At 40.4% G+C, this 573,357-nt stretch overlaps 21 protein-coding genes, 2 long non-coding RNA genes and 2 other non-coding genes across 58 annotated transcripts; 9 read left to right on the top strand and 16 right to left on the bottom strand.

Annotated features, from left to right (window-relative positions):
• Positions 1-3,350: 3,350 nt before the first annotated feature.
• Positions 3,351-33,051, bottom strand: amotl2a (angiomotin like 2a). 3 transcript variants are annotated; one of them, XM_020081240.2, is made up of 11 exons: positions 32,912-33,051; positions 10,103-10,888; positions 9,807-9,960; positions 9,115-9,259; positions 8,931-9,023; positions 6,757-7,052; positions 6,337-6,527; positions 6,135-6,236; positions 5,886-6,046; positions 5,379-5,558; positions 3,351-5,183 (listed from the first exon to the last, which is right to left on the bottom strand). In XM_020081240.2, the coding sequence occupies exons 2-11, from the start codon at positions 10,819-10,821 to the stop codon at positions 5,098-5,100; spliced, it is 2,127 nt and encodes a 708-aa protein (XP_019936799.1). In that variant the 5' UTR covers positions 10,822-10,888; positions 32,912-33,051; the 3' UTR covers positions 3,351-5,097. The 3 variants fall into 3 exon arrangements, with proteins under 3 accessions (XP_019936799.1, XP_069378600.1, XP_019936800.1); XM_069522499.1 differs by lacking the exon at positions 32,912-33,051 and adding an exon at positions 11,753-11,897 and having other exon boundaries at positions 9,807-9,957; XM_020081241.2 differs by lacking the exon at positions 32,912-33,051 and adding an exon at positions 11,753-11,897.
• Positions 33,052-34,114: 1,063 nt separating this feature from the next.
• Positions 34,115-42,334, bottom strand: cep63 (centrosomal protein 63). 2 transcript variants are annotated; one of them, XM_020080393.2, is made up of 14 exons: positions 42,013-42,334; positions 41,739-41,916; positions 41,053-41,148; positions 40,815-40,931; positions 40,596-40,709; positions 40,327-40,497; positions 39,329-39,474; positions 38,791-38,934; positions 38,550-38,652; positions 38,241-38,438; positions 37,417-37,503; positions 37,035-37,228; positions 36,301-36,643; positions 34,115-36,210 (listed from the first exon to the last, which is right to left on the bottom strand). In XM_020080393.2, exons 1-14 carry the CDS (start codon positions 42,051-42,053, stop codon positions 36,010-36,012), a joined length of 2,133 nt encoding a protein of 710 aa, XP_019935952.2. In that variant the 5' UTR covers positions 42,054-42,334; the 3' UTR covers positions 34,115-36,009. The 2 variants fall into 2 exon arrangements, with proteins under 2 accessions (XP_019935952.2, XP_069378598.1); XM_069522497.1 differs by having other exon boundaries at positions 38,241-38,652; positions 42,013-42,324.
• Positions 42,335-42,634: 300 nt separating this feature from the next.
• Positions 42,635-42,706, top strand: trnap-cgg (transfer RNA proline (anticodon CGG)). Its single transcript has one exon. It is a non-coding gene; the product is annotated as a tRNA-Pro (tRNA).
• A 738-nt stretch (positions 42,707-43,444) lies between these two features.
• Positions 43,445-43,516, top strand: trnap-ugg (transfer RNA proline (anticodon UGG)). The gene has a single exon. It is a non-coding gene; the product is annotated as a tRNA-Pro (tRNA).
• A 324-nt stretch (positions 43,517-43,840) lies between these two features.
• On the top strand, positions 43,841-45,833 carry LOC109625540 (tripartite motif-containing protein 3). The gene is made up of 4 exons (XM_020080804.2): positions 43,841-43,979; positions 44,478-44,861; positions 45,232-45,336; positions 45,440-45,833. Exons 2-4 carry the CDS (start codon positions 44,500-44,502, stop codon positions 45,483-45,485), a joined length of 513 nt encoding a protein of 170 aa, XP_019936363.1. The 5' UTR covers positions 43,841-43,979; positions 44,478-44,499; the 3' UTR covers positions 45,486-45,833.
• A 2,212-nt stretch (positions 45,834-48,045) lies between these two features.
• rab6ba (RAB6B, member RAS oncogene family a) lies at positions 48,046-93,460 on the bottom strand. Of its 2 annotated transcripts, none has more exons than XM_020081430.2 (8): positions 93,095-93,460; positions 72,783-72,841; positions 64,923-64,976; positions 64,602-64,707; positions 63,279-63,390; positions 59,191-59,284; positions 56,724-56,790; positions 48,046-50,648 (listed from the first exon to the last, which is right to left on the bottom strand). In XM_020081430.2, exons 1-8 carry the CDS (start codon positions 93,162-93,164, stop codon positions 50,584-50,586), a joined length of 627 nt encoding a protein of 208 aa, XP_019936989.1. In that variant the 5' UTR covers positions 93,165-93,460; the 3' UTR covers positions 48,046-50,583. The 2 variants fall into 2 exon arrangements, with proteins under 2 accessions (XP_019936989.1, XP_019936988.1); XM_020081429.2 differs by having other exon boundaries at positions 64,602-64,728.
• A 1,662-nt stretch (positions 93,461-95,122) lies between these two features.
• slco2a1 (solute carrier organic anion transporter family, member 2A1) lies at positions 95,123-114,276 on the bottom strand. The gene is made up of 14 exons (XM_020080454.2): positions 114,032-114,276; positions 107,623-107,760; positions 105,128-105,290; positions 104,372-104,584; positions 103,347-103,445; positions 103,115-103,254; positions 101,337-101,409; positions 101,011-101,175; positions 100,377-100,572; positions 98,721-98,868; positions 97,195-97,358; positions 96,409-96,473; positions 96,080-96,200; positions 95,123-95,971 (listed from the first exon to the last, which is right to left on the bottom strand). The coding sequence occupies exons 1-14, from the start codon at positions 114,089-114,091 to the stop codon at positions 95,851-95,853; spliced, it is 1,866 nt and encodes a 621-aa protein (XP_019936013.2). The 5' UTR covers positions 114,092-114,276; the 3' UTR covers positions 95,123-95,850.
• A 4,894-nt stretch (positions 114,277-119,170) lies between these two features.
• Positions 119,171-161,324, bottom strand: ryk (receptor like tyrosine kinase). 4 transcript variants are annotated; one of them, XM_069522508.1, is made up of 16 exons: positions 160,672-161,324; positions 145,836-145,957; positions 145,629-145,728; positions 144,555-144,686; positions 142,518-142,586; positions 141,723-141,864; positions 140,602-140,702; positions 137,167-137,250; positions 134,952-135,077; positions 130,132-130,218; positions 128,633-128,702; positions 127,980-128,112; positions 124,950-125,059; positions 124,655-124,814; positions 123,078-123,214; positions 119,171-120,409 (listed from the first exon to the last, which is right to left on the bottom strand). In XM_069522508.1, exons 1-16 carry the CDS (start codon positions 160,886-160,888, stop codon positions 120,298-120,300), a joined length of 1,902 nt encoding a protein of 633 aa, XP_069378609.1. In that variant the 5' UTR covers positions 160,889-161,324; the 3' UTR covers positions 119,171-120,297. The 4 variants fall into 4 exon arrangements, with proteins under 4 accessions (XP_069378609.1, XP_069378610.1, XP_069378612.1 ...); XM_069522509.1 differs by having other exon boundaries at positions 141,723-141,861; positions 160,672-161,303; XM_069522511.1 differs by lacking the exon at positions 137,167-137,250 and having other exon boundaries at positions 141,723-141,861; positions 160,672-161,303.
• A 2,736-nt stretch (positions 161,325-164,060) lies between these two features.
• Positions 164,061-192,034, bottom strand: sned1 (sushi, nidogen and EGF-like domains 1). Of its 4 annotated transcripts, none has more exons than XM_069522505.1 (32): positions 191,430-192,034; positions 184,706-184,993; positions 183,671-183,811; positions 183,382-183,544; positions 183,158-183,283; positions 182,764-182,877; positions 181,708-181,821; positions 181,017-181,130; positions 179,568-179,621; positions 179,365-179,472; positions 177,843-177,935; positions 177,552-177,686; positions 177,124-177,243; positions 176,828-176,944; positions 175,232-175,375; positions 174,658-174,831; positions 174,427-174,540; positions 173,486-173,599; positions 173,277-173,390; positions 173,029-173,145; positions 172,610-172,900; positions 172,327-172,510; positions 171,711-171,823; positions 170,646-170,924; positions 170,343-170,475; positions 170,177-170,259; positions 169,264-169,362; positions 168,374-168,490; positions 165,247-165,334; positions 165,025-165,104; positions 164,901-164,928; positions 164,061-164,783 (listed from the first exon to the last, which is right to left on the bottom strand). In XM_069522505.1, exons 1-31 carry the CDS (start codon positions 191,646-191,648, stop codon positions 164,903-164,905), a joined length of 4,176 nt encoding a protein of 1,391 aa, XP_069378606.1. In that variant the 5' UTR covers positions 191,649-192,034; the 3' UTR covers positions 164,061-164,783; positions 164,901-164,902. The 4 variants fall into 4 exon arrangements, with proteins under 4 accessions (XP_069378606.1, XP_069378605.1, XP_019936294.1 ...); XM_069522504.1 differs by having other exon boundaries at positions 164,901-164,931; positions 177,552-177,683; positions 191,430-192,033; XM_020080735.2 differs by having other exon boundaries at positions 164,901-164,931; positions 179,574-179,621; positions 191,430-192,032.
• A 732-nt stretch (positions 192,035-192,766) lies between these two features.
• crocc2 (ciliary rootlet coiled-coil, rootletin family member 2) lies at positions 192,767-229,337 on the bottom strand. 4 transcript variants are annotated; one of them, XM_069522500.1, is made up of 36 exons: positions 228,880-229,337; positions 227,451-227,601; positions 227,182-227,297; positions 215,503-215,661; positions 215,328-215,411; positions 214,435-214,538; positions 212,889-213,033; positions 212,327-212,433; positions 211,595-211,801; positions 210,626-210,722; positions 210,348-210,437; positions 210,124-210,252; positions 209,836-210,035; positions 208,997-209,179; positions 208,428-208,572; positions 208,176-208,322; positions 207,867-208,097; positions 205,921-206,114; positions 205,364-205,491; positions 204,837-205,006; positions 204,572-204,751; positions 203,940-204,059; positions 203,717-203,860; positions 201,230-201,468; positions 200,968-201,127; positions 200,709-200,876; positions 198,717-199,101; positions 198,498-198,628; positions 198,190-198,310; positions 197,936-198,099; positions 197,402-197,842; positions 196,727-196,876; positions 196,442-196,642; positions 195,243-195,374; positions 194,035-194,214; positions 192,767-193,545 (listed from the first exon to the last, which is right to left on the bottom strand). In XM_069522500.1, the coding sequence occupies exons 1-36, from the start codon at positions 228,934-228,936 to the stop codon at positions 193,462-193,464; spliced, it is 5,844 nt and encodes a 1,947-aa protein (XP_069378601.1). In that variant the 5' UTR covers positions 228,937-229,337; the 3' UTR covers positions 192,767-193,461. The 4 variants fall into 4 exon arrangements, with proteins under 4 accessions (XP_069378601.1, XP_069378602.1, XP_019936318.2 ...); XM_069522501.1 differs by having other exon boundaries at positions 203,759-203,860; positions 203,940-204,074; positions 228,880-229,336; XM_020080759.2 differs by having other exon boundaries at positions 203,940-204,074; positions 228,880-229,335.
• A 72-nt stretch (positions 229,338-229,409) lies between these two features.
• Positions 229,410-233,976, bottom strand: klhl30 (kelch-like family member 30). The gene is made up of 8 exons (XM_020080734.2): positions 233,817-233,976; positions 232,486-233,329; positions 232,197-232,395; positions 231,622-231,708; positions 231,318-231,473; positions 230,866-231,054; positions 230,045-230,190; positions 229,410-229,935 (listed from the first exon to the last, which is right to left on the bottom strand). Exons 2-8 carry the CDS (start codon positions 233,257-233,259, stop codon positions 229,684-229,686), a joined length of 1,803 nt encoding a protein of 600 aa, XP_019936293.2. The 5' UTR covers positions 233,260-233,329; positions 233,817-233,976; the 3' UTR covers positions 229,410-229,683.
• Positions 233,977-234,300: 324 nt separating this feature from the next.
• Positions 234,301-251,791, bottom strand: espnla (espin like a). 3 transcript variants are annotated; one of them, XM_020080789.2, is made up of 12 exons: positions 251,651-251,791; positions 250,582-250,895; positions 249,118-249,308; positions 245,489-245,675; positions 245,219-245,401; positions 244,964-245,095; positions 239,453-239,617; positions 239,211-239,352; positions 238,884-239,050; positions 238,606-238,770; positions 236,268-237,229; positions 234,301-235,374 (listed from the first exon to the last, which is right to left on the bottom strand). In XM_020080789.2, exons 2-12 carry the CDS (start codon positions 250,873-250,875, stop codon positions 234,843-234,845), a joined length of 3,120 nt encoding a protein of 1,039 aa, XP_019936348.2. In that variant the 5' UTR covers positions 250,876-250,895; positions 251,651-251,791; the 3' UTR covers positions 234,301-234,842. The 3 variants fall into 3 exon arrangements, with proteins under 3 accessions (XP_019936348.2, XP_069378607.1, XP_069378608.1); XM_069522506.1 differs by having other exon boundaries at positions 250,582-250,924; positions 251,651-251,781; XM_069522507.1 differs by lacking the exon at positions 244,964-245,095.
• Positions 251,529-258,318, bottom strand: scly (selenocysteine lyase). Its single transcript, XM_020080741.2, has 13 exons — positions 258,165-258,318; positions 256,364-256,459; positions 256,132-256,241; positions 255,190-255,290; positions 254,939-255,095; positions 254,304-254,431; positions 253,956-254,111; positions 253,778-253,884; positions 253,658-253,694; positions 252,786-252,869; positions 252,152-252,251; positions 251,906-251,981; positions 251,529-251,823 (listed from the first exon to the last, which is right to left on the bottom strand). Exons 2-13 carry the CDS (start codon positions 256,453-256,455, stop codon positions 251,670-251,672), a joined length of 1,302 nt encoding a protein of 433 aa, XP_019936300.1. The 5' UTR covers positions 256,456-256,459; positions 258,165-258,318; the 3' UTR covers positions 251,529-251,669.
• A 1,366-nt stretch (positions 258,319-259,684) lies between these two features.
• kif1aa (kinesin family member 1Aa) lies at positions 259,685-298,770 on the bottom strand. 12 transcript variants are annotated; one of them, XM_069522512.1, is made up of 50 exons: positions 298,436-298,770; positions 296,600-296,765; positions 289,537-289,610; positions 289,219-289,401; positions 289,041-289,106; positions 288,767-288,945; positions 288,260-288,371; positions 287,912-287,989; positions 287,730-287,795; positions 287,618-287,635; positions 287,425-287,503; positions 286,857-286,935; positions 286,507-286,649; positions 285,643-285,681; positions 283,841-284,043; positions 282,886-282,965; positions 282,572-282,647; positions 281,864-281,943; positions 281,237-281,343; positions 281,054-281,137; positions 280,769-280,949; positions 280,506-280,578; positions 280,204-280,294; positions 279,958-280,106; positions 279,695-279,873; positions 279,087-279,224; positions 277,526-277,852; positions 275,053-275,171; positions 274,866-274,972; positions 274,658-274,787; positions 273,876-274,035; positions 273,699-273,789; positions 273,488-273,606; positions 273,339-273,394; positions 271,010-271,118; positions 270,824-270,890; positions 270,628-270,712; positions 270,426-270,531; positions 268,818-268,844; positions 266,304-266,418; positions 266,059-266,192; positions 265,919-265,980; positions 265,696-265,841; positions 264,665-264,853; positions 264,388-264,459; positions 264,152-264,273; positions 263,768-263,911; positions 263,479-263,671; positions 263,270-263,388; positions 259,685-262,656 (listed from the first exon to the last, which is right to left on the bottom strand). In XM_069522512.1, exons 2-50 carry the CDS (start codon positions 296,703-296,705, stop codon positions 262,614-262,616), a joined length of 5,505 nt encoding a protein of 1,834 aa, XP_069378613.1. In that variant the 5' UTR covers positions 296,706-296,765; positions 298,436-298,770; the 3' UTR covers positions 259,685-262,613. The 12 variants fall into 12 exon arrangements, with proteins under 12 accessions (XP_069378613.1, XP_069378615.1, XP_069378614.1 ...); XM_069522514.1 differs by having other exon boundaries at positions 281,054-281,134; positions 283,841-283,974; positions 298,436-298,769; XM_069522513.1 differs by lacking the exon at positions 268,818-268,844.
• Positions 298,771-304,797: 6,027 nt separating this feature from the next.
• On the bottom strand, positions 304,798-312,439 carry LOC109625768 (tetratricopeptide repeat protein 39C). Its single transcript, XM_020081222.2, has 14 exons — positions 312,161-312,439; positions 311,266-311,314; positions 310,177-310,305; positions 309,222-309,336; positions 308,137-308,497; positions 307,272-307,440; positions 306,816-306,909; positions 306,610-306,717; positions 306,414-306,523; positions 306,207-306,330; positions 305,998-306,095; positions 305,800-305,904; positions 305,137-305,175; positions 304,798-305,028 (listed from the first exon to the last, which is right to left on the bottom strand). Exons 1-14 carry the CDS (start codon positions 312,304-312,306, stop codon positions 304,939-304,941), a joined length of 1,737 nt encoding a protein of 578 aa, XP_019936781.1. The 5' UTR covers positions 312,307-312,439; the 3' UTR covers positions 304,798-304,938.
• Positions 312,440-314,075: 1,636 nt separating this feature from the next.
• Positions 314,076-320,303, bottom strand: LOC138407252 (uncharacterized). The gene is made up of 5 exons (XR_011240679.1): positions 320,092-320,303; positions 317,605-317,820; positions 317,421-317,523; positions 316,683-316,855; positions 314,076-316,571 (listed from the first exon to the last, which is right to left on the bottom strand). It is a non-coding gene; the product is annotated as an uncharacterized lncRNA (long non-coding RNA).
• Positions 315,138-320,527, top strand: LOC109625770 (allantoinase, mitochondrial). Its single transcript, XM_069522523.1, has 11 exons — positions 315,138-315,320; positions 315,495-315,646; positions 316,468-316,582; positions 316,685-316,831; positions 316,918-316,963; positions 317,441-317,534; positions 317,620-317,806; positions 317,880-318,018; positions 319,721-319,893; positions 319,970-320,002; positions 320,080-320,527. Exons 1-11 carry the CDS (start codon positions 315,138-315,140, stop codon positions 320,227-320,229), a joined length of 1,419 nt encoding a protein of 472 aa, XP_069378624.1. The 3' UTR covers positions 320,230-320,527.
• Positions 320,528-321,561: 1,034 nt separating this feature from the next.
• agxta (alanine--glyoxylate and serine--pyruvate aminotransferase a) lies at positions 321,562-324,961 on the top strand. The gene is made up of 11 exons (XM_020081224.2): positions 321,562-321,866; positions 322,368-322,560; positions 322,649-322,713; positions 322,865-322,965; positions 323,057-323,127; positions 323,239-323,323; positions 323,405-323,503; positions 323,624-323,693; positions 324,308-324,403; positions 324,523-324,651; positions 324,760-324,961. Exons 1-11 carry the CDS (start codon positions 321,708-321,710, stop codon positions 324,865-324,867), a joined length of 1,176 nt encoding a protein of 391 aa, XP_019936783.1. The 5' UTR covers positions 321,562-321,707; the 3' UTR covers positions 324,868-324,961.
• Positions 324,962-325,836: 875 nt separating this feature from the next.
• dtymk (deoxythymidylate kinase (thymidylate kinase)) lies at positions 325,837-329,186 on the top strand. The gene is made up of 5 exons (XM_020081231.2): positions 325,837-326,125; positions 326,213-326,321; positions 327,646-327,736; positions 327,830-328,027; positions 328,733-329,186. Exons 1-5 carry the CDS (start codon positions 325,996-325,998, stop codon positions 328,841-328,843), a joined length of 639 nt encoding a protein of 212 aa, XP_019936790.2. The 5' UTR covers positions 325,837-325,995; the 3' UTR covers positions 328,844-329,186.
• On the bottom strand, positions 329,072-337,652 carry atg4b (autophagy related 4B, cysteine peptidase). 4 transcript variants are annotated; one of them, XR_002202490.2, is made up of 13 exons: positions 337,531-337,652; positions 335,096-335,197; positions 334,945-335,016; positions 334,758-334,856; positions 334,486-334,587; positions 334,324-334,396; positions 332,699-332,778; positions 332,218-332,411; positions 330,993-331,071; positions 330,728-330,873; positions 330,525-330,567; positions 330,345-330,438; positions 329,072-329,757 (listed from the first exon to the last, which is right to left on the bottom strand). XR_002202490.2 is itself a non-coding variant. In XM_020081230.2 (13 exons), the coding sequence occupies exons 1-13, from the start codon at positions 337,538-337,540 to the stop codon at positions 329,684-329,686; spliced, it is 1,182 nt and encodes a 393-aa protein (XP_019936789.1). In that variant the 5' UTR covers positions 337,541-337,652; the 3' UTR covers positions 329,072-329,683. The 4 variants fall into 4 exon arrangements, 2 of the variants coding, with proteins under 2 accessions (XP_019936789.1, XP_019936788.1); XM_020081230.2 differs by having other exon boundaries at positions 330,525-330,581; XM_020081229.2 differs by having other exon boundaries at positions 329,072-329,772; positions 330,525-330,581.
• Positions 337,128-343,266, top strand: LOC138407251 (uncharacterized). Of its 2 annotated transcripts, none has more exons than XR_011240678.1 (4): positions 337,128-337,439; positions 337,609-337,731; positions 341,007-341,282; positions 343,083-343,266. It is a non-coding gene; the product is annotated as an uncharacterized lncRNA (long non-coding RNA). The 2 variants fall into 2 exon arrangements; XR_011240677.1 differs by having other exon boundaries at positions 337,207-337,439; positions 337,606-337,731.
• On the bottom strand, positions 338,731-349,296 carry boka (BCL2 family apoptosis regulator BOK a). The gene is made up of 5 exons (XM_069522524.1): positions 349,097-349,296; positions 348,605-348,928; positions 345,878-346,006; positions 343,058-343,221; positions 338,731-340,036 (listed from the first exon to the last, which is right to left on the bottom strand). The coding sequence occupies exons 2-5, from the start codon at positions 348,816-348,818 to the stop codon at positions 339,911-339,913; spliced, it is 633 nt and encodes a 210-aa protein (XP_069378625.1). The 5' UTR covers positions 348,819-348,928; positions 349,097-349,296; the 3' UTR covers positions 338,731-339,910.
• A 3,509-nt stretch (positions 349,297-352,805) lies between these two features.
• On the bottom strand, positions 352,806-383,842 carry farp2 (FERM, RhoGEF and pleckstrin domain protein 2). 4 transcript variants are annotated; one of them, XM_069522527.1, is made up of 28 exons: positions 383,704-383,842; positions 382,864-383,096; positions 375,300-375,404; positions 373,552-373,594; positions 373,387-373,465; positions 371,853-371,950; positions 371,359-371,473; positions 367,494-367,641; positions 367,299-367,394; positions 366,993-367,156; positions 366,777-366,845; positions 366,569-366,626; positions 366,127-366,415; positions 361,315-361,451; positions 361,008-361,097; positions 360,514-360,647; positions 360,345-360,426; positions 360,022-360,259; positions 359,686-359,816; positions 359,525-359,593; positions 359,339-359,428; positions 359,109-359,129; positions 358,587-358,669; positions 357,326-357,444; positions 356,945-357,108; positions 355,176-355,283; positions 354,938-355,089; positions 354,145-354,378 (listed from the first exon to the last, which is right to left on the bottom strand). In XM_069522527.1, the coding sequence occupies exons 2-28, from the start codon at positions 383,062-383,064 to the stop codon at positions 354,285-354,287; spliced, it is 3,177 nt and encodes a 1,058-aa protein (XP_069378628.1). In that variant the 5' UTR covers positions 383,065-383,096; positions 383,704-383,842; the 3' UTR covers positions 354,145-354,284. The 4 variants fall into 4 exon arrangements, with proteins under 4 accessions (XP_069378627.1, XP_019936556.2, XP_069378628.1 ...); XM_069522525.1 differs by having other exon boundaries at positions 361,267-361,451; XM_069522526.1 differs by lacking the exons at positions 356,945-357,108; positions 359,109-359,129 and adding an exon at positions 356,342-356,481 and having other exon boundaries at positions 352,806-354,378; positions 361,267-361,451.
• A 4,126-nt stretch (positions 383,843-387,968) lies between these two features.
• Positions 387,969-406,318, top strand: hdlbpa (high density lipoprotein binding protein a). Its single transcript, XM_020080943.2, has 28 exons — positions 387,969-388,108; positions 390,210-390,281; positions 394,202-394,316; positions 394,412-394,578; positions 396,955-397,170; positions 397,278-397,484; positions 397,578-397,793; positions 397,909-398,115; positions 398,206-398,313; positions 398,419-398,523; positions 398,611-398,689; positions 398,798-398,937; positions 399,015-399,119; positions 399,200-399,313; positions 399,444-399,530; positions 399,619-399,750; positions 399,845-400,063; positions 400,587-400,808; positions 400,911-401,129; positions 401,244-401,382; positions 401,477-401,628; positions 402,257-402,361; positions 402,450-402,584; positions 402,850-402,993; positions 403,279-403,458; positions 404,256-404,372; positions 404,670-404,810; positions 404,903-406,318. Exons 3-28 carry the CDS (start codon positions 394,241-394,243, stop codon positions 404,990-404,992), a joined length of 3,822 nt encoding a protein of 1,273 aa, XP_019936502.1. The 5' UTR covers positions 387,969-388,108; positions 390,210-390,281; positions 394,202-394,240; the 3' UTR covers positions 404,993-406,318.
• A 132,341-nt stretch (positions 406,319-538,659) lies between these two features.
• On the top strand, positions 538,660-540,833 carry sox14 (SRY-box transcription factor 14). Its single transcript, XM_020080740.2, has one exon. It carries the CDS (start codon positions 539,306-539,308, stop codon positions 540,017-540,019), a length of 714 nt encoding a protein of 237 aa, XP_019936299.1. The 5' UTR covers positions 538,660-539,305; the 3' UTR covers positions 540,020-540,833.
• The last annotated feature ends 32,524 nt before the right edge of the window (positions 540,834-573,357 follow it).

Here is a 573,357-nt window from a genome sequence, read left to right on the forward strand (position 1 = left end):
GCTTCATCTCAGGAACAGCCCTAAAATTAGTGGACGGTGCCCTGATTTATGTGGAAAAGTTAAGGGGGGGTGGGGGCACATTCCATGACTGCTGCAGGCAGGAAGTTTTGGAATCTCCATGGAAATGAAGGCAAAACACGGAGCTCTAGCTTTATTTTTCCAAGTATTTCACCCAGGCCTTTAGAGTAAAATATGCTCACAAGCCTCCAAAAGGAGACGGATGATTTGTAGCCAATTGTCCCCCCTCTTGCTGCCAGAAACATTGATTTACTCATATTAGGATACAAATATTGCATGAGTTTAAAAGTGCAATAACCACAGAGACATGATGACAAATACAAGCAGATCAGATGGACCCAAATGCAAAGACAGACTGTGAAGAATATACATAATTTCATGATACTACAGTTTATTGATGGCATCAAACAAACAACTGAATTTTCTTGGAACGTGCTTGACTCTTTGCCATTGTTCTTAATCCACTTTGACTGATGCTTTGGTTAAGTGAGAACTATTCACAGTTATGAGGAGTCAAAGTGGTGAAATCAGAAAGCAACAATCCAGGCAACAGTCACAGTCATTCCTGCAGCAGTCCAGATGTGTGTGGAATGCATACACGTACTCTGGCGTGAATTTTCTTCATCCTCCCTGGATGACGACGACCATAGGACACCTGAGCGTCCCTGGGAATATATCTCCCTCTGTGAAGTTGTTCAAACTTGGCACTGACTGCAGTCATGTATTCCTAACCCTTCACCTACAGAACCCCTGAACATCACTCACGGTTTCATGGGGGCTCTTGTCTCCTAAGTACTGTCAATAGAGGCATGATGAAATATCTGAAATGTGATCTGACTGAGCACAGATGGGACCAAATAAATCACACACCCCAGTGTGCTACATGAGTCCCAGATGATAAAAACATTCAACAATTAGAGATTGACTATTGCAGTTCTTCTGAGCTGAGAAAAGTGGCACTCACCTACAACAAGTAAAGGCAGCAGGAGGAAAATGTGTGGTATGAAAGGAATCCCATCCCTAGCTCAGCAGGGGGAACAAGGAAGGCCAAAATATTTACATTAAAGGTCCCATATTGTAGAAAGTGAGATATCCTATATGTCCTGATCTATATAGATCTCTATAGATACATACGTATCTGAATTAACGGAAAAATGCACACAGCCCTTACTCAGAAACTGTGCCTCAAGACACGCCATCAGTACTTCTGGCACATTGTGATGTCACAGCTTTCAGTCATGACCCCAGCGTGACTCATCCTAACCCACTGTACAATCTTGCAGGATTTGTTTCTCTGAGTAGTCATCTGAAATCCGTTATATTTTTATTTGATCCTAATAAAGGATTTAGTGTTTTTGTTTGGTCTCTCTTTCCATCCAACCATGTATAATTTGAGACCCTTTAAAGTCAAAGTTAAGGTGCACAGAAAAAAACTATTGTGTTCCACACAAACCATTTTCATTCATACAATGAAATGAGTGTCTGTTTATCAGGAGTCACTTGATCTAGAGTAGCTCATTCATTGTTCTTACCAACGATGTTGATTGTGATTAAAGATGGTTTAAAACAAAGATGACAACACTTGTTTTCCAGCCAACTTGAGCAATGTAACAAGCCGTAAACAAAAACATTTTCCCTTTGTAAAATTTTAATAAATGAATTACCAAACATTTGCCTTTTTACATCTCCAGCAAAGACATAGCAGCATTATCGTTTATGTTGAACTGTGTCGACCTAACTTATCTCAGTCAAAGTTGATGGGAGCAAAGTGAATGAGCCATAAAAACCTTTAAAACCAAAACAATTAGCTAAGGGAAGCTAGAAGGCAAGGGTAGGGTGATGGGAACTACGGATTTTGTGGTAAACATCTGTTGGTTTGTCACCACAACATAAATATATTCAATATAAACATTTAGATTAGGGGATCTTTAAAAATGCAGTGCAACCAGTGTGATGTCACTCAGTGGAGAGTATGAACCATATTTTAAAAACACATCAACAGTTTGGAACGTAAACTTTCGATATAAAGCAGTGAAGTATAAATTTGGCTTCACAAATCTTTTTTGAGTTTCCATGGAAATTTCGTTTCATGTTCCTCTATAAAAAGAAATGGGTCAGTTGATGGAATTCATCATGTTCACCATGACTTCACCACAGTCTCCACTGTCAATGAAGGAGAGAAATAAACACGATTTAGAACCGTACGTCTCTCAAGTTCACGCTGGGTGAGTTTGACATATGAGCGTTGATGGATGGATGTTCACTTTTAAAAGCAGAAATAACACATTGGCCATTGAATGTGTAGTATATTATCAACAGCAAACCTTGTTCACATGAACAACTTTACAACCTTACTTGAGCTGGTTGGGATGTTAGCATACAGTAGCTAATGTTAGCAAATGCAAGCAGACTTTTAAAAGATATTGCTATATAACTGACTGACTGATTGATCTAACTAGCTCCTGTTGTAACCTGGAATGTGCTGGTTTCTTGTCCTGTGTTAACGTTCTGGAGCTTCTTCAGAATAATTGTTTGTAATTAGTTACTCCTCCTCTAACAGTTCTACAATATACTGTCACTTTTTACTATTTGTGTGCTGGATGTGTAATAAACACTCTATGGTGCAGAGTGAAGTTAGAAAACGTTGTGTTCATCCCACCTGGTTTAGCTGCAATAAAGATTGTATAGTTCTTGTTTCTGATCAAATGAAACTGAATTGGCTTTATTGCATGTTCTCTTGTGTGGCTTTTATATAATGCTTTAAATACAGGGTGCAAATCCATCACCTGCATCTAGCAGTTAATGATTCTTTACTTGGACAGGCAGCACTAAAATTTGCTTTAGTCCTCATTGAGCTTCATTCTACCCAATGTAAAACATTTTGATTATGTTACCCAGCTAGTTAAGATCACTTTTGTAATTTTATCCACTGTTCATGTGAAAATATAAAAGTGCAGCTTGAAATACGGGAATCTGCAGCAGCTGTTGCTCATGTACTGAATATTGTGGTTGATATTTCAATAGATACCTTAAAGCTTAGCAGTAAAACAGCAAAAATCCTGCATCTCATTGGAAGGCAAATATATTCATAGTTCAATAAGTACTCAACTGCAACAGGTTGTTGAGCTTCAGTTTCTTTGTCTCTTTTTGAGATAGATCATATTTGAATGTTTGTATTTCATAACCAAGAAAGTACGTTTTTGAGTGTAGGTCTAAATACTCCAGTATTTAACACTGAACCTTCAGTGACACCTGAAGATGCCAAGTTGGGTTTTTGCAATCAATCCACTGCATATACAGTACTAAACCAAGGCAACAATCAAAACAGGAGGTTGTTTATCAGACATATATTAAGAATTTTAATCTATTATTGTGAAATGTTAAGGCATTCATACAAATGTTTCCTTTACAAAAATTCACAGCAACATTATAGTGGGTCAACCAGCTGAAGCAACAGACCTTTTGTATTTGTCATTGGTTATAACTTAATAGTTAGGTACGTCTTTGGCACCAGAAAACAAAACAAATACACAAATATAAATGAAAAAAAACGACATAGAAATATATTAACTTCTCTCACTTCAAATAACCATTCATGTAAACACATTCCAAAAAAGAACTGAAGGGCATTAACTCAAACTGACACATTGCACTGACCAGCAAATGCACTGTGATGAAGCTGTGAGGAGAATACCATGTCAATGTGGACGTGGAGTTTGTGGCTCTGACATGAAGATTCAAAGAAATCAAAATCAACAGATCCTTAGTAACATGCAAAAACTGGACGATAACACATTCGATTCTTTTCAAATCCACTGATGGTGGATTTTCTGCGGTATTCCCACTAGAGTTTAACACGTGAATTGTGGCACATTCCAGTTTACTACAAAACATGATCCTGGAAAATAGGAGTGTACATTCAGCATTGTTCAGTGATCCTACAGTGTGGAGGGAGAAATAAATAGAAGATTCTATGTTAAGGATACAGTCCACTCAGAAATGTGAGATACTTGAGCGATGGAGAAAACACAGCTGAATATAACACGGTGATGTGATGGGGACGACAAATAGAGGAGCAAATGCAAGCCAATTATAGTTGACCATTTCTACGCTTGTGGTAGAACCAGCTACCAAGGCTGAGAAGAAATAACCAGCCCCAGAAAAGGAATCATGTGGAGAATGCATACCATTTTAACAAGGGTGAGGGGTCAGACTTTAGATAGCCTTTTTCTTTAACAGGAGCACTCCCTCAGCAAGGAATGTGAGAAGATTAGCTCCTGCATGTCGGCGAAGGGGAGCGAAATGCTGGGCACTCGCCATCTGAGGCCCCCCAACATTAACCTGGGATCTGGAAAATTAGACGGCCGTGGAACACTGTCAATCCTCGGAGGCTTTTTTCAGAGAGAAATTAGCGTGCTACACATTCAGAGGAAGTTTCCAAATCCTCTGCCTAGCATGGGCCTTGACTTTATTTTAAAAGAGAGTAGCAACTGTTGACTTAGGTTGGAGTTGTTCTCTTAAACAGAATAATCCTCACACGACAGGAAAACATGGATGATGCTTGTACTGAGTTGCTTAATAAATATTTCCATGGTTATTGTCACGCTACTGGAAACTAAGTGTAGACCGGCTATGCTTGTGATGCAGAGAGGTGAGTCATTTGTATATATATTAAAATGTGGAGCAGAGCAAGACAAGTGATCCTTGTTCTTCTCTACTCTCAAAAAAGAAATATCACATTATGAGCAGCATTTACAAAAATAAATACAAGACAAAAAATAATAACATGCACAACATATGTACGTATATCAGCAACCCAGTTCCCATCACAATGCACAATACTGTCCAGGTACCAAGAACAATTCTTAATCATGAGGCAAATGTCCGAGTTTGTGAGTTTTGCAGAAGCAGTAGAAGGAAAAGCTCAGCTCTCCTCTCCAAACCGTGTCACATTCTGGATTCTGCACGTCCATTCAGGCATTTCTTGACGCTGGTGGACAAAAGTAGTTCACACCTCAGCCAAATGTGTCCATCGTTGTCGGCTGTCACCAGTTCAGTTATTTGAGCTTTACTGGACACTCAAATGAGGATCTCAACCAGCTCTGCATCTGAGCTGTTGACGCTTTTGAATGTCTTGAGCGGTGCCTTCGGCTCCTCCGATGCGTCTGCAGTCAAGGTAAATTTAGAAGATTAGAATAACAAATTTGGAACCTTAAAGCAAATGTAAATGTAATGCTAGCTATTTGTATCAACCCTGTCCTGAATGAGGTCATAGTCAAATAGAATGAAGATCCAATGAGCTACTTTTACTTAAACAGAACAGTAATGCTTGGGTGTTCTTAAAATAACAATAAACCCACCAGTTGTAGCTGCTGAGATCACTTCATACGTCTTTAGCTTCCCAGGCGCGGCTGTAAGCTCAGGCTCCTGTGGGGCCTCGTCACTCTGCGTGCTGCAGTCTCGGCTCGGGCCCTTGGGCACCACGCAGGGTTGGGGGTGCAGCACGGCAGCACCTGTCAGGTCATCTGAGAGGCTCTTTCCTACAAACGCAGACAAAGAGAGGAGGCTGTTTATTTACCCGCTTACATCCACATTAACACTCTCCTTAACATCTGCCCCTCCGAGATGTTCCCATGACTATTCTGGATCGGGCTATTCTGGCGTGAGAGATGATATGCATTCTGCTTTAGAAACATGTTGCCTATTTGAGGGACACCAAAGGGTTGTCTCCTGCTCCCTACGTTTTTTTAGGAAGTGTACATTCTGTCTGGTGACACGGACCAGTCTGCCAGTTGTCGCTTGATAGCACATGTCATTAAAGATTCAAAATTCCTCAGCGTAGCATGAAGAGTGAGGGCAAAACTCACCTTTAGTCTCCGTGCTGCTGCTCACGGTGTTGATGGAGGGGACGGACCTCGCCAGCCGTAGACCTTGTCTCTCCAGCTTGCCCTGCTCCCATCTGGAGCGCTGCTGGAAGACTTTAATCACAGCGTCCTTCTCCAGGAGCTGAGCATGAAGTGCCCGGATCCTAAACAGAGGACACACACCATGAGTTCTCAAACCCCTCAGCAGTAATACATGAGCTGGTATTGAAGGACTTGAGCAGTGATGTGTACCTGTTCTCCATCTCCTGATGTCTGTGACTCGACAAAGGCAGGTCTTCATTAAAGCTGTTGTTGGGTGAATGTCGGGGTGAGTGCTTGATGATGGTTGTATCTCTGGAAGTGAAACAGACCACTGATAAATATTTGACCCCAAAACATCACATCAAATGTATAACTAACCAAGTGTCGTCTTTTACTACAGATTTTGTCGTACCTCTGTGCAGCAGCAGTGGCAGCTGCATCCATTGCAAACTGCCTCATGGTGCTCTCCTCCAGGTACTTCTGCTCCCACTTGGTGATGTCTGCCTCCAGGGCCAGGATACGCTCCTCTTTCTCCCTCAGCTGCTGCTGCGACGTGGACGAGCTCAGTTCTGAAGCTGTGGGGTCAGCTGCCTGCTTCTGAGACTGACATAAAATACATGATAAAGTGGTTAACATCAGGTCTTTAATAAATAAAACACCATTAAGTTATGCATTTTGGTAAAAATACTAATTCACTTTCCCATCAAGAGCTAAATGAGAAGTAATGTCAATCTTCTCCTCTAATTGTCAGCAAGACCACAAACTGGCACATTCTTTAAGCTGCAGACACAAAGAGGAAACACTTGTGCATGTAATGACTGCTTCGTCTCACCTGTTGTCCCCTGAGGCTCTTCAGTTCGTGCTCAAGCCGAGTACGAAGCCGCAGCTCCAGCACTTCCCTCTTCTCGCACGCCGCCTGCAGCTGAGCCAGCGCGCTCTGCAGCCGCTCCACTTTCTCTACGTATGCCCTCTTCCTCTGCAGTTCTTCCTCCAGCTGCCGGTTGCGGGACTGCGCCGAGGCCAGACCCTGCTCCAGCAGCTCTCGTCTCCGCTGACACTCGTCTCCAGAGATGCGCAAGAGCTGAACCTGTCTCTCCAGGCGTTCACGCTCTCTCTGCTGTTCCTCTTCTGAAACACAGAAAGGGGAAAAAATATGGGTCAGTGGCTGTAAGAGAAACGGCAGGAGTTCAAGGTGTTGCGGGTCCGAGCACAAAGGAATGTTTAAGAGGACTGTGCTGTATATTAGGACAATTCAGTGGCTCTTGATGGGGTCAGCTATGTGAGCACTCACTCAGGGAATTACACTTTGAATGGAATGTGACCCCACAAGAGACATTTACATGCTGCTATAAAGACATGTGGTTCAACAACAGACCATTTGGCAGACTATTGTCCTCACTGAAAATTAATCACAGAGCAACAACCACGGTCTCAGTAAATTGAATCATCATTAAAACAAAATGTTTTCCATGTTCTCACTCAAAAGTAACTCACATTTAAACAATAACTGTGAAAAAGTAAAGCCAGTTAATCTGTTGTACCACTTTAAAAGGGGATTGATTACACAACACGAGTGCATGCCTGTGGACGGAATGTAGACTTCCTCTTATCCACTTACGCACACAGGCATAGCTTTGTACTGGGAAAAGCTCTGGAATGCTTCTAAGGACGTGAAGTAAACAAGCAGCTCAAAATATGATTCAAGTGGGTCCTTCTAAAAAAAAAAAAAACCATGAACTACACATCCCACTATTGTGTTTGACATGGTTTTGCTCCTGCTGTGCCAAGATAACTGTTTTCAGGAAACACAGACAACACAATATTTAAGAACTGATGTGTCACATGTCTGTTTAAAATACAGAGAAGAGTGCAGCCTTCCAGCAGGTTAATGTGTAACAGAAAAGTATGGCCGATTATACAACTACAGCAGAGTGAGAACATTAAGTTGGGGTCACTCTATAGAACATCCCTGCGCAGAAGAAAAAAAAAACTGGCCAAACACGATTAAACGGTGAACGTGAAGAAATGCCCAAACAAGGAGAGTAGGGCAGTCATAGGTCATGTTGAGTTGGGCCTGGATGCCCTGAAGTACGATTAGTTCCCCCTCTAGAGGGGAAGTCAGCATTGATGCGCAACTGAGTGGGGGGGTGGAGGGAGGTGGAGGTGGGGGCATTCCTGATGCTGGAAGAGCCTGAAATACCTAAAAAAAAATCCTGGAATCCAGGCCACGTTTACTGCGGCAATGAAAAATAGCTGTTGTGCCAAGAGAAAGTCTACATCCACCTTACTACGTGTTTGTTTGAAAACACATCAACTCTGCTCCGGATACGTCTGCCGTCCACACTGAGTTTTGGAAACGCTGCTGGCTGGTTTTAGTTTGAAAACTCCAGGACTGCGTTTTAGTCTGGACGGACGGAAACAGAGATGTTTGGAAACTATGACATAGACACTCACAACTGCTTGCTGAGTGGGTCTTTTCTGTGACTACATAACCTATGGTGATTCATCAGGCCCCTACCACATTGACCCATTCCAGAGGACGACAACCAGTATTAGCCGTGGCTACCCGTGCAGAACACATCGAATTCTGCATATGACAATAATACAACTATTTACATGCGCAGGGGATGGGCTATTATTCGAGAAATTAACAATTCTACAATTAACAACCAAATGGTTCCTGTTTACACCTGCATGCGCATCCTGAACTTATTAGCATTTTCAGGCGTGTTAATAGGGACGGAGATTAAAACTGATACCAAGCCAAAAGGCTTGTGTGGACAGAGATCATTTTAGTTTGAAAACAAAGTCATCACATAAGAGATAAAACCATCACACTGTGAGACACATCAGTAAAAGAGGAAACTGATCCTTGCTCTGTCATGGGTTTATGGTTTCACAGGGCAGAGGGATTTACCAGATCAGATAAAGAAACAAGTTGACCCTTCCTCCCTTCCTTCTCTCCTCTGTTTTCTAATAAAACAACTACTACAGACACAAACTCACTTTGCTCCAGGAGTTTAACAAAGACATGCTGCTTCTGGTCCACACACTCAGCTTCCTTAGCTGCTCGCTGTTTGGTGGCTGTGTCGAGTTGTTCTGTACAGAGGAGAACAAAACATGACAGTTACACACAGAACTACATTTATAAGCAGGACTGTTTTAGCTCAGCAGATAAATGGAAACATACCTCTCAAGTCTCTGTTAAAGTCGTGCATCCTCTTGATCTCAGCCTCGAGTTTATTCCTCATGGTTTTTTCCAAAGTTTCCCGCTTGGCAGAACCTTTCATTAGAGTCTCATAAGCTTCAGATATTCTCTGAATCTCCAACTCCAACTGAGAAGAAAATATTAGAGGAACGTCAGCCACTGGGAGAGGCATCCCCATTCATTCACTCATTGTCTGGATAGTGGTTTCTGCTGCAGCTGTTAATATTTTCAAACTACAAATGCCACCCCCTTTCCTTTTTTTTTTACAGCCTAGAGGCTAATGGCTTTTTAACATTATGCGCAACTGAAAAGTGGGATTCGACATTCCTGAGTGAGCACGTGTGGGGTCCATGTGTCAAGGCATCTCCCCGCTTTCATTGCATGTTTTGAAAGACAAAGAGGATTTTTCATAGGCCATCCTCAGGCTGGAGTGTGAAAACTCTCAACATCAAACCAGCACAGTAAATCATTAACAATCCTCAAGCAAAAAAACATGGTGTGTGTGTGTGTGTGTGTGTGTCTTCTCTGTGAGGTGGACCAATCACTGGCATCTTTCTCCTGTGCATATTTCTTAACCGGCAGCCGTCTTACAACACTGACATGTACTGGCAAGAAAGCTGTTTTTACAATTTCCAACAGCCTCCCTTTATCGCACCTCCACCGTCTTCTCTCACCTTCTGCAGCCTGGCGGCCTTCTCGACATAGACCTCCAGCTCCTTCCTGAGTCGCCCATTCTCCCGCATCAACACGTCGGACTGAGCTGAGTTGTTGTTGGAGGCTGCAGGGATGCTGCTCTGAACCACCTGGGACTGAGCGGACACATACCTGCTGAGGAGAGACACGAGTAACTCATTACAACACTGCTGGAAAAAAAACAGCGTCTTGGAAAATACTGACTGAATCACTGTATAAAGCTGTTGATTTGATTAGATTTGAAATCTATCTTGAAAACTAAATCATGTTTGCCTACCTGTGGTGCGCGTAGAAGGGGGGAGGAGGGTCTCTGTAGAACTGGCCATGCTCCTGTGAGTGACTGAGCATATATCCAGGAAGACTGGCACAGAAAGGATAGTCCGGAGGTGGCCCACGCTGGTCTACGCACTGTTGAACCACTTGCCTGTCAGGTGCAATAGCATTTGTAGCATTATTGCTGTACAGCTGCGGGTAGCTGTTTGAAAAGCTTATACCCAGATTGCCTCTGTGTGCATTTCTCTCCAGAGAGAGCTGCATGAGCCTCTCACTGAGGGAGCGAGCATGCTCCCTCTTCAGATCCCACTGTCCCTCACTGCGACTGCCCATAATGTCCATGCAGGAGCTTTCCTGCTCTGCCTGCTCCTTCTGAGAGATCAGGTACTGGGAGTGGGCCTTGGCCTCCTCATACGTGGGCAGCTCCTCACCATGGAGCTGGTACAGATGGCACACAGAGCTCTCAGAGTGCAGACAGTCCCCCTGGTGCTCCTGGCCTTGAGGCTCCTGCCGTGTTGACATCTGGATGTACTGGGTCTCCTCTTGGGTCAGGCTCTCCAGTGAGGAGCGGGGACTGCCGGTGCCCCCGCCGCTGCTGCCTCCACGCAGGGCCTGCTGCTGGATGGCCAGCAGCGTGCGGGTGTCTGTCAGGTTCCCGTAGCGGAGCTGCTCCTGGATGAGACGGTGCAGGACCGTTCCAGAGGAGTCTTCAGCAGTTCTCATGTCAGTTCACAAGGAAAAAAATGGAAAACAAACAGCCTGGAGGTGGAGGCTTTGGTGTTTCACAAATCTGAAGGGAAACAATGATCTTGATCAGAGTTGCATAATATATACACATCTTCCACTTTGCCTAAAATCTCATTGCCAAACATCATTCATGTCTAATGATCATGATCGTATCTCTGTTGTGAACCACATGCAGAAGCCAACAGTCAACATTCTTCTATAATTTACAGGCTCCTCTACTGCTGGAATTACCCCTGATGACACTGATGCAAGTGCTGATCCAGTTTTATTTTACACACATTGTTAAGAATAACTTCCAGTGTCCTACAAATACACTGATTACCCACAAATCAAATGGGATGATTTCACAGTATGACATGGACCCCACATATCCTCATACAAGACACATACAACAATAGAAAAAAGCATTAGTCCCTGTGGATCGCTAATGAATTAATATGATGAAATACCACGTCAATATAAAAGTCTATATTGTGAGATAAGATACGTTAATATACTCCATTATGAAAAATGGGGAACTTTGCAGATAAAAAGGTCAACAATATAAGTATCAGTAGCACTAATATTCAGTAAACATGAAATATAAATGCAAGGAGAATTAAATTATAAATTTAATAGAAATACTTTATACAATGTAAACAGAGTGTAAACACTGAGCAGTAGGTTTTATTTAATTTCAGAAAACTGTGGAGATCAAGATGTTAAGTTTTTTTAATAAAATAAAAAGGGTGTATGAGAGAATTCACTTTATAACAAAACCCAAGGGATCGATCCAACAGACAAGTACCGCGTCATGCCCCGAACGAGACGTCTGGTCCTCAGGCTCTCGAGCACCGTCCGGCCCCGGAGCGAGGAGCGACACAAACGCGCTCAGAAAACAGGCACACAAAGAAAAGTTAAAACTCACCGATCGATATTCTCATCACACGGTGACCGGTTCACATGTGCTGTATTATCTCCCAGTGTTTTTGCGCTCAATTCAACAATGTCCACGGGTTTCCCACGCGTCTCTGCTCCATGTACGTGTGTGTGTGCGAGCAGCAGCAGACTGAGCCGAGCGGCGAGCTGCGCTAATAAATAACTGAGGGCCGATTGTTCGCTGCGGCTGGAATGACTGGAATGTAAAGGCTGCAAGTCCCTGTGGATCAAAAGCAGAGCACAGGGGAGGAGGAGGAGGCAGGAGGAGGAGGAGGAGGAGGCAGGAGCAGGAGAGACATTTGGATTCAGAGCAGCAGCAGCTCCATCTCAGCTGGCTGCCTGTGTCATGTAAAAGAGATGCTTGTCTTTTGTTGTGCTTGAGTTTTTTTAGAGGTTTCAGGCTCCTCTGAATCAAAGGAGAAGTCCTCACAGTTTTAGGAGAAACACTGGAATGTTATTGTGAGACTGCAAGATCATAAAGTTCCATAAAACACTTCAACCACAGACTCAGAAAATGTATGGAAGCATTGTAGGAATCATATTTCGAAATATGAGATTAAGAGGTTTCTTCATCAAATCAATGAAGTGAATCAAGATTGGAGCCAGAGGCTTTTATAAAATGTCAAGAGATTTGAAAAAAATGGACATTGCTCAAATACCGTTTCAGTCTACCATCACACAATGTAATCACAGGGTAATAAGTGATCATCAGCATTAATAATAGGGAAGTTCTTTTGTGTATAAAGTGCCAGAGGCATTGTAAAATACGTTCATCTCAGACTTCCATAAGCAATTCTTTGCTTTTTCCAGTCATCATTCCTAAACCCAAAGATTCAGTTTGGTATGAAACAGAGACAAGCAACAAATTTGAGAAATAGAAAACAGAGCTAATGATATTGTTTCCTCGATACGCACTTTAACTAATAAAAGGTTGAGTTCATTTTCTGGTGTATAACTCAATGAATAATCAACCAGCTCTCCCTTGTAATGAACCTTGTTCAATAAAGGCTAAGAATTACACTTTACTGTACCACACAGTGGATTTTACAAGTTTAACATGAAAGAAATCCTTCACGAAGCAGGTGACAGATCCCTGTCCAACTACCACACTGAGGCCGTAATAAATAGCAGTGCTGTCATACAATTGAGAAATGGATTAATCATTATTTCTTGAGATGCCTTTTGTTTGCATGTGCCTGGTAAATATTTAAGCTGTGGCCCGTGCCAGTTAATTGCAGAGTGTGTGTCTGTGTGTGGACACAGAGGGAGAGGGGCGGGTGCGAGGCACGATGCCTGCCAGCTGTCCGTGGACTGAAATCCCCTTCCCCTCCTTTAATAAGAGCTCTGAGAGATGTATTGTTCTCCCAAAAAGCAGACATGATGGGGGCAGCCCTGCCATCTGCTGTTCTCCCCTCCACCACCAGCACCAGCTATATGCTTTTTTTTCCACAAACACACACACATGCATGTAGATGAAGATCAGCTGGCAGTGGGGGTGGACTGCAGTATAGGATAGTAATGTTATTGACATGCAGCCTTCTTTGCATGAAAGGGATCATCCTCATGTGTAGGTGGTGGGGGCTGAACAAGTCTTCTCTTGTTCGCTCGGTGCAGACAGTCAGTTTGGCCTAACTGCAGGTTAATTTATCTTACAGGCAGACATCCACCTGCTCATTTGCATGGCAGTTCAACAGTCCAACGGTAACTGAAGAATGTGGATTGCTTCAACAACTGATAAGACTCAACAGATTTCGAAGCAAGAGGTTTATAACATCTCATGTTGTGCTGTCACACCATTGAACAAGGATATTATACTTTACTATTACACTGTAAGTGCTGCAGCTTGTTGTTTATTTTCTTGCCCAGTGTTCAATCGGAGTAGGAGAAATTGGCCAGAAATTATATCAAGATAAAAAACGTATCGGTTGGTATCTGTAAATATCATGATGTCACTTTTATATATATTTTTCCCTTGAAGAAAGACTGATTTTTGCTCCTAGGTGGAGGTTGTGGTTTTAAACTTTACTTTATGAGCAGAGAATAACAAACACAATGTTAAAATTCTTTCACAAATATAGAGAATGATCAATTATGTGTTCTACCTCCTCACTGTGCTTGTACAATGTACAAAGTATCATGTCGACATATATATATATTGGTTAAAGTTATATTATGATAAATATTGATAGCTACCTTTTTATTGCCCAGGCCTGATAATTATTTGCTACTATACTTGTACAATCAGCTGTTGTCATTTTTACACATACAGACTAAACCAACAACATGTAATGTTAGCTCAGCTTTTTGAAAGAGTAAGGTTGGCTGTTCTCCTACACTCTTGTGCATCACAGCTATACAACTAAAGGACTGTACTATTAGCTTAGCTTAGCATGCAGGCTTGAAAAGGGGAGGTGGCTAGCTTCTTCAGACTAACTCTCAGGAAGTAAACAGATAAAGGTTTCCCAAAATATCAAACATTAAAGATTAAATCTATTGCAATATTTTTTTTAAATTATATTAAGTGATGTAAATTAAAGACCACTAAACCCTTAAAAATAAAAGGAGATATCAGCAACAGTGAGCTACGTTTATCATAAATCAACTCTGCATTAGTCTGGTTTAAATGACCAGTGTAGCTTTTCTGTGACGCTAAAGCCTAATTCATGCCTACGAATAGATGTGTACCCTATGCTGACTTATCTTTGTTGCATTTCTTATAATTATTCTTAAACATCTATCATCTCGAAATCCAACATGATCCACTCAGAAACACTCGCCATTGTTCTGAGGTAAACAGAGACGCCAGAGAATTTGTAACTAAGCGGACCAGAAACCAGAAGAAACTCTACCTCCACTAGTGTTTCTGTGGTGTAATTGCAGCGTGACTCACACACACCTACGCACAACTGTGAATGCTCTGCCCTGTGCGTAGTCTACAGGCGAACCCCGTTTCAACGAAGAAGCACGAATTGGGAAAAAACTGTGCCTGACATTCATACTGTCTGTATGATGTGGCTTCAATATCACTAAAGCTTGGATTGATAGGATGATAGTGAATGTATGTACATGTCTGCTAATTCAATGCAGACATGTCATGTGTCACGGCTGGTGATTCTGCACTACATGTCTCTCTTTACACACAGACAGTGATGCCAATGTGAATCAGTGCTAAACCTGCTGGTACAAGCCAGCGTTTACTTTGTGAATGACTCCACTCAGTGTGAGCCTCATCAAACTGAGACTGTTCCCTGGAAACTGAACCACTATCTTAATCATATACAGTAAGTATGACATAATTCAAGTGTTTTCAACACAATCAAAACTTCTTTGTAAATTGTTTGTCATTGCCTGCTCTTCCCCAGAAGCACTTTATAAAGAAGAGGGTCACACACACACACACACACACACACACACACACACACACACACACACACACACACACACACACACACACACACACACACTTTAGAATAAAGACAATTAGAATGGGTGAAGGGCAACCCTGACTTTGTCCAGAAGTATCAGAGTCCACTTTCTACCACCTCTAAGCTCCGCAATGAACACCTCTTCAAGGCTATGTAGTATAAATATAAACTGTGGGTATATATAGCAAGAATGTGAATATGTTTATTTTCATTCATTTAACCACAGAGGGTCTTGACTAAAGAAGTGAGCCTGCTAAAGTTGCACATAAATGATGTTAGCATTGCTTGTGTTTTGCTGAGAGACAGCAGCCAATATTAGAACTATATATTCAAAATGATCTTTTTGTCTTCTATAGGCTATAGAGGACTATAAAGTGAGCTCATCAGCAAAAGAAACAAACGTTACTGGACACTACTTGATGCATTTTCTCTGCGCTGAGAAACAATGAGTGCACTACATAAATATAAGAAGTTTCACTAAGTATTTGGACAGCACTACAAAATGGCAAACTCACTATATAGTGACTGGACACGGTCCATGGCAGCACATTTTAGTTTTATCACAAACATCTTTTGACACTTTTAACCCTTTTCCTTAATTATCGAAACAAATGTCAGTGGTGACATTTAAGATCAGCTATTTGAACCCGTTAATAGTGTGTCCTGGGCTGACTGGGTTCACACAATACAAACTGATCTGCGAGCAGCAGCCTTGTTATGTGAGGTGGGACAAGCCAGGCGCCTCAGCAGCTCCTTTTGTTTTCCTGCAAAGGAGGAAATGGCCGCATTCCTCACATTACCATGTCCATGGGGTCTGACCGAGCCTCCAGTCTGCTGTTTTACGGGGGGATGACAAGAGGGCACCCAGCAGCCAATGATGTTTTACTTTTAAAGGCGGGTTTCTGATGAATAATATTAGAGCTTGGCTGCCCCAATTCATAACCACAACTTACTTTACAGACAATGGCCATGAATGATTTATTGGTCAGGAACTAAGGAGTTGAATACACATAGTCTGTAGTTCTGACGTGTGTTGATGTGTACAGTTTTCACAAAAATACACAAAGCTAAGTTATAATGATTGGAAATGCATTTGATAATTTCTAGATATACAATGATTCCTAACAGCAGTGGACTTGGGACAGCCCATGTTTGGTTCCTTTTCACAGACTAAAAGCTCACATCGAATGCCCGCAGCCACATTTGAGGACTGTGAAACAACTGTTGAACAACATTTACATAAGCCTGACTTGTTGCACATTACTAAGAAACGGTTTCTCACACCTGGTGACACAAGGAATTCCTCACTTCAGCATAAAAGTCAACAAGTCACACTGAACCAGCAAGGAAATCCAAACAGGACTTTGCCTGTGGGTGATGCTGTTTACAGATAAGGTGAGGACAAATATTTTCATGAATGCCCCATGGGCTCATCGCTTCACTGGTTTTCAGTGGGTACCACTTTATCTCGGTTCAGCTGCTTTTAACTGATTTGATTTTCTAAATTTAGTACAGTTTTATTCAGGCTCATATTATGGTCTTTAGTTCCACATAACTCCACAGTGAACTTAAACCTTTGATTTTAGTCAAAGAAAATAGCTACCAAGAAAATGTAAGGAGAAGCTCAAACTACTGGACTCAAACTACTATAAGTTAGACAGTTTGACAGTTTCAACAATTAAGTGAAGTTGTCTTATAAAGTCACTGCAAACTAGCATGGCACTCAGTAGATCACATAACTCTGCAGAGACCCAGCAGTCTCCATATGAAACCACATTTAAAGTTATTAGATCTAAAATTGGGTCTGCACCAAATTGCACTCCATGGTAATTATCAGTCCCCTATATACATTCATTTTTTTCAGATCTATTAATAATTCTCTGAGAAATCCACGAATATGGTGAAAAAACCCTATCTCACCACGTTAAAGTAAGTGAAAACGAAAATGATTGGATCGGCCCATTTATTGGGATCCATACCAAAATGTAATAGTTTCTTCCCTGCCCCACATCCTTCCACCAATTTCATGAAAATCCCATCAGCAGTTTTCATGTAATCTTGCTTCCAAACAAATAAACAAACATGAAAACGGACAGGGATGAAAACATAACCTCCTTGATGAAGGTAATAATGAATTTAATGACATGAATTCCCCTGACTTTATCTTTTATGTTCTGGACTCTCATTTATCTGCCTTTATAGACATGAGCACAGACAACAGATCTAATCACTCCCACTATCAAGCAACAGATATTCAGTTCAAACAAGGGTTATAATGTGATGTGAAGCAGTTGTAAGCAGATAACTTACAGATTTTTACAACATTAAAAAGTTGTAGATATATATAAAATAACATTTTTATAGGGTTTGAACACAATCTGGAACATTTGCAAGGGACTTGCGTGTTTCATTATCTAATCTACATTTGGTGATTAGATTAAATTCGGAGTTCGCATGAAAGTACAGGTATAAAAAATATTTAAATCCATGGGCAGACAAATATAATACCACAGCTGCAGATCCTCTGTTCTTCTCTGTTTCGTGCTCTTGCAAACAAGAGAAGAATGTAACGGAAGCTGAACAGAGCTAAACCTCCATCAAAAGGTCCCTTTAACAGATTAAAAAATCTGAACCAACATGTCACAGACTTCTATATCTAACTCTGGCCTAAGTATAAATCAATTATTATTATTATTTGTTATATATTATCAGAAAGGAATCATGGTTTTATAAGCAGCCAGTCCCATTTAGATGGTATTCGTTGTCTGCTAGAATTTTCAACTTCAATCATTTCAATGTTTTGCATGTAGCTCTCCAGAGAAATTCAACCCAAATTGAATGTAGACACAACTAAATGTGGATTGTAATCAAGAAGAGCAGAGTACACAAATAGGACTCAAGCTTCCTAGTTATTTTTGTTAGAAGCTGTCATCCCACAACTCTCACCCAGCACCAAGCAAACATTAGTTAACATAAGTAAGCGAGTCATATTTTCATATTTTTATATATATTCTTAACTACATTATAGTGTGTTACTAAGCATTTACATTGTGCTTTTAAATGTGTTTCCAGTCCCTCTAATGAGTCAACTGTGGCATTTATGCTGTTGACCAGGCCATCTGCTTTAGCCAGGGGTCAGTGAGCAGCTGCTGTGATGATAGTCATCTCTGCAGCTACACCAACATCCTGCTGTCACATTTGCACAAACAAATCCGTTATGGGCGCTCCAGCATTGATTAAGATGCGGTGCTGCTGACGACCACACCAAAATACACATATACACACCTCACATCTCCAAACAGCTCACCAGGGGCTTCTCATTTAAACCAGTCGATTGGCATATTAAGTGGGATTAATATGACTTTGTCACAACTGACACACCCCAGAGTAAATGTGGATAGACAGACAAATACATACAAATGAACAGAATTGAAAATGAAGACTAACTAACCAGCCTTAATCATGACACTCTACATACATTTGTTTTACTGTAGCCAGGGTGTCTTGACAACCACCTTCAAAGACAGGTGAGCATTGTGCATCAAGTACAATGGCAACGTTCGAGCCAGCACATCCACACAAAGAGAACAAAGAGTCATTCTGTCGAGGAGGCGTGGGCTCAACCATACTGAAAATGATATACACACTAACATTAACGTACACATCTAGTAAGATTATTCTGGGCTTTTTGCGATCATGATTTTGGTTTTGTGGAGTAATAATCAAACATCAACTCAGGGGAGCAGGATTTTTTAATACTTTGAAGCTTCAGGTTATTTTAAAGATAATGATAATCTAGTAATTATACAGAACAAGCTAGACTTATGTTTACAAGCCTTCTGAATTAATTATTAAGTATTTAATAAAGTATTAAGTAATGTCACTGTTTGAATGAAACTAAAGACACCAAGCTAACATTTGAGTGGTGTAAAGAAAATGGATTCTCGAATAGTCCTTGTTGTCAGTGTTACAGGAACCTTTGGAAGGTGCTAAGCTCAATTTTGCCATTTCAGGGAAACAAGCAACTTGTGTTTGGCTCACAACACAGAGCCTGTGTCAACATACAACACGAGCATTCTTTTGAACGCTTGAGCTGCTCTGTCTGAATGCTGCCTCATGTTTGTTGAAAAACATATATCCGTGAGAAGGTTTAGACAACAAGGAATGGCAAAAACAAGTTTTAATTTGAGAGATTTACAACTGATTATTTTAGGTTCATCTGTGTAGACATCACATAATCTTCAAAATAACAGGCGAGTACAGTACAAGATGTACATTTGCTGACTCATTTATTCTTAGAACCAAATGACAGTGTTTAGAGCAGAGTGGGACTGCTGGCTAAGGGGCAGATGTTTTTAAGAAACAAAGCACAGAGCACACTATCTCCTGCCCTCCAGCTCAGAGGCAGATGCACCTGTCAGCCACCCGCCATATGGACTCCTGCAACAAGAATGCAGTGTATGCAAAACAGAGAGCAGAGAGAGCGACTTCAAATATGTTGTTCCATTCAGTGCAAACCAAATCTACCACCTGTTCCTCACAGAGAGGAACCATTCAAGTGTAATCTTCCCTTTCTCCTGGTCCGAAGCCATTATGTTGACAGCAGGTGGAAGAAGCATGTAATGTCCCATCAGCTGCAGGTCACTCACAGTTGAGAGCAAATGCTCAGACTGTTAAACAGCACAGCCATTGCTGCTCATGTCAAAGACATACCATTTTAATCCATGCCATCATTTGTGGATCTAAAGTTCTAGTTGCAACAAGTCTAAACTATGAATGTCAGGTTACACATATGCGTGTATGTGCTTGCACTTATAACTTTGCCCTTCCCCTCCCCCTCTATACAGGTCTGGTGCAGTCCTCATGGAGGCAGATGGCCAGTAAAGGCATCGCCTCGAGGCCAGATGAAGATGTCTTTTATTGGAGCTCCAAATCTGCTCATCAGCCAGCGGACTGAGATGGATTTCCTCAGTGCTTGAAGCATAGAAACAGCCGAACAGAGAGCAGGTGGTGGACGTCTGTGACACAGGACAAATACCTTACAGCCCCAAAACTGGAAGGCAAGGGTTAAACACTGGGATTTCCATTTTCTACCTGGAATGAATGAAATAAGAAAAAAAAGAAAAAATTGATGTATTTAATTGGGGAGGATAATTCACACAGGGAATTTGTTAGATTATTAGTGTTTTTAGACACACACATTTTTGCTTTTATTACTTATAAACAGCTGAAGTATTTAGCTCATAAATAGTTCTAGTCTTTTCAACATTAAATCAGTTTAAGAATGACAGGAGCTCCTGTTGCATTAAGATAATTCACCATTTCAACCAGTATAGGTGAATAGTTTTTTTACAAATTAAAAGTACAGTATATTTACAGATAAACATAGGCATGTGCATATTTGACTAATGTAAAAAAAATTTGATTTGTGTGTTTATTATGAATGTATGCTATTGTGGACATAGACTATTATGTTATAAATCTACCTGTAAATGTTTTTAGAGGAATTGGCAATATACCGACTTTTTCTCAGATCGGTGCTCCATTAATGGTGCTTGAAAGCCTAACAAAATAAAAGCTGCTGGTCACCCTTCATAACAGCACATTGTAAATGTATTTTAGGGTTCAGTAGTCTATTGTGTTTGCTGTTGTCCACTGAAGCACAACAACAACCCAATTTCCTTAACTGGGCTTGAAATAAATCAAATATTGTTTTACATGATAATAGTCTAGAAAAAATTATTATTTTGCATTTTCTTTGTATTCCCATCACACACTGAGAATTGAGACACTATATTTATCAATACATTTAGTTTTTTAGTCCATGTATCCAAAGACCTGTTGGTGCAGAGACCTGTTTGTTTTCATCTGGATAACACATGGTGACTTTCACAAAATAAGAGTAGTTCAGCATTGAACTAAAAGCTGATTAGGGGTCCACTCCCATGTATGTGTCTGTTCAGTTTACGTCTAGATATATTATTTGTTGAATATGCTAGCAGAGGTTATTGTCTGAGAGCAGTGCCTGACACCGTTTCCTATGTCTGCCCCCACCTCTGTCCCAAATGTCTGACTTTGTGTTTCTGGCAATTTGCTCCCATTGTGCGGCACTTCCTGATACGAGGCACTCTGGAAGACTGGGCTCAGTCAACTGCAAAGGAATGTGACATTCCTTTCTAAAATTGCGGATGTTTCTTTGGATTTCTGAGGCTGATTTCTGGCGTATTTCCCTGTGGTGTCTGGAGAAAGTGTTTCCGGATAGACACACAAGTGAACACAAGAGCGTATACTCTAAACTTTGTGCTTGATTGACTGCAACAGACTGCTGGGCGCCAACAAATTATTTAATTTAACTACACACCAGTACATATTATTGTTCTTTTGTCCTCATTTATCAACAATAAATATCTTAGTATAGATTAATACATTAATACAGTAAATAAATAAACCCCCAAAAACCAGGCTTTATTTAAACAGGACATATTGTATATAGTTGTCATATATAGTTTTCCTAGTTATAAATTTAACATAATATTTATATTTTTGTCTTGGATTCAGTTTTTTCTTATTTTATTTCTAAATATTTTGCACTGTGATGTCTTGGTGCTATGTTTAAATCAAATGTCCTTTAATTTATTGAATGAAGGTATCTAATCTAATTTTACTACATGAAACTGGAAGTATTGTATATTACAGACGTACTCAAAGTAATGCTGAGGCTACCCGTTAGGCTACATTCCACACTACTACGTTTTCGTGTGAAAACTGTATTTTCAAATAAAAACAATCCAAGTCCACATGAGCATTGGCTTTGTATCAGTTTTAAACGTCTTTCATACCGACACACCTGAAAAACTTGGGAATTGTCGTAGACTTCTTTAATGAGAGCTAGTCTTCTACGCATGTAACAGTTGACCACAGACAACAATAACCCTTGTAATTGATGATCCATGTTGCGCTCTACAATGGTGACTAAAGCTTATGCTGGTTGTTTGTTGTGGGTCATGTGATAGGAGCCTGACAGATCAGAAATGGTGTGTCCCCTGCTAACAGAGCCACAAGGGGTAGGGCTACAGAGTCTTCCCCCAGAAGTTGGGACACCGCTCGCCAACTAACATTATAACAATGACAAACAATATCAACCAACGTTATTATATCAACAACCGTACCAACCAACATTATAAGTGCAATTCATCTGACAACTGCAGATTGATCTGGTTTACATTGGTTATTTCAATGTTACAATAGTCCTGTCCATAGAAAATGTGAGCCTCTTTTAAACAGAGATCCTACTATACTGCCAATAAAAAGACTATTCGTTATAAAGACTTTGTTTGTTTACTCTGAATCAAACAAAGCCGGCATAATGGTGGCCCAGTGTGTGATTGTAGACATCTCTGTGCTCCAGAATCAGATGCGTGACATGTAACAACAGTGTCAGTGTCCTGTCTCCCCATGCCAGCTCTCCCTTTTACACAGCTGTCGATGTGGCTCAATACCCCTGCTATTGGCATAAAGGCTGAAAAATCCTGACCCCCATTTTGTGTCAGTATAATACAGGACAGTCAGGCAGAATAAAGACAACATTCCTGCCTTGAACAGGACAAGAATTTTGGTGCCAAGTCTGCTTTTTGGAGTGAAGCTTTTATGCTGCTCAAACAAAACCTACAAAACTCAGCTAAGTAATTTAATATGTCAATATTGATTATAGCAATTTTCAACAAAAGCTGCTTCCAGACATGCAGTGAACTCCAGATAATCTCCTGACACTCTCCAGAGAAACAGATAAATACTCAGGAGAATATCCAAATGAGCCGATGTAAGAAAACAGGAGACTCACAACAAGTGAATGGGTTTGTTGATGATGTTTCTTACATGTGCAAAACTGAAGAAAACCTGATAACAAATATCTCAGGATGAAAAAGCGTTACCATACACGTAGAAGACACTGCACCATCCTGAGTCCCACCACTCACCCTACACACAAATTTCTATGTCGGTGTGAACACGGACCAGAGAATGTCCTGCTGCCTTGTTCACATGCGAAAGGCTGAGATGTGTGCATATGTCAATCTTACATATTTCAAAATAAAATCTCAGCCTTGTTAAAAAAACTGTATGCCATGTACTTTCTTTTGAAAACTAATTGGTAATTCAGTCCATATTGAAAAATGACTTCACGTACAGTAAACCACTTATGCAACTATTTAAACACCATCATGAACATAATCAACTGCCAGACTCAGTTAGTCAGTAACAGAAATGTTGAAATCCTTGTTTTGAAGTGCTGGTATGAGTTGGCTGTATTTTCCTTCTCTGTGAAAGGCTGAAAAGCTGAATCTGCTCTGAGTTCCACCTGTTGTCGAGGGCCTCTGCATGTCGACGTCTGCATAATGAGCAAACCAGTTAATATTTATTGATGACAGTATGTCAGCAAAGAGCTTTGATAGATGCAGGTCACTCTAAACAAACACGGAGAGGCCACAGGCTTGTTGTGATAACCTCTCTCTCCAGATGGTAGACTGGAGTTAAAGGGAGAAAGGAGACAGGGGAGTGGAGGGGTCAGACGTGAGGAAATCCCACCCTGGCCTCAGCAGATAGAGGACAGGAAGCACTGCCATTTGCATACAAACTCTCTCTCAGTGGAGCAGCATGTGCAGCTTGGAGTGAACGCGTTAAAAGCGTGGGAGGAGACCTGCACACCACTGATAGTGCATTGTCAAGTGGCCATTACGTGCCTGACAAAATCCACAGGCCATGACTGCAGAGACAGAGGAGCAACGATAAAGAGGAATAATTTATGCTAAAGCCAGAAGGGCCTTTATTTCCAATGAGATGACAGTGACAAGAAGCAGACATTTAATCAGACTGGAACTTCTTCGGTTTATCTACAATGCTTGTCGAAATAAACAGCACATCCCTCACAACACTCGGAGCTCAATGTAAACAGCATCATCAGATAAATCATATTTATACATATCTTACAGTACAGGACTTTAAACACCTCCAACAATCACACACCACAACTCACATTCTGTTTGTGTAAAGAATGAATACCACACATTCTTAGCCCCCATTTGCATATTTCAAAGCTTTGTCACTTTTCAGCAAGTTGAACTGACACAGTCTGAGGCATTTTATCTATATAATCTATCAACTAATTCAACAAACATCTGTCTGTGGAAAAAACTTCTTGCAAAACTGTCAAATTATTGGCTTCACCCTTGGTATGTGTATTGTTAATTGCCAAGGGAAGTGAAATTCTGACTTTAGTTCAATTTGGACATGCGATACTTTCAATATTAATAAAGATTGAATAAACAGGCGACCAGCTCTCTGCAGCAGTCAGTGGGGGCAGTGTATCTTCAGTCTATGGACGGAGTTGAACAATGTCTTCTACGGCTTGGCGGCAAACTATAGAAATGGTCTGCTACTAGGTCAAACCGTGTGTCAACCATCGCCATATCATCTTGATAATTCTATATTCTAATTTCACCATATCAGACTGATACAGACATTCACAGGTGTTCCATCATGGTAACAACATTCATGTATTCACTTCCTTTATGGCAATTTGTCTTGAAAGTAAAAGCATTTGTATTACTGGATTACAGAACATTTATTTTGAAAAGTTAAGAATTTGACCAGGTAGGATGAAGACAAAGTTTTCTAACTTCACTCTGCACCATAGACTGTTAAAAGTAGAACTGTTTGAGGAGGACCCACAAATGACAAGGAATAATTCAGAAGTAACTGTAGAGCATTAACACTGGACAAGAGAACAGGCAGGTTTAGATTGGCCACTGCACTGGTTTATATAACCATGTAAATGTACACGTATATCATAAAATGTACATCATTACAAGTCCCTGACATATTGCTCAATCAATAGAACACAGAGAGTACAACTGCGAGAAACAGTTGATTTATGACAGAGTCACCCTGCAGAGTGATCACCACAGGTGACGACAATTTCCCCTCTGATCTCCAACAACACAGACAAATTTATGACTTGAGCAATTAAAGACTTAAACACACAGAAGCACTGAAGTTGACTCAGGCATGAAAGGGAGGGAAGCCGTTAAGGGTCAATGACGTTTTTAGTCTGACTGAGAAGGTATTTGAATCAGCTCTGCAGATTCTAGATAAGGTAGGAACGTGCATTTTTTCAAATTGCTGCGCTGATGCAAACTCAGTGCTTTGTTGAGTGACACTTAATGTGGAGTTTCATATGGTGAAAAGGAAGTAAGAGGCATTATAAAGGAGGATTAGTGAGTGATACAGGGTTTAGTAACAGTTAAATGATTTAAGCATAGTTCAGTGGCAGATGGGAGGTGTGTGTTCTTGCAATGGATGATTTAAAAAAAATCCTCTCTCTTAGTGAGAGTCATCTTGATAACAGAGCTGTTATCTCCCTTCCCACCTCCTGGTGAAGTGACAACAGCTGCCTGTAGGTAATGAAGCGAGAAGTCTTCTCACCACTGAGAGTGCACATATTCTTACACCATCCTCCACAGTATCTGATTAGTCGGGAGAATGACAAACATTCTTTCATTCAAAAATTCTTCATGCTACATGAGATAACTGAGGTGTGATTAGATAGAGAACTTTCTGTGTGTTGTTTTTGGACACACGAGAAAAAGTGTGTGAAAGCACATTTTTATCAGTCACCACAGACTGTTTGACATGAGGAAACTAATTATGTTTATCAAAGCAAAATAGCAGCTCTTGGCACTGAGGCTGCAGGATTGGGACATGAGGTAAACAGTAAAGAAATGATGAAATCATTAGAAAAGTATCTCGACATTTGTCAGCATATTTTAGATCCAAATCTTTAGCAACTGGAAAAACCAATGATCTAGAAACCACTGGTTCCTCAGCTTTTCACCTCAGCAATGTTAGGAATGTCCCCTCATTACATATTAGCAGCTCACCCAAAGAGTGAGGCTATTTTTCATATCAAGTAGTTTAATTTTAGATAGAGACCTCAGGAGGGGCCTCATTTATATGGTTGCATATGCACAAAACAGGTATGAAAAAAGAAAAGGCTACATTGCTTCTCACACAACAGTTGGGGTGTGAAATGAACTTGATGGGAGAATGTGTGCAGTTGAACACAAACTGTGACCCACGTGTACAAACACTTTGAAGATGGTAAGAGACATTAGGTGGTGAATCATAGTGAAATTGTAGATCCACTTAAACCAACAGTGTTATCTGTGTTATCTTGTGCGACATAACTGTTCCATAAGAACCTTCAATTGTAAAAGATGTAATGCCGCATTCCAGACAGCTCGGATCTCGGAATTTTCCAACCTCCTACTTGAAAAAGCATTCCGACTTGTGAACTCTGGACAAATCAATCTACCCTAACTTCATGGAGAAGCAGTCATCATTTTTTAAATACTGTAGCGCTGAGACCCGTCTACCCTGGACGCGTGATTCAGTGACAGTGCATGTGCCTGCTCCCTCTTACGTGTTGAAATATGTTTCCAAGTATAAAAGAGCTGTAAAATAAAATGTCCTCTGCTTTGTTTACGTTTCCAAGGATGCTGCATTAATTCACCTAAAGCAAATTATGCTCAGATACCATTAAATAGCGAATTTGGTTTACAGGTTTTGTGGTCAATGTAAGAATTCTCTGCAGTGAACATTACTGTGCTTTAAAGTGCTTTGAAGACCACTTAAAAAATACATATACTGTTCATTTAAATGGCCACTTCAAAATGATGTCTCAGGGTGGAGGTTGGGATACCAATGATTATCCTGATTAATAATTTTGAAGTAATCTGTCAAATTGGTGTTAACATATATAAGTTTAAAGGGAACATTGCCTTCAACTATGTGTGTGTGCAGTATTATAAATCTGGTTATTTTTGTTTGCGTGCCATTTTAATTTTTTGTATGCATGTAAACTTTGTACAAAACCTACAGACCTTCGTAAATTTGGCCCCTGGAGAGATTAAACTTTTTACCATTTCACAAGTAAACATGAGTCAAAGTGTGTTTCATCTTGTCTATTCACATTTTTACTTTGTGTCATGAAAATCTGAGTAAAAACTTCATTAAAAAATTTTAATTTCCAGAGTTACAGTTAATCCTGAGGGGGACATTATGTCTGAACCAAATTTAATGAAAAACTGTTGTTGGATGGGTTGTCAATATCCACAAAAAACATGGCTAGCTCTAGAAAATTGTCAACCAAAATCAGGAGACTTCATAGTTTGGTGAAGAATATGGAGAAAATATGACAAGTCATCCAGTAATGTTTAAGATAGCACAGTCTGGACAAAAGCAGTAGAACATCCAGCTGTGTCGTAATCAGGATTGAATGAAAATAATCAATCCATCCATTATCTATACCACTTATCCTCATGGAGCAAATCTCCCGACATTTGGCCAGAGGTGGGGTACACTCTGGACAGGTCACCAGTGTATCACAGGGCCAACATACAAGCAACCACTCACACTCGCATTCACACATATGGTCAATTTGGAGTCTCACATTAACCTAAACCCAATCTGCATGTCTTTGGCCTGTGGGAGGAACACAGAGTACGGACACGGAAGAACATGCAAACACAGAAAGACCTCTGTCAAACCAGGATTCGAACTGGGGACATTCTTGCCACTGTACTGCTCTAAATGAAAGACATGATTTGTTAAAAGTAATGATTAACCTCTCTATTTAATTAGCCCGAAACCACTCAGATTTCTATCATGATCTCTTTTAAAAGAATCAACCCCTTGGTTCAAAACCACTAATCAGAAAAAGGCAGCATAAACCAAAAGCTAATCACTGTAAGATGCAAAGTTAAGGGACAACTGTGAGTTTGAAATAAAAAAAGCAATTATAGATTGTACATAAACATGGATGACGCTCTTCTCTTCTTATACCAACAAAAATTAAGCTAATATATCCAGGTACGTGTGCCGCCATCTTGTACTGTTGACGTAATTTGGAGCTAGAATCTGTGCAGTAGTGACTGCAGTCTCGAGGTCTCGCAGATAAAGAGGCTTAACCAATCACAAGTCAGTTTCAGCTGTAAATCAAGACATTTCATCCTGTTTTCATAGCATCAAATAACGAATTAAAACCAAACTTACTGGTAAAATGAACAGTTGAATGAACAGTTGAATATACATCAGGGCGATACGAATGACCTAAAAAGACAGAAACCATCCTCCAAGCTTTATTTCTTTCACCTTTTAGTTTGGTCCGTGTCCCATCTGCTAACATGGAGGAGGTGGGGGTTATATGAGCTATACTGCAGCCAATCAACAGGGCGCAATCAAGATGATTCAATTTCACTTTAGAGCGTCAGTCATGTGGTATGTTTTATGATAAAACTTGAATCAGACACTGACTCATATTTCTGCAACAGAGTGGAAAGTTGAAGCAGTTTTTGGGACCAGAAATGAGAACAGGCGTCACTTCCTTGAAAAGACGTACAAATCTAAATGTGTTCAGCTGTTTAATTCACTCGCAGGGAAAGAATGTAAACTGAGTCTTCCTCTGGCTGATTCATCAGCGAATCCAACAATGCCTGTGTGCTGTAGATTCTAATCAGTTTCCCCCTTTTTTTCCTGGTTTCTTTTCCAGGCATATCAAGTATAACACAACTCACAGACTGAATGGCACCCAACACTGAATCTGAAATAATCCTCTAATTTCATGTGACAGTTGTTGGGGTGGAAAACTCTGGCAAGTGCCATTTAAATGTTTGTGTCTACTACAGTTTGATTTAGTTTCAGCTGCAACAACATGCAAATAAAAGAATATATTCTTCCAAATAATTCACCATTCATGTCAAAAGTGTCTGGTCGCCATAAATGTACGATGACGTCACAGCTCACACCTCAGTCGAGCGGCACACGGCGCTGCACTGAGGTCACACTCAGTCAAACCCCTGCACGTCATTGCATAAGAAACAGGGGGAGAAGCTGTGGTGGGCCGGGGATGTTGTGGTTGCAGGGGGAAATCTGCAAACTAATTACACAAGACGACCCAAACCAATGCCCTCATTAGCCTTCAATGGACAAGGAATGTTCTACACAATTTTTACATAACGGGACCCGGCATCAAAGTGTGCCCGTACAAAGTGCATCAGAGGATTCCTGACTGGGCTCAATATCAACAGAGACAATGCTCCGTTTTTACCAAAGATGTATGTCATTGAGGACTGAGCTGTGGTATCTGGGCTACATGAAGCTGTAGAGGGACTTTACACTTATGAGAGAAGTAGGATGGTTTTCTGAGTTCATTTTGTTTCAGCCTCTAATAGCTGCATCAGCCACAATGTATGTAAAGCCATTAGCATTGAACCTGTAACTATATAGTCAGCTGGTACCTCAAAACACAGCTCTCATCCATCTGCATCCCGAATGTCCATCTGCTCTACGAAGTTCCAGTCTCAACGATTGTGGACAGGCTCTGACAGCCTGCTGCATCCCAGGCTCCTGTCTGTACACAGAGAGGATCAGCTCCCACCTCCATCTGCAGCCTCATTCCTTCAAACAGTGCTCAATACTGCAATCCAAGACCAGCCAGTAAATGTGTCAGCCTCTGCTCAAACTTTTTCCTCCACAAGCTGCAGTTCTCACATACAACCACTCTTCTACAGCCCTGAGCAGCATGCATCAGCTTCTACCTGTAATTACAGCCTGTAAGCTGACATTTATCTTTAAAACACAGCAAGAAATAACTTAACTTGTTTATTTGTCCTTCCTCAACAGCATGGTTATGTTTTCATCATACTCTTCCCAGATCTTGGAGGCCATTCACACCTGGCAGCAGAGTTCACTGAACACAGATAATAATCAACAACTCTACAGAGGGATCCAAAGACTGGGACAGGCCTTAGTCAGCCAAAGTTTAAATTATGACTCACAGTAGTGCAGGGAGCAGCTGAATCAGGAGAACCAAAAGCTGAAACTCAGGTAGAAAACAGAACAGGAGAGATCGAGGGAGTGCACCTTTTTCGCGGCAGCCATTTTGATATGAAATAGTAAACACAGGTGTTACAAATCACATGAATTGAAGCTCTATCTGAATAGAGCACAACATTAAATAATGTGATGTAATGCAACTTATTCTGATATCTGATTTACTCATTATATCAACATATTGTAACGTTCTGTAATTCTTAAGATGATATCTAACCACACCAGAAGAAAGAATGGAGATAAAACTCAGAGGAGAAATGACACAGCTTTTAGTGTTCTTTGTGCCAAAAAAGAAACTTCTGTCTAAAATTGGGACAGGTCACTTTGTAATCAGGCATTATAAAAAAAAGAATAAGCAAATGCATATTATTCAAAGAAATGTTATTTATTTCCATTAACATCACATCACAAGTCATATTTTTTTCATAGAGAATCTACATCTAAATAAAGAAACTAAAATATTCATTTGCAAGCAACAATAACAGATTATTCATTCTGCAATCCACCTTCTATTGGGGTGTCTCTGGGAACAAACAGTCCTTGCAAGTGAGAGACCATCATCGATTGGCCCACTGTTTTCAACACGTTTGGTGGGACAGACTCTTCTGTGCTTTTGGATCATCTCTGTCCTCAAAAGCAAACTGATTATGTGCTAGTTATCAGTTTAAACAAGGAACAGACTGTATTTTCCAATAACTCCTGTCTAACAACTGCAGACCACATGCTGCATGTCTTTAGTTTATCATTGTTTTACTTCAGTCCCTAAACACATACTTCCCCCATTTAAAGAACTTAAATGACCTCTCTGATGAAAATGTTTGAAAAAATAAAAACACAACTCATAGGGTTGCATATAGGTATTTTATTGCTTGAATACATCCCAAACATCCTATGTCACTATGAAGCTTCTTATTGACATTTGCCCCGCCCCTTTCTGAAGAAACTCTGGAGAAAGTCCGGAGCCTCTCATTCAGACATTTGTGTTCTCACGTACAGCCCCGCTGGAGAATGTTTGTAGATTATATGGAGATCACTGCATATCTGAAAGCAGCTTATTATATGTGTCTGAAAGCTTCGGACCACAAGGGAAAACTGGAATCGGGACTTGAGACTAATTGTGTCAAGTCAGAGTAAAAGATCTCCACGTATCTTCCACCAGTAGTTCCACGCTCCAGTACACAAACAGACACACTGTAAGTAGGACACTGGCGTACATGTAAACAGCTCATTGTGCTTTAGAGGAATGAGTCTTTTCCTCTTGGCCTCTCTGGCACTGTTCCCTTGGCACAGAGCGCACAACGGGCCGATAAGAACGCGCCCCTCTCCCTCTGCAGCATTCCAAGTATCCTGCGGCGAATGTCCGGAGTCCGACTTCACGGGCCGCATCCTGCACCCACTCCCCTCAACCCCACCCGCCTGCAGAACAATGAAACATTCCCATCGAATAATAAGGGACAGGGACAGCGCTGGAAGTGGGCCACGGATACGTGAAGCACGTCAGGCATGTTCTCTGAGGCCCCACCGTGGAATGCACAAGCAAGAATGTACGCAGGCTGCAACACCTCTTCTTAAGGAAGTTCAACAAATCTTAAAAAGTCATGTTCATCATGTCTGTCAAGGTGCAACAGCCTGTGACATGAGCAGTTCATCACTGAGGAGAAACAGGAATCTGGAGACACATCTGTCATTTCTTGGAGCAATACGACAACATACTTCACACACGCAAAAACAAATTGTGGGTCTTGAACCACTTTTGTAACACTGGTAAATCATTTTAATCAGTTAACACAGATACTCCGCCTCCATCCCCCAAGCTGACCCTGCCTGCTTGAAGAAATCCCTCCCAACCTGCCCTGCTTTTGAGCGGTTCAGCAGAGATAAGTTTCTACACAAACAATCCATCTTCATTCTTTATTCCCGTGACGAGTTATGATCTGACAGATAAGAGGGAACAAATACCTCAGACATCCCTCCCCCTCGAGATGACCTGATAATCTGAACCAACTTTCCCACTGAGATTTCTGAGCCTGCCAGATGCACTCACATATTTGTTCAGTTGGGGTCAGAGCTTGATAAATATTTGGCTTCATGGACGTACTTAAACGTCTGCGTTGTGACATAAGGTGTTCACTATGGCGCTGGACCGTAGCTGCATTCCTGTTTGATGACAGGAGCAGGGAAACCATCTCTCAGACCCACTGCTCAGACGTAAACTGCTGAATTACTGACTAACAGACACTCATCTGAGTTGACAGATTAAATGTTACTGTTGACCCTAGTGTGACAGCATGGAGAGGATAAAATAGCTCCCCCTGCTGCTACTATGTGGTAAAATGAGAGAAGCAATGAAAGACTGATCTGTCTCAACACATCAGAACTAAAACACGCACAACTATTCATTGTCAATATGATGTTGGCTGATAAAAGTAGTCATGCTTGCATGAGAATGTTATTTAAGGGGAATGGAATACAAAACAAAGTTACTTTTTATATATACTCATTCATTCCACTAAAGAACTAGAATGGCATACTAAGGCCCAACAGTCCCCATGAATCCATTCAATCTGCTATGTTTAAAGCAACAAAACTGAAAAACAAATGGACAGGGGTGAAAACATAACCTGATGTAACAAAAACACACAGAAAACTGGACTGAGGACATGCTTGGGGTCATTTTTGGTTCTTTGTTCTTTCACTGGCCTAAAAGCTTCTGTTTCATTTAACTAATTAACTTAAGTAACATTTATGAATTGAAACAAACGTATTGATTCACTTACCTTTTCTTTCCCCACAGCTCTCTTGGTAAGTTCACCAATCTCAACCTACAACAATACATTTTCTTTGCCAGTTTGGAAACAAGCAATTCAACACTGACACATTGTGGGGGGGCACCTTCACCTGGACCAGAGGATCCATCGGCGCAGGTGAGAGCTGTTAGCTGATTGATCCTCAGGTTTAAAATGCAGCAGTAGAGCTGCCTCTGGGAGACAATCACAGAGAGACAGTCAGGACTGAGACACGGGACACTTGTTTATTGATGTTTGCATAGTGTGATCAATAAAAAATGCTGAAAAGAACCATGTTCGTCTCTGGCTGTGTATGGGAGACCCCGGTAGCATGGTCGACTGCCACACACGTTATCACCTTCAAAAGTTGATTTTGTAAGCTTGATAAGAAAACACCTGCATATTAACTGGACGCCAACATGACTCCAAAATGATGATAATACTGCTCTATGAATAGTTTTTATTAGCAAGTCTGCATTACAAACTGCTGGTGTAGTGTTAAAAGACATTAATGTGGACAGTCTAATGAAAGACACTGATGAGTTGCATTGAGTGAGTTGGGGAAATACAGGATCCACTGTTTTGGAGGCCTTAACCAATACTAGTGACTAAATCAGGATATCTTGGCTGTTGCTGCATCAATATTGACCATTTTGAAGAATATTTCTCCTGAAGGTCAGTAAATATTATGGAACTGGGACAGTAAATTGATGAAATGCTTCTTTAAAAAGTCAAAGCCAAAAGACGAGGGAGCCTTTTGAGAGAGGGTGCGCTCTGTTTGCATCATAGCACTTAATGTCATGATAGAGTTAAGAGGCTAATGCTGGCAATTCAATTCTTCACACTAATCAATACAGCAATTACTCAACCCTCTGTTAGCCTCTAGCCAATTTGCCCTGTGAAAAATGATGTAAAAAGGGGGTCCGAACTCTCCCAGGGTTTGAATCAGCCTCACTCCTCCCCCCTTTTACGAGGCCTCTTCAAGGAATCTCCACATAAAAAACTTTTTTCACCTCCAGAGCCAGAGGAATGCCTGCCTCGCCAAATTCCTCCATGCTGTTTGTTGGAGTTTACGGTGCACGTATCGCAGGATACCAAATACCTGAGTGAGAAGTCACTGGACACAGAGACAGCTGAACGTTACTTCTGCTTTGTTATTGTAATATTATAAGGGCAAAAATTAAAAACACATAATTCTTTTAGAACTGTTTTCCACTTTATTTCCATTCTATCAGTGTCCTTCATTATAAAAGCAATAAAATATAATGATTCCCCCTGAGGCCTTTCAGTGTCTCTGAGGTTCAGCGCCCCACATGGTTGATATTAACATTCCAAACAGTGTCTAGTGATGAGGACAAAGCAGGCCGCAGGGGAAGGTTCATGACAGCATTGGCACGGTGCACACATTCCTGCATTAGACTAGCTGCAGGGCCTCTGGCTGCTGCTGCTGGTGCTGGTGGTGGGGGGGGGATGAGTAAACAAGAAAATAAGGAGAGCTACAGTATGAGCTGCCTGCTCTCCCTCCCTGCTGTCTGGGCAGACATGTACATATGTGGTATTTTCCCAGTTATGACAGACGTGTAGGGAGGACAGACACTCCCCTGCCTCACAGCTACAGTCTTGCAAAACATATACCAACGCTGCATTTTAGGCAAAGTGAAAAATTGGAATATGCAGCCTCCTACAGGGAGAAAGTGCAAAGGAACGCAGCTTAATGTCAGAAGTCCGTCAAGTGTCTCAGATGGAATTCCTCAACCAAATGTCAGCTATGTGAGGTCTAACAAATATGGCAGAGGACGCCGGGGATGGCCAGCAACTTCTTTAGGCCAGACAAATGTTAAGCATGCTTTAAGCCCCGAGATAGATATCAAGTACATTCTTGTTTTTTTTTTCCTAACTGCGAAATTCAATCATCAGTGCTCGTACAAGCTGGAATGAAATGCAACATACATGAAACATCTTGAGAACAGCCTCATCTGGCATGTAAAGTTTCCTTATGGATACATTAAATAAATTACTGATGTGTGTTTACTGAATCAACTGGCAAACAATTTGGATCAACTCTTAGTAACATCTGAACAAATTGACAGCAGTCAGCCTGATGCTTCATCAGTTTGCAGATGATGAGCGCCTGTTGTCGACCATCAGCACCCAGTTTGTGTCCGTGACCACAAAAGCGGAAAAAAGGGACCCTGATTCTAAATCTCGTTTAGTGCAGTTTTCCATTGTTCTTTCACTTTTCAATCTTTTTTTGTCCTTTTACCAAGGATTACAAACTGACCACAGCTCAGTTATTTGATACATTGAGTAGAAGAGTGTCTTGATAAAGTTATTGTTAAATGTTTGAGAACGTGTTGAATTGGACTTTATCAGACATGTTTTCTCTTCCTGTCAAGACTGTTTCAACAGATTGTATGAAGTGGTGCGACTGATTATAGGATAAATAAATTACCAATAGGAAATCTGAGCTGATCAGCAACACAATACAAATACTTGAAATGTGACACTTGAAATGCTGGCCTCGTTCAGACCTGGTATTTACAATTTTCTTTTCTTGGAAACAAAATGTGTTGTTTTTACCTCATCTGAGTCAGCACAAGCGAGAGAGAGAGAGATAAAGAGAGAGAGTGAATGGACTCAGGACGAGCTAAATGAATGAATTATTAATTATTAAAGTAAAGTTTAGTCATTATGTGTTGGGCAGTGCTGACTGACAGAAGAGTAAAAATAAAGTTAAACTGAAGTGGGTCTGGAGATGTCAGCTGAGTAGTTGGTCTATCATATGTGGCCCAGGACGCATTGATGTTCTCAAAGCATCCCTCACCACCTACCAATGGTGATTGGATCTCGGGACTCATTTGATCGGAACACCCAGGACGGATGTTATTACCAGGTCTGAACAGGGTCTATGTGCACCTCCATCTTGAAAAACACTTGGGTGAAGTCAACGCTCCGAGCTGCCATGCTGATACTATGTGTACGAATAAATGTAAAAAAATACAGATGTCTCTAAAGTTTAATTCTGCGACAATAGTGATTCATGACTGTTCATCTAGGCACTTCTTTCAGATTTATTCCACCTCACTCACTCACTGACCATTGTGTACAGACGTGTGGGGTGACTCAGGCCCTGAGCCAGTGGGCAGGTACTTGGAGACTGTTCTAATGTTGTTCTCTCTCATCCCCTGGATGTGAGTGTCCAGTCTCTGGAACAGTTCCTTGGTCAGTAGCATTTCCTCTTCCAGGAAATGAGTGACCATGCTGTCTGCAGGTGAAGCTGATAAAGGCTCCTGGGAAGCAGCAAAAACACAGAACTATAGAATTCTTTGCTAAAAAAAAGAAGTACAGTAAATCTAGATTTTACTTGCAATGAGTCTCACCAGTGGAGAGGTAGCAGGAGGGACTTTTTCCTTGGACTTAAGGTTCAGCGAGTCTTCGGAGCTGGAGCTTTGTCGCTCAGCATATTTGTTTGAACTTGATATTGGCACAGAATATGTCCTGGTCAATCTTTTGCTGCAGGAGGAGGAAGAAGAAGAAGCTGATGACTGAGGCCTATCGTCCTGGGCCTGGCTGCAGGGCTGGTCTGTCTGTGACTGCGACAGCGTGTGCAGCTCTTTAAAGAGCCTCTGGATCTCCCCTTCATGGTGAGTGGTGTTCTCTTGCTGCTTAGCTTTTGTGGCCTGCGTCTCCTCCTGGTGTTTGTGATGTCTGGTATCTTCAGTCCTACAGATAACACAAGCAGGTACATCAGTTTGTTGATCTGTTGTGCTTGTGGTTCTGTGTATATAACCCTTTGGGAATGGATAAAATCAGTATTCACTCCTGGATCAAATGGCTCTGCAGCAGACAAGGGTTTTAATCGACTGTGGCTCTGATAAGCATATAAACACCCAGGCTTATGCGCTAATTTGGCAAGACAGAGCAGTGAGAGAGAGCCTCAGCTGTCAATTCATTTGTGATGTTGAACATGATGCACCAGAGGAAAAACAGAGAGGCAAGATTCTCTACTGGTAATTGGAAAGGAGTTCATTGTCTTTTTTTAGCTGGTTCACCTGCATTTTAAAAACAATTCATACCCACAAATATTGGTGCAGAAGAGGTATCAGACACCTACTTGTCCTGAGCGGGCTGTGTTTGGTCTGTTACAACATGGCTGAGCAGGGGGTGTTCATAATTCTCCTGGCTGGACACCACGACTTGGGCTCGCATCTCACTGAGTGCCCGCCTGAGCTGTTGGTTCTCTTGTTCCAAGCTGCTCAGCGAGGACATGTAACTCTCCTTCAGTGATGCAAGCACAGAGTCCCCCCTCTGAGGAGAGAGAGAGAAGTGATTCAGTGAGTCAAAAACAAAGAGAGAGAGAGAGAAGAGAGAGAGAGAGGTGAGTCAGATTTTTTAGTTGCAAGCACTGAAGTCAAATTAAGAGAACCATCCTGCCTGCTGCTGCCTGTAAAAACTGTACAATGACTACGATAGAAACGATGTCAAAGCAGACAAACCTTTGGTGACTGAGACTCCAGTCTGTGCAGCAGATCCTTCAGATGATGGTTCTCAGATTGTACGGTCTCCAGCTGCGTCTGACTCATCTGGGAAAATCAGAAAAAAGAAATGTATGAACTGTTTTAGTGACACCATGAGCAGATGAAACAGATTAACTCAACAGACGGACAAAGCTATTCTCAGGAATCAGAGCTTTAACAATTACATTGTAGTTGCTGCCGGCAACCAGATGTTTTTGTAAGTACAATTCAATGACAAACTCACATTCACGTAGGGCCACGGTTAAAAAATACCAGAATTCCCCTTTAAAGCCTCCAGGTCACATTCACAAACAAAAGAATTTATCTTGTGTCATCCACCATCTCAACATTTTAAATGAATTAATTTGCATATTAATTGTTTCTATAATTAATAAAATGTTTTTATAATCTAACCAAGTAATTTGAAATTTTGTGGAAAACTAAAGAAGACAATTTTTATTCAAATAAATGTAAAGTTTAGTATACATATATTTAATACAGGGTCCATATTTATGTTCATGTTAAAAGTAAATAATTTTCTTTCAGTGGCATATACAGTATGTAAAAATCACGTTGACTCCTACTCTTAAACTATAGAGTAAAAACTATTTATCAAACTTCTTTTAATGATGTCACAGAGTTGCTGAGGTTTCTTCATTTGGCTCAAAGTTTATCCTTGTTTAAGAGTTCATTATTCATCGTCGGACTGCCACCTGCACCTTATTTATGTGTTCCTTTATTTTGATCATTTCCATTAACCCAGATCTGGACATTTCACAGGGCTGCACATGTTAGTAACTCACTTTAAGCTCAGCTGCCTTCTGTTGTGCTCGCTTCACCTCACCACGGAGCTGCTGCTCGATGTTGGACGCGGAGCCGCTCAGCGAGGCGATGGTGAGGTTGCGCTGGTGCAGCTCGCCGGTCAGTTTTGACACCTCCTTCCTCATCCCGTCCAACTCACCACTGTGAGTCTGCTTGGTCGTCTGAAGCTCTTCTCTCAGCTGTAGAATAAAACCACAGAGGTGATAAGTAAGGATTGATGCTGGTGTCAGCAGGGTACAGGTAAGACAGAGAAAACACAGTGTGTGAGTGAGTGAGGGACATTTTCTCACCTTTTTCAGCTCAGTAACAGAAGAGTCATATTCTGCTTTTATGCTTCTCAGGTCTTGTTCTGTCTTCGGGTGGTCGGCTCTCAGTCCCTTCACTTTATCCAGTCTGAGGAAATCATGAAGGGGAAAACAGTTTGGATTTGTAAAATTCCAAAACACACAATGTTTATATAATATTATATATATTTCCATGTCAATAGTAATGGTAATATTAATATGGATGTATAAAGACTTGTGTGTTCACCTCTCTTTGAGACAGGCCAGTTCAGCCTTGAGATGAACCTCACTAGCCTCAGCACAGTGAAGTTTGGTTGCAGTCCTCTCCAGATCTTGTCTCAGGGTTTCCACACTGGCACAGCCCTGAGCTGTTAGACAGTCTTCCAGAGAGCTGTTCACACAAGAACATACACGGCAAAATTAACAACTAGCACCCTCCATCATTTATTCCACAGCTAGACAACCCCCCCATGTCGCTTGCTCCTATAGCTCCCTCTAACCTCTGGCTCCTTTAGCTTCTACCACCACTAACTCTGGAGAGAAGAGTTCTGTGCCATTCCTCCAGATTCATGATTTTCCAGTTCAGTCCAAGAACATCCAGGAAAACACTCACAACTCCATTTCACCTGTTTGTTACTTTCTCTTTGAATACTTTAAAACGACTGCAGCTACTCCATAGAGCATCATGCCCACAGCAACAATACAGAACGCCCTCTTGTGTATTTTCTGCCGTACTACATTGTGACAGACTAACACACATTATTGACAGACAGAGATTCACCCACCGAATGACTTGATCTTTAGTTTGCAGCAGTTGGTTGAGTCTGGCAGCTTCATTACGAAGCCTTTGCCGTTCAAAACTGGCTCTTTGCACAAATGTATCCTGAGAGTCCAGTGTTGCATGAAGCTCCTCACGTTCCTCTGAAAACACCTGTGGAACATCTGAGAGCCATCAGCTGATAAAATGATATTACAGCCGTATGGTGGTTTAAAGGATGATGAAATTAAATTTGCTTGACAGACTAATGAAAAGCTATTTTTTTCCTGTTGATTGTTCAATTATCAAAAGACTAGAGCTGCAATTGTTAGCTCATTACATTTAATGGACAACTATCATGATAATTTAAAAGTCCATGCATAAAAAGCCATATCATCTCAGCAACTTTTCAGATGTGAAGATTTGCTGCTTTTCTTTTTCTTGTGGGAAAGTAAAATTAATATTCATTAATATAAGACAGCTGGTTAGAGAAATAAGTAATTTGAATGTGTAACTTTGGGTTTTAGGAAACAATGATTGCAAAAGAAATGATTTTACCCACATTTTATATAAATATACTATGATATAATACACAACTACATTTTATGACTCAATTGATTATATTGTTGCTAATAATCATTGGTTGCAGCCAGTTTATATTAAATAACTTGTTTCGGCTCAAACTGTGATAAAGGTTAGGAGCTGTCAGAGCTTCAGCTGAGTAGAGCAATACTCACATGAACAGCTGACAGGGTTAGTTATTTCAAACATCAAACATTCATTCTGTTTATGTTATGTTTCAAAGCAGCATTGTGAAATGTTCTGTTTGGACTTGGACCAAGATAAACTAAAGCATTGAATGTTCTACAAGGTTCACAGAAAACAGTGACCATGTTTACCAGGGTACTGCTCAAAATAGGACTCACTGAATTCCATGTTTATTTCAGTTTTTTCTTAATATTAATAAGGAAAGAGCATCATCACCTCTCTAACCTGCCACTGATCGTTCATGTTCATTGTGCTGACCTGCTGCTCTCTCTGGTACTGTCCCAGCCACATCTCGAGCGGCCGGAGTCGCTCCAGCTCCAGCTCCTGTGAGTGCAGGCAGCTCTGAGTCTTCTCCAGCTGAGTACGCAGATTCTTCACCTCCACACACTCCCTGTGCTCTTTGTCCGTCTGCCATGATGCCCACCGAGTCTGGAAATGGATATGGAAAAATAACCTGACTCCATTTTGCCTCCACATTGAATAGTCTGACTTGACATCTCATGTTATAGTTTGTGTTTTGCTTTTACATTCACACGCGTGAGCTCATCAGTCAGGCTCTGATTCTGGGCCTCCAGCGCTGTCAGCTGTTTCTGACATAGGTCGTGTCGCTGCTCCCACTCTGCAGAGCGCTGACGATATTCCTGCAGGGAGAGGCAGGGATAATTAAGCACAACCAGTAGATGGCAGTAAAGGGCAATTTGTAGATGAGATAATGTCGAGAAAAGCTGTAAATGGAACAGTGGTACCTCAATCTTTTCAAGCAGTTGGGTCACCTCTGAAGGGTTTGTCTCTTTCACTCCTCCGCTGGTCTCCTTGACGTGTTTGCGCTGGAGCTTGAGGTAACTTCTCTTTAATTTATCCAACTGCAGGTAAAAAAAGTTCATAGTGCAAAATGAGTAGGAAGAATTTTAACCAGAGTATTTGACTACATGACAGCTTTGATTGATTGTTTCATAGTGAAACAGATGAATTAAGTTGTCTCACCTCGTCACGAACTTTCTGTAGTTGTTGTTCGTACTTGGCAACTAACTCTTGTCGATCAGTCTGGACATCTTCTAGCTGCTTGTGGAGCAATCCGATCTGTGATCAGAGTGCAGATGGTGATATTATAGAAATATGGATAAAACATTACCGAACCCAGAGGAAGGTTTTGCTGCTCACAATTGTCTTTTCTTTGTCTCAATGAATCTTGTTATTTGAAGATTACTGAATTCTGATGTGTTTCTCCTGAACTCCCATTTAGGAGAAATACAGAGCACAAGATTAGATAAATGATCCTGACCAGGAGTTCCCCCTACTCTGCCCACTGGATTCTCTTCTTATGACTTGAATTCTTTAATCACTGAGACAAATGTCAGATAGTACCCAAGTTTTCTTTAGGATCTTTATGGTACTCCAAGAACAAATGAGTGGAGGGAGACAGAAACAGGTGTGTTTCAAGATCTTAAATAAGGATCGGGCTGAGTTTAAGACGAAGGAATAAAAGTCTAAATCTTGCATTGATCGTAAATTTGGTTTTTGTGTCTAAGAGAAAAAGGCAAGCCAAAAAATAGATCTTATTTAGACTTATTGTTTATATGAAATCCATATCAACTGGAACAGACAGACCAAACTGAGTTGCATCAGTGAACACAAACTTAAGTGACTGTAGGAAGGATCTTCTACTTCACCTCCAGGTCCCTCCGTTCAATAAGGTTCCTGGAAGTCAGCAGCTCGTCTTCTCCACTCTTCAGCCGGAGCCTCATGGCCTGGATCTCAGCCTCCCAACCCTTCTTCTGGTGACTGATCATGATGTCAATCTGTCGCATCAGCTCCTGCAGCTCTGGCTCACACGAAGACAGGACAGAGCTGGGAAACAAAAACAAGGTTGTGTTTGTTGGATCCATTAGAAATAACTACTAACCTCGCTCAAGTTAATGAGGCTCTAACCACTGTTCACGTTACCTTAGATTTGGATTCTGCAGCGATCCCAAATGAGCCTCCATCTTGTTATTATCAGTGTTGAACTGACTTTGACTCTGTGGACACTTAAGCAAGCTAACAGCTAAACGGACTAACCTAGCAACCTGCGAGACAGCATCGACGCTGCTGAGTGTCCAATGCCACACCGATCTGTTGAGTCAAGTGTAGCAGACAGATGGATCGAGTGTCTGACACAGTTAGCCAATGCTAGAAGCTAAAACGAACCAGTTTCACAGTGTAAACTTCCTTTGTTTACATCGTCAACTGAACGACTTGAATGGATTTCCTGATGTAAGGCGGTAACTCCACACTCCAGTATGTGACGCCAGCACGTCGTACGTCACCCCGGGGAGCTGCAGATGTCCCCTGTGCTGCAGAGAGATGATGAGTTCACCTCTGGTGCTCAAGCCCAAGATCAACATTAACCCCTGTCCACGTCCTACAGACACAGAACGCGTCAGCGGTAACGTGTTTATTCATACGCAATCGATTTTAACCTGACGTTCCTTACTAATCGGCACGTTGCTATTAGCACAGTTATGATAACTGAATTAGACTAATAGTGGCTATTTATATACTGATGTGTTTGCTGGATTGCACACGTGGCTCGTTGGTCTAGGGGTATGATTCTCGCTTCGGGTGCGAGAGGTCCCGGGTTCAAATCCCGGACGAGCCCATTCTTTTGACAGTTGAGTGAATCAGTGGCGCTAGATTGAAAACTTCCTCTTCTTCTTCTTATTTTCTTATTGTCTTATTGTCTTATTTTCTAATTTTCTTATTTTCTTATTGCACTCGTTGTTTGTCGTGTTTTCACTGTAGCTTCCTGGCGACGTGATGACGTGTTACACACGGAACGGGATACATTGCTTTACTATCATTGTGTGGGTTAGCATTAGCTAACAGAAGCTGCAGTCCTGCAGATGTGCTGGTGATCTATGGAGGACGAGAAAGGACTTAAGTATAAATAAACAAATACATGCGGAAATAACTCATCATGCAAAGAACCATTGGAGGGGAACTACGGAGGACACACAGTTATGGAGGACGAGAAATGACTTAAGTATTAATAAATACATGTAGAAATAAATCAATAAATTGTATTTCCACATTTATTTATTTCCACATTTATTAATTTCTGTGTCATATGCAAATGAGTCGGGGCGGTCCTGACCTCAGTCTTGAGCAGGATTGGTCACAGGACTGTGATGATCCAGTTCTACTACTTCTGCCTTCAGTAGCTGCTGTTTGCAGTGTTGAGTCAGTTCACACTTAAAAACAACCAGTTCATCTTTTATTGGGGTGATTTAGTAACAGATTTACGATTTATGTATTTATTCATGCCTAAGTCGTTTCTCTTCCTCCATACACAGTATGTGTGTGTGTATATAAAATCAAGATTACACGGTGCAAGCATGGCTCGTTGGTCTAGGGGTATGATTCTCGCTTTGGGTGCGAGAGGTCCCGGGTTCAAATCCCGGACGAGCCCAATCTTTTCTTGATGAACTTATTATTATTTTTTATCTTCAACACGTTTTACTTTACTTTAACCCACTGACATGTGTAAGGAGGGATTCAATATAATACAATAATAATCTTTATTTGATTTACATTTTGAATAAGGAGAGTCCACTGGATTCATCATCACTGTTTGTCTTCATCCTCCCCTCGCCCCCCCCCCCACCTGCCAGGCAGGCACCACCGAACAAAGAGAGGGAGGGAGCGTGTCTGCCTCCACAGCTGTTGTGTCATGGGGGTTTGGGGCATCACACACACACACACAGACACACACACACACACACACACACACACACACACACACACTCTGTCCCGCCCCTATAGCACACTCAGACCCTCCCAGCAGGGACAGATGAGCTCTGTGCTCTCACCACAGTGAACGGCTCAGTGTGCAGGAGAGGACTCTAACACTGCCTGAGGATCAGGTCTGAACTGTAAGTACACTTGTATTCATAAAAACTATCATAATGTGTATTCTTGACAATACTGCTTTGTCTTCTATTGCACTGTATCCAAATGATACAACCTTGTGTAGTAATAATGGAATGATGGGTAACTCTGGGGTCTCATGTTTTCATTTTGAGGTTTAGTTTAAAACACTCTATACTATACTATAGATTTACAGTGTTCACTCAATGCTGCTTTTAAAGTTTTTGATTTTTTTACCTTTATTTATGTTCATTTTTATTATCTGTGAGTGAGCCAAATGCAAAAACGATTGGTGGTCTGGTGTAGAGTTCTTGATGAGAGTAAAATACTTTTGAAGTTTAACAAAAGCCTAATTTTATTAAAATATATTACTATTGTAAAAAGTAAATACATTAAAATAAATTAAAACCACATTTTAATTTAACAGTGAGGAGAAACTTGTGAGCCCTCATCATCATCATCTTCATAGTGTGTCTCATCACGATAAAAAAATTTTTATTCAGCCTCCACCACTCCGGCTCAAACATGGTTCTGTGCGAGGACGGCGAGTGCAGCGTCTGTCTCTCGCCGTACTCGAGGACAGACAGGGTCCCCCGGGTGCTCCACTGCAGACACACCTTCTGCGAGCTGTGCCTGGAGACGATGTCACAGACCAGGAGCGACCTGCTGACTGTGGCCTGCCCTCTGTGTCGCCGTGTGACCTGCATAGGCCGCGGCCTCAGCCTGCAGGAAGCTCTGTGGGTCAACAGCAGGCTGTGGGACCAGATACCAGAAGAGGTGGAGGAGGAAGAGGAGGAGGAAGAGGAGGAGGAAGAGGACGGGCGGAAACAGAGGGCTGAGGGGGAGCGGATAGAGGCTAAACAAGAACCCTCGTTACAAGCAGAATGGTGGGTATGACTGTAAACACACACACACTGGTCATTTTGTTTCTTCTCTCTTGTTACTATTTCCACATGAGCAGAGACATATAAACAGAGAAACCTGTGACCTTTGACCTCCCCTTGTTTCCTCTTACTCCCTTATTATTAGCTTCACTGTAAAGAGAAGAGTAATGTGACCGTGCTGTGACCATATATCTTTAAAATCAGTGTTGAATTTGAAGAATTTTTTACCTGATTTCAAAAAGAAAACAATTCCACTCATACCGAGTCATTCACACATCCACGTGAATCAGTGCGTTTGTCCACAAAGCTTCTCATTAGCACCTCAGCTCGGCAGTGCCACATCCAGCCTGACGCACAAACCTTTACTTTTCAGTGTTTCTTCGGGCTCCACGAGAGCAAAGCTGAAATTACCGGCATTCTTCAGAAAGTTCAGTTTGACGAAGCAGCACAGGGAGAGGATCGTACCCGGCAGCAACGTGTAAGTAACAGCTTGGAGGTAAACGGCTGCGATAGCAAAGGAATTGTCTACAAATTGTCTACAAATAAACTGATGTATTTCTGTTTCTCTTTTTTTTTGAAAGGGAGATGAAATCCTGGCGCAGACTTTCAACTGAAGAGACACTTTAAAAAATATCTGACACCTCTTGTAGACCTGAGTCAACCTCATCAGAGGGAGGAAAGTTGTGGCCATGAGGAGCGACAATCCATTTGTGCTCCTGTCAACACGTTGTTTTGTTCTCAGCCAAAGTTGCCCCGTCTCCGCATTATTTATTCTAGGCTTGATTCTCCCAGCTGGTGCTGTGGGATTTGGTTCAGCTGTCCCAGAGGGGCCAACACTCCGAGACCCCTGAGACGCCGTCACAGCAGATGGTCTCCTGAGGACGTTCCCTTTCACATCTGAGCATAACTTATCATTTTTCTTTTATTTATGATAGCAAGTAGCAAAAGTATTTAATAAAACTATTTTTGAAAGAACACTTTTTATCAGCATTCTTATTTACTAATTAATACAGATGGTCTCACGTGTCTCCGGGAGATTTAATAGAATCATAAGCTCAAAGCAGAGACACAAAACTTTTCCACTTTACACTGTACATCATTTATGACACATTACCAATTTAAATGACTCAAAATAAGTGACGCCAGTGGGAGATTAGCGAATAGAATAATGTGACTATTACTTTGCAGGCCCGATACACAACAGAAAACAAGTCACAAAAGACTCAGTGAAGCATGAAAGTGGATTAAAATCTGCATTCATCGAGCATCTGGCCAGTTTTCCACGTTTGGAGATATTACAAAACTGGATCATCACTTTCATGCCTTTAATCATTTGTGGCACCATATGTTAAAAAGAGGGTGTGGAGCAGAATATAATCTCAGGGTAAGGTCAGTGTTAAGTCTCATTGTGTTGAGTGTCTCAGTCATATTAGGGTCATTGTTATTTGCCTGTGGCAGGAAAGAGAAGTCCGTTAGCTGTCAGGCTGGTTTTGTTGGAGAACTAGTTTCAAAAGGCTGTTTGAACTGTGAGATACACAGTGTGCTTTACTTTGCCTTCCAGTGGCGTCTGTGTATCCTCTTGTTTTATCACAGTGACTGACCATGGAGCTGAGTCTAACCTCTAAATGATCTGGCATCAGCAGCAGCAGCGGCGGCAGCGTTTGGCTGCAGCTGCCGTCTGGACGACAGCAGAGAGCAGACAAACAACAGCAGGGCTGGGGAATCAAGACGGCACAGGACCAGTTTCAGTTTCGCAATGTTTTTACTGACTCCTAATGTTTTCCTGGTGGTGTTGATCTCTGGGATCTGGGCGGAACAGAACAGGAAACTACTCCCAGTGCAGGTTGGCGTTAGTAGAGGACGCGATCAGATCATTAAAGCAAGTAGAACATCTGAAATATAACAAATAAGATGACACATACTCTTAAGGTATTACTGAGCAAACTGTCATTCTCTATTGTTTTGATGCAGACTCCAGAATATCCTCCTGCCATTAAATATGTTTGTGGCTCAATCTAGTAACTGCGTCATCAGTCATTATTCACCAGAGCAGCCTGCAGTGGTGAAATATAACTAAGTACTCCAGGATGGTACATTAAGTATATTTCTTCAATAACTGTAATTAGTTACATTTCACCACTGCAGGCTGCTCTGGTGACTAATGAGGCAGTTATTAGACTGAGACACAAACATATTTAATGTGGGCATCAAAACAATGGGGCAAGACAGTTTGGTCAGTGCTGATCATCACAACAAGCAGTACATTCCTCTTAGAGTTTGTGTAATACTCTGACTGAATGTCTGGAGGAAATTATAAATACTTGAAGTACTGATGGGTTCTTACAAAACAGACAGTCTGAAGACAAAAAGGGCAACATAGTGAAAACAAACTTTACTAGAAGTCGCAGCCTTCACCTCATGATGGTTCATTTAAGTCAAAGATTTGTTTAAATAGTGACTGAAAGAAACAGTTCAGCATTTGAATATGTAATTGTTTTTATTCCATGGAAAGAGCTGGATGACATGGATCAGTACCACTCTCACGTATGTACACCAGACGAAAACAATTATGTTTTGACCACAACCAGTTTCCAGGATAACAAGTAGAGACTCCAGTTCCCATCTGTCCAAATCTTGTTTTAATACTTCAGAGATTTCCGCATTATTCTTACTTTGTGTCTATTCTACTCTCAATGAATGGTGTAGTGTTAAATTCTACTATTTATTAGTAATGATAGCTCATATTCACAAATCACAACTTGTCTCATAGGGCTTAACAAGGTGCAACATCCTTTAAGAAGAGTGAGGACAAACTACCCAAAAAATAATTTTAGCAGGGAAGAACAAAAAAAAACAAAAAACAGAAACCTCTGGGAGCTGTAACGTGAGGGATCTCTTTCCCAGGACAGACAGAAGTGCAATAGATGTCACTCCTCCATATGTGGGTTAATCCAGCCTTGGCCAATACAGCAGGTAACCGTCATTAACAGAAACTTGTTGTGTCAAACTAGAAACCATGCATGTTACAACATGTAGAGAAACAAACAGTATCTGTTTGACAAAATGATTGTGTCATTGTCAGTAATCATCAGACTGCATATTACGTCAATTCATGACAATTAATTACTTGTAATAATACATGAGGGGGTAGTAGACAGTTTGAAGAAAAAAAAGCCTGGTACAGGACTTTGGTAATCAGACATCTTTATTAATCGTTTGGAAGAGTCATGCTAGGTCTCTGTACAGTGAGTGGAGAGTCGTCTCTGGACTGTGAGAGAACATACACACCCTCAGGGAATGGCCATGGCCTCCATCCTCAAATGCAGACCGCCCCCACCCATCACACAACAGGCAGAGACTTGTGTTGCATCACTTGGTCCATTTTTAAAGGGAATGTTAAAATGGGCCTTCAGGAAACAAAGCTCTGCCCTCATGTTTACGCACACATACAGAGGAGCATCTACAGCTACGCATCACGCGTTTTGTCCACATTGAAAAGAATGACCCAATGACCTTCTGAGAGAGCTCTCCTCACAAGGCTGTGTGGTCACTAATGACAGCTGTACATTCCTGGTGCAATAACATAAATAGGCAGCAACACAGAGGGTTCACACATTATTAGACTTTTTTCATGTTGAGGGATTTAAACATGAAGTGCAGCTCAGCACAAGTTCAATCAGGCCATTTATTCACAATTCTCTTTCACTCTCCCTGCCCCCTCTCATGAGCTGACTGTTTGTCTGGTGTTGACGGTAATCCAATCAGATATCACCATGATCTCATTCAGCCAATCGTGTCGTTGCTGTCAAACTTTAAATCTGTTCTCTCTGTCGTTGTCAGCTGCATTACAGTGATTCACCTCTAGTCTCCATAACATCATCACCAGTGTATAGAATCCGTGGGGTGGGCTTCCTATAGTATGAAGCCACGCCCCCTTCCAACCTTGATGACATCACGAGGGGGGTCTAAGCGCCAAATAGACTCATTTATATCACTTTCATTTCTTAATGCGCCAACAATACATTTTGTTCATTCTTCAAATGGAGACTCAACCTTTCTTGTATCACTCCCATCATCACAGAACAGAGTGTTCCAGTCAATGTCTGCTGTGAAACCTCAGCCTCTTATTACTATTATTATTCGGCTCATTATGAGGGTGAGGAAAAAAAAGAGTGCTCCCCTTTTTTGAACACGTGTGAACATTTCACAACTGATTTCCTCTACTCTAACACACAGCACACTAATTCCTAAAACATGTTGTAAAAAGTGCAGTAAGATCTCACTTCAAAGACGAGTCAAAGTAGTGTTCTCAACGCCGGCTGACTTCACCACCAGTACGTAACGATACCAGGCTCTGGTAATAATAAAAAAAGAAGACAACAACATTGCATAATGCCAACAAGGGATCAGTAGTCAGTTAAAACTCAAGCAGCAAAGAAATCGTCGTCTCAGTGGGGGACATTAAGTGTGACAGTTTCTATGACAATCAGTCAGGTCTTTTAAATTAAGTGACTGTACATTTACAAACTTCAGATGAACCTGAATAATCTACATGTGCAAATTAGTCTTTTTTGACAGGAATATAACTGGTTTACAATGTTAAAGGTCTGGTCACAGAACCTGATTTAAGTCTACAGATCACCACGCAGAGAACTTTATGTTCCTCTGTGACACAAGGCAACGCCTCGGATTCTCCGGCGCTCAGCGACACGTGCAGGGGCTCATCATCACTACCACCAAATACCACACGACTGCTGTGAGTGGGGGAGTCTATGACGTCCTGCAAACAAACAGTGACCTATGTACACTGTGCCACAATGTGACGACTTGGCAGTGGCCCTCTACATATCTGCATTCTAACGTTGCCTATACAGAGAGCACGTTTACACACACACACACGACAAAAAATATTTTCATAAGTCAAGTATACAAATCCAAACAAAAAGACTTGGACTATCAGAGTGCATTAAGTCACTGGTGTCATGTTACAATTTACATATTCAAACCTGTGTACACTGGTAGACAGTACCTATGCTCAAAAACTAGGCATGCATTAGATACTCAAGATGTCAGTGCCAAGTAACGAATCGTTACCCTCGGATCACACTGAGGTTACGGGTGCTGTGATTGGTCCACCAAACTGCAAGGCTGGCCTGAGCCACAAGATTGAAAATGGTAACGTTTAGGTAAAGCGCCTTCACATGGTCAAGTGTAGGCATAATGCCAAGAGGGTTATGGGTAACGGTTTGGTGTTTGTGAAGAGGACCTCCATCTTTGCCTATAACAACAGTGACATCCACAAGAATAAGTCTACAACCATCTGTTCTCTCCGGCTCTTGAATACAGAGCTGTTGTTTTGCATCTTTAAAAAAAAAAAACTTTTCCAGAGAGATTTCCCTGAATATACAAAAATACAAAAAAAGAAAGTAGGGAAACTTGCATTTCTACTTTAAAAAAATGTATACACACAAAATGCAACTTCTTCTTTTCCACAAGTCTCTTTTTTTTTGCAAGTTGAAAGACTGTTTTGGCAGTTTCATCAACAAAGTAGGCGACGCTACCTTAGAACCTAATTCACATATTGCTAGTTCAAACTGAACAAATTGTCGGGTGAGGACGCCAGAATCTCAACGTGCAAAGTCAACTGCAGGTTAACCAATAGGAAGCAACATAACAAGCATGTGGTGTAGATGATGTTTTCTTTTTCCAGGAGACGTGCGGAGTATTAGCAGGAGCAGCCTCCTTCAGTCGTCTGCGGCTCCTGCGGTTTGTCCAGTTTGATGTCGATCACTGGAGAACATTAAGGAAGCTTTGGAAACATTTGGTATTGATCAGTCATATTAACCTGATCATTTAGAGGTTGGACTCTGACTCTTGAACCACACACTAAATAACGCCCAAAGATGGCCACCACCTGGAAAACGCAACCAGATCGGCCCGATCCTTGTTGGTGAACTGTGACGGCCGAACTGAAAGAGATGGGTCGGACATGGGGAGAGGCCCAACACGAAGCCCAGGACACGCCTAGATAAAGACAGATGCCTTATGCCCCTAAAGGGGAATAAATCATATTTAGAGGAATGACATCTGTGAGTGTGTAAATTTAGTGCAGATTGCTTGAATTTTAAAGGAACTGTTGAGCCTTATTGAAGGTTTGAGCTCTACAGAGGGATTTTTTGTTCTCAAAGACAAAAGGCAAGGCTTGTAATACAACTCTACTAACACTAGATGGAGCTACATCCTATCTCAATATATTTTGCAGCTCAGACGTCACCGATTCTAACATCCAAAAGATTTCAAATGTGAGTTGACAAGAAAATACTGTATAATTCACCAGAGGGATCCAATTAAAAACATTATTCCTAGTGCATTTATTTCTAACCAGTGGATGTCAGTGGATTTTGGACACGGTGGGAGAGTTGTTGCTGGAACGAAATTTCCTAAAAATCTCCTCTGACAACATGTACAAATTATTCAGCTCAACAGGGAATCCACTCCTCTATTGTTGGTGTTGTAATAAACTGAGACTGGATGTTGGCTGCAGTCTCTGGCACTGCTGTGCATGTCTAAGGAGAGGGCATAGAAGAACTGTGGCCTACATATTGTATGCTAAGTTAGTCTGGAAACAGCCCCACTGTGGCTTTCAAACACTCGTCCTACAATGGGACGCTGGCTGGTGCTAACTGTTAAATGCAGCAGTTAATGTGTGTAAGCGTGTGTGTTTTCCCATTTTATACTATAATGAAACTGTAATAACTATATTTGTAAGCATGTTATCATGTCATGGTTTCATATGAAGGAGCGTGACATATACTTGATGTTCCCGTTTGGATGGTTTCCCATCTGGGATGTGGAGGCTTTCTCTCAGCAGCCGACATTACCAAACCAAATGAGGAGCTGCAGCCTTGAATATTTTAGTCCTCTGATACCTGCATACGTATACGTATATGTGTGTGTGTGTGTGTGTGTGCTGAAGATATAGTCTACATCTCCTGAACAAAGAATAGACTCATTTTTGTGCCACCAGTCAATGTATTTTGAAAGAAAGCCACATTTGTTTCCTATTATATGGTCATACCAACATGAATTTATAAAGCATGTAATAGCTGTTTAAACAACAGTTCTGTGGCTTAAAGCTGCACAAAGCATCGTCCTGTCAATTACTGTTATTCTTCAAACTACAGCCGAGGAACAGAAATATGCCTGAACACAGGAGGCTTGAGGACATTTCTGAGTGATTCTAATGTGACTCAGTTTGGGGAAAACCGCAATGTTCTCTGTTGAAGCCACTGTATATTTTATGACTTCTAGTGAAAACATGCTGACTTGTCAAGTGTAGCTTTAACTGCTCAACCACAACACAACAGATCTACTATCCCAGTGTCAATCTCACTTAAGACGACATAAACAAAACCATATAGGTTTGCATGGAAGAGATGTAGATTGAATCAGCATGGCAAACTAATTAAAGCTGAATATAAAACATAATTCAATAAAACAATCGAGGACGGGGCCTTTTCTAGTGTGATTTGTTTGACTTTCTGTCTCTCTCTTATTAACATGACTGAAGCCAGCACATGATCTGGGTCAAACACCCTCTTCCCTCTCTCCGGCTGCAGAGCTGCAGTGGTGATAATGTACAGTGACCAAGCTGAAAATTGTTCTCCGATAGAAAGCAGAGGACTCTCCCATAGGCCCCGACACCCACCTTAAATCAGTGAGACCCCGTCTGTCTCTAATTTAAACCTGCCAATTAAAAAACGCAGAACAAAGTGTCCATCATGAACAGTGTTTAAATATATTTTCAAATTCACAAACCAAGGACATATTCTCTGAGGGAAACACACAGTTGTGCTGTTAAAACTCTGTTCTTTATGTGTTGAATTTCCTCAACTTTTATAAAGGTTGTGTCTTTGAATGCTTTTCTATCAGTGTGTGAGACCTGAGAGTAATGAACAATGAACAAAAGATGACTGCACTACCTCACAATGTAACCAAACTCAGTGTTTTGTTTTCTATTTGAGTGAGAGCCCCCTAGTGGCAGAACATTATAAACTATGCATTTCTTGTGAAGAGGACTGATTCGAGCAACCAAAACCTGCTTCAGGGTTTGTATGGGCACCTGACAGTTGTTTTAAGACATGTGAACATATGGGACAAAAGGGTCAATGTGCATTAATTAACTTTTTACAACTTTTTCCTCAGCAGTCCCTTTGCCTTATATTAATAGGCATCCTGCATGTGATGATACACTTACTCGGCCACATAAAATGGACGTGTGTATCAGAGACTAAACCTATTTATCTCTTCTCCCAGTGGGATCAATACTGTTCACAGTTCAATAACGACAGAGGAAGGTCTCCATTATGTGACAGGGTCAGCAGAGGCACAGAGCTCCTGAGGAACTGCCACCACCTGCCATCCACCACCTCACAAGGCTACTCCCACCTCCATTACACCTCATTAGGACAAATAAAAAATAAAAGATGAGAAATAAAGGTAATTGGCTCAACTTGAGTGATGCATAAAAACTAGGAAATGTGGCTCGATTGCAACAAACAATTGACGAGGTTCATTGAAACAGCTCCGAGGTGTCTGAGTTTATTATTGGGGCCGTACAAAGGATGGACTAGTCTCAGTGTGATGAGTAACGTATAAACGTTAACATAGACATGTCTTCACCACACCAGGGTCAGCATGCGATTTATGTTGAAGTTAGAGCAGTTTAATGCTGCAGTGTTAATCAGGACGCCCTGTGAGGCAGGCAGAAGTGACAGTGCTGTAAGCACACGGTTAAAATCAAATGCAATTTCATAATTCACCCACAGTTACCATAGAGATGGTTCCCTGCTTTGTGTATTGAGGATATGAAAGACTGCTGCTGTCAGAGGACAAACAGCTACAACATGAAATGCTGCTGATTTATTGCCTGTACAAAAAAACACAAGAGAATTATTCATAGACTATGTTTCAGTTGCAGCAGGCAACATGTCTAAGACTAGAATAATGTTGTATTAGACAGTTGCAAAATTATTTGATAAAGCTCAATGTGATGTTTAAAGGAGGGGATAATGCTAAAGGTGAGGGACATTACAGGCACTGACAACAGAGCCTCCTCCACTCTGTCTGTCAGGTGACACGTCTTGATATGTCTGTAACGGGTTTTATTTCAGCTGCTGGTTCATACCTTGTAAATGGAAACGTCAACCAGGATCTGAAGATACAAAACGGCTTATGTTGAAAGATGGGATTACATTTTCACGTCTTAAAACAACAGGTGTTCATATAAAAACAGGGTCTTTTGCAGGTTTCTGTTGCTGTAATCATTCCTCTTTACCCTGAACGCACAGTTTGTCAATTTCTGCCACTAGGGATCTCTAACTCTGAGTTTAGTGACATCGTGATTAAGCATATAATCGTCTGCACCACCACTGCTCTGACTTCAGTCCTTTCTTTCAGTGTTCATTATTCACAGAGGTACACTCCTCTTAAAATGGACCTGGTGATTCTAGGTCTGGTGAAAACTTAAAGCAGCTAAAAACTGTTTCAATGCTGCTTTTTGGAAGGTTTCTCGGAGGGGCTGGGTTTAGGTGCTGCTTATAATTATTGAATTTGTTTCTCTGAGAAATGAAAAACCAAAGAACGACTAAAAACCTAAACATTTATAATAAGTCAATTTGGACTGTTCAAGCAGGCAATTACAACTCTGACTTATGTAGAAAGGGGATATGACGCCATTGACAGAGGAAAAATAAAGAACCATAACCGGTTTCTACTTTAGCTCATTACACAGACAAAATAAGTGGATTAAAGACCTTCTGTGTTTCTATTTCTCCAGCACCGCTCAACTCAAAGACAGTGACCAGGGAAAAACATGTAGGGTCACACTAAAAAGTCTAACTCAAGCTTCAGATGAGCTTTTACACACAATGAAGGCTGTGTTAGAGAGGGGCCTGTTAGAACAGGAGGACTGATTATAGCCAGCAAAATGTTCATATGGGCCGGCTCGTATTGTTAAAAGGCAGTCTTTAAAAAAAAAAAAAACACAACCTATCCATTAATGAGACTGCATCATTTGAACTAATGGTTGCCAGCTTGTATAACCTTAAGGCATCATATCTGATTGGCTGCAATGATTGTTTGGGCTTTTATCAAAGAAGAGAATGGCAGTGATATAGTGGAGTCGTAAATATTTCTTGGTTGAGTAACTCAGTGGGGAAGTGAGGTGATAAACATGATCAGTGATTATGCTTTTATCTTGGTTGGTCATTGAAAGAGTCTTAAATCAACTTAATTGTTTTAAATGCACAGATTACAGACAATGAATTGTGGGCTGCAAGACAAGAGCAGAATATAGGGTTTTGTTCCATTTCGAATTCACTATGTTACTGTTTATTTCAGGAACATTTCTTATCTCTTATCTATGAAAAGAATGAAGGCTGATTGTGACCAACACAGAATATATTATCAGATGTAGAAATCACAGAGCAGCACGAGGAGTCCAGACAACCTGACGGCTCTGTAGATACTGATGAAAATTACAGATTAAATCTGCATCAGCAGCTGCATTCATCTTCTTTGACATCACATATAAACACATGCATTTCTGCATTTTGAATGACTCCATAGGGAATACCGAGCAGATCCCTCCATAGATGGAACAATAAATGAATACTGCACTCTGGTGACTCACTGGACTTTAAAACGTTTCTAAGCCGCTCTCTACAACAACATTTACATGGACAGAAATATTCAAGATATTGTCCCTATACTTATTAGGACATTATTTTGACTAGTGCACTGTCTGATCTAAACCTGCTTGTTGGTAGTGGAATGTTTGATCGGCCTGGGGTGATGCTGGTTGCAGCTTTCACTCTGAAACTGTAAATGTGACCTGCAGTAACTAAGCTGCAGCAAGTACAGACCTGCTGCAGGACTCAGTCCACAGAGCTCTGACGCTGCACCACCGCTGCTGCTGCACAAAGAGCTGTTCACCTGTTTATTCACAGTTCAGTGAAGCTCGACTCAGTACGCAGAACCGCGTTGTTGTAATCGCACTGTTGTTGTGATCGACAACATCACTTGAGTTAATGAGTCCCAACAGCCACGACTACAGAGCGCTGGTCGCCTGTGTATTCTAAGTTTGTGAATATTGAACGTATTGCTCGCACAAATCGCACCAAACTCGACACTGCACTTCCCTAAGCCCTTAACACTACACATGCCAAGTGAGAAGCCTAGGAGAGAAACGCTTCTGGAGACGTGTGAGTCACAGACAGACAGAGATTTCTGTAATTAGCAGATATCTTCAGAAAAAGCTGTTTACAACATGGTGTCTTCAGACTATTGTCTTATTTGGGTTTATATCAGAATGTTGCTATCCAAGTTAATATAGTCAGCAAATGTGTGATATTTCAATTATTCTGCAGTAATGAAAAAACCCTACTTCCTAAATGAGTAATGTTAGGATTTTGTTTTGTCACAGTGAAAAAGTGCTGCAGCCTCCAACACATCCTCCACAGGTGGAGCGGTGACAGCAGCAGCAGATATGAGGTGCCAGTGAGGAGAGTTCCACCGGTTGACTGATGCTGGGGCTCCTGTCACTGGTTTAACCACAGACAACTGCAGCCACCTACTGTCTGACTAACCCCCCCCCTCCCTGCACTCGTCAAGCTGCGGCATTGTCACAGTGAAAAACTTAATTGGACAGGTAGGCGACACATATTTAAATAGGTGTCACTATACAGAGTTCAGAGCTGGAAATGTCTAATTGAGAAGCTGGCAGTGACTGATGCTATCATGTCAGGATGGGTGAGTTTAGATTTGAGTATAATTTTCATGATATGCAAACCGATCAAAGGATACTGCCTTCTTTGCTCGTCTCCTGCATACTTTCCATCCCTGGTAGAGCAGCTGCCACGCGACGAAACAGCTGCAGACAAAGAAACACAAGGACACTTCATTAGTTTAAATCAGGAACACACAATATGAAGAGTGACTTTGTCTTAGTTGTCCAATAATCAGCCCCTTGATTAACTTAGTCACTGAACAGTGATAATATCTACTGATTTAAAATTAAGAGTAAAATTACTGTTTTGTATTACTGCTGAACGTTTATATATTTCTAAACAAGTACAAGTATAGTACAGTGCATGGTATAGTGGTTTGAGTTACTCCTAATTCAGCCAGTTCTTACTATTCATTTTATTGGGATATCAGTTATGTAGGTTGTCAATGTCATAATGCAGCTATAAGATTATACTGATTTTTAAAGTCTGTGCTGCATAGCCACATTATAAGAATGTGACTTAAAAAATAATATCTACATATTATGACTATGACTGTATATCAGACCAATGTGTCAGTTCACAGCTGTTCAGTTTTGCACGGTCATACAAGCTGCAGCACTCCATCTAAGTCCATCTAATATTTTAGTTGATTAATCATAAAATTTTTTATCTAAATGATGATTGAGTTGGTGCCTTAAAGCTTGAATTTGCTGAAACAGTATCTCAGTGGGCAGAGATGACAAAAACAACAGCCATTGGTCGCAGGACTGTGACCTTTGTTTCGGATGTTTCACACTCGCAGCACCATGTTTGTCTCTGTCCTGAACAAAGGTGAAGAATAGCCTCCTCTGTCTCTGCTGAGATGGGGTGAGAAGGAGAGACGACTGCCAGCAACGCCATTCACTGACAGACACAATACAGTTCGCCTTCGTCGCAGTGTACTTTCTATTAACTGAACAGACAGACGTTGTTTTTAACAACAAACATCTGTTTAGAGACAAATCAGTGTTGCTGAACCAACCCCCACTTCTCTCTAATCATTACTGTGACTGAATTATTACATGCACGGCTCAGTCTTGGTGATGTGCTGGTCGTGTCAGCAGGAAGCAGTAATGAGGACAATACTGCTCTCCCTGTTTTATTTCCCTGCACATTTAATAGTCATATTTAGTATGAAAAACAACAGGCACTTAAAAGGTTTCCTGTGGAGTTTTGACCACTCGGATTGATGTGGAGCAATGTTTCCACGAGAGACTGTTTGTATCTCCAACACACACATACACACGAGAACTTAGATAAGGTACATATCGCTGCTGCCAGCTTCATGCTGTACGGCTAATCCACAGCTGGTGGTGGTAAAGTGCCAAAACCGTAATCATGTATTTAGAAAGCCAGAGGAAGAAGAAGCGCCAAGGCATATAACGATTTTGGATGAGAAAGAGAATACATTCAATATGATGTGGTGAGAGTGGATGTAAATATAAAACTCCACAGGGCAGATTTAAACTGTCTCAAATCCTTAGTAACTGTAGAGGATGTGGACAGATGTTAAAGAGGTCAACAACCGATCAAATCCAAACAAAATCAAATATGTGCTAATAGAGACAACGCTGCAGAGGTGTACACACAGGTACTTGTGTTAAAAATGACTTGTATAAAAGTATAAGCACTGATTCAACCTCTTTGCTTAAGTAAAAATATTAGAGTATGAGTATAAAAGTAAAACGTTTTCATCTAGAGGCCATTTCTACCAGCTGTACTTGTGCAAAGCAAATGGAGACTCATGTCACATCAACGTAGCTTGAAGACTATTTAAATTAAACCACTCTTATGTCAAATAAAATATAAAACATTAAAATAAAAAAACAAAGAGTGTTAAAGAAAGAAAAGATAAGTGAGCATAAAGAAATGTTCAGAACGAAATGGGTTTCCTTTAATGTATTATTAATTTGAATAGAGCGAGGGATGGGGAATTTTTTGTTGCTCTCCTTCGCCGCGGACATTGACTTTGTCGACAATGTTAGCTGATTTGACCCTTTCCTCCATTTTGTTGCTCCTCATCACGGACATATGCGCCGCACCTCGTCTCTGCAATTGAGTCAACCTCTCCTGTTACATCTTGTTATGCAGCGTTATGTATGCTGTGCGTGATATGCACCGATATATAAATGCAAGGGATTGTCTTTTCTGTCCATTTAGATTGAAATCTGTCTTGATTTTGGGAAGGTGGTGCTCGATGATACAAAATAAACAATTCTCCTCACATGGACTACAATGAAAGTAACAAGCCTGTTTAAAAAATGTAAGGAGTAGCAATGTAGGGAGTAAAAGTACTTAAGTACGCAGAGAAACAAAGTATTTGTAAAAAAGTGTTTGTACCTCTGGAACTCTTCTTGTTTTGTACTGACAATCTTTTTTGTTCATTAATATGCAGATAAATGCAGCTAAGAATTTGAGCAAATTGCAGTTTCACTTCACATAATCTAATCAATGAACCTGCGACCTGTAATTCTTTATAGGAACCAAACTCTGAACTCACTCACCTGTTTGACGTTGTAACCCGTCTTGGCGCTCGTCTCTATGAACATGACGCTCAGCTCTTTAGCCCTCTGTTCACCTTCCTCAATTGTGATTTGCCTGTGAATAGAGGAGAGTTATCATCAAGCCACAGCATATTTATGTGTTAGAGGTAATTATACACCGTTTACTATATGACGGCACAAAACAGAGGCTTATTTCCTCATATTAATATTCAACAAAGACGAGAAGATGCTACACAGGATTCGCACTATTTGTAGCTAAAGCTCCTGTTATTCTAGGCTATAGTGTGAACACACCAGAGCTAATTAGCTAGTGAATGAGAGTGATTAATTACATTGTCCTGCGAGAAATTAATAACAGCCAATTTGCATTACATTTGAATGAATCTGGCAGTGATTGTTTGGCTCTGGCTGTGAAACGGAGACTGCCTCAGGTGTCCAATAATACAAACAGAGGAATCACTGCAGTCCTGCTGACTCCAGAGGCCACACAGCCGGCAGGTTCGTTAAGACGACAGACTTAAATCAACTCGCCACTATTCTTCTGGAGAAAAACATGACGTAACAGCTCTGTCGTCTTTGTTTCTCTCAACACAAAAGGAATCTCAGCTCTATACTTATGCAAAAATACCACTTCTTTACACAGTAACTTTGATGAGTTACACATGCTGCTTCAATGCAAACACAGAAACATTTTATTTAACTGATCCTCCTCGTCTTAAATAACATAGCTCTTTGTATCAAAGCACCGAAGAAAGAAATTCAGTTATTCTGAGACAGGAAGAGAAGTTTGTTTAGTGAGAAGAGAAAACACTGCACAGGAGATGTATTTACATAATAACACCATGACAGACTTCCACCAGCGCCTCTGTGGCTATTTCTGGATGCATGCGTCTGAGTCCCGACTTGAAACAACACCGAGGCCTATTCATCGTCAGACAGGCAGTTGAAAATTGCATAATGAGTCTGCAATATATGGCATCCTAGCAACATTCATGCACGCTAGCAAAGCATTTCCGAGAAACCCAGTTCCTTTAAATTCAATCAAGCAACACCAAATTGACAAACTTACAGATCCCCTAAATATGCCTGTTTTTTTATCTTGAGCCATGAATTTTCCTCTGTGAAAATATCAAAAACACCAGAAAGTAATATAAAACTCCTCTGTCCTCTGATTCACATTTCCATGACCCATACCCCATCCTTCAGGCAAGTGTAGTAATGCTAACTAACAGACAAATAATCAAAAGCAGATGAAAATATCACCTCACAGAGGTAATGAAGAAGCACAACAGAGTTTACAAAGACTTTTTTTTCCGCTGCTCACTTACGGAACCTTGACTATTCTTTCAATTCACAAGCTGTTCATTATCATTTAAATATATATATATATATATATATATATATATATATATATATAGGGGGCAATTTTGGTATTTAGTATTTTGCCCAAGGACACTTTGGAAAGCAGACTGGAGGAGCAATCGAACCACTGACCTTCTGGTTAGTGGACAACCCTTTTATTTATCACCTGACGCAGTTCCCCTCAGCTCCACGGAGCAATTTAGCATCTCTCAGCTTACTGTTTTGGTTTTGCAGCCTGCAATCTGACTGTTCTGGTTCACTCTCACTGCTCTGAGGAAAATCTTCTCCAGAGGCAGCAGCAACCTGTGCATGACCCAGCACCAAACAGCTGACAGACACAGTTAGCAAGTAGCTGGGGATTATTGTGCAGCTTAAGAGCTGGAAATGTCCCTCAGTAATTATTGTAGACCAAAAAAAAAAGCTAAGAAGAAAGTGAGTATTGGACTAACATTTGCCAGGTGACTGAAAACTAGGATGAAAACCAGAGCAAACGTGAGCTCATATTTATTCCCTCTCACAGATGGGTCTGGCCTCCCTCCCTTTCGCACAGATCTCCATGTGTCCTGAAACAAGTTGAGCCAATGAAAACCATTTATCCAAACTGATACAATGACTGACAGAGGAGCGCTGCTGAAACATTTTGTTTACAACCAAGAGGTGGCTGCTGATGTGGACTCATCTGTTGAATCTGATACTGTGACAGTGTCAAACAAACTTGTCTGTGTATTTTCTCTCAAAGAACAAACAACTGCAGGTGAAGGTCTTCCAGACATTTTTCTGTTGCTCTGTGCTTCGTCACAGTTCTTGGCCCTGAGTGCTTGTGTAGGTCAATCTAATTGCCTCCAGGGGCATTTTGGTCTGGAACCTTTGATAACGGCCCTTTGAAAATCGAAAATGATCTGAGAGGTTACAGAGCCATTTACAAATGTGCCCTGGTCTGGTGATGTCATGCAATCTAAACACGCAATTTTAAATAAGCATTAATGTTGCTCTGGGTCTGCAGGATGTAAATATGCAACTGCCTGCATGTGTCAGTGTTGTGATTACAACCTGTTGCAGTGCCCCCAGGTGGCCAAAAATCCCTTTATGCAGGTTTAACATAAGCCTCATCAGAGCAGTATTAATTACACGGACACTGTATTATTATTAGTGTATGTGAATATTAACCTCTTAAGGTCAAACGTTGGGTTGTAGTTGTTTAAAATGCTCCCTTTCACACAGGAAATTACCCCCCCCTTTCCATGTCAGACACTTCTTTACAAATCATGTGCTCAGTCCTTTCCTGTGTCATCGTTTCATCTTATTAACTTTTATGTTTTATTGCTTTTATTGTATTTATTTGCTTTTATGTAATGTCGTCTTCTTTTTATTGTTCCTATTCTTTTTTGGTAATTACTGGTTTGAGATAGTCGTGTTTTCTTGCTTTTATTTATAGTTTTTTTATCAGTGTGAATGCATTTTTGCTTTGACCCCTGAGTATTCCGTGTCTGCTTTGTAATGTCCATGCATGGACTTATTCTCTTCCAATTGGTGAGGATTTCTATTCAGTGAGTATACACAACAGAACCCCTAGTCTAACCTTCATCACCTCCTGTGAGACATTCTCTGTCAGGTCTGAACACATCTGCATGAGGGTGTCACTATGATTCACCTTCATTTCTTTATAACAAATGAAAAAAAGGTTGAAAACATTATTTATGAGATTCAGAATGATTGCTCATGATAATGCAGCAGGAAAATGGAGCACTGGGAAAAAAAAGCAGTAAAATCCCTATTTAATTTGTCTGCACTGATTTGAACAGCAGTAAGACTGATTTACTTTTTGTAAGAAGCAGGTTAGGAGATGATGCTAAGGTTATTGCAGGAATTTGCTTCTTCATCATAGAACATTCACTGGGCTTTAACTTCCAGTTCCTTATTAAGACCCAACTAAATGGCAGTAAAAATAAATTGACCATAAATTAAAGGGGAAAGGTTCATCATTTTAATAACTTTTCTGACAGTGGCCTTAATTTAAAATAGCACACCACTATGTTCGGCAGTTTATTAATAATAATACCAATGTAAAATAAATTTAGACAATACTTACTTTTAGGCTTTTGTAAGCATTCATTATATTGTTAAGTTTTTATTCTGTATCTGCATATCTTTGCATGACCATGTCCAGCTGGTACTGTATGTATACGATCTGTCTGTTCTCTGACACTGGAACTTTGGTCTTCTGTCTGCTGTTGAGGCAGCTGTGAATTTGATTTTGACAGTTTCAGTGGGATGCAGCCTGGAAACTGCCATCATCAGCAGTTTTCCTGTTTTCCCTCTTCACTCAGTTACATGTTGGATCTTTGTGTATTCTTATCGGAATTTCTTCAGTATAGCTTCTACATGCTAACAATGCTAAGTAATGCTTGTCACAAAAATGTGTGTATAATTTATGCATGGTTACATAAATATTATGAGCTAAATAACCAGTTGAGAACGTAGGAAAAGGAAGTTGTCTGATTCTACACTGAAGGAAATGAGCAAAAAGCTCCAACTCCTTAACAAACCATCATCTCTGCAGGGACAAGCTGTGCAGACAGTCTCATGTTCTTAATCATGCTTGGTGTTTGTTGCTACAGACACTTTGCATCATGGTTGCCATGGTGTCAAGACATAAAATGAAATGCTGAATAAAAGAGGAAAATGATATAATTACTGAGGAAACAGGCTCAGTTGTAACCACACACCTCTTATCTGCCAGATCTGTTTTATTGCCGACCAACATAATGATGACATCACTTCCTCTCTCTGTCCTGACATCGTCAATCCATTTTGACGTCTGCCGGAATGAGTTAACGTCTGTTGAGAAAGGCAAGAAACAAGAGTCACATTAAAGACATTCAACATGCTGAAAGAAAAAACATTTCATCTGGATTTGTATTAGTGCTTGGTGTTTTTAAATCAGCTGCAGAGAAATAATGTGAAATCCACTGACAGATAAAAAAAAAAAATTGAACTCATTACATACATGATAGAAAAAATGAATGCAAGATGAAGATAAGGCAGAAAAGTCCTGGCACATGTCATGATCTTAAGGTAGTAACTCATGGACAGATGGGACTGTGTGATGCAGGCAGTACTGCCATTACGCAATCAATCCACACACTGCAGCTCTGTAGCATGTTGAAGTTCTTAATAACCCTATGACCTTGTCATGCTCATTGCGGCCTCACTGGCATGAAGACTAAGGGTTGTATCCTTTAATCTATAGAGACAAACCCAACATTTTAAGGTGTAAAGATAAATGTTTGTGGTGGATGGTAACCAATATTTTTTTTCTTTAGATTAGAAAGAATCTCCTGTGAGCAGACATAACAATAAGAGTCTTAGTCTTTGCTTTTTATTATCTATCGCAAAGACATTTTTTAAATGTGCTATTTTTGTAATTTATACAGATGATTGCTACATGATTTATTCAGGATGGACAAAAAACTGTTTTATGTGGAAAAAGGGCAATGAACAGAGTCATTCAATTTCAAACCACAAGCAAACTACACCAAAACGAGACGGAAATTGGTGAAAAGTAAGTTGCAGAGCAATGACCCTTCAAATGCCCTTGGTTTTCTCTTTGAAGAAAACCACCAAGGTGGTTCTTTCTCTCGTTGGACAGAGAGAGGAATTTAAAATTGGATTTTAACTAACACAATTTTGTTATCTATATTCCCCTTCAGTCACAGCTACTGTTTCTAAGGATAATTTGCTAGGGTGGGAGGTTAATGTAATGCGTCTCATCTCATTGCTCAGAGGATGTAATCTGGGAAACATTAAAATGAAATTTGATATTTGTAAAAATCTCAGCACAGATCTCCTTTCTCAGGGACTCCATCTGTCACTCTCTTTCATAATTGGTGACTGTGAAGTTTTTGTTTTCCCCCAAAGAATCCTTCCAGTGAGCGGGAGATTAGCTCTGTCCATCCATGTTGGCAGTAAAATATAAAATGAAACAAGACTATTTAAAGGTACAACAGACTGAGTGTGTAAGTTTAGCGGACTTCTTGAGGGACACTGACTTGTGATGTCGTAGACCACCACAGCCACAGTGGAGTCCCGTATATAACTGGGAATGAGGCTCCTGAAGCGCTCTTGTCCTGCAGTGTCCCAGAGCTGCAACCTCACCTGGGGTTCAGAGAGAGAAAGCTGAAGAGGCTGAGATTATTCAGATAGTCACAGAGCCTGGGAACAGTTGGCTCCCTCCGCACAGAATTACACAGCACATATGAATGCAAAGACATCACTGTGAACATGAACAATGCTACGGTATCTGCTTGAGTTATTGCAGTGATGACACACACACATTATTTGTCATGACATGGTACAGCTGAAGTTCTTACCGTTCGATCTTCCAAGTACATGGTTTTCGATAGGAAGTCAATTCCAATTGTGGCCTGGTTTAGAGGAAGAAGATATCAATGGATCAATATCACTGTAAACACTACGTGAAGAAAACAATTGTTAACAAATATTGGAGAGTAATGATAGAAATGTCAAAGAGGACAGGTTACAGTAAAATCAGGTTATTCAGTTCATTGCCATCTCTTATGTGTGGGGGTAATAAATATATAATGAATGCAACACAATGGAAACTAGCGCACCAATATTAGTGAAGCTTAATGTGAACTGTTTGAACTCTGAGCTAGAAAGAGTGTGTGGGTGTTATATCTGATCACAAATAATACTGGAAAATACACATCAATCATGGAAAAATCTAATATATCAAAGATCAATACTACACATGACTAAAGATGTTATATCAACACACAAGTAATGTTTTATATTGGTCATTATATATTTCATTGGTAAATATAAATCACCAATTGTTTAAATATAGGAAAAACATACAGAACTTGTACAAATCCAGTTTTCATATTACAAAAACAGAGCAATAAGAGTCTGTCAAATAACAAACTAATGGCCTGCTTCACAAACTTACAGATATTTAAACTTAATGATTAAGTTGATCATAAAATAGGACAAATTATCTATAAAGTGCATAAAAAACTGGGACCAGGTAATATTCTAAATGAGACGGTAAATATAAACTTCGAGAATGTAGGGCAAGGACTTGCATTTGAAAATTATTTCAATAAAAAGGTGAATCTATGGAACCATGTTGAGAATCAATTGAAAGCGTGTGATACAATTTTTTTTTTTTTTTTTAAAAGACCCTTTAATAATAAATGATAAATAGAAACATGATAAATTAATTCTTGTGATATTGGGTTTGGCCATATGCATATGGTTAGAAATACTTTACTAATACTTTTAAACAATCATCATTTTAACCTGGACTGGGTTGGAGTCTGTCAGTGATTTTGTTTTTTGAATGACTATATTGTTTAAGTTTGTGTGTTTTGTTTTTCAACTGAAAAAAACCCACTTAAAATAAAGGCTTGTACCGTTCCACATTATCTATTTATTATGTATTCATTTCCTTATTGTGTCAAGAGGAAGACAGCACTGTGTTCCCTCTTTTAAGGATGTTTACTTTCCGCTGACAAGCCCACAGCTTTTATCTTTACTGCTTGCCATGATATCAGAAGAAGTTTGAATGGGAGATTTTAACGACAGCTGGCTAATACAGATGTGGTTTGTGACCCTTTCATGTGGTACATTCAGATGTTTGGTGTATGTGTGTGTGTGTGTGTGTGTGTGTAAAGAGTATGACGCAGCTTGTGTGGGAGTGACCTGGGACTGTGCTTCACTACCCAGCTGTACAGTTACACCTATGTGACCCTTGCTTGCAGACTCCAGCGCTCCCCAGCTGGATCCCACACTGATAGGTGTGCCGGGTGGACAGGTAATGACCTGTCTGTAGACTACAGGCCTCCCACTGCCACTTATTCTGAAACCTTTCAGAAAATGACTTGTACCGAGACAGATTTTATATGTTTGCACCTGTTTTTTCTTTTGCAAAATGGTGTACGTGTTGTTTTTGTCTATATTAAGCAGTCCAGCAGGGTGTCTGCTGCCCACAGAGCTGGGTATCAGCAACTTGATCACGCACTCGTTTCCTTGGTGATGACAGCTACCACAGTGGTCACCGGCATGGAGACAGGATGTCATTTATACTCTTCCCTTCCACTCAGTCAGATCAAGCACAGATGAGCTGAAATACATGCTCACATAAACACATTATAGTGCTGCACATGATATTATAGTATTAGAAATAAAAATATACTTTGCACTTGAATCAGCCTGAAAATGGACAGGTAGATTAAGTGAGAATTTATTCTGGCTGAATTTGCTGTAAAAGTATTTAACTTGGCTGACTTTACTGGATCAAGAAAATCACTGTGTGCTTAAGATTGACAGCACTAAACTGACACACAACAACAGCCTATAGAATAAAGGTAAAATTAAAGAAATGTGTGTCAGCTGAGAAAACATTAAAACTAGATGATTTACAATTGGATTATTGATATAAAATCATGAAAGAGGTTAAAAGCATAGAGATGTTGCAGGAGACTTTCTCAGGGCGGACGTGCTGTGGGCTCTTGCTCTCTTTCTCTCTCACCACAGTTTTAAATATAGAATCCTACACCGACAGCTATACATGAACAAATTAGATCACCAGAAATTATTAATGTTTCTTTTCAATTTTTAACCAGCACACATCGTCAAAGGACAGACTGTGACTCTCATTCTTCCAGTGACAAGGGCAAAGAACGCTTTTAAACATATTTGAGGGTTTTTAACTGATTTGACATTTCTACTAGATTTAAAAATGGTTGTTTGTCTCAGTTCATTCATGTAGGAACACATAGATTTACCAGTTACAATCTACAGTATGTATAAATAAAAACAATGATGCCAAAAACAAAGTAAGATAATGACAGACAGTATTTGGGAGGCTGCTGGTGAGAAGAAACATTATTACTGGGATTCACAGATGGCCCAGTTACTTTTAACAAACATATCATGTTAATTAACCTTTAGAGTGTAAAAATATATTATAATATAACCCCATGATTGACAAACAATATTAACCAAGCAATTTAGAAATGATCAAACTGTCACTAACTGTCAGTCAGCCATCATTGGGCAGGTAGCAGACAGTGGGTTTTTAGAGCTACTCCACTGACAACTGATGATAACAGTGGGACTCGGCACCACTAGCAACTTCTTGATCCATTGACAGATGCATTAGTCCAGAACAAAATATGAGTTACTATCGAGCTAGCGTAGTTCAAGGAGAAATCTTTGAGGAAAAAGTGTCTGAAAAACGAAGCCCACCTTTTAAGGCTAACAGCTCCCAATCTTTAATCTGCTAGCTGTGCACAATACTGTTGTAACACATTGCTTCCATAACCATCATTACAATTTTTGCAACTTTTGCAACAGTAGCCCTTCAATCACATTGGACCAGATGATCAGCTCCTTTGCCCTTTTGATTACGTGTGAGTTCAGTGTTTACACTTCTTCGAACCACTGGGCTCAAGTCAGCAACCCCACGAGATTTCCTACTTCAGAAATAGAAATCCGAAGAGGTCATGACACACAGGATAATTCATAGTTTGCACACACAAAATGTTTATCTTGATATCAAATGTAACTTAAATAAAGAACACATGCCTTTATTTTTTAATGTTTTTGACAATATTTACATTGGGGTATTTCAGCTTTCATGTAAGCAGTGAGCATGAATATTTCTCCCACCAGGACTTTCAAGGTCCTCCATCTGGCAGGGACACCGTTAAACCAACAGACCTTGAGGCACAGCGAGCATACTGGCGTTTGCTCACAGTTTGTGAACACACCAAATCTGATTAATTTGAAGTCAACCACCAGCGCACGGGGAAATAGATCAGAGTATGATCACGGCTCCTCCTTCAGACAGCCGGCAGTTATAGAACGCTGGATTTGTAACCAATGTAATGGGGAGTGTCCATGCATTCATAATTAGTCTATTTAACTCACATTATTCGTGTCACAAAGCAGTATGGGTAGATTTATTTACCGTAATTACAACATTAATTTAAGATTAAACTAATTTTCCAAAGCTGGTGCAGATTGGGTCACTGAAACAAAATATTTCTGATAAATTATTTTGTCTCTTAAAGAAACAAATTAAAAAGGACAAAAAGAGGCAAACAGCCAGTGAGTGGTATTTGTGCTGGAAAAAAAACACTAACAGTTTATTCATTATCAAAATAGTTGATTCATTTTCCAGAAGAGTAATAATTTTAGCTCTATCCTGTTTGCTGAAATATGGTTATAAATATCAGACAAATTGTGTGTAAAATAATTAGCAAATTCTTAAATGTAGTACAATAAAAACTTAGGCTGAAATAAATGGCTCCACAAGCATCATTTTACACATTTAATGGGTTATCCTCTGCTTCAAATTGTCACAGAGTGTGAAATTTCATATATTTGGTCAATCAGATTCACCAGTAGCTAAACTAAATATCTGAGTCTTTGGGCAGAGCAGACAGATGCAGTCACAGCCTGTTGGCCAGGCCTGACTGACAGCTCCACCACAGCTGACAGAAGCACTCAGCCTCTGGAGGCCTCTGATCCCTTTAGCATGTGCTGCCAGGCAGAGAGGCCGCCTGCCTGCGTCTCCTTCGGCTGGGTGGCTGCTTGATGGGAGTCTGCTGCTTTAGTGGCAGCAAATCGGGCTCGCCCCACTCACATCGTCCTGCTGACTAAAGCCACCACCATGCTCCGTTTCATCTTTCTGATGAACCTCTGCTACTAAATACACTGCTAGTCTTCCTTCGCAGCAGTGAACTGCTCAGATCTGAAAGCTGGACTTGGATGAAAACAGAACCATATGATACGTAAGCCTGAACGACTTCATAAATCTTCTCAAAGTTGCATTTTCCATGCAGACTCACATTCATAACATCCTTCTACCCTCGCTGGGCAAATCCAGCCTCCCCTCTGAGCAGGAGCATTACCACTCAGACTGAGTTAATGCACACAGCATTTTAATTAATTCTCAAAGGTCTCAGGAGTTGAGCTAGAAAAAGACTGCAACGTCATTTGCAGCCCTGCCTGTCACTGAAAAGACGAAGGGAAGATAGGCACAGCATGAAAACACACAAACACACACATAGGAGAGACTGAGCTCTGGCAAGAAAGCAGAGGATATGGCACATAAAATCATGATGCACTAAAGATAACAAGGTGAAGAGGCTGTATTGTGGACTCAGAGTTAAATTGAGGCATTAAATTATTTTGTTATACACACAAACAAAATAACCATCTGATTTTCATTTTACTCCCACGCTGCTGTAACCATTTGAGGTACAGGCCATTACAATAGTGTGGGGCAGTGACTGACATTAAACAGCATATGGGGAGATATTCAATAAGCAGAACTGTCTGGCATCTGTCTGCCAAGAATGCTACCTGCCCACTTATAATGAGCGGACAGGGCTGAATAAAGTGAGGACGAGGAGAGCCTCATCACTATGAGGCCACTGCAGACGGTCATTTGTCTGGAAAACAATGTTCCCCACATGCTCCACAGAATGGCTGCACTTAGTGCTGTCTGTGATGGCTGTTAGATTTCACAGCTGTAATTTATCCAACTGTATTCAGATTGGGAGTGAGAGCTGTGGCCTTGGAGCGAGACACACGAGATAGACAGGCGACAGCAGTAAGCCACGTTCACTCCAGCTAATGGTAGCTACTAATGTGCAATCTCTGAAAATGATGCAGGAAATGATCATGTCACATTAAGTCTCATTTATAGATGTAGAAATATCGCAACAGTCATAATATATATTGGATAATACCAGACTAAAATATAGCAGTGGTTTGGATGACACTGTGGGCCCCCATCAGATAAAAGTACCTGTCTGCAATGTACACACATGCCTGTATAGAGGTGCATCGTTTTAAAAAGTGTTGAATAAATCCAATGATTTATGACCATTTATCAACAATGGATATTTTCAATAATGATATTCTAAGGATGGAAGGAAGGGGTTTAATTGCACCTGAATTATGGTAACAGAGCCCACAGGAAGAGTATATGATTTTCTATGAAAATTTCCAGATTTAGGTATTTCCAAAACTACAATAACCTTGGCATCATGCCTCGTCACTCTGCATCCCTCCATGTAAGTTGTAACTTTGCATGGGAAAAACCTCTGAAATAGAGTGATGAATTTAAAACAATTTCCCATTTCAAAACAACAGTATTGAGGGACAATTTGTGTCCAGAAATTGTTTAATGGAACTTGAAAAAACTCTTCACTCTATTAGCTCCCCAACATTTAGTAAACGAGGGTCCATGAATTTCCATATCCACTATCCACATTTAGATTCTGATAGGTTAAGATGTTGAGGGAGCAGTTCTTATAACTCAACTGTCAACTGTGCCCAAATATCAACCTATTCAACAGCAACTTGTGAGGGTGACATTTAGAAATAAACATTTTTTTCCAACAGTGGAAAAAAAAGTTTGCATCATGGAGATTCAAGTAAAACAAAAGACATAAGTCCTTACAGTCAATCTGAGATGTGTGGCTCTGTAGTTTTACATGACTTATGAATATAGGGACATAAGACGAAGGAGCAGCAACTGTGAAGCACTGCATCACAGCGGTAACACAGAAAATGTAATCCACACACAATGTTCCATCCAAATCTCATTACAACACAGCAGAGTACTTACAGTGTGAACACTGAACAAAGGAGACGTGTTAGCAGGATGTAGTGAGGCCAAAGAAAATAGTTCTTTGTAGAAACACGAATAAAATAATAAGAACTAACTGAATACAAGCTGAATAATATTTTCTAACAATGTCCATCCCCCTCTCTGTTCTCCATGTGGTGCTCAAGACTCTGTAGAAGTTGGACTAACTGAAAAATACACTTATCACACACACACACACACACACACACACACACACACACACACACACACACACACACACACACACACACAGAACGTCTTAACCCTAGGGTTAATAAATGCAAACATGAATGTTGATGCATTTTTCAATTCAAACACTTGGATGTTATATTTGCTTTAAAATGTATATTTTTTTCAATTGTTGCATCAGCTGTTTATAAATCCAGTTAAAGACTTTGTTAAGCCATTTCATTTAAAGCTTTTCTAGATAGTTGACTAGTGATTGACTAACATTGCCCCATTTAACCCAGGGATTGCGTTAGCTAATCGTGACTAGCAATCTAGTAAATCCATGTGAACTTGATTGCAAAATCTTATCTTATTTTAAACAAATATTTGGTTGTATATGTTTGATATCAGGGATATATGTGATCAGGGAGTGTGATTATAACGACACAGCTAATGTTGAGGTAATCTTGAGGGAGGTTGTGTCATTTAAGGTCTTGTGTATACACGGAATATGATGCAAAATTGACGTGTATTCATAACTGCTAGAAATAGGAGACCTCAAACAGTATGTGCATTTAGGTTAGTATTAAGTACACCAGCATTAGTATCACTGAATGATAAATAATTACAATAATCAACAATACTAAACAAATTAAGTTGTATTTCTTACCTGAAGTTTAGCAAAGCAAAAGATAGATTTTCTTCTCCTCCTGTCTTGTTATGTGCTGATGTGATTACAGTGTTTCACTGCTTAAATTCTTTCACAAATTACACAGGCTCATAACACTGTGCATATACACTCCCTGGATACAGAGCCCGAGTGAACTGAAAGACACACATTTACACACTCTACACAATATGAGAAGGAGGGTAGAATAGCTTTGGAAGATTTATTTTAAATTCCTTTTTATTACTTTAGAACTTTTTGCTTATGAAGCCATAATGCCACAGGTTTAATTTAAGGGTCTTTTGCGTGTCTGCAGATGCTTGCAAAGAGCACTGCTGCAGCTGCATAAGCAATATTCTGTTTTTAGGATGGCGAGTGAGATTCGGCTGCTTTGGAGAACAGGCTTAGAAACAGGGATCGCCTTAGGGCCCACTCCTGATGTGGTTCAGTTCAAAGTGTCTGTTTTAATCTCCATGTTGCCTTTAACTGCCTTGTTTCACACACACAGGTACGCACACTAGCACACAATATATTTGTTGTGCATTTATCTCATTAACTATTATGAGCCTTATTTGCATTTGTTGATTTATTTCTTTTTATTTCCTTATTTTATGCATGAAAAATGAAAGACATACAGTACACTACAGTGTGACATAATGGTCATTAGAAACTGAGTCTTTGCTGTGTGCCTGCAGTAGCACTTACCTGATATGTGTTGTCAAAGCTGTCATACATGAACCGTGTGATCAGAGACGTCTTTCCAACTGCAAGACAGGAAAAAAAAAGGAAATAAATGAGAGACAAGAGGCCTCGTCTTCCTGCATGCAGATTCTCAATAGACACAACAGAGGGATTGGTGGTTGTAGTTTCTGCAACGGCTGTCACTGCTCCCCATGGAGCTCATTAGTGTGTATGAGGGTGACCGGGGGTCAACTGTAGCATCAGCTTCAGATGTAATTACGGAGCTGCTGCTGGAGTAAACATTACGTGTTCCCAAAACACTTTCATGTCCCATTTAATATGTTATATGTAGAGAATTCAGAGCTGAGATACAAAGAATAGATCAATTGAAAATGTGAAGGGAAAGTCAACCTCTCCATTTGAAGGACCGTCATCTGAGAGCTAACAACAGGCGCACTGACATTTATGGTTCATCATAGCTTTGTCAAAACAAGATGCTAAGCCAACAGATTGATGAATCAGGTTCACCGAAATGACGACAAAACCAATTTTCTAATCTTCTTAGAAATTTGGGGGTCCATTGGAAAAACACAATGACATCATCCATTTTTGTAAACCTATCACAGTGGAGCAATGATTATTAAAATAACTCTAATGTGATGACCGTTGGTAGAGATGTTAAGGGAACGGTGCAAGATTGATTTGGGCAGCATAATAAAGTTTTCCAGTCTGACTTCAATTCAAAGAGAAGAAGAAGAAGAAGAAGAAGAAGGTAGGCAAAATAAACACTAACAACAACATGTGGAATGTTGATGGTAAGTGAGGGTCCACTGCAATTTGTTGAGACACAAGAAAAACAGGCAAGGAATGGCACACGGAGATTTTGAAGATTTTGTTCTTCTTTTTGTACATATTATGAGAAACCAATGATAGACAATCCAAATCCAGCATGCAGATGGCACCACAGAGCATTTTAAAGAAGAAAGTCATGCAGATCAATCATAATGTTCATTTGCTGAAATATTAGGGATTAGGTTTATCCGTTGTAGCAGTGCTCCTCACGCAACATTCACAAATGCTAACATAATTTTGTTTAGGCAAATGTAGCTAATAAAGTTACCAGGGAGCTCACAACATCAGTCGGCTGTCATTTGCATCCTGTCAATAAACACTGACTTTTTAAAAAGAATAATTTAAAAGGGGGTTTGTTTTTTGCTTGTGTTTGCTGTTTATGTACAAAATAATCCACATCATGTGTCTAAACACGGCACCTGTATGACTGAAAAGTTATCGTATCATATTGAAAAAGTTTCAGCCTGGGGAAATTAGTGATAAGAATCAACAGTCCATGCTCATATAGACACATTTCCAGAAACTATTTTGAGCATTGTTTAGCCCACTTAATATTGATTACCATTATCAATGCCTGTGCAAAAAACCCAAAGTGTTACTGTTCACACAATGTTGTTATAGTGGATACTTAATGGGAAGATAACAAGCAATTTGCATGCAGAATGAGCTAAACTAAAAAAAGGACATAAAAGTGTTTACTGAAAAAGCGTGCAGCAACTAGATAATTGCTTTTAATCTGGTACCTACAATGTTAGACCCTGTAAATGTATCAAGCCATTAGAGCTGATGCTTTTCTCTGTGGAAAAAATGATAGTGAGATGCCAGGAATCATTATGGAGGCGTGTTATGGTATGTGACTGACAAATGACTGGAAAACAGCCACCTAATTTCATATCCATTCAATAATCAATTCATCATTTTAGAAGCATGAGACATATTATACCAGCATTAATCACTTATAGAGAAGACGACTGGTTAGACATGGTTGACTTGGTTGATAGATGGTGTGAATGCTTTTCAGATTTTTTTCTTTTGCCCAGTGATTATATTAATGAGGCGGATTGAAGAAAAGCAAATGGGGAGGCCAGCAAGAATCAATCACATCCTCTTCTTATATCCATTTAGCAGCAGTGCAGATGCTTGGCTGAGAGCTGGTCTCTTATATCCCTCTAACTGCAGTGGAGCACATCCAAAGTGCTACAGTCCAATCAGTCGACACTGGACAGACTCCGTATTGTGCTGACTGCCACATTAGATCTTATTGCTGGTAGACTAATAGATCTAAATTATCTCAATCTCAGTCCAACGTGCAGATCTATTTGTGCTGCTGCCATTACAGGTTTGTTGTTTTCACATATCTGTGAAATTTGACTTTATTATTCATGTGAAAAAAATTCAGTGCTGTAGGAGCACTAAACATCTGAGACTCACACATGAATATAATCCATCTTAAATTCACAGTTCATCACTGGGCACACAGTTGAAATTGTTTACATGGAGAGTTTTAAGAAGGCAGTTTTAATCATGTATCTGTGCCCTCACTTGGATTCCATATATATATATATATATATATATATATCTCATGCACTGATCATGCTAATAACCTCATCAATACATCATCTAGCATACTTATCCCCAGAGGTGCCACACTTTTTACAGGCAAATTCAACTAACTTTTTACTAATTTATTCGATATCTATTTGAAATCAAAACTCCTTCATGACCCCTCTGTGACAAAAAGCAGTTCTTGGTATTGAAAGTGTATGAAGGGTTGTATCTGACATAAATAACATCATTGTCGCAGGATTAGCACGTCAGTCAGTGGAAAATCCCACAATAAATAAAGTTTATTTTACACTTAGCATTATTAGCTTTAGGTAAGAAACGTTGAATGATAAAAATAAACTTGTTTGCTACAGTTTGTGCTGTGATGCTCTGCTCATATTTCCATTTGTGCGACAGGTCAGGCTGTTCCTGCTGCCCTCGCTTCTCTAGTATGTCTGTCGCAAGTGCAATGCATGATGGTACATAATGTGACCACTACTTTCCATGATGCATTGTAGGAAACAAAGAGCGCACTATGTATACAGGAAATAAAAAATGTCAAAAAAACATTTGGAAAGGCACCAAAAAATGGTGAACTCACTATGTCGTGGACTATATAATGATTAGTGAGTGATTTTGGACGCAGCAGGTAGCAAAAGGTATCTGAACAGAATCAAAAACCAAAATGAAACAGTCCACAACTGCTTCAACAAAGGTTCTTTAAGTCCTCAGGCACAAGCAGAATCACAACAGTAAAATCTCTGGTCTTATCTCCTGGGCACCGAACCCCCCAATTGCTCCCCGGGCGCCTTCATGGCTGCCCACTGTTCCGTGTGTGGTCACTGTGTGGATTGTATTCCGTGTGTTCCGTGTGTGCTCCGTTCACACGGATGGGTTAAATACAGAGGTCAAATTTCCCCATGTTTGCATGTTGCATGCTGTGTGTGGACCCAAAATAGGAATCTTAATCTTATTCAGAAAACCCTGAAATGGTTGCAGTCTGTACAAAATTCAGCAGCTATAGGGTTTTATCTAGAACAAAGACACATCACATCTGTTTTATTGCTTTTGTATCGGCTCCAGGTTTTTTTTAGTATTGATCTCTTCATGGCCTGGCCCCTGGCTGTATCTCTGATCTTTTAATTCCCTACCTACCTCTACAAAGCTTGTGGTTTTTGGGCAAGGGTGTGCTGTCACTTCCTGATAGACTGAAAGCTATGGAGAGCAGACTGTTTGCCATCAGGGCCCCAAAGTTCTGGAATAATTTGCCTGAGGAAATAAGGCTGTCTGAGACTATGTCTCATTCTAAAGTTTTAAATTTGGACTAACTGGTGACCACGTCTTCAAATGTAAAAAAAAAACAACACCTGATACTACAAAAGTGTTTTGTGGACTTAAACACTTCACTCACCCCTCCATCGGCATAGTGGTAAGTAGATAATGAGTGAATTTTCATTTTTCAGTGAACTATCTTTAAAGGTTCAGTGTGTAGAATTCAGTGATATCTAGTGGTGAAGCTTCATGTCACAGCTTAATAATTATACTACATTTCTGCCAATAGATCCCTTCCAGCTAAATCTTACACACTGAACCTTTAAGGTTACATTGCCTCATAAACTTCCATTTATCAAGTTGGCATTGCGGGAATAAAAACATTTTCTGGTAAATCATTCATTTAGAATACAAACAGTGATTTTACTTGATGTTATCGAATCGTATATGATTTGTATTTGACACTGAAAAATAGGGCTCTGTGTAGTGCTGTACGTTACTATGTGGGGTTACAGGTTATGTGAGATAAAGAACCCAATTCAGGACAGACACATCACCAATAAAACTAATATTGCCCAGCCCTACAGTGTGCTCTTTAAAAATACTTTTTAGAGAATTATCAATACAAACAATCAATAGCTGCAGCCATGGATACTGAAACACAATACTGATTCTACAGTCTCAGGTTCGGTTCCTGTTTTTCACCCTGAATGTGTGTCAGACTCAGAATGCCTTCACATCAGTAGTTATGAGAGAGCAGAACATTAGAATGGAGAGTCTGATTCCATATCCTCAGTGCTGACTCATTGTCCTCAACACTAGAGAAACTGACACAGCATTCTTAGCAGTTTCAAAACTCTGGGACAAACACCACATCGTTTCCCCGTTCTCCATCTCAGTAGTAATTGGGAGAGTGCAGTATGAAGGGCAAGGTAGGGACAGTGTACAAAGCACAGTTTGGTTTTGCTTCGATGTATTTTCAGAACAGCATAATGACGGACATTTAAGTACTTCAGGGAAACAAGACCTGTCCTTATCCATCCTGCAGTCTCCTAATTTCAAATGGCTGAACTGAGTGTTTTTTAATTTTTGTCAGTAGCCCCAGATATCACTCAGGTCTGTTTGTGTGAATTTAATTATTGGGGTGGAAGCAGGAAGCTTAGTTACATGGCTGCAATAATTTAGTGAATCTTCTGTTAGGCTAAAAAGAAAGTGATTAGCAAGGCAGATTTTTGATTACATTTCAGAATTAGCTCTGCATTTCTGAGCATTTCCTCTTCTTAAGCTTTTCATCCTCTTTGCTGTTAACACTCAGCGCTATTTTAGGGATTGTGATGGGATTCAAATGATTAGTAGTTTTAGTCAAACATAAAACCAAAATCCAAAGCAGCGCTAGAGATATCACAGCAATAACCTCTTTTCTTTCAAGTCTTTCAAGGTGTGTTCTTGCAGGGCAGTGGGTTTACAGAGAAAACTGTGGCTTATTAAACTTCTAAAGGCAGGGTGACATTGAACCGTAGGACGTTCAGCTATAATTCAAACTGCCTGGCTACAGCCCAATTATGAGCTTTGAACAAATTTAATCACGTAATGAGAAACAAGTCATTTAATGAGATTGTTAGGATATATCCTTGATATGACTTATATGTTCTGTATGAGGAGACTCAGTGAGAGCTAAATACAAATACAAAACAGGCCGGTAGAAATGTTTACTGGTTTGTTATTACACTAAAAAATATATGAGATGTAATTTTCTTCTGTGTGAAAGCAAAGATTCAACATTAAGGCCCTGTCCACACTTACACTGATATTTGGCAAAACAAACTTTCTCTCCTGCATTTGAGCCTCTCATCTTGTTTGTACGCAAACAGTGTTTTATTTAACACGTACCTTTTTTACAAACGCCTTCCAAAGTGCAATTGTAGACTCTATCGTCACCTACTGGCCTGGCATGCTTGTTTGAGCTTTTGTAGTCATTTTTCTGTTCTTGTCTGGATGGGGATATTTGATAAAAGAAAGGTCTATCTCTACAAACGTCTCATCTCAATGTTTAGGCTTTTAAGTGCAGCTTTTTCAGCGTCTGCCTCGTGATTGATTACGATGGATAAAGCTGTGATTTGACATCTCTACTAAAATGGCTGCGATAATGCTACAGTTATTCCTCACTGTTACAGTTTCCTCCAGAGCCACAGAAGATTGAATGACTGTTTCACACACAGTTGACGTCTGCAAGATGACGAAATTGACCTTTGTATATAAAATTAAAGTTTAAAGTCCAATTCTAAATAGATTCCACGTTATAAGTAAGACTCATTACCTTTACTCTATTCTTCAAGACACTACTCAAGCAGTCCATATAAGTAACACCCTCAAGGCACATGTCTCTACTAGAGGGTGGCTCTGGCACCAATTTGCTGTCTGAACCCGTCCAAGTCTGAGAGAAGACTAACCGAGCCTGACCCTAACCCGACAGGCCCACTGTTTTTTTCTCTGAACCGACAAAGCTGATGTTTTCCCGATTACAGACACGTGCTACGTAAAAAATTGAGTAGATAGCCCAACCAACATGACCAAACCCAACCCAAAATAATTTAAAATTTTAGGTTTTAACCCGGCCTGATGTGTTCCGACAGGCTCAGGTCAGGTATCCACACTCTAGTATCACAGAGCAGGAACTGAGTATGCAATTACCAGTAGGGCTATCCCTGTCAATCATGTACTTCCACACCGAGGAAGATCTCAATTATGGAGCAAACGTATAATAATAAACAGTAACTAGGATTATTGCTTGGTGGGTCTCCAATTACAGTCATGGTTTAAATCAAGTCTCCACTCCATGTTGTGCTTCAAAGACTTTATGGAGTGAGTTAACATCGTGGGGGCCAATTAACGGAAAGAACTGAGCACCTGCTGCTGCACAACCTGCACCACCAGGACTCCGCTGAGCACAGTGAGTAGACACCTCATCAAGGCATCTTTTAAGAGCTCAAAATACAATTCCACAGCACATTAAAGGTCCTGCACAGCTGGGTTCACATTAGGTTCTGGCTCCTCCTGCCATTTGCGAAGTATGCAACAATGAAATGAGTTGGAATGAAATCAATACAAACCTATAAGACACCATAAGAACTGAAGATAATTGGATTTAATGGATGTGACTGAAACTATTCTCTTAAAATAAGAAAAAGTCACACATTTAATGACATACATTATTAATATTGTGTATATGTGGGATGTGTGTTAAACAACAGAGACTGACATGCATTTGCAAGGACTTAAAAGGCTGTAATGGCTGAAATCATGAATTCATAAATTATATTTAGACATGCGAAAGATGTATCTAATGACAAGAAAATGCACATACAAAGGGCACCAAACATCCAATTACCACTTCTTGATGAGCCATATAATGCGTAATAATAAAGACAATTGACTATCTCCCCTTGACTATGTGTTCCAAGGATCCAGGTAAATTCACTGCTGGTCACTTGGTGGCAGCCATCATGGAATACCCTTGAGGACTTGGCAACCAATCAGAGCATGGCAGTGAATTCTGCATAGGCACGGCTCCCACTCACAGAGAGATGGATAAAAATAAAACAGTGGGTTTAATGCCTTGCCTTTGCACGACACTCGGGTGAGAGCTCAGCATGCTGGAGAGAGGCAGATATCTAATATTTATCAATGAATGGAGGAACAGAGGAAAATAAGTGGTTATTTATGTCTGTCCTTGCAGAGAAAGAAGAGCACAGAGATCTGGAGGAGATACAGACCAGTGGGAGAGATATTGACTCTTGATTCTGTGTGCATAGTCATAGCAGCTGGCATAAAGAACACAACAGGAGAATGGCAAACAGCAGATGGCCTTCAAATCTTGCCTTCAGTCTAAGTTAACGAATTACACATTGCAACAAAAAAGAAAGTGTCTCTCGAAGAGTGCAGAAAAATCTTACTTTGATTAATTGTTTGATTTCATGATTGTTTCGTGATGTTGCACAGTTAAGGACTATTTGGAATGTTTTATCAATGTTTTATCAATTGACCAAACATTGTGTTAAAAAGGGACTCTAGACAAATCAACCATGAAGCAAATCCCCCCATCTTCTGATGCTGGCCACTACGCAACTGAAGAATCTGATGGTCTTGTTACAGCTCTCATTTGAAAAAGCATTTGTGTAACAGGATGGACTACTTCTCCCACAAGAGTCTTGTTCACAAGTGAAATGAGAATGGAGATAGACAGGAACATTAATGCGGCATCAGCAGTAATGTACCAGACCATTGTGTTCAAGATGGAGTGGAGCCGGAAAGCAAAGCTTTTGATTTACAAGTAAATCAACATTCAAACCCTCACCTATGGTCATACGCTCTTGGTATTGACAAAAAATAATGAGATTACAGATACAAGAGGCCAAAATGACCATCCTTCATTGATTGGCTGGGGTTAGACTTTGAGATCTGGATAGAGCCACTGCTCATTCACATCTTAGGGAACCATAAGAGGTTGTTCAGGGCATACATCCCATCTGCCCCCTCAGAATCACCAGGAAGAGCTGAAAAGCATTGCTGGATAGAGGGACAACTTGAATACCTTGCTTAGCCTGCTGCCCCTGTGACTCGAACTCAGATAAACAGAAGAAAAAGAGCAAACCAGCCATGTTTTTTCTTTCTAGTAAGTAAACTATAACACCCTGCTTCTTGTCTCATAAACTATCCAATTTTCATGACATTTAAGCTGTTGGAATGGTGGAAGTATATATTTTAGTTGAGTCTAGCTGTCCCCTTTTGATTCTGCTGTTCTTGCACACTATTGATAAAAAATGCAATGCACAAAGGTACTAGAGGAGGTACTTATACATTTTTAATTGGTGGTTAGAGAGCATAGAAAAGATCATAAAAACATAAATAAAAGTTCAATCTTTAGATTTTGCTTTGTTTGACATCTGATGCACATTGTTTACTGTGTGTATTAAAATGGTATTGTATGTTGATTCCTTCTGGACTAACTGCCAGAACAGCATATTGTCGTATTGTAAAACCAGGTTACATTTGGCTGATAAGGTCAACTTTTAAACCACTTCTAGCTATGTTACAGCATATAGTATAATCATTGTTAACAGCATATTTGCTATGTGTCTAAAAAAATAAGGGTAGTTACTCCTCATTAAGATGAGAGTAGTGTTTTTACCTGTTTTCATATCTAATTGGACCTCTTCTCAGGACTGTGTGGGTGTAGACTGGGCTTGCCTGATCTCCCTATGCCTGATAGAACATAACTTGTGAGTGCAGAGGTTGTGGAGATTTAAGACGATTTCTAACCCAACCCTCAACCTTATCAGAGGTCCTTTCAGTCAACTGAAAACATCTGTGTGACTGACAGTTATATATGTTCCTCAGAATGGTCTGTAATAACTTGGGTGAGTCCCTGACTTTTCCTTTACAACCATAACCATTTATTCCAATGCATGCAAAACTAATGACACTCGGATCAGCCTCAGCTGCATTTTGCATTAATTGCGACTGATTTTGTCTGTTACTTCCATGTAGCCTCATCAGAATCAGATAGCAACAATAATAGAAAAAACAAAACATTTGTAGAGAGCTATTGTGATAGTATTACCATTGACTATTTTAACAATGAGTCCTATGGACTGATGAGAAACTCGAAAATGAACTCTTACGCGGATGCGTCCATCTACTGATACCTCTGAATAATGGATGAACATGCTTTCAAACTCAACAAAGGCAGAGTTTCCCGTGCACACACAAAGCACTCAGGAAGCCATTTCAGCCCTCATGCAGTCTAATGAGGCATTTGACATTACTAAAAGCAACTGCCATACTCACACAAACACACAGTAAGGGCACAGTGACACCTACCAATGTGTGACACCAGTTTTGAAATGCACAGTATGACTCTTGTGGTGTCTGTGATTGCCCTAGGAAAAGAGATAGAAGTCATATGTCTGCTGTTTGAGGCCAGAGGGCCCGAGAGCGACCAACTTGACGTTTTAATGTTTAAATTAGATTCCATTCTCACAAGGCAAAGGGCAGCTGGAGGCTGGAGAAATGAAAACAGCATCCTCTCAGACAAAAAAATGGGACACACGCTTTCATTTATTCCTTCTGTCTTCCAGACATACAGTATGTTGTACTACTTCAGATATTATCAGATCTACTCATGTTCTTGTGTTTTAACTTAGAAGTTATGGAGTTAACAAAGTACATTTTGTGAAACTGACTGTAAATGCACACGGCCTATGAGATAATCTCATGACTGGAATCACAAACAGGTGTTTGAAGTGTCCAGAAGAGACTGTTAGACCAATGTCTCATCATCCCCGGCCTCAGAGAATAAGCGCAGAAGCACTATTTTTCCCAGCAAATATACAATATGCAGGTGTGACTATGCAGGATTATGTATAGAAATCGACATTAATGACCTCTCATGACTTAATCTTGCTCACGTCAATTGATTTGGTAAATACTGTCAGGTGTTCTGCTTTTTTCATTTTGCAGAGGTGAGCCTGACATGCTGCTTGAGGATCGGGGCAGACACACATCACATTTTCAGTATCCTTGTACTCTGCTGTATTACCCTGCCACACCTCCTCCCTCCTCTCTCCCCCGCTGACCTGCGCTCACTTAATACATTAACAATAAACACCAACACTAATCGAAAATCAAAAGAAGACCAACATTTGGCGCACATGCAGTTCACCTGTTACACGCAACTGGAGACGTGATGTGACGCACACAGCCAGGACATCTTGGTTAAAGTGACTGGACCGATCCAGATTCATGATCCAACACCGATCAATAACTAAATAAATGTGATCGTCAGTTTGTGCAAAGAGTGACAGAGACAAGCAGACACACCCCTGAAGAGAGGAGAGAAGTTCTTCCCCTGATTATGATGCAACGCAGTGTTTTACCTTCATTGTTGCAGAAGAAGCAACAACATTAAACATTGGATTGGACAACACATGACAATATCACTTCTCATGCTGTATTCTTCATGTGTGAAAGACAAACTCCACAGAAAGTCCCAACCTCATTGTCCAAAGATTTCCCTGAGTTCATGTCTGATAATGGCTATATTCATTGGGTGATATTTTTGGTCACATGCAGACACACAGGCAGTGAGCGGTTAACATATGACAGCTGAAGATTATTCGGCTGAACCTAAACTTACTTATGTTTTCCATCTAACCTATGGCAGACATTCTGGAGAGATGAGTCCCTCTCTACATGCTGCATGAATTAAATTAAAGATGATTCATCACAAGTCTTTTTTGATTCTTCAGGGAAAAAGCTACTCTCAAACATACATGACAAATTTCCACAACACTCTGAACCGTCTAATCAATTTATCTCTGGAATAATTTCTTTGTTTAAAAGCAGTGCTGGCAGTGCTAGTAGATGGTTATAATGAGTCAGTGTGTGGCACAGTAAGCCGTTTGATCCTCTTGTAGGAAGACTGTGTACTTCTGCTTTCAATGATGTTTGTATGACACACTTTCCACCCAGATGAATCTGAAATTGCCATATCAAATATACATATGTATCGTAGGAGTAAATGGACTTGGGTCACAGACCCACTGACTAACTTAAGATGCATTGAGCCATGTTTTTAAACTGGGGCAGAAAAAAAGGCAGCAACATGGGCCCGCATACTAGAGACTCCAAGCTCATTCTTTTGACCCTGGCAAACGGCCAGACCCAATAAATATGATTCTTTCAAGTGCACTGGGAAATCAGTGGGTCAGACCGGCTTGGCATCTGCTGTTGCTCACACACACCACATGGGTAAAAATAATTATTATGAGTGATTTAAAAAAACAACTTCATCATATTGAAGAGGCCTTGGTCCAACAGGATCTGTCTCAACAGACCAAGACCATGAGTACTGAACTACATTAAAGGTACAGTCTGTGCTCCATGGTGACAAATGGATCCATCCAATAATACAGACCTTAATCTACTTTACTCACTCAACAACAGACCTGTGTTTTTAATTATGACTTGTTGAAAAATACACAAAATGTTGAAAGATAGGGACTTTAGGATTGCAGTGCATCCTAATCTAGTTTTGACGATAAGCTACAACATATTTGTGCATTGGCATCAGAACCAGTTGTGTAAATAAAATATAGTTATGAGCATTTGGATTGAACAGGAAAGAGATGCTGACTCAGGGCTGATGTCACATTATGAAATCCTAGCTTGTTTACCTTTAGATCTTTGTTCTGCAGCAGGAACAAAACAAGCATTGTAACCATTGTGTTTGGGATCAAGGCTTTGCTTTGGCTCCAAGGCTAAACTCTCCCATAGCCTCAGCAATGTGTGGACCAAAGTACTTATCGGTTTCTAATGAGTTATCTGGACTCCAGAGGAGTAGAAAATAAATAAAAGGACAAAAACCAAGGACAGAAAAGCATCTCCAGCTTTTTTGTCCATCACTGGGTGCTGACAGGATCAGCATCATAAAAGGGCTGAAGAAAGAAATATTTTGCATCTGTCTAAAAAGAGTTTTCATTTCCATATAGCTGTCCCTGAATATGTTGTGCTGCTTCTACTCACATTGTGAGTAGAAGCCTTTAAAGCATTAGAGTAGTTTTACATTGCTGTGGCCCGACAGAATCTTCTTACACCTATTAAACTGGACTGTATAAAATTAATATATCACGACCATCGAGTACAAATTGACACGTGAATGTTTTATGCAACATGAAATTCTCTTTGAGTTTCTCTTCTCTCTTTCACCCATCCAGAAAACTCTTCTGCACACATGCGTATTTTTGTATCAGGAGAGGCGGGAAGAGAGTGTCAAGAGAGCGTTGAGAGAGCGAAAGAAAATGAAGAGTCCAAGCAAGTTGACATGTGTTCAGAGACTGTTATTGACAGTGTTGTTCATATATTCTGTGAACGCTGAACCGAACGAATAAGTTTACAAATGATAAACGTGAAGGTGAGCGAGCCCTGGGGCTCTGCCCCCACTCACTCCACTACACAATGAGATGAGAGGCACGTTCACGTGAAGCAGCCTCTCAGGGATTTGGTTGAAGAACAGTGGAAATATACAATGAAAACACTGAGTTTCCAATATTGATCCACACAAAACATATCACGATATTTGTTTTTGGCCATATATAGATCTTCATAAACCAACAACTCAAGAACATAAACAGAAAGAGAAACATCTGTGTTGCTTCAATAACAACAGTGTTCATATACAATATGTTCAGGGTATGTTCATGGTACCATCGATGGTCAAGTCGGTCAGTCAGTCGGCATATGCCGACAACAGCTCCAGTGAAACTCCACAGAGAATAAACAATCAACCGGATGATTTCCTCCTGACTAGAGATGAGACGCTGCTCCTGAGCGGCAATAACATGCAAACTACTACGCGCATTTGTAAAGGTAAAACAGACGATCCACTCCAACCCCCACACTCATTGCTCTGAAGATACTAATCACTTTGGTGTTGTTTGAAATTACGCGGGGTTGTGGTCTCAGGGTTATGATTGGATTGGAGTGTGAATGGACACTCAACCTGTACCTGAGGAGTAATCAGCTGATTGCTCCTCAGGTTTAAAGGGCAGGAGAGATGCCACAAAAGGAGAGAGACACATGGTTAACTTAAGTTTTAGTTATTTAAATATATGCTGCATCTAAGAAATAAAGTTGATGAAGAGTGAGTGGTTTGTCTCTGGCTGCTGTTGGGAGACCCAGGGGGTATCATCAATTGCTACAGTGGCACCCAATGTGGGGCTCAACACAGCCAGAGCAGCTGACCTGCAGGCTGAGATGGCGCTGGTTTAAATGGCTGAGGAGCACCCGGAGCAGGCAGCGAAGAGTGGTTGGCAGCTGGAGGCTCTCCAAAGAGAGGCTGACAACGCTGCTGGGGTGTCTCCTGGCCCGGTCGGGGCCTGCTCCTGTTCCTGCCTGCCACACAGCACTGAAGCCGGCGGGGCGCGCTCCAGTTCCGGGTCCCTGCACAGCACTGAAGACGGTGGGCCCCTCCTGGGTCCCCCGCACAGCGCTGAGCCCTACTGTGTACCTGTCACTTGGAATCTGTATAACATGAGTGACCTTTGTGCGCGTACACCCCCTTTACTGCCATTGACTGTATTTATTATGTGGGAAACACTGCATCTGGTAAAAAAATTATAATAATAAAAATAGCCTGGATCTGTTACCAGGACAATAATAAACACTATCAATCAGTTCATTTGGACCGAATGACATGATTTTCTAGCATACCTGTCTATCACTAACCGATCTGTTGCTAATTTCAAAGTGTAGCATGCTCTAGCAAGCTTTTCCAGTATTAACAACCCTAGCTTTAACTAATATTATTCTATAAAATGACATACAATCATTACAAAGACATTAACTCCAAGGCAGGTTGTGTGAAGGCTGTGACAGGCTGCACTGAGGCTAAAGCAGCCCCGCGATGAGGGCTCATATGGAGAGCTGGTGAAAGGGTAAACACCGATGGAGACCTGCTGAACTCAGTGGAGTGTCACATCCCATGCTGGGTAAATGACAGCCTTCCTCCACAGTGGGGGTTTTATTCACAGAGCTGTTCTGGTTGAGCAACTGGGATTATGTTTAAATGGGATTCTCGGTCTCTCTCACTCTCTTTCTGCTTCGAAAGATTCTCACATTAAGCGAGAGAACAATCTATTTCTAAGACATACAATTTACAGAGGCTGGTATGCAACGTCTCTCCAGCTGAATGATGTGGCACTTAAAAGTTCCTGGATCCTTATTAAAGTTGTTCTTTAAAATAACAAGGTAAGACTTCACATTTGTAATAAAAGCGACACCAACCCTCGCTATTTTTATTCCTGCTCTTTGTAAGACTGTGTCATCAGATATTGCTGCCAAAGTCTTTTCACTGGCACATAGGAGATCGGAACTGAATCTGTTTCTCTACATCACTACATGGGCAGCAGACACATTTGCAATCCTGCTTTAGTATGGGCAAAGTTTAAAGTGAGGCTGTGCTTTCCCATGGGCCTTTGGGAACACACCCACTCAGCTGTGCAGCATATGTATAGAGCTACTTCCGCTCTGTTTGTCAAACCTTTGCTGCAGAACAGCTCCTCCAGCAAGTCAGAAAATTTGAGTTTATTTAAAAACAATAAAGCCATAGTCATAAATATCATTATACCCTTAATTTTTTCTTAGCATCATCATATTTAGAGGAATCTTGAGTTGCAGGTTGAAAAGCAGGTAAGGAGGCTCCCTGTTTTTTAAAGCCAAGGTTGGAAAAGTGCACACACACTTCAGGACATTTGTTCCTGCCCTAAATAAATGAACAGAGGGACTACACGTCACCAGGATTGATGCCTTTGGATCAATTACCCCCACTAATAGGCAGCTGAGCCAATCAATAGCAGATCAAAGCTGTCAGGGACATGTTTCCCGCTATCCATCACAGATGAAGAACATGCTGGGAAGACGCAATGAGATGTGAAATGAAAGTGATGATCAGTTATCTTTAGACACAGCCAGATTAACAAATGTCGCAGCGAACAGAGATGCTGCTCAGGAATGTAGTCTGGACCCCCACAGACTTCAATCTTCCTGCTGCAACATCGGGATTCTGTCAAGTCATTGTGGACAGCTGATCTTCAATCCCTCACTCAAGCTAAATCTCACAAACTAAAGGTCTGGTAACTCTATTTACTCCACAGCTCGTAGACTGTGCTACCCTTGAGCATCCAGGCTCTGTTGGGATGTCAGATCCTTCAAGAGAGAAGATATTATGAAGGTGTGGTTAAGATTCAAACCTAACATCCTTTAATTTAATTACTGTTTCAAAGAGCAACAGAGGATTTGTCAGCCGTATCGGATCAGCTCCAACCAGCAAAGCTCAGTCAACTGAACTCACCTCCTCCACCCTCACACACCTGGGGCTCCCCGCAGAACATGTCATGCTCTTGCACAAGAAAAATATCCAGTTATGACTTATTCTCTAGACCTTATGGTTTTGGTGTTTCTGATGTAATGTGTTGCTTCTTGGGAGTGGCTTTGAGTCGTTGAATCACCAAATGAGCGATGTATACACAGTATTTGCATGTAAATACACAAAAGTGTTCATTTTTAGTGTCTTTATTGTTATTCAAATCATGAAGATTTATAAATGCAAATATAAATGCACATCTTTACTGCATTGTTTATTCTGTAAAATACAAGTTTCTATATTGGCGCATATCATCAAACATAAACACAAACACTGATATGTTTGCAAAAGGCTCATATAAGCAGTTGGGCTCTAATACATTTCTCCAAACAGGTCCATAAAAGAAAAAGATAGGTAGAAACTAGGTAATATCTGGGGATATTTATACAGTAGTGTTGTAGACTGTACTGTATCCTATATATTTAAAATAAACTACTGCTTGAAGCTCAACTTTCTGCACTAAGATCTGTAAGTATGCATTTTATGGACATCTATTGCATAGGTGTTTAGCTTTGGCATCAACATTAATGAAAGTTACCTCTGATTATTTCACACAAAGTTAAGTGTTTTGCACTAATATTTTATATTTTAACATTTAATATCAGTATTTGAGACAAAACTATCACAGCACACCAACCCACTTTAAAATCACAGCAGTGTTCTCAACACATTTCATCACCAACTTCCTCTTGATTCACGCATGCAAGATATGCCTATCACTGAATGTGTGTCTTCCCTTCTGTGAGGAGGTAAGTGCACATACAGGCTCCACATACATTATCTATATGCATCAAGTCCCAGACGCAGCTTTTAGAAGTCAGTATAAAATCAAACTTGACAGGTTCTTTCCTATAATGAGCCACAGCTTTCCATATTAATGAACTGAAATGTATGATATCCTTTATAAGATTACTTCTCTGCACAACTTACACAAAGCAAAAATGGATAAAAACACATATAGTCCTCAGGGGTGTTTACTGTTGTTACAAATCCAGAGGGAATTGTGAGGCTTCTGATTGTAAAATTCTTGCACTTATCCTTTACTTATCATTGCACACATTTCTATGCAGGTTATTGTTAGTGCATGTCTGTGAAAACATGTATCTTAATCTGCATTTGTGGTTTTAAGAGCCCCGGTGAAGAAATGTGTCAATTGCCTTGTGCAAGTCAAAACCCAGAGTTTCCTGTAAACACAGTTATTGCTGCATGAGACAACCTACTTTGAAGCTCCCTAGTACAGTGATTCAGCAGTATTTTTGGTTTATGGCGATCTGCAGCCAGAGAATGAAGATGGCATTTTGATCCAGCGAGCAAAAATCTCATGGCAGCCATGCAGATGCATCTATCAAACGTATTCCCATCTGTTTGTCTACTGTGAAATGAAGCATGCAGCAGGGGATTACCTCCAAACAATTGGCTTTTACAAAAGTGCCATGCAGTATTGCTCCTTTGAAAACTTGCCTATGGCAAAAATAACTCTGACCCAATAAATGCAGAACATTGCAGAGCAAAATGCTGCTTTCACCAGGAAAGTGGGCACACAGGCTTGGAAACAACTGAGTGGTCTGCTTAAAGCCCTCAGCTTTGTCAAGGAAATCTTTAGCCAGCCTCTTTTGTACCGGCAGTGTAGAAAACACCCAGAGAAGTATGCAGCAGGAGAGACTTCCTGACAGCTCATTTAACATTCTGCCTGCTTCCACCCACTTAATCTAGAGCCCCCACCTCTCTGACGTTAGCTGATTCTTTTGTGAAAAACAGAACATCGTGCCATCTTTCCTTTTATAGCAAATTTTTCAGACACTACTCCCACAATCATAGGCCTTCACTGTACACAGGCACCATCAACCCAGAGAGGAGAAATGCCCTTTTTTCACTGCAGCCTCTGTACAAGCTGATGCTTGACGCGGGCCTGGGCTCCAGGTGCAATTAAAGACAGACAAGTCAGAGAGACGCAGCTCTGCCGGAGACAGCCCAATCAAACACGGGGTCTGGTGCTGCCGCTGCCAGTGTCTGGCTGAGCAGTGAGTTGACAAATAAAGTCCACTCACACTGATAACAGGCTCAGACTCCACTCCTCCTCACTGACTGGGACCCTCACTACAGACCTGTGGAGTCTCCAGAGACATTTAGCTTTCAACAGCCCAGACCAGTTTACAAAAGACGCTTACAGAATGAGGTCAACCACAGCATCTCGCTTTTTAAACTCTTACAAACCTCCAGCATTTTATCAGGCCAAAGGTTTATCTTGCTGATAAATCTTAACAGCGGTGACCATAATTGTATGCAGTGGTGAGAAATGCTAATTCTGCCTTGGATATAATACACATAACTCACAAAGGAATCATTTAAGACCATGTTGATCACAATGAGTTCAAGGTGTAACAAAGACAAAAGGAAATTGAGCCACATGAGATGTGATTCATTATCTTCATCAATAATTAAGCTGTTCAGTCCGTTACAACCAGTCTATATATTCACATCTCACACACAAACATTTGTGACACTTAAAGATATTTAAGACTGCTGAGTCACCACATTACCTATATTACACATTACAGAGTAAAACAGATGAACACAAAAGACCTTCACTGAGAGGTGGAAAAGAGAAGGAAGCAGCAGCAAACTTAAACAGCCGCACAGAGCTTTGTCTGTTTCCAAAAGCCTGTGTCACTCTTCACACATCCACATCCTACTGTATGTGAACACCTGCAGTCTGTGCCTCTGCAGATCAGTTACTGACTGTGTATCTAAAAGATAATAAAGATGAGTCAGTATGAATCAATGAGGTTTGCAAGAGCTGGAAATAAAGCTGTATATACCGCTGCGCACTCACACACACACACACAAATAAATGTATTCTCATCTGCCTGAGATTTCCTTCCTGCTGTTTAATTCTGAAACCTATAACTTGTTTTTAATGCTTTATCTTTCACTGAATAGGAAACGATGCGTCTTTAACGCCAAGGTTTGACTATAATTTTCAACATCCAAACGTTCAGCCAGCTCTGTGCTCTGGTGAATACCCTGCATGATATTATGTTTGTGCAGCCAAATCTCCTTTGGATTGTTGCTGGGCACTTCATATGGTGACATTGCATTGAGTAAAACCTAACAACAATGTATTTATATACCAATAAAAATAAAGATTATTGATAACCAAGTCCTTTTTCATGTAAATGTGCTAAAAAGCAGTTAGAGGCCTACAACATATAAAGCTTTACAGCTTTTCTCAGTTTTATGTCATCGTTAACTGAATATTAGTTGGTTGCGAAACCTTCAGCAAACACTTGGTTGTATAGCTAGGAGTCCACATATTAGTACTATTATTTAGATAATTGAGTAAGCCACCCTGTGGTAAATGGAACAATATACTATGTAATGCATGACCCCACTATAGTGGATGATCAATGGGATCTAGTGAAGGAGTGAACCATGACTAATGTGGTTCATTTGGCTGCTCAAGACCTCTGAATTACTGTGTGCACAGACCTGCCCTAACAAAGACGACATAAACCTAAAGATTCACGTCAGGTCTCTGTTCAGCTTAGTCTGATCTTGTGTAAGATCATTTTCACAATAATACTCTGAGTCATGAGAAATAAATCATCTTCTTATTTGAAGATTACTAAATTCTGATCTCTTTCTCTTAAACCCTGAGAAATAACGAAGACGAGATAAATTATCCTGACTCTCAGAGTATTCTTTAGACTGGATCACTGACCACTTACGTTTAAGTAAGAGAAAATAGTCTGAATCTCAAATTGATGTTATTGCACAGTGAGACAGGGGATAGGATGTGTGAATGCTTGTTTGCTTGAATCGTTTCATCTGCTCTTAATGAGTCATGGATGTTTATGTTTGCTGATTGTGACTGAGCTGTTTACGATGAAAGCTGGAATATTGCAGCATTTCACAAAATAATTTAATGAAATATGAAAAGGGGGGTATGACTCAATTAGTGTTAACGCCTTCCTATTCCTTTTTGGACAATAGTTGTTTATTTCTTGTTTGCTGTGCCTTTATCTTTTTGCTCATACCGATTTTTTATTTTTATTTTACATGTTTGAAGAAAAAAACCTAACATTGATCTTAAATTGAGCTCAGTCATGTCTAGAAAAGAAGGGCAAGACAAAGAGATCTTTCTGAATGTTCCTTTGCTGAGCCTGAATGGAACAATACCGCAGCCACACAACTTATCTCATCGCCACTGACAACTTGGGTGTGTCCCATCACACACACACACAGGAATATTTACCAAGTTGTATCATCACCAGCATCAGGACAGGCTGCACATTCAGTTTCATTTACACAGCACTGCTCGTTTCAAAATAAAAGCCTAATTAAACGCTTCCCAAGGTATGAATTAGCATCATTATAAAGCCTCTGTTATTTTACTGATAAACTTAAGGAGGCTACATGTCACACACTCCGAACTATTGTGTGGAGCATTGATCTGGACCCCCCACCCTCCTCCTCACCATCACTACCAGAAATGAACCAGCTCTCTTCTTCCCTTTAAACCCTTAAAGCTGAGAGAGAAGCGGAGCCTGACAGCAGCAGCAGCTAAAGCTAACTCCATGTTGTGTGAGTTGCTGACAGAGCAGCAGCAGCAGCAGGTGCAGCGGGTTCAACTTGACTCGCGAGAACTTCTCCTCCAGGAGAAACAAACATGTCTTCTCTCACTCACCGCTCTGCTCCCCCAGGAAGACCAGCTTGAATTTTCTCAACGGGTTCCCGAAGTCACTGGACACGGACATTGCGAAGAGGAGGAGGAGGAGGTAGGTGGAGGAAGAAGGGGAACTCTAGACGCCGGAGAGGACGAGTTTTGACTGGGTTGGCTGCCGGTGGGTGAAGATGCTGGATGGAAAAAAAAGGCGGTGATGCTGCTTCACTTTCACCCCCTCCCTCCCCTCTCTCTCTCCTCCTCCCCCTCTTCCTCTCTCACTCACTTCCTCTCTCTCTCTGTAGCTCTCTCTCTATTTCTTCCTCCCTCTCGCGCTCTCTCTCTCTCTCTCTCTCTCTTCGTGATGGGAGCACGCGGCTGCTGCTCAGGTCCGTGACGCTCCGGGTGCTTTTTTTTTTTTTTACCCGAGGGCTTGTGCGCATGCGCGGCCTCTCCTTGTTCTCCACTGACCTGACAGTCGTGATATAAGATGACGTCATATGTGTTGGAGCGGTGGGGTTCAACACTTATATAGACTTATATAGATTATAAAGACAAAAGTCAAACACACAGGAGTGTGGTGAAAACAAATAAGGTTACATATCAGGGTCATAAAGAATAGAAGTTATTATCTATAAGTATCACAATATAGCAATATAAGAAAATATACTAGAATACTAGATACTAGAATGACTTTCAGAGTACTTACATCAGCCAAGGCCCAACACTCCCCTCATGACACCACATTTAGATCCACACACTCATCAGTCAGGATTTTTTTTACTCAACATCCATGAATTCTTCTCTGAGAAATAAATACAAATGTAAAAAAAAATAAAACACCCTATCTCACAATGTTTAAGAAAGTGAAAAAAATAAATCCTGGACCCACACCAAAATGTAATAGGTTCTTTGTTGATGTCCCAGCCTCTCCACAAAACTTTGTGGAAACTGGTTTATGTGTAATTTTGCTAAATGTAAAACAAACAACTTCAGAATCTTATTGCCCAGCCATACTAACATATAGATTTGTACATGTTATCTTAGCATATTCATTTCAGTAAATTCAGTTCCAAGTGTGTGGTTTGATGTTGGAGACATTTTACAAACATTTACATGTTGTACTGTATTGTTTTGTTGTCTCATATCTGACTGCAAGCCAGGTTTCCCACCTGGGATCCTAAAGGACTAGCAGATGCAGACATCCCATAGTTGTTTCCATGGGCAGAGTTGCACTTCCCACGATGATTTTTGATGAATTGTAGTGTATGTAGCTGTGCATTACATACTTCTGACTACATAAAGATTCACTTTACTTAATTTAAATGTATACAAAATGTCAACTTGTGAAGCCGTCTGCTCCAAGTCTGCATTAAAGGTACAGTGTGTTGAATTTTGTGATATCTAGTGTTGAAGTTGCATGTTGCAGCTGAACACCCCTCACCTCACCCTCCCCTCCCAAACATGAACAAGAACCTGTGGTAGCTTCAGTTGTCATAAAAACTCAAAAGGTGTTTAGTTTGTCTAGTCTGGACTAATGTAAAAAACATGGCGGCCTCTGTAGAGAGGGTCCCCTCGATGTAAATATAAAGTATTTAAATATAAAGGACCTTTTCTGGGGTAAAGAAAACTACAATTCATACAATTTAGATGAAACAAACTACTGAAAACATCATGAGGATTATTCTACATTAAATTAAGCCTATAGTTCCCTTTCACCTTAATCTTACACACTGGACCTTTAAATGCATACTACGTGATCATTTTATTAAATAAAGTGACAGTTTTTGATTAAGAGTGAGAATAAAAATGTTAAAAATAGGACTCTGACACTGAAACACTTTACAAGCCAGAGTCACAAGAGAACATAAAAATGCAGGTCCCATTTTAACTGATATCAGTAATTAGTGGAGCAAATTCCTGAACACATGAATAAAAACACCAAATCTAACTGACATGCTGTTAGTCTGAGTGAACAGGGGCTGCTCACTTTGCTGGGTTCATTCTCCAGCCTGAAAGACAAAAAAAAAAAAATCACACAAAGCTGAATAATTATACGGTATATTATTTTTATTAGCCAGTAATGCTTACATGTCGATGCACTCCACTGTAATAACTACCATATGACTACACCAGTAGATAATGTGCATGGTTAATTTAATTTTATGAGTAACGTATGTAATTAATTTCTGAAATGTCATCAGTGTTGGATTAAAATCAAACGATATATATGAGGTTACATGAAATGACTATTGAAGTTATCACAGATGTCTCTAAGTATGAGACAAACATCTTAAAAAATAAACTTAAATATTAAGCTATACAGTTAATTAGTTACAGAGTATGTTCCCATGCAGAGAGGAACCTGCATAGAGTCCGACCTCATGGAACAAGTAATATACATAGAATATCTGCAGTTTATCATTGGTCAGACTGTTACATCCTAAATCCATGTCAAATGTTGTGAGGTACCATACAAGAGAAGCGTTTGAGCTCCTCTGTCTTCTCTTGTAATGAGAGGGCCATATTGACAAAACAATTCCAATCAGAAGCTTTAAAGAATCCAAAAAATGATCCTGTTTAAAAAATGTATATTTTCTCCAAACAGTGGAGCACCACGTAGTGAAGTGGGCCTACAGATATTGAGATCAGTGTAGGCCTCTCTTGGCTTGTGTCTTTCTCCCACTGACACAGCTTTTCTCAGCACTTCTCTCTGTGTATCACCACAGGCAAGCTTTAAGAAACAGAGAGGCTTCCGTCAACGCGCACGCTCAGCGGCGTCACAGTAATCCTTCGGGCCTCTTCTCCAGACTGTACTCCTGGGTCCGATGCACCTTCCACCCCAGCATCATCAGCAGCACGATGCCCATCACCTTATAACCCACCTGTAGGCCCAGGTATCTGCAGGAGTCAGACAAATAGAAGTGAATGTCAGCAGTGATGCACCTCTACTGCATATGTGTATGTGGCATCTGTGTGATTGGTAAGGTAAGTGATAAGTTTTCATACCGGTTCCTCAAGATGTTGTTGTCATAGTAACCACAGCTAAACTTCTTTCCGCACACACGCTTCCACCAGATACATGACGAATCGATGGCCATCCCGAAGAGAGCAGGGGCAGGCAGCCAGGCTGAGGGAGGAAGGAGTTGATTTTTCAGTAATTTCGCAAATTATTGATTCATTCATTCATTCATTTCATAAACATTTTTTTATAGTTTATTTATTTCATATTGTTTTTTATTTTTATTTATATTTCATATTGGATACTTTTTCTTAATACAATAATAAGTAATTGATTTGATTATTGCACCAAACAGATTATTGGCTTCCTGACTTACCTAATACTCTCATGAGTAAAAACTGGATTCCTATAGCAAACGACTTCTCTTCAGAGGGAACAGATCTGAAATGAACATGAAAATAAATGAAAAGGTCAATACCAGCATTTTTTTTACTGTTTTCTACTCACTATAGAATATCCCACTGGACATATATGACAGTGATGTGTGGGTTCTTATGTCAGTCTTGAATTAAAAACCCACTTTTGCAAATAATTTGTTTAAAATCCCAGAATAAATCTGTTGAAGCAACTTTGTAAACTTTTCTTCCCAGCTTGTGTGGCAGTCTGTTTGTTTTCCATTCATTCTTAGTTCTCCTACATTGAGGACCTATATTATGTTAATTTACTTTAACCAATCCTTTTGTTTGTTGGATGGTTTGTTTATGCAAACACGGTGAGGCCTTGGAGGAGTGTGATTCTATTTAAATTTGGTATTTGACTTTTTAGAGTTGCCTGACAGACAACAGCAGCTCAGGGTTTCTCTGATTCGTTTTAAGAATCTGAATATAAAATAGGGAGACGGATTTGAGGTCAGATTTTGATAATTTAACAGAAAGATAATTAAAAACAAAAGAAGATAATAAATCATTGACATTCAGTATTTGTGGGCAACTAGATTGAAATTTGAAAATTCATAAAATCATTCATAAAAATCTGAACAGGAGGGAAGCAAATTGTATTTTAACATCTGTTAAATCAATACTAGTAACTTTAAACGTATTTTTGAACATAAATATTTAACAGATGTATATGTGTGTACAGTAAATTGTAATATGTTTCCTACCTAAGCACCATCATGTACATGGGGTTATGAGTGAAGCAGGCGACGAGTGATGCCAGAGAGATGACGAGGATGACTGGGAGAAGTAAATGAGGGCAGCTGTTGGAGCAGGGAGCTGGACTGGCTTGACCCTGGCTCCCAGATATACACCTGCAGTTGGTATACAGCTGCATCACAAAAGAAAGCAAAGAGACCATTCATCTTCATATCTGAACAAAGGTAATGAAAAACACATTTCTTCTGTTCCATTATACTACATCTACTGTAATTCTCTTCCCTCCCACTAGGAATGAATAAAGTGTATCAGCTTGATTTGAAATGAATGGGGTTTCCTCTGTGAAAATGTGGACTGTTTGACACAGTTTAGGATTCACAGCTAAAACGTTTTGTAAAATTTTCATGAATGAAATTTGACACCTTAATAATAGGCTATATAGCACCCTGACATGTTAACACTTTTTTTCTTCATTCAAACCTAACCCTGATCATTCATACAATGCGATTTACTTTTATGCCAATTTATTCAAATCAAAACTCAGAAATAGCCTTTGAAAATGTCCACAGAGCTTCTGACTGGGCCAGCTGTCCACATGTGGACATCTGAGTCCACAGGGAAGGGGAACATAATTATCCTGTGATTTCTGGGGATGAATACATCAAGCTAGTGGTGGTCATCACTATCTGTGTTTCTGTGGTACAGTTTACATAATCAGTCAAACTGACTAATATTCTATCAGCAGGAACACGATCCACCCACTGGAAGATTACTCACAAGCTGCGCTCTGTGACTTTATTTATGAGACATTGATTGTGAGCCATTGGTGTCCTGTTAGAACCAGGAGCGACTGGCAAACAATGACGACAAAGAGATAAACAATGACGGTCTCAGACTTCATATCACTGCTGCGGAAGAAAATCTGTGATCGATTATCTAAGGCCTCTTCCAAGTATCTACTTGAAACTAGAAAGAGAGAGTTTTAACAGAAAAGTCTAATCCCAACAAAGAGTCTGTCTGTCTTAATGACATTTTATTTACAGTGTGTGCTCTCTCTCTGCACCAGCACACAGTTAAAGGTTAATTACAAGGCTAATTCACAGATCCTGTGCTCGGACAGGAACCAAATGCTTATGCCTTCATCACACACTGAGAAAATTATGGAAGTTTATAGAAGTCAATTATACAAGTTTTGTGCACCCTGCTGTAAAAACAAATTTTCTCCTCATGGACCTTCAGTTTTTTACTTGAAATAAACATACTTTATCAACATTCCAATCTAACACGATTACTCTGTGCGTCACATGATTTAACAGATGATTTAATCTGTTGTATGATCTCATTTTAGTGCTGTACACATTTTCCCAAGTTTAAAAAAAGCAACTAAAAGTGTAATTTTATTTTTACAGCTCTCGATCACAAACATCTGATCATTGTGTTTTGATGTTACATATATCAATGTGCAAGACCCTAACCCTGACAGGTATTCACAGAGGGAGAAAACCGCGAGCAGGTGTTTAAAGGTGGCACTGACCTGAATCCTGAGGCTGTTGCCGGGGTCTTTGGTGAAGTTGGTGCAGCCGGCGCTACAAGGAGAGATGTACTCGATACCGTCAGACCCACACACAGGGTTGAAGGCGCTCTCAGGACAGGAGCAGTCTGAGTAACACGTGGGGAGTGACCTGAGGAGGGCAGAGAGAGACTGTCAAAATAAATCAAGCAGTTGGGAATGATGTTAAGAGCTAATGACCAAGTACATAAAAAACTTTAATGTCCTCTGGCACGCAAGCTGTCAAATAAACAATGATCATGTGTAGCGGCCAATATAAATGTCACCACAGTTCAAATAGACAATTAAGTATGAGATTTGAATCTGAATATTGATTGTACTGCTCATTCCCCGTGTATCCACGAATTTCACATCCCCATTTTTTGTGTGCTAGCCGAGTAGAGCCAAAAAAGGCATGTTCTGTGGATAAAAGATATATCCCCATGACATGTTGACATAAAAATCCCAGAGGATCAAATGCAATGTTTTTTAATCAATTTGAAATGGATTTCAGCTTACATACACACACATTAAACTGAGTTCAGACAGTTTGGTTATGAAGAAAAAATACTTTTTTATGCATTTTAAAGTGGAGCTCCAACATGTTGGTGACCTACTTTCACTTTCTAGGATTCATGAGGTTTGTTCGGCCTCATGGAGACGAGTTGCATTTTGGCAATAAATTGTATGAAGTTAAACACACAGTATGACAGCGGCAGGTTCACCGAAAGAATTGTCTGTTTATTTACCACCCTCAGTCAATGTTAAGTTTAAAATGGTTTTCTATATTCACCAATCTACACAAGCAGGGAACAATTTATTCTTTTTCCAGTTTGAAGTAATATTGAATATAAGTGCAGGAGTCTGGCCCAGTTTTGCCAGATTCTTTATATTTACTCACTCAGAAGCGAACAAAGGAATGTGATCATACTGTGTCATGTATCCTGAATAGATGATTATAAAAATGGCATAAAGAGATGTTATATATGATCATGATTTTGGATTTTTTAAGGTTTGTTTTCTGAACATCACACTCCATGTGTCTGTCCTACCATTGCAAATAAATAAAATAAAAAAACACTCTCCCCTCGGATAATTGTATTGAATTTTCTCGCAAGCAGGGATTCAATTTATAGAACCTGAGAATCTGTTGTAGGGGTAAAAAAAAACTAAAATGGCACTCAATGGAGTTCATACCTCCTGCAAGGCCCAACAGTCCCTTTATGAAACCACATTAAATTCATTAGGTCTGGATTTTGTTTTGTTCTGCAGCTAATTGCACAAATAAATATCAGTCCCTTAAACATTCCAGGTTTTTGTCATCAAAATCCATGAAGTGTTCAATATAAATGGCTAAAAACATCTTGCAATGTTTAAGAAAGTTTTAAAGAAAATTCCTGGATCCGCCCCATAATTGAATAGGTTCTTCCCAGGCCCATACTGCAAACATCCACTTAGTTTTGTGCTGATCTGTGCACTAGTTTTTGTGAAATCCGGCTAACTAACAAACGCCAATAAAAAATAATTTTACCAACCATAGTGTTGCCATTCCTTTGCTTCGGCTGCTTTTCAGGGAAACAAACAATAACATGTAACCAGAACAGTTAAACCAAACCTTTGAGAAACAATGTTTACACTCACCCGATCGGAGAGTGATTGACCTTTGAGACTTTCTGGGTGGGACAGCCCATGAAGAAGAGCGGGATACAGAGGAGGGTGGACATGGTCAGCATGACCACAGAGAAGCGTGGGATCGTCTTCAGAGAAAGACCTGCCTTCTTCATGATTAGTCCGCCAACCAGCATCCCCACTGCTACTGCTGGCAGATTCACAGCACCTGGGAACCATAAACAGTTACTGTATCTCCGAGTAAAGAACAGGAATTTATTGTCTACTAAAGAGGTCCAGAGGAGTTTCGCAACCAGCATGTGATATTTCACTTCAATTGTAAGCTGAAACATGACACAATAGTAGCCTGGAAATAAATTAATGGTTGCAACACACAAACCCAAATAAAAATTTAATGTAAGAGAAGATGACAGCCTAATATACTCTTTAGAAAGAATCCATAGAGCAAGTGGGCTGATACACTCCAGAGCCCCCATTAAATTATTTTCAACCACTGTTTCATTTTTCCTCCAGACAGTTTATAAGAATGGTTTAATATGTACAATGACGTACATTATGACTTGAAATATTTAGCAGCCGGCTGACACTGGTCGAATGTGATCTATTGGGCGCTCTGTTCCTGGAGCTCCATCATTAGACTACCTACCTACGAGCAAGCTGCCGTAGGAGGCCGACGTGCTGTACTGCCGCTCCAGATATTTGTTGAGGAACGTAGAGAGCCCTGCAATCACTGAGGAGAAGCAGCACTGGGCCAGGACCAGCATCAGAAAGAGAGGACTCAACAGGAGGTGGACGAACATTCTGGGAAACACTGATGAGACATAATCACACACAGACGCACTGATCAGTACATCAGCAGATCGTCTCGGCCTGTTTATTTATTACAGAACATTAACAAAATAACATTAAGTTAAGTTGTCATATGAATCTAATTTGAAACTTTGTCCTCAGTAGATATAATAATAAACTTACTTTTCAGGAAATCCAATAAAGAGACATCTGGTTTCTTGAAGTCACCATTTATGTCATTTTCACTTCCAATCACCTGGAAAATGATATTTAGGATTTGTTACATGCAGCATGGGTGTGTGCATAATTACAACATAAAGTGTTTATTGTTTATCATTTATTTGGCATGTAATGAACATGGGGGTATGATACATTACCAAATCATTTCAGCCCTTGTTACTTCCCTCTACCTTTTTTCCCACCAGGTCATATTCTCATAGACCTCTTTCTCTTCATGCTGCTTTCATGTAATATGGGACTGATAGACTGAGCTGGTAAAGGCCCCACGGTGTCAGTGCTTTGAAAACCATCCAGAACATAATGAAAGATTTCTGCAGAGATTTTGTCTCCCTGGAGATTTGTTCGTGGTTTCATTGTACTGAAAACTCATGCTCTTTTGTTAAATGTGTTTCAATGTATGCTTGAAATGAAGGTAAACATTTATTATCAGATGCTCGTAACCTCAAGTAGCTTTTGATCGACGCCACCAAACAGCTTCAGTAGAATTAGGCTGAATGTCTCTAAGGCTCTATGATAATACTTTTAGAAAATGTCATTTGTTGGCACATTGCCATCCATACTACTACTGGTAGAGTGACAGCAACAGAATAGTTTTACTTTTAGCTGTCTGGCCATTACTTTTATGTAACAACTTCAACCATAGCCATATCTTTTACATGTAGTTATTTCACCTGTATATGCATAAAGTTAGGGTCATTTATTTTATCTCTTTAACTATTTTAACTATTTCTGTGTCAGATGTTTTCACATCTTAATCTATTTTAAGGTTGATTAATAAATTGAAATGTATTTAAACCAATTAAAAATATTAACTAACTAACTATCTGTACCAAGTATTTAGGTTTTGCTGAATACATCAAGGGTTTATTCATAACTTTTAGCCAACTACTTGAACCTTATACTGTATGTATCTGTTGCATTTAACTATTTCACCTTTAATCCATTCATTTTAGTATTTTAGAAGTATTTCAACTGTTCATTTTTAGCTAATTATTGAACCGTTTAGCTATTGTGTTTAGTTAACCATCAAGTGTTCTGGTTTTTTTTTTTAACAAACTTGTGGTGTACACAATGGACTAACATGAATAGGATATCTATATGTGTTGATTCAGGGTTCATTCTACAGGCATAATGGTCAACAATCTGTTTTCTGTAACTTCCAAACCTACAATCACTTATATCATATGTTCTATGGAAAGTGAGGAGTGTGTTCTTGCTTATGAGGTCATACTGTTCACTTGCTGATAATGAGATTTTTTTATATGGAAGAAATTAGAATCTTATCTTTTACACATTTTTACCAGGTCAAGTCCTGGACAAGGCTGGAATGTGTTCAAACATGACGAAGATAAAATCCTTGTAGAGGACCAGACCTTATCTAATATTTATGTTCTGTTTGAAAAGGCCTGATACACACAGAAAGAATTCACAAATGAAATAGATATAAATTCTGCGATATGACTCTTACAATACTGAGTTACATGTTGTACCTTCAAGATGCTCCAGAAAATAGAGGTAAAGTCAACTTACAATACTGATGTTCAGCCAGTAGGTGTCAGTAAAACATGAGTCTTAGATAAGGACCATTATCACACCAAATCTTACAATTTTACATTGTATAGCTGCAGAAAAGGCTAATACCTTATAGAAACCGAAATGTAAATCCTATAACTGTTTGCTCATAAAAGATGTATTGAACCAAAGACCTCTGTATGACTTACATTATCCTCTGAAGGCATTGTACGGGGGAAGAAGAAGTAGGGGATGGATGTGAGAAATAGACAGCCGGCGGTGATGAGCAGTCCAATCCACCAGGCCCCGACCCAGCGAGGATCACCGTGTGTCAGCTCTTGTTCGACCCCTGCAGGAGACACCAGACACAACAGTGAAGCATCTATGCTTCTGTAACCTGTCTGCAAAATAACAAGAAGCCTTTGAAGACAACGTCATTACCGAAACCAAATCTGTTCACGTCCACATAGATCCGCAGGATGACAGAGCCCAGCAGGTAGCCAACAGCAGGCCCAAACACAGATACAGAAAACAGGACGGCTGTGAATGATAGGAAGGACTGTGAGTTTAATTACTGCTGAGTGATTTTCTGACCAAATCTTGACCTGAGAATTGTCAAAAATGTATTATTTGTATGACAATATTCTTTGACAAAGCATAAAGAATTTGTATAGGTTTATTTAGGCTTCTTTGCTATCTAATATAGAATTAAAATAAGGGAAATAAAAGAATGCAGATCACTGAGCACACAGCCTATGCAGCAAACCAATCAGGTTTGATCCCAGCCTGTTCAAACAGTTAGACGTATATATTTGTGAGTTTCTTTTGGCATTTGTGTCAGCTTAAATTTGTCGAATTTGAAATGTTTGTTTGTCTGTCAATCTTTGAAATTAAATGTTTTCACAGCTGTGCCTCCATTCAGGGGCTGCATCGTTCCGAAGCCGCATTTTTAGAATGATTGCATCATAGCTGTGCACCTAGACTGTTCCAATTCAAAGGCTCCGACGAATGTGTTCTTCCACCCCCGATCAACTGAGGCTGCCCCGGCTGGATCCTTCCCGGCCCAAAGTATTCCCATGATTCATTGTACTTTAATAACTGTTTTTCAAATAGGTAATGGCGGCAAACAGCGAGGTGAAAACGTAATAATTTATTTGTAAATGTAAGTACTCAACTGAACAGCTAACTGTACAACGGTAATGGTAATACCTTCAAAAGTCTATTCACATTTTCATCTTATCTATTTGGAGTGCTGACCAAAGAAAATACTTCCTCTCTATCATTTTTAAATATTATGAAAACACAAACCCACGATAAAAGAAAACCGCTAAGATTGCAGATAAAACTAAAAAGTCTAAAACATAAAAATTCAGATTAAAGAGCTTGTAAACCTGCAGAATTCCCCAGTATAACAGCATGACCACCAGATTGTGTCGCTATCATCTAAACAACTACAGGCCATTCACCTATGTAAACAGGGGAGTTGCCAGGTCCTGCAAAATCATCAATGTAAGAAATGCCAAAGGGCTGAATGGGCACCGAGCCCATGCCAAATAGCAGCTGAGCACTGGCCATGAGCAGCCACAGGTTGTTGGTGTCGGTCAGACGCCTGGTCTCGTCACGACCGCAAGAATCGGTGTCGCTCAAATTCCGCTGCGGATTGCAAATGTCGTGACGATCTGGATCACGGCAGGTGGTTACACAGGGACAGGGAGGGGAGGAACAGGGGAAAAACAAAATACAGAGATAGTTAATAACACAGCAGTAGATGCAGATGTCCAGCTATTTTAATTTCCTGAAGCTTCTCTGACTCCTCACTAAAACATTGTGCAGTGCCAAGGTCCTGGGGGCAAAATGAATAAAGGACGAGGGAGATTGTTATTACAAATGAAAAAGCCCTGGGGGTTATTCTGATCTCTTTAGTTTAGAGTGCATAGAGATTATGAATTTCCTTGAGATTCGTGCTGAAGTTCAGCTGCAGAGCAGCAGCATGATTTTTAAATACACCAGTGCGCTCAGAAACTTATTCGACCCCTGCTGACTACTTTCCTGAGAAGTGCTGCAGCGTTTTAGACAAACCCTTAAGTAAAGCCTCATAAATTGCACTGACATATTTGTACATTTATGAGTCCCCTGCTCTGGACTGAGTCACATTAGCTGTCATAGCAGTGCCAGTGGAAACAGAGAAGCACTGTGGCTTTGCATTCAGGGCTGTGTCTTACTGTGTAAAACGGAGTCATATTCGTAGGGCTGGGACACGAAGTGAGGTAAGGTAAGGATCATGGCACTGATGGCCATCAGTAATCCACCGACTCCAATGATGCGAGGACGGTGAACCCGATTTCCGAAGTAGCTCACGAACACGATCAGCACACTGTTACTGATCTAAGAGACAGAGACAGGTTTTAAACAGGTTCTATGATTCTAAATTCACACTTTGTTAACTTTCATACCAAATATGGAAAGGACCAGTTGCACAATTATCTAAACATAGTGCAGAAGCTGTTCCCCTCCAGTCCAAAGGAAGCCTAGTCATCCCATAAATATATTCTCATGAAGAAAACAAAATGTATTATTCCCTCTGAGTTTTGCCATTTCTCTTTTTTATCAAAACATTCCATTATTAGATTTTCATCTTTGGCTGATGTAGTGAGTGCATGGTGCATCGCAATGTGCAGTTAATGTGTGGTTAATGATGATGTGCTGAAATGCCATTATTGCTCAAAGGGATTTAAGACAACTTTGCCTGGCTTTTCTTGAAGAAAAAAGATATGGTTTTAGCCAATCATATTGAGGCCAGGTTTAACTGAGCTCGACCCTGAATGATCAATCATCCATAAAAAGGAGGCTTCTCACCAATCAAATCTTTCTTATCATCATGAAAACACAGCCTGCACTGATCTCCAACCGGTTTGCCAACTACACGCAGCATTGGCTGGCAGGTAGTTAGCAGAACAGATGGAGATGAGTTTCTTGTAAAATATGACTTGAGTATTCCTGCTTTTGAGCTGAAGCTGAAGATCAAACAGAATGCTAATCTTACCCTTAAGCTGGACCGGACTCAGGGGAGAGCAAAGGGAAAAGCATTTTTTTTGTGATAGGAAGTGAGCTGGAACTGAAAGGATAACAGGAAGACTACTGGCTGACCAGTCAACAATTCATTAAACACAACAAGATATGTTGATCTGAGGGGACCATGGAGTGGTGCAAATAAGAAGCAATATCCAGGTAACAGCACTCCTTCATTCTGGTTGGTAAAAGCAAATAACTACTTCTACTTCATCTTGCCTTGTGAGCATGTAGATTTAATGTAGATATGATTGCATATGATTGAACAAATATTAGCACTGAATCAATATTCGGCTGGTTTAAATCGTACTAATCAGATAAATTCCAATTTGATAATGTTGACAATGAATGTTCCATGCTCACAAAACTTGTCATGGAGTTCCACAAGGTTCTGTGCTAGGACCAATACTTCTATGACTTTATATATATATGTCCATTGGGTAATCATCAGAAAAGCACCACATATATTTCCATTGTTACACTCAGCTGTACTTGTCTTATGAAATTAATCAGGTAGTTCAACTTCAGGAATGTCTGAAAGCCATTAAGGCCTGGATGACCTGTAACTTTTTTCATCTAAATTCGGACAAAAGTTAAGTCATTGTATTTGGGCCTAAATACCTCAAACTTGTCTAAACAGATTGTCACATTGGATTGAATTAGCTTGGCCCCTAGCTCCACTATGCAGAATGTTTTAATTGAACAGGAATACTCTGACTAATACTAATTGAGAGGCAGGTTTTTGCAGACCAGACGAAGGTAAACCCAATTATCACTTTCCATATTTTATGTTTTGTTTTCCATCTACAAATAAAATCTGTATTTTAAGCAGCTTTACACTTCACTAAATTCTCAAGGTAATCTATAACTTTCTCCGGTTGCTTCTTCATCCAGCAGTGTACGCTCAGATCAGCTAATATCGTAACTGTTTTGCTGAAACCCGTGAAACAAAAACAGATGCCTGGTATGGTTGGAAACCATGCTCATGAGAGGAGATTTACAAGAGTGAATGAAAACAGCTTAGCTGTGAGCAATAAAACCTGAATAATCATCTAAGAGATGCTAAAAAGCTCTGTAATGCTACAAGGAACTCAGATTCTGTTTTTGTTGTTTTGCTTCAGGTTTGTCACTGATTGTCAATCTTGTTTACATACATTTTAAATATTAAAATATTGTTTGTATGAGTAAAAACTATAATGAACCGTTTAGTCGGAGTTTTGATAAATTATCATACAATCAGTCATTCAAAGTTGATGAATGACGCAGAAGTCCTGGCAGGTTCTGAGCTGCAAAGGAACTATGAATGGCTAAATGTAAACATAGTGATTTAGGTAGTGACTAGTGACCTGTGGCTACGGATACTTGAAACCTAAAAAAACTGGAAAACATTAAAATCCCACTTGAGCACAAAAAATTCCCGTATGCTTTACGACAAGCACATACAGAACATTCTTTCATTACTCCTGACCCCAGTATCTGCAATAAAAATGTTCCAAAATACTTCCTTCGGTGCGTCCTGCTCGAATTGTGGGGAAGTATAATTTTGACATGTCGCTTATTCTTCAATTCCTCCTTTGTCACCGGTATCCTTGAGATTAAGCTATCGTGATCTCAAACTGTGTGAGGGTATGTTATTGTTGGCTCTTACCTCGTGGAGAGAGGAAATGGTTCCAGAGGAGTAGCTGCTGAGCCCATAGCGTCTCTCAATAGTGGTGATGGTGCTCTTGAAGTACGAGCTGTACAGCAGCTGAGAGAACTGCAGGAGGCCGTGGCACAGGACAAACAGCTAGGACAGACACAGAACAGAAATCTGATAGTGGGCTCTTGTAGTCGAGCATACAGTAAATAAGTCTTAATAACAGAGAACCCTATGAAAAATGGTAGGGGCCTCAAAGATGCTCCTGCATGCTCTGACTTAATCCTCTTACAGTGATGGAATAAGAGCGAAAATAGGTTATGGTCATAAATGTCAAGTGTATGTTTTGTTTTTCCGCTGCAAGAGACATTTGGCGAGACTCTCTTGGAAACCAAACAGACTAAAACATAAAACCTAAACTAAAACATAACCTAAAGCATATTCCTCCTAAGAGGCTTAAATGGTTTCAAGACACATCGATCAATTCAGAGAAACCGCACCAGCATCCCATATGTTCCTGGTGCTTTACAAACCCTGGCAAACAGTCAGATGACACTTAATTCACCCAATCCAGTGGACACCTTAACATCAGAAGCAACATTGTGTGCACTGTAAAATGCATTCAGGATATGTGTAAAGTGGAGAAACCAAACGTTAAAAGTCATGAATCATGAAAATAATGTTCTACATAAATGTTCAAAGCACTGAAGATATCTTCCCGTAACAGAAACCAATCAGGAAATGTGTAGGCTTTCACAGTCATCACACACATTTTAAATTTCCATTTTGAAATCCCTTGTTATTAACCGCACTACTAATCATCACACCATTTAGTGAACTGCAGTCAGCATTTGTTGGCAACTATTTTTGATAAAGGTTTAGAGCTCTTTACAAAGAAATCAATTTTTTTTTTTTTGTGAGGCATACTTTTAATACTTCTTCAAGACCACTTACAAAAAAAGGTTTTACCTAAAAAATTATACACTGTGGTACTTCTTTTACCTAATTTCCCTTTGGGGATGAATAAAGTCATCTATCTCTCTATCTATCTACTTATGTACAGGATTCAAATACTTCCTGAATTTGTAATAAAAATATAGCAATAATTGTAAAATACATAGTTTTCAGGTGCTGGTCTGCAGATTTATCTTTGGATAAAGCTGAGCTAACCAGGCTTCATGTTTCGGTGACAGAGTGGTATCAATCTTCTCATCTAGCTCAAATGTCAAACCATTTCTTCAACGTCAAAGGGCAACAGATGTTGTTTTTGTATTTATGTTGCATACTTGAGTAAATGGAATGGTCTCAGGAGCAATTTCTCCAAAACAGTAATGAAACAAGCAATTCAGTGATTATTTTGGAACCGATCACAACCACTTACTGTTTCAACTGATAGTGTATGTGTCTCCAACTGGCTGTACAATGCTGTCTCATGGCCTCGTCTCTTCACACATGGAGATGTGGAAAGATCGGAGTCACCCGCTGGATGAACTCCCAGTCATCCGAGAGAGTCACTCGCCTGTCTTTGTGTCAGGAGGCTTTCATAGACACTCATATGACTCCTCCGTACATGGCTCTATTAGCTTGGGGGGGCATGAATGGCAAGTGACGCTGAAGATACGCGTTGAGATTTGGAGTGAATTTTTTATGAAAACAGAGATAAATTCAAGCTTTCAGTTTGTTTACTGTTTGCCAGGTTCGCTGAGGGAGAATAAACTTTGAGTTCAACTCAGAACAGTTAAAGCTCCTATTAAAGCTTGGCTTTACGGTTTGTTAGCACACATAATAGATGCTTTTATACTCTGCTTTATATTTCATCCTCAGTATTTTACAAATAGTCTTAGATTATCTGAAAGATTTGTCAGGAGCTCTTTGCTTGGCCAGGCAGAAAAGCATATTTTGTTTGTGATTTATAGATTCAAACTAAATGGTCTTCACGGTTACTTTAGAGGGAATTAAGTTAAAATCCAGGTGAGGCTTTAACAAAGCTGGATTGATATTTATATTGGTGATAATGCCTTGGTTAACTTTGGCTTTCAGACAATTTGCCTTCAACACTAGAAGTTCATTTTTGACAACACATCATCCATCAAACTTTCACCTCCAAGCCTATGAAAAGATTAAAAAAAAAATTCTTGCAGCCCATCATTATTTATAGACTATTACAAACTGTAAGAAAAGAGATGCGAGATAAAAATGGTGCTGAATGCTGCGATGTGTCATCACTGTGTCACACTGAAATAACATTTATCCACAACGCTCATACATGTGATTTATGGCTATTTGATGTTCGAAAGCAGGAAAAGTGCTTGTTGGATTTTTCCTGGTTTATGTACATATTTATCCTTTCTGAACACTGTTAGCTCTGTCTGTCTGGCGGTTATTGTCCAAGCCCTCAACCCTGCTGAGAGAGGAAGAATTGAGGGAAGTTCACACTCGATTCTCAAATGCTTTTATTTTAGGGACGCGTGTTGTGGCTATGGCACTAGATATCCATGGATTTCAATGAGGACATTTTTTTTTTCTGTTTTGCTTTGTTAAAAATGTCTGACCCATTTAGTTAAAAAAGTTAAATAAAGAAAAAGCTAGGTGAATGAAGTCTCCCACGAAAGCAGCAGAATCGCCTCCCTTCATTGTGAAACAGACATTAAACAGATTTGCTGCACAATAGCATCATGCACAAAGGAGGGCTTCTGCAGATTTTCAGCAACAGTAAGTTATTATTCACTTCCATGCAGAGATTTAGGATGTAACGTCTCTGAAGACATGATGGCAACTGCAACTGCAACATGATCCACATCTCATATTGTGATACAGGACTAGAGAATCATAATACCCCCACCACTCTGTCACCGCTGCAGGTCTATTTTAATTGAGGGCAAACTAAACATGTTGTTGCCTTCCAACTGCCTGTATCCTGTGTGTTTTGGCTCGGCTAAAGGTGAAGCTAGCTTAATTCGCTCAAAATGCATAATAACTCTGAGGCTGCAGCACATTCAAACATTTTTGGAAACATTTTTTGTTATTCCCGAAAAAACTTAAACGAGAAGATCAATACAACTCTCTGTTCTGACATATATAAGTCTACAGTTAGGACACACTTTGTCTATGTTTCCTTTTTCTCTTGTTTTCTGACAGGTGTGTAATTGTGACATCACAATGCCCCAAATTTACGTAATGCACACCTAGCAGCTCATCTGGCAAACACCTGACAAACCCAGGTGAAGCGAAGGTGGTAGCCGATATTTCCTACATGCCCTGGAACAGTTGACCAATCACAACAGAGGGGGTCAGCTGGCCAATCAGAGCAGACTGGGCTAGATCGGTGGGGGGGGGCTTAAAGAGACAGGAGCTAGTGCCAAATGTTACAGACGGGGGCTGAAAAGAGGAGCTGCAGTAATGGACAGTATGGGAACAGTGATGTATTATCTCAACATTAGAGTATGTGAACCTTTTCAAGTAATGCCCAAATTACAATTATGAGCCTGAATATATGAGTATAATATGTTTCTCTTAACTCTATGAGACAACCACAGTCCTGAGACACATGCTCAGGGGCACTGAGGTGTGGAGGGAAGTGAACAGTAGCTGATAGAATGTGTCCCACTGTCCAGGATGTGGATAGTATGTGCCCCTGAGCAGAAACTTGGCTGGGATTTTGACAGATGTCCTTAAGGAGAATTTGATGTGTACAGCGGGTGCCGACCAGACTAGGTGTAGTCCACAGTAGATAAGTTAAAAGTTGTGAAAAAAAAAAATAAACACAATGTTCTGATGAACCTGAGCAAATAGCTTTAAGTGCTGTACAACATGTACTGGTGTCAGGAAAAGATGGATGGATAGGATTTCTCCCTCTGAAACCATTGTTGAGCAGCTGGCTCTGCTGAGTGCAAAGTGATTTGGTTTTATGTGAAAAGGAACTCAGCCAATTTTTTACCTCTTTTGTTGCATTTGCGAGACAGGAGGGCAGGAGTTCTGGCAGTGGTTTAACTTCTCGCTGCAGCAGGAAAGACTTGCAGAAATACCTCAGTGACAGATTACCTGCTGCTCAGTCTGCTTATTCTGAACTACTCCCTTTACCATAACTGAGTAGGGCTAAAGTTCAGTGAGCTCTCTAAGTGAAGGATGTGATGATGCATATGGGATGAGTCGTACTGTATCACTGTCCTCCGCCCTCCATCCTAGCTATAGTTGTACATCTTGTTTTCAGCAAAGAGAGGGGCCGCTATAAACTCGAAATGATAAACACGAGAAGATTTGCAGTAGCTGGACCCACCACAGTCATGGAACGCAGAAGGTAAACACGCTAAATATTTTTCAAATAAACCTCGACCCTGTGGAAACGTAGACGTTGCTTAAGATGGTATTTATTTCACAGCCTCCCCCATAATACTGCGTATTAGTCACACTTCATTCACACAAAGAAATAGACAAGTGATTGTTTTGAAAGCAACCACCGACGTGCAACGGGGATTTTTTTCTCATTATTACTCACACGGCTGGAACAAACTGTTTTTCTCTCATTATTGCCACTGAGGTACAACTGCTCCTCTTGGCATAGAGCATGGTTACATTTCTCTTTTCCCTCTGCTCAGCGAGACTTCTCATTTTAGAATGAGAAGAGCAGGAAATTAAACAAAATTGAATTAAGTATTTAATCCCAGAAGAACAAAACTCTTTATTTTCCTTTATTCAAATGTACCGCAAAAAATTCGATCAGCCACATTCAGGTGATAACTAGGAAATTTATTAACTACTCCGATGAAAATTTTTGTTTTTTTTAACCAAAAAAGCAGCAGAGATTTTCTTTTCTCTCACATTACTGTGAAGATTTTTTTTTAACTTTTTGTCAGACAAAACATTTTATAATGTCACCTTGGCTTTTACAATACTGATGGGTAATTTTTTTAAATCTGTTTTTGAATCATAATTATAAATAATCATCAGATCATTAATTGTGAAAATTATGGTCACAGCCCTGGAAATGTGAGGGTGATATTTAAAAATAAATGCACATTTTAAAGTTTGATGAGTAAAGCACTGTGAAACCTTCGAGTAAAATAACTGCTGTGAGCGGTTTGAGGTAAAAGCAACATTCCTTCATTCTGAAAGCAAAGATCAAACTTTGTTTTACAATCACTGCTGGTGATGTTAAAACAAAAACTTTGTGACACACAATTCATGAAAACTTTATGTTAATGAATGCGAATTAAAACTACATCTAAATTAGATTTAGATGAGTTCAGACTGGGCTCTAACTCTTAGCACCTCGACATCTTTCCTGAAAGGCTGTTTGTCGAGGGTGCAGCTCTGGACAACATTACACAAGAGGAAATACCCTCAGGTTCTCTGAGCAGATAAAATACACACACTGAAATTTCTTGTCTTTGTGTCACTTCACAGTTATCATTGGTGAAACGTTATTCAACACAAATCTAAAATTAAATCTACTTGCATAAACAATGGCAGAAAGGTGGTAAAAAGAAGACATGTCCCAGGAGTGAAGAGTGAAGCTCTGCACAACATTACACAGGAGACAATACTCTCACATTGACTGGAGGAAGAAAAAAGGACTGAAATCACTTATCATGTGTAAAGTTATGCAAAAAGTCTCTAAAATTAAATCCAGTTGCATAAACAACAGTTGAAAAAGTGTTAAAAGAAGACATGTCCCAGGAGTGAATAGTAAAGCTAGTGAAGCTCTGGACAACAATACAACAATAGCAACAAAAGAAGGAGAAAAAGACTGACTAACACTTGTTTTTTGTTACTTCCCTATTATCATTAGGGAAAAGTTATGAAAACATCTCTAAAATTAAATGTGGTTGCATGAGCAATCGTAGATAAAGGTTTGTGGGTTAAAAGAAGACATGTGTGAAGTGAAGAGTGAAGCTCTGGACAACATTACACAGGAGACTAGTACAAAAAACACTTGTCTTTGTCTCACTCTTCTGTTATCATTAGTTAAAAGTTATGTGAAGAGTCTCACAACAATCTAACCACAATAAACCATAGTTGCAAGATCAGTGGTAGGACGGCTAAAAGAAGACATGTCACAAAGATAATGAAGCTCTGGACAACATTTGTCTCAAGAGGAAAAAAAGGACTGGAAACACTTACTCCACTGTTATCACTGGGGGAAAGTTATACAAGTCCTCATTTAAGAATAAACCATAGTTGCATGATCTAAGGTAGAAAAGTGTGGAGGCTTAAAAGAAGACATGTCCCAGGGGTGAGGAGTGAAGATAGAGACGCTCTGGACAAGATCACACCGGAGACAATGGTGAAAACACTTGTCTGTCTAGTTATCATTGGTGGAAAGTTATGGTTTGAACCCCGCTGGATGATCGCAGGTAGGAAAGTGTTGCGGGTTGGAAGCAGTGCAGAGTGGAGTGTGTGTCTCCTGCAGCGCCGGTGATACCTTAATGCTGCAGCGCGGTGTCCGGGGCTGCTGCATGATCTTCGGGGAGTGTATGTCCATGAGGTCGGCGGGTGTCCGCTGGTGTCCACTGATGTCCACTGGTGTCCGCGGGTCTCAGTGTGCAGTGCTGAGCAGAACGTGGAGAGGTGTGTGTGTGTGTGTGTGTGTCCTGCTGATATGCACGGCTCTTTAAATGACGCTCGCTCATGTATCTGCACGCCTCCATGTTTAGTGGAACTTGTGAATTGAGAACACGCCGCCCGCGCGCTGATTGGCTGAGCAGGGCGCGCGCGTGGACCTGTGCTGCAGAGATAACCTGCGCGAGCGAGACGGGACGTGTTGATGGCGACGATCGAGATGATTCACAGGTTTACTCACAGGTTTACTCTCAGGTTTATATCTTAGGTGGTTTACTCACAGGTTTACTGTCAGGTTTATATCTCAAGTTTACTCTCAAGTTTATATCTCAGGTTCACTCACAGGTTTATATCTCAGGTTTACTCTCAGGTTTACTCTCAGGTTTACTCTCAGGTTTATATCTCAGGTTTACTCTCAGGTTTATATCTCAGGTTTACTCTCAGGTTTACTCTCAGGTTTACTCTCAGGTTTACTCTCAGGTTTACTCTCAGGTTTATATCTCAGGTTTACTCTCAGGTTTACTCTCAGGTTTACTCTCAGGTTTACTCTCAGGTTTATATCTCAGGTTTACTCTCAGGTTTACTCTCAGGTTTACTCTCAGGTTTACTCTCAGGTTTACTTTCAGGTTTACTTTCAGGTTTACTCTCAGGTTTATATCTCAGGTTTACTTTCAGGTTTATAGCCCTTTTTAACTCTCAGGTCATTTCAACACAGTATATACACATCATGGTGTGTTCTCAGCTGTCAGCCTCCAGCAGCTCTGCTCTCCTGCTCCTCACAAACACTGAACGCCTCATTAATTGTGGTATGTGGCATTTTGAGCTGTTTCCGCCTCCAGCTAATGAGAAGAGGACCCTCTGATGAATGTGTCCTTTACACTGCTGCTCATCTCATCTACATGTCAACACACACACAGCTAAAACTTTATCTGAAACATTTACAGGTGGCAGCAGACTGATCAAAAGTCATCCCTCTATCTGTCTGTCCAGGATATTTATTTTCCCACTCTTTTTTTTCATTTTTTTGTCAGAGAATATTTCATGGGTCTTGTAGAGGAGAATCGGGAATGTTTGGGGCTGATATCTGTGAGGTTTTGAAGTTTAAAATCCAGATCTAGTGAATTGAAATGTGGTTTCATGTGGGGATTGTTGGGCCTTGATGGAGGTATGAGCTCTAGTGCCATTCAAGTTCATTTTTAGTGGGGTGTGAAACTAAATCAAGGAGTGTATTATTCATAAAAAATTGATAGATAGAACATTTATCATCATTTCTCATTCAGAGTTTTTTTAATTGTAAATGTTAGGATTTGTTTTATGTACAAAACGCTCCCTAATTTAGTTTCAAGTCTCACCAGTGCATCCACATAAAACACGCTAACTCACAATGTGAAAGAAAGTGTAAAAAAGGCTCCTGGAAAGCCTCCTGATCGGGATCTGCCCCGAAATTGAATGGGTTCTTCTCTGGGTCATCCGCCACCCCTCCACAAAATCCAAGGGAAATCGGTTGAGCAGTTTGTGTGATTGTGATGAAAAGACTACGTGATGTAGATCATGGACAGATGAATGGAAATTAAAATATGTCGCCCATAATGTATGAAGTGCTGCGGTTTACATGACAGCCTAGTGTCTGCCTCAAATAAAACGGGGCAATACTGACTTTCTGTGGCTCAAGGGGGTTTTGTACGATTGAGTTTAAAAACCAAACACGTGTGGCATCAAATGTTTAAAACAAACACTGCGGAGCTGGAGACGTGTGTAGGTTGAGCCGCGAGGCAGACAGGAAGCAGTTAACGCAATTCACAGAGGTCTCATGCTTCTCGTTATTCCTCTGATGTCATGTATAAGATGATCTGAGATCGTGTCGGTCGGTCTGGTCGGGCCAGCATTCCCGCTCAAATCACTCAAGGCCCTGCTTCTGTTTCCACTCCGAGTGCCTGACACGGGCTTGAAAGGTTTGGACAAAGGCCTTCAGTATATCTGAACAATATCAGGACAAGCTCCAGTCATAACCACACTTTTACTGCAGTCATAGAAGAGACCTTGACGTACGAACACTGTGCAAAATGGATTAAGTTAGAGAAATAACTTTCTCTGCCTTGTATCTATTATCAATAGACACCATAATGCATTTCGAAGGATTGCACTTAATGTGTAATTCAGCCTCTACTATGAAGATATTATCTAATGTTATGTTGATAGGTTTCTGTGCCTGTGAGTTGATGACCCTCAATATAATTCTTAAGCTGCTCTTTGGTCAAATAAATGGGTTCCTAAGCAACACAGATATCGGAGTTGATCTTTGGCAGTGTAATATTTACACTCTATTGTGTGTGTTCAGGTGTAGTACAATGGCATTATGATTCACCAATCACACGTGAGCACGAAAGGGGCTCATGACACAAGTAAAGAAAAAAATGTCATTGAAACAACAGATGAAAATGTACTTCGAGGAAACAGAGTGAAAATACCAAAGGGCACATTTAAAACCCTGAAGGGAAAAATACATCAATTTTCTTAAGTGGCAACAAGATGGAGCTGCGGCCTGTTGAAAATGGCAGGTTTGTAAAGTAACCTGGAGGAAATGTTCACACTCTAACCCAGAAACCTCCCCTGAACTCGAGCGCAGAGTGACGCTCTGCTTTTCACTTCACAGACCTGTCCAGATATCTGACTAACCCCTGTGGTCCTGTGACACAACCGTCTGCTCATGAGAATACTCAACATGTCTTGTGGCTGCATTGCATTATGGTCTATTGTGACTGCTGCCGGTGAGGAAACCGTAGAGCTGTGCAGAACTGACGTAGCCTCTTGAGCCATGCTGAGGCGAAGCGCGCTGATGACTGATGTTTTGAAAGGATGTCATCTTCAGCTGCTGCCGTACCTGTGTGGAAACTTGTGGAAAACAATTACAACACTGCACCAAGGGGAACAGAATCCCCCAAAGACGTAAACCTGAATTTCTTTTTTTTTTTTCAAGGTGAATTTTCCCTTAAACTTTCTGCAGCAGACCCCGCTGGAAGGACTCGGCACAAATTAGATTTTACACAACTTTCCATTACGACATTGTGAAGAAGTGCAGTATCCATGTGACAGTCAACTCAGCCTAAAGCTAAATTGCCAAAATGAAAGCAACTTAAGTAAAACACGAAAGTAAGAAAATGAAGAGTCCATATCCAGTGTTCTTGTATTACATACACATGGCGACACGATCTGCGAGCAGAGCTGTAGCTCAGCTCTTTTACTCAATTGACTTTTTTCTATCAGTAAGTGAACAGTTGGCATCACTGAACAGTGAAGGCATCATGGTGGTTTTAAGCTTCGCAGGCTAAATAGAAAAAACACATTTTTGTGCCACGACACCTTCTTTCACTGTGGCTTTTGTGGCGCTATGTAAACAAAGTGTTATCGAGTATTCTGGCTAAAACAAGCACGTGCGTTTGTTTAAAAGACCCCCTCCAGTGGAATTCAGGAAACTTTTTAACATGTCCATATGGTGGTTTTATCATATCATGAGTGAAATAAACAGTGCACCACACCATGGCTGAGTGTTTCCACCTTGGAATGACAGCCGCAAACTAGAATGGCACTCAGCACATATCACCTCCAAGCCCAACAGAGCACTTCAATTCAATTAAGCTGCAATAAATTGCACACACTTATGATTATTCCCTGGAAATCTGGTAAAAATTTCCTAAAATGGCTGTTTCACAAAAATTCCTTCCTTTTTCAAGAACCTTTCCACAAAGTTTTGTGTAAATCTTTTCAGTAGTTTTTGCAGAATCCTGCTAACTAACAATCAAACAAACGAAACAAAATGCAGACTAAAATATAAACGCTGTGTTTGCATCTTGGAATGGCAGCGAACCATCGGCGAGTTCAAACACATTAGGAACATAGACTGCAAATAAAGAGGGACGATGTGTCTCTTTTTCTCCTGCTGTACTAAAATGCAGATGTGGAGCTGCAGTATCAAGATGGCGCACATACACATGCTCAACCAGAGTCAGCCTCAAATGATGACATTAATCCCATTTTTGTCAAATCACAAATTGAAAACACTTTAAATGGAAAAATCTACTCTTCCACATACTATGAGATTAGAACTACCTAAAACATATATTTGAGAAGAAGTAATGGGTATGATTACCCATTTAGTTTGGCCCATGTCCCATCTAATAACAGGAGGCTGGATTTATGACTTATACTAGTCAGCCACCAGGGGGAGATCAAGATGATTTGGCTTCACTTCGGAGGAGCGATCATGTCGCCTATCTTTATTTACAGTATATGATCGAGACAAGCCAGGTTTTTATGCATCACAAGCCCAATTAACCAATCCAGTCCACTTCCTGCATGGGGCTATCAGTATCGGTATTCTACAAGCTAAGCCATCTCAGCTAGAGCTGGTGATCAGGACCAAAGTTAATCTAGCAACACATTATTAGCTGTTTGATGACGTAATCAACCTAAAGGCTCAAGCGAACTATTATTGATATGTTTGTTGTCGATAGCGACGGATAAAATACATTACCATTCAGAAACATTGACTTGTAGACGACCTTGTACGTCTGAATTACTCCTATATCAGCACGTACCACAGTGCAGCTTTGAGTAGCTTGCAAAAACGGAAAACGAGCAGAGGTTTGTGTGTTTAATAAGAGTCAAATCCACAGGGAAGCAGTGTGTTGTTGGTTATGTTAGTTATATCAGGGCCATCGGAGACATCTCTTTGTAAATATGCATTTTGGAGAATGAGAGATTGGATTTTCTGTGACACGCTGGCAACATGACCAGAGTGAACCCTGCCTCTCCCACAATGTCAGCTGGAATTGTCTCCAGCTCCCCCATGACCCTCAAATAATAAGCGCTATAGATAATGGACGGATGGGATGTTTTTTTAAGGGTTTAATCAATGCCAGGAGAGGAACTTTAACTACACAGCAACAGCACGATACTGATGCGCTGTATGCTTTTGATAAGGGGGGAAAAAAATGAAGTAGGCTTATTATATTTAAAAGATCCCATTTAATTTTTGGATAAGAACTCGGGAAGCAGTTTACAACCTTAATTCAACATGCAGTGACCATAAAGACACATCACAAAGATGTTAAAGGTGGTAAAATAAGATTAGACCAAGCTGGTAGGCAGTTTTGTGAGTGTTCACAGTGATTATTAGTTTTCTAGTTACTCACAAACATCATTTGAAGAGTCCTGTGAAGGGCTGTGTTCTGACGCAGAACAATCAAGCTTATAAAACAATGACGATAGGTTAATTTTGTTCGGATGATGTGATAGTGGAAATAAAAATGTACAAAAGAGGAAGAATATGGTGGCATTCAAATAATAATAATGGTGTCCAAAGTTCACTCGGGATGTTGTTCTAAAAAAAAAATATGAATATGTAGCTTTGTGGCGCTGATATTGTAGAAGCTGTGGCGTCCACACATCTGTCCCGTGCTGCAGAGTAAAAAACAGTGTTGTCTCTGCTGAGTGTCGGCTCGTCCATCAGGAGACAGAAAAACTTGCCTGTGGCACAGTGCTCAGTGTCATCCAGAGAAAACAGTGTACCATTGAGGGGGCCTCTCGTACCAAGCTTGCACGCTCGACAACACAGTTCCATACACAAATGAAGCCCTTAAACTCTACTTTGGTACCTAAGATCGTTCTTTTGTAGAGTCACGCTCATTCAAACATCTGCAATTTACACTAATAACAAAACTGTAGAAAATACTGTCTTTAAAACCATGTTTGTCAAGATCTTGACATCTTTTTAAAAAAAATGTTCCATTGGCACAAAAAGGTCCGTAAGTGTTGATGTTCGTTATAGATGACAACATCTTTCCATCGTTTCTCTTGGCGAGGGCGGAGCCCCATAACTGCCATTCCTAGACGCTTTCAAAGCATATAAAACAATATTCAACAAAGAATCCTTTTACTTTGCTATGCTGTAAAAAGGTAATTCAACTATATAAAAACTCCATGACTGTACAAAATAAACTTGTTGGATGGACGCACGCTGCTCGTTCATCTGATAAGGCACAATCTCCTCCGTGTATTCCTCATGAATAGTGTCCACCAGCCTTTAATGTTGCTCGTTGTCTTGAAGAAGAAGAAAAAAAACGCTTGCTTTCAGACGTAAGCGCCCAATGCTGCATGGAACTCTGTGAGACACTGAACCAGCTGCTGAAACTTGGGCCTCTCCTCTGGGTCCAGGGCCCAGCAACACGCCATCACTGCAAACCTGCAACACAAGGGAGAAGGGTCAGGTTAGAGGTCTGTCCATGAGCAACTTAGGGTAACGAGCAACGAGGGTGGGGAAAGCGACACTGGCATCAAACTCGGAGGATAGACAATTTAATTGAGTGACATTTACAGACAGTTTTTGTTGTATTGTCCTGAAATAGGAGCCACCTGCAGCACTGATATGAGTGAGATGTAATCGATCCTTTAAATGTTTAATATTTGGAAAGTCATCACCTATTGTTTTAGTAGGAAACCATGTTCGTTATTTCACAGATTCCAGGTGATTATTCCCTTTGTTTTTTGAGGAGATTTAAAACCATTCAAGTCAAATCCAAAAGGTGTGCACTAAACATTTTTCATGAGGGTGTTATAAAAGCAGGGGAGTGCTAAGCTGCCAGCCAATGTAAAAACATTCAAAGGGGAGAAAACCGGTCTCTTTTCTCTGTTTCTGTCAGCGTACATTACAATCTGGAGGAGACCGTGAATCATTTTCTGGATTCTCCTTGTTAGGAGACCATTAACGTAAACTAAACATGAGGAAATAAAAGCATGATTCACAGATTTGGCATTTCTGTAACTCATAAACAAACAGATTTTAGCAATATTCCATGAAAAAAAAATACTATATTGGATGACCTTGCTAACATGCAATTCAAAGTTAAACAACACAGGGGGTTGTCACAGAAAGTTTTGTGTAGTTGTAAAAAGGAAGCGAGGATTGTTGCTGTGTATGCAGATCGTTGGGAATGAAGGCAAAATAAATACTGTTTTATCGCAACATAATTAAAGACAGCAGAGATCCAGCAGGAGTTCAAACTAAAGGGGTTTCAGGGCACATTGGGTTCAGCAGTGTATCGACAACAGAACAGAGGAAAAGACTGTTATGAACAAACAGGTGCATATAATGTAAATGAAATAGAAATGATCATAAATCAAATTAAACCATCATCAACTATGTGCCCCAGAGTTCAGTCCAAATAAAAGAAATATATTAAAAATAAATAAATACTGATAAAAATCAATGCCGGTCATTTATCATTTCTTTGTAAAACTAAGTCTATCAATGTCAGTATTATAGACAATGCCTTAATGAAATATGTCACTGATGTCTCAGTGATTTCATGTTAATGTTAACCCACTGCAGCCGAGCTCTGGGCCTGGAAACCCCCTGTGACTCTGCAGCAGTGAGGCGGTGACAGCATCACTGTGAACCTGATATAGAGGAAGGTCTGTTAATAAAAATGTCGTAGAGGGAAAGCGCGTGTGTGCGTGTGTGCGGACACTGGTCACTCCTTCTCGACAGTTGCAGGATGTTGATAAGCTCCATATTATTTCAGTTTGATTAAGCTTGCGTTATATAACAATGTGTCACTGGAACCACTTTTGGTCAAAGTCTGCAACAACAAGGTTGACTGCAGCGAAACACACACATGCTTCAGTCACTGCAGAAATAAAATGTCCATTATTTTAACTGTCATGTACAAGGACATGTGGTACAACAGTAACTGATAATGGGCTGCAGACAAAGACTTACTATTTATATATTTAACAAATAATATCTTAATACTTTAGTAGCAAGAAAATCTACCCGTCAGAATATACTATTTGGTCAGTTGAAAATTTGAAAGAGCTATTGAAGGCTTTTACTTCTCAAGACTTTTATCATGCACTCATTTTAGAAGATTTATTGTGTGTGTGTTCATGTTCCTCATAGTGCTTCATTGACTGACTTGCCTGTGTTTCATATTTTTCTTTGTCCAGGTTACAACTGAAATGGCATAAAAGTGATCTCAGTAAGATCAGTTTGCATTCCACATTAAATCAGAGGACAAAGAAACATGCATCATCTTTTATGTAAGGCACTTTAAATTAACTTGAAATGCTTTATACAAACACACCCCTCTTTCCTTCGAACTGCTTTATATGAGCACTAGTTCAAAAACGATCATATATAAATATAATAGGTTTGTATAAAGTAGTAATATAATATATTTAATGTAAATAATATAAGATGAAGAAAGCTAATTCTTGACAATTTGAAGAGGTGGAATGTTATGTTTGGTTGGAAAATTACAACCTATTATCACATTTTTAACACTTAAGTTTGGGTTAATAATGATTACGATTAATCAATTAATCTGCAAATTGTTCCAGATCTAGTTCTCAATGAAAATATTTCTCAGATCCAGAGTTTGAATACTGAGCGAAACCTCATAATAGGAACACTTCAACCAAACACCATGAAATACATCCTCCAAGACGATCATACAGTTCAACCTGCATCTCTTTAACACTGTTTCATCAAAACCTGAACATTGAAATTAGAGGAATGATTTAATACAGGACTGTTGTATTAGACTGCATTAGTTTTAGGAAGGTGTTCCTAATTAACTGACAACCTAGACACTTTGTCTATGTTGATCTGTAATATGTTTCCAGTATGAAGGTACGCTGGCCTCAAAGTCAACATTTCTAAATAAAACTTACTATATCAACTTTGCTTAATATTTTACAGCTTTTGGACAAGATTTGAAAATATTTGGGACTGACCAATAGAGTAGCAAGTTAATGGTCACAATTTAAAATCTTAGTTTTTTAAGGAAATCAATTAATCAGGAAATAAAAAATGTAGCGCTGTGTGCGTGAGAATGAGAGAATCAACGTACAGTTCATCTGGGCAGTTGATTGGTTGTGCTATTCTGTACCCATCCTTCAGATAAGCCGACATCTCAAAAGGGTCAATGTCCACGTAGGGGGTCTGACCCAGAGTCATCAGTTCCCACAGGGTCACTCCGAAGGCCCACTGTGAAAACACAAATGTGATTAGCGCTGATACCAACGTTAACTTTCATTGACAGCATTTCCTAAACATAATCTACAAGCAGTTGTTTCACATGTGTTATTATCCAACAGGATAAACATAATCACCATTTCTATCCAGAGTGTGTTGCCCGTTTACATTAAAATACAAAATGTTCCCCAGGAACAATGCAAGGAAATTATGTTGAAAAATTTATGTGCAACATAAATAATCAGTGCAAGTTTTTGTAGGGTATGAAAGTAAACAGTCGAGTGGCAGTTATGTGTAAAGAGACTGTTGGTCCAAACTCCCGTGTCAGCGAGGGCCCACCCTGCACGCTCTGCACTGACCCACACTCTGACCTCCCATAAGGGAAGAAAGAAAATAAGGTCTTCCTCATTCTTGTGAACAAGTGTTAGTTTCATCATCATTAGGTCACTTAGGCTTTGAGAAGGTGTCGACCTTACGCTTGTTGTTAGGGGACATGCTTATGTAAAATAAATCTGTTTATGTCACTATCTTACGAACGGACCACAACAAAGGATCCCGGAAAAGAGCTACTTGCTCTTGTGTAAGTGTGTCATAACCTTTAATCTGGTGACACGAAACCTTTGGAGGAAGTGCAGGGAGGGTCTCCGGTGCTCTGCTATCCTGAGACAGGAAAGAGGGAAGAGCCGGACACTAATGGAGCTTAACACCGCTACTCCCTTCCCTCTGATACCTTGACCAACTGTCTGAGAATGGCTTGAACACAATTGGTGCCATTTCCTGTATCAGCTCCTTTTTTATGGCCCCTGGAAATATTTTATCTATTAAAAACCTTGAGAACCAGGAAATGTTACTTTTTTGGTGGTGAATACACTGTATACAGATTAGAGGTGCACCCTTAGGTCTGGAATATATTTTCTGTCTAACCTTCTGTATGTGTAGTCAACTGTGTGAACATTTATTGTTCACATTATTGCATATACGCGTGTTACTGGAGGATTCTAGCTGAGAGCACACCACAAAACTCAGACTAGATTGTAGTGTGCTCCCTTCTATAATGTTTGACTCAGACCAATCTTTCTGCTAGTTTCATAACTGCATGCAGTAAACATTAACAAGGATGGCAGCACTCAAGGGGATCAACATTTCGCTAATGTTAAGATCAAGTCAGAAAGGGGAAAACTTTTCCTGTTCTGCAAATGCAGCACTGCCATCTCTATTGCTGATGACATGCCCAATGACCCTGTCAAAGACTTGCTACGGCCCCATCCTTAATGTGGCTATTGCATCTTGCGTATGCGTCTTCGTGTTCATTATTGAGGTTGTGCATAACCTATGCACCAAACACATGCAGGATACACAGGGCAGCCATCCTGCATATGCGTAGTTAACAGCAAGTATATCGCAGGGCTTTAGCTGCAAGAAGTAAAGTGTGTATCTAATATTATTTCTTACCACATCACTCGCACTAGAGAAGTCATTGTTGAGCAAGCTTTCCAGGGCCATCCAGCGAACGGGCCGGTTCTCATTGTCTCCGAGACAGTGGTAATCCATGGGAAATAGGTCCCGAGCAAGAGCATTGTCTGTAATCTTCACCTGCATGTTGTCATCAATGCTGCAAGGGGAGTGGGGGGAGCCGTAGGAAAAGTATTATTTTTTTTGTAATTAAATTCCAAACCAAATCAACTTAATGCTACAGGAAGGAAAAGGACAAATGACGACAGTGTTGAGCCGGGCCAGGGACACTTACACGCAGTTCCTGGCGGCGAGGTCTTTGTGTATGACCTCCCTGCGAGCCAGGTAGCTCATTCCACATGCAATCTGGATCGCCATGTACACTAGGTCTTGTTGAGAGATTGCCTGAAAGGAAAAGAGGGAGGGAGAGATGGTGTTCAGTTGAGAAACAGAGGCAGGAAAAACAAAAAAAGGGAAGGGGGGCAGGAAACCGCTGACGTGACTTAACTGGAGCAAAATTGGTATTCTGTGTTAAATTGTTCTAATTTGCCTTTAAATATAGTCATCAGTCAATTTTGTGTCAAATATGGGAGTTACATATATGCAAGAACATTTTTTCTATACAAGTGAAAAGATTGTCAATTGAACTAGCAGAACAGACTTGTGCCCTGGAAAAGGACATTTTTAGAGGAAATTTGTTACACAATTATATAAAAAAGAGATTATACAACAAATAATTCACTGACTTAAACACAACAACGACACCCTTATTTTTAGCCATGCTAGTTGCTCGTAGGACGCTTTAGGAAAGGGTAATATCGGTTAGTGCCAACAGCAGGTTGAAAGCTTTGGTTCTTAGAGTGACATTGACTAATCATGACAAGCGTTTAATGGATTGCCATACAATTTGTTACAAATATCCATCGTAACCATGGATGTGAGCATGTGACCATGGACTCTAATGACGTTGATGATCTCATGACTGGAGTGCCCCCAAGAGATTCACATTTGAGTTTTTAAGTGAAACAAATCAAAATTTATTGGATGAACATCCATAAAAACATGGTGACATTTATGTCCCTCCCCACAGGATGAAATAAAAAACCTTGACCCCCCACCCCCCTCTAAGTATGTGCTTAGTGCTAATTAGGATATAAGTGAGCATGCTGAAGTGCAAAACCTTTTTAGTGACATGTTTGGTGAACATGGTAATCATGCTATGACATCAGCATCATCTACTCCACCAGACAATTCATAAATAATCAAAAGTACAAAAAATAGTCATGACTGCAATGAATTACCTCTGTCTAGTAGATAATGTTTTCACCCGTGTCAGTTTCTTCGCTTGTAAGCGTACACGACTGAATGAATTTCCCAGAAACTTGGTAGAAGAATGTGGCATGGTGTGGGAAGATCCCATTACATTTAGGTTCTTTAATCTAGCGTGATATTTGAGATTTTTTTAAGCATGGATCTTGAATCTGGCACATTTAGGGACCTTATATCTGTGTGAAACTGTTGGGCCTTCACAGAGGTTTACGCTCGACTGAGTTTTTCTGTGATTGAAGACAATGACACAAACCAGTGGACGAACTTCATTTTGGTCCCTTCTGGCTGTACAAGATAAGGTCACAGTCAGGGTGAACGAAACACGAAACAATGTGTTTTGTATCATCTCTGACAATCATCATGATTGAGTTTCTTCTCTCTGGTCTGTGATGAAAAAATCAGACATGATAAGTAACCTACTTGTGATTTGTGGGATCACTGCCGGGTTTGATACGAGGGAGGAATTTCTCAACAAAAGGTGACGATTTGCTTGAAAAAGTTGTTTTGGCTAAAACCAGCTGTGAGTAGCATCAACATACCTTACCCTACCCCCATACCCATCACATCAGACGCAAAGCAAAGATGACAGTTCCAGCTTTTGCATCAGAAAGGTTGGTGTGATATATGCGTTCAATGATTTAGTATGGCCCACGAAAGATGTTATAAAATTTCAAATGGTCCTTGAGAGGAAGAAAATGTTCCCCACCCCTAAATTAGCTTAAACCCCTTCTGTGCCAAAGCACGGCCTCCCAGAGCTGCTAGCATGTCTGTAGGCTTGTTTTGTTTCTTGGTCTAGTGCACAAGAGCAACAGATGACATCAGCACTGAAATGTAAAATCATAGCATTAATATTTCTGAGGGAGAATGATCTGACTGACATGGTTCTGACATGGTTCATCTGTCATTAGAGAAACTTGCTTTTTATGCTTGTAGGCTCTCAAAGCCATGTAAACATGAGTGTGGCCAGCAGCTTTGTCTGAGAAAAGATATTTTTCTACATATCCAATCTACTACAGGGAGTCCGCTGCATGAACCCTGGCTGAAGTACCCTGGCTGAAGAACCCAAAGTGGAACTGTTTTGGTTGTTTAATCTTTTCTAAGCGTGGACACTGTGATACAACCTAAATGAATTAATCCTCACAACACAGAAAAACAAACTCTTAGCAACCAATGAACTCAGATAAGAACTTTTAAAGTCAACAACTTGAGAAGTGTGTAGCTTGTACTCGACTGTCGAGCACGATGTAACTGGTTTGACAGTAAAAAAAAAAAAAGACAACTGTAGAAAGGTCAACACTCACCACGTGTTCTGCCCTCTCAGCACCCCAGTTCTATCTTCCAAACCAGATGTTCACTTTCTGAACAAATGCCCCACTGTGGTGTTGTGCTTTCCGCAGTTTTATCTCCTCTATACTGATTTATAGCTCCACGTTTCTTGCACCAGCAGAAACTTAATGACTATGTCTTTCACTCTGACAAGTGCCAGAAAGTACATAATGAGATTGCAGAGAGCAAAGGTGCTGATGTGTTAACTGAAACTTCATAAAGATGTTTGATTAATGCAAATGGATGGCAAGCTTCATCTTGTGATTGCAAAATGTTTGCTGCATCTGTATTTTGGATTTGGTCGGATTTGCACTGAGTCTTTGCCAAGCACATCAGACTCCCTGGGGTGAACCTGTACAAAAGACTGATTGTCTTTACATAGCGAATAAAAATCTCTGCCCTGAGCACTGGCTTCATGATTATCTCAACAGTCCTTCTAATAACAGTGTAAACCGGTAGGTGGTATTTGCTGTTGATTGCTGCAACACACAAAACACTCTTTCAGGCTTGACACTGGATTTAATCTGACTTTTCTTCCAATTTGGGGGGGATTTATTTTAATAGCTCAATAAATGTCGGTGCCATACATGGCTCGCATCGAGGTATTTATCTAAAGGCTTAATAAGTGCCTTAAAGCTCCAGAAAATGTATTCTGATTTAAAAACCTCACCTGTGGGTTGTTAGCCTCGGCTAACTTGCACTGCCGCAGGAATAGCTTGAGGTTCCCCCAGGCCATGAAAGGCAACAGCACCATTGGCTTCTCTCCATCCTCCGTACACACATGACTTATGGGTAACAGATTTCTGAGGGCAGAGAGCGAGAGCAATTACGGAACAGGAGCACGTGTAGAAGTTTGATGCATGTCAAACAGGTTCATGGAAGTCAAAAGTACATGTTAACAGGCAAGAGGAAAAGAGGAAGGAGCATCCTTTTCACATGAAGACAGAACAGTTAAGCTATGCAGGTATAGCAGGTTCTGAGAAATAAACAAACTCAGTTACAGTATCTGTTCCATATGTAAAATGTGGTCGTCTTTCATCAACGTTAATTTAGAAGAGGACCACAGGAAATGCTCTGAGGGAACACTGTTGGCTTCTGACTAAACCAGAGCTTTTATGGCTACTTTCAACACTCAAACTGTTTCAAAAGTGGACAACCGTATAGCCATGGTAAAGGTTAATACTGCTGTTTGGGGGCTTTAATGGCCAAATGGTCTTGTTAGATTATTATATCTATTTTGATATATGTTTCTTTTATCAAATAAAAGCAAACTGCCCCAAAACCACAAATAGCCTCCTGTGTTCTGTGAGTGCTTCCACTTGCCTGTGATGAAGTCCACGAAGTTTGCAACTTTCCGTCAACATCATGGTCACCTGCACCTCAGACGCATGATCTACACATTTTTTCAGAGACACAATTGGATTTAAGTCCCTTATAGCTGCTGATTTGCAGTAGCAGATGGAAAGGTAAGGTTGCATTAACTCTGTGACTCCATGTAGTGTTTTTTTTACTTGTTTCCCAGCACAGATCCCTCTTCTCAGTTATTTTTAGTGGGAAACTGGGTTTGCCAGTTTTTAAATCTGTGAATGCCCCTTTGCCATCATGTTGTATTCCCAAAAGGAGCATGAGAAGGAAGTAAAGAGTTCAACAAAGCCGAGACTGGCAAAGGGATATTGCTCACTGAGGTATCCACCCCTCCCTGAGTAAACATGAGAATCGAGAGGTCAGAAGGCAACTGGCAGAGAGAGCCGACACATGCCGCTAACAAACAACCTGACACTCCCATATAGAGGAGGCCTTTCACTAATGTGCAAAAACTGCAGCGTGAGTAAGACTTGCAATTAATCTACCATCAGATCAGTGTTCTGGACTGAAACAATGTATGGACATCTGCTGAAGTCATTAGAGAAGCACTTGTTTTTATAGGCAATGTTTGGTTAACAGCCTAAAGTGCTCAACACCAGTGTTCACAAAACATAACAAAATAGAATAATCACCCAGTGGTTGTACACCTCAGCCAACCTGCCGACTTCACATTCATGTCTGTCCAGGGTTGAATTTAATAAAAGGTACTAAGTCTATTTTATAGTTATGACCAAAAAAACAGTTTTATAAAGTAAGTGATCTTTGACCACTAAACTCTAATCATTTCCTCCTGGAGTCCAAATGGATGTTTGTGCCAGATGTGAAGAAATTCCCTCCAGGTGTTGCTGAGAGAATGGGATGGGCAAAATTATATACAGACACACAAAAACATGCGCTGAAGACTTTAAAGGACTTTGAACAAAAGATGTTAAGGTGTATTATGTCTTTTGTGATATCATAGTGACTTTCACATTTGACAATCCAAATCTAATCAGTTCATCCTTGAATCCAAGTGAATGTTTGTGCCAGATTTGAAGACATTTCCTCATTGGTTCCTGAAATATCACGCTAATGAGAATGAGACAGGCGGACAACCCTAAAACATCGCTCCTCGACTACAGCTGGTACTGGCTTGGAAGCACAAAAACAAACAAAAAAAATCAAATCACTGAAATCAAATTAAAAACCACACAGTGTCGCCTGAACTGTTGGCTACATTATGTTTCAGTCCACTGACCTTGGTCATTCCTCTTACGTCTTTGGCATTACAATCATGTTTCAGCCTATTGATGCTCACTGAGATTGACAGTGTTTACTTTGCCAAACCTCACTTCTTAGGAAACCCAGAGCGAGTTGCACATTAATAGAAATGGGAAAACTTACAACACTCGAGTTGACAATATTTTCATTTCTTTGACAACTGTGCAGTCAACTGATTGCCAGGACAGAACGCATACCTTTTACTGTCTTCACAAAGACCTGCTTCTCCTTACTGGGGTCCTTCTCGTCCAGCAGCACGCCGTGGAAGATGCGGCCAAACGTGCCTGTCAAACAAAAACCACAAGTTTTGATCTGGGGAAAAGGGCAGGAGAGAAAAAGCCAGAGGCATCACATTCAAAGATCGAAATGCCACCGCTGTCGCTGGCCGTCACGCCTGGCTGGTCTGTGGACAGAGGTGGACAGGCTTCTGCTTAAAACGCTTTGTCTCTTAATGGGATTAGGCAGGTTTGGCTCCTGTCTCGCTGACAGAGGCCAAAACAAGAGCAAATCAGTGGAGCGCAGAAGGTCATTCATTATGTCCAATGATTCACAACTACGTACGATGTAAGAGGACTAAGTGAGCATGTTCATTATCTCCTTTGTCTAAACTGTCACCGCATCGCTCCAAGGATTTCTCTGAGGTGAAATAGCATTTCACAACGTAAACCAGTAACGTAAGCTTTAAAAAAACATCGAACCCCGAAGGCTAACTACACCTTGTGTTTCAACAGGAGCACAGACAAACATAACAACAGGGTGAGTGTTTAACTGTCTCCCTCCAGCTCCTGCCTTCTCTTTTGAGCCTGTCTGGACCTGCAGGCTCCCAAAAACAGAACACTACTCAGAGTTCAACCACCTTCGAGACGTGGCCTGCATTTCTCCGATTTTTTGTACCTCAGGTGTTATGTTATGTTCTCAATGTTTATTTTGAATTTGCTGATATTTTGTAATTTTTTTGGACTTTTGTTTTACCTGAAGACTCTCCAACAAAGCCCCTTGTAAAGCATGAGTCACATTTTATGTTTTTAGGCAGTTTCCATTAAAAAAACCTCAAGGTAAAGTGAGGTGGCTGAGTGAGGACAAGGCATCATAAAACTCAGCAACTGTCCATTCAGACATGTTTGATCACCACACTCTTATACTCACAATCTATAGCCATTTTCAGACATGAACTCCAGAATATACTTGCCGTCAGCTCAGAGGTGTTCACAACAACACAGAACTCCCTGGAGCATTCAGGTGAGGGGTCGAGCAGGCAGCGGCAGGACGTACCATATTAATTCCGTTGCAGAAATCTAATTTTTGTTTTACAGCACATTGACATCGAGGTCGGCACAACTAAAAGCTGTCTTGAAATCTTCACCGGTGTCCTCTGCATGTATGGTTCCTCTTTTTCCTCTAGCTATCTGTATTCTTTTTATTTGTTCTGTGTCTCTCACGTGTGAAACATCACGGCAACTCCACTCACAGTGAATTCTGTGGATGATCGGTTCATTCAGACAGACACCTACTCGAGGGCAGACAGGAAAACGTCCCGAAAAAGTCCAGAGGCTCTCACTTGGAAATTTGCATTCACACATACAGCCCTTGCAGAGATTATCCAGAGTTCAGTGCATGTCTAAAAGCAGTTATTGTAAGAAATTGTGCAGTAGATAGTCAACCAAATAGTCATTCATTTGAATTCACTATGAATGTCTGAAACTAAAATCCATGTCAGTACATCTATGAGTTGTTGAGATATTTCTCAATTAACACCCTGTCAGCCACAGTGCTACCAGAGTTAAGAACAACAATTTAATGTTTCTTTCAATTACAGTGTCTAGTGTTGTATCAAAAAACACAGTAGACTAAAGAAAATAAATTGGCAAGAGAATACTACCTATGTTCAAAAACAATGACAGTAAGCCCCTTAAGGCTTTTAGGTGGCATTTAAAAACAGAACACCCACACTGTTTTTCCTCTGCTATGTTGTATTCATCCTTGGGTAAGTCTTACATCACTCGAACAGCCACAATAAACCCCGGCATGGGCAAATCTCCAGAAATTGAAGTACGGTCTTGTTCAGTACCATCACTCCATGACAAGGCTGAATCCCCTCCAAAAGCATCCAGAGTCTCCAGTGAGGAAGACTGATCGAGCCAAACTGAAGCTGAATGTTTATCTTCAGGGTCTAAGACTTTCTGTCAATATGTTATATACCTCAGGAGGAACTATTTAAAGTTTATGGAAAGTTTAAAATTGTTTAGAGTTAAGCTCTGACTCTTATATGACTGTCAAGAGGAGTGCAGCACAGTGACCTGTCTCTGCATAACATCCTCAGAGCATGAAAAGAAAATAAAAGGGAAAAAAAGAACACATGTCAGTGTTGTGCAGATGAAAAATATTAAACTAAAAAACAGATGTAGTGAAGTAAAATTTATACTCTCACACTACTGTGCTTCAGCTTTAGGGGGTTCTGTAGGTCCCAACAAGCTACATTTAAGACTTTTCAAGAACATTATTAATTCAATTTAAGGCTTATTTCACATCCACGCTGGCAAAAAAAGGATATGAAGTCTCAGAATTACTGTAAATCCCAATAAATTCCTTTATTCACATCCAACTGGATGTGACGAGATAATGTGTGTGTGTGCGTTTGCTGTTGGTTTTTTATAGCAGATTTAAGATTTGATGACTTCCCATGTGACTATAATGCCTTTATACCTAATCTGAGCATTTTCTTGCACAAGGTGCAGCAGGCTTCAAATTGAGTTGTACTTTTTTTTAAAGATGTAAGTAACAGAATTAAGGTAAGGTAATTAACATTACCTTACCTCTGATTTTTTTAGAATGAAGAAAATGATGTTTATGTTTACCGACTTTTCCCTACACCCGTGCTCAGATTAGTAATCTGAGGGCTACAAGTTTGACACTTGACAATGGATGAAAAAACCTTGATCACTGACGTTCTTCATTTTCTAGACGTAATACTTTTTTAATGTACATTGATATAAATACACTGCATTTACAGCCTTGTTACCTCCACTTAAGAAGTTATGTCTTCATTGGCATTTGTTTGTAATTTAGTTTGCAGGATTATGAATAAAACTGTTCATCTTGGTGCGTATCCAAATCAGGGGGACTCAGGAATTCTTTTTCACTTGTAAAAACATTGTGAGATACAGTGTTCTTTATGTGATAAAACAGGCATGTATAGGGGATGGATATTAATGTATGTGTGTAAAATTTGGTGCACATCCAAATAAAAGTCTGGATCTAGTGAATTTAATATGGGTTCATAAGGGGACTGTTAGGCCTTGGTGGAGGTATATGCTCTCTGAGGGCCATTCTAGTTGTTAATGTGGCCAAATGTTTCATCAGGGGAGGTAGACCACAGCTTTGAATGTATATTCACCCCTGTATGCTGTAACACCATGCAATAAAAACCAAGGCCCATATTTACAACACTCCTGAAAATGTAATACTGCACTTCTAACTAAATAAACATTCAGAATTCAGAATTGGGTTGGGTAGCGTACCATTTGCAGCAGCTGCTTTCTTATAACTTGATTTTCACGCGTACAATCAACAGAGCTTTACCACTTTTAAAATCTACGTTTTAAAATGATTTAAACAACTAGCGTTAAAATAGACATTCTACATCTTTTATGTCTGTTCTTGTCAACGAGGGGTTATGATGATCTATAATTTATGTCTCATTTTGTCACACCTCTGCTATCAGCTGCAGGCTTCTCTGCGCTTCCTCCTATTTCATTGCTTCTTATACGGTTGGGGGACAAATTAAATGAACTTTTATGACATTGAAGTCATATAGGCTCCTGCTGAATATCATCCCCGAGAATATTCACGGTGAAATGAAGTCATCAGTTGCGCAGGCCGAGGTTTATGCTATATAGCCGACTAAGCTCTGACATGATGTGAAGTCATTCTTTGTGGTAACTTGACAGCAGCATATAAGGTATATAAGGAGATTTTCTCAGATGCAGGAAGCCTTTGACCCTCTGTTCAGACAATAAGGACATTTATAATCGTCGTGTGTGTGTGTGAGAGAGAAACTACAACTGCTGCTTTCTTTACAGTCATATTTTAGTAACCTCTTTAAACAAAATTAAAATAATTCAGTATCATTTGAACTCTGTCAGTATTTCATTACTCTGTTCTAATAGGGTGCAGCTTCTGTTAATTTGTAGTTTCATTTAATTTTCATGTATTTATGTATATATATTAATACACAATGATCAACATTTCAACATATCAACACATTGTAAATGTGCCACTGATAGCCAGCTGGCTAATTTATAACTGCAGTCCTTTGGCCAAATGTCTTTGAGACATTTTTTTTTATTAATAATTGGTTTGATTTGTGCAAATAAATAAAACATATTACCACCATGAACTGGTTTAGTGAAGTAAGTTTCTTTTATAAACATTTTTTAAGTTAGGTATTCAGAGATTTTTAGGACTATTCTCAGATCTTAATAAATACAGTATAAAGTATAAAGCGAAGAATACGCATTGTTTCCCATTAATTATCTCCACTATGGTGGCCTGCCATATCTGTCCGGCCACATTTTCATAATGAAACTTTTTTTTTTTTAAACACATCTCATAATAAAATAAGAGATCTCTAACTTGGTGTTTTGCTCCATCCACACAGACAATTGGACGGCATAGCCTCAGCTGCAGTTTTGCACATACCCATAAGTGACATCAACTGCAGTTCTCTCTCTCTGATATGTGCGAGAACAATGTTTGTGCACATATGTATTTAATGAAATAAAATGCTAATTAATGCCACTATTAATAAAACCTCTCCACCACCCTGCCACTCTAAAACCACATCTCACATCCACAGCAGCATTCATGAACAAAGCATCACATGACACAATCTGTCCTCTTAGCTTTTCAAAGAGGTGTTGAGATAATGTTTATACTCTTCGGAAGAACGTGGAAGTCATTTGGGGCTCTACTAAGAGAAAAGAGAGATGAGGAAAGAGGGAGGACGAGAGACAAATACCTTCATGCAGAACATCTCGTAGTGTGACTCTCTCCCTTGAGATGGCGATGTCTTTCACTTTAGCTTTAGCCTCCAATAGTGTAACACTCCTCAGGTCATTCTTCTCTATGCGGAGAGACGGGTAGCCTGAGAGGATGAAAAAGCAAAGAGTCTTATGAAAGATGCATATAATCCAAGTGTAAACAAAACACTTTCTAACTGAGTCACAGGTCTTTTAACTCAGATTAACACAAGATAAAAAAGCCGGGGGACATCTGCTTTGCATCACTTTTGAAAGAGATGCATTTCTGACTGTGACAAAGATTTCCGGTAAAACACACAAATCCGTCATATTCATTCAAAGAATTCCAGAAATTACAAGAAACATGGTCAGCAAGAGATACACAGTACCTTACAAATGTGCATCAAAGCAATGACGAGAAAAGTCCTGTATCACAGCACGACTGTTACATAACCTCCCTATATACTCTGCTGGTCAGGTAGCAAGTTTTGATATGAAACAGGGGCCATTCTTTGTAGTATCTCTGTATCCACACATTGTTTAAACACAAACCCTTTCTATCAACACACTTTATATGTGCACAGCATGTCAGTGATGCAGGATAACCAAACCTCAGTTGTGTGTATGACCACTCTGCCAGGCTATGAACAGTAGCTTAGACAAATGGTTTGTAAACCAGAGATGAGACAGAAATAATGGAAAACAAACAACCTCTAGACACTGAAGGTAACATCAAGTCCCTTTGTGTTTTTATAAGCTACATCTGATACTCTGTAGAGAACATTTAAATTGTATGAGACTATTTAAGATGCATTTGAGATTAAAAGAAGCCTTTCATATCAAAATAAACCTCAAAAACATGATTTAAAAAAAAATGTTTGTAGGTCCAAAGATTCAGATTTTGCATTGGCCATTTGCTAATTTAAACTAATTTGAATGAAAGTTTAAATCTCTGCTGCTGCATGTGAGGTGTAGAGTAAGGATTACCATAAAATAGATCAATGCTGCCCCCTGCAGGTCAAATTGAGAACACCATTTATTTTCAAAGAAATTAAAACAAATGCTAACAAAATCTAAGATAAAAAAAAGTTATCAAGCAACAGATGCATATCCCATGCACGCACGCACGCACGCACACACACACACACACACAAGCTACTGGTTCACAAGAAATCCCCAAAAATTGTAATGTATTATTATGTTATTACATTATTTTATATGAATAGGGAGTAACACAATTCATCTTTTCACGGCAGCCATTTTGACATGAAGATTGTGCTCTGTTTAGAAAGAGGCTTAATTAATGTGATTAGTAACACCTGTTTCATTTCAAAATGGCTGCTGTGAAAAGCGTCTAAACTGAATGTCCTTCCACAAGCTAACAAAAGTGCCAATGGCACTCAAACCTCTACACTTTTAGTCTGCTTGATGAATGACAAATATGAGTAAGAGAAACAGGGAAGACAAAATGCTTGCATGAATAGAGGATGCATCATGAGTGATCGAGGATTGTGAATCTTTGACAAAATACGAATACTTGCATTTAGCCTGTTTAACAATGAAATTGTGTATTCACATGTGATATTAACCAAAACACACACCTTACGATTGTTAATTGGAGTGCTAACTTTGGGGTATTTTAATCATCTATTACAAAAAAATAAACACAAGATAAAAAGATTTTCAGTTTACAATGATAACAAACAGAGAAAATCATAAAATCCTCACATTCGAGAAGCTGGAACTAGAGAATGTTCAGCACTTTACATCAATAAATTTGATTTGAGCTTTTGTTTCAAAATTGGTTCAAGAGATCTCGCTATGATTTTTAAAGTAAATATCTAATGCCTATGTAAATACAGTATCTAATCTAAAACACACAACCGAACAAGTTGACAAAGTAATGAAGCAGGTTAGTATGAAGCAGGTGAGTTGCATGGGTCATGATTCTGAGGATCAGCTGCCCCATGAGAAATTGGTACCCTCCAGTTATTTCTGAAAGTATTATCTTTTACCCTGTTAATACCCTGCAGGCAGGACATGAGGGTAAGTGAACAAAACCACATACAGTATGGATCCAATAAGTGTAATGCCAAATAAACTATTGAAAAGATATGGTTTAGGTGTTAATATTACTACGCTGCACATGACAACATAATAGCATCAACGAGTTTGGAGTGTTGGGTTGAGTCTCAGAGCTTCAATGGAACTTACTTTTGGTTTCATGAGGGGGAGCACCAGGGTTTTGGAAGGAGGAGGCAGCAAGCTGGAGTATGGGTGCAGAACCAGGGTGATTGTCTGATGACAAGAGGGGAGGGGGCACAGGGTGGGAGAGAGTGAGAGAGGTGTTTTAATGGAGAGCTCACTCAAATTACAACATGACCTGAGTGAATGAATGGATGTGAACTGTAGCTGCAAATTTCCAGCTCATATGGAAAACATCCATCAAACCAGGCATGAGTGCAATATGAATAAACTTGCCCATCAGGAGTTGGGTGGATGGTGGTGCAAATGATCACAATAAGCAAAGCATTAGACAAAAAGGAGAAGGCAAGCGGGTCAAACACAATGCACAGGAGGTGAGATGTGAGTTGTAACCACAAGAGGGCAGTGATGGATCATACATTGACAATAAGCTGGAGTGCCTGTCCACTGGTTCCCAAAATGAAGTAGAGAGAGCTGAGAAAGAGACAATATTACTTCAACCATGGAGGTTATGTTTTCACCCCTTGTTTACTTCTTTGTTCTGCTAAGGATTAAACAAAAAATACGGAACATAAATCCACAAAACATTTGGGATGGATGGGACACAAAAAGATAAGACATAGGATTGTGGGACAGATCCGGACAATGGGGCGAATCCAGGCATTGTTTTCTTGAACATTGTGATATTGGGTGTTTTGATCATTTTCTCCAATGTCCCAGAGAATAATTCCTGAATTGTAATGAAACAAATCAGGCACATTGAAACAACTGCTGTCTGTTAGTGTGGACAAATTGGTGCAGCATGGTTGAATTTAGAGGGATAGTTCACCCTAAAATGAAAATTCACTCATTAAATAGTATTTGAGTTGACAAATCGCTTTTGGTGTTTCAGGAATAAACAATGATGCAGCCAAATCCAATGCAATTGAAGTAAATGGTGACTACTTCTTCAAACATAACAATAAAATGCTTCCATGCTGCTCCTGCAGTGTCATCCAAGTGTCCGTCAGTCCCAACATTCAAATTCAACTTGAAACTGCGTCATTTACACAATGTTTTGAGCCTGTCTGGTGCTATCATCCTAGCCCAGAGTCTCGCTCATTCGCACGTGCATGCACACCGCACAAGCTCTCGTCTAGCTAGCGCAAGTTATTGCAGCAGTAACTGCAGCTATCGCGAGGTCTTGCTGCTCTTGTCTCACGCCCCTAGAGTGAGAGCTTGTGAAAGTGTGAACGCAGCTCTGCATGGCTAATGGGCTAAAGATGCCATTTCGAGTTGAACTTGAATGTCAGGGCTTATGGACACTTGGATGACACCAGAGGAGCAGTATGGAGGCCTTTTATGTTTTTTTTCTATTGTTCTTTATGTTTGAAGACGTGGTCACAAGTTTCTTCAATCTACTGGATTTTGCTGCATTTTGTTTATCCATGAAACTCCAAAAAGTGATTTGTGGACACTTCACTCACCCCTCCATCAGCATAGTGGTGAGTAGATAATGAGTACATTTTCATTTTTGGGTGAACTATCCCTTTAAGGGGACAGTTGGGCCTTGGCGGAGGTATGTGCTCTACTGAGTTTCATTCTGTTTACTTCATTGGATCATTAAAGTCAAAGGTATGACTCACTCTACAGATATATATCAGAAAATACATATGTAGTATTAACAACTGCCTTGAGACCAAACTGCACGGACAGGAAACTAACCCCTAAATCTCACTGACAAATTACTGCCTAAGGTCTGTGAATTATTTGGAATGGGATGCTATTCTATGGAAACCGGTCATAGTATTATGTTATAAGAAAAGGGGCAAGGCAAAATACTACGACAATCTTTAGGACTTTTATATTGTTTCCAGGTGAAAGTCATTTTCAGACATGAACTCCAGATATAATGCCTGGACAATTGGGTCCGGATCCTTTTACACATAAAAAACAGCAGGAGATTCTCCAGGTCAGATGCATTCACAACAACAGGACACACTCAAAAGCTTTTAGGTGAGCGGTGGTGCCTGGGTAATGCATGCAGGAGGCAAGACATAAAACATAAATTCTGCTGTAGAGACATTTTATTTACAGCAAATCGACACCAGTGTCAGCCCTTATCACCAAAAGCTCATGAATCTCTGTCTTTCAAAGTTGTCATCTTTGTCTTCTACGTAAATGACACCTCTTTTTCATCATGAGATATTTTTATTCTATTCATCAACGCACCCACTCACTCATGGTGAATCCTAGGGGGATTGGAGGACAAACTCCAGAGACAGTCAGTGCATATCTGAGAGCAGCTAGTGTTTCCCTTTTTTGAAGTTATTGGAGAGTAAATGTGCATTTCAACAGGAGGAATGTTCCTTATGTTATTATTATTATGTAATTATTTACCCTAGCAGTAACTGTAGTTTCCATTTCAAAATACATTTTAAAGGTGTTGAGATACAAGAATATTTCAGTACAGTAGCAGACTCCAGGAAGTTTCTGGTTAGTCTTGCAAACAGCTCCCTGTTAAATTGAACGTTTTTTTTACCCCTTGCACTGAGGTACTATCTGTCAAAAAATCTCATAATATCTCCTTTGAAATCCAAAGTTGCCGCGGTAACCATGGTGATGCTTTTAACATGAGAGAATTGAAACTCATTTCATGGACCTATTGCTGTACTTACACTGTAATATAAAGTTCAACTCTGCATGACAAACAGCAACAGAATAATACTTACCCCATAATTACAGTGAACACCAGCCAAGAGAACATGATCACACTGCAACAACAACTATGAACAAAGACCCTCATTGGTGGCCATGTTCTCAGGTTGAGATTTACTGACACGCTGGTAAGAGATTAAATGACAATAGTGAGTAAGTCCTAATACAGGTCTGAGATAAGTTAGAATAATGTTTAGACTTTAGACACTATGTCGTCGTTACTGAATGTCTATTTCCCACCCTGTTCTGTTGACATTGTAGTTGGTAACTTAAATTGTGCAGAAGACCTTCAACCGTACAAGGGAATAGTCACCATCTTGTCCTATATTCTGAATTTACAACATTAGTGTAGACCAGTATCTGCCATTTGAATTGTTGTTTGAAGTTGTCGCAGTGCACACAGTGAGAACACTTACACTGCTCTGACACTAACAAGGGTTAACAGCAACCAAAAATAAAGAGAGCGTCACTGCAGGGACTATGCTCTTCATTACAATCTTATGATAGCAGTTAAGCTAATAAGGTCATTCACAGTCGATTATTGCATTTGGAGAAGCATGCACATTTTGCGATGCCAGTGTGAGAAGACTGAATCAGACATTATTGATGCATTTTAACATGTCTAGATCCAGTTTTGTGAGTACCTCCACAAAAACAATCACTATTTCCACATGAACTGATGCATCGGATCATTGTTTGATCTGGTTGTTCTTTCAGTGGTCAGAGGGAGTAAATAAGATGTCTTACTTGTGACAGGGGCTGCGTTGTTTGGTGTGTCTGCCCTCAGGTACTGTGTGGTCTGGGTGGATGGCTGAGACAGACCCTGTGAGCTCCCACTGTCACTTACACTGAAAAACACAGAGAGAGAAAACATGAAGTTCTAATCTGAAGGCTCCTGGATCGTGCACTAACTACAAACTAGTCTCATCTTGTTTCAATGGTACAACTTGATGGCAAAACCTGATTTAATTAAATCAGAATATAAAATGTTGGCATGACTATTTAAAAAACAAAACAATGTGGAATATAGACTCAGTTGTTTAGGAACATATATTTAAAACTAATGGAGTCTAAACTTTTTTATTTATGTGTTGACAGTGATAATTTCAATTTAATTACACTACCATAAAATTAGTGCAGTTTAAAATGTAATAAACAGGTGTCCAACACTTTGAAGCAGCAGCAGCAGCTGCGACAAATCAATGTACGTGACGTTGTGAATCACAACCACAGCATTTTCACAACAACTGATTCGACAGTTTGGGTTTCTGCGTCAAACTTCACAGAAACTTTAAATAGACAAAGGCACAGCTCAGTGTTCTGCGGTGGTACTGTGTCCAGCAGCCGGGCTTTTCTAGCTGCAGCTCAGTTACTGCAGGCCCCTTTACAGTTTTACAAAGAAAGCTCCAACCAGCATACCACAGGCCAAGCAAACAACCCATTCCAAAGAGGGAGGTTTAGAGTGAGCACTGCATTAGTAGGTGAAAAAAGAGAAAGACCTCTCCATATAATGTAGCACAGTTTCAGCTATGGTAAATATCACATTAGACAGACATCCATGACAAAAGAAAAACAATCTTTATGCTATTTAAATGTACCACTTTCTCAATGGCTAACCTCTCTACAGTGCTGATCTCATTTCACACAGATATCTGCAGAGCTGCCCGCAGCCATCTGGCCTATTTTTGTTGGTCTTTGAATAGAGGGATTCTGCAGAAAGTACTAAAATAACTTTCACAGGTGACAGATAGGAGGCTGTAAATCCACTCAGCTGAATGCTGGTTCTCTTCAGCTTCACTATAATGAGCGTACTTTCCATAACAATGGCAGTGATGTCTTTGGAACCCGGACAAACTAAAGAAACAAACCTGTCCTCCATCTCCACTCTCTTCATGCTGTGCAGGTGCAAGATGGCCAGGATGATGGCCACGAGGAAGATGACGATGCAGCAGACGCTTACGCTTATATAGAACACCTGAGTGGAGCTGGTGGGGGGGGTCACACCATCTACTGATGAAAACAAGCCACAGGTTAACAATCTCGCTGTAAAATTTGGTGACTATAGCATCACAGTACACAAAATAACATTGTCATTAAAAAAGCATCAACTGTGTTATTTAAAAGCACAGCATCAAAATGGAAGTAAGGCAATGGGATAAAGACATGAGTGAGTTAGAGCGAGGGGGAAAGACATGATAAGTGCACTGAGGGCTCCACTTAGGGTTAATGGAGGCCTGGAATAGTGGAGGCTGTGCCCAGGATCCAGTGTCAGAGAGCTTTTCTCATCACCTCTCTAAAAGCCTTGGAGGGCCCCAGGTTCCTTGGGCTTACCGAAGCAGAAGGGAGACAAGCAACTAATGGTGCTTTGTTACTGGGGCAGTGGGCTCAAAGAGAATAAATCTCACTGGAAGAGGACACCCACTCCAATGGGTGGGGGCTGACAGAGCACATTTTAACAGCAGAATGCATCCATCTCTCTGGGCTCTGAAATCATATGCCTTGGTTATGGAAAGTCTGACGTGCACTGCTGTACAGAGAGATTTCCTAAATGTAATTCAGCCTCTGTCTTATCAGGCTGATGACACCATGCTGGACAAGAGATGGAGCTGGTGGAGAGAGAGAAATTAAGCAGGATGTGAAGGAAACATTACAGTCTTACTTACAGTCAGGCCGCTCAAGAGTGTTGTTGTTGATGGGAATGGGACTGGGAATCTTTGGGTCGGAATCGATTCCTGTGAAGGAAAGAAAGAAGGAAGGAAGGCAGAAAGACAGAGAAATTCAAAACATCATCCGAATGGTAGAATTTATTAACACAGTTATGAGATTTAGTGCAGTGTACGGCTGTGAAAAAATGTGTTAAATGAAAATTAAATAAAATTATTTTATTGAAACTTTGTTACATATGGTGTTTGTTCACCTTTTTGTGAATTTGGTGACGGTATGTGCTCTACTGACATTCTAGTTTAAAGATGTGTGCGACAAAAAAGAGAAAGAGAAACTACAGAATGCCTTAAGGGAAACTAAAAATTAAAAACACCAGAAAGGCAAAAAGCCTGTCTCCAAAGTAGAAAGGACTATTTGAGGAAGTAAAGGCAATATAATAAGTTTTGTATCTCTCCTTCTCATTAGAAGACGATAAAATAGAGCTCTTGGTTGTTCATATAGAATTTTCAATTATGGTACTGTCATTGAAATATCACTAGCAGGTCCCCGGTTTATGTAAGAACCACCCAAGTAAAAAAGATATTCAGTTTCAACCAAATGCTTTATTTCTCTCTATTGATCGATGGTGTTGGATCATGAATTCCGGATCGCTTTAACCCTGATGTCCTGACTGCGCATCATGTCACACTTTGTGTGAACCGCGTGCAAGCAAAATGATTGACTGTTTTTCAATGTGTTCATGTCTCATAAACTCTCAAGAATCAAACAAACACAAAGTAAACTTAACATAACACACATAACAAACACTTGAACACCGTTGCTCACTGTGGTTGATGCTGGACACTTTTTACCATGAGCTCATCAACCGCAGTTTTAATGATGGTTTAAATTTCACGCGGTAATACCAACCATCAGATATTTTACCTTGGTTAATCGTAAAACCTGTAATCGATTCATCCCTACACTGTGTGACAGTCATTCAGAGACAATGGTCAATAACACTATGCAAACTGTTACTAGTCCTTGTAAAGTAACAAACTAATCAGCAATATCCAGAATATTATGATTCCTGCTGACAGTAGAGAACTATCTCCCAAACAGAGACTTTGTTCTAGGCCCAAAGGAAAAACCAGACTTTATTTTTCAATTAAGCTCTTGAGTTCAAAGGTTTATGGGTTCCATGAAAAGTTCCAGCCATTGAAAATGACTAGGGCTCTATTTTAATGATCTGAACGCATGGTCTAAAGTGCATTTAGGACATGTTGAAATCCAATTTTGCCAGTTTAATGATCGAAATCAGGTCATTGAACCAGGCACAAGGGTCAAACAGGTTGCACTTGGTCTCTGAATTAATCCTGATTGTGTTTCGGGTGTAACATGTAACGTACAATAAATCAATCAGGCTGCTGTCTCAAGCTGTCATTAAAATCCACGTTTGGAAAGAATTGGAGGGTATTGTGATGGCACATTTGCCAGGTGGTAAAAGAGAAGACTTTCCTGCAGAGGAAATGAATCTGCTTACGAACTGCGTCTGTGAAACTGGAAAACTCTCTTCCATCCTGCTTGGTGACGCTTTTATTAAGATGGAAATAAAAGATTTTCCTCAGGGCATACTGCAAGAAGCCTCTTGGCCACATGTTATTATCTTCAGAGAGTTTGAAAATAGCACAGAGCAGAACACAGAAAACAGAGAGGTATATTTCCCACTGTAAGATTCAAACACAAGAGCTAAAAAAAAAGCTTGAAAACTCAACACAATCCACAGTCTATGTAGAATATAATATGAAACAAGTAATTTATAACATAACAGTGTGTGCTTGACGGTTTCTTGTCAAAAGTCCTTTTCACAGCAGACATTTTCACTTGTTGCATCAGGGAACGCACAGGTGGAAAAATACTAACAATGGCTCTACTGCTATTCATTTTATTCATTGCATTTTTGCTGTGGTATGTAAATATGTTTGCTGTGGTAAAGTCTACAGGTGAATAAATTTTACTGATACGTACTTCTAACCTGCATATGTTTGGATACTCACTCTTATAGCACATTTTCCTCCTCTTGAAGTTGAGCACTGTGTAGTTGTTGGCATGGATGGTCAGATTGAGCTGCACTGTTAAAACAGCCTCTCCATCGACCTCACCGGAACAAAAGAGGTCCACTCTAAAGACTGTGGAGGGAAACACAAACCACAAACATCATATGGAGAAACTTAATCAACTGCAGTGAATATTTGGTTAGAGAAAACAACATACATAGAGGAAGTAAATTTCCCATCCATTAGCTCCATAGACATTTCAGAAAATCCTCAAAAAAAAAGAAGTTTTAAGACTACACTACGAGATCAATCGTGGCTGTTAAACATTTGAGCAAATAAAATACTGTAAACCGTAAAGGTACAAGACTGTGATCATAATTATTTTAAGAGTTAAATAACTACACAACTTAAACCATGGCGAATCAACAAGAACTCTCTTTTCATCTAAATACTGTAGCATGTTGGAGAGGGAAACAATGGTTCCTCTGTGGTAAATGTAATGAAACGTTCAACAATCTGATCATAGCTGATCATAACCGACATGATTTTTGCAGTTGTGGTAAACATTTCTATTGTAACAGTGAGCTCCACCAATCACAGCCTCTTGCCTTTACACCTGAGGGTTGTTGGTAGTGTAGTATTTCTTCTTGACATACAGACTTGTGGCTTCTAGAGGAGCACAATTCTTTCACAATCTCATAGCTCGTTGTAAGTCTACCTTGGACAATAATAATATGGCTGATTATCAGAATCTCTTTTTGTAAAATGAATGGGATTTTTATTTCCAGAACCATACTGTTGGGCTCTTTATGTTTCACCAGTGATGTTCAATGATGATTTTTATTTGTCATTATTGAGAAATGTACTTATTTACTTTCTACAGCGAGAAAATCAGCCACCAAAGCTCACTCATAAACGTGTATTGTTGTTGTTTGCTTATGCAAGTTTTTAATTTTTGCAATCTAAGTCAGAACCGTATATTTACTGAGATCAAGTCTCAAGTCTAAAATGTAAAAAAGTCTAAAAACTAGAAGCATGTTGAGCACTATGACTTCATGAGAGCATGTGACCAACCAGAGGGAACGTGGGGAACCTCCCCCTGACTGGAGATGTTGCTTCTTGGTTGGTTCATGGCAACAGGGTTCTCCACGAGGAAGCCAAGCCGGTAGTCGACCTACGAACAGTGAAAATCCAGAGTTGCTTATGTACATAAGTTGTCTTAAATGTGTACCAATGTATTGAGGTGATTATTAAATCATTACTGATGCTACTGATACTTACTTTTGTCTTGGAATGCCATGTGAAGTGAAGACTGTTGGTCTCACTGGGCACAGGCAGAGTGAAGGAGAGTGCATAGTGATTCACCACATCATCTCGCACATAGTAAAGCTCTGCATCTAAACCTGTGTGAGGACAGAGGACATAAAAGTGCAGCTGATGAGAAAGCGTTAAGGTCACTAGACATGAAAGACTTTACAAAAAAGACATGCACACAAAGACAGTCTGAGAAAAATGGTAAAACATCCACTCAAGCTGCCAGCTTGGATAATGGCGGGTTTCCCCTCAATAAGGGAGATGGACTAACCACATCTGTTAGTACTTGAGAACTCTTAGTGCCCAAGTGCAAAACTTCAAAAAGTTCAAGTGAGACAACATCCAAAATATGGCGGCAATTTTCTGTACAGGAAACAAAATTGGGTAGGGGTAGGTATTAGAAGAAGGGAGAGGAATGCCTTGGATAAAAAAAATGGGGCCTTACACATGACATCAACAAACTGCTCAACCCTTCGGTTGGGCAGATCATTAGTGTGTGTATTTCTTTATCATTCACAAAATCAAAATGAAGCCTGAATTATCTTTATCTCTTGTCTCCGACTGCATCAACAAGTCACAGAAGTCTAATGTGTTTCTGGTGAAATCCCCAATTCTGGCCTGGGGCAGCGCGATCAGTTCTTGAAAATGTCTGTCTGGCAAAGTGGTGTCTGTCTATCAGTCTGAGTATCTAGTTTAAAGAGAGGGGAAGAATGTGCCCAGGCTCCCCCAATGCCCCCAGGGCCGTCTCAGAGCTCACGCTCTTAGACCTTTCTCACATTGGCTCAATTAAAAACATTTGCAGCCATTTGCCAGTTCAGACAGAGAAGGGGTGTTACTTAAACTGGTATTTAACCAACTACAAAGAGTACGATTGCTGGCTTTCATTTACATTAGTTAGTGTGTTCCTTTTTCATTTTCACTACAACATCTGTTTGAAATTGTTTAGGGTCTATTTAAATTCAATTTGAATTGATTGATGAAGCTTAGATAAAGCAGTCTTACCAAAGAAAACTGAACTCAAGATACATTTACTGGAATTTTATATTATTTATTTCAATTTTTACAAATATTTAAGTGTAACTCACAGCCACAAACAAACCTCATTGTGAGACTTGATGACATTTCTAACACACAACAAGACTCATAACTGAAAAACACAGAAAAGAAGACACAGACGAAGATGTCAATAGAGCTTTTGGTGATACGGGCTGACGCTGGTGTTGGTGTGTTGTAGACAAAAACACAGGATCTCTGCACCCAAATTAATACAGTAGGTCCTCTGCCTGCTGCACCACCCTCACCTGAACGTTCTGGGGATTTTTTTGAAGTTGTGAATGTCTGTGAGCGGAGAATCTCCTGCTGCATCGTTCATATGTGAAAGACAACCTCCGAGGCAGGTCCAGACCGAAATGTGTGGACATGTTTCAGATTTCATGTCTGAAAACGCCTTAACAATATCAGCAGGTGACAATTCAATGAAGAACATGAGATTTGTTTGAAAATCTCAGCAAAAGCTTGAAATAAATTCACCATGAATCAGATTCAGATTCAAACTGATTCCTTTTAATGTAACAGAAGTATGAATATAGATGGAACTGATGATTTTTTTGGTAATTATTAATTGATTATTGTTTGGTTATACAATCACAAACAGGGTTTCCCTCGTCATCTTTGGTGCATCTTGGATTTTTTTGAAGAAAAAAAAAACTACGATCTGTAGCGCTCTGGAGACAAAAGATACTACACTGAGCTTATACTTCAGGACTAAACTAATATATGTTCACTCATTATAACAGAAATTATTTTTAAATTGAGCATGTAACAACGTCTTTTACAAAGTGTTGTATTATGGGTTATTTGTAGGCTTATTACCTTAATTAATATATTAAAGTCAGACTAGTCTTTCAGACTAAATCAGCCTAAATGTGTTATGTTAGCCCAGTTTAACCTGCAGCAGTGTCTGAAGGCTGGTGTCAACATGATCAGTGAAAATTACTGTTTGACACCCTCTTTAGTCTTTGCTGAAGAAATTAGTAATCAGGGAGAAAACATGTCAAACAGAATTACAGCTGTCGAAGAAGATGAGCTCAAACAGACGCCCCCAGGCCAACATAGCACAAGACCTCCAGAAACATAAAGAAAACCCTGGCAAATAATTGTTAAAAATGGTTTGACATTTTGAATGCCTTATTTGAGTAAAACTATAAAGATATTAAAGTTATCAAAATCTACTGACTAATTCCACACACGTCTGTCGATCGGTATATATGCATATCGCTGCAAAGCTTTATATTGGGCTGAATTAAAGAGCTTTTTTTTTTTTTAATTGTGAACTGTCTGAAAGGCATGTTTAGAATGGGTACTCCACTAGTGATGCAAAGAACACATAACCTCTCAATTTGTAGGCTGAAAAAAGGAAAATGCTTTTGCTTGAAAAATGACTCAAGTGGTTAATAGAACATTAAAAAGGTCCCAAATCTGATGAACCAATAGTAGTAGCAGTGAGGAATACACAAGTATTAATACATTCATATCTTAGTAGGTGGTTAAAATAGAGGACTCACTTCAAATAAGTGAGTGGAAATGTTGGAATACAATTATTTAATGGGATTGTTTAATTGCCCCACTTTATTCCATGCACTGGTATGCAGGCAAGTATGAATTCATCCTCAGTGTAGTCTTGTAATTATTTCTCAGGTTCAACTCTGTGTGACTCCTTTGTCTCAACACAGCCCAAATAGGACCGGTGAGGTTAAGTTGTTCCTCCCACAGCTCCATAACCACCCACCCAAACTACAACAACTTCAATACAAGGATGTGAAGGAATGGCAACCGAAGTCTGTCAGTGTACACAGACTGAGGACGGGGGAATAAGTGGTTCCTGAAATCGAGGAAGTCGAACCATTCGCTGCAGTTTAATCCCTGACTCACACTCACCGCTCTCAGTAATGGGAAGACGGTGTTACTAGAAGGTGCTCCTGTAAACACGACTCTCGTTTAGTTTGCATGTAGTCACAACATGTAAAGAGTCCCCAGCACCATCATGTACTCTGTTTGCCACTACAGATGTTTCTAATGCTAACAGACTTCTTTAATGCAAACTGAAAATGACCTCATTCTGAATTCCACCTTTATTTGGCAGCAAATTTTGTTTTGAGGGATTATTTCCTGCTGGACATTTCCATCCCTCTCTGTTGGCGCCAAGTGATTAACAATAGTCAGGTCAGAATACACTATATTACCAGAAACACAAGGAAATAACCAAGTGTACTGCGTCATCCATCTTTGAGTTGTTGAAACTGATTATCACATACCAACTTCTGTTTGAAAATCACACCTAAATAATTTAGATTATCTCTATTTATATAACTGCTCAACATTGATACAAATATTTCTTCAAATATTATATGGTATTCTACCTCAGAGAAAAACTTTTTTTTGTATTAGCCTACATAAAAGGTCAGTTAGCCCATCAGCCATTAAGCACATACTGACATGTATAACTATGTTTGGATTAAAGTAGGTTACATACTGGTGCATGTTTTGAGCCACAGTATTATTGGAAGGTAAAAATAATTTGTTAAAATCAGTGCTACAGTCTGTTTATCATGCACAGTGACATGATGTGACACTGTTTATATATAAACCCATAATATATGGTGAAATCCATCATCATACATGAGCAATGTGACTCTGCGGCACTGTCACAAATTTAAAATCATAGCTGACGCCCTAAAACTGGAGTCACAATCCTAGAGATCCTATTTATATTGAGAGTAATCAAGGAAATGATTAGCAGATTTATAGAACAAAATGATCCAACAATGGACACCGGAAACCAAAATCATCAACCCCTGGAGGACTGGATTCAAAACCACACCATAAAAACTTGTAACCACAGGCTGATCCGACTTGCATGAATTTCATCACGACAACTCATAATGTGACTCAGTAGTGTGTATGGCCTGTATGCACTTTAGACAACGTCTGAGCATGCTCTTGATGAGTCGGCCAATGGTGCCGGGGGGGATCTCCTCCCAGACCGGATCAGGGCATCAGTGAGCTCCTGGAAAGTCTGTGGCAGTACTTGGTGGCTTCAGATGAATGGATGCATAACATCCCATAGGTGATCAATTGGATAGTGAATGCAATTGCATCAATACCTTCATCGTCCAGGAACTACCATCACACTCTGGCCACAAGAGGCAAGGCATTGTCCTGCACCAGAAGGAATCCAGTGCCGGCTGAACCAGTATGGTCTAACAATCGCTCTGAGTCCTTCATCCCTGTGCCTAACAGCAGTCAGGGTACCGTTGGCTATGACATGGAGGTCTGTGCTACCCTTCAAGGATACGCCTCCCCAAACCATCAGTGACCCACCGCCCAACCGGTCATTCTGGATGACGATACAGGCAGCATAACATTCACCACGGCGTATCCAGACTCTTTCACGCATGTCACATGTGCTCAGTTTGAACCTGGTCTCATCTGTGGAAAAAGGAGCAACAGTGGCAAACGTGCCAATTCTGCTGTTCTCTGACGAATGCCAATCGAGCTGCATGTTGCTGGGCTGTCAGTATAGGTCCCACTAGAGGACGTCGGGCCCTAATGCCACACTCATGGAGTCTGTTTCTGATTGGGCCAGATTTGGTGAGGCACATGCACACCAGTAGCAGGCTGTGCTGGGAGACACAGCAAACCTACTTGTGACCGCAAGCAGTGTATAATAGTTCAATGAATTGTGATATACAGCTATGAGGCTCTTTGAAAGCATAAAACTGTAAATTATTTGAATCAACTATTTTTTAAGATTTCAAGATGAACATCTGTTTGACCAGGATGTTACACTGTACTAATCACATGCTCTTTCCACTCAACACCCGACTGACATTCCTAAAGTACCAACACATTACATCTCAGACATGCCCAGCACACTCATTTCTCTGGCCACTGAGCAGCTCAACTGGATGTGCCTTGCCTTTTAAGTTTAAGAAAAGTTATTTCTCCATAAATTATTAATATTATAATTATCGTTTTATCGCCCAGCCAAATCACGAAGTGCGCTCACGCTGAATGAAAGAAAAACAACGGACAGACCAGACAACAGTATAAACATACTACTGTCATAATGTTTTCTGTGAAAATAAGTACTAGACTTTTGTCACGAGGTGGGAACAGCACAAACTTTCATGTAAGTGGCTTCCTAGCAATTCTCTATGGAGAAAAGGACTTGAGAAGAGCTCACTGAGTCTTCTACACATCCTTTACAGTGAGTAGGGAGAAGTGATGAGTGAGCGATTTTGTACACAACCTCAGTCTTAGAAATGAACGCAGAATGGCCACTTATTCCATCTAAAGAAGTCAAAACAACTGCATAGAGAACTACAAGAACTACTGCCTTGTAGTTGTGTGCCACCACCAACAGGTCAAGTTGCAGGAAATATAGTAAGAGTTTCCTCTCCTATTCCTGAGATAAACCACGGCCAGACAAGATCGTTGACCTTTTGGTTGAAAAATGTCATCACCTCATAATTATATCCAATTATACATTTGCCTTAATAGAAAAATAATACATGAGCTATGGCCAGAAACTTGCTTTTAAAAGTCAGAGTGACATTGACTTTGACAACCAACATGCAATCAGTTCATTTGTGCCAAATTTGAAGAAATCCCCTCACAGCTACCCGAGTTATCACATTGACAAGAATGGGAAGGATAGACAGACAGACGGACAGAAAGATAACAGCAATAATTACAGCAACAAATTGAAATAATAAATTTAAGTTTGTCTTGAAATTTTTGGCTCTACAAAATTTTAAGTTGAGTTCTTTTTCAAGCTGTGGATCACCATGCAGACTTTGAAAGAGGATAACAAAAGATGGCAGCGGCCAGGTGGCAAGGTCCAGGACGGATATAACAAAGACCCGCTTGTGTTCACAGACGACACTTTACCTCCCAAAGCCTCCATCCCTGAGCGCTCAGGAGATAACCCCCCCCCCCCCCCCCCAGCCTCTCACTGGGAAGATACTGGTCACATTAACCAAAGAAGGAGAAAATGAGGGCCTGTGTGAAACTCTATCAACTGGAAACTCCACACAAATCCACAGACATGAATGAGGCAGGAGAGGGGGTAGTGTAAGATGGACCTCAAGGTCAAACACAATGGAAAAACCACAAACTGAGACTTGGTTATGGTCTGTTATTGAAAGAGAGATCAGGGTCTGTCAGCTGACAAGTAAAAAGAAGCCATGGTGGAAATCGAACATCATTTTTATTGCTTCAGTCTTCACCAAGCAAGGTCGTTCATGGCATGGACAATTTAGAAATCTTTCTGTAATGTAAAATTTGAATATGTATTGATGCAGGAAGAATTGAGCAAACTCTCTGATGAATGTCTCTCATAGTAAACGATTAACCTATATATTGATCGGCCATAGCATCATGTCCATGTAGAGCTTGGCGAACCGCACTGGGTTGATTACCAAGCCTTTGTTATTGACACGCAGCTCAGTCTGATGGTACATAGTAACTGATACAGAGCAGTTGAGCAAAGGCATTAAATCTCATTTTGCAGCTTGGTCACGTTGGTCACATTCACTATATTTAGATAATTAAAATCACCTGAAGAAAAATAAATTTCATACATAAAAATATTAACTATGTAATGCAGTAACCACACACTCAGACACACAAATCATTTCCATCAGCAATGAGAGATTAAATCAAAACATATGACTGAATACTTAGCCTGAGGACAAAAATGAAACTTTGACATGACAATTTTTGTACAAATGATGACTGGTGGGGAAATTCAGAATAGGAATGCTGTACATGTTGCTTTAAATTACACAAGACTTGCTAGTTTCTCTTAAAATTGTTGTTAGGCTGTCTCTAATTCAGAGCTTGTGATTTTTCTTGATATTTTAGTTAATAGTAGCTAAGGCTAGTAGCAGCACTTTTAACTTCTAACCGACCAGCTTATGTTGAAAATGTTCTGATTTGAGTGAAAAACATTGTGTTACATAGTCATAAATTTAATTTAGCCTCTGAACCCTTTAACAGCCGCCCTTTGCTATAATAACATCCTCTCTAACACGAGGCAATGGGTAAACAATTTCAGCAGGAAATCACCTGACATGCCATCCCAGATCACAGTTAGCTGGCAGGAGGGAGGGCACTTCAGGGCTGCTTGGCTTTCATTTTTCCCCTCAGGTTTGCAGGTCTAAAAACTAAGTAGATCTATGGTTTGAAGTGTCTATCATCACTCTTTCTTCGTGAAAAAACACTGCAACTTTCTGGCTGCAGCAAATATCTGGATTAAAATTTCATGCAAGGCCTGTCTGGTGATGACCCAGGTAACTAGAGTGCAACACCTTAGTGCTATAAAAAAAATGTGACCATCAAAGTGCAAAATTAAAATTAATGCACAATATGATGATGTAGAAATTAAATAGAGAAAGTTCTCTAAAAAAAATCACAATCGCACATACAGACCAAAGACATCAGCTATGCTTTTATCGTTCTGCGGCAGGACATGTAAAAATAGTCACATTTAAAAGTATCTTACAACTGGAGGAAAAACACACACAATCTCTGTGGTTTCCTTTGAATTGCTTCAAAGAAACCATACATCAGCTTCCCTCTTTTATTCTGTGGAGTGCCTCAAGGGCAGACGAGGATGAAGGCAGGGAAAGGAATCTGAGCGAGGCCGTCTGCTGCCGTCTCATTATAGGCACCTCATTGATGCTTATTTGGTGCTCAAAGAGGCTCAGACGTTTACTCAATCATTTTTTTACTAAACCATTTGATATTTGTTATCTGTTAGCGGCAGAATGATTTTCATCTCAAGGCGAACAAAGGGTCATGTAAGAGGTCTCGCACACACGACTTAACTTATCTATTTTGGGATGCTGTTTAACATGGGCATCTCTGTGAGTAAGCAGCAGTTTGAAAGTCTGGGCTGTGTGTACTAGGTCAAATATATTTTTTTGTTTAAGGACGTGTTTATATGAGCATATTGTAGCTCCCATCTTAGAAATGCTACAGAAAAAGGCAGGCTTTGAAAACCTTTGATTTGAGCATCTGTTGCTTCTAATGTTTCTGAATTTCCACAACGTAACAACAAAATTAAATTAGTATAACAGCTCAAAACCTTGTGATATTTACTCTCCAACGAACACAACATAGTATATTTATGATTCCAGTTTCAACAGAAGGGAAACAACTTATAAAATGGGCTGTTGCTTTACAGAATCTACTTTGAGTGAAGCAGCTCAGACAAAAGATGTGAAAGCAGGGACTCCCCTATTCAAACACAGGATCCTTGGAGAGTGGCATGAAGGAAATGAATAGTGCTGCCAATCACTCCTCACTGTTCGCACACTTTTTCAAAGCCCCTGCTTCGCCTTTCAGCTCTTTGGAGGAGGGGAGGAAGTCTAGCGATCTGAAATGCACTTGGCTCTTCACAATACGCTGACGCTTTTACACACTTGCTCACATTTTCACATTTTTATGAGACCTGGTTATTTTTCATTTTTGCAAGCTTGTCACCGAGGAACTAAGCCACACTCTGATTACTGGGTGGGGGAAAAAATGACACATGTTGCTAGATTTCCCCCCCACATGGAAGTTACAATAAAAAAACTGAATATGTCAGTTTTCCTGGCGATTTCAACATATGAGGGAGTTATAATCCGAGGCGCAATTTGTCTCATCAAAACCGCCACCAGCTGCAGCTCCACAAAACATGTCTCCCCTTCCCAAAGAAAGTATTGCAGAAACTGAAAGCGAACTAGTCGTTTTGTCTTCACAATACTAATTCTGGCTTGGTAACTGGGGGGCTATGGCTTTGCTTTGTCAGAAGAAAAACCCAGCACAGATATAGTAAGCACTGAGACCAGTGTCACAATAACTATGCAATGCAAGGATTAGAAAAAAGACTTTCTCTGTACGTACTTTCCACCAAGAAACATTCCTCAGAGTCAAGTGTTGGAGATCAAGACCACTGGTGATTCTACTATGGAAAAATGAGGCTTAAAGGGATCATTATTATAGGAGACAGCAAAGAAGCATTAAATGTACAGAATTTTTTCTTCTAAAAGGATCAACTGATGGTCAGAATACCAAAAAATGGAAAGACAGAAAGCTATTGAAGTCTATGACACTGAGCAAACAATAATTATCACAAACGTAATACATTTCTGCACAGTAGACCTGGAGTTACTAAAAACATCCCAGTGAACATATGGTACCTGCTGGATAAACGAAGATAATAATGAATTACGTGGAACTATTAGATTTGTTTTTAAAGTGGAAGTCCCAGAAATTGTCTAGTTTCAGCTCTTTCACAGGCCTCAAAGATTCTGGATAAAATTCACGATTCCCTTTCTTAAAATTAAGGTCACAATTCTCTCAGGATCTTCTCTCTTCTGAGATGTCTTTGAAAACAGTTCATCTTGGCTTTATATGCTAAGCTATTTTGCCAATTTGCACAACTGCTATGAACTGAATTATAGTCTACTTAATGTGTCTGCTCTCCTTCTTCCTGCTTCCTCTCTCCATCTTTTCAGGTATTTGCTGAGTTTAATAAAATTGCCAGTAAGACTCTTGAGTGGGTTTTATAGGTTCAGTCTTGTAGCAAAAGGTAACAAGTCCATACTTATTTAATATTGTGATACAGCTAAAGGTTAATGTGATTTCATTTATTTAACATGGGACCACTTTTGTACGCCTATAGATGCCCAAACAACACTGCTGTCAAAAAGATCCTCTGGAAAATATTCCTTATTTACCAAGTATTCGTTGTAACCTTAACTAACCTTGAGTCCAGGTATCTACAAGTGAACTGACTTCGGGTCAGCTTCACAAAGGATCAATTGTGGCCATGGCTGTCTGAGACCAATCACAGCCAGTTCTTCCCTCTGGGTCTTGGTTCAAACCCCTGCTATATATAGGCATAGCTGCCAATGTCTTCATGTAAAACCCTGCCTCACTTCAGGCATGTTTTCCTGTTCCTCACCAACCCCTCGAGAATCAGGTACTTTGGTAAAGTTATTAAACGAAAGAATGTTGAAGATACCTGAACATCCATCTGCCACTGAGCGCACAGCACCACTACATTACTTGGTGATCTGTTTTTCCTATCCCTGTAATGTCTCTATGCTTTATAGGCTCATACAATTTTATTACAGTATATTTAAAAAGTGTATTCACAGAAATCCTGTCCACGATAGGATATGGAGACAGAGGATTTTTAAGAAACTCCATCATGGTCAGAATAGCAGATTTTAAATGGTTTAAAGGGTTAAACATGGTTGAGGAATAATGCTCATGGGTATCCGCTAAACTCTGACACAACAGGCTTCAGCTCCACCAACCGGCATGTGTGGGTATGTAAAAGAATATACGACTAAGTTTTACTGCTCTTATCATACTCCAGGCCTGCATTTCTTATCTGAGTAACATTACCACACAGAATAGAGCAGTATGGACATAACATTACTAGTAAATTTGATTCTGTATTCTTCTAAAACAGAATCATGACCTTCACAGGTCAAACATGTATGTTTGTGTTTAGTCAACAAAGTGTTCTTTACAAAATGTTCCCTGATGAGATGATCCTGCTGACGGCTCTGCACACTGGCAACTTGAACTTCACAGTCTAACTGGAAAAGTCACGTCACTTTCCAAATCCCATGAGTGCTTTTAAGGTGATGAGCTCAGAAAAATGATTTGATATGGCTTCATGGTTTCACTGGAAGGTTACAGCTACTGGTCCCAGTGTGTCAGTCGTCAGTCATTTAAACCAATTAAACAGGGTTAACCAGTAATTAACTGCGACACGAGGTGATCATACTGATAAAGAATTTCATTATCAACTAATTCCTGTGACCGTAGCAGATGGCAAACTTTATTCATGACTATTGAGATGTGAAAATTAATCTCAATTAGCATAGTTTAAAATCATGATTGATTGTTTAGTAGAAAGAAGAGAATGTTTTGTTTTACTCATCGGAGTAGATGTGCAACTGATGAAAGCGGATGAGGCTTCTGTTCTGTTCAAGTTTCCCACAAAGCCATGACAGTGTGATGATGAGCAAGTGTGGCCACTTTAACGTGTCATACCAGGAAAAGCACAGGTCAGGTGTAATTGATAACGTGTTGTGCTTGCTTTCTGGGACACTTGATGACACTCAGCCATCGTGAATGTTATTAGCTATACTTTTGCATCTCTAACCAGAACAACTCAACTTGTCTGCTGTGTAAAAGGCTCTATACCTGGACCCTTAAAATGAAGCAGTTAAACCGAAACAGCCCATCTGCAATTTTATCATTTGCTCCTGTGATTTTCCTACTATGACCAGTCATGTGCACACTGACTCACTTGGCTTGGCTTACAGTGACACCTATTTAGAGTCATCTGAGGTCAATCTCACTTTAAACTACCTCAGTTTTACAAAATACCTCCAAGAACACAAAAACAGAACTAAAACAAGCATGCCAGGCCAGTAGCAATAAGTCTACATCAACGATCCATCAAATACCAGAGAAGAACGCTGTGGTTCAAATATTATTGAGCAAGGTAGAAATCTGTGAATGGCATGTATAAAAATCTATTTTAGAACTTAAAACACTGTTCGCATGTGGACAAGAGGCCCAAACACTGAGGAACAAGTTCATTGCAAAGCATCTGCGTGAAGAATGTACAATACTACAATCAAATCCTGCTAGAATGTGGCACCTTCTCTATTGATAAAAAACATTATCTACCTTGTGTTATCTATCACAATTTTAAGCACTGACATTATTAACTTTAAAACAAAACATTTCTAGCAGTTTCTATCTTTGGAAGCTTTTAGACATGCACTGGACTCTGCAATTCCTCCATAATTTCTTCGGAGGAGGTGCATGCAAATGTGAACGCAAATGTCAAAGTAGTTTCTGCAGACTTTCTCCACTGGACCTCCTAATGTCTGTAGAAATCCAGGAGAAGTGGATGCGTGAACACTAGAGGATTCACTGTGAGTGAGTGGGGGTGTTGATGAAGCTTCTAAAATGCGACAGACGCAAAAGAGAAAAAAACAAAAACAAAACAAATATCTACTGGTGAAAAAGCAGCACCATACACGTAGAAGACAACAACGAAGACAGTGTCAGGGTGCTGTAAACATGATCGCATGATCTCATCAGCAGAGTTAATACATCACTTCCTGCCTCTGTCTGCTGCTCCACCTCTTGCCTGAATAATGCAGAGGATTTGAAGCTGTTGTGAACGCGTGCGTCTGTGTAGAAACCCCCCCGCTGTGTTGTGCATGTGTGAGAGGCAAACTACTGGTAAACACTGTAGCCAATTCTATACGGATTTTACCCATAGGTCATGTCTGAAAACAGCTTTAACAAACAAAAGGTAAGCAACTCTAAATATGCCAAAATATAACATTACTACTACCACTGACATTTTCTAAGTGAGCCACGTCTGGTAGTCTGGATACTCCTACATGGTAAATACAAGATCCTCCACAAAACTCCCTGAAAACGTTAACAGACACAAGCTCTTTGTGGTTTGGAAAACATTTCCAGAGGATAACATTCCTTTTTTAGTCAACAGGAAGTTGTAGGCATATATGTTTAGACCATGTGCACATGCAGGGTTCAGTGTAGTTTTGAAAATCTCCTATTTGGTCACAAACAAATCAAACAAATATTTCAAAGGCTTTGACATGTGGTGTTATGATGCATGTCAAATGAATCAAATTATTCACCAACCAACCATTTCACACTCAGTGAGTAAAAGTTGATTTTCATATTCAGCATATGCATAATTGTCCATTGTCTATTAATAACAATTGTTCTGTACCAACCTGTTGAAAAACACATGTAAAGCTTGTGCTTTTTCCTAAACCTTGTCAGAATGACTCCTCAGCAGCTTATCAGCACTGTGATGTTGATACCAGTTTCACTTCCTTCCAATATTTTTTTCCCTACAACTGCATCATGAAAGTTTCTGTCCACACATACTTTTAGCTCCACGTGCATAGTTGTCAAACATTAAAGAGATTTCTCCATAAGACCAAATGAGGTTTCAGGCAAACCACAAGAGAGGTCCTGGTCAGGCAACAGAAGATTAACCGCAGCATGATGGAGAACAAGGGGAAGCATGAGGGACGGAGCCAGCCTACAGTGCAACACCAGTCAGATTACAGAGAGGAGAAAATGAGGAATTAAACGTGAGCAATACTTTGATGGTTTTCTCAAAAAGAAATCACTGACCAAAATCGTCCGCTTTGTCTGTTTACATGTCTTAAATTAGTTTTACAGTGCTAGTGGCATTCCACAGCACATGAAAGATGCCACATATTTACATACATGTGATGCTCATGATTCGGTTCAAACATCAAGGATCCTAAACATAATCACAAGCAAACCAGTATCTCTGATGGCTGCCACTGTTTAGTTCTGCATATACAGCATGAGGAGGTGGGCCAACTTCCTGTGAGGACCCTGGACACAGGGACAACAGAGACATATTTTGTTGACACCTATGCAAAATAAAACCCTACAAGATGATTCATGCATTTAAAGCAGCATAGTGATGAGCTGAACCTTCCTCCCATCACAAAGACATTACGTATTCGCACTTCTACCCCTTCATTAGAGCGTGCAGTGGCCAACACAAAGTAAATGACTGGTTTCAAACTGCATCCTCGACACATCTTTGGTAAACCTGAAATTATCAACTTAGGACCGGCACATTTTCTGTCTATTTTGCAGGTCTGAATCCAGATCACTGCATATAATTTGACACTGACACACAACTGTGTATATTTCAGTCTATAGTTGTGTTTTTTTTTAAATGTATTAATAAGGGGCTTCTTTCTTTCCAATAGTGCTGGTGACACATCGGAAGACATTTGGTTGAAAACACACCAAAACTATAGAGCTGCTTCAAGCCTGTTTTCTTAATGATGTCACTTTTGGCTTACTAGCTTGAGGGAATGTTGAATAATGTGCACAGCCATGTTACTGGTTTAAATTGAAGATCTGCTCATGATATGTTCAGTTTTTGTCACAAAATCCATCTTGATCTATGTAATCATGCTATTATCTGCAAGAGAGCTCATTAAAATCAGTTACTATTTCTGCAATGACATGGGGACACACCATGAGTAATGTTAATCTGATACACCCACAGACTGAGGCCTTTTAAGGACATTTAGAGACAACATTTAAGACTAAATCTGTAATCTACACCAGCGAGGATGACTTCTTCAGCTCAGTGTCTCAGGAGTCTTCTAAAAACTTGTACAAAGACATCATCTCGTCCTCTTTAAATCCCCAAGGCTAATCCTTTACTACCATGAGCTCACCACACAATTACCACACTGAATACAGCAGAGGGTGAGTCTAATTATGTCTGTGGCACATGAAGTCAATTTTATGTATCGCTATTAACTTTTACCATGAAATGAATGGTTGGGTTTCACGGTTAAACACTCCACTGAAGGCAGGGGGGGGGGTTAAATACAAATTACATGTACAAACTTCTCCCAGTCTATGGCTGCTCCTTAAACAAAACAATAATAAGAGGAAGAAAGTTGTGATAGCTCACCACAGTCCTGGAGTTTGATAAGAAACACACAGATGTGAGGGGGGACCTGGCACAGCTGCATCCCAACACACACACACACACACACACACACACACACACACACACACACACACACACACACACACACACACACACACACACACACACTGATAACAAAGTTTGAGGACAGCTGCCATTGAACACAGGCCTTCTTACCCAGAAGCTTCTTCACCTCCTCCACACTCATGTATATATTGACACCGGGCTGCTGCTGGTTGTTGTTGTTGTTGCCTGAGGTGCTGCTCGGGTTGGCGAGGCAGCCGGCCCCCTCCAGCAGCAGCAGGAAGAAGAAGCCCCCCAGCCTCCACAGCACCGAGTGTGGCCAAGCTCGGGGCTCGGACGGGCTGCCGGAGCCGCGGGTCCAGCCCAACATAGCAGTGGTCCTCTGGCTCGCAGTAGCTCTCGGTTTCCCGCAGTCGCCGACGTCTCTCTCATCCGCATGTGAGGTTAATCCCGGGAGGCGACATTACGAGTCACTTCACGCCGCAGCGCCACTTGTGGCACAAAACTCCGCTCGCCTGTTTTTGTCCTCTCCTGCTAGCCGAGCTAAGCTAGCTTGCTAGCCGTCTGCGGAATGTGTGAGCGCTCCGCAGATTTACGACGTTTTCCGAACACCATGAAAAAGCTCCCCGGCAGCGGAGGCCGCTCTGAGCCGCTCTGGTCTGAGGGGACGGGGGGTGGAAGGAGAAAAGGAGTGACGTGAGGTACCAGAGAGGCTAACACATCCAGCGCTGAGCCTCCATGTCTCCGCTCCCGAAGCTTTCTCCTCACTTTTCACTGGAGGGGGGAGCAGGAGGGGGGGTGGGGGGGGATCCGCGCCGCGCGGGCGGCTCTCTGCTCCGAACTGTGGCGGTGCCGCCTTTAAGGGCTGTCGGGAATTCGGAAATGTTGCCACTGACCGACCAGGGGCCCCCCTAACCCCTCTAACAGACAAAACATGTGGGAGAGATTGAAAAAAGTTGTGATTTTAGGAAACAAAAGTTGTATATTTATGAGAATGAAAAAGTATATTTATGAGGAAATTAATAGCCAGGGGAATTTAACTTCCTCTGGATCCCAAATTTTGAATCAGCCAACCTCACTGTTGCATTGCTTCAATACTCATTTATTTTCATTCATTTACGACTTACGACTATATTTTGATACATTTTTATTTTATTCTCCCACTATTAGAACTTTAATTTAGTGATTTTACACGTTTACAGCCAATAAAACAAAATGAAATCTCGTAAATTTGTGTTTTTTTTCTTGTAATATTAGGATTTTACTCTGGAATTGTAAGATATTGTATTCCCCTTTAAGTGCACTAATACTCACCATCGCGGAATACAGTGTGGTGGAGTTTTGTCATATTTCCAACAATCAACACAACTCATTTCAAAAACTTCTAGATCTACACATGTGGTACATTTTTGTTATTGTGTACCAATGTATTCTTAGCTGTCAGTAATATTCCACCAGTCAAATCCATACATTTATTAGAATCAGTTTTAATCCAGTATCCACAACATATTAAAATATTTCCATTTGCCTCGAAGGTACAGTGTGTAGAATTTAGTGATATCTAGTGTTGAAATGTCATGTTGCTGCTGAACACCCCTCACCTCACCCTCTCATTCTAAACATGAAAAAGAAACTGTGGTAGACTTTAATTATCATAAAAACTCAAAAGGTGTTTAGTTTGTCCAGTCTGGACTAATGTAAAAAACATGGTGGCCTCCATAGAGAGGGTCCCCTCGATGTAAATATAAAGTATTTGAATATAAAGGGTCTTTTCTGGGGTAAAGAAAACTACAATTCTAGTGAAAACATCATGAGGATTATTCTACATTCAATTTCTGCCAATAGTTCCCTCTCACCCAAATCTTACACACTGCGCCTTTAAATTGTATCCAACAAGCGCTCCAGAGGTTGGTAGGGACAATTCCGAGGGTCGGTGAAGGCATCTTTCGAAACTCGCCAAAACGCTAATGCTGCTACATAATAATGAGGTGGAGGCATAGACTGTCCTTCCATACAGTCATTTCACTATTCACTGAGGCCACAACACACACCGTTTCAAACCGAAGGATGGCATTCAACTCAGTGCAGTGTGTGTTCAGTTCGTGATGGTGTGAGGGGTCAGGTCAGTGGTCGTCAATCACAGGTCCACAGGGAACAGAGGGAGGTGTTGGGCAACTGCAACTTTTTGATCTGGTGTAAATTTACACTTCTCACATGAGGAAATCCAACTTTTTGACCCTTACATGTTGCTGTAGCCAACCTCCTGCATAGCAACTGAATGGAAATAAAATATGCAAAAGGCACATGTGAATAATTCCTAAATATCCACACAGGACATTACACTGCACAATACTAATGATGTTATATTATAGCCGCACTGCAAGTGGAGTTACAATACTTGCATTCAAGTTAATCTCGTCTACAGTGGTTTTGGCACAATGTACACATTATGTAGAACACACACGTGTCTTAGTGAGGTGTTGGGTGACCACAAGCCGCCAAAACAGTTTCAGTGCTGCTTGGCGTAGTGTGTGGAACTCTGCTGGAGCTGAGGATTTTCCTAGTGTGATGTTTTGAAGATGATTGTGGAGAGTGCCCAGACATTTTCCATCTGGGGAACAGCAGAGAATTTCATTGCTTTCATACTAATGGAGCCATTGATGGACCCCTCCTGCCTGCACATACGCATATGAATTAGAATGTTTCTCATTAATCTGTGTAGTTCTTTTAATTGGTCAGTTGTCTGTGTTGAGGGAGGCAACAGACGTGTCACTGCACGGCAGGTTGTGCTGCTGTCTTTGGGCCAAATGCAGGAGTGTATTCCGCTGAATTTCGGTTACTTTGTGGAAAAGTTTGATGATCTGCCCATTTTCTCTTTTGGGAATGTCTCCATTTATGGCTAAAGACAAAGCAGGAGTTTGATTCTGTTTTGAAAATCAGTGCTCACCAGTGGGTGGTAGTTAGCTGGTGATATAGTCTATAATCTAGGCACAGACAACAGTAACTGTTAGTCTTACATCTAAGTCTGGAGGACAGTGGTGAAATTGGTCACGTTTGCCTCCTCTTGTTAAATATTGTTGAAATGCTTCCAATCAATCAGGTCATTTCGTCTGCTGTGGATAGACTGTCCCACCCAATAAATCACATAAAATGACTGGTTAACTATACTATGTAAAGTTACTATACTAAGAACTCAAAGATATTTGAAATACATCTTTGACCATGTCTTTGTGACGGTGATACTGTGTCTTATATAATGAATTTACTTAAATTGAATTATTTCGCAGATATTTTTGGGTCAAATAAAACAAAATAAAGACTTAAGTTTGCTGGTATTTTATTCTTTGTTATATTTGGGTGTGGTTTTCATAGCAGCCTTTACTATTTTCTCACACATATTTTTTACATTTCATTATGTTTTTTTTGTATTATGATGTGTGAAATAAAATTAAAATGTTAACTCAGTCAAAACGGATACTGTACTTATTAAAGATATAATTCAAGATGAAAACATCAATCCAACAAGACACCAGAAACAAAAAAACATTTTAAAATTTTTATTAATAAAATATTCACCTACAAAATGGCCTATAAACACTATTTACAGAGTAGCGAGCACTGATGCCTGCAAAGACACAGAAAACAGATATTTATACACAGAAAACACTGTGCGCCATTGTCAGAGGACAAGATGAATTTATGGGGTGTGGAAAAAAAAGTATTTCCCATCATCATTATAAGGAGCTCATGCGGCTGGAGTAGGGAAAAGACTGGGACTCTGAACACTCTACAGTTATTTCCCTGAGGGACAAACCTGCAGCTGAATCACAAATAATACAATAAAAAAAAACAACCTCTCCTAATGTGTCAGCATGGACATGGAAATGAGGTATATAAGGTATCTGATGCACTGCAGTGGACTGCTTTCCATTGATATTTACATACAAGGGTTTGTATGAAATATGAGTCATCAAACATCACAAATGATAAATGATTCGGGGCCATCTTCACCGGGTCGACTGAAGCCTCTTCACGAAGCACGGAGCAACAAAACGCAGCTCTCAGGACGTTAATGAAAGCGACCTCGTTTTCAGATGAATGACGATGTGTGTCTGAAATCTTACAGTGGGCTCTGACACGTGTTTTCAGCACAAAAAAAAAAAATGACCATAATCAATTCAAGTAGATTATAAACACCAAAATTGAAGTAAGGAGGTTTTTCACATGACAGTGACAACAGTCCTTTCATCGGTTATCCATGTGCTCTGGAAAAAAGGAGAGAAAAGACTAATATTTAGGATAATTGTTGAACATCTTGTGATGTGTTCCAGCAGCAGTGAAACATGAGGTAGGATGAGGATGTTGTGTTAGAGGAAACAAACCTTTATTGTTGTCTGTGTGTTCTTCTGGCTGCTAAGAGGAATAATAACAAGGTGTTAAAAGAAGTGCCTTAGTTTTATAGGTGAAAATGACTTCATCATTCTTCAGGCAGCTTTTTGAACTTACTCGGACTGTTCTTTGGAAGCACGGGTTCACAAATCTCTCGATAACAGACGTCCTGCTGTACTTTATATGTTCTTTTGTATCTGCAGAGAAGAAAACACGCACATCTGTTTGACCCACAGGATAACATGTAATCTCTGCGTTACTTCAGCCTTTCTATTTGGATGTACTGTAGAATCAGATGCAAGGAGCAGAACTGTAGATCTGTTCCCTGATATGACTTACAGGTAGTGGCAGACTCCACCCTCCCAGACAGGCACACTCTTTGTTTCAGAGTAGATGCGGGTACATGGGTGTGGCAGTCGCTGGCACGCTGCAAAAAAAAAAAAAGCACAAGGAGTGAATGTTTTAAGTATTGTCAGCGAGGAATCGTCTGCTGGATGGTTTAGGAGTCATGTGGGCTGGAGCCGGGCCCTGCTCTGTGGCTGATGGATGGTTTTAGGAAAGGAATGTTTAAACAATCTGACGCTGGATGTTTAGGTGAAGAGAAGAACTGAAGAGGGGTGAGGGTATGTCCAGTGTCTCCCTAAAAACACAGTTTGATCAGCACTGAATTATTGGTGAGATCAAAGTGACATTTTCACCATTTTTCACCTTCTTGCTGTTTGGATGTAGAGTAGAATTGATTCTCTAGTTGTTTTTAAAGACACTTTAGGATAATGTCACCTTCTACACTTAATGGTATCAAGACAATTGATATGTCAAATTTTGAATTTATATCTCTAGAGACTATTGCTTCGGAGGTAATGTTTTCATCCGCGCTTGTTCATCATCAGCATTACACATAACTACAGAACTTCTAGTTATGAAATAATCTAGTTTAGAGTTACACGTCTTCATCAATTAAAGCCTAACGCTCAAGACTTTTAAAGCACTTTTTCATTTAATCACTCACTCATTTATCTACAACTCTCCAAAAACATAAAGGAGCTTCCATGTCACAAAGTAATTCAGAAATAACTTACTCTGTATCACGCAGGGATAATATATGGGCAGTATTTTATTTATGCCCCTAGAAAGAGTCTGTGAATTAATATTAGAGGTTTATAATTGATTCTTTTTAATAATGTAAACATGGCATTATACAGTGTAGATACTACAGTCCCTCTGACTGTCCTCCATATAAAGCAGTGGTCGTAAAAATGGCAGAGATACTTTATCTCCAGGCAGCTGGCAGTAGCTACAGTCTGTCACAGATCCATTTAAAACAAGCTGTACTGTGTGTCTTGACAATTAATAACAGTGCCTATGGTGTATGGGGTATAGCCTCCCTTAAGTGTACACCTGCATGTCTTAGCAGGGCCAACCCTGCCACAGTACAGGCATGATCTGGTGTTGCTGCATCTCATAGGGACTAAGTTTTATCTAAAAACAACAACAATACTTTGTTTGTCAAGCTCCTTTTCTGCTCATATGATCTGTACATTTGCTGCTTGCTTCATTTTAGTTGGCCGTGAGGACTGAAGATTTTCCTGTGACAGAAAAGAGATATCAAAGGTGAAGTGGCCTGAGAACAGAGAGGGACATTGTACTGCTGCCTCATTCAAAGTACCAAATACTTAAAGGAAACACTGCGTAACACTGGGTCCTTGAAAGGAGGAAAGTGGCACGGCACAAATAATATGGTGCTTTGTGCCTTCGCTGACACTGTATTCATGTTGTACATTCATGCCCCTGAGCCTTAAAGTTAACCAAGCCATTCATAAAGGTCACAGGGTCAATCGTCAGTGGAGTGTGTTTCCTGCATATAAGATGTCTATACATAGCTCAGAGCTCTGTGACAGTTCGCACGATGACATTCAAATCTAACATACATTACACTTCAAGTTCACACCCTGAGATGCTCCACTTACACTGAGAGGAAGCAGAAACACAACCCCAGGGAACACAAAGACACGAATGTAAATCCTGCACTGACACTCAGGACAGCTGGTGGGCAGAGATCTTTCACCAGAACCTCTTTGTTCACCTATCCCAGTGGCATGAATGCTGCCAGTTAATGTAATGCCTTAAGCTGTGGGTTTGTTTTCACGTGAAAATAGCATTAAATTATCCAACAATTTCTGTCCAGGGTAATGGAGGGCCTGCACCGATAGTAGCTAGAGTTTCCAATTCAGCTAAACACTTCTTGGACTGTGGGAGGAAAATCCCACATGGAGTACATGCAAACTCCACATCAACAAGGACTCTCCTGAACCACAGTGCAGCAAACATCAAGACACCAAGTTGTTATGGCTCGGCCACTATGGTAAATGAACTTTTCTAGTCTTGATGATCACTCAAAGCATCTTACAGTACAGCTTTTGTCATTCATACACATTCCAACACTGCATCTAGTGAGAGACAATTTGGAGTTAAGCGTCTTGCCCAAGGACACCTCAGCATGTGAAATGGAGGAGCCGGAGTTAAAACCAAAAACCTTTTTTGGTTAGTGGGTGACCCGCTCTATCCCCTGAGCCACAGCAGCCCTAAGGAGAATTTACGGAAAATAGTTTTTACTCACACTAGCGTGTTTGGCTCTTGAAATGGCATTGTTGGTTGGTTCACCACGTTGGTCCAAATAATAATATACCAGTGACTGTCTGATGGACTGACATCTTGTGCCCACAATCATGGTCCCCAGAGGATGATGATTTAAAATATGTGAACATCATGGTTTGAGCCTCTGGCGTCAGAGGAACACATGTGGCACCAGAGGATGACATTTGTGGGTTTGACTAAAATACTACAGGGTGGATGGCCATAAAATTTTGTGTAGATAATTATGATCCTATTACTTTTCATGTAGCACTTCCATCAGATGAAAAGAAAATGTTTCCAATACTATGGTTTGTGACCAAATACCTGCATGACTAGCCAGTGAGTGTGCTCACAGGCTAAACTAACATTGTGATAGATAAACATTGTACATCAGCATGGTCCCTGAGAGCATGTTAGCATGCTGCTGTTAGTATTTATAGCACTGTGGCTAAGTACTGTATAGTCACACTGGAAGCATGACAGTGGTTTCCGAGTCTTGTTAAGATATACAAGACGATTATTTCAAAAACATGTGCATGCCCTGCCTCTCAGCCAACACCAGATGGAAAAAGCTCCAGCCTCCTGCTACACAACAAAGAACAATTAAAGAAAGAAAATGGATGGAGTATATGATGTTACTGACTTCATTCATCAACATGTAGATCTAGTGGTTTAGACAAAAATCAGTGTTAATAATGAAAACCCTTGTTCAGTGTCCTAAAAACATCAACAGGATGAGGGACTATTCATGGTCACTCACTTGCCAAGCAGCAGCCTGTGTGTGTGTGTGTGTGTGCGTGTGTGTGTGTGGAGAGGAAGCACATAAACTTACACAGTTCACACTGTTTGCCCTTGAACCCCACTGCACATTCGCAGGTGAAGGAGTCTCCTCCGCTCACACATGTACCCCCATTCTGACAGGGCAGACTGCGACAGTCCTGGGGCGACTCTAAAAGACAACAGCTGCCATTAACATCCACACAACAGGAAGAGGAAGGGTCTCAGGTTTCAGGCCCACTACTCCACATTATCTATAGCTGATACTGCTTGTTGCTAGTCTCTATCTCCAACACCACTTCCCCTCTTCTTACCTATCTACCTTCCAGAAATGTACATTTCTCTCTTTGAAGGTTTCCTCACTGACAATTCATTCCACATACCTGTCCTCAAACACTGTGTTTACAAGAACAGCAATATTCAGACTTTAATAAAACCTTAATTTTAATTAAATTAGAATAAAACCTTATTTCAATGATCATGTTTACATGAGTTACTAAGAGAATATTCCATTCATAATTCCGTCTACATATCACAGAGAATAGTGTGATACCAAGCAGCTGGTTACTGCCGTACATGAAGTTAGCGAGCGAGTCACAGAAAAGATGGTATTTGGGCGAAGCTCTCACAAGAGGGCCAATGCTAGCTCTTGCTAGCTTTTGCAGGATTTCCAACCCTAGCTTTAATTAAATTATTGTTTATTTCAAATATTCCATTATTCAGGTTAAGGTAATTAGAAAATCCTGCCTCATTCAAACTATTGTCTGGTTCATATCAGAATATAGCTGTCCATGTAAACATAGTCACTGATAAATAACATAGAAAACAATAAGTTGTCTCTTCTCAAAAGGAGATTGCTCTCACATGTAAATGTGTGACACATCAGCTGGAATCAGTTACAGTGGCAGATGTGACATCCGCTGGGACTAACAGCAGAACACCTACCAGGCTTCCTTCTTAAAGCTTCTTCTTGAATCTCTAGTGCAAGACTGATTTTGTTTGTTGTTTCTTCCATCTTCTCTAATCTAATCGGAGGGTCCGGCTCTGCAAGGCAAAACATTTTCTGTCATGAATCAGAGTAAAAAGAAGACGAAATGAATGACATGCTGTAGTTTCCTTCCTGCTACACTGGGAAGTCGTACTAAATGGGACACTTTAAACATTATGTGTACATTCCTCAGCCTGGAGCGAAGAAACACAACATTGCTGATTTGACAATATGACCGAAATCACATTATGACATCATGGGTGTAACACTGAGAAAAAGGGCAGAACATTCCTAGAAAGGAAGCAATCCTCCCTGGAGCACAGGATAACATCTGTTTAACAGTTTTCTGTTTAGACCATTGGCTACAAACCTCTGCACTGTGATGCATTAACTTAAACAAGTGAAAACCGTACTAAAATGTACTGTAGAAGAATTCAAGTAGAAGATTATTCCTGAAAGTCATTGGTATCTGACTTATCAGTCTTTGTCAAAAGCTGCAAGATAAAGTGGACACCATGTGCAAGATGAATCAGTGAGAGAACAGTTTACATTAGAGGACCAGCTACAGTATATTTCATTCAGACAGGGCTCGGTTAGAAACATATGCATATGCAGTATGACTTAGGTTAAGATAAGCCAATAGGAAAACTCTTTCATTGTTTGTACATCCTGAGCACATTAGAACAGATTTAATGCTGTGTCATGTTGGTTTAATAAATATTAAAGTGTCCTCCTGCCTAGAAGCAGTGGAAATTCATCCACTCAAATAAGAGTGAATAACTGTATAGAACACATTAAATATTTCAAATGTGTTACAGTGGTGACTCATGACTAAATGTTTATCACACGTCTCCTACGCCTTGTACTTACTATTACGATGTCGAATGGCTTTTCGAGGTAAGTGAGTGAACTTTGCCGTTATCTTTCCCCTCCTGTCAATGAGCTCTGTGTATCTGCAAAAGACAAACAAATCGTTTCAGCATCAATATTACAGTATAATGTTTTGATGGCTGTTTATTCATCATCACAATCATACCTGGGAATTTCCTCTGAGTTCTCCGTCTCTGCTGCACCCCCCAGGTCCTGAGGCTGAGATGGGGGAGGTGTGCGTCCCACCTGACCTGTCCCTGCTGGCCTCTCTCTCCTCGGTGATCTCCCCTCCATTGGTACTGCCCCACAGGAAATGAGCACAGAATTTGACTTGAAAATCACCCACTTATAATCATATGACAGATTCATTAAAAGCAGATTATAGATTTGAGAAAAAAAGGAATCAAATGAATGGGACATTTTCTTGTCTATGGAAGGGAGGAGATGAAAAGCTCTTGCAGACACTCACAGGTAGAGAAGGCTAAGTGCTGAGGAACGCTGTGGATCTGCTCCTGCCCTGTGTTTTTGACGGATGTGAGAGCCACATAGTAGTGCTGTCCTGGTGTCAGCTCACGGAGGGTATACGATCCTAACTTCCCGTTGGGCAGGAAGCGACTCCTGGTATTCAACCCTCGGGTCACGTTGACCACAAAGCCATCTAGGACACTTCTCGGGTGGCGGCTCCAGGTTATGAGAGCGGAGTTCGTGGTCACATGTGACAGGGACAGGTTCTGTGGTGGGAGAGGCCCTGAGGGAAACACATGTTGATGGTCAGATAGTTTAACAGTATCATAAAATGTTAATGACTTAATTTACATTGTTACTTAATTTTGTGATGTCATTTTGTTTGCTAAGGTCTAATATGATGTGAACTGAGTATGTAAACTGCTGCCAATTCACAAGATAACCAATCACAGAACTAATCAACATACGTATCACTACTGGTTATAAAAACGTAAACACTTCTCTGTGCTTATAGAATGAATAAATGCATTATTTCATTCAACAGTCATTCACCAGAAGGAGCTTATACAGGAAAAAAGAAAACAAAGTTAAAGTGAGACATATGATATCATGGCTATGGATTAAAACACAGGAACTCAATATCAGGTTTTAATTTAACAAAGGCTGATAGCCTTTAAGGAAATCAGAGCTCGATTTAACACCTTGCATGTTAACCTGTACTGTAATCCGTCTGTCATGTCAAACAGGCTGGATGGTCTGCCATACGTTTTCAGGAAGAGCTTAACTGGAAGAAGAACTTGAATTTCATACTAGAATATTGAATCAAATATTTTTAATTCTTAATCCTTTTCAAGTTGATTCTTAAAGAAAGAGATTTAAGTAAAAATGATAAAGCCAGTCGTATGACGAATGTTCTTATATTTACACAAAGGAATTTAAATTCTATATTAGAAATCTGACAAACATGACTGAGCAGCCTGCATTTGTATTAGTATCATTCAAATTCCTTCAATGTAATTAAACATTATGCATACAGTTGCACTAACAGCTAAGTAGTGAAGTAACCTACTGCTCCAGAACTGCAGTGGTCCAACTGAATGGCTGGTGGAGGGAAACTCATCTGGTCTGATTCCACTTTGAGTCAACACATCCACTGTGTACATCTGCCCAGGAAGTAGAGAACTGAGAAACACACAGAGGTAGATGCACTAGTCAACTAAGTGTGATACCTTTGTCAACAGTTGTTAAATAGTGCCCTCTGGTGGTTGAAGGATATATTGCACAAAGCCATTCAAAGTGCACAACATCACCACTTTTTAAGATTAAGATTCCTCTTTATTGTCCCAGACACAGCATGCAACATGCAAACATGGGGAAATTTGACCTCTGTATTTAACCCATCCGTGTGAACGGAGCACACGGAACATAATCCACACATTGACCACACAGAACAGTGGGCAGCCATGAAGGGAGCAATTGGGGGATTCAGTGCCTTGCTCAAGGGCAGTGCCCAGGCAGTGCCCAGGAGGTGAACTGGCACCTCTCCAACTTCCATCCATGCTGGACTTGAACTGGCCACCCTCCGGTTCCCAAGCCAAGTTGCTATGGACTGAGCTACTGCCTCCCCTGTATGGACAAGTAATGCTGGAGGTCTGCACAGCTGTCTGTGTTTGTGTAATGCTGACCTGAAGCTGTACTCGGTGGTGCTGGTGTTGAGCACTGCAGTGCGAGCCTCACTTCCATCTGATGGCAACAAAGACACGTGCACCCTGCTGACCGCTGCATGACGAGCCGCCTGAACCAGCCAACGCAGCCAAACCTGAGATGAGGACACATTCACCAGCTGCAGCTCCTCCACCCGCCGAGGTCCTGCACAGAAACACGTGAAATTCACTCATGTAATTAAACCTATATGGACACTTTAAATGAGCATTATCTTACTGCTGATACATTTAAGGATGTGCTCACTAGTGCGTATCAGTGCGGTGGCAGGCTGACTGGAGTCTTTTCTGTTGGTGCTGCGTTTGATGGAGAAGGTGGAGATGTTGTAGAGCAGGCCGGGCACCAGGCCCCGCATGACGTGGCTGGACTGATGCCTGTCCAGGTAATCTGTTTTGGGGTCACCCCCACCCCCCAGTGGAGCGTAAGTGACAGCGAAGCCGCTGATCAGGCTGTGCGAGGGCTCCGGCTCATCCCAGCGCAGCTCCACCTCGCTCTCTTCCACTCGCAGCACATGAAGACCAGAGGGAGGCAACAGGTCTGGGAACATTGGCAACCTTACATGTCTAATCCATACATTAAATAATTACAGAGTTGTCTTAGAAATACACAGCAGACAAGCTGATCAAGCTGGACACTGATGCAGTGTGTTGTGACTCTTGACTGACCTTTCTCACAGTCTTTGCCTGTATATCCTGTTTTGCAAACACAGTAGTAGTTTCCTCTCCTGTCAGTCCTGCAGACGCCACGGTTTCCACAAAGTTGCAGTACACACGGATCTTCCACTGGGGGGTGACAAAGATAAACAGTTGCTACAATGCTGCTCATGCACGATTGTTTGCACTTCATTAAGTTTGTGTGAATGAGCTCTTAACATCAGCAAAACAGACTTGTGAGGCAGTCGAAAGCCACTTACACATCTGGCACTGGTCCCCGAAAAAACCTCCTTTGCACACGCACACATAATGCCGCCTGTAACCCCGACACACTCCTCCATTTAGGCAGGGGTTGGATTCACACGCATCCTGCTCTGCACACACATATTTACAGTAGAACTTGATTGCTGTCCTCTATAATCTGTATGTTAAAATATACCAGCTGTAGCAGGTTGAGTAAACACTTTACCTATTTCACAGTTCTGGCCTTTGAAACCTTGTGGACAGTGGCACAAGTAGGATCCAGACTGGTCCTCGCACGTCCCCCCGTGCTTACAGGGTTCAGACAGGCATGTGTGTGTCTCTTAAGGGGGATGAAACACACATATACACCGGTACTATAATCAATATGTGTGCAGATACATTTAATTTATTTCAGCATTTAGTACTAGAAGTTCCTCAACTGGTCCAGAACGCAGCTGCCCGATCATCCTGTCCTCCAACAACTACACTGGCTCCCTGTCAAACATCCATTCATTACAAGATTCTCCTTCTCACCTTCAAGGCTCTCTATATCCTCCATACCTCTCTGACCTCCTTCATACCTACACACCTACCCATACTCTCTGACCTTCCTCCTCCATCCTCCTCACTACTCCTCCTGTCGGCTTATCCTCTATGGCAGAGGTTTTCCTCAGCCAAGGACCCCCTCCTACAAAATGGAAAATATTCCGGGACCCCCTCATGTATGTCCCTTGACATTGCCTATGTTTTTACACTTACTTCCATGAAAGAACAACAGAAGAGATGTATTACATTTTGCTGAAATGGATCTTAATTGACCTGTCTCAGAATGGCATTAGGTAATATCTGACCTCATACCCATGGATCATTGACATATTGGTTTAGAGGTAAAATTGGTGTATATATCACATATGGACTCCATCCCTGTATTGTGTGGGATCAAGATAAGGTACTATGGAAGGCAGTTCCTATACATACAGACATATATATTAAAAACCCACCTTTCTGTGTTATAATTCCTTCTTGTTTTTACTATTATTATCCAATTATTGATTTATTACATTTTCTCTGTTTTCTGATTGTTGTTACATCTGTAAGGTTTCAGTGTCTTCTAAACAACATGTATTATTTCATTATTATTATTAGCAGAGTTTGATTAGGCTGTACCTGTTTGACATCGGTTTCCACTGAAGCCATCCTTGCACACACACTGGTAGGATCCAACCTGGTTTTGACACGTACCACCATTAAGGCAAGGCTGTAATAGACACTCGTTGATCTCTGCAATGATAGGAAAAAATGTACATCAGCATTTTTTAGAGTTTTTAACCGTGGAAAAAAGAGGAATCTTGTTATGAAGGATTTTTGCTCAGAGTGTGTGTTCGTTTCTTTACAGACCCTCACAAACGGGTGGCTGGCTCCAGTCTCCCTGAATACCACAGATGCTCTGGGTGGCTCTGGGCACAGACATGAAGCCTGAGTGGCATATATACACAGCCATGGAGCCCGGTGTTGTCGAGAAGAACTGGACCTCGGCGTGCTTGACTTGCGGGGGCGGCCCACAGCTCAGCTCTGAAATGAATTCAAGGAGGAAGATAAGTTTGGCATGACTGCACAGTAACACTAGCTACTCACAAACAGAGCTAATTCAGGATATACTACTGGTAACAGAGGTGTTTTACATACACACACTCTGGTATTGTCCTCCTAAAATTACACGCCAGCATGCAGCATCAGGCCCATCAGGTCTCGCTTTTTATAGTTTATGCAGCCATTCTATATCTGTATATGTGGGGCCTCCGGTGCAGCAACACAGCTAAGATTATCTTCAGATGGAAAACGAATATCTCTACACTTAGCAGCTCAGGATATCCCCTGCTTGTGCCAATCTATTAAAAGTCAATGTCGTACAAAGTTTGGCATCAGAGTGAGACTTGGGAAATTATTGTGTGGTGACACACAGTCTCCTTACCTGCAGATGTTTGTACTGAGCTACTGCTTATTTCACAGTGTCTGCCACTGAAGGCCTCAGTGCATTCACATTTATACTTTCCTATGTAGTGAAAACACGTTCCGCCATTTAGACAGGGGGTGGAGGCACAGGGGTCTGGCTTCCCTGAAAGAAAGCATACACAATTAGAATTAATGATAACAATAGAGAATATAATAACATCATAAATAAAGCATGTCAAAGATGCAGTCCAAAAAGAAAAAGAATGATCATAATACAGTTTGCTGTTGTAAGATCCAGGGGACGTACTCCACAGTTTAAAGGTCATAAAACAGAACAGAAAGTTCTAAAATGGAAAATGAAAGGCTACTGGGTTATGTAAGGCTTGATAAACAAGTAAAAGGACTTTAAAATCATTTCTAAAAGATACACATAGCCAGGGTAGTGTCGTGTGCAGATCTTGGCTTTTTTCATGGAAAAAGTAAACTTGCAACAATCTAAGTGACTTGTAATAAGTGGGTGTGTAACTACCTTGAACGCACAGATCTAAAAAGTGGATTTGATCAGCAAGGTGAACCTGAAGATGACTGATATGTTCCTCTGCTTGAAGCTGGATGAAAGCGCAGCATACCTCACACAATTGTGACTATACAGATGGATGCTGGTGTTTATTGTTCTTGATTGTTTGTGGTTTATTTTTGTTTTGATTCTATTTGACTCCTGATATAGTGGTGTATCATGCATTTTTATTGAAAATGAATATAGATTTTTGTTTTAAGTAAAAATGTTGATGATGTTCCTCAGATTAAAATTAATATTTTGTTAAATTGTCATCTACAACCACTCCCAGAGAGGTATGGGAACTATATAGAGTTGAACACCGGTTTAAAATTAGCATCATGTGCATCTGAGTTTATTTCACCATTGTAACACTGTAGGGATGTTCATCGCAAAACAACAACTTCTACCTCGGGCTTCTATGCTGGTGGAAACGAGTAGGAGTCATGGTGGAAAGCATGTACCGTCCAAAGCGTGGCTTCATTTCATAAAGAAGAATGACGACAGTGCTACCTGACTGGTCATTTTAAGTCAGGGTGGAAACCCTAGCATTATATTCATCAACCATTTGTTCACTTTAACCTATAATGCGTTTTGTTTGACTGAATATTTTACCATCATCTAATGATTATTAGTTGAGCCACCTGATATTTTGGGGGGGTTGGGTCCCAAAAAGTAAAAGAATATTATTATTTGAAAATACTTAAATTGCATTTAACTAAATAGGTTTTACTGAATAAAGTAATATATGTGAATGATACATACAATTATTTAACAATGGACACTCATCAATTCCCACCCTACTGCCATAATACATGTGACTGGTATCTTGGGGCAGACAACCTAAGAGTCAGAACAGCCTCAAGTAGAATAATAATATCGTTTTTCTGATCACTGAGTAAAAAAAAAGAAAATCCTAACTTTAACAGTGAAACTGGAGTTGTTACTGTGTATTCGTACACATGAAATGCAATGATTTCACACAGTTTTGCAAGAAATTCAGTTTGTTTTTGCCCTGAGTACAAAATGATATGAATATGACTCGAGGCTGGCACTCACCCACTTCACAGTGTTTTCCAGTGAATCTGTACGGACACACACATCTGTAGCTTCCTGCCTCTTCCTTACAGGAGCCACCATTGCGGCAGGGACCAGAAGCACAAGTATTGAGTCTAACTGGAAAGAGACAAGAGAAACCTTGAAGGAGAGAACACTTAGCTTTTAATAACAAAAAATAAATCAATTACAGTTGAAGTCATAATTCAGGAAAAAAGTACAAATGATCTTAAGCCTTTTAGTGTCATAGGCTCATGTGAGCGTGGTCTTCGAGTGTTTTTTTATTATTATAATGCTACCTTTCTCACAGTGCTTCCCCCAGTATCCGTATTTGCATTCGCAGGTGTAGCCTCCGTCCCGCTCGTAGCAGTAACCCCCATTCAGACATGGAGAGGAGTCGCAGACCGATCGGGGCTGTACTGAAAAACACACACCGAGACTTGACTGTGTTCCATTGGTACACCTCCTACATTTTACTTGAACCTTTAAAAAACACATTATTCCTAATTTTATGACTCAATCCAATACAAATCTCAACATAAAAACAACATGTATTTGTAAATGCAAATGTTACCATTTCTTTTACAATACATTTTTACAAAATATGACACTTGTCAAGACCAGTGTTAAAAAAAATAAGTTTGTAGCTGTATAGTAACCAGCTGCAAATGCAATGAAACATAGCTGCAAAGTGCCCTGTTGTTGGGTTGGTGACTGAGGGTCTTACCATAGGGATCGAAGTCCTTGATATCTAGCTCTGCTGCACTGGTCTGACATGTGCACAGATACGCTCCCCCGTACTCCAAGCAAGGGCCTCCATCAGGGCACAGCCTACCATGACTGCATGGCGTTTGGGTAACTTCTGGGTGGAAGGGATTGTTAGGTTGGTTCACAAATTTTCAAAAATGAACGACTTCTGATTGAAGACATTTGTGAAGTTTCGCTTATCCAAATTTTTTCCCATATTCATCAAAGCTCTTGTCAGACACCTGATAGGATTAATACATATCATACCCACCAAACTGACAGTAGAGTCCTGTGTAGCCTGAAGGGCATTCACAAGTCCCATTGATGTCCACACAGACACCCCCATTCTGGCAAAGACATTCCTCTGCAGACACAAAGAGAGAGACAGAGAGGGAGAGAGAGCGAGAGAGAGAATGTCTGAGTATGTTTGCATATGAGAGAGAGGCTCAAAGTTGAAAGAAAGTACTTTAATTAAGTTTTCAGGATTGGCCTGAGTGTAAACATAGGGAAAAGGTAGAAATGCTAAACACTGTCTAACATATGCTGAGCCAATGCCTTTCATCAGCTGTACTGTAAATTATATATTGATTTACTGTCATTTCCCTAATCTTCTCTCCCCCAAAAAGTTCATAGGATCAGAAGATTACGAGTCAGCATGCCGCACATCCGCTCCGTACAAATTGTGAGAATGTTTTTATTTTTCCTCTCCTTCCTAATTGCAACAGCGGATCAAAGGAAGTGGCCATATCGCAGCTAAATGGCTCCTCTTTGAAGTCGCGGGAGCTCTGTGGAGGGTATTATTTTTCTGATGATATGGAGCATATTTTGTGACCATAACGTATGGCCCCTGAGGGCAATTAATGGATTGTTAATTTGCGAGAGCCACTTTCATTGGCCACCTGTGCAGCCTGGGCCCTTTGATCTGGGAGCCCTGATTAGGCATTTCTGAGTCCCGCTACTTTCTCTTCCTCAGAGTATCATGCTCCTTTTTCCACTGTGCCTTCCAAGTGAGCCAGGGAGGAAAGTATTTGGGAGATTTAAGAGAGCCTATATAAGCACTGATAGTTATTTCAGCTCAGGGGTGAGAAGTAGCATGCATTTGCAATAGCTCAAATGCTATTTGAGAGCTTTTAGGTTGAAAAAAAAAAGAGGTAGTAACTGTTATAGCAAAGTGACAGTAAACTCCTATGGGAGCACAAATTGGCTTTAAGGGGAACACTTGTTATTTACTAGATAAATACATAGTGATGCAGAGATTATACATAACACCAGATTACTTATTAATGTTCATTCAAGAAAGAAGGGTATGAAACAGTAGCTGAGGAGCGTTTTACATATTTTGTGTTCAAATTGCCCTATGGTTATGCAAGCAGCAGCTGTGCTTGAAACTATAGCGTGGTGCAGTGGCCAACTTCCAGAGAAACAAGTAGCGGTGTGGAAGCATGCATATTTCAACAGCTCTGTCTGAAGAAATGACCTGAATACCAAAGAGCAGCTTTGACTCATAAAGAAGCTGTTTTAAGTCTAGACAAAGCACTTCCTCTTGTTGGTAAACTAATAAAATGCGCTATAAAACAATTATTCACAACATCAAGCGACTGGTTCCCGTAGTAAACATTGGGCGAGGCCGTGTCAGTTTTGATAATTACAATAATCCATCATCACAGCAGCCTCTTCCAGGGCACAGCTCCAAATTCCTGTGGGATAGCACAGCTCCTCTTCAAATACCCCAGTCTGCTGTCTACCTGCCCAGCTGCCTGCAGTGAGTGTCGGCCTGGCCAAGTGCACAATACCTTCACACTTGTCACCGTAGAAGCCCGGAGCGCATGTACAGTTGTAGACCCCGGAGCTAGTGTGTTCACAAATCTGGTGCTTGTTGCAATCATCGTCTTCACACAAAGCTGCAGGTGGGAAAAAAACACATGGCAGGATGTGGTATGGGAACAAAAGTGAATGTGAAAAATTTTGGCAAAGTTTTTGCTGTAGCTGTACTTGCCTTTACCTGTTTGGTTTTCTGCCTCAGTTGAATTAACCTGGAGCACTACCAGTTCTGTGAAAGGAACATAGGAAAAGTGGTTTGATGGGTGGATTCATGGAAATAACCATAAAACATTTTCCCAACTTACCTCTGTTGGATCTAACCATGCAGATAACTATCTCTGACATATGTGCTGCCACCACAATACAATGGAAGTGATCACAATTTAGAGGATTGGAATCATTTTGAATTTTGATTAAGAAAATTAAAAACATCTCTGTCATCACTTTCTATAAAAGAAATAAACCCTGAAAAGTTCATTCATCTCTAGTGTATTGAGGTGACAGCAGAAAGAGATGGATATTTATGAAGTGAGCAAATAAAACTAAAACTATCTGCATGACCACATGCTATTAACTAGAGGTAAGTGAGAAAGATATGGCATATTATATGATATATATGAGACATATGTGATAATATCAGCATTAGATATCATCTTATCTTACAAAATATATCCGTATATTTGTATATTTATTCATATATTTATTATTCACCAATTGGTCCACAATAGTTCGCAGATGTGTACGCAGATAGTAACAGAGCAAAATGAACTCATGCTGTCTATCACTATATTCCCACTGCAGATGTTTTATCAACAACACAGACTTTATTTTTATAGTCATCACCAAACATGGGGCCTAGACGGAGTCACACATTTTCATAGCTGTTGTGCAGAATTAGATTTTAGAAACCTGTACATATCTTTAACCAGTCTTACCTAACCAGTCACTTTATATGGCTTATATAGTGTTTCTCTATTATAATCAACCATTTACAGATTTACAGTACAAGCAACATTCACCCCCTCACATAGCACTACTATATGCTGCACTTCTTCCATCACACACTGCCAGCATAGCAGTCAGGGGCAATTCAGTTCAGCATCTTGCCCAAGGACAGGAGGAGCCGGGGTTTGAACAAATTGAACCAGTGACCTTCTGGTTAGTGGACAACCCTGTCTGTCTCCTGAGACATGGGCGCTCCTTAACTACATAACAAAAAACAAACCATCGCCTAGATATTGACAAGTACTGTACTGAGAAAATGTTTTTATATTTAGGCTTTATTTACAGTTGTCAGGAGGTGTGACTGTATTAAATAGCATACAGGCATAATTTTGGTCAGCAACAAGTGAAGAATTTAATAGAGTATGATAGAAACGTTGGCAATGGCGAGCCACAACAAAGACCAACTCACTGACACAAAATTCGTAGCCATAAACATTAATTTTGCTCTCAAAGAGGTATGATAGGATTCCCTTTGTGTTTGTTCCAGTTGGAAAAATCTTGTAGTACAGGAAGCCAAAGTGAAAGGAGAAACTAGTACTTCCAGACGGTGTGAACATTTTCTATAAATAACCTTTTTTGCAAACATGCTGTTTTGATTAAAAAGTTGATTTCAAGTCACCTGTCTCACAGAGCGCTCCAGTGAAGGTAGCAGGACAAATGCAGGTAAAGTTGGCCAGCTGATCGACGCATTCTCCTCCATTCAGACAAGGCTGTGACTCACATTCATTTATGTCTGCAGGACACACAAAATTCAGTTCTTCAGAGGAGAAACGTTTATCTGCTGCTGATTCTGTTTCACATTGAGATTCTTCAGTCGCCACATGGAAATCCAAGATTTTCTCGTCTAAGGCACTGAGCTGGATTAAGAGCACTGAACTTCCCTTCCAAAGGCATAGAGTTTCATTGACCAAGTGTCTGGTATTAAGAGTAATCCGGCCTCATGTAGAAACAAGGATTCATGAACTGTGCAGGGCCTGATCATTTAATTCTCCACCGGGTTCAAGTTTCATCAACAATCAATCACGAAAAAAGACAGATGAGCAAACGTCTTCATGTAAACCCACCTGACTTCAGTGACCTTTCTCACTGTGGTTCATTGCTACAGTGTGTGACAAGAAAAAAAAAGGTTGTTTGCAAATCAAATCAACCGTAACCTTAACTTGGAACCATTTGTCTACGTAGACTGGGAAACTCTTTGGACAAAAACATCTGCCAAATGACTGAGTTTGATGTAGAAAGCAGCAGAAAATATTTCCTTCTGGAGGGAGATGCCTACTTTTTCCCCTGGACTGTCGAAAAACCCAGCTCACCTGTCTCACACAGTGCGCCAGTGTAGCCTGGTTCACATGTGCAGGTGAAACTGCCGGCGCCTTGTACACAAGACGCGTTGTTGAGGCACGGTCTGTCTCTGCACTCGTCGATGTCTGCAACACACACACACAAACATGCCATTGCACATGGACGGAGAGAGACATGCTTGTGGAATATTTACTCAGCTGATTAATATATCCGCCACACTGCTCCCCTCACTCTGCAAGTATGTGCTGCTGGCTGTGAAAGGTATTAGAAGAGGTTTGATACATCTCCACAGGCTGGACTATGGGAAAAGGCACAGAAGCTCCAGAAAGACTCGACCAAAATATTATAAATACTTTTTTGTGTGGAAACTACTTAATGAAGCACAAAATACTTCAATCAGGATTTTTCCAGTTTTTCAGCTTGGAGGAGAAGTGTGGAGAGTCAGCAATAATATCTGAACCGCCAGCTAATTTTGATAATGTAGGACGGAGTGACAGACACGCAGCACAGGTGCTGATCTCCGTCATGGCAACAACATTCATAAAATCCCTTCCTGTATCATATTGATATGAATTACAGAGCTTTTATTTTGAAAAGTTATGAAGTTGGGTCTGATGATTGTCTCTTTTGCTTCACAGACCTGTGAAATAGCCAACACGCAACATATGAAAAAACAGCAGTTCAGTAAATCATTCAACTTATATATTAACCACACATGTTTACAGTAATTAAAGCAAATTTAGTTTAATTTTATAAAAAACATTGACTATAAAATCTTCCTTGTAGATGAACACAACGTTTTCTAACTTCAATTTGCACCATAGACTGTTAATAAAAAGCTCTTCACACAACGTCCAGCACACAAACATTAAAAAGCCACAGTATATTGTAGAACTGTTTGAGAAGGACTCGCTAATGACAAGGAATAATTCTGAAGTAGCTGTAGAGCTTTGACACAGGAAAAGAGAACAGGCGGGTTAAGAACAGTCACTCAAGTAGTTCCACATAATTGGAAATAGGATTAATTTTGAGTACATATCAGCTTTGAGGCAAACTGTTGACTGTACCTGTTTCACACAGAATCCCAGTGTATGCAGGAGGACACTGGCAGATGAAACTGTTAATCTGGTCTTTACAAGTCCCTCCATTCTGGCAAGGATCTGAGGCACATTCATTGACATCTATAGAGGCAGGGAGAAGGATGAAGGAGGTAGTATTACTTTTTTTAATTAGAAGAAAACATCTGGGTTTCCAAGGTAAAAGGTTGCTTAGATAGATCCTGTCCCAGAAAAATGGGTTCTGAAGTTGATACAGGTATTAAGGAAATATCCGGGTGTCCTTCTGGCAATGCAGGTGGATTCTAGTAATGTTTTTTTAAAAGTTGACATGTTTTTTTTCTGGGTGATTTCAAGTAGACAGATATTCATTCATAGTGTGAAGTGTGTGGCAACGATAACTCACTAATCTGGCAGCGTCGACCGGTGAAGCCGGCCAAGCAGGAGCAAGTGAAGGAGGGGTTGCCTTTAATGCAGTCATCGATGCACTGGCCTCCATTCAGGCATGGTCGCAGGTGTGGGCACACTGATGCTGCAGAAAGACACCAATGTAACAGGAATACATGATGAAGACAGATTAAAACAGCCAGGAGTCACTTAAGAACTCATCTTGTAAACGGGCGATCTCACCAGAGTTATTGCAGCCACCCACTTCTACGTGAACGTTGTCAATACGGAACACCCATCTGCCTGGGTATCCCACGTTGGTGGTCCCCTCAAGGTTCGCCACATCAGCCGTGCGAGAGCTGGGGATGTTGAAATAGCGCTTGCCGTCGCCAGCATTGAAACCTGCCTGGGAAGAGAGTTAACAAGGAGGCAGACATCACAAAAGGATTAGATGTCTACAACATTTCTTCAAAGGAAGCAGACGTAGATCAATTCTACATGTGACTGTCACCACGAGCCAATGTGATCTTACCTGCGCTGCGATCCCTCCCAGCCCGGCCAGGTTTCCTCCGCTGCTGGCATGCATGCCTGTGGTCCAAGTGATATTATTGTACTGGAATATAGTGAAGGAAAGCTCTCCGTCTGTAATGAGCACCACTTGGAAAGTATTTACCTGCACAGAGAGGAACAGGCTCGGTTAAACCATTTCCTGATTTCTAGGAAATTGAGTAATAACACATATATTTGACAGACTCTTCATAGCAATGGTACACATTCCCAAATCTCAGTCAGTCTGGAGACATGATGGACTATTCTGGGCCTGCTGTTGTTGGGTCAGATAACAGGAAATTCACAGATGAAATTCAGGATGAAACCCAGTAGCTGTGATTTCTAACATCCCACATTTAACAGGTAAACACAAGGCTATTTTCTTTTTTTATGAAACACCAATTTTTTTCTATGTGTAATACCAAGTGTTACTTCAAATGTGTTCATTTCACTTGATTTAAAAGTGGTAAGTGGACGTTGTTAATTTAATAATAGGTGTCAGGGTTTTTTTTTACAAGCTGTTATTACCAATACTTACATGAGTGGCAGAACCAGGAATCTTCCATTCATTGTCAGCCATCCATTACTTTTAAATAACTTAAAACCCATTAATTTCAGCTAAATATTTCAACTGTTTATTTTACGACTTTAATCTAACAAGTTCAACAATCAAGTCATTGTGTAAAAATGAAAAAGCATGTCAAGTGACCTGCATAACTCACCCTGATGAAGGCTTTTTAATTTTTTTCCACATTAAGAGTAACTGGGTTTATTTCTTTTTAAGCATCAAAATGTATTACTTCTGCACCAAAGAGCATCTTGGACTTGAACTCGGAGGATGTTTTTTTTCTACTAAACACAAATATATGGACATGACATTTTTTATCGAATAATTAGTTCTTTGCAACTGCAGACGCAGTGCCCCTTAGTGTACAAGAAACCACAGACTAAAAACAATCAAAGGTGTTTGAGCAGTACATGATAGTGAGAGATCTGTGTGATAAGAGTGATTTCATACCGGTGTGACGGAGTTGCCTCCAAAGAAAGTAACTTGGTGCCATGTTGAGATGAGGACCCACACTGCGTTGAAGCTGGAGAACTCTGAAAAGTACATCCTGACATCACCTGAAGCCCGACTCAGGATGGACGGCTCCAGGCTCTCTCTGTAAAAGACTCTTCCAGCCAGACGGTTGTCCACATCAGCCCAGAATGGTGCAACGACCCGTCTGTCCCCAGCGATTGGAAAAGCTACAGGTGTGAATTGAGATACCTCCCTCAGGAAAGATACAAGGCCATTGTTGTTAACCTGAGGAGGAGACACATAGAGAGAATCATAATAAGGTCAATCATGATATATTTTCTTCAACATGTCAGATTTAACCACAGGGAGTGGATGTTCTGAGGCGAAGGTGGATAAACAGAGGTTTTTCTGACCTCACGGGGCAAACAGCGGCATGGGGCAGTGAATGCTCCCATGACGGATGTTTGCACTTCCCGGGTAGCAAACAGACGCTACCTTTATTCAATGAAATCACTGCAGCTGAGAAAACCTGGCTTCCTCCGCTCATGCACCTGCAAAGTCATCACACCAGGAAGGACATTCATGGCCACTAAATCCACAGACGTATGCCAACAGCAAAGTAACCAAATAAATGAGCCCATCTCCTGCTTTTCCACATGTCTCCTCTGTGAGAATTACGCAGTCAGCACTGCAGTTATATACTGTAGCATGGGGGACCATAGACTTCCAGACATATAGGTGTATTTCTGAATCATTGAACTCATCAATTAATTAACTGAAAGGTGAGGATTTGCTGGTAGATACATTTGTCGGATTTTCACTGCAAGTAACCTATTTTACATAAGATGTTTGATCCATTGTAAACAAAAAATAATGATTAATGATTAGTCCAATAAGTATTTCAAGCTGTTTGCCACAGAACCAAGACAGTAAATCTCACAGATGCTCAAGGGTTTTGTGTTATTAAACTAGATAATAGAAACAATGTGCGTTGTGGAAAGCACAGATTAAAGATAAGAGAAAGATACATTTAAGATTATATAGGAAGTAAATGAGAGATGTTTTGAGGAGGGGTCCAGATCATTTACACAATTTGTGAAACCTTATAAAACTAGAACCACATAGAAGAGTGTATCCCTCTGCCACCAGCTCCAACAGTCCCCTTACATTCAATCCAGCAGCATCAAATTTCACACACTTATAGATATCAGTTTCCTAAATGTGCTCTTTTAAAAAAAGATCCATAAATCATTCGATGAGAGATCAGTTCAAATTTTGAAAAACACCCTTCACAATGTTAATGAAAGTGAAAAATTGCGTAATCTCGTTAACAAACAAACAAATCAACCAACAGAGGTGAACACATGACCTCCTTGAAGGATGTAAGAATTATGAAGACATGGAAATTAGAAGTGACTTGGCACAGTCGCTGTGGGTTAAAATCAGTCGATAACAATCTGGTAAATGGTCATTTCAGTGATCTTTGTGGAATAGGAGTTTGCTGGTGTTCAAGCAGCCGCTGCACTAATATCCTATGAAACAAGCTGCTAAACTTGAGTGTGAAGAGGAAAGGTTGAATGCCCATGAAAGGCCTTCATTCATTCACTATTTCTGCATATTATCAGCAAGAGGAGCGTCTACCCACCAAGGCAGCTATCCTGTTTCCCCCAAACGCTGGCGTGAACTTCGCCTCTCTTCGTTCAAGCCCAGTGGCATGTGACAGTGACAAAGCAACGTCAGATGGCTTGCCAGTGTTCCCCGCATGTATGAAAACCATAATTTGAAGGACTTTGCTGTAAAAACAGCAGAGGAAGTTTTTTTTGGCACAGCATGGGCGCTCAGTTAATTGCCCGACCACAGTCTTCCCCTCTGCATCAGCGTGATGTGGTGAGAACGTGGCCAGTGTGAGGGAAACAGAGGACCAACTGCAGGGGCAGGGCTCAGAGGTCAGCCAGAGCACCATCTGATTCGACACTGGGCTGGACGAATGCAAAGATGTACATGAATCACAAAACCTCCCACACCCACATACCCACTAATGAGAGACCTGTGGTGGCAGTGGTCTGGAGGTTACCCATCTTACAGCTAAATTAGTGTCGGAAATCATGCTGAACACTGAATAGAGTTTATTCTCCAACACTGGAATATATTTCATCGCCTAATCCAATCTCTTGTAGCATCTGGAACTGTTTAAACAAGTGTATTTCATCCTTGTTAAGATTTTTAGGGCACTGTTTTGACATGGAAATGGCCTTAGAGGAATTTAAACTGAACTTGGGACCTTTTTCTCTTCATCATATCGCATACTTTCTTCTTCTCGTGAACTTCCACCAGGCTATAACTATTGCAGACGTCTGGCGAAGGGTGGTTCTGCATCACACTTATGTGAGAGAGTGAATGAGTTCAGAGCATGCCTTGTGTTATGTTGTAACATGACTAAGGTCAGAATCACAGGGGGAAAGGTGCGATCACTCAACCTTGTAAGAAGTATCTCTCTCTCACCATATTTCTTTCTCTCACTCTCAATGGTGCCACTTCACTCCAGAGCCCCGTTGTTGTTTTTTGGGAATTCTTTGCCGGATATATCCGGGATTTTGCTTGGGTGGTTTTCTTTAGAGCCAAGCAATTTATGGACTAAAATAAACTTTCATCTAGCTTAAGTCAAGCCAAAGCAAACTCCTAAATGAAAAAGGTGCCCTTGGATCAACTTAGGAAAACATTCGTTTTCCTTGTCAAAAACAGAGGTTTCACAGTTACAAGCTTGTCCAATTATTTGACGAGACCCAAGGAAGTGACTACAGCCCGACAGTCTGTGCACTTGGCCTGGAACTCCTTAGCCCTGGCTCACCTCTATCTTCAGAGTTTAGACTGAGGCTATGAATCTTGTCTGCAACAGTGTGGAAGAACTCAAATACAAATAAATCTGTTGGTAAAAAGATGCACAGTTTAACAGGGATGAATATTGTAGCAAAATGTACTGAAAGTAAATTTTAAAGTGCAAACAGAGTAAGAGAGGAATGTCATCTAGTAATTACTGATAATGTGGACTGTATCTATACAGTTATATATTTTTTCAAACCGCTTTACAGTTCAAGTCACATTCACTTTTTTCACACAGCACTTCTATGTGCAGCTCTTTTTCTGTCATACACCTTTCATACACTGTTTGCAATTTGGGGTTCAATATCTCTCCCAGTGGAAACTGATGACGCAGATCAAACCACCGATCTTCTGGTTAGTGGACAACCCACCCGACCTCTTGCCACATGCCTTCATAAAAAGAAGTGGGATGGGCAATCTGTCATAACTGTACGGTCATGCCACACAAATAAATGTACCATTGCATGGTGAACAAAAGATTTCCATTGTCTGTTAATAAATTTGAGTAAAACGTCAAAATAAACGTTTTTAAGGGAATAGTTCATTTTGTGAAACACATTCATTTTCTTGCTGAAATCATGTCTGTATGTTAAATATCAAGCTAGGGCCAGGACATACTTAGCTTAGCTTAGAAACAGGGAAAACAGCTATTTATGGTTCTGTGTAAAATCTCAGAATCTGCCAATTTGCACCTCCTAATTACGTCAAGTAACATTTGATATTACATGTGTAGAACTGTCACCTCACAGCAAGGAGGATCTTGTTTTCAAATATCCGCCAGGGTCTTTCTGTGTGGAGTTTCCATGTTTTCCCCTTGAGTGTGTGTATGTTTTTTTTCTAGGTACTACAGCTTCTGCACACCATCAGATTGGGGTTAGGTTAATTGGAGACTGACTGTAGGTGTGATTGTGAGTGTGACTGGCTGTTTGTCTCTGTTTATGTTGGCCCTGTGATGCGCTGGCGACCTGTCCAGAGTGTACCCCACCTTTTGCCCAATGTCAGCTGGGATTGGCTCCAGCCCCCCTACGACCCTGAGAGGATAAGTGGTATAGATAATGCATAGATGGATTACAGATGTTTAGTCAGTATAAAAGCCAAAAATTATACACTTACAAATTACAAATGTATTTTTATACCAACAAACCTCTTGACTTTAGCAGTGACTTCCTGGAGTCACTGTAAACCTGACAGGTCACTAAAACAAGAGGTCACTGCGCCCCCTGCTTGTTTTGACATAAATAAGCTTTGAGTCTTTTATGCTTATCTCCAGTGACCATCACCTGACTGTAGCATTGTGTAGATACATTAAGCTCACAGTGGGTTAACTGCTCCTAACATCACTCAGTCACATCTCTCATCACAGACACACACGCAATAAGCACCCATGCAGAGTAGAAAGAATAAAACCTGATGCACACATCTTTGGGACATACATGGTGGTGAGTGAATGAAAAGTGCACAAACTCCAAGTGGTGAAGGTTTTCAGAAGAGGAGATGAGCAGTAGCAGATGTGGAGAAAGCAGATGCACTGAAGCACATTCTTTACAGGATTCTTTTGAAATGCACTCAAATTTTGTTTACAAGTTATTTACTTGCAATTGCAAAGGCAATGTTATCTTTACATCTTAATCTTAAAGAAATGCAATAGTGTTTCACTATGTAAATAGAGCTTCAATCTCTCTTCTGTCCATGAGAGATGTGCATATCTATAATAATTGTCTTTGATCACAACCATCTATTCTCACATCTGCTTTGAAACTTGTGTACTTTCCTCTCTAACCTTGGATGTCCTCCTCCATGTTCCTAACGCTGACCATCCGCGAGAGCAGTTAATCCGTGAACCGCATTGTTTGGAAGCCCCTTCAACGCTTTGTAGATACATCTGTGTTCTGTTAAAGTGATTGGTCATTTCTCAGATAAAGCAGCTGGACAGTTCCAGGGGGAAGACCCCTGCCATGTTATCTGAGGCGTGAGAGGAGAAGGAGGAGGAGGAGGAGAAGGAGAAGGAGAGATCCCAGCAACATGTGAAAACTCCCAGACACAAACCATAACAGAGGGACAGCCTGGTTACCAGCAGGCAAAAGTGGGACTGGAGCAGGGCCAAGTCACAGGGGGGGCTCCATGTTTGTAAAGGGATTTTTAAGTGACACTAGAGATGAGTGTAACCCAGTGTCACATGGCTGTGGCAGTCCTTAAATCCACTGCTGTATTTGTTCATCACAGCTGCTAAAAATAAGATGTCTTGCTTCAAGAAGGGGCAGAGGTGGATACTGGAGGCTTTAATGGGATCTGTGAGGGGTTTCAAGGCGTGTGTCCAGCTGAACAGAATCAGTTATGACAACAAAGTACAAAAGAACCCACACACTTTTCTACCGGGCCTTGGAACTAACTTCTGTGAGAAACTATTCTTGCAAATTTAGCTCTTAATACTCCCTGAAATATTACGTGTTCAGAGCAGCTCTCTGGTGGCAGAGATCACCATGCAGCCCGTGTGCTTTACAGCAGATGTTTAATGGATTCAGGTGAGGCATTTAAATGAGCGTGACTATAATTTCAAGTGCCTGCCACAATCTGTTAGGCCTTGCGTGACTAAAGAACCACAGTTGAGTGGGATGCAGAGTGAACTAGAGGATATCACATCACTACATACAGCACATTACCCAGATTTTGATCTCTATCAGATGATAATTCAATCTAAGCTCAACAAGCCAAGTGATGAGTAACTTGTCCCATCTTGTCTAATTTGAGTATTGTGTATCCGAATTATAACAGGAGAAGAGATGTGCTGGAATGAAAGCTCCAGCAAGAAACATGACATGCCTGATACACAGAAGCTCCAGGTCAGTGAGTTTATAACTCCGGAAAGACACAACACTCAAACAATGTTATTTTATACGCACAGTGTCACTGAGAGTGCACTGACTGTGGATGCAAAAGAGTTTTAAAAATGTCTTCATTGGGACACTGAGCTCACTCCCTTGCCTCGGTTGCTCAGATTAGAAAGGTGACCTTTGGCCTTGCCCATTGTTGCCATGCTTCTTCAGCCCACGGTTTGATCAGGGAGGAGGCAGGCGGGGCTCAGAGCGAGGAGGAGGAGGAGGAGGAGAAGGAGGGGAGGGATTCGGAGTGCAAACGCGGATGCATAACCACAACAGGTGGTGTTGATTTAAGGGAGTTCTGCCTTTCCATGTGCTGGAACTGAACCCAATACATGACAAAGGCAGATCAAAGTGCGTTTCATTGTGGTGCGTGAAAATCCTTGTCAAACCATTCGGCTTCCTCCCATGAGCGCTGTTTCTCTCCCTCTGCAGCGTGCATATTTTCCCCCTGCCCTCTCTCTGAAAAAGAACTGCTCACAGATGCTCTGCGGCAAAACTACGAACACAAACTGTCATTTCCTCTAACAGCTCTTTGTAGACTTAGCAGAACAGGGCTTACCACTGTTCTGCTAATAATTCTCTCTCGCTCTCCCTCGGTGCACTTGAGAGCCCCTCAGAGTGTGAGGGGGGGGCAGATGTAAAGTGAAGAGAATGTCATGGAGGATTCACCCGTGGGGGGAAAACACGATATTCTCCAAACAAGGTTACACACCAGAGCTTGTAAACGCACACAAACATACACAAGCTCTCAAAGGGCACTGCAATGTAGTGCTTGGCTGCATGCCACATATCATCTCCCTGAGGCTCTTATACAATCCACACCATGTCAGCCTCAATTGCCAACTGCCAAGTGCATGCACACACACACAGGCTGACATATAAAGACATAAACACACACACACACACACACACACACACACACCCACACACACACACACACACACACACTGCTCTGTACTCACATAGAGTCCTGTGTGCCGGTCTCCAAAGAAGGGGAAAGCAACAGAGATCTCCACGAGCCCGGAGCCTCCGTCGTCCTGAGCGATGGTCTGGGAGTCCCCCTTGTCCTGGCCAAAGGGGTAGAAGTCCTCCAGGGGCACGGCGGGGTCCACCCCAGGCAGCAGGTCCAGGGAGAGCAGGGTGCAAAGGCAGGGCAGCAGGGCTCGCAGCACCAACACCATGGCCTCAGCCACCCAGGGATGGAGCTGACAGCAGGCACCACAGAGGAGGGAGGGAGGAGCACACACACCTGAGGCACCAAGACAAGAGCAGAGTGGAGCAGGACAAGACCGTACGTTCCACCTCTCAACCACTGCAGTGTGAATCCTCCCCTGACTGCTCCCTGGCTCTGCCTCTTTCCTCTCCTCACTTGTCCTTTAGTAGTAAACTGGGCTTCTGCTGTGAGACAGGGGAATACTGTGGATTCCTTGCATTCTGCTTGCTGCTGCTGGGTACTGCATGAGCTACACTCCGTCTCACTGAAATGAAACGAGGGAAGAAATGAAAGAGGGGGAGCAGCGTGATTCAGCTGAGAAGTTTTTTTTTTAAACAATCCAGCGATTTGGTCCCTGATGGTCAGCTTAGAAATATCCTCAATAAAAGCTCTATTCTGACTGCCAAAGGAGTTCTTTCAGTTTTGGCCCCACCTCCCCCACAGGGATTCACTACCTTGCATAATTAGCTGCGTCCAGCCAATAGCTGAGAAGAGGCCGGTAACTGGATAACCACTGGGCGGATCTATGATAATCAAAGGGCTGTTTTAAAGAAATTCTGACAAGATTTTCCCCCGTTCAGAGAAACTCCACTCTACTATGTGCAGTTACCAAGGCATGAGAGGTTAGACAGCAGAGGGACATGCATGTGTACTGCTGTGAAAGTTACACTGTACAGAAAGTATGGTGAGAGGAAAAACTGAAAGAAAAGAGAGAAAAGAGACACACAGCAGACTGGATGAAAACACACAACATGGGAAACATATCTGTTGTTTCTTATCAGTAAAGAGAAGAGCCCACATTAGTTCAGGATTTTAGGGATGTGGAGGATTACAAAGGGACTGAGTGACGCCGATCACACACACTCTGAGTCGGCAAAAAACTTTGAGAGAAAACACTGAAGACAGCACTGTCAACAGAGAGCGAAGGTCATTCTCTCACCCACAACACTAAATCCACAAAGGCTTTTAATGGTGCGAACCAAACGCGAGAGCTCACACATGCCAGGAAAAGGGCAGCGCTGTCCTTCACCAGAAAACTTTCTTTCCACAGCAAAGTTGTGTGGCCAGCAAAATAAACATTGCTGATCACATGGAAGCACATATCAACATCTTTTCAAAACTAAAATGGCATAGTTGTGTTCTGATACACCCAGTTTTATTCGAAACAACCAAACATTTTCCACACACTGATCAAGTGAAACAATACACAATACATAATAAGATAAATGAGTTACTCTATAGAATCTTTACGACAGCACTTAACACTACAAATCACAGCACCAGGAAAATCAGCTGAAATCTACAGGGAGTAATTGTAAATATTTGGACATATATTCTCATTAGGAAACACATGATTGTGACATTTAAAATTGGTCCAGAATCAGTATGACAAATGTGTATACGAACAATTATAGAAGAATAAAGCACCAACCAAGGAAATCTTTCATCACATTGTTTCCTTAAAAAATGACACAGCATAAACAGGCTTAGAAACGCCAACTGCAGCGAGCCAGAGGAAATCCTTAAAACAATTTGGCACATCCAGTCCACTTATAAACAAAACACTCATTGTTTGTTGTTGTTGAGTTTTCCTGCAGATTAATGTAATCCGCTGTGCACATGTGCAAGGGTGGGAGTAAAATGCCTTGGGAGTGTGTTTGTGTGCGCGCAGGCTTCCAAATGTGGACGCAGCTTGTAACATAACGTTGTTGGGGAAGCTGCCAGAAGAGCAGTGAATGAGGAGGCCAGAGGTGCTACATACTTCATCACGGGGTCTCAGCCTACACACCAGGTGGAAGCATCTGACTGAAATAGGCATGCCGTCTCCTTGTCTCCTGTTCCAGCTGATCTTTGAGAACTAGCACCTATGGAAAACAAAAATAGGAGGATAGAGAAACACAAAAACATTGAGATTCAGCAAACTTATGGCACAAAACAAAGACAACCTTCCAAACTGTTTGCAATTAGAACCAACCATGTCCACTGCCATAGGATCTCTGACAATTCAGTGTCTATGCAAAAAGATATATCTTTCACATCTCTACTTGCCAGAAATTCTTTGGTCTCACAATGGAGGTCTGCCCCTCTTTTTATCAGTGGCTTAAAGATGCTGTATTTTTTTTTTTTTTTCAAAAACATGCACTTGGAGGATCTACAGAAAAGTTATTTTCCAAATGGCAACTTTTCATATCTTATTTCACAGAACTATAGCACAGTGTTGAGGTGTGTTGGTCTTGTTGAGCCGAGGTAGGACCGGGGGGATAATGGGATGTTTGTGTTTTACTATTTCAAATCTAAAATACAAACTGGATTTGTTATTGTTAATATGTACAGCAAAAAAAGTACTTTGATACCTGTTCCTCCAGGCATTTGACCCTCTGGCGATGAGCTTTCTCCCTTGACTCCAAGGCTTGCTCTGCTTGGAACTGACTGTCTCTCAGACGATCTGTCTCCAAATCCAGCTCCTGGTGATGGCGGGCTGTCACCTCCAGGAGGCGCTGTGCATGAGAGTGCTCCAGCTGAGAGATTTGGGCCTAAGGACAGTTCCCATAGAACATATTTGAAAATGGAGCAGAAGAGAGATAAAGGTCAGGATTGTTTTATAGGACACAGAGGTTCTCTGATCTTGCAGTTATGTCCCTGATCTCACAGGCCCTTACCTGGGAAAACTGCACAAAATATAGGTCAGACAGATTTTTCACATAGGTACAAATTAATCAAAATTCTCTATAAACCCCTTCTATATAAACAGATTCTACATGTGAATATGCAGAATAGGCGCAGGACAACATTTGCTGTCAAAAGCCTTCTGGTTTCTCTTTATAGTTTGACCAATCATGTCTGAGCAGGCTCTGGTGGCCAGAAGTACATGTGGAGAGCAAAAGAGGCGGGACACATTGACAGAAATGCATCACATTTTCAATTTATCTGCATTCATGTTATTACAGATCTGGACTTAAAACACCTACAAAAAGTATCACTGTTTGTGCTTTGTGAGGAAAAACATTTGACTCGTGTGATAAAAGAAACTAGTTGGACTGTAAACAGTGCACGGTGAACAGTAGACAGAGTCTTGGTCCGGATATCCACTGTCTACACTGGAGGCCCCAACATATTATTAGTATAAATTAAATTTCTTTTAAATTACCTGAGCTCTCATTGATACTTACAGAACTCGAATGGCATTAGAGAGGTTTCCAGATTTAATATTCTTCTCTGTTATATGAGCTGCAGGAAGATTTTTATTTAATTCATAGATTTACAAAGTAATGTCAATATATGTAAATACTTAGTAAATACACCGCCTAATATGACAGTGTAGTAACATTCAGATTTTTATTCATATCTCCTCCATGTCCATTATATCTGATGTGGAGCTGTTTGTATTCACTGCCTGCTTGACTGGGTTGTTATTCTGTTTTGTCATTAGTATTTAAGTATTTCAAAGGCAAAAACAAATTGTCCATATACATGTTATATCTGTTGGGGTCTATTCCAAATCATTTGCCCTCCAGAGAATAACCTCCTGCTAATCCCTGGTTTTAATCCCACATCCTCTCACCTGCAGGGTCTGCAGTTCATCCAGTTTTTGATCAAGCTCCTGCTTGAGGCTGCGGACTGTCTGCCCCAACTGCTCCTTCTCCCTGGCTGCTGACGCTGCCTCCTCCTCCCGTCTCAACTTCTCCATCCCCACCTGACAAACAGCATGAGGGTGACATAATGTGAACAACTTCACCATGATTGCTCTGCACTCATGTGCCTTCCTGTAAATGTGTGTAGCAGAAGGTTCTCACAGTCCACCAACATGTTTTCATCATCTTTTTTCAGTGTGCAAGATAATGTGCAGAAAATTAAAATAATAACTTTACGAAACGACAGAACGATCCCCCCTGGATTAACTGCCCATGTATGTGTCTTCACTTGGTCCAGAATGTGGCAGAAAAGCTTCTGACCAACAACAAACACATTACTTCAGCTCTGGCCTCTTTATGTACAAAGGCTTCCAGCAGTTGTAGAATTAACTTTAAGATGATTCTAATTGCATTTAAAGCCATTTGTGGTTTGGCTGCCTCATTTATTTCAGATGTTTTACCTCATATTTAGCAACCAAGACTCTAACCCACTGAACAAAAGTCTAATGTATTGGGGTCCTAGTTTGTCTTTACTGTTTTAGGTGTAACATTATAAAACAGTCTTTCTCCCACAGATGGTATTTTTTTCTGACACCATGAAATATTATTTTTACTTCTCTTCTTAAAGAGCATCACTCAACATTGATTTTCTGCTGATGGCAAGTTTTATTAAGTTGAGACTTATAGGTCCAGTGAGTAATATTTAGGTGAAAAGGATCTATTGGCAGAAAGTTCATATCAAATAATCCCAGTGATGTTTTCATCAGTGTGTAATCATCAAAATCATACAAATTTGTTTTCTTTAACCTAGAATGGGCCATTTATATTGAAATACTTTATAATTACATCGGGGACGGGTCCTCTCTACAGAGGCGGCCATGTTTTTTTATAGTAGTCCAGACAGGACAAACTAAAAACCTTTTTAGTTTTTAATTCCAACTGAAGACTGCCACAGGTTCTCTTTCATTTTTGGAAGGGGATGGTGAGATGAAGGGTATTCAGCTGCAACATGCAACTTCACCACTAGAGGTCACTAAATTTTACACACTAAACCTTTAAATGTCTGCATGAACGCCACTATAATGTGGCATTCTGGGAACAGCAGGATCCAGCTAATATGACAGCCCACCTTCTCCAGTGTCTTTCTGAGAGCTGACTTGTCTTTCCCGAGTCGTGTCATCACCCGCTCCGTCTCTGCTCTCTCACTCTGCAGCTTTTGCAAAGTGCTCTGCAGATTGGTGATCTTGTCTTGAAGTTCCTCCTTGTCTCTCTGCAGCTGCTGGGAGCTGCCCTGGGCCTGAAGTTCAGCCTTCTGCCACTGCTTCATACTCTGGGACACAAATATATCATCCATAAATCAAACTTTAATACTTTTGTTTACACCATTTACTCTTTTTACTTCAAATTATCTCACCTCCTTCAGTGACCTGTTATGTTTCTCCAGCTCAGAATTTTTAAGCTCCAAGTCCTCTTGGGATCTTCCGAGGTTTTGGGTCCTTTCTGTTAGTGTGTGGTTCAGCCTCTTGCTCTCTGACAGGGTATCTCGTGTTTTATCCAGACGTTCCTATGGGCATGCACACAAACACACACACATGTTGACATACACTACACATAAGCCACTGACCTTGTACTTTTCACCTTCCTTTATATTTGACAAACTGTTCAAAGTTGCAAACAAGACTTTTCACTGCAGCAAGCCAACAGCTTTTGAGCAAATCAAGAGATTTATAATAAGAATGTCATGTTTTTGTTTGTTCAGTATCTTTAAAGTTCATTCCTAAACTAAGACCGGAAATCTCTCCTGAGAAACTCAGGGAGAATTAATGAGCTTGCCTGAGCATTTTATTGCTCAGTCTTTGAGGTTATTCAGGTAAAAACCACAGCAGCAAATGTAAGTAAAACATTTGCAGTCTGGAACGGAGATTACGTAGCTGTTGTGTAAATCAAAGCGAGGATTAAGTCTTAAAAAATTAAGTGCATGTTTTTTTCAACAGAAATGGAGAAAACCTCAAATTAATGTCTGCTCAGAATTTGTTTCTGTATCTTTCACTTCCACTTCAGAAGTGAGTGTCATGGATAGATTGTATACCTGCAGCAGCCTCCGGTCATGCTCACTGGCAGTCAGAGCCTTCTGCAGCTGCATTGTCTGCTCCTGCAGGGTTCCACTGTTGTTCCTGTTGTCACTGAGAGTCTCTGACAGTTTGTGGAGCTGCTCTCTCAGATGGCTCTCGTGCTGTTCGGCTCGGGCCAGTGACGTGGTCAGTCTCTCCTCATTCACCCTCAGCACCGCACAGCGGTCCTCGCTCTCGCCTAGCTTTCTCCTTAGCTCTGTTATCCTCTCCTGCAGTGCCCCAGCCTCCGCATCCAGCTCAGCCACCCTGAGCTGGGCCCGCTGTAGCTCGCCCTCAAGCGTTCGCTGAGACAGCTCCAGACGGCTGGCTCTGCTCTCTGCTGCTTCCAGAGACTCCTTCAGCTTCCGATGTTCAGCCTTTGCAAGCGATTCTGAGCCCTGCAAGACCTCCAACTTATCCTGGAGAGGAATTGATACAGGATTTCATCAGTTCAGTTGTATCCTTTTAAGATGTTGCATTGTGTGCTCTTTATTTCTTTGCCTTTTACATACTTGCAGTGCCCTGGACTCAGCCTCAGCAGCCTGCATTCTAGCCCTGAGTTGAGCTACCTCCTCCTCAAAGCTTCTCTTCTCCCTCTCTGAGCGACATGCTGCTTCCTCCTGCAAGGAAATGGATATATGTGCCTCGTGCAAACGTTCTCCCATCTCTCTTTTTCCTGTAAAAACATGTTAGATATGCTGTAGGTCTCAACAGAATTACTAAATTATATTTAGTGTATGTTTATAGGACCCGCTGGTTTTCTTACCCTGCTCTGATTGCTTGAAGGACATCTGTAGTAGTTGTAATTGAGTGGCTGACTTTTCCTGGCTGTCTCTGAGCTGTGTCACCTGTTGGCTTAGACTGACAACCTGAGCCTTGGCTTCATCCTAAGGGAAACATGAATTCATGAGATAAGACAAATAGTCCCCAAACTTTAAATAAGTGAATTACATTTGTTCAATTCACTGATTTGGTTTCCTGAAAAGCAAAAACCAACTTTAGGTAAACAATACATTTCAGTTTGTGGTTTGTGTCTGCGAACATAAATTCAGTCAGTAAGAGGATCAAATATACCCTGTCTCTTTGTGCATCCCTGAGTTCCTGCTGGACTTCCTGTAGAGCTGTGTGCACCATGTCGACATCCAGTTCCTCATCTTCATCACGAGACAAGGACAACACAGATCCGTCTGTCACACTCTCCCCGCCTAACCAGACACAACACTTATTAATGATGAATATATTTATAATCAAAAAGGCATCACAAAACCTTATTTTAAAAATACATCACCATACCTCTAATTTGCACGTGGCGTCTCCAAGGAGAGGGAGACCGTCTACGTGACCCAGGTGTGTTTGAAAGCCTCGTGTGGCTGATGCCGAGTGTGCGACGCAAAGCTGAATACAACCCTCCCAGCCTGAGCTCCAGGTCCTTGCGTTTAGCATCACCCAACAGGAGCTGCTCTTCCAGGCCCTGAACCTTACTTTCAGCAAGGCCAACCTGTACAGAGAGTTGTTGGACCTGGACCTTGGCATCCTCTAGCGCCTCCTCCAGCCGGGCAGAGGTATTTTTGTGCCACTTGTCACTGTGCTGCTGATGGGCCTCTTTTTCCTGCAGTAGCTCTCGGCTCTGCTGCTCTACGGTCTCCATTTCTACCAAACTACGCTGCAGACCTGCAACCTGCAAAAACATACAGGACTGGGTTTAGGACAAACCTAATTTTCTCTGTAAGTCATGCATATATTTATCTTATACTGTAGATTTTGCCATGTGTACGATAATTATGTCATAACTGTGGTGCTTTGAGTACGTTTGACATTTCTAATCCTTTACAAATTGAAGACACAAATGGACACTGTTGTCGGTTCATACCAGGAATATTCTGCCATCTATCTTTATTTAACCACAGACTTTTGTTTGTAGTGTTTTGTAAATGTAACAGTGTAAATGTAACTAGACCAAGATACATAGGTTGTATACTTCCAGGGATGCTCATCTGTGGCTGCCCTGCAGCGTTTCACATTAGGCATTTGAGTTTTTTACAGTGTTTTTTATATTCTATAGCAGTTTTGTTTTTTTTAAACATGCACAAGGTGTAGCTGGTTATGTCTGTTGATGTTTTATTATGTTGACGTGTAGAGAATGCCCTGTGATTATTGGTGCAAACACATTTCCCACAGAAATAATTCAATCCATGGCCATAACAGGGGTGCAAATGCACGAAGGTCACTCTCAGGTGAAATAGATTCTAAGTGACAGGTACAAGCCAAGTTCTCATGTGAGCGAAAAAACTGTATTACACAACCACAACTGCAGCTGAAAGCATGAGGTCTGACTGACTGCATGGATGGTAAAAACTTTACGGACCATCACCCTCTTATCAACAATGGGAAACACCATTTACCCTACATGCACAAATAAAGAATCTATTTTTCTATCTACACCATATTTTGATCTTGGTCTACATGAAAATCTGACCTTGCGACCCGGCAATGGCCTGAACATGGTTCTAACTACATCACTGAAAAACAGTGATTAACAGATTAACTGTAATGCAAGAAGAAAATACCAGAGTATTTACTATTAACTGACAATTAACTGTGTAAATACAATAATGTGTACATGTTTCTGTAAGGAGTTGTGCATTGTTTTCTAATGGGAATTCTAATAGGATATGAAGAGTATTACAAGGAGTTAACAGCTACAATAATTATGACTGAGGCCTATTATTACTCAAGAAAGTATGTTGGAATCTCTTAACCTCAGGGTTAAAATATGTAGACAGAATACTTCAAAGACTGGTGTATCGACATTACTGGATTTAATTTTAAAAAGGATATATTAACCAGGCTTCATATGCATCATAATAAAGTGCTATCCATTTAACTATGTCATACGTTCACTTGACAACTCAAGCACAATTTGACTGCAGGGGTCATGAGAACTTGGGGACCCTAAAAATATAGTTATGGGACAGAAGAGGTTCAAACCCAACTTCATAAAATACAAACCTTTTTTTCCCTTTGCATCAAAACAGATTCTATTTTCTCTCTCTGATAGTTCTGATAATTAAACAAAGCTTGTTAGTTTCTTTAATTAACTGATGTTCAGTTATATTCATTAAAGTTTTCATAATAAAACTGCCACTATCCCATCACTGTTACAATGGAATGTGTTATGTTTACATCCTCATGTCTCTGCAGGCATTCTTCATTTATCTATGTATGCAAAGCTAAACAGTTTGTTCCAGCATCATTGTCACAGATTACTTCCCTGTGTCCTTCTACCTCATTCAGCGCTGCATCTCTGCCGGCCTCACACTCCAGCACTCTCTGCTTAAGAGTAAAAGCCTCGCGACGGGCCTCCTCCTCCTTCTGCTCCTCCTGACATACCCGGGCCTGCAGCTCCAGCAGCTCCTGTTTCTGCCGGCTGTTCTCACCATCAAGGATCTTTACCTGCTCGTGTCAACACAGCACAAACTATTTGAAAGTAATCCTTTATTTATAATAAATCAGATGGAAAGCGGTGACCTGGATAATCTTTCACCTGTCTGCGCAGCTCCTGCAGCTCTCTGCGTGCCTGCAGGCGAGACTTCTCCAGCTCCCTCATGCTGCTCCGTAAAGTGGTTGCCTCTTGGTCCATCGAGCTCCTACATTCCTCTAAGACAGCCACTTTCTGCTCCCTCTCTTCCACAGATCGTCTCAGACTAGTCAAGAGATGCTTAAAATTAGCAAAAAATTCAATATCCATTGCTGCACCAAGAGCACAACAGGATTTACTGGAACTCAGTTCCATGTGACGGCTGTACCTGCTGTTGTCACTCTCCGCTCTCTTAATGAAAGCTCTGAGCTCCTGGTTGGAGGCTTGGATGGCCTCTTTCTCTCTGGTCTCATCACCCAGGAGTCTTCTCAGGTCCAGCACTTCTTTTCGTTGCTTGTCCCGCTCCTGTGCACAGTCCTGGAGCCCCCTGTGGGCCTCAATCAGCTCCTTTCGCCCTTTAATAAGTCCGTCCTCAGCTTCCTGCAGCTGCCGACGAAGGCCTTCTAACTTCAGGGAGAAGGAAAGGAATGATGTTTTGTCAATGAGGCTAAATTGGGAGATCTTAGTCAAACAGGGAACCTGATAAATCACTTTCACATTGGTTATTATTATTATCTTTATTATAATCAATAGATAAGGTTAATACATAAACTCTAATACAAAAATAGTAACTTTTTTCTTGTTGTTTCTTAAATTGATTGTCAATTCAATCCACAATTTATTTGATCATAGATTTTTCAAATGGATATGATCTGTTTTCAATATAAATTCAATTAAAACATTTAACACAGACAAAGTTCATTTTATCCTCAAAATTCATCAAAAGTATAATCGGGCTGCTACGTACAAAACATCAAACACTCAAACACATGTGTATAATAATCAGAATTAGAAAAATCCTTCACCATACTGCGAAACTGATTTTGGATCAGATAAGGCATTAGGGCGTCTTTGTTTGAAAGCTAAACCTCAGCATCTCTTACTCTAAGTGCTATGTGCAAGGTCTCAAGATACAGTATGACCTATATTCTGTTTTTATGGCAGCATATGTGTAGCGGGAGAAATAGGGAGGACAGAGCTTATCTGGGCATGGATAAGAGCCATTTGGGCCTGTAGCCAGTTGCTGTCTCTTCCAATCTCCTTGCTGCAGCTCACAGTGTAAAAAATCCACAGAGTGCAACATGATAAACAGCAGCCCCCCTGAGGAGGTGGGGAACAAGGGGGAGAGTGGGTGGAGGAGGGAGGATGAGGACCAGGATGAGGAGGAGTGTTATGTTCAGAGGCCACACAAGATGGTTCTTTCTCATAAACTCTAATGTGAGAAAAAACAAGCGAGTGCTGATCTGGCCATTTATACTTTATTTTATCAGATTTTTTGGGTGGGGAGCAGAGGAGAAGGCCCGAGAATATGAGGGCAGCGGTGTTGTGTTATTAGGATGGGAGAGGGGGACCTGGAGTCCCAGTGGAGCCAGCCTCTCACTGCTGCAAGGGAGAAAATAAACACTCTCCCACTAGCTTATTTACACTAGGGGTTAACTCAAACTTTAATTTCACATTATGGTACCAGGGACTGCAACCTCCCACCTCTGGCATGGTCGGACTTGCCATTGGACAAACTGGGACAAAGCCCGGTGGGCTGCTACATCAGTATGCCAGTGGCCATCAAAAGATCCATTTAATTTATCCTGGCCCTGTCCCCCCCTTTACCGGCTCTTTCTACCTAGTACGCATCATTCAGGCAAGCATGGGAACGTGCTGAAACTGTGTTCCCCAAATTTCAACCTTTACCAACCCGAGCCCAAAGGATTACTCCAGGGCTGCATTTCTTTCCCAGTCCAACACTGCTCACTGGTTCTCCCTTTGTCAGTGTCTGACATGAGAATCCTGAGATAGGATTACAGAAAATAATCAAACAAGGAAATGAGTAGGAGTGGCAGCCAAATATGACAGTGTCACTGAAGCCTGACTTGATATACGGTACTAGGGAGGGCTGTCCAAACCTCAAGACTCCTCTGCTTTGGCTCCACACAACCTCATTCAGTATAGTTTGACAAGACTAAGGAGATGGAGCGAAGACAGGATGATCCTCATTTTTGCATTTTCACTGAAACCAAAACGTCCCACACAGATAAACAATCCACTTTTCCAGGAAAACCAGGCTCTTAAATCAAGGCACGATGAGGCCCTTGCAGCTCAGCAGTTACGTCTTAATGAGGTGACTGTGAGCTTGTTATTTCACTAAAATGCCCGGCGACCCTGTGCCTGGAATCCTGACCTCAAGCAACCCCGAGAGTTGAGATTTACTGCTCTCATTTGGCTCAGAGAGGTATGTCACTTGGCCAAAATTATAGCCTAATTGCACTTTTATGTTTATATTAGGCCAGTGGATAAATTTTCCGGCAGTGGACTTGACAGGAAAAAGACACAGAGAGCAAGAGCAGAGCATGAGTCTGACGAGTGGACACCAGTGTTCCTTGTAGGATTTGGCAACGCAGACTCTGCACCTGATGGCACCCTGATGCAAGTAAAGCTCTGTGGCGGCAGCTTGTATCAACAGAGGCCAGCTTGTGGTTAATGACTCTACCTCACCCTGGTACAAATAGGTGCAAACTCCCTCTCACACTCGAAGCAGATGTGCAAAAGATCTGTTGAGATCCAGCCTATGAGATACATATACAAAAAATCAAGTTCCTAACAGTCACTAAAGATCAACAACAGTCTTGTATGAGTCAGCCACACACATAAACATTCTCACCTCCTGCTGTGCATATTCGCTGTGTTGGTTTAGCTCTCTGACCTGCTCAGTGAGACTCTTCTTGCCGTTCTCATGGGAGTTTAATGACTCCTCAAACTGAGTCCGTAGATCCTTCAGCTCAGACTGAAGGACAGCCATTGCATTCTGGAACACAAATCGATTGGCTGAGTTATATGGACAAGAAAAGTGACCAGGGCTTATATGACCCTGTCATGTTTTTTACCTTATCCTGCTCATGTTTGCTGTGTGCCTCCCTCTTCGTGTGCTCCAGCTCCATGTCTGCTGTGGCCAAGTTCTGCTGCAGGGCTGCAAGCTTCTCAATGAGGGCAGCCTTCTCTACCTCCTTCTGGGACAAAGCCTGGTTACAACAGACTATGAGTTCAGACTCATTTTTACATAGTTCACAGAGAGAAGTTAGTTTGGCCATTGGGGCCTTGCACAAACTGTAGAAAGGCTTTCATGCTTTCGATGAGGGGAAAGGATAAGAATACCTTGACTAAGGGGACCCCAACGATCCACTAGCTGGTGGGGGATACAACGACCTGCCTGTTAAAACGACTTTCAACATTGACCCACAGGTTAAATACATGAAAGCTCCCACTAATCAGTTGGATCTGAAGAAGCCTCTTGGATGAGAAGTGAAACGTCTTCAACGATCTGAAGACAGTTGCCCATGTACACTAATACAACTCCCAAATATACCAGGACCTGGATGACTGAGAATCTTCTCAGGCAACTGTGACAACAAAACTTGAGATGATGGGGTTTGACAAGTAGCTACCATTATATACTTAATTTTTTTCAGGTTCATAAACAATTTTTTTAAAAACAGGAGAATCCTGTCACCACACACACCTGCTGCTTCTCACTCTCTGCCTGCAGGAGGCTTTGGTTGAAGTCCTGCTGCAGTCTGGCCTGCTCCTCTTGCACCTGCTGCAGCTCCTGCTGGTTGTGCACACGCAGCTCCTCACACTGTCTACGCAGCTGCTCCTCAGCCTGCTCCCGCTGCAGCATCAACTCTGCACACTGATGCTCCTATCAACCACCAAACACACGCACACATACACTTGATTAGTAATTGGTCTGGTTTTGTCAGAGCTCTGCTTAAGTTTTGCCGTACCTTTTGTCGACGTTCAGCCTCAAGCAGCTCTCTGTGGATTTGTTCTTTATTGCTCAGGGTCATCTGGGCATTCCTCTCCACCTGAGATAGCTTTTCTTCCAACTTCCTCCACTCTTTTGCAGCTTGTGCCAAATTGTGTTCAGCATCGACACGCATGCGAGCAGCATCACCTGGACAGCCGAATAAACCCAGGGCCAAAATCTCACAGACTTGTTGGATGTAAAGATGATAAAGGATCAGCAAGATTTTATTAGGAGTTTTATTTATAGGGGATACTAATGCATGTCTTTATGTGGAATACATTAGCTTAACACTGCTTATATGATCCATGTGTTTGTGTGGAGCGGTGGGACCCTTGTCAGCTGAGAAAGCAGCTCCAGTGATCCTGCAGCACCAGGATCAGAGCTCACAGCTGTTGCAGAGCTCACAGCTGAAATATGGATCTCTGGTGGGCTGTTGGAAAGGCTTCATGGCCAGGGGGCTTGGCATGGAGGACAGTGGGACCTCTGAGGGAGGGGACTACTCACGCGTCAAGGCCTCGTTAGCCAGGAGCAAACCGTGCCGCTCCCCCTCCATCCTGGTGTACTCAGCCTCCAGAGACGAGGCAAGCTCCTGGCTCTCAAACAGAGCCGTCTCCAGGGACTCCTTCTCTGCTCTGGAACACAGCGGTAAAGTTGTTTGAGCATTGAAAAAAAGACCTTTGAACCACTAGGTGTAGAAGGTTATAAAATCCAATGATCCATCATGAGCATAGTTTCCAAATAAAACCATGTTACTTAAAGACTCTTGTTACATGAGGCTGACAGAGCTTGAGAGAGTAAAATTTGTTTAAAAAGTCCAAATGACCTTAAATACACATTGGCAGCTGGTCCAACTTACACAAACACACACACTTGGTTGTTTATGATGCTTTTGAGGACACTGGGCTGATTTACATTCATTCCATACACTCTCACGCTAACCATAACCCCAACTGATACATGCCTTAACCCAGCCCTGCAGAAAACAAACTGGGAAATCTGAAATTTGTCCTGAAGATTTAAGACTAAAGACCACACAAATAAATACACAAATACACTCAGACCTAAGTGCAACCAGCTCCTGCGTGAGACCACAGGCCTTTCGGTCAGCGGAGTTTAGCTTGACATCCAGAGCAGCCTTATCCTTGGCCAGCTCCTCCCTGTCATGGGTAGCTCTCTTTAGGGCTGTGGTCTGTGTCTCCAGCTCCTTCCTGCACGCACACAGCTCCTCTGACACAGTCTGCATCTGCCTGTTGACCTGGAGACCAACACACACAAATACATAAAATTCCATCAGGCAATTCATTTATCCTTTTGCCTTTGAACAGCCAGTAATAAGCAGTAAATACTACACCATTATGTGAGATTGAAATACTGTAGTAGCAATAATACTTCATAACAGAGCATAAGAAAATAATCTGTGTCGGAGCAGGAGTAGCCTTCGACAGTAACAGATACAGTACTTGAGAACATGTACATTATTGAGCCAGAGAATGATTTGGTGCATTAATACTGAACATTAAATACCCCTCATTACAAACTTAAAGTGATTTATGACAGTGTGCAGGAACTGCAGGGCCATAACAAATGTGCCGCCCAAAGATAAACAAAAATGATTTGTCACTTTGTCACAATAATTATGACAAAAAACAGGACCTATGTGTAGCAACGAAAGTTTCCCAGATTCATGTCTGAAGAGGTGAGATTCTCATGAGATTCCTCCTCTATACAGTGAATTCCTCTATTACTCTATACAGTAAATTCACTGTAGAAACTGCACCTAAATGAAAACATTATACATGTGCACATTAATTAGGTATCTAAATGTAAGTGACCTTAGCAACTCAGTTTGGAAAATAGCTAAAAAGCTTAAAAGAGGTTTCAGTTTGAATCCAAGTTTGACATTTTACAAAAACATTTGCTTTCATTCTGAGAGTAAAATGAAAAATATAATACCACTATAGCATCTGTGAGCTAAATATGGAGCTAAATTCTGTGGTTTAAGCACATAAAGACCCGAAGCACAAAGACAGGAAGCACAGGGAAACTGAAACAAAAATTGAGGTTTAAGAAGGTGTGGTTATATGAGAGATTGACCAGTGACATCCTTAAACTCTCAGTGGCGACAACGCTTCACTTGACTGGCCAAGAAATACTTCCCAATGCCTTACCCCCCCAAACAATTTTTTACATGATGCACGCATTAAACAAACGAGATACAGTCTACTGTAGTTGGAAGGTAGCAGATCTTATTCTGCTTTTCTGCTTCCAATCTTTCTGCTAAGCCAAGCTCTTTTATTTGAAATTGATCCCAAGATGTCACACTGTTCTGCTACAGGCTATTATTCTGGTTTGAATCAAACAATGCTGGAGGTCAGTTCTGAAATAGCAGAGAGGTTTACTATGACCTACTGTATTTCAAAAAAGCCTGATGTTTCCTGTAGTTTATTTTCTTTAATGGAGGACAGCTTTTTTTATGCATGGCTGATTTGTTTTTACAGATAAGCTATCTAAAAATGTTTGGATTGAATTTGTCAAATTGTTTGTTGTTTTGTTTGTTACCTGAGAGAACTGAGATCAACAGACGGATAACCCAGTTTCACATTCAGAAAAGGAAAGAAAGCAGGAGAGGATTCTATTCATTCTTTAGGGAATGAAACAGGGAGATCTGGATCCGCTGAGGGAAGAATGGGAATACTATAGGTGTTAATTTATTGGATCTTTCCCTAAACCCCAACTGGAAATCATTTGCCTATCTATTTATCTTTCCAGTTCACATTTGTTCATGAAGATCCCTCGCTTGTTATGTCCCAAGTTGCTCATAAAACACAGAAACTGCTCTCCACATCCCATTAGAAAGAAAAAATCATGGCAGATGTGCAGATATCTCCAACACATTTTAACGTGACAACAAGCTCCATGAACCTGCTGAAAGCTATTAATAACGTCAACTCTCCCAGGTGGTGGGAGCCGTGAGGACGGAGTGTGTGAATGGTTGGGGGTCCCTGACCTGGGAGTGCTGCTCCAGGGCCTGAGCTTTCTCCCTCTGCAGCAGCCTCAGCTCTGCTTCTAGCTTCTGGCAGTGACTCTGCAAGTGGCTATGGGAGCTCTCCAGGGCTTGTTTCTCAGTGAGCAGATTCATTATCTCCTGTTGCACACGTGCTGTCTCCTCCCTAGCCACTGCCCGCTCCGCTTCAGCTTCTCGCCTGCGTTCGTCGAGCTTGGCCTTCTCACCTTCTGTCTGAAGAGGAAAAAATATTTAGCTTTTGTCCTGTTTAATTCTAGTCTAAACCAAGATTACAACTGCACGCCTACTGACCTGTAGCAGGATACGATTGAGTTCCACTTTGTCTTTGGCTAAGCCTTCACTGAGGGCAGCCATTTTGGACAGAGAATCTTTTAGTGCAGCCTCTTGATTCTGCACTTTGGTGAGGGCTACCTCCTGTGCAGCACTCTGGGACTCCATCTGTGAAGTGCATCACAGACATTAGAAAGATATAACCCACCAGGGCCCTCAGGAAGAATCCAGTAATCCAGATCAGGCTACCTGGTGCACATCAGAATATCCTACCTTGCTGAGAGCCAGAGCGAGGCTGGCCTTATCGTCTTCCAACACCTCCTTCTGCAGCGTGATTTGATTCAGACTCTCCTTCACAGTCACAAGCTCCCTTCGTAGATAAGAATGTTTCCCTTCAAGCTCCTCTAGGCTCCTATTGCTGAAACACAAAATGTATCACATACATAACCCTCACACTGTTTCTCTGTCTCTCACACACACAGATTATTTGTATAAACAAAATCCCCTGATGGTAATCCATCTCCACTTTGAAAAATGTTGAAATTTGGTGCCAAAGGCCACAACACTGGGGGAGTTACTTTTTTGTTGTATCGCATGTCCTGCTCCAATTCTCAACTAATCAAATTTTTTCAGCAAAAGAAACCCAGCAAACAAGGGAAACACAATTCCCTCTTGCATGAGTGCAGTAATGCAATGTAAATCATTTACATTTTCATCCAAATGTCATCGGGGTAATGACATGTGTTACTGATCTGAACTCTAAATAAACGGAGCTTGAAAACAATCACGGGTGACGGGATATGCGGTTGTGTAACGGTCATTCCTCCGTGCTCACACTGTACCCTCTCTGGGCCTCTGTGCTCTGGCGTGTCAGCTGCATCTCCAGATCCTCCCTCTGCTGCCTCAGGGAGTCCCGCTGTCTCTGGAGCTCCAGTGACATTCCCCGAAGTGCCTCCAGCTCAGCACGCTGGGAGTCCACCTCCTGCTGGAGCCCTGCGAGCAGCTTCTCCAGACTGGCCTTCTCACTGAGAGGTAGAGTGAGGCAGAGGAAAAGACAGGGGGAGAGAGTATGTCGAGGGCAAGTGTTGCACAATGATCAGCATTATCATCACACTTGATTTTTCTGAAAACCAACATCAACAAAACACTCAACAACATAACAAACATCTCTTCTAAAGTGTTGTATACATATTGTTCTTGGATAACAATGTTTAATTAAACATAAATCCAAACTATATTTTTTTCCAAAGACAACATTTAATGGCATTTTCACGAATAACAAATCAAAGTCTATAAAATATGAAACAGAATATCAATCCATCCATAATCTATACCACTTATCCTTTGAGGGTCATGTGGGAGCTGGAGCCAATCCCAGTTAACATTGGGTGAGAGGCTTGGTACACCCTGGACAGATCTCTAGAAAATCACAGGACCAATGCATAGAAACGTTCACACGCACATTCACAACTACAGTCAATTTAGAGTCTCCAGTTGACCTAACCTCAATGTACCCAAAGAAAACCCTCGCAGACCCAGGGAGAACATGCAAACTCACACAGAAAGACCCTTACCAGACGGAACCAGGAACTTTCTTGCAGTGAGGCGACAGTGCTTTAAAAGTAATAACTTCTTTGACACAATCTATGAAATGGACAATTACTCCATGATCAGTTCGTACCTTGAGATGAGCTCCAGGGAGCGGCAATATCTGTTGCTCTCTCTGAGGCTTTCCTCTGAGGCCTTTTTAGCCTCCTGAATTTCTCTCTCCACTTGCTGGATCTTCTGGTCCAGCTCTCTCCTCTCGATCTCCCTCTCCTGCAGGTGATGACGCAGAGTGTCCACTTGCTCCAGGGCAGCATCCAGACACCCATGCAGGTCCTGTTTGTATGTGAGAGCATCCAGCAATGTTTTTACAAGGTTTTCAGGATAGCTTTGAAGTAGGGAGGACAAGCCTCTGCTGTCGTACCTGTGTCTGTTTCTGTTGCTTGGAGAGAGAAGTCTGCACGGCCATCAGTGTGGTGTTTCTCAGAGGAGAGCGGCCATGGAGAGGTGAGGACACACTTTCAGAGCCACCATCTCCTTCTCCGCCAACCAACTGGACATTAGTGACAAAAAATAGAGAAAAGGATTTATGTTCTTATATGATATCAATCTGCACAGCTTAGCTTAATGCTTTGTTTTTCCTCTGACCTGGTGAACATGACATAATAACTTTTGGAGGTCTTGGATCTCAGTGCGGAGGGCCTCCATCTCTGCTTTATCCTCCGTTCTTCTCGTCTCCTGAGTAGGAAACAACTGAGGTTAGATTATCAGCAAACGCAGAGCAAGCCTGACATTCGCCAGACTCAGCCCTCTAGACAAGGAAGTTGTGGAGTTTATCAAACCTAAGGTCCAGACTACAGCCAATTTAGCCCCTTCTAACCACCCGCCTATCTGCCACCTCCCACCACTGAGTCCCGGGGTCCCACCATCCTGTCCAGACTGATCTGCATGGTCGTGAGGCTGGCATCCTTCTCGCTGTTCTGGCTCCTGAGGTGCTTCACCATGTCGGACAGCTCCAGGATTCTAGAAATACCAAAGATGTAGACAGAGAGCGAAATCAGACACACAGTTCCCTGAGACACTGACATGACTTCCTCCTCTCCACCAGCCATCAACACTATCATGTTGTCTGAGTAGAACCATGGGATTAACTAGGACTTTTGATAAGATCAAAAAGCAGCTCAGATCCAGAACACAAGGACACTGACATTCCTGCAGTCTCTTGACTGGAGTGTATAGGGGATGGTACAAAAGACTTGAATCTTCTTTATCAGCACACGAGCAGAGGTCACAGAAAATGGTTTGATGTGGATGATTTTTTATGATAAAGACTTTACAATAATATATGTGTGACATTGCAGCTCGGGAAATAAATTGGACTTTCTCTGTAGCCATAGGAAGAACTGATGAAATAGTTGCCCTATACATGACCTCACACATTTTCTTTAAGTCTATTATTTTTCTTTTTGACATTCCTGGTCAGTTAGACCAGCCTGGAGACTGTGGGAAAATATGAATGTTGGATTTGTGCTACCAGTCCAATGTTTATGATGAGGTGAAACCTTGAATTAGGGTTCCCACAGTGTCTGCTGTCAGAGATTTTTTTATACCTTGATTCTATAGTTTTAGCCCATGTGTTAAACATCCTTACTCAGAGTTATCTAGCAATATTTGATTTAAAAGATTTTGCATATCAGTGGAACATAGGGTTTTTAATTTATCGGGTTAAGCTGAGAGTTTGTATATTTTTTCAGTCACTACTGAAATACATGTAATTGTCCTTATACTAAATGCAGGTTCAAGTAATAAAAATAGTAGCCGCTTTCAGAGAAACCTGAAGTTAGCCTTGTGACAACCAGGCCCAGGCAGAAAGACAGATGAGGAGATGACTTTACCTGGAGTTAAGATCAACTTTCTCTGCATCCCATCGTCCCTGGAGCTGCATGGCCTCTTTCAGCTTGTCCTTCAGCTGCTTCTCCAGTGCTGACAATTCAACACCACCAGAGGTGTTCTCCTGTGCTACTTTGGCCTCTAGGTTCATGCAGGCAACATGCAACTGCTGGCTGGCAGTGGCACACTCCCCGCGCATATCAGACAGAGCCCTGTTGAATGGAGTCATGTGCATTTAGGTTTACAGAATGTATCATAGGTTTGAAAGAGTGAGGAAACACAACATGCTGTTTTCATTCATACAGTCAAAATGATGAATATCTGTAGTGATTAAGCTCCGGCATCAAGACTCACTTTGAAGTGTCTTCAGTTTGAATTACAGTTCATGATGTGACGTGATCACAGCTGTCTATAAGCCGAGCAATCATTATTAAAGCAAATTACTCTTCAGCACTGCTCACAGAGGTTCAATATGATAGAGGCCATGTCCCATAGGGCTCCAGCTTTGTCCTGATGGATGATTTCAACAGTGAGCAGAAACACCTTAAGACATCTTTTCCCCAGTGATGAAACAATGAGCAGGGGAGGCTGGCGACCCCATTGACCTGTTCCACTTTGATCCTTGCCTGAGAGAAATGCACTGTGGGTGCAGTTGTGAGTGTGAGACACAAAAGAGGTGGGGGTTCTTGTGGAATGCTGGGTTGCTGGTGGGGTTTCTGGCAGCACGCCATGCTCACCTGTCAGTGAAAGTCCTGAGCTGGGTGAAAGTGCTCTGCAGGGAGGAGGCCTGGCGCCACAGCGCTCTGACACGAGCCTGTTCACGACTCAAGCGGGAGGCACATGTCTGCAGAGAGGAGCAGACAACAGGGGAGCTGGAGACTGGAGGGTGGGTGGTAATGGTTGCGTACAGCAAATGATGGCACCTCTCATTTTATTGTGATACCAAACAGATGCAATACTGGAACTCCAGGATTCATACTGGCACACACACAAATAATTGGATTTCCCTGAATCGACAGATGTAGCCCATTTACAGCACAAACACCAGATTGTTTACACAAAACTTTCCTCCCCCTCAGCAGTTGGAATGTTTTCACAGGAAACAACAACTCAAAAATCATAGCGATGAAGTGAACAGGGAATGAGAATGAATTGACAAAACTGGCTATGAATGAAATTCCTACCCCATGTGAACTCAACTGGAGTTTAATTGCACAATCTCTGTGCAGAAAGGGATAAACTTGAGCTTCCCCTGTTGCTTTTCTGACACAAGCACTTCATTTTTGTGGTTTTTCTCACCTCTTGCTCTCTCCGCAGACGAGTATCGCGCAACTCAGCATCTTCGCGGGCCTTCAACAAGCTCTGTGTCAGCCCCTGGTTGGAAGCGCCTGCGTGCTCCAGTTGCTCCCGCAGCATAGAGTTCACTTGGCTGAGGCTGGCACACCTGAAAGGAGCAAGACTTATGACACTGAGACCATTTGGCACTTTTTTCCTGTCACGACAGCCTCCTTATAACCCAACCACAGCAACCAAACTTTATAGCTCATATAGCCGGCATATCACTCTTACATCTGAAGCCTGTAGACCCACCCTCGCCAACCCAAGTTACAGGGTGAACATGCGTGACAGTTTTATAGCATCTGTGTCAACTTAGTTTTAATTTCAACCAGATCTAGTAGAGTCATTTACAAAAATGTTTACATCATTCTCACACTGACTGAACACACACGCTGTTACAGTAAAGCACGCTATATTACTGAGTTATCTTATCCCTCTGAGATTAAGCCAAACCCATGTTTGCATGTATGGTACTGCCTAATGTTGAAAGGGAGCTGGGGCGTAGGGATAGAGGGATTCAATACGTCCAATAATTGGCAAAAATATATATGTAATGGTTGTAGAATTATCTCTACATTACACTTTTATTACAAAGTGCTAAAGCTGCAGTAAAAATGATCAGATCCTGGAAAATGTTCCACTATGGGTATTTCAAATAAAATTTCATAACTGCATAAATTATAGAGCGTTAAACCCTGGCCTCAGCTGCAGAGCTAGGTCCATAGTTAATGTGAAGCATCATTAAAATGCTTTGGAGAGGGAAGCCAACATAGCCCTGCTAATTTTCACTGACAAATTGGACAGTGAGATTATCTGCCAAGGGCAGGTTCGGTTTTCTCCCTGTAGCAGAGGCAGGAAAAAACAGCAGAAGAGATCAAGCAACTACTGAGAACATCTCTGCTGCAAAAATATTGTCAGAAATGCTTCAGCTCCATTTCTGTCTCAAAAACAATTACCACCTCACAGTTGTAAGCCTTAGAACCCAGGCAAAATGCATTTTACATCCTTGTCTGTCAAGATATGTGGTGAAGACTTTGGGGGAATTTATTAAAATTAGGGGTTTTTGCAGAACGTTGTCACAGTGAACTTGACCTTTAACCTTTTGGATACACAACTTCATCATTTAATCCTTTCAGACATTTGGGTGAAACTTGGTCATAATTAGCACATCAATTATTGAGTTATGGCCCAAAACATGTTTTATGAGGTCACAGTGATCTTTGACCAACAAAATCTAATCAGTTCATCCTTGATTCCAAGTGGACGTTTGTGCCAAATGTAATGAAATGAGGCGTTCCATGAGACATCATGTTCATGAGAATGGGATGGTGGTTGTACAGACAAAAACCCGAAAACAAAACGCCTCGGTCAGTTAGGACAAACACAGAGCTATAACAAGAGGAATTCCAAACTTTGAGCCTTTTTTCAAAAACTTCCAAACATATATTACTTGCACAACTTTCCTTATTGGCTGGGTAGGCTACTCTGCATGGTGCCCATCACTCACCTCTTCTGCTCCTCCTCCAACTGTGCAGACATATTCTGGATTGCAGTGTTGAGATCCTGCTCTGTTCGCTGGTGACGCTGGGTTGACTCCAGGTGGGCCTGAAGCTGCACACACACGCACACACACGCACACACACACACACACACACACACACACACACACACACACACACACACACACACACACACACACACACACACACACACACACACACACACACACACACACACACACACACACGAACATGAAACCACAACTCACATCCTGATAGCACTTCAATGTACCGTAGTGGCCACAAGTTAGCAGTTGCCTATTAAAGCAACAACATTTCTGTGTAAATCTGGGAAGCCAAATTCTCTGTGGGAGCCACTCAGCCAAGAATAATATTTGGATGAATTAAGTATATTCAAATAAAATCTTATTCCCAACATGAAAAGTCCATGTTTTACTTTTCATTTATGCATGATTCATTTAGTGCTTGTTCAAATTAAGCTTGCAAAATAATTCAATTCAAACTAATGAGCATAAAGGATGCAAATCTATTGTAATAAAATTGTTATATGGGGATATAATTGTTCACAGTCCTCACATCTAAATGAATTAGAATAAGTAAAAAAAGAAAAGAAACTGAAAAAACATTGGCTTTCCCGGAACAAATGTGAGTTAAGTAATTTAACATTGTTTTGAATCATTTGTATTGGTACACTGTAACATGCTGACATTGTGATAATGCTGTAATAAAAAACAACCTGAAAATGGAAACTATTGCATGAAAGTTTACTACCAAGAATATCAGTTTATCTGTCACATCCAAGTGGTTTCCAATTGCAATGGAGGTTTTGAGGGTTTAAATATAAGCAATGCTTGAAGATGATGCTACAAACTAGACATACCAACAACCTCATCTTCTCAGACTCTGAAGTCTTCTCCAGCACTTGCTCTTCCAGCTCCCCACATCTCCTCTTGTACTGAAGAACCTGGAATCAAACACAAAAAACTGTCTAAATAGTTGAGCCAAAGGAAATGTTTATCATCTTGATCATTCTGAATTTCATTTGTTGTTGTGACCTTGGTCTGCAGCTTCTGAACAAGTTGGGCTTGTCTCTGCTGGGCCTCCTGGTAGAGCTGCAGTTTTTGACTGTAAACTCTCTCCTTGTTCTGCAGTTGCAGGGATCTTGCTGATGAACTCTCCTGGTCCGAGTCCTGCAGCATCCACATCTGATCGAGCTGGATGGAAAGGGAACAAATTAGCATTAGCCAGCAGGACAATGTGAAAGTATTTTGCACATTACAATAGATGGTATGCAAGCAAGTTAAATAAGCAGTTTAAAAGATCCTTTTGACAGTCTAATGTAACAGCTTTAAATCCCTTGTGTACAGAGATTATTATATTCTATTTCAGGGAAGTGTTAATATTAAATCCCACCATTCACAAGGTTTTATTGCACACTGAATGTTCTGGATGCATTACATAACATGGGTGAATTTAACTTGTACATCTACATCTACCAGTTGTACTAGTCCATCTCATCGGTTTTATCTGAATGTGTTAATGATAAATATTCGATGAGATAAATCTGCTTTCACATAAGAAAAAAAAGCAAAAGAAAAAATTAAGTAAATGCGTGTCAGCTTGGCTCAGTGTATCTTACTAAACAGAACTGTAGTAGATTTATTTTCGTTTTCTTTTCACTTTTACTCTACTACGTATATCAGCAAATATCTGTAATTTCTACTCCACCATTTATAGAATGCTTTGTTACATGTTTATATCGTTTAATATTTTCAAAAGTAATTTATGACAAAAGAGGAGGATCCAATCAGAGCGGGCCGGTTATATTAGACCCCGCCTCCTGCAGCAGCAGTATCTCTGGTGAAGAATCACAGCCGAAAACTCAGGCATAATGATTATTTTCAGGGATAGGCCACACTCAGCAAGTACTTTTACTTTAAATACTTTAAGTGCTTACTTACTTTAGCAGAAAAGTTAATGTGGAACATATTTTTGTTTGTTCATTTACTTAAACATCCAGTGTGTAACATATAGATGAAAGGGAACTATTGGCAGAAATTTAGTGTAGAATAATCCTCATGATGTTTTCACCAGTTCGTTTCATCTAAATTGTATGAATTGAGGGGACCCTCTCTACGGAGGCTGCCATGTTTTTCACATTAGTCCAGACTGAACAAACTAAACACCTTTTGAGTTTTTATGACAACTGAAGCTACCACAGGTTCTTTTTCATGCTTGGAAGGAGAGGGTGAGGTGAGGGGTGTTCAGCTGCAACATGAAATTTCAACACTAGATATCATAAAATTGTACACACTGTACCTTTAAGTAAACTGTTTGAGTGCTTCCTACAATAATAGTAATTACCATCATCATCATTCAATAATATCAATAGCGAAAATCAAATATTTGCATTTCCTCCATGAAGACCAAAGTCCTTACAATTTTGATTGACAAGACACATTTTGGAGACCTACAGTTTCTTCAAACATGAGGGCTGGACAAACAGTAGCTGGGCCTTAAAATGGAGCGAGGTGTTGTGATATTAATAAAATCAACAGAGTGTCCGAGTACAGCATGTTTGCACATTAGTCTTATTGCATGTGTGTGTGCAATTTTTCTGCTAAATGCAGCTAAAAACAAAGATATATAAATGTACCGGCTTCGTTCATTGTGGACTCTCATGTCCTCTCCCATATCTGAATCCAAATGTCCTGTAACCTCTCAACCTCACACAACCTAAACTCCCTGTGCACCACCCACTCTCTGTGCTGGTGCCAGACACCCTGTCCTCACTAATACAAACCACATGGCCCCAGAGCACTACAACACACTGCGTGCCTCCAACTGCCCTTGCCGACTTCTCATTTAAAAAAGAGAGGAAGAGAGCCCCCTCCACTGCAACACACTCCAAACCACCATCCAAGCACTTCAAATCAACCCTGAGACCCACTCCCTTCCTCCTCTCCTCTGTACCTCATCTCTTCTCTGGGTGCTTAATCTCTCCAGCAGGCTCCAAGAGAGCCAAGACAATAGTCTCACTGTTCCACACTGGACCCGGCCACTTTGCCACCATTATTAACACATTTCCAAATGCCCCTTTCAGAAATTTATACTATAAACTGCACTAACGGCCATCATGCACTTGGCTCTGTGCGTTTTGGACCTGGGGAGCACAAAAGCTTCTTTTACTGCCCGTTGTTGAGGTGACAGCTTTAGAGACTGAGAAGAGAGGAACAACATGGGCGGAGTGTTTGAAACACACAGAACTGCAGCAGCTGTGTTTAAAGGGAATCCTGGAAACAGCTGTGTGTGGAGCATTAGTGATTATGCATCTTTTCAAATATTTTGGCACAACAACGACAATAACACTGACTTACTAACAAGCATGCACTGTATAAATACACCTTGAATAAATGGCCTTAACACACGGTTTAGTCCAGTAAGTGAGCACAATATAACTTTGGGGGGTTAAGGAGGGGCTTTAATGTTGTTACAGCTTAAGGGGGAAATAAACTTAAGTACAACAGAGACCACACTGCGTTGCGTAAGAATATGTCAAAGAAACATTAACACATGAAGACACTCATAAACGCAAAGTGCTAAATTATTAGCATGCACATATTAGCCATCGATAAGATCCATGTGGGGGGCAATGATGCAAACTGATCCCCCATCCATTGCCCATCTGTGAAAATGCACAAGGTGAGCATGATACAAACATTTATGATGAAGTTGTTCAAAATAATTCTTTGACTAGATAATAATGCAGGTCTGGATTCATATAAAGGGCTTTGTTTTAGTTGACGTTGTGCTTTAAAGGCGTCATTTTGGGTTTTGACCACTAGTAGCACTAACAAGTAACATTTTTATCGGTAGGCTCCTGTTTTGAATCAATGTTGCACATGCACAAGGATGTACATACTCATATATGAGCAATATACAGTCTATGTACTACTGTGAGCGACTGCTGTGCCATCAACAGAGGCATGTGTATTCAACAGCAATGTAGCTAGTTTACAAGGATATAAACAATGCAGGATTTAACATTTTAAATTTGACGCTTAAATGGCTTTGCAAATTGTTCATGAGGAAAGTAAAGCATGTAACATGTTTGCCAGGCTTCAAGGAGACACTCACCCACACATGCGTGCAGACACACACACACACACACACAGGGTTTTACCAAGTTAAATTTCCGACTTTTTAAGACCTATGTTAAGCACAAGAGATATAAAGGAATATCAGATTCCAAATAGAATCCTTAATTTAAGATACGGTGAAGTAGACAAGTAGAAAAATAAACCTCAAACACCACATTATCTTTCAAAGTTCAGACAGATACAGTCGGTATCCATCGTCTGTCCCACATTAAAGCCAACTGTTCTGAGATTAATTCTGACCCGAGTGTTTGTAGATGATCTGTTATCAGTTCCAAGTTGGTCTTGTTTGAAGTTTTATAACACAAGGTCAGAGAAGGTGAATTTATTTATAGAGTACCTTCCATACGCTGAGGTAGATTCAAAGTGCTAATACAGAAAGAACCTAAACTTGCAGAGTCAACTTTGCATGCCATCATCATCATCATCATCATCATCATCATCAACATTTCTCTCAATTTAAAATCTCTTTCTCTTGAAAAACCCATATTAAATGAACTTTAACATAATTACGAGTTGGTTAGATGTATTAAAGTTACTAATAAATAATATTTTCACATTCTTTAAGATATTTTAGGGCCTAAATATACATATATATAATAGATAGATCCGAGATAGATTATTGAATTTTAGACTTTAATAATCCCTGACAATACACTGTTTCTTAACGATGTAAAGAACATCAAATCTCTGGTGGACACCTTTTAAGGCACATTTCAATAGCAAATAAGCTATTGATTAATTAACAATTAAAGGATAAACACATTTTGATACACATTTTCTTTAGTGTTTCCCAGATGCAGCATGTGTAGTTCAGTCCTGCCTGTCCTAGCATGCTGTGCACTCAGTGACCAGGTACTACTGGAAACTCCTAAAGGTCCCCGCTCTGCCCCGATGAGGAGGGTTGTTTGTGCTTTTCATACATACTGTAGCTGCAGTGTGTGGGCTACTTGCCAGTGCCTCGCCCCTGCTCCACACACTACAGAGAGGGCGCTTTTTTTTTGGTTTCTCCCCAGTCAGCTGTAAAGCAGGAGGCCAGGGGCTGCTCTGGATTAGCCATGCTTCGTGCAGGAAGCTCCCGAGAGGACGCTGTAACGGTTGGCTGCAGAGACCCCCACCTACACTAAACTCTCCAACAATGCCATCTATTCCCTTGCCCTGCTTGCATCATTAAATATCATCACTTTCATCTCCAAGTGAGCTTAAACTAATTGTTGTTCACAACACACCCATCGAGGGGTGACTGTAAAAACTAAAGGCACGAGAGATTCCAGCGTGTAATCCCAGTCCTCCATCAGCCCTAACTCGGGGGCTTACAGGCCTTACTGGGGGCCCAATAGTGTGCATGCTGAACACCTTAACTATTTACAATCCCTCTTGAGCAGCCTTTATGTTCCTGTAAAATGAGCTGAGCCCAATCTCAATTGAGCCTAACTCTTTGAGGTAATATATTGCCATTTTGCAATAATGTTCAGATTGCAATTTATACAACAGCAGCCTTTTTGTCATTGTATGTTTTATGCTTCCATATGGTTGCTATGGCTCCTTTTATTTTTTTCTATCCCAAGTATCTGTTCCTTGAGCCCTGCTTATGTTTCCAAAGCCAGTGACGGTTCAGCCTCTTAAAATGTGCTTTGAATTAGCTTTTTATATTTCTTGATATTTATGATTTGTGCCACTCCTTGCATTGTCTCTTTTGATAAATATTTCAAACAACATCAAGGGATAATCTTGCTTTGAATCATCTGCCAACAAGCAACAAGAGAATCATTTTCAAGGCCCTTGTGAAGGCTTTGGTGTTTGGCCAAAAGTCGCTGCCTTGCTCATGTGGTAGATCAAAATCCAATCCATTTCACTTACCAAATTATAATTACAATATTCTCTCAATGGCTGAATGTCACAACATTTGGAGATCCGATAACACCAGTTTATCTAGTCTTTCAGCTGGGGTTTTGTAAATCTCTAGGAACATTTCTCTTCTTCTACTATATAATACCAGTTCTGTTTATCCATTATTGTTTATTTACACAGGATTTCCAGGCATATCGAGCAACAAGTCCATATCATCAGTCCTCTCTCTTGCTCTATCTCTGACTCACCCAGGGCGACATCTGGCCACGAGTGCGCGGTCCAGCCAGCATGTGAAGGGTTACAGCTGCAATCGTTTTCCCTGGCTTGGCCTGGGCCCAGAGGCTTAATAAAGGGAATTAATGGAGTGCACTATCTGTCAGATTCCTAAACACAGCTGGAGCGGATGTCCATCGCCCCCAAGCTGCCCAAAAAACTTACTATCCTACTTCAACAACATACCCGCTCCCCCCTTCCCCTCGCGTTACCCCCTGAGTGCTGACTCTGTGAAAGAGCCCCAGCTGATTGTGAAAGCTGTTTATGTATCATCGCTGACCATAATTACACAATGTGGGATAACAAACAAGGAGAACTGAAGTGAGGATGGGGAGCAGCAGTGCATGTGTAACCATGGAGTGTGCGTTTTGGTTACAGGGACAGCTGCTGTGATGGCACACAGGGATAAAAGTGATCTGTGTAAATACTGCCAAACTAATAATACATGCTGTGTACTTACAAGCATGTGTCTGGCCTTGCACACAAATACCCGTGGCAAGGACAATGCTGTATAAAACCTGCACACACACACATGCTCTGTCAGTTTAAGGCTTAATATTTGATTAGACACTCTTGACATGCAGAGAAGAACTGAAAAGTGTGCTTAATGTTTGACTTTTAAGTCAGGTAACATGAGTTGTCTAATGCCAAATGTTGAAAGGCTTTAATGGAATACTTTCATCAAACATTCTGCACTGGGATGGGCTTTTAAGCATATTTTCTCTAGGGAAGGCAATTAATTTTTACAATTTCATGATAGTTGAGGGAGTCAGACTTTTTGGCAGTGTTCCACTCAAACCTACAGCCTAAATGAATGGGTTTGTGCCAGCAGTAAAAACAAACTTGAAACAGAGGGGGGTGACGGAGTAAAAGGGGACAGTAACACAATCTCTAAAAACAGACTTTTCTTTAGGTCCAACTGTGTTTGACAGGGCTCTTATGCAGAGACCAGGGGGAATCAGAATTCAGAGTGCACTGGCAAATGGCAGTTGGTGTCAGAAATCCTTCACCAAGAGTTTATCTTTATCCAACCGACTGCCACACTGCAGCATTATGGAGGCAGCCGCTAAGTGTTCAGGCAGCAGGCTATGGAGGTCTACGTCTGAGAAAATGCAGCTGGCAGGGCTCCAAAACCAACACAGAGGATTCAGAATTCAACCCTACATGTTCTCCAAACTCCTGAGGCCATCCAGCTCAAAACTGGGTCAAGGTTTATCCAGGTTCAGGTGCAAGTTTGCGGGGTCACCAGAGATCACATTTAGTGACTCAACAGAGCCACAAAGGAAGGCTTTCAGAGTCCAGGTGTGACTTCACCAGTATTGCGTTAAAGGTCTTCTGTCAGGTCACAGAGACTCAAGTAAAGCTTGGGCAAGATCGCAATGAGGATATGAATGTTTCTGGACTGACTTCAGCTGTCTTGTGACACCAGGAACATCAGATGGATTTCAGGGAGAGATCATCTGTAGTTAAGTGTCATATGTATCATATGAACTGTAACATTTGCTTTAGAGGAATAAAGTCCCCCTCTGGTGAAATCAGGTTTTTTTTTATGTCAACATTTGGGCCTTCTATATGGCATAACATATTTTGAGTTAAATAAGCAGCAACACCATGGCTGAGTATTTCCAACTTAACACTGTAGTAAGCAAAAGCACATTCTGAAAAGACAGAAAGCCAGGATTTGTGATGTCACAAACTTAAGAAACCAATCCTGTCAACTTGTGGATGGAGCTCTGTAGCTGGAAAAAGCTCCTCCACTGCAGGTGGGCTGTGAGGGTGGGGAGATTGGGAGCTACAGTTACATTTCAGACATTCCGAGGGCATGAAGAGAATTTTTATCACAACCACTTTTAATATGTAATTTTGTATTTTGTATTGTTTACAAACAAACAAATAAAGCAACAAATGGATAGTGGTGAAAGCAAACATTCCTTGGTGGTATGACCTGGACCCCACCAAGCTGAGAGTGTTTCAGCAACACATGCAACCAAAAACTGCTGCAGCTGGTTTTTACTCTTGTCCTTGAGCAATGTCCAAACTATCAAGACAAATTTCGATAACATTACTCCATGTAAAAATATACAGGGGAGTAAGTTCACACTGAGGGCAACTGGGACAAATGTTGACTTAAAAGGTTTCTCACATGATCTTGTGGACCAATGACATTCATTAAAAGTTGTTATTTTTTTCAAGCCTGACAATCATAATGGATGTAAATAAAGCAAAATTACATTTTTCTTTTAAGTGTTCATTAAAAAAATCTATGTTTCACAGCTTTGTAAACCATCAGACAAAAGTTTTCACACAACACAACATAATAAATATATAATACTTTACTGACAATTTGCTTTACATCCTCATTGTATGTAATTTGCTAAGAATCAATGAACAGTTGTGAATATGTAGTGTCTGGTTGCTTCCTCAAGACCAACCAAGACATATCAATATAAGCCTGAAATTAAACAGTCAGATTAACATACTCATAATGTATATGATATATTCAGAGCTATGAATCCTTTGGCAGTAAATGCTGATGGAAAAAGCTAGATGCACGTTCGACTGCTGCCGTATTTGTACATTTAATCCGGGTGCCACAGTCATTCGCCTCAAAGGCATTGCTTAGCACTTCACATTAACATCACACTACAGCAAAGCTGCCAAACAATCATGCTGTTCTGCAGGGAGAAAATAGTTAGGAGGAGACAGGAGATTTCACAGGAATAGACGAGTCACAACAGGAGTGTCATAATGAACCTCTTGACTTATGAGACCAAATAAAACCTTAGGCTACATTAGCAGCTATGATATCTCTGATTATTCTGAAGAAAAATAAAGGCCTTGTACAAATCCTTCGCCTCCACTCTTCAAATCACTACTTAGTTGTGCCAGTATCAAATTCTAACAACACTGTTTTTTTGGCTGGAACTCAACAGCGGGGTAAGCCTCACTGTGATGGAAGTTTTCTTTATGTTTTCATCAAGCTCTGATACAGTAAGGCAAAATCAAAGGATAACTTTAATTCTGCAACTTACTACAGTAAGCTGTGTTGAGATCCTGTTTGGGATGCCAATTTGCGAGGGTAGTTTTCTGGAAGCTGGTGAAAGGAGAACTCAGGCAGCAACTGATGTCTTATGCAGAAGGGTTTAGTGTAGGCTTGATGATCAGAAGGTAAAACAGTATTCAAATGCTAAAAGAGTAACATGAGCAATTGTCACCCCCGAGTCTGAAGATGTCTCACACAACATCCCAATTTATCTGGGCATCTGAATTAGATATGAAAGTCCATGAGCGTAGATACATTGTACTGTTAGCTGGCCTTTTATCTATAATCTGACCCTGGGCACTGCTTGGAGAGAAGAAAGTATCTTTGGAATGAGTTGATGTAAACTGTGAGGACGGTCAAACATGGTCACAGATTATTTTGATTTTTTTCCCCAGTGTTGCCTGTATCAACTACTGTTACTTAGGTGACTTGTTTGTGCGCGAGAGGGGGTTCAAATTAATGCTTGGTGAGTAAGCCCTTCATGTTAAATGTGTTATATCCATTGTATTGTACAGCTTTTGTCATCTGCCTAACGGATGTCCCAAGGTTTTAGTTAGTTGGGTTTGTGTTGATCTCATGATCAAAAAGGGGGGAGAATTTTTGACAATCCTCACAGTTTACATCAACTCATTCCACAGATACTTTCTTCTCTCCAAGCAATACCCAGGGTCAGATCATAGATAAAGGCCCAGCTAGCAGTACATTGTATCTACGCTCATGTACTTTCATATCTAATTCAGAAGCCCAGACATAGAGGCACCGACCTCAATTCTTTTGCATATCAGTGGCAAGACGTAAGGCTTAGGTATGCATGCTTTCATGCATGTGGTGTTGGGTTCGGTGACACAAGATGAGGGAGATAAATTGGGATGCTGTGGGAGACATCTTCAGACTCGGGGATGAGGATTGCTCATGTTAATCTGTTGTCATTTGCATATTGTTTCACCTTTTGGCCAACAAGCCCACATTAAACCCTTCTGCATAAGACATCAGCTGCTCTTGAGGACTTCTTTCACCAACATTCAGAAAACTTCCATCACACATACATACATACATAATTATATATATATCACCCACGATACAGGACAGCCATTGTCTTATGTGTGACTTTGTCAGATGACACTGCAGTTGTGAAAAACAGTATCTTAGCAGTCAGTGGATTGGAAATGGCTTGGAAGGGATTGCTGGTTAACATGTGTACTTCATGGACTGATTTGAGGTTGTTCTTGTGTTGTTCCATTGTTTCTGTCATCCGTTGTCAATGGACACAGAAAAACATTTAATGAGAAGCACTTTATTTAGAATTCAGATGATTTAAATGTGAGTGCAGGGAGCCAGAGAGAAGCAAAGGGCTTCAACTGGCCAGAATGCAAATCTGACAAAATGATGTCTTAAATATGCTAATAGGGATATTATGTCATCTTGGAAAATTTAGCAACTTTTCAAACTGGCTTTAGTTACTTTCCATTAAAAGTTGTTTATTGTGGTTCCACAGCACTTTTCAGTTTTCACACATTAACCATAAACGGCCCATCCATATACTAGGTTTTGACCTAGTCTTGTTCTGTTTCATTTTCACACATCTAAAAATATCAACAAAATAAATATGCTATATATATCTGCCAAGTTAATTAAGTTATATTTATAGTCTTGGCTTTAACATAAGTTCCAAACGTAAGGCAAACAGCGGGTGTTCATTAGATTTAAGCAGCAGAAAGAGCGCAGTGTTATCACAAATGCCTGCTTTGTACACCGTGAAAAATGAGCTTTTTCTTCGACAGTCTCGAGGGAGGAGGCCAGTGACCCTGACAATTTTCCCCCCAAAACAGCAGCCGCTGCACGAAGGGGGCAACCATGGGGGGGCTATGAAGGGAGACGCCGGTTCTCGTGAGCACAGGGGGTCTGAGTCTACCTGAACAGACCACAAGGAAAGCCTTCATGAATCCACCCTCCTCTCTCTTATTTACTCTTACAAACACATACACCAAAGCACATGCATGCAGATGCTCCAATGTGCACACACACACACACACACACACATACATGCTAGACACTGCCTGACATAATGCATTTTGTAGCCACTAACCGTAATTTAAACTTAATTCTGACCTGAACCGGAACTTAGCATCAGGTAAGAATAACCTAAACCTAAAGTCTTAACCTTCAAACAAGTTGTGAGGACATGGTTGAAATGTCCTCGCTTTCCCAAAAAGTCCCAACTCCGTGAGGTCTATAACTCAAACTGGTCCTCACAAAGACAGAACTGCAAGTACACGCACATGTGTAATGTGTACTGTGTGTAGTTCCATAGCCGCTAATTAAAGAAAAATGTATGACATAAAATATGTGCTTGTGCCAAGTTACATTAATTCAATTGGGAGTCTGTAAATTCTGCCCTCAGTTTTCACTACAGTACATGCAAAGCTGTTTCAAGCTTCCCACAGTGTTTGTTTGTTCAACTCCGAAAGGCTTTCCCTGCTGGAAAGAGCCGTGCTGCACTGATGTTTACTGTAACCATATTCCATTTCAAACACATGGAGCTTTTTGCAGTCAATGCTCCAGTGTGGCTCACCCTCTTGATCTCATCTCCAAACAAAACTGCATAAATTTACCATCAACAGTATTACATACTCTAACTCCTTTAAGAGCTGCTTTAACATCTGACAGTGTTTACCAATGTGGCCTCATTTAGAGCTTGTGGGGGAAACACTTCAATTCAGAGATATGTTTTATTGGGGTTCAATATAGTCACATGTTGACAGAATCCTAATTATGTTGTTCTTGAAAAGACTACATGCCCTGTGTATCCTATTATTATATTCCATTTGATAGGTTTGGTCCTTTTTGGGGTAAAGCAAACTGTACTAGAATTGCATGGTTACAATTAGACTGGTACAAGTTGAGGACATACCTCTGCAAACAGTCCCCTAACAAGATCCATGAATTATTCCATGGGAAATCAGTAAAAATTTCCAAAAAATGCTGAAATGTGGAAGAAAGAGAAGAAGAAAAAATCCATATGCTTTTGAAAAATCTACTGGGATCTTTCTTGGGTCATGCCCCACCCCTGCACAAATATGGAAATTGGATGAGTAGTTTTCTTTATTTATAAATATTTATATTCACTAGATTCAGATTATTATTTGGATCTGCACCAAATTGCACACACCTATGATACAATGTTAAAGAATGTGAAAACAATATCTGTATCTGCCCAGCGATCCAGATCCACACAGAAATGCAATGGGTTCTTTCCTGATCCAAAGAGTTTTGTGTTAATCCTTCAAATAGTTTTTGTGTAATGCTGCTAAATAAAAGAAAAACAAAAGAACATAATCTCCTTGAGTAAAAAATGTGAACAATGCTCCACACCATGACCTGAGTGTGTGGCTGCCCTGTGTCACTCCTACCCTGTCTGCGAGACTGGCATGTTTGCCTGGCAGCTGGTCACGGTCCATCTGCCTCGGAGACAGCTGCTCCCTCAGGGCCCTTCTCTCCTCCAGCTCACTGACCTCAGAGCTCTCACCTGAGATGAGGAAGCAGATCATGCGTACTGAACTGTCAATCTCACAACTTGAGGTAAAATGATTACTGATATCTAGCAAGACAGCTCTATTCTCTGTGCTGGATGTGTTCAAAGATTTTGTCAGTGCATTTCAATTACAGCTCTCTTCCCTACCGGCCGGCTGCTGTGCCAGGCTGCGGGTGATGATCTGGCGGATACGCGTGGAGACAGGCGTAGGCGTGACACTGGACTCATGCCCATCACCTCCAAGTGCCAGAGTCCCTCCGGAGCAGTCATCAGAGTGAAGCAGGGATTCCTCCAACTTCTAGAATCACAACAATCCCCCCAACACATTACTTAGCTGAGCATTAAAAGGCCAAAGTTATTATGGTTTTACTGAGAGGAGTTCCAACAACAGTGGATGAAAAAGTAGTGGCTATCACTAAGTAAAAATACATAGCCCATGGAGGTTTAAAAGTTATAAATGTAATATTGTTGGATTTTTATGATTGCTTTATTACGACGGAAGTTTGATTATGCAAGCGTTTGAAAACTGTGTTTGGGACAGTTCCATAGAAAAAGCACCGTATTTGACATTGTTTATATGAAAATGTTCAATCTGTAAATGGAGTGGCTTAGAAATATAAGATAGCAGAGACTGCATATAAACTCTCACATCAAGCACAAGTACTTACAAATGTATTTAAACACAGAGCTGCAGAAAATGCTCTTAGTCACTTCCACAACTTAAGAACGAAATGCACCAAAATACGAACTTGTCTGCTCAGGTAATGTGCTCAGTTTGATCATGTACAGTGTGAGGTTTATGAGGTGAAGCTGCTTTATCTAACTCTACATCAAGATAACCATCTCTGATTCAACATTTGTCTTTCAATATTTGTGAAAATGAACTAATTACATGTCTTCAAGTTACGAACATAAGAGTGGTTTTGTGGTATTCATACTATACTTGAATATTTCTATTTTATTTTTTACTTTATTATACTATGTATTTATATTGTATATTACAATAGAGTTCAGAGGCACATACTTATTTATCTTAAAATGATGCACTGGTTACTTTGCAGATATTATTGATACAAGCATTATCAAGGAATACATACGTGTTGTTATGGATAAAACTACCCAGCAGGTACTAACTAGTCTACTACCCGACAGGCATTTTGACATGAAATACTATGATAAGTAAACTGAATACGTGATACAAAAAGGATTGCATCAATATTTATTATACAAGCCTACTATAACTCTGTGTTGGCCCATTCTATCAAATGAGTATTTTCACTTTTGCTACCTTAAGTGTATTTGGATGCAAATACCTTTACTCAGCTTACTTCCATGCATGTCTTTTACATGTAACATAGTATTTCTATGCTGTCTTACCGCTGCTTTATGTTAACCAATATTTTCCACAGCAGACATTCTGAATTTAAGAATACGTTGTTAATAACATTACCAATGGCTCTATTATATGCAATCATCCCCCCATCATTCCATTATTCAGCATCTCCTACATTAAGTGTCTTCCATTGAACATGCCTGATCAACAGTTCAGGCTGTGCGTCAGTGATGTGATACCGACCTGAATCACAGCCTCCAGTCGAGGAGAGTGTTCCCCTGGCTCCTGTTGACGACTCATTGCTAACCTGCCCCAGCTTTGACCACAAAATGTTAGCTCGACCTGTAGCGTGCTGTGTGCGGCTAACAAAGTTCAGGACAGGAAGTTGTCAAGTGTCGACTCGAACCACGTACACAATGCAACGCTGGCAAAGATGAGCACAGCGCAGCCGGGAGCTACAGACAGACCGGGGCTTGAAAGTTGAGAGGTTAAAAAAAAAAGAAATCACAGACAAAACTATTTCAACAAGAAACTTCTGCAGCGACAACAAGCTAACAGCACCCTCCAGGTCCCAGTCTCCGTTGCCAAGGTTACCACGCGCTTCCGGGCCTCCGCCATGGAAACAGAAAGCTAGCTTGGGTGTTTCCATGGCAGCACAGACGCCTCGAGACAAGCCACTGGATTCCGATGAGTTAATGATCAAGCTGCTGACACAACATGAGCAGTGGAAGCACATTTTATTAAGAAGAAGAAGAAGAACACAGGAGCCCACACACTGTTTCTAAATGATTTAATGATTCACAAGCTTCATTCAGTAACACAAAAAGTCATCCAGATATCAAACACATGATACAAAGTATATGTAAATACCAGCTGAGCTGCCCAGCCGCTCCTAGAGTCAATCAACAATACCTGAGGATCATGTAACACACTACTGTGAGGCACAATGACATCCAGTGATAAACATGTCAAATACATATGATAATATGATAGTGACGTCTCTGAGAACTCTTGTGACCCTAAGTTTAGTCGGGTCAGGGCACAAGGTCATTGTGTTGGATCTATGGGGAAGAGCTCGGGCCACTGGGAGGGGTCTAAGAAGATGGTGCAGACCCCACTGTAGAACCAAAGTCTTGGCAGGAAGCCCTCCACCTCCCAGGTGTTGGACGCTCGGTTGTAAACCTCCACCTCCACCCCGTAGTCGCCCTCCATTCCTTTCCAATGGCCCCCAGTGACAAACAGCATCCCATCCAGCGTTACCAGGCCGCCATTCTCATGAAGCATGTGGAGAAGCTGGACCTGATGACACAAGGAAAAGTAATCAATTATTAGTTTTGCTATATTCCTGTAATAATTCATTCTATATAATATTATTATGAATATTGTCAGCAGTGATTCCTGAACCCACCTTCTGCCACATGTTCGCCTCTGGATCATAGCAGTAGACTTTCTTAGTGTTGTCGGCGACCAGATACACAATCCCATCAACACAAACAGAGCGAGGAGAGGACAAGTACTTGGGGATGAAGGGTGAACATATGCTGATCCAATTATCTGTTAAAAAAAAAAAAACATTTAAAAAAAGAAAAGACAAATATCCATACTGAAGTTTTTATAATGTCTGGGCTCAGCACTTTAATCAACTACTTTTTTGTGGAACAATAATCTAGACGAGACTGTGAATTGAATCCTTTGACTGTTATATGGGGTCATTATTGTTGCAACATTATTTCATTTGAATATTACCTGATTACACACACAGATTCTGAATACACATTTGCAGATTCATGTACGCGTTTGCAAATCTCAGCACATATTTGCATATTTTTTCACACATTTACAAGTCTGATTATACACACGAGTTAGTTACACAGCTCTTACACAAATGATATTGCTACATTATTGGCCCCATAGAAAAACAACTAAATTCACATACAGTAAGTATACTGAGGATACAAAAGGAATTCTGACTTTTTTTTTTATCACGTCTAAGATCTAAAGATAGAGACATTACATATGTTGGAGAGAGTATGGATAATATAATGTAGATTTATTGGGAAATGTCAGAATGTAAAAGTTGTAAATGAATCCACCAATAGGTTAATAGCAATACTGTGATGTATTTACTTTTTAATATTTACGTAACAAAACCACTAATAAATATTTCGTTAAAACAGACGTGACGTTTTTATCCCTTCAGCAGTGATACAGTTATTCAAGCATCCTTACCTATAACAGGATTGTAGCACTGCATGGTTAAAGCATTGTACTTCACAGCACATGAGCCGATCACGTAAAGCTTCCCATGACACGCTGTGGCGGTGAAGTTAGTCACATATTTCAATGCTGGGCAGGTCAAGGCCCAGGTGTCGCTGTAAGGGTCATAGTGCTCAACCTCAACTTGAACTGATGTTGTACCTAAAGGAGGGAAATGTGAGAAGAATGAATCATCATCAGTTAAATAAATGTCCAAAAAAACTATAAAGTTTAAAGGATGTGGCAGAGCAAACACACAATGAACAGTACGGCCTTGTTTTTTGTCTGAGGCCATTCACCTACTAAAAGAAATCAAATCAAAATATCACTGCAGAGGTGAGACACTGAGAAGTGAATGAGCGTCTGGAGTTTTTCAGTGCACTGCAGGATTCAGGCTCCACATGCAGAACTATTTATTTTCTAACCTCCGATGACGTAAATCTCCCCGTTGAGCATCGCTGATGTGTGGTTAGTCCGAGGCCGGAGCATAGGTGCCACAGTTACCCACCTCCCCTGTTTTGTGATGTACTTCCAGGTCTCTGTGGTCGACCAGGTGTTGGTATTCGAACCCCGCGAGCCCCCTGTGAGAGACGAGAGCGCTTTGTCAAGTGTCTGAGCAAGTATTCTCGAGAAACCTGGTGAGTTCTGCTCAAAACCATTTATCATCGCTCCTTTGTTGTTCACCAGTAAAGTTTCTGTGTTTTAAAGTGTTGCTCACACTGGACCCACCTGTGACATACACATCATTGTTCAAGGAGACCATGGAGTAACCCCACTTGTTGGGGTTGGGAAAATTAGGGAGCTCATGCCACTGTTCTGCAGAGAAAGAAAAAACTAAGTTCACATTTGTGCAGCATTCAGAAGAAATGACAAATGCACACCAGGGTAAAAATGCAGTAATTTCCTCTTGGAACATTTATGTCAAAAGTCAGTTATAGTAGGTCATTGCTTGCTGGTCTTAAACTGTCAATAAATTCAACTTTCTTGCACAACTTGTAAGATTGTGGCCAAAGATGTTTTGCTTCGACATAAAGCCAGAATTCTTCCCATGTAATAAACACGGAATAAGACGCCTTCTTCCAGCTCTGCACAATAAAACGCTCATCTGAGGAACCGAGAAGGTGATCAAGTTTTGTCACATCTGAACGGCTTTTCTGCCGGGCTATTTTCCTGTCCGCGTTAAATTTAACGACCTGAAACACATCTGCCAAACTGAGGAATCAGTCAGACGTTTCCCAACAAAAATCTGTTGCAAAATGTATTGTGAACTTAAAGAAGCTTGATATGAGAAATATTTGTTTTACTTGTTTTTGTGTTGTAGAAGGCACAGTTCCTGGGCAGCAGTCTACGTAGTCTTGGGTCTCTGTCTTCATCCTCATCTGAGTCATCTGAGTCTTCATCATCCAGTGAGCGACCTCCCATTACAAACAGCACCTCTTGCAGGTTTGGTTGTGGACTCTGAGACATGACTCTGTCCAAATATTCTGATGACAAATCCATTTTCTAGAAAAGTTAAAGTGATGATTGGTTTTTTAGAAACCTTCTCACATCAAGCAAACAAAGATAAGAGCTAAAAAGAAGCATGTCACTAACCTCTCTGTGAATTTTTTCTACTGCCTCTCTGCAGCTGGGAGATGACTGAACCAGACTGTCCTTCAGCAGGGTGTCAGCCAGGTAGTCCAGGCTGAGGAGAGCAAGACGGGACAAGGTGAGGAGCTGGGGGAGGTGGCAGAGGCGAGAGTCCTTGTGGTGACTAACCCACTTCAGGATAGCCTCCACACGAGTATGTTCTGACCGAATTTGTAGTCCTTCGTCAGACAGGCAGGAAATCAGTCTGTCTTTTCCCAACAGCAGAAACTCCTCACTCTGTTGCACTGCCTCAAAGTTCTCTAAAAGGAAAGCCAAGGCTTTGGCGACCACCTCTGGGCAGCCGTGGATCTCCCCAAACTCCAGGATTCCCAGACAGTTGGTTCCATCAATCTGATGCTGGAGGTATCGGCTGCATACAGTTCTCACCGTCTGGAACTGCAGCTGGCTTGCAGTGCAGATCAAGCCCTCCACATTGCTCTGGTTGATGGTTAGTTTGCCCGTGTAGGCAAAGTCCAGCAAGTGGCTGAGGATGTCAGGATCGACATCTTGAAGCTCCACGCGGGCGGCAATGCTCTCTACAAAGTCGCCTGAGAACATGCAGTGAAAGTACTTGCTGCAGAGAGCCAGCACTCCACGGTGACAGGGGAAGTCCCGACCGCCTGCGCTCAGCGTCACATCGACCAGTTTGGGTTGAGAGCGTAATGAGAGCAAGCCCTCAAGGATGCTTTGAGGATGAGAGGACAGGCAGTAGTCCAGATCATCCACATTACGCACCATCTTCAACTCGAGTTCAAAATGTAGGTCAAATCTTTCAGCGGGATGACCCAGAATCAGGCTCCAAGCTTATCTGCAAATGTAGAAAAATATGTAAATATGAAGAAGAAATAATTCTATAAAAGATTATAAAACAAAACTTATAGATATTAACATCAAAATATTGAACATGAGGTAGTAAATCTTATTCAAAGGCAGAAATATTTGAAAGACAGTTTTAATTTATCTGTATGATTGAGAGATGCTGGAACTTGTGGTGTCAAGTAGCAGAGTAGTTGTGTAATGTCTTATTTTGCTTTTTAGTGTGGTCTAACAAAAAGAGCCCCAACATAGTGGGGATGGAAAGAAAACAGTTCCTTCTCTAATGTGTCTTTAAAACATATCTTGTAAAAAAGTCCAACCTCTTCTCAGTGTGGCATCGCTGTGTTGTTTAAAGGACAACAAAGTACCTTTGGCCATGTTGCAGCAGTTTAGTTTGAACCACCTCCAAAATCAGCTATTAACTACATTTCCTGTGGACAAACTGTAAAATCAAGTAAAGAACCAACAAATAAACTCACCACTGATGAAGAGAGTGGAAACAGTGGCTCATCGTCCCTGAGAAAAAGTTGTTTGTAGCCGAGCAGCGGGTCAGATCAACATGGAGTGCATGGAGTGCATGGGCAGCATGGCGTAAGGCTTTTGCTAAGTCATTGGGACGGAGTGCCTGTCTTTCACTCGGTTATTTTTAGGACCGAGAGTGACGCTGTGCTGATGTCAGATTCCAAACAAGATGGGACCAACAGCTGCTGTTACAGGCACATGTTTAGCATTTTCTAACTCTCTCTGGAAGCTAGTGAAGGAGGTAAATAACATCGAACCAGGGATTTTGAATGTTGCAATTGAACAACAAGAAATTAATTACAACATAGTGTGTAGTGTTAGTCCATGTTGGGGTTGAGATACAGAATGTTAGGTTTTATTTAAGGTGACTTAAAAATAAGAAAAAATATGTGATATAATTTAAAGTCTGCGGAATATGCCAATAATCAAATATTCAACATGTCTGTTTGATGTTTTATTTTGTAGTATTATTAAAATTGGTGTGCTTCCTATCTGACCATTGGTTTTCTTGAGAACATTTACCATAGCAGGGTCAAGGAAAATAATTAAACCCAAAACACACTTGTTTACTTAAAGCACACTCTTTTGTAATAGGGCTGGGTATGGTCTGAAATTTGTTGATGCCATAACGTCTTTAAAACCTAAGTTTCAAAACCAGTATCAAAATATCAATACATTAAATTACTATAAAAAAAAAATGTTTAATTGAATAACATGGTCCAAACTTCTACAATTCATATTCATATGATGTTAACATAAGAAAATACAGTATAAAATTAAGAAAATGATCAATCAAATTAGGCAATATGTAATCAAAGAATACGTAAACAAAGCCAAGAATCTTGCTGAGCATTCATTGCCAACTTCCAATACTTGACCATTTCAACACTTCAATACACAAATCAAAAATAATTTTTGTATGATACCCAGCCCTAACAATGTCTACATACAAAGCATACAAAAATATCAAAAATCCCAGGAAGCTACTCAAAATCAAAAATCTCTGCCTCTTTCTCTTTCCAAAAAGCAAAACTACGATCAATGTATTTACAAATCTCTTCATTACTGAAGCTGGAAATGTCAGTTCCACGGTAGACCATCCCCTCATCTGGAGTAGGTGTCTGAACAATGACTTTAGGGACCTGTCTAACCTCTGGGAGACTATGTTTCACCACTTCTACAGTGCTTTCAGGCTTACTCAGAGTATTTCCAAAGAACTTTACTTTAATGTCCTCAAAGCCATCCTTCCACTCGCGGTTTCCAGCCTCAATGTCCTGTATGACAGCCTTGTGAAAGTCCCTGACCATTTCCCAGGGAAAGCTCCCGATGTGGTCGAACACCTCGAAACACAGCAGGTGCCTAATTTTGCGTTCGTCCACAGGCAGCTCCAACTCCAGGATGTGAAAGTAACCCAGCATGAAGAGATCCAAGGTCAGGTTGTCATACTCCACAGGCGCACCGTCCAGACGAGGAAGGAACTGCTCTGGGGAGTAGAGGGCCTGCTGCCTGTGGAGCCTGTGGAGAACACGGCATGATTATTCAACGTGTGCTTTTCCTGACAAACTGTCCACAGAAAAAAGATGTTGCACGTACTATATAAGAAAATATCCTCGCATCTGAAAAGTCAAATATTCCGAATTTTTTGCCGGGTGTTCAGTTAGTTAGATATTAGCTGGCTAAAGCTTTCTTCAGCAGCTAGTTCATTGCGAACATTGCTGTTCATTTCTGAGCGTATAGCAAACAGTTGGTATATAGAGGGCCCACAAAGGATCACGTCAGAATTATTCTGAGGATTACATCTGCGGTCCTTGCAATATGTTTTTCCTTCTCTTGCAACACTTGTTCGTACTCTCGCAATACTTTTATTGTTTTATGTTAACTCAGAATGAGCCCTCTGCATCTACATGTGGAGTAGGTCTTCTCCTGTTGCTCCTGAAATGTTGCATCTCCATGTTTATTCAGTTTCCCAGAATGTACAAACCAAACACTGGCCTTCCATGTTTTAACATTACCTGAGGGCCACTCTGGATTCCCCCTGTTGCTTGGGAATGGGGTGGGTATTTAATCGGTTGCAATCTGCAGCTTCTCCATTAGATGCCACTTAATTTTACACACTGGTCCTTTAAAAACTGCTACTGATAATGAGCTTAAAGTGAGTCAGTCCAAAAACCATGAGCAAGTAAAACAATGAGCTAAAAGAAGCTAAGAGCTCCACAGAGCTCTGAGGGTTTGTCACTATGAGGATACCATTCCACATTACACAGTTGTTAGTCCATTGTTAATATAAAAATATTGATCAGTTGAAACTGGCATAGCTTGTGTAGTGCTACTTTAGTACCTACCCTAACTTCACCGAGTGAGTTTTGGAAAAGGGATGATAGCAAGTTATAAAAGCTATGCAGTCGTACCTGCGTATCTGTCTGGAAGGGACACTGGAGATCATGCTCCTCCAGTTCCCCAGCATCTTGTTGACAGCACTCCTCTGCTTAAAGAAATGTCCCATAGAACTGTTCATCATCTTGGACTGGGCACTCTCTAAGCTGCCTCTACGATCAGACACAGATTTTTCACCCACTCCCTGGTTGCCGCCACTCATCTTCCTCTCTGCTGCATCCTTGCTCTTCAGTGTCACAGTGTAGGCAGATTTCTTCCAGTGGCCTAAGAACAGCACAACGATACGCTCTTTTCTAAGGCTCGTGGTCTCCAGAACATCTGCAACATTTTCATCATAGTCGATGCCTGAATCACTGTTCTGGTCTGTTTCTTGGGCAGGATTCAAGACTTTAGGCTGTTTGTCTGACTCTGTGGCCTCGAGCTGTGAGGAAGAATTTAACACAACCTCTTGTTCCTCTGGCTCATCTGACAAAGGTGAGTTCTGTGTCTCAAAATTACACTTCAGAGTCCTCACAGACACTCCAAACTCATGGATCTCATCCTTGATCCTCTCCCTGCGTCCTCTGGTGGAGTTCTGTCTTTCTGGGGACTGGGAGAACACTGTGATCAGGTCGGTGTTGGGCATCTTGCAGTGGGGCTGGTCTGTCAGGTTGGTCATGAGCAGAGACATGCTCTTCACGATGCCCGAGATACGACCACACCACACGGGTAGAGGAACATGACTCGTGAAGTTTCTGAACTGCGTGTTGACGGTGATGTTGACTATTGGTGCTGGCAGAATGTGCCTCAGCTCCTCAGCCAGTCGAGCCAGCTCCAGCTCATAGCCTTCACTTTTCCTCTGCATGGAGACATTGGCAATCTGCTGCTCCAGATAGATGAGGTCATCCTCAGTCAGCAGCTCACCAGAGGGCCCCAGGATGGCATTGTGGGCTTGGGAGTACCTCCAGCTGACTTTGGCATATCTGTTCCCATTTTCCTGAGAGAGCGCAGAAAAAAATTTAGCATGTCACATTGAAACTCCTTTTTTTTACATTTCAAATGGCCTAGGCGTGACAAGAAAAAGAGTAATGATACAGTAAAACTGTGATCCAAACCTCAAAAATATGACTTGACTAGTTATGTGTTCAGTGATTTGTTTCATGCAATTAAAAGTAAATGATGGTAAAAGTGTTTTTCAAATTTTTTTAGTGCAGATGCTGATTTAGAACAGCATCGGAAACTCAGACCAAGATTTTCACTTTGGTCATTGTGGTTTGCTTCGCCTCATTAAGCAGTTGTTCTAAAGATGATTTAATTTTTAAGTAGCCTGAACAACACTTTTCTCACCAAACTTTCAACCAAAAACCAGTCCAAAACCAAAAGTTAGAGTTTATTAATCAAATGAGGCTGAGAAAAGCAAGAAATCCTCATATTTTAGAAAACAAAACCAGACAATATTCAGCATTTCCCTTAAAAATGACTCAAATGGTTAATTTATTAACAAAACAAACAAATTAGAAAGGCCTGGTCTGTAGTTTGGTCCAAGCTCGTCACTCTGTAGGAAGTTGCAGACGACAGAATGGTTGTAAAACTACATACAATCATGGACAATGCCTACCTTCATCAGGCCTGTGATCACTGAACTGGGATCATTTTTATCATATTTTATTATACATAAACATTAATACTTTGACTTGAGCCCTCTGTACTTGCTTTGAATCTTTATATCTTTCATTAAACTTTGTTTTTTGACTGCACATTTTCTGTGTCAGGGCTGCTGACTGTGTTCTTTTTGACTTTTCTATTAACTGTGTGTTTTGTATTTTAGTTTTCTGTATTTTTGCATTTCTGTTCTTTCTAAATTATTTCACTGTTTTAACTTATCTCTTACTTTGTGGTCTCTTGGTTTATGTTTTTCACCCAAACAACATCTGGGGAAGATTGGTCCACAAAGCTGCAGATTTATGTCTAATTTCTATTTCTCATGTACTAAAATGTGAAGCTCGTGAATTTAAAATCAAATGAATCTCATCAACTTCCTGGCTAAAACAATGTAACAAAAAGCAGTGGCGGATTTTTCTAAATGCACAATTCCTGATTCAGCAGAGTGCACACTTAAGTCAGTCTTTGTTTACTGTTAGCTCTACAGCTTTGAAATAGAGCCACAACATCACTGAATATATTTTATAAATTTTTCCTGAACTTAGAAAATTAAGATTCTTGGCACAATGTCATGTGTGTTGTTAGTCCTTCATCCTTTAGTTTATGGATTCAAGCTTTTAATAAACCTGTACAATTACCACAAAGGATTAGGGGCATTAACAATCTAACCAAAGAAAATGAATAATTAAATCATCTTGGGAAAGACATTACCTTCCTCCTCTGATCCTCCTCGTCCAGCAGCCTGGTCTGCAGCTGTCTCACCATCACTTGCCTCTTCCACTCGGCAATGGGACGGCCTCTCTCATCATGTGTGGGGACCAGATAGTCGATGTCTGACAGGTTGGCCTCCTCGGTGGGCAGGACAACCATTTTATTCTGCAGAGAAGAAAGCAACACAATTGTTTTCAGCATTTTAACTAAAGAAACAAGATGTACAGGGATCCACCAAAGCATACCTGTTAAAATTAAAAAGCTTATTATTTGCTTACTGCATGTCCAGTGAAGACTCCTGATAATCCCGATTGCTTCAGAGATTTAATGGACTTCATGTTGCCAAGTAGATTTCTTTCAGCCAGGAGGTTTGTATCAGGCATTATGCTCTTATCAGCAGTTATCTCACTCAGAGCTGCATTGGGCTGATTGAAACCTTTAATAACTGAAATACAAATTATACTCACTCATGTCTTACTCATTCAAAGAGTTTAACAATACACATGAAGCAATACAGTAACCATTAAATACAGAAGTACAGTGTGTTGCTTGACTAAAGTGACTGAGGAGGGACTCATTTACATGACTAATAATGTTACTCTCACCAGATGTTGCAATTTGAACCTGCTCTAATCTGTTGACTGTGGATTTCACCGGCTGGGCAGGTGTGGACGAAGCGGAGGGTAAAGGAGGTGCAGACGGGGGCTGAGGGTATCTGGCCTGCGGGGGCTCTCTACTCTCAGGTTGCTAGTTTGAAAACCAAAGAGACACAGTGCATTTTCTTCAGGTTATAGTATGAAAAAATGAAAAGAAGTAAATACATATAAACAATCAATCCAGGGTTTACCTTTAAACTATCCATGTGTGTGTTGCTGCTGTGACTGTCACTGCATGTGTCACTCAAGCTGCCGTAGTAGTCGTCCTTGCTGCGCTGCAACAGCACAGTGGATTTAACCTTCTCTTCTTCCCCCACTGGAGGGATTACCTCAATGAGTGTATCTGTCTGCAGCGTCTGCGAATATCATAGTCACAACAAATTCTATTTAAGACGAGCAAATATGATAAAACATATAGAGAAATCATGAGGGTTTTTTCAGTTTGAAGAATAGGTGATACATAAAACAGCAACAAGCATTCTCAAGCAGGTGATGTGATCTTCAGTCTAAAAAAGAAATTACAATCTGGCATCATAAAAGAATAAACTGAAAAATCTTCCTGCTCTATATCTGTCCCGTTGTTGACACTGGGTCACATGCTCTTTACAGTCTAAGGTCACATAACAGATACTGTAACATTCTCTCTGGTTAGACACCTTAAATTAAATTGTGTGACAAATCAAAGTAAGTGTAACCTGGATGAAATGAGATTACTGTTGGTAAATTTTCATAAAAATCTGACTTTCAAGGACCAACAACCAATTATTTTCCATTAAACTCTGCAGCGTTGGACACCTTTGGAATAATAAGCTGAAAGTCTGGACTCTCGCTGTCACAATTCACCACCAAAGTACAAAAAACTGACCCGAGGAACCGTATTTCCTCAAAGACACAGTATTTGTCCCTCAACACAAACATTTCAGGTAAATTTAAAGGTCAGAACAGTAACGTGGTGTGGTTCAAAGACAGATAGCATATGGTAGAAGAACAGAGCAGGTTTTAGTAGATCTCACACACAGACAGAAGAAAAGTAGCATTTGGCGGTAATAGCAAGATTTGACAGAATTTTTCAGTCAATACAACATGTAAGTGTTTGTGGACTTTTGTCTGTGGTGTGTGCGGTAGATCTGCCCCTACTGTAAGTATTCTGTATGAGGTTAAACATGGAAGTAATGCTGCATTGTTTTAACAGGCTATTTATTACAGGCTATCAAATTATGCTGTATATTAGGCTGGTAAAACAATTCTATCAAAAACCAAATAAACACATATGCTATATAAAATGATTGAATTATTAGAATGTCTAAATGCACAGTAACACATCAAAACCTCTTAAAGCCTGAGGACATTCAGTACATAAACAACATAGTAAGCAGCCTTGAATAATTGGCAGCATTTCACACTGCTCTCCAAAGGATGTATGGAAACATTTAGATCTCCTTTAATGAACCTGCATTGTCCTAATGCACTCCATGCAGAAAGTAAATCCACTGTAGCTCTCCAAGGACATTAGTAACCAAAAACATCAAAGGCAGCCTAATATGCTGCTTCGTGCCGCGGTGCTTTGTGTCCATGAGGTGGTCCTCGCCATTTCCTCTCACACTTTGATGTGAAACAGCACGAAATATGCTGTGACACCGCTCAGGCGGAGGAATAAACTTCCCCGAAGTTGTGCAACCCATAAATAGATAAACAAGGGAGCGTGATTTCTTTGTGACCCTTCTCGTAACAGTTCAATGTCCTAAAAGCTTCACTGAACCGTCCCTCTGGTGTGTTTGTGTGTGTGTGTGTGTGTGTGTGTGTGTGTGTGTGTGTATTCGTCTAATTAGACCCAGTGGCCAGAGAGCATTTGGTTTTCATCAGCACCCCATCATAATTGCCACGCAGATATAGAAAGCCTAACCCTGTTTTTGGCCTGGCTCCACTCTCTCTTCTATCAAAGACCATAAAGACCCCGATCACTATAGATTAGGAGCCAAGAGTTAAGAAACAGCTACTCAGTGCTGTGTCATTGTCAGATATGCAGCACCAGTAATCTGTGCTCCTTACGGGTAGAGCCATGAGAGAGTTTAAGTATTTCAGAACACCATGTGTATTTAAGAAACATGTCTTGTAATTCTGTGCTCTGGAATCAATCACTAAAACAACCTGCTTCCATGTGAAATATTCATGTTCTCGGTGATAAATTGAAACGTGGAATGTATACAGTGGGTGTACATTATACACAGAGCACTACAGTGTAAATACATGTCCACTCACATGTTGAAATACTCTCAGGTTTCCTGTGTGGAGGTAAATGCCGGTGAGGCTAATAAATGACGGATGCAATCTTTTTGCCAACTTTTGCAGCTTTATTGCATCAACTGCAGCTAAACAACACATGACAATATTTGACTACTTCATACTAGAATATTGTCACAACTACTGGAGCAGTAAGTAGATCTAGAAACAGAACAAATCGAAAAAGAGGGGGGGGGGGGATCATGTCCAATTTGCAAAAAAATCAACATGACAACTGAGGCTCAAAGTAAGGTCATGAGCCTGGAGTATTAGTCATGCCTAACCGTAAGAGGCCACTACAGATCAGAAAATAGGTAAAACACAGCCAAAACATCTGCCAGCTACAGCCTCTTGAACAGAAATGACTAAACTTAATTTCCTTTTTCCAAAAATAATTACTCAGCCTGTCTGGTAACTAACATATAAACAAATGCTCAAAAAAAAAGGTTATGAAACACAGCAATAAAAACCCCAAAAAGTACTGTGATGAATACAAAAGCCAGTGAAAGTGATAAATAAACCAAACTAAAACTCACTAACCTTGACCTTGTACAACACAGCAGCACACTGGTGCGACTTCACTGCACAACAGAACTCCTGAGGCACTGACTCATGCAGGTGCAGCCAGGTATCCGGGGCAGCCACTCAGAAGATGTGCCACTATCTCGACACCGCCGACCACTTGTTTGACACCATCCTCCGCATCTCTGCGAGTGGCCGAGGACCGCCAGGCAATAAACAATAAACTCTGATCGGAGAATGCTGTTAATAATTAAGTGAAAGGATAGGGTGGCCGGTAATGTCACTAATACATGGACAAACCAACGGCCGCGTTGTTGCACGAAGGGACGTGTCAGCGGAAGAGTTGTCAAAGCAGCTGGAAAACAGACATTTTATCCATGTGTGCGCTCAGGTGATTTTTCCACTTGGGACAATAGAATGAGGGAGCTAATTCATCAAGCATAGTTCTTTTTAACAGTGGCAGTGGAAATACAATGTGACACTGTGAGACCAAGTGACGGGCTTTATCCGTTAATAAGGTGAAAACAACATGTTGTGACAAACTTTAGTTGTTTTTCAGGTGTTACTGCAGAAATCTGAATTTTAGAATTGAAATTGAAATTATAGAAAAGTGCTGATATTAACACTGCAACATGTTTTTTTTCTGTAATTATTCTTCCTGCTCAAACTGGCTGTCAAGAGGCCTATTAGAATACACTTAAAATCCACAATCCAGTGCAAAAATACTGTCGACGCTTTAATTAAAGTTAATATGAGGCTTTATCAGTTTGTGTTGGACACATTAACATCCTCTTATACTGAAGATTAGCATTGAAATACATTTGGGGACAGATAATTTCAGGACCAGAATGAAAAGGAGGAATGATAACCAAGAGAAAATTACATGGTTTTACCAATTAGTTAAAAAGAATTTGTTCCACAATCCCAAATGATCCATATTTCTTTGGTATTTAACTTAAAAACATTACATAAACCAATCCAGAATATGTAAAAAGGTATAAGAGCATGTGTTTTGTTTCTCATTGCAAAAAACAATGTGGTGATGGATGAGATGTGTTTCCTCTGTCCAAGCATTCTAAAAATACACATCCTCAAACACCAGTATCTTTGGCACGATCGCCCTGAATGGAGAGCAAACGCCACGTTTGTGTGTGAAGTAAACCTCACGCCATGCTCTGTTTATTTGATTGCAGCTGTTTCCAAGATGAGAGATGAGGAGAGGTTGACGGTGCAGAACGAGTCTGACCTTGTTGCAAGTGATCCAAACATGCAGAAAGGCCAAATACGCAGCCCCCCCCCCCGGTCAGCCTCCCAATCCATTTAGGTCGTTGCTCGGAAATGAGATTATCTGACTGATACTTTAGAACCAATGAAACCTGTGATCTATGCAGCACCAACATAAAACGCCTCCAGAAATGTAATTAAGAGATGTCTACTTGTACAAGTCATCTCCGGCACAGTAGGCCTCAACGAATCACACTGTTCTCCGAATATTGTCAGGATTTAAATAAATGAAGTGCTCTTCCAGGTTCTCTATCAGATGACCCCTTTGTTCCCATCAAGCCTCAGTTTGTGTGCAACTACATGGCCAAGAAACATAATACACCATTCTGTCTGCTACCAACATTACACAGTATCCAGAGGTGACAATCCGAGCACTTCCAAGTCTCTGGAAAAAAAACACATGACACACAATCAAACGTGTGTTTGAAGCCAATGACATCTTGCGCTCCAAGTCCACAGAGGGATTGAGTTTCCGGTTCCAGGCATCAGAATGGTAAAAACACTGAAACTTAAGCTTGTGGATCTCATAACGGGCTCAGCCCCTGGGCACTCCACCTGAGCCGCTGGAGAGGAGTAACTGATAGGCCCGTAGCCGGCTGCAGCTCCGCCTGTGTTCGGTGCCACAGCGGCCCCTGTGCTAATTAGCTCTTCATTGTTGACGGGGGGGGATTATTTCTGAAGGGGATCTGGGCGGCCACGCCTCGCTGGCTCACTGTCATCATTCTCTTCATGTTTGAGTGCAGCTCTTCTCCGCGGACTTATCCATGGCTTCTCAGGCTGACACCTTTCGATACTCATCATTACAGCACATCACTGTGCAGTCTGCGCTATAGGCAGCAAGTGAAGTGTGATGGGGTGAAACACGGAGAGGCTGCCTGTGGACAGCTGTAAGGATTTAAGGTTCAACAAGTGTGCTGAGAGAGCGGTCCCCATGGGCTCCTTCACTTTACAGTGTGCTGTGTTTCCTATTTTAAATCAACTCCGCCAGCTCCAATTTCAACTTTAAATCTACTTATTATGCATCTTTGTGAAAGGAAAACAAATGAATCAGGATATAATGTTTCAGAGCAGGCTGTACACACCTCACAGGCCAGTTTGTATTGTTTGAAACCTGACTTGAACAGGCGTCACCAGCACAAACAAGGTGTTAACACTAAATTATTAATCAATCACATTAAGGAGCGCCACGCTTTCCGCACAAAACAAAAGGGCTAATCTCAGAGAGTCCTCCATGGAGACGGCGAGAAACTGAGAACGAAGAATCTCCTCCAGCACTCACGCTATTATAGCTTGTAATGCCTTATTAAACACAAAAGCCTTCATTCTCCACTTTCTTAGAGCTCTTAAACTGAGAGCAGAGCAATCAGGCGGAGTGGAGGGCAAGAGGACAGGCTTGGCCTGAACGAAATACATGTCACAAATGAAGAGAATGATTCACTGACGTTCCAAGATCTTCCAGATGTTTGCTGTTGACCGTGCTCCCCGAACTGCGTGTAGCTTTGATTTTTATGCCAAGGTAAACAGCTGGGCAATGCTGACACACACACACAAAGCAAGAGGATGAGAAAATGGGAAAATAAAATAAACTGTAGGTGAGAGAGAGACAAAGAGCTCACGTTTTTCTCCATGACACGGAGATATGTGGCACATTCACAGTGTCCGTTGTACTCTGCCAAGTCTGCTGCTGTGAACCCATCAATATCTTTATCTGAAGGGTTCGCTTGATTGGCTAAAAGGATTCTACAGCACTGATACAAGGGAAAGGACAAAAAGAAGAAGAAACATTTTTAGTTTATTCTTAAAGCTTGTTATATCTACACAAGAAGAAACAATAACAACTGCAGTAGGGAAAATAAAAAGTTTTGCCAAACCTTCATCTCTCCATTCTCTGCAGCATCATGAAGTGGGGTCCCTCCCCAGTAATCTGTGATGACCTTTGAACCCAAGTGAAGAAGCCTCTCCAAGATGCAATAGTGCCCCCTGCTGGCCGCAAAGTGCAGAGCAGTTGCTCCGTCTCTGTCCTGGCTGGACATGCTGACATCAGTAGAGGTCACCTGTTTGGGGTGAATAGAAAAAAAGATTTAACAGAGTAAGGAGACACGTTATAATGATGCAACAAAAATGTGGATTTCATAACTGACCAGCCACACCACCACAGTTTGGTGGCCCATATGAGAAGCAGCATGCAGGCAGGTCATGCCATCATGAGCCCTCAGGTGGACGTCAGCCCCGCAGTCTTTAACAAGATACTCTACAACATCCAGGTGTCCCTCCTGACAGGCCAGGTAGAGCGGGGTAGCACCGATCCCTGTCTGGTGGTTTACACACCTGTATTCCAACATACAACAACAACAACAACAAACAAGGTTAGATTATCAACATGAGCCATTGACTCCTTAAATGTGATCATTGTCAGAACTTTATGTCAGATGCAACACATACAGTTTGGTCCTGCTGTATGCGTCCTACATCAAAAATGGAACAGTATATATGTTCTGTTCCGATGTTCTGGTTTGAAAAATGGCCGGAAAAGTGTTTTTGTTGAAAACATTGGATATTAAATAGCATATTTTTTATCATTTTATCCTGTCAAACATTTGTTGTAAACCGTGTCAGAAGTAGCATATGCATTCTTGAGTTATGGCCATGAATTTGACCACTAAAATCTAATCAGCTCCTCTCTGAGTCCAAGTGAACATTTGTGCCAAATTTGAAGAAAATCCCCGGAGGTGTTCCTGAGATATCATGTTCACAAGAATGAGTCGGACAGACTAACCGACAGAAGAGGAACTCATGGATAGAATGCCTCTGTTGCCAGTGTAGATGCATAAAAACCATGGATAATAATGCACATAATGCAATTAAAGAGCCTTACCAGGGAATATTTAATCCAGATTTTTATGAGTAAGTATTTTAAAAAGGGAAATTCACTACATGAGGTCCACAGAAAAGATGGCAGCGCTGTTCTGGAAGGTTTTCATTTGTTTCAAACTAAATGCAACAACTAGTGAACAGTGACACCACTGTTGTGACATTCCCTGATGTTGGCTCTGTTTTGAACTGACTTTATTTTCACAGTTTTTCTGACCATTACAGGAATTGATCAACATTTGGAGTACAGTATATATGCAGCAGCCCATGATGCACATGGACACAATGAAGTCAATGTTATGGATTTAAGGGATAAATTCTATAACAAAAGGAAAATAAGCATCTTATTGTTTGCTCCTAAGCTGCAACTTAGACTGTGTGTTTTTAAAACATGAAATATTTCTTGTTCTTTTTTTCTTTGGAAGAATCTGAGATCACAAAAACTTTTGACTTCCTGCCTAAAAAGCCTGTTAGGACACAGCAGGGCTGCATTTACATTGACGTACATACTGTACTTCAACAACCACAGGGCTGACATATGAGTGATAGCGTCTCAACATGTTTTATTCATGTGGTCTGACCTCGCCATGCGTCATGCAAATTACAGTCATACCCTCCTGTAACAAGGAGATGAGGCAGGAAAGTCAACATATCTTTTATCTCGTCCCCACTCAGTGTAACTCTCAGGTTTGTGAGACTGGGTCCTGTTTCCTGACGTTTTTAGTTGGGTTTTTTTCGGTTGAAAAAATAACAAATCATAAGCTTGTTTAAATTGTGTAATGGTATTTGTTAAATACACATTATTACTGTTTTAATGTATGAGGTGGTTGAGCAGACATAGTTTCTTTAACACCAAATTTTATTTTTAAGAAGCCAATAAGGAAACTTCCTGCAAGATCACATTGGTAGGATGCCAGGCATATGGAAGGGAGTTTTTGTTAGAAAAGTGACCTGAAGTTTTTACTCATAAAATAATGATTGACTTTTAGACTTAAAGGTCCAGTGTGTAAGATTTAGGTGAAAGATTGGCCGAAATTTAATGTAGAATAATTCTCATGATGTTTTCACGAGTTCATTTCATCTCAAATGTAGTTTTCTTTACCCCAGAAAAGGCCCTTTATATTTAAATACTTTATATTTACATTGAGGGGGTCCTCTCTACGGAGGCCGCCATGTTTTTACATTAGTCCAGACTGGACAAACTAAAAACCTTTTGAGTTTTTATGACAACTGAAGCTACCACAGGTTATTTTTCATCTATGGAAGGAGAGGGTGAGGTGAGGGGTGTTCAGCTGCAACATGTAATTTCAACACTAGATATCACTAAATTCTACACACTGTACCTTTAATGTCTTATAGTTTTACATCTGTGATGACTGCAATGTTTACTTCTTTTTTTTTACATTTAATGATATATATATATATATAAGTGGAATGTAAGGTTTAATATGTGTTTAAAATGTGCTTATTGGTGTAGACTGAGTGAGACTGAGTGAGACTGAGTGAGTATGTGTTTTTCAAATGTATGTTTTAAAGGTATATACTGTATGTATATTTTGAATTGTGGACACCAGGAAGACTCGCTCTACTTTAAGGCAAAGCTAATGGGGATCCTAATGAATAAAAAAACAAATAAACAAATTGGAAAAGATTATATTACACCATTGATTTCCAATCTGGAGTACTTGTAACTCAGGGGGTACCTCTGCAGTGAGCAGGCGCCACAGGGAAAGGACTTGTGCTTTTGACTGGTTGCAGATGGCAATAGAGTGCTATTCTAACAACATGCTTGGTTCTGAGACCGCTTGCTTTAGATATCACTGAGCTTGGAACCCACGACTCGAGTTGATAGGATTCAGGACCACTCTACTGTCCGCTTCAGGATATTTTGAAAAGGAAAAGAACTGCACTTCAAAAGAGCCCTCGAGTCCAGGTGCCCTCTGATTCTGTGTCAGTCGGCCTAAGGAAGTCACTGAGCAGCTCCTGCCTCACATGTCCACACTTTCCCATGTTATATCTCAGGCCCTTGCCTACAATTATAAGCTGAATATTTCGGCCATCCAGGTGTAGATACTCTGAAGAAACTTCCTGTGCTCCGAGCTGTAAACTGAGCTCTTCCAACCAACTCTCACTCGTAATTCATAAGTCAAGGCAGGTAACTGATGGTGACCGGGCTTTTGCCATCAGGGCCTCAGTAAACCATAGCTTAAAACTTATTTTATTATCTAATTATACTTTTGTATCTTTAATGCCTGATTTTAAGTAGTTTAAATGGTTGTATCGTGATTTGAATATTTTCTATTGTGTTACCTATCTTATTTTATTTAATTTTAAACTTGTTTTTGCAATAGAAGAAAAAAAAAGAAACTTGACCAGATGATGGCACTAGTTGAAAAGTTAGACTCATATCAAAATTATGACAATTCATCTTGAGGAGACAATAAACATGTATTCCCAATTTCAATTAAGAGCTAAGAATTAACCCTCATGGTGGAATTAGCTTCAAGATCACCGAACTCTACTGCACGCGGCGAACATCTGAACAAAATGTTGTGTCAATCCATGTTTCAGACGCTGACAAATTTGAAAGAATGAGTGGACATTTTGACCATCTGGTAGCACTAGAAATGAAGTCCAATGAGTGCCGAAGCTGTTAAGGACATTAAATATCTGTTGTAAATTTCATGGCAGTCCATCTAATAGTTGTCAAGATATTTCTCAAAGGTCAGCCTCATGGGGGTGCTAGAGGAGCAGTCATGGGTTCACCAAAGTCAGTGGGATTCATCCTCTGTGGAAAACAAATGCCTGTGTTGAATTTTTCATAGCAATCCATCAAACGGTTGTCGTGAGATTTCAGTGTGGGGGATGCCACCAGAGAAAGCGAGTGCTGTGATCTCACCCAGGCGCCTGCTGAATGAGTAGTTTCAAACAGCTGAGGTCTCCTTTGGCTGCAGCGTAGTGAGCGGGAACTGCTCCACAGTTTGTCTCCACCTCGGCCAGTCCTCCGACTGACAGCAGCCACGTGATGACCTCCACGCAACCGAACCGAGCCGCGAGGTGAAGGGCTGTGGCACCGGCAGCGTCCCTATCCTGGAAACATTCATACAGTTCATAGTTGGATGGAGTAAGTAAACAAATTCAACTCGACCACACTACTGATTATCAAGACACTTAAAAAATGCTTCACGCTCCAACTTCAGAATTATTCCTTGTCATTAGTGACTCCTCCTCAAACAGTTCTGCAATATACTGTCATTTTTTATTGTTTGTGCTGGACGTTGTGTGCAGAGTGAAGCTAGAAAACTTTGTGTTCATCCTACCTGGTTTATCTACATTACATACATTTTCATTCAAAATTCTTCATAAAATGAAAAATGGAAATGTCTTTATCACTGTTCACATGTGTGGTTTATGCCACAAGTTTGAATGATTTGAAGAACTGGTTTTATTTTCCATACATCAAATGTTGACTAGTTCAGACCCAGAGTTCGTTAAGCCACCAACACAATCTTCAGACACAAATTCACCTTTCAACAATTCAACTTTTCATAATAAGAGTTGATGTTAAGCACTGCAGCAACAAAATAAATGATTCGCTTTTACTTTGAAGACAACCTACTAAAGAGAAAGTGATTCTATGAATGTTGTAGTCACGATGGAGATTTGCACGGTCAACTCTTGAGTGTGTCTGAGTCAGTATGGTGAAATAAAAATAGCAAAATTATTGACATCATTACATAGGCCAGGTATTATTGGCCTAGGGCCAGCATTGGCTGGCTGCTGCTCTAGTTCATCCAAGGACGTAGAAGAAGACATGTTCAGAATGCATTGCCCCCACTGACTGCTACAGAGCGCTAGTCGCCTGTTAATTCAAATGTTGTTAATATTGAATGTATCACACGTCCAAATCTCAGCACTGCTCTTTACCATAAAGACACCAAATGTGAAGCCAGTTAGATGAACCGTTCACCAGATATGCTTTCCACAGAATTCCACGTTTGTAGAATTAGTAGGTGGATGATTTTACAAATGCAATCATGATGCTTTTGTCCAGGATTGAGAAACCAGAGATTGAAGCTTAGTAGGAGCTCCCCTCAACCCTCTAATTACACTTGCCACACGATACTAATGGATACCCAGTAAGTCAACACCATATGATGTAATCAGCTGGTAATACATGTGAAAAGGTACTTGCACAGCACCGTTTACAACTGCAGTGATGTAACTGTACTCTGGGATCAGTTAGATGACTATCTGAAGCCATTTCAACTTGCACGCAATTAAATTGGTAGAAGCAGAAAACTGGACACGTGGCATCTATCCAAGGCATTGGTTTACAACTGTTCTCAGTTGATCCACTTACCTCAATGTTGCAGCCTCCCTGGTCCACCAGCCATCGCAGCTCCCGGATGTGGCCCGTGGCTGCTGCGTCATGTGCTGGCGTGGCCCTGTTCGAGGCCCGGAGATCAGCTGCCAGACCCAGCTCGCTCACCAGGAACTGCAGGCACTCCAGGCGTCCGCACCTGGCCGCGTGGTGCACCGGGCTGGCACCCTGAGTGTCGGTGATGGTTGGTGAGAGGTGACCAGACGTCTCCAGCTCCCTCAGGGTTCCAAGATCCCCTGCTCGTGCCGCCTGGATGGCCCGATGAAGCACCATTTCTGGCTGCTATGAGAAGGCTGTGGCACACAGAAGAAGCTCGCTGGAGCTGTTTCGATGCCACCAGGTTACCTTCATGTTTTCACATGCACAAACTTGCATTCAATAACCAAAAACTCATGCACTCATAGCCTCCTCCCGAGCCAGGAAAGTGACACCCTATCATTGGCCAGCTGGCAAACATGGCCGTTATGGGAGAGAGGAGGGGGTCAGAGGCAGCGAGATAGAAAGGTAATGAAAGACGGGTGGAGGAGCAGCAGTCGTGGCCCCCCTGCTCTCCTTTGTGTGGCAGTGACCATATGCTGGCACACGCACCCACGCTTCACTGGAGATGGGGGAGCTGAGGCAGCACGGAAACTTAAGTAATGGGAGAAGTCGGAGCCAAGGCATGCTGGATTACAATGAGACGATTTTTTTATATATATTTCTAAAGCAAAAGGCTGATAAATGTGCAGGATTGTAATCTAGATGGAACATTTCATGGCTGATTAGTCAATGAAAAGAGTTTGTTTTTTACAAATGTATGTTAATATTTAATTTCAATTTCAATACTCATACATGTTGCCCTGGGTCCAATTAGCTGATTAGCTGCTCATATGACGTGATGGAAGCCGAGTCCATGCATCTCCTCATAACATCACCCCACAGGTCACTTCAAGTTCTTCTCTTTTATTATTTATATTAAATATTTCATCCATTTCACAAGTAACAATAAGCACAGGTGGTGGATTTTTAACCCTGTACATCCTTATTTGACCTCTGGGATTTACTTTACTTTGTGCACATGAAGTCCATCAGTTAATTTCTTCCAACAGCTGCACTGTTTCCCTCAGATCCTCCAGGACTGCATCCACATCTTCCCTGGTCGTCCCCCTGCCCAGGCTCAACCTCAAAGCATTGGCTGCCACCTCTGAGGGGACGCCACAGCTCAGGAGGATATGGGAAGGCCTGCGGTGCAGGAGAATTATGTAATGATGATCATTATGGTGTCTGAACAAAGGCAGAGCAGGCGACAGAGGAACTCATTTACCTGTTTCCACTGTCTGAGTGGCAGGCGGCTCCGACACTGGCCAGCAGCCTCCTGCAGTTGGACAATACCCTCCAGCCTAAAGCAGGAGAGAGAGAGATTAATGATTCAGAGGCTTTGTAGTTTACAAATAGGCCAGTGCAGGTCATGAACTGCCTGTCACAAACATTGGTGTAGGGTTAGAGGACACTGTTTGGACTCGCAGGCCACAACAGACGCAGGACAGAGACAGAAGAGTCATGACATCACCTTGTAATGTTGGGCCCAGGATAGACACATTACATGTGTTGGGGAGGATATCAGAGCCGGGGTAATGGCTGTTGAAGTGGATCCGCTCTTTAAATATGGCCTGGAAAGGACAACATGGTCAACTACTAAAATAATGTTAACAAAGGTTATCTTTTTATTTTTACTAAGGTTCTGATATTTAATGATCAAGAAGTATCATCCACACCTTCTCCAAAGTTCGGCATCTTTGGAGATCTAGAATTTAAAGTCAGTCTTTCTTGCTAAATACAATATTTCCATTATTTGTGTGATATGTTTATTTTTAGTTTCCATTAAATGTTAAATGACCGCTCCATCTATATCCTTGCATATTTCTGAGTAACACTGAATACACGGATGAGAGTTTGGGGCGAACTTGTCCCTCAGGAGAAGTGTACAATGCAGCCTGTGTAATATCTTAAACAGTGTCTCTAAATCAGTGTTACAGAAGAGAAGAGTTAGCATGTTAGCATGTTCCCTGGAATGATGCTCATATCTATATTTTCCTCTGTAAGTTAAATATGATCTATACCGGCCTGCCACCGGTGAACACTCTCATCAACATAAGAAACACATTTATTAAGATTAAAAAATTTAAAATTAAAATCAAACGTACCCGCAGTCGTTCTTCCAGGTAAAGTTTGGTACTTTTCATATGACGCTGATAATGTGACAGATTACTTGTCACCAGCTCTGCAGCCTAAACAGACACATAATAAATCAGCAGGAGAAAAGGCAGGAAGATATGTTAGATATTTTAACACTATAAATTACTTTAGTAATATTGCATCATATTCTGGTTAAGTGCCACATAAAAAATTATTTACAAGGTAGAATATATCATATAATAAATACATTTGTAATATAATAAAGAACAAGACACAAATATTGTAACTGAAAAAAATACTTGAATACTTAAAATCTGTTTGTGATCAAGTGACAAACGGAAAGTATGTGTTAACAAGACTACTGATATAAAGATATGATAGTACACAAAGTACTGCAAACATTCAGCTCTCATACAGAATATGACAACTGGAATAGCAAAAAAGTAATAATAGTGTTAAAAAGAGCTTGACCAAAAGTGATTTATTTATTTATTTAGTTTCATGCAATAAATTAATGGAACTATTATTACCAAGTAGAAAAAACAAACACCAGTACATTTTTTTACAGTTCATTTAATTTATGGATCTAGATAAAAAACAATCATGAATGTCATTGTATTTTACTTTATTTTTTGTATATTATTTGTATTTTATGTACATATCTCTGTATTTTTTATTTCATATCCTATTTTTATTTGATTTTCTACCTGCTTTACCTCACCTTGTTTTTTGATTATCAGCTGCAGTAACCAAACTATCTGAGCATAAAACTAATATTAATTTCCTAAAGAGAAATATTCTACAATATCTGAAATATTCTGAAAAGTATCCCTGATAAAAATGAAATTACAGCCTCACTTGCATAGAGCAGGAAAATTACCTTTCCTAGACCAGCAATCATGGGTGTGTTTTCAGTGCTGAAATATTCAGGAAGAAGGAAATTAGATCTTTTGACTGTTGTTATTATTTCATCATCAACAAAGACAATGTGTTATGTTACCCTGGTCTGAAGTGTCTCTCCTGTCCTCCTCCAAACAGCATCGGGTACAATGGCGTTCTGGTTCCGGGGCCGCTCACGTACAAAGCACCGATCCGAGGGGCATAGAACTAGAAATGTAACAAACCCTGTCTAAAAATGTTTTGCCTGATTTGCATCATTTATACGACAGATTCCTGACCTTGTGCCCCACTATGGTGAGGTAATCCACTCCCAGTTCACAGACATCCACTCCAATTTTCCCCAGAGCCTGGGCAGCGTCAGTGTGGAGCAGTATCCTGAGCCGCTCATGCTGCTTGTTGAGAGATTTTATTCTCTGGCAGATCTCTTGGACAGGCTGACAAAAGGAAGATGATTTATTTTTCATCTTGAAATGCCATTTGAAAAGTCACATTTAGTGGACGGATTGTTGAATTCAAACATCTTTTTGGATTAGAATTAGAATTTCTCAAATATCTGTGCTGTAAAAAAGCTTCATAGTCCAACATAGAAGAGGATATCAGGTTCCTGAGTCTCTCTCTCCTCTCACCATGATGACTCCTGTCTCATTGTTGGCCAGCATGATGGAGATGAGACATGTGTTGGGACGCACTGCGGAAACAATGTCCTCCACCTCTACACGTGCAGTCGTCTTAGACACGGGAACAAATGTAACATCTGTGACAAAAACACAATAAGTCTAACAAGCCAAGAAGAGTTGTAGATGTATGATGGCTACTTTTTCAGTTGTAAATATAAAGTAGTAGTAAACTAAACTGAATTAGATGAACTGAGATCTGCTGCTATTGTATCTTCATCTAAAGAAGTCTTCAAAAGGGTTTTTGTGTGTGTGGCTGAAAGGTTATTGTATTTATATGGAGTATTTAATGTATGTATGTGTTTTGTATGTAGAGTAAAATATAACAGAATGAAGTGCAACTCATTTGATATGGTTCATTTTGAGTAAATACAATAATAAGTCATCATTTTAATAATAAGCCATTTATTAGTTTTGACCTAATATTAATAATATGACATGCTCAAACATTAACTACCCCATGATACAGAACTCATTCACATACTTTACAGTCTCCACCCTACAGTTGTTGACCTTGTCAGTACTCAGGCTGTTAAACAAGTTGCACTCCTAAATGGGGCACGTTCCATTTAGTTCCGTCCACCTACCTGCCCTGCCCTCTCTCTGTAGGTGCTCGGCTGCTAGTTTGACCGAGTCATGTTCCACGTTGGTGGTGATGACGTGCGGAAGGCCTTCACTTTGCTCTGCAGCTCTGCGGTTTCTCCTGAAGTGCTCTACAGCAGTGTGGAGCACCAGGTTATTGGCCTGAAAGATCAGTCTGTGATGAGCCACGGGTGCATGAATGATACAATTCTAAGTTTTGAAAAATAATTATCACACATATCTGTGACAAAATTACCTCTGTTCCCCCTGAGGTAAAAACGATGTCCTCTGCTCTCCCTCCAACCATTCTTGCCACATTCTCTCTGGACTGATTGATGATTGCCTTCGCCTTGGCCCCTACACAAAAGATGTTTCATACAAAAATGTTGTTTACGCTCTGTTCAGGCCAGGTGATAACATCCGTCAAGAGAGATCCGATCAGCTGGCATTAGAACACATCCTGAGTACGTCTCCTGTGACCACCAGTGATTGGATATCACTTCCCCCGCTCTATATGCAAATACACACCAATGACTTCAGCCAGTCTGACGACACGGATGGGTGTGTATGTATTTCAATGTGTGACAAGTAAAAGGTCAATTTAATTTGGACTGAATCTATTAATTTTTTTATATTTCATGAGGAACAGATACTTTAGCATTGGAAATTCATATCCCCTCTACAATTATCTGGAAAAGATAATACCCATCTAAAAGAACCATTCAATTCAATTAGAAATTATCTGGGGGAAATTATTATAAGCATTGAATACATGAAAAGTGTTTTTTATGTTTAAATTCATTTTGAGGTTGTTGGTTTTGTTTTTTTTGTCTTTCTTCCTGCTCTGTATTGAGTTTCTTTGTTGTGAGGTGGACAATAATGTGATAATGTTATTCAGGAAAGAATACAAAGGATGTTGTTGTGATTGAGGTTCTGCTGATGAAGGATACAAATAAATGTAATTGAGAAATGTGATATATAGTTATATATGATGTGCAAGGTATTTTTATTTAAATTTGATCAGATATAGAGATACTGTGAGAGCTGGTTTGTTGGACGTATGGGGTAAAAGTGTGTTTCTTTTTGTTTTGTTATATATATAGTTGAAGGTTTTTTGCTTTGTCAATGGGGGTAATGTAGAGCATTTTAAATTATTATTCTTTTTTTTTTAAATTGGGGCAGAGCAAGTAAGTTAAACCTGCGATATAGTTGCTACTTGGGTTTCCCCAGGCTTCCTGCAGGGCTTCAGTAATGGCCTGGGTCACTTCTGGTTCCAGCGGAGTAGTAGCATTGTAGTCCATATAGATCCTGTTTCAGTGAGTACACCAGAGAAAAGCTTTGTCACAACATAACAACACATTGAGCATAATTCGGTTTTCACTGAATTAAAGTCTTATGATAGACTGGTGACTGGCATCTATCCAACCTACCTGTCTCGATCCATCTCTGAAAAATGATGAAAGGAATTTTCAGTGAAGTTGTGACCTTTTAAAAGCATGATGTCATCAGTCTGCTTTGCCATACTCCTGAGAAGAAATTGGAAAATAAGAAGTAAATCTGCAGAGCTTCACTTCTCTAATCTGGATGAAGTGCTTTTCTACTCCTGCTCCTGCTGCAAGAAGATGTCATCGAATAAACACCCCTGAAAATATTCATTAAATATTCATCAGATTTCTCCTTTTCATTGCCCCATTGACTTTTAATTTTAATTATGACCCAAACTATCATCCATCGATTACTTATATTCCACAAACATCTTAATATCAACAAACACACATTAATTATAAACACTTGCAGTATGCTGCCATGTGGACATCATACACATTTGTTTTTTGGATGTTCTTTAACAATGTGTTGGCTTTTACCTAATAGCTAATGAATAGAATAAATGTTTGGACCAAGTGAAGCATAAATAACATATCAGGTCAGAAACCCATGTTTGTATTTATTTATGCATATTTAATGTTTTTAACTCACAGTCAATTAAGGCTTGTGGTTTACTATCAACTGAATCAACCTAATTCATGTATTAATTTCTCGTCGTTAATGATAACAACTCATAAAAGTGAAAATGTGGGATCTGCACAGCTCATCCAATTACAAAAGATGGAGATGTTAGTGACACAACCATTAATCTCAATAATGAAATCAGGAACACAGCCTGAGCAGTCAGGATTTAATCAGGATTTAGCAGTAACGTACACACTCTTGTTACATGTAAATGTCAAGTCAGTTTAACATTAACATAAACATGTCCAAACACTATTCTGCACATGGAATGAGCTCCTAAAATAAAGGCAACATTCTCTTATAGATTCATTGTGAATTATAGGTCCAGTGTGTTAGATTTAGGTGAAAGGGAACTATTGGCAGAAATTCGATGTAGAATAATCCTCATGATGTTTTCACTGGTTAGTTTCATCTAAATTGTATGAATTGTAGTTTATTTACCCCAGAAAAGACCATTTATATTTAAATACTTTATATTTACATTGAGGGGACCCTCTCTATGGAGGCCACCATGTTTTTTACATTAGTCCAGACTGGACAAACTAACAGCTTTTGAGTTTTGATGATAACTGAAGCTACCACAGGTTCTTTTTCATGTTTGGAAGGAGAGGGTGAGGTGAGGGGTGTTCAGCTGCAACATGCAACTTCAACACTAGATATCACAAATCTGTCAGTTTTTAATAAAATGTGTTTCATTCATTTGTATGACAGATAGTGAGCTTTACTGACTTGTGATGAAATGACTGTGTATGGATCAGTGACTGCAGAACAAACAGCAGCTGTCAGTGGAGAGGAAACCTCTTCCATGAAACTTCCGTGTCAGCAACAACAGGCTCACATGTGATGACTGGGAAGTGGTTAGCGTTCACATGTCTCCCTGCGGCTCCAGAGGAGTGTGAGAAGCTAACTTTAAGCATCAACCTGCTCCCATCAGTCCACAGTGTCTCCTCCACTGGGAGCTAACGTGACATCCGGGCTGTCTACACGTCTTCACCTCCGCTGCTCACGTTAAACTCCCGGTGTATGACATACAAACAACGTGTGTGACAAACATCTGGCACACCGAGCTGAGGGTTAGCCAGCTGATGCTAACTCACTGCAGGGAACATCTGTCCACTTTAGCTAACGCTAGCTAGCACTGCTAATCCAGGCATGCTAACATTTATCAGATATGAATCTGTGATCTGAGGATGGGTCGCAGTGTGTGTGTGTGTGTCTGACCTTGTGATGGGATGTGAAGATGTCCTGAGAAGGTCTACCACTGTCTCTGTGTGTCAATCATTAGCTAGCAGCTAACCACCGTGTGAGTGAGTGTGTGAGTGTTGCCAGGTTTCTTAAAGGGAAAGCTGCAGTTTAAGAGGTCATATAATAAATACTCCTCAACATGTATACCTGTGAATGGTTGTATATATAAACTACACTGACTTAGAGCTTGTTGAGTTTATTGATCTACTTCACCAGTAAACGAGGTATTCTGGGTTTGAGGATACATTTAGAGGATGGGGTCCGTTTGATCAGTTTACTGGATGGAAAGTCTGTGAGGATCTCTTTATATACAGTCTATGGTGAGGATCAGTCTATTAGTTACATCGAAGAACCTGAAAGACCCTGAGAATCACATTCCAACATACCATGACTCAGAAGGGTTAGATCACAAAAAGACATGTATGTGGACATGGTAACTCTGGATCTAGCTGCCATGGTAACAACCAGGAAGTTCATGCAATGCATGCACTTTGCTTTTTGGATGTTTTATAACATTGTGCTCAAATTAGAGCTGGATGAGATGGTCAGAAATGTTATAAAGATAAATATGTTTACAAGTCAGTATCCATAATTACCTAAATAAATGTCACGTTATTTATTTTAAGTTTAAAGACTGATTTTTGAGTCAAGGTTGTGGTTTAAAACTCTTCTTCATGAGCAGAGAACGACTGCAGTGCTTACATGATGCATAAATAACTCACTTAATAAATAGATTTTTGTTGTATTGCTATGGATAAAGATTATATTGAGATAATATGTGTCATTGTTTTATTGCCCTGCCTGAGTTCAAATAAATCAATAATAAATAAAACTCAATAAATTCACCTCATAATGTATGTATCAATCCATAGTTATTAATGATAACAACTTTGAATCTGAAATCTGGAGGTCTACACAGGTTGTCCCATTATGAAAGATGGTGATCTCAGTGACTTAAAAATGAATCTCAAAAATGTTCTGCTTTGCAAAACTCCTATTCCCCATTCAATTCTCAACTGAGACTGTTTCTAGAGTCTGACATCATCGTACAGCCCGAGCAGTCAGGATTTATACAGGAGTATAATGTTTACACTGTCTGCTCTCATAGCACAATGTCAGGTCACAAGACATTTTAACATTAGTTGTGAACCTCTTCCTTCTACTGGACTTAGTATTTTTAGTATGTTATTATATTATTCTTAGTATAAATACTATTCTGCATATACAAATGGAATGATCTCCTAAAGTAGGAAGTTACACTCTCCCGTTTCACTTGAGGAAGTTAAGTTTTTAAATCATATACATTATACACATGTATCATGTATTTTCGGTGAATTATTAGCGTAGTTTACTTTCTGCTCACAGGTCTCTTGAAAAATACATTCCGATCTCAATGAGACAATCAGTTTAAATAAATGATTTAAATAAAATAAAATAAGTCCTGGTCACCATGTTCAATAACAAATACAGTAAAAAGAAAAAGAAGAGTCCATGACTTTGTGTTGCATAATTTCCATGTTTATTTGATATATGACAATGTGTTTAGTGTACACAAACATTTGACGCTAAACTCCAACACTCAGAGACACTGACTGAACTACTGCCCATTTAAGATTTTGTAAATGGGTGCAACTTTATAATACAATGTTCACAGCAATCATGTTTATGTACAATGCAAAATCATTTGATAGTGCGAGAGAAAAAAAATTAGAAGTGGAAGCACAAAAATTTGAAATGATATTCCTTCAAAAGGGAGGGATTCGAAAAAGTAGATGTTGTGAAGGCTGTCGGAGCATGACGGTGATGGTAGAAGAGTGAAAGACTGACAGGAAGGTAACCTACAGCATCACTCTGTACAAGATGCCAAACAGGGCAAAGATGAACCAATTACATCCTCCCACACATCAGTGGATAAAATATTACAGATATGCCCCGTATCGTTCCCTGATAATCACCCACTTACAATCAATAAGGAACCAGACTGTGAATCACAAGTCAACACAACCACTCCAGCAAAATAAGCATCTTTAAAATATTGACGTACATTCAGTGTGATTTTGTTTGTGACTGTGCCAACAAAACTTTGGTTGGCTCGAATGTGATACACATTAAAAAGGCGCGATGAAAACGAGAGGAATACTCTCAACATTGAGATCAGAGTGGAGCTGACATTTTCAGATCAGGTTTTAAAGGAAATAGGACAGAGACGAGTGCATGAGACAGTGATGATGTACGGTGCAGCAGGCATGTGTGATGGATAAACTAGGACTGCACTCTCTGCCAAGAAAGTGTGTGACCACTACATTGATCACGAAAACAAATAAAAAGATATGAACAGACTGTTTGATTACGTTATAAGGGCTGACAGTAGTACACACATGTTGGGTTGTAACACGGTTTGATTGGATAACTTGAAAATATGTCCACAACACACAGAATACTTCCAAATCTCAGATGATATGCTTTTATAAGACTATGGTGTTATATTCAAATCACTGATATAAACAGATGGTTAGAGCTTACTGCCACACTTCAATTTACTTTGACATACAGAGAAAATAGTGTTATTGTAAGGGTTAAATGCTTCGAGATGCTGTCTTCATAGGTAAGTGACATGTCATTAACATTATGGAACATGCTCTCTAGGCTGGCTGACCTGAGGCACGCTCACCCATCCAACTGAAACGACATCAAACGATAAGCTGACAGAGTTGAAAAAAGAAACAGGGAAGAGTTTAGCAGTTTGCAGCAGCATCTGATTGTTTGACAAATGACAGCATGTGTTCTTTGACGATACATAAAAGACTGTAGCATAGATTTAAATGTAAATGTAGATTAAAATGTAAATGTAAGTATACTGTGTGTTGTGGAACATTCCGTATCACATGGCATCTGATTGCCGTATTTGAAATCGAACATTGTAGTACGCGACATGATTTGTCTGAAGATGTAAGAGACGATGATGATGACGATGCAGAAATGTGATGTCATTATCTGCAGACACTTCCAGAACAGTATTATAGCAGCATGAAGGATGTAGTTTCAAAGCAACTGTTGCGGAGGCATACTGTACAGTACACCCATACAGTATGAGTGATAAGAGAGGCACTACATTTAATCAGTAGACTGTACATTTCATTCAAACAGTTTATGATTCTTTACCGTGAGGAACACTTTATACTTCTGATCTTTTAACAAGGTAGCTTTGTGCAGTAGCGAATGGACCACCTTAATATTCTCTACCTATGAAATTGATCTGGTCAGATGTGTGTTAGTTGGTGTGACTATCAGAATCTGAGAGGGGATGCTATCATTATTCAATCAGGTAAAGGAACTGGCCAATCATAACGTTATTGAATTGATATTAATTGCATTGGGGACAGGGTTGAGTTATTCAAACATTTAAGGAACTTATATTAAAAAGTGCAGTGTGCAGAAATTGCACGGTACTACTACTTTAGAAATATAAATGTCTTTGTAAATAAATACATGCAGAAATAAATAATAAAGCTGTTAAATATCTAAATATATCACATTTAAAAACAAATAAAAAAAATCCAGGTAGAGAATGAGATTAAGTTGGGAGGATTAATGGGATGATATTTGATTACTTAACATGTGAATGTAGATACCCACAGTGCTCCTACAAGTAGCTAAAATAACACGGATTTATCAAAATGCCACAAGAACATGAAGTTTATGATGATATGACGTTTCCCTCGCCAGGCTGTGTGTGCTAAAGTTTCTATGTAGTTTTCAGCGACACGAGGCAGATGACTCAAAGTCAGGATTCACAGACCAGAAAGAAGAGAGAAATATTCAGAAGAGTTGCACTCAACTGTCATTTTTGTCTTTTTTTGTGCATTTCCTTGCTGTATGTTGTATGCAAACCTGTTTCGACACTATATATAGCAGTAGAGTAGAGAAGAATCTGCATGTTTGCCTATTTACCGATGCAAATGTAGCAATGTGATCCTCACTGCCGCAGCAGCTGCAGATGAGACAAATGTCACTGCATTTTTTTTAAGGAATAAATGTATAAGGCTTGATGTGTCACTGACAACAACTACAGTACATTACCATATATATGTAATCTGAGATAAGAAACCTGTTGCTACTTCCTCCATTTTCTTCATTCGTCCCTCTATGAACAAACTCCAGTAAAGTATAGTGACAGCTTTTTGACGAGGTTCTCCAGACTACAAGACTCACACTGCGGCAAAAGGCCCGACAGGAAAATGGACGCTTTAGGTGCAGAGGACACAAGTGATAAACTGAGAACGCACAGGGGGGAAGATGGTTGTCTGTGGTGGTGATGGTGGTGGTAGGGCTCAGCACAGGGGGGAGGCGATCAGGACGTGGATCTATTTACATGTAAGTCTTTGCGATCAACCTTCTCTCATGATATTTATTCAGGGTGTTGTTTCACATCCTCATCTGTCCGGCTCGTCTTCTCGACAGCTTTGACCTGAGAAGCAGAGAAAAGGAGGCAGATAAAATATACACATTTTTCTCACAGAAGAATAAAAAAAAAAAAACTTGTATAATTTTAAGATCATAGCATCCAGTATTACTAAAATTAAGATGTAATATTACAAGAACAAAGCCACAATATTACGAAATACAGAAATAACGTTAGAAGAATAAAGAAATACAATTACAAGAATAATGTTGTAAATCTACGAGATCAAAGCTGTAATAGTATGACAATAAAGTCATTATACTATGAGTATAAAGTTACCTGCATTAAAATGAGGAATGTGGAGCATCTTGTTAAGTTATGCCTTAGTATAAGTTTCACAAATAACATAATGCACACATCAACACCACATTAAGCATCAGGACTTGTGTAAGTAACTTTCTATTCTGAAGAAAAATCCACACAGACAGAAATTGCCTCGTTTACAAAGCAGGAAATCTTTGGTAGTGGTTGACTGTGGGGTTATCATTGGTTACATCATGATTTTCAACAAGTCTTTTTTCTTGAAATCTGCAATTGTTTTTCTTCAGTATGAACCTTATAACCATTTTTTAACTTTCCTCCATTAAATTATTCTTTTTCAGAGAGACACATTTTGTACCTGATAGTTCCAGCAAGGAGAGGATTAAATGCGTACAGCCAGTCATGCATCTCTTTGTCATTCGTCGCTTGAAGTAATATTCCACGATGTTCTGTGCACACAGCAAATGTGTTTGGTGTCTGTTGAGAAAGGAAGCAAAATGTTAAATGTTATTATGGCACAAGAGAAGCAGAAAGAGAGGATCAAGGGGATTTTGTTGAACCACCCACCTTCAGCATCGCCTGCTGGTCCTCACTGTACTCCACTTGGGCAGAGGAGAGATTGAGAATAGCCCGCTCCACTGTGTCTCTCTCTGTGTTGTAGATATAAACGTACGGCCGCCGCACCACAACGTAACGCTTCACCCATCCGTTGGTGTGTGGCTCCAAGAAATGTATGTAACCCTTCTTTGACACGATGGGGCTGAAAAACCAGAGGATTATTATTAGTGAAACCAAAGGGTTGTCCTCACAGCTCAAGGTGATGACAGTTTTTTGAGTTGAACAGTAGCGGACTCACCTGACTCTGATCTCCTGGATGTCAGGGACAAATTTGTGGCTGCGGGGCTTTGCTTCAGGGGCTCCATTGTTGGACTTCTTGGCCTCTGGATCCTGCTGTGCATCAGGACCGGGGCTGACCGCACGAGAGCGAGGCATGGGTGGTCTGTAGTACAAAAACAAGAGGCTTTTGAGTCCTCATGAGAAAAACTACACCTTATGGAGTTGAAGCATTTTACAATAACTCAGTGAAAATACCATCCTCTGTGTTATCCAGCTACCAACAGTTTTATTCAAAAGAAAGAAACGTGATCTATACACTACACAAAATGGAATCCAGACTGCAGCATCCAAGGATAACAACTGATACAAAACAATAACCATAAAAGTATGTCTTAGCACTGACCTGAGTTCAGTGGTGCCATAGCAACCCTCCACCAGTGAAGGGCACGTTGAGGAGGGTGTGATTGTGTTGAGAGCAGAGATTGAAGTGGAGTCTCTGAGTGTTGTGACCGACATCTCAGAGATCTGGAACACGCAAACCCACACAGATACACACAGGGTCAATAATCACATTGTATTCCTTCATACAGATACATTGATATATACTTGTGTTTAAATGGAAGTTTATAAAGCATTTACCCTGCTTTCACTGGCACTGACACACACGTGGCCGTACTCTCTGTTGAAGGAGTGTGTGAGCAGCCGCAAGCACTGTAAAAAGCAGAGAGCTTGAATGTCTGTTCATGAAGAAAATCATATCTGTGATCACACTATATTTATATTTGCCATTAATGTAGATACTGTTGGTTCATGTATACTTCCTTTTGTAATGACAGAGATCAAAGAAGATAATAAAATACATGGCTGCACACATCAAACGTGAAATTTAAACTTTTACAATATAATGGTGGCTGACCTTGGCGGCAAGCTCCCTCTGCCTCTCCGTGGCGAAGTCAGAGCCAGAGCTGACCTCTGGATAAACCTCGAGGGGCTGAGGAACCTCGCTCAGCTCCTCAGGGATACAGGCCTGCAGGGACTCCTGACCCATGAGCAGGGTGGACTCCAGCTTCTCTCTTAACAGCAGGTAATGTTTGGTCCTCTCAACCTGAGAGAATGGAGGGAAAAACGTCAAAATCATTGAGAAGAGACAACGTCCCTCAGATTTAGAGAAAGCAAGCTACTTTTGGAAATAGCAGAGGAAACCTGTTAATTTGACCATTTCCAGTCCTTTTTCTATCAGACAGAGCAGAGATGATTCTCTGCACTAATTTCAATATCATTAATCATAATATTTCTTATATAGTTGGAGGATGTGGGTTGTGATATCTGGTGGTGTAAAGCTGATGCATTCTTCATTATCCATCACATCTGCCATAGTTTTCTCTATCATTGCTCTGCTGAGAACATCCTGTTTTTCCATTTTTTCAGATAATCTGTGCCTGTTCTCTGCACTCACTGACTTAAGAACTGTGCATAGATGTTGGACATACAATTGGCCCTTTATGGCCCCTGATTAAGAAAAATCCTGCCTCTAACTTATATAGTAGGAAACCCTAGTAAATACTCTAGAAGAAGCAACAGCTTTCTTAATAGTATGCTAGGACACATTTATGGTGAATTCTGGTAAACACAGCATAATGACAGGTGCACAGATTTTGCTGCGAGGCCCTCCTATTAACACACCACATCTGTATAAAGGAGTTCATTTCATGTGCACAGTAAACTACATATGTAAAGTTGGGCTGAATCTGACAAAAACTATGTAGACCAATGACTAATGATCTCCATTATTTGGATGTTTCAAGAGGGTTTTGCTTGAGGAGATGATTTAGAGACGCATGTTTTTTTAACTTGTGTGTTCCAAAGGCCAGTGGGATGTTTCTCCAGATGCTTATTAAAGTAACTTATATAAAGTGCGATAAATTACAAGCAGCATAATCTCCTCACATCTTGAAGGAGGCTGAGTTTCTCCAGCTCCCACTGGTGGTCCAGAATGAGGCTGTCACTCCGAGGCCTCCACCCAGCCAAGTTCTCCTCCCCACGGACGTAGGCCACTGAGGTGTCCAGCACCCGCCTGCGTCTCCTCTGCATACCTGGGTTGAAATAGGTGCAGGGTTAAAGGTAACACAGGTAACTCAGGTTAATTCCATAACCGTGTCTTGTCTCTTACCTGGGCTTCCTGCATCTGCTAGGTTACATAAGCTGACCTCGTACACTCCCGTAACTCGGTTTCTAATAAAGAAAAAAAATTCAAAAATCAGTTGAGTGGACACTACACAATGTTTTTATCGTTTGAAATTTCAAACTCACCCATCGGCTGCTCTCAGGCTTCCAGTACCGAAAAGATTGCGGATGGAGCGGGAGGCTGAGAGCTTTGTGTCTCGAGAGTAAAACACCATGCAGATATCTTTGGTTATGACTGCGGGCTGGGTGCAGTTCTCCATCTGCAGTTGATAAAAGTGGAGGATTAGCCAACATTGTTACTCTCGAGTAATTTACACATGACCACTATTACTATAGGATCTATTTTCCCTCATGAGTACAGAGTAAAGTACCTCCAGATAGGCTGAGAGGGTCATGTAGATCTTCTCCCCGTATGGAGTGACTCTGTTTAGGAGCAGAGAGTTGTGCATGGAGCTATCCCAAGCTGCTTCAAAACGATAGAAGGTCCTGAGGTAGTTTGTTGGACAAGAAACCCCAAAAATTACTCAGCAGGCAGAATTTAAGCAGTAGATTAGCAGTCAAAGCTTAACTAACAAGAGCGATGTTAACTTAAAATCAGGAAAAATAATTAAATAACCAAGAATGCATTCATAAACACTTAAAACAATTTAAAGTCAATTTACTGCTAGCACTTAATTTTAACATAGAATTTTTGTATTCCTAAAAATCTCTGTAGAAAAGAGTGCTAATTAAATCTTTTGCATGCAACAGGCTAACTGAGCTGGTGTTCTGCATTGTGCACAACACCTTAGAAAAGCAAAGAGAGCTGAGATGACTAATAGTACAGAGAAAAGGGGAGATGAAAGACAGCCAGAGCAAATACAATACAGCTTTCTGTTATGCCTCTGATTTGCTCCATACGTTAATGTACAGGATTTTTCCTATTTCCCCTCAGGGGAAATACTGTAATCACACACTGAAACCAGTTATTCCTCTGGCCTGCTGCCCGGTACAGCCTTAAATCTGAAAAAGATAATCCAAGCAAGAATTGTAAAAGGAAACTAATGTTTCTGTAAGCCATAAAAACAGGCTGAATGTACTCTTCATGAGCTTCAGATGTTGGGCCCAAAAGGCTATGGACTGAGGTGACCTTGTGGGAAAGTGGACAGTGTGACTGCAAGGAACTGACTGCTTCTATGTGAGAGTGACGGGGATTCAGTGTCGAAATAGCCTGTTTTTTTAAAGCAACAAGTGCATTAAAACACACACACACATACACACACTCACACACTCACTCACACACACACACACACACACACACACACACACACACACACACACACACACACACACACTGTTTTCCCAGTAGTAGAAACCTGTTCGCTTACACTACAAGTGAGCAATTTCCTCTTCACACTACCCCAACATGTGCTCCTCTACATTTTACTACCTCCTAAAAAATGCAGGAGCCAGGATTGAAGTCATGCTTCTGGCGGAACATGTGAGGAACCGTTTGTTTCGGCTCTTTGGCCCAGTCTCACCGAGGTACGAGCAGGATTTAAAAATATTCATAACATTGCAGTAATTTTGGGCAAAATGCTACTGGTGAGGTAATGGCTCACTGGATTGCTTTTGAAAATTGTGCCAGAGTGGGTAATGTAAATGATGTGATCCATATTACAGCACTTAAGTAATAGCGTGTGACTAGTGTTCCTGTTAGTTCTCTGGCTGTGATGGGAAGCACTCTTTGCCCCTCGGTATTAGAGGTAACTAAGAAAATCATATCCATGGATTCACAATAATGCTTCACTGCAAGGTTCAACAATATGAAAAGAATAAACAGTTTTAGACTGTTTTTTCCTGAAAGTGCAGGATGCGTCTCCTTGCTTTTGTTGATTCAAATGAACTGTTGTATTAATGGATCCCTACCACCCTCTGCTGGCAAGTAAGGCTTATACAAAAAAAACCTTAAAGTTCCACCACTCACACAAGCTTCTTTCAGACCTGCACTGAAATCCAGAGAATCTTTGGAAATTCTCAGGAGGGGTTGCATGTCAGGACACAGATATCCGAATGAGAAACTAAGGACTTTTTCCTGTCACCCCCGGAGTCAAAACTCTGTGTCTGAATGAGCTGATGTCAGAACAAAGCAGGAGATCCTGCGGAGGACTCACACAAGAGAGTGAGCATGTTGATAATGTTTCTAACACGCAAAAGGCCCAAAAAAAAGCGGAGCCATACATGTAGAAGGCACAAAGATGTCAAGAGAGGTTTTGGTAATAAGCGCTGACGAAAAACGTGTGATCTACGCTCAGGTTGCTGCACCTGAATGCACCGGAGATTCCTGTCTTGTTGTGAATGAGTCTGAGCGGAGAATCTCCTGCTGTGTTGTGCTTGTGTGAAAGTGCAGTGTCTATACAGAGTCATGTTGATGTTCAGACTTTGCTGCCTTTTAAATTGAATAAATTATAATACGTGTTTCTGTCCTAATGCAAGAGAGACCAAATATTGTAGCTCACTCTCTGAAATGAGCCGAATAAAGTTCCTGCAGCAACTGCTAAGGTGGAAACAAAGTGTGATACTGGCCCCACGACACCTCCAGTAGAGACACAGCCAAGGACAGTCCACATGAAGCACAGCGAGCCATGCAGACCCTGTCCATCAGACTGATAACAGCTCAAACACATAACCCAGCGCAGCAACAGAACCAGAGACATGCAGGGAAGTTTCCCTCACTTCACATGAGAGGGAGGAAACAATGAGGCACAGATGAATTGCTGACAGCGATGGCAGAGTAGGAGAGAAGGATCACTGGAGGCTAATTTAGAATGACAGGGTGTGTAGAGGAAATAAGAAAGATGGAAGGTGTTGGTGTGACGCACGAGAAGAGAGGCAAAATAATATACCTAGGCATGTCCGAATCAAGAAACTGTCTGCAAAAGCAAAAAAACAACATTCTGTTAGTGGAGGGAGAAAAATGTTAGCATCCATTTACACCTTGATGTTAGTATGTTGAAGACCGAGCAGGGACCACACGAGACTGCAGCCTGGTGCTGAGCCCTTTGATATACTTAATGGCTTTTGAGGCCTAAGAACTAAGTTGTATTGGGAACCACAGGGGAGTTGAATCACCCCCCCCCCCCAGTTAAAGAGAGGCTGTTTAAGCAGGGCCACTGGTCACAGACGCTAGGAGCATTTGCCTTATTTAGACTCACAGTCAGTAAAACCAGGTCTGGGTGAGTGATCATTATTGGAGCTGTAAGGCAGAGTTGGTTGGTGATGAAGCGATGTGCTTAAACAGAGGGTTAAAAAATGATAATCAATAATAGTCTTTGTTCCAATATAAACTATATTTCTTCCATACTAACACTATATCACATTGTAAGGCCTCAATCGTTTATAGAAACATACTGCCCTCTACAGGCTGACTGCAGAAAAGACAGTGAAGGGCAACTAAATATCAGATTGATATTAGCATCAACACTGTTGTCTCTCAACACACCTAGAAGCAGCATTTTAATTGTTTCAAATCAGACATTGTATATATTTACAGAAATGTTGTTTATTAATACAGCCATTGCTTTTTAAATGTTAAAAGTTAAACAATGGATTGAATTAAGTGAAGATGAAGTGTTAAATGTCCAATGCATGACATTATACTGAGTCCAAATAAAGGTAGTTTAGGGTGTGTAAGTGAGTATACAATACTTTTAGTGACCAATGCTGCTGAATAATGTGGTAAAGACATGCACTTTACAGTTCATGTTAGGGTGTATTACAGTTATAATTGACCGACCTGATCTGTTTATACAGAAGTGAGATATAGTGCAGATGTAACAGGGTGTTTGTTAAAAATGAAAGGCTCTCAGTTTAAGGGTGAGCAGATTTAACATAGTTGAGAGATGAGAGTGGTTGGATGTGAGGTGACCGACAAGGTGAGATGCAACATGTAAACGTAATGATGACAATTACACAACCAAAGCCCAGATTAACATCAAGGAGGGTCGCACAGCCAGCATAGACAAGTTAATTCATAACAAATCCAGTTTTAAGAAAGGGTTACGTATAAATTCAGAGGAAAACTGATTTTGTTAATGGTCCCTAGTGTGACCCCCTGCAGTTGGAAACAGGAATCTATATTCATGCAGAAACAGTATTAAAACAACAGCACATGGGAACTTGCTGGGATTTGCTATAACATTCAAGTTGTGCGACTTCTGCCATGCTTTCTTTCTGACAGCCGGGTGCAGCTGATTCACTTTGCCATGCATTTGTGTGTGCATGTTTTTCCAGAGCATGAGCTGCCGCAGCATTAATGAAGCAAGGTCCTCAGATCAGGCTGTTGCAGCTGCCACAACTGTCGAATACATTTATCTGTGGCAACCAGAAATTCCTCATTTTGAATTCACAAAGGTAGTGAGACATATAAAACATACAATCATGCATAGTTGAGCTTATTTTGTAAAGATCTTGCAGCTGCAAAGTTTCCATTAAAAGTCTCCACTAGTACGTACCTGTCCTCATGCATGGGTCTGACATACCCCGTAGACAAGATGTTGAGGGAGAGAATATTAGGGTCAATGATGGTCTCATCAGCTTCAGGGGTGCTGCGGAGACGTCCTGGTAAAAGCACGAATGCATCAGTAACAACAACAACTCATACACATGTGTACATGTTTGGTATTCAAGGTAAGAAAGCCTGGAATCCAAACTCACCCACAACGAGCTCACGGACGTCTTTCCAATCCATGTCACCTCCTGATTCATGTACAATAGTAACAGTGATTCTCCTCTGGAGGCCCTACACAAGTGAAGAAAAGACAGACAGCAAAGAAAAAACAAAAAAGTGCTTAAATCCAGTGTATTTAGAATATTCTAAATATTATGTTTGCTCAAAGTGTGACTGACGTACCTGGTGCAGTAGGAATGTGCCATGGCAGGGCATTCCTCCTCTGTGGTCCACAACTGCAGGGATGTAGCTGGAAGGACGTAGAGGAAAGATAGATTTATGTCGAAGCTGATTCCAGTCATTTTTAAATGTATCTATTTCATGGAAAGCTCTGCAAAATGAATGACAGTAGACATGTAGGCCACTCACTCTCCATTGGCTTCCAGCTCACAGATCTCAAAGAAAACCATGAGATCATATTTACAGTGGCAGGGTCCTGCCTGTGGGCGGGTCATGGTTGTCAGTTTGGTTGCAGGTACTATGATGAAAAAGGAGATTATAGGAGGTTATAAAGGAAGTGAATAGGGAGCAGAGAATGGCTCTAACCCAACACAGGGAAGAGAAAGGGAAGAAAAAATGGAAATCAGTGATGTAGGGAAGGACAGGAACCACTCAGTCCTGGAGAAGGACACCCTCTCCTTCAGCAGATTTATCATCAACTCTGCAGTTTTCTCTTAAAGGAGAAGAATACCTGGCTCTAGCTCTGGCTCTGTGGGTTCTCAGTTTTCCCTAATCTTTTAAATACACAAATACACATGAACCATTCTGTCCACGGCATATGTACAAACTCTTTCAACAGCATTCTCCTCTTTCTCATTTTTTCTCATTGTTGTTTTGTAGAGATGATAAAGCTTGTTCTGACTAAACTCACTGCGTTTGTCAAATTTAAGATGGTTCAACAATAGCAGATTGAAGAGAGTAAAAAAAGTTAACATGCAACCCAGATGTTGGGCCCAAGCTCAAACAGGAATAGAATCTTAAAGAGTATTAAGATATAATATTTGATATGTTATGTAATGTGTTTGTATGCTTCTGCAAATATATTATTGCACAACCATGTCCCCCTGCACAGATGTATACAGCATGGCCTTAATGTATTATAGCATTCAGCACGTTTTTTCATTTCCTTAATTAATAATCTATTATGTTTATTATTTAAAAAATTCTTGTCTTTTATGTGTAATATATAAATGTACACTATAATGTACAATACAAAATATATATTTCCCATCTGAGAGTATTATTGATTGAAGCCACTGTGACTCAGTTCAAGAGGAACTCAAAGAAGGAACTGCAGGGAGAATCCACCACGCAGATCAACAGTCAACACACAGTACACTAGAGAGTCAATCCAACCGAATGCTGCCACAAGAAATATCCCTTTTTTATATCATGCATTGTATGACCAGTATTGTGAATATGCTGGTTTTTATGGCAATTGGGCCTTGTTCAGAACTGGTCTAACATCCATACTGAGAGATGTGATCTGATCTGACAAGTGGTAAATGTAAGATACACATGCTCATACCTGGTATTAAAACATGTCCTGAATGTGTCTACTGTGACCATGTGATCAGATTTTACTTCCCCGCTCTATATGCAAATAATCACATACGTAATTTCTGTTCCCAAAAGATGTTTTTGCCTAATGTGAGTTTCAGATGACAATGTGTGTGTTTGTCAGCATGAGCAGGAAAGAGAGACAGAGAGCGAGCTGAGACAGAAGGGGCTGAATACATGAATACGCACAGCAATGAAGAAAGATTTTACCAATTTCAGAATAGTATGAATCAATATATGGTAATCAGTGTTGATATTGTGTCGGTGGCTACAGACAAAGCAATGTATGGTCAATGAGAAGCATAAAAATATGTTTAAACTTCAGTTGGTCAGAAGATGATCCTTCATACACGTCTGTATGAAGGACTGACTGATTTGCGTTCACACTATGTGGCCAAATGCGTCCCAGACCACCATGTGTTTTTTTTTGTGATCGGATCTCAGGGCACATTCAGGACGTGTGTAGGTGTGCTCAGACCTGAACTTAGTGCTGGCCACGTGTGATCAGATAATTTAGGAAGGATGTTGATACCAGGTCTGAATGGGGTCTTTGTCTGCCTGAGAACCAGAGGGTCTGAAAGGTTTCAGAGTTATATTTGAGCAATACCTAAGTAGAACTGATGCTTGTTGTCACATCAGCTTGAATCTCTACATAAAAGTAACATGATGTGTTCTTTGAAATACTAATTTATCAATGAACTGCATTGTAACATGACAGACCCTTGGCTTTTGTTTTCACTATGACAAACACTTGATATAAAAAAGGTTTTCAGAGGCAGGATTCTCTTGGATTTGACATCAATAACCAACCCGGCTTCTGAGCTTTAATAACTGAACAGATCGAGATGGGTGGTGCTGGCAACTGAGCTCGCTCATTTGCTTCCAGTATGAAGGAAGCTGCCAAGCCAGCGGCAGACAGAGCATGGCCTGACAGCGAGTCCACCAGCGCACCATTGAGCACATCTGGGACCAGGTAGCGGATGAGATCCAGCGATTTCTCCCGGTCTGGCGAGGCGTCAGAGTCCACTGCTCACACCCAACAACATGAAGCTAAGATGACTAATTTACAGGCAGACCAATAAAAAGACGATGCAATATAAAACATTAATTGTGCAATTTAAGAAGAGGGACTCTTTACCTGGTTTGGACAGAGGCATCACTCGTGGAAACTGTCTTCTGCAGGGACGTAATGGACTGGTTGTGGAAATAACAACACACAATTGCTTGTCATTGTGAAAACACAACAATATAGATTATGTCTTTGTGTAGAATGCATTGTCATAGTACCTGATGACGTCTTTACAGAGAGGAAGGAAAGGCTGTTTCTGGTAGTGTCCAAACACCTCAAACACAATTGGCTGAGTTTTGATGTAGTCAACAAATGATTTAGTAACTTCAACAGCAATCTACAAAACAACACAAGTGATGTTTAAGTGCCTGACCTATTAAAACCAGCAACAAAACGTCATTATGCAGGAACTGAGTGGTTGTGCCTTACATTCTGCACATGGTAGAAGCCTAGAGGAGGGCCGCGGCCTGTGTTTTTTAGGGGTTCAGTAGAGAAGGCCTCATCATGGCGGTGGATGAAACTGAAATCACATTATTGAAATGTAACAATTTACATATAAAAGTGTAACTGTGATAAATATTAAGAATCATTTTGATGAGTGCTTACTTAAACTGGCAGAAGATGTCAGCATATTCTGCAGAGATGCTAGACGCCTGCAGGACGGTCACCCTGAAGGTAAAAATGTTACCAATCCTGAGATGCTCCAGAGCATCTAGTGGCCCATCCAGAGTGGCCTTCAGAGGATTCTCCAGCTCCTCTCCTCCAGCTGAGAGGAACGAACAACAAAAACTGGATTAGAGGTCTTTACAGGGTTACCCAAACTATAACCTGAGACCTGAGCCAGGACTTGTGAAGGTTCAGATCCATCATGTATTTTAAGAACTTTCCTAGAAGATGGATTAAATGCATCATGGACAGGCACAGAGGAGAAGGCTGCTATCGTTAAATTAGGTAAGACACAAAGTTTGGTTTTGACACATTGTGAATCAAGGTTAGCTTGTTAAAGCAATCAGATCAGGCCAGTGTCACCTGACTGGTTTCAGGGCCAGCGTTTCTCAGTTCTGCACAGGACTGGGTCCCAGGTTTCAAATAATAGAATAATAGGTCCTGGATGTGTTCAGGTAGAACATTTCTGGATCTTTTTGGGTTTGGGAACAAATTTGTTGAAGAACTCTAATATAGATTCAAGCTTGCAATCCAGGTAGCCAGCCATCAGTTGTCAGTATACTCAAATGTGACTTGGAATAATCTGGGTTTGATCATCATCTCTGCTTTGGAGCAGTGTAAAAAATAAGTTATTATCTGGCTCTAACACACACACACACACACACACACACACACACACACACACACACTTCCATTCACTCATAAAATATGATTACCCTCACATGTGTTATTGTTGACCTCATCAGCTGAAGGTACCATTTCTGCGTTCTGTCCCTCACCCTCCACAATACGGAGCTCCTCCTGTGAAATTCCCGTACGGGACAGTCCAACAGAACATGATTCTGACTGGAACTGCAAAAGCAAGTTTCAAAAGACTGGTTAGTTGGTAAAATGTACCCAAACAACTTCCATATAAAATTCTATCCCTACCTTTTCATATTGCTGATCCTCGAATGAGATTTTAGCAGTGCCTGACTGCCTCACTCCTGAGCCGTAGTCAGGAGCTTCCTCATCCGCTGGAGGGAAACACAAAGCACCTTCACTTCACTCCCTCAAGAAGTCACATGCAGTCTGTCCTTTGTCTCAACAAGGGTGTGGCTGAGGATCCAAGCCTTACCTGATATGGCCTGCACTGCCACCCGGAGGAAGCCCTTTACCTCTCCCTTCTCACTCACGATGGCCACGCGGTGCACGAGTGGAACTGGGTACAGCAGGTTACTCAGATAGACAAACGCCCTGGATTGGCATAAGAAAGAGAGAGAGAGAAAAAAAATATATATTAAAAACAGGCTTCAGGAGATGAGTTACACTTGATAACGTTCACTGGACTGGACAACAGAACACAGAGCTGCAAAGCAACCAAACAGAAGCTGGGACTGCTCTTGCGATGGCCATGGGTGCCCTTTACTATCGCTTGTTAGGGATTTACCTCACCGTCTACAAATAATGACAGTATTATGTGTCACATGCAGTATTTCTTAAATGTTGTACTATAAAGCTTGGTGAGGCTAAGGAGCAAGTAAGAAGTAGCAATTATTTTCAATTAATTAAAAACATTGGAAACTATACTAAGCTGGGGAGCTGCAGATGTTTTCCTCGACCTGAAATAATGATCCTCGCTTAATGCTTCTACTCTCCTGCACTAACATGTACTGCTTGAATGTGCCTCTATATGAAAATACTACACAAAATCATAAATGTTTCGAGCCAAACATAAGCACTGTAGGCACTTTGGATTTAGATTTTGATAAGGATTAGATTTGAATGAGGTTAGTAGTGACAAAGGCTACATTTTGCTTGGGAATTGTAATTCACAAATGTTTCTCTTTCTAGATTTTTCCTCTAGATTTTAGCTACAATGCATGACCTTGCAGTCAAAGACCACATTTCCCACGAGCGAAAAAGGGGTAGACATTTAAGGGTGGAGTGTAAAAAAGGGACAGGCTTATGACAAGATTGGTGAGGTGCAAATAAGGCATGCTCAGGACAAAAAAGGTGAACAAAAATGCTTTCAACCTCTAGACTCAAAGGAATCAAAAGCAAATGGAACAGAAATCATCATACCGAAAATGGCTCAGCTTGAATAAAAACTGCAAACAGCTTGATATATTGTATGCTACACAAAAAAAAACAATGGATGACATCAGAAATCAAAGAGCACCTCGCCCAGTGCTAATTTGTGCAAAATAGAGGCACTAGGTCATCATCAGACGTATTCAAGTAGAAAAATTGACACAAAAAAAAGGTCAAAATGAAAAGACTTGTGCTCTGGCATGCCTAAAAGAGACAGCTGCAGCAGAAACCAGCTCTTTCATCTTGAGATTTTGAGTCTTTCTTGAACTGCACTTAGCTATTTTATGTGAATAAATTTCTGTCTCTTTCATGCTTATTCAGGTTTCACAGCATGGTGGGAACATTTCACTACGGGGTCCTGTGTTAATGCAAATCAGACCTTGGTATACTCCATGAGACATGTCAGGGCTACTTTGAGTCCTCTTTGAAAAGCCACAACTTTAAACACATTTAAACACACCATCGTGAGACACACACCTCAAGCAGTCGTTGAGCGTCAACATTGCTTGACCTTCAATGGAAACAAGTGATATGTACTGACCCAGCCCTGGCTGAGTAGAAATGTGATATGAGTGAAAAGCATTTAATCTTGAGTTTGTGTGTAAAATAAAAACAGCATAAAAATAAACATAAACAAGCATCTGATTTGAGGTTAAACAAAGAAAGCAAAAGATAAGCCTTGAAGCCCAGAAATGTCTACTCCGGTGTCCACTCAGTAACAGTTATAAAAAATATGTAAATAGTAGTTTAACATTTGAGAACATTTGTGTGTCAAATATCTGAGACACAGTGGCGATGATAACTGAGAGACAGCAGGAGATAAGTGTCTCCTAAGCAAGCATCAAGTTTTTAAGATTAATTGAATGGAAACTTTACAAAATGAATGGTACTTACAAATACTTTTGGAATCTGTCCAGTGGATTGTCTCAGTCTGCAGCCATGTCCCGGAAGCAGTGGTTACAATGTACAACTGTATGGGGCAATTGCGTCAGTCCATGAAATGTCCACTAAAAGCTCTTTCTTTCAACAATTAAATGGCTGGAATTATTATTCCATTATTATTATTTTTAGCCTTTTATTGCTGAAAAAGCACTTTTAGATTTTAGATTTCATGGACTGTCGCTGTTGCCTCATAAGATTAACTCGTAGCCACTGCCACCATGTCGTGGCTGCTGGTGAAGATGAAGATGAAGAATCCAAAAGTTCTGTAAGTGCCATTCATTTGCACACCCACATTTATAAACATAGGGCCCAGCTTGAAAAATAATCAAAATTCCCTTTTAATTTAGACAGAAGATGTGTGTTTGACACCCAAGAAAAAAAACATGTGCTGAAGAAACTCTGATTCAGATTTTTTGTGATCATACACACAGAATCCAGAACAGAGTGAGGACTTTGTGAAAACAAACAGCTGTACTGTATCTGTATTGTATATTGGGTTGTGCTGAAACAGACCCTGCGTCTCAGCGTGAAAGAGCTAGTTTCCTCCACCAGCATGCTCCTGAAACCTCACCAACCTTCCCACTACACTGAATAATGGTGAGCGGTCGTAAAAGGGATCCTGGCCTTCGCTGGAGCCTCGGCAGAGCTCTCCCTCATCATCATCATCATCATCATCATCACCATCATCATCATCATCATCATCATCATCCTCTCCCCCAAGCTCCAAGCATGGGTCGTCCAAAAAGATATCATCGTCCAGGTCCTCCAACTCCTCCAACTCCTCCTCCCCTCGACCCTCCCGCTGCGAGTCAGCCATCTCAGTAATTTCAGAGGTGGAGAGGGTCGGGGATGGGGTGGGGTCACTCATGCGCTTGCTCATGCACGTGTTGAAAATAGGGTTTCTGGTGCGGCCAGAGACATGGGAACTAGGTTAGTACAGTTAGATAGAGAGCACACACTTGTTCAAACAAGAAGGGTGGTAGAGCAGTGAATGAAACGACCCACTGCAGGAAACCCTCATCATTTTGAACCAAAATCTGTTTATGCTGTGTTTTAGAGTACAAACTGAAGAGTGCAAAACAAGCAAGCATATAGATCACTGTGCACGACCATGAGCCTGATGAATGACCACATGTGGAAGGGTCCTCTCTACGGAGGCCGCCATGTTTTTTACATTAGTCCAGACTGGACAAACTAAACACCTTTTGAGTTTTTATGACAATTAAAGGTTTCCACAGGTCTTTTTCATGTTTGGAAGGGGAGGGGGAGGTGAGGAGTGTTCAGCTGCAACATGAAACTCCACCACTAGATATCACCAAATTCTAAACACCGTACCTTTAATACCTCTGTACAAATACATTTCTTTGGATGTGTTGCATTTAGCTACAGATATACCACTATTACTCACTTATTATGAAAGACCTGACAAAGGGGGGGCATTTTTCATATTGCTGCCTGATCATCTTTGCTTGTTTTGCAGGAGCTTAATGACATTAAAGGCTTGAAATAGTGAATATTATGTAACAGGAGCATGTGACTATATGTGGGACCCATCTGCAAGAGAGAGTGTGAGAGAGATAGAGTGAGCTAGGCAGAGAGGTGGGAGGAAGCATGACAAAGTGGGAAAGAATGAAACTGCAGCCTCTGGGTAGGAGAACCAAGGAAATTATGTTCTCCAACATTTCACAGCTGATTTTTCCCATTTACAAGCACTGATTGTCAATCCATCCTGTGTGATCCGTCCAGTAGAAATACAGTAGATCCAAAGTGACATTAGAAAAAATGAGGAAGAAGTTTGATTCACTTGAAAAACACTCAGAATTCAAAAATTACTATGGTAATGAAAAGATACAGTACATTCATTTATCGCATTTGAAATGCTGTTTAATCAGTTGAAATGTGATGAGATGTGTGATAATGTTGTTGTTCTCTCCATCATTATGATTCAACAGTTGACCACACGCACCATTTGAGGAAGTTACTGCCAACAGCTGCCAGTATTTTGAGTAGTCAAGTATGACAAACACTGGGCTTCTCACTGCTGTCGTCCTTTGTGCTTTATTTGAGCTCTGTGTAAATGAATGGCAGCCTGTCCTATTCATACACTGTGCGAGGCCAGTGGTGTTCATAATTTACCTGCCGACCAGACGGAACCAGGGGAAGCGGTCATAAAAGGGGTCGCCTCCAGTCATCACGTTTTCAGAGTCCTCAATGGTGTTGTTGGGCACATCAGCAGCACGGTCGTACATCTCTCTCATGAGATCAAGCCTCTGCCTGCGAGGATCAACAGCAATTAACACAAGGAAGTTATTAACACGTGTGTCCTCATCAGCATGGCGTTAATGAGAAATGCTCTTGCAGTGAAGAGTGTAGTTAATGTGTTTATTCCTAATAGATGCTAAAACATCTCTCCTTATGTTACTGCAGTAGAAGCATGCAGCCCTTTTTATTTCCGTATAAAAACAATGTTTCTCTAGAGAAATAACCTGACACAAGGTATTGCGCAGGTAAAAGGTAGAATTATCTGGTCTCAAGAATAATACAAATATATCAGCCTCAGAAATGAGTACATTTATGTACAGTGGGAGTTTTCAGATGCCTTCACTTTCTGTACACTTTGTTATGTTTTAGGTTTGATTGTAAATTGATCAAGTTTCCATGTTTTCCCATAAAAACATATTTTTAGATATTTATTGAAAGACTAAAAAATGATATCTGGTGAACCTGAATCCTAGCCACTGTACCTTAGTTTTTCTAATGTCCAATAGTGGGTGGCTCCATTCTTTTGATCCTGCACCTCCACAGCCACAATGGTGCGCGGGAAGTGTCGCTTATCTCTCACTTTAGTTGCCTCTGGGGGCAACAGGTCAGGAGGCAGGGGGGAGTAGAGAGTGTCAGTCAACAGCACAAACTGGAACTGGACCTGAAGAGACACACAGAGTATCTAGTAGTCCTATAATAGCATCAAGTCATACAATGGAGAATAAATCACAGAAACATGTTGGACCTTCTTCTTGAGTTCCACACTGATGGCGTTGGCCTCCTTAAGGAAGATAGCATTTCCCCATAACAGGTCACGCAGAGAGGTGAACTGGTAGCACCTCCACTTACGAAAGCTCCACACAGCTCTCTCTCTCTCCCTCTCCGTCCATTGCACTGTGAGCCACAAGAGTACGAGATCATCACTTCATAAGGATTTTCTTACCAATAACGTTGACACGCACAGGTGTGTGAGTCTGATTATTTCCAATACCTTCTTCCTCTAGCTCCTCCTCCTCTTCAGTAGCCTCTGGGTAATAACGGTCCACTTGCTTCTGAAGAGCTTCCAACTTGCTCTCATAATCCTAAACAGTGAATATGTAAACACAAAATATTCATCTATCGTACGTAAAGATGGAAAAATATCCAGTTTTTATAATTATTTGATATTATATAACATAACTCAGTTCTTCTGTAACTATCATGATTCTGATCTATTTTCTTGTAGATTCATTGATTCATGCCAACAGCACGCCAGTGTATATACTCTGTGGCAAAGCTTCTCATTCACTGTACCAGTCTTTGCTGTTCCAGAAGGTTGTTGGCCTCCTCTCTTTCCTTGCGATACTGATCCTCCAACTCCTGCAGCCTGCACACATAAACACTAATGAGGCTCGAGAAAGATGATGTGTCATGTGGTTGCTATTAAGACTTCTATTTACCATAGTATTACACTTCTTTATCTTCTATCTTACCTGCTGAAATCTCTTGCTCCTGTCTACAAGATGGTGGAGAGACCCTACTTTCTACCTACACAGCTGTTATTTCTCCCAAAGTACCTTTGTTCCATCTCCTGTTTCATGTCAATGCCCTGTTTGTCCAGCAGCTCCCTCTGGGCAAAGGCCCAGTCCACAGGCTCAGCAGGCGTTTCAGCACAAGGGGTCCTCTCCCTCTCAGCCCGAGCCTGCACTGGGTGGTTGAACCGGAACACATGGCTCTTCCCAAGGATGATGCGATTTCCTGTGAGTGAATAATATATCAGAAATTAAAACATGAATAGTGCACTACAAATAGGACTGAGTACAGTGCAGCAGGCATGGTCAAACTGAGGGAAGCATACCGACCTGATATGAGGACAGTGGGCTCGGTCACTCTCTTTCCGTTGACATAAGTCTCAGCTCCTTCACAGGGCTCGAGGACAACCACTGCTTAGGAACAGGGAGGAGAATGTGAGGCTTCCTGTCTGTCAGTATTAATCTCTCATGTACACAACTTAAATGCTGTGGAGTGAGACAAAGATCCCTCACTTTCTCCCGTTGGACCAGCAGAACTGGTGAAAGTGCAGTGCTCATCCTTGATGAAGTGGCCACTGAGGACGATATCCTGACGACTGCTGGCGTCTAAACGCCCAACCCTAAAAAGACAAAGGTGACGATATTAGACCAAGTAATTTATGCTCTTTATCTGAATACTCTTTGCATTTTAATTATTCCTCTTTGAAAATTACTTTTAAGGTTATTTAGGGAATCAACCTACTAATTCCATGAACAATTGTCTGTCTGTATGTGGAACCATTCATCCTATCAGCTTTGCACTTGGCATGTGTATTGTAAATTGCCTGAGAGTGCCAAGTTTAGTGCAATTTGAACACACAAAATGTTCAATATCAATACAAATTGAATAACAAGTGACCAATAGACTAGCAGTCAGTGGGGGCTAGGCAGCATCCTTACAGTCTTTGGACTGAGTTGAACATGTCTTCTTTTACGTTCTCAAATAAACGACAGAGAGGGTCTGCAACTGGGTCCAACTGCAATAATTCTGAAGTAGCTTCAGAGCATTAACACAGGTCAAGAGAATAGAACACTTCACACAGGCAGGTTTAGAGCAGGCACTGCCCTAGTTACCTTAATAATACACAGTAAGATACCAACCTGGTGATCCCGTCTTTAATGTAGTACAGCAGACACTCAGACATCAGAGGATCCTCATTGAGGTTCACCAAATGAGGCGTCTGACACAGAACAAGCAATCATTTACTCACTGTAGAAATGGTAAATAACATTCAGTATGTAAATAATTTATAATCTGTATGTTATTTACAGTGTAACATATGTACACTGTGCACAAAGAGGGCAGAAAAGCAATCTCTCCCAGTAAGAAACAATCAGTATCAGTTAAAACCATGCAGTCAGAGTCACTCCCTACAGCTTCACAGCATGGGTATTTAATGGAGTCTCAGCCAGATGTTATGGGGCTGAAGGCAAACAGCCATAAATCACCGAAATGGAGGCACTGCCATTATCTTTTCCCCCACTTTTACACCCATTGCTGCCTTCAGTGCAGTTAGGGAGTGTTTGAAGTGAGAAATGAAGTAGATTTAATGCTTAATGAAAAGGAGAAGCCCTTGTCTCATCTGTCTTGGCGGGGCTCTTGTTGAAGTAAGAGCACTCAGAGAAGAAGCTTTGAACACATCACAGCTACAAACCTCGTTTGGGGAAAACAGCCCCACTGTGTCGATAAATACAGCCTGGGGCATTCTAGGGCTATTGGACGGCTTTGGGGTAAATAAACAATGATTTTGGTCAATGACTTAAATAGTAATAAAAAGATCCGAGAGAGGTTTTGGAGGTGACCCGTACCTTCTTAGGGGAGAACACACCAACTGTTCCGCCATCTTCTCGCATTGCCACACCCATTTCTGCCAACAAGGCTTCTCTGTGGATGAAGGATAAATGTTTTATACTTCAGAAAAAAAAATTTTTGGACAATTGTATTCTATTATAGTTCCTTTAAGATTCTCAAGTTATCTGACACACAGACTCGACGTGTCCTCTTTTTTTTACAATGCCAGATCATTATTTTCCTGTTGACTGTTTTTCCAGAGAATACTAATTATCCACAGTGATTTTGCTATTAAAATAGAGAATTAAAAATGGAATAATGTAATACTAACCTTTCCATTCTGATGGCCTCTGTTCGGCGAAGTTTCTCTTCCCAAGTTACATTGAGTTCAGCAATGATTTTCTCAGTTTCCTGACATTTCAAAAGACAGTGGTAGATAATGTCAGCAGTTGTTGTATATTTCTTGGTCAAAAATCCCATGAAAAGCCCAGAGCTCATGATTCTAACGTGTATTGTTTGTAAGACAAAGATGGAAATAGCTTCAGTATTAAAAACAATTCAGTGAGCCACGTGTGTGCAGATTCTCAGTGAGCCAGGTCAAGGTATTTTCACCTATGTATGTTTATTTTGAGTAAATCCCACATAAACTGTGCTTTAAAAACTCACTGAAACACAAACTCTGTGGATAAAAATAGGCCCCAACAAATTAAATGTTTAGCTTTTTTTCTTATCAATAATGACACAATAAAGAGGGGACCTTCTGAGTTTGGGGTTTATGGTGCTGACTATGAAATGAAATGCCTGTATCCAAATCATGCTGGCATCATTTCTGTCTTCTGAGCGCTTCTCATCCCTCATCACACATTTTTTTACTACTTTACTTAATAATAATTGTGACCTTTCACTTCAGATTTACACCCTCAATAGAAATGACTGGTGAAGGCTGAGGAAGTCAGAAAGCACTCAGGGAGGAAGTAGTTGGTTTTGGTGTTTTCCTGGAATTTGTTGACAATATTTTATTCCTTTTATTGCTTCCTTGTTAAATTGAAGATGAAAATCAAAAATGCTTGCTTAATACTTGTATGATCTCATACCACAAGTCTTAATAATATACTGAAACATAATTGATTCATCCTTTCCCTACTGAGACAGTTGCAGTTACAAATGCTTAGTGAATGACACTGGAGATAGACAATATGCAACAAATAAATCACTCAATATGTAAATGCACAGCAACCACACTGTTTCAGAGCAGAGTGTGTTTGAGCGTGTTATCTAGTTTTCACCTTCAGCCTCTCAATGGCTTCCTCGCTGCCTGGACTGAACATGATGCGGTCGTGCAGACTGGCAATGGATCCAGCACGGCTGGACAAGGCTGAGAGAGACGGAGAGGGACTCATCCCCGTCATGGCATTGGTCACTGTGGAGAGATCATCCCTTTGATTCACAGCAGGGGCTTTATTGTTATTGTTCTTGTAATCGGATAGGCCTGTCGGCGGGGGCGCAGGGAGTGTACAGGAAGTGGGGTTGGGATAATCGATATTAGGGGATAAAGAGATGGAGAGAGGCAGACAGGTAAGGAAGAGAAAAGAAGGGAGAGCAGAAGAAAAGACAAAAAGGAAAGAAGATATGTGGCTTAAAACAAATCTAATTCACAGAGAGAAATTGTAACTGCTAGCGTACAAGCAAGGGCAGCGCCAGTGAAAAGCCACACGCAAAGACGACCAACTTAAAAGATGCAACAAGGAGGCCATCCAGCCATGACCAAAGAAAATACAGCTATTATACGAAAACATCAAGCAGAGCATCAAATGCAGGATCATTCAAAAACAAGAAAATGCAAAAAGGTCATATATGTACGTAAATACTGTTCATCTGCCATTTGAGATTTTAAAAAATCTAATATCACACCAAGATTCACTTGCTCATTCTCAATCAAGCATCTTGAAAAGCACAAATAAAATTAGTCATCATGAATGGAGAATAAAGTATGCAAGCCCGTGTGCAGGGACATTATGACTCATTTGTAATAGGGTTGTGTTTCCCGCAGAGAACATTGGGAAGCCAGAACTCCCAATTAAGATTATTATCTCAAAGCAGCGAGATGCATTTAATGCTCAGTGTGCTTCTCTAAAATCAGCAACATCAGACAAATTACTGAAGGCACAAATCCATTTCTCTGCCAGTGAACCGTACACAGTGATGAGTTTGTTTTCTAATCATCGTTAGTATACGTTACATAATGTTCCCTGTTTTATTTTGATTTATTATGTTCACTGTCTTATCGTAGCCTTGTTGCGGCACTTCGAAGGCCTGCGATAGATTCTACGAAATAAAGAATATCAACCCTGCAGCTGCTGCTATGGCAACGCGGAGCAATAAATTGGGAAACTGTATCACACCCATCCATCTGGACAGACTGCTGCCCGCCAAGATGGATCACACAATATCGCCTTCACAGTGCAGTTAATGAAGCCACGTGCTATGGGAAGACAGTAAAATATTATGGCTTAGCATGAAATGACGACCTCAAAGATCCAACATTATGCAAGTGATGATGCTCTGTGTGTCACTGAAGACTGCATTATCATCCTGTTTACTGCACACTCGCAGCCCCTTTATGGCTGCCAACAGGAGGCGACAGAGCCAGACAGAGCCTGCCAGGGGAACAGGAGGCTGCAGTCTCTACATCAGGGGATGAAACATCTCTCGTTATACAGTACACAACCTTCCACGTAGTCATGTTCTATTTTATTGCTTTATAAAGAGTTAAGCTCTGTCCCATCACCGCTTCGAGGCCATGCACAAATCTCTAAAGCACAGTGGCAAGACATATGAGGACCTTTAGATACGAGCAAAGTTCTAAAGTCTGTATATCAACCTTAGACCTGTATGCCGTGATATACACTGTTTTATAGCTTGTTTTTTATTGCGAATGGCCTAAAACATTCTGCTCTATTCCTTCCAATTATTGTGGAACTGCAGAGAACACAGAAAAACTATTATTATTCTGTCACAGTAAGCGCTGATGATGCTAAGCTGCCGCTTGAGCAAAAGCAAGAGCCAGAGCTAGAGCCAGAAAACATACATTTCAAACCCTCTATCTCAGGACCAGAACTTCGATATGCTGGGAGAAGAGAACAGAGAGAGAGACAGAGAGAGAGAGAGAGAGAGAGAGAAGCGTAACAGCTTTAGATGAAAATGATCATTTATTTAAACATTCTCTCATTATTTGATGAAGACCAGAGCTGTGCAGTCAGTATAAATAAATATCAATTTGGCTTCACTGCTCTCAGTGCGTATAACACATTTTCATTTCGTGATCTCTTCTCACTGGAAGGTTAGGAGGAAAACATATTTTTGTGTAAACTTTAAAGCTGTGTTCCAATACAACATGAAAGAGAATGTCTTCTTCTAAGTGCCATTGTGTCACAGAATAAAAGCGAGTGGGATGTTCCATCTATTTGAACTATTGTTATTTCAGTTTAACTCCATCTAAAGCATATGGCAGAGCAGGTGGAGCTAATACATGGCTGAATGATTGAAGCGCAGAAGTAGAGCCTGAAGATGTGTATGTTTCATTTTCAGCCTTTTAAACACTAAAGTCTGTTAGCTTGTCTTATAGGCACCAGGAACTGAGCCAACAGTTTCTAGTCTGTTTTTTGCTACGACATTGCCAATCCTGAGAAATTGTATCTGCTCGTCTCCCACTGATTTATTTGGTTTCATGTTCTATCTGAACACACCTGAACACCTGCACATTGTTTGTGAGCACAGGGATAATAAATGTGCAGGTTGTGAAGGGAAGTGATTAGGTTGAGTTGAGGCTGATGTTTTATCATTGAGAAGAATGTGCCCACTTAGAAAAGAGATTTGGAACCACTGCAATCAGTTTGAAATTGATCTTAAAACAATGGTGATCACATGATAACTCCAATAAATGATTCCTTACTTTCAATGATGTCACCCAGGCCCTGGGCATAGAGGAGATCTTTCAGACGAGACACCTCCTCCTTCAGCTCGCGCACCAATCTGTTGTTGGGATCCTCATTGATGACGGCGTTGCAGCGAATCTGTTTGGCGCGGTCTGCGTACCTGTGTGTATGAGGGAGGCATCACTGAGCAACATAGTGCACATTCACACTGCAGCTGCGTCTGGTGAAAGGTGTTTGACGTGGTAAAAAAAGCCAGCTGCTGTAGAAAACGTGTATTATATAACACTTTGCCCTTCAAAGCCACATTCATCAGCTGTGTGGGAGGGAGCAGATGCAGCAGAGAAGATGTTTGGTGTCTGTGTCCTACCTGAGTGTGCTGAGCGTCTCGTCGTAGTTGATGTCAGCCGGACTCAGAGCAGCGACCATAGCAGTACGAGAATTACCCCCTGACAACACAGAAAAGAGATAGATTTGAACATCTTGGGTTAAGTTCCTGAAGAGCTCATGAATCATCAAAATATTAGCTGAAGGTTTCATTAAATGTGGCCAACAAATGCGTCCTTCCTTCTCCGAGACATGATGACTCCAAGGGGTGGATACTTCCTAGCCCAACCTATCCCAGGATTCACTGCGCTTCAGACAAGCAGTTTTTCAAAGAGGTAATGGTGCCAACAAGTCCACTGAGTATCAGGCTTCAACTCAACTGAAAAAGCTAACGGTACACATGTTAAAAAACCAAGGGGTATTTTAACTTTCTCATCGTGTCCAACTTCAGCTCTGTTGCTAGGCAACAGCAATAATGGCGGGACGAGCTGGTGACACCAATCACGAAAAACCTCTATAGACCAGAGCGATTCATTTTGATTCCGCCTTCGAGGTCTATGTGACCCACGAAGGAGGCGGTCCTCTCGGTGTCTCTACGTGTGTGTTCTTACCTAAGTTTTCTCTCAGCAGCCAAGTCAAAACTGAATCTCTGTAGGGGATGAAGCTTTCCACTTTTTTCTTCTTTTTATTCTGTGAATTAAATCAAAACACAATAAAATCTAAATTTATTTGTGAATTAACACATTAAAATCAAAATCTATTTATTGGTTTACAGAAAAAAAAATGCATTCAACATAATTTTACCTTATTTGGCCCAGAGTCCTAAAATAAAGTAGTAATAGAAATAACGTTGTTATTTATTCTATATAATATCTGCTTTATCTTACAATGTATAATACGTAGATGGCATACGTACCACTTCTGCCAAAGCAGAGATGACTTTCCCCAGTGTAGTGAGAGATTTGTTGATATTTGCTCCTTCCTGTGATTGAGCAAAAGAAGCAGAGAATGGTATTTACATTCTAGATTTACAGAACTACCTCTATGGATTTAATTATCGTTTTACATATAGGAGAGTAAATGAGAAAGTGTTTTCACCTTCAGCCTCGTCCCTTTGGCTCCAGTAGAATCTGCTCTCTCACTGCCAGCCAAATCCACCAAACTTATTTTGCTGACCTACAACAGAAATCCCCAAGTCCAAATTTATAAAATGCAACACAATAACCGACAATGAAAAAAGCAAAAGCTGTTCATCTTCATTGCAGAGGCAGTTCCCATTAAAAAAAGAGCTTTACAATGTTTCCTTATCATGATGACCTTCAAGCGATCATTGATTTCCAATTTGTGACAAGATTTAATTCATTGCAATCAATCAGCTTGTAGTTAAGCGTTGGTAATAGATCGATGTTAAGCAGGTTCACTTAGGATGTGCTTAATGTCCTCTACCTTCTCAGAGGTGTTGTCCGTCCCAGCATCGAGGCGTTTCTGAGTGAAGATGATGTTGAAGACGGCGTGAGAGCGGCTGCTTGTCTCGTTCATGTTGGTGGCTGCCACAGTCCTGTACAGGGAACACATATTTATCAGTTAGTGCTCCCAACAAGAAGGACAAAATGACAGGTCTTTATTATAAGAACAGAAAATACATTGATTCAGTCAGATTTTTTTCACACTGATTACCTCTTTCCCTAAATCAGAAATGTATTCGATGAATTTGCTACATCTAATTCTAACCATTTCTTTTAACCCATCGTAGAAATGTTAGCTGGGATAGTAACACAAGTGATCAAAAAGACTTGGTGAATAAGTCATCCAGGAGAGAGTTCCAGAGGGTGGGGGCTGCCACCAAAGATTTTCAGGTTAGTACAGACCTCAGGTTCGGGTAAAGGATTTAGCTTGACAGGCATTAACGAAATATGGGTTGTTTGCTGATAAAAACAGAGTGAGCTCCATCACCTGGCTTTGTTGCCGGAGTCCATCAGGTCCTGGATGTCGTTGTAGGAGGTGACAGCCAGCTTGGACAGGTCCTCAACGTAGGGTCCCATCAGAGGATGCTCTCTTACACGCAGGTGCCCTTTGTTTTTTGGGTTCAGCAGGTCTCGCACACGCTCACAGTAGATTTCCATGTAGCTCACCTGTTCAGATACATAATGTAAGCCTGGAAGCACGACATGTGAAGACTTCAGATTTACTATAAATAAAGGGGGAAAGTGTTGACAGCTGTGCTTACCTCCACAGAGTAAGACATGCTGTTGTCTGTATTGTAATTGATCTTATTGAAAAGATCTTCACACAGCTGAAAGAGAGAACATAACATTATTTCCATGACTGTATCATCTGAGGAAAATTCAGAAGTATCCTTCATTTGACTCATTATCAGTGCTGTTCATGTGATTACAAATCTCTACCAGAGGAATTATTCCTTGTTGATCCTTGACATCCTGTTTCCCCATCATGGTGTAGGACTTGCCAGCACCCGTCTGACCGTATGCAAAGATGCAGACGTTGTAACCCTCGAAGGCGTGCAGCAACATTTCCTCCCCAATGTCTTTGTACACTTGCACCTGAGAGGCATAATTGACGTCCTCGGGCTGTGGACAGAGATCGATAATCAGCATTGTAAATCTTGGAATTCCATTGTAAACCCGACACAAAGTGATCCACAGTTAACCAAATGTGTATGTTTGTTTTTGTGGAGGTGCGTGTGGGGGTGCAGGAATAGTCACCGTTGTGTGGGACCAGTAGGAGTAATCAAAGTTGAAGCTCTTGTTGTCTTTGGCCTGCTTGGGGTTGACAATGGCTGAAAGACAGGACAAGTAACATGGGGTCAGTCGGAGGGTGAAAGCCCCACACGTGAAACTGTAGCTGAGCTGGATCGGTCTCATGTTGTGCTAAAAGAGCTGAAAGGCCTTTGTCGCCTCTTCCTTCTGTAAAAATACTCGTCTTTAGCATCAAGGACTGCAGACAGCTTTAGAGAAGAATATTAGGGCTATTATTTGTCTTTCATTATGGGTTTATATTGCATGTTTACTTATGTATAACGGTTTTGCTGATGATTCTTATTTCACTAGTAACATGGCAAGTTTCCCCCTTTGTAGGAAAAATGATCTTGAATCCATTTTATATTATCTTCCTAATGGAAAAAAGCCAAGAAAACATTTTCAGGTCTCACTGTGTGCAGTAAAATGGGATACATTTATTTTATGCTGGATTGAAAATAAAAAATCAAGAATTCTGAATCTGCTTGCATATTAAAGACATTCTATTTAACAAGCCATCTCCAACTCACAGGGAAATACAATCAGCGACATTTTTCTGAATAGAGATAACATGACAACATAATTTGCTTTCAACTTTTGAAATTAAATTTTGAATCTAACTCTAAACATCTAAACTTGTAAATGCATGTATACAGCTGAGATGCAGATGGCTATGAGAGACTGTAGCACTCAGAGAAAACTAAAATCCATCCTTGGCCTAATGGTGGTGCCACGGGGAAAAAAAGCCATGTTGTTTCCAACCAGGGCACAGTGGCCATTTTAGGACAGCTCCGACTTATCAGGCTCATCTTTCAACAGTCGAAGCACGAAACATCCACCAGCCTTCAGCCGCAAGTAGTCAGACTCAGTTATTCTCTGTTAGCTCTCGGAAAATCCCAACCTGTGTGACTCTTTTAAGATTAATTTAAAAAAATGTTTCAATAACTATGGTGTTCCTGTGTTCATCACCTGTACTGTTAATCAACAGTGTCAAAATGAGACCAATCTACTCACTCTAAAAAAACCTTTTCCCATCACAGATGAATTAAAGTCTAGAGTCATATAGTAAAACTTTCAGTCACACAGAATCATAGCCTGAACTGTGATAGGGTGTGGTCTGGTAGATTTAGATGCCCAGAAAGAACAGTGATGACTCAAACCATTCTTTGTAAATAAATTCAATTACATTTTCAATGCAACTGTATTAGTCCAAATCCTAACATATAGATGCCTATAGATATCAGACCTAACTCACTTAATACATCTTCATCTAGCTGTTTTACTGTCATTGTATTCAAGAGCTTTCAGACTCCTTACTTAAGAGTAGCTGATGCTAATAAAGCTGTATTAATACAGTGTTAGCATCCAGAAATGTAAGTTATGATTACTGCTGTTTTTAACACGTAACATTTAGAACTTTTTTCTGCTCCAGATGTTTAACTTCTGGAATAAACAATAGACATTTGAGCCACACATAACAATATTACATCCTTGAAACAGTAGAAAAGTATTAGAGCAACTTAAAGGGAAAATACTTGGAGAAATATAGTTCAAACAAAAGTTAAAGATGAGTTATCAGATATATAAATGCAAACTACTCTTTTTTTTCTGTTTCCTCTATTATACTCAAGTACTGAAATCAAAGGGTTGTTATATGAATACTAAAGCACTTGGTGAACACACCCAAGAACCATATATCTGGAGTGATCTGATGATGCAAGCTATGAAAATGCTTCTTCCAGGCTCCCAGAGCTCCAGACACTACTTTCTCTGCTAATGCAGATTCGATCGATAATAGAGGAAAAGACCCAGGGCTAAGTACATGCCCGAGTAAGTGTACAAACGCTTATTTCCTCTCTGCACTGCTACTCTGTTTCCAGCTATGAAATGTAGGCCATCGAGGCTAAGTCAGGTTTCCGGTTTCAGGCCCATTCCTCACCCATTCCTCCAGGCCCGGTTCACTGGACAGGTCCAGGAATATAAACGTATAGCTGCTCCACAGCTGACACACAGCACTCTCTCTGATCTGTGTCTATGTCGTGTATCCAGCACTTAAATACATGAGGCTTGCTGCTAACCACCGCAGCTACAAAATCAATTTCACTAATCAGCTAAAGATGTTTTCCACACCGTTCACTTCCCCTGCTGTCTTCAGCCACAAATGGTCTTCTACATCAATGTGTCATCATGACATCACACATAATTAGGAATTCTGGTTAGACCTAAATATTGATTTATAATCTATCAGCAATCACGAAATGGTTTTTAGCCCCTTCACTCGTCACATTTGTGCATCACTGATGGCGTTAACCCTTGTGATGGTTTCCTGTGAGCTCTGGTGTTTTTGTGTGACTGCTCAGTGCTGACACATTCTGGAAGCCATTAAACCAAACCAAAACTTTACAGTAACAATCTGGTTGAATTAAACTTAACATAACAGACACTAGGCACCTGTTGTACCTGATCCATTTCCAAACAGTAGACTGTTTCTGTGCTTGGTGAAGCAGGTGAAGCACTGAAAAAGTACTTGTAGTGTGACACTGCAATTTACCCAGCAGGAAGAAACAACATGACTTGCTCCTATCCCATTGGGCATGTAAGAGTACTTCAGTAGATCTTTAAATATGTCCGTCATGGTTTTAGCTACCATGTGGTGAAGAAAGCAGACCGAGTTCAATGAAATCAGAATTGTATCCATTATACAGAATAAAACCATAAAATAAACCAACTTTACACGTATTCTTTATGTGTTGTACTTTATCAAACATAAACCCTGAAAGAAGAACCTCAGTGGGACAGTAAAACAGAACAGCATCCTCTCATCGCTTACTCATCTTTAACAGAGCTATGATTCATACAAGAAGAGCCCCCACCCCTGGTCCGGAAAGAAAAGTGCCTTGCTCTCAGATAAGGTAATTACTTTAGGGTGGCAGTGACTGTCAGAGGGTTACCATGGAAGTGCTGGCTTTTTAAATTGCATGTGCTCAGTGGGTAACAGTTTGTGTGTCAGAGTCATTTTCACCTAAGATCAGTTTCAGCTGCACTTTAAGCACAAAGAGCATCTTCATCATACTCCTCTTTAAAGTCTGTCTTCTATTTTTATGATGGAAACACTTGTCAATAGCTAGGTGTAGAGTTTATAGATGACGTCAAGTCTGGATGCCACGTCACGGAAGCTAAATATAATTAGACAAGATACGACAGCACCTCTGTTCTCCGATACCACATCCCCAGAGGTGGTAATATATTCACACTCATGTCAGCATGATTTTGCATTTACTTGTTTCTGCTGGTGAATTTAAGTGTAAAGCCCTGACTTATCAGACATATTGAAGAAACAGATCGATGAAGAGTGATTACATTCTCTCCAAAGGTTTGTGACTCTGACCTGATTTTAAATGTAAAAATTCTAGCTCATGGTTCAAAAACCTCAAAATACGATTTTTCTATCGAAGACAATATGTTTTTTTCTTTAGGAAGTACAACTAATGGGTTCAAGGACAGAGGGTGAGGTTCGCTCTACAGATTGTTGAGCCCCTTGAGGCAGATCTTAGACTTGTGATATTGAAAAAATCAGGCACTATTCACATTTAAGGAGCTTGAATCAGTGAATATGTTTGGAATTTTGTTCAAGATTACTTGATGGTTACCGATTATTTTTCAGTTTGATGGACTAATAGATTAAAAAACTACTTATTAATTTCTGTTACTTTTCCGTGTTACCTATTCTAGTGTTATTAAAGTATTTTCGGTTAATGGAACAGCAGTATGTCCTGACATTTATTACTTTTATTTTCATAATTTAATTGATCTTTCTGTAATTTCACTTTTCAAATTCCAGATATGAATTACTCTAGTTTTATTAGAAAAAAGACAAGTCAATTCGAATAGTTATTAGTAACAATTACAGGACTAATTTCAAAAGGATAATTCAGGATTATTTGAAAGATCTACTGTAAATAGGTATTTTTGAAAAGCATCCTTCATGAAAAGCTTATGTTAACTTGTGTTTGACATTACACTTATATCAAACTCATATCATATAATATTCAATAATTAATATATTAGAATTTAAAAGATTTACTTTGATGTATCTCTAAATAAAAATATGTTTCATATGTCCTGCGGTGGCCCAGATTTTTCCTTTATCACTTTCATGATGCCTGGATCTCACATCATTTATCCTAATGGTTGTGGTGATTAACTGCTCTGCTTTGATTTTAGCCATAAACTCCATCATATTTTCAGCATCTATTATGGCACAGTCCATGTTTGTCATTGCTGCTTGGTCTTCATAATTGTGACTGAGTGATGCTGGTCAGACTGTTACGGGTGACCGGCCCCAGTCAATAGGAGAGGAAATGTGGCTGCGTCAGCAAGTCGGACAAGGGGGATGTGAACCCACTGAGGCTGCAGGAGAGCCACATTCACACTATAGATGCTATATTCAGCAGCAGAGGCAGCACTAGTTTACCCTGGTATGTTGTCTGCTGTTATAGGTCAGTTTGAATCTAAGTTTATCAAACCTTAGTCTGGAAGACACAAACTGCAGATGTCTATGTCTTCCCAAAATCAACATGATAGAGCAGTAAATGTTTTGAAATTAAAAGAAGTTGCATGAATCCAGTCAATCCTCCTAAATAAAGGCTGAATATACACACATTCATTATGGTATTCAGGAGAGCGCATACCTCCAACAGGGCCCAACAGTCCCCTTAAATTAAATCAAGCTGCATCAAATTGCGCAATATATAGATATCATTTTCTAAATATACCCCATTTTTTCATCAAAGTAAAAACTTCTGCTAAGTGTTTGCACCCACTAGCCCTCTAGAGGGAGGCCCACAACTCCTTCAGCTCAGTCCTGTGCATCTTAATTAAGGTCAGTGTGGGATGGAAGATCTCTCACACAGCAAGATTACTGACATTCTCCTGCTTTGTGGGAACTGGGCTATTGACCCACACATGAGTGTCAGACTGCACAAAGCAGAGAGTGAGACAAACACAAAAAAACCAAGAACTCTTTCTTCTTCGTCCTTTCCTCAGCCCAAACTACAGAAAGACAAAGGGGCATTTATACCCTGCCTCGCAGTGCCCCCTCCAGACACTGCAACCAATGGGCTTTTTCATGACATTAGTCTACTCACATCCTCCAGCTCACATCCACAGCCATTGACTTGGTTGTTTTCTCTGCTGAAAGACCTGCATTCCACTGAAAGAGGCTCAGTTCATCTGAGCAGCAGGTTCTAGTGCTGCTGGTATAAAATAAACTCTATTTCATTTCTGGACACTGACGAAAAGAATCGTGACATGGTCCAGACAATTATCTGATCATACAAGCCTGCTGTAGTCTGGGAGGTGATCACTTTCTTTTAGGAATTTTCTCTTCTCTGAAGTGTTTACTGCAGTTTAGTAGCAAGTAGAAAATTAAGATTGTGAGGAATCAGGCCCAAGAGCCAGATTAAATGAATACCGGTCTAAAGAGAATTTTAGCAATGTTTTGGGTAATTTACATTCAATTATATTAAATCCAAAAGTCATTCTTTGGTGCCTAATATTTTCATGAAAGTGTAATCTGTGGTCAATGTCATACACATCTGATATTGTATTCTGCTTAATGACCCTAAGGAAAAGCTGTCCTCCAAGTTGGAATCTCTAAGGACGTCTAAAAATAAATTCTATTTAAGTAAAGCATAAGCAAAAACACCATGATTATTATGTCAAAATACCAGTGGAGTATTTCTGAAGTCATATGTAAGTTTGTATGTGTCACTGAAAATAAAATTCACAGATTAATTCAGAAAGCGTGTCTCCAAAGAAATCCACACAGAGAAAAACAGAGCGTCTGATCAAAGCTTATACATCACTGCTGAAAACAGTCGAGCATTCTGTGTTAAGGAAAAAAACTCTTTAAGAGACCAAACTATTTAAGTTTTTTAAGAACATATAGTGTTTGGATTATTTTGTTTGATGGGGAACACAATCACAAAATACAACAAATCACAAAGTTAAAATGTGACGGCCCAAAGAAAGCCACCCAGCTTGTTGTCTAGTCACCCGTGACATGAGGAAGGAGGGGTGAGATGGCTAAATTAGGCCAAACAGTAAATATTTCAGGAAGCCTCATCCATTATTGATGAATGGCTTTACCTTGCAAAGCAGACTATCAAGTGTCTTTCCAGTCTCCTCTCAACCATTCCTCACTCTGCGCACTCTATAAACCTCAGAAATGTGGCCTGCTCTGAACTGCGAGAAAACTCAAAAAACAATACTGTAGAATCTGCAGAAAACTAGCATTGTCATGCACTAATGAGGATTTTATAAAGGCACAATAATCAAGTTCATACCAAGTCTTCTCTGCCATTGTTGTACTTATTGTATATTTTGCATTTGTAGCAGATTTTAATAGAAAGTTTAATTATAAAATGTTGAAGAGGGAGCCATTTTTAAATCTGACTTAATCTGCTGCATGAATAAAAAACAGGGCTTGCCCTACATAAATATCAGGTCAAATTTGCAGGGAGATTATGTCGCCTACAGTGTGATGTTTAAGAGATTTCAAATGCAGGTGATTTCAATTTGATTCCTTCTCTATTACTCTATTTAGTGACTGAAAACATGGACCCTGCAGTATATAGACAGTAGTCAGTCTTGCAGAGAAGTTCTCTAGCACAATACAATTAGCTCTGATCCCAAAAGCCTTCCACTGAAATTAAAAAACTCTCAGTGAATGTTCAGCTCATATCACGTGTCTTGTAGTAGGCCTTCCTGGTTTACCAGAGATTTGCACAGTCACCCCAGGTCCTACGCAGAGGAAATGTTTCTTTTCAATAATCCTTCTCGCTGGAAAAGATTGAGCCTGTGCCTTCTGGTTGGAGAAGAATCACACTGCTCAGGCTTACATCTGACTACGTGCCAAACAGTTTCTACACGTTTGTCATGCCAGACAGTAAAACAGACATGTGGATACTTTCAAACGGAGGACAGGGGTCACATATTTCAGCTAAGAACTTGTGATTAGAGAACTTACTGGTGGTGTTTCCAGACATCTGAATGATGCATTTGCTGTCCTTTCCGATCTCCCTTGAATTGAAAGGGCGGACACGCACCGCCACCTTCACAGAGGCCGCTGCCATGGTGCTGTCTTCCTAGCACCCGGGGTGCCTTCTTTAGAGCCCTGATGTCGGCCTGCAGGTCTGTAGAGGGGAGCAGAGAGTGAATCCTGATTAATGCAATTCCTACAGTTTTATCTGCAGTTATGTAATGTTATGTTGTTATGATTTGAATCTTTTAAACATGTTTGCTATAAAAATGTAAGGGGCTGAACGTAACACCTTTCAGTTGCCGTGATCAGCACAATGGAGGACGGCAGCCCTGCGCGGCCTTAACGTGAAAAGACCATGCATGGTCAGCTACAGCCAAGGGATAGAGATGATAAAGCTAGCGGCGACAAAAGAAGTGCAGCAACAGCTAAATGTCAGGTTATTTCCCGGGATGACAATGGCAATGAAACAAGCCACAAATCCAGGGCCGCTCACATTCACTAACAAACCGCAAGTCGTCCCTGTCTCCTAAAAGACTGCATGCGAACATTAAATCACTGTGTGATTTTAGCGTGTGCTGGAGCTACCATGACTCATCATCTGTGGCGATCCAATTACAATGATTTAATGTTTTAATCAATAACTCACTTTAACAGTGAGAAATATGATACAATTAGTTTTCACTGCACGCCTCAGGTCTCACTGCAATTTTTACAGAATCAAACTATCATCATTACAGCTTATGAACAAAAGTGGATGTCTTTTTTGGAACTTAATTTATGCTGCAGATGACTTTAATATCAGTATCAATGATCCGGCGGCTTGTGACTCAGATGTCCATCATCATCATCATCATCATCATAATATGCTGTGTCACCCTGCTTCCTGGTTTAACCTCCGCAGCTGGCACCTAAATGCACTCATCTGTGAGACGTGTGCAGGTTAACACTGATCCAATGGAAAAAGAGCAGCTATACTATAAACCATAGTATGATCCAAAAAAAAAACAACAGACCGAATCATAAAAATATGAACATAAGAACTGGAAAATGGAAAAATCCAGTATACGGTCTGTTTTGACAGGTGACGACGGTGAACCTCCCCAGCCTGTCTTGTCTTATGTTGCATCTCCACCCACATGCGAACAATTCTTCCCTTCTGATCGAATGTGATTTCATCGACTATGTATTTGTCGTCAACATCCATGGTCGTGATCTGCACACGCACAGACCAATCAGCTGATGATGCAGCTCGGATGGGCGGCCACCATCTTCCCAGTGACAAAGCCAGGCTGTAATGTAATAAAGCATGCTGCTGTGCACCGGAGGACAGGTTGATATCATGTTATCATACTGCCCATAAAAATATATAGTCACACATACACATGTAATGCATGTGTGTATATACAACCGCTGGGTCTCTTACCATGACAATGACAAACACTAGCTTGAGGCCTGTTTGTGTCTCAGGCTACATGTGATGATTCACAGCTGTCATTTCTTTACATTTACTTATTACGTCATGCTTTTATAGCCTGTGATACGTCATTTCTTCGTTAAAGCTTCCAGCTCGCGCCCAGTGTTGTAGGAGGAATCCATTCTGCTCACACACTCATAAGAGCTTTAAGAGAATCAATCCATCACATGTCAGTGAGCAGGGTGTGTGACAGTGCAGCTTTAATGTCAGTGTTCCTCCAACAATGACTCTTCAATGGCCGCACCCAGTGCCCCTGTCCTCCGGGAGCTCTCTCACTGGGTAAATACAGACAGTGGCATTAAAGCTGCATTGCCGGGGGGGGGACGCTGGAAAAACAAACCGCCTACCTCCGCTACCGTGAACCGCAGCGAGTCTGTGTCTGTGGTGCCGCCGTCTGTTTTCAGTGTCCAGCCCCGCAGCTGCCTCCACCTCCCCCGGTCTCCTCCAGGTTCTCCGCCGCTGCTGCCGCCGCTAACAGCCGCTCCTCTCCATGAGGTGTTGAGGTTCGTCCTGCGCCTACAGCCCCAGCCCGCCCTGCTCTGTCCTGCCCTGCCGCCGAGGAAGGAAGGTGGTCGGGCTCCGGTGAGTTCTCTCCGCTCGCTCCGGAGCGGTCAAAATGGCTCTGTTGTCTCCCTCCCTGCCTCTGTGAAGGATGCTCTCCAGCTCCACCGAGCCGGTGACATCACCAGCGAGGGAGGTAACAGCATCAATGCAGTGGTGGGACGAGAGGGGAGGAGGAGGAGGAGGAGGGGGAGGAGGAGGGAGGAAGGTCAATACCTCTCTGAAACACCTCAGAAAAGATCTGCACGAGTGTCAAAGCTTTCTTAAGTCAAATTAATATCTAAAGAATAAATAGATACATATAGTAAAAGCATGAATTAGGATGTTGATGAAAATTACACATGATGAATAAATAGATAAATAAATGACATATAATGACATATCATTTATAAATAAATATATATATTGCTTATAAATAAACACTATATTGCTCAAGGTTCTTGGTTAAGAGCAGCAATCGCTAGGTGAGTGTGTGTGTGTGTGTGTGTGGGGGGGGGGGGGGGGTATACACAAAGAACAGTGTATAATGGAAGCATGAGAATGTAGTGAATAAAGTTTAGTAGGTCAGACCCAGGACATCAAGCTGAGACAAGAGAAAGAGTCTGCACAGAAACAGGATTATAACGATCGTGTCCTGTGGTGCCCGTCTATCTTAAGACATGTGAGGTTTCTGTCTGCAGTTTGCATTGCAGCTTTTGTATTCAGCTGTGTCCCATATTATGTGTATGCTCCAAATACTAAAACTTCAATTATAAACATAGAGTACGTGCACAAATTCTTTCAGCAGACATTTCATTTGTCAGAGCACAACAAATTACAGGTGCGATTAGTGACAGGCTCTGTTGTTCGCCCACATTGCAAAATAGGTTGTTGTCGAGGTAGTATTTTTTCACAGCTGTTTACTTTTTTTTTCTTTGGGCCAGCATGCTCCATACCAGGACCCTGAAACCATAGCTCACCCATCTGACCCCTACAGAACATCACTGCAAAATCAATCAATCAATTTATGGCCCATATTCACAAATCACAATTTGCCTCATTGGGCTTAACAAGGTGCAGTAAAAACCACAGAAACCTCAGAGAGGGTCACACCCCTCTCCCAGGATGGACAGCTGGGCAATAGATGCTGCCTGAAGAAGAGCACATCAACAAAATGGCAACATTCATGAGAAAAGACAGTGTCTCACATAAACAGAGAGGTGCATCAATGTTTACACAAAGTATTTATACAAACGAAAATGTCTGACAGAGATGAAGGGAGCAGCGGGGACAGTTTTGATGATAGAGGTATTGCCAATGTCATATGTCTAAGTAATTTTTGCTTTTCACAGCAGACATGTTGACACAAAATATTTGTAAAGGAGAATGATAATAGATAGAAATGAATTACGTGTTAATTAGATTTGGATGATTGTCACCCAGTCGTTTTTTCAGTTACACGTGCTTTTCTTACAATATCAAGTCAAAATATATTATAAATATTGACTTTAATGAGGGGGAAATATGAATACAAAAATAGAAAAATTATTGAAATATATGTAATTTCTAAGCATCTAATCAAACATTTTCAGTTCTCCTGGTCACAGCCTCTGTAAATGCCGGGCCTAGAATAATCATTAGAGTGAGCACACAAGCTGAAGTGCACCACCTGACGTTTTCTCAACGAGAAGCTTGACAGTCATTCAGCTGATTGGACAGATAAGAGGACCAGACCTAAGAGGGTCAATGTGTCCTTGGACAAGTGACCTGACCCACACTATTGGAATTACAACCATATAAGCGGCAATAGAGAGATAAAGGCATAAATGCATATTTAAAAGTAGAATGGCACTCAGTAGATCACATACCTTCACCAAGGCCCAGTAGTCTCCTTAGATTTAATTAAGCTGCACCAACTCCTTTTTTTTCATCGAGATCCATTAATTTCATCCTGAAAATCAAGGAATGTTAAAGTGATAAAAATATTCCTGGCTCTGCCAACTGCACCAAAATGTTATTGGTTCTTCCCTGACTAATACCACATCCTTCAAATAGGTTTTGTGGAAATCCATTCAGTTGTTGTGGCGTAGTGTTTATTACAAACAAACCAACAAACAAACGGACAGGGGGGAAATAGTGTAAGGTAAAAAACGTCTCATAATAAAAAACAGTCTGGAATCTGAAATCCAACCAGTAGCTTTTGACTTGTTGCACGTCTCCAGATGCTACGGATACCTGCCAAACAGCTGTCTGTATGTTTTTACATGTCTTCATGTTTACACCTTGAAATAAACTATCAATGGATTTTATGAGAGTATTTTACCAAGCTTGTAAGATAAAACACAAAGGTGGGACAAAAGGGACTCTCTGTCTTGTGGTAGGATACTTTGGCTGCTCAGGTTTCAGGCTGAGTGAAACACAATTCAATTGTGACCTTGCTCTTTGCACAGGACTACCACCCCACTGATCTTACCCACTCTCTCTCTCTCACTCCTTCTCTATCTCTCTGTCTCTCTGTCTCTCTCTCACACACACAGACACATGTGATTGATGTGTAACGTCCCTCTTGGGGCCTCTCTGTCTCCCTCGTTTCTACCTGATGCAACTGCTATATCTAATTAATCACCATTAGGATTTCAAGGTCTAATCTATACACTGAAACAACACGCTGGTTGAAGTGCAACTCAATTTAACAAGGCTGCAGAAAAGACATAAGAAGTGTGTGCGAATCAGAACAGATAAAAAAGGATGATGTCACTCCTGTGAATCACCACGTCACTGGTTCAAGTATCCTCAAATACACTCTGTTGTTTCTGTGTTAAAGGGAAGCAGGCCACGTTGATGACTCGGTTTTTGAAGTTAGCGAAAAAGAAAATGTCTTTGATTATTTAGGAGGACCAGCGTCCACTACAGGAAAATGGAGGAGGAGTCCGTGGTATTGTCTCCGCTCAGCCTTCCAGCTCTGCTCTGCCATGTCTAAATTCAGTCGCACAGAGGCCTGAATAATTCATTGTTTGAGTGAGCCGAGTGTGACAGACATGTTTCCTTCCAGAGAGGAGAGGCACCCGCTGGGTCTCTATCGGAGCAGGTAGAGCACACACACTGCTTACACCCAACATGGAAACAACAGAGGCAATAATATGATTATTATGACAGTAAAATTTTTGTGAAATGTATTTTATGATCAACGACATTATGCATTCCCTAGCACCTTAAGCTAACCTTAACCACCACAACTCAACGGAAATACTGGAAAAGGTTCTAAAGAGGTACAAACACACACACACAGAAAAATACACAATCAGTAATAACTGAATCATGTGTCATTAAAATCACAATTTGTTTTTTGTTTTTATTGTTAATTTTATTATTTGCATTAATAATCAGATTCTTCATATTACTAAATCTGTTAAATAATAGTTGTCGACTAAAAGTATAATACTTGATTAAATGTACTTAAGTTACATTACACCAGTGAGTATTCTCTTTTGACGTCATGAAGTTATGACTCAATAATTAAGATGAGGGAAAACACAGCACATCCCACATTCTGTCTGTGAGATAAGCTCCCTCTGCTGGAGTAAACATAAATGGATAGAGTAAACAGATAAAAGGCGAGTTGTGATAAAAAGCATCAGAGGGCTGATGTGCACCCAGCACATGTACCGTATATAACCCAAGAGGGAATGATAACTTTTTTATATTGTAATAATAGTAATATAATCATAGTAATAACAATTCATTCATTAATACTTTATAATGGTGGATAATTGGTGAACCTAAATAAGCTGTATATCATGTTTCTAATCATATTACTGCACTAGATGATGTCATCTTCTGACTTTATGGTGACGTCATGATGACATAATTCCCATTATATGGTCATCAATTATTTTGATATCATAATGGAGGCAATTTGGTTGTTACCCTGCCAACGCTATGCCGTCACCCAGGGGATCAAGCAGACATGGCAACAAGACATTTCAAAGTGATTAAACAAGCAAATTAAATGGCATTAATTATTTACTGTTACATTAAAAGAACTCTATGGTATAAACTTGTAAAACTACCCAGTGTTTGTGGTGTCTCCTAGTGGTTCTAGGCCAGATGCTCACATGTGCATCTTCCTCACTTCCTTGGGATCAGAGCGGTTCCCTTTACCAGGCTTATGAAGTGATGGTACAGGTACAGATCAGATGTCCGCCACCGTTTGACATTAAAAACCAGAACAGTTTCACCAAAGAGAAGTCACATGTAAACATAACAAGCACAATTTCTGTTTTAGATTATTGGAGAACAGTTTATTGTAGAGTTCAGTGACACATTGGAACACCGTCATCCTCACACGTTACCTCAAGGTCAACAAAATCTCAAGACAAAAGGAAAAAGTGACAGAAGTATTTGGTACAGCAGGTAAGTGACATCTTACTGACATTTCACTGTTCACCACATCACTTGCATTGCACCAACCACTCACACCGTGCTCCTCGTAACATTTACCACAATTTACATCCACCACAGCCACAGCGGGATGACTGGCTTAGATTGACCAGCTTTGTGTGAGCCAAAACAACCCCATCCTTTTTCTTAAGCATTGGGGGAAAAACACAGATAGTTGTTGTTGAGAGACTTGGTAAATGAAGATGTTCTCTTCTTGATTATATTGCTCAGATCAGACCATTACACAGCTGGCGATACCCTGCACACAATAATTCATATGTACAGTGTGAAACTCTGTTGAGATATTACTTCATCATTGAATTCAAGATCACATTTTTGAACTAGCTTGATCACACTACCACTGCCACCTGACAGAATGTGCAGGTTCAAGACTCAAATTAAAACAGCATAATGTAATGATGCTTGTAAAAGTACAACTTCGGCTATGTAATGAAACAACTTTTCACTGGTCTGGACGAATTAAAAAGCTTGTATCACTAAAACACTATCAAAATAAGTCATTAGTAATAAATGTTTATTAGGATGACATTTAGCAGCACCAGTCAGTGGTAATATTACAGTAATGTACCGCAGTACAATACCTTGATGTATTGGCACAGATGGACACAGGAACATTTGACTTCCCCTGCCATACGATGCATAGTGCACAGATCAACGCCCGTTTGTTTTCATATAACATCATTGTGAAGTGTGATCTCTCAATTACTATACATGTATCAACTATGAGTGTGACACAGCCGTCTCTGTCACTACAGTATGTGTGATTTTAGGTGAACAGTTTCTAATTAGACTACAGGTTTTATAGTTTATAGTCTGTTGTGAATATAAGTGTCCCCTGTGTGATACGTGTCCATGTCCTTTTGCAATTTCACAAGCAGATTTGGACATTTTTATGAGCAGGACAGTATTTATTAAATAACTGCTGGTCCTTTATAAGAACGTATAAAATCCAGTATTGTATTTTATCAATATTCCATAACCCTTTTCATGATATGATTATATAAGGAATTGAATATTTGATTTAATTCGATCAAAATATTTGGATAAAATGTTCAAACGTCATCTGCATGTTTTTACAGAATGTAGAAAACACGATTATCTGAATCTTTTATTACATTGTTAAGTTACTATTAAGGGAGGAACACTACGATCTCAAGACGGTTACTTTTACGTGCTGAATTGCTCACTGAAAGGGTGGAACTGAAATCCTCCAAATACTCATGAGGAAAATTGTTAACTAGCTAGCTAATACATTTGGGTGCAGAAAACATGGAAAGGAACAGTTACAGAGACGAGGAAATATACTTGTTTGTTCTCTTTCTCCAGGTTGAGAATTCATATCAGTTTCATCTCTGTGCGTCCAGTTCAGACATCAGGCCAGGGACATGTTAAGTCTCACTTAGCATATGGACAAGAAGTAAGGGGAAACAATAAACATTAAATTCAAACTAAACATCATCTAGTTGGAACCGTTACTGAACTACTGGTTGTCCCGAACCATGAGTTTTCCAGACTTGTGCAAAAACAAAAAAACATGTTTAAAGATTGGTAATTAGCTTGCTGGTCAACAACAAGACAAGATACAGTATAGTTAAGTATAGTATATATAGGCCTATATATAGAGCACAGTTTAGCATGAACACCCTCTATTTCTGCACACAGATGACACCTCATATCAACCTGTGTAACGAGGAAGACGACAAACAAGCGTATTTCTCTGCATCTGTATAAGAATGACAAACACAGGAGCCAGTTCACTGGGATGTCAAAGAGTTAGTTTAAATGGCTTGAAACGTGTCGTTAAAAGGCCATGAGCATAGCTTGAGCTGTCACAGCTTCTTCCCCGGAGTCACTGCGGCACTACTTCCCTCAATGAGGCCAGGGCGGAATGGATGCGGACATGAAGCCTGTTCTCAAAGTCGTAGCCCGTAAAATCCTCCTACAAACGTGACAGAGAGATATTTGTAACATTTAATATACTACACACATATATATATATATGTGCAAACACACAAAGTAAATGAGGATTACTGTGTGAATATTTTACCTTTGCTTGAAGTAGCAACGACCTTCCCTTTCCCACTGTCTGGATTGTAAAATAAACAAAAGAGTGGGTTAAGACTGAGCATCATTAGAATTCACATAAAATACAAACCTCCATCTATCTAATCAGCTCCACACTTAGCATGTGTATTGCTAATGGCCCAGGGAAGAGCAGTGCAGAGTTCGGTGTGATTTTTTACACATGATACATTCAGTATTAATACAAATTGAGTAAGAGGTGACCAGCGTTCTGGAGCAGTCAGAGGGGCTGGGCAGCGTGCCTTCAGTCTGTGGACTAAGTAAAACATGTCTTCATCTACATGCAGTGGTCGACAACTGAGTGAAACCACTTGGGGAATTTGCTTTCAGATCGTTTTGATGATTGAGTTTATTTTTTCTTTCACCAAATCAGACTGAGACAAACATTCTCGGTGTGCTGATCTCCGTTGTTTGTTTTGTCGCAGGCTGTTTCTTAACTTATATATAAACCACACATGTGAGCAGTAATAAAGAAAACTCAGTTTCATTTCATGAAGAACAGCGACTATGAAATCTTCTCTGCAGATAAACCAGGTCGGATGAACACTAAGTTTTCTAACTTCACTCTGCTTTAGAGCGAGCACTGCACTACTTACAGAAATATGAACACTATGTGCAACTGACTGACCTCAGGTTGTGCAAGGAGTATACATCCCAGTTCATAGACAGCATATGGTTGAACATATGAGTTGATCTGCCGTCCATACTCATCTCTAGCGGCCAACTGGAGCGACTGGATCCCACAGACATAGATAGAAAAAGTATTAAGAGTAACATCACCAGTTTAGATCATCTGTAGTGATTCAGTACTTGTGTGGGCTCATACCTGAACAGCATCTCTCATATTCCCATGACATTTGTGAATGGCACCAAGAAGGAGATGCTTCAAGCCTCTGCACGAAGCATCATCTACACTCTGTAACACTGAGCAGACACAAGAGGATTTCATCACATGCAGAAATGAAATCAAATTCGTAGAATTCTGTCAGCAGCTAACGTGGTTATGCTGGTATGAGTCATGCAGGTTACACTCACCCTGATTCATTATCTGCAATTTAGATGAGGAGCAGTTTTGAAGTGCTTTCCACAGATATAGCACTTCAATAACACCGAGGATGCATAGCTCTCTGGTGGGAGACATCTTTCTCAATCTCTCAGCCTGCAGAAATCAGACAGAGAAGGGCAATTTTATTTTGGCTCGTAAAAGAGAGAAAAAAAGGTAAAAAGTGCACAGAGACCCACCCTTTTGACGGCAAACTGCTCGATCTGGTTGTTTTTTCTCTTGAAGAGCTTCTGCACATCTTTGAAAACTCCACTCGCTCCATCCAGGTCGCCAGAAGCACCCTGACACACTGCAACATGACAAAAGGGACTTTGTAGGACACAGATTTGAAGCATCCCAACAGTGCAGGCATCCGTTTGTGTGTGTGAAGCTCACCGCCGGTTAAGTAAGCGTAGTAGCACTGTGACCAGCGCGACTCGTTCTTCAGCCTCTCAAACGACCTGAACGCATCTTCAAAATTCATCTCTATCATGCTGCACCATCCTGACACAATGACAAGCACAATGAACAAAATCAATCCTTTGCTGCACTGCACACCTCGTACCGGTATATCACAGCTAACCTGGTGAGAAGACACGTACCAATCTCATAGAGACACACATGCTGGATCTCTCTTTGGTCTGATGCAAGCTCTAATGCATCATGGAAACAGGCCAAAGCGCTGTTGATATGGCACTGGGGACACGGGAGAGAACACAGACACCAACAGGTAACAGTTGGACACACACGTCATGTATGTGCTGAATGACAATAAGATAAGTAGGTGGTTGATCTAATGTTGGTGAGTGATGAACCATCTGTCATGCATTTTAATTAAATATGTTTGAAGAGAGGTTGCTAAACTGGTTGATGCAGATTCCTTGCAGGTTTTTCCACCAAATGTCAAAATTATCTATATTTATACTTAACTTAAGTCTTTACTCAGCATCACAGCCCGGACTATCAAAGCCTGAACTCTGTCAAAGGCTACAGTCATCATTGATAATTAGGCTTAGAATTGATAATAATATTATCTGCCCTGAGTCTAGGATGCATACCTCTAGCCTCTGAACCCGTCCTTTAAAGAACATGAAGAGCGATGAGTTGGGGTAAACCACCGACTTTCTCTGCAGGATAGCTTTGGCCTCCATTAGCCCTGCATGTGTGTCAGAGCCATCCAGAGCGAAGAAAGGAAGCACTACTGTGTGGTACCACAGGAGGGCCAACCTGAGCAACACAACAGTCTTCAGTGAATGTGTGTTCACCTGAACATGTATGAAAAGTAAACATGCTCACGATCCGACAGATGAAAAGGGCACTGACATGTTGGTACACACACAACTGATTGACCGTCAACCAACCTTTATTACTGAGGTTTCATTTAAAAGTTCAATAGCAGATTTAGTGTTTTGCAGAGGTCATGGAATTCACATTTTTTAGAAGCACTTGGTTGATTCTTGCCCACTATGACAACCTGCTGATGAAGATGAACTCATATGATTGATTGAAAACTCTAGGACAGCAACCGTGTGAACCTTGGTGTGAGTTTTCTGTCAGCTGAATGTCTCCAGTTTCAAACAGCATTTTGAATTTAGCATAAAAATAGATATATGCTACATATGTAATCATCATATGCAATGAAGGAGATTATTATTAATGACAAAACTCTGCAGAAGTATCATGGATAACAGTGGGAGCATGTTACAGATTTGATTTGATTTCCTATTTCTTCAGTCTAGTTTTACATTTTTAACGTTTGCTCATCAAACTATTTATATATTTTTTAGGGTCGTAAAACAAACACCACTGACCGTCATGAAACCTTGATAAGAGCAGTTTCAAACTGTTAAATCAACTACAGTAACTGTAATAATATTCATTCATCTCTTCCTCTCTGGAATGAAATTGGCAGATTCTACTCACGTAGCCAGCGGCGCCTTCATGTCCTTGCTCTCGCTCGCATACATTAGGGAGGACAGGCCCTGGAGTCTGTCACCGGGAAAACCCAGGAGGTTGATAATCTTGAGCAGGTGTGGCGGCACCATTGAGATGCACAAATGGAAAAGGCCGTAGCCAAAGCTGACGGAGCCCTTGAGACGGTCCAGGGCCTCGGGCGTTACGCCGTTCTCCACCGGGGCGTTGTGGTTGGCGTTATCTGCTGAGAGGGAGTCCTGGTTGACAGAGGACCTGCGCTGACAGGTCTCCTGCAGCTGGCTGATGTCACTGTGGCACTTGTTGTACATTTTCCACGCCTTACGAAGAATCCAGCCTCCTTTGATGTAGGCTGTTAATGCAAAAAAGCAACAAGATACATTTAAGGAACAACCATAATTCTTAATAATTCAGAAAACATGATATATGATAATATTTTTATTTTCAGTCACTTCATTCGATTAATTAACTAAGCAATAGTTTCAGCACTTAATTAATAAGTAAAGGGGCAATCTCCCAATTTTACATCTACTTAAATCATAACGGGGAGTTTGACTCAGCCTGTGAAAACTGTTATAAAATGTCTTTGGTGATGTAAGAGAAGCTTCCTCATATCTGACAAAAAAAAATCAACCTGGTGATGTCACAGGGGAGGGTCTAGCAAAACCTGCTATTGGTCACATTATGGAAAATGTAGGATCCTGCATTTTTGAAGCGAAGGACATAAAGTATAATAATAAAGTGTATAAAGTAAAAATGTTGGCCCGTTCTCTTTTGAATCTGTCTCCTGTAAATCAAACACCTTTACAATATGAGTGTCCCTTTCATATTTCAAGTGTCTGCAAATGCCAATCGTGAAGTAAATACAGGAATTCATAACAGAGGTATAGTACATTTATAAGATAAAAGTTATTCCTTATTTACATTTGTAGAGATCCTCCCAATTATATAATCTGCCCTTCACTTTCTATAATAGTCCTCATACTGTTCAGCAGATGTGAGTACATCCATTATGTACGATTACTATAAGAGACACACATATGGGATCACACTGTTTGTCGGTTATTTTGAATTACCAGAAAGTTCCTGTTTGACAAAGGAGAGCACTGCGAGGTACACCTGACAGTCAGCAACGATGATCTGTCTCTGCAGGCGGTCCACGACAACAACACCTGACCTTTGAGAGTCCATCTGTAAGACACACACACACACACACAGATTTAATAATCAGTATGCACATGCACCCTGCAACTTGTTTCCCCACTGGCTGCTCGCCAGAGGAACAAGTAGTTCCTCCCCTGAGCTGCTAGGCAGCCCCCACACTGCTCATTCAGTTTGCTGATTACATTTCACAGAAGTGCTAATTCAATCTGTGAGTAGGTTTGGCATGATCTCACTGCAGCCTGCATCATTATGCCTGATGCCCACGACGTAAACATTGTTATCTGTATTGTAGCCTGAGAATACAATTGGGTCTGGACTTTCTCCGGAGTGTACCATTTATATAAGAACGCAGCAGATGCGTTCACAACAACGCAAAAATCTCCGGTGTTCAGGAGAGGGGTGGAGCAGCAGGCAGAGGCAGGATGTAACGTATTGATTCTGCTGCAGAGATCATGGGTTTTCGTTTACAGCACATCAACGCTGGCATTGACCCATATCCCAAAAGCTCTCTTGACATATTTTGCCGGTGTTTTCTACATGTTTGACACCACTTTTGCATGCTGAGATATTTGTTTTCTTTTATAATGTTTGCATCTGTCATCTGTTTGAAGCATTATCAACACACCCACTCGCTTGTGAAGAACCCAACAGAGGGTCTCCTGCTGTGCTCTCACGTCAGCTCATTCGGACATACTCCGCAGTTTTTACCAGGGGGCTAAAGTCTGGGTGCTCTCACTTGGACATTTGCGTTCTCATATACAGCCACTTTCGGAGAACGTCTCGGGATTACTGGGAGTTCAGTGCATGTCTGGAAGCAGCTTTAGTGACATTTTATTTTACGTCGTTCATGCACAGTTTTGCACTTACGCTCTTCTTTATTTTGTTTCTGATTGTCTCTATCACTCCGGCACTGTCGCTCTCACACAGTTTCTCAGTCGTCCTCAGGTCATCACAGGCCGTCTGCATCTTCTCCTCCTCAAATGTCATCATGGCATTCTGCAGTGAAATGCAGCACAAAATCCTGTCTTTGACACTGATGTAGGGTGGATTCAAATCATTGTTTATTCTTATTAGTTCAATATTGGATTTTCTTGTTTGACAGAGAAAAACTATGCTTGAGCTGGCTTACAATCCTGTAATAAGAGTAAAAGAGTGTTATGTAAGAGTCTTAATAAGCAGACGGGGACAAAGGGCTTCTTCTGTGAAACAATGAATGGAGAAACACGGTGACATAGCTGAGTGTTTGGGGCAGAATCAGAAAATCTTTGATGTGATGGTGCTTGAACCTTCAGAGATCAGTTTGAAATAATCACACATGAAGGAAGCAGGAAATACTTTATAATATATTGTATATTTTAGCCACTTTTAGATACAGGCCCTATGGTTTCACATTAGCTCGTATAACATTGGCTGTTCTGCATTTAATTATGACTGTGCACATACGAAGGCCTGCCATGATGGTCAGTAGTCTCCACCCCCACTGCCTTTAGGGCTATTTAGCATCTGGGGACAGGAGATGACATCATCTCTGCCTTCATATGGCATGTGACATGAGGGCCAGCGACAGCTATGTGCGTTTGTGTATGTGTGTGTGTGTGTGTGAAAACTCTCCCTCGCTCATCAGTGATGGTTGCTGCATTATAGTAATGTGCTTCCCTGCAAGAGCAATACTGATCTTGAAAGGAAGATGCATCCATTATGTTAATGGATGGAAAAAGCACAGGAGAGGATGCCAGTGGTGACAATGATGCAGTCAGTTTGACACGTTGGGTCACTTCAGGCCTTGATACGACAGAACATGGTTTTCCTGGAGGGTCAAAATTGAACCATGACCGTATGGGCTCTGCTGCTGAATCAGTTTTATTAATAGCTGTTTTACAATTTCTTAATCTTCTTAACATTCACTGGTGGTTTTATCTATTTGATCATTTTATCACCAGCTGAGAGGAAGCTCACCAGAAAACTGACGAAACTGGCCCCGAAGCTCATCAGTGGGCTCTGGGTCCTAGAGAGGGAAGAAACAACCACAAAACCACAAACAAATGTTTAAAATTAGAATCACAATAAGATCTCACTCGTAGTCATGCAATACAGTAGTCTTAGCAATGCTCTATATGAAGGCTATGAATTGTAGATTTAAAATGTGTGTCAGACTTCATTTACTTCATTTTACTATATGTATTCATTTACAGATCCAGATCCAGTTGTCTCTGGTGCTGGTGCCTTCCTCGCGCCAACCGGTCCAAAATTCCAGGCTCAAATGAACAATGCATGTTAAGATATTTGTGTCTGATCTGGGACTTGGACCATTGGTTTGAAATTCTTGACCTCAAAAAAACGTTTGTTCTATGAGACACCTGACTGATACAACACATTTTCATGGTTTTGAGCCCATTTGTGTCTGCATTTACTGAGTGGTTCAGATCCATTCCAGCACAGAATCATGTGGAGGAACAGAACTTTTCCTCCTGGGAAACAGAGTAAATTCTGGAGCAGGTACGACCACATGACACTTAAATGACTGATGTCAATAACTTTCTGTTTGATGTGCAGGAGACAAATTCCTTAAAAACAAGTGGCAGGGAATCCCAGGCAGGATTGACACCTGGGGGTTCATAGACCCTCACTCACTGATCCACAGCCTCCCAAAGCAAAACCCAATCATTCATTGAATTATACTGTTATGATTATATATGTATGAAGTCATCGGTTCGGTCAGTACATGCTGTACCCTGAGTTACAATCAAATGTTTTTGCCACTTGCAGCTTTTTTCTTTCCGATTATTCGTCTTCGTGCAATCACAGATATTACATGCAACATATGGTCCGATAAGAAATAAAACCTAATCACCTGTATCTCCTGAAGAGCTCGTCGCTCTCCTTGAATCCGTTGTTGAGCAGCATGTTGATTCCTTGCAGAGCCATCTCAGCATCATCTATGTGCTCTGCCTTCTCCTCCACTTGCTGCTGCTGCTGCTGCTGCTCGGGACCCGCCATTGTTTATACCACCGCTCAGAGGCTGCGGGATCAAACCACTGCGATGGAGAAATAAATATGATCTGGATGCGTCTCTGGAACAAACCCGCATTGGTTTATTTCCACAGACAGAGGACACGGATTGAAACAGGGACGCGCCTCTGGTTCGGCTGGAAAAGAAAAAACAGCAGCTTCTGCAGGCTCCAGCCGTCTGTGCGCGTCAGGGAGAGGCCAGTGGTGTCCACACGGACTCAGTCACTCTGCAACACCCACGCACTATCAGCATTGTACGCTTCTTGCTGAGGTCAATCACAAACCAACACGCCGTCGGTCGTTAGTAAATCAGCCATCCGTCACTTTGCAGCATCCGATGCATTACATTACATAACACAGAGCGGGCATCCAGGCTGCTCCGCCAGCCCCACGTAATGCGCTCGTCGAACGGCCTGGCGTCATAACGCACAGCGCATCGTGCCGGCAGGATGGAGGGAGGAGAAACCCGCTGAGGCAAAGCTGTATCGTGTCAGCCTCCATCAGTCGAGCTCACCCCTCCCATCCTCACACCCATATCCCCCCTCCTCCTCCTCCTCCCATCCTCACCCACAGCCAATGGACGCACAGCTGGAGCAGCCTTCAGCCTCACAGGAGACAGACAGGAGAGGGGGAGAGAGATGGAGCTGCCGGTCACGCTCTAGTTTTATTATATGGACAATAATCATTATTGAATTATTTTATATCATCATGACACCTGATTGAAACCTGTTCTTTTAAGATCCTTTAACACAAATGATTGTCTCTACATTTCACAGCTTGTGGATTTAATAGCATTATTACATATTATGACATATTGACATTCATATTTTCTATTCTATAAATACATCGGATAAATCATTTCCATGTTGGATATTTTTCAAGGCCCTGACAAACCACTATATTATATTATAATCAGGCTCTGTTCATTGGCAACTTATTGTATATAGAAGAAATCATACAGCAAATGTTATATTTGAACAATACTATTAATAATAAAACCAGAGGAATTGATAATCTTGCAGTGGTCTCTTTGAATCTGAAAATTCTTCTCAAGCCTCACAAGCTGCTTCCGTCCAGAAGTGGAGGACTGAATTATTTCTTACTTTATTGGTGTTTCTAGATTTAATAGACATTGTACTACTAGTATTTTTTTACTACATTATAATACATTGTAATACTGTGTAATATTTGTACCACTGTGTCATTTTGTACTACTATTTGATACTTTTAAGGATTTTTCAAACTGTTGATATTTCTTGTTTCATTGAAATACCTTGAATAATTGTTCTCTTTTACAGGATGTAAATAAAATGTATTGATTGTATTTCAGTCCAGTGCCTCATCATAACACAAAGTCAACTAAAGATTCAGGCCTGAGTGAAATGCATTTTTCAGGTGTGTTATTATGGACGGGGATTAAAACTGAGCAGATCTCAGGATGCATTCAGATCTGTATCGCAGCATTGAACACTTGTGATTGGATCTGAGCTGTGACTTAGTGATGATCAAACCTTTATCAACCAATCAAATGTATTCATATAGCACGGTATCACAACAAACAGCTGTCTCAGGGTGCTGCACTAAAGTCCAAGAACTTAAGAAAGACAAAATCCAACTTGTTCCACTCCGAGCAAGCATGAGCAAGTGTAAGGGGTGAGGAGTGTAATCTTATAGAATGGTTGCAGATTCAGAGGATATCTGGGGAGAGACGCTGTCTGTCGGTGACGTTAGATAAACAGAGGGCGGAAGCAGCAGACGCCGGTGCATACAATCATTTATTACAGGGTTTTCTTTTAACAACAGGAGTCCTGCAATACAATAATACAAACTCTCTCAATGAGGATCGAAAAGCCAGGTGGGTCAATGTCTGTTAAAAAAGAGAAGTCTCTGCTTCTTAAAAGAAAAGTCTTCCAGACCGGGACAGTGGTAACACGTGGGGTTCAGAACTGCGGTCAAGTGAGCAGACGTTCGTCTTTTTCTGATTTCAAGTGCGCCCGTATTACAGAATGTATGGCAAAGGCAGGTAGTCCATGATACGGAGCGAGCCAATCTTTCATGCTACTGTAAAATCCCTTTATTCCATACTTTATGACAAAGGTTGATCTCAGGACCATCCTGACTGTTCACTCACTCAGTATCAAGACTATTTACTGTATCATTTTGGAGAAATTCAGCCTCAAAGTTCATTATTTTGAATTGAAAAAGGCATTATGTGCAATATTTACTCTACTGTCAAATCTCTTTATGACGCGTCGTAACACTCTGGATTTTTCCGTCTCCGTCTCGGTGTCTTTCGCCGGGTCTTCCTCTCCATCTTCTCCAGACGCGCTCGCTCCCTGTTGCCACTCCTCCTCCACGTTTTGTCCGGTTTCTCCTTCCGGTTCAGATCCTTTCTTCCGCCGTCGATTGGTTCGTTCTTCTCCCAGGTGCAGTGCGTTCAGCATTCTGTGCTGCGTCTCGTGGCAGTGGGACATTTCTGAAACATGCAGTGAAAACTAAAAACACACTGGGGAATAAAGACATGCAGGGATGAAACTGTAAAATATCAAATAAAACCAGTCCACACTGCCGTGCGACACAAGCAACAGAGACTGTCCGTCCTCCAAAGGGGGGCGTGGCAGAAGAAGGTTGAGAACCCCTTCCGCCGCGCTCAGCTCGATCACACTGATCACATATATATCCATGAACTCTCCTCACACTTACCTGCTACCAGACTGACTTGTTATCGACACACGGGTTAGAGACACACACATGCACACGCACAGAGGAAAAGTCAACAGAAGCTTCAAACTTTGGACCAGACAGGGGGGGGGGGGGGGATGTCAGTGCAGCTCTGTCGGTCAGTAGAAACAGACATGGAGCTGGGGTCTACTGTGACGGCTGTGAGGAGTCAGAGGGTCCTGATAGGAGACCGTGTCTGTCCTGCTGTTGTCCTCATAAAGGATGGAAGAATCCATCACATCCTCTCTGACATCAACTTCCCTGCAGATGTTGGATGTGAGGTAAGCTGACTCCCACTGATCTCAGTGCAGCATGCTCTGCCTCCTGGAATTCAAATGTAGTGAGGAGATGTTTGATGTTATAAGAGCAAACACTTTGACCTGACTCTCGTATTCATCAGTTTGATTAAATAAAACATTCTTAGAGATGCCATCTGTTCTCCCCTGCGATTGTAGGTGCTTGATGTCGGTGACAGTGTGGTGATGCCCGGCATTGTGGACAGCCATGTCCATGTGAATGAACCAGGACGCACCTCCTGGGAGGGTTTCTGGACCGCCACCAGGGCTGCAGCAGCTGGAGGGGTGACAACGATTGTAGACATGCCCCTGTAAGTTGGAGACTCCCTCCACGACCCCCTAACATCAATCAGTGGCCATCCAAGAACAGATGACTCCAGGGCAACTGGACTGTCTCTCTCATCCAAGAGGCTTCATTAGTTATTCTGATGAAGGTGAAATGTCTAATTGCCCTTCAGTCATTTTTTCTTGGATGATTATGACATAGGTGATAATCCTCACAGAAACCCACTGTTTGACGAAGGGAAGGTTTTAGTTTCAGTGGAAGGCAGCAGGGTAAACAGAGAGTGCAATACAGATTATAAACAGTAATACAGGTTTGACATATGACGTAAAGGTGACTCTAGGAGTCATATTCATGCTGTTTGTTATTCCTGCAAACTGCCAGCATCTGAGCAACTTCTAAAATGTTATGTTTTTATATATAAAGATTAAAAAGCATAATACTTTTAACATAGTATTTCTTTATTAAGTATATTAATTACTATTTCAATTAATATAACTATTTAATTCAACTACTGGTTTCACTAAGCTGGAGTGTATTTGTTGTAACTCTTTAGCTTTTAGCTATAGTGTCTCTGGGAAGATACGAAAAATAAAGTTTAGATCTTTAGGACAATATATAAGCAGTTGAATTTTGTTTTGCTAATAATACATATTTATATGAGAAATTTCAGAAAAACTAACTACTGGAGAATAGCCTCTGAAGATAACATTATTTATTTACCTGTAAATCTAAGGAAATAGTCAGTAAAAGATTGAGATATTCTTAGAATGGAACTTAATGAAACTAAATATGCTTTTAGGTTAAACATTTTAAACAGTTTCTTTTCTATTTTTAAACTTCACACAGAAATAGCATCCCTCCAACCACCACTCTGGATCATTTTCACGAGAAGCTGCAGACGGCAACAGGGAGTTGCTTTGTGGATACAGCCTTCTGGGGAGGTGTAATTCCTAATAATCAGGTCGGCCACATGCAGTGGAACAGTTGAAACAAAGATAAACACATTGTCAGTCAGACTGTACTGAATTAGAACCAAAGACAAACAGCAGATGTCTCCTTACAGCTTGAACTGCGGCCCATGATCCAGGCTGGAGTAGCTGGCTTCAAATGTTTCCTCATCCATAGTGGTGTGGACGAGTTTCCCCATGTGTCTGACTCTGATCTACACACGGCCATGAAGCAGCTGCAAGGCACAGGAAGTGTCCTGCTGGTAACCTCCACAACATTTACTATACTTGAAAATAAAAGAGTACAGTGTTTTAATTGAAATATATTTTGCTTTGTCTCCTCCTCCAGTTTCATGCAGAGGTAGATGTTGAGCAAACAACAGAGGAGACAGCTGGTAAGAATGATTTCACATATCCCACATATTTTTGCATAATTATTGCTTGCTAACTGTTCTGATGTGTTTTTGTTATTTAAACAAGCTTAAATAATTTGAATATGCACAGAAAGAACAATGGTGGACAGCAACATTGTATTTTTTCTACAAACAATACAAACTCAGCTAATGTTTGGTCAAATGCAGTACCCAACATGTATTTGTATTTTCTAATGGTTATTTGGAATGTATGATAATATTAATATTTCAAAAAGATAGTTATAAGCACTTGGAAAACTATGCAATGGGGGGTTTCTTAAACAAAACAAATTCAAACACTTTATTTAAGGTATCTAAAATCAAGGTTTATAATACATGCTCTGGTTTGAATAAGCTCTTGAAGTCAGAGGTAAATTATTTACATTTATATATTATACAATTATCAACATATTATTTGTTTTCAGTCACACATACTCACCGAACCTTTTTCCATGTTAGACCCTTGTCAGTACTCCACTTTTCTGCAGTCCAGGCCAGATGTCATGGAGATAGAGGCCATTCGAACTGTCACAGAACTCTGTCTGCAGTACAAGTAAGAACATGTTGAGAAATATCCACAACACAATAGCAGATCACTCTGGAGAGGATTTGATTGCGTCTACCTCTCCCTGCTCCAGGGTGCGGTGCCATATCGTTCATTTGTCCTCTGCAAAGTGTCTGAAACTGATCCAGGAGGCGCGGCTGGCCGGGGCCCCGCTGACGGTGGAGACGACCCACCACTACCTCAGCCTGTGTGCTGAGAACATACCTGCAGGGGCCACGCAGTTCAAGTGCTGTCCTCCCATCAGAGGATTAGAGAACCAGGTAAAGGGAACAGGCTGCAGAGTGGATGAAAATATGAATACTGTGTTTTCACTGATCGATTGTGCCCCTTTAGGAGCAGTTGTGGTCAGCACTGAAAGCTGGGCAGATTGACATGGTGGTGTCTGATCACTCTCCCTGCACCCCTGATCTGAAGAAGCTGGATAGTGGAGACTTCACTCAGGCCTGGGGAGGAATTTCTTCACTGCAGTTTGGTAACTAGAATGACTCATTCCACTGCCAAGTCCCATTAAAGTCCATTAAGCTGCACCAAATTTCACACACTCATATATATCAATACCCTCAATGTGATTTGAAACACCTTATCTGTCAATGTTAAAGAAAGAGAAAACAAATCCTGGCTCTGCGCCCTGATCCATACTACCTCCTTCCACCAAGTTTCATGGTAATCCATCCTTTAGTTGTATTAACCTGCTTACAAGCATACAAATAAAGCATGTAAAACTCAATCCAATGTAACATTAGACTTACATATATGCCACTGACACAGGACTGTGACTTTATATTGCACCTGTCACCCTAAATCTCGACCAAATCTGGATCAGCCATTTTTCAGATTGCCCAACTTCAAACTTTTCATTCAGCGTATTGGACATCCAGGACAAACACGAGCAAACACTACAGCAGATAAAGAGGAGGAGTCGCCACATAGACACTGGGGTCAAGCCATAAAATGACTGATGTGTGCTGACTGGCACTACTAAATCAAATATAAGCTACTACAAATAAAAATATAATAGTATCGTTTGACAATCATCAGAGCTTGTTCATTAGCTTCCCTAAATCCAATTTAGCAGTAGTCCATTAAGTAACTGCAGCTAAGTTTTATGCTATGACACCTTTGTCAAAAAACCTCTGGAAGAAAATGTTGCTGTTTTTAAAGCCACAAAGGCTGAGCGGTGTGTCAACTGTAATTTTTTTCACCAGCCCATGTTTGATGAAACATCCTCATGCCTCATCGTCTGTCTCAAAAGTACATGGTAAATGGAGTTTATCCATATAGCACTTTTCCAGTCTTATCGACCACTCAAAGAGATTTACAGTATGAGTTGGATTCACCCATTCACACACATTTAGACTGGAGGTGCTGGGGATTGAATCACCCCATGGACGACTTGCTCTACCTCATTAGTTTTGGCGCACCGGTGTCCCAAGTTCTCTGAATAATTAATTATATTTCTCACTCCTAATGGAGAGTGATATGACACACATTAGTAAATAGAAGTCAGGTGATACTGCTTACTTAATTTCCCTTCGGGGATGTATAAAGTAATCTATCTATTTTACTAGTTTTAGTTTATAAATTTACACCATTAGTGCAAATTTTAATCCACCAATCTCCAGCTTTATGCTGCAAATCTAAACATGCTCTGGCATCAATGTGAAGTCTGCACGGATGCTGTCACAGAGCCATGACAGCCATGTTAATCACTGTCTGTGGAGCAGAGCCAGGATTTGTCTCTACTTGACAAATCCTCTCTGCTGCTCAGCTGAAGGCTACACAAGCAAACACTCACAAAACAAGACAGTTCTGTGAAGTATTACAGGAATAATATATGCACATTTTAGGGTGGATTACGTGTTCGCTCCTTCTTTCCTCCCCCGATAATCTGTTTCATAATCACCCACACTGGGCAAAGTTTGCAGGGAGGTAAATACGAGCTGTGTGCTAGTGTAGAGGGCGAAGGTCATTTACTGTTCTGACAGAGTGGACATGAGGAACACAGTGAAATACAGATCAGAATGATGACAGTACCTTGCATGATTGTACTTGTCAGGATTAATAAATGCAGGAGAGAAAAACATTCAGTGAGAACTGCATAACGCTTTTCATATTTGACTGGTGCTCACACAAGTATTTACAGGATTGTTTATCACTGTCAACATGTTCACCAGGTCTGCCTCTGTTCTGGAGTTCTGCCAGAAACAGAGGCTTCCAGCTGTGTGATGTGGCGAGGCTTCTCAGCCACAGAACAGCCCAGCTGTGCAGTCTTGACAGCCAGAAAGGCAGCCTGAGCCCCGGCTATGATGCCGACTTGGTTATATGGGACCCAGAGAGAGAATTTGAGGTAAGTATGAGTCCTTATCTTTTACCATCCCCTAATCCTCAATCAGATTTGTTTCATGGTCTGTTGTACTTCACAGATTCAAGAGGCAGGTATACATCATAAAAACAAGGTGAGTAAAACCATGATTTAATGAACAGTACGATGGAGCGAGCACAGATTGTTGATGGGTTGATGGTGTTTGTGCAGACAACTCCTTACCTTGGCACCACACTGCATGGCGTGGTGTGTGCCACCATCCTCAGAGGACGGCTGGTGTACAAAGAAGGCTCCTTCTGCCCCGAGCCTCTGGGCAAACACCTCCTCATCCCACAGAGGGAAACTCAAGCCCAGCTCTGAAGCGTTGTAATGACTGACCATCGTTTCTGTCACACCGATGAAACATTTCTCATTTGAGAAAGAACTGGGAACACCTGATGGTTTGATAGATTGTTAAAGACATGGTTGTAACGTGTAATAATGTCAGAGTCACTATATATTAAAATGTCTACAATTGTCCATCTGAAGAAAGTTACTAAAACATCAGTAAAAGCGTAATTTGAACATGTTTGGCTTATTGTGTTAGTCATATTCTGAGAGTGTAAGTTTAGGGCACGTGGATCAAACTGAATTAAACATATTACAGCTGGAAAAAAAACCATCCATCAATCCATCATTTTTCTTCTTCTCTTATTTCTCACACCCCCTGTATACACTCTTTATATATTCCAATGAGGCAAACTATTTATTCCTGTATTGTAATAATCACTTAATTTATACAATATAACAACAAACTATTGGTTATTCTTAATAAGCTTTAGATTATGTCTCTGAGTTTAGTGCATTGCTTCTCTGTATGACATGCTTTTCTTACTTCATAGTGAGGTCATTATCCTAACATATAACCATAAATCATTTTTCAGTCTATATGAGCTTTAAAGGTCCAGTGTGTGGAATGTTGTGATATCTAATGTTAGAATTGCATGTTGCAGCTGAACAGCCCTCACCTCACCCTCCCCTAAACATGAAAAAGAGCCTGTGGTAGCATAGAAACTCAAAAGTTGTTTAGTTTGTCCAGTCTGGACTAATGTAAAAAACATGGTGGCCTCCATAGAGAGGGTCCCCTCGATGTAAATATAAAGTATTTAAATATAAAGGACCTTTTCTGGGGTAAAGAAAACTACAATTCATACAATTTAGTTGAAATGAACTAGTGAAAACATCATGAGGATTATTCTGCATTAAATTTCTGCCAATAGATCCCTTCACCTAAATCTTACACACTGGACCTTTAAGTCATGAATGTAGTCCTATAGTGTATTTTGTTTTTGAATGATACAGTTAACCTCTCCCATTTTATTGATCGTCTGATCAATAGAAGTTTTAGACTGTCTCCCTCCATAGTCCAACTACTGTATTTGTGTGGACACACACACACACACACACACACACACACACACACACACACTAAAACTTGCATAAAATATTCATAAAAAATGAGGTGAACCATGAATTACTGGTGCCTCAACATGACTACAGACTGGATGTTCAGCCTGGAAAACCATCAAGATCAGTGTAATAATTGAACCTGGAGAGTTAGTAGTCAATATTTAACATTTGAGGACATTTTAACTTTCTTATCTGTAACGTTGGGGAAGAACCAAGGTACCCGAGCTCAGAAAGCAGCCAGTGTTGACAGAAAGTGAGAGAATGTTGTGACAGACTTGTGACCTAAGGCCCTCACTGGTCAAACAGAGGGGTGTGCTCAGCCGAGGCTTTACTTCGCCTGTTTCCACGGCTCTTTGTGGTTTTACTGCTCGTGTCACATCGCTGGAAACATGTCGTCCAGCCCTGTACCTCCACCAAAGTGCCTACAGAAACCGCTGGTGGTTCCTTACCGTCACATGTTTGGACCAGGACCTTCCAACGTCCCCCCTCGTATCCTGCAGGCCGGGGCCAATCCTGTCATCGGACACATGCACCCAGAGATATTTCAGGTAACTCTGTATAAACAGTTCATAGAGAAGCAATAACTCAGTTTCAAAGACAGGTTAAAGTCACAATCTGTCTCCATCCTGAGTCACAGTAAAATGTAACATCTACTAGGAATTACATCAGATAGAAACAAAAGTGTTGCACTTACACATTCATTCAACTACTGGTTCAACAACTCTTTTGTTTCATATACCATTTCGCTTTTACTCTAATACACTTCAATGGGAAATATGCATCTAGAAACCAGCAACTATTCACATTTAAGAGGCCTGAGAACCAGTTTTTCCAATTCCTTTCTTTAAAATGACTCATTATCCAGAACCATTTTCTGATCATGTGCTTTCTTACTACAAATTTGATTATACAAATTTAAAGGGTTGCAGCAAACCAGGGTTATGACTACACAGGCTGCTGCTTATTTAAGGCTACAGGGTGGAATAGTACAGATAATACATTTCTATCTATACCTTTCCTCACTAAAGATTTTTCATTTCACATTGCAGATAATGGATGACATCAAAAGTGGAATCCAGTACATTTTTCAGACTCAGAACCGTGTGACTTTAGCTGTGAGCGGCACTGGCCACACCGCCATGGAGTGTGCCATCTTCAACACAGTGGAGCCCGGGGAGAGTGTTCTGACGGCAGTAAATGGGATATGGGGAGAGCGAGCGGCAGACATGGCCGAGAGGATAGGTACTTTAAAATCATTATCAAATGATGGAATTCAAATCCTAAAAAAAAGTACAATCATGACAGAAGACCATGTGTGTCAATCCAACAGGTGCCAGAGTGAATACCATTGTAGCGCCTCCTGGGGGCTTCCTCACCAACGAAAACATTGAGCAGGTATTAGACTTCATTGACCCCTGTGGGTTTTTTGACAAGTCATTTCAGTACTATCAAAACAATTGATGCATCAATTAATTTATTAATAACCAATTTCTACTAATTTCCATTAAAGCTGGTTCAGAGTGCTCTTACTGTTATCTCATCACAGGCCTTAGCAAAGCACCGGCCCGCCCTGTTCTTCCTCGCACATGGAGAATCTTCCACAGGAGTCTTGCATCCTTTAGATGGAATTGGACAGCTGTGCCACAAGTGAGACACACCACTCACACATCTGTCTTCATCACATCTGTAACAAAGGATAAGCAGATGATAACAGATGTGTTATGACTTGTGTCCTCAGGTATAACTGCCTGTTTCTCGTAGACTCTGTGGCTTCAATTGGAGGAGCCCCTCTGCACATGGACCAGCAAGGTTTATTCTTGAATCCTGACCAATGTTTTCCAGGGGCACAACTGATGAAATCATTTGACATATTTGTACTGTGCTTCCTCACAATGTTTTTGTAAACGTCCATATTGACAGGGATAGACATCCTCTACACGGGCTCTCAGAAGGTACTAAATGCTCCACCGGGTACAGCCCCTATCTCCTTCAGTGAGAGAGCATGGTGAGATCTGTATACACCTACATACATATATACCTATAGATAAACGTCACATTAGTATTTTTAATGCTGAATTGTCCACAGCCAGAAAATATTCAACCGAAAGACAAAGCCAGTGTCATTCTTCCTGGATTTAAATTGGCTCGCAAACTACTGGGGATGTGATGGCAAGCCGTCAAGAGTGTGAGACATCTTTGTTTCCTGCAGACTGGATCTGATCACATTTCAAAAACTGGTTTCATCTTTAGCCGTACTTGCACAATTTCTGTTGATTGCTCTCTCTGCTTCATCTCCTCTCTATAGATATCACCACACAGGCCCAGTCACTGCTTTTTACTCTCTGAGGGAGAGCCTGGCTGTGCTTGCTGAAGAGGTGGGACATGTGCTTGAGAGTAATTGTTTGATTTTGCTTTGAGCCGCAACAGTTCTGCAGCCATTGAGCATTATAATATTGTACCTCTGTGCCAACAATATACTTTTGTCAGAACAAGGACGAAATATAAATTACCTACAGGAGCTTTTGCTTTGGTATGGACTGTAGCAACTTGTTGTTTTTGATCCATGTTCGTATCACGGCTGCAGGGACACTAATTACATTGTTATGGCTGGTCAGTCCAACAACAACTCAGATAGTTACACAACTAGTGCATGATATTTTGTAAATATATACACATTCCCCAGAGGATGGTTCCTCCTGACTCTAGTGATCTGCTGATCTGCACAATCGTCAGGTCAAAAGGATTTGTTAAGTGCTTTAGTTTATGACCAGACACTATAAAACCTCTGTTGAGGTTATCATGCTAAACCAAGATGGTGAACATGGTAAACATTACAGCTGCTACACATGTGTGTATTGTCTTCATGTATGTCAAACAAAAACCCTGATCAGTTCACTGGAAACTAGCGTAAAGTAAATGTAAGTATGATATAGGTAAATGGTTGTTATTGTATAATGTTTGTTCAAATGACATGTTTTGTTGATCGAAGGGTCTGGAGAGATCATGGGAAAGACACAAAGAAGTGGCGGAATACTTCCACACTGGCCTAGAAAGCATGGGTCTCCAACTTTTTGTCAAAGAAAAAGTGAGTCTTCAGTTTCACGACAACCGATTATTTGTTGTTGGTGGATTTCACACTCTCATTCAAGTCACTGTTATAACAATAAAACACCTCACCATGTCTGGATTCAATGGTTGTTACAGAAAGCAAGGCTGCCGACTGTCACCACCATTGTTGCTCCTCCTGGATATGACTGGAAAGAGATCACTACCTACGTAATGAAAACACATAATTTAGAAATTTCCGGAGGACTTGGACCATCAGTTGGCTTGGTAAATGATTATTTGTCTGTATACTCACTTCTTGTTTTGTTTGCACTCCAAGAAGTTGCTGGAAACGTGTGCGTGGCCTGAGTCTCAGATGTCTTTTGGTCTTTTCAGGTGTTACGTGTGGGACTGATGGGATGCAACAGCAGCAAGGCCCATGTTGACATGGTGCTGGCAGCACTGAAAGATGCTATGAAACACTGTCATGAGAACAAATTGTGAATCGTGATGGTGATGATGGTGCAGAGATGATCCTACAACAGTGTTACTGTTAAACTAGAGACTGTGTATTTGAAATAAATCATTACTCTCCTAAGTTGTCTTGTGCAGTTGAGTCATTATGTGAATGGGAACGTTTGGCTTTCCCTCATAGTGCTGTACTACCTCTGTAGTACCTCTGTCATCCAAGTCTTTACCTGGTGCAACAGTCTAATGTAAACTTAAATTTACAAACCTGTTTGACAAAATTCTAATCTAAAGGGTTTATTAGATAGGGTTACATGTATCCTAACTAACTGCATTTTTATGCTAGATGTTTTTATGGATTCTTTCATTTTACAGATAATCTCAAACAGTTTTTGCACTTTTTTTTTGTACTTCCTTAAAACTTCACTCCGTTCAAAAACGACACCCGTAAATACCCAGGAATATTAGCTGGTGAGGAATCAGAGCTTTGTGTGAGTGGTTCATATGTTTCTCATCTTGGTATTAGATCAACAAGAAAAGTGAAACCTTTCTACATTATTGTGTGTACTGTATGTGCACATGTCACACTGGTGATTTAAAATACACACATGAAATAGTGTTGAATCTTTCCCTTTGAATATTGGTGAAGAGAAACTGTTGCAGGAGAAGTAATAGTACTCAGCTCGCTTTACTTATAAATTGAACTACTCCTTTTTTTGCAAATTCAGTACTGTCATGACTATGCATTACAGATTCACTCATCTGAAAACATGCAGTTATCAATCTATCATATTAACATGGTGTGGATAAAGAAAGAATAAAACAAATAAAGGAAGATCTTTTATAAAGTTCGTTTACAGTTTAAATATGAAACTCTTAGTCTATAAAGTTAAGTGTTCTAACTTAGTGGTGAATGACTCTATAGCCCTGACTGTTGGATCCGAATGTGTTCCTATGTGTGTCTTGACATATTTCAATAAAGTTACTACAGAAAAAAACAATAATACTCGAAGGCGGAAGTGCGTCAGCGCACTTCCTTGTTGTCAGTGGACTTCAGTAAAAGGCGGGTAAACGTGCAGCTCTGTCTGTGGTGATACTGGTGTTTACAGAGCCGCGTGTCGGTCCCCGTCTCCTCAGCTCAGCGCAGATACACAGTGCAGCGTCATGGCGTGTAAGAGAGGGGCTCTCATCGTGCTGGAGGGGGTGGACAAGGCCGGGAAGACCACCCAGTGCCAGAAGCTGCTGCAGGCGCTGCAACAGAGCGGTCGGCCGGTGGAGTTGATGCGCTTCCCCGGTAAGTCGTGACCTCACTATGCAGGGGTTTGACATTATCGTTCATTCGCTAACGTGGGGGCACCGTGGTGTGGCTGCGTGGTTACAGACAGGACCACGACCATCGGGAAGCTGATCAGCGCCTACCTGGAGAGGAAGACTGACCTGGAGGACCACACGGTCCACCTGCTGTTCTCTGCCAACCGCTGGGAGATGGTGTAAGACTCAGACCTCGCGCCCTCACACTGAGCAGTCACTCTGATGACTGGCCGTATTCACTGTACACGTGTAGGTTACGTTCTAGTATCATCACGGCAGCTATAGGGAGGTGGAACCATCACCTGAGCACTTCCTGTCCTGACAACTGATGATGTCAGCTGTGCAAACATAGGGCCAGTGACGGAGAAGTGCCGCGTCAGAGCGCAGTGCCATTACGCACGGCCCTTCACTGTTTTCCCCCAATAAATCGCCTGCAAACTATATCAAGCTAACCCTACAGTGTCTTGCGCCCTTCCTTGTTTACGGGTGGAGATTGTACACGGGGTGTTGTTGGCTCTCCTGTGAGGTTGAAGACATGCTGAGGTTGGCCTGATAAACAGCTGCCTGTTGTAGTAGGTCTGCCAGGATTAAAAAGGGAGCGAACTTCCTTGTCAGTTGAACGGTATTGGGCAGGAGTATCGGGGGGATTTTGGGCCGTACACACATTCGCCAGTGTGTTACTGATGTCCTCATAGTTTAATATTGCTGCAACGAGATTGTGAGCGGACTAACTCATTGTCACTCACTTTTAGCTAAAGCATCCACACGTTACACAAGATGGTCACAGGCACTGCGGTGAAGTCTGACGTCAGTCAAGTTTCATTCCATATATTCAGACTTCATTCCATATATTCAGAATTCATTCAGTATATTCAAAGTTTCATTCAATATATTCAAGGTTCATTCCATATATTCAAAGTTTCATTCAATATATTCAAAGGTTTAATTTCCTGAATGGCATGCCATAATAAATATAAATATATATAAATAAACCTAATCCCTCTGAAGACACATTAGGGCTGCAGTCAGAAAGTCCAAATAATATCCTTTCCTAACCACTGGTCCATGACTCTGTGACGTATCCATCAAGATTCCAGTAAGAAGAATAATGGTGTGGAGAAAACCTGCCTCCACTCTGCTTTTTTATAAAAAAACAACTATTTATAAGCGAGCGTTCACAGAATGTTATAGTGTAAATCATACTCAGGAATTTGTAAACTGAAAGATGAATGGAAAAGTATTTTACCAACTCAAAAACATTGTAATCTGAATTCTGTCTGATTCAGAATAATACTCAGAATATTGCTAACCATTTAAACATTAAGTCAATTAAGTCACACAACTGCTTTTATTTTTAATCAATCCCCAATATGCCATACTGGTCCTCTTTAATAATCACTAGAGCACTAGTGCTTTAATGAGGCAGACTACTGCTGAAAATAGTCCCTGTGCTTATAGCCTGAATTTTCTTACGCAACATATTCGAATAATTCTAACCCACAGACCTTTGATGAAGAAGAAGCTGGAACAAGGCACCACTCTGGTTGTAGATAGGTACGCCTTCTCTGGAGTTGCTTTCACCAGTGCCAAGCCGGTGAGTCTCAGCACATTGAATCTCTGCACCCATCAGTCAGTATCGTCATGTGGGTAACGATGAAGCTAGCCTGGCATGTCCTGTCGTCTCCAGGGGTTCTGTATGGACTGGTGCATGAAACCTGACGTGGGACTGCCAAAGCCGGACCTGGTAATGTTCCTGCAGCTCAGCCCTGGCGAGGCTGCTCTCAGAGGTCAGTTTGGGGGGGAGAGATACGAGACCAGCATCTTCCAAAGAGCAGTGCAACAGGAGTTTGAACACCTGATGAAAGATTCCTCAATAAACTGGCAGGTATGAGTCAGATCTGTGAGGCGTCATCCATCCACTATGTTTTAGTTTGAAAATAATCTCTGTTCACACAAGTGTTTTAGCTCTGTATCGGTTTTAATCCCTGTCCATAATAATACACATGAAAACTCATTGAATGACAATGTATACTGGGCATGTGTGTGTTGTAAACAAGGGATGCATGTGCCATCTGCTGCACATGGGTAATGTGGCAGATTGCCCCGAATAATAGCTCTTCTCCTACTCATGGAAGCAGTTGTATCATTGTAAAATACAGATTTTAAAATACGCCTTTACATCCGTTGCCTAGCAACAAAGCTTTTTGCCGCCATTAGCTCTTTTAAGTGCAATGATTCATGGGATATGTTGGGCTGGGAAGGATCCACCCAATGGAACCTCCATTGCTCAGGGGTGGAAGGACACAGCTTATGTTATTGTTTTCCAAACATCTATTTCTGCTGGTCCAGACTAAAACTCAGCTCATAAAGTTTTCAAACTAAAACGTGTCCCTCAGCTATTTTAAAGTTGAATGTTTTTTGCTGCTCTAAACTCTGTAGTAGTGTGGACACCAGGTATATCCACAGCAGAGTTAATGGCTTTTTAAATGAAATGTAGTGGTGGGTCAAGTGCCAATTTATTCCCAGTTGACTTGTGAGATATGATTAAATTGACCACATTTAATCTTGTAATGTAAATGTTCTGTTGTAGGTAATCGATGCTGCTAAGAGTGTTGAAGATGTGCACAAGGACATCACAACCCACAGCCTCGATACTATCAACACAGCTGAGAACCTGCCACTTGGAGAGCTGTGGAAGTGATCGTGGCTACAGCTGCTGGTCCAGGACCAAGACAAGTCTGTAAGATGCAAGATGTAGTTATTTTTGTAAATGAATACCTGCTATAATAGCTGAATTACTCTTTTGCACATTACACCTTTGCTTAGCTCAATCTTTTACCTGCCATTGCTTGACTGGAAGCAGAGAAGAAATGCCTCAGCTGTGATTCAAATATCATTTAACATCGTCTTGAAATCGAAGAGAGAAACATTTGTGCTGTCAAATATCCGATTGGGATTTTATTTGTTTTTAATCCTCTTACATGTCTATTGTTATTTCACCTGTCTATATATTGTGTTGATTAAATAAATAATCTTCAAATGAACTCGTGTACATGTTCAGACTTGGCAAGGATACTTCGCATGAACAATTATTACAACTTGTCTGAACTGAATTTGGTTTCGTTACAGGCTGTTACAGAATTCAGTTATTAGTGACAAACTGCGGAAGCAATGGGAATCATGAACCGTTGTGTTCTATACAACATAAAACTGTTATGGCAATTTTTTCTTATGGAGTCAGGGGAAGGCACCATATCACTTCAGAATAAACATTTAAAGTGTTAAGACTCAATGCAAACACGTGTATGTGAAGATGTGCATACAGAATTTGTCCTGAGCTCCTGCTACAGCTTCCACCAGGCAGTCTCGATGTTGGATACAGAGTGTAATCAGAGGTTGGAGACTGACTACACCATTGGAGCTGGACTGGCTCAAGAGGTCTCCAAATAATGTTCCTCCCCTCAGGCTTTTCCTTCTGATACAGAGAAGAGGGAATCTCTCGCCTACTGTCAAGAACAGTTCATCATTGTTCGAGTGTTCCTCACAGGGAAAGGATCTCAAACTCTTCGTCTTCTGAGTCAAAGAACCGCTCCAACCTGTCCGAGTCTGAGAAATCTGTGAAGGGAGCGTCAACACAAAAGAAAACAAACAATCATTAAAATTCATTTACAAAAACATTTCTTAGAATATTATGGTGGATTTTTTTATCGAACAGAGTGCCAGGTGTAATGATGATGAATGAAATTGCCCCACCCTCATCTTGGTTACTTTTGCTGTTTCAAATCAATACAGGAGGAAAAGAAAGCATCCAAACTTTTTTTCACATAAAAAAACTTGAAATCCTTGATTTTGGTAGTTTTGCATGTCTCCTGCTACATGAACGTTTTTTCTTCAAACGCAGCAACAGGAAGCAGGTGTAAATACCACGGAGGCAGGGCATGCCATGAACCCGGTTAAAGTAATCACCCGTACAGGAATCTTAAAAGTATAAAGCTAACACACCCACAATGAAGGTTGGACAACTTCACATAATCATCACTACAGCATTTTATTGGTTGGAAAATTTTAACTGACTTTGAAAAATCTGAGCGCAAGAAAAATCCAAGAGCACATCTGAACGTAAAATCAATAAATCCTGCTCTCAAACTGAAACACCATGCTCTTTAATAAAGACTGCCCTAGAATACATGTTGGGTACTTACCAGGAGTGAGGTTAAGAGCATCCACACTGACCATGTGACAGGGCTGACTGTCTACGAGTTCAAACATGGGCAGGCCCCCTCTTCTGCAGGACAGCTGAAAAGGGGACATTTCATCATCATTTATGCTTCATCACGATAATCATGGTGCTTTATTGAACTGAGTCATACTGACACACATACCCTTCTTATGCGCATACACCAGTCATCAAACTCGTCCTCTGTTCTGCAGAAGAAACCCTGGCAGACACCAGAAAAAACAATCGGCTATGGAACATCTGAATTACTGTGAGAGGTTTTCTGCCTGCTCACATTCACGATAAACAATGGTCTTTAGTTTGAGACACAAAAGCTCTGCCCCATAAAACCCTCCCTGCCATTCCTACCGCTGCAATGGATGGGTCCAGTTCACAGATGTGCATGCGGCAGGGTGGGTGCTGACAATGGTACGTCTCATCGGGGACCTGGCTGTCTTCACACGGCTCCACTGCAGGCTGTGTGGTGTGTGGGTCTAAGTAGATGAGTTCTTCTCCTGATGGGAAAAACAAGAAAGAAAAACATGGTCAGAAACAGATTGGACCGTACAAAGTAAAGTTAATATGGCGATCATGAGTTGGGTGTTTATTTCACAAACACTGAGACCAGACATACCGACATAACCAATGAAGTAATGGGCACTATTGGGTTTCCCCCCAATAACACCCAGGGACTGAGGCAGCATGAAGCATTGCTGTGGAAAGAGAATAGAGGGTTTTATCTCACCACAGCTTTGGCTGGATTTACCTCAGTGTAAATTCAAGCACCAGTTCTTCCACTCTTACCCATTTTTCTACAAAACACACATATTTAACAAGCTTGGACACCAGACCAGTCAGCAAGCTCATGTCTAAGACTTAACATCACATCTGACCACTTTACGAGGTTTCAAAGTCCCCCTCAGGTGAAACCCTAGTTTTTAAAGTGTCAACATGTACCCCTTGTGCTTTTGATCTTGTGAGATAACAAGCTGAAAATGCAAAAAATTAGCATTAATCTTGAGAAAGGTTTCTGGCAATCGGATGTGCATAAGTCTAATAATTACTCTCTCTTTAGCTCTGATTTAGGCTCCGCCACCTCTACCACCGCCACTGGAAAATATACCTGGATCTTTAGCTGCTAAATCCTGACTTTACAAACAGAGTTTACAGTTTGTTGCAGTTAGCGCACAGTGGATTTGTAGAGATTTGTCTTTGTTAAAAACATCTGCCTGCCGAGGCTGATGCTACAAGAGCACTGACACTGAACCAGAAAAGTAAAAGCTGCAGGCTGGTAAACCAGAACAAACCAGAACAATTAGTAAAGCCTAATTAAAATGAAATACAGCTCAGGTCAGATGCCAATTCTCAGTGGACTTCATGAATGTGTTTATATAGCTCTTTTAACTGCTCAAAGACCTTTAAAATTGGTTAAAGCAGAGAAAAGCAAATCACTAGAAATACTTCAACAAATGTATCAAACATTAAAGCTGTTGTGAAGAGGTGGATGCTGAGTCATGTTTTGAAGGTAGACAGGTCAGTGCAGTCTCTGATTTGTTCTAGTAGGAGGAGGCAGCTATGGTGAAAGGTTTTGTTGTGTCAGTTTTTTAATTACACCTCAAAAAATGAATCATCATTTAGAGACTGGTTAACAAAACCATAATTTGAGCTAATCACAAAAGAGAAGTTGTGGCAGGAAGAGGCTGACCACATTTTCTAAAACTTGGAGTGCATGCCCTGTGTCTGTGTACCAACCACAGTTACGCAATTAGACATGTCCAAAGTATTATTGTTGTGTAATAACGCACATGGACTATTTTTAGTTTTAATGAGTAGTGGATATACACACTGACCCTTCTCACCTTAAGGGTTTCAATATAGGCCTCGTTTATATCACTCAGGCCCAGCCTGAGGGGGATGAGCAGGACCAGGGGTCTCCACAGAGCCGTTTCCTCCTCCGCCAGCGCACACGCACCCTCGAGGCAGCCATTCAGATCCCCCACTGCCTCGGCCTCTCCACAGGCCGCCGCATCCAACCAGGGCATACAGAGCCGCTCTGCGCGATGAAAACAAACTCACTGAACCACAGACTTATTGAAATGGTACTTTTCTGCACTGAAGCAGATGTGCACAAGGTCATGCAGAAAACCCAAGACAGAGAGGGATGAGACAGACACTGAACACTCAACTATGTTAAATTTTCTAAAACTTACATTTCCTTATGAACATTCAATCTGAGCACAATCCGTACTTTAACCCGGTGCTCAATTATTTGACATTTGAACTGCGTATGCTAATGGGTGATTACAGGGACACACATAGTAGTAACACAGCAGCACTCACTGATCTCCTCGATGACCACAGTGTTGTCCATCGCCACGTGTACAACTAATCTGCTCCATGTATCAAACACTGCCAGTTTCCTGAGAGCAACACAGCACAGAGACAGTCACACTTTGGTTAAAATGACACTTATTCATTTTTTCTTAACCTAATCACAGTAAAGAATCATATCTTTGGTTTAATTGTTTGACACAGTGTAGAGCAATACATGGTGAGGGTGGAAAAAAGAGACAAGGCTGTAAAGTATGATGCAATAACGACTGAGTATCTCACAATGTGCAAATAACACTGATATGTTGTACAGAGGGATTTTTCATTGACGTTTATTCATCTGACACTTAAGTCCACAGTGTTCACTCTGTTCTGTCCCTTCACAGCCTTCTGGGAAAACATCATGCTTTTTAAGATTCAGTGAAACTTTTTTAGTTATCAACGCATTTGTTATATTATTATATGTGAAAATGAAAATATACAATTATAAAATTAAATTAAACAATGTTTAAGTGATTATTCAAAAATCTGAGCAAAACGGCTGGTTTCTGATTAATTGTATCATGTAGAATTTTTGACTACGAGTAATGTTTTGAAATGCACAAAACACAATCCTGCTGCCAGATTCACACTATGAAGCAGATTGACAGGTGGTAGTTTAAATTAGAGGATGGATTATCGACCTAGTCATATTGTGTCAGACCGGTTTCTGACAGAAATTCATAAATTGCGAAGAAAAAGGACATTGAATTTTGTGTGTTAAAACTATATACCGGCAGCCTATAGAGCCTATAAAAACAATGTCTTTTGACAGTCATTAACAAGGAGTTCACGTGTGTACTACTACTCAGGCCAGTTGTGACATCAACTGAATAACAGGGTCACACAAGATAATGCAGAAAAGTTTTTTTTTTTCTTAATTCAAGTTCTACATATCTGATTGTATTTGTGCTTTCATTTTTATAATTATTTATAATGAAGTTTATTGTTAAACTGCAAAATATCAAGCCTCGATTCATTTCTTCGTCATAAGGGTTTAATAGTGACATTTTAGGAATTATTGCCAATATATTTAAACGAATATATGGGTATTGGATATTTTTTACTCTCGGTATCAGTATTCACATTGGCCTTTAAAAAATCCATATAGTACTATAGTATATAAACATTTGGGGGTTCACATGGCACCTTCATTATCAGTAGTCACATAAAACACCCAACTTTGTAATCTTGTTCTGTTTTTATGTTGTATGTTGTGGTACACTATGCCCTGTGAGAAACACCATTTTGTTCAGCTGTATACTTAGTATGTGGATGAAGGACAATAAAAGTTAACTTAAACTTGAATAGGTAACAGGACTTCTATTTGTGTACATTAAGTATCTTAAGAGTAGATTCAATCTCGAGGTAATAAAGAAAAAAAATTACAAATTACGCAAAATACCAATAATACACATATATGGAAACATGAGGATTTGTCTTTTTTATATCACTGCAAATTGATCATCTCTGGGTTTTGGAAAGGGCTAAAGCAAAGCAACTTATGACATTTCACATTTCTGCTAAAAACAAATATGGCAGTTTTTGATGATAAAACATTAGGTTTGAATTTTTCTTTGTTTTACAGTACTTACTTTAGAACCTGGGCGACTGTGTTTGGTCCATACCACTGGCCTATTGGCTTCCCCTCTCCAACCCCCATTTGGGCTGCAGCAGAACAAAACAGCAACTTAATGCAAACAGCTTCAGGACTGAACTCTTAATCTAACTGAAAGGATCAAACAGTCACTACTGACCAATTTGATGGATGGAATAATAGCTGTCCTTTTTGTCAATGAAGGCATTGAGAATACTGATGTACTCTTCTCTTTGTTTCTCATCTCTGGTCCATCTCCAGTCTGACAATACAAAAAATCAACAGTTATCAAGCCTGTTTGAAACAGGTTCTGTGTTGCTCCAGTTTACAATCTATAGAAGAGCTCTTAGTGTCACACAGGGACAAAATCTGCTCTATCTATAGAACACACACATCTATATCTTTACTGGTGTATTTTTAAAGTTGTCTTACTTCTGCCTAAATGTCTGCATAACAAGGCCTCGCCGAGGATCATCTGGCCGCATCGTAACATACACCCCCATCCTGTATCTGACGTCGGTCCTGTCCCACCTGTAAAACATTCAAGAACCCTCCATGAAAAAGAGTCTAATCTCAAGCTGAGGAGCTCAACTTTGACGCACACTCGTTTTCCACTCACCAATCGGCGGGAAGTTTTTTCTGTATGTGAACCACAGTCGTGAAGTGACATCTGATAAAATCTCATCTTTCTCTGCAGGAGGAGCACAAATCACCATCTTACAATTCAAACCAACCCCCCCCACATACTCTCAAAATCCTAAAGTACCTACCTGTGAGTGCATTGTATTCTTTGCCCAAGATCCACACAGGCTCTGAGGTCTCAGGAAAATCTTCAAACTCTCCAAAGCGAAGTGTGTCATATGTCAAGGTTGCTGCAAAAGAGAATGACTGCATGTCAACTGTCAGTCTGGGAAAAATAACAATGGAGAGACAGCTAGTGCTCATATTGTTGATCACTAACAACTTGAAGCAGCTGATATCAGTGAAGCTATCTATCAGGTTGTAAAGATGGAGTATCCATTAGTAGCTTGAGAAGAATTCCAGGAAGGATGTTCTATATATACACATGTGTGCATCTGCCTAAACAGTATCTAGCATTTTATACCCATGCTACTTTAGATTAACCTGGGTCTCATTTTATATGCACGAGAGCAATCGAAGGAGGAATCTTATCCTGTCGGATAACATCAAGACTCCAGTTTCAATTTCCTGCCTAAAGCATTCTCATAAGGTCATACGGAAATAAACATACCTTAAAAACAAGCTCAGCAATTGTACTAAAAAAAGGCGACTCCCGGAATTAAATACTGTACGTCCATAACTTTACAGGACATGAGAGAAACCTTCTTTTAAAAGAAAGGTGAAATTTGTGTTAGCAGAGGCCAAGATATTCTGGAATTTACTCCCTAACATAGATGGAGCTAAAAAATGCTGACTCAGAAGTTAAATTTATAATTCAGGCTCTCAGTGAAAATTTGTAGTGTCAGAGCACAGAGGTTATCTCTGTGATTGCATGACTCCCAGATCATCAATTTTCTAATACCTCAGAACCTCCACACCTACAGAAGACATTTTAAAAAACTAAGCCTGGACTGAAAATCATGAGTCACAACAAGTAAACTGAACTTGATGTGTGACATTAGTGTAATTCCCCTTAATAACAAAGGATGCATAACTAATGAGTACAACTCACATAACAATCCCATATATCACACATCTAAGTAGCTGAAAAGTCCCTATTGTGCAATAAGCTGGTAATAAGTGAGAAAATGTCTATATAACAAGGTCCTTTTTAAGAAAGGCAATCAGTATGTCTTTGAATGCTGTTAAAAGGTACAGTTAACCTCTGTTTGATAACTGTGCTTTTAAAAACTCAGACCGTCCAGCATCAACCAAAGTATCCAACAGTCTCGCAGATGCAGATGTGCAGGTGCAGAAATGTGGGTTTGTTTTGCATTAATGGAAATAATTGCAGGAGGCAGAGACAGCTCCTAGGAGATGTTTCAGCCTCTTTAGTGTGGCTGTTTTTTGGTCTAATAAGTTTGCTGAGGGAAACTTCGCTGAAGATCTGGGTCATCTGGTTCATTTTCAGCTGTGGGGAAGTGGGGGTAAATGTCATGGTTTGTTTATCTAACTAAAAAAAAAAAAAAAATCTGAATTGTAAACTTCCATGACACTTTCTGTTTCCTGTTCTTAAGAAAAACACAACACATGTGCAGCAATAATTGTCCATTGCACATCATAACACATTACGCAGTTTATTGACCAATATATTTAAAACAAAAGTATTCCAGCAGGAAAAACATTACAGCCTCCTATACAAGAGCCCCCGCTACTTTTGGAGCTAGATTTCAGACTAATGACTAGTTAATCTGGGTCAGATTGTAAATCCACAGGAAATAAATGCAAGTCTGTGTGAAGTCCACAAAAGTGACATAGATCAACATGTCTGTGTGTGAATAATAAGCAATCAAAAACAATAATAATAATACCGTTTCCTTGTTCCTCTTAAGAAAGACAAACACTCTCTGGCGCTTGTTATTACACTGTTGTGTAGTTATGTGGTTGACATGCTAGCACACCACCTGTCAGATTCTCAGATCAGACATGTTTACGGAGAGGAGGGATTTAAGAAGCAAATATTATTATGGACTCTGCTCACTTTCAGTTTTATTAGGAACCTCCCTGAGTGCTGTTTCATACCACAGAGCAACTCTCATGGCTAGCAGCGTTGCTAACAGTAAAGTAGCATTCCGTGTGAGATGGTGACAGAGCATCGGGTGTTCATCTTGGGCGTATCATGACGTTAGCATCCAGACGGACCAAAGACAGGAGACGGACCAGAAGGAGCGAGACGTGACACCAGCGCATGACACGGACACTCGCTTGAACGTGGGGACAGCACAGGAAGTCACGCGCCTCTACGGTGAGCTGTCACCGCGGGGGAACCAACACATTTAGCCTTAGCAGCAGGCTAACGATAGTTAGCAGTTAGCTTTAGTCATCACTTTAGCACGCTAACGTCACCGAGGCTACAAAGAAGCGAGGCTCTGTGTTGGACTGGCGGCGGGAGACGGTAATGCCGCCATGACAAGGCAGGAGAAGAGTTCCCAGGTATGAGACTACGACGGGGAGCTTGTTCTGGGGGTCGACTGACTTGCTAACGGAGAGAAAAACAATGTTATTTAGCTGGAGACGCTCTCACCTGCATCCATCCCGACGGTCGTCACCCTAACTTGTTTGTTGTTTTCTGCTCCTCGACACGCTGGACCAATGGGAGGAGAGTACCGCTGAGGAAGTCAGGAAGAGGCGGAGCGTCTCCCGAGACATCCAATAAGAAGAGGAGGGGGGGGGGGTTATTCCCCCCGGACCAATCAGTGGAGGCTGACGTTGAAAACAGTTGGTGGTGCGTTCAAATACACATGCTGGTCGATATCTGACCATAAAACAATCATTACAACATTTTATTATAATTATGATGTTTTACATGTTTGTATGAGTCTTAATTTAGTATAAGTTTTTTTTATAAATTATATTGTGTCATTTTCATTCAGAATTGGCTTTAAAAAATGCCAGCCCCTGCCCCTACAAATTGAAATTGGGAAATTGAATAAACTTTATATCATTAACATGGACAAATTTAAAAATCTTCCTCTGAAATAATATATATGTCTATATAGAATCCAATCTTAAAACCTCATCAGTAGACCAATATAAATATAATTGTTATCTTGTTAATTATTCCTAAAAAAAAACTAATACAACCCACCCTCAGGGACTGCTCCTGGAAAAAACTTGTCATTCTGTCTTCTGTATATAGTCATTTGCTGATGCTGCTACTATTGCTATTATTGTTGTTTGTTATACTATATACTGTGTGTGTTAATACTATATTTCTATATATTCTTACACACACACACACACACACATATATATCTCTTGGCGAGAGTAGACTCTTACAATTTTAGTGTACTTGAGTATCATGGCAATAGAGATCTTTGAATCTTGACTCACTTGACTAACACCATCAACAATGTCCTAATTCATTCTACTATATTGTTTCACCATGCTCATACAAAGCCTTCCTTGTTAAATCCCCCTGCCAATCTGTGTTTAGTGGTTCTGATTCACCCACCAGGCTGGACATACACCACTGTTCCTCTTTGTATTGCTGCAGTTTAGAAATAAAAAACTCAATGCTCAACAATAATGAATGCATGCACTGATAATCAGACAAAGCCTGCATGAGGGAGACACACAAAAGTAATTTGTACAAGGAAAAAGGATTATCCCTGATTTAAACTGGTAAATTGGCATTCAGACATAATAATGAAAACATGCTCTCAAACTAATTCTTTATTTTAAATATCTGTATAATTTAGTCCAATTCACTGACATTTACATCTCAGAGTTGTAAAAAACATTTATTTATTAGTTTTAATATTTACAGTTGCAAATGACTCAGTTATATTCTACATCAAATAGTCTTACACACATGCCATATAAAACGGAAATTATTCATGGAATAAACTCTACTCACAAACTTAAATGTTACCAAAGTGCTCTAACTCAGAGAAAACACACTGTGACCTTTTTATCACAGTACAGCAATATAACACACTGCCTCACAGTGAACAAAGCAATAGAGAGCGGAAAAACTGCATTAAATGTACATACTCTTTGAAATACATTGTGTAGAAGTTGTAGACTCAATTCATCTGACTAATCTGGGACTGGAGAAGGGAGCTAAATCTTTTAGTGGAAGTTTTAATTGAGCATAATCAAAGTTTTATTTCAGTTTAGCATTCATAAGCTAATCAAGGCCGAGTCAAGATGTGTTATTTAACTTTTTACAATCAGTAAAATATGTGGCATTCTGCACATGAATTATTTTAATTAATTGTATTACACTTTTTTTATGACGCAATCATCTTTTTGGTTGTTAAAAAAAAAAGTACAAAGAAACAATTTGTCGAGACAAAAGATATCTCTAAATGTAGTTCTCGAAGCTGATTTGTTGCTTCTGCTAGATACTAGCTATTGTGATGAGACAAAGAAAACCCTGGAATAGAGACAGGATTGTTGAATTGTATAATTCTGCAGTGAGAAAAAAAAAAAAAAAAAACTCTCCTCCCTTTCTGAACCCAGTCCCCAAAATAATATTTATACAGTCCTGTACTTAGAGGACAAAATGATTCTCCTTTTATCAAACATGCATTAGTCTGTTGACCTGTTAATACCACCCAGGTGAGAAGAGTCCAAAAAACATAGTTCATATTTCCACCACTAGGGGCAACCAAAACCCCCAAATAGCCAGTTCTGCTGATTTGTGGAAAAAATAAAAAGTTAGAAACATTAACAGTGAGTGATTTTATACATTCACATAAAATGTGTGGCAATATACTATGTAACTGTATATAATAATAAATAGACACAAGGAAGTGGAAGAAGCTGGGGGAATCCATTATCTGTGAGGGGACAAGTGTTCATCAATGTAGGCTCAGTGCAAACAAGTGTAAACATATTCCAAAGCAGTGGATGCTTTAGTGCAGGGGTGCTGGTGGTGCGCAGTGCTGGTCAGTCTTTCACTTCTCCCTGAGGAGGTACAACACGATGGCTTTCAGATAGTGTCCAAAGGTGCAGGCAGCAGTCACCAGCCAATGAGAGTGGAAGCTGGCGTCAGTGTTCACCACGCATTTCGTGACATCCACCTGTAACAGCAGAGAGGACACTGAGTCATGGAGTCTCACTCTTACATAAAACAACACAGAACAGCTGCATCTGAAGGAAATCTATCAAAGTGTGTTCTTACAGCGGTTTAGATCCAACATGTGTTGTTGATTTGACAATATTCTGAGAATCTGCATAGACAAGATGAACAATCTACCCACAAATATGTGATTTCAGAGCCAAGGCCTACCCTTTAATCTCAGCGATGCTCACTCCAGCAATGTACTTATATACATTCAGAAATAAATCAGACCCCTTCACTTTTATCATGTTATGTTGAAGCCTTTTCTTTTTATAATTCACTTTTTGATTGTGTTTTAACAGAAAACAAATGTACACAAAACCAACACGACATAGAAGAGACAGTAGTGACAAAATCCTGTACAGGTTCATTACTATCGCAACACACAGAACAAGTGCTAAGTACAATCCTCCCTCATAACAAGAGTACTACGCTCAAAGCAAGCTTTGCTGCTTCAGTTGGTAATGTTGATGATATATAAAGGCAAACAGTCCAATATACACCTTTGACATCATGCAGGCAACCTCCACATGAAATAGTATGTAAGCAAACACAGGTCATCTCCCACAGATCATGAGTAACAGCTAACATGGATACTTTTTATTTTCTCCCTCATCAGTCGACACTCAATTACCCATTATGAACTAGAATAACCGCCCTGCAGTTGTATGCCACCCAGTCCAATCTCAGTCCACACACTTTTTCTTTCCAGAGTCACATGAGTTCACCATCATTTGTACCAAATTTAAACTAATTCCTCACAGACAATCTTGAGATATCACGTTCATAATACTTTAATGGGCTGACAACCCGAAAACGTAATCCTCAGTGAAAACAGACATTTCATTTTTTCAAATGTATTAAAAAGGAAAAAATGAATCATCACATTGACTTTATTATTCACACTCTTCTATGACATTTGTATTCAGATTCCTCCAATTTCTCTTCATCATCTTTGAGATGTTTCTACACAGTGACTGTAGTCCAGAGTCTCAGACTGCGTCATGAGGTTCATCTTCAACAAGACAATGACCATGAGCACACGGCAAAGACAACACAGGATGGACAACTCTGTGAATGTCCTGTGGCCCAGCAAGAGCCCTGACTTGACCCCGATCAAACATCTCTGGAGGGACCGGAGAATGTCTGTCCAACTGACAGTCATCCATCCAAACTGAAGAATGACAGAAAATCCCCAAATCCAGGTGAGCAATGTCACATCATACACAAGAAGACTGGAGGCTGTATCGCTGCCAAAGGCACTTCAACTTAGCAGGGATCTGAATACTCTCTGTTAGTATTGTAACTGTAAAACATATATAGAAAATTAAACACCACACAATGTAAAGTTCAGTTTTCATCCTGACAATAAACACTCTTCACATCCATCACTAAATGTTATGAAGTTTTCCTAAATGCTGACGTCATCTCCAAGTGTCAGTCGGAGCTCGGAGTGCAGCTGTGAAAAACAGCTCCCTCATTTGTGCTTATGAGGTCAGTTAAACAATGCATTGCTCTTCATTTTGTCACACTCCACTTATTCTCAACACGCAGCGGACTGGGCTGCCGTGATTCTGGGTACAAGGGCGTTCATTTGTTCGGCTGTCGTGCTCTTTCCAGCAGAGCAGAACACAGGCAGAGGCACGTTGCCAGGCCTTGTTTCTTCTTGTGGCTGAGTTTCACTCATTTGTTTCTGCAGGATTTTATCTCTGATGCAGTGGCTCCAGTGTATTTGTGTCATTTACCCCCCCCCCCCCATGCCTCTATTCATGCCAGCTGTCGTGGATGTGTCCTTCCTTTTTATGATGTGTCTAACTAAAATAAAACACTTTCACCCGCGTTCACCCCAAATAAAAATTTGGGGTGAACGCTCAAAGAAAACAACATGGCTGCGGGTGCTGACTGTACAGTTGTGACATCACAAAGTAACTGTATTCCCAGCATCTCATTTTAAATGTACAATATGTAACTTCCACCACCAGGGGTCTCTCAATCAAAACACTAACTAAAGACCTAATTTGATTGTTGTGAAAAAGCATGGGACACATTTTGCGTCTCATAATCGTCTTTGGCTCGTTCAGTTCCGATGTGCATTTGCACTTTACTTATGAGTGAGCAATACAAACAGTGAAAGAACAAAAAAAGTTGACTGGCTACCTGGCTAGCAGCTTGTTTTTCCTCCGTCATACACCATTTGCCTCCAGAAGTTATAGCAGCAAAGCCACAGGTAAAGTGTATATGATGCAATTAAATGGCAAACAAAATGAAACATCCTGTTACCTTGAATAAGACCAGGGAATCCTTTGAACATGTTCGCAAACATTTTGGATAACATAAGTACACAAGTCAACAACAACACATATAACATAGGTCGTTTATAGTATACGTATTATATCTTTAAAATGCAGTTTCTGAATACTGGCTGTGTGCATTTTCCCTATATAATACTTTCACAGTATTTACACAGCACCTAACGCTGAATTATAATCAAAGAACACATGGAAATCTTACTCTACAATAAGGGACCTTTGTAAATTTGTAAATACGTAAATTAGACAAAAAGATGAATTTGAGGATCTTACTTTTCAGTGTTAGAAAATCATGATGGAAATTATTTTGTGATATCCTAGACCTACTGACTTTATGATCAGCAGACTTTTTGATAATAATCATAAATGTTAGTTGCAGTAGTTTTCAGATATAATAATCTGAGCGTTACTTACCATACCCTATCATTTCAGTCCCGGTATAATATTCCTCTTCTACCCATGTTGGGACTTGGAAAAGATGTTTTAATGATTTAAGATGTGGCCATGACAACCACAGCAGGGTATGCCAGCAATAACATGAACACACACACACTGCCAGTTTACCATCGTAAACCTAAAGGCCTTAGAGTTGCATCGTCAGCAACATTCACATACACTCAAACAGCTGCAAAATAAGGTAAATAAAATTAGGTAAAATGAAGTTCCCTTACCCAGCCCCCTCTCCTTTTTAACCAGGTGGTCAGACTCTTGCGGACAAACTCTCCCATGCAGTCGACGATGGTATGGACCATGGCCGGATGACCGTGGCGTACACAGTCCACCGCCAAGGCCCCTGCCACGGCGTACAAAGACACCACCTTTCCCCATGTAATACCTGACAAAGACACATAAGTAATAAAACAACAAATGACATCAGTAACTATGCATGCTAATTTATGTCCTGCTATGAAGTGGAATGTGTGCTTTTTTTGAGTGTATGTGAGGTTACAGGGCAGCAAATGTTTGTGTCAGCAGCTCTCTTCAAAGATGGATGAAGAAACTATAAAACCGCAGCAGCAGCCGGGCATTAGGCCTGCGTGCCTGTCTGCACCACAGAAGAAGAAAACCCAAACACAGGGCCCCGAGCGGCAGTCAGGCAGTACGCCTCACTTGATAAGTGAGCAGATCATTTTTCCGACGTGGTCCACATGTTGAGTAAAGCTTTCTGCCACCGCACCATTTACAGGCAAAGCTTCAGATTGTTTCTGCACTGTTTATATGTCCTGTACATACAAAGTGAGCCTGAGCACCATCCATCTTCTGTAACTGCCGTCTGATTCATTCCTAGAATCTCATCAATAATCTCCTGTTTCTCTTTAATGGTCTGATCTTGTAGGGATGGCACACACTGTGAACCCTTTTAAAACCGCTCTCTGTTATTTGGTGAGTTAAAGCAATGCAATTGTAATCATCAAGGCAGTAGAAGACGAATCATCGATACTTAAGTATGAAGGAATATTATTCAGCAGCTTTATAAATTGTAAATCAAACACTTTTCATCCCCACACTGCTGCAAAAGTTCCCACAAATTTGCTGCACTTGTAGTTTGCTCTGTCTACCTTACCATAAAGCAGCTCCATGAGGTTTGAGTCTGGAGACTATGCTGCTCTTCATCATGTGAGGCCTCTGTCTGCTTCTTTTCTTCTAATGTTTCAGATCATTATGTTGCTTGAGAGTGAGCCTACAATCAACAAGTCTGTCTTCCTTGTTACGTGCCTCTCTCTCACCATTCTGGAGACAATATACTTCCTGCAGTACACTATTGTCCTAATAAAGCATTAGAGAGTTAACACAGTCTGCTCCAACAGTGCCTTTGAACAGACACAGGTTTCTTTAATAGTCAAGAATGCAATTTCAAGGCTTCGTTCATTACAAATTACTGCAGATAAGCAGGAAGCAAACCAATTTCACATTCCCTGAAGAAGGCAAGATTTGCTCCAGTGACCTAAATTGACGTTGATTTTTTTTTTTACTTTCCTCATTTGGGAGCTTTGTGAGAAACAAACTTAAAGAAAAACTGATGTGCAGATTTTCAGCTAGACCCCACACTATTTTCAGTGGTGGCTAACTTAACGATAAATCAAATAAAAATGAAAGAAAGAGTGGAAAGATGGATGGACAGATGGATGGACAGATGGACGGACTTACGGACGGACGGGTGGGTAATAGATCGCCAGATAGATAGGCAGATAATCCACTCTTAATATAAAACTATAGATAAAGGTTTCAAAGGGGACATCTAATCTCTTCCTGTGCAGCTGCATTGAGTACAGTACTGAGCTCGTACATATAAGACAAGCTTGTGGTCATAATCTACTGCTGCCCATGACTTCCTCTTCACAGTGAAAAGTGTCGACCGTCAGCTTTACTGTCTGTGCATATTTACACTGCTATCATGGTAGGCTGCTTTATAAACCTGATGTAAGCTGAAACTAACCCCTACATTTGTTTCCCCATGTAAATCCCTAAATAAACACCCAACTCATAATTATAACCATAAGGCCGTGTTTGGATTAAGGTACAGATTCTTTAATTGATATATATGCAAGATGTAAATTTCGTAAGAAACTCTGCTCATATTAAGGACTAGACAAACCAGATTTGTGCAGTTAATTCTTTATTACCTAAGCAGCAGATTGCTTTGTTGCATTCCCAGAAGATAAAACTGGCTGAGATTCTTGACTGAACTCCCAGGGTGGGGTCCAAACTGTCTGTAACAATCATCTTAACCTAATATGGACTGAATGTTTTCCCTCCGTTTCCTTTCCTGGAGGGCATAATGACAGCACCACACTGTTTCTGACTAACTGGAGGATTCTGTGGTCAGCCTACTTTAGAAGTGTTTACATGGAAAACTAGCCTGAAACTAGTTTACTTTAGGTGAGAGAGATTAAAGTTAATTCAATGAAAAAGCATTGAAGGGGGGAGGTAGCATAAGTACTCGGAACAGGTCCTCCTTCCATATAAACTTCCCTAAAAGGATGAATCTTCCTTTACTTTCAAGTGTGTGAGGGTCAGAGTTGAGCCTGATAACAAAGCACTATAGTTAGTTCCCATCATGCAGGCATACATGCAATATCATCGACCTGCAAACCCACAGAGCCCCTGCCCCCCACCGTTTTAGACCAACGCATGCATGAGCCAGAGCCACTGTACCTACGCATGCATGAGCCGCACAAGCTGCTAAAAGTTCCTGTCCCACTAAGAGAAGGAAACTGAACATCTAGTATTCGTATTAACATCATCTAGGCTGAAAATGAATGTCTGCATCTATGATAGACACATAAATACATAAATGTTTATATTGATAAAAAAATCAATGTTGTTTATACATATATATATATTATATATTGGAATTGCATATGTCAAATGCATTCGTACGTCTGAAGCGTGGCTGGGGGATTCGCGCATGTGTATGTCTGGGACCCTGGGGGCTCTGCGGTTCTGCAGGAAGATGTTTCTCTATAAACAGGTTGATTTACAGGACGTACCTGTGGAGAAAATGTCTGCAGCCACAGCCAGGAATGCGTCCGACACCACGTTCTCCGAAGCCACTGTGATGTTCAGCTGTCGCGCTACATTACGATAAACGTTGGGTCGAAGGTATTCCAACTCGTCACCTGGCCAGAACAAACAGAATTCAATTTTATGTTTTATTTCAAATTTAGATTTCAATGAATACATTTTCTTAAAACTATTTTAAATTATAAATTGAAAGTTAAAACATATATTTTACTGAAAAAAAATTAATTGAATAAACTTAATAAATTAAAATTTTATTCATTAGCAATTCATTAGCAATAAAATGCAACGCAATGTGATCTAATATTAGCTAATGTTTACAGACCTTCTTAGCTTGTGCTACTGTCACAGTAGGTTAGCAGGTTAGATAAAGTACTAGTTCATTCAGAAATAAGCATCCAGACATAGTATTTAGGCATTTTTAGCAACAACAAATGCTTCATACATGTTCTCACTTTAAATGTCAAGGTCTAATTTCTTAATCATCTAAACTATTATTTTCTAAAACCAATGCTGTTTGATTTCGAAGATAAATGAAAGGGAATGATGGGAAATACAGTAATTACTTCTTTTTTTTAGCAAATTATAAAACTCAAAGTCGCTACAAAATTATTAATTAAAAAAAATTTGATTTGACTTTTGCAATGAGTGAAATGAGAAAACTGTCTGTCATGTTTGTCATTCATATTAGCTGGCGCCATTTAGCTTAGCTCAGTACAAAGACTAGAATCAGTGGGAAACAGCTTGGCTTTGTTTAGAGGGAACAATAACTGCACTGGTTCCTGGTCAAGAAATAGTTCGCTGTTTTTAAGCCATATTATTTTTTTAAAGGTTCAGTGTGTAGAATTTAGTGACATCTAGAGGTGACATTTCATGTTGCAGATGAAAACTTCTCCTCTCACCCTCACCTTCCCAACATGAAGGAGAACCTGTGGTGAACTTCAGTTGTCATGAAAACTCAAAAGGTTTTAGTTTGTCCAGTTTGGACGACAGAAAAAAACATGGCGGCCTCCACAGAGAGGACCCCCCCTCCATGAAAATATTGAGTATTTAAATATAAAGGGCCCATTCAATGGTAGAGACAACAACGATTCATACAATTTAGATGAAACACACCAGTGAAAACATCACTAGGATTATTTTACATTCAATTTCTGCCAATAGATCCCTTCCACCTAAATATTACACACTGGACCTTTAAAACACTAAAGCAACATGGTGTGATTTGTATATTAGTGAACTTTAAATTGATTAAGTTCGGTTGGACAGAGTCAGGTTAACTTGGCTGTTGCCAGTCTTTGTGCTAAGCTAAGTGGCTCCAGCTACAGATTTACTGTGCAGACATGAGAGTGATATCCATCTTTTCCTCTAATGATCAACAAGAAAGGGGACAAAAGCACAACATGTTGATTTTACATACAATCTTAATTTATAAGATGTAAATCCTTATTTTGTGAATCAGTAGACTTTAATGGGAACAAAGTCTTAAAGTAATTGATTCACTACCTGCTATTGATCAGGCTCAGAGGTTTGCCAGCCCTCTTGTTTTGGCCTCAAGTTCTCTGTCCAGATGTGTTTCCATTGAAAGTAAACTGCCCTGTTATTTCAATCTGAGTTTCCAGTGATTTTCATAAACTGGAGGTGGGGTGATAACCACACATGGTAAGGTGAAACCTCACACTGTTTTCATTGTCGGCAAACATCCAGGCAGGAAACCGTTTCTGAAATGAAACCGGGACACTTGTTTTTCTGGGGATTCCCTGGAATCACTTGAAGGTCTTCCTCTGAAAACAAAAGGTAATCCCACAATCCGTCCCACAACATATTTCTGAATAAAGGCATGTTCAGCCAAAAAGATTTTTGGAAAAACCTGATTAAATTTTGATATTTTTCCATGTCTATAGCCTAATGTCCCAGGGATTCTTTAAATGAGGGTTTGAAATAAGATTTAATAATAACATTTTGATGTTACAGTTTTGCTTCTTGTTTATTGTGTTTTGAGCCAGATACCTTGCTGCAGAAACAGGAATGTATTTGGGATTAATAAAGTGCAACCCATCCATCCATCACCCATCAATCCACTATCTCTCTCTCTCTTTATATCTATCTATCTAACTATCTATATCTGTCCGTCCGTCCGTCCGTCCATCCATCCATCCATCCATCCATCCATCCATCCATCCATCCATCCATCCATATCTGTCTGTCCGTCCGTCCTTCCATCCATCCATCTATCTATCTATCTATCTAATTTATCTAAGTCATCTAACTCATCTAACTCATATATCTATCTATCTAACTCATATATCTATCTATCTAACTCATATATCTATCTATCTAACTATCTATATCTATCTAAATCTATCTATCTCTATCTATCTATCTATCTATATATCTATCTATCTAACTATCTAACTATCTATCTATCTATCTATCTATCTATCTATCTATATATATAAATATATATATGTTTTTTAAACACCTTCCATGTACAAATGTTAAAAGTTATAAAATGATAAACAGACTTTAGGCCCCATGACCCAAAGGAAGTACCAAGGACTTGACCTTTGCACCCTCAGTAATGAAATATAGACTTAGTATGAAATATTTTGTCTTGACATGTGTATGACCCTTTGACTCTATAGCTATATACATGTACTTTATGGTTTAGTTAAAACTTATCATGAAAGACTCACCCAGCCACAGCAGGACGGACGACGTCTCCCCCAGCGTCCCGCCTGATGCAGCCAGCCCGTGGTCGGAGCTGGACCTGCCAATGCCGGCACGGTTCAGCCTGGAATGGATGTAGTCTCTGCACAGCGATTTGGCCTGGGACACCAGCTCCTTGTCGGTGGGCGAGCGGTCGAACACCTCCGCAGCGAACACAGAGGAGCGGCGCAACATCTCCATGCCCGGCTCATCCGCCGCGGAGCAGCTGCTCACCTCCCCGCCTCCACCGCCTCACACCGCGGCGCTCGTCCTCCAACTGCTCCTCTGGAGGATTTGAGGAGGAGATGATCCTGCATAACAAACAGGGGGATTAGTTAGTGGGTATTGTCTGATCGCCTGGAGGGGGCTGCGGGTTATGTAAAGCACAGACTGCAGAGGAAGAAAGTTGAACACCAGGCCAGGAAAGTTATATATGAACCCATCTCTCATAATAAATGTATAAGGACAATCAAACTTACCAGAGAGTGGAGAGGCTACAAGAAGCCCCGTGACTCCACCACCATCCTACACTGGCTCCATGTTGACCTGTCACACAGCAGAAAAGTGCTTTTGATCGCTGACTGTCCTGTTCTGAGGATTTACTGCTTCTCCAGGAGCGGGAGAAAAAAGCTCTCCAGTTTATAGTGTGACAGGCTTTCCTTCTATGGGCACTTATTGTGGAGCCCACAGGCGGAGATAAGCAGGCAAGCACCGCCCTCCGCTCCCATCACAGCTCCAAACACATAGCAGTAACTGGTTCATTACGTTTGATAAAGGTGTGAATGCACCACACATCCACTGATGCTCAGCTCACACAGGAAGCAGTCAGAACACTGCTCTTCTGTCTGAATCATGCTGAGCAGACTTGTGAAGGCTGAAAGCCTCAAATTCTGTGGAAGTGGAGTGTTTTCCAAAAAATGTGAGTCACACGCACAGAAAAAACAAATCTTCTGATGGTTACTGAATGAACAAAATATGGCGAAATGATTGAGAGGAGAAAATAGGAAAATGTGAAAAGCCACCAACTTTTCAATAAGTGGTAAGTGTCGCTCAACTACAAAGACAAGATGGTTAACAATTAGCTAACAATGAATTCATTATGTTTAAAATTCCAAATGTTGTATATTTCTGTTTGATTTAATTCATTTTAGGGGCTAATGGGTTGCAGGATGCATTCTCATATGAAGGGTTGGCAAGATATGCTAATGCTTCAGCCTTCACCTTTTTGTCCTACATTTCTTTTTTCCTTTATTTATTTTCTTGTAAACTAATTATCTTGCTATTTTGTGACTAATCCTTATAATTATGCTTTGGTGACCAAAAATAACTAAACTGAACTGAAAAACTGTAAATAAATAAAGATCTGGCAGGAAATGAAGTCCTTTTGTTTTAAATGTTTACTCCAACAATTTACTATTGCTCCTCTGTGAAATTTGGGGACTTGTGCGTCAAAAAAAAACAATCAATGGTTAAACCTACAGAGAATGAGATATACTGACTTGTAGAGCCTGGTATGGGTCAAGCTCATAGACTGGACACAAAGAAAGACAATGTGTCTCCACTTCCTCCCACTATGCAAAATACCCTGGGTATGAACATCGCCATCTTGTGCATTTGGAGCCAAAGTCTGCACAGCAGGGATCAGGGGGGGAGCTTGCTCCCAATTAGTCGATACATACGCTCAACCAATTGGGAGTCAGTCTCAGCTGTAATTCTTTAAGTTTCATGCTGTTATGTTTATAATGTAAAATAACTTTTTCAAATTACAGTAAATAACAAGAGTGTAAGAAGAACTGCCCCAAATTTGAGTAAATTATTTACTTAGACTTTGTAGTTTTGTCCATGTCCCGTTCACTAACATGGAGGAGGCAGGGTTTACGATCTATCCTGGGGAGCCGTCATCTCGCCCATCTTTATATACAGTCTATGGTCAAGCTCCAAAGAAACTGGATAAAGCATCATCATGCAACAAATAGCATCGGTTCACTGATCTCTCCTTAACGAGTGACTTGCAGTGGGTGTGCCACAGATGACATCATCAGGGTTATTCTCTTGGGCAGAAGTTCAGAGAGACTGACTAATGACTGTGAGTCAGTGAGTTGTTTTGTATTGTCTGCAAAGCTCTGGCCTGTGTAAAGCATTTTGAGATACATGCAAAACCTGCTGCTCATTCTATTATAAATTCGCCATCCTAGATTGTAATGTACACTATTTTGGCAGTAAATGTAAATTTAGCTGCAGGGTATAACCCATATGACGTGTATTGGTGTGTCAATAGTTTAATAGCTTAATTTAAATAAAGCTGAGATGAGATGTAACACATTGATGAGTGAGTCTTTGTTGTGTAGTAGTGTATGAAGCCAGGATGGCTTGATAGCTATGCCTGTTTCCACTCTCTATGCAGGACAGTCACAAGACGCCTCCGGACTTATCATATGGTGTTTCTGTTCAGATAGGTCAGTCATTATGTGCTCCCTGTAGTGGTGATTAGATTGAGCCATTATAAGGAACTATTTCCTTTGTCTGAGTTCTGAATGCAACCTATGTCATGAGCACATCAGAGAGAACACGCGTTCTCCACTCCCTGACAGAAAACTGTGTGAGCAGATTTTCTTGGCAGACGAGTGATATTGGCAGTTCTGGGGAAGCCACCCCACCCAGTGCTCTCGTTGTTTGGACATGCCTGAGGAATGCCCTGCTTTGTGTGTGACTGCTCAAATCTTCTGCGGAACCTTACCAATAACACAGAGCTAACAACTCAATCCCAGAAAAAACTGAATGAGACTCGTTATTATCTGGACTCATTCTCGTTTACCTTCCAGCATATTAACCTCTACGACAGGTTACAATAGATGATCAATCTTCACTGTATCACTTGAGGTGTTAAAGTATTTCACTGTTGCTGTAGCTTCAGTTTTTTTTTACACAAGTTTCAGTGTGTGTTTCTGAAACTGTTCTTTCCTTATGAAGCAAAATGTTGCTATTGCATCCAGAGTAGAAAAAAGGGAATCACAATAATCACCTGATGTAAGCTCATGGTTTAGTGCTTCTTTGCTGCTGCACAGATCACTGCATTTGTGCAGCACCTCTGCCAAACTTAAAATGGATTTTAACATGATCCAGTTGTGCAGCATTGCAACACAACTTTCCAGTAATTGAGATTAAGCGAAAACAACTCTTTCCAGAACTGTTGCAATGTAGAATATCTGCAGTACTGTCATTTGTGTTTTAGTGTTTAGTGTAATGATGAAAACAACATTACAGTATTATATTATTACTGTTAACATACGAGTGATGTAATTATTTAAATATCTTAAGCGCAATGATGATAAAGTAGCTGCAGTACAGTGCATATAATCATAGTTTTGTGTTGTATGAACTGAAGGGATGACTGCAATGTCGGACTACAAACATCTTTATCTATACTTCCAGTAACGTAGCATGCTCAAGGAGCACAACAAAGTTTTCTTGCCATTCTTTTTCTACATCATATTAAATACTGGCTTCTGTATCTTATCGCTGTGTTTGCAGTGTAAACTGAAGAAAATGACCCCTGCAGATTCTGGTCTGATGACACTGACAGCATCATTTCACATTTTACCCTTTAAGTCAACGGTGAGTCAAATCATTGTTATTGGTTTGAGATTACGCTGAAACAAAGTGAATGCATTTGCATGAAACTTGCTGGAAGGGTGTAGCATGGGTCAGGAAACATTTACATTGTGAGTGTAGATAATTCATGGATCTTGAGTATTAATTGTGAAAATACTGTATATAAATAACCCAATCAAAAGCCAAGCCTGATGCCTTTTTCGTGTTAATTAACTTGCGGTAACGTGAATTCAACTCCAAACTAAATTGCTCTTGGGAAAGGAGGCCACCTTCTGACAACAAATCAGTGGCTCTCATATCGCTTAAATTGGTCTTATTTGCGATTTTTATAAATAGTTGTTATTGAACATAGTTTTTTCATCATATTTGGTGTTATTTTTAAAAGATGATGCTAACTACAGGCTAACAATGGCAATATTTCCGTATACTGCAGACAGGAAAGATCTTTTTTAGTCAGAGTGTAAAGTCCCTTGAGGTAAACACCTCAGATACACAAGTCTACCACCAGATGTTTGCTTGACATCTGGAGACAAGATGTTTTCTGGTAAATCAAAGTGTGAAAAAATTGACACAAACTCTGACTGAAATGATGGTTTATTCGTTAGGTTTTCACTGGTATAACATGAAGACTACACGAGGGCACTCAGGAGCATGGCCCTGATGACATGCTAAACAATAAATAGGAGTAACATACTCAATGTTAACTGTGCAACAGAGTCAGTGATACACACACACACAATGTCAAGACGTTGATGACCTCCATCATCACTGTCCGTCACATGCTCCGGAGGCGGGTGTAGGTGGGACTACACAGTTGGCTTTTCTGCACACACACACACACACACACACACACACACGCACACACACACACGCACATAAACGGAGAGCAAAGGTTCCAGTCTTCATAAAAAATATTTCCCAAATATACCATGATTGCATGTAGCACACTAAATAACTGGAAGTGTCCTCAGCATCCCATAAGTCTGCTCCCATTTGACAAACACAGAGACACAAGCACCAAGAAGTTACTTCAAAATACGTTCTTCTGCTTTCAGAGGGAAAATCTGCAATCTGTCATGAGTAAACTCTAGAGCAACCAACTGCACAGTATTTCCTCGAGTTGTTAGCCCTATGCAAAAATTAATAACAGGACAAAAGATTATATTTGAGATTAATGTACCACCACACGGGCGATAATGCTGCCTAACTAATCAGGAGTATTGAGCAGAACCGCTCGAAGTGATTTCAAACAAAAGCTGCATCCTTCCATGAACAGGCAAATAAAGTGGACTGGCATGAAGAAAATCTTAACTTAACACTACGACAGTTTATAAATCCTGTGAAAAGTTCACTCTGTCTGAAGCCAAACTGCCTGCGTCTTCATCCCAACAGCAGCATGAATTATTGAAATGTTCCCACAGAACTCCCAAGAATTGAACGGCTTCGCATCTCAAACCTGTTCTAACATTTCCTTAACTTTCTCCTCACCTCCATCTCTGTCTCTGACACACTCCCCCCCCCCCACACGCACACACACCTCTGGCTCTTCAAAGTACAAAGAAGAAGAGAGCACATACCATCCCATTCCTTCATTTTTCCACATACTGTATAACATGTTTGCTTTCGCTCAGTGACGAACCAGACAAAGTTTCAAGTGGAAAAAAAGTCCTTGAAAAAGCTGAAATTTAAGCCCATTGTGTTGGATTTGGTCCCATAAATCAGTATCTCCTGTTGTATCAGTCTATATGAACAGCCCAACTGAGCGTCACACAAGCAAAAAAAATAAAAGAAAAAAACCTAGATCATAATGTACAAGTCTCCCTTTCATTATATCCTGTATACTGGAGCAAATGTTATCATTTACACCATGAAACACAGACAAAAAAAATACACAGCCCTTTAGAGAAGTTAAGCAGAGAAACGTTAACACTTTAAAACTGGCAGCAACTTTCAGTCTCCACTTGTTAATGTCAAAATGTTCAGTTCTGTGTTAATAGGAAGTGAGTCTGAGTTTATTTGACGTCGTAGAGGCCCAGCCTCTGGACGCATGACGATTCATTTTCCATTCATCTCCATGGGACCTCCTTTAGGTATGAGCAGGTTCATCCGTCCCGTGGTGCTGGCAGCACTCTTGATCACCTCCATCCATCTGTGAAGAAGAATGGCATGCAGCGTCAAACAAACTGCTTTCAGACATTCGCTGAACTTTGGAGAATCTCCTGACATTCTCCAGAGGGGCTGTTTGTGAGAACGCAAAAAAGGTCCGAGTGAGAGGCTCCACGGAGGTTCTCCTGCCAGCCTCCTAGTAAAAACTCTGGATAATGTGCAAATGAGCCCTTTTGAGAACACAGCAGGAGATCCTCTGGATGTTTTACCACGATGGTGTGTCGATGACCTTTCTAACACGCAACAGACGCAAAAATGTTAAATAAAGAAAAGAAATAGAAATATCTCAAGATGAAAAAGCGGGGACATTCACGTAGAAGACACCGACAAAGATGTCAAGAGAGTTTGTTTCCGGTCACCTGAACGCTCCGGAGATTTCTGTGTTCTGAGAATCTCCTGGGTTGTTCATGTGTGAAAGGCAAACTCCGGTTTCAATTGTGTGGACATTTTTCATTTAAAACTAGTGTTATCTAATAACCCTGTGAAGTGTGCGACAGCTTCGTTGGATGGAATACATGATGAAATAGTGAATCTGCTTGTACCTTTCGAATGTGTACTCGCTTTCCGCTCGGAAGAAGTAAACATGGGACTTGAACTGCAGCTTGAAGACGTACTCCTTGTGAATGCTATCAGACTCTTCTGGGGTGCTGACTGTGTAGCCGAGCAGGGGCAGACTGGCCAGCGGGAAGTCGTCCTGTAAAACAACAACAGCAACAGTCTCTCTCACCATGTTTTTACTGGGTCCAGAGAAAAAATACATGCAAAGATGTGAGGGCTGACCTGGTGAGTCTTGTAGAAGAACAAGCAGAAGTTGGTGAAAACGACCCAGAGTTTCTGCCAGCCGTTACTATTCTTGAACTTCCTCAGGAGGTACCCTGACAGCTGGTTCTGAGGACAGAACAGAAAGAACATGGGTGAGACAGAAATAATTTAATGACTGGAATTAAGGTTCGTACATTCAAAACAACAGTCAGTGATTTATGGTTGTGATGTGTTAACCTCATAATTAAGTGTATTATATTCATCTATTCATCATGCTTCTGTCAGTTCTGTTCTTTAGAGCAGACATTATGCTCATAGTGAGGTTGATCACTTGAATTAGTGTTATTACTTAAAAAGGTTGACATGCTCTAATGTTCACAAAACACATCACTGTCCTCACACTGTCCCTGTCTGGTGACTGACGAGGTGTTTCAGGAGAGGAACTCACTTTAATGCTGACTTACATAGCTTTTATATACTATACTATATATGAAACACTCAAGAGGAACAACAAGAGGAAAATTAAAAACTAAAAATATGTCTCACTTACAGTTACAAAGATTGCTGCACTGACCTGTATTATTAACTGAGTGAGCTTTTTATTGACCAAGTTTGGGTGTTTATGTTTGTCCAAATGTTTATATGGAAATAAACACTGGGTTTAATGCAACTCGGGTTTTATTGTCCTGCTATATATTCAGTGAAGATAACATTGCACTCACTAAAGTAATAGCTGCTAAAATAGGTCAATAAAAGGCATAAAGATGAGCGATCAGAAACACTTAGTTAAATATAGGTCAAAAGTTGGAGTCCCAACTGACTGTGGTAAACATCCTTCATAGTTCACAGCCAAAAGTCTATGTTCAACTGAACTCTGCTGCACACTAAGAAAACCACTTCTTACACAATGAAGGATTATTAATGACTTAAAGCTAAATAAATTGGGTAGTTTAATGTTTCCGACCTGCATGTTTGAGTTTCTTGCCCAAACCTGTAATCTATATTTTATCATTACAGATAAAACGGACTGCCCTTCAAATACAATCTATCCATAAACCTAATGAATTAAAACTAATTAAGTATGAGTAAGTATACTAGGTATAAAGTATGAGCTTAAATACTCGACTAAGTACTATGAACCCTGTCGTCTTTTTATTTTCTGCTGTGGCCCGTGACTCTAGTACCTGATTCATGCGCAGGTAATCAGTAAGAGAGAGGTTCTGGTTTCGGTACCAGCAAACATGTGTGATGGTGTTTGGTCTTTGGCCTTGGCCCAGGAGATAGCGAGGAGGGAGCTCTGGGGAAACAGCTGGAGAGCCGTAGACTGAGAGAGTGAAAAGGCAGAGAAAAGAGGGTGCAGAGAATAGTGTTAGCATGTTAGCTTTGAGAGGAAGAAGAAAAGGGATGAAGAGAAACCCGTTAGGAAATCTTCCAGTTCTGTGAAGTGAAAATATTAGTGTCAGGGGGAAAAATAACAGAACCTCTCGTTCATGCACATTATGGAAATTATTTGCATACGGAGCAGACTTCAGTAAACAACAGAGACAACTCATACACAGGAAATTAACAGTCACCAGGGGAAAGAGGGACATTGGACAAATGTGAAGAGTTAGGAAGAGAAGGTAAAATGCCAAGATGGAGACCAGAGTGTTGACAGCCGATTGGCTTGAAGCCACTGATTGGACTGTTGATGTCATTAATGTGTGAGTACAACCAGTGATGGTCTGTGAGTGTTTGGGCGTGAAAATGTTTGTGCATGTGTCTTAATGTGGGCGGAGGAGGAGTACCTCCACAGCCAGGCTGTGATCGGACATAGACACACTGGTGTTGCGGTGCCAGCACACATGCATGGTTGTGTTTGCACGGTGGTGCGTCTGCTTGTCCAGCGAGGTCCGGGAGGAGTTCATGTCATCCTCGGACTCCTGCTCCAGAGAAACCTCGTCCGACGACCCTGAGGGAGGCCCGTGGGGAAAGAGGGAAAGGAGGAGGGGGGACAGGAAGTTGTGTGGAGGGAAGGGATTAACTGTACATCTGGGTGGTTGGTATGTCCCATGGGGAAAAAAATATTTTCACAAGTGTAACAAAATATCCAGATAACACAGAAGTTTTCCACTCAATAGGTTTTGTGGTTTCTGTACGTATAGACACTTTACTGAGGTAAATCTTACGGTTGGATCGATCGCTGAGTCCAGGATCGAAGAAGATGCCGGATTTGTCATGCGACTTCCTGGCCATGTCGATAGCCAGGTTCAGATCCTCAATCCACTTCCCCATCTCCACTTTAGAACTGAAAAAACAAAAGACACACGAACAGTGAATAACACATGTTGCTCAAAGGAAGTTATTCATCCAGACACTAGGGGGAGCTGGATTAAAGAGCATTCCTTTCAAAATCTGATAATAAAAAAAACTGAGGTCTGCATTTAATATAATCTGTTTGGCTTCTATTAAAGGATAAAGCCAGTTCATTAACAGCTGGGTTTCATTTTTGAGCATTTGTCCATAATTCCTGCAGTCACATGATCAGATTATCCAGATTATCTAAACCACTTTATTATTTAGAGGTAAACACCAAAACTATGCACAAATTCATGTCTGGAACAATCCCTCTTTCCACAGAAAAACTTTTTGTGCTCAACTTCACTGAGTCAAAAGGAAACTAGGATTAGTCTGACTGATCATGTCAGAATTTGTTTAAGTAAAGATGTTGTTTTTTTCCTTGAAATGGTTTTAATTGTCAGGAATTTTCAAGAGTAGATAGATTCTCATAAATAAGTATTATTATTAAAATCTAAAATTGGATTAACATTATCTTGTTTTATTAAATTGGAACAAATGTAGGGTTTTTATAAAATAACTTCAATTGTAGAGACTGACTGATATGGATATGAGGGATTAAAAGAATTTCAATACTGATACATAAACCCCTTATGAAAAAAGAAATGTAACTGAGGCTTCATAGTTTCCAATTTAACTGTAAAAAATACAACAAATAAAACACATTGTTTATACTGTCAAATAAAGGTTTTCACATTAGTGAATATCGGCAAAGTGAAATGCCAATAATGTCAAAAGGCTCTACTAGATTGAGCTTTTTATTTTTTATGCATGTCCATTAATCTGTCTCAACATTTACAGAGTTCTGTATATATGTTAAAGTCTAAAGCTGCTTTCAGACATTTTCTTGAAATGTTTATGGAATTGATACAATTTTTATGTGAGAACGCAATTGACCGAGCCAGTCATGTCCTGCCTCCTGCATGCTCTACTCAGGCGTCACCCCTCACCTGAACGCGCCGCACATTTTCCTGTCATTATGAACTCGTCTGACCCAGACAATCTCCCACTGAGTGAAAGATAAACTCTGGAAAGTGTCTCACCACATTTTCTGACATTCACATCTGAAAAACGGCTGAAGAGAAATCTCACCTGGCAGCCACTACGATAGTTCTCTGAGCAGAGTAGATGGTGAAGCAGTGGGGGACTGACCACTCATTCTCACCCTCCTCCACCTACACACAAGGGAGAGAATCAGAGAAATTTAGTCTGGTGGAGGAAAGAGTTGCTGTCTTCTAATGGTGATCTGAACAGCTTTGTGTTTACAGTGGTTTGAGATTAGGAACTGACAAGAGGGGGAACTGAGTCAGAAAGTCTCAAGTCAGAGAGATCTGCCAAAGAGCCTCTACTGGAGCAGTTACATAGATATGGAGTCAAGCCACGTCCGTCCTTTCATTCAGCCTTTCATTCACTGTCCGTACTTGAATCAATTTTGGAGAAGGAAACACAACTTCACATAATTGGTTAGATAACTACAATAGATAGTTGTGAGGACTGAGATAATGAGTCTTGAGTCACGTGCTAAGTGTGTTTTTTGGTGATCTGCCTACACAAGCATGGGGAGAAGGAGGGTCGGGTTTTTGCGTCCGATCTGGCAGAGCTCAGAGGACTTACCGGTGCATCCAGCACTATGAGCTGCATCCAGGAGTAAAGCAGAGACATGCACAGTTAGGAGGCCCAGCCCCTTCCTTCTCAACACACTGCCACACTGATCAGCTCATACTGAAAATCCTGGGTGTTAACACCCTCACATCACTGGGTATCACTAGCCTAATACTGTCCTCGGAGTCATAGCAGGAGTGCTGGAGGTCACTCCAGGTTATAGTTATAGCTTGGATACTCACTATCATGCCATGAAGGGGCAGCTGGCCGTGCACTTTGAACTGATTGGTTGCAGTCACACCTTTGCTTGTGTAGAGGATCATGTCTGAGAACTGAAGAGACGACAGACACGTCAAGAGATATTTTCGAGTTTGCGATCATTGCAGGATGTTGAATTAGAGTTACAGTGGTTGGAGTTTTGTACAAACCAGGAAAAACATTCTCTGCTGCAGCCCTTTCTTGGTGAGCTTGTACAGACATCCCTCTCGTATGAACTCCTGACGACAGAAGAAGCCTTTTAGATGTCATGTGCAGTTTTTAACCAGTTTCACAGCGCCCCCTACCCCCTCCTCTGTGTCACTGCACTCACCCTCCCTGGAGCCGTCAAGTTCTCTATACCAATCAAGTCTCTCTGCAGCTCTGTCAGCTTCTGGAAATTCTCCAGCCGGATGAGACTACTCTGGAGTTGAGTGGCTATCTCTGCCACTTCCTTCAGAGCCTCTGTATAGACAGACAAACCAGTAACATATCTGCCTCTTTATCATCTGACTATAATGTATATATGCAGTTTTCCACAACTTATTCTAAAAACAATTTCAACATAATAACAGGTATTAACATTCGTCCTGAGTGATCTGATCACAAGTGGTCAACGCTAAGTTTGCTTCTGAACATACCGAGATGTGTGGACAGGATGAGAACTCACCCTTGCAGTCGTCGTGATCTCGGTGTTCAGGGGAGTAATGTTTGCATAGTCTCTCCAGGATGAGTTTGTAGTGCATGAGGCGCTGGATTGGCTTGAGTAGGAACGTGTTGAGGGGCAGGTAGCACACCTTCTGCAGCTCGAACTCCTTGTAGACCGTTTCCAGCTTCTTCAGCCTCTTGCTGGCCTTCTCCAACTCTGTCAAAACCTCATCGTGCTTCTGCAGGTAGCTGGTGAACTCCTAAGGATGATGAGACATTGACATACTGTTTGTCAATCAAACAGGAGTATAGGAGGTGGTGTTAATTCAAGAGCTAAGAAATCACCTTCAGAGAACACATGTTCCTCAGCATCACATCACCAATCCTCTGGTAGTCGCCTTTGACGTGAGCATTCGAGCGTCCCTCCCTGTTGAAACACAGGTAAGACATTTTGTAATTGTTACTATGACATGAGGAGTTTCAATACATCTTACCACACATAAAAACCACCTACCAGAGAGCCAGCCTCTGGTCTAACTCCTTGAGGAAGCCTCTGTGGAACTCATAGATGGGGTCGATGTTGGAGAAGAGGAGGGTCATCAGGCCTTCGGGCATGGCGTTTTCTTTGATCACAGCACTGCGGAACCACTGTGAGGAGCAAAGGAACATATAATCCTTATTAATCTATCTTTTGATGCATAATGCTTCATTATATTTTACTCACAACAACCACATTGTTTGTACATTGTCTTGGTCAATCCAAATAAGAAGAGAATATAATCAATCCATCTATCCATCTGCCTTAAGAACGCATATATCGAGAACCATTCACATTTGTATTGTTAATGGCGAAGATTACTTAACAGACGTCTGGAACAGCCGACATGCAGATAATTGCAGATAAATCCAGGTAGGATGAACACAAAAATTTCTAACTTCACTCTGCACCATAGCTCTGCACAAATTGTCCATGAACACTGCACCAGTTTAAAAAAAAGATGAACTCACCACAGTGATGACCTCGAGGTCTTTTAGGTACGTCCGCTCTGTGGTCAGAATCTCTTTGGCAATGAAGTAGGCCTTGTCGGTAGGATATCGCTAATAGAGATGGAAGTTACAAAATTAATGGATGAACAACCTTCGTTATGAGAAAACTGAACATTTTTATCCTGTGAAACTTTACAAGGAAGATTAAGTCTCTGATATCTGCTCTTTTAAATATGGATTGTGAGGCAGGGGGTGGAAGGGTGGCATGTAAGCAGTGTACCTTCCTCCTGCCCTCCTCCTCCTCCTCTAGCCTGGCATTGCTGCCCACCTCGCTTGGATTGGGGCTTTGCAGGGGCGACGGGGCCTGGCCCGGCAGGCTGAGGGTGGACATCTGGAGGGAGGGCGACAGGCAGAAGGGATCCTTGGAGTTGAAGGGCGAGAGCTGAGGGCTGTCCACAACAGAGTCTGTGGAAGAGGGACAAACAGAAAATGTTAGTCTTTTATGTCAAATTAACTGCCTGCTGAAATCAAATTACAGTGTAAAGGTTGGAAAAGTGAAAATAAAAGAATCACAAGGGTTGAATGAGTCTACCCAAACAGGCCGAACATGAACTTTTGTAATGGGTCGAGTTTAGGTCAGCTATGATGCTCTCAAAACAAAGGGAAACTAGTAGAATAGAAACATCGAACACTGTATGTTGGAGCTTCATCTTCATTTAACCTGTTTCTCCTTAATTATCTCATTTCCCCCTCAGAGAAAAAAAACACTGCACATTTCAACAAAACAAGTGGAATGGTTCATCACACACATTGGCCACAAATGAAAGAGGAGACAGCCGAGTCGACCAAAGCCAAGTAATGGTTCCCACATTTTCCCCCTTCTGCCATTGTTTTCAGAGCCGTCTACCAGAGGGACAAATGATTCATCACCAACTTATACGAGCCCAGTTCCAGTTGAGAGAACAGGCCCTGCTGCTTTTGTTCTGCCTGAGAGCTTCACTACACAACAAACGAGGAGACAAAACAAGTAAATGAAACGCTGGGCTGTCCTCTTTACCGAGTCACAGGTCACCACAGCTGTTCTTCTAATTCTATTAGAGAGAAAAAAGAGAGAGAGGAAAAAAAGGAGTGGGGAAGGCCGAGAGGAAAGAAAAAAAAAAGAAAGTCAGAGCTCGACCCGGAAATAATTGCTCATGCAAAGACTTATCAAGAATGTGGCTCGTCTGGAGGGCAAATAGTTTGTTTATAGTTTATCTGAAGAGCCCCACAGGGGAACGACACGAGAGGAGGAGAGGGCAGACGTCAGGAGCCACAGCGGGAGGACGGGGGTTTTGCTGTGGAATGACCTGGCACAAAGCCTGTCTAAATAGTGAGTGCGCAAACACACACACACACACAGCTGGAATTAGCTTGAAGAATCTTGTGTAAGAGTAGGACCCAACCCCCAACAGCATAAGAGACTGTATTAAAAGAAAACAACTGTGTGTACTGACTTGTTGCAAGACAATACTGGCTTCTAATTCCATTACACTGTGGAGAACTCCACACTAACATAGTTAACTTCAAATCCTCCAGAGGGACATGTGATGCAATTGTTCAGAAAATAAAAGGGTACTGGCTCAAGTGTGGAGCACTAAAACTTGACAACAGACAATTCGGAGCATGTTGCTACTGTTGCTACAATATTTTCAATCTGGTTATATATGAAATCCCCACAAACCTGACAGATTCTATAAGAGTGCTATATAAGTCTTGTGAGTCGTTAGTTCTGGATCATAAGAATCTTTCATTTTAGCCATTGAAAGTCCCACCACATGGGTTGAGAGTATTACATGAGCATTGCTTGTATGATTTCAGTCTGCATCTCAAAAAGAATCTGACATTCATGGTACCCAAAAGTGATTACTTTATTCTTGAGAATAAAACATACAAACATTAAGTACAAGTAGTTTATAATAAGTAAATATACAAGTTCAGGATTAAGTGATGATTACTTGATGCCTAAGTGCAGTTAGCATAGCTGGTTATAAATGTCAGCCCGTCATGGATTAAATCTTAAACGTTGAGATTTGGGAAGTGTGACATGGCAGACAAGGAACCAATTCAAAATGTAAAAAGTAAAAAAACCATCAAGACAAACCCTTCATCAGAACTCCACTTGTTTTACTGTAACTGATGCTGTGTTTGACAAAGTGGCGCTCCACACAGAGACAACTGTCCCAAAAAAAAAAAAAAAACTTCTGAAAATACATGTCTCTATTTTCACGAGCAAAAATAAAAATAGCTTCTCGCCATCCTTCAAAATGACAATGAGAACAGGTGAGTATTTATCAACAGTCTTCTGACTTATGAAAGAGGAAAGCTATTCATTGACACAGCTCCTTTACCACAGGGGTGGTTGACAGAAAAGTCCTGAACCTATTGCTAAAGTAAACACGAACCTGAGATAAAAGCAAACGGCATGAAAAGAGTGACGGTAAGTGCTTCAAGGCACTGCGGTGCAAGTGCTGCTGACTAAACAAGACACTGTAACATGTAAAGAAAGAGCTATGTTTGCAGAGTCAAGTGAAATCTACCTTCAAGCAGATTAAAGTAGGCTCAAAGAAAAGGAAATCGAGCATTGGGCTCAGAGAAAAGGATATCAGTGAAGAAACAAAACAATGCGGATTAGACTGATATCAGATTTCTGTGTTCTACGGTGCAGTAAAATCATTTCAAGTCAGACTTGACAAGACCAGACACCCCTGATCCTGAAGCCTGGAGGGTGGATAACACTTACTGGAAAAAAAAGCTTTTGTGCATGCAAGTATATTAGTGACGCCATGTGAACACATAACACTTGTTCCTTTATCAATGCTTAAAACACCCAATATAGAAAAATTATAAGAAAATAAATCAAAGCTAATGTGCAAAAGATCCCCCGTTTCCTTCCAATATACAAAACACCACGTTGGCTAAGATGGATAACACTAAAACCCTGAAACGTGCCGACGGCCGCACGCCAGAGGAGACGAAGCACCAACAACCTTTACCGCAATAAAAGCCCTCAATACCTGCTATCCTTAAAAGGGTCTCCAGGAAGTCACAAACTCTGATGTCATACATTCTTAGTCATTAGCAATCACTAGTGTATCAAACACTATCGTACACGGTTCATTTATGTTTACCAAGGCCTTACATATCTGCAAGATGATACATTCATTTTGTAGAGAGTGGTGTTTACAGTCTACTTAATGGCTCATGAGTACATTGCTTACATTCTTCAACCTAACTAAACATGAAGCTCAATGTTAATCACTGAAATATTTGTAATGTATCCTTCAACCACTACTTACTGTGGACTAGTCTGATGGTAAAAGGCTCCATCTACTTCAGCCAGTAGATGTCAGTGAGGCACACAAGTGCAAATGGAACAACAGGCCCCACGTCTTGTTTTTAATACACGTCTGTGAGGATCACTGAACCTGGACAACTATTGGTTTCATTTTTACCCTGAGATTAGACATTAGATTAGAGACAGATTACCACTGGAAAACACAATACTGCACAACAAGTAGCTTCTGTGATAACAGATTTCAAAGCCAGATAGTTCAGAATAGGTTTACTGTAAATTAAGCTTATAAAAATTGACAGCCTGTTTGTTGGTCAAGATATAACCAAATATATTTTGAATCATAATATCATCATATCATAATATTTCTTGTCCTAGATAGAAGTTATTTTAGTTTATTCAAAACATTATCGGACAATGAAATCAAATGCTGGGTTGAACCACTATGTATTCAGAAAGCAGGGCGCAAATCTAACAAGATATTCCAATGCCAGGTTGTTTTAAATTATGTAAAACAAAATAAGCCTCCAAAGTAAAAGCACAAATATTCTGCACTTAAGGGATACACCCAAATCACTGTCTAATCAAAATTTGCTCTGAATAGGAGTGCTGTAGATAACAAAGATGTGGTATTTTTCATCTGAAGAAAGGAGACAAATATTTAATTTTGATAAGATGAGTTTCATGAGAAGACAGGAATGATTATAAAAAAGTACCATGGCAGGTGTAGCAAGGACACCAGGTCAAATCACTGATACAAAAACAAGTGCTGCTGCAGAAAACTAACAAAGGGAACGTGTTTTCTTCCACTTCCCAGTATAGAGAATTTTTTTTTTTTTTTTTTAATAATTGTACAGCCCTTGACTGTGGCCTAAAGAATGTCACAGACATGTTACATTTTAATATGAGGGGACGCAGAGGTGTCTGCGAGTGCCAGGGCCTGCAGGTTGTGGCACTGAAGGAGGAAACCCTCTATACCGCTGCTCCCTGTCAGGGGATTACTGTAAAACAGGTTCTGCTCAGGGGGGAGGATGCTGTCAGAGCCCCAGTCAGAGTCTGAATCGGAGCTGCCGTTCCCAGAGCCCTCAGTGGCTGTGGGCGGGTAGCTGAGCTGCTCGAGCTGCTCCACCAGGTCAGTGAACTGCACGGCAGAGCTGCTCTCAGAGCGTATGGAGTACGCTGGGAAGTTGACCATTGAGCTGGCCTCTGACTGGATGTCAGAGCCAGGCAGGCGTAGCGAGGAGGAGTCTGGGCCTCCATAACCCACTGACATGGACTCACCTGCAGAGCTGAGCCCCAGGTTGTCCAGGGAACTGCACTCTGAGCGGTTATTCACTAAGGAGCTGGTCTCAGAGTGACCAACAATGCTATCAGGGAAGGGATTGGTGTTACCATTCAGATCCTCAATGCCAACACTAAAGATCCTATTTTTGCTGAGGTCAGATTCTTCCACAACATGAAACTGATGTACTTTATCATTAAGACCAAAAGAGTAGGCCTCGGCCCCCCCACCGTAAAAGGAGATTTCAGTGGGATCATCATCTATGAACTCCTCAGTGACATGTAGAGGTGAGCCCGACATTGAGAACATGGGATTCTGTTTCGTACGCAAAAGCTCTGCCTCGAAAGCTTCAGGTGTAAGAACCCCCTTCCCCCTCTTCCCTCCCCCCGACACGCATCCAGGACCCCTTCTACCACCATGCTCATTATCCTCATTGCCATTTTTGGAGGCCTTTGATTGGGAAGTGCCACTCTCTACACACACAAACAAGGGGCTGCAGTGTACTGCTGCCTGATTGCTAGGGGCACCTTGAAAAGCGTAGTGGGATGGGGAAGCGGCCTTGACAGGTTCTTCCTTCGGTGGGCTGGGGGGTCTGGTGGCTTGCAGAGGGGAGTGAAGCTGCTGCGGGTGTGGCTGCTTCTGTTGTTGCTGGTGCTGATGGGAAGGCGATGGAGTATGGCTCAGCGTGGGAAAAGGCTGCAGCTGAGGTTGGAGTTCTGTCCGTGGGAGGACACTTAGGATGTGTGCTGAGTGGAAAGACACTGTAGCGGAGGAAGGGGAGCCTGGGGTCCTGAGACTGTCATTGAATGACAAGCTCTGAAACAATGCAACACAGACAGGACAAGGGGGAAAATGGAGGGAAAGGAAAATGGAAAGTAATAAAGGAGAGGAGAGTTATTTTAGTTTATTCATCAAGTACAATATTTAGAAGGTTTTACAGAAATGCATCAACCTTGCAGCACCACTGACCTGTTTTGGCACATCTGTTGCTAGGGAACGAGCAGACATTTGTATTTTACTGTTCCTCCTGAAGAAGAAAAAAGGAAGGAACTTCACGTCAGAATTATGATCAACGCATTGTGGAAACATTTTCCTATCAATGCTTGGGAGGAATTAGGAGGGCAAACAACCTGTCTTTCCAATAAACAGTGAATGTACTACTTGTGTGAACACACACCTCTGGTATGGTGTTCGCTTTGCTCCGTTTTCCCTGATGTAGTCCACAAGTTGCTTCTGGGTCCTTCCACTGTCGAGAAAGAGTTTTTATTTAAAAATACTGAAAAATAAAACCACTCCAACTTTTTTATGTTTCATTGTACAAGAGCCACCATAGTCCCTATAGACTAGCATCAAAGATGACTTATGACGATGGTATTGTGCCAGCGGTTAATACCTGTATCTAAAGGATGAGCCTCTGGTGAAGAGGATAGCTTTGGATTTGGGTAGGGGTTGGTCAAACAAGCGGAAGAATGAGTGATATTCCACACAGATCTTCCAAAACACTTTACAATTGTCTCGACTGGCCATCATAAACTCCAGAGTGTCCTGATGAGGCCCCTACGAACAAAGATAAACAACAAATTGAATGAAATCACACAGCATGCTGGTCTACCTAGCACAGAATCTGAGACATGAATAAAACAAGAGATACAACACAGTCAATTTGTAAACAAGGACAAATCCTTTCATCAATACGTACATGGACCTCTGGGTGAAGCTTGATGAGGAACCGTTTTCTTTTGAAGCTCAGTTTACGAATCTTGGACCAATTAAAGGTATTTATTTTTGTGTTGCCCTGGGAGCAAAAATATATTAAAAAGAGAAAAATAAACTTTAGAAACAATGTTAGGGACTTTAAGTCACATTCACCAAAGAAAGCTTTAATGACACTTACCTGAAAAACCTGAAGACCCATGTGAGCAACAGCCAGATTGATCTTGGTGCCTTCCCGATCAGCTGCTGGGTGAAAACGGACACCATACATCTCCAGTTTACGAGCTATCTCCAGGATTTGGAAATCAGATTCAGCCGGAGTCTGGCCCCTGGAGAAGACAAAATAAAAATCCCATCAACTTTACATAGTTACACTAGGCTGAATGATACAAAACAATGAAACTACCTATTATAGCTTTGCAGTTGACATCCAGATTTACTTAGGTTTGTCACTAGGTGTCTTTACTGCTTTGGTTTTTGGGGTAAGTGCACTAAATAAATCAATGAGTGGTGAAGCCTAACATTTTTCATCTCCTCAACCCAACAAAAATCACATTAAAAAAATGTTGTGTAATCATACACTCTGAAGTCACAGAATTGACTTTAAAACATTGCTTCTAATCTATGAGCTCACGATTACAAATCTTGGATGTATTTCCAGAATTCTATTTCTATCCTTTAAACATTTTACATTTTTATTTGTTTGGTTTTAATGCAGTACACTACTTATTTTAAGTGGTTGATATATTATGTAGCACTGTTTGAATTGTTTTGTATATGAAATGTGCTCAATAAATAATAAATATGTTACCTTTATCATAGTTCTTAAAGACCCCTGGACGATCATCAAATTTTAAGTCATTTCCATATACATGTTTACACTACATCTGTCATTAGTATAATCCTTGAATAAAACCAGATGTTTTTTTTACCGTACATAATGAAGACCAGGCCAGCAGCTTGAGTTGAATTAACAATCAACAGGCTGAGGCTTTACATTTATATGTACATATACGTGTAACATATTTTAAAGATGCACATTGAAATGAATGAGGACTGTGGAACCAGTGGATATTATGCAATTTTCCTGTTGATTTACTGCACACAATCTGACCAAAGTAAGATTGCATCATATGCCAAGTAGTGTTACCTGCAATCCCTTATAACTATGAGGATTTGAGAAACAGTATCTCAAACTATGTGATTACAACCAAACAGCATGTTAGGAAGACATATCCATCCAATCATCACCACATTCTAATTTTGTTCATCCGTTAAGCAGTGAAATCTCCTTAGGGCCCTCCCCCTGCCCCACTGGCCTTATGGCTAATAGACCAGCCAGAGCAGGGGATTAGGCCAGGGAACTTGCCGCTAGTGCTTCCACCCTGGCAACTGAGGGAAGAGATTAGCAAAGGTCTTTAGAGCTGCCTGATACACTAGGTTGAAAAGAGCCCCCGTTGGCCATAGGATAGTACTGTGATAACAAGGAGGCTGGTGGTGGGAAAAGTGCAGAGAGGGATTTTGTCAGGCTCTAAATTCTGGAATGGGATGAACCCCCTTATTATAGTTGTTCAGCAGGAATATTGTCTCTGTTCAATTACCTAATCCTAGTTACCACTTTACATTTGTGTTTGAAGCCACAGGTAAGGGACAGGTGCAATCACTGCTTCCAAATGGCAACAATTTGTTTGTAGGGTATAATTTGGAGTTTGAAACTCTGCGAGTTCAATTTGTCATGTAGCATAGATTACAAAGTATGCGCAGAGTGCATGCACTGTGCTAGAATGGGCATACATTGCCACCGTGCCACAAGTTGAGCCGGGATAAGCTGCCTAACAAAGCTTGAGTGAAGTTAAAAATTACTGAACAAACACAGACAGAAGGCAAAACACAGACACCTTCAGCCTCGTAATACTCCTTGTTAGATTAATTGTTTAAAGTGGATCATCCTCAATGACTGTTGCTTAAAGACAGCAATCTGCTAACTATGTCCATCGGAAATCACTTACCATTGCCAGCTCGACATATAACATGTTTCACTTTTTGCAAAACTAACCAACGAAAGAATATGAAGAATATACACACTTTGCGAAGTTTAGCAGAATCATTCTCCACAAAAAGTGCATTATGACATGAAAAGCAACAGATGGCAAAACATGACACTTGCTGTAACCAATTACACAGTGGGAGAGATAGTTACAAACAACTTTTGAATAGTTTAGACCCGAGAAAAACACTGCCTGACAGAAAATGGTTCAGTCACTCAGTTCTGCCTAAGTTTCATGATTCATGTCTCCAAACTTTGGTGCAACAAGCACCAATTATCACGTTAACAAGCACAGACTAGAATGTCTTTTGCAAAGGATGTTAAATATTGTCTACTTATTATCATAGACAAAATCCCAGAAAATCCCATGATTAGTTTGTCAATATCACAGACCCTTAACTCCAAACTGCATATGCTTTTTGCTTTCTCAGCGATGACAGGGCCCTCCCAATTTCTCTGCATACCATGTTCACTTCACAGCTAAATAGACAGTGAAAAATCCATATCTGTCAAACATAGATATTTGAAACACTTCCTGTACCTATTTTAATGTAAAAGCACTCTAGCATTTGTATTGAACGAATCCATTAATTTGTTTTAACAAGGTTATTATTTTTATTGCAAGACCCAAAGATACAGTGCTGCTTACTGTAGAGTCCTGGTATTTAGTCGATTACATTGACCTACTCTATTCAAGAACAACAGTCATACCAGAAACCTCATGTAGCAGCCACCACATGCTGCACAGGCATCCAGGCATAAAATCCAGTGAGAGTGAAGAGGTATGTACGAATTTAACACAAGCAAGTGACACCGTGAAAACAAAATGTTGACATGTAATCTGTGAACCAGTGTCTTATTTTACACCTCTCACAAAAACAGATTTTGCTTCTCACTAATGTTGTTTCCTTGGTTGTACTGTGATTACACTGATCATTTGTATCCCCAAGACATCACAGCAGGAAGTTAACTGCACTAAACCACAATAGCTGCGCTCAGGTCTGAGGCCAGACCGTGACAGCCCTGTCCTCAGCCGAGCTGTGTCGACGTCACAGTAAACTGGCTTAAAACTGGCTTAACATGGTGTCAGGAGTTAGGAATCAATCACAGTTACAGTTAACTTACTCTCAAGCTAAAGGGTTACTCTACTACACCTGGTATATATTGTAAATGTACTCAACTTTACAATAATTAAAAGAAGTAGCTATAATTTTAAGTGTTTACTCTACTATATTTTAAGAGGCATAGCAAAGATTATAAATGATAAAGAATATTATGAAATGTGCACAGGAGAGTTGACCACAAGTGTGAAGTCAGCAGAAGACAGAACAATCTGTTGCAGCCTGGTACTCAGCTGGTGTTTTCTGTGGTTGCTATGAGACACTGCAGCAGTAAATATTAACTTAATTGGATCTGTATAATTGTTTGAAGGAGCTGGAAGAGGTGCAGACTTTGACTTTCTGACTGAGGTGATTGATTCACTGCTAATTCCTGGTTTTTCCAAAACATTTTAATGCCAAAATTAGCAGGAAATTTGAATGCGGGTGAACCCACTTACAAAAGGCAATTGACTTATCTCCCATTGACAGTAGCACTTTGCCTTTCTGCTTTTTTCGCAGGTGCGTCATGTTTGAGGTCACAAACGCACTGTGACGAGGCGACTGAGGTGCTCTCTCACCTCAATGTGTTACCAAATTAGCATGTTCACCCTATTGTTTTGTTTCCATAAGAGTCGATCAGAGCCGGAGCTTCAGAGTCTTTTGACCCGAGAGTGAATGCCAATTGAATCCATTACCATTACAGACAATGGCCAGATGTGAGGTGTTAGTGAGTTTTTTTGACTAGTGGAAAAGGGACTATGTGGCAACAACAAACAAGGTCACAACACTCACAGTCAGGTAAATGAGCAGCACTAAGAATGCAACATGGAAACATGAAGGGAACAACACACATCTCAACATCAAACAAGGTGTCATATAGTCAAGGCGGTGCAACTTACAGGTGTCTGCGGTGGAGCTCCATGATCCTCTCTTGCACCTTCTCCTGGTAAGGCAGCAGCTTGTTGCCCCTCAGGTAGTCTCTGTCTGCCATGTCGTCATAGTCACCAATCTCCGCTGTGGAGAAGAGGAAGGGGTAAGAAATATCTGTTTCTGTGTACATTGATGTAAAGATCTATTTAGAAAAGTCTATTGATTCTGTGTTTGAACACATTTGTTTTGATTGGCAATTAATTTCAAAGTTCGATGACATAGAATGTTGTTTATGTAATAGAGCTGAATGGACCCTTCAATGTTAGGGTTGAATATTTCTCATTAAAATACACTTGGAACTGTATGCCTTTGTATTCTTGTCTCAAAGTTTTCTTGTCCAAAACATTTCAAATGCAACCATTACTATAAGATAATTGTTTTCATCTGGTACAATATATGTACAATAATTACAGAACAAACCCTAACTCTTAACATTGTAGTTACAATAACAGCTTAAACATACACTGGACAAGGTGAGATGCCAACAGGGCTGCAGTATTCTCTGTGCAGATCAACCTGCCCTCCATCAAATCTCTCTTCATCTGCTGGGAGAATAAATACCTACGAAGAAAAATACAGAGGTCAAGCATTTTTGTTCATGAGGAAATAATCCGAAATCATGCTTCTTAATGAGTTAAATCATGTAACAACTCTTTAAATTAACTTTTTAAATCACAAACTTGTTTATATATTAAAGGTGGAGTGAGTCATCTTAAATCAATTAACATATCTCCTGATTGTCAGCTAGCTGTCCACTCTCCACGTGTGTGTGTGTGTGTGACTATATGGTCCAGGCTCTGTAAATGGGCAACAAAGTGGTTTGGACATGGCAAAACAACACTATCCCAGCCAATCAGCAACAGGGGGAGGTGGGGCAAATGTTAGTGCATGGAGGCAACTGCTGCTGGTGGCAATGTGGTGGCAGCGATACAGTTGCATATGCTCCATCATTGTCCGAGGAACAGCCAAAGAGATCAAGAGCCAAAAAGAAGCACCATGATTGGGCAAGAGAAAAGCCACTAATTTATATTAATAAAAAACTGTGACAATAAAATCTTAACTGCAGGTAAACTGGGAATGATGAAAACAAAATTTTCTACTCTACTCTGCAGCAAAGACTGTTTAATGCTCTGCACACAACGTCTGGCACACAAACAATGAAAAGTGACAGTATATAGTAGAACTGTTTGAGGAGGACCCCCAAATGACTAGGAATAATTCTAAAGTCTTCTTAAAAACAGTTGACATGTACAGAGAGAGATGCTAATCAAATTGCAATGACTTATTTGCTGACATTCCACTTGGAGAGGAGAGATTTGTTCACACAATTCTCTCATGAGGATTATCTCTTTTTTCTGACCATTTTCTTTCTCTTCATCCTCTCACTGAAGTTTTTAATACTTATACACAAGGAAAGCAGGGAAGACCCTTATGTAATTTGAGGGGACCGTCACAACTTGTGGAGTAGAGTGCATAAAGTCACTTGGACTTGGGCATGCCCAACTACAATACTGTGTGTACACATCCACATCCCCGGTTATCTTTTCATTTTAAGAAAAAGAAGAAGGCTGTGCCGTTTTTCAGAGCAGCCGCTTTTTCCCCATTGTGCAGTTGCTTCCAAAAGGTTATTATTTACAGAGTTATACAGCCGCTAGACTGACGACATATGTCAAGAGTAATATATCCCTGTACTCCACCTTAAACATGAGAGCACACAAGTCAGATGTTACACAAGGTCAAATTTTACAAATGTGAATCCTGCATTGAAACCTTAGTGTGATACCTTGAGTTGGTTGTTAAAGGAAAATAAATACAAACATTGACACATGCATGGGTTTCTCACTCAGTGCAGTTACATTTTTAGAAAAACATTTTTGGGAGGACAAATACTAGAATGCCCTGAAGCCAAAATCATGAGCTTCTGAAGAGTAAAGAAAAGCCCTTCTGCACATGCAAGAGATAAATGTAATATCCAGTAGGAAATTACAGTCACTGACCTTGTGTACTCCTCCTGCAGCTGACCAGGGTCTGGAGGAAAGAATTTCACTGCCAGTCTAAACAGGGTATTTGCTGGTCCTGAAAAACAAACATGAAAACACATCATCAACACAAATGCACATTTCCATTAGAGGGAACCTGAGCTAATAGTTGATCTCACTTACTTCTGACTTGTTTAAAAATGGGTTTTGTGGGTTCCAGCCAAACCTAAAGGAAAGAAATTGTATCATTGTGCCAATATTATGAGATATTTTTAAAAAATGTGACAGGTGATGACAGCTTTATCTTATATGACTCTTTCACAACACACAGTTTGTATATTGTGTTAGCATCTAGATGATAGCACAGATATGCGGCAATGTTTTGCCACAATCTTGTGGGCAAATGCTGGCTACAAACCCTCAGTCTGTCTTATTACATCTGGGCCCAATAGAGGGAGGAATGTCCCTGATCCAGAATGATATATTGAGTTTGGTAGAGATTGGTATTTACCTCAATTCTTCTCTCAGCTCATAGTTACACATATGCAGGTCAGGGGATCAAAATAAATTCCAGAAAAGTATAGATATACTCATCCATCTGTATACACAATACACAGCGTGATGTTTGTTAAGCTGTTCGTTAGAAGGTTTAAAGGTTCAGTGTGTAGAATTGAGTGATATCTAGAGGTGAGGTTGCATGTTGCAGCTGAATACTCCTCATTTCACACTCCCCTTCCAAACATGAAAGAGAACCTGTGGTGAACTTCAGTTGTCATGAAACCTCAAAAGATTAAAACTTCTCACTATCTACAAATCAGGGTTTGTCCAGTTTGTACGAGAATAAAAAACATGGCGGCCTCCACAGAGAGGACCCCCCTCCATGTAAATATAAAGTTTTTTAGATATAAAGGGCCCATTCTATGGTAAAGAAAACATCAATTCATACAATTAAGATGATTACACACCAGTGAAAACATCACTAGGACTATTTTATATTCAATTTCTTTCTTTCACCTAAATCTTACACACTGGACCTTTAAGCTGTTTGATAAATAGTTTTTGTTTAGGCCTATTGGTCTGTTTTAGTCAGTTTAACTGTGTTCACAGCAGTGCTGCACATGTATGTAATGATGTGTGAATCTTTGTGTTCTATTGTTTATTATTTATACTTTGGTTAAATGTTTTTGTCAATGAATAATCATGATCCAATACAAATGACAAATACAGACAGCAGAAGGATAAACCAGCCGCCTGGCTAACTGGCTAGCAGTGTGTTTTTCCTTTGACATGCATTGTTTGCCTTGGAAGTCATACCAAAGACGAGCAAAGCTCTAAAGTCAGATATCAGACAAACAAATCACTCTGAATATCCCTCATCCAAATATCCTGCATTATTGAGTAAGAAGCTAAACATTTAGTTTGTTAATGGAAAATTTTCATTTAAAAAAAAAAACTGCAGAGCCACAGATGTGTTGTTTACTAAACCACACCAGCTCTGTTCTCTCTGAAGAATACGTTTCATCTCTTCTCTATTGCTTTACTAAAAAGTTGTAGGTGGTCTTGAATTCCACTTATGTTTCTGGAAGAATAACATAATGGAAAGTCTGACATATGGGCACATGTGTCAGATGAGTTAAAAATATGCTGAGATTATATACTGCTCAGGTCCAGTGAAAACAATACGACCTCACTGTGTGTGCTGCAGAAAGCTAGGAAGCTAGAAGTAGCAGAGGAATGACTCAGAGGCTGGTCCTGTTCCCTGACTTGAGTCTTTCTGTCAGCACGCTGTGACCTTTGACCTTCAAAATGTTTTCTACATTTGCTGTTCAATACTTAACTGACACATGTAATCAGTTTGCTTGTCAGTTCCTGGATTTTCAATGTGTCCGTTTCAAACAGGAAACTAAAGACACACTTCCTGGCGTACATACCCAGTTCAACTGCATGTTCTGATACTCGAGGCCAAAGTAATCACTCTCGATGAGGTTGCCTCTGTGGAAAACCTCAGAGAGGAGCGCCTGTCCAAGAGCTTTGGGCTGGAGGAAAAAAAACAAAAACAACAGAGGAGACGGAATCATTATTTTCATCACTACATCAACATGAGGATCTCATATGACCAATGATGATACATCATAGAATATGAATGAGAAATAGATTTGTTTTGACAGAACAAGGCAGCTGACAAAAAACATTGGTGGGTTACAGAAATGACGATTGTAAACACATTTTTACTCAGGTTACATCCACATTACATCGGTTGAAAACTAATTAACTCTGACACTGATAAACCTGCCATTCACACTAGTCAAAGTTTCTGAGCCTCTAGCTTGGAAGCGCGTCTGGCCCTGTTCTAGTTTGTAAACTCCAAGTCTGGACAGGCTGAAACAGAGATGACATAGACACTCACACCCGGCTGCTAATAGGGTCTTTTAGGTCACGACAAAGCACTCTCTGATTCATCAGGCTCCTATCACCTGACCCAATTTAGAAAGAAAACAACCAAAAGCACTCACTCGGACATTTGCGTTCACACACACACCTCCTCCCAAAAACTGTGGAGGACCTCTGGAGTTCAGTGCATGTCTGAAAGCAGATGTGTCGTGCAGAAAATATTTGGCGTTGGTACCACTTCATTATGTGTTTTATGGCCACATACCTTCCATCTATTGATTCAAATAGTTTCTTAGACTTTGATAGATGAATAGACAGCGAGAACGTAACCTACTGTACATTTCCTGATGTCTTCCTCTGAGAGCAGCAAAGTCACACGCAGGAACTCTGACGATGTTTACCCTCTCAGCGCTCTGGGGTTTGTTTTCACTAAATGAAGAACTAATTACTATGTACTAAGAACACACTGCACTTGAGGTTTTGAATCCCAGCCTGTGACTTTTTGAGAAAATTATAGCCTGAGACATCTGGTTGTAATGTAAAATAGTATTTTTAAAAGCCTTATAAAAAGATCGGCTAAAGTCGAACACTGCAGCTCAGAAGAGCACCAGTAGATTTACTGTAGTTAGTCTTTCCATTCCTTTGATACTATCACATGTTCTGCATTCACAATAATGCAGATTGCAGGTGAAACCTACTGACACAACATCCATAAATGTAGGAATCTGCTGTAAAATGCCTGAGTTTCTGTGCATTTACAGTTGCATTACATTACCTATCATTTAGCTGACACTTGTATCCAAAGTGACTTATAATAAGTGCATCAACCTTGAGGGAACAAACCCAGAACAATAAGAATCAAGTAAGTACTACGGTGTCCGATTACAGCTGATCTCAGCCTGGGAACAAAAGTTCGGAGGCCAAACATACTACTTACAAAGCATCAGTTAGTATCTGAGACCAAATGTAAGGCACATTTTGAAGGATTCCGTTTCTGTTTCAGTGAAAGCAATTCAACTATGAATCAATGTAATCGTATACTAATCTCAAAGCTGACGTAACCCAATGTCTGATGTGCTTGGTAAACAAAGTCATGAGCAAAAGTAAATCTTCTCTATGAGTAAAGACATGTCCATACAAAAACCTCCATTTCCACTGTTTCCATTCAAAAGTATATAATGTTCACATTCTTCAGGTGTACTTTAGTGTAAATTCATGGTAAACAGAATTCAAGATCCTAGAAATGCATAATAGAAATAATCAGGCTGATCACCACTAAGCCTTAGGATTTATATTATGTGTATATATCAAATACATACACATAATATAACTTAGGGTGATAAGTTCGACAAGAATAGAATAAACTGTTATATGAATGTCATGAGCAAATGTGTGTGGACTGGTGTGCTTTCAGAGGCCCCTCCTTTGTGTTACTCATTAACCCTCTGCAGGAATGTTAAACTGTATTCAGGGCGCTGTCGTCTCGAGGGAGAGTATAAAATCTCCACTGGGATATTTGGCTTTTATCGTCCACAATCTGAGAAGGAGGGATGACGGAGATCTAATTTCTCCCTGAGAGCTAACCAACAGGACAAGGCACACGACTGAAGATCACCCTCACTTGAAAACACACAAAAAAGTACATTGAACAACCTGCTTTCACTGCCGACTGGGTTATCTGTGTGTCCGCTCAGTTACTGCAGACACACTGTGGGTGCACAGTTATTAGAGCACTGTGGGGTTATCACCCTCGTAAAATGTGTGGCATCTTGGAGTTCAAGAGCAGAAATGTGACAAAAGGAAAAGAGCCAAACTTAAATTTAGGGCAACAAAATGACAGAGCACGCGTAGACCATCTGCTGAGCACACGCTGTTCTCACTGTGGTAATCAGAGATCCAGGGATATAACAACAACAACAACAACAACAACAACATCGTGACATATGTCAAAGTATTTTCTGTATAGAAGTACCCCCTTTTCCTTAAAACGTCTCAGTTTTATTGGCTATAAAACTACAGAGTAGAGCGGACAACAGACGTAAATGTGACAGAGTTGATGCCTTTTTATGCAAAACGTAGTAGTATGAATGTAGCCTGAAACTAGATATTTGGTCACAAGCCTGTCTGCCATCAAGACTTAAGAAGTTTATATGCCATGCAGCTAAATGTGTTACAAATCAGCCAAATGCCTGTAATGTGACAGTGAGATCGCATTTGTTCACACCCAACTTGTGGTTTGAACCATGGTCTCATCTCTTAGCTCAGACGTTAAGGCAGGTCAGTGGGTCACCCAATCAAGCTCCGAAAGCAACAGGGATTATAACAAACAGATGTTTCTCTGGGAGGCAAATCTTCCTGTGTGTGTGTGTGTGTGTGTGTGTGTGTGTGTGTGTGTGTGTGTGTGTGTGTGTGTGTGTGTGTGTGTGTGTGTGTGTGTGTGTGTGTGCTGAGCTTAAAAAGCAGCCCCCTATGTGGGAGGACCGCCCTTCTCATTCACGGAGAATGAAGAAGAAAACATTGGTGTAACCACAATATCATCCAGCCCAGTTCAGATTCAAGGCTTGGGTGGGTGTATCTTGCGTGACAGGTTATACACGGTATACCAAACAGCAGTTGATACTCCCCAACCTCCAATGAATGGAGGTGAGCTCTAGCAGAACCTCCTACTCACAGCAGGGGTGTGTTGGGGCTTGAATTTGGCACAGTGGGACATACATTGTTTGGACTTTGCCACCAGGAGATTTCCTGCATTTAACATACATGTTAAATCTTGGCACATCGGTGGCCAATTTCACACGTTTGTGAGAAGACATTTCAAAGTTCAACAGGTTCTCTGATGACTTTATTACCTAAATGTCAACTTTCATTTTTTGGCTGACACCGGTTTCTTTTTCACTCTCTTAACTTTAGACACACCTAATGACAGTTGGGCAGAACCTTTATTGGTAGATAAACACTAGATAGAGGCAATCAGGATTACGTGCTTTACTGTGCCTTCTGTTCAAGTCTGTATAACCCAGATACTTTACAGCCTAAGCTTGGCTCTCAAAACAGAAAAACTTGAGATAGGTTGCTTTTAAACCTAGCTGGTAGATGGCCTGTATTGTTACAGCACTTTTCTGGTTTTAATGACCACTTACAGCACTTTACAGTTCAGCTGAACATTCACACTCAGAATCTATGGGCTGCACTTTCAGCTCATATGAGAAGGGCTGTGGGGTTCAGTATCTTGCCCGAGGGCATAAGGAATGGGGAGGCGACAACATTCTTGTTGGAGAACGACCCGCTCTATGTCCTGAGCCACAGCCGCCCCAAGTGCTTTTAACGTGACCATTCACATACATTTGGCAGTGCCAGTGTGAACAGGAAGCACAGGGACAAATTTGTCGGCTGTCTTAAGGGGAGCCTTTGAATAAGGTCAGCCTCATCGCATCAGTCATCAAATGCAACCATCGAAGGCCTCTGAATTGAGACCCAGCTACCAGAAAAGTTTCCAAATATCTGTTTTAGGCGGTTGAAACCCTAAAGTGGGCGGCAGGTGAAAACATTGCAAATGGGATAGGTGTTAGAAATTAAACATTGAAATGTGGATGGCGCTAATTAGTCCAGTTACAACAGGAGAGATGCATATTGTGCAGAGCAAGGGGTTATTTAAGATGTTAAACAGCTCATTCTCAGCACAGCCATTAGACTGTTGAGCTACTTCAGAGTACAGTGGGACAGTGTGAGTGCTTTGTACAGATGAGAGCTGAGTGCTCAGCTGTAGTGGTTGTAATAAAGAGTCCAAGAGTGCTCCATGTTTGAGCATGCACTTGAAACACATGCCTTGTTCTACTCCATCTATTACACAGATAATCACATTTCTCTACTGTTTCAAACTACAACAGTCTGCTACCACTTCAGCTCAAAAAACAACATTAAAAATACTTTTAACATATTGCTGTGATTTGTTCTTTTATACCGTTTACATCTCATAAACATCCATCCCTGTAACAGCTGATAGAAGACGAAAGCAGGAGTAAAACAATACGTATAAAATACACAAGTGTTATCATCTGACTCTAACAAAGAAAATGTGACTTCAGCAGCAGACCACTGGTTGAAATTCCTGGACCAAACTTTTAACAGGGCTTCTCTCCTGAGCGAGTCCCTTCCCCCACCACCCTTGCTCAAACATTGCACTGCCATGATGGCTCCCTCTGAACTGCTCCTTTAACACCAGAGGCTGTCCCCTCTGTCTCCCCCAAACCCAGTTGCTTGTCAACCTTGCTATTTATGTGCTTATTTGCCAACACTAACAGCAAAGCCTGCCCAGATTCCCTCCCACCATTACCCCCGGCTGTACGGCATTTTCACACAGCTAGGTTCCACTTCCCACACTCAGCCCTTTTTTTGTGAGTTTTCAAACACTAAGTTACGGCCAGCTAAAGGGGTTGGCTGTGCTGGATAAAAGAAGCTTGTGTTTTCCTGCCGTCCCGGCCCAGCCTCCCCGTCCAGAACCCACAAGGCTGAGCTTTCTCCTGTGCTAGCTGGTGGGAGGGGCCTATGGCTAAGAGCCATGCAAGCAAATGTCTGCTGATGATGACCATGCCGGGTACCTGCAGCAGATAGAGGCCAACACATCAAAGCACATGTGCTCGGGTCTGACTTCTCTGTAGTAGATCCAGGCTAAAGACATTATAAGGCCATAAATCCATTTACTCTATTACACCATATGTTTCACAAGAAATTAAATCTATACTGCGTCACAGATTGATGAAGTGTGAGAAAGACAAGATCAAGTGTGCCTTGCATCTGTTTAAGAGAGAAAAGCATTTTAAAATCACTTTTGACATCCAGGTATTTATGGTTTACTAACCACAGTGCAGTGGGAGAGGTAGGAAATAGCAGGTGATGAGAACTGTACACAAACCGATAAGATATTTGGGCAGCTGAGCAACCAAATGGGCCACAATGAGGGGAGGCAGTTGCTTGACAGCCACAACCATTTCAAAAATTCAACACTGCAATTTTGTATCTATTTTTGCATGCAGTACGCAAGAGGGGAAAACTACCAATCCAGATAACGAAAGGTTACGCTGTTTCATTCATTTTGTGAATGTGGTGAAACAGACACAAAACTGAGAATGATACAGCACACTGGCAGCTCCTTTTAATGTGAAAATTTGACCTAGTGGAGCGGATGTACAACTCTGTAGCTATTCTTTATACAGGCATAAATACCCACCCCCCACCCCCAAGCCCACGACTCCTCAGACTGAATGAACAGAAATATTAAGCAATGTCTGGGCAGCGGTGAACAACGGAGCCTCTGAGAGGACATCTTGTTCTTGGCAAACGGCAGTCTGCTTGACAACAGGATTGCCATTCCAGTTTTGCAGCCATGTATTTCTGTCTGCCATCTCCTATCAACAACACGTTCAGAGCTTACATTCAACTCTCAATACACAAAGACCAAAATTATCCAAAAACTGGCGAAATGAATCTTTAAAAGTTTATTTACCTCCAGACGGAGCAGCGCACAGACCCACTTCTGACCAAATTAAAACATGTCTGTCTCATTCAATTAGATTAAGACTAGGAGACAACATATGGTGCATAAGATTATGAAATGTCTGCCTCAGCAGTGCCCCTACACTTCTGCCTGAACCATTATTGTTGTGGCTACACATGGATTTAGTATGAAGTAATGAAAAAACATTAAGCTATTCTGACACTTTTAGCTGCCAGGTTCAGTTATATTACACTGCAAATGTACTATTCAAAGCCTCCAAAGACAGCGGCGTGGTTGTTTGGTCACAGTGGAGACTCTACTTTTATATGTATTCCCTCCACAGAGAGGAAGGAAACTTGCTCTGATAGTGGCTTCCTTATTGCTTCCTATTTGCCTTCTTGATAACTCCTGTAGAGTGGGGAAGCACTTACAGTGCTAATCTCAAGATTTGATCAAACCAAACTTTAAAAGAGATCAACTTCTCTATGAAGTAATTACCTCCTCCTCCTCCGAGGTTATGTTTTCATCTGCGTTTGTTTTATAGTTAGCAGGATTACACAAAAACTGCTCAACCTATTTCCATGAAATGTTGTAGGTGGGTCAATAACCAAGGATTAAATGTAGGTGTGCATCCAGATCAGAGGGCAGATCCAGAAATGTTAATTTCTTTAACATTTTTCTTGATTTCTTAGAGAATAATTCATGGATATTGATGAAAAAAATTTGGGAACTGATATGAAAGATCTATTTAATTTTTCATAAGGGGGACAGTTGGGCCTTGGTGGAGGTATGCAGTCTGCAGAGTGTCATTCTTGTCACAACTGGTACAATTCTTGGCTACAAACTCACTCATGTTCATCTGTGTCTCATGATTTCAACATTTCAGAGTACCAATTTAACACCGAAATATACCCTCTCACTTAAACTCAAACAGCCACATTTTAATACCGGACATCAGTATTAGCACTGTGCCGTTGCTTGCTTTTGTCGCTGAAATGACAACAACTAGAAAGTTTCAATTTTGTCAAAGATGTGCAACCTGCCAAAAAAAAGTCCAAGGAAATTGTAATTTCTTGGTGCTGATTATTAAGATGCAACATCCATGAAGGGAAACCTCAGCCGTGTATAATTTGTCCGTTGCATGCTCAGTTGAAAACAATGCACCTTGAAATTCACAGTTTAATAATTCAAACTAAATAACAATGCACAAGGACACAAACTTACACAACAACTCTGGTTAACCAAATGGTTAATGTGAGCATATTCAGGTATTCATATTTAAGGCCTGGATGGTCTTATGTTGGTCACCATTAGGACACAGGAAAGAAAACAGGCGTTGAGCAGAAATCAAAGCCAAGATATATTTCAAAAGTGCCCTGGTGAGTTACACTAAGTTGGCCGAATAAGAAGACTTAAGGAGGAAGGGATTTTAGCGCCAAAGCCATGTGGCAGCTGTCACCAATCCAAGCCACACGCAAACAGGGTAGCCTGGGACTGCAAGGTAAGATATAGCCTGCTGTGTATCAAACCTCAGACTTAGCAGCAGTGTAAATCAAAGAGGATTTAGGGGAAAAACACAATGAGGCTGTGCAGCACTTCGAGACACTTACATCTACTTCAAAGAAGTCCTGAGACTCGTCCAGGGCCTGCACACGGATCTGTGGTCCTCGCCCATGGCTTTTGCTCGCAGTGACCATGTTGGCACTGAGGCTTTGGCCCGGCTCCAAGGTGCTGATACCGGCGTTGAACTGGGCCCCCAGCCTTGTGCCGGGGGTCTGCAGGGCCCGGTATGAACCTTCTATGTCCCCCATCCCTGCTCACAGCAGCTGCCCCCAAATCATTCCTGCAAACACACACAGAAACACAATGAAAACAAGCAGGTCAAACGCGGAGAAACATTTGTGGCTGGAATGATTTAAATAAACTCATGTTTTGTCATGAGTCACAGCTGAGTGCTGCAGGGTGACTTCAGGGGATTTAACAGTTCTCTTCCCAGAAAAGGGATGTCTCCGCTGTGCGAGGCTGTTTATGGACATGTGAGGCTCATTCAATAAACACCAAGTCGACACATCTGAGCGCAAGAGCCTCAATTCAGCGGAGCTGCATTCAGAACGACAACAGTTGCAAACTTTAAACTACGAGACGACCTCAGGAAACGCACAACGCAAGAAATGCGCGTATACGTTGCCTGTGGGCCTTAAGTGGGTCAGTGGACTTGTTGCACTCTGCAACATTCACCGCAAGAGAAGTACACGCAGCGACATTCACGGACTGCGCAGAACTCGCATGAAGTTTCTGGCGAAGTGTGGATACTGGTTTACCGACGAGAAGCGAACTTATAACAACGACCGACACCGAGAACACTTTTCTCTCCGTTAAAAAAAAACAACCCACACGGTCGCAGAGTTGGTGAATATGACACAATGCACCGACAAGAGTTTTTCACTCACCGTTTCGCCCGCGTGGAAACTAAACGCTAGAAGTTAGTGAGACAGAGAAGGACTCGGCTCCTCCGGCCATGGTCGTCGAGCGTCGTCAACAGGAGTGCGCTCGCACTGCTCCGTGATTGGCTGCGGCAGTCCCCTGCGCCCCCTGCCATTGGCTGAAATGTGTGCGAGGATTGTCGGCTGCAGGAGCGAAGATTTACCTCCTTTACTTTAAATAGCTCCGATGGATGAGGAGCGAACTGGGTGTAGAGTCGTGGCGCTCCTGCTGGGCCCCGTGTAAAGGGCTTTGGAAAACAGTGTGCAGTCCGCGGAACACCCAGAGGAAATGAAATGCGTCTTTTTCCACCATTAGCTTGGTGTGATCTCACCTGCAAAGATTTAAATCAAGCTGATTTTACTCGAGTTTGGCCCAAATGTGGACCCGTAGACAATATCTAATTCCCACTGAAACATTGCAAACAACACACAATGAGTGCTATATTTCTATGAACACTTTAGATAATAAGGCGTCGCGCCACCATGCCTGCAATCTATCTAAGTCTGTCGTTGCATCAGAGCTGGATTCAGTGAGTCATGATGAATTTGATGGACTTTCACTGGGGTCCATTGTTAAGCAGCAGCATTTGAATGATGAGTGTCAAACAGAGCTGAGATCTCTTATTGCGGGGGAGCGCCCCCTACTGGTGTTGTCAGAACAAGGAACAAGGCTGATATTGATTCCCTATAGAAAATCAGGTCCATGTATTTTCATCAGCCATCTGTTTATCACCACTAATGAAACTGATTGATATGTGCCACCATGTAGCAAAGGTCTGTATTTTGTTGCATATAAAACATGAACCTTATTTTTTTACAGCTGATCCTTGTTTTGTTTGAATATATATTTTGAAAAACAAACCGGTATATTCACCATAAGAAAATATGCTGTTATGCAGGCTTTTAAGTATTATGAAAATGTGACTATAAGTAACCTTATAGATGTGTGTTACAATGCAAAAAGATGTAGGCCACAAAATTATATATAATCATTTCAGGTCATTTTGTTCTGCAAAATATTTGGAAATAAATAATCTTCTTGTATTCCACATGTGATCAGTGTTTTGGATTTGCATTAGGAGGAGTTTTCTTTCCTGATACTGTATGAGATCAAAATGGTTGGTTTTTGAGGTGTGCAGCTTGTGCTGTATGAAATGTATCATAATAACCATATGATAAGAACTGGCTACCTCTCTAAAATAGTTTTTAAAAGTGATCATAAGTAAGATATGGGAGAGTATTTAGTTGAATATATCTGCTGTTGAGGATTTTGTTAATCCTCTTCTATCCAGTGTCACTGTACTGTTGCCGCCCTATAACCTTGGTTATCTTTCATTAATGCCTTTGCTGGGCTCTCTCTTGCTGGTCGTCATGATTCAGAGACGACACATGCTGTCTCAGTTGTGAAGGAGATTAGTGAAGCATCTTAAACCATTTGAGGTGTTTTCTAATAGGCCACATAAGCCCTGCCAGATTCAAGAGAAATTAGGGATGACTTTGCCAACACAATTTCTTTGAATTTTTCTCCATCACAATAAATGAAAATCCCATGAATACAAGCCACAGACAAAGTATCTAATTGTATATTAAGGGAATAAACATTCTGCACTTCTGAGGAATAAATAGATGTGATCAATCCACAATGTTTTAATATACTTTTTAAATGCTGCCGTCATAAAACTTGTGATTCATGTAATGTAGACGGATATCATTACACTTGGGTCCTTACTATGTTTCTCTCTGGAGCTTTAAATCTCATCTCATGGATCTCATCAACTTTCAAACTGACTCAAACTGATGATGAGGCAAGCTTGGCAACTTCTTGCCAAATAGATTTAATTTAACTTAAAAAAATTGTTTGCAGGAGTCTAAAGAATGTTGGCGTATGAACATCTCCTCTTCTAAACAAGAAGTGATGTGTTTGTTACAGCCCTCTTTTGTGTTACATATACTAAAACAGTCAGTTTTACAGAGTTAACAGCTTTTATATCGGATCAATATATCAATAAGATCAATACAAAGGTGGGGCCTGTGCATCTTATTTGTTTGCAGACAGAGCTGAGTCATGATTGGTATTTGTATTTGCATCCTGATCAAGGTTTTTTTTAATTTCACAATCAGCCTCCTGCTTCAGGACAACAAATACAAATTGTGTCACTTTAAAAAAACTCAGGGACATGGCTTATATCATTTCTATATTTAATGCACAAATGACTCAGCAGTGGCCCTGCAGATGATCGTGAAATGTCAAAACTTTTTTACAATGAAATTACTATGTTATAAGAAGGAAATCCATGTGGATTAGCAGCAATAAAGGAGCTGAACTGCTAAATCATAAATTCACTGATAAATTACTTTGTCAACATTTACTCTTCTTTGTTTCTCAGCAGTCCACTCATAGTAAACTATGGCCTCTGCAGCCCTTTGCTGTGTGTCCAGCAACAACCAGCAGAGGAATGAACAGAATCTTAGAATGCGTAGCCTCTCTTTAGTTGTTTTGGAGAGGAAGAATTTCTGCACAAATTAGTTTTGTCCTCAAAGAAAACTGCGACACCGTTTGCCACGTGTGTGTCATTTCTGGTGATTCATAACAAAACGTGTGCATGGATTGAAATGGATGCAGTGGAGGAGAACTGGCATGGGGGCATCTTTTGTTATCTCTTGCTGAAGAAAACTAAATTTTACCACCTCCCTGTTTTTGGGGATATAAAAACTGTTCTTTCATTTTATTTCAGACTTGTGGGTCCAAATCAGTCTAAAAATAAATAAATTACAGCACTGTACATAATCACCCTTTACAAGTACATAGGGATTAAAACACATACAGACATTGGCTCTGGTGCTTCTTATAACAGTTACTTACTGTTGTTTCTGTTAAGGCCATTATTATCACGTTTTTTGAGTCAGTCAAAGGTACAGTGTGTAGAATTTTGTGATATCTAGTGTTGACGTTTCATGTTGCAGCTGAACACCCCTCACCTCACCCTCTCATTCTAAACATGAAAAGAAACTGTGGAAGCCTTTAATTGTCATAAAACTCAAACGGTGTTTAGATTGTCCAGTCTGGGCTAATGTAAAAACATGGCGGCCTCCGTAGAGAGGACCCCCTCGATGTAAATATAAAGTATTTAAATATAAAGGGTCTTTTCTGGGGTAAAGAAAACGACAATTCATACAGTTTAGATGAAATGAACTCGTGAAAACATCATGAGGATTATTCTACATTAAATTTCTGCCAAAAGATTCCTTTCACCTGAATCTTACACACTGGACCTTTAATCTGAACATGAAATAATGCAAATAAAATCTCAGTAGATCTTTAAAATGTGGGGAGATTGCTAGTCACAAATATGTGGCCTGCACTTGTCCATCTTGGAGGTTTGAGAAAAAATGCATCATTGTATGCCACCTGAAGCTTTTTCAGTTTCGCATGACCACAAGTGTGCTGTGTAAAATGGAGTCATCTCTAAAAAGTACTATTTTTACATCATGTGAACACATAGAAAGTTTGCATACAGTCCACAGCTACTGCTCATCGTCATCATCATATCAATCACCCCTCATGCTGTAACCCTCATATTTAACTGTGTTCACTTCATTTAAAGGGTCAGTGTGTAGAATTTTGTGATATCTAGTGTTGAAATTGCATGTTGCTGCTGAACACCCCTCACCTCACCCTCTCCTTCCAAACATGAAAAAGAACCTGTGGTAGCCTTTAATTATCATAAAAACTCAAAAGGTATTTAGTTTGTCCAGTCTGGACTAATGTAAAAAACATGACGGCCTCCATAGAGAGGACCAACTCGATGTATATATAAAGTATTTGAATATAAAGGCTCTTTTCTGGGGTAAAGAAAACTACAATTCATACAATTTAGATGAAATGAACTAGTGAAAACATCAGGAGGATTATTCTACAATACATTTCTGCCAATAGATCCCTTTCACCTAAATCTTACACACTGGACCTTCAAGACTTGGTAAAGCAAAGAGGGATGATGGCAAATGTGGGGTCTGATCCTCTTTGGTTCCAGAAATCATGACAACAATCTTTTAAGAGTTAAACGCATCATTCTCAGTCTGTCCTTACTTTAGTCCAACTTTACAGTTCCTGGGATTCATATTATTGGATATCCCTGCTCCATGACTTCCACGGGCAGAGACTGGTGGAAGTTGAGAAGTTACACAAGTGTGTGTGTCAGTGTTGGAGAAGAAAAGAAGTTATTTGTAACCGGACTCTGTGACGTGACGTCGGAGGATGTGATTGGTGGGCGGCTCTGGTATATATCCGTCAGCCTTCAATCCCACCTTCTCGCCAGTGGAATTTAATCTCAGCTCCTGCACCTTCAGGGCAGACGAGAACATAAACTAAGTGAGTACTTTACGGTTTCCTCCTCAACACGACTCTATTCTCTCGTCGTGACTTCTGCATTTCGTTAGCCTGGCGGTGCGGTGACTTGTTGTGGGCTCAGCCAGTCGGGGAAGCTCTCGGTGTGTTCTGGCCCTGACGCCGTGTCATTTCTCCCCTGCTCAGCTGTATGCCTACGTGGACTTAGCGAGCTAGTAAGAACCTACTGTAATGCATGCTAGCGTTAGCTCGCTAGCTAAGGCTCCGGTTCAACTTGTACTTTTCGCTGCTGGCGTGGGGCTAATGCACGCACTAAATGGCCGCAGACTCAAGTGTGCGCCTGAGCTAATTCCACGGTTTTACGTTTCTTCCCGCTGTTAGCTTAACGCCACTAGCTGGCTAAAGGTGCAGCTGAAAGTTGTGTGCAGGCTCTGTTCGAGTGAGCCGAGCTACCCATTAGCCGAGGAGCTACGTGTCACAGTCGCACAGTCAAAGTTTTTAGCAAGTTTGCTAGCTAGCTAGAGGTGTGGAGCTGGCGATCCACGCCACAGTGGTTTTTACAACTGGATATCCTACTTTTGCTAAGAGACACACACGTTCACTAAACCCCCTCCGTTATTTGACCATCTGTCAGTCCAGAAAACCCTTAGTTCGCCTCGATCTCTGTGCAATTTAATGGTGGCTCGGCGTTAGCTAACATCACGGGAGCTAGCATGGGTTGTAATGAAATGTGTCGTTGGCAACTGTGAGCTGGTTAATTTGATATCACGTTAGCGAGCACTCACACTAACCGGGGATTTACCTCGGTAATCTGGGATTTGGGTCTAACCTTACATGTGCTCTGAGGCTGACATGCTGCCGCTAACGTTAATGAACAACTTCTACTAGCTAGACGAGCTCGTCAGCGTTCACGAGTGAGCAGCTCTATACCATGACGGATCTCTAAAGGTCAATAATATGACAGTGTGTTGTAATATCTCCTAAAGATTGTAGTCGTCTGTGTGGTTCGGGGTTTTTTTTGTTGGGAGCTGATGACTAATGTAGTTTTTCGTCACCAGATCGAAGACGCAATTGCACCATGACATGGTAGTAAATGCAAATCAACTTGGCATTAGTGTATTTTAGATGACACGTCTCATTTAAGCCATGGATTCACTCTTTATAAACTGGCTGCTGAACAGACAATCTGTCACCAGCTGCTCATACTGGTAAAAGAAATGGGATCTTTGTTGTCTAGACAAACTACTTTACCAAAAACTACAAGTGGGGTCAGACTGGATATGGGAAAGGATGCCAAACAGTTTGTATGCTCTTATCAAACAGACTGGGCTGGGCGTTTATAAAAACATTACTGAAGACACACCTCAGTGGAAACCTTGATCCATATGAGCATTCTTGGCGGAAATTGGTGATGCCATTTGGCAAACTGGTAAAATGAATGCAGATGTTCTCACCACTTGTACAAACCTTCATGCCATATCATACTACACAGGCTTTTAATGGCCCACCCTTTTAATAATAATAATGATGAATTGTGGAATACCCTTTTTAACTGGTACAGTCAAACCTGCACCATTACAGCCTGTCGTTTTGTATGACAAGGCAGTGTCCAATTATAGAAGCCAGATGCTTGTCAAGGAGAATGACTGTCCACACGATTGAACCTAAGTAATGTGCTTCTTGGCATCAACTTTATCTGAACACCTAATTTTCCAGATGGTTTCGGCTGTTTGAGGTGGCAGTAATTTGGCACCACTTTCTCTATTGATCTCGCTAAGACCTTGACTATCAAAAGTATACAAGTTAGGCCTCAACAATGGCCTCATTCAGATTGAAGTTAGATTTATTTTTTGCAGTCTAATACCTCAATTTTCCATTTGATTAAGTGTTATTTATTTATAAAGAAATCCTTTATTTGCAAGTCATTAACAATCAATCATTCTTTTATAAATAGAATATTGCTTAAACATTACTTTACAATTGTGCAGATAGTATAATATCAGGATATTTTTACTTTACGCACATGTAACTTTGTTGCATCAAATCTAGTTAGTCCCTTAAATACTCTTGTGTTTTCTTTCTTAGAAACAAACTTATTAAGTGTTCCTTTTTCTTCTGTCTTCAGGCAAAAGCTGGCAGGCTGACGGGAACTTGCATCTTTACAGGACGGATTATCTGGTAACTGACCATTTTGCTGGTAAGTAATAACTTGTACTCTGATACTGTCTGTAAGCAACGTAACAAATCAAATTTCAAGCATTTTGTTTATCAGAAGTCAAGTGTGATTCTGCCCACCCAAACCACCGCAAGTTTCTAAAAATGTTACGACAAATGATTGCTTTAAGCTGTATATATTATCTGAATCAGATAGATTTTACATTTTAACCAACATTCCTTTAATAGCTACATGAATAAGATGACTGTTTGAATAAATACTTGAGGCACAAAAATAGATAGAACTTCTAGAGCAGCTACCTCCACCAAGACACATTATTTTCAATCAAGCTGCACCAAATGTATACAGTCGTAGATATCAGTAAAAGTATGCCTGACTTTTTCATCAGGGTCCATGTATTATTCCCTGGGAAATTGATGAAGGGGTTAAAAAATGCAATGTGAAAAGAGAAACAAAATCCTGGCCCCGCAAAATTGCATGGGTTCTTCCCTGACCTATATCATGTCATTTCACTAAGTTTTGTGGTAATCCATCCAGTAGTGTCTGTGTAATGCTGCAAACATTTAAACCAATACCAATTGGAATATACATTTTAAAAGGAGGTAATAAAATGCTAATAAAACATCTTATTGGTGCTGATGAACTAACCAATTGGTTGACCTCTACATGATAGCATTTGAACTGTGGCCAACAGAACTCCAAAGCGGGTTGAAAAAGATATCTCGAACACAGGGATAAAAAAAAAAACTTTAAAGTGTCCCACTGTGTTTTCTGGATGTTGAACTTGAAAAAAAAAAACCTCTGATGTATTTTAAACCCATTGTCTTAAGTTTTCTTTTAAGGATTTTCTTTAAGTAAGCAAATTGTTCTTAAGACTTATAGATTTCCATCATACTACACTTGACTTTCCTCCAATGTTCCCCCAGTATTTATCCAAGCTAAAGCAGGCAAAAGGAAAGGTCATTTTGTTAAGCCCTTACCGTTCAGTCTCATAATACACCTGGTCTATTTTAGAGGAAAACACACTCACATACAATAATCCTCGTTCATCACACAAACTGTAATTCACTATTGAGTGTTGCAAAACCTTTTCTTTGACTTAAAGTGACTAATTGAATCTAATGTTCTCTGTAAGCCATTAAGTTAGCAACTATAACTACATGTATACAACTAAATACTGTCATAACAAACGTATCAGACAAACTAAGGACAATGTCCAAACAGTACGCTCCAGACATTTTCTGGAATTGGTCTTTCACACAGCAGGAGATGGTCCAGATCAGATGCATTCACAAAAACAGCAACATTTCCGCAACATTCAGGAGTGACACCTGGGTGGGTTAGGGCATGCAGGAGGCACGGTATGATGTATAAGTTCTGCTGTTTAAGGCATAGTGGTTTTGTTAACAGGACATTGAAGATGGTGGGAGAAGAAGCTGACTAAGTTGTATTGTGTGATTGTTTTTGCGTTGATAATCATACTACAAGGATTTCAAAGTGTCTGCCAAATCCTTTTTCTTGGTGCATGGCACCTCTTCCATTCGTCTTTCAGTGCAGCAACGGTCTGCAAATGGTAATGAGCACTGGGCAGAGCAGCCTTATATTTATGAAACCTGACAAGTAAGAGGCCACTGAAAGTTTGCTGTAATGTGCATGGTGGGTGGCCTGCTAACCTGACAATTGTCCTGTTGAAGCTTTTTAGTTGATTTCCTTCAATTGCCTACTCTATGAAAAACCTGAAATATCAACTAATTTTCTGTGACATCTGGGAGTTGTATCCCCATGTTTTGAGATAAATCCTGGCATGCCTCTGGGCCAAATCCACCTTGAAACAATTCATATTTATCTTCCCTTGTTGGCCAGGAAGAAGAGCAATGACTCCTGATGATATATTCAGTTTCATCCTGGAAAGCGAAGTGGAATGCAGCACTAATTATTTTATATCCCCATTTGCAGAGTGAAAATATTGTTCATGGACCTCAATCAACAATTCCAGATTTTGATATAATTCAGCAAAACAAAATAACTGTACAGTCTCCTTTTATACATGTCTTAGAGAAGATAATTAGCTTTGTGGTGTCTTTCTTGGAAGTGATTATTTGGTTCAAAGATCCGACACAGGTCATTTGAGTTTTCTGTCAGTGGATTTTTTTTTTTTTTTGTTGCTTTAATCCTATCCTGTGTGGACATGGAGAGGGGTCAGTGAGGTAAAATCCTCTTAACCCTGGAGCCTACTCACCTGGCTTCATTTCTTAGAATAGCACTGAGAGGGTTGAACACAAGTCAGACTGGTTTCTTGCAGAAAGAAAGCATGTACTGTAGCCCTGCCCTCACCATTATTTTCTTAGTGGTGCAAAGGCATGATCTCTTCACTTACCACTGACAGTCACAGGGGATTTGACAAGAAGTGTGATTATTCTGTGAGAAAAACAGCCATTGTGATAATAGTTGATTAGATTATCGTGAAAACCCCAAAGTCCACCAATGATAAGCTTGTGTGCCATGTGACACTTGAAGACTATTTGCTTTTTGAACCTTTCAAACTAGGGCCCCCTTTATGTCGTTCAAGCTATCACCCTGTTCATTCCTGGTACTAACATCCATCTCAGGTGATCTGATCAGACACACTTAGCCGGCATTCAAAATCCACATTTGAAGCTGGTCTGGGACACATTGAAGGATTTCCTACTCAACTGACGTCCTCTGATCTGCTACAGGTTCCTCATGAACCAAAAGTATTTTTACACTTCTCAGCTTTTCCCATACTCAGAATTTTTTTCTAGACAACATCTTTTATTTATTTTTTTAACAATTCAAAATATATTACAAAGTATATTCTAATTTAAGTGTTGAACTTTGACCAGTGCATTGATTTGTTCACCTCCTCCTTAATATCTCTCACATTAACATACTATCAATGGACCTGTCTGTCGCCATCAGACTGGCCTAAAACCACAATGGTATAACCTGTGTGTTTTTGTCTACATACAATGGGGGAGTGAGATCTGATCACAAGTGGTCACTCAAAGCAAATGTGGAGACACTTTCTAACACTAAGAACTAACTGATTAACTGTCCATTTGTGGTCAGATAACCCAAGATGCATTTTAATGCTGGTTATGAACAGGGCTCAAGGCATGTTCCATCCAAAAGTACTTTGTACTTTTTGAAGGAAACAAAATGTTCACAGAAAACAATTATTCACCTGCGTTTCCATCATGGTTTAAAGAATAGGGGAGACACTGGGCAAAATAGCCTGCTCATGTATGAAAACCAACACCACAACAAGCTGTTCCACTTCAGACCACCAGGCTGCAGTAATGCAAAACACCAAACAACAACAATGATGCTTAATTCAATACCAAACTAATAGTAGGGAAACTTGATTTTATTAGGTTTTGTGGAGATTGACCAGCTCACAAAAAAAACTGGCTAAATTCAAGACATTATCTCAACACATTGATATGTAACACCATAATACAAATAATAGTTATAATGGAAAGTTTACTGATTATTTAATATTATGTTGCTAGACTGACACTCAACATTCATCACCCTGTGAAATTTCTTTTTCTTTTTCTGTCACATGCCCTGTACTAACAAAAAAAAACGACAGGCAGTAGTTTGGCATTGATGAAGTACCTGAAATCTTATAGATTGATTTTCAAAGCCCTAAAATTTATTTCGTTATTTCTCTGATATTGCATTTAACAAATTACAGAACAATCATAGTCTGTTTAGAAAGTACACCCCATGGTATTGTACTAAGAGTAAACTCTCCAAAACCTGGCTCTCAAATCATCAGAACTGCTCTAACTTTATAAATCTCTGTTCATATTGGACTTCATGCATATTAAGAAGCTGATTTTAAAAAAAGTGATCGTTTCGGGCTTTTGTACATGTTATGCTGTCTTGGCTAATGCTGTAATCTTTTCTTTTAGTGGCACACTCGGACTCCGTGTTAACGTGGGATTTTGACCATGAGCTCAGTCGCTGTACTTACGCAGGAAAGCTTCAATGAGCACCGCAGTGGGCTCTTGACAGAGCAGAGTGGTGGTAAGTGTTTTTGCTGCTCCGCTTGATTTGTAAAACACAAACAGAAGAATTATCAGTAGATCCATTCCTGTGTTCTTCTTAATGTCTGTGTTCAGCTGCTGGGGCAGGACCCAATGCTGGAGAGGAGGAGGAGGCCCTTCCTACCTACAAGGATGCCTTCCCACCTCTGCCTGAGAAGGCGGCCTCACCTGAGGGGACCCAGGAAACTTCCAACGCATGGACTTCCAAGATTCGTCCTCTTAAGTCCTCTATTATCACCCAGGTATATTTTTAAAAATAAAAAAAAAAGGTTGCTGGTCATTGTGTGTAGAAGTGTTAAGATTCCTGTTAGTATTTGTGTTTTTAATTACATTTTCAGCATACTCTCACGTCTCCCCTCTTCCACTTACCATTTAGTGCTCTCCTTCCTTTCCCACAAAGCCTTTCTCTTTGTCTCAGAACATGCATTACTAAAGTACAAACCGTACAAAACAATAGCTCTTCCCTGTAGGAAAAAAGCGTTGCCTTGGTGATGGAGAAATTAATAAACTGACTCTGTTTTGATAAATGATTTCTCCCTGAGGTGTTGAAGGGAACTTGATGACCTGTATATCCACACAGTGCGTTCAGTTTCCCTGGCTGATCAAACCTCTGCTCAATAGGACATGGCCATATTAGGAATTATGTGAGAACAATCTACTGTTGCATGCATAGATTTATTCAAGAAAATAAAACTCTAAGATGAGTATTTTATATGAACATGCCTTTGTTGAGCCTCGGCTCAGTCTTGAATGTTAAGTCAGCAAATCTAAAACTAGCCACCGAACAGAACTGATCAGTTTCAGCTTTTCAACAAAAAACCCTTTGACTTTTTAATAACAAGAAAAGCACAGGAACTGTGAGGGAAAGCTTGCAGGTTGAAGGAATACATTTTTTTTCTTCTGGAGACTGATGTCTTAAACAGAAGTATTTATTCTCAATACTCGATTTATCAGGGAGAACAGGGAAACCTTAACCCACAAAATTACTCGATGCATACCAAGTGAAAAATAATTTTACTGAATTAACAAAATAGACCTAAAGCATAAAAACAATCCATAACAGACACAACTAATAACATTATCAATGGATCAGTTACACCAAGTTTCCCAGTTAGCCATGGCAGTGAACACAGTGCAAGGGCTGCAGAACTGAGTCATTTGAATTTGACGCAGTCTGTTAATGTAAGTAAGTCCTCCTATGCCTCTCTATGATATTTCTACTCTACGATCTTTTTCATGGGAACAGAATGTACAGCGGTATTATACTGCTTCAGTTGTTCCCAACTTCTTGTTTTTTGCAAGAAAAATCTGAGAACTGACAAGATGAATATAAGTAAATGTTTGATGTCAAATCTTTCTTTTTAATCTTAGATGTGTTAAACTGTTTAACACTGAAGCCAGATTCAACAAAAACAACACAACACGCAGTATGCCAGTCCTGTTGCCTGTATCGAAAATGTAGCCTCAATTCCACTCATTTGCATTTTTCAGAGAGATGTTTTAGGTCTCACTTAACAGCAAACAGGCAGTGAAAGACTTTACTTAAACCACATCCAGTCACCTCGGTTTCTCATAACAATGAAACAAGAGCGGGAGGAGCCCGGGTGAAAACTCTTCCTCATGAATTGCTGCTGAATCTGTAAATCAAGTCGGTCCGGACCAAGCTCCTTTATCCCCCCCCTTTTTTTTTTCTTGTTGGGTGTTTTTGTAAAGAAATGCCCGGATTTACCGCGGTTTCATTCGAAGACGACCTAACTCAGTGATGTTGGGCGTACCTGAGACGACGTTGAGTAATAACCAGTTACATTAGATCAACGTAAATCAATAAAAGTGGAAGTGTCTGGGGCACAACAGACCGCGTCCCGTGGAAATCTGCAACAACTAATTAAAGAGTAGCCTCGGTCCTGTGGTTGCCAAAAGTTTCAGGACCCACGTTTACATCCATTTGGCCGGCGCCCCACACTGGAAAGTTATTATGAATTTAGACAGAAATTAATTAATTCAATTAAATAAATTAAATACAATTTGAAAAAAACTTATATTGAATGCTCAGTTGCTTAAGGTCTACCAGGAGTATTGTACGAGTAAAATATTATAACATAATTATGTTTAATGTTTTTATACAGGCTTTTTTGTACCAGTGTATTGGAGGGGGCGCCCCGGCGTCCTGTGTTAAACAGCCACCACTGATCTATATATTTCTTTTTTTGGGAGATTGAGATAAATTGAAAATGAGGTGGGGGCAGAATAGGGCTGGGCGATATGGCCCAGAAATTCAGAAAAATCTGATAAAAGTGGGTATTGACGATTATCACATTGTATGTCACATTATTTATTTTCTTTTTATTGCCCAGCTACAGGACCACACATTGTTTTTACTCATGCTACTTTAAAACCTACTTGGCTAGTTCAACCTCTTAGGGTCCATCACCTTGTCCCTGTGTACTTCTATTATTATAGACATGTTTGCTCACTTTCTTGTGAAAATATTACACACATTCCTTTAAGTAGTTTAGAGTTTGTTGCAACCAAACTACATAGTTTCACCAGGTCTTGCTGTTTTTTTAAAGTATTTTGTGCACCAGTTCACAACAAAAATGTCTTTCTATGTGAACTAGGTTTTCCATGTGCCGCTAGAGGAGCGCAAGTACAAGGACATTAACCAGTTTGGAGAAGGAGACCAAGCGAAGGTCTGTGTGGACATCATGCACAAGACTGGAGCCCACCTGGAACTCTCCTTGGCAAAAGATCAGGGTCTCTCCATCATGGTTTCTGGAAAGCTGGATGCCGTGATGAAGGCCCGTAAGGAGATTGTGTCCCGACTGCAGACTCAGGTCAAGAAATCTATAGTATATTTGTTGATATATAACAATTCATGACATGATGGTTTTATCAAAAGTGAAAAGACAGGAGTAGCAATTGTACATTATAACCCTAACAGGCTTCAGCTACTGTCGCCATCCCGAGGGAGCACCATCGGTTTGTCATCGGTAAAAATGGGGAGAAGCTTCAGGAGCTAGAACTCAAGACCGCCACCAAAATCCAAATCCCACGACCTGACGACCCCAGCAACCAGATCAAGATCTCTGGTACCAAGGAGGGCCTGGAGAAGGCAAAGCATGAGATCCTGCTGATCTCTGCTGAGCAGGTAACATTGGGTTTTGAACATGGATGCACTCAATTTCTATTTACTCCATTTCTTTTATCTGTATTTTCAAATATTCCCTCTTTACCTCTTCAGGATAAGCGTGCTGTGGAGAGGGTGAACATTGACAAGGTTTACCACCCATTCATCACCGGTGCCTACAGTAAAGTTGTAGGTGAGATGATGCAAGAGACCGGCGCCCGCATCAATGTTCCCCCTCCAAGTGTGAACAAGACGGAGATTGTCATCACTGGGGAAAAGGAGCAGGTGGCCCTTGCTGTGGCTATGATCAAGAGGGTTTATGAAGATAAGGTATGCTAACATTTTGGGAAATTATTATTAGGGAAAGTTTTGCGTTGTTACACTGATATACTCTTCTGTGGTTAAATGTTACAAGTCACTAGTCAACTCTTATTTTTAATTGCAGAAGAGGAATGCCACCACTATTGCAGTGGAAGTGAAGAAGTCTCAGCATAAGTATGTGATCGGCCCCAAGGGAAACACCCTCCAGGAGATCCTGGAAAAAACTGGCGTGTCAGTTGAAATCCCACCTTCTGACAGCAGCTCAGAAACTGTCATCCTTCGTGGAGAGCCTGACCGTCTAGGTCAGGCTCTCACTGAAGTTTATGCCAAGGTAGAAATAGCTTCTGATGACCACAGATACAGCTAAGTGTTAGTTTATTGTTGGTTTAAAGTCACTAAAGGCGTACATTTCCTTTCACAGGCAAACAGCTACACTGTTTCCTCGGTGTCAGCTCCTTCTTGGCTTCATCGCTTCATTATTGGCAAGAAGGGGCAAAACTTGGCCAAGATTACCCAACAAATGCCCAAGGTCTGTTGAATGATTGATTCTTTAATTATAGAGATTTAGAAAACACTTTTTTTAATTTTTTAATTTTACTTCATTTAACTTTTTCCCCCTGTGTTTTGTATACAGGTGCACATTGAGTTCACTGAGGGAGAAGATAAGATCACCCTGGAGGGTCCCACCAAAGACGTGCAGATGGTGCAGAGTCAGATTGAAGCCATTGTAACAGATTTGGTGAGTATTGCCTGTTCTTCTAATCTCAGGTGCTATAAGGTTTTAAAGGATGAATTTAATTGACATTTTGATATTTTTGTTTAACAGGTGAGCCGTATGGACTATACAGAGATCAGCGTGGACCCCAAATTTCACAGACACCTCATTGGAAAGGGAGGTGTTAACAGTAAGTACAGATTTACTGCCAAAAGACTGCTGTACTAACTTGTGAACAGTGCAACAAAAACTGTATAGACAACCTTCTTAAAATACCTATTTACTGACTTGTTTATAGTCAACCGCATCAAAGAGCTGCACAAGGTGACTGTCCGCATTCCCCCTGATAATGAGAAGAGCAACCTGATCCGTATTGAGGGGGATCCCCAGGGTGTACAAGAAGCCAAGAAGGAGCTGCTGGAGCTTGCGTCACGCATGGTTAGTACAAGCTTCAGAGTCAAGATGCTGATAGTTTGATCTACTGGTAGGTTTTCTAAAGACACGGTCTCTTGCAGGAGAACGAGCGTACAAAGGACCTGATCATTGAACAGCGTTTTCACAGAGCCATCATCGGCCAAAAAGGAGAGAAGATAAAAGAAGTGCGCGACAAATTCCCTGAAGTGAGTCAGAACCTATAGTTGTTTGTTGGTATATGCTGTTGGTTTGTACTTGTATAACTCTTCGGTCTTCTGGGTTCCAGGTCATCATCAATTTCCCCGACCCAGCACAGAAAAGTGACATCGTTCAACTTAGAGGCCCCCGAAATGAAGTGGAAAAATGCTCCAAGTTCATGCAGAAGATAGTGGCTGAAATGGTAATTGGTATTTTTGTTTGTTTCTCTATACTGTTGTTGGGATACTATGTTGAAATATCTAAATGGACTTACTATGGACACCATATTAAACTGTCCTTGAGTGTTGACCATCTGTAATTCCTTTATTCAGGTGGAGAACAGCTTCTCTGTCTCAGTCCCCATTTTCAAGCAGTTCCACAGAAACATCATTGGAAAAGGAGGATCAAACATCAAGAAGGTAGTGTATATAAATTATATAAAGTGTTTAAGCTGCTGAGTCAATCTGGCAAAGTTTGGTTTGGTAATGATTTTCTCCTCCTTTCTAGATTCGTGAGGAAACCAACACAAAAATTGACCTGCCTGCTGAGAACAGCAACTCTGAGATGATCGTCATCACTGGGAAGAAGGCAAACTGTGAGGCTGCACGGAGTCGCATATTGGCCATTCAGAAGGAGCTGGTGAGCACACATGTGGAACTAAGTGTCTCTGATGCTTTGGCAGATTGATTAAAATCTAGTACATTTGCATTATTTAATGTGTCACGGTTTTCAGGCGAACATCACGGAGATTGAAGTTTCCATCCCCTCCAAGCTGCACAACTCCTTGATCGGGTCTAAGGGCCGTTTGGTGCGCTCGATCATGGAGGAGTGTGGTGGTGTTCACATCCACTTTCCCACTGAGGGCTCCGGGATTGATAAGGTCACCATCCGAGGCCCTGTGGAGGAGGTGGAGAAAGCCAAGCAGCAACTGCTTGGCTTGGCAGAGGAGAAGGTTTGTATGAATGTTTAATAAAAAGCTGAACTACTCTTGACCCTGCTAAACTGGCAGCTATTAGAGGGAGGGATGGGGGGGGCGGTGCAAAGAATTGCTTCTGTGCTGTGCCTTATTGGTTGTACATTACCACATACTGCGAGCCTGTTTAGTTTTCTTTGTGCTGTCAGAACAAAAACACAGTTTGTGCACAGCTGCTGCCAAAAATAAGAGGTGGGAAATTTATTTTTGACTGCTGTAGTTTTCTTTTAAATAACTTACTAACACAAAGACATGGCACAAGATTGGGAACTAGACTTACCCACACCAACATCATGTGCAACAACGAAATAAAAATGGAGGGGAAAGAAAAGGAAAGTTGTAATAAAAATGAAGAGGGTTAAAGTGTTTGGCTTAAATTGTTTTGGGTTTGAGTTGATTGGAGCCAATAAGAGCGTCTTAAACAAGTGTTTACTTGTATGATTTTGCAGTTAACTTGTAATAAATATTTTGTGGAGTTGAGTTTGTAAATGTTTTTCTTCAGCAAACAAAGAGCCATACAGCTGAGTTGCGTGCAAAGCCGGAATACCACAAGTTCCTCATCGGGAAAGGTGGTGGAAACATCCGTAAGGTTCGCGACAGCACTGGGGCCAGGATCATATTCCCCACCGCAGAGGACAAAGATCAGGAGCTCATCACTGTGGTTGGCACTGAAGAAGCTGTGCGGGATGCCCAGAGAGAGCTGGAGGAACTCATCAAGAGTTTGGTATGTTTCTGAATGACTTTTGAACCAACCAGGACAAGCTTACCCAAGGCCTGGTTTTCTTAAAATGTCAGAATCCTAAATATATTTACTAATCTTTTACAGGACAACGTCGTTGAGGATACGATGAGCGTTGACCCCAAGCACCATCGCTACTTTGTGGCTCGTCGTGGCCAAGTCCTTAGGGACCTTGCTGACGAGTATGGTGGCGTGATGGTGAGCTTCCCCCGCACGGGTTCTCAGAGTGAAAAGGTCACCCTCAAAGGAGCCAAAGAATGTGTGGAGGCAGCCAAGAAGCGCATGCAGGAGATTGTTGAGGACTTGGTTAGTAGATACTGTTGTTTCTCTAAAATGGCTTTTGGTTGTATGTGTTTTATTAGTTGTTTTTTTTTTAACTCTTCTTTTTGGAATGTAACTGATTCTGTTTTTGTTTTCTAGGATGCTCAGGTGACGATTGAGTGTGTGATAACTCAGAAGTTCCACCGCTCCATCATGGGTCCCAAGGGCTCACGGATCCAGCAGATCACCAGAGATCACAATGTACAGATTAAGTTCCCAGACCGTGAGGACCCACAAGGTAAAAGCACGATCAGTGTCAGCTCGTCTGTATTGAGTCCTTGAGTTACATTTCTTTTCCATATCAAACTTTGTGGGCTTAATTTGTTTTTTAGCTGCTCCTCCTGCAGAGGCTCCTATTCAAGAGAACGGAGAAGCTAACGGAGAAGTGAAGGAGCCTGTCGATCCAAACGCACCCAAAAAGTGTGACGTGATTGTGATTTCTGGCCGCAAAGAGCGGTGCGACGCTGCCGTGGAAGCACTGAAGGTCAGTGTTCATCACTTGATTTTTGTTTTACTCATTAAGTCCTAAGGTTCCCATTAACACTGCACTTTAAAATCTAAGTGTTGTTTGAAATCAACCACCTAAAACCTGATTTTCAGAAGAGCTGTCAGGATAACCTTAATTTCTTATTTTGACAGCTGAAGCAGGCTTTCAATGTAAATATTGCCTTTGCTCTAAACTTTGAGCATTAAAATCAAACAGACAATAAAGCTGGTGAACTTGCAGTAACCCCCCCTCTCCACTTTTTTCTACTTAAATATGTCTCTTACTGACTAAGCCTTGCCTTGGTCAGCAGGAACATCTCCCGGGTCTGTATCTCCATTGTTATTTTCATCATTGTTTTATCTTCTTCAATAGCTCGCCTCACATCGTCAGCCATTGTCTAAGACACCACGTTAAAAACAGTTTTGCTGGCTTAGAGCAGTAACAAACAAAGTAACTACATTTCCCATAATGAATTTCCTATTCCGTATTTCAGCAAATCAGTGTATTTCATCAGTTGCATGTCTTAAATGATGACATCACACTGTTCCTCCAGCTGTAACAGGAAACACACACAAATGTCACACAAATGTTCTGCTTTGTTAATTAAACTGTCGTCTTCCCTCAGGCCTTGGTTCCTGTCACCATTGAGGTGGAAGTGCCTTTTGAGCTTCATCGATACATCATAGGACAGAAAGGAAGTGGAATTCGTAAGATGATGGATGAATTTGAGGTGTGTCTTGTTGAGTTTGTGTCCACACATGGATGCACCAGATTTGTATTTGCTTGTTATATGGGCTGACCTCTCTGTCTGCCTCTAGGTTAATATTCAAGTGCCTGCTCCTGAGCAGCAGTCTGATAAAATCGCCATCACTGGCTTGGCCAATCACCTTGACCGCGCCAAAGATGGCCTCTTGGAGCGCGTCAAAGAGCTGCAGGCCGAACAAGAGGATCGGGTGAGTATTGTGTGAACTACTCCGAAGCGTCTGTGGTGCAGTGTTGATGATTCACATGCTGATGTGAGGCTACTATCTCTAAGATTATTTTAAGGGCACCCTTATGATAACACTGAACGAAGAAGAAGCTTAATTATTAACTTTTCCCTTGTCAGGTGACATCCAGTTTGGGTAGATGTTGAAAAAAAAGTAGGAAAAAAAAAAGTCAAGGTCAAACTTAAAAGAATTCTAATCCAGAGTATTGTTTCCCTCCAATCCTCTGCAGGCACTCAGGAGCTTCAAGCTGACCATCACTGTGGACCCCAAGTATCACCCAAAAATTATCGGCCGCAAGGGGGCCATTATTACAAACATCCGCACTGAGCATGATGTTAACATCCAGTTCCCAGAGAAGAATGATGAAAATCAGGTATTGTGTCTCTAATGTGTTTTCTAAGACACTTTTCGTTCATTACAAATAAAAATCAGGGAGAGTGTGAATGCTACATACTGCACCAGCACAGCAGGTGGTGCTAAATTATCATTTCCTACATGGCAAGACCACGTGTGAATACTGATTTCCATTTTAAATATTATGTTGGGTGGTCTTTTTTTTTTTACTGTTTTGGCCATGTGCTTATCATAAGTAAACTGACTCCATGTCAGATGTACATGGTTTGTTGTTAATGTTTAGTTGTCTGCTATCTCTCCACAGGATCAGATTACTATTACAGGGTATGAGCACAAAGCCATAGCTGCACGGGACGCCATCAAGAGGATTGTGGACGAGCTGGAAGAGATGATCTCTGAAGACATCACCTTGGACAGCAGGGTCCATGCTCGCATTATTGGCGCCCGTGGCAAAGGCATCCGCAAGATCATGGATGAGTTTAAGGTGAGGATGGAAAACACAGTCAGTTTTTTTTTTTTTTAAAGAAGCTGAACAAAAAAGCCAGAAGCTTTGTCATTACAAAAGCCTAGTTTATGCTTCTGCGTCACGTCGACGCCGTACCTCCGCCTTCGACGTGACGCAGTCTTTGAGCATTCGAAGTTCTGCAACGTGTTGCTCTGCAATTCACCGCCATACCACTAGGGGGGTGTGGCTGTGTGTTTGTGTGGTTTCGGGGTTATAGCCGAATCCTTGCTTTTTCTTCCGATCACAGTAAACAACAGTAAACAACGGCGACCGAGGTGGAGCAGCTGTATTTGGAGTTGGAGCTCATCAATATTGAAGAACAAATGCTTATATTGCAAATGTTGAAGCGCAGGCGACGACGAAGAAAGACCGGAAAATGCAACTGCTGGAACTTACGTTCTGAGCAGACCAATCACAGCGCTTGCGGTCCGCGTCAACAGGCTACGGCGTAGGGGTCTGCGTCGACGCGACGCAGAAGCATAAACTAGGCTTAATGGCTTTTAAGCACATTCTTATCTGGGACATCAGGTATCTACTTAGCAACATAAAGGGTCCATTGTTTATTAAGTTCAACTTTATTAAAAGCTTACTGTGATGGATCAGATTGTGCCCCTGAGAGCAATATAAATGTGTTTTTTAAAGAAAATAAGTTCATCTTTAGTGTGCTCCACTTGTTCCAATCTTTAAGTCATCAGAGTTTAAGTAATGTAGTGTCACTTTGGAAAAAGTGTTTGACATGTTTGGCATCCATCTTCTTTTTTTGTTGTTTGTTGTAGGTTGATCTCAGGTTTCCCCAGAGTGGAGCTACCGACCCGAACCTTGTGACAGTCACAGGTCGCCCTGAGCTTGTGGATGAAGCCATCGACCATCTCCTTAACCTGGAGGAGGAATATGTAAGCTTTCCTGTGCATGACTGTCCCCCCGAAGATAAAATAGATTATGTTTATATAGCACTTGTTAAAAGAAAGTTACAAAGTGTTGTGATACACAATAATTACAAACCACTAAAATACATACAGTATAACTAAATATGTCAAATGATAAAACAGTCCAAATAAAGTAAAGATCAGGGAAATTGGGAATTAAAAGCAGCTGTCTATAAGATATATATATACATATGTATTTGGGTAATTTATGAAATGTCTGTAATGTTTTCCAATTTGCTGAAGTTTTTCATGCTTCTTTTTCAGTTGGCAGATGTTGCGGAGAATGAGGCAAAGATGACTTTCATGAGGCCTCCAGGGGGTAGCGCTGCTGCCATGGATGAACATCGTGGCCCATCCAAAGGCTTTGTGGTGAGGGAGGCTCCCTGGACCACTGGCAACGAGAAGGTGAGTGTTTCCCCACAAGGCTGGTACTGTTTGAAAATAAAATTGGTCACACCTCCCTCCTCTTAATCCCTGTTCTCCCCCACTGCTTTCAGGCCCCTGATATGACCAGCTCTGAAGATTTCCCAAGCTTTGGAGCCCCAGTGGCGACCAAGACCTCACCCTGGGGACCCAAGCGCTTCTAAGCCGCGCTGCTACAAATGGGCCTGAACTTAACCGGACACAATCTTCCCCGTCATTGTTCCCCTCTTGACCTGGACTGACTGCTGACCCTGAAAGTCTTCAGTTCTGAGAGTGTCATCCTTCTCTGTCTACTTATCCTGGTCTGCCCTTGCAGATTCATCAGTCTAAAAGTGCTTTCAGATACTGTAATTGACTTGTGAGCTTCGTATCTGCATTAAAATCGTGTTTAAAAGAAAAAAACATTTGACAAATGGCGCGGTTTAGTCTCCATAGTTTGTAAAAGACTGACATTTAAATGTTGGTTGGACCTGATATTTCATTGTGGTTTGATCTATTATACCAAATTCAACGGTGGCCAGACATCAGTTTATTTTGTTGAGCTGCCCTTATCTTAGTTGCCTTCGCAGGGTGGGGAAAAGGGATTGAATAACTGCTGGTGACTTGATGCTTGACCCACAAGGTGCCAGACAATTCAGTAACCTACCTACCTACATACCCCCCCTCCTGCTTTAATAATGTAGCTGAGTGAAACTTAAGCCCTCAAGCACACTGTAATGGTCGTCTTCTGTCACAACTCTCCATTTGCTTGTTAACTGTGCTTCTGTGATTATGGTCAAGTAGTGGCACGTACCTTGTAGCCTTATGAATTGATGAACTTTACTACGGGGTGGGCGGGGGAGCGGTATCAGCCACTGCAGAACGGCACCAACTTAAACTGCCAGATGCTTGGAGACCGTACCAGAACTAAAATTCTTACAACACTAGGTCTAGGGCTCCAACGCATCGAACCTCACACTTTTACTGTTGAACGAACTACAAAAGAAAATAACTGTGTTTGTGTGCAAAACAGCAGACCACCATGTGCCAACTATCTGTTTAGTGATGTCTCGTGTAACTCATCCTCTGTATTGGGTCAGTGTCCAGTCCCTTTGTCTTCCAGTTGCTATGCAGATTGTTCTGTTAAATAGCAATGGCCCTTTTTTATCAGCCTTACAACTAGAATGATACAAACCAAGTAGAGATGATGTGCAGGTGTTTTTTGTTTTTTTTGTTTTTTTTAATGAGTAACTGGAAGGGGACGTTTATTGTTCCTCTGAAGGTTCTTGGAACAAACCCCCCCCCCACCCAGTTGTGGTAACTACATGAACTTTGCTTGAGTGCAGATTTAGCTTGCTAGCTGCTAACCCAACACCTAGCATCAGCCTACCTTGGTTTATATCATCCTAGTATTGAATGAAAGATTATGCAAATACCATTGAAGTGAACGGTTATGGATGACACTGGAAAAGAAATTGTCCAAAAAAAATCCAATAAAAATTGAAAACCTTTGTTTTGCGTCACTATCTTTTATTAACAGAAGAGATACTCATTTAGTCCAGGAATATAATTCACAACTAAACACAATCACAAAAGTGGCTTAAAGTGGCACATTTGAAGGGGGACACCTCAACTTTTGAACATATAAAAAATATAAATTGAATATTGCCAGTGCATTATGAAGTCAATCCATGCAGTATCTTATCCTTTGAGGGTTAAGAAGGGAGATGGAGCCAATTCCAGCTAACATAGATGGGAGAGACAGGTTACACCCTAGACAGGATTGAGACAAATGTCCATTTACACCCACACATAATTTAGAGTGTCCAAGATAGACCAGACTACCTGGAGAAATGCATGCGGCACAGTGACTGCACACAAACGCCCCGGACAGACTAGAGTCTGAATCCCGATCCTTTTTTCTGTGAGGTGACACTGCTCACCACGTCACCTCTTTGCAACCTGAATTATGAATTAATTGCATAGAGACAAGAAAAAGAACAGTAGACAAGTCAAATAAAGTGCCTGCCTTTTTACCACATACAAGCTATCAGCCAAAATCAAGAGAGACCAAAGGACAGCACTGACAGAAGAGTCTGAAGTTTAAGTATTTATTATAATGCAAGATTATAACTTTCTATTATGTTAAGTGGAATCAATAAAATACTAAGTTTTAACAAATATATTACAAGAGAATGAATCATAGATTAATGTTCATTTTGTCACACCCCTGATTCTGTATACAAAAAGAACTGAAGAACCTTACAGTATTGTTGTACATATATATATATATATATATATATATATATATATGTATACACACATAGATGTACTTAATGGAAACATTTCAGACATGTTTTGGTGCACATTTGTTTTTGTCCATATTTCAGACTAAAAGGTTCAGTGTATAGACTTTAGTGACATCTAGAGGTGAAGTTGTATGTTGCAGCTGAATACTCCTCATCTCACCCTCCCCTTCCAAACATGAAAGAGAACCTGTGGTGAACTTCAGTTGTCTTGAAAACTCAAAAGATTTAGTTTGTCCAGTTTGGATGAGAGTAAAAAAAAAAAGATGGTGGCCTCCACAGAGAGGACCCCCCTCCATGTAAATATAAAGTTTTTAAATATAAAGAGCCCATTATATGGTAGAGAAAACAACTATTCATACAATTTAGATGATTACACACCAATGTAAACATCACTAGGATTATTTTATATTCAATTTCTGCCCAAAAACCCTTTCACCTAAATCTTACACACTGGATGTTTAAGGTAGTTGGTATGAAAGTTAATGCAAATAATTTTCATCCAAGCATTAGAAATAATTCTTATAATTAAATGACTTAACTTTAGAGCCTCTGCAAATGTAAAGACCATTTCTAAAGTAACTAATAGTGATGAATAGTAAATGTAATATTTGAGTTAAACCCCTTGAATTTATGTTGAAAGTCTGTACTTTAAATCCACTGAGGTGGTTTACAGAGGCAAAGTGTTATTTATGAGTGCTATTAAAACAATTCTACTAAATGCTTTAAATGACCGAATATAAATTTGTATCGGACAAAGATGTCGACTGCGCTGCTTTTCATAAAATGCAAAAGGTTGCTTATGTAGTTTGCACCATGGTGAAGACTTGAGGTTGGATAGAACAAGCCAGACACAGACGTCAGGTGTCAGTGTGGGCAACCTGCATCATTTTTGTGTGTGGGGATGGCTGAGTCAGCATGTTTTTACTGCTGACTGGACTGAGATATATCTAGAGCTGTCAGAGAATCAGATGCGTGAGTTGAGACCTGTTCAAAGTAGCAGCATCATGCTGGGCATTTTAAAGCATTGTGAACTCACTGTATCACAAGAGATGCACCAGCAGATCAGAGGTGTTGAAGTCAGAGGGAAAGTTTGACCTTGATAACTTTGAAGTGCACAGAGAAGATTAGAATCAGCAAGATAAAAAATAAAATCTGATCTTTCCAGACTTTGACGTCTGTGTAGTAATGTACTTGGAATTTAATGCTCCTATCATGATGTAAAGTGGAGAGAGGTCATCGCCTGTAACAGCTGTGATGACATGTGCATGTGATGTGCACAGAACACAAGTATCTTGGGTGTAAGGGATTTATTGTAATACTATACACACGGTGATTATGTGAAAAAGTTGATGATTATAAGACACATGTCATTCTACTTAATTACACCCCACTTGTAACATTTTGAATGTAATCTGGGAATGCAATGTCTCATAAGATACATTATTATTAATATTTTAATAGTTAAATAACACAGTGGCTAACACTAGACAATTCTTATTCATATTTACACCATTTGTTTATTTTGTTAGTTTTATTGAAAATAACTGTGATTATTGTATCGTTATATATAACCTGAACCAAGTGACAGAGACAAAATGTAACAACAACAATAATAACAGACCAATAAATCAGTTTTAGTCTAATGTAATGAAGTGAAACATTGAACAAAGCAAAACTTTGACCTTTTATAGGCAGTGGTGGAAAACTTATGGGATCACTAAAGTCAAGGTTCATCCTCTGTGAACCATGAATATCTGCAGCCTATTAAAATGTCTTGGCGAGCCAATATTTGCCTAAATCCTATTATTAAATCCTATCATGAATAAAACACACAGCAGTGTCGTTTTAATAAAAATCAATAAACTAAATAAAACTTGGATTACACACTTTCTTAGTTCACTCAGTTCCCATTGGATGGTCGCAGACGAAGTGAAACAGCGCCCCCTGTGTTGTGGCCGCGCATAAACGTCAGCTCGTCACAGGAAAGTGAAGTCAGCGTCATTAGGTGGGAGACACCTGCGGAGTCAGCTAGCAGTCAGCAGCTAATGCTAGCAGGGCTGAGGGGAGAGGCTCTGTCAGACAACGTGACGGCAACATGACGCAGACACGTAAAGAGAACGAATCTGACGTAAACAGCCACACAGGTGAGTCAGATACACTGTGTGTGTGTGAGCGCGCGTGCGTGTGCAGGTTTCTTCCCTCATTGTTAAGTGTAAATCATCATTCATGTTGAAGAGATGTACTGTTCAGTACTTTATAGATATACACTATATGTTCTCTAGGCTGTATCACAAAGTGAGTTCCACTTAGTCTGACTCAGTCATCTGGCTTCACTGAGCCAAACATCTGTCGTCCTGGTTACCAGATGTTCATGTATTAATCTCATACCTGATATGAGGTGAAGTTATACGTGCAGATGACTGTGGTTAGCAGCAAGTCATGTGACTAGCTTATAGTTAAAAGTCATATAAAGACTGCAATCATTACTAAAGGCTCCTTTTATTATACGTTCCTGTTGCATTGTAGCTTTTTTGTAGCGTTTTCATCTGGCGATGAACAAATCTACAAGAGAGGAGGAGAAAGTAGTCTGATAAGATGACACACATCTTGCATTTATAATAATTATATGATATTTGTCATGATAAATATAATATTATAATACTGGGGAATGTTTAACAGTGGGTTCAGTTTGTATTTGCAGTTGTTGTCACATTTCTAATGAGCAGCAGTGATGGTATGAAAGGTGTGAAAGCAGCTCCATTTAAAAATGCAAAACGAATTGAAGATGACATTTTGCCCTTTATTTTGTTCCACTTCATTGTAAACTCTGGTGTGTTTAGGATCCCGTACAATGTTGACTGAATTTGCCCACAGTTCTTATTGGTCAGTAGTTGGGCTGTTGACAGATTTTGATCTGATCCTTTGACATTGTCAATACAGCATATGTTACCATGGTTACCCAGGTTACAATTTTTTTACACTAGAAAACCTGATGAAGCCCAAAGATAGCTGGATAACTCACTAAACTTGCTAGTACAGACATTTTCCCTTCCATCCAACCAACCCACCATTAATAATTTATCACTTGCAGGCTCAGCTGACATTGGGCGAGAAGCAGGGTACACCCTGAACAGCTCGTCAGCGTACTATCACAGGGCCAAAATAAAGAGACAGTCATTCACACTCACATTCACAACTTCACTCGAGTTAGAGTCTCTAGTTAACCTAACAAGGGCCTTCTATGTCTTTTGACTGTGTTAAGAAGACTGACTACCTGAAGGCAAGCCATACAACCGTGTGGAGAAGATGCAAACTCCACACAGACCAGATCCAGGCCAAGCAGGGATTCGAACCTTCCTGAGAGGTGACTGTACTAACCACTGCATCACCATGCCACCCCCTAAGCCAGCCACTAGTGAGCCAGTATGAAAAATACCAGGGCCCTGGGATAGATCAGCCAACAATAGTGCTATCAATTACACCTGTTAAAAATATCTGTGTTAAAAAATAATCAGCATCACATTAAAATGACAGTTAAGATTCAATTGAACTGTCCCCTTTAACAGAGCAGCTGACCCTAGTGTGGTCCGCTTAAATGGACCCCTGATGACTCACTTATTCTCCTAGACACCACAATGTTGTATCCTCAGATGGCAAGAAACTGTGATGTATCCTTGAAACTAAATAATTTACTACATTTCACTACTGAACAGGCAATTTAATCAGTGTTTATTTTTTTTCCCCTCGGTTAGCTCTTTCAATATCAGGAATTTTAGAATTCCTCTCACTTTTGTAGGTTACATGTGTGTGCATTTGTGAAATACCTGAACAGATAGAAAAGAGTGGAGGTGATTTTATTTCCCCCCTCATCCCCTCTCCTCTTGAGAGCTGATAGAGGCGCACTCTCAGCACTCATGAAACACTCCTGTGTGTTTGAAAGGAGCAACATAAAGCTCTCACCAGAGCTTTGAGGCATAATCATGACACAATTAAGATAATTTCCCAACGAGTGCTGGTGGCGAGAAAAGCAATTTTTACGCCTTGTAATCGAGTCTGGCTGTCAGATTAAGATAGCAGGTGATTTGAGGGAAATTGTCTTGGCTGACTCTTTGGAGTGGGATCCAGGTGGCCTCAGGTATCTCTTTGCCTGTTGAGATTGCCCACAAGGTAGTGCTGTTTTGATTCTGAAAATGAAAGAAAGTGCTGGGTTCGTGTCTCTGGGCATTTGTCGCCTTATTACCTGCCTCCGCTGCCATCTACTTCTGCATCTCGTGACTTTAAAGAGCCAAGTGGCCCCGTTATCTCTGTCTCACTTTCTTGCTCTGTCTCCTGTTTATGTCTTTCACTTGCCATCCAATGACAAACTCAACATTCAGCATGTACTCTGTGAGATTACCATTAGTGGGGGGAAATCTGAACAAAACACGTCGGTTTCTTGCAGCCATCATTGAGTATATTTTTCAAGATTTCAAAGATGAACTAGAATAAAAGAGCACAAAACCTCCGCCAAGGCCGAACAATCCTACACATGATAGTCTAGTACTTATAGTAGACATATAAAATATATATTTTTATTATTTATTTGTCATATAACATAGGTATGGAATCCTTGCTATAATTGAATGGGTTCTTCATTGGCCCAGTTCCAATCCCTCCATCAAGTTTAGTGAAAATAGGTGTAGGAGTTGTTGCTTAATCCTGCAGAGTCTGTGAGAGTAATGGAGGATGTAAAGGCAGAATGAGCTCCAGTTAAAATCCCTCCCTCCACTAGATGGCATTGATAGACTTGGAGTTGATGTGCTCTCAGGCAGAATCCGCCTCCACACTCAACATCAGCTTTGTCAGTGTGTTCATATCTCCTCATGTACATGTTAAAATATCCAATGGAAATGAACCTTAAGTATATAAATCCCTCTTCTTTTACTGACAGCTGTAATTAAACTGGTCAGTTGTTAAACAAAAGCTGGAATATTCGATGTATTAACACGATGATGATTATTAAGTATAAATATTAAATCCAGTTTCCTTTTTTTGTCTCGTGACTGATCACCTCTTGTTATATCTTTGTTGTATTTGAAATACTGTCTTCCTCGTATCTTTGAACAGACCAGGCCTTTCACACTCTGAAATACTTCTCAGAATTCTCTCTTTTATCTCTCATTCAAAGCCGTTTCCTTGTTGCCTGAACAAAAATGTTTAATGAATATATTTTCAGCATCAGCGGTAATTCAGTTTAGACGTGTTGCGTGTGTGAACCTTATACTTTTGAAGTAGCATCTATTAGCAAATAAAGAATATCCCGTTGGAATAGATAGTTGGTTTCTGCTGAAGGGATGTATTTTATATTCTACATTCCTCTTTAAACAGATTTATCAAACAAATGAGTTGTATAACAGCGTCATGCAGTAGTAATGAGGGTGATAGCTTATATCCTGTGCGTTAGAAGTCATCTGTGCGGAGTCGTATATTATGGCCGTGGCATTCATCTTAAACTTTTCTGCAGTTTTGACACAGAAAAAAAGAAAAATTGCGTAAGTGTTTTCAGACTTGAATCTTTCATTTTCATTTCATATTTAATTTGCTCCAAAAAAAAGACATCTGTGGGTCTGCCTTGGTCAATTTGGATTTTAGGGCCCAGCCAGTAAATGGCACAGGCAGACTGTAGAATCCCCCCGAGATCGAGACTGGCAGGGCTCAATCAAATGATGAGAGGCGACACATTCACATGCCCATGAATTCCGTGTTCCCTGACACACATCCTAGAAAGGCTCGACTATATGAAATTTTGTTGAACCCGAAGACTTCCCCCCCCAAAAAAACATCCAATTTGCCTTCTGATTTGTCCTGCATTGGGTTCGGCTCGGTCAAGTTTAAAATCAGCAACTGCATTTCGGTGCATTTTTGAATCCGTTGACAGGACATGAGTACCGTATCCTGAGATTTTTAGCGAGAGAGAATGGGCTGTCCGCACACCCCAAGTGTGTATTTGACTGTGTCAGCACTTCCACATAGTTAGACAGAAGAGGGGAGAACGGAGCAGACAGACGGGCTTTAGAGGTAAGACTGCGGCCAGAGAATTCACTGCCAACTTAAAGCCATATATCACCCAAACATAGGGCATAAGGTCAACAAAAAAAGTTGTAAGGATTATGATTCTAAACAAAATGTATTATTACACTCGATGCATTTCAGTTATTTGAGGTGGGTTTGGTGATAAAACCTTTTCTTTCCCACCTCTCGTGTCACTTCTTACCGTGCAGGATATAATCATAGACCTGCGTCAACATCCTGAAAACATCCTGGTGCGAGTCATCCACTTGGTTTTTTACATTTTGGTTTTATCACCAAAACAAATTCTTCATGTGAGTTTCTGCCTCAAAAGGTGTTGAAAAGCTCAAACAGCTTCATGTTCCTGCACGCTCCAGCCTGCAGCTGCTGCCACCACTGTCTCTCATTGCTCGCCCTTGTTCTTAAGACAAACATCACCACAACAAACTAACGTACAGACTGATGGTGCAGCAGATTACTGTTTGTTGTTGAACCGCTGGCTCATGATTAAAACATCTTTTTTCTCATATTAACATCACAGACAACAGCTCGAATGTAATTGACTCTATTTTGAAGTAGTTTTTTTTAAGTTGTTAAGTTGACTCTTTATTCTAGTTGCAGATTTAGTTGTACACTCATATTAATACAAGTGTTGCGTTATCTGACAAACTGTAACGTTTTAGCTCCTTAATAAAAAGCTCAAAAGCTTAGCTGATGATTTTTAAATGTTTGTAACTTTCCAGTTTGAACTGTTTTAATTATTTCTACAGTTCAGGGAAGAAATATTTTCCCATCCGTGTCTGTACTATATGAACATGTGGTATAAGTCTCCTTAAATTCACAATTTCTTGTGTCATAATGTTGGAAAAGCAGAAAAACATTTCTTGATGAACTAATATATTGGATAGAAACAAATGGAAAACAATGGATACTGGAATTGTACATTTCAGAATTTCTAAACCACCAAAGACTGCAAAATGCTAAGCAGCTAGTTGTGTTGTAAATGATAATTATAATGTTTTTTGCAGTAAATCCGGGCTAAACATGCCAAATCACTGGGTTGGACCTTTGGTATGAAAGATACCCTGTGGAGTTCCCATTCCTGGGATGAAAAATGACTGCAGGAAAGGGGATTTGGTGAGGCGCTTTCACACAATGACATTGTCTGAACTACAGCCTCCTCGGCGTGCCGTGCCTCAGCGACAGCCCTTTAGTATTTCCTGTCAAACAGAGCATTGTTGCTTTTAGTTCACCTTAAGTGTCTAGACAGTGGTTTTCCTGCTCCGTTGGTTCTCTTGGATTGAGGCCAAATCTTCACTCTTGGAGGCGATAAGAGTCTTATCTTGCTGTTAGAGGGGCTAGAGACTGGAGCAGAGCTCAAGTGAGTGTCACTCAGGTGAGAGTGTGGGCACCTTTAAGAGCAGCGGGGATAGTCGGCTGGCTTACAGTGCTGACAATGAGAAGCACAAACATCAGTCCCGCACATTCACTTTGACTCATTCTCAGGCGATATTATTGGAAAATGAGAAGCCCAAACTTTAACAACCTCTCCTGTGTGGCCCTGCAGAGGATGGAAAAAAACATTCAGAGTTTAATTTTCTCTCTCGACACTGCACTGAGCATTTATTCCATGCGCGTCATTGTTTTGGGTCATTCTGTATTTGTGACACACTGCACAGCAGACAAGGGCACGTGAAGGTGCAGAGTATACAAATATACCGGAAAACTTCCAGAGTTAGAAACCACACTGAATAGCTGATGAACAATGCAAAACAACTGCTCCCAAAGACAGGTTTTTACCTTCCACTCCCACAATGATAAATTATGAGATTGAGGTCATCCATTGACATACAATGAACAGTCTACATTCTCCCTGACAAAGGGCAAGAGAGAAATACAACGACCATTCAGATGCTTCTCTTTATGCTTGTCTTTGCTCGAAAATGTTTGTTGTGAAAAGTCCAAGGTCCCTCAAGTAAAAATCAATCCGCGGATTGTGCACTGGTCCTTGTTTGAAGTCCATTGTGGCTATATTCCCCAGCCAGGTAACACAAGAATGCTGCTTTTATTCTCTGCATAGTTGATCCACAATATTGGCAAATGGTCCTTAATTCCTCTCTATGCAAGGTAACTCTCCAGCTTGAAGTAATTCAGACTCTTTTCTTCTCACGCTGAATGGTGGGCTTGTGTTGTGAAATGAAAAGGATTCAATAGATGTGGATGATTTATTCAAGGAAAAAAGCATTAAGAGTTTGCAATGAGGAGCGCGACTATTCTTTTACGAAGGACACGTTATTTTCCACAAAACAAGGCAAAATCTATGGCTGCTCAGTTCATTTTGCTCCCACAAAGGGAAGTGAATAGATAAAAGGCAGAGAGTGAAAGGGAAAAAAAGTTTGCCTGAATTAGTAGATGGGCCCCGCGTTCATCTGGAAACCGAGGTGATGCATATTTTCTGATATCTACAGGATCCATTTTGAGCATGTGAAATTAAATGGTTTTGAATCCTGAAAACAGAATGAAAATATATGTCATTGTATCTAATTTAAACTAAAGTAGCAAAAAGATAATTGAAAGTTGGTCGAGATTTAAACTTCACAATCATATATTCTACTGGTGTTGTGTTTATTTCTGGCGGATGCTGTGCTGTTTTTATTCCGGCCCTGTATGTTGTATAATCATAACTGTTTTGATGCTTCAGTCGCTGTGACATTTGATGGTGCGGGCTGTCAGGCCTTGTCTTGGATTAAGGGCAGCATCAGGCAGACATATGTCCTTTCTGCTTTTGTATTGGTTGGTTTTTTTTTATCTGGGCGAAATATAATTTTTATCTCACTTCATTCAGAATGACAGTTCCTCAAAATCGCTTCACACCAAGGGATATTCATTACTTTTTGTAGACCTGCCTGGGTAGCCCGTCAACTTTTCATCTCCCTTCATCTCTCATCTATTTCACTCTCTCAGATAGCCCGATTTTTTTTTTTTTTTTCCTCGGCAATTTTCCTGCTTTACTTTGCTATGACCTTCCTGCTTAAATTGCTTGGCTTGTGTTATTCACAGTTTGAGATTTACAGAGAATAATATTGCACCATAGGATTTCCCACACTCTTAGGTGCCCAATAGCTTGTGACAGAATTCCTGTGACCTGGTTGTCTGTATTTTCTCAGCTTAGGTGGAGGTGATGGGGGCTGTAGTACTCATCTAGCTCCGCTGAACAAAATGCTCAACCTGTCATGTGTAGCCAAAGCGACAGCCACAGTTCACGCGAGCCAATTCATTCGAGCGACTGCGGTGAAAAACAGAAGTAATGAAGAACATTTTTCAGTTTTTCTCAGGTAAATAAGAGCTAGCGACAACTGATTATTTCAGTTTGTAGTAAACCTGTGGTGAGCCGCCCCAGTCTAGGTAATTAATGGGAAACATGGTGCCCACATCCATGTTTGTGTTGGCTACACGTATTGCAGGGGAACAGAGGAATCAGGGGTCAGCATGACTGGCTTTGCTGGAGTTTTAGCACTTGAAAATTCGTAGTATAATCACAGCCAAAATGGATGATATGAAAGCCTCTTTACACTTTTTGCTTCATTTAAGACAGTGAGCACTTATCTCTTCTCTTGTCACCAACACAAAATGTATAAAAAGGGATGTGCACAAGTAGACCTAATTCAAGTTTCTCTCCCTCTATCTTGCAAAGAGGCTTTCACATTCTCGCTGTCTCATTTGTGGCACATAATAGTGTCTGGTACTCTCTGTGGCCCATTGTCAACTACGGGACTGGTTGTCCATTTGGAACACCTAAAATACTGGGAGGGCTTTAATCTTTCTTCATTATTTTCCAATTTTGGATAAATGTGCTCATAATACCTCCCTCCTCTTATAAATGAAATTTCTTTGACTCTGTCCCCATCCCTCATTTTTTCCCCTTGCCATGCTTTTCACCTGCTTTCATCTTTTTTTTTTTTACACAGGACAAATAAGTAGTCCCAAGTGTACAGTCCAAATGTGGAGATAGAAGGATAATTGAGTCAATAAATATTAGGGTCAGGGTGAGATCATTGTCGGGGCTTGTTTAGGAGGTGCTTAGTCCACTATCAATGCACATATTAACATATTTTTGTTATTTGCCATAAAAGTGAGAATTGACCTGGTAAGGCTACATCGCAAAACTGTGATTGTGTGGATGGTTAACAGGACATTTCGGGTCACACTGCGACTGCCTGTCTGCTATAGCGTTTTCTGTGCGAAGCTGCACCTTATAATGCAACCAGCGACCACTGTGCAATTTATTTTGATATCTGAGATGAAAAATTTAAGAAGTATGGCCACTCTAATTCTGCCACAGACTACATTTGTGATGTGAAAATTTGTATAATTTGCAACATGCTCGCTCGAAATAGGCCACATTAAATATCAATGTGGCTTGATCTGACCCCGGAGAATGTTGCGACTGTGACAGATGTGATTGGTTACGAGTATGCACATCAGCCCCAACGCTTGGAGCTGTTGCTGTTGGTCACCAGCACGTAGCAGCTGGTTAGAGCAGCAACGATATGAAGCCCAGAGTATCAGTGTTAACCTCAGTTTCATAAAATCATAGGTTAAACAGTGGACGTGAACCCTAAAAGTTAATTGTCCCTCTGTTGAACTGATGAGTTTATACTTACTTCAGTATATCAATGCATGTGGTTGTAATCAAGAGTTATTTAAATCCAAGTGAAAACACAGCTACAAGCTAATGCTGTTCAACCACCATTCGATCTCCATGAAACCCATGCTGATTGAATAGTTGTGTTATCATCATGTTATCATGCTGAGTTTCACTATTATGTGCCATGAACAAATTACTTTACTGTGTATCTTATTTTTTGACACTCCCCAGAATTTTGCTCCCAGATTCTAAATCCATAAGTACAAATTAGAATTACTTTTTACAGTGTATAAGTTAAAAATACCAATGTCAGGTTGTGTTGGTTTATCTGCCAACTAATTCCAGAAACGTCATGCACATTTTGCGAACCGTTCATGTAAATGGATTCGCACTTGGCATGTTGATTGTAAATCATTACATAGTGCAGAAAGTGCAGAGAGTGCAGTGCAGAGTTTGATGCGATTTGAACATGGGATATGTTCAATATCAATAAAATTTGAATGAACAGCCGACCAGTGCTCTGTAGCAGTGAATGGGGGTGGGGCAGTGTACTTACAGTCAGTCTGTGGACTGATTTGAACATGTTTTCTTCGATGTCCTCAGATAAACTACAGCAGTGGTCGGTAACTGGGTCAAACCGCGGCTGACAGACAGACTGACCCACGACCCGTGCTGATCACCATCATGTCAAAAATATTCACAGAATCCCTTCATGTTTGGCAATTTGTCTGTTGTAAAAGCACAACACTCATTTCTTTGCCGCAGTGCTCTATACTGAGCCGAACTGCATAGATTTTATTTTGTCGTGAACTCAACAGACCTCCTAAAAAGTTGACACACAGTGTATAAAAACACCAGCAGTTATTTAAATATTCAAACTTACATATAAACCACACACTTGAACAGTAATAGAGTACATTTATTTCCAATTAATAAACACAATTGACTAATTGCAGATAAACCAGGTAGGATGAACACAACATTTTATAACTGTTATGATATAAAATAACTTTGCACACAACATCCAGCACACAAACAGTAAGAAGTGACAGTATATTATAGAACATGAATAATTCTGAAGTAGCTCTGGAGCATTAACACAGGACAAGAGAACAGAACATTCCAAACAGGCAGGTTGAGAACAGACACTGCACTAGTTACTTTGAATGCATATATCTCTTGGGTAGTAATGTTTCCATAGTTACACTCGCTATAATTACTTTAGACCAATATAACTGAGTTGGTTTCTTTGACTCTATGACTATTCGCTCCTGTTATACTGTGTTTTAGTATTTAAATTGAATTGTCACAGATTTGTTCAGGAAAAGGAAAAACGTTTTGTGATTTAAATGTTGTAATTTGCCACATTTCATCATACACTCAAGCGTTTGCAGTTGGTTGATATTTTCAATCACTATACCAACCAGGCTAGAAATGATGTATTCTAGATTTTAAATCTCTGATTACATGAAAAAATGCACAGTTGATCCCGGACTAAAGGGTTGGGACCCACCGGATGCTTGTGAAACATAGAAGAGGGGTTGTGAGATGATTTCCATGAATCCAATAAAACTCAAAAACAATTAGAATAGCGTATTTAAACATTTGAGGGAGTGCAGTGAAAAACAGAAGTAATGAAGCACATTTTACAGTTTTTTCAAGGCAAATATGGGCCAGCGACACCTGTATGAGCAGGTCTGGTGTAAAAAATATTTGATCTAACCCTTTTTACTTTATTTAAGATGGGGCGTTACAAATACATTTAGAATAAAGCAAAGTATTATTATATTATATTAAAATATCTTATTAGCTGTTGATTTTGAAAGGTGTTTATGACAGATTATGGACAGAATTATCTGTTTTTTTCTTTTGCCAACTAGCTCAAATCAGTATCCTTATGAGATAATTTTGGGGTCACGAGCTGACAAGTTGCAACCTTTGTATTATTCTCAATTTGTCCTTCAATCATGATAAACAGTAAATAGAAAAGAGCAGATACGTGTCTTGTTCTCTTACGTTTTCTTATTTGTTCCAAGAACTTGTTAAACATCCAGTCAATAACAGCAGAATAACCTTGATGACACAGAAACCAGTTTCTGTCGCCTTGTTTCATATCATATACGTAAAGTAACTGAGTCAATAGCAGATGACTCACTTCAATGAGTTTACACATTACTGTCTTCTGCTTTTAAGTGCTCCTCACGTTACTGCTGCAGCTGTTCCACCATTGATTTCAGTTTAGCCTTCACCTGCTTTAGAATTACTAACACACCAAACAATGTGCCACAATTCTGCCATTAAGCATGACGCTTTTAATATACGGATCATGTCAGTGCACATGCTTTAACCATAGACATCGCTATGAAAAGTGGCACTTTCAGGCTGTAATTTTGAAAAACCTTCTTCGCTGTCCTCCCTCAAAAGTGATCTGAAGCACCTCACACTGCATGCAGCTCTTACTGCTCTTGATCGCTCGTGTGGTCTGAGTTCCGTTATCAATAATGATGAAAAAATAAGTAGAACATTAATTTAATAGATTTTAGAGGTGCAAAAAATAATGAACACATGAATAAGTTACTATTTTGGTAATTTATTAAATCGTTAAAATTGTTTTCTAAAGAAAAAATAAACATTTGCTGGTTTCAGCTTCTCAAATTTTACGATTTGCTGCTGGTTTTTGTCAGTAAATTAAATATTTTTTGGATTTGTACTGTTGGTTTTTAGGCTGGGAGATATAGTCCGCTTTAATATGCTGTATATTGCAATGTTTTTAGGCTATATTGTGATACATAATTAATCTCAATATTTTGGGATTTGGAATATTTTGGAAAGTTTACATTTATACTAGGATGATGTTTTGCATAGCCCCTGCAACACTTAATGTATTAAAAATTAATATGCTTTAAAAAAAAAATTAAACTTGCTTGGAAATTTTTTTTAAAAAATCTACTAATGAATTGAAATAAGAATATATCAATGCAGGCAGATCTTGCAGGGTGTGATTGTGTGCTTCAAAGGGAGATGTAGACTTGTAATTTCAGGGAATTCTTTGTTTAATAATGACATTTAAATACAGAAACAAATTGCTCTCTCCAGTGGCAAATATTTTTTTGTTTGTTCAACAGCTTCCAGACAATAATCCAGTGCTGTTTCTTTCAGAACCAGTTTTTCCTCCTTCATCTTTTAATAACCTTTCCAAACTCGACACATACAAACTCACTATGTCGCTTCATTCCTTTTACTCACTCCAGGCCCTTTCCCCGCTCCCAGATACAGAAAAAACCTCTCCCCTATATATACAGCACACACTCGTCCAGGAGAGTACTTCTGAAATTAAGTTGTATTTTTAATACTTCCAGGAGAGGAACCTGTGTTATGTCCTGTTTTAAACTGCAGACACTTTCATAAAACAAGCAGTTTTAGATTAAAGTAAATTAAAGTAGATGGACAATTTTATTTAAACTTTTTTTTATTAAAATAAGGTTTTTAAACCTTAGTTGTTGATAAAAATGTCTTCACAAGATTAGTCTTTTTGCAAATTAAACCAAGCAGCATATAGAATATTTAAAATCAGCTCAACCTCTAACTATAAAAGGCTACTTGTATTAACGCGTTAGCAATAATACATTAAAAAAAATGTCCTCATGAAGTTCATCATCATTAGCTGATGACAAAAAACAGTGATTAAAGCTACTTCCTCACATCTGCATACAAATATTCTGATCCTTAGTAGCAACAATGAATAAAATCTAGAGTCATTTTGTTCACAGTAGAAATGAGTAAGATATCTACTACGCACTGATAAAAACATACAACATACTTAAATAAAATTGCACACATAATGTAATATTTTTTATATGTACTCTCTGCACAGTTGTGAGATCAAAGTAAAGGTTGGTGGAGAGACATAAAGTATCTTCATTTCCAGCTGTTAGGGCTGGAAAGGTCCATTTGGAAAACCACAAACCTCTGCTTTTTGCAAGGCATACATTGAGTCATTGGTATCGATCAATAATTCCACCAATCCATCACAGATATATTCTAAGCTCTGGGGCTGTAAATCTGACTCCTTGCCCCTGAAAGCCCCACAAAGAGAAAGTGTTGGAGAAATACATTTTTCAAACCAATAATTCCCTTTTGACTCTTAAAATATTTAGATGCGTTTCAGGAATTCATTGCAAAACAGTTATGATCTAAATGTCTGCAGAAATAACAGTGCAATTTATAGTCCTGGCCTGGTTCACATTCACAAAACCTTTCACCTACCTCCTGCCCTTCATGCTTGACTACACACCTGCTACATGTAGCAGCCAGAATCTGTGTTGAACACCACCTTAGCTGTTTTCTATTAAACCTCCCTGCCCTAAATTCCCCACTTTTCCCATTCCTGGGATTTGTGTGGACAAGTTCTGCAAATCACAAATCCAAAAGCAAATCAATGAAATATTCTGAGTAAAACCCCGGACTAACCCTTAATTAGATGTGTCAGTGTTCACAGGATCCCTGCTTGATTACCTCAAAGGATCATTTTCCTCTGTAGATGATCTAAGCTTGGGTCATGAGAATGAATTAATACAGTTGTACAGATCAGCGTTAGTTCGTAATATGTTGCCTCCCTGAACAAAGCAGGAGAATGAGCGCACATAGGCTCATGTTTTCACTGCTGCACGTGGTGGAGTCTGTCAGGAACATTTACTTAAAACTGTCTGCATGACACAGAAGCATGGAGAGCTGTCATGAGACGAGACAAGGTGGGAATGTTCAATATAATGTGAAGGTAAAGATGGATAAATAGAAAGAAAGCTCATGTGAGGCAAGCAGAGGGAATAGAGGGGAAAAAAACAGTTTGAATTAAGCATTCATTGAAAGAAAAAAAAAAAAGAAATCTGTATTCCTGGGTCCTAATCTTTCGCTCCAAGCACTGCACTGCTAAGCTCTGGTTTGGGATGACAGGTCCCCCACCTGGACAAGCTTGGACAATGTCTCTGCTATGTCTCATTTCTGTGGGAACAGTGCTGCACAGACGGCTAATCACGTCCGGAACCAAAGGCACCTGCCCTATCTGCCTCTACATTTGGTCGGGAATCTTTAAAGAGGCTAAACCTCACTTTCATGCTTGTCTTTTATTCACGGTAAGTGCTTATCGAAACCGAGCTGTTGCCACTGCCCCATCTTCCCTCCCACAAGCTCTGAGAATGCTTGACGTAAGTACAGCCAATCTGGGTAAATACGAATCTCTCCTTACTGTCACTGCTGGCATATTATGCCCCTGAGGGAACATTCTTTTCATAATATCATAAGCTGCTTAGCGGTGTGCTTCTATTTAAGGCATACATATTAATAGCTATAAGGAAATCATATTTGAACTGTTCCCTGCAATCAATGTCTTTGGGTTTGCTGTTATACTTTGTATAAGAAGGTGCTAATAACTTGAAGGCACTTACACTGGGCAATCTAATCCCTTTGTATGATAAAGACTCGTCTTGGCAGGAGAGTGTGCCAGATCATAGGACAAGGTACTGCAGAGGTTTAGTCCCTCAAATCACAACCCCACTCTTTCTTTCTTTCTTTCTGTCCTCTTTTCATTGGAAAATACCAGCAATATGAGACCCAGCAGCCAAAGTTGTTGCGCTAATACAGAAAGTTGTGTGATGCTCTTGACAAACAGCTTTCCTGTGGTATATATCTATGTATTATCTAGCTGGTTTGTGCACGCAAAATATCAGGCGATGCTACCTTGTTGTGGCCCTTAAGCGTTTCACAGCCCAGAATGGATGAAATGATAGTAAATGCAAAATAAATCTCATGGGGAATAACTGGAAAATCTCTCAAGTATAGGTTTGAAAAAGGGATTTACATTTACATTATTGTAAAATTATTTTTACAAATAACAAATAACCGAGTTGTTAGATGTGTAAATTGTCAGAAAATAAGAAGAGTATCTCTTCAAAAGCCCCCAAAATGTAGTTAACAATGATATAAAATAGTGAAAAGAAAATAATTCTCAAATTGAAGATGCTGGAACCAAAGAATTCAGTTTTCACTTAAAATAAAATAAAAATTTATTATTAAAACAATTTTTTCATTTTCAAAAATTTGTGTTATTGTATGAAATGTCTTTTATACAATATGAGAAGACCTTTCTTGCAAACTGAATGGGTTATAACCCTTGTAGAATAAGGAGCACTCATGTGAGAGGTACTTCAAATACTAAATGGAGTAAATGTTAACTTTTGCACTGAATTTCTTTTTTTATTAAACCTCAACTCATAATGTTATCTAGTGATAGACTGGAGTCTAATGTTCTTTCTAAGTCACAATGCACACACGGCGAGTTAATGACTAATCAGCAATTAAGTCCTCACAGCAACGACTCTGAGAAGTTATCACACTGTGATTAAAGACAGTATATTGTAATAATTCCTACTTCTAAAAAATCACTGTAGTTTGTCTTGCAAACACAGTGAAATGTTTTTTGAATCAATCTGCAGGCAGCATGAGGCTCGAGGCAGATTCTAAAAACTTGCAGAAAATGAAATAACACAATTGCGCCTTTTCTGTGTGGAAATACTGATAATAGTCTTCTCTCAAATTTGTCCAATTCCATATTTGCTGTAGGAACAGAAGAGAAATTTTGGGTGAGTCTCAATATCATAGTATTTATGCTGTATGATTGTAATGCAACATCATTGACAAAGTAGACATTTTGAAATATAGAGAAGTGCTTGATGTTTACTGCACGTTCAACATGAATGGAGGCTCAAATAGAGTTGGCACTGACGTGGCATTGCAGACTGAGGCAGGTTTATTTTGACCCTGAGTCGTTCAAGGTCCACGTTCAAGAGCCCAGAAACTGAATGTAGAATTGACTCAAGAAAAACTCCAGATACAGTTTCCTGTGGGCAAAAGTTTTATTTGACACCTGATAATTTTATACTGTGTTTTAAACCGTGATGTTAGAATTCCAAGTTAACCGCGAAGATGAAAAGAGCATCTCACGTTACAGTCGATGCAGACACCGGCAGGGCCTCCTTCGTCCAGCAGGGGGTGCTGGCTCACAGGGCTTAGAATCAACAAGCGGGAGGAAGAATTTGGCGCGGTTGCTGGGGCACAGCTCTCTGAGCCCAGATGAGTGCTTCAATTGTAGGGATATTTTCCTCTAAGCCTGTGGTTGACAGCAACACAGTGCACTTATTTAAAGCAATTTCAAACATGTCTTGTCTGACAAGTTTTAAATCCTACTTAACACCCCGTAACAGCCACTAGTTTACTGTCAGAATTAAAGAAGAGAATTCTCAAAGGGAGAGAAATTATCACTTTCATTTTGTTCGCCGCCGTTGTTTATAAAGGACATGCCAGGGATGTTTACCTAGGGATGAATATATTATTACCATTTTGCTACACAGTGTTTTTCATGCTGGAGAAAAGGGTGTTTAAAAGTTTACCTTACATTTTTTTTAATTGCTGCCATTACAGCTAAAGGAATAAAGGCAAGTCTGAGCCTCGGTGGCGTTTAGACTAGAAGCTCACAGAACATTTTTATGGAAATTAAAGCTCTTTAATACTTGTATTAAAGAGCTTGTGTAATAAGGAAGGATGCACAGGGTATTCTATACCTTCTCTTTTCCCTTTTTCCATGAGATGTTTTTTCTTCTGTTTAAAAGCAGGAAATTCAACAAACTAAAAAGCAAGCATTACATTTTAAATCTTATTTCAACGTTTCTTTGAGCTGTATCTGCTCTGGGTTGCACCTTTTTGTGTGTGTTTATTTTGGTCACCAGCCAACAAAGCATTTTATTTACATTAAGACATAGGGGAACAGATCTAGGCCTGCCTCAGCAGCAGTTCATGCCGTGCCTACAGAGATGGGCTTCTCCCGCTCAGATTCCACATTCTTTATCAGTCCCCAAAAGAAAAAAAAAAAGAGAAGAAAAAAAAAACAAATCACCAAATGTAACAATCTTCCCCCTGTCCTCCTTGTGATTGCATGTTAGGCACTGAGGTGATAAGCACACTGGTACGTGTTGTTGCTGTGTGAAAGACACCCTTTATCGGCTCATACCTCTGACTTGTGCTTAGTCTAGTCAGCCGGAGAAATATGACGGAAATCTGATAGGGGAATGGTCCCATCTCGACATCAGCGCAAGTGCACGCCTAGCAAGCCAATGTTTATGCTTCCCGGGCCTTGTGTTCTCAAGGGAAAAATGTCAATAGAGTGTCACGGGGAGCATCTCACCAATGAGAGGGTGTCCTCGGACTCAAATAGCAAATATATCAGCGTGTGTCATAACCTCATAACTTAGACATTATTGTTAGAAGATTAAAATAAAAAACTGTGCAATCCTTTACGTAACATTTTTTTTTTTACATCTCTGTGTGTTTATGGTACATAAACCATGCACACAAAGGGCCGAATTTGGTCATTTCTGGCTTGTTAACGTTCATAAATGTGTGCATGTAAAGGATTACTTGTGTGAAGCGGCAAGACGACAGCAGGGCGGTAAGCTCAGGACAGAGCGTCTCTAATTACTGCAGCGAGAGAAGTGATCAGCAGGAATGTCACACATTTCTGGACGCGACTGCTTCCTCAAAGAAATCAGCGTGTTGAAGATTTTTCATCAGATGGAAAAGGTTTGATTTTACAGATTTGAACGTCAGATTTGGACAGGTTTGTGACGTCGAACAAATGTTGCTACACAAGTGAACATCAGGGATTGCATTGTTGTGTGCGGGTGCTCAATATTGATGCAGTTTTCAAAAGATGCACTGCGGGACAGTTTTGCAACTTGTTTTTTTTCACTCCCCGATAACTTCTGGAAGAACTGTCTCCCTTATCACAACGACTTATCAGCCGGTGGTCTTTTGCACATCTTCCCACCTGACTTTACATCTTCTGTTTGAGCACCTTTGATTCCCCAGCTCTTTCGAGGTTTGACAAAAATGACCGGGAGGTCTCGGAGAAAGAGCGAACAAAGACATTTGTTTCCAGCTATATTGCCACCATCAATGGCAATGTCTTGCCTGTTAGCTACGCAGAGCAAATGTGGATAGGGGTATTTGGAGGTGGAAGAAAAGAGATGCTATCCAAGCTAAATGAGGGAAGATTCACACAGTATAATGAAGGCTGGACCCATGGCTTCACAGCTGATGTGTATCTAAAAAGGCCTGGTAAATACTGTTTCGGAACAGAAGGCTTTATCTGCAGATATACATATCCCCTGCAACCACCGGCCCCCACATGAGGGCCAGATCTATCTCTTGGATCATTTTTATTCTTGTTTTTTTATCTGACTGAATGGGAAAATGTGAGACTTCATCTGTTTAACTCTTTGAGAGTTTGTATGAAATTCTGTTAGATGAAGGAAGATTGAACAAACTTAAAATCTAAGGGAAATTTAGTAATCCTTCTCAAAACAAGTCAAAATAGACACAGAAATCATTTCTGTTCCTTTTCTTACGATCGACAGTGTCTTTGTATGGAGCAGAGGGTGATATTGTATATTTAGCTATATTAAATTGAAGATTCTCCATAAACCAATGAACAAACATACATGGCCAGAGCACCATATTCCGTCATGTCGTAGTAGCTGTAGGATTAATGTAAGTGGTAGAGAGTGAGGTTTGCAGCCTCTTCATTTTATGTATAATTTTTCTCTGCAGGGTTTATAAAAATTCACAGCTCTTCCCAAAGTGAGTGTTACTGATGTAGTGGCTACTGTAAAATGGTAAGAGAGCCACTGTCATGTAAAAAGATGGAAGGACACAACCCTCGTGAGACAAACTCTTTTGTCATTGTGTACTGTGAGAAAATTAGGAATATGCAAAATGTACAAATGAAAATAAAGGACAAAATTGTTTTGTGTTCAAGTGTGTAATAGTAAGTAGTATACAAGTATACTTAAATTACATATACAAATATATATAATTGAAAAAGTCTTGACAATTTTACATAAGAAAATCAAAAATATATGATAATATCTGCTTCTTACAACAAAATACTCGAGCTCCCCACCGCCGGGTTTAGGGACACCCACACTGCCGTCTGATGTGCTCGCCATGACGTCACACAAGCAGTCAAACACGGAGCATCCCTCTGCTTTACTGAGTATTTACTGCCACCAACTCTACAATCATTACTCTTTAACTAGCTGGAACCACTTCCGACCACCATCAGTGCCATTAAAACGATTTAAAAGCTGTTACTTTAACGAGAAATAATTCCATAATGTTGATTTAATTCACTGTACATGGATTGGCTAAAACATTAGTAGCAGATAACCTCTTTCTGGTTCTCAGAAAATGAAAACTAATTTCCCCCCTGACACTTCTAACATCACAATGAGGTCCACATTTGTGGATTCGAGTAAACTGCCTTGATAACTATTGGATGGATTGCAGAGCCATTTGGCATAGTAAGAATCTTCCTGATTCCCAGACTCTCGCAGCATCATTGGATCAAATTATAATTTGTCCTAACTCATGACATATCTAACAACCCAGCTGTACTAAGATAACAACAGCATTCTTTGAAATCACTTCTTAAGAGGTTAGTTTTGAGTGGGGATTTGAAAGTGGATGAGTTGGGGGCGAGCGTTCCAGAGGGAGGGGGCAGCTATTGACAAAGCTCTGTCACCCCAGGTCCGATGCTTGGTCCTGCATGGTCTGGAGAGGCAGCTGTGTCAGGTAGGTTGCGTGAGGGAGTGTACAGCTGGGAGCATGGATGTAGACTCGTGCACATCTCAGAACATATGTTCTTATGCAGTGTAGCCTGTGTTTGCAGTCTGTGTTCAGTGGGAATGTTTGGTAGTAATGTTTGAGAATGAGGTATTGGGAGGGGATGCTGAGTGGTGGATGAGGACAGATGAGCTTTGTCTCTGACACTCGCTGACTGGTTTCTGTGCGTCACATTTAACCCTGACCACAAACTTTTCCTACCCTTGAAGCATCCATATAACAGAAAATATATATTTCATTCAACTAACTCCGATTGCATTTTGTCCTGCAGATAGTTTTGTTTCTGGCAAGGTTTGTAGTTTATCTTTTTATCTTTTTTGCCCTGACCCCAATAAAATGAAGGTGAATAGATTTAGAATGTATGCATGTAATTCAGCACCAACTTCTTCCAGAGTTGATGGATGATCCAAACAATATATAGTTTTCAGTGGAAGTATTTACTGTTGTAAAGTCACTCACTATAAGTTACAAACTTAAATCAGACCATGACACCTGGGCGACACTGCCTGCCTTTCCTATGCATGATGGCCACCTCGCTGATCTGTTGCCACTCACACGTGCGTGCGTGTAAGCACACCACCAGTGTTGCTGCTGCCATCCCTATGTGTTGACATTGACTTAGTCTCTGATGATGGCCATCAATAATAATCATCTATTGTTGATAAGCCATCTAAAGAGTTGAGTTGTAACCAGAAAGCAGAGAGAGAAATCGAGCACATAGGAAAAAATACTGCCCTTCACCTGTTAAATGACTGGATTGAAATAATATTATTAGGGCTTACACTATGGGTGTCTGCTATGACTATAGTCTACATGTGGCCTTCACTTTGTCTGTAATAACTTGCAGTTTTAAAAATGTTTAACAAAATAAAGTACGTTTTTCATTTTCATATGTGTATATATAGATTAGACAACAAAACTATAGGGCATGCGTTGGTTTAATATGATGTTGTATGGTGTTAATTTAGCTACCAACATTTTTTCCCAGTATATTTTTGCTGGAAACTGGGCAGAGCATGCATGAAAAACAGGCGTGAGGCCGGAAATCTAGATGATGTGTGAGACGTGTCAAAATGAAATCCAAGACCGTTATGCAAACATGATGCTGGCAGTGTGGCCCAGGCAGAACCATTCATTGGTGTGAAATGGCAATATTTTTTAAAATAAACAATGCAAAAGAAGTTTCCCAAAAAAGATTTGGAGGGTACAACTAAGAAATATATGGGTATGAAGGCCTCCAACTTTAAGTACAGCTTTCCGGAGTCTTTGCAATATTTTTGTAACTTTGCCTGTAAAGTTGTATTTATATGTTCTACAAAGGGCAGATAAAATCGAGGATTTTCAGACGATTTGCTGCCTTGTGGCAAAGAGCCTGTGGCAAACTGCAGGTCTGAGACCTGATGGTCTGGATTCCCAGGTATAGGCAACAAGATGCAAAGAGGTGAGGAAATGGAGAGACATAAATAATGAGTAAGCCCGGGCAATCCCTGTTAGGCCCAGTGGAAATCATAGTATTGGTTGCAAGGAGCCAAGACCTTGCCATTCAGTGCCAAGGCCTTGGCTTAGATGGTGCAGGTTGTGTGTCCTCTACGAAACAGATTGTTTCCTTTTCTCCTGTCACTGCAATTGAGCTATTGCGACGGAGGGAAAAAAGAGCAGGAAAAAGGTCAACTGGATGTGAAGCTCCTATTATCAGCAATCTCCCCCTGGCTTCCATAAGCAGCTTGTTTCTAAGCTGCAACCTAGCCAACCATGAAGAGAATATAATTTCAGCCAATCTCCTGGAAGCATGGGTGCACAGAAAGCCATTGTAAGGCCAGCAAAATAGTCACAATAGAGTCACTGGACTTCCTGATAAAGATCTGCATAGGTAATGCCAGGGCAGCAATGAAGGCAATTTTTGCTTCCTCACATTTAACTCAACTCCCTGACACTGACCACTGTCCCCTGGCAAAGAAAGATGGATAGCAGGTTTTGTTGTATGTAATTACGAGGGATACAAGCACAGTAAGCTGCCTCTTCTTCACACTTTATCTGGAAACTTACCCTGAGCTTTGTTTGCTTCTTAAACTTCCCAAACTCATTGTTTTTATCTGTTAAATGCTTGACAGGAGAGAAAATGTCCAATTATTATTGCTGCAGTGCAGCAAAGAGCTGATAAAACTTTTGTTTTGTGTGAACATTGAGCTTCTGATGTGTAAAGGCTTTGTTTGCCCGACCAGCTCTTAGACACCATCACACCATTAATAAACTAGATGTTAAAACTGGAACAACAGAAAAACTTTGCTGACTTTAGTGCAGTGTTTTTAGGGTAACTAGTTTCACTTATTCAGGTGAAATGAGATCTGGTTTAACGCATTTAAGTTTTATGTCAATCACTTTGTTTCCAAAATTGTTGAAAGTCATAATCGGAATTGGAAATCAATTAATCGCCCAGCCCTACTTGGCATCACTTGCGATTACATGTGATTACATGTAATTACATGTTAGCTACATGGTAAGCATTCAAAACAACTACATGCTTACATGAAACAAAATAGGCTAAAAGACGCTAAGATGAGTCAACAGGAACTGCAGGGTTGGACCCACTATTTATGAATAGAACATCATTTAATTCACAATGTCCAACACCTATCACATGATACACAGCCATTTCATCCATTGTTGATCATAATATTTTGATTCCAGCACCCTTAACAATGATGTTAAAATCTGCTGTATAAATCATCCCTGGTGCAGTGGTTTTCTATCCTGGCACAGCTAATTGTGCATCACAATTTGCTGAAACTCCATGAAGCATTATACTCCACATTATGGAAAACATAAAGATAAGCTAATTGCCGCTGTTGCATCTTGTAAGCCAAACCATTACTTAATATTTCTTCTTTTAAATGAATATCAAAGCAGTGCCAACTAAATACCGACCAACAAAGCTTCTTTGAAAAATATAGAGACAGAAGATTCATGCATTTTGTTTTGGTTTGGACAAACACTTCATTTGGATGTAATTCATCGCATATAAAGATAAAAACATTTCACACCTTCTCAGCTTTTCTCTCAGTAATTGTTTCTCAGGGTAAATACTCTTCTCAAAGTTTTGACACCTTTAGCAGTAGCAGCAGTGGGTCCCCCCATTTATTTTACATCTCTCCCTAATCCCCCAAAATAGACCAAGATCATAAGAGGTCAAATTACCATATAGGGTCTATTAATTCACCCTTGCAGTATTCAAGGCCGCATTTGGTGCGGCATCGACCTTAGACAAGCAAATGGCAGTTATCTGTTTTTCTATGTGCTGGGCTTTTTGTTTTAAAAGATGAACTGGGAGCTGCAGGTTTCCACCATACAATGAGACTGACCGCACCTGGTATAAATAGGATAAGAACCCCTGTGCAAATTGATCATGATTAATTGTATCTGCTCTCTAACAGCATATTTTCTCAGGTTAGCTGTGTAAAGAGGGCCATAATTAAAATGTATCTGATGTTACCATTGGCTCAGTCACAATCTAACAATACAGAGGATGCCCACAGAAAGCTGATGTGCAATCATTGCATTCTTTCCAATGTCAAGTAGTAGATGAGAAACAAGCTTTGGGGTAGCTACATTTCTGATAACCAGAATATCAACGAATAAAACAAAGCTTGCTGGTGGAAGTTTGAATAACACTAGAAATACAATCCAGCTCTACGTTGAAAACATGCACACACTTAGGATGTTAGATCTTTACGCGTCTGTAAGGTTAACAACACCAATTCACATTTTATCCTGTCATTTATTCTGTTTCTGGAATCTTATTCCCTCAAAATGAGTGTTTGTTTTAGCCTCTATCTCAGTAGCTGCGGAATCTAACTCAGAGAAAAGCTGAGACTCCACCCGAGCCAGCTCTTTGCCCACTTGGCACCTCCACCTGATGAAGTAATTCATTGATCATGCTTGCATGCCATGTGAACACAAAAGATGAGGCCATGCTAACTTCATCTTCTGAGTATAGCCATGGTAGACTACCACATTGTGACTTAAACAATGTACTGTATCTCATAATTGAGTCCAGCACTTTCATCCTTTATAATTACACAGGCACAAGCTCTAACACCTCACCTGGGACTCTCTCTTTGCTGTTGTTCTTGTGTAGCTGCACAGCTTCACTTAGCCAATAGGATGATATTCCTTATTTTATTAAATGGCTAAATTACACTCTACACAAAGCCCTCATACTATACAGACTATATTTACAATATTTTAATCATGTATTGAGAATATAGGACAAGATGTTGAATATCCCTTGTACGTTTGAAGGTCTTTCTGCAGTGTGTGATGTTTCATTTAAAGTCTGATGCAGGACTTTTTCATGGATCCCAAGATCTTTGAGCAACCTGAGGGTGGATGTTGCAATGAAACCCCTGCAGCCAACCTCCACAGGGCAAACTATTGCTTTCCAGCCTCGCTCAGCCTCAAATGCCATGTCTGCATACCGCAGCCTTTTAACCTTCATTCGCTTCATCACATTATCCTTCCAGAGTACTGTCAATTCTACAAAGTAGACAACGCGCAGGGTGTTAGACCAGAGTATCAGGTCAGGTCTTAGGGTGGTAGTGACAATATGTGATGGGACTGTAAACTGCTGGCCCACATTCACCAACATCTTCCATCTCGGGTTTTCTCCAACTAACCACTCCCGGTCCTGGTATATATGTAGTAGTATAGTTTAGTGTAATTTGAGTTAATGTGGTGTTGTTTCACCTCTTAAGAACACTGATGCAAGTTTGCATGTTTCTGATAAGTTTGATAAAATTCGTTTTAATTTGATGTTGTTGGATGTGTTATCATGATTGAGGAGTGAGACTGACTTGTGACTCACTGACCACATTTATCAGCAGGAGATTTTAGCTTAATTTTTGTCCAGAGGTAGGGCGTAGACCAATCACATTAGGTAAAAAACGTAGATCAATAACTATTGGCTGTTAATAAAAATGGGAGTGTCCGGGGTGCAGAGAGTTGTGTCCAGTGGAAAATCTGCAACAACCAATTAAAGAGCAGCCTCAGGTCCCATGGGTGCCAAAAGTTTCAGGACTCCCATTCCAACCATTTGGCTGGCGCCCCACACCAGGAAGTATATGTATTTAGACAGAAATTAACCAAATACAATTTGAAAACAACTTTTATCGAATGATCACAGGCACTTATTAGCAGCATCAGGAGCATTGTACGAGAAAAATATTATCATATCATTACATAATGTTCAACATTTTTATAAAGGCTTTTTTCAATATATTGTGTTGGAGGGGGCGGCACCCCGGTGCCCCGAATTAACCAGCTGCCTCTGGAATGAAATAAACCTTAAATAGGGTTTTGACAGCAACTGATGAAACACAATCACAAAGAGATGGAGTTGTTTGCCTCTCAGGGTTATATCCGTCCTTGTGCCCATGTTAATGCATGGTTTTGCATAGAGTGTATGACCGACACAAATGCTCAGAGCAAACAAATTGAATGAAAACAACCAATTCACCTTTAGAGTCTTCCTGAAAACATGTCAAAAACACTAAATTATATAATCAGGCTTTTACATTTTTATCTGCCTTTACCTTTTATGTTGAGGTGTTAAGTGTCAAAGCAATTTTTTGAATGAGGAAATTAGTCACTCAAACCAATTTTATCTTTTAATTTGTTAATTTACCGCAAGAGTTTCATAACATACTTTAGGCCATACTTCATGCTACTGGTGTAGGTTTAACACCGTCATCTTCAATTTGCAGGTTGATGGTTGACAGAATGCTTTCCCTAAAGCTCATTGCCAACACACGATTTAGTTTTTTAGTTTGAATCAGAGAAGCACATTTTTTTAGGCGGTCTATAGCTTGGTCTGTTAAGTACGGAGCCCCTAAAGGGACATGGGTTAAAAAAAAAAAAAAGAAATGTATCTCGTGCGCACGAGAAAGTATCTCGCGAGCACGTGATACTTTCTCGTGCACACGCGATACTTTCATGTGCGCACGGGATACCTTCCCTTGCTCGCGAGATACTTTCTCGTGCTCGCGACATACTTTCTTGTGCGCACGAGATACGTTTCTTTTTTTTTTTTTCTCCCATGTCCCTTTAGGGGCTCCGTAGTTAAGTCAGCACTTTGGTCCAAACTGAAATAGCTCAACTGTTTGGTGGATTGCAACAGAAAAATGCTAAAATGCAATCATTTTCCACAGAGAATGAATCCAACTGACATTTGAGATCCCCTGACATTTCATCTTGTGCCGCCAGTTGCCACAGTTTCACCTCACTTCAGTAAAATACGTCAAGATCGACTTGAAGGATCGACACAAATGTTTGCACTAACAATCATGGTTTACAAACTTTGTGTATCCTCTGACTCCCTCTCTAGCGCTTCAATGAGGTTGATTTTAAGTGGACTGTCTTTCCACACAATGCATGGATTGCCCTGAGATGTATTGTATTCATGTCATCATCAGAATTCACTATGGTACTTTGGTGATTCCCTGACTTTCCCATCAACCCCTTGCTGTGTGTGTGGCATGTACTGCATTTAAAGATGGACAATGCATCTCTTCCTCCTTCCTCTTACATTACAAAAGTGAAGCTAAGACATGCCAGATACGAATGCCGCTGTCGTTAAACAAGCTCGACCAACTACGAGTCAGTCTCAGGTGTCAATCATGATGTTACACCCCTTTCTTATAGAATCAAATAACTTTAACACTTAAATGACGACCATCTTTTAAAAAATATTTTTTTGAAGTGTACTTTGGCTTTTTACTTTAGTCCATGTGTCATGAATAAATAATAAAGATGAAGGAGGTACTATTTATGAACTATACTGCAACCAGCTACTAGGTGCCGATCAAGACACTTTCAGTTTACTTTTAGGGGGCTGTCATGTCATCCATCTTTTGATACAGTCTATGGTGTCCAGTAATGCTTAGCAAATGCTAGCATGATACACACAAAGGTAAAATGGTGACAAATGGTAAATATAACTTTCTAAGAATCTGCATGTAAGCAATATCATAGCGAGCATGTTAGCATGCTGATATTGACTTGTAGCTTGAAACAGTTTAAAGCGATAACAAAGCACTGAGACTGGACAATAAACAGTGGAGCTCTCAATGTATTTGCTCACACAGTATTTACTTCCGTTACTTTGTTGATTTAGACCTTTAAAACATCACACAGCCACTGTTTGCTAAGTTTACATCTAGTTTAACAATTCATCAGTTTTGGTAGTCATAGTATATACTGCCTGTGCAGATTATCACAAAGCCTAAAATTAGCTTTTGAAGATAACTCGCAGACAAAACATGGAGAGATAGTTTTTGGATCCAGCAGCAGGAGAAGAGAAGATAAAATTCTCGAGGTCTATAAAGTATCACTTCCACCTGTTGTAAAATCCATCAGAGCTGTCTACAGCTAAAATGCTGTATTGTCTGATGCAAAGGTGGTTATAATAGAGGACCGTGATTGTAGCCACAATACAGATTCCATCTTCTTTCTAATCTACCACTAAATCTTAACAGTACCAGGAAGGTGAAGTTGCTGGGTGGAGAAGAATGTTGAGATTACATTTTTTCCAGTGATTGGCTGCTTTGAAGAGGAATGCGTATCTTTATGTTTCACAGTAATATTCGATTGCAGTATATTTAGAGGGAAATGTCTTACAAATGCACTGCGACTGTGAAATACACAAACGTCAGTCCTAAAGCGGATGAAGTTTACATGGGAGGCTGTAAGCTGTTCAGCTTGCTGTATACCTTAAGACAGGAGAGCCATGTTTATATTTTACAATGTTTTGTGGAAGGACAAACCAAAGTGAAAACAAGACTAATTTCCTAATATTCACAGAGCAGTTGAATTAAAAGCTAATTATTTAAAATTAGCTTTATGAAGGCGAGCTTTGTCCTCTTACGCAAACTAATGAGAAAGGCATACACATACAGTATCTGGATGTTTTAGAAAAAAAATCTCTGAAACACTCTAAAGACGATTTGTCCTTAACCACACCGAACACAGAGGTGCTATCTCACAGCTTTTGTTTCTTTAGTTTTACTGTATTGCAGGGTTCACAGGAAGAGGTCACAGTTTTGTATCAGCACTGTGAGAAAAAAAAAATCTTTTTTTTTCTTAAAGAGATAAACCATTTTTTTCCTTTGCGTGAAAAAAAAAAACATCTTGTGCAGCACGGGGAAAAAAAGCCACATTCTCTCACGTTGGCCTGTGGGGATAGAAGAATGCTGCTTTGCTTGAGGTAAGGAGAGGCAATGGCCATTTAATTAACCTTTCCTGCCTCAATCTGCTCACAACAATTTTGCCTGTGACTCCCTTTAATAGTTTAATGACCTTGCTGTCAGTAAGACTGAGAAGGACTGAGTCAAGGTATGATTTAATTAAAAGAGTCCATATGTTTAAGACTGTTTCTACGGAGATGCATGAAACATTCGGGTTCCTGGGAGTGACAATACTGACCTCGCTATTGAGTTTCAAAATGACAGCATGCGGCACAGTGTAAATAATTAGATGGGAAGGGTGAAAGGAATAACTCTTTGAATAAGGCGACTATATGTTTGTCACTAGCTTTAGGTCGTTTTTGTAATCAACGTCCAGTAGTGCTGACTTCCTCCACAATATGGTGCTAGTGTCCCTTTAAGAAAAGACACTGCTTCATATTCAAACCAGTGGCATTAAAGAAGAAATACTGTCCCTCAAAACGTTTAAATCCAGGGTTATCTGGGAAGGTGGAACTGGTCTTTTAGTACATTTCTAGTGGCCAACAAATAAATAAACTGTACAGTTTCACACCTGATGAGAGCTGCAGATGTGAGTGGAAAATTCATCTGTATTTAGAAATTCCGACTTATTCACTTTTATCATCTTATAATAGCTACAATACCAGGAAACCTAATTATTGTTTTAATTTCTCCAGTCATAACATCAAGTGTTATTATTATAAGACCAACTACAGACTGTTGGTAGGTCACATCTGACAATTAAAGTTGGACATGCAGCTTTATCTCCATATTAGCTGCTTAGATAACAATACTTAGACTGATTTTGTACTTTTAATCACTTTAAGAACAAGCTGCTGCTGGACTCCAGAGATCCCTAGTCGGGCTACTGTGATGTCGGGAGCTTTTACCTCGGAGATTTGGAGGTGTTGGTGCAGGAAACCAAGACAGCCCAACATTGGTTTCCAACTTTAATTCAGTGTATTCAGACTTCTTTTAACAGGTCAAGTCTTGTATAGGGAAGGTAAAAAAGGCAGAAGGTATTAAAATAAAAACTGTTCTGTACAGTCTTTTCTGCTCCCTCACCATGGTAATTCATATACAACCAGGTTGACTGTACATAAGGGAGACTAAGTCTACTTTATCCACTATAGGAGCTAATTTACATTTACTGTCCTCAAATAGAGGAGTCATTGCAAAAATGATGAAAGTTATTTTGGATGCCATGTCTTAGACAATGATTTCGGCTTCCTAATCTTTTTCATTTTGTGGTTCAAATGAGACAGTCCGCCTCTATCCTTCACCGCAGACTCTGCCAGCTCAGAGAATGATGGAAGACTGCCATGGTCACCTGTGACAGCTCAGCTGACTGTCATACACAGTACCGGTCCACCGATGAGAGTGAAATTACTTCATAATAGTCGGGGTGTTCCTAGGTTTATATAACGATATGATAATCCTCTTTTCACACAATGATGATAATGATCATTATTATAGCAGGGGAGTAGGGGGCGAGGAAACCGCTTGGAATGGAGACTTTGCTGCATAATCCTCCTGCCTTGAAAGGTTAAATACGGATTTGAATATTATGATCCCCCACTCTGAAATTGATAGTGCTGTATTTGAAGCAAATGTGCTCATTGTGCACTTTACCTTGTGGAGCAGCATGAGTGGCAGACTCCACCAAGGAAGACATGCTTGCAGTGCTGTATTTTCACAATTGGGGGTAAAGTAAAAAGCATTATGAAGAATGACTGACTTGAGAAATGCACTGTTAGAGGAGTTGTTGTCAGACTTAAGTTTAATTGGGGCTGTAGTAACCTAAAGGTTAGCAAACCAGGCTTTGGACTGGAATCACTAGAGCAGAAAAGTTTATGTGTGATGCTGTCTTCTGCTTTAATGTCTCCTTATAGTAGAACCATATTTACCTAAACCTCTCACTATAACTCCAGCTACTCTGTGAAAACTGAGTTGCTTACTCAGTGATTTTCTCTATAGATTTGGTGAATTTCAAGACCTCTTAAGTAGGGCTGCACCTATCGATTTTTTTTCCCGATTAATCAATTAATCTAACAATACATTTTTTGATTAATCTAATGAGATTTTTTTTATTACCCAATTAATATGATAATTTATTTATTTTATTTGTCATTAATATATATTAAATCATCTTCTCTTAAATATAAACAACTATCTCAAAAAACTAAGTATGCACTGCAAGGCACTATTCCCCCCAAAAAATCATCCTTTTACAGTCCCAGACAAAATCTCAGTGCCATATATTTTGAAGTAGCCTCGTAGTTGTATCTATGTCTGTATGAAGTCAAAAACTAACTGAATAAAATAAAAAAGTACAATTCAATAGTATTTCAACAATATTTATTATACACTTTCACATTGAAGTTTGGGTTTTGCGTTCAATCAGTCCTCTCACTGATCTGTAGTGTGGACTGGTTTCGCTCTCACCTGGATGCACTCTCATGAATGTGAGATTTGGTAGTGTTTAAAGGAGACATAGCATTTTCAGGTTCATAATATTCATTTGTGTTGTTATTTAAAAAGGAAGCTTTACATGCTTTAATTTCAGAAAAACACAACATCATTTTCCTCATACTGACATTAAAATTGCTGCAGCAGCCTTGGTCTGAAACACTAGGTTTAAGCTTGTGTGGCCCCCCTCCCGATAAACCCTTATCTGCTCTGGTTGGCCTGATCTCCATCTCTGTTGTGATTGGTCAACCACTTCTAGTGCAAATTTTCACCTCCACTCACTGTACCTCGCTTTGTTAGGGGGTGTGCCAGACTAGACACTAGGTGTGAGGCCCCCTGTAATGTCCCATGACATCATACTGATGAGGAAGTATTGGCCAGACTACTGAGGAGGTGTTTCAGGAGTTTAAGGAGCAGTATTTTCTGTGGGGTAGAGAAGCTCCCTATATGGCGCAATTTGTCTTATTGAACTTTACAGAACTTGTACCTACATAACAACCTATGTAACATACTAGAGGAAGAAAATACTGATAAAGCACACTTGTCTCCTTTAATTCAGTGTTAACCAGTTCTCAGTAGTACTCACGTTAGTTAGTCGATACCCTTAAAACTTCCAGGTTTGGTACCTAACCTCAGTGTAACTGCAGAAGGTGCTTTGATGTGTCACTAACATGCAGAGTAGTGTTTGACATCACCTTACAAAACTTTGACTACATATATGTGCACTTGAAGCTCATGAGGGATTTATCAATCAAATTTAATTTCATACTACTATTCAGATGCTTAGTCTTAATAAGGTTGTGCTGATAAAAATATGACAAAATAATAAAATAATAATAACCCTATAGCAGTAAATAAATTCACATGTTCCCGGCTCACCCCAACCGGTCAAGGCAGATGACCGCCCACATTGAGTCAGGTTCTGCTAGAGGTTTCTTCTATTTGATGAGAGTGGAGAGGAGTTTTCCTCTCCACAGTCGCCAAAGTGCAGCTCATTGTGGGAACTGTTGGGTTTCTCTATAGAAAAGTTTACCTTCTATGGAAAGTGGCTTGAGATAATGTATATTATCCTTTGGCACTATACAAATACAATTGAATTGAACATTTGTTAAACATTCTTGTCACCCTTCTACTAAGAATCACAGAGTATAGCTGCAAACAAGTATCATGCAGAACTACTGCTCATGAAAGGAAATAACTCTGATGGGGAAAGCTGCAGTATGTGTCTAAATGTAAGCATTGATTAGTGATGACCACAGAAGCTCCACCTCTACAGCAGGAAGATTTGGAAAAGTATTGAATATCTGCACATTTTCTGTTGTACCACTGGTCTTTCAGTTCTAGAGGAATTGAATGAACTTCAGGTGACCCATTATTCTGTATGAAAGCTGTGCTCTCACTGAATCTTTACTGTCAAAATATTACACACTTATACATTATGTGTTACCTCTGAACAAATTGAAGCATGACGTCTCTCTCCTCTTTTTATCACTGTAACCAAAGAAACAAGACTAGTTTTGCTTCAGTTGAAACTACCACATTGTGATGATGTGAATCGTTCAGAAGGACATCACTTCAAGGTGAACATTTCTGAGCTACTTAATAGCTGTATAACAATAAAGCACACAATAACACAGTAGGCTTCTACATGGAAGACAATCTATGTGTATCAAGCTTAGTGCTCATCTTCAGGTCTCATCCCGAGGTGCCTCTGATAGTGATCCTGACATTCAGCCTCTGCAATGTAAACATCTCCCTGCTGGTGGTGAAGACCCGATCTTAATATGCTGTCTCACTGTGATGGATAAACTGCAAGCTGGTCTGTAGAGGAATAGGAGGCATTAAATAAAAACTTACCTGCATTTGGACCATTTTGTATTTATTCAATTAAGCACAACAAAATTGTCAGTGATTACTAATGAAACAAGATCTCCATTGATCTTTGTCCTTTAAACCCTAAACCCAGATTTCTGAAGTGCACCATGTTGCATAAACACAGCAGATGCATGGCTAATCCCTAACATTTGCTGTAGTTGGACAACAAGCTTCATTAACCGAATCATCTCTAGAATATATGATACACCATAGGATTACATGGGGAACAAGTAATATCTTAAATGGATGACTAACAAAAACAAGGGACAATCGATGCACGAGGTATTAGCAAAGACTTAGGTGGTGTATGAGTATACAGCCACATCAGTGGCTCTTAGATAACCTGAGGCACAGTGATGCTTCAATGTAAGTACTCACACCATCATGTCACTGTTTAGCAGGTATAATGTTTACACATTCATCTTAACTTAGTGTGTTAGCATCCTGACATGTTAATCTGCACCTTTTGTGGGCCAGCCAGGAATTTAGCAGCACACTGTTTCCCTTGACAAAAAGCCAGTGTGATTTTTCCATATGCTCTCAGGTCTTTGCAGAAAATAAAATCTTTGATGAACTTATTATTATATAAAAATCTTGGAGTCCATCGGCTATCATTTGATGACAAATTAGCCTCTGGGGGCAAGGGCCAATACTTTGGGTCCTCTGGTGTAGACTGCAGATATCCGGGACAAGATTCTGTCTTCTGTTCAGCTAAATTTACTTGCAGTGTATTTTATCATTATTTATATTCTCATTTAATTTCATCCATGTCCCATCAATAACATGGAGGAGGCAAGGTTCATGGTCTGTAATGCAGCCAACCACCAAGGGGCGATTGAGACGCTTTGGCTTTCCTTTTGGACGAGCATTCATGTTGTCCATCTTCATATTCCGTCTATGATGAAGCCGAAGACTGATGTGAATGTCAAGAGTTTTGAGGGGAGTTTTGATGATGGCACCAGATAAAATGTGAGGGGATCACCAAAGTTAAAATCTATCCTGATGGGAACATGATAAATCACAGTAGTTCTACAGTGATTTAGTAGCAGTGACAGTGGTGTTGGTCTATTCAATTTTCTTAAAAGAAAACACAGCTGTTGTCTTTTTTAATGTGAGGCTGATTCATAGTGTGTCATTACTGATTCACCATTTTTACTAAACTGGCTTTTGTTGCTCATTGCTTTGCATTTCTGTTTTTCCCTACCTATTTTTGAATTATCAATCCAACCTTCATCTTGTATTTTCAATCAACAATCCATATCAGGTCATATGCAAAGTCACAGCTCAATTTATATGTAATATTCTGACTGAGATATTTATTCTTTAGGGCAGGTAACAATAGGACATGGGGCGTGTTCGTCTTGCAGAGCCGGGGCTGCAGTGTGCATGTGTATGATGCACACGTGTGCAAGTTACCCTGTGCATACTGCATATGACTAGTATGTGCAATACAGTAAGAGTGAGTGTGGTAGGGGCTGTGTAGTTTGTGCCAAATTTCAAACATGATTTACATTCTCCATGTAATGTATTAAAACGTTGACAGGGCAAAAGGGATTCACAAGATGCTGCATTAGAAACTCAATTTCTGTGATGAATTGCCTGAAGCCACTGAATTACAAACTGCTCCCTACCACCTTCCCCGACTCACCCCCTCCCATGGCTCAGAAGTTTTTTTGTGCGTGTCAAAATCTTCTTAAACCTCTCTCTTAATCTGATCTGCTGAATGTGAGAGGGTGAAAGGATTTTCAGACTAAAAGGCATTCATTTTTCGTCTTGTTGTGCATTGCCTTTTTCCAAGTGCTGGGTCAGTAATATTCAAAACTTGCTGCTTTGCTCTTCCGTCTCCCCGGCACCACTCTGCTTGTCTTGGGCTTATGGATGTCCTATCCAGACCTGCTCTTTCGTCATTATGTGTGACTGGTGAAAAGCTGGCACCACACTAAACCAAGTGTAAGCATTATTAACTAAGTAGTGCAGATTGATGGTGAAAATATTTATATAGGGAACTAGCACTGGGTAATGTAAAGCTGTGATATATATGCTATTTGCACACAGTGACTTTCCTGGACTGCACACAATGAAATGATGAACAAAACTGTAAATCTATAGTGATCAGTCACTCATATGGTGCAAAGGAGAAATTTGTAGATGAGAGTGTGTGTGAAACAATGTTTTATGAGGATAACATATGGCATGTTTTGAATTATACATTACTTTATGGCTGTAGCAGTCGTTATATGGAAAGGTGGCAAGGTTGCTAGTAGATCTGTAATAAATATTTTGTGTCCAGAAAACAAAATGTTTGACATTAATAGTCTTTAATCTGATGCAATTCAAGACTATTAAAGTTCCTATTTCCTGGACTGTGTTAAAATCAGCTCCTCTTTTTTTAAGGAATATAAAGAATAAAAAAAACTTTTTGGAACTGTGTGCATAATCTAGACCAAATAAAAGCATAAGCTGTGGTCTACATGACGCAGTCTGCTCAATCAATATCGACTTCGTCCTGCTGCACAAAAAGTGTTTTGTTGGCCTGAAAATCTAAGCAATGGCTGGTTTTAACAACCACTCTCTAGCTGTGTCCAAATATAGGGACCACATCCCTCTGACGGATAGCTTCTCAGCAGTGTGACTAGGCAGTGCCATTTCGAAGGCTCCCTCAAACAGCCGACAAATGCCTTTCTATTCAAGAGCAACAAACGATCTACAGAGTTGCTCCTTCTCGGGCCAACCTATCCCAGGATTCGTTGTGCATTCGTCTCAAAGCTAACAAGTTAGCTATGCATGTGGCCGAGCTGCAATAAGTGCAGCGGCTCAAAGTAGCAGGATGCAGCACTCAGGGTGGGACAAGTTGCAAAAATAGGAAATCCTCCGTAGACCAGACCGACACATCTTGGCTCGACCATTGGCTGCACATAAAGACGGACAAGATGACTGCTCCTCTAAAGTGAAGCCAAAGCATCTCACTTGCCCCCTAGTGGTGGCTGCAGTGTAGGTCATACTGCCTTCTCCATGTTAGCGGATGGGAAATGGACAAAACTAAAACTCTGTCACATACATGTTTCAGTAAGATGGTTTCTGTCATTGTATGGAGTTCTTATCACACTGATGTTTATTCAAGTGCTCATTTATTTGACTAGATATTTTGATTAGTTATTTGATGCTATAATAACGGGGGGCATCATGATTGACAGCTGAGACTGACTTGAGATTTGTAGAGCGCATGTATCAGCAGGACCTCGATAACACGGCTCAACAGCATAATCGCTGCTATGCAGACTCTGGCTCCACATCACATTATCACCGCAAGATTGGAACATTTGTATCCGGGATATTTTGGCTTAATTAATTGAAGAATAGTACAGTTTATGGGTTTGAGGATCACAGTCTACTCAATCCACAAAGGCTTGTGTTACCCCTGAGTTTGGAAACAGTCTCTGTCTGACATGACAAATACATGATAAGGTGATAACTCCACCCAGCACTGATCTTTTTAATATTAAAAGCTCTTCCACTGTTGGCTGGTAAAAATTTGTAGTGTCATACACAATGAAATGTGATGGCAGCTTAAACAAGTTACAATGGAACAGTTGATTTTACTTGTGAAGGTTTTACAGCAGATCAGAGTCAGTTTGTCATTTCATTCTTTTCACAGCATTAGACTTTAGTTGAAACCAAAGAAAAAAAGACCTGTTGTTATATTGTCCTGACAATAGACCTTTGTTATGACTGTTGAGTGTTTTTCTCAGCTTCTGATAAAGGTTGATTGTATTTAGTGTGCAAATCGACACTTGATGTAGTGACCCATCTATCAGTACACTGGCCTGGGAGCTGCACATTTTGAATAATATACTATACAACAATATTATGGAAGACTCTTTCGTAGTGTGTCTCCTGAAAAGCAGCCAAATATTCTAATATGTATTAGTTTTATTACCTTTGGCCCCCAAACCGGCTCGTCTTACTGCAGATCTTAATGCAGTCAGCAGTTCAGAATGTCACCGAGTTCAAAGCAGACAGAACTACGTATGTATGAATGTATTTACGAGGTGTCTGATGTTTCCTTTACAGATCTCTCTTTAGTGCAGACTGTTACACCTTATGGTCATGTAGGGTGCCCACCCAGAGGAACTAAATGTCTGCCTCCTGGATTTATTTTGGCTTTAAGTCTGGTGTGTCAGAAATCGGATAATAAAAATATAACAGAGAGAGAGAGCTAGAAGATAAACACAATAAATAACTGGAGGAGGAAAGTATTTTTTCACACTAGTGTCTGATTCATTGTTCTTTGGCTTCATGTTTTATACGGATGATGGTGCCGGCCTGTGTGATTGTGCCTCCTCTCATTGTTCTTGTTGATTTACAGCACCAGTACAATGGTGTAATAGGAGTTTGGCTTTGCTGCTTGAGAAGAGGTTTTGAGTAATGCAAGCGGGGCCTTTTGTTTGTGAGCTTGATTGCAAGGAGTGGGGAAGCCTCCGAGCTGTCATCCCAATAAAGAAAGCTCCTCTGTACGGCGTTAACACCAACATCCAATCAAAAGAGGGGGAAAAACAGATTTAGTTCTCTGCTGTTTGCTTTTCACACAGAAAGGCCATGCATTAATGGAAATCCAAATATTCCAGCATTACCAGAGGATGATAATGTAAATTCAAGTTAATATTGGTACAATGTGTGTGTGACAGTTTGCCATAATGCGCTCTTCCTGGATTAGTCCTTCATTAAACAGGTTTGCCATGCAAAGCCACTGTCAGATTTTTGTCAAGGAGGACAGAAAAAGAGAGAAAACAGTGCCAGCAGAAGCTCTTACAATTAAAATCTGCCGCCTGATTATGGTGACCAGTTTAATCTGGAGCTTGTGAGTTCCTCTGTAGATCGGCAGCAACAATTCTTTGTATCAGTGGAACAGAAAGACAGGCAAGACAAAAGATTGTATTAAAGTGCTCTGTTTGGTTTCAAAGAAGCCGGGACGCATTGTCAGAAAAATGATGTTGTTTCACATTAGATGGTTTAGAATAACAACATCTATTTATACCTCTTTTTTACTCCTTCAATGCGGTGTCTATTTACTTTGCACTGTTGTATAATACGAGATATGAGAAAAGGATCAAATGCTGTTGTCTTCAGTGTGCAGAGATCTCGCAGAGATTTATAGCCTTTGTTGTGAATATGCCATTATTGTGTTCAAATGTTTGAATCTGTGCACTCTTAACTTTCTTCTATACAACTTAATATGCCCTCTATTTACACAACCACAGTAGGTTCACTCTGTGGTCACACACACGCACGCACAACAGATTGCGGAAAGATACAGATTATATATATGTCTTTGCTAGTGTTTACACCTTTACTAAAGTCTGAGTTACATTTTAGCATCAGATGTCATGGGATTGAGTTAACTGGACTTAGAAAGGAAAGTATGACTGTGTCGTAAAATACAGTTTAGAACTTTTTAGTATTGTACAATTTTATTTATTGGTTCGATAATTGATATTTTGTACTTTATGCTACTTTGGGAGGGCAACATTTGTACTCCTACTACACTGAATCAACAATTTAACTCACTGCGTACTTTGTTGAAAATTTTTAATAAAAAATTCTCATTACATCAAAATGTGCAAAGAAATAAAGCAAATATATCACATAGTGGTGCATTTTATTTTACATATTAGCGGTGGCCACTGTTTTAGTATATGAACCGATGGGCATTCATGAAGTTATGTCATTCTCTGTTTCTGTCTTTCTGAACTAGCAATAATTATACTCTGATGATTTCCTTCCAAATTTGTTGGCCACTTGGGGGCAGCAGAAACAAAATGTAAACAATGACGTATTACCAACTTTTTCTTTGATAGGGCAAACATAATAGCAGTTGCTCATTTTCATATGTAACAGATTATTGGGCAACAACAGGATTCTTTTCGAGTTTTGTTGATGACCCATGCAAGCACCCACCTGCCCACATATCAGGGATTTTCAAAGTTTTATGTTATCACTAGCATTTTTTGTAATATGTAATAATGGTCATGAGTAAAATGTATACTTCTATTTATACAAATCCCTCCTTTACTTGTGGTATTGGTTTCTTCCTAAAGTTGCAGGATGAAATCGGTTAGTAACAGCAGGTATGTTCGCACATAGCGCTCTGTGTTGCTCTTCAGTGCTGGAGGATATGTAGGCCACAGTTTAACAGTGTGTTGCTGAAGTGGTCAGTCGAGCATCACTTCCTTTTTCAAATGTGTGAAAATGAAACATTATTAGTTATACACAGTTGCATTTGAGAAATATAGACATAGTTTGCTTTTCAAGATAGTTGGCTACCAGGCAAGCATTGCTAGCCATTGCTGAATCTGGTTGTTTAGCCCTCTGGCTCGCTAGCTATAGTCGTGACCTGTGATAGGATTGGCATAGCATCCTATTTAATATTGGTAAAGGAGAGCCGTGTCAATCTTACGGATGAGCTTATAGCTTTTACCACCATTATCACAGGCTATAGAGAGAAAAACTACTGGATTTCATGAGATATTGGTAGGTCAAGGTGCAGAGGAAAGTCTCATAAGTCTTTAAATAAATGACAAAGCCCTCCAGAACTGTCCTCGGTCAGGAGGTTGATGGTGCAAGAGGTATGTTACCTTAGAAGAGATTTTTAATGATAGGCTTTTCCTTCATGAATTATATGCAGATTCAGTTCTTCACCACCTCAGCCTCTCTCTCTGTAGATATTATAGTGTGTATATGTGGTCACAGGTTTTATATACTGTGCTAATGTTGATGACGTGATGATAGATCTTTCTTTCAAGCTTGTGCAGCAGATGGAAGTAATCGCATGGTCAATCTCCACAAAAGAAGAATCTTTCCTTAAAGTCAAGGATTTTTGGGTGTTTTGAATTCACTTTGTTTCGAGTGTTGGCATCATATCCACTCTTCACTCAATCACTTGATCAAAAATAACTTTAACTAATTTGCTTAATTCCTCCAGACCTTTAAACTGATGTGGAAACACAGGGGAACAATAGTATGCAGGAACCTTGTAGTACCTAGAGAAAAGTTTTTGGGATACGTTCTATGCCGTTCTGTACTTTTGGTCGAAACGTGGCTTATGCTCGTAAGAGTGACTGAAATGGTGAGTATCATTTTTTGATAACCTTAAAGTCACATATAACTGACCTCAAAATCTCAAAATAAATGAATATTAAAAAAATATTTAGTAAGGTTCTGAAATAATCCAAACCCATTAGAATGGCCCCCCAGGCCTTCCACTCCAATTGGACCTCCCCCACCCCTAAATTTTAGCTTCATGATGCATGTGATATCACATCTTACCATTCAGAAATTTTTATTTGCATTTCACAGCCATGAAGAAAACTAACACATACTCCAGACGTAGTATTTCTTATTATAGTACCTGTCCACTTTACACAACTCTTCATTCCTATCTGAGTCTTTCTTTTTTTTTCTGCTGTCACATTTGTTCAAGGATTTTCTGTAGGGTCTGTAGGGAGGCTAGTGCCTCATTCATTTTCAAAGAAATAACAAGATGTGATGCACCTGTTTGGATAAAAAATGGCAGATACTAATATAAGTTTGTTTGACTGCTTTTGTCATCATTGCCTTCAGGACACACAAGCATCATAAATACTCCATACATCCTCTCATACAATTCCGGCTTTGGGTGTGCGCTGTTTGTCACTCTTTAGAATTGATAAAAAAAGATTGGTCTCTGGAGAATGTGTTGTTACTGTCATAAAGGGAAGGCCATGTCCACATTATTATTTTTCTCATTGCGGGCAGCAGTGTGTGGCTTTTCCGAGCACTTTAATCTGTTCTCCAGCCGGACATGTGGGACTTGGCCTTGCCCCCTCGTCACCCCGAGCAGACTCGCGGTGTTAAATATCAGATGGGGGCCTCTGCCGTCGCACTGAGACGATACAATCAGCATTCAGAACAATCTCCAACATAATGGGAGTTTTTCAACTGGTGGTTGCAGCCTGAAAGTGGGTTGAAGGATCGTTATGACACACAGACGCAACTGGGGAAAAAAAATATCTCTTACTTTTGTTATCCCAGTAAGTACTAGAATTTAAATCTAGTCATCTGCAATTTTTTGATTTTGGGAACTTCTGTCACACAAGGCATGCATTTGGGAGGTAAAGTTATTTATCTGACCTCTCAGTTAGAGAAATACATTTTCTGTTCTTTTTTTTTTACATTTTCCTTTTGCAAATTACAGGTGCTAGAAACTTCCTGGGCCCTAAAGGGATCATGTTTTTGAACCCTCATGAATATCACATCAATATGCCTATTTTTTCAGTAACCACTGCTGCTCATGTGAATAAACTGCAGATGATATGGCCTTGGTGTACATGCCTCTGAAGTTACAGCTCTGATTAAGAAAATCTTATGCTGTGTACCACTGACATTTTTAGTCAGTTTCTCTGTCTTTATTTAGATTTCCTTTTTGACAGCCCTAATTTTGTTTTTATAGCTATGAAATGGCTGGCTTGTGAGAGCTGAAATTATTTTTTCAGAAGAAAATTTACTCAACAGTTTTAATAACCAAGTTAAAACTTCATAAATGTATTGCTTTTCTTATTTTAAATATGATCCTTTTTTAGTCTTGTCCAAACAAATAAACTAATAACTGTGAAGGTGCCACTGGATTGGACATTTTTCATAGTTATTTGATAATGTCCAGACAAAAGCTTACATTTAACATAATTGACTGATTAATCAATACTGAAAATAATCATTAATTGCAACCCTACCTTTTATATGTATCTATCTAAAATCAACTAGATAGGAAAAATATGCAAACATGAATCCTGAGATAAAATGTTCACATCAGAGTTACAAAAATCTTGTGCTTATGTCATAAAATGCTTTAAAACAGCTACAACAGCACCACAAATGCAGCTGAATGATTGTTTTCCTTTCACGCTGACTGACACTTATTGTTATTCCTATTTGAGCACCGTTTTGTTATTAATCAGTCAGGTCATGTGGTGAGTGCTGTCACTGCTGAAATAGCTTTAATATGGACAACCCCTCTGGGACGAACTTGGTCATTAACTCTAATGCCATTTTCTGCTACGGAAACCTTCCTCCCTCCCTTTACACCCCCTTCATTGATTCCAAAATCAAGAGGCAAACGACTCCCAAGACAGTTAGGCGTACTCAATTCCTGTCCTCGGAAACCAAAGGGGCCCGATTGAAGCTTTTGTCACATTTCTGACCACCTCATCCTCCGCACATCATCTCAGTCAGCCTGAGGACGCAGGGGCTTCACCTATAGGCCGACTGTCTTAAACAATTTGCCTTGTTAAGAGCATGTGGCCACATCATTTATCGGGGTGAGGAGGGGAGGAGTGGAGGGCGTCGAGAGAGAAAGCCAAAAAGCCTGTGATGAAGACGAGAGGAGGACAGGTCAGATGAAAAGCTGCATCTTTAACATAGCTGCTATTGATTTGAGATTTCACCCATGGGAGAGACAAAAACGACAGATGCACAGTGTGAGTAGTTAGCACCTCTGTCTCTGTCTGTGTGTGTGGGGACAGGCTAAATGCATCAGGTACACACACAAGCACGACACATTACCTCGGACTTTATATCTAATGAAAGCTCACACAGCAGCTTGATGAGTCTGCTCCAGTATGACGTTATTCTGCTGAGAGGAGTCCAGGCCTGATGTGTGTGACGTGACAAAAATATGTATTAAATATCAAATTAAAATGATCTTTTTTAAAGATCAGCACATAGGCTGTTGTTGTATATTTGACTCTTGTACTATTGGAAGAAATGAAAGCTTTATTTCTGCTGTGATGTTATTCAGTGGGATGTGGGAATATTTGGTTTGAATTGACGGTGTTGGCTCTGTAAGTGGATTTGTGCAATACTTGTGTGGGTAGGCACTAACATATGTTTTGTAATAGGAGTTTAATTCCTACAGCAGCATGCACAGTAACACAGCTGATGGGGGATGTTGTTTCGAATTTGTGAAGTAACTTATCTGTGTATTCATGACCCTGTATTTCATGGTGTGACTTGATTAAGCACAGTAGTTGGAGTTTCTGGATTGTGGTCATTATGTCCTGTGAAACACTGCACCAGAGTCCATTAGCAGCTGGAAGAATGTCTTCTCAAATGTTGGATGTTGTACAGTGGCATCAATCACTGATAGCTGTTGATAAATGTGATGAGAGCTTGTTGAGAAATAGTAAAATAGAATTTTGTGTTGATTAGACAGTAGCAAACTATGGTAGCAGATAGTGCATATGCGGGTAAAAGCCCAGAATTCAAATATCGACGACAAAACATACTCAAATCAACAAAGGTAGTGCAGAATGACACATCAGTCAGTTTTTTAATATGACATTGAATCATTGTTATTGATGCATTGATGCATTGATATTAGCTGCACTCAGATGTTGTAGTTTGTTAAGGTTGAGCTAATTGAATCCACTTCACAATCTTTTTGGTAGTTTTCATTTGATGATACCAGATGGTCATGATATTTCATTATAAATGGATTCTATGTTTTGCATGGGTCATTTTATTCTGAAATGATTAATATTTTTGATGAAATAAAGTAAATACCCAGCACTGTATAAATGGTTGTATTTATATAGCGCTTTTCTACTCTTGATGACCACTCAAAGTGCTTTACACTACAGTTTTCCATTCAACCATACATTCATACATACAGTGCTTCTATAGCTAGCACTTTTTTGTTGTTCTATTGGGCAGTTTGGGGTTCAGTATCTTGCCCAAGGACACTTTGGCATGCAAATGGAAAGACTGGGGATTGAACTTCTGACCTTCTGGTTGGAGGACAACCGCTCTACCCCTCAGCCACAGCCACCCACTCTAAAAAGACAAACGATTGTGTCTTCTTTTTATATGTGCTGCATCATAGTTGTGTTTTTTACTCACACAGAACAGTTTTCAGTTTGCCTATAAAGCTGACAGGCTTGTAGAAACTTGTATCTGTGGCACCACCGCAGGAAGCATTCATTCTGAGATCTTCTTTAGTGATCAGATACCTGTCAAAACAAATGTTCATAACAGGTGTAAACATGAATACTCAAGCTGTGCCATGCACAATTAATAAAGGTTTATACACATAGTGTGGTTGTCAGAATGATTTGTATTCAAACACAAAGACTCTTTTGTTTAATGTATCTTTGATATATGAACTCAGCTCTCTCTGGGTATCGTGGTATCTTCTAATTAGACTGCCTTTAGGACAAATGGAACTTGATTGAAAGAGTGTGAAAGAAGTTAATTGAAATACTCTATCGAGCTAAAGACAAAAAGCCTGTTAAAATGCTTACCTTCAACTGACAACCAATTAATTATTGTATATTGAAGAGGTCAGAGAGAAATGCCTGTACAAGCACCAACAATATATAGTGTAGTAAATAAGGATAAAAACCCTCGGTGAAAAAAAGAACCCTACAAATGTCTGTTGAAGTAAGCATAAGGCATTGAAAACGATGCATTTAAGAGAAAAAATATTACCATTTAAAATGGACTCAGCTGTTGTCTGTTAATTAGATGTCCTTGAGAGATAGAGGTTGCCTTCAAAAGCAACAATAGATCTTTTCATCATCTTTCTATGGCTCTGCTATTTAGGCCTTTCCCTTCCAGACTGTTCAAGGCAACGACTAGACCATCTTTGGACCGTGCATTTTTTTTGTCTTCATTTCATATCATTTAGAGTCACTGTTATCCTCATCTAGATATTTCAATTACATGGCTTCCTCGCCACAAAGTAATGTATTGAGTCAGTGCTTTGCGCTGTATTAATGCTCCACTGTATCAGTAATGGTTTTGAAGCCCACAAAAGGCACTGCTAATGTGTCTGTATAGTACGTGGACCACTCATGGCAGGAGACGAAGCCCAGTCTCAGATTCTTTCTCTAGGTTTCCTCCAGGTCTAATATGAATGTTATTTAAATGTTATATTGTAAGTTTATTGACCATTTATAAAAGATCCTAGTTCAAGGTCTAGTGTGTAAGATTGAGGAGAAAGGGATCTATTTGCAGAAAATGAATATAGGATAGTCCTAGTGATAGTTTCTGTGTGTGTTTCATCTAAATTGTATGAGTTGCGGTTTTCTTACCCTATAGAGCCCTTTATATTTAAATACTTTCCATTAAGATCGGCAGCAGGTTCTCTCTATGGAGGCCTCCATGTTTTTTACAGTAGCCCAGACTATATAAACTATAATAAACATCTTTTGAGTTTTAATGACAACTGAACGATACCACAGGTTCTCTGTCATGTTTGGAAGGGGAGGGTGAGGTCAGCCGCAACATGACACTTCACCTCTGAATTTGAAACATGGAACCTTTGACCCAAAAATGAAGAAAGAATCACTGTTTTGTGACAAACAGCTCTTCAAGACATAAAGACTTTTGTAAAAGTAGCAATACTTCACTGTAAACATACTGAAAAGGATCCAAGCCCATACACATACATTTTTTTTATGCTTGCAATTTTTTTCACCAATAGTCGTTCAATGCATTTTTGAGGTTTTAGAGAGGATGTATGAAATAGCATAAAAAAATGTATAAGTACCTCACAACAGTACTTGAATGATTATACTTTCTTCTACTATATTCCACAGTGACAGATTCATTTTTGGAGCCATTGCTCCAGATATCAGACTGGATGACACATAACTTTGAAATTATTTTTGATTCGTCACTGCACCCTTAAAAACAGGAGAAAAGAACCAATGACATCACTTGTGAGTCATGGACAAAAACCCAATTACTTTGATGAAGGTAAGAAAGTACTAGATTAGATATGCGATGATGATGGAAGTTATCAGTACCACCCCACAAAATATGGTGCATGCAGTAAAAATATATGTGCCCTCTGTATTTGTGTAAAAACCCATAAATCTTGTAATTCCACAATTGAATTTCACTTTAGGCAGGAAAGTTATTAGATGGGCATCAAGAACCAAGTTTGTAACGGCAGCGTGAGAGAGGAGACTTGACGCAGCAGTCTGGTGTACATAAGAGGTTTCCTGAATCAGTAGTGCACAGAGCAGGTTAACAGTCCTGCGCCCAGGGAGATGAAAAAGCATAAATTAAAGCGCTCCCTCCAGGAGAAGAGGGGGTGCTGGGTTACCACGGCATTATCAGTGCCGGGTGAGAAGCACACCGAGCTCAGTTTCATCCTCGTGTTCTTTGTTAACACAAAGGGGGTCACCTCCATATGAAAGGAAATATAATAACACACAGACCCTTGCACAATGGTGAACTGCTGACAAATTCTCACCTAATTCTGCCCTTATATTCACCATTCTCAACTTGGCCTCTTTCAGGGAGAAGCATCAAGGCTGTGGTAATGCACTGCAAAAGGGGCTGTGTGCAATACAATGTGTTTGCTGATGAAAAATATAGCTTGAAAATAAAACAAGCACACACATGCTCACTTGAGAAATGTTTTAATTATATACAAAAGAATGTGGCTAATAAAGGAGGGAATTAAGGCAAATGCTCTGAGCGATTGCGGGAATTTGGCCAAAAGGAAATGAGTTGCCTCACAACCTCTCTCTCCCTCTCTTGCTGCCTCCCTCCCTCTCTCTCTTTCTCCCTCACTGTCTCCCTCTCTCTCTCCCTCTCCCCACCATTAAAAAGCCTGCAACTTCAAGCAGTTTTTTAATCAGCTAAAAAACATATGTGGCTTTGCAGCTAAGACAGCTTGCCCAGGCGCTGATAAATGCCTATCACTAATTTGCATACGGTAGAAGCTACCCTTTAATCAGAACCTCTAATCCCTGACGGTATTAATGATTTTTTTTCTCTCCTCGTATAGTATCATGTTTGCTAATTCCAAAGTGATCAGCTTCTTGTATGCGTCTCTTTTTTTGTGCTGGCATAATGGCCGAGTTGAGAACTTCTGTTATCCTACTTTGGCACATAATTAGGACTACAAAGGGGGACAAATCATGCTGAATGGGACTCACAAAGAGGAGCTCCTTTTTTCAGCCCCTTCTTTTCTGCTGAGCTCTTGTTAGCAGTTGTGTCACTTCATATATAGCCACAGAAATGGGGGGAATTTGATGCCAAATCTGGAGTACACGACAGCGCTTAAGAGTTCTGCCCAGGCACAGAGAAAAATATCAAAATTTACCATGTAATTAAAATGTCTATCACCCCCTCGGCTGGTTTAGAGGTTGCAATTTCTCCTTAAAGTGGCACTCTCGGCTTTAAAACATTCCTCTTAATTTTTTCACTAAGCAACCAGCGTTCTTGTATTTGACCTTATTTTCATAAAAAAAACAAAAAAAACACTTTAAATTTATTTATAAAAAAATGTTTATGATATGTTGACCAAAACTGTCATTTGCGTGATGAGGATCCTTGCAATCATAATAGCATGAGAGTATTTAAAATAGTCTGAGTCTTAACTGAGAAAATAAAGAGCTTTAAATGGGTATGGCCTGTAGTTTTGGGTCATGGTACTGTATGTGTAAAACGTGGATTAAAAATGACAGGGGGAAAAAGAAACAGAATGTCAACTAGGTAATCACGACAGCTGATTTATACAATTCATTTGGGCCATTACTTTTCATTAAAGATCAAATGAAATGGGTACTTACTTACTAAGAGGCCTTTGGGGAGCTGAATTGCAGAGAAGAAAGAAGATTAAACTTTACATTCAGCCCCAAATTTAATTCAGAAGTAATCAATCGCATAATGGGCCAGCAACTGTAGCCGGGGTGATTGAAATGAAATTACCATATTTTTAATCTTAATTTTCCACACTGTTTATCTGACACTGTCAATATAAAATACAAACAGATAATGAAATAGCATTATATTGACACTACAATCATCTCTCGAGCAGCCCTCTGTGATTAAACCGCTGGAATGTTTGATTACATTTTGTTGGCTGACATTACAAATGACACGGATGCTTCGCCGAGACTTGCTGCCGGCTGGAAAATGAGCCTATCCATCAAGGACTCCTGGCAGCTTCTCCCTTCCAGTCGATGGCTACTGCCAACGGTCTGGGCACCCTTCTGTCAAGCCGTTTAGCACCCTAGAAGAGGGGAGGGAAGAGAAGGGGGGTGTAAGGGGAGGGGTTGGTGGAAGGAGCTTGAAAAAGATGGGGGGGACAAGGGGGTGAGACGAGTGATTCACGGCTCCCTTGCTCCGCTAATGATACAAAAGCAAAGGAGTCACAGAGTGGGAGAGAGAAAAATGTCCCCGGCAACATATCGCCCATGCAGGTGTCTCTTGGCGTACCATAAAGGGACCATAAAGCCCTCACAATGCAAGGCCCACAGTCTGCAAATCAACAGCTCAGCCGCTGCCCTGGATTAGGACTGCACTGCGCCCATCAAGCCCTGTCCACTGCTACACCTAAACACCATGAATAGCCTAATTACTTTTTAAGGGGCTCATCAATTATTGGTTTGCTCTTTGGAAATCGGGAGAGAACTTCAACAGCGACATGGACAATGTGGATGCTTAATAATATTCACACATGTGCTAATCGTTTTGTATTCTCAACAAGTTTACACAACAATCTTTACGCACAACTTGAAAGTGACCTGCTGCTCTTTTAGTAAGTGAATGATTCATAACTACTCTTGCATACACAGCATTTTAATATAGATTTAATTACAGAATTTGTAATCTAAATATGTTTGATGAAGTGGATTTATAAGTGAAGGCCCTGCTCTCTGCCACATTTATTACAGATTAAAACACTGGAACGATCATATCCTCAAATGAATTGTTTCCTCTAATATAAACACAAAGGCCCCATGTGGAAAAAAAATTAACAGCACCACATTATCAGGGCAACAATTCACCATATTGGATTAAAAAACAGAATATGAATGCAATCATGCATACAACACATTGCTCTGCACTAAACAATGTGCAATAAAGTAACTCATGCATATATTTTGACAGTTGCCACAAAAATGTTTTATCTACAGATTAATGGAATGCATCATTAACAAATGATTACTTTCAATTTGACTTCTAATTAATTTACTTTTTCCAATTATTTTATCAGGGACAAAATCAACATGATGTGAATGTGTCAGATATGAACAAAAAAAATAGATACATAAATAAATAAATAGGAGAGTGTCCAAGTTTCCTAGATTTCCAATGTTACCTTAAAGCTAAACCTAAAATATTTGTCTGAATTTTAGCTCCCAAATGACACGTAAGTACATTTCCTGCACTGTCCAGCCTTTACACATCTACATATGTCCTGTGAGAACATCACTAATCTATCCGACCACTTGTTGAGGTGCCGGACACTACATTTAAACCTGCCGGTGTAAATGTAGTGTAGGCCTTTGAAATGCAAGATTCATTTACATTTGTGTAAAGCTCCTAAAGAGTAGTCAGAAATGCTGGATTGACAGTGAAGCCGCTGGTTCCCTCTCTTCCAAGTTATTGTCGTTATTCTCCCACAAAGTTGCACGTAGACGGTAAAAAATGAGGCGGAGCAGTGGCTCTGCAGCTCTCCAGCAGCTGATGGATGGAGGAGCCGCCTGACAGAGGGATGCTGTGTGTTACCATAGCCGCACTCGTCTTTTCTAAACAACAGACCTTGAGCGTTGAATAAGGCTCATACCGGGCTATTGAAGTCTGTCACTGCTACCACTGCTGCCAGTGTCACTACTGCCACTGCTGCTATTGCTGCTGCTGAGAAAGAAAGGTGACACACTGCTTGAAATGTTGTCATAATTAACTTCAAAATGAGGGAAATTATTTTAGCTGTAAAATTGTAGATTTCAACACAAAATATATTCAACAAAGTTGTCTTCCACTTTGTTTCATTGAAACAATTAAGTCTGCAGTGTTTCTTATCTCACAGTACAGCACACAAGTAAAATTATTGAAATTTCAATATTTTGTATGGGCGGCATGCTGGTGCACTGTTGCCTCATGTGAAGGTTTGAATATTGGTTCGATTTTCCTGCTCTCCCCATGTTTGTGTGGGTTCTCTCTGGGTTCTCCTGCTGCCTCCCACATTCCTAAAACATGCAGATTGGGGTTAGGTGAATTGGAGACTCTGTAGGTGTGAATGGTTCTTTGTCTCTGTATGTTGGCCCTGTGATACGCAGGCGACCTGTCCAGGGTGTAATCCTGCTCCCTTCAGTAGTGATATTAAGTGTTTGCCCAAATTATACAATTATACATAAAATCAAATCTAATATTTGATCTTCTTCTTTGTTCGGTACATTGACTGGTGTCAACCAACGTCAAGATGAATTACTGCCATTCCTGGAGATACTGCAATAGTAGGTCGATGTGGACAGAGCAAGTCCCTATTCCATCAGTTTTACTTAGCTTGAAATAGTGAGGAGAGACAAGAAAGAAAGGTAAAATAAAGAAAGAGGGGTTGAAACATAGCAAGGGGATCTGTCCCAAACCCAGGACTCAGCCTTGATTTGTGGTACGCACCCCACCAACAACAACCTCTAGATAGCATTAAACTGCAATTTCAGGTTCACTCAAATCAAAAAGTGTTAAGACAGTTTCTTCAGGTGTTTTAGTTCTGATCATGAAAGATATGATCAGTGTTAATTATCAAAACAATTTGCAGTTTGAAAGATATCAGATGAAACAAAATTCTGCTCTGACCTACAATCCAACAGACCTGAATTCAGAGCTACAGAGGCGACTAATTGCATTAGTCACCTTATGTTCTCTTGCTTCCTAAAGAATAAACCACTGTGTCACTGTGTAGGAAGCCAAGGCTTGTTGTGGAATCAGTAGTGTCAGCAGTCCTGAAGGTCACGCTGATAAGACCTAGGATTTCCACCTCAGAATTGCATTGTGCTGCGACCTTGAGGCCCCCTGAAGTCGATCAAAGCAGCAGAACGGCTGCTCCACCACAGGACAGCCAAGTTCAGAGGGATGTGGAATAACTGAGGATCAGTGCTTAGCCTGGGACCTGGTGAGGCATGGCCTCCCAACATACAGTGATTCAAGTAAAAAACATACAAACAACAACAAAAAAATCCAACAAAGTAGGTGTTAGTGTTATCAATGTATATTTTACCTGTTAGTACTTATTTATATTCTATTTTGTATTCTAACCATGTTTATTTCAAAGAAATGTATAAATGCTTTACCATTCTCCACGACAACTGCGCAAACACCTGCTGATGAATGCTTTAAGGTCTGGGAGACATCTAGGGAGGGCTTAACTTTTTCTTGAGATCAAGAACGAAAAACATTCAAGCTCAACTTCGCGTTTGTAGTTTTTAACACTTTTAGCACCAGTATTAAAACTATTTTTGAATAACTTTTAAATTTGCACAATTGATCCTTGATTGATTGATCTTGTGTTACTTTATAACACAAAGTAAGGATGTGTTCATGTTTGTTCATATTCATGCATTTAACATCACAGTTACAGATGCTTCGTAGTTGTTGACAGATGCATTCAGAAACACAGAGTGGCCCGTTAATATCAAAGGGTCCAAATTTCTGGTTTCAAAAGTACTTGGACACTTGGTAGGAGATTTTTTGTGAAGCTTTAGGTTATCTAAGTGTTAGTTCATGTACAAAAACATTCATAAATATCTCATGGCGCAGACTGAGGAACCTGAAGAACAAAATAATTCCAGTCATGACTCTATTACAGCTTCCACTGTTCAATGTTGGAATCATTTCTCTGCTATAAGATAAAGTGTTTATGTATTGAGGTGTAGCGACTCAGTAGATTAGCTCTTAATAATTATGAAAATCATTGTATTCAGCACCATTTCCTCATTAGTGGTTAGCAATGGAGGTTTAAAGTAACACACACACTGTTTAGATAAACAAATCCATTTGTTCCATTCCTGCTTGTTCAGTATGGTGTCTATGGAATTCTTTGTGTTTTTCCTCTCAGCAGGTGAATCTTACAGTAGTTAGTCTACTATGTCCAGGGAAGGCCTCTGTCACTGGCTCACATATCAGATCCTGATGCACCATAAAGTGTAAGATGCGAAGATCCACTGGGGGGAAAAGAGGCAATTATTGACTTGGTGGAATCTGAGCATGCAGCTATGGCTTTTATACTGGGAGGTAAAAGGATGTTTTGATTGTGAGATTATGGACACAAAGAGCGCTTCAAATACAGTTTGTGAAGATGCTTGGGAATGTTTAAAACAACAGAACTGGGTCTACAAATATACCGAGGAACCATTTTGTTAAAACATACCTTGCACTGTCACATGCTAAAATGAAGAATAAAATTGTTTATTTTATGTGATATTTTATGTATGGTTTCATGTTTGGTTGGTTCATTTGGGCGTATGGAGTAAAACCAAATACAACAAACTCTATAAATGACCGCTGAAACTTTTCAGTAGGTGCACATGTGTGTCTGGCATAGCAACTCATGATCCCATTGAACTACATCCATATTGGACCAGAAGAAACATAAGGTAAATCACAGCTGAGCTGACGCACTTCTCTTCATCACTAGAGTGGTGTCATCACCTCTGCTATGACCTACCCTCCTGGTCAGTGACAAATTTGGTGATTCAAAACGGTCCAATCACCAGTACTAAAACTATTTTTGAATACACACAATTTAAAAAATCCTTTATAACACAAAGTAAGGATTTGTTCATGTTTGTTCATATTCATGCACCATGTTTGGAAGGAGAGGGTGAGGTGAGGGGTGTTTAGCTGCAACATGCAATTTCAACACTAGATATCACAAAATTCTACACACTGTACTGTTTAACTAAGTGGCTCATTTAGAAACTGTAGATATAAACACCATGACTGCTGGTTGTCCTTCAAGTTGAGGTTTGACAGAAAAGTCTATTACTTCATTCAAAGATGAACGTTTTTCATTTGAAGTGACCTTGCCTTTTAAAGCACCTGGATTCTTGTCCTTGAAGATTATATAGGTTATTATCATCAAATATACATTTTTTTTCTGCCTTTGATGGAATGCTTTGTGTAACTAGTGTACAGTGCAACACACTTCTCCTGTATGTCAAAAGGAGCCTTGATCTGTCATCCAATAGTGACATATAGTAATGGCTATCAGGCAGTGCCAACAAAATAAATAACACACAACATGACACCTCAGAGAAAGGCCAAATTGTTAACGGCACACTTTTTTTCTATCCTGTTGTAAAGCTCATACTCTGAAAGCTCTTCAAACTCGGAAACCTTGTCTGGCTTTTGTAACCTGTTGGCACCGCACTGCTTTTCTTCTTGTTAACCTGTAAAACACCTTAAAAGTATGTAATTTCATAATCATTCAGAACTTGTTGACTTTCTGAAACCTCTCCCAATGCACGCTTATGATGATGTGCAACATTTTGTCCTTCATCTCTTCATCTGAAATGGCCTCATTCTTTAAAAGCTCTTTAACCTTTGCAAATCTACGTTGTTCCTGGACCTTTTCCAACCCTGAATGTCCAGTCTCACCAAGGTCTATTCATCTTCTGGCAGTTTCTCAACACTCCCTTTACTTCGTCACCTCATTTAATGAAACATAATGCATAATGCACAACGTGTGTTTTATAAACGATGGCCTTCTTCATCTCTTGACAAACATACCTGCAATTAAAAAATGGAGAGACTAAAATCACTTGATTTGAATCACTTAAATGGATGGTGAATTTCCATTAGCTCTTAATGGTATAGCAGTGAAATTTGGTATTTTGGAAAAAAGTGAAGTGGAGAAGCAGGCGAAGCAAAAATCAATGACTATTTTTCAGCATTGCTTTGGTACAATTAAAATCTGGCAAGTACGTTTTTATTCATTGGGGAGATCATGCAAAAACCTTGATCCACTCCAGTGTTTGTGGACAGAGAATTGTTTTTCTTTACTTTTTTATCTTTATGAAGTGTTAACCGTTTGAATGAAATACCTTTCAAGTAATGTCTCGACATAACATCCCCTAGATCCTACCTTTGTGCTTCTTTTATACAAACTTCTTTTATGCTAGAGACAAATTTTTGTATCCGAAGCCTGTGAATAGCAGTTGCCCAAGTCTTACATAACTATTAAATCTCTACATTTGGGAGGAACTAAACAAATAATAGTAATAAATAAAAAAACAAGATAACACAGGTCATCCTTAAATGAAAACAAAAGTTTGCTCTTCATTTATCTTTTTATTTGTGCCTTTAGGTTGAGATTTATTGTTTGTACTGGAAAGCCTCAAAAACTACGGTCATGACAATTTGTACAGATCACGTTCCTCCTAGAGTGAATTGCAATCATTTTTGTAACCTCTTTTATTGTGTGTATTGAGTGTATATAAAGATGGACACATGATTGCTTCCCAAAATTAAAGCCAAGGGATCTTATATGTCCTTTATTCCACCTCCTCCATGTTAGTACATTGGACATAGAGCAAGTACAGGTTCAATCTTTTTCTCAAAGATGCTGTCTGTCATTTTAGGTAGATCTTATTATACTGATATAATCGTACTGTCTGTTCAGTGGGACGAAGTGGCGACGTGTCATTCTTCTTTATTTACAGTCTTTGGTTTGAAATAATCATCCTTACATGGTAAACTAGTGTGGTAAAAACATACTGCAGCTGGTTAACATTAGCATGTTTGTGTTTTTATTGTGACGCTGCCATTGCCATGTAGCTCAAAGAGCCACTGTCCCCACATGCAACCTCTGAAATCCAGTAGCATGGCTTCACAGTCTCTGTTATTTATCGCTCAGTGTGGACAAAAAGTCATATTTGAACTCCAGCCATTCTGTCAGAATTTCACTGATGAAAGAAAAAAACATGTGGCAGTCCCCATGACAAGCTGAGGGACGGGGGCCACTGAGGAATCGCGCCACCTGTTGGAGGACAATGAGTCTTTCACATATAGTGAGACAGACATCCCCGCACTCCCCCTTCATTTTGTCAAGGCGTAACCTTTTCCCCCTTCAAAATTCAGCAACTCTTTCCAATTGAGTTGTTGTTGCTGCCATTGCTATTGGCTTTCAATAAGGCACAGGGTTATCAAAGAGTGAAGGAGAAATTGCCTTGGCTCTGCCGTAGCCCTGATTGCACTATCAGAGCCGTCAGGGAGGCTCTTTATAAAGGGAGGGCACGAGGGAGAGCGAGGTGGCGGCTGGCGTTGCCCCCCTGATAAATCAGCGTGTGCTGGCAGCCACTGCTTAGTGCAGCCAGGCAGCACCAGAGTGCCGCAGTTCAGGGTCGGTACTTGGCAAGCCCCCCTCTCGAACAGGGCTGTCTGCACCCGACCGCAGACCTCGCTGCTCCCCAGGCTGATTCTCCACCGCTGCCCTTGTCAAGGTTTGTTTGTTTATCCCTGATCCCCCTCTACCCTCACCATACCACATTGTTTCCCACCATGCCAAATTATTCTCCCCTTTTTCTAACTTATTCTGCATATTCCCAACTTCATTTATTAAATTAGAAAACTGTGCTGTTGTTTGAATTTGAAACATGCTTCCATTTTTGATGATAATTCATTTTTTGCTGCATGCAGCTGTTTATAGAGAAAGACACAGTAGCCTCAAAAAATAAGTTCATGTCTTTTGTTTGAAGACTTTCTCTACGATGTTTTGGGGTTTGGATTCAGTTCTCTAAGTGAAAAGGAGGATTTCTTCCATGGCATCAATTCAGCCAAGTCTTCTTTGAGAGACAAATACTTTTTGTTCCCCACAGCTGACACATTTTTGATCAAGATTGAATATTTGTTCAACGTACATATTGAGATTGTATTCTGACCTTAAATCTGAAAAAAATCCTACCATCTGGGGAGGAAATTATGCCACCGTTAACATTTCCCATAAATTTGTACTCTTCATCTCCAATTGGATGCTGGAGTTTATTACCCCCAATAAAAATCTTGATTTGTTGGGCTCTCAAGTGTTTGCTTGATAAGGTTGGAGCACAGTCATCACTTCCAGTGAACCGACAAGTCTACACCTTCCTCCCGCTTGTCATCCACATCCATTTCCATACAGTCCTCCAAAGAAACTCTGATCCTGATCATTTAAACTCATGAAATCCAATGAAAATTAAAGGATCGTAGCACTTGGGGAGGGAGAATGGGGGGGAATTATTTAATTAATCTGGCCTCCTCCACTCCAGGTGCGGTGGGTTAATGCAGATGCTGGATGCTGCAGCTCTGAGATTGCCATAAGTGTTCAATTACACATACTTAAAAAGGTGCGGGTGAGGCCACACATTTCCCCCTGTTCAGTTCAAGTCCTGATTAATTTCAGATTTATACGTCGTTTGCGTCAACCCTTCTAATTTCTGCTGCCTCTAGGAATCAGTTTGGACCTCCTCAACTTTTCTAATTAGATGGACATGAATATAGTGGTACATATCATTAACAGTGTATCGATGTACACGAAGCGCTGAGACTGTGATGGCACCTGGAGACAAACCGAGGTGCAGTATTTTGAATATCAGGAGGCCGTGGTCTTTAACTTGTGTCAAATTAAAGCATGTAAAAATATGCATTGGCTCACCTGACCTGATCATCAATGCTAATCTTAATGTAACTGAGATTTCATCACATTTGGGTCTTTTCAGAAGAGCTGGTTGTGCAGGATTTCCATTAGCAAGAAGTTGAAACATTTGATTTTTTACACCTGGAGGTTTGAATGTGGATGTTGGAATGAAACTGGAGTTGTCCTCACTTTTGTGTAAGGACACATTTTACATATTTGGAAATAAGTTCAAACCATTTGACACATTACCCAAGTGTCTAAGTCCTCCCACCATGGTGGACCACCTATTTTGCTAACATTAGCACAGATTCCCATTAGATGTTACTTTTAGTGTATGTATAGTCTTGACTTAGCCGGTGTAGCCCGTTGGTAAAGTCTGTCTTTGGCCACCTGTCTCAAGCGTCATTCTTCTTCCCTTTCACTTCAACCTGTAACTGTTTCCCAAATTTGCTACATGAAGAATGGTGATATTTGAGAAAGATTTCGTTCGTGCAAGTCTACGTACATCTTTCACTTTTTTATTATCCATTTTAATGACAGTGCTCGCCTCTCCATGTGAAAATGTTTCACCAAAAAAACAAAACCCCCAGACTTGAGGATATGAGACTTGTGTCTGTCCAATGTGACAGAAAGGAAGGGGGCTAGCTTGCATATACTGTCTATTTACACTTTGTCTTGAATCTTCACATGGAATAACTAACATACAGAGTCATGGAGAAACATACTCTGAAATCATGGATGGGACTCTGCAACATGTAGTGTCTGATTCTAAGATGGTAAGCTGCCTGTGTGGCCATTATACCTTAAGTTACATCGATCATTATTTTCTATGCCCGGCAACTCATATATCGCACAAATCAGATAATGTGTCGTCAGTTGAACCAAAAATCCAAACCATGTGGTGAACTGTAATGTACATCATCCCCTGATAAAAAAAGAAAAACTCCAATTTGTATTCAAACATCATGTGCTCAAGTTAGTAAGTGACCTATGAGTTGCGTAACATTGCTTTTCTAAGAATTATTGTGTTTGACAATAAAGGTAAAAGTAAAAAAAATATTCTTTCACAGCAGTTACATGTGCAAAACATGTGATCAACACCAAGCTGAGAGGCCTCAATTGTCAAAGCACTGTCAACAAGTGAGCCTGATCATTGCTAAAAGATCCAGTATGTACACCAGAGGCCTCGTTTCCCTCTGGCTCCACAGACAAGCCCCTCATCCTGGCCTCCTCCTCCTCCTCTGCTGCCTCCTCCTCCTCCCGAGCCGGGAAGCCAAGGGGACGCGTGGGGCCTTTTGTCTGAGCAGTGTGGGGGGCCGCAGATGTCGTTCCCCAGAGACACAGCGGAGGTTAATGATCTCGCAGCCTCTGCTAAAATAAATAAATCATTTCCAGTCAGGAGTCTGCATAAATCTTCACTCAAATGGCGATTTGCTGGAGCAAGCACCACCAGTTGCTAATGACTGTGTTTTTTTTTTTTTCTCTTCCTTGATTGCCCGAGGGGATAGGCTGTGACACAGATGAGTTCTTTCCCTCACTCTCTCTATTCCCCTTCCCTCCCTCCACCCATCTCTCTCTCTCTCTCTCTCTCTCTCTTTTTCTCACACACACACACACACACATGCACGCTTTTTTGTGGCTATTCTAATTCACAATGTGTTTTGTCAGGGGACATTAGCTGGCTGTCAAGCGTCTGCTTTGGATAGGGGGTGCATTTGTAGTGACAGTGGTAGTTGTTTCTTGTTTCAGCTGAGCTCATAGTAAGAGATGTGTGTGTGTGTGTGTGTGTGTGTATTGCACAACACTTACACACACCTCACTCAATCTCTTTCTTGTGCCCTGCATCAGCATATGCTTCCCTCAAGTCCGAATATGCAAAGAAGACAATTTAAATATAAACTACTTTTCAAATTGTTATTATTATTTATTATGTTTTATTGTGGTGCCACACTACCCTGGATTTACCATGATGATTAACTGCTGCTGGTGTTTTGCAGTGGTATCACATCTAGTAGAGCAACATCAATTATCTGAGCCTCATATGTTTCTAATCTGAGCGCTGGAGTGAACAGGTACAATCAATGGGGCGTTTTGCATCATGAAGTTGGCCTCCAAATTTGTATGAAAAATATTTTTAAAATGCAGTTTAATGCAAAATGGCCAATTACCAATCAATTAATTGTTATGTATATAAATGAATCCCCAACTGTTTTCATTTGTGGAGTGATAGGAAATGTATTGTCCCCAGTTTTGATAATTGATTAATTAAAATTTTCTAGGAAGCGTGAACCATCTGTGGTTGCAGTGTCCCTAAGAAATCAGTTTTATATTTTTATAAATTGAATTTCTTTTGGATTAAGTCGGTCGCCTGGATAAAACAAATATGGTGGTTTGGACTATTTTTTACGTCAGTTAATTTTTATAAATCTTTGGCTGCAGCCCACTTTTCTCCAACTGAGCATGTGACATTTCTTCAACAAGCTCTGGCTTAATAGGTCACCGTTGTACCTGAAATTGACAAATGCGTTACCGTAACATTTTCATGTAGCAGCCTGAACATACTTGCGTTCATGTAGATCCAAACACCATCTCCGAAATGACACAGTCATTAATGCTTATGTGTTCTGACAGAATGACTGCCAGGTTGAACTACATTAACGACAGTGTAATGGCACTGGAGTTGCTCGTGTCACTAATTAGAGAACAGTCACTACTTGTGTGGCTTTAGCTGTTAGCTGCTTAAGTAGTGTCATCAATAGACATGGCTCAGTAATCAATGAACCCATTCACACCTAATTAAGTGAGTCACTCTCAAGTGGTGAAAATCACATGAGTGATTTATCTTCATAAAAGCCATTAAAACAAATTCATATTTTAAAAAATTCACTCACTGCATATGAATCACTGGATAGAACAGTGTCCTATATTTAAGTAAAGACTTGTTAATGAAAGCCAGTTATGATAAACACATGGCCTGATGCTGACACCTATAATCAGGACATTCATTTAGTAAAATCTTCACATTTCTGTCTTTAATACGAGCAGTGTTGCACAGAAATGCAGTGGGTGAATGGTGCACTACACCTCGACAACATAAATGCATGTATGGATCTTTATTTCAAGGTGAAAAAGAAGTCACACAACACACTCACAAATTACAGATCAAATCGTAACTATATTGACTGGTGAGGTTTGAAGAAAACGCAACAACAAAGTAAATAAATAAAGTCATTACCAGAGCTCAGAACAGAGGCAAACGATTTTCTCTTTTATCCTGCAGCAACAAAAAGAAGAAGAAGACAGAGGAGGAAGAAATAACAAAAAAAGGGAGAGAAAGAATTGCACAGAGGCTTTTCTTTTCTTTAAAATGCTGCATTAGGTCTTTTCCTGCAGTCAGTTTTCATAGTTCAAAGCTGGCAGTTCAATAAATAGCTGGAACTGGCACATCTCTGTTCTTGCAAAAAGAAATCAATGTTAATCCTATTACCGGCAGTTATCACCTAGCCCAGAAACGGTGGCAAGTAAAAAAAAAAAAAAGAAGAAAAAAACTGAGATGTCAAAGCGGGAAGGGGAGAGAGAGCGAGAGAAAGGGAGAGAGAGAGCGAGTCACCCTTCATTCACTTTCAAACACAGTTTTGATAATTTACTTCTGTAGAAGAAGAAGGAAGGTGGGGGGGGGGGGGGGGGGGGATGGGAGGAGGGGTGTGAGCTTCAGTTACTAGGAAATATGTGTGTGTGTTTATGTGTGTGTGTGTGTGTGTGTGTGTGTGTGCTTGTATGCCTGTGGAGAGGGGGGTCCAGGGCTACTGATGTATTCGCACATAATGCTTGGATCAGACCCTGCTGCTGTAAGCAAGATGTTTGAGGCACAAAACATCATTTTTGAAAAATGTTCACACCGCTTAGCAATCCTCTTCCTGGAGCGCCCTGACATCTGGCCTTTCTCCTTCTCCCCTTCTCCCACTTCCACTCCATCCTCTTTGCTTCTCAGTTGGTTTTGGGCGAATTGAAGGCTGGTACTGTGGCAAAGTGAAAGAAAATTATCGCCACGCTAACAATGTAGGTGCTTTACGTCTCCTGTAAAGTAGTTCTGAAGATAAAATAAACATAGTCTTAGACATGGTTAATCAACCAATCAATAAGTCAATAGTCAGAAAAATAATCTGGATAACTGACAATCATTTCTGTAAAGGAGGAGTTTGACTTTTTGTCCAAACAAAACATGACTGGTCACCATGAGCTCTGATAATGATAAATCCTTAAGAGGAACCAGTGTAATAGTTTAAAACTGAAACGATTAACAGGTCAATAAATTCATCCATTGCCAGTTAAGATTAAATGATCATTTCTGTCATTTTATAATCATAATATAATAAAATAATCAGCTTTTCAATTGTGTAAATGTGATTACTGGTCTTTGTGGTAGTGGAGTATATGATGGTAAATGTTTGTATTGTTTATCAGGCAGAACATGACAGGTGATTTGACCTTGGGCAAGTCATGATGAGCATTTGTCACGACACGTTCTCTGACACTGTACGGACAAAACTTTTTGATTATCATTCATATTTATTGAGAAAATAATAGGCAGATGAATTGACAGAGAAAGTCCTCTTTTAAATTGTAACCTTACTGCCCCTCTAACTGAATATCAGTACCACAAAAGATGTGGATTGCACTTCACTGCAGTGTTTTATAATTGTACACACTCAGTGCAAATAAAACTCTCACAAAACAAAACACGTTGCCATTAAAAATCGCATTTCTCCAATGAACACACCAAAACCCTAGATTAGGCCTAATCACTGTCACCAGGAAGCAGAATCTGGTCCTCTCACTGGCGGATTAAGTCTTCTGTTGTTGTTGTCGTTATTGTTATTGCTGAGAAATAATTACAGCTGAATCTCATCAAAGCCAATTCAACTCTTGGCAGGACTCTGCTCTGTGTTTTCTCTCCCTCGCTCTTTTTTTCTGTTCTTTCTTTCAGCGAGGAACCTGAGTTTCCCCTGCATGAAAATGAAGATTAAAGTAGTTAAATACTCAGAGTGAACTGAGGGGAAACTGAGGCGACGTCGACCGGCTTGGGGGGGGGGGGGGGTCTCACTGCTTTCAAATACTCTTGTTCCAAAGAATGACAAAATGCATCTTGGTGACATAGGGTTTCACCTTGACTTGACTGACTTTGTGTGAATTTATTTCCTGTGCCGCGTGAAAGCAAGTGACCCCATTCCAGCCGAGCCCATTCTACATCCTGGTAATAAATTAGATGGCGATGCAGGGGCTTTAACATGTAAAATAGTGGTGACATGCTAAATAATGAGGCAGGCCAGAATTATGTAGTGCTGGTGTGCAGGCTCTGGGGTATTCCCAGGCCCTGGACTGTAGCCGGGGCCTGGGCTGCTCTGAGGGAGCAGAGGGCTGAGTGGGAGTGGGGGGGAACACTGCATATGAAAATGGAATTAATGTAGCAACGCCCAAAGGTAGATTAGACTGTGGCAACCCTTTTGGCCATGCTTTGCTCTGTTTGGGACCAACAACAAAAGGAGAAACGTTTTATTCATCATGGAAATTGGGGTTTTTATTACTCCCTGGTGGAATTTCAGATGTATTATGCTGTTCTCTTTTTTTCAATGCAGTGACTCGTTTCAATACAGCACACTGAGGTGTAATGTCTCGATCATCCTGCTCATGTTTGGGCAGTTCGTAGTGCGGTTTTGGGAGTGATGCACACCCAGGAGTGAGTAATGATTGCGATAAAGATGCCGAGCGGTGTGAGCGCCGTGAATTCTAGGCCGAATGTAATCATCTCACAATGACTTAGTCACTTTGGGAACAGCAGCTCTTCCACTATTATCATTGTTACTTTTGAATACTGTGTATATTTGGTGTTAGAGTGCCGCGCAACCTTGAGGCTCTACAGTAAACGCCACTGTTTTATTGCCATTGTCGCAGCAGGAGACAGATTTACCAGGTTTAATACAGGAGATTTTAGTTTGCTACAAACATGCTTGTAAACCAGCTTTACAACCCCCCCTCCCTGGCTTTTTGTCCAGAGGGGGATTAACTGATGAACATTGCCTGTCCTTCAGGTGACACACACAGTGCAATCCAAACACGTATCACACTTTATTGCCTCCTCAGTAAATACAAGAGTGACTGATGATTTGTTAGCTCATTAGACAAATTAAGCAAAGTCATTTCTGTTGGTGTCCCAAACACTGGCGTTTTCTAAAAAGTGTCAGTACGATAAAACCAGAGATGCTTTGGGATTTGTTACAGGATGAAAAATGATCTCATCCTCTATGTTTTCTTTTCACTTTTGGCTCCGGCTTTCCTGTCTGGCTCAGACACTTACTGTTGTAATGGGTGATATGTTATATGTGCTCATGCTGGCTGGATTAAATTTTTAATGGCTCCAAGGGCAGTTGTCCTGGCTGTAAAAACCTGCTGCGCCGCTGTGAAAGAGGGTTATCACAAACACATTTCTGTTCTTCTCTCAAAGGATTGTTAAACACCTGCGCCGCTGCAACAGTTTCTGCAACTTCCTGATGTGGACGCCGCAAATTAGAACTTCAGGGGCAGCAAAGCAGAGGTTGCATCGGATAAATGGCGCGATAAGAGGGCAATCAGTATTCAAGGGCTGATGTTATGAAGTGGGAGATCACTTAAAGCCTGACGTGAGTTATGTGCGCTGATTGTCACCCAACATTATGCACACTGTTTGAGGCTAAATAACCCAGTGTGTGGATCATAAACTGTTCCTCTTGCATGCCACCTTGAAGCGAGGGAGGCACCCCCTTCATAAACAACTCTGTCATTTTAAGTAAGCATCACCCTGCTTACCAGGCACCTTTCGTGCGTGAGCTGCACCTAATTTAGAAGCTTTTAAATCTTTCACAAGTGTTGTTGTTGTGAGAAATGCCTGGTTGCAAATGTCTTTTATTGAATGCTGACTCTGTAGTATTACAGGCTAGCAGATATGCCTGGTGTAATATGTCCCTATAGCTTTATCTTGTAATAGTAAAGTGTATTAATTTTCCTGGACTGGAAGAGTGTGCGGAGGGTTAGAATTGACTCTATTTGGGATTGGAGCGACTTGCCACCGACTCCAAACGCGGTTTTCACGCAAGGACTGCAAAAGATGAAGCGGGGGGTTAAAAAAACATGCTTTCACTCGGTAGATTTCTTAAGTAAGCCTGGCGGTTTATCACAATCCATCACAAGCAGCGGGATCGCAGTAATTAAAGACTTTTCCAGGAGTAGCATTCTCGAAATTGGAAAAATGAAAGTCCCCTTAGCATGGTCAGTGATAGGGATTCACCTATGCAGTTGTGCTTCATACTAATTTGCTGTATAATAAGAGCACAATTTGAGAGAGGGCTATTCTCAGTCACAGTAGCAGGCCAGTGTGTTTGTTACACTACACAGTACAGAAGCAGGATATTACTATAGGAGGTAAATAGAGGTGGTGTGAGTTTATGTGAACTGTCAGGGAAAGTCTCTCATAGCAGCGCACTTTACACGACTGTATGTAATTTGATTTGCACACGGAGAATTCCTATCTCAAACCTCTTTGTGATTGGCTTGTGGACAGTTATAATAAACCAATAAAAAGGACTGTTACATAAATGTGTTGCAACAGTTATAACTCCAAGTAAAGTTTCTTTGACAAAATTCTGCCAACAGCCTGGTTGAAATGCCACAAAACCACAGAGATTAACCGCTGCATCGTACGTGGTCTGAAAAAGTAATCACTCGTCTCAAACACATCTTCCATAATAACAAAATGGTTTCATTTAGCCATCTGATCCAGAGGTACAGCATCAGGAGCAAACCGTTTCTCGAATTTCCTATCCATACAATCTATAACATCTATATGCAAAAACATTCATGAAAAAAAAAAGCCAATACAACTCATACAATATGAGATACTCCACAGATCTCACTAAACCAGCTAGAGTTAGCTGCAAGCTAATTGACAGTTTTTACAAGGCAACCTGAATTCAAATAGAATAACCTATTTTGTATAATTTCACATATCTAAGTATAATTCCTGTGCATTATACAAACTAACTGTACAAGAAACCCATGATTAAAACACCACAACCAATAAAAAATAACAAATAACCCACCATCACAATACAGTATAAAAATCTAACTATACAATGCAACACTCACATACAATAAAGCTACAGATACACATGTGAACTGAATCCCATCAGATAAAGTGGAATGATTACAAACAATCACAAGTTTACTTTGCTTTAAGCCATTTCTTAAATTTGTATTTAAAGGTTGAATGTGGGAATGAATAAATAAATGCTCTTCATCATGTTTAGTCCAAAGCAATTAATCTATCATCTCTCTATGTGGATAAATAAGTTCAAATTCCATCTACAAATTGTCCTTTGAAAGCATTTAAAGTCCATCCTAAAGTCAAGCAGACTAAAGCGTCTTTTATTTGTTCAGATAAAAACACTATAACACTCCTCAATACGCTGTGAGGACACGCCGGAGCCAAATGGAGCAGACTGGCGGTGGTCTCCCAAGTTTGTACAGCAGCGCTTTTCCTGATAATGCCACACATTCGGGGTTTCTGCTTTCAGTAGCCTTCGCACGAGTGCTCCAGTCTCGCACAGCACTTAAGTGTGATTAATAAGGTGTGGTGTTGTGTGTGTGTGTGCGTGAGTATGTGCAGGGGGGGGGGTTGAGGTGGTGGTGGGGGAGTTTATGTCAAGATAAACGTGGAAATGACCTAGCAGTCGCCAGCTTTTTCCTTTTGGCAACCTCACAGTGCCTAGCTTGAGAGCAGGAGAGGCTGGGGTTTTTATCAAGCCGAGGGCTCAGACCACCACAGGCTCTTGTGAAGGAAGGAAATTACCGGGTGCAAACATTCACAATACCCCAACTCAATTCCCCCCCTCCCTCATCTCTCTCTTTTCCTTCTCTCTCTGACTTCCACTCTCCTGTCCCTATGTTTATCAGGTTTTGGGGCACTGTATTTTGATGTCAATAAGCAATTTTTCTTGCCTGGTCTCCTGCCTGACCCCTTTAATCCATCAATATATTATTAGAGATAAAGTTTTGTGGACGCCTGCTGCAGTCACAAGATAAATGACATCTCTGAAGTCACGCATTAAAGACTAGATTAAGGCCTTGTGACTGTGTCTTCAGTGCTCATCTGTGCGCCTCTGTCCAACCTATCACACTAAGTGACAAGAAAGAAAAATAATGAACTGAGGCAGAAAAAGCAAAGAGATATTTCTTACACACACAACCCGCGTCTGTCTTCAGCCAGGATTAGGACGCATTAGAGGCGTGCTGGAGAAGGGGAGAGAGGCAGCTAGGGAGCATCACTGTTGTGTGTGTGTCGACGCTGGAAGAAAGGGATTTTTGTTTGAAACAATAAAAGCTCCATTTTTTGCCCACAGATGCAGATATTATAATATTCAGATTGTATATAAACTAAGAAGCAACATAAAACGTGTTAGGGTGGAGTGGTGTTAAGCCTTATGTTTGATTTCTTTTCTTTTTTTTTAAGCTAGACCTTTCACAGGACTATCACATTTTTATATAGACCCTAGCACAAAATAATATTCCAGTCATGGTAGCTACAGTTGGTTGGGCCTTGAACAAGTTAAAATGTTCAAAGAAATTCAGATGATATTCTATTCAGTAAACTTCACATTCAAATTACAAATGTGAAGTGGATTTAACAATTGAAATAATGAACGAACCAGCAGGACATTTGTGTTGTGCTTTCTAAAATCATTACAAATTAATTTCGTGACAATAAATGCTTAGAGTTTGGGTAACGTACCAAAACAACTTTGTCAGGGAGAGATCATGGTTTATGTTACGTTGTAAAGGTTTGGGGACATTTGTTATTAGCTGTCAGATAATTATCAACCTCATATTCCATATAATGAAACAATGATGATATTCGCTGATATAAATGAAAACGGTTGTTTTTTACTGTCCATCTAGAATCACATGACGCTTGTGTTGCATGTGTTTGAGACTTGAGGGGTTAGTTACTATTAGCTGCTACTTTATCTTGATAAGACAAACAGAGTTATGATACAGATACAGGAGTGTTTGTCTCTCTAATTATTGATGTCATTCTTACCTCTTTGGTTTTATTTTACAAGTTATCCAACAATGGAGAAATGAAGAATAATAAAAAAAATACAAATCTGGAATGAGCTAAACTTGAATGAAACTCCCCTGCCATCTCAGACCACCTCCAACCCTCCCTCACCTCCTAATAATTTTTGTACAGTCCCTAAAACACAGTCCAGTAAGTGCTCTTTGAATTTCTTCTCAAGCCCCAAAAATACATACGATCTATGTATCCAAGTTTCTGTCTGGTTCAATATATAAATCAGTGATACTTGGCTTTGGTTGATTATAGGTCCAGTTGTAAGTTTGCACACTGTATCTCTATCACGTCATGTGTAAACAAATATCCCTACCACTGTCTCTGACCACTCACAGCTTACAGCCACTTACAACTACTGGCTGCAAATGATTTAATTTGCAGAATGAAGTGATACTGCATCTCCCTGCATGCTGAACATCTGTACAGTCATGTTTTTTTAATGCTCGCTTTATGCGGCAGTGTTCCCTTAACAACCAGACCCCTAAAACCTCAGAGTAATAGACAGGATTACAGACATAAAATGACATTTTATAGCTTAAACTCCTCACTACCTGGACTAGCAGATATTAAACGCATATCTAGTAGCACTTAGTGTTAAGTGGGTGCAAGTGCTTATTAAGTTTCTGATGCTCTAAGTCCGTGTCTGCTCCGGCCCGGGCAGATACGGGTTGCTAGGCTGCGGTAAATGAACGCGGATGGATTTGTGCTGGACTTAGACCTGGTTATCAGTGGTGCTCGGTTAATGCAGCGGTGCGGTGACATTGTCACGACTGTGCAACGTTTGGCAATATTTTAATTTCCCATTAAGCTCTTCCCTGCCGCCCGTGTCTCCATGTGGAACGTTCTCACCTGACTGGCTATATTCTCCCTCCAACATTTCATTAGAAAAAGAGAAGGCTATTGTAGGACCACGCAACATCGCCTGCTGTTCACCTTCACATCCGCATGTAACCTCTCCAGTGTTTACCCCTAAAAACTTGTCAACATGCACTCCTTAGAGGCTGCATCCCCTCAGGGGTCAACTATAAATAAGGTGAGGGCACAGTCGTCTGTGTTTATTCTGTGTCGACATTCATGAGGAAATTTGGATTCTCAAATCAATTAAAAGCTCTTTTTACACGAGGGTGAGATAAAAGATAGGGGCAGTGAAAGCAGATATGAAGCAGATGAACCCCTCTATTTCAAAGCTGTGCATTCATTTGGCCGGTGTTTAGAGACAAAATACCCAAGGTCTTTCTGTTATGGCCAATTATATTAGATCTCCCTCATTCTCATATTTATCTTGACTTTTGAGGTAAGGTTTCAGGTAACTGAAGCCATTATGCTCTCTCATATTGGCCCCTCGATTTTTGTCTTCCTTTGAAAGGAAGTGTCTATGGATTTTTATTTAATTTCATGCAATTCACAAACCTTATCTACAAATTAATTTCTTTTTAGCACAATTATTGTATTTTGAAGGTTCATCTATTCTCCTTCACAGCGACTGTGAACTCTATCTCCCGTACAAGCTGAATGTGACTTCATTGAATGGCACCTTTTTATGACACACACAGTCCTTTCAGGTTCTAGAGTTCAAGTCTAACATTTAGTGCGTTCATTGAAATAATTGTAATTGTAACTGAACTGCATGTGATCAAAAATGCAGCCATTATTATGGTGAGGTTTTTGTACAGCCTACTTTATTTATTTGTATTATTTAGCGCTGTCACAGTTCATGATCTAATGCTGTCGCAGCTTCTTTATCATTGTGCTGTCAGTTTGACCTGTACCATGCTTTTCTAAACATATATAGTCACATTATACTTTGCATGTACCATTGGGACTCTATAGACTGTCTGGACGGACAAAGGTTTTCCATTTAAACAGTTATAGAATGAGTGAAAGACTTTAACATTAGAAACTTATCAGAGTTATTCTGTCCAAGGTTGCTCACTTCTGATAAGTATAATATGTTCATCTGAAGCTTAGCTGTTTGCATGCAATGTTATTTTAAGGTTCATTAGTGTAGTGATACTCAGGCCTGTTCCACCATTATCTTTGCCGATAAGCAGGGGTGGATCCATAGGTGGGGACTGGGGGGCACTTGTTCCAGCTGAAATCTGATTGTTCCCTTACCTGCCCCTGTCCTGTCCGCAGTGTAAAAAAAAACGTACTTACTGATTCTACGTAAGACAATTTGTAAAGGATTAAAATGTTCTTAGCTAAAGTACATGATGTGCTTGAACAAGTATCACTTGTGTGGCTTTGCTATAGAACTAACAGGAAACAAGGAATGACTTAAATGTGCACCTTTCTGAATCAAGAGTCGTGCATGGATTTTAGTCATATAATGTCCCTCTCTGTGTAAACTTTAGCCCCTTTATGGCCCCTGATTCAGAAAAATCATTCATCTGCCACTGTAAACAAGCTTTTGCATATAGTTTGATTTACTTCTTGTTATTCTTGTTACCAAATGTGATACTTAAAGGTAAAATGTTTAATGCATATTTTCTGATTTAATGATTAGCAGTATGAAAATCAATAATCACCTTGATTATAGACAGAGGAAGGAAAATAACAATCAATTTGCTTTAGAGATAATATACAACCTGCAAAAAAATGTATTTGTGTATGAAGCCACCATCAGAGAATAATAGGGCAAACATCTGTTTGGTTTAAACGCTGCTAAACTCATCACTCATCACGTTCCTGCTGTATAACAGGTGTTCATTATGTGAGAAATGCCAAGGACCAAGCTTTTTATCTGAGAAGTTGTTGGAGTTTAAAACAGAATAAATACATTAAGAGAGTTTGTATTGGACTTAAATTCCCCAGGAGGCTATGTACCTATAAATGAATGCTAATATTCCTCTGTAGGCTAGTTGTTATATTAACTTACTAAGATGACAAAATAGCAATTTATAATATATATAATATTAGATTCCATGAAATGCCTTTAAGTGCAGAAACATTACTCACATTACAGTCTAATAAATGAATGTGAAAAAACAAGCAATAAATTAAAAACAAAAGTATGTTCTGAGTTAGGTTGCACAGAGTGAAATTGCTCTTTAATATTAATACAGTTTGAGTCTAATAGGGTTTAGAAAAGTAATAATATGTAAAATGCAGTATTTCATCATTAGCATAAAGGGTCACTACTCGCTAGATACTGAATGCCCACTTATTCAGTTCATGGTTCTCAAGATGTTAGCTGCTCACTCATTCAAATCACACAACTCTTAGTGATTTGACTTTTGTTTTGAATGGAGGTTAGGCCTGTGGTTTTTTTTCAGTCCGCACAATGCTGACGTGCAGTAATCAGTGTGGACAAATGGCTCCTTCCTAAGTCCGTGCTCCTCATTCTCTTACATCTCCAGTCAGTGACAGTTGGGATAATGAAGCCCTGCAGTGGAACTTTCCTTCCGCCGATCACGTGCACTTAATTATATGTCCTATGATTCTAGCCCATCATATATTTTGAGTGGTGGAGGTGGGGAGGTGCTTCTTGTTTTTTTATTTATTTTTACAAATGAATGTGATGACACTGTAATAGCTGGGTGCTCTCAGGAGCAGACACACAATGGCGGCTCATTGAGAGCAGTGGGCTGGGGCCCGTGGCATTGTGAGTTATGGGCCCCCCGCCCCCCCATAAGAGCCAACCAAACCAGATCTGCTGATAGCCTTTCTGAGCATGTTGAGTGTTTATCTACACCGCGGGGCCCCGTGCAGTGCATGATGGATCTTTGGCGATCAGTTAAAACCACATTGATGATAAACTAATGAATCAGGGTCCGCATTAATCACAGCGCAGCCCGCACAGAAAGACAAATGGAAATGCAAAAGTTCCGTGCTAATGATGAACTACTAACAATTTGGTGGTGGACAAGGAGAGAGGGAAAATTACACACTAGAGTTTCATGCATAATCTCTGAAGATATTAATATTTCACTCCCTCCCTCCCAACGCCCCCATCCCTCTCCCTGTGCTCGACGTTGCTGCCTTTACAGGCATAATCAAATTTCATTACCGGCCAAACCGACATGATTAAACAGAACAGAGTCTTGAGTTCAGAGCCTCACACTGCGGCACACGTTGGTTGCCACTCAGAGACGTATCCACCCCCTTCATCATTCACAAACTCCCCGCCTCCGCCTCTGCCCGGTCTCCCCCCTCCAACCCTTGGCCCCAGCACGCCCCCACTGGCTCACACACAGATCCAAATCAGCATTTCATGACCGGCGTCACATCTCTGACCGCACGTTTACTCTGCTTGTGCCTTTATCTGTCAGTCATGCGAGTCCCCCGGGAGCAGCTCGCCTGGAGATCCTGCCGTCGACCCCCCCTTTAAAAACCTCAGTGGATGTGCCGCTTTCTCTCAGGCGGGATAAAGACAACAGTCACATAGTGAATACCTGCCTTGTATCATGTCTTACAGGTTGATAAATGCTGTGAGGGGCTATGAAATGCCGTATGATGTAAAAGCAGAAAAAGGCACTGGATAGAAAGGTACAATTAAATATGAGAACTGTGAATTTTTCCCTCTTTTTGCTGCCAGGTAGCATTAAGTAAAATACGCCTGTGAGACTCTTGATCGATGTCTTACAGTAAATTCCTGGTGTTAAACTCGCTGCGTTGGAGCTTTCTGGCTCAGTTCATTTCTGTTTGACTTTATCTGCATGTCGGCCTGGTCGAGTACGGAGTAAGATGCGCCCATCTCAGCCCGAGCTGGGGTTGATTCCACTCCGCTCTTTTGCTCCGCTGACCCCTGTAGTTTCTTGTAATCTCCCCCATCGCACTCCAGAAAAGCTGCTTGTGACCTGTTTCCTTTTCTTCCTCTCCTCTGTTTTTTATTTATTCATTAACTTAACACAGGATAATATTTGTAGCCTCCTGTGAACGTGTGTGATGCGGAATGAAAAGGATATTATATATTTTTTTGTATCTGTCATTTTCTTTCTATCTCCCATATGACTTCTTAATCCATCTGAATGCATAGAAGATAATGTTTTGGGCGAAATAACATAAGAGGAAAGATAGACTCCCAAGGACCAATATCTTTATTGCTTGGAGGATAAACGGATTATGTCAGCCATTTTCTGCTGCTGACAGCTTTTCTTATTAACCGATTTTATTTTTAATCTGCCAAGGAAGAAATGCGGTTTTATGTCACAATAAAACGCTGGTCACATCTAATGCTGCCCTCAAACAAACAGATTTCTCAAAGCCTTGCTGGGAAATTTGAAATAACTTTAAAGAGGGGTTTTGGGGGAAAAAAGGGTGGTGGTAGTGGTGGAAAGGAAGGAAGGGAGAGGGAGGAGGAGGCAGGGGGGGTCTTCATCCACAAGCTTGTTCGACTGAGGAGTAAAAAGATTTTTAAAGTCCTTCACAGTTGTATTCTTCTTTTTAAATATTTATTTCTTTATTTTGCTGATCTCTGTAGAAAAAAAAGGCTTCCATCATGACAAAATGGTTTGTGTGTGGGCTGACTGCTGGGTCCATTCATGCAGCTGGCATTTAGATAATACAAAGAATGGTGCGGATGCTTCACATACATCAATAAGTGTGTGTAAGAAAGCCGCTGCAAAGCTGCAGAAAACAAAAAAATGGGACGAGACACCCTGGTGATTTTTATTTTTTACCCTCCCTCGCTTGCCATCACTAAAATCAGACCCACTATCTCAGGTGTGTCCTGTTTAGCTTCCTCTCCCCCCCTCGCTTAAATGTGTGCAGGAGATTCTGGGGGATCATCTAAAATGAAACCGTTTGGCCAGATTTATATGGAGGGGTGTTGGGTGTATGGTGCCAGGCAGCTATCATTAACCCCAGGGCTTTAGCGCTCCCTGCTCTCTCATTTCATGCTTGTGATCTGAGGGTGTGAATTAGCCATCGCCCTGGGCAACCCAACTTAGTTACCGGCTGGACAACATGAAAGCAATACACAGAGCTGCATAAAGAATCCTCTCAGAGTCTCCCCCTCCGCTCTCCCTCCATCCGTCCCTCTGTCCTCCACACCCTGCATCCCTACCTTCTCCTGTGGGACCATGGGCTGGGTGTGGGGGTGTGGAGGGGATTCCCGTGTCATGTCTATAATGGACAAGTGGCAGGTTCACCTTTGCCTGCGCTACGGGGCTTAGAGTAAAAAAAATAAATTATGATTTACCCGGTGATGTTCACATACATTAAAGCTTACAGTAAGTCGCTGAGGATAAGTAAAGTAATGTAATGCTGACACGATAGAAAAATCACAGTCTTTAAAACGACGTGGAACACAAATTGTTGCAGAGTGAGTGGAGCATAAGTTCTAATGAATTAGTCTGTTATGGCCTTTTTCAAATCTGTAATGATTCTTTGTGCAGAAAGCTGAATTCCACTTCCGGTATCCTTCGTAAATGTGCAGCAAAAAAAACTTAAAAATATTCACAGAGATTTAAACAAGCATTTAATGTATTTTCCGGCACATATATACCTGAATTAACTTAACCTCTGTGACCATAAAGCCAATGCAACGCTATATATATATACAGTAAGTCTATATTTTTGTGGAAGTATTGCAGGATTTTAAATGGATTTGGTTTGTATACACACTGTACCAGCTGATGAAAACACAACACTGTTTATTCAGGTTGGGATGATTGAGCTTGATACGCGCGCGTGTGTATGTGTGTGTCTGCTGCCTCTGCTGCTGGAGTAATACTGACATCAGTGCAGATATGGAGGCAGACACCTGAATCCAGTCGCATGTCATTAAGCGATCCAAATTCTTCACAAATACCCATGACTCCATGCTGACACACTCCGTCGCAGGTAACAGTTTCCCTTAAGAAGCAGCAGTATCGACTCCTGTTTAAATGTTTATTGGAATCTTGCACATTTATGGAGGTGAAAAATGAGGTATAGTGTATAAACAGGAAGATACCTGCACACTGAATGCACCATTCAAACCCCACTGAGCGAGTTCCCTTTCCTTTCCTCCTCTTTAACCTGATAACTTTTAATAAAATCTCATCACAGCGGCATCAAAATGATTACTGGCAATTTTTTTGTATTCATTTTAATAAATCATGAAAGGCGACAGCAGTGGATGACAGTTTGCTTTACTGAGCTGCAGTGCTCCCCCATGTTTCCTCTGTGTTTGTACCTGCACCTCTGACGTCTCCTCCAGCCACACTGGGGCGCTGCTTTTTGAAGCAGCCCCCCGGTGGCCTAATATGCAGATTAGTCTTTGAATAAAAGCATCAGTTATGTTCCCTTTCTGCTCTTCAGGTCACACACACACACACACACACACACACACACACACACACACACACACACACACACACACATATTCACAGAGAAATATATAAAGCAAAACATTTTTTTTTCAAAAAAGGTTATTGAGGTTATTTCTCAACACTACTAATAAAATGAATAAAAGTTCCATTAGATAATTTGTCATCACTTTTGGCACCTTAATGATCCACAGTGTACATGGCAGCTCCATTCTTTTTACAGACCCAGATACCAAACCGTGCTCTACAGCTTTGATTTGATTGAACGAAATTCAAACAGCAACAACTTTAGTTACTGATTATTCATTCAAGTGATGTTTCAAAGTAAAAATACAGTTCCTGCTTCTTTAATGTGAAGATTAGCTGCTTTTTTACTTGTTTATGATACATTCTGTGTCTCTGGGTTGGTCGGGCAAAACAAGTAGCATTTTAAACACAATTAATCACCATTATTAAGAGTTTATTTAGGAAATAACTGTCAGATAAATTGATACCCTTATGTATGTTTACATAATTAATGTATTAGCAATAAGTCCGTAATCATACAGGCAGGAGCGGACATGGGACAATAATTCAGGCTGGGAATTAGACCCTTTTCACACAAAGCAGCAGACCTCTATTTTTGTAGGCTAACCCTAATTGTTGTCACCAGACCAGTAAATCGGTTGGCGGCTCACTAACCCACTCTCCTCTGTCGTCTTTTCAATGACGTCATTATTGTCAAGTGCAATAAGAATCTCTGTTGCCACAACCAAAACAGCGAAAATACGAGGGCTTTTACTTTGAAATTCTACATCAGATTGTACTGATTTTGTCTGGGTGACTATCTGAGGTGGTGAACTACGATTGTGACCTGAAATTACATCTGTTTGTTGTTTGAATTTAGGTTTTACTTACTACTTATTCTACACACTGTACCTTTAAGTCATTCAGCTCAATTAATTTGTGTATTTTAATGAATTAATCAATTTGTTATCTCATTAATTCATTCATGCATTCACAGACAAAACAAATGTGACATCCCATTTACAGGAAGTACTCTTTTATTTTGAAATCACGTGACTCAATGCTTAGAAACAATGCGCACATTGAAATGAGTGGGGGCCAGTTTAAACCTGTGTTTCATTGTAGAGGCTGGTTTGACCATAGTCCTGTAATGCTGCACAGTATATATATATATATATATATATATATATATATATATATATATATCACGTCCATCGTGATGACTCCGGTTGCCAGATGGTGGATTTGAAAGGTCCGTCAGCTCATTGATGCTTGCTATATCATTGCTGGTCAAGTTATCAGTTCATGGCCAAAAAGACCATAAGGCCACAGGGACGTCTCCCACTGCATACAGGAAATAAACAGAGACAACAAAACTACAAGAGGCTCTTTGGATGGAGTTCGAAACATGGTGCTGCTGCAAAACCATACCTTAATGTTGAAAATGGAAGTGCCTAAAGATGATGTTTTACTTTATTTCGTGCCTAGTTAACATTGCACTCGGTGGTAACACACTGGCTCTGGCTCTACAGCTAGCTAGTAGCTACCTCAAACTTTAGTCGACACAACAAAATCCCTAAAGTTTAATAGTCTGAAGCGTGGCTATATTATATGTAAAAGAACACATGCAGCACATGTTTACACAATTTTGTGTAAAAGGAGGAACATGACAAAATAATGAAGCACCTGGCAACGCACAGGATACATTTAAAAGCAGAGGGACACTCCCTGTTTGCTTGGGTGAACCCATACCAAGCATCCACAGAGTGGGCGACCCCGACCCCGCTAGTGCAGACAATTGATTGTTTGATTGTTTGGAGCCGGATCATTTTTGCTGCACTGTTTGGGAGAGTGCAATAAAACAATATTTGTATTTTTAAGTTGAGTATACTTTAAACCTTAATTGTTAATGTTTTAACTTCCAATTTGTCTTAGCAAAAAAACAGCCGCTCTTGTCGTTGACCATTTGTACCATCGACCATCGGTTCTGGCACGTTTAAGTACTGGAACTGTTTTTAAAGTATTGACTTAGCACAGGTATCGTGTAAAACTAAAACATTACTCAACCCTAATTATCTGTAGTGAACCTTGGCTGTTGTAGGTGTTAAAGGTTAGAGGCAGTTTGATAGTTGGCAGCTTTGCCCTGTTGATGACCCAGCCTCAGATCTTATTAACTGCAAACAACAGCTGCAAAATCTTCAAGAGTAACAATATCTTTTTATCATTTCCTGCAATTATATGCACACATTTATAAATTCCCTATGAAATGTATATCTATTTTTGACGCGGCACCGTTTTTCCTACTTGGCATGTTTACTTAGGCGCTGCTTGTTAAAACTATTCAGTGATGATGATCGGTCTTATCTACAGAAAGGAAAGCAGTGGAAGAAACATTTTGAGAATTAGAGGAGATAGATTCATCCCCTATCATTAATAACAATCCTCCTCATTTTCTCCTCAGACTTTCAGATGTTTGCATATCATTTGTGTTTTTAATTGGTGAAGTTTGATTAAACCCAGCCCCTAGTGTTATATGGCATTAGGCACTGCCATATGTTTAGTTGTGTGCAGATACCCATTTCCATAATCATTTAGCCTGTTTGAGGCGCTCGTCTATTTGCTGTGCGGCTTTGATTGCATCTGCCTCAACTTAAATGATGCCTCGCGAGTTTTTCAGTTCATCGCTGTGACCTTTAATCTGCGACTTACAGAATGCTCCCATCTATCATGGTTGTCACTTTGGAATCCCTAATCTTGTCTGAAAAGTCTTTACAAGTGCGGCTGGATTACTGTGTGATAATTAATCATATTCAAATGCATGACAACAAATTTTGTTTACATATCACCTAAAATGAGAAAAATGAGGGAGGAGTGAGAGTTAGGTGAGCTGTGCATTTGCATAACATTCAGTTTAAACAAGCGAGCGCAGCATGATTTGTTTAGTGCAGCGCTGAGATGAACAGGGCCATGTGCTTCTTTCATTTTTCATTCAAATTATATTCAGATTAGAGCATTTTATTTCACTTATTATATTTTGTAGAGGCAGAGTCATTAATGTGACAGGTTACGTTCATTTTAGAAATAAACTCGTAACAACAAATCCCAAGCAATGATTCCTTATGCATTCTGATTGGCTGAATGCAAATGATTTTCGACAATGTTACACCAAAGGCAGGCAAAGTTAATCTGCTTTATCACACAAGCAACAGGGGGCAGTTTTTGTTCCACAACTTGCAGATTTGTCGAGTCAAGTCAAACATGAAATCCAGTTTTTGTGCGTTGAAACTGATCCTTGTGTGCTTTTGGTGTAATTACACCGCTGCCTTGATTTTATGCATTTTTTATGACATATTATCTCAAATTAAAAGATTACACTGAATTGCTGCACACTGACATCGCAAATCTGTGTCCCAGACACACAATATTGTATAGATATATTGTGGATTGGCTGTGAGGAACGCACTGCAGTGACCATGAAGCTTTCATACATGTCCTTGCAGATTTCTTTACAATATCTTGATAAATAATTATTTTTCAAAATCAGTGAAAATTATTTAACCATCACACCTTTCACTCATGTCTTTCTCTTACTTCAAATATCTGTTGCAGATGTTCACAATAAAATAATCAATCTGGCTTCTTGTAATCGATTACATGAACAAACTTGCACTGAACATGGAGCTTGTTAGTTCTTATAGCAGTTAACTGTTCTTATGTTAACTGTAGCTCAGATACAGACTTTGTGAGACCTCAGTGTTCAAACTAGGTCTGTGCAATAAGACAAAATATGTGACAATCAAAAAACCTCTATTGTTTCATACTATTCTCTCTTTATGGCATTATTATCAATAATTTGAACTATGGTTTGCTTTCTTCCAAATGACACAGATACAGGCTGGAGATTTGCATGAGGGCAACACAAAGGAACAGGACAGTGAACCTGACACAGACCAGGGGTGTTCCTAACAAGAGATGGACTCTAACCAGCCAAGACTAAATCAGAGGCTTGTACCATTAAAAGAGGAGCTACTTCTGCCATATGATCATGGTTCAGGTATGAAAAGTCTGACACACACCAGAAAAATGTATTTATTCTCATACGTGACAGTGACTGATTCTCACAACACACTCAACGCATCACTGAGCTTTTACCACCTTCACAAGAAATGTGTCAAGAAGTAGAGGTAGAGTCTACAGCTGAGAGCCACACAAGAACATATGAGTGTTTAAAACAAACACCAGCTGTTAAGAAGATACAGGCCCAATTTATACTTTCAGCAACGATAAGTATCATTGCCAGGATATGAAATAAATATAATGAATCATTTTCTTGATATCCAATAACCTCCAGGATATGAAATCATAAACCACACAGCCCTAGTTGAAAACATTAATGTGCAAACTATATCTATGTCCATAAAACTTCCCACATGCACGATTGCATGCATATTTCTATGATAAAATGTTTCTAACAAACTCACACATTATGAATGCAATTTTAAGATGCACACAGACGATGATTTAGAAGAAGATAGGAAAAGAGGTAATCCCTTGAGTTCCAATCAATGAGCCGTCGTCAGCCACAGTTTATCAGTTGTCTGTAAAGCATTGTAATTTAGTTATAGGCTGATATTGTCACTTCTCCTATGATCACATGGTTTATAATATCAACTTTTTAATGCCGTCATTAATTGTGTCTTCATATGGATGCTTCGCAGGAGGAAATAAAGTTGTTGACAACTAAATCAATGAGTCTGAAAAAACCTGAGGAGAAAGTGGATAATGGTTTTAATACTGAAACATTCACAGCTTTGTGTTGTTTCTTCACAAAATGTTCTGTTCTCTCTCATAAGGCTCCTTGAGTTGTCTTGACACTGCAGGTACATGGTACAAATAAAAGAAGACAGGAGGTTTATGTTTACCAGAAATTAACCAGATTTTTCATGTGATGCATTTTTCTATTTTTGTACATGTAAACGCCAGTAATGAGAAAAGAGTGCCAAATCTTTTCCAACCTCCAGTGAAAGAGGACTGATATCTTTGTTGACTTTCTGTGCTGTGGACGCACCTCAAAGAGGATTTTCTTAGCAGAAGTGAGTCGTGGTTATGTTTCCTCTTTGAAAAAGACACATTCTTTCTAAAGAGGAAGGAAAAAACATTTCACTTTTCAATTACCCCCAGCTCCTTGACCTCTCCCATCCTCCCAGGTCTAGTTTCCAAGGAGAGGAGGTAAAGAGAAGGGATGCTTTTCACTGGCATGGCAGCACCCCTCCCTCTCGTTCTTCTCCTATCATTCCAGCTACCACTTTTATGCATGAAACAGAGAGGTAGATTGAAAGCATTCAGCAGCCTTTCAGACAATGAAGAATGGAGATCCTCAGAGCTTTATTAGATATGAAGATCTACAATAAAAATCAATTTCTGGCCTCTTTATGCAGTTTAAATGACAAAGCCTCAACCCATTCAGCCATTGTGTGCAGGAAAGTAATTCTGCAGCACCGGCCTAGACAAGAGCGCCGTATACTTTCTGACCTGCGATTGCAGATTCTAATATGATACAGACCTACTGAGATAATAGGAGGCACTTAATATCATCTGTTGAGAAGAAAAAAGTGATCTCATATCTTTTGGTAGATAGATTGATAGGGGATGAGGTTTAAACCATTTCATGGGCAGAATACTAAACAGGCTGAGATGGACAGCTGAGCATTTCACTCTCACCAGTGCTCTGTAATATAAAAGTTGGTAACACTAAAATACATTAACACACATTAAGTAACACATTTGTCTGGTTATGTAAAATGGAAAAAATAAGTTAGGAACATTATATTTTTATAATTGTTATTTAATATTTTCCATCTTCATTATTACCTCCAACAAGGAGGTTATGTTTTCGTCTGCATTTGTCTGTTTGTTAGCAGGGTTACGCAAAAGCTACTGGATGGATTTCTATGACACTGGTGGAAGGATGTGGTGTAGGTGAAGGACAAACCCATCAAATTTTGGTGCGAAGTCGGGTCAGGGGGCAGATCCAGGTTTATTATTCTTTTCAACATTTTACCAGTTTTCCCAGGGAATGATTAATAGATTTTAATGAAAAAGAATAGACATGTTAAGGGCACTGGTATGTATGAGTCTGTGCAGTTTGCTGCAGATCCAAATTAAATCCAGATCTAGTGAATTTAAATGTGGTTTCATAGGGGGCCTTAGTGGAGGTATGTGCTCGAGTGCCATTGTCCAATTGTCAATACGTAAATATATTGCACATTTCTTTTGAATGGAGGGGATTGTAATACATTATTGGACATCAGAAAGTATATATGAGCAAGTTCACTCACTGTATCACATACTGAAAAGAGTCCTGCATTACAAACTGCATATAGCGCTGTGGGTGGTGATGTACTGTTTGCACATGCAAGCTGTCATTTGGAAATGGGATCATTTCATTCTCTGTTGATTTAAACTCTTTATCTGTAATTTGTAGGAACTATTGTTTATTAAAACCGTTTGCTATTTGTGTAGAAAAGTTGCTTTAAATTAAGTCTCTCTAGTGAACTTGGCCTTAGGAAGTCCGGTCTGAGTTTCAAAGATGCCAAAAAAACCCATCAGATGCCATAAACCAGGATTAACAACTGTGGAAAATGATTACAGTAACAATAGTTGATATGGTCTGTGGCTTCATGTATAGTGGACAAGTTATATGTTGGTCTACACCTCTCCTAATAGTAATAATAGTAATAATAATAATAATAATAATAATAATAATAATACACTTCTTTTCTATAACACATTTCAAAGCCCATTTCCAAGATGCTTTACAACTTAAAAAAGCATAATTGAGGGCAAACAATAGAAAACAATTATAAGCAATTTGAGGATCACACAGCATGAGACAACATAATTCACAAATATGAGAATTAAATTTCAAATGAGAAAAGGGTTAAAATAAAATAAAGTAAAACATTATAAAATGAGTTGATATGATTAGAACAAGATTAAAGTCGATTCAGATCCCCAGACCTGGGAAAGCACAGCTCTAAAAATGTGTCTTTAAGTTTAAAAAGGTAAATAACATTTCACACTCACATTCACACATATGGACAATCAATAATCTCCAGTTATTTCCTCCAAGTAACCTTATCACCAATCTGCATATTTTTGGATTGTGGGAGGAAGCACATAGAGAAAACCTACTCTCACACAGGGAGAAAATGCAGACACTACACAGACAGACCCTGGCAAAGCTGGGATTCCAGCCAGGAAACCCTCTGGCTGTGGGGTGACAGTGCTAACCACTGAGCCACCACGTCACCCCAGCATGTTCAAATGTTTTAAATAAAGTTACTCAGTCAGTCAGACTCCATGGTGCCGTCTGTCTGTCCCTGCCTTTCTTGTTCTCTCACCTCAGCCTCATAGCATAACAATGTTATGGAACATTTCCATTAGCACTTCATTCCTTGTTAAAGACCATTTTATCAAAGTGCCTTTTGATTTTACTGGATTCGCTCTACACAACCTAAATTGCTGTTAAGGTGCGATGAAGAACAATCACATCTTTTCTCAGCCATTTTAAATGACCCGACTAAAAGACACACACACGTACACACACAGTCACATCTTCAGAGGACATTATATCTTATATTGATTTCCTAAAGAACTAGCTATAACCTTAACCACATTGACTACTTACAAATCATACACATATCCTTATCTGTCTTCACCAAGAATGTCTTTTTATTAGTTATGTGGACTTGCTTTTTGTCCCCATAAGGAAGACAAGTCCCCATAATTTGACTTTGTAAAGGGATGACATACAGACACACACTACTACTGTAAACAACAAATTAATATCCATGGCGACCAAATCAAATGGTGCTTTAAAATTTGTTAACATCACCAATCTGTTAAACACCCCCTGGACCAAAGGCTCAGGCCTGAGGTGAAGTAAGTGAGAAAACACACAACAAAGTCAAATGTCGTTCTGATTAGAAAAGAATACTCACCAATCGCTTTACTGTCCTTTATTCCAGCTAAAAGGATCACTTACATAATCTGTGATCAGCACTACATTATTACAATGATTATTTGAATTATATATTATACAGTACGTACATCAGGTCTTTTTCAGCCCCTCATCGTTAGGTTAAATACAGCTGGGTAAAAAAGGATACTAGTCTCTGAGAGGATTTCTTTTATCTGTTCTACCTGTTTAAGACTCGGACCTTCATCTGGACAGGATGAACTGTAATTCATCCAATCGTCTCGCTCCGGCTCATATGTTCGGGCGCTGTGTGTTTTCAGAGATCTGTACCGAGGTGAGTCCTCTTATCAGCTTGTTAGACACAAGTAATAGTCACTGGATCTGCTGTAAATGTATCATGTTTAATAATAACAGTAACTTGATAGGAGGGAACAGCCAGTGCTGCTGTGCCACAGAGCTCTAGTGTCTTTGAGTTAAAGATGAAATTAAGCAAAGGCTGAGTTCATGTTGGCTGCAGAAGAGTCCAGAAAAAACTGGTTTCTGCAGGAAACAGGATGAGCCCCTCAGATTAAAGTGCATCGTGTTTGTGTTCTCAGTGCAAGTGCAAATTGTTATACGTCATCCTCAATAAATATGTTTTTTCTATGCAAACCAGTTGACATCTTCAGATTTTGAAGGATTGCTTGCTGTGTTCATGCTCCTGCTTGAGACTTGAACTCTGCTGTTCCTCTGTTTCAACAAACTCTAGTAATCGATGACATGTGATGCAGCAAACTGCGCTTGATAAATGATCCATGTTGCTGTAATGAAAAGGATTTTTTTTCTTGTGCCCACGCTTTCATTCTTCTCTGATGGAGACATGGATGAATTGGATGAGTGTACCACATCTCCAAGGGCAGGGAGATAAATATTATCCCTGACTTCCCCTCCACCATGTCACCTCAAGTCTGGTTACCAGCTGAAAAGCAATTGTTTCACTCTCCAGTCTTGACTGCAAGACATGTGCTATTTCAAATTAAACCTTCAAGGTCCCAAAGTCATTTATTTTTTGTCAAAATGGAGACAGAATGGAATTCTGCAAAACAACAATAAATTCACTGTGGATGTGAGAAATCACAATAAATTCTCAATGTCTTAGCAGTGAGTGTTGTTTGCCTGTGGAGCAGAATAATATCCAGGATGCAACGCTCCATTCAAAGCCTTAAAATGTGGAACTAATCTCTGTTAAAAAGACTACTATTTGGCGTCATTGTTTTTTTGGTTCAGTCTTCCCCAAGTGTTAGATACACTGACGTGCATCCATGGGGAAAGTCATTGAGTCTGTGTATCCCTCTCCACCTCTGATACTGTGAGTGTGAGTGGATCCTGATTCACTGATAGCACACAGAAGCCTCCTTGAGTGTTTGCAAAGTGTGGACCTTGAGAAGAACAGCTTTGCCAAAAATCCTCTTGTGGCCCCAGAGACCACAGCACAGTGCTCAGTGAAAACAAAGATGTTATAAGCTAGCTTAGCTATTATCGCGCCTTTGCACTACATCTCCCCTGACACTTCATTCAAATCACTCTCTGTTTATTTGAGGTTTTATTTATTTATTATTGTATTTTTTCTTCCCTTTTCCAAAGCAAAAAATCACTAAAAGGATTATTTGTGGAATAACTACTATAATTAGCAATGCTCTCGCCTCTACAACTCAGGCAAAACGACTTGTATTTGCCTTGAATCCCAGCATTAGATGAGAGGCACAAAAGGTTTCAAGTCTATGAAAGTGACAAAAGGGCAGAAAAGGAGAGGAGAGGTAGAAAGACGACAGTACAGAGTCACAGTCAGACTTGTTAAATGGCAAAAAGACTTAGAATGATTTGTAGAAACTGGGAAGAGTTATTGAATCCTAATGAATCAGTGGGGGACAGTGCAACTTAAAGACACATTTGAGGTGTTACATTCAAAACAATTACACTAACAATATGAGTGAACCCTGCATACAAGTGTCTTTTGTTTCAGATATAAGATTTAATTACAAGGGTGACAGGTATTTCGTGGTTATTGATTCCTTGTTCCTGTTACAGTTACAAAGCAAATATCAGAGTAACATTATAAATACTTTTTAGTTCAGGTTTTGCTCTCATTTTAGTTCTGTATTCACCAACAATCTGAAATATCTGAATCTTTAACTGCGAAATGTTCCACGAAGGTCAGGTAGAGTCCGATGATATTTGTCTGCGGATTTGACCATAGGCTATTGGTGGACAACATGAACCGCACTCAAAAGTGAAGCCAAAGTATCAGTATAAGTCCTCCTCTATATTAGCAGATCAAAATAAAAAGTCAAAATACATGTTGAATGAATTTTTCTCAAAGATTGGCAGAACCTTTCTGCATCAGCTCCATACCACAATCACTACTGCAAGGACTTTTGCTCCAAATGTGGAAGATGGCTGCTTTCATATCAGGGATATTTAGTGGTCATTATATTAGGAATATTAGGAAAGGGACATGAGTCATCCATCTTTATTTGAGCACCTTTAACATATATGTGCTATGATTGTATCAACAGAATGAATTGCTAATGCTAATCTCAGAGACATAAGGTTCTCTCACAGTGCTTGGATTGAATTAAATGAAAAGTTGGTGCCAGTTTACCAGTTAGCGTCAAGACTCAAACTGTCTTGTCAGTGCATCACAGTGTGATGCTTCCCTGCAGGGCCATGGCATCTGTCAGCGTATACAAGAGTGTTGGCACAAATAATGCTCTGATAGAATGATGCATTTGATGAATAGTGTGATATAATTGGAGATAAATGGCTGAAAGACAAAGTGCCTCTTCAAAGGAACACCTGTAAGGTAGTAAACCAGGAGGAGACGACAAGTCCACGGCTATAACAGTGTTATGTGGTAAAGCTTAGAAACAGGTAAACAAATGAAAGCTGTGCTGTACATTGATAATATTCATTTTAAAAGAAGACAATAAATATCAATGAATGATAAAATATGTACATACATGCAAAGCTGGAATTATGAGGTAGCAGATAAAAGTGCAACGGGTTAACACTTGCAAAACACTTCAAAAAGCATGTTCTGCTTGAATTGGGATGTAAGGATAAACCGCACCGTTCCAGTCGTCCAGATTGGATTTATTATTTGATTTTAATTTGATTTCCTCAAGATCAAGAGACCTTGTTTGTTTAAAATGGAAAGATGCTTTTTGAAAAATAATCACGCCGTATTGCACTGATTTGTAGACCGTTGTTTAAATGAACCAACGGATCCTCATGTTATCGTGAACAAAGAGCGTGATCCTGCTATCAGACAGTTCATTCATGTCTTCTCAATGCCTGAAAGACAAAGTGGGTAGCACAACAAATTCATTTCAAGCAGCACTAAAACATGATCGGCATCTGTATAGGAGTGCAGTCTTTTTGCCAAGATTAATTATATTCATTATACAGTACACTGCATACAAATGACCTTGTTTACTGTGGCTGATTTTGAATATTGTGTACACAACAGAATTGTTAAGATGTAGGCTCACTGAGCACTTTATTAGGTACACCAAACTATATCTTAACCCTGTGTGCTATGACTGCCTTGTGGAGAACTGTATTTCACTCCCATGTGTGCTGACTGCATATTATAGAAGTGACAAGTAATCTAATTCTGAGACTGATCCTGGGTAGTTCCTCTCTCTGGTTCTTTTTCTGAGATTCTGCTCCATGTTATGACAAGTGCATCACAAGTGCATCACACTATTTCTGTAGATTTGTCAGCTGCACATTCATACTGACAGTGTCTACCAAGGGGGATGTTTTCATTGTTGTTTCTTTGTTTCTCTGTCTGACGACACAAAAACTGATTTGATTGAAACTTGGTAGACTCATTTTGTCTCACTTACTGTAGTTTCTCAAATTTCCCAGAGAATGACTCATGGATCTTGATGAAAAAAAAAGCAAATTTAGGGGACTTACATCTATGAGTGTGTGAACTTTGGTGCAGCTTAATTTACTTTAAAAGAGTCACTATCTCTTGTTCTACCATATCCCAAATCCCAAAATTCTACTGAGTTCAGGTGTTGTGTTTGTGGATGTCACTGAAGTTCACTGAACTCATTCAATTAAAGACAACTGTTGTTATATTTAACATTGAAAGTAGCATTAGAAGATGGTTAACTGTGGCCATAAAGCAAATGAACACGGTCAACAACACAACTTTGAAAGACTGTCACATTCAAACCATGATTAATTGGTCTTAAAGGGCACATTATGACAACAAGACCCTATCCCATGTAAATATAATAAACTTAATGTACTTTTTTATAATGTCTTGTTAGTGAAGACATAATCTTTAGAGGAAATATAGTCCCAAAAAGAAAAATGCATCTGTAAGAAAGTTAGATTGTTGATGTTTATGGATTAGAATGTTTTAATCAAATTGGTGGTCCCACACATTTGTAGACTGCAGATGTGCGAGTTTGTCACCTTGCCACTGTCTGTAGTGTATAGTCTGAAATCAGCAGTGTTGGTAACCCAGTTAAATAGGAGTCACAGGAGCTACAACATGGACCTGATCCCTCACCAGCTGTCCACCCATAGGTTTTTAACCATCAGACAGGACGTACACAATAGCTCTCATGATTTCCTATTCTGTTCAACTCATCTGTGGAAAACAACATAAGTGTTCCTCGTCCCCTGCCTAAGTTGATTGCTCATTGTATAATCAAGTCAATTTTGAAGCATTTGAAAAGCACCACCATGTTTTTGCTTCTTATTTAGTTTTATCGTCACTTGGGACATCAAATATGTATCTTTTAATTGGATAGTTGCTGTGCTCTGTTGTGCCGTGTGACAGAATGCTTTTCTGTTTATGTTGCTGTTATTGTTTCATTGAATTTATATTGTCATTTCTGTGTTCTCCATAACTTTTAACCCAATCTCTTTTGTCAAACACAATTTAAGAAGTGTAGAGAAGCCTAGTCTAAACAGCCAAGGTGAAAAGCCTGCTGGGTTTCAAAGGGAGTGGAAACTGCTTGGATTTGCATTTTTGGGACCAGTAGAATAATACTGAAAGTAGCATTTTCATTTTCATAAAGAAATTAAATTGTTCCTTATTTTAATGTACTGATATACTGAAGTTATGTTTGTAACCCTTTGTTTAATAATTCATACCAAAGCCTAACAGAAACAGGCCTTTTTTTTAAAAACCCAGCCTGGCGACAAGATTTTAAATCAGTTCTTAGTTAGTTTTGACCTAATCTGTTGGATTTGGCCCTTAACAGACAACATCCAGATGTGATTTAATTCATTTGTACTCAGACTGAGCCAAATTCATGCATCTCCACTGGCCATATCACAAATCTGAATGCCTTAAGTTCTGGCTACATGCAAATCAGGGTTAGCCATGTTCTTGTGCGATGAACTGCAATGATAAAACATGTTTAGTTCCAACAATTAAAAGTCACGAAGTAAAGCTAGATTGCAAACAAGTATCCATGAACTAATACAAACCTGGGATGATCACAGCCATGGAGCACAGGTGGAGATCAATGCTCTATCATCAACACACATCATTCAATGAGTTGAGAGCTCACGGATCGTGTTTGTAATACAGCAGCTCTGTGCTCCTCCTCTCTGACAAATATTTGCTGAAATCTCAACGTAACTTAAGCTGCAATTATCACTGGACAGATCCACAGACTGACCCTGTGAGCAGCTGTTTCCACTGACTTCTTACTAACGCAGCAACACTTGGAAAGAATAATGCTTAGGTATGCGTCTTGGAGAGACTGAGGCTTTTACACTTTTTCGACATCTGGCTGAAAAACATCTAAACCTCCTGTGAGGGTTGAAGTCATCAGATTTCAATCTGTCTTTGCAGGCTTCTTTAGGTACATTTACACAGAACTTTTTATTCATATCCAACAGCTATCTGATCCGGCTAAGACACGTGAAGGGACAAAGTGTAAATGGGGTCATTCAGAGCTGTCGTATGGAAAAACCACAGGTGCTCTGAATATTGCTGTAATGCAAGCTGGATTCCTTTCAGGTTTAGCAGTTCAAGGGCCCTGCTACTGTGCATGCTGACTTAGTCGCTGAGCTGAAGGGGCATTTATGCGCTTTATGATGCATGAAAATGTCTACTGTACAAGTGTCTATCTAGATTGCTGCAGTTGTAGTATATACACTATTCCCAAAGGCTGCTGTTATTAGAATCCCTACATGTATATAAATACTACTTTTCAGTCCTTAGACTTGGTGTAGATTACAGTAGAATCAGGTGGTAACCTTTCTACTAATTCCAGAAATCTCTTTCTGTCCCTCTCTATGTTGCTTGCATATCCCCAGAACCATTTGTCTTACAGGCTTTACGTATTGTTAATGGTCCAGGGAAGTACATGCTGACTATAGTGTGAGTAGTCTGTAACAATTAGTGGTGGTGGGGCAGTGTGCTAACAGTCAGTCTGTGGACTGAGCTAAACATGTCTTCTTGTATGTCCTTGAAGAACGTACAGCAGTGGGTGGAACCTTCGGTCAGTATCACCACCAGATCGTTTTGATAATTTGATTATTTTAGTTCACTCAGTCTCTGTCATGGCAACAACATTCATACAATCACTTCCTCTGTAGCAAGTTGTCTTCAAATAAAACCACAATGTTGGTTTCATTGCTGTAATGCTTATTACCAGGCAGAATTGAAGAGCTTTTACTTTGAAATGTTGCGAACTTGGGTCTGATGATTTTTAAATTGACCTCTGACATAGGCGATATGCAATGTATGTTAAAATAACAGCAGTTCAGTAAATCATTCACGCTTATACATACACATACACATACATACACATAACCACACACAAGAACAGTTATAACAAAAATTCTGTTTCATTTTGTGAAAAACTGTGATTATAAAATCTTCTGTGAAGATAAACCTGGTAGAATAGACACAAAGTCTTGGGACATCACTCTGCACCAGACTATTTATAAAAATCTCTGCTCTAATCATGAGGACAAATTTGGAAGTAGCTCCAGAGTATTAACACAGGAGAACCTTACAGCCCACTCCAAACAGAAATGCTTAGAACAGGCACTGCATGGTAGATGAGCATGTGATAATATGTGTGGTCAACAGTTTTAAAGACCTCTTTCTGCTAGGCCTGTGACAGTAACCACAATACCCCCATCATGTGATGCCTACCGTGGCATTGAACTCATTATCGTCATCACCGCAATTTTAAATTTTTTTGCTGGGGAAAGTTACAGGAATGCATATGACACACTGTGTGAGACAAGCCCAGCCATTTAAGAAGGTGGCCTCGTGGGTATTATGTGTGCGACGTAGGGGTAAGCATGTGTTGCTGCCGATGTCGGTGCTAGAGTGGTTAGCTGCAGCCATGGGACAATCCATGAACGATCAGCAATGTTAACAATCATAGTTAATAATCACATTTATGGCCACTGGGAAGGCACAGTGAAGCCAGCCGTCATTTGTGTGTCCATATTCAAGCCAGCCGCCTCTAAAATTGGAGTGTGTCCATATTTAGACCTTTACGGTTCATGTAAACCCCCAAACCGCGGTAGTATGTTGCTTTATTACCGCAGTGAGAAAAAAATCCATATTGTCACAGCCCTTACTTCTGCTCTAAGTATCCATATCTCTGATTTCTTGGTGCATCATAATGTACTTGAGTGGGATATCCACCTACAGCCAGGTGCACTGTCCCTTCTTTAATACATCCTGTGATGTGTACAGTGAAAGGACGGGTTGATGGGACCTTTACTTTCAGTATTCTTATCCATCCATAACTGTTACCACACCAGTCCTCTGCCTCGCCTCTCCACACTGGAGGAAAAAAAAAATCAAAGAGGGTATTAGGCAGCAGGGTTATTCCCGACACTTTGCTGGAGGCTGGCGTTAATCTGTGCGTTTTGGAGAAACGAGGTTAGTTAAGCATTTTAATGGCCCTAGCCCTGTGATAATTAGGCCTGCCCTGGAGGGAGCTCCAGTTGAGCCACTTGGGCCTTGAAATGGAGCCAGGGAACTAAAGCCCTGCGTGCACACAATGATCCTGAACTAATTCCCTGAGTAAATATTTTCTCCCGTTCACTCCGCAGCCTCTTTCTTTTTAAAGTTGTAAAAGGCCCTTTTCCTTTTTCTCTCACTTTTTTTCTACGCTCCCTCCCTGTGTGGATATTTTTGGAGGGAGGCACTTGAAGCAGTTTTACAGAGATTTATTTCTGTTCTTTTTCTTTCTTTCTTTCTTTTTTTTCATGCAGTGAAGCTCATACAGCAGTCTTTTTTAACAGTACTTGCCTGTGTGTATTTTCACACAATCATCTAGCACTTAGAGACAGGTCCTCTGTTCCGACTTGTTTGACTGGCATGGCCCTTGACCCCGGGGCCCGCAGAGGGCCCCTCTGACTGACTGATCCGATCATCCTAAAGGGGATAGGAAGTCTCCCAACATTGTGTAGAGCCTTCCCTTCCTGTCTGTGTCTGGGGCTCCCACAACACCAAGAAACCCCTGAGCTACAACTGCTATTGTTTCTCAACACAAAGGACAGACACCACATTAAAAGTCCTCTGTATCGTCCTGAACTCACATTAGTCTTTGTCAACAGAAGAATCAAAAGCAAGCATCGGCTCCGACAATTAGATAAAAAAATATTCATGAGTATCAGAGACACGCAGTAATAAGTCTATTAATGAGAAATAAATGCACAATTCCTGATTTGTTTTTGAATGAAGGCAGCAATTCTTTTTTTATTTCCCCCACATTTTAATTAGAGCTCATGATATGGGCTGAACACATCCTGCCATTAAGTTGTCAATCTACAAGTTTGTGTCTGGGTGATAAAGTTCGTCAGCTTTCAAAGTGGTTGTTTGGAGGATGTTTTGACTGACACGTGGCCCTCGAGCAACAGAAGTCAGCGTCCAGGTTTCCCAGGGACACTACTTGTTTGGCTCAGGGAACCTTTGTGAGAAGTATCTTCATCTCACTGCTGCTCAGTCAGCCCATTTCTCCAGGCCACAGTGTCAGGCATCATTTATCTCTGACAGTGAAGCTGTCTAGAGTGTGTGTCTGTCTATGTGGCCGTGCATGTGTGATTGTATATACGGGCGTTGCCTGTGTCTCTGCACTGACTGGGTGCATGTCGTCATTGTGTGTCATATGGGTGTCCCAAGGACAATCCGTCGAGCAGAATGGGCAGGGAAGATGAATGTTTTCTGAACATAGGCGAATACCATTAAAGCTACCTGTGCTGCACTTGATTGATTTGCTGAATCACATTCGCTGGATGTTAACATAAAACCTGCAAATGGCTTCAATTTAAATATGTTACTTATCAACACTCCACAGTCCATCAACGCAAAAAAATCCTCCAGAAGCTTTAATTTAATGGGAAGTGTGTCATTTTTCATTATACAGTAATTAGATGATATTAATTGCTAAACATCCGTTAACTTAGCTGATATGTGACGGCTGGCAGGCTGACTAATGCACATGTTACTTCAACTCCACATCACCGTGTATGATTCTTACCTTTTATTCAGGGGTTTTCAAAATGTGAGGGAGAGTTGAAGGGAAGTGAAGCAGAAGTCCCACAGGTACATCCTGCAGGTGTTGTAAAATTAACAGGTAGTTAGCGGGGTACTTTGAGTTTGAGTTTACCTGCTCATCCACATGGTCGGTATAGTTGGAGCCCTGGCAGTCGCTGTAACACACAGATCCTGGAGGAGATAAGGGCTGCTGCATTCCAGGTCAAACATTTCAGTCTAAACTGACAATTTAGTCCAATTTGAACACACAGACATTTGGTAGATTAAATCATTCAGTCAAATTTTTTTTGAGTAGCCCATATTTACCAATCATATTTTGTCTCATAGGGACAACCTTACGTCTTTACCCTCAGCAAGAGTGAGGAAAACTACCAAAGACACCTCAGAGGGAGTCCCACAAGAGGGATCCTCTCCCAGGACAGACAGAAGTGCAATAGATGCTGTATCAGAGTATCAGAGCAACACAATTACAATATTTACAACATTCATGAGAAAAGACAGTGTCTAACTAAAATGGAGAAGCATATCAATGTTTAAAGTATTTGTGCAAAATTAATTCAGATAGAGATGAAGGGAGCAATAATGCCACTTTTAATGATAGTGGTATTCCCAGTAATAGTAGCATATGTAAGCAGGCGTATTGTATATCTAAGCAATCTAGCTGTCATCATAATTCATGATCGACTGCCACCACCATCTATGATCAAGATCCAATGTAATAGGCTGTATTTTTTTTTAGTGTCCATTACAAACAAATGTCCCTAACTGCTTAGAAACTGTCTCAAAAAATCAGTAGATTTAAAATAGCATAGAAATTGTGGGTGCAGTTGTCTTGATAGTGTTAAAGTGGGGTATCCACAGACTTTAAAACCCTCTGCTCTAATGCATTAATCACTGTAGAGTTTGAATAAACAACTTGAAATACCAAAGACGTACATGCTCCCGTATTATCCCAGTTATTAGCCTAACCCTTTGCCGTACACACTCTCTCTTTGTCCTCCATTTCCTCTTCAGCCCCTCTATCGCTCTACACGTCCTCAGCAACCTGCCTTTTTTGTCCTGTCTCAAGGCCACGGCCAGTCATGGGCTCGGGCCCGTGCTCCTAGCAGCTACTGACCCTTTGTGCCACCTTTATCACAGACTTCTTCACCGTGGGCTACTTAACCACAGCGCTAACTGCAGGTCCTGCGGGTCTCTGTGATTGTGCTCTGCATTGAGCAGAGAGATGAGGATTAACACCGACACTCGATAAAGGGGTCAGAGGTGTGCAGTGATTATTTGTGTGTGTGTATTACGGGAATGAGAGAGACAGGCTGAGAGTGTGTGTGCAAGGTAAGCCTGTTCGTGTGTGTGTGTGCATGTGTGTGTGTGGCTCTCACAGGGTAGAGGATGAAGCAGGTGGAATGGGGTTGGGGACATGGCTGCAAGGTTGAGGTGAAATAGATGGATAAGGTTAGCTGAGTTATCAGACAGGAGCATCACAATCAAGCTGTCAGCTCAATGCCTCCCTCTCTCTGCTCTCTCCCTCTTTTTGATAAACAGAGGAATAGGATTACAATTTGGACTGGTCCCGGGGCAGCGAGGAAGCCTGCCCTGCCTTTCAGCTGCATTCTCTGCTCTAAGAAAGGAGCACAAGAAAGGCACAAATCTGCCAGACAGGGCTCTCTGGGTGGGGAATCCTGGTGGAAGAAGAGAAGAAGGGCATTTTACCAGAGAACAAGGTGTAAAGGTTGACTCTTAGTGGAAAAAAATATAAATCCAAAACATTTATTTAAAAATCCCTCTAACAATACAATTATAATTTCACTTACTCACTTACATTGTATTTAGCCATTTATCTGAGATTTACACCCACTATAAAACAATTAATTGAATTAAATTAAAAAATTCAACTAAATAAAATTTCCAACTTGTCCTATAACCAGTGGTGCTGCATTACTTAGATTAATTCAGAGAACACGTCCACCCCATCACGTTACTCAGGAAAATGTTTTACTCTTCCTACCTTTAGCTAATAGACGGCTATCACTTAGAAATATGTGTAGCAGTTGTTAACATGAGTAAAACCTCAACCCATATTGAATTGCTAATTACATATTAATTCACGGGATAATATAATATAACATAAAATGATCAAGGGGAAAGTTCAAGTAATTTTTTTCTGATAATAATTTCTTACCAGTTCCTTTTTAGTCTTTGGATTTAAAATTAACTGAATGGTGTTTCTCTTTTCTTCTGACCAAACCAACTTAATCATTTTAGAACACATAGGGGTTATTTGAAAAAAGGCACATCAATAAAAGTAATTGCTCATAAAATATTTATAATTTGGAGATACAGTTTTTTTTGTAATGTAATGTAATATTTTGTACAATATATATTGTGCAAAGTATTACATTACATTTTTTTCTGTTGGCTTTATCTTCTATTCATTATTGAATTTTATTCATTTGATTACCACATATGGTTAACAGAAGTAATATGTGCCAGACAATTATAAACAAAACAGAAACACAAGAGACACCTGTGAATATTAAGCATGATGGGAATATTGTGGTTTATTTGTACTTATAATTGGATTCAGCCATCGTTTTAGTGACAACTGTTTCTTGACCTTTGACCTTTACAAACATAACTTACCCCACCACTGTCATACAGTTGAAAGAGATCATAAAATAGGATACCTTCACTAATACAACTTCAATCCTCCGTGGTTATTATAACATTGTTTGTCTCAAACCAAACAATTGCTGTTATAGATGTACACACTCACCATGACCAGACTGATCCAATAGCAGTAGACAAAAGTACATCAGGCTTGAATGGACATCCATCAAACGTCAACTGGCAACTGAAATGTTCTATATTCAACACATTGTCCTCCACAGAGTACATGTCCCCACTCAAACACAAATTGTACCAGTGCCTTCACATACAGCAACACCTGCACACACTGTATCACTGCAATAAATAACCTCTTCCATGTTTACTGGCTCTGCACAACAATCAGACAGTTTTGGCTGGAGGTTGTGGGAATTCTCAGCATCTCTCCTCTCCTCTCCTCCTCTCTTCTCCTCTCCTCTCTTCTCCTCTCCTCTCCTCTCTTCTCCTCTCCTCTCCTCTCCTCTCCTCTCCTCTCCTCTCCTCTCCTCTCCTCTGGAAAAACCCTAAAAGCTCTCTTTAACTCTTAAAGACAATCTGATCTGTTGGATAAAATTTCCTGCAGTGTATCCAGAAACCCACTCACTCACAGCCTCTCAGCCCCCATCTGAAATACTACACATATTAATATTAATTAGATGGCGTGGTGTCTTTTCTTTTCTAAAAGTAATACACATTATTCCTGTAATGACAACACAAAAGCCCATGTTGTGGTTGTTTTGTCTACTTTGTTCCTGACACAAAAGACTGACTGTTCTTCTAGTCCCCCTGTCGAGCGATTGGAGAGATTTTTTTAAATGTGAAATCTGCAGAGAGTGGAGAAATAATGTTGGGACAACGACCAGAGCAGCAGGGCAATTAAGACAAATTAATTATGGCGGGGCCATGCGAGCGGATCCAAGCTGAAGTGTGAACTCACAGAGGTGTCTGAGCCACATATAGGGGCTCTCAAAGAAAAGGGCTGTGGCATTCGTCCATTTGCTATCTCATTATCTACAAGGAGAGAAAAGCCCACTTTGTGACACGGACGTAAAGAGACCCCAGGTCTTTTGACTGAAGTCACAGTGAGAGCGGCCGTGTGCTGTTCTGCCTGGCGAATGCATGGCTGAGCAGAAATTAAATTTGCACTCCTGCTCCCTCAGCCAGGTTTCTTCTCCACAAAGATGGTCCATTGCAGCCGCTGACCCGTTTTCCCTTTCTCTCATCTAAATGTACATAAATTCTCTTTTCTTGCTAAGAACTGCTCACTGAAATATCTATTATTCTTACCGTGTTCCCTAATCGGCGAAAGTGTCCAGGGAGCTGAGTGACCTCCTTCTTTTTTGACTCTTACTTGTCTGAAGCTCTGCAGAAAATCACAGAGGTGCCGTCTCTTTGTGGTACAGTGAAAATCCCTCAATCTATCTGCTTGTGTACATTTCTGCATTTGAATTTTTCACATTGTTGTGACATATTTATATGGAGTGCAGTTTAACATCACTTTAAAAAAAAACTTTTGTACCATACACCTCTCGAGTACTGAAACAAACAAATCAATTATCATTGCAGTGGTAGCTTTAGATTATCACTTTCATGTGTTCTTTTGTTCCTGGAGAGTGAAAACTTGTTTGGCAGCGTTCACTCTGAGCTGCGACAATCGCTTTGTTCAAATAGGATCAGGAACAGGAAGAGAATCATAAACATCTCATCGTAATCTCAGGCAACAAGTGAGAACATCCACAAAACCTGACTGAGCACAGACACTGACACAGATCCATGTTCTATTCTTTTGTAAAAACCAAATCCCTCTTTTCCTCCTTTCTCAGCCATAATATGGCTTCCAAGCGAGGTCCAGCCAGGAATCTTGCGGCATGGCCGTGAAATAAAGGAAGTGCTGCCATGCCTGACTATGCCAGTGAATAATGCCAAAGCAAATTGCTTTGGGAGAGTTTGGTCCAATTGGATGCCATCCCTTGGTATGTAATTCCCATGGCACGTAGCTGGCAATGGTGTTGCACGCCTCAATCAGGTGTGGGGGCCTGGAGGAGGCCCTTCTCATTTGCATGTCCAAGTATGAGGGGAATTCCTCTTAGGAAGGAGCCAGGCTTTGATGTGGGCATTCCCACTTGGATTGCGGGACTAAAATAGACAGTAATGGATCAGTGAAGTCATTCATCACCAGTGTGTGGTTCGCCCAGTCCTCCTTCACCTTCTAAACCACGCTCGGCTTTAAGATAGCCGTCCACTGAGCTCCTTTTCCAGGATTCCTACGTTAGATGAGAGCCACCCAAATGAGCTGGGAGGTGATGACATTAATTTGAGGTTGGTTTGATGATCCATCACCGTCAAAAGGTCACTTCTGCATGGTGTGGGCAGAATTGGGACACATTCTTAGGATTGCTTTATTAAAAAAGGAAAAATAAATGTTTTACAAAACTGTCTTACAATTTTTTTTGCCAGTTAATACAGCAACTCGACTATGATCTTAATGATCACTTAATTTAGAAAATGGACGCTTGAAAGACAGAGGGCCGAGGTGAAAGTGTATGTTACAAGTTCTTAACCATGACGCTTCTCAAAGAAAATCTTTGTTGACTGAAAATCTACCTTCTCTTCAACAAACTGGTTGATTGGTTGTGAGAAAACATAATCTTATCTACGTGTGCTAAGTGCACACTACCTGGTAGCCTTACTAGTCTAAATAATAATAAATACACTATCCATCAAGTTTGCATATGCAGGATAGTAAATCAATATTGGACCAAATATGCTGAAATATGCAGATTCTGCTGGTTCACACAATACGTAGTGTTGGTTGTTAACAAAATGCAGCCACACGGACCATGCTGAGTAAATGTCAAGTTAGACTGAGGGGCTTCCATGTTGGATCAAGTTAAAAGCTGTGAAACCCCACATTCTTTTTTTTTTTGTTTAAGCCACAACAGTTGCAGCCGTTAAACCAAAAATATATATACGCTTAAAGATGCTTAAATGCCACATAGATTTTGCTGATGGAGTTCTTTTGGTTAAGCAATATCTGTAACATTACACATCTGGCATTTGTCCCATTATTTGTCTTGTTTTTTAAAGAAATATTTATTTCATCAAATTAATATGTAGTGCAGATTTAACCAAACCTCAACCGAGAGAGCTCATAGGAAAATTGACGTGAATCACTGTTTGAACAGGTGAAGGCAGTTCTAAACAACAGAATGTGTTATATCAGTAAAGACTTTTTCAAACGCATCATTAGCTGGTTGGATGACAGGTGCATTTTGTTATAAAAATGTTGAAATGTTGGAAGTGCTAATTTTGCTGTAAAAGAAAAAAAATCTGCTACTTAACCCTGGCTCCACGTCATTTGACTCCCGTGACTTATTTTCTACACACAAAATAAATGCGTAGGGTCATGACAGGTAACATGTAGACAGCCCTTATTTAACAACGCTCACTCATCCACGGCAGAATGAATGCTTTAACACCGTGGAGCTGTTCTCCCTGTGACACTCAGGACACGCGGGGATGCGCTCACGTGTGATATTTCACTCACCTTCAGTGGTTTTAACCAATTACATGAGAAACGGTTAAGGGCCCACTTCTTGTTCTTGGTGTCTTCATTTGATAAGCTAACATTATTATGCATTAGCATGTTAAAGTCACTATCAAAGCAAAGCAATTAACCTGTAATGAATGGGGGTTATGTTTCTTGTTCATTTCAAATTCCTTCCTCTTTTTGGATTTCACTGTAACTACAGCTTTTAAGAGTGAATGAAAACTAATTATTTACTCATCTCCACTGCATCATGTTGGAATAATCCTGCTGGTTTGATCTCGGTGCCTGTGGATGTACTGTAAACGTGCCTGCTTTCCATATATACATTCACCAAAAGAGTTTTATTACTGCGGCCATCTATCTTCCACAACAGGTAAACTGTGAGAGGACAGTTGTAGAAGAATGAAGGAGAGGGGGAGATATGGGAATAAAAAGATAAACAGTTTGACCTTCTGTTTCTGCCAATTTCCAGCGGTCGCCCCCCTCCTTAGCCTTCTCTTTCCCTCTTTCGCCCTCAGCCTTGTGTCGGACGAATCCTTTTTGGAGGGATAAATAGCACTGCTGTGCTTTGATAGCCCCAGTCCCAAACAGCAGCTACCGATAAATAAAAGGAACTTTCTCCATTTATCTCTGTGAGAAAGAAGTTCCTATTAGGGTCCCCATAGCCACAGGGCCTTTCCCTCCTTCACTGCACAGCTTTGTAGATTGCCTGCTTGGTTTAAGGTGCTATTGAGTGCTCACCAGGACAATTACATGCCAGGACCCCCCTCCGGAAATGTCCCTCCCCTCCACTTCCCGCACCCGTCCTGTACCTCTGTGCCAGCGTTGCACAAGATGCTATCCACGATATTGCTGGATGGGAATAGTGTGTGCGGCGCGTCGTGTAATTGTATGTGCGTGTGTGTGTGTGTGTGTGTGTGTGAGCTCACTGCTGGAAGAGGGGACAGAGGGGGTAGACTGATAATGGCCCTCTGAATGGTATGGAATAAAGTATCATTGCTTAGTGCCTGGAGTCAGACAGTGATGCTAATGCAAATGGTTTTTACCCCCACCTTTCTGTCTGGTGTAACGATAGCCCCACAAACAGTATGTATGAAGAAACAGAGCGAAGGAGGTATATAAATAAAAATAGCACACACCTCAGTGAAAATGACTTTTTGTTGCCTTCAGGGAACTTAAGACACACCTTTACACTTTCCCTCCGGGCCTCCTCTATTTCCTACTTCTCTTGAATTTTTTTATATCATTTGATAACATATAAAGTGGTGATTTCTGCGTGGAGAAATATAGCAGCAGAATTTTTTTTAACCACGTAGGGTTTTAGAAAGACTTGGCCCAAGACGGAGCATGTCAATCTCATTTCCAACAGCCTCACAAAATCAAGGTGTTTTCAACACACATAATGAGATGTGTGTATTGGTTATAGCGTGCAGGAGTCCAGGGCTTCACCTTGAGAAGATACTGATATTTTCCAGCACATTGTTAAATCATAAACGGCCAATTGGATGACACCGGCCGTGTTTTTCAAAGGCGTAGTCTCGCTGGATGAATAGTAGCGAAAGAAAATATGAGGAGTCTGAAGCTATTGTTTGTCTTTCAGCTGGAGTCTCTGAGGAAAGTATCGTCACAATCGCAAGTGTGGCCAGTTTGAGCCGGAGCATACGCAGATGAAGAGAGAGAGAGGAGGGGGGGGGGGCTATGCCAAAAATCTCCAACCACAGAGGGGCGAGGGAAGGCTGATCCAGGATCGAGCTGAGGATCTTAGATTCTAAGAGTGCCACAAAAGGCGTCTATCAGAGCAAGGACAGCGCTCAGCGCTCATCTCTTCAGATGAATCATTGGGATGCAGTGAGCGCCGGCGTGTTGACTATAGCAGCCTCCTGCCCCACAGCAGCACCAGAGGAGGGGTTCACGGACACAGAGCGAAGACCTGCTGCCGAGGGGCTTCTGAAGACAGGCAGTCTGTGAACTGATAGAGAGGGCAGTGCTAATCAAGGACCCTGCAGGCCCGTGTGCTCATGCTCGGGTCTGTTCCTCTATCCCCACTCCTCTGTCTGCTCAGTTTACTCAGTTTTGCTCTTGGAGCCTAAGCTCCTTTTATTTCATGGTGTCAGTTTTCAAAGGCTTGTCTTTTGTCTTGTGAAAAAGAGCCGTGCGACTTAGCCGTCCATTTGTGGAGTGGACTTATTGTTGAATTGTTGAAATTGTCTCTTGTATAGAGACACTGGCTAAATCGTCAATGAAACAAACAACACATAATGATATAATTCATTATTAGAATTTACAGTGTATCTGTATTTGTTATATGCACAATAAAAAATGAAATGTGTTACTTAGGCTAAAGGATAAAATGCCCACCTCTCTATTTCTGCAAAAGGCCAGCAGAATAACTCTTCTGACAGCTGGGCCATGCCTCATATAGATACTATAAATGGTCACCCCTTTACACAATGCCTTTGTAATATATCATTTGGCTTCACAGTGCCCTAATATCTGGGTAAAGTTTCATAAGGGTGCCTTTTGGCGGCCTGAGCTAAGTGGTCTTAGCTGCCTGTGATAGGCCTGTGTGCTGAGCAGGTTCTGGAGATAGCAGCTCTCTGGTGGCATGGCTTCTCTCATAGGTCCCTCCCTGGCAGAAAGCAAAAGAAAGGGAATAAAGAGGGGCTGGGAGAGAAAGGAAGGAGGCAGGAGGGAATTGACACAGAGCTTGGCAAGGAGCCAGAGCCGGCCTCCTCGCGTCTAATGTACGAACGGGGATTTATTTAAACAGTGAGAAGAGAGGACAGCTTCACAGTGCCAGATTAATTCCGCTTTTTATTCAGAAAATAAAAGAGACTTTGAATTATTAAGAGATAGCGGGATTAGAGGCCTCTCTTTCCAACCCCAATCTACGCTCCTTTTAATTTCCACTTTATTAGAATTCTTTTTGAAGTATTTTAATGTGGACAAAAGGAGAAGAAGAGAGAGAAAGCAGAAAATATTAAATATCAGTTAAACTGCATTAAACATAAGCCCAAGCCTCCATTTTTTCACAGTCATATTGATCCCACTCTTTCACTTCTCAATTATCAACTTTTATTGTGGGTTCAGCCAAGTGCAGAGGCCGATTTCAAAATGAAACGGCTTCTACATTCTATTCATCCTCGGGGCGATGGGGCTGTGGTGGGGTTTCTCGCTCCCTCACACTCTCTCTTCACTTCACTTCCTTAAACCCCACTCAAAATGTGTCAGCGAGGGCGATTGTGTAGTGCTCGGAGGAAGAGGTGGAGGAGGAGGAGGCGGCGGCTTCTCACATCTCCACAGACCTAGGGTCAGTGCGGAGCGCGGAGGGTCGGCGGGGGATCAACAGGAGAGGACAGGCACAGGTCAAACAGTCTTGGTTGAAGTGTTCTCCGGCGGACGGAGAGCGGAACGCCATTCTCCTGCTGCCATTCTCTGCTGCCATGCTATATTTTTAGCCATCCTCTGTTTACTTAATATGCACTTCATGCTATATTTGCTTCTTAGCTCTCCATCTAGGGAGCAGCTTGCCCTCACATTACTGGCGAGCTGAGCACTACAGCATTGTGCCCTCTACAAATCTCGGCAGCCATAGGAATTTGATTGTGCCGGAGGATTCTCTCTGTCAGACAACCGGTCCATAATCTCTGGCAATTCTTTGTGCAGGAGGATTACCACTGAAAGTGTTACCACATATTTACAACTACTCCACTAACTCTCAACAGGCTCTCCTGCATCCAGCCCAGCCACAGCTAAGCCACAGTTAACATAGGAAATCAAGCTGAGATTTAGGACATCTCCTAAATCTAAGTGTGCGCTCTATCTGTACAAATAATAAGGCGCTGGCTCTTCTTCGCTGTCGAGTTTAGCGCAGATTTAACCTCGAGGATTACCTGTGTAAAAAAGGAAAAATAAATAAAATAAAGGATCACATCTGTTTATGTGTAAAGCACTTGACATAGTCTTCCCCGGGGATAGATCAGTTGCCCCCACAGTAAACACAGAGCCATTCATGTGAAAATGATCGCTCAGTAATTAACAATTCAGGTTTACACAAGAGTAAATTGGTTGAGAGGGTGCATGCAGCCTCTTTTTGTTTTTTCCTCCATGTTATTCATACTTATTTCCTCAATCGGCATGAAATAAAAACACTAAAAATGAAGATGCATTAAAAACAAAGTCCAGTTACACGGTTCATAAAACTAAGTATGAAAAACAAAGTGTCGTTTGTCCAGTTTCCTCGATAACAAAGCAAAGCGAGGGTCAAGAGGCCGTTTCAGCAGTTCTCCTCTTTAGCATCTGTGTCTTATCGCTCCATCAGAGCCCAAGTGTTTCATTCAAAGTCTGACTAGATAGGCCTTGTGTCTGGCTGTTGTTATTGAAATAAACTGGGCCTGTGTTGCCACCCCAGCCTACCCCCCTCTTGCCCCTGTCTATTCTGAACAAGTGTATCTTCAGAAACACGCCAGCTTGCTATGGTAATGACCTGCATGCTTCCCACCCCCTCTCTGTGTGTGTATGTGTGTGTGTGTGTGCCTTGGGGGTGAGACTTCGCTTTTTTGGGGGGGGGTTATAGGGGGCAAACCAAACAGAGCTTCTTGTGCCAAAACAAGGTTTGAAAAAAAACAAAACATCTAATCAGAGCACATATAAAGTAAATAACATTATTGGATTTGATTTGAGATATTGGACATATTACAATTAAACTGGTTTTGTATAAAGGGAGCTTTTGTCTGCATTAAAATATTTATTAAAAAAGAAAAAATAATACCTTAACTACATAAATATGCACACATGTCATGTCTGATAAAATACCTTTTTGTAGTCCCTGGTAGCTCTACCATGTTTCTCAAACACACACACACACACACACACACACACACAAACTAAACTATTATGTCAGCTCAACTCATGGCATTTGTGAGATCTTATTTCCATCATTACAAAAATGCTGGGCACAAACTGACAAGCATAACCTAAGCACTAAATGGAAATCATCCAATATCTGATGCTAACAACAGCCAACAGTAGGGGGAAAAGTGTCGCTTCTTTGACAAGAGAAATCCCCGGCAAATAATCCGCTGGAATGTTGACTGGATGGGGTTTTAGGAGGAAGAAGTACAACTGCGGCTGGGCAGGAAATATTCCACACACAGTCGGTATATAATTAAAATAGCAATGAATTCAACCCCCAGACAGGAGCCTCTCTAAAAGCCAATTGTGGCCCCAGATAGCATTAATAAAAAGAATTGTGTGCAAAGAAAAATAAACGGAGAACAATGTCAGAACTCTGTGTTGAAAGAATGGTGATAAGGATCATCTATTTAAACAAACCTAATGCTTGACTGCTTGTTGTGAGCTACATTTCATACATAAAATATGTTCTGTCACTGATATTGCCCCTTATCTAAAGGGAGAGAGGCAGACGAAATTTGCAGCCTGTGTGCAAGCAATGGGCTGTTTGTGGAGAGTGATAGAGGCCCAGAGCTGGAGATGCGCGGCAGATAGCATCTGTCTGTCTGTCAGGCGTGCAGGCGGGCTTGAGCGCTGGGGAAACACAGGGAGACAGAGATGGAGGAGGGGGGCAGGAGACTGAGTGGATGGGGCGCACACAGCGTGGACCAACACACCGAAAGGCCCAGCCCCCTGAGCAAATAGGTGACTCCCAACACACCGCACCACCACCCCCACCACCTCCTCCCACATCATACAAACCCTGTCAAATGCCAAAATCACTTGTAGGTTATTCCCCAGTGGACCACGGCAACAAAGAGCGGAGAGTAAACAATAAGCAAGCTGCCAGCACTCTAGTGGGCGGTATACGTGCGACGTGGGGAACATAACAGCAGCAGGAGGAAGTGTGGGTCATGTTTAGTCACAGAGGTTATGGGGTAAATGTGAAACTGTAAGGTGGCGAGGTCCGCAGACCATTCTGCTGTGATCCAATCAGAGCTTTGCCTTTATCACGCTGACCCCGCTCATTATGTAAGTGACCTTGGTGTTGGAGGAGTGTTCATGATGAATTAGCCTGGTGAACTGAGAATAGCACTGCACAGCAAAGTCAAGGCTGCAGCAGCGGCAGCAGCCCAGGGGTAGATAAACTGTTCTGCGGTCGGACATTTCACATTACAGAAGCCTGGAAGTCAGGTGACCGCTGATCCCTGAATGCATCACAAAATACTGCAAGAATCCTCTGTTTATTCCTCCTTTAGGGACATTATCACAAACAGAAACAAATGTGTATTGTTTGATATTTCTTGCATTTTCTATATGCATATGTAGGTATGTGAGAGGGCACGCATGTATAAGCACTCAGATTGCTGATCTTTTGCTACCTGGGCTGTGTAAACTGGGCTGGATATTTAAACAGGATTATCTGTTGGAATAAGGTCTGAGATGCGAGATGTTACCAAGCTGAAAAATTCCATTTGTCAGATCACTGGCTTTCATGAATACTTAAGAATGGAGGAGAAGGGGGGTTGGAAATCAGCTGCTGAGTATCCCAGACTAATTACACTTGTAGAACACAGTGAGGCGTATGAAAAATAAATATATGCTCTCAATTTAAAGAAAGATGGGCGCTTTAAAGTCAGATATTGCTTACATTGGGAGGATTGTCGCTACGCGTGCTAACCACAGAGGGGAATGATGGAGCAGGAGGGATTACCAGGCGATGTCACGTCGCAGATGATTGACCTGAAGATGAGCGCGGCTCCACTTCCTTCCAGCTTTTTGCCCACAACTATTAGCTGAACTCAGCGGAGGAATGAGCCTGAGAGCGAATCACAGAGTGGAAAACATACTGGTTATCAATATGCAGACCTTTGTGTGAATTCTCTTTTGGCGAGTGTTGTATCTGAATTGTCCAGTTAATTTGAGGCTGCAAGGGAAAATAAACTATTGTTTATCTGGCACACTGGATGAACTGATCGATATGCGCTTGCTCTCCTGTACAATATGAATTTATTTATTTTTTCTCCTCGATGACACTGTCTGTTAATGCTCATGTCTGTGAAAAACAGCCCTGCACATGAAAGTCCCTAGAACTGTTGCTCAGTGCATCAGGACACATTGATTAGACCTTGTAATGACATTCATACATTTTTACGCAACATGAGTGAGGACGTTAAACTTCAAGAAAAAAAAGCCCTTTAAGATGATTAAGATCAGATATGACAGTAATGCAAACAACTGCCTTAAAAATCAATGGCATACCTAAGCTTGGGTGAGTAATTATTTCTGTGATTAGTATTGATCAGCGGGGCAGCTCTGTCGAGTTTCATTTTATTGGTAGAACAGTGCTGAGATGTGACACGGAGCTGGAGGTGTGTGTGTGTGTGTGTGTGTGTGTGTGAAATACAATCATAAAGCATCTGTATGTGGTGACTTTAATGAGAATATTTAATCCACTCAGGTGAAGTTTTGTTTTCTCTGTACACCTTCACATAAATCTGACACAAACAATCTTATATTTTATTAGTTATAGTTATTATGCTACTATTTCTTTCTCTGCCAAATTACAGGAAACATATGTGGCGCTCAGTAGAGTGAACACCTCCACCAAGGCCCAACAGTTCCCACAATGAAACCACTTTTCAAATCCACAACATTTTTATTTGTAATGGGCAATTTCACACACTCAGTACTCCATACATGCTTGTTTTTTAGATCCATGAAAAAAAAAAAAAACATCCTATATCGCAATGTTAAAGAAAAATATTCTTCATCTGCCCATACCCCACCTTCCACCAAGGTTTCAGTATTATCTGTAACAGTCATACAAACAACAATGAAAACTTACAGTACAACGTCCTTGGCAGATGTATGAGGGAATTATGTCCATTGCAAAGTAAACATTTGAGTGAATGAAGCCCCACATGTGAATCCTGGGAAGGACTTCATAGATGTTGGTAGTTTAAAAAACTGAACTTTGACATTGGAGATCAGGGGATGTTATTGCATGATGGTTTTTTTTGCATACCTACTGTATACCAGTATCAGTTCAACTCAATTTTATTTAGCGCCAAATTACAACATACATATCCCAAGGCAGTAAGGTTGAGACCTCACAATATAGTAGAGAGATACCCAACAGTTCCCACAATGAGTAAACACTTAAACAGGAAGAAACCTCCAACAGAACCAGACTCAGGGTGAGGAGCCTTCATGAGTCCCATCCTCAAACTGTGGCTGAATCCAAATGTCAGGACTTTCCATTGCGGGAGCTGTTGGGGAAGTCTGCCAGTGTCTACAACTGCCCAGCTCCACAATTCATCAAGTAGATCGAGATAAGGAGAGTCTGCTTGATGGACTCTCAGTATCTAGAGAGTATCTAGATTACACATAGTTTATAGCAAATACATGTGACCATGTCAAAGGAAGGAACAACAAAAAACATTTACAAATGTGTTTCTATTTGCTATGTGTTGCTGCTCCCTCACTACACCACTAAAGCAGCAAGGTTTAATTTTGCATCAAATACAGAATGTGGACGGGGTGAAAGATTTGGATTTAAGTCTACAAGTCTAAGAAAGGCAAAGGTTGGTGTTCACCCCGTACATATCTGGTATTGCCATGTGGTTTTTGTGCAGGTGTGAACGCACTCAGATCGGATAGTGATCTGTTCACACCAGACCACATTCGGAGGTGGTCTGGACCACTTGTGTCCACATTCTTTTACAGTGTGAATGCAAATCTGTCCAGGGCCACATGAAGAACCGCCAATACTTAGCTAACATCCTCTGACCCTCTGCAGTTTCACTACGAATCGAACATATATATTTTCTCTTCTGGATGATTTGTTTGTAACCAACACCATCCATACTTCCTTAAATTGTTAAGATCTTTCTTCACAGCTGCACGAGATTCATTCAGACTTTCCTGACTCATCTCTCTACCTCTCTTTTGCTCGTTTGTGCTGCACACACACACGCACATACACACACAGAGAGAGAGAGAACTCGAATGGTAAATGGTCTGTATTTATATAACACTTTTCTAGTCTTGATGACCACTCAAAGCACTTTACAGTACAGTTTGCCATTCACCCATTCACACATACAATCATCCAGTGCATCTATTTGCAGCACTTTTTTTTCTACGAGGGCAAATTCGGGGCTCATCATCTTGCCCAAGGACACTTCTGCATGCAGATGGGGAAGACTGGGATCAAACTGCCAATCGTCTGGTTTGTTGATGACCGCTCTACCCCTCAGCCATCTGCCCAGCACATCAACCCAAACACATCTGTGAGCTCAGACTGGCTCAAACCAACATCATTTGGTCTTAACTAACACGAATGACGTACATTGAATTTGCATCTAGAGCGGGGAAGTGAGATCTGTTCACAAGAATTCATATCAACGGAAACAAGTGAGGTCTGAAGTCCAGTCTTAGCACAATCCATCCTTTTCATAACTTGATGCAATGATTATGGAGTAGTCACAGTTTGTGCGCAGAGTGGATTCATTTATGTCACAATGTATTTGCTGTTTTAAATTATTTGTAAAGTTAAAATGTAATTTACAGGATTTATCTCAGTATTTTTAATCAAAACCATATATTTAGAAGTTATAGCTGTATGATTTAGGGTTTGTATTATTTTCCACTATTGGCGTGCACTTCTAGGTTAATAACACACAAGCACACATTTTCCCTCCGCCGTCTCCCTCTGAGGCCGAGATCAGTGAGACAAGTGAGTGATCTATAGTTTCCCTGAGACAGATTGTCTGGAAGGTTGCAGAGATTAGTCACATCTGGGGCTTTTAAGAATGCTGCAAATTGTGGCCTTTCTTTAACGCAGCCGATAAGGCATTAAATGAAGGGAGCTGCCTTATCAGCCCGCTGCTACCCATAAATCACAATTGCCTGCTCCCCTCCTGTACCCCTGGTGGTTTCTATCTGCATCCTGGGGCTGGCAAGATCCCACCATCACCTCCACTACCACCACCACCACCAGCACACAATAATCACACTATTTTCCTCCTAATTCACCCTCTGCAGACAGTGCGTTCGAAGCATTCTTCCATTATGTTCCCCTCTCATCTGTTCTCTTCCAGTCTCTCTGTCTGTTCTCCTCTGCCTCTTGCTGTGTGTCTTTGCCTCTGCCTCTTTGCTTGCGCTTATTCACAAGTCTTCAAATGGGGGGAATCATTCTTCCTGCGAGTGCTATCAGACTTTAATCCACAGAAAAACACTGACACTTCACGAGCAATTCAAATGAATAGAATGTGGAAACAGTCTTTAATGGGATATTGTTCTCCTTTTGTCTCATTCAAACCAAAAGGAAAATAGAGTGGATAGTATAAGCTTTAATGAGCTTGTGTAAGTGACTCGCATTTCATTATTTATTTCTCTCTCTCTCCCCCTCAATAATTACATGGCACTGGCAGGGATTCTGTTGTGCTTGCCTGACGGTTTAAATTGCCTGAGCTCAGGAGTGACTGAAACAGAAATATTAATAATCCAAACTCAGGAGCAATTCGACACCAAGAAAATCTTTTACCAATTTGGTTTCTAATGAGAGGCTGAAACCAAACAGTGCAGCCGGTAAACCGACCATAACCCTGTTTGTTTCAGCAGATTAAAAAAATACAATCTCCAGCACAAGGTTAAAGAAATTGTTCATTTTTGGAAAAATATAATCACTCGTTTTCTTTAGTTTAATGACAACATAGTTATTAATGTGCATTCAGTGCTGCAGCTGGAGTATAAAGACTTGAAGCAGATGAAACAGCTGCTCTGGTTCTATTCAAAGATCAAAAATACACTTCATCTATACTACATATTTTCCTTTAAAAACAGCATTTTCAAACTGAAACAATCTCTACGGAAGCATTTTGGCTCCGTCTCAGTTTTAATCCCTGTGTATACCAACACGACTGAAAATGCATAGCACGTGACCACTCACTTGCACTGAGCATGTGCTAATGTAAACAGGAATTGTTGCAGATAACTCGAATAAAAGCTTGTTTTCCTACTAACTTAAATTAGATTATCCATGTTGCGCTCTACACTGGTAGCCAGGGCTGAAGCCAGTTGATAGAAGCCAGGCAAATCAGCAAAGGCTACGTTGTGACCGAAAAGACCCAATCAGCAATCGGTTGGTATGACACAACTGCTGTTTGTCAATGCATCGTTTTTCATGTATTACTCGGTAACAAGTTACAGTAATGTGATAACTTCAAAGTAACACCTTACATTAAATGTACTGTATTTACTGTACAGTTATGCTCCAGTCCTTCACCTTCTCAGCTGTCTCGATTTTTATAATTTCCATTCTATTATATATATTATTAAAATAGTTGCTGATAAAATTTCTGTTGATGAATAATCAATTAATGATTTTATATACTTTTAGCTCTACTTTTGAGCAAAGTAGTTTAGATACTACACTTAAACAAAAGATGTTTCTATCAAAATATATAATGCACTTAAAAATCCATCTTCAGAGGTGATAAAATACTAGACCTGCACAAGAGATGACAAAAAAATCCCTTTAAACTCATCCTAATTACTGGGAGACCATGGCTCTGTGTGTGTGTGTGTGTGTGTGTGTGTGTGTGTGTGTGTGTGTGTGTGTGTCTGTGCGTGTGTGCGCGCTTATCACTGTGTACCTGTGTGGCAGGTGATAGAGGTGAGAGCGGAGGCAGCCTACATGACAGCAGCAGGGCTGATGGAGCAGCTAAGCCTGAGGAGGAGTTAAAGACGTGGGCCTGGCCTGTGTTGTGTTGCTGGAGACCTAACTGGAGACAGATTAAGGACTGTGCATTTATCTTTGCTTGTAAATGAGTGACTGGCCAGTGTTGTTACTGCCAGGCCAGGGTATTGGAACAAGAGGCTTAAGATACTATCAGCGAATGCTGTGCCTGCAGGCAGTCTGAAGATTATAAGGCATGCAAAAAGACAGTGGGAAAAGTGTTGACAAACAACCGGGGGTTATTAAACATTAATTATATGCTAAGCTAACTCTTTCTCTGACCTGTCAACACAAAGCTTATGAGACCTTCGGGGTTCAGCGTCCCTTTATCAAGGTCAGAAGTCATCAGTTGGGTTTGATTGGCTCGCAGCTTGGTGTGTGAAATAGACAATGAGTATCAGGGCCCTCTGCTTGTCTTCCTCTGTTTTCAGCTGCACAAGATTTTGTGATTTCTTTGACACCATATACAATCTTGAAGATTCATCATTAAAAAAAGGGACACTGGACATTATGGCAAAAATTAGGAAATGTTCTAGGATGTCAGTGGTAAACAATGACGTAATTTGACAGAGCTCCACTTGCTCCTTCTACCCAGAAATGAAGCTAAAATATAGCGATCGCCATATCGATAGCTCATTTGGAGACAGATTCTGCACAGTTAGCGATTGGTAGATGGAGGCATGTTTGAGGTCCCACCAATACATGTGCTCGACCAATCACAAGTCAGTGTCAGCTAAAAATGCCACCTTTTTTAATAAATCAAATAACTCATTAAGCTAACTAGCAAACTTATCAGAAACATCAACACTTGAGCAAACCTAAAAAAATCACAAACTGTATTTGACATTGACCACCAGGGGGTGACTAAGACCCTTTGGCTTCACTTTTTGGGAACAGTCATGTGGTCCATCTTTACACAGTTCATCAGGTACTATAGACCACTCCAAGCAAACGACTGACTTTCTAAATTATTTTACTATCGATGATTCACTAACTTCGGGTCTAATATAAATGATGTTATAGCAACATTTGCTAACCTTTTTAGGAGCTACCAGTGTTGTTAACCATCTGTTGCTTCTCGCTGACAGTAGTTCCTCTGTTATAAGATGCTAATTGGTCCAATTCACCCATGGTGACTGAGCTCTCTGAGTTACCATTGTGCTTTTGGATTACTAGAGTAGCGGTTAACGCCTTTCTTTGTGTCATCAAGGTGAGATCAACGTGAGCCTCAACCTTTTGCTCTGCAAAGAGCACAGGGAACATGTGAGCATTGTTCTTATCCAATGATGTGTAGCCTATATCACATCATTTAAGACCTGATGTGTTTAGAATGTGATCAAACTTGAAGGACAAGTCTGTCGTCTTACAAATCAAACCTTATTAAAAGTGTAAAGCACAACCACTCCTATATTTTTCCAAGTGATAGCTGTAATGCAAGCAAACTGCATGGGCAATATTTATCTAGTCAGAATTAAAGGTATCGCGAGACTCCTCTCTATTGCAATCTAATTTTATTATCTTAAGATTTGGAGTTTATGGAATTTACTTTACACAAAATCTGGGAAAGTTGTTGTAATCAAGCCAGATATCATGCAATGAAGATGTTAAGAATAATGCTTTATTGTTCATTATAAAGAGGCTACATGCTGTTAGGCTATTAGGTTTTGGTCTCAGTAGCTTGACATTATTATTCTATAAGAACGTGAGAGGGATTTGCTGATGTAAAAATGATACATGTAGCATTCTCAGACACCACAACTTAGATGTGTTGTATATTAAATCAGACTTGCGACTCTGCTTTAATTTGAATACCTGTGACTCACGACTCACTTTGGGTTCGACAGTGGCTGTGACATCTTGACACCTGCTCTGACAATCTCCCTTTGCCTGGCAGATAAATACATTACTGTTGTTCAGTTCCGCATCCACTCTGAACCAAAGCCACCAGCAGCCATTCAGAATTCAGGGTGAATGGAGATTACCTCCTGAAATCTGCTGTATCCCTTCTAGACACCACCCAGCTGCAGAGACACTTACAAATTGGTATTTGGAAGACATGCTTCTGAAGATAATTAGCTTTACTTTCAAGGATTACACTGTCAACAACAAAACAAGGACTGCAATGTGTACGACCTGAGGGCTGCAGATTGAAGGCAGGGATGCTACAACTTCAAACTTTGTACCAGTTGTGATTACATAAAGACATGTTGGAGCACACTGATAGTTAGGAAAGCTTTGTGATGAAAAGTAACTCTTGTCCGCTGGACAGTGTCCATTCACACCTGAATGTCCCTGACACAGGAGCAGATAGTGAGATAATGCAACAGTTACCACTAGTATGAAACATGTCAATCATACTGTAAAAATTTGGAATCAATAATGTGATGAATTTAGAGTCTCTGGCTAAACTTGATTTTTTATATAAAGTGATACAAAGACTTCTGTTCTTTACAAAAAGAAAATGTTATATTTTAAAAGTGGAGTGGTGAATGCTTGCTTGACTTAGGCTTTAAAAAAAAAACAGAAAACAAATATATGATGCATCTCTGCAGCAGCAGATTTTCAGGGATCTGTTTTGAGATGGCAGGTGTCGCAGGTGCCAACAGAGAAGGCCATGCATAGTGTTTTGACACTGGGCTTCTGCCATGACACCAGCTAACCTTGCACTGTAAGTAAGGACTTGGACAATACAGATGCAAGAGATGAAAGAAGCAACGGATATAAAACCCAGGCTTGTGGGCATTCCAAGCAAGATTATGTTTGCCCTTCTCCCCGTGCCCTCTTCACTGCACTGCACTTCAAAAAATCCTGCAGGAGACCGTGGATCGTATGTTACTTGTTAACTTCGCTGCTGCTACTCCTTAAGAAAAGGTTACAAACTCTCAGCAATTGTCCAGCCTGGTTGTGAATAACTTAGTTGACATTTTGAAATTTTCATTACAAGTCACAGGAAGCAGGAGAGCATGAATGTTAAATGTCGTGTTTTGGGGTCAGCCCCTCAGAGTCAAAACGCAATTCATTCATGCACCGCGGTCACACGGGGACCAATCTGATGTAGAGGACACCCCCACTGACTTTAGCTTGAGTACCGCAATGCAGCCACAAGACACATTCTCTTGTCAGTAGAGGCCAAAGCTGATAAGGCACACCCGAGTGTACACAACATAATTGGCTATCCCATATACCTAAAGGCACATTTGAACAGTGCATCATCTTTCCAGATAATTGAGCCATGCGATTGGCACTGTGATGCCAGTCCGTAACATGGGCAGTTTTGTTTTTCATGAAAAAAATCAGGTTCAATATTGGATGGATTTCTATTTAAACATTTGGAACATCTGTGGTGCCCAGAGTATGGACCCATCTGATATTTAGTATCTGCTGACTTTTCATCTTGTGCCACCAGCAGGTCAAAGTTTTCACTCAACCATCGAAATATCTCGATATCAGCTAAATGGATTTGTGCAACATCTTGTGACGTTGACATTCATGGTCCACAGATGATACCCAACTGTCAATTTAGTGATTAATATCTCACCCTGACTTTTTCTTCTCACCCCACTATGACACTGACATTAATACCAGTTATAGGATGGCTTGCCATTAAAAAATTGGCACAGATGTTCATGCTCCCATCAGGATGAACTGTAATTACCTTTGTGATCTGATCTGCCTTTTGATCTAAAAAAAAAAGAAATTATTAGTATTGAACAAAAAAATTTGTTCAATACTTTGCTTTGAAACCAGCAGAACTTCTTAAGTAACTTAATGAAAACCCGTCTTCCACACCACATATACAAAATACCACTGCGAACAATACCTGAGACCTAGCACAACCTATTTAGATTTGAATGTGTGGACAGGACCTTTATGTTTTTATGTTTCATGCACTGAATGAATGTGTGTGTGAATGGGTGAATGGAAAAACTGTACTGTGAAGCGCTTTGAGTGGTCATCAAGACTAGAAAAGAGCTATATGAATACAGACCTTGCATAGTGTATAATACAGACAGTACAGTTAAACACAGCTTAATCTGAATATTCAATACGTTTTATGGTTACTTTTCAGGCATAATGACTAAAGTAAGGTGAAATGTTTGACGTCTTTTGATATTGTCTTTAAAACTGAAAAGTGGTCTCAGCTCTGTGACCTCACTTCCCTTTCCCATGAGATCTGTCTCATTTAGATATACTGTGTTCACTGTATTACTGTGAGTCTCACTGTAGGCCTGGTTGTTATTTTCCACTGCACAGACTTGATGAAGAGACTAGTTGGAACAATAAGAAAGACAAGATGGTGTTGTTTTTGCCTCCTATTTTTGGCTTGGAAGCATTCCAGTATTTTGTTTTGATTGTTTATCCAACAGTATCATTAAATGCTTTTCATATTTGATTTTGACAACAATGGATGTGAACATTCCTTTAAATGGAGATACTGCAACGCCTAGCAGACATCAGTCTGCTGAGTATTTTATTGGTATTTTCCTACTCCACTGGTTACTTTGAGAGTTGAGATTAGAGATACTAATTTATACCCCATAATAGTAATAATTATACTCAGAAAGAAGCTGTTCTGTTTAAAGAACACTAACAACATTTCTGTAAATACTTTGAATTCAACACAATTCTGTATTGCATTGTGGATCTAATATATTATGAACATCAAGGTTTTGTTGTTAAGAGAATCCTGTGTAATTAAAATATGAGTTATTGTTATTGGTAATATTTATAATGTACAATTACATGCATGTTCTAATCATTGTGAAATTCTTATGTATTTTCTGATCTGTCCCAAACTAAACTTTTATATCATAACTGAAACTAGACAGTTTGTGCTTCCTCTGAGTTCCTTTTAGACAAAATATGACAGAATGTTTTCACAACATTAGGTGGGTACTATAGTTTGATCCAATAAAGTGTTTAATTAATATGAATAATAACTCAAAGATGAATTATTTATTACTTTATCTGTATGTTTGTTTGTCAGCAGTATTACATGGATTCCCACAAAACGTGGTGGAAGGATAGGACATAGGCCAAGAAAGAACCCATTCGATTTTTATTCAAATTGGAACAAAGAGGCAGATCCAGGATTTCTTACAATGTGAGATTGGGTGGGTTTTTTTCACCAATGTTCACTGCATTTATCTTCCTAAAAAAAACTGGCACATTGAGGAAACGGATATCTATGAGTGTGTGCAATTTGGTGCGGTTTGATTGGATTTAAGAGGGCTGTTGGCCCTTGGTGGAGGTATGCGCTCTACTGAGAGACATTCTAGTTTGACTTGTCATCATGTTGATAGCTGTGGTTTTAAAAAAAAGTCAAATTGCTCACTGGATACCAGGAAGTTAGTCAAAATCAAGATTTACCAACAGGAGCCTAGAGGGACGGATTTAATCATTAAAGTATCCCAATATTGTGACAAAGAAAACAAAAACTGACATTTTGCTTTAAAGTTGTAAAGGTCAGAGGATGTTATCCAGTTCTTTGCTCTCAGACACAAACCGAGATTCATTGCAGCCTTTTGCAACCTTCAGCAATGCTCAGCGACATTTTCCCTCACCCCTTTTTTTCTCAAAGCAACATGAAACAAACCAGAGAGCAAGCAATTTTATTGTTCAGTGGTATCTTTAATTGTGATGAAAAAGGATTATGTAGATTTCTGTAAGCCTCCCTGACAAGACATATTTCAAAGTGAATAGGCCATAGAACAGGAATATGTGTCAGTGGCGGAGGCTTAGTGGAACGTCTTCTCAATAATAGGGTAATCCTGGAGTCTAGGGATCCCTCATTTACCCTCTCAGGCGAGAGACGATGTGCACTGGTCTCCAATTATAGCCCATGGTCTCTTTAAAGACAAAGGGGAGGACTCAGACTCTGTGACTAAATATTATAAAGATGTTGCCTTTATCTTTATTACTTCTTATATTAGTAGCAGCAGGATAGAACAGCATTACCATACAGAAAGGAAAAAAATCCAAAGTCTATTAAAGCAACAAATACAAATGCTGCCCTAATGTGCTGTTTTCATACGTTTCATTTGGCAGACAGTTTTGTCTAAAGTGACATGTCATAGGTCAACCCAGTGTCATCTCACAATGTGTAATAGCTACATTGGTCCACTGGAGAAAACGTAGACATCTCACAATTTTGGAGGCCAAATTGTGAGATGTCTACGTTCTGTCTGCCCATTGTTTTATAGTCCCAATCACTTTCAGCCTCACAGATGTTAAATATGTATTAAATTCAGTTTTTGCTGTTTGTTTTTTTTTTGCCCTTCCCATAAACAGTTCTCTTTTCATTTAGCCAAATATTTGTGCAGTCTTGTTAAATGACGATGTGTCACATATGGACATTTTCTCTCAACTAGCTTATTTAATTAAACTTTAATATAATCGAGGGCCCTGGTGCTAGATGCTAATCACTCCACGCTAATGGGGAAGTTTCCTTCTTTTAACTTCCTTCAGCTAAATTTAAACAAAACAGAAATAATAATCTTCGGTCCCGAAAAGCTACAAGGAATCTAGGTGTCACGTTCGATTCCCAACTGAATTTTAAATGACATGTTAATGAGATCATTAAATCCTGCTACTTCCACCTATGAAATATTCCCAAAATTAAATCAGTTCTCAGATCTCTCCCTGAAAAACTCATACATACCTTTGTATTTTCGCATCTGGACTGTTGCAACACACGTTATACATGCCTCAGTCACACCTCAGTAACTTGTTTGCAGCTTGTTCAAAATGCTGCTGCTCGTATGTTAACTAAAACAGACCGTAGGTCTCATATCACGCCAATCCTTCCATCCCTTCACTAAACCCAGGATTGATTTTAAGATTCTTTTAATGCTCAACGTGGGCTGGCCCCCATTTACATTGAGCTCTTGACTCCCTACAATCCCAGTCGCAACCTGAGATCGACCAGTCTGCCATTGTTAGCTGTCCCTAAGTCAAGAAAGGTTACTCAGGGTGACTGGGCTTTCTTCTTCAGGGCCCCGAAGCTCTAGAACTTCCTGCCTGACGAGATTAGACTCGCCAACTCAGTACCTTTCTTTAAATCACTGCTCAAAACTTAATTTTATAGGAAGGCATTTTTAACATGTGATTTGTTACTCTGGTTCTGCTGTGTTATTTTAATTCCCTTAATCCTTTTCATCATACTTTTATTAGTAAATACATTTTATGTAGTTTCTTAAATGGGGCAGCTTTCGACTCTTCTGCCTATGACAGTAGGTGTTTAAAAAGTAATGTCTGATCTACTGAGCAGGCCACATGGCTTTCATAGCATAACATACAAGCCAGTAACCATGCAGTCAGATTTACCTTCTGACGCAGCATTATTTTTATTAATCTTTTTCACTACGTATTTTGTGATGCACTTTGTAACCTTGTTTCGATAAGTGATGCATAAATAAAGTTATTATTCTTATTATTAATAAACATTTTCTAATCATTAATATTGTACTCTGTCCAGTTGAGGGCAAAAAGAAAGACGTTTTTGTTGATCTCACCATTGGTTCTCATCAGCCATATTTTACACCTGGTACAAAGCAGCACCAAGAAAACATAAGTACGTTTGCTAGTTTCAGACCAACATTTTCCTGTCAAGCACACATGCAGTTATCAAATGCACTTGTGCCCATCTTAGAACCCTTGTTTTTAAAATTTTGCTTAATTGACCAAGGACAACCTGGTTGTAAGTCAGTGGAGCAGCAGTCTCAGAGTTCAGTGACTATCGTCAGAAACCAGGAGGCTTTCAGCTGCAAAATCTTGTGCCTAGTCTCCAGATTCTGCATATTCACATGTAGAATCTGTCCATAGAGATAGGTGGTGCCGGCAGTACCTCAGAGTTTTTTAATGGTGCATTATGAAGATACTAATATTTGCCAGCATAGGTAGGTTCATAACACGCATATACAGATCTCTTTTACTACCTGACAAATGCACAATCATAATAACAGTCCGCTCTCTGATTGGATTATTATCAGCCACACCCCATACACACTCATAATTTAATGGCGGTTCAAGTACAACTTTGTTTTTATAACCATAACCCTGTCACATCAGTGTTATTTTTACCATGTTAAGCTAACAAAAGTGGATTTGGACACACCCTGAATGCCTTGAGCTTTTCTCTGTACTCTTATTAAAACAGAGCCTGTTCAGTTTGATTGCTATCTCTACGTACAGGCACACAAGGTGACAGCGCTTGGGAAGTCTGATAGAGAGCCAAAGAGAAAGTGGAACGTCTGGGTAAAACCCCTTAGTAAGACTCCAGCCTTGGAAAAAGAAACTTTCTCAACAGTATTTTATATGGTTCCCTTCTCATGTTTAGATAAGGATTGTATTAAAAAAAAAAAAGGTATCTCATTGAAAAAAGAAAATATGTAAACTTGTTCTAAAATGTTACCAGATACCCACAGTAGCTCCTTAAGTGTGAAGGTGTTTAACCATAACTTAAAACTACTAACTCTCCTGGTTTACATATCACCACAATGTGAAATACAGGAAGAGGTTGAGTTGGCGTTAAAGTGAGAGTTGACTTATGAAAGCAGACTGAAACAAAGGGTGTGAAAAAAGAATGAAAGGAGCTTTGTGATTTTCTGTAAAGGATAAACAAAGACTAAGACTAATTGCTGCTTGAGGTCAGCTATATTCAAAGCACTGGGTGTTGTCGTAAAATTTATAGCAGTCACAGTTGTTTGATAACCTGAATGGGCGATTTCGCAGTGAATCTGCAGAGAAAGGGGACATGAAAAGTTGTGAAGAATTGATGATGGACTCTTTGAGAGCGAGTGAGATAAAATTGACCATGAAATCTGGAGCTTGGGATTAAATTGGTTGGAAGGAGCTGGGAGAAAAAAAGGTGCGAGGTGTGATCACAAGTGTCTTTGTGAAAATGCCAGGGTTAATTTGCACATCAGTTAAATGCATAATTAAATAGTAGAAGATCTGTTTGGACAAAAGAAACCCTAATAAGGAGAAGTGTAGTAAATAGCCGAGATGGTGAAGTGATTTGTGTTCAGCTTGGCATTTCTCTCTCAGTGCCTGTGGGTGTATGCTGCTCTTCCTCTCCTCCTCTCCTCTCTGTAATTCAATGGGCCGTCTTCATTTTGTAAAAACATTTTTTTTCCCAACAGCTTATATTTTAACATTTAATTTTTTATTTTGAAACAACAATGGAGGGAATGGGCTGAAAGTTTGTGAGAGAAAAACCTCTGGCCAGGGAAACCAGGTGCAGTAACAACATAGTCAAAACATGGTCCTTTTTAAAGTTCTACTATTTATTAACATGATTAATTTTGGTTCCAATTGTTGGTCAATATCTTCTTCTAATCTTCTAATTCTTTAAATGTCTCTTTCTGTAGTTGTTTTCATAAATGCAGATGGAGTCCATCTTTCTCATGTGAGTCAAATCGCATACTCATGATTAAGGAGAAAGAATACGTGCTAATTCTTGACATGATGTGGAAAATAAAAGCCAGTGTGTGTTTTATTGTTGGACAACACTGTCAGCAGTGTTCTTTGGTAACAATTCCATTATAAATCTTTGTTCTGCAAACAGATGCAAAAGTAGTTGTTCTTTTATTGTGGTTCTTTATTTTGCTGTCCCCACTGGTCAAAAGGAGTTAGGTTTTCTTCGATGTTTGTCTGTGATCAGGATTACACAAAAACTACCGTACCAGTTGTATTGAAACTTAGTTTAAAAGATGCACTATGGGAAGAGGACGAACTCATGAAATTCTGGAGAAGTTCCAGGTGAATCTTGGATTTGTATTTCACTTATGCACACAATTTTGTTGGAATTTCTCAACAAATAATGCAGAGATCTTGAGGCATACGTGTATGAGGAGTGCTTATATCTAAGAACAATTGTTAGTAGTTTGCAGAACAGTTCTGTGGTTTATGTATCTGATCGCAATACATTTAGATATGTTGATAAAGTGTCCAATCAGCTTCTTCAAGGCTCTTCTAGCTTTGAATGGAATAGACAATGATATGATATTTAAGTATATAAGGAAATCAGTAGATATTGTCGTCTTATGGAATTTATCTTAATCTTATTGCTACAAAAACTATTTCAACCATATTCCCAAGTGACAAGACATCTTAATGTAAAAGATAAAGTAAAATTCTGGTCATTGAAGAATGGAGCCTCCACACTTGGATCATTGCAGCCCCAAGCTTGAATTTCATAAAGTAATTATATTACCAAAAGTAAACTAAATATCACATGTATGAAAAAATATTGAATTTGTTCGTACTGTCATTAGCAGCAGGCCCTGGTTTTCACTCATGTCCATTCAGCATTAAAAGCCACAGCACAAACTCGAAACTCAATTGAGATGTTAATTCTACTGAATAGCTCAGCTTTTATTTTTGCCAAGGTTAAATAATGTTCTTTAAATCACTCTCTTGTTGGTGTATTCGGCGGCTCGCCAAAAATATGCATTCATCCCTTTATAAAACGATGCATTGGAAATGTTTTTCTACAGTAATAATTGAATTGTGCCTTTGGTATGATATTAACTTAACTTACCTAATAGCATGCTTTAAATAACATTTGAAAAATGAAATTCACTGCATAACTGAAGCTAATACATTGGATCTATTCATGTATGTGTGCTGGCATTAGCACATGGAATGGATTTTGAATTTTCTTTTAGAGGCCAAAGGATCACTTAGAATGATCAAAGATATGCCAACGTGACAGTAAGTGAATATAAGACGTTTATGAACATGACGAGGGGTCCACTGAACTCATTTACCCTGGAAAGTTCTGTGTTTACCACGCTTATACAAACATGTATACATTCTCTAAAGTATGACCAAGAGTGTAGGTTTGGTTTTAAAGGTGGAGAGATTCAATACTGTTAACATGTGAAACTAAAATACATTTTCAATGCATTATGAATTAATTTGAAAATCATATTTAGTTGGATTGACACATCCATCCATCTCAACATGACTTTATCAGCTTATAGTTTTAATGTTGGGGTTTTAATGCAGAGTGGCTCTGAGGTACATGTTTCAGCCCTGAGTAGTTTCTGCAGGTTTTCTCCACAGTCTCCATACAGCCCCAAACACCTACAGAAACATGGCAGGGTCGGCAGTATGGTGACTGGTCTGTGTTTATATAAACTTTTTCTAGTCTTGATAACCACTCTAAGTGCTTTACAGTATAGATTTCACCCATTCACACACGTATTCATACAAGGCATCTACTGTATGTGCATATCACACAGCGCTCACAAACAGCCGTCAGAGGGAATTTGGGGCTCTGTCCTGCACAGGGACACTTAAGCATGTGGAATTGAGGAGCCGGAGATTAAACCCACGACTTTTTGTTCATGGGACGACTCCCTCTTCCCTGTTTCAAAAATCTAGTGTGGGCCTATACTAATTTAAAATGTCTTTATGCTTTAAATAACACAATCATTTATTTCTATCCAAACAAACTGGGTGTTCAGAACTAAAATATCGAATTAATTCACCCAATAATATTCATTTTATTCTGGGGCGACTAACAAGTTAGTGAATTATTGAAACTGCAGTCGGGATAATCTCCCTGTGCTGGATGGGGGCAGAGTCAGAGATGGGTGATAGCAACCAATTTAACCGAGATTGCCTGATTCCAAGAGGGGGCTTGACTGAAATCAACCTTCTCATTAATAAAAGAAGTCACCCACATCAAAGTCATGTCCATGAAAGAGTCAGGTTTGGACCATGGTGCGATCCGTTGCCCGAAGGAGGCCCTTTGTGCATCATGGTAATAGAGAACAAAGAAGGCCAAAACCTTATGCTACTAAAATAGATTCACCAAAACCAATTGTGGTATATTAGCTTGGAAATGACACAGAGGAACTGACGAGGGTTTGTGGCAGATGGAGTTTCCCCATACCATGAAATTTGTATACTTGGCTACTAAGAAAACAATTCTTGCTGGTACGTTGAGCAGCCTTCCTGTTTTCACAGAGAAAGTGACATTGGCAGAAGTGAGCGAGTGTGAAGCCTCTTTAATTGCCTTCGGTCACCCACAACGTCGAACCGGAGCGCCACGCAGCTTAGCAAAGCAACCGGGCAGAGGGCCTGATAGATATTTTATCGCCCAAGTTAACGGTTAATGAATTCCCAAAGTGAAATCTGTCACTTCAAAAATAAAGAGGAAGGCAAATTAAAGGGAGATAGAGAGAGACAGAGGAAGAAAGGAACTGGAGAGGGTGACACAGTTTTAAAATGCCCTATCTTTTGGCCATCCCCGGTTTTTCAATGGAATAAAGAAAACTCAGCCTCTTTCTTCTCTTCTTTTCTTCCCCCACTTCTTTTTTTCTCCCTCCCATCCTCCTATCTCTCTTTTTGCTTTTCTCTGAAAAAATTCTCATGAATGATTTATATGTGTCTTGTTATCAGCAATGATTTCTATAGACCCCAACGCATTCACCAAGACATTTGTGGCGTAATTGTTAATTTTAATGCCATAATGGCTTCAGATGGGAGCTCTGATTAGACATTTATTACACAATTAAATGAAACATACTCAAGGATCACAAAAGCCTTCCGTAATTATTTCAGGCCATTAATAAAATGGGCATTAAATTATATTGGACACAAAAGAGAAGTGAAATAGATTTCCATTAGAGCAATAGAGGCAGAGAGGGGTAATAGATCCTGCCTGAATTCACTATGAAATTAATTGTTGCCCAGCCTATTTCCACACACAGTGGAATAAATGAATGAGAAAAGAGAGGAAGAGAAGAACGAGTTGGTGGCCGAGAGAGTGAGGGGAGGGGGTTACATTAAGAACCTCTGATAAAAACCTTTTGTTTGACGTACTACAATGGACTCTCAATTCGAAAGAGAGAGCGAGAGAGAGAGAGAGAGAGAGAGTCAGACCAATTTCAATCTTAGTCCACCCCTCCAGAGTTCTGAGTCGAGGTTATATCGGCTTTTCAAGTTTTGTTTGCCTCTGAATAAACAGCTATCAAAAATCTACCTGTGAATGCACATGTCTAAATGTGACACTTACGAGGAAGGAATGTAAGGGTCAAAGACAACTGCTGTTCAACATGTACAAAAGTGCAATAAACACATATGACAGGAAGTCAATCTTTCCTTTTGATTAATAAATGTTCTGCCGCATCAAAAGGTCTTTTACTCTCTGACACTGAGTCACTTTCCAGCTATAACACGATGGAGGTCGAACTGCGATCAAATCAAAATCTTTGTCCTTCATGAAAAAGGTCAGTGTTTTATTAAATTAGAACATAACGGCCAGGCAGGACACACATGAGAAGACCTTTTCTGTCAAATGACTGAATTATGATGATTAAATATGGTACGTTCACTTATACAAACTAATCTGTACTTCATACTCATCGTGCAGTCTATGCTCAATAGAATATGGAAACTAGTGACTCTACTGTATAAAAGTCGTCGTCTATAAAAGTTTGACATGGATACTTCTTTGAAAACCTTTTCATATTTTTGTGAAGTACCTTAAATCAAGAAAAAAAAGAGATCACTTACAATAGAAAGAATTAACAGAATTTATTCCCCATCTCCGAACAGTAAGATTACGACATTTAAGACACATCAAAGCCCAACGTATAGCGGAGACTTTCTGAAACCATTTCCAGTGGGAACTCTAAATTGAACCGTCTTTTGAACTAGCCGTCTCTTGAGATCTTCTGTAAAAGTGCAAAAAGAAATGGAAACTGATATCTCACAAGGCTAGAACAGATCATTCAACAGAAATTAATTAATCATTCACTGATACAGATTTGTAGAATTGTATTTTTTTTCTCTCTCCGTCAGTCGGCCTGGGTTCAAACGCTTTCACATTCTCTAACTGTCTCTTTTTCATTATGGTAGTTTTGCGTTGTTGCGCTGTTTTTGATCTCACGGTACCCACAGCCCAGCTCGGGTGTCACGAGCAGCTGTTTGTCCACCTGAGGTTTTGTCTGCATCATATTTCAGGATGCAAAAGTCTGCAAACAAAACAGAGAGAAAAGGTACAAGAGGGGAGGTTGATTGATGTGTGTAATTCTGAGACATTCAGGAGAAGCACTGTGGAATATTGATTTTCAGTCTCAGTTTTGAATTCATCACCTGACTCATGGGAGCTTTGCACAGCAACTTGAACTTCAGGCCCCAGACTCAGTGGACACACGGGTAGTTCTATGGCAAGAAATAAAAAAAGAGATATTTGGTAAATAGAAAGAAGTTCAATGTGCTAAAATATAAGATATTTGTGTCTAGTTGTATTTGAATTACAGTTATACTTTGATCCTGCTCTTATCTGACTTTTAGTACGCACATCTTTATAGTTTCACAGCTGACCAACACAATATGTTTTCTCCATAAATGCCACATTTGTTTCACCTCTGGGCATATACGCTCTCATATAACCACCAAATCCAATTAATCTAAACATTACGCTTCACAATGTGCTGTGCCGTATTTATTAAAAACTATTTTTCCAATAATTAAAAAGGGCTGATGGAGCCTCAGTGTTAATGCTGGGCACGCACTCCAACAGCCAACTTACGTCCACTGATGAGATATGGCTTCGGGCCATAATGAGAGGTAATGAGTGAGTGTAAATGTGTCATTGGTGTTATCATGAATATTTTATTTTAAAAGTTGTAAAACAGCTGTTATTAAATTAGAAGTCTTCCCCCACATACAAAATGTAGTATCCAACTATGAATAACATCAGTTGTGCTTTGGGAACACTTGTCAGAGGTGATTCGTGTACATCATCATCTTCTCTCAGCCACGAGGGTGTTTTGTAATGATTATTTCCTCAAGCTTTGTGTGGCATTAAGAAAGTTAAATTCCCTTGAAAATATCGAGTTTTCAATATACAAGTAAAAAATAAAATATATGAATACAATAAGCATTAGATTAAATTAACCCTTATTTTGCCCCCCAAGTATATCTGTGCCGGAGCTCAAGTAGGACTAGATTTTGGACTGGGCTGGATATTAATAATCATTTGCTCCACAGACAGCTCATGTAGTTCTTATATATCCTTACAATCACATCCCCATTATATATACTGTATATACCTATAAATCTTTTACAGAGTGGTGGAAGAAAGAGTGTTTGTAGGTATGGTCATGACAAGAACCTATAACGATGTCTGTGTCTTGCAAGCAATTTCAGGGTCGGTAGAGTTGCAAAAGACTCCAGTGAATTTAAAAAATGGGATCCGCATCAATTAGGTGAAAACAAGGAGATTTCCTCAACCAGTCCTCTCAGAAACTGTTATTGTGGCGGTCAGGCACCTGGTGGAGACTGGCTTGAGTTGGCAAAATCAGTTGGGACCCAGAGAGTTCAGCTGGGCGAGAGCAGGAGCTTGAAAGGTCAAACACTGGGGGACCTTGCAGATCTTTGGTGCAGATCTGTAACTTCTGTATAATGCCATCCTGCTGATGACAGCGGGATTCCTTGGGGTCTCTGGTGTCACAGCACCTTTTTCCAACTCTGACTGATGAAAGCAGTGATGATCCCATGTTTACTTCTTTCTCCTGCTCTGGGAAGAGGTGCTTGGCGCCCAAGGGAACACAGAGAGGACTCACAGAGCAACTCTTAAGAAAAGATTTAGGAGTATTCGCATCCTCAAGATGACCTCTCCAGGTGGCGGATTCTCAAGCATCAGGAAGTGAAGGGTGCCCTTAAGGTCCTCACTGACGTGTTCTCAGCAGCCACAAGGGCAAAGAAGTGTGAGGTTACATTAGTGGAGGAGCCGAGATTTAACAGAATACACTAAGTGTGAGGAGAGACATGAACTGGGGGCCTGCACTGCACCCAACATTCTGGAAAAGACCTTGTTGTTAGGAAAGGAAGATACGAGCTAAGGATGCAGAATGAAGTGAGCAGCACTGGAGGAGATGGACGTTATCTTTCATTGAGAAAGTCATTGGAGACTAGTCACCATTTTGGTCATTGGGCATTGGAAATTAATGTTTGGACATTTGTCTCCATGGAATGCCATCACTACAATTGCTCGTGAAGCAAAGTATGGAATAGACAATAGGATGATCTGTGAGTTTTGGAGGACGTGAGATCTGGATGAGAATCTCTTAATTATTGACTCAGTTCCACAATCTGGTGCCTTGGGACATGTGCTTTGCTCAGTGCTTTGCTCCTTCAACTAGTGGGGAAGCATGTTAGTCCTAGGAGTCTTTGTAACAATGTAAGATGAAAGAAGAGGACAGACCAATCGGCTCAACTCTGTCTTCACCAAAGAGCGCTCTCAGCTTGTGCTTCTGTTCTTCTGGGCCCCCTGCTTTCATAGTTTTGTCCAGTCATTAGTAGATTTATGATGACAAGGAAGGGAGGAAAGCATGATGGTGGAGCTCCTCCACCTCGACAGATAGTGTTCAGATGGACTGAGTGGGAGGACATAACATGATTAAATGCTTCTTTGGTTAAGCAGTGATTCCACAGAGCTGTAATCAAATCATTGATTAGATGCTGTTTAGGCCTCGTCATAACAAAAGTTGTTGTTTGAATAGAAATGGTGATATCTACATGATTGACTTAGGACCAGTCAAAAACCTCAGGTGTCAACTTACTTTGTTGTTGAGAATATATCAGAAACAATAAGTTCCCAGTATAGTCAAGTGTTTGTTTTCCCCAAAAGTATAACTACATCATATCTAATATAATATAATATAATATAATATCATATAATATAATGTGCAGTATGCTAACAGTAAAAAACAATTTCCATGCATAATTATAGGCATGAAATTGTGTTTGAAATCAGTCCAGTTCTATTGAAATAAAAAATATTACAATGTATGTTTTATATAATTTACATGTATCCCTATGTATTGTATAATTTATTATTTATTACCCTGAATATATATTCTATGTTATTGTTTAGGAAAAGTTAATATTCTCGTTTATACTCATTTATAAATCTTATCTTGTGAGTCACAGTCTCATGTGAAAGGCTGAAATCCCCCTGCAAGGAAGGCCAGCTCTAAATGAGTTTTTTTCCCTCCTAATGAAGGTCAGGAGAGAGTCACATCTTTCCTTTTGTGATAATTTATCCCTATCTCCTGTTATCTCTGTTTTGCCCCTTTAATCCTAATTGTATTGTATAATTGTGTGATGTGGACCTCGTGGTCTTTGAAGTATTGCCCCTATCCTTTCATTATTACCTGGTGCCTTGAACCTTTGTTAATTTTTTTTTCCTGCTCTGCCCTGTACTATCCAGTGTTGCAGCATAAAAGAGAGAAGAGCTTAAGTTTAGTCATTTTATATTCCAATCAAGTCCATTTTCACTATCTTACTGAGAAATAATGTCACCCCATAGATATGATATGTATTTATATTTTCTGTAATATATGCCCCATGTTGGCATTACATCTCACACACTGCTCATTGTATATATTTCTTCTCAATGTCATTGATGGAAGTTGTAAGTGGATGATGTAAAAATATCACCAGCATTATTAAGCTGAATATGATTTTGGAATTATTATCTATATTTGTAAAATAAAATATTTTTTATTTAATATCACAACTTTCATTCTCAACAATCCAAGCATTCGTATTAAGCCATTTTCCAGAACAACATGGTAATATCAGTCTAAAGTATAGTATTTACCTTAACCATGTATTCATATGGGAAAATAATATAAAAAAGAATATTTCCCATTATACATGTGATATACTGTAACTGCTAAATGGATCAATTTTCTAATTTAACATGTTCTTGAAGGGGAATCAGCAGCATGTGAGGATTTGGATCATGGCTGAGTGAATTACATTGTATTTCACGTTGCTGGATGTAGACTGTGTATAGATCACAAATACAAATGTGTGATGAAGTGGACATCATGTGTTTGTGCTTTTGTTTGTTCATGCACATTTTGAACATGCTATGTTGTTGCAGGTTGAAGTGAAAGTGAAAGTATTGCTCAGAGTTTTTACAAATTTCAACAAAAACTGCAGTGTTGTGAATGGGCTCAGTAAAGAACACTCCTTTCAAGATCTCACTGTGTTTGGTCTGACTTTTTCCAGCTGATCTACTATATTGACTCTAGTGTTGCCTAAGTAAGGTGCAGTCAGGACAGGGCTGTTTTGACAGCATTAAAATGTCTTTATGATAAGTAACGGTGTCATAATATATTGAGTCCAAATATGGTACAAATGTTGTGGTTATTCCACTCAGTTGGTAAAACAGGCTTATACAACATTCTTCTGCTTGAAAAAAAAAGTTAGGAAAGTTGTTCCCCACATGAGTTGTCTCCGTTTCTAATATTCCTCTTTTCTTACACGGGAGCGTCACTAAAAAGGATGGAAATACAAAAAGAGGCATTGAAATGTCAACTGTGGCTTTTAAGAGTTTTTGAGGGAGGACGCATGTGTGCAGTGGTGAAACCCTCTTACCGCTTCAGCACCATGGACAGTTACGGTGGGGGAGCTTAGACCTCGTGCTCTCCACGGGAGCCCAAGTTGGTTAATAGGCTCTGTGTGTGTCGGGCCGCTCCCCATTCACTTTGGAACGCGAGATGGATGGACATGTGTCCCAAGATAATCCCAGTTTTATGTGTGTGTGTGTCTGTGTGTGTGTGTGTGTGTGTGTGTGCGCGCGCGCGTGCGTGCGCGGTCACCTCGTCTCTGTTTGTGTGTGATTTGATTCAGTTGTTTATCACGTTTATTAATTCAAAGTTTCAGTGAGTTAAAATAATCTTTCACCAGTCGCTCGTTTCATAATTACTGATATTAACGGCTGGGACGATGTGTTCCACTCACAGTGTTTTTCTATGAAAAACCGAATAAGTCAAATGTAATCTAGACCCCCACTTCCTGCAGAGAGAAATATATATTCTTATTTTCCTTTCTCTCTATTGGTATATTTACAGTTTCTTATTGTTATATAGTTATTTTTTTCTTACCTTAAAAGGTTAATTGTATTTACATATCCAAATGCCAAAAGTTTGTAGATGGATACTTCTCACATGTGACTCTGTCTCAGGTGTAAAAGCAAATATATGATTTAGACCATTAACTGTATTTAAGGGGTTTACCTCAGAAAATACACTGTTCCAAATGCACCAACGATTATGATATTATAATATTTGAGAAAAAACCTGGCGATGGAAAAAATAATAATAATCATCTGACTCCTTGACAAATCAAAACCTATTGCATTTCTCATTATCCCGTTGAATTGTCGAGGGAACTTTGGGGCGCGCGTTTATGAGACAATCAGTTTTTGAATAAGAAACATAGCTGACTTCTCCCTGGTGAGTGGGAGGCTCAGCCCCTAAAATAATTTGCTGCTATCTAATTCATTGATCTCAGAATGAAGACTATAAGCTGCTGCGGGTACGTTAGCAGCCTTAAACGCCACATGTCAAATTGCACACGCTGCTCTGCTGTGTGTAAGATAGCGCAACACAATTTATAACCACAAAATACAGTGCAAAGCATGCGAGTGCATATACTACCTCACGGCTGCAGATGAACATCAGAGTCTGCCGACTGACTGGGGATGTGAGGAGATTCCTTTCTTTTTGCAGGCATCCCATCAGCGCTTGTAGAAAAAAAATCTGTGGGGTTGCATTGTTCTGTCCGGCTGAGGAGGATTTTTCTCCCGATTTTATTATTATTATTTTTTTTTTGCAACGATAATTTCAAGAAAGGTGTGATGGAAATCTTCTCGTTACGAGCTGCCGATTGACGCATGCGTGTGCGAAGAGCCGGGGAGCGGAGAGAGAGCGTGAGAAAGAGACGCAGATATGTGCAGAAATATTGAATATCACAGGCTGGAAAATCAAGTCACATGTAGGACTGCTTTGTCCCAGTGTGGCTGCAAAAACAAAACAGGAGATCATGTTTGACACCTTTATGTGTGAGGTAATATCTTTATGTTACTGCTGAAAATATGTGTGATTAAAATGTCTAGTTTTTTCATATACAACATTTGTATTTATTGTATATATTTGTCATCCAAACGTATTATACATTGACTGCAAACATGTTTCTGTGATGTGGTGACATGTCAAACAAACTTTGAAGTTGCATGTTATGACACACACACACACAGAAAGATGAAATGATAATTGTAATAGAATGTGGTCCACGACTTCCGCTTGTGGGTGCACGTGCTTGTGTACGCGCATGCATACACCCATATAGGCCACCTTAAATACATCTATTTAGCAGTGTCACTAACCACACACAACTCTGTCTCTCTAATCACAGCTATTTTGACTGTGTGATAACACACACACACACAATCATCTGTCTGCGCTTTGGTTTTTATAATCACAGCTGAAGGAATCATATATCAGCCACATTAGCCCGGGGGCTATTAGGCAGTGGTCCTCAGTTAAATTTGCATTTTAAAACGATCACTCTGTGCCTCCTTAAAAAAACACTGCCACATTGATGTGAGCTAATGCAACAATTACAGACTCACAGTGATGCTCCCCTGCACCTGTACAGTGCGTGTAATGTTTCCTTGCTCTTTGTAATTCTGTCACCGACTTCTCCTTTGGTGCAACATCCACAGCACGGGCCGTAAACTGTGTGTGCGCGCCCATGGCTGCGTGTGTTTGCGCGTATATGCCCGTGCGTAATCGTTTGGCATGGGCCTTTCTCTTATACCACAAAAGAGAGAGCGGACAGTTTTTGCAGTGACCGTGAATTCTTTAGATAAAGAAAATGTCAAATTTAGCTTCAATTAAATTTTGGACCCTCATAGATGACCCCCCCCCCCCCTGCTGAAGTGTCCTTGAGCAAGACACTCCAACCCCACCCGATGCAGAGGAACTGCCATGTAAGAGAATACATATTAAAATAGTTCCTGTAAGATATGAATATTTTATATAAGTAATATTTTATTATTATTAGCCATTTCATTTTTAATGTTACAAATAAATACATAAATGCACACAAATTACTCTACATGTGTGTTTCTTTATAGGGTGATTGTTTTACAGGAAGTAGACACCTCCCTGCATTAAAGTCAGGTTTTGTTTACTGCAAAGGTCCATGTTTGTTGAGATTAATTACATTAAACTCAATTGAATCGAGCAGGGATTCTGTGTATTAGGCTAACACACACACACACACACACACACACACACACAAACACTCTCTGACTTCCTTTATGTTTTCTTTTTATTCTTCTTCTACTACCACCCGCTCTTTGTTTATGTTGTCATGCAGCCCACATACATATATAATGTCTTTTTTTGCAGGAGCTATTATAATCGGCGCTCTCCCTGCTGATTGGCGCTCAGGTTGGTGAGTGAACGCCCTGCAGATTATGTCAGATTGCGTGCAGAAACCAAACCAGCCCAGCCTTTGAACTTCACCGCTTTTGGCTCGTATTCACGCTCTTCCGCTCATTTCCAACAAGCCAGGTGCTCGACGACCAACCTCAGAGAGAGAGAGAGAGAGGGAGAGAGAGAGAAGGAGAGAGAGAGAGAGAGTGTGTGACGGGAAAAATAACACTGAACACTTTTACGACTCCTGCAAACTGACTGCGGAACATCGCTTTCACCTTTGTGGATTTTGTTACGTGCGCGCATCCTGCATGTATGTGTTGTTGTCCTGTACGCGGCGCGGCGCAGCTCTGACTTGTAAGTGGACTTAAAACCAAGACGCACCAGTGTTTTAACGCAGGAAAGAAAAAAGCAAAGCCGCGGCCGGATTCCTTTTTTTATTTTATTTGAGTTTACTTTTCCCAGACTCAGAACATCCCAGACGTGGCATGACTGGTATCTGGCATCTGGACAGGTGAATAGTTTCCCTTCCTTCCTTCTCCTTCCTTGCGATAAGAACTTTCCCCCTCGTCATTAACACCGGGGATAAAACAGTGTCCTTTCTGAAGATGTCAAAGCCTGTTGATCACATCAAGAGACCCATGAACGCGTTCATGGTGTGGTCCCGGGGCCAGAGGAGGAAAATGGCACAGGAGAACCCCAAAATGCACAATTCGGAGATCAGCAAGAGACTGGGCGCCGAGTGGAAGCTGCTCTCCGAGTCCGAGAAGAGACCTTACATCGACGAGGCCAAGAGGCTGCGCGCTCAGCACATGAAGGAGCACCCCGACTACAAGTACAGACCCCGGCGCAAACCCAAGAACCTGCTCAAGAAGGACAGGTACGTTTTCCCGCTGCCTTACCTCGGGGACACCGACCACCTGAAGGGACTCCCCGTGTCCGCCGCGGACTCTCTGCTGGGCTCCTCGGACAAAGCCCGGGCGTTTCTGCCGCCGACGTCCAGTCCTTACTCCTTCCTCGACCCGAGCCAGTTCAGCTCCAGCGCCATCCAGAAGATGACGGAGATGCCCCACGCGTTGAGCGGCACTTTGCCGTACGCGTCCTCGTTGGGATACCAGAACGGCGCGTTCGGCACCCTCGGGTGCCCCAGTCAGCACACCCACACCCACCCGTCGCCCACGAACCCGGGCTACGTCGTCCCGTGTAACTGCACAGCCTGGTCAGCGTCAAGTTTACAGCCCCCGGTGGCCTACATACTTTTTCCAGGTATGACCAAGACTGGGATAGACCCATATTCATCCGCACATGCCGCTGCCATGTAACCCTCAAGACTGTTCTCCTCTTTTTCATTCACTTGAATACTGAAATGCATGTAAATATATTACGGAGAGCGCGCCCCATTAAAAGGCATGAACAATACACACTGCCTTGGACTTGTTATGGCAACAAAAAAAAGAAAGAAAGAAAAAAAAACTTTTCCAGAAGTTCCTGACCTGAGCAGAGAAGCTGGGATTTGGTGTAAAAGGACGGTGCCCGTGAACTGTAAGAAATGTAAATGTTATAACATTTATGGCAACCAGAAAAGGAGGCCTTTAACTTTATTTATTGTGTACATTTCAATACTGATAGGCTGATTTGTGGTGATTATTGATGGGCTACTCTTTTATTTTGAACAATTTGGCTTGCACAATTAGCGTTCTTATTTCCTGTATAGGCCTAAAGGTATTCTACATTTTGGCACTCGTAATTTTATGATGTTCTGGATAGCGTCAAAATCAGGGCCTATAGGCTGGATTATATACGGGTTATTTATCAAAAACACCGGCACATAAAAACTAGACCGTCTATTTAAGGTGAAAGAAAAAAAATCCATTCACATCCAAATGTTTTATTTTGCCTTTTTCCTGTGGTTCAGTGCTATAATATAGTCACACGCGTCATTTTATTGGTTTCTGTTTTTTGAGGATAACTTCTATTTGAATTCCAGGAGTTATATGTGTATTTTCTATCTAAGATGGTAATTTAAAACCTGTCATGTCATGGAAAGGATAATGTATGTAAGGGTGATACCTCCTGCTCTTTGTTCTAATGCTGAGCAAAGACGTTCCGAATAAAGACAATCTGTCTTCAACCAGATCAATTTCCTGTATTTGTAGGTTACTCGGTGCTTGAGATGACACAGATGATAGTTGTGAGAACTAGATACAGGCCCAGTTCAACTGGTTTTAAACTGCTCACAAATTACTAAAACAAACACACAGAATAGCATACATAAATCAATTATTGAAAATATTTATAGTAAATACTTTAAATTTAAATAATATTTCTAAAAAGGGGAATGTAGCTTTGAAATACTTTTTACATTTCAAGAAATTATTAAAGATTTTAATTTTAATTTTAAAGAGCTACAGACTCAACTTGACCCCAAACTAATCAATAGCATTGTCATTGGAACAATAACGTGACAATCGATCCTGTCAGACTCCTGCCTCCTCATCTGGAAGCCACCTCTCCTTGTGTTGTTTCAAACAGGTTCCAGGCATGTTCGGCACTGGAGCCGATATTTCTGCTGTTATTATTATAATCATTATTATTATTATTATGACACTGGGCTGAACCGGTTGTGATCTTTTTGATGTTTGACAGCTCAGCAGAGGCCTCCCCGGAGGGAATCCGCCCGTCCGACCTGTCTGACTGCTTAATCACTCCAAGGAGAAATCCTCCTGCTTAATTATAGGTTGAACAAATGGAACGAACTCAAAGTGACGTGATTTCTTTTTGTCTTCTCCTCCGTGTCGCTGGCCGGGCTGTATAGAGCAGCCCACCACCACACTGCGGTCTAAAGATCTCTGCGTGTGTGCGTTGACTTAAAACAACACAAACAGAAAGACAAGGTGCTGCAGCCAAAACCCAACTAAAGCCTTTCTATCCCCGAGTCAAACACTGGCTCACGTGTCTCAACCCGCACCAACTTGTGACTGACGGCTCTGACTCTCATTAAGACAGCACAGCTTACAACCAGGAGCGGGTGGAGGAGGACTGGTGTTCACGCGTTTCAAAGATCCCCGCGTGGATGCACATCTGTCCGCTCCCTCCGCACCGCGCGTGGAGGACAGATGCTTGCAGGCCCGCGCCGCGTGCACGGCCCCCACATTACAGCCACTGTGGTATTAATTAAAAAAAAAAAAAGAACAATTTTCATTCCACATCCAAATTGTTTACTTATCTGCCAGGAACATATGCTGAGAGAAGTTAAGATTCACGATTTGTGCACTATTGCCCAAGGTGCAATTCAATCCTGGGGAGGGGAGGACAGATGGGGGGAGATGGAGGGTGGAGGACGGGCAGATTTTTTTTATGACAGACTTTAGTCCTTATCTAATGCTGTAAATTAGGGTGAGACTTCATTGAACTCAATGTGAAGTTTTACATCAAAACCCCCTAAAGCGAACTAATTCAACTTTGAAATGAGACAATTATAATTACTTTCAGGAGGAGCTGCAGACGTGGATATTATTTTTTTCCACAATTAAAATCAGGCGTATATATATGACATCTATCTATATATATATTTAAATATTTTATTTTTTTACATTTAATTCAAGTTACTGTAACTTCACCTGTAATTATCCAACTTCGTCACGGAAATTGACTGTAGCCTGGTTACAACCAACCTGGAATAAATAACCCACGACGGTAAACGGCATCTGAGAGGTATAATGGTATAATGGGAGGGGGAAATTATGATTTGAAATTATAGCAGTGTGTGTGTGTCTTAAATCTCTCTCTTTAACCCCCCTCCCTTGACGTTTTTATTGGAGCACAACAGAGAGAATTCAATCTGCCTTATCTCTCCAGGACTCCTTTATAGCGCGAGATCAGAGAGAAAAAGGAGAGGATAATTGTTCTTTATTTTATTTAATTTAACGCGACAGCCAAGCGCTTTCAGGTCATTTATATGCTTCATTTAGTGATAAAAGTCCACGAGGAGGAGGGAGGGAGGGGCGAGGCGCCTTTTACTTCCCCCCTTCACAACACTTATGAAATAATAAAATAAAATGAAACTGATGAAAGAAAATATAGCGCAGGGAGGGAGGGAGAGAGTGTGTGTGTGTGTGGGGGGGCACTTTTAATTAAAGGCCATGGGTCATTTACATTATTGTCTTTTAGTATTACCCTGAAATCATCAGCAGTAAATGGAGTTTGATAAGTGGCTGTTGAGAATGAGGTTTTGTATTTAGGCGCACTAATTTCCTAAATCAAAAGGAGGAGAGAGAAAAAAGGAGAGCCCTGAAGGAGAAGCTGGAAAAAGAGTCTATTGATGATGGTGATGACAGAATTATTGTTGCGTCTTCTTGTGATGATAGAAAATAAATACAAGCCATCGAATGCTTAGCAGAGATGCATTTATTTTAAGACATTTAACACAACATAAAGAAAAAATTGAGGAGAAAAACCTGATCTCGTTTCAGCATATTAAATATTGTCTCCGAAAGACCAAAATAATAAAAAGAAAATCATCACTGGCTAAATCCTGGTCTATCTAAAATTGAATCTGGGATACCATTCTGACGGGAGAAAAAGTAAAAACCGTACAGTTGTGTTGTTTGAAGACGCGGGGCTTGAATTTGGGGGTCCCCTGAATTCTCATTTGAAAGAAATGAAATCGTGAACGAGCTGATAAAGAAGAAAAAAAAGGGGGGATGAGGATGAGCTGAGAGAAAGGGAATCATGCCACGGTTTGTTTAATGTGCTGTGCCAGACGGAAAAGTGATTTACACCAAGACTTTATTCCCCCGACAGATAGAAAGACAGTGCATGTCTTTGTGTTATTTTGTTATTTTATTTTATTCAGGCTATCACACACACACACACACACACACACACACACACACACACACACACACACACACACACACACACACACACACACGTGGTCAGTTCATCGGGTACAGATATGGAAATCATCTGCAGGACACACACACATACATCATCACATGCTTCACGTACAGAAGCTGCGTCTTGTCTCCAGCAGCAGCAGCAGCAGCAGCAGCAGCAGGTTGAGGATCTGCTCCGGACCCTGTGAGTTCACTCTGCTTCTCTCATCACTGTGGACTCTCACTCACACACTTTTCTTTCTGCCACTAACTTGTAGCAGCTTCACAGCAGCTCCTCAGGCCTCCAACACCACAGTCTGATGTCTGGTGCTGATATTTGCATCCTTATGCATCTTATTATATTTCTATCATGTTTTATAAATGAACATGCTAATCCTGATATTTTTACATTTAAAAAAAAGAAATGAACAAATGAAGCAGAAGTCTTAAACACTTCTTGACTTTATTTGAGTTACACACTTTCCTTGATATTTGAAGTTGTATTTTGGTGCAAAACCCACCATTGTTTTATTTATTTATTAATTCAGCCAGGCCTATATTTTGAGACACGCACATTACATATCTAAATTTAAGCTTTCCTTTTTATTGTATCATGTTTAACAATTCCTTTACTTATAATCATAAACCACTATTTTATATACAGGCCTGTTAATGTATTAACTATTTCAATCAATTTACTGTCATTTCACAAGTTTAGCAGAAAAATCTTAAAACCAACCTTTTTATCTGTTGGCCCCTTAAATTATAAATGTCCACATGCCACCCCCCGTCATACCTTTCACATGTCAATAATATGCAGTCACACTCAAGAGTGATTTTGAAGATATTTATTATTCAGACACAGGGTCATTATAAAATACAACACAATTACATAGAATAAAATACACACACAGGAAAAAAATATTAACATTTCAACTCCATTGTTTTTACTGTCATTAGCCTGGAGTGTTCCTGACCCCATGTTTGATACCACTGTTCTGAACTAACCACCCTAAATGTCTCATACATTTGGGTTCATTTCACATTTAATTCCATGCTGCCTCGTTATGCTGCACTTCTTATTACTTGCAGTAAAATTCTTTTGAGCTGCAGAAGCTTCTGATTCAGAGCTGCTAAGTTTGTGATCACACAAGTGACCACACACACTCAGAGGCCACTTATCAGTCTGCCTGATTCTCTCATGCATATTTATTACTCTGCGTGTCCTGCTTTGCTCAGACACCTTCCATACATTAAGTGGTGTGCTATGATTTACAGTGTGTGTGTGTGTGTGTGTGCACAGTGTGTGTGCCTGATTGCACGGGTTAACTTTTGAGTTATTGAGCTGTTTATTTGTTGCTCATGCACCCTGTGATTTTACATCTGGCATGAACTTTCCATACATCACATCATGCAGATGAATACATTTTTCTTTTGTTGCTCAGCATCTTACGTGGTGTCATTAAACCACCATGTAATTATTGATTCTAAAAATAACGTATTGTCTGAGTTGAGGTTGAAGTTAAGTTCCCATGGAAACTTAGTTCACTGTTTGTGATGTGAGATACAAACACAGACTCTGTTCTTCAGTTGCCGACCTGCACATAGTCAGTATGAGTTGATTTTCATAGTATTCCTTCTGGAAACTAATGAAAAGTACTTATATACAGTGTAGTAGAGCTCCGATCATTAATGAAGCCGCCAGCACGTGGTTGACAACCTGATTCAGAATTTCATATGTCTACTGGCCGACCACATTCATCTACATTTTCATAAATAAAGTTGCTCTTCCCTCAGAAAAGTCTTTGCATCGATTGGTTTTCGATTTTAAAATTACCAGACACATTTGGAATATTTTTAAAATCTTTGATTACGTCATCAGCGCTGGGTGTGACATGTCATTTATTGCTATTAGTCACTTGAGGCGTGGTGAGCTCCACTGGGAGGTGTGTCGAGCTCATGTGCTCAATGTCTTCAACCAAATAATAGCTTCAACAAATCTGGGAAATATTTATTTAACCATGTTTTGTATTATAACTGATGAAGGTGGAGTTAGGAGATAATCAGATTCACCAAGAATCAAACTTGAGTGAATATTTACATTTATGACCAAGATTACACAGCTTCAAAAGTTTCTTTTACCTTTTATACATATGACTTGTATGATACTCTGCACAGTACTGTATCATTGAGGTCGATGGGGTCATGATCTCTGTATGTGTCTGTGATTTATTCATATGTGTGATTTATCTTTGGGGGGAGGGGTTTCTGATATTAAGAAGGATTTGCATATTCTATGTTCTATGATTGCACACATATCACTCACGTTTGAGATTTTAAAGCGGATTTAGACAAAAAACTTAAAAGAACTAAATTATTAAATGGAATTTATAGCTTCACCAAAGTCAATGACCAAATATATAACAAAGCAGCAAAGTGCAAAAATAAGATGTAACAATTTGTAATTTAAATAATTAAACAGTGTGGTTAAATAACTAACCACCAACCGTACCTTAGTATTTAGAAAATGTTGGTTACAACCAGCCCTGACATCATGCCATAAAATGAAGGAGAACACGTTTGGCAAAGTGACCCTGACCACAGAGAGTCAAGTAGAGGAAACACACATACTGGTATCAAGTTGTCAAACACGCATTTATGAAGGGAGGATACACACACACACACACACACACACACACACACACACACACACACACACACACACACACACACACACACACACACACACACACACACACACACACACACACTACCTGGCTGATTTAGAGCCTTGAGCAACTCAGGTTGAGGGCAGCTCTGGCAGTCCAAGCCAATGGAATCCCTTGGTAAAGAGGATGCTAATCGTTGCTTCTTGTGCCTGAGCATGTCTTCCTGGGCCAAATGAGATTAGAGGGAGTGGGATATGGCGAAGCGACGTGCGTGGGGTTCTGGAGGTGAAAGGTAAAGGCACTTATCAGAAGGGTTCCCCTCGGGGTCCTCGACGGCTGACTCAATCAAAACCCTGCACGCACTTCTCACTGGATTAGACTAATCAGGAAGGAGCAGGGGATGTATAGACCACTTATCTGAAAAAAAACATTGGGCTCCCTTTCCCTTTGAAAAGACCCTACAGAAATGTTTGTTAATTTTATTTATTACAGGATGCTTGTCGATGTGGCAATCTTCCATGGAATCATTAAAAAGGGCTCTTCCACTCACTGAAGGCACGCACTGTTTACATGCCACAAAGATAGAGCAGTCTTTGATGTACCAAATCCCCCCTGTTCACTTATTGTCATTATTATTTATATATTAACTCATATTTTTTTTTCTTAGTATGTTTTCTCCGTTTTTGTTTCTTTTGCCACAGCAGATCACACTGATGGAAGGTAGTCAACGTAACAAAGACCCTGAAAGGTATATGAATATTTATTACGGAGACGACTTCGGAGCCAGACAGGCCGTTAGCACTGAAAGGAATAGTGAGAAGATAACAGCAATTTTCACACTTATGATTACCTTCAAATTAATCTCTATTTCTTGAAGGGATATGTGGATAGCATGGTTATAGTCTATCTTTCATTTCTGCGATTAAAAAAAGTTATTTAATCCAAGTTTCAGCGACTCGTTTGACAAAATGATCCAAAAACAATTGTACGTGTTAATGTTTGCACTGGAATTTTGCAACACGAAAAATGTAGAGCTTTCTAATATGCAACTATTATTTATAGCAAATTAACACGCAGCTTCTCTCTAGTTTCCAAACTTCTCCATTTTAAGTCGAGACTGAAAGAATAAATGAGATATTCTTACATATTTATTACATATTCTTCTCTTAGACAATGAAAAGCTGAATGAAATAAAACCCTCTTGTTCACATAATCACTCAGTCTACACTTGCTCTGGTATGGGTATAGTTAATGGCAGCTTGTATTAGTTTACATTACCATTAGCTAACCACCACACACAAGTTAATCCTGTGACCTTTTCATATACAGTCTATGGCTGTGATACTACCAAGTCAGTTGGCTCACTGAAAGACTCTTCTCTACTCTTACTGCTGTTAACCTGTGTATACACAATCTACTGTATATATTATCATTTAACATCTTGTAATAACTATTTGGGACCAGAGCCACTGCTCAGAAACAAATCCATCTGTCCAACAACAACCATTATCTGTATCACTTATTCTTGGAGGGTCACAGAGAGGGTTGGGGGTTGCTGGAGCCAATCCCAACTGACACTGGGCGAGAGATGGAGTCCACCCTGCACATGTCGCCAGTTTATCGCAGGGTCAACATATATAGACTAACAACCATTTACATTCACATTCACACCTACAGTTAACTTACAATTTAGTCTCCAATTAACCTAACCTCATGTCTTCGGATTGTGGAAGGACGTGGGAGTACCCGTAAAGAAACCATGCAGTTGTAGGGAGAAGATGCAAGGTCCACACAGGAAAGACCCCCCAGCAGAACCAGGATTCAAACCTGAAACCTTGCTGTGAGTGCTGACCAGTACATCTAATAAACAAACAAACATAATATAGTCCTCATTTATTACTGGTTTTGGTATGAAAAGCTCAGTGAGTCTGTTATATATGGAATCAATCTCTTTCGCAATCCTGTCCCTTAGACATTACAAATCTAGTTTAGAACAGCCTCATGTAAAATGTTTACTGAAAAGATTTTCTTTTTTTGCTAAAAATGTCTGGTCTTATGACAAATAGCAGCATTATTTGACTGGTTTATATTCAAGCACACTTAGTTGACTAGCAGCAGACTCAATTATCAAGGTCCTGCATTTTGTATGCCCACCATTATATACACATTCAAATTAAATAAAAATATATGAAACTGTTCAACTGTTCAAGCTGTTATCATTTGCAGTGGCCATGCTGCCTGACAAGCTCATGTTCGTCCTTGTGTATTTATGCTGTAAATCCAGGTGAATACAAGTTGTCAGGGCCAGACACCCTGAACTGAGCAGCCACACTATCTGACGAAACAAAAAAGAACGACCATGAGTGCCTTTGTTGTTTTAAAAATTCTTAAATATATTCACATGGAATTTGCATAACCATTTAGATAAAATGTCCAAAACCTTGTATGCAAAATTATACGGTAATCTTTTGGTTCGCTGTATTGATTTACCTTGAATGAGAGGTGCCCCCTTTTACTCTCCAGTCAGCCTGAATGGAATGACGGGCACTGTACGACATTGTTATCACCACAAAGCAGTACAGTGTTGATTATGCCGACTCATTATACCAGCAAATACTTGAGGAAGCGCAGAGGAACAGATGAATCAGATATCAGCCTTGTAGAGGGGCTTGATTTGCTGTATTGTTGAGTGTTGTAAGAAATCAGGTGCCTCCCAGGACCTGACATAATACTGAGCCTCACATTGTTTCTGTTGTTACAGTTGTTTTAGTGACCAAATCATCATATCACAATCTTTAAAGCTTGTTCCACTCACATCATGCTCAATATGAAGCTATGCACTCTGGGCTCTACTGCATTTTACTGATGGGTTGCAGCAGTTCTGAGTTAACTCTAGACTGTTTATAAAGATGGTTCAACATGCTGACCTCTTTATATACAGTCTATGGGATTAACATACAAATTAGTTAACAAGATGCAAACCAAAAGAAACACCAACCCCATTAGTGTAAAGACCAGTAACCAGCATCACCACAGGCCAAGTGAACAGCCCATTCCCAACAGGCATGTGTAGAATGGGTGCTGCACCAGTGAAATTAAAGGTGGGTAACCAACAGGCAAACACATGCAACTGCCCCATGGTCCTAGATAATGAACTGTGCAAGAAAGAGGTGTAAAACATACACAAATATGGCCCTATCAGCAGTGTAATAACAAAATAGCAATACCAATAACAACTTCCTTTATGTGTATCTACTTATGTTATGTGGGTCAGTTTGGATGTGAAGGACACTGACTTGCTCTTTACTGTCAAAGTTCTAGCACTGGATAAGACTCTGTATTTTAATAAGCCCAGCATGTATCTGGAGGAGGATCTCTTGAGGATCTCTTGGGCCTCACAGTCACTTTATTAATTGCACTGCACTGTGATCAGGCACTGAGGCAGTTTCTTAAAACTGGTTTCTTAAGTCTGGTCAATGTTTTGTCAGAATCGTTCCAACAAGCCTAAAGCGCAACGTAACATTTGGCTGCCTGGGTGCCGATGGCACAGTTGTTGTTTTGTGTAATAACCTGTCTTCAGCCTCAACAAAAAGTGGAGCAGTGGAAAAGGTGTTGCTATAACCTTGGTGATGCACAGACTATACAAAGTAACGATGGCAGAGTAACAGGTTCGCCAGCTGGGAACATGCCATAATGGGAACATTACATTCCCCATATTTCAAAAGAATAAGCAGCATCTCATATTATTGTATGTGGCTATTTTAATGTAAAGTATTCGTCAACAAGTCAAACTTATATGTAAATGTATTTTTATGTTATGCCAAATGTGTCTTCCTCATTTGTCATTCATTAATACCTCCACCTCCAGGTTGTGTTTTCATCTGTGTTTGTTTGTTAGCAGGATTAAAAACTATTCAGCTGATTTGATGCAAAGAAGAAGCTGGTTGGTGCACAACCAGCTAAAGGTTCGGATCCAAGGATTTTTTTTCACTTTCTTTAACATTGTTTAAAGGACTGATATTTATGAGTGTATGCAATCTGGTGCAGATCCAAATGAGAATTCTGATCTAGTGAATTTAAAGTAGTTTCATAAGGGGACTATTGGGCTTTAGCTGAGGTATATGCACAAGAGGGGTTAAAGTTGTTCACCAGTAAATGAATAAACACTCATATCTTCATACAACTACATGACAGTGAGTTATTAAAAGTCTACTGCTATACTGTGAATATGGTGGAAGGTGAAGTTAATCACCATTTTCCTGATGATTTGACTTGGCCCCCTGTACATGTACTGTTGCAACATTATATTTTAGCAAGGAGATAATCAGCATGGTACTAAAAAAGAAAATCATCATTATCCTTGTAACAATGTTTCCATCAATATATTTGTAATATAAACTATACTTGTGCACCATGTAACAGGGACAACAGAACTGGAGAGTGGCCCCTCAGCTTCATGTGCAGCAGCTTCCTCACCAGATGGTATGTAGTCTGAACTGCCTGAGCTTCAAGCGGCTGGAGACTAGCAACTCACTGGACGACCATGGGAATGTAATGAATAAAAACATGTTTGAGATTCTGTGAGTGTAAAGGTGAAGCTGAAACTTCTCGGCCAAGTCATCTGAATTCACAGCCCGACCGGACACAGCGTTTTATGTAAAGTGGTAAAAAAAAAAAAACAAGCTGATGATTGTGAGTTTGAAGCTTAAAGATTTTTAGTACTGAGCTACTTCAGAATTATTCCATGTCATTAGAGAGTCTTTCTCAAACAGTTCTACAATAAAGTATCTATCTATCTATCTATCTATCTATCTATCTATCTATCTATCTATCTATCTATCTATCTATCTATCTATCTATCTATCTATCTATCTATCTATCTATCTAGTCACCTTTTATTGTTTGTGTGCTGGATGTTTTATTCAGAGCTTTTTGTAAATAGTCCATGGTGCAGAGTGAAGTTATAAAACTTTGTTCATCCTACCTGGTTTATCTGCAGTAAAGTTTTTCATTAAATGAAACAGAATTTGCTTTAATAATGTTCAAGTGTGTGGTTTTTACACAAGTTTAAATGATTTACTCATATCATAAAGTTCACAACCTAAACTGTAATTCAGCATGGTATAAAGCATTGCAAAAACAAAATGAACATTGTGCTTTTCTTTTGTAGAGAAATTGCTAAAGAGAAGATGATTCTATGAATGTCGTCACCAGTAATTGTGTGTGTCAGACGCGGAATATGAAAATGAGGGGCTGCATTTTTTACCATGCGTTTTCTGTAGTTTATTTGAGGACATAGAAGAAGATGTGCTCAGGCCATTAAGGTCACACATGCGGAGTGTGAAAGCGACAAGATGAAGGGTTCATGAGATATGCTTCCCACATACTAGTTAGATTTCTTTGCTCTTATACATTTTAAATTTACAGTCGTGATGTTATTAGACAACCCAGTCTCAAAATGTTGGTGACTTTCGAAGAGGTTGCCGTGGCCACAGCACCATTGCATTGTGGGGTATTATACAGGCCTCTTTTGTCTCTCTTGAAAATGTCATGGCGTAATTGATATTTCTCACTGGGCCCTTTATCTTTGTGCCATGTTTCAGGTTCTCTGATCTGGGTCCACGCTGACCTTTAGCAGTGCACTCTTTTCTCCGGCTTTTTGGGGGGCCTCACTGAAAATAGCTCAGTAGGATTTCAATGGGGTGTCTTTCATTTGAGACAATCTTCTCTTCCTTTACCTAGCCGCAGCCTCTTTGACGGTGGCTATTTATTTTGAGACCCAACTTTTCAGCATGTTGTTTGATCTGGGATTTACTCTGGCTGCTTTGTCCACCGAGGTCTGAAAAATCCTCCTGTTCCTCGGCAGTGAGAGAGGAGATGTGTCGCTGCTGCCGACGGTCCTCTGCTGCTAACTCATCAAGGTAAATATGCTTGACATGGTCTGATCACACAACACTAACCTGAAGTTGGATTTAATCAAGGGACACATTTGAAGAGTAAAGGTGCAACAAATGAGTACATCAATTTGGCTCAGGCACAATCCAGAAAAGCCAGAATGATGCTAACTTGTTCTTGTTGTCCATCATATCTCACTTTATTGTTTGTGGTAATGATTTTGTCTGACACTGTCACCTCTGTATTAACCTTAATATTTCTTTTAATTAGTCTCTTTCTCTGCCTTTAAAACTACCTGACCTGAACCTAAAACTAAATCTGCTCCAAGTGCTGAATACCTCCATTGTCCACTAGGTTAATAGACTCACACAGAAATACACTAGCCTAGGAATATCACACTTTGCTTCACTGCTGCATTTTTTTAAACATTTTTCAAAGACACAAATAAACAGCACAAATACCCATCCACATCAACTCACATGTGTGTGCCGTGGTTTATACAATATTAAAATGACTATTCACTGCTAATAAATGTGCTCCAAAATATTGGCTTGGTCATGATTCAACCACCAGAGGCCAACATTTATTGTGGTTATAGTCAGAGAAAACAAAACCATCTCTCGTCTCAAATTTCACCATTGTTGTTTTCTCTTCAGCTAAGTTACAACTGCAAATAGACAGTGTGGTTCCTTTTTACACTAGCACGCACATGCTCAGTGTACATGATTGGTCAGGTGTGTTAGTATGGATGCAGATCATTTTTGGATTTGGCTTTTGTCTTCACCACAGCATTAAGAAAATGTGAGACTGAGCATGGAGGAATTAACGGCTTAATGTTCCTCAAGGCTCTGCTCTGGGACCTTTGTTGTTCACTCTATATATAATGTCACTGGGAAATATCATCAGACAACATGAGATCAGTTTTCTTATATAATTCATGTCTCCAGTCTTTTGCTGTGTGTTTATGATGCAAGTTCATAAGACAATGTATCAGTCAGCCCTAATATCTCTTTCTGCCCTTTCAGTTGTCATTCTAGTAGAAATGTTACAGAAATCTTATGCATTCACAAAGCATTAGTGTTTTAGAATGTACAATCCATGTGCACCACTTACATGTGCATGATCCATTTACACAACAGAACAGTCTGCTTCATCGTGTAGAACCCAAAGATCATAGAGGGTCTGAACCGTGACGCTCCACAGTAGCAGCACAGCTTCTGTTCGAAGATGCAAGAACCTTTCACTGTTGCTTGCTGCTTAAATTCATTTCATTACATGTCAATTCTTGTCATTTTCTTATATAGCTTTGTATTCTTGAAATATTTATTAACCACCTTAAATTTAAAATTTGATTGAAAGGCACTATAAAAATAAAGATTTATTTGATTTGAAATGGTCAATAAATGAGGAAACTGTATTCTATAAATCTTCAGTTGATTGATTACAGACTTTGTGAGTGATGAAGAGGGTTGAACCTTTATCAAACATCTTGTATTCTCCAAGATGTTCAACCTACAGCCACAAAAGAAGGCCTGAGGAACTTTGAGGTGTCCCTGCTGTTCATTGTCAGAGCTCTTCTCATATCAGACTGCGACATCTCTCTGGCCTGTAGTTATCTCAAGCTTCTGTTAAGTACTTTAAAACTGAAGAATTATAGCTAAGTGACAAATAAAAACAAAGCTGTATTTGTACGCTGTACACTGACTGATCTGTAGTTTTAACTTCCCTCACACTTTCTGAGTCACAAAGTGGACAAGAAAACAACCAAGAAATACATTTCTGGGAAAATAATGCAGCAACCTTTATGTGGGACACATAAAACACATCCCTCTCCTGGATGGTTAAGCATACCGATAAGCAGGTTTGTGGATGGATGCAAAATAAACTGTCTGCAACATTCTATTTTTTGGTGAATACAACAATAAAATGCAGATTTCAATTTGTAGACATACACTATGTGAAGATTGTGTTTCTCACCACTAAAGGAATAGACTGACATTTTGGGGAAAATACTGTTTGCTTTTTTGCTTACTTGCGAGTTCAATGAGAAATTCCTTATCCATCTCATGTCTGAACAGTGAATATGAAGCTAGCACAACACAGTATGGAGACATTACTGCTGTCTTTGCTTGTTGTCTGGAAACCTCACAGTGATGACTCCAGGAAGTCACTGCATCCAGCCAGGAAATAATCTGTCCCTGCAAACCAACAATGTTTTGTTTTTACACTTTAGGTGTTATGGAGGTTGTCTGGAAACTGGTGAAAGGAGAACTCAGGCAGCAGCTGATGTCTTATGCAGAAGAGTTTAATGTAGACTTGATGCATCAAGCAGACCAGAAGGTGCCACAATACAAACAACACTAACAGATTAACATGAGCAATTGTCCCCCCCAAGTCTGCAGATGTCTCCTACAGCATCCCCATATCTCTTCCTCTACTTGCATCACCCATTCTAACAGCACATCCATGAATGGCTAATTGCTGTCACTGTCTGTTACATGTAGGTGTTTGCATCATATTGGACAGTTAAGTCTAAATATACATACCTAAAGCACATTGTGTCCTTACGTCTTGCCACTGGTGTAATACGCAAAAGAGTTGAAGTTGGTGAGAGTTGAGGTCGGTGCCTCTCGGTCTGGGGCATCTGAGTTAGATATGAAAGTCCCTAAGCACAGACACTACAATGAACTGTTGGTTGGTCCTTTATCTATAACCTGACCTTGGGTACTGCTTAGAGAGAGAAGGGAGTATCTGTGGAATTAGACAGGCACTATTCTCCTGTACAGGTATCATGTAATATACATAATATATGGTGGCATATACAGTAATGTGTGAGGTTGGTCAAAAATTCCTGAACATCAGGTTTTGTACACATTGTATAAACAAGCTTAAGTCAGGCTAGTCGTTTCCCTGTGTTTTTAGTCTTTATGCTAAGCTAAGCTCCTGCTACAAGTTTTCCAAAAGATCTCCCAAGATGTCAAACTACTCTATGATGTGATTATAAGTCTTACAAAATCACTAACTGTATGACAATCAGATATTAGACATATCATAATACATGATGAGTTTGTCTTTGCCCTGGTCTGTTGGATTATCATTAAGGCTCTGCAGCCTGTGTCTATTTGTGAAACCTGACACAGAATTTCTGCCACTGAAAAAATCTGATGCTTCATCTGGTACTGAACCCAACCAGTCACTATTGTCATGTCATCAACTCTCTCCCACACAGTAGTACATCATTGGGAGGCTCCCGGTTCTTGCCTATGAGCTGCTTGTGCCACCAGCTTTCTTTGAGTTTCTCTAATGCAGCATTTCCTTGGCACTGGTTATCTTCAGACCAGGTCAGGGGAAGGTCCTAATTCAGACACCTGATGGGATCCTCAGCTAGTTCTATGGCGTGTCAAAGAAAAAATAGTGGTTATGGTTGATACAACAATAAGTATTATTTAACACTGACATGACTGTGATGAAGATGTGGTAGTGTGTACTCAAATCTGTGAGTAGGATAAACTAATTTGATGCTGAATACCAACACTGTTTGCTCTTAGACTTCAGATATTTAGCAAATATTTTCACATTTTATATTTTGTTTTGTGTTGTTAAATGTAGTTTCTTGAATTAAGAGCAACACAGTGAAACTCAACTCAATGAAAGGACAATCTGCAGTAAGAAGTGATGAGATGTTTAAAAAGACATAAACAACATAAAAATCTAATTTCCCCTGATCCTGTGTAAGCAAAAATCAGTCTTTAAACTTAAACACAAATAGTGCGTCATTTGTCGTGATAATTATCAATATTGACTGATATTAAAATTTTTATCCTGATATTATTTTTATATCACCCAGCCCTAATAGACCTGCTAAAGTGGCAACTTGCGAGTTACAAATATACAGACAAAGACAAAGTGTGTTGATCTATTGATATTTACCCACTTAAACGTCAAAATACTCTCTAGTTTCAGGATGTGAATTGTGTTATTGCTGCTTGATTTTAATGTACAGTACATTCAAACTGTGTTGTGTTAATAATGATCCCAGTTCTCTATTTACCAGCCAAACATCCTGAACAAACTTCTTTGAGTTAACATGCAGACGTTTCCTGGCTGATTTGTACTGTGTAGTTAAACTAGTGTTATTTGTTTGTGTATTGATTTTCCAGCAGCAGAGAAAAAGAATATCAGCTCAATGACATTAGATTCAGTGAGGAACACTGACGGATTCTTTTTCAGAGGCGTGTGCAACTGTTGTCATTTCCACAAGGACTCATTGTGTAGTTGAATTTGTAATCCCTTTTGAAATGCAAAAATATGCTTTATATATGATATGGTTGAATGCATCCAATTATGGCCTTTAATTTTTAAATGATTTGCTGTTGAAACATATTCCAGGCAAGTGTTCCTCACTAAAATGCTTGTACCCTTTAATCTTGCACTGAGTGTGGAAGAAAAGGAAAACTTAAGTGAAAATCACCCAACCTCACACAAGTGTTGCTGATGGCCTTGCAGTAGTGTGTCATTAGCATTCATTATAGTCCTATAAGCCAGAGTAATTACAGGCCCAAGTGCAGGGAGGAATAGCAGTTTACACTGCTAGTAATTTGATTTGCATCTACGCTAATAACTTCTTTTGTGTGTGTTTATGTGCCGTGTCAGAACACAAGTGCCATTTGGCTGCAGGCTGTATGAGGCAAAAAAAGCCTTTTAAATTCTAAGATTGAGTTGCCTTTGCTTTCAGCACTCGAAGCTCTCAATCTGCTAAGGCGTTCAGATTAGCGTGATCACAGAACAAGTGATACTGCCTTTTTCTGAAAGTCGTTTTTGATGGGTTTTTGAAGGAAATGTGGGGCAGCTGCAAAAGGAAACAGGAAATCAGACGGGCAGCTGAGCGTTTCTCTTTACAACCTTCTCAACGTGTCTGTGTATGTCATGGAAATCATATCGGTATCACAGTTTACAATACATGGAATTTCTTTTCATGGAATAGATCATCTGATTATCCCTGTACAAAAGCATTTTCTCCACAAAAGGGTGCGGTAGCATAACTGCCTTCCTTCATGAAGCTGTTAAATGCCATTAAAGCAAACGCCCATGTTGCCACAAGTTGCAGTGTGTGTATCCTGTTCTGCAAGTGCACCAGCAGCTCCTGAGGGAACTAATACCTGTGCTGTCTGTGCAGTGTCTTGAAAACAGCCAGGCTCCCTCTTCTGATGACTGACTGAGAATAGAAAAGCATTCCCCAAAGCTGATGAGGTCACAGGGTTAAGACTATGCTTTTGTCGCGGGACAATGACATCCTATTTACCTGGCGGGGTCCTGCTTTCTTCTCCATGCAACTGTGACCTCGCTGTGAAAACCAGACCTTTGTCTCCTTGACAAATAGAGGCTCAACGTTCAGATTCGCTTGGTTACACCTCAGTGGCCCCTGGTTGCAAGGCCTGCAGGCTCCTTGTGTGGACACAATGTTCTTCTGCTGAAGATATTTCAGCAACAGCTTTGCTTCAGGGCCTGGATTTCTGGTCAGATTTAGTGGTTTTATCAGCATATCTGAAAAATCTCTTTAATTGTATTAGAAAGCCAAATATTGCAGTTTACTCTATACTGTAAATGTTTGGGTTAATACTACTACAGAATTGTTTTACTGACATTGACGCGACTTCAGTCAATCTTGATATTATCAATGGACCAGTAATGTGTGAATAATGTGAAAGGTGCCACTCACTGAAATAGAATTATCACTTGGTTGTACGTGGTTCCCCGTGAACAAGTTTTGATTTTACATGCTGCAAATTTAAAGTTTTCTCTGTATATGTTTAGAGACGTAGCAGACAACAGATTCAGTGAAAAAATCCACAGAGCTATAAATGTCAGCGACTAGTTGATAAACACAGAAGCGCATTTAGCTGCTAAAGACTTTAATAGCTCTTTTACACCAGAATTAGCAGATGTACGCTGTTTTTTAAAGCATGTCAAACTGCTGAAAAGGCGATTGACCCCATTCCCCTTTGCTAATAGAGGAGTTTCTTTTCTTTTTTTTCCTTGTGAGTCATGTTCAATGTCACCATCGTGTCAGAAACTGAGAAGCTCTCTCACCTTGCTGTCTTGCTGATGTTGCATTTTGCATCATTTAAGAAGAAAAGTCACTGTTGCAAGTTTTTCCAAGGATATAAAAAACAATAAGTAAGATAAGGTAAGATGTAACTTTATGGATCCTCTGTAGAGAAAATTCACAAAAATACACAAACGTTCATGGTTCTTTAGGCTCCAATGCCTGGAAGTTCAATGCGCGTCACAACATCATGCAGAAAAGCTGCAGCGTCAGCGTCTAGATTGCCAAAATAAAGAAGAAGAAAGGGTGTCATGTTTCCATCACTGCCCATTGGAGCCAGAGCTGATAAAAACCAGTGTCTGCTGCAGAGTATAGACACGGGTGAGTGGGAGTGAATGCAGATTGTATCCATTCCTATTGCAGATGGGCAAAAGCCAGATGTTGCTGGGTTTGTTGACCAGAGGGAAAGAGTATCACTGTGCCTTCTTCTTCATCGTGCTTACCTTTATGGTAGGTCATTGAATGATTTGAAGACAGAAGACATACTCGAGTCGTGTTAGTTTGTTTATCAGGTGGTAGCAGTGATAGAATCTGCTGGCTCTGCCCCAACTGCTCTTTTTATGAAGAGGAGGCTGTGTGTGCCGGTGCAGACGTGTAAGTCTTAACTTGTTAAATGGGGCGATGTCACGATCATCAATTCAGCCACCCACTTTGCTTTTATGCTCTGCTAATGTACTCCTGTCAAGGGAGGAAGTTAATGCCGAGTGGAAGGACAGCTAGTCTGTCGAGGTCAAGGTGTTCTCTCTCAACCTGAGAAGTTAAAAGCTTTGAAAACTTTAATGACACAAAGATGAACATCTATTTTCTGTAGTTTTCTGTTGTGAAAGTAGATATTTTGATTGTATGTATTAATATAACTTGACAAGCAAGTTTAAATGGCTGAGCTGGTTTCTAACACTGGATGGTCATCCGAGGACGCCAGTTATGAAAGCCACCTGATAGCTTGCCCCCCGAGCCCTCTTGCGTTTACCCGCTCTCCTAATCCGCCGCTAATGGTTAGCAATGGAGGCCCAGAGCCCGTTGGTGTGTGGAAATCCCTGCTGGAGTGGGAGTGTCGCGCTTGAGGAAGTGCTCAGCGAAGCGCGCCACAGACAGCGACGGGACCCTCATGCCATGTGCACTGCAACGCTCAAGGTGACCCGGCAACACAAATTTGACAACCACACACTGGCGTGCACGCTCGCACAAAGGGACACACTTTGATTGCGATCACTGTGAAAGGCTGTGCTGCAAAGACGGGATCTTCCTCTTTGAAAATGTTCCAAATCTGTCACATTGTGAAAAGGGAATTTAATTTGTTGTGTCCTCTCCCATGTTGTAGCAGTAATGAGTTCTTGTGGTTTCTGAAATGAGGAATATCTGAGACATGGATCAGCTTTAAGTGACACTTGACTATGAGACCCAAGCAGAGCTTAGACTCCAGCAGAAACAAAAGACCGGAATGAAACCCACTGCAAACAGCCTGAGGGCGTTCAGGGCGTTTGCAGAGAAGTGGTGGCACAGATGTGATACAGCATGGTAGCACATAAACTGCTAATTAAATGTTTCAGGGTTGTAGCCATGTAATTTCCTCATCAGCTGATAAGGGACTTAAAGGTTTGTTCTCACCGTCTACCTTGCAGTGCTTTGGCCTCAGCTTTGTTAACCACTGATGGATGACTTCATGTCATTATTTCACAGGTCCAACTTTTCATGCAGAATTATTGTCACACTCAAACACAGTGTGCACGAGGAACGTTGTTGTTCCACCTCATTGTTTTAGCCCCAGGGCCCAAGGTCACGTTTAGAGGCCATTTGTTAGCGCCGGGGGTAAGTGTTAGAGGTCCGAACTTTGACCCTGCTTGTGTCTGAGTGGGATGCTGGTGTCAGCGATGAACAATGGCGGGGTGACAGGACAAACTGATATGGCTCGGCCGAAGCTGTTGCCGCAGGCCTTTGGCGTAACCTTTGGCCAGTGATGCTGTCAACGCTGTAAAAGACGAACCTGAAGCAGCTTCCTGTTTTCATTCAACTCTAACTGTTCGCACAAAGCCGTTCATTATTTCCTAACTCACTACATGAAGTAAACAGTTCTAAAAATGTGTGTATGTACATATGTGTGGGGGAGAATTGATTTGTGTGGCATCATCTTATGCGTGTGTGACTTAGATGTGTGTGTGCTCACAAAACCATCAATTTAGGATTTTATTCTTCTAGCACAGAGTATGTTTCACACGGACAAAAATGAATGTCAGAATGGGGCAGAAAGAGAGGTGCTAATCTCAATGAAAAGACGGATAAAAAGAAGATTGATATTAATATCAAATAAGGGCATGTGTGGGAGAGGCAGTGTAGCGCGAAATGCTCAATCTAAACCACAGGGACGTCCGTCGAGGAAGCACTAAATGTGGACTGACCTCCTTAACCCATCCACCGGGATCCTTTTTGCTGTAATAAATAATAGAGGATTGGTTGGGTCAAGCAAAGCACCACTGGGTGCCCTCTCCTCCCACATGAAGGGTTAGTTTGCCGATCACACAATACACAATGTGTCCCAGAAGCCTCAATCAATTATTGATGCTTGATGAGAGAGGAGCCAAGACAATCTCTTAACTTCTAACTTCCTGGCGATATGAAAGTGAGATTGAATGGTCCTGGAGTACAAGGGACACCCTGCAGGTTAATTGTGGTTAAGCATCATTTGTGCGCACGCAGCGTGATTGCTGCCCGGCACAGCTGAGATGAGACTGACCCCAAAAATGGGCACTTTGGAATTGGTTCTGCGCACAGATTTTTTCTGGAGTCCTATTAAACCATGAATTTATTTGAGCGCTTGTCTCACAAGTGTGCACGCTCGTGCTAAAATACTCAAGCTTGCTCACAAGTTTCAGTTCCCCCTTCTTCTTCCACCACCCCCGCCACCTCTGTTCTCTCCGGCCACTGTGTTCACTACTTCATGCCAGCAACCAGCTGCTGCCTGATACAGATGCTGAACAAATATGTACAGATCAAAAACAACTTCCCATGTAGTCTCGCATTTCAGCGTAAATGCATGTAGTGTCCTAAACAGAGATTATCTGTGCAGCTCATCTTGATTGTCTTCCCCTTTTCGCTCCCAGGTGGCAGAGCGAGGTCCACATGTTTGCACAGGCACAGCAGCAGTCCCTTGGGGGCAATGCTACTGCAGCTAAACCCTCTGATGCTTCTGATCGCACATCACTCTGTGTGTTTGTGTGTGTGTGTGTTTATCTATCTATGCATACAACACACGGACACATCCACACAGTGAAGCTACAGTTGATAGACTATATCACACCCTATTATGCCACAAAGAGATTGAGATAGCACCAGGTTTGTACGATGCTAATCTCCTTTGCGGAAACACAGTTTTACCTGAAACTCGCCGGATAATCAAACATGGAGACTTGCGAATGTGTGAATCAGTCTGTTAGATGTAATATTATGATAAAATAAAGAACAATAAAATTGCATTAGTGGCTTTGTGCTATGAAAGCTGACTGATGCCATCACTTGGATCCATGACAGTTGTTTATTGATGCCTTGGGGCCAGACGACAAAATGATGAATAGAGAGGAAGTAATCAGAAGCACTCTGAGATGCACCACAGATACTCTCTCTCCACAGGGTCTGCTACACTGCCATAGAACAATTAGCTGCATGATTTTATTAATAATATTATTCTCATTAAAATGTATCCTGTCAAGGAAAAAAGAATAAATATTGACCTGATTTTGTCTTTTCAGATAATCCAAATTAAAATCAGGAAATGTCAAGTCTACATTGGCACTGCAAACAATGCAGACAAACCAGTTTATTTCCACTCATCGAATCGCTGTTGTGCTATTTCCTGCTTCCTCCCCATCTTTTATCTTACGGTCTCACACAGTTGTGGTTTATGCTGGGATATTGGTGCCCAAGGTTAAACACATTACGGCTGTGTTCAAGCCCGCAGTTTGCTCAGCTTTACACAATTAAAGAGAATTAAACTCTCTTTTCTCCCAAACATAATTACAGGCTATGAAATGAGTCATAGCGGGGTGTTAGAGACTCAACAATGGCGGAGGAAAAACTTGTTCATCCGATTGTGACTGCCAGAACATTGCCCCGTGGAGACAGCAGGGAAACAAACACACACACACACACTAGAAGAAAAATAAAATCCAAATTCATCTGCTTATTCTTTCACTCTTTTATTTGAACACAGATGTATTTACTCCTATGTCACTCACTCTTTCAAATTTGCTTGTGTTGACTTTATTTTTTTTTTTACAGTACTGCTGTATTTGCTGTTCAGGGCGGCTGCTGAATGCCAAAAGATTTCACTCTTATTGTGACAAATTTCCTGCTGCTCGGAGACAGTGACAGACTAAACTTTCCTCCCCCCTTCCCACCAACTCCTTCTTCTTCTAGGGTAAATAGAAACACAAGGACACAAAGATGTGGGGAGGTTGGGTGTGGGTGGGGGGGTAGTACCTCACCCCGTGGGAGGATTTGCACATGAAAATATTTTTGCAATCAGGAGCAAATCAAATAGATAATACGTGTTGAAGAATCTGTGAACCCTATGGAGTGCGTTCTCTTTCCGTTTATCTGATGCAACCATCGCTTGCCTTTTCTTTATCAGTCTGCAGAATGGGATGCCACACAACAGCAGCAGCTGCAGCCAGAGCAGCAATAAAAATAAAGAATGCTTGGCTGCAGTGCCCTCTTGTGGTGGCTGGTGGTAACTGTGTTAAAGAAACTTGAAAGAAGTCCTCAGAGACTGAAGCTTGTCCAAGCCCAAAGTTGAGTTAGGCCAGAACACTTAAAGAAAGTCACATCATCAGCGTTTGTGCTTTGAAAAGACACAGCGATATGTGTTTTAAGAAGTTTGTGGTCATCTCTGAGCAGTATAGCTCAGCATGGTGCTGAGATGAGAAGCACCTCTCGAGACTAGTGTTTTGGTCAAGTTTTAAAGAGTTAAAGTGGCCCTCTCACAGCCAAATCCTCCTGCCATGTTTGGATTCTTTTGTCCACCGCCTGTCCAAATGAGCCTCCCCCTGCTATGGGGACGAGAGGACAGGAGATAGGATTATGCGATGACTTGTGTTTGCAGATGATGAACAAGCCCTCGTTAGCGGGCACTTTAATGTGCGGACAGATAGCGCGCTCATTAGCTCTAGTAATGACCACTTCACAGTGTATTGCTGCTCTAATTGCATGTTTTGTTCTCTCCGAGGCTGCAGCGCTGCAGAGTGGAAGACATCTCTCTCCTTCCCTTCCAAGAACTGAGCACTATCGCTCTCTAACTTACCATCCCTTCTCTCCCCCTGCCTCAGCCATCTATCACAGTTTGAGGACGCGGCGTATTTGTGGCCGCCGCTGTGTCTGAATGAGGCATGGCAGATTAGAAGCTCCGAAAATCATGTCGACTAAATGGAACAGATGAGACTGGATGAGAACCCGAGTACTGTCCCTGTAGCTAGGGCAATGGAGGTTCCAACTCAATTGTACTTCTGTCGATTAATTCAGTTATGCAGCAGTAATAATTTTTGAAGATACTGAACGATATGATGGAGCAGTGGAAATATGAAAAACTTAAGATCTCACCTTTTGATGCCGAATAAAATATGAGTAGCTCCCAGCATCAAAAGCCCTAATCATATCATATTTTCTCAACATAAAAGACACTCTCCTTTCCCCATTTTATTTCCTGTGCTGTAGTCATATGTCATGTCAGTCGTTATATTATGCACAAGTGCTGTCTTTTTTATTGTTGATTCCAGATCGGGTGGAGCATTTGATATGGAGGCTCAGAGGGTTCTGATGCCCTTCTATTTTCCTTGATTTCGTTAGCAGTGGGACATTTTTGCCTCCATATTCTTTCATGTCCCTCCCTTCTCTGAAAAGTAAGTTGTTTATTCTCCATGATGACTATCTCCAGCTCAAAAAATATCTTCTGAAAAGACTTCTGAGCAAATCTGTCCAGGCTTGGTCCCTTTTTAAATCTAAGGCTTGGGTAGAAGCCTACAATGGCTTAGACTCCTTGGAGGAGGCAGCTTTCTTTTACTCTCTTTCTCCGTTTCCAGTCATCTTTGTGATACTTGTGAACACACAGCTTTATGACAAGGAGCTAACTTAAATCAATTTAAAACAGCTTTTGAAATGCCTTTCGATATGCCATTGTGTTTACTTGAAAAAGAATGAAAAGAAAATCTGAATTGTAACATCTGTCATACTGGGTCCCCCCCCCTTTTTGCGCAGCTTTCGTCACACACACAATGAAGTATTGATCGATTCAAGTCCATTTAGGTTTTGAAATAAATATAAAAAAACGTATAATCTATCGGGGCTAGAAAGCAGGGAAAGCAGGGAGAAAGAATCGGAGGGCCTGCAGGCAAACAAACGCATTAAAGACATCCAGAGCACAGAGGCAGCCAAGCTATGCTAAGCCAGCAGGATGATTCATTTAAGCACATCTCTCGTCTCTGTAAGCGCCACAGTCATTGTTGCTCAGCTGTGTACACTGCAGTGAACAGCGGCTTTAAGTGGAAGGGAGCTGCGGTGGTCATTCTTTGGAACAACAGTAAAAACTATCAAAGTTTGCAGAATAAAGAGCTGCACGCTCAGTTCATCTGGTTACTGTATTTCAGACCCAGGCTTGAGTGCTTTTGCACTCCGAGAGGATCAAGTGCCACTTGAAATCATAGGAGGTACTGACCATGAAAAAAAAGACCTCAGCCTCATGTTCCACATTATATCTCACAGACCATCAGCCTGGCGCACAATGCAACTGGAGACCCTTCAAGTGACATCTTAGTGTGAACGGAACAGAGAATTCTGCTGAAATACCTCTTTGCAGAAGCCAACCTGAGCTACAAGCAAATCCTTTTAATCCAGTACAGTATACTTAAGGACTGACCATTGGTAAACCCTAGAGAAGAGAGAAGTATTAATAAGCTGTCACAAGGCTTACTCATTCTGTGATTTCCACAGACACTTAACTGCCATGGTGAGAGGCAGGGGAGGGCTTGGGGATGAGTGCTCACCCCTGATCTTTACCCCTCTTAAAGCAGTAGGGAAAATGGAGTCAGGCAGGGGATTATGGAGTGCAGTAATTGTGGAGAGGTGTTGGAGTCAGGATGCAGCGTTTCTGCTGGATTAAGACAAGAAGACAGGCTAATCTTGGATTGGGAGAGGAGACACAAGGGTCGGAGTTGTTCTGGAGCCCTGAGGCCGTTTGGAAAGCTTAAGTGGCAAAAAAAGGACTGCTTATCCATACCTCTCTTGTGCTGCAAGATGGCCCTCCTCAAAATCACGCAACGCTGGCATCTTTCAGCACATTCAGCGTGTCCATATGTTGTCATTTGGTGATGATAGAAGCAGACTTGAGCTGCTGTCTCATTTTCTTGCTTCTGATGTTGCTAATGCAAAGGAACGGATGCAGATTTTGGAGAATGGTCATTTTTGTTTTCTGCGTTTTGATGCTGCTGCCGACATTCAGCAGGCCTCCATGGTTATTAGCAATAATAATCGTGATAGAAAATGCTGGCAAATTGCATTTTCCCCACTTTATTTCCCCCTCTTTGCCTTCCTCTCGCTGCCTTTGTGCCGGCACAGTCCTCGGTGCTTCCTCACTCCAGTTTGTTGTTGTGCTTCCATTGTCTCCCTGAGGGGAGGTGACCCCGTGTCTGTTGGTTGTATCAGCAGCCCTGCATTGTACTCAGGGGGGGATTTAGACTCTCAAAGCATCTTCCCGCTGCAGCTTTCCCAGCAAACACCCAAAGTGGTATCTTGCCTTTTCTCTCCCTCAGACATTAATCTTGCTCTACCCTTCTACATCAAAAATGCTTGTATTGTCGGCGAGCGCTAATGTTTGCCTCCTATTCACTATATATACACATATATGTATTTTTGTGTCTGAGGGAATCAGTCGAATGCATTGTTCCCAAATCATTGTAATATCTATTTAGAGTGGCAACAGCACTGGCTGCCGATGCTCAGTATTCATGGAGCATAAACCAGCCTTAAGACTTAGAAAAGCTGAAAGGGCTTATCCCTATATTCTTAAACTCCCCTCTTTTATGTTGGTCTTAGGCATTAAGGATAGGATTGTGAATAGCAATTGTTCAACTGCTGCACTGAGTGTGAGTGTGTATACGTGGGTGGGGGTGTTTTATTCCCTGGCAAAATCCTTTCCTTTTCTCCCTTTTTTTTCAACTGTAAATATTAACTGTGTTCTTAACTCTTAACGGTGTATGGGACAGAGTAATGTGCTTTTAAGGATATATTATGTGAAAGATTTTCCACTGCATACAGTGCTGCTTGAAATAAGAAAAGGCTATTTTATGGAGCCTGAAAACAAATTTGCTACGGCAGAAGAAAAAGGAGAAGAAGAAGAAGGAGGGAAAAAAAACAGATAGAACTTTGCAGTATCAAGTCGTCAGCAAACAATGAAGGAGAGATCTCAAGGGGGCTGGGCGAGAAAAAAAATGATTGCATCCCATTTTTATTTATTCATTTTTTTTCCTTCTGTCTCTTTTTTTGTTCCGTCGCTATGTTTCAAATCCGTGCTTGGTCTTTCTTCAGAAAGTGTGTAGTGCTAATGCATTTCAAAAGCCCATTTTCAAAGCACAATAGAATATCGCCATAGAAGTTTAGTGGTTCCGCTAAAGAAAGTGGCTCAGTCATTGAGAGCTGTACTCCATTGTGCCCAAGCCTAAGACATTCTCGCTGAAAACTCACAGTTATTTTTCAGTTTTCATAGCGGCGGCTGGAGTTAAAAGGTTGTCGAAAAAGCTTACATACTTCTGTGCTGCCTTATAACTGGTTCTAATAATTACCCATGTGAACCTAATTGTGTGGGGCATTACTTTACAGCAGAATAAGATCTAGAGTGTACAGAAGATGCAAAGAAGCACAGATTGCATGTTGAGTTCTGTCCTGGAGTTGTTCTGTGGAGACTCATTCTGTAACTTGACTTAATCTATCTTAGCACGGCCTTAGCACAGCCTGTATAAACATAACATAGGAGGAGCTTGGAGAAAACCATTACATGTACTGTAAAGTGCAGTCAACTGTGTATAATCAAAATAGAGAGTGGCACTTAGGGGGTTGTGACAGTCACAGCCACCCCTGTTGATATCAAATAAGACCTTCTGAAACCTTAAGGATGAGTTAGCATGAAACAAATTGCCCCTAATTGTCAGGAGGATAAATTGTGACTGTGAGCGTTTGTAATTCTGTCAGCTACCATTCACCCCCCTCCCCGCATCTCCATTCATCTGGGCCCGAGCGCTTTAATTGACAGGGCCTGGACTGGGGTGAGTGAATTGGTAATAGAAATAAGGACCGAGTGTGGATATTTTAATCAGCGGTGACTTCTGTACCGGGGCAGAAATGAGCCAGCGCACCACGGAGCGTCGGGGCCATCCATCTCCAGAGCCTCAGGTGGAGATGGAAGAGTGGCTCCTCCATTGCATGTGACAGTCACTCAGGAGGGGGGCTAATGGCCCAGCACGCGCCACTGATGGTTATTGGGATTTATGCTCCCTATCAAAAACAATCAAGCTACCTCTCTGAAATGGCACGGGCAGAAAGAGCGTCACCACAAGACGCAAGAGGTTACTGTTGTTCCTCTGCTGCTCAGTGGTTCACATACTGTGTCAGCACTGCACTTGCTGTTGTCTGCTCTGTCTGCCATTACAGTTTAGATTGAAATATTTGACCTTTAACTCCATTGATTTACAGCCACAGTTACTATTATTTTAAGATTTTATACAAGATGTGGTCTAAACTACAATTTATGAAATTATACATTACTACATTTGTAATAATTGCATTAATGCAGGAGTGATTCTCCTTGAAATGTTTGCATTTTTTTCATCCTCGTTCAGGACTGAGGACGGAGGATGTCACACCTTGTTCTAATTTTAAGTATTTGTGAACACAGGCTATACAAAATAGATTAAATTTAATATTAAGATAATAATATTCTTAATGAAGAGGGACACTTTTATACTTTTATTTTAATACTTGAAGTACATTTACTGTGTGTAAACAGTGGTATTTGTACTTTGAAGAATCATTTTTGGGGAATGTGTAATTGCCTACTTGCCGAGCAGTTTGAGGATATACTCTTGTGTCTTTTCATTAATCATAAAGCTGAGGCAAGGAGGCAGTTAGCTTAGCTTAGATTAGCTGACTGGAAATGTGTGAACTCCAAACCAGATGGGGTTTCTTTCTACAAGACAGAAAATATGCTGGGGACGCCCCTCATGTATGTGCTTTTGAATAATTTGACACAATTCTACTTAATGACATGAAAGAACAACACAAGAAGAACGTCTAAGACAGATATTAGACCTGAATTAAATATATTGTCACCATGTTATCACAGAATAGCATATATCATCATGATTTTAATGGATGAATCTGGAAACTTTTCATGGGCCTCTAGGGAGTCCACAGACCCCCATTTGAGAACCGCTGCATTAAACGAACAAGATGCAATGTGTTATTTCATGAATCTTAAAACTGCTTGTAGTTATATTCTTTATTACTTTTGTCCAGACTCAAAGCAGCATCTTCCCACTGCTCTCAGTCTGGGGACCATGCTAAGCTAACTTCTCCTCGTCGTTTTTAATGAGACATGACAGTTTTATCATTCTTATTTAAACTGTGGTGTTACAACTTTTACTGAAGGATCTGAGCACGTCTTCCTCCACTGCTGCCAGCTCAGCTTTGGTGTAGTGCTGCTGACTCGTATAGACGTGGATATGCTAATCATTCACTCGCTGTCTGCAGCATTATTACACATGACAGCTGAAGCCTTTGTCCATTTAAAAACACACACTCCCGTAGTTCATAAATAGGCCGACAGGACTATTTATAAAATTGGACAACAGGGAACAGACCAGAATGCATGTCTTTTTATTTAGCTCCGGGATATTTGGCGTGACTCGCACATGCTAACTTCTACATATTCTAATTTGTCCTTGTCATGTTTATCATTAATCTTTGGCCCTGGTTTGCCTGAGACGTGGTGATTTGTTGAGATGTCCCCTGGGAGGACTAAAGACATTCTCCACTGTGATAATGGCATTATGCCCGCCTCAGTGAAAATTTGTCATATAAATTATACATCATCAGTGACTACACGCGTCATATGTTGATATGGCAGTCCTCAGTCTGGGGCAAAACACTCGCTTGTGTCATTTATAAACATTTTTACTGGCCCAGGGCTCCACTTAGGTTCCCTGTCAAAGCTCCAGAGTGCTCTTTGATTATAAATCAAATATGCAGCTTATATATAGTCACTTAAGAATACACAGGACACTGTATAATCAAATGACAATGCAAAAACATGAAATAATAGACAAAACATAATAACTCATGATTTAATCAAGCAGCATACAGGACTGCGTTTGCATTACACTATCATCATTTTACAATAATGTGGAGGATGGTGACAACAACAACAATGTATTAAGTTTCGAAGGTTGTTGGCAACATCATTTTTATTATATTAACTCCCTTTTTATTAATCATTCATTTGACAGATGCGTAAACTGTTTCAGGCTGTTGCTTGACTAAATTCATCAATCAAATGATACAGTACAGCTCACTTGATATGATTGGGCATTATCCACCATTGTCCCTCAGTGAGTATATTCTCCGAACATCGCAGGCTCATATATCAATCACAAGCATTGTTACCTATTGATTATTTTAACCAGGCGGAATCACAAGATTAAAAGGGAGTAATCAATCATGAGTTTATAGTTGTAGTTTAATGTGTTTTTTTCTCTTGTTTTGTTCAAAATTACTTTTGCGAAAGAGAAGTCAAAGATGCTGATGGCTGGCTGACTTACTGTGCAGGCCTCATTTTGGTGCAGTGGTGAAGAAAAGGAAAGTAGAGACATGATGCTGGCAGAGATGAATTAGAGCTGTGGAAAAGCACTCAGATACGAGCAGGTGACATACTTTGCCCTGCCTCTCTTTTCCCTCTCTCTTCCATTTTCTCTGCACCGAAAAAAAGGGAACAGAGGGTAAAAAGGGTTGCATTGTGCGAAATGGGACAAAGTATAAAACATATTCAAAGTAAGTATGAAATTCGCCAACTTCAGAAAGCCATTTAGATCATCCATCCAAGTGACGTAAGGGAAAATAATATACTTGACCCTTTTGTCTGTGCACTTTGAGAAGTTTGTTATAATGGCAAGCCCTGTAATAATTCACTGTAGCTCATGTATATTAAGTAGAAATTCACTGGCTTTTATGATAAATTGCCAGGGTAACACCAGGACACCTCTTTTGCATTTCAATGCGAGAGAGTGTCAGATTCTTATTTCATTACCAGGCGACACATTAGCTGATGGATTTTAATTTTCTTTTTTTTTTTCTCCTGCAAGGAGGAATCCACAGAGACCAGATGAAAACAGAAAGGACTTGGATATAAGGATAGGTGAAAAATGAAATAAATATATACAAATAAGTGTCAGGTACTATTATTACGATTTTGAAGCCATCACCAAAAAAAATTAAAATATTAATAAAAAAAGAAAGTCAGTGTATGATCTTTGCATACCTTTGTGGATTGCCTGTCCAGAGTGTGAAATGATGTAGCCCCAATATCACTGGTGCAGCTCTCTCTTGCTGAGTGGACAGAAAATCAAGGTTTAATTCATATAGTGATAAAATCTGGATGTGGCTGAATCTAAGACATGCTGAGCAGGGGCAATGTGGAGGAGACATCGGAGCGTAGCCTTTTCAGAACGTCACACAGCGGGGTGCTGAGCCGCTCCTCAGCCCGTCCTGAATTCACTGTAAAAACTCAGCTCAGGGATTCTTTCTGCTCAGCTACAGGGAGAGGAGAACAAAACACAGGTGCCAAAAGCAATTATCAAATCACCTAAGCCTTTCTTGCTCCTGTTTAATCTGTTTGTAGTAAATCCAGCTAATATAATACATCAGGGCATTAAACATTGTCCCCTACAGAGGATAGAAGCAGTTTTAAACAGGGAAAGAAGGAAGAAAACTAGGTCAGTGTGAAAACTGCTAAAACACAAGTTATATTTCAGGATTTAATGGTTTGTTTGTGTTTTTGAGGCTCACATTGAAGATTTGGTCTTCTCTAAATAAAGTTCACCATACACTCTTAATCTAAACACTTTTTAAAGGTCACATGATGTCTGTAAGTCATTTTATAACTGAGATGGGGCATCAAAATACAAATTTGCAAACAACATTCAAATTCAATCTTTTTTAATTTAAAAAAGAATTTAAAATATTTTCATGCATTAACTTGCATTATTTTAATTTTCCCGCCACCTACTGTTCTTCTTCTCTCAGTTTTCAGTCCTTACTAAAACCTCTAACTTTGCTATGCTTCACCGATAAAATGTGGCACAGATAATGATCAGGTCTTGTGCTATGGATTGCTGGAAGTGTTACAACTACATGATTTCAAATGGAATATTTACTCTAAAAGTGTAAAATTGTGTAAGGCGGAAATGAAATGTTTATGATGTGAGCACTGAGCAACGACCTCCACGTTTACATTTAGCATTTGCATAATGATCTGTTCAGTTCACTGTCCACCCAACAAATGATCATGTTCAATGAAGGGCATGGTTAGATGACTGACCTTGGTCTGAAAAATAAATCCGTAATATCACTTAGCGAAATTGTATCACTGATGTGAAAGCTTGCATTGGCTGGATACAAAATATTGTAAAATATTACTAACATGTAAGTAATTCACATGAAAAAATTGTCTAGCGTGCAAGTGCTACTTTGGCTGCCTTTTGCAGTCAGTGGATGTTTGCTAACTAAGAAGAGCTAGTTAGTTCGGTGCAGCCAGTCTCAACTTAAATGCAGCTGCTGGTGAAATCCGCTCCAGGCGTTTCCACGGCCACAGACACTTTTAACTGGATGTGTCCACCAGGCCATCAACAGCTCCAATTGTATTTAGCTGCCGGGGTTCGGCCTAAACCAGTCGAGTATGTTTTAGCTGAGAAGGAGCACTGCTGCTTTTCTGCCTCCCACATCTGACAATATTCACACTCAGTGACAACAAGATCCTCCCTCATTTCACACCCAGTCCTCCGTCTGCGGAGCGTGTTCCTACCATCCATTGTTACAGCATTAACCGTAGGCTAACATAAAAGTAATTGGAAACTGATGCGAGCCAAAGCTTCAATTAATGCACCACCAAAGTCCCAGTTCTGTGTAATCGGCAATAATGGTTTCATGTTTGGGAGGGTGTATGGTCACTCGCATTCAGCACTCACCTCATGACAGAGACTGTTAAACCCTGCTCAAAATCCCCACTCCGCAGTAATCTTCATTTCAGTCATTTTTCCTTTTTCTCCATCTCTGATGACAGCTCCAGTGTCTTCACATTGCTTGCAGTCAGATTGTGCGCCCGAGTGAACAGGAGGTGTAATTGACTACTGACAACTCAGCGACAGGATTCTTAATTATTACTCTAGGGTATGGTGGCTGGCTGGCCTGGGTTCAGCTCTCTTACTGAGTATGCTAACAGAGTCATTTTCCCCTTCTCTGTGAATATTGAAATGCAGTTTTGTACGCTGCGTTTCCATGTCAGACCCTTAGACTTTACTAGACGATTGCGAATGAAATGCAATGTGTTGTTAGTTTAATGTTGCACAGATTTTACACAAGCGCTCTGCGGGTTGCACATGTGTCCCTGACACTGCAGGTGTATCAATAACTAACTGATCCTATCAGTGCAAAACCAGATATTAAATTTGTCCTTTGTGAGGATTCTTGACTGTTATAAATATATAACAGTGAGGCTCCAAACATGAGACTACATGGTGCCTTTTGTTTCCTTTGCCTTTGTGTGTCAATACTTCATCTGCCCTTACAGAGATAAGACATTACACTGAGGCTGCTGCTGCTACTAGTACTACACAAGAGCATAATTCCTCTGGTCCTTGCCTGTTTGTGCCTGCACTGGGCCTGCTCAGTGTGATAGAGCAGAGTAAAGAGGGTGAGCATCGCTTTGTGCTGCAGTCTGTATCTTTTGTGCGGGTGGATATGGAAGAGGGCGTGAAACAATTGGACAAAATGGCCCTAATGTGCTTAAAGAATCTTCTGTCTATAAT

Source organism: Paralichthys olivaceus, chromosome 3 (genome assembly GCF_024713975.1).
Source record: "Paralichthys olivaceus isolate ysfri-2021 chromosome 3, ASM2471397v2, whole genome shotgun sequence".
Classification (NCBI taxonomy): domain Eukaryota; kingdom Metazoa; phylum Chordata; class Actinopteri; order Pleuronectiformes; family Paralichthyidae; genus Paralichthys; species Paralichthys olivaceus.

Coding starts and splice junctions, on each gene's coding strand:
- amotl2a (XM_020081240.2), bottom strand. CDS start 10,821: ATGAGAACTGCTGAAGACTCCTCTGGAACGGTCCTGCACCGTCTCATC. Junction 6,237..6,336: donor GCCACTGCTGCTGCACAGAG/GTACGACAAAAT, acceptor TTTCACTTCCAG/AGATACAACCATCATCAAGC. Junction 5,184..5,378: donor GATCTCAGCAGCTACAACTG/GTGGGTTTATTG, acceptor CCTTGACTGCAG/ACGCATCGGAGGAGCCGAAG.
- cep63 (XM_069522497.1), bottom strand. CDS start 42,053: ATGGAGGCTCATTTGGGATCGCTGCAGAATCCAAATCTAAG. Junction 41,917..42,012: donor CTGCAGAATCCAAATCTAAG/GTAACGTGAACA, acceptor TTTGTTTCCCAG/CTCTGTCCTGTCTTCGTGTG. Junction 40,932..41,052: donor TACAGAAAGTTCGTGACGAG/GTGAGACAACTT, acceptor TTTTACCTGCAG/TTGGATAAATTAAAGAGAAG.
- LOC109625540 (XM_020080804.2), top strand. CDS start 44,500: ATGGTTCTGTGCGAGGACGGCGAGTGCAGCGTCTGTCTCTCGCCGTAC. Junction 44,862..45,231: donor CCCTCGTTACAAGCAGAATG/GTGGGTATGACT, acceptor TTTACTTTTCAG/TGTTTCTTCGGGCTCCACGA. Junction 45,337..45,439: donor ATCGTACCCGGCAGCAACGT/GTAAGTAACAGC, acceptor TTTTTTTGAAAG/GGAGATGAAATCCTGGCGCA.
- rab6ba (XM_020081429.2), bottom strand. CDS start 93,164: ATGTCCGTGTCCAGTGACTTCGGGAACCCGTTGAGAAAATTCAAGCTG. Junction 64,729..64,922: donor TGTACTTGGAAGATCGAACG/GTAAGAACTTCA, acceptor CAGCCTCTTCAG/CTTTCTCTCTCTGAACCCCA. Junction 63,391..64,601: donor GGTGGTCTACGACATCACAA/GTCAGTGTCCCT, acceptor CTTTCTCAACAG/ACGTTAACTCATTCCGGCAG.
- slco2a1 (XM_020080454.2), bottom strand. CDS start 114,091: ATGGACATACACTCCCCGAAGATCATGCAGCAGCCCCGGACACCGCGC. Junction 97,359..98,720: donor GCAACAGCCTCAGGATTCAG/GTCAGTGCCACC, acceptor TTTGTGATGCAG/CTGTATACCAACTGCAGGTG. Junction 95,972..96,079: donor AACAACATCTTGAGGAACCG/GTATGAAAACTT, acceptor TGACTCCTGCAG/ATACCTGGGCCTACAGGTGG.
- ryk (XM_069522508.1), bottom strand. CDS start 160,888: ATGTTGGGCTGGACCCGCGGCTCCGGCAGCCCGTCCGAGCCCCGAGCT. Junction 140,703..141,722: donor AGAGTGGAGATGGAGGACAG/GTTTGTTTCTTT, acceptor TGTGTTTTTCAG/TGTAAGTGACAGTGGGAGCT. Junction 135,078..137,166: donor TCCCCCTCATGAAACCAAAA/GTAAGTTCCATT, acceptor TCATCCTCTCAG/GCTACCCGTCTCTCCGCATA.
- sned1 (XM_069522503.1), bottom strand. CDS start 191,648: ATGGTGTTGGTGCTGCGAGCCCTGCTGCCCTGCCTTTGCACCCTGCTC. Junction 184,994..191,429: donor ACCGGCACACAGGACTCTAT/GTGAGTACAGAG, acceptor TCTCCTCCTCAG/GTTAACAACAATGGCCTTGT. Junction 181,131..181,707: donor TGGCGCACTGTGTGAGACAG/GTGAGCTGGGTT, acceptor TGTGTCCTGCAG/ACATAAATGAATGTGAGTCA.
- crocc2 (XM_020080759.2), bottom strand. CDS start 228,936: ATGAGTCGTCAACAGGAGCCAGGGGAACACTCTCCTCGACTGGAGGCT. Junction 215,412..215,502: donor TTCAGAAGCTGCAGACCAAG/GTCACAACAACA, acceptor GTTTGATTCCAG/GTTCTTCAGTACAAGAGGAG. Junction 206,115..207,866: donor CCCTGGAGCAGCACTCCCAG/GTCAGGGACCCC, acceptor GTTGGTCTCCAG/GTCAACAGGCAGATGCAGAC.
- klhl30 (XM_020080734.2), bottom strand. CDS start 233,259: ATGGTGCGTAATGTGGATGATCTGGACTACTGCCTGTCCTCTCATCCT. Junction 231,474..231,621: donor CAATGATGTGTATGTCACAG/GTGGGTCCAGTG, acceptor CGTCTCTCACAG/GGGGCTCGCGGGGTTCGAAT. Junction 230,191..230,865: donor GTGCTACAATCCTGTTATAG/GTAAGGATGCTT, acceptor TTTTTTTAACAG/ATAATTGGATCAGCATATGT.
- espnla (XM_020080789.2), bottom strand. CDS start 250,875: ATGGTGCTTCATCGGGCCATCCAGGCGGCACGAGCAGGGGATCTTGGA. Junction 239,051..239,210: donor GGTTCAAATTGCAACATCTG/GTGAGAGTAACA, acceptor TTTGTATTTCAG/TTATTAAAGGTTTCAATCAG. Junction 238,771..238,883: donor GAGTCTTCACTGGACATGCA/GTAAGCAAATAA, acceptor TCTTCTCTGCAG/AATAAAATGGTTGTCCTGCC.
- scly (XM_020080741.2), bottom strand. CDS start 256,455: ATGGCAAAGCAGACTGATGACATCATGCTTTTAAAAGGTCACAACTTC. Junction 254,112..254,303: donor ATGAGACAGGAGTCATCATG/GTGAGAGGAGAG, acceptor TCCTTTTGTCAG/CCTGTCCAAGAGATCTGCCA. Junction 252,252..252,785: donor ACCTGGAAGAACGACTGCGG/GTACGTTTGATT, acceptor TGTCCTTTCCAG/GCCATATTTAAAGAGCGGAT.
- kif1aa (XM_069522512.1), bottom strand. CDS start 296,705: ATGGCAGCGGCCTCTGTGAAGGTGGCGGTGCGTGTCCGCCCTTTCAAT. Junction 284,044..285,642: donor TGAGATAGAGGGTTTGAAAT/GTATGTTTTCTG, acceptor CCCCGCCGACAG/GCCTATCCGATTACAAGAAC. Junction 279,874..279,957: donor GTGTGGAACTCAAGAAGAAG/GTCCAACATGTT, acceptor GTGTCTCTTCAG/GTCCAGTTCCAGTTTGTGCT.
- LOC109625768 (XM_020081222.2), bottom strand. CDS start 312,306: ATGGCGGGTCCCGAGCAGCAGCAGCAGCAGCAGCAAGTGGAGGAGAAG. Junction 308,498..309,221: donor TGTCAAACAGGAACTTTCTG/GTAATTCAAAAT, acceptor TTGCATTAACAG/CCTACATCAAAGGAGGCTGG. Junction 305,905..305,997: donor ATATGAGAGATGCTGTTCAG/GTATGAGCCCAC, acceptor TGTGGGATCCAG/TCGCTCCAGTTGGCCGCTAG.
- LOC109625770 (XM_069522523.1), top strand. CDS start 315,138: ATGTCAGTGCAGCTCTGTCGGTCAGTAGAAACAGACATGGAGCTGGGG. Junction 315,321..315,494: donor CTGCAGATGTTGGATGTGAG/GTAAGCTGACTC, acceptor CTGCGATTGTAG/GTGCTTGATGTCGGTGACAG. Junction 315,647..316,467: donor ACGATTGTAGACATGCCCCT/GTAAGTTGGAGA, acceptor AACTTCACACAG/AAATAGCATCCCTCCAACCA.
- agxta (XM_020081224.2), top strand. CDS start 321,708: ATGTCGTCCAGCCCTGTACCTCCACCAAAGTGCCTACAGAAACCGCTG. Junction 322,561..322,648: donor AGACATGGCCGAGAGGATAG/GTACTTTAAAAT, acceptor TCAATCCAACAG/GTGCCAGAGTGAATACCATT. Junction 323,694..324,307: donor TGGCTGTGCTTGCTGAAGAG/GTGGGACATGTG, acceptor TGTTGATCGAAG/GGTCTGGAGAGATCATGGGA.
- dtymk (XM_020081231.2), top strand. CDS start 325,996: ATGGCGTGTAAGAGAGGGGCTCTCATCGTGCTGGAGGGGGTGGACAAG. Junction 326,126..326,212: donor GGAGTTGATGCGCTTCCCCG/GTAAGTCGTGAC, acceptor GCGTGGTTACAG/ACAGGACCACGACCATCGGG. Junction 328,028..328,732: donor ATTCCTCAATAAACTGGCAG/GTATGAGTCAGA, acceptor GTTCTGTTGTAG/GTAATCGATGCTGCTAAGAG.
- atg4b (XM_020081229.2), bottom strand. Junction 334,857..334,944: donor AAAAAACTTCCCGCCGATTG/GTGAGTGGAAAA, acceptor AATGTTTTACAG/GTGGGACAGGACCGACGTCA. Junction 331,072..332,217: donor CCTATATTGAAACCCTTAAG/GTGAGAAGGGTC, acceptor CTCTTTCCACAG/CAATGCTTCATGCTGCCTCA.
- boka (XM_069522524.1), bottom strand. CDS start 348,818: ATGGAGATGTTGCGCCGCTCCTCTGTGTTCGCTGCGGAGGTGTTCGAC. Junction 346,007..348,604: donor GTCCGTCCTGCTGTGGCTGG/GTGAGTCTTTCA, acceptor TGTTCTGGCCAG/GTGACGAGTTGGAATACCTT. Junction 340,037..343,057: donor TAAAAAGGAGAGGGGGCTGG/GTAAGGGAACTT, acceptor CTGCTGTTACAG/GTGGATGTCACGAAATGCGT.
- farp2 (XM_069522525.1), bottom strand. CDS start 383,064: ATGGGGGACATAGAAGGTTCATACCGGGCCCTGCAGACCCCCGGCACA. Junction 367,395..367,493: donor TGGGTCTTCAGGTTTTTCAG/GTAAGTGTCATT, acceptor TTTTGCTCCCAG/GGCAACACAAAAATAAATAC. Junction 360,427..360,513: donor GACCAGAGGCTGGCTCTCTG/GTAGGTGGTTTT, acceptor GTGTTTCAACAG/GGAGGGACGCTCGAATGCTC.
- hdlbpa (XM_020080943.2), top strand. CDS start 394,241: ATGAGCTCAGTCGCTGTACTTACGCAGGAAAGCTTCAATGAGCACCGC. Junction 394,317..394,411: donor CTTGACAGAGCAGAGTGGTG/GTAAGTGTTTTT, acceptor GTCTGTGTTCAG/CTGCTGGGGCAGGACCCAAT. Junction 404,811..404,902: donor GGACCACTGGCAACGAGAAG/GTGAGTGTTTCC, acceptor CACTGCTTTCAG/GCCCCTGATATGACCAGCTC.
- sox14 (XM_020080740.2), top strand. CDS start 539,306: ATGTCAAAGCCTGTTGATCACATCAAGAGACCCATGAACGCGTTCATG.